Source organism: Hemicordylus capensis, chromosome 4 (genome assembly GCF_027244095.1).
Source record: "Hemicordylus capensis ecotype Gifberg chromosome 4, rHemCap1.1.pri, whole genome shotgun sequence".
Lineage (NCBI taxonomy): Eukaryota > Metazoa > Chordata > Lepidosauria > Squamata > Cordylidae > Hemicordylus > Hemicordylus capensis.
The window spans coordinates 161,341,897-161,918,612 of NC_069660.1; the positions used below are offsets into that span (position 1 = coordinate 161,341,897).

The 576,716-nt window shown below is 44.7% G+C and overlaps 9 protein-coding genes across 29 annotated transcripts in view; 5 read left to right on the forward strand and 4 right to left on the reverse strand.

The window, feature by feature from the left end:
- The first annotated feature begins 202 nt into the window (after nt 1-202).
- RGS5 (regulator of G protein signaling 5) lies at nt 203-45,185 on the forward strand. 2 transcript variants are annotated; one of them, XM_053248227.1, is made up of 6 exons: nt 203-364; nt 2,388-2,453; nt 16,906-17,016; nt 32,742-32,803; nt 36,876-37,042; nt 38,962-45,185. In XM_053248227.1, the coding sequence occupies exons 2-6, from the start codon at nt 2,410-2,412 to the stop codon at nt 39,121-39,123; spliced, it is 546 nt and encodes a 181-aa protein (XP_053104202.1). In that variant the 5' UTR covers nt 203-364; nt 2,388-2,409; the 3' UTR covers nt 39,124-45,185. The 2 variants fall into 2 exon arrangements, with proteins under 2 accessions (XP_053104202.1, XP_053104203.1); XM_053248228.1 differs by lacking the exons at nt 203-364; nt 2,388-2,453; nt 16,906-17,016 and adding an exon at nt 31,581-31,713.
- An 87,842-nt stretch (nt 45,186-133,027) lies between these two features.
- Nucleotides 133,028-185,348, forward strand: SELP (selectin P). Of its 6 annotated transcripts, XM_053250952.1 has the most exons (19): nt 133,028-133,134; nt 137,768-137,840; nt 139,224-139,604; nt 142,151-142,258; nt 144,083-144,274; nt 145,262-145,447; nt 147,851-148,036; nt 150,124-150,309; nt 150,563-150,748; nt 153,565-153,750; nt 154,004-154,189; nt 166,981-167,166; nt 170,267-170,452; nt 173,440-173,625; nt 175,043-175,228; nt 175,723-175,845; nt 180,855-180,885; nt 182,189-182,269; nt 184,255-185,348. In XM_053250952.1, the coding sequence occupies exons 1-18, from the start codon at nt 133,132-133,134 to the stop codon at nt 182,235-182,237; spliced, it is 2,820 nt and encodes a 939-aa protein (XP_053106927.1). In that variant the 5' UTR covers nt 133,028-133,131; the 3' UTR covers nt 182,238-182,269; nt 184,255-185,348. The 6 variants fall into 6 exon arrangements, with proteins under 6 accessions (XP_053106927.1, XP_053106930.1, XP_053106929.1 ...); XM_053250955.1 differs by lacking the exon at nt 147,851-148,036; XM_053250954.1 differs by lacking the exon at nt 145,262-145,447.
- A 6,506-nt stretch (nt 185,349-191,854) lies between these two features.
- Nucleotides 191,855-325,083, forward strand: ATF6 (activating transcription factor 6). The gene is made up of 16 exons (XM_053245788.1): nt 191,855-192,023; nt 194,236-194,312; nt 194,605-194,692; nt 196,220-196,314; nt 197,025-197,145; nt 197,896-198,093; nt 200,095-200,315; nt 210,925-211,110; nt 212,037-212,128; nt 219,088-219,204; nt 238,058-238,171; nt 241,596-241,698; nt 242,602-242,666; nt 244,159-244,273; nt 282,626-282,710; nt 320,413-325,083. The coding sequence occupies exons 1-16, from the start codon at nt 191,996-191,998 to the stop codon at nt 320,619-320,621; spliced, it is 1,914 nt and encodes a 637-aa protein (XP_053101763.1). The 5' UTR covers nt 191,855-191,995; the 3' UTR covers nt 320,622-325,083.
- A 2,685-nt stretch (nt 325,084-327,768) lies between these two features.
- OLFML2B (olfactomedin like 2B) lies at nt 327,769-376,804 on the reverse strand. Of its 3 annotated transcripts, none has more exons than XM_053245786.1 (8): nt 376,766-376,804; nt 357,070-357,333; nt 344,447-344,554; nt 342,327-342,503; nt 337,614-337,836; nt 332,092-332,670; nt 329,660-329,836; nt 327,769-328,862 (listed from the first exon to the last, which is right to left on the reverse strand). In XM_053245786.1, the coding sequence occupies exons 1-8, from the start codon at nt 376,787-376,789 to the stop codon at nt 328,261-328,263; spliced, it is 2,154 nt and encodes a 717-aa protein (XP_053101761.1). In that variant the 5' UTR covers nt 376,790-376,804; the 3' UTR covers nt 327,769-328,260. The 3 variants fall into 3 exon arrangements, with proteins under 3 accessions (XP_053101761.1, XP_053101760.1, XP_053101762.1); XM_053245785.1 differs by lacking the exon at nt 376,766-376,804 and adding an exon at nt 360,919-361,320; XM_053245787.1 differs by lacking the exons at nt 357,070-357,333; nt 376,766-376,804 and adding an exon at nt 360,919-361,320.
- A 14,648-nt stretch (nt 376,805-391,452) lies between these two features.
- On the forward strand, nt 391,453-409,120 carry CCDC190 (coiled-coil domain containing 190). 7 transcript variants are annotated; one of them, XM_053250160.1, is made up of 6 exons: nt 391,599-392,217; nt 393,313-393,409; nt 395,068-395,170; nt 397,963-398,276; nt 403,864-403,981; nt 404,810-409,120. In XM_053250160.1, exons 4-6 carry the CDS (start codon nt 398,102-398,104, stop codon nt 405,372-405,374), a joined length of 858 nt encoding a protein of 285 aa, XP_053106135.1. In that variant the 5' UTR covers nt 391,599-392,217; nt 393,313-393,409; nt 395,068-395,170; nt 397,963-398,101; the 3' UTR covers nt 405,375-409,120. The 7 variants fall into 7 exon arrangements, with proteins under 7 accessions (XP_053106131.1, XP_053106135.1, XP_053106129.1 ...); XM_053250154.1 differs by having other exon boundaries at nt 395,068-398,276; XM_053250158.1 differs by lacking the exon at nt 395,068-395,170.
- A 512-nt stretch (nt 409,121-409,632) lies between these two features.
- Nucleotides 409,633-438,320, reverse strand: HSD17B7 (hydroxysteroid 17-beta dehydrogenase 7). 5 transcript variants are annotated; one of them, XM_053248324.1, is made up of 10 exons: nt 438,040-438,304; nt 434,271-434,474; nt 432,028-432,120; nt 429,384-429,515; nt 427,186-427,300; nt 420,017-420,211; nt 418,161-418,265; nt 417,743-417,799; nt 412,351-412,449; nt 409,633-411,488 (listed from the first exon to the last, which is right to left on the reverse strand). In XM_053248324.1, the coding sequence occupies exons 1-10, from the start codon at nt 438,072-438,074 to the stop codon at nt 411,378-411,380; spliced, it is 1,146 nt and encodes a 381-aa protein (XP_053104299.1). In that variant the 5' UTR covers nt 438,075-438,304; the 3' UTR covers nt 409,633-411,377. The 5 variants fall into 5 exon arrangements, with proteins under 5 accessions (XP_053104299.1, XP_053104300.1, XP_053104301.1 ...); XM_053248325.1 differs by lacking the exon at nt 429,384-429,515 and having other exon boundaries at nt 438,040-438,302; XM_053248326.1 differs by lacking the exons at nt 409,633-411,488; nt 412,351-412,449; nt 417,743-417,799; ... (2 more) ...; nt 427,186-427,300; nt 429,384-429,515 and adding an exon at nt 430,299-431,263 and having other exon boundaries at nt 438,040-438,320.
- A 10,594-nt stretch (nt 438,321-448,914) lies between these two features.
- Nucleotides 448,915-565,482, reverse strand: DDR2 (discoidin domain receptor tyrosine kinase 2). Of its 2 annotated transcripts, XM_053251152.1 has the most exons (18): nt 565,355-565,482; nt 545,510-545,617; nt 526,804-526,906; nt 519,910-520,141; nt 513,661-513,808; nt 511,586-511,682; nt 510,970-511,153; nt 504,816-505,059; nt 503,162-503,224; nt 495,868-495,998; nt 494,126-494,177; nt 493,967-494,032; nt 489,319-489,542; nt 455,247-455,374; nt 453,974-454,165; nt 452,959-453,193; nt 450,723-450,872; nt 448,915-449,301 (listed from the first exon to the last, which is right to left on the reverse strand). In XM_053251152.1, the coding sequence occupies exons 2-18, from the start codon at nt 545,589-545,591 to the stop codon at nt 449,167-449,169; spliced, it is 2,466 nt and encodes an 821-aa protein (XP_053107127.1). In that variant the 5' UTR covers nt 545,592-545,617; nt 565,355-565,482; the 3' UTR covers nt 448,915-449,166. The 2 variants fall into 2 exon arrangements, with proteins under 2 accessions (XP_053107127.1, XP_053107125.1); XM_053251150.1 differs by having other exon boundaries at nt 493,967-494,177.
- On the forward strand, nt 463,474-470,263 carry LOC128325424 (uncharacterized). Its single transcript, XM_053251153.1, has 8 exons — nt 463,474-463,581; nt 464,000-464,023; nt 464,709-464,737; nt 465,924-466,526; nt 466,707-466,832; nt 467,005-467,046; nt 467,131-467,361; nt 469,942-470,263. Exons 4-8 carry the CDS (start codon nt 466,049-466,051, stop codon nt 470,136-470,138), a joined length of 1,074 nt encoding a protein of 357 aa, XP_053107128.1. The 5' UTR covers nt 463,474-463,581; nt 464,000-464,023; nt 464,709-464,737; nt 465,924-466,048; the 3' UTR covers nt 470,139-470,263.
- A 1,892-nt stretch (nt 565,483-567,374) lies between the features above and the next one.
- UAP1 (UDP-N-acetylglucosamine pyrophosphorylase 1) overlaps nt 567,375-576,716 on the reverse strand; it is a 32,302-nt gene continuing 22,960 nt past the window's right edge. Inside the window, exons 9-11 of one of the 2 annotated variants that reach the window (XM_053244647.1) lie at nt 575,649-575,696; nt 573,604-573,670; nt 567,375-567,942 (exon numbers count right to left, since the gene is read on the reverse strand). In XM_053244647.1, the coding sequence (XP_053100622.1) occupies nt 567,838-567,942; nt 573,604-573,670; nt 575,649-575,696 (220 nt within the window). In that variant the 3' untranslated portion in view covers nt 567,375-567,837. The remainder of the gene's footprint in view (nt 567,943-573,603; nt 573,671-575,648; nt 575,697-576,716) is intronic. The other variant, XM_053244648.1, reaches the window with a different exon arrangement.

The window sequence follows — 576,716 nt, forward strand, 5'->3', positions numbered from 1 at the left end:
ATAAACATCGGTGTGGTGGCCATTTTGGAGGCTGCTATGCATGCTCAAATGGCCTCTGCAAGGCCTAGGGCCTTGCAGGGACCATTTGAGCATGTGCAGTGGCCATTTTGTTTTTGGTGGTCATTTTTTTAAATTTTAAAAATGGCTGCTGCACATGCTCAAGTGGTCCCTGTGAGGCCCTCAGTCTTTGAGCATGCCTGGCTGCCTCCAAAATGGTCGCTGCACTGATCTTTGCAGGCCTGAACGGGCCCAAAAATCAGCCCGGGACAGGCTGAGGCTGTAAATTAAGAGGCCAGCAGGGGGAGGGGGAACCTTTGTAGACTCCCCACAACAGTCTTTAGGAAGCCCCCCAAAGGGGCTACAGGTAAACATTTTGAAAAATAATTTAATATAAGTCAGTGAGAGCTGCTGCCCATCAGAGTAGACAATGCCAAACTAGATGGAGTGTCTGACTCAGTATAAAGCAGCTTCCTATGTATCTAAGTTGCTTCTATAAATCTTCAGGAAAGCAAACAAGCATCAAAATCCCAGTGTATGACTATCAGAAGTTTTATTCAGCACTTTATGGCTTCTGAGTTGTTGTTGTTTGTTTTTATTTTTTATTTTAAATCAAATATCTCTCTGGCCAAAAGGAATAGAAGGGCACTTCCAGACTTAATAAGTCTGTACTGTGATACTGTGTTTATTGGGTACATGTGTGTGCTACACAATGTAGTTTTCCATCCTTTGTCAGCCTGTACTGTTGATGGAACTGCCTTGGGGATGATTGGTCAACACCCCCAGTTGGGGTGAATGTGGGGAATTTAGCTTAAAAGGGCAGACAGTTAATTTGTGCAAGTGTCTGAACTCAAGAAAACTGGCTTGGGAGAGAGGTTTTAATTAACAAAAGGAGTTTATTGTAAGAACAAATAAAAGTAATTTTTGCTACAGTAAGAATGCAAACCCTATAAGAATCATTACTCAAAGTCTGAAGAGCTTGTGATAGGCAGCTCTTGCACTGCAGCCCTAGCCTACATATTCATTAAAATGATGTGGTATAGCCCTGAGGTGAAAGATTGGACTGTACCACTTCAGGGTTGGTAAACCCCTCCTGTATTCTACCAAAAGAAAACAATAAGGCTCTGTGGGTGGCAGGAGTAGAAATCGGCTTAACTGCATACTTTACCTTTACCTTTTACTTCAGCGTGCATGTGGGAATCAGGTTTTTGAATGTTTTTCAGCGTCCCCCTTTCAAGTTTGAGATTAAAATGTGGGAGACCATATATGCCACCCAGAGTTCCTTAGAAGAAGAGTGGAATACAAATGTAAAAAATAAATATCAAAGTAATTATTTCTTTGTTTCTCAGTTGTTGAATGCAGGGGGTTCTCAGACATGGGTCCCCAGGTGTTGGACTACAACAGCCATCACCCACAGTGGGTTTTTTGGCTGTGGTTGATGGGAGCTGTAGTCCAGCAACATCAGTGGGCACACATTTGAAAACCTCTGCTGGAATGAATTATGCTCCCTGTAGGGATCAATCATGGATGGCTCAGTCAATAGGGAGGCAACAATTTTAGGGATTGTTGGAAAACCCAGTTTACTGCTGAATTCTTACAGGAGCCTTGTGCTGATTTTGTGTGGGAGGTGGGCTTGTTTTTATATTTCCCTTCTAAGTTACTTTTTCCCACCCTACTGGAACAAAGCAGTTTTTATTCTAAGTTTGCATCAGATGTTTGGACGGGCGCAATTTCAGTGCTTGCCCTGGGTGCTGTTTTCCGTAGATACGTCTGATTGCAGTTTCAATAAATCCCTCCAGAGTCTACTAATTTCACCCTTGCTAACTGGGCTAAGAGAGGCACCTTTTAAAGGTGGTGGCTCTTTTGTATTTTACAGGGGAATAGCAACCATCTCTAAGCACAGCATTCCAGCACAGCATTCTTCCAGTGACTTGCTGGGCTCTTTCTTATGTTTCTTTTCAGTTTGTGAGCCCCTTTGGGACAGGAAGCCATCCTCATTCCTTTTGCTGTGTTGAGATCTTTTTGTTGTTGTTGAAAGGGATTATATAAATATTCTAATTTATTTATTTTGCCCCAATGATGCAGTGAAAGCCTGCACAGCCCATAACTTAGTCCACCCTGATGTCTGGCTAGTCCATTTCAGTTAACAGATGTGTCCACAATATCATGAAATGCAAAAAGAGATAAAAGGAAGGCCATGTCTGTCTCCTAATGAGGTCTGTGCCTGTCCAGCTACTGCTTCTCTGCTTGGAATTTCTGCATCAGACGTGATTGGCCGAAGGGGCTGGCCAGGATTCAAGGCAGCCTCTTTATATATTCCTGAAAAGAAGCAGGCTCTGTTGCAGACAGAACTTCAGCTTTCTCTCACACACAATCTTCTTGACATCCAGGACACCCTAACCACTTGGCAAGATGTGCAAAGGATTAGCAGCCTTGCCCCACACATGTCTGGAGAGGTGAGAGAACAAGTTTGCTACTTTGGAAGAGGGGGGTGAAGGGGAAGGATGGACTCAGGGGTGATGTTTCAGCAATTTTATCAGTTTATCAATTTAGTCTTTGTACATGCAAAGTGAAGAAATACGTTATTGGAATTAAGACAGGCCTGGCTACAAAATATCAACCCTTCAAAAAGCTCCTCTGCTGTACGGTACTCTTGTATAGCTCTGGATGGTTCATTTTTATGGGGATTGCACAGGAGAACTTCCCAGCAGATTGTGACCATATGGTTTCAAATCAGAATGGTTGGTTGGTCTGGATGGTTTCAAATCAGGAGAATATACATGAAGGATGCTGCCCTCAACATACTTACTGGGGAGTAATGAAACATATTTGTGAAGCAATATGCATAGGATAAGTCTGTATGTGGCTTGGAACTGAGCTTATTAGAAACGCAGCTGATCAATGTGTCTCCCATGATGTATGAGACCAGAAAGTTTAATTAGGTTTGGATTTATAAAGGTGATCTGTTATTTTGACAGATGCAAAGCTTGCCCACAACATGTCAGAGAACGAATGTAGTAAAGTGGCTAGGAGTGTGAGCTGCAATCCATAAAGTTCTTGGTTCACAACATCTTGCCTCATATGATGGGCAGGATTCAGCTCAAATCCTATTGATTTCCCATGGAGAGTGTTTTAAAGGATAGCATGGATCGGAGGCAAGCGGAGCCCACCCCCTGCCTGTGCCTTTTCCATCGAAACCACAAACCGAAAAGCTGTTTCCCCCCAGCAGGGTTCACTTCTGCTCTCAGACCCCCACCAGGAGAAAAATTTAAAAGAAATTTCAGAGAGAATAGGAAAGGGTGCAGGATTTAGTTCCCACACTCACCCATCCATGCTGCATTTGAAATTCACCCCACTCCACTCCTTTATATGGATTTTGTGGCAAGCCCAGTTCTGAACATGCATCTGCCACCATCCCTTTTAGTTTGGCCCTCAGTCACAAGCTTACTAGGTGACGTTAGGAACACTACTATTCCCCAGTCTCAGTTTGCCATCTGCCAGGTAATACTGACATGAATAGCTAAGGGACTTAGATTAAACTGAATAACAGCCTGAAGATAACACCTGAGATAAGAGGGTAAAGATGTATTTTATAGGCAGCTAATAATGACGACAGAGGCATTACCTTAAAACATGAGCAAACCTTTTGAACGTCTTCAACAAAACAAAGTGGAGGGGAAAGCTTCTGGGTCTGCTTTCATATGTCCCTTTTTCTATGATTTTGCACCACTGTTTACATAGGAAGCTGCCTCCTACTGAGTCAGACCATTGGTCCATCTAGCTCAGTATTGTCTACACAGACTGGCAGTGGCTTCTCCAAGGATGCAGGCAGGAATCTCTCTCAGCCCTATCTTGGAGATGCCAGGGAGGGAACTTTGAACCTTCTGCATGCAAGCAGGCAGGTACTCTTCCCAGAGTGGGCCCATCCCCTAAGGGGAATATTTTAAGAGTGCTCACACATGTAGTCTCCCATTCAAATGCAAACCAGGGTGGACTCTGCTTAGCAAAGGGGACAATTCATGCTTGCTACTACAAGATCAGCTCTCCTTGGTTCAGATCTGAACAACTCAACCCACAGGACATTTATTTCAAATCCTCTTGTTATTGTGTAGAGTAGTTGTAAGGATTACTGAGGTAATAAACTAACCAGGTGAAGTGATTTGAACACTCCTAAAGCACTATACAGATGCTAAGGATTATTATTTAATAGTGAGACCAGTTTGGGGCTTTGTATCACAAATGCTGTGTCGGGTTCGATTCAGCTGAGGGAAGCAGAAAAATAATCTGCTAGGCTTGTTGCATTGGCTTTGTAAAGCTTATGCACTGCTGACATTAGATTGGATTTTTGAGTGAAAGTGCATACCTTACAGGATTTGATGGCTTACAATAGGTACAATTGTTTTGCCTTGCAAGAGAGAAGGAGCAATATTCTACACCATGAGGTAAACAGCTAATTCCATGGACTGAGTGGTGTCTCTTTTAAAGACGCTGGACACCTTAACAATTCTTAGCATTAATTAATTAATTAATTAATTAATTTTTTTATCATTCAAAATATCTATATAGTACTTTTCAATAGATTCCTCAAAGCTGTTTACACAGACAAGACCAGACAACACTTTCCCTCCATGTGATTGCGGGGACAGAAAACACCTGTTCTGACATCTTTCCCAGGCATCCTGGCACAGTCCTTTATAATGTGTGGGAAGGGGCAGTTCACCCAAACTGCAAATCTGCGTGTGGCTCAAATACTACCGTAGTAGTTGGGTCACATGTACATATGGGCAGTTTGGACAAACCACCTCCCCCCCACCCGCCCCATGCAATAAAGGGAAGTGCCCAGAGGACGTTAGTAGGTCCAGGAAAGTTGCCAGGATGAGTGCACTCTTGGCACATCCACCTTCTTAATGCATGAGCTGGTTCTGAGGAGAAGAGTATCATCCAAACCAACCCACCGTTATTCACACAGCCTGTTAAATGCACTTATAGTAGTACGCTATAGGCTTGTTCAGACGTTCATGAGTGCAGCGGTACTCATGGTTACAGCTATAAAAGTGGGGAGCAAGTCCCACCCTGCCACTGTCACTCACCCCTCCTCCTCCCAGCTGCTCATCGTGACAATGCTATTTGTGTGAAGGGGGAAGCGCCCTAAGAGTGGCGGCTGACACTTCTGTGAAGAGGTGCACCTAGGTAATTTTGGAGCCTGGACTTAAAGGCCTTTGGAGCCCCCCCCCCCCCGCTCTGCAAATTAACCATCATCATGCTCGGCCAGGTGACCACACCACCCTGCACAGACTAAAGGGGATTTGGGGGCCCCAAGGGCTGTGGAGGCCCTGCACTTTGGCCCCAAAGTCCAGTGGTAAGAGCGCCTCTGCTTCTGTGAGCAGCGGCAGCCCAGATTGTCTGAGGCTAGAGAACAATTTGTTATGGAGCTGCTAACAAATACAGTTTGTTATTGTTGTTGTTAGTACCAAACATCACAGCTATGGCACTTCCCCCTTCACCCAAACAGCACTGTAACCATGCGTGCCTGCAGGGGCATAACAAACCCATGACGGCCGGTGTTCCTTCCATCTCCAGTCTCCACTGCTGGTTTGTGGGGGCTGGTGCTCACTTTTCTGCATGTCCCCCTGCCTTGCTGCACTGTCTCCATTTGTTGCTGCCGCTGCCACCCCCCCCCCGAGACTCTGCTGTTTTGGGATGAGGGTGTGTGTGTGTGTGTGTGTGTGTGCGTGCGCGTGCGTGCGCGCGCGCCATGCGTTCCATCCCCTCACTCACAGCTCCTGCTGGGAGCTCCTGACAAGAGCCATGAATGAGGGGATGGGATGGGATGTGTCCTCGCTCTCGCTCTCTGCCCCATAACAGCAGAGTGTGTAATGGGGTTGGCAGAAGTGGCAAGAAGAGGAGGAGGAGAAGGTGGTGGAGGCAGCCACCATTGCCATTACACTCCCCTCTGTTTTGGGGTGAGACAAGTGACACGAGAGAGGACACATCCTTTTCCATCCCCTCACTCTTGGCTCCTGCTGGAACTCCCGGCAGGAGCTGTGAGTGACGGGATGGGACATGTGGCAACCCCTGCTTGCCCGGAAACAGTGAGGAGTGTAATGGGGTGGTAGTGGTAATGGTAATGGGGAGGGAGGCAATGTGGCAAGGCTAGTCAGGGGGCCATGCAAAAGGGCAAATGAATGCATGTACAGTCATTTACACAAAAACATATACTGTACAGACACCTGTGTACAATATAATGTCTGAATAGGGAGGGCTAGAGAGATTTTCTCTTAATTGGTTTAATTTAATTGGTAGCCACATGGTGGTGGAATGGGGGAGGCTGTGTGCATTGATTACCAGCTTCCGTCTCCATATTGTAGGTGGAGGTGGGGGCTGAAAAGGAGAGAGGAAAGGAGCTTGCTTAAGGCTACCTCACCCGTCTGTGGCTGAGGTGAGATTTGAACCAAGAGAAGTCCCAGCTCATGCTTTCAGCCATTACACCACCTAACCTTCCTCAACTCCTGAATGTACCTTTCTCTACCATATGGAAACACACACACACTTTAAGATTTAGATACTGCAACTTTGTACAACCTATTTCCCTGCTACTCTGTTTTTCAGAAACTGATATTTTGTTGTAATATTCTTATGTGTCAGATTTAGATTCTACAGTGCAAAACCTTTTAAAACAAAAGAGAAAAAACAAAACAAGAGGCCAATAAACTAGGTGTTGGCTATGAAGTGGAAGACGTTATGGGAGACACCACTTCATATTTAACACCTAGTTTATTGGCCTCTTGTTACTGGGAATGATTAAGAAGAATGAGGAAAAATTAAAATGTACAGGGAACAGGCTATAAGATCTTGCACTAATACTGTATATATTTAACTGCAGTTACTGTTTTATAAGATAAGAAGTTAAAAAGTATAGACTTGGGGAGTGATATTGTCCTTGAATGCAGGGAATTTAATATTTGCCAATTAGATGTCAGGGAGAAGGGTGCTACCTTAGTTTTCTCCCCAGTGTGCTAGTTTTCTATGTGAAGGGGTTTTTCTTTTTCTGTAGGAGAGTATTCAAGTGCTCCCTGCTCTGCCTCAGTCTGAAATGCTACAGTCCAGATACCACGGGGTGCGGCGGGGGGGTGGGATATTAACACATCCCCAGGGTGATTCTACCCCTTTCCCTTGGCTCATCTACCTGCTCTGTGTCCACACCCAGTGCTTGTCATCCTTCTATTCCAGCATCACTGCCAGTAAATTCTGAATTCCTAGTAACCTTGCAATTAAAGAAAACAAACTGGTGGCTGTCAATAATTTTTATGAGTCATAGGCTATGACAACAGAAACACTGTAATAAAATCACAGAATAAAATCAACAAGAATCAGGTCCCAAACATGAAAGCAATCGTGGCGATGTACTATCAGTCTAAGATGGATCAAGCCTGGTTTTAATCAGAGGCTCAACTGAACAACAATCCAAACAGGGGTGTAGCTATAATTGAGCGGATGCGTTCAAAGAACCCGGGCCTTGCAGCTCCTGAGAGCCCTCCAACTCCACACCCCTCTCTATTTTCTTCATTATCTCCCTCACTCCGAGGGACTGCCGGGGAGAGGGGTGAACACAGACTCCCTCTCTCCTAGCTACGCCCCTGAATCCAATGACCATTAAACACAACCAGACTTATAATTAAAGACTTATAAGTAGCCAATAATAACCACAGAGTTCCTAACTTGAATCAAGCAGAAAGAAATGCCATTGCCTTAAGATGACAAAGCAAATTGGAGGCGGAGGCTTCTGGATCTTCAGCATCGAGATGTTCTCTTTCTAGGATTTTAGACCTCTGTTTGAATTCAGATTCAAACCTCAGTTGGGTATAATTTCACAGAGCTCACAGGGAAGGCGGAGTCCTGTCAAGACTGTGTTATTAGCCACGGCCAGTTTTCACACAAATTACTTTTTGTGATTCCAACCACAGTTGAGCAGGGAATGTGCAAAACATTTTGACTTGATACGGGCCATTTCAGGTGTTTCAAACTCGGAACAAAACAACCCCATTTTGATTCGATATGTTTTTACATTTCAAGTGCCATTGGGGAGGCCTGTTTTCCCCTTTCTGATTAGTTTTCTGGCACTGGCTTCCAATTGGCTTGCAATCTCCTTGCTTCTTGGTTGGCTTGTTATTATACAAATCAAGTGTTCTCATGGGCAACTGTGTGGCTGGGGGAGGGAGAACACAAAATGAGGGAGTTTCAAAATGTATTCAAAAGGACTAGGAAACAGAGAGAGTCCTTATACTGTACCTCTCTTGAAGAAGTTACATAAGAAGAGAAGGAAGGTTTGATTTTGTGGTTTTCTCAGCACTGAGTATAATATGCTGTGCTATTACACATATAACTATCTGGTTTTGCTGGATCTCAGATCGACAAAGGCAGAACTTCGGTGTCTGTCTTCCTTGAGTTGTGGTTTGTTTTGTTCCTGAGATAGTTTTGTTTAAAATAGATGCATTAGTGGATAGATCAAGAGTTCAGCAATGTCAGTGGGAGCCTTGACAAGCAAGGATTATATATAGTTGTTTGATCCCTCTTGTTGCTTTAGCAAGCAAAAAAGCCCTTGCTTGCATCACTTGTAGTTGGTAGGTGCAGTGTTCATTTGCACTTAGAAAATTCCATAATCAGTCAAAGACACATCCAGAGCTTCTCTTGTTAGGAGTCAGGGCCAAACCGGATGTTAAAGCAGATTGCAGAGCAGATTGCAGAGCAGTGAGTGAAACACAAATTAGTCTCAAGGCCAGATATGGATCTCATCACAGCAATCACCAAGAAATATTACTTACACACAGAGACAACTGCTACTATCCAATCCCACCAAATAAGAACTAAAATGTTCACAGGCCCAGGTAACAGCGAACACTTCCTTTTCCACCTGAACATAGCACCACTCCATGTCACTAAGACATCAAGAAATGAATGCGCCTGTGCGTTTTCCATGCCCTGGTTGAATCTGACTAAGCACAGCTCCCAAGCCATGTGAGGAAGCATCCACAGCCACAATTATTGGGTACTTTTCAGAAGTGCGAAAACCAGAGAAGAAAACTGTCATTTTACAACTGCAAATATACCTCTTTGTGCATATTAATCCCAGGTCCACAGAACATCTCTGTGGAGAAGTTACTGTAAGGGCTTTGTGACTTGTGCAAGACTTTCCTTTGGGCTTTGGCACTGCTATTGTCCTGCACACCAGTCCATTAGCCCATCTACTGGGGAAATGACACCCATTTCCCCATCCTGGCTAATTCATATTTGACTTTAGCTTATCAAGGCATGGGCACCCAGTAGGGTGCTGTCAACGCAAAGGGCAAGGCTGATGGCTTCAACTTCATTTTATATTGTCCTGAAAGTTTTGCCTAGTCCTGTAAAAACACGGGGATATGCATCAAGAATCCATGTGATGTTTTGTGCAATGTTGTCAAGTCTCTGCACAAGTCATAAGTGGTGTAGTGCAGGCAGTCCCAACAGGGGTGTATCAAGGTCCTGTATCACATACACAAGTTGATATAGAACCCTCTTTTTCCAGCATAGCTTGAAACTGTCCCAAGACCTGCAGAGGGTTGTTATTGGTACCCTACAACATTTTGGTTGAGGGAATTAAACACCCATCTTGGGACAGGTCATAGACTTCCTTGGGAATGGCAGTAACTGCAGCTCCTTATTAATTTTAAATTGATTTTTTGTTGCCATTCAAGTTGATACTGGTGTATCATGATGACATTTGATCAATAGAGGATATAGAGTCTAAAAAGATAGGTTGCCCTGATTCCTCATCACTGTCTTGCAGAATGTCTTCTTGAACCATTTGCAGATTGAGGGAGTTCTGCAGACGGCGGCAAAATGCCCTATTTCATGGCAGCGCCTACATTCCACATCTTTTGCTGGGCATTGTTGCCAAGTTTGGGTAGATTTTTTACCACAGCGCCCACACTTGCTGTCTCCAGAGTTTCTGTCTGATTTACTTCCCCAGATTCCATTAATGGTGATGGTTTAAGTTGACCCTTAGGTCAAACTATCTGATTCCCCTTTTTAGCCTTTACAATGTCCACATTATCAGGCAGCATATTGTTTGGGGTAGTTGCCTGCAGATCCAGCTGTTGATTCATTATGGTTTCATGAAGGTGCATCCGTTGAAATTGAGGATCCAGCTGTAGTTGAGTATCTTTTTTTTTTTTTGTATTTTATATCTTTTATGTCCACAACAATCCTGTCTCTTATAAGCTCCTCTTTGAGAGCTCCATAGTTACATTGCTCACCTAAGGCATTCATAGCAGTAATAAAGGCTTCTGCAATTTCTCCTAGTTCCTGGCATCTCCTCTTAAATTTAATGCTTTCATATATGGCATTTCGTCTCCCAATGAAATAATGATCAAAAGTTTCTTTCACTTTCTTGTACTCTTTTTGGTCTTTTGTAGTGAGGGGTGAACCACACAGAACATCCTCTGCAGTGTCTCCCATAGTAAAAACGAGAGGATTGACTTGGTGTTCCTGTGCTTTCTGCATTAAGCCAGAAATAATCCTTTACCTCTCATATCTTCTAATCCAGATGGGCCAACTGCTTGAATTTTGAAAAATTAAATTTCTGAAGATGGGCCATGTTTGTTAAAGGATCCATAGGTTTCCAAACTCAAGTCCTTAAAATTTCCCTTGGCTGTATCCTTCAGCAAATAACCACAATCTCTCCTTACCCCCTCCTCCCCGCCCATTTTGTGGGTTTTTAAAAATTATTCTTTCTTTGCTGACTCATAGAAAGGATCCCATTCTGACACCATGTAGTGTTTGCAAAGAAAGACCAACAGCCATTTTAGAAGAACACAAACCGAAGAAGAAGCCTCCCAGGGGAGGCAGTCCTTGTTCCTTTGTTTAACTCCACCTGTTAACATGTTAAACCTTTAACCCTGTAAGTTATTAGATGTAAACAGTTATTTGTTTGTTTATTCATTCGATTTATATACTGCCCTTCCAAAAATGGCTCAGGGCTGTTTACATCAAACTAAAAACAATTAAAATCAAAACTCTAAAAACAGCTTAAAACTAATTAACTGTTAAAACATTCAAACAGTTAAAAACCCTGGAAAACCAGGGCAAACATTTAAAACAATTTAAAACAGTTTACAACCATTTAAAAACCCTGGAAGGCCTGGCCTCTCTTGAAGATCAATAAAGAATTAAGATTGCGGATTTCTGCTGGGAGCGCATTCCACAGCCCAGGAGCAGCTACAGAAAAGGCCCGCCTCTGAGTTGCCACCAGACAAACCAGTGGTAACTGGAGACGGACCTCCTCAGATGACCTTAACACAACAGTGTATAGGACCTCCTCAGATGACCTATACATTATTATGCCACACCATCCACCACACAATGCTGGCTCATCTCTATTTAGGCATGGTACTCTGCCAGACCACATTAATTCTATTATTTTTTCAGTGCTCATCCAGCTAACTCACTCATTTTGAGGGTTAGAATTACTGATTCAGGGTCCCAGTGCAGGTACAACAATTTTGTATTTTGTATCCCCTAGTTTCCTGGGGATGCCCCTTTCAAAAATATACCAACTTGAATCCACATGTCAATGCACACTGATTTGTGTGATATGTCACTGAACCAGAAGCACAGGAAGCCATTCTCTGGTCTCTGTCATTTCAAAGAATTTGCAGATCTGCTTTTGCTTCCGGGCGTTTCCAGGTAAGCCGCTCAACAGCGGCAAAATGCTTCTGTTCAGGCAAATTGCATTCAAAACATAAAAGCAAAGTGCCCAGCAGGGGGAGCAGTCTCACAAAAACTAACAACCCCCCCCCACCAACTAGCAACTTTTTTACGCCAGATATATGACGTTATAATCCTATATCACAGTGATTAATTCAAAACAAGGCATTGGAAATATGAATAGCACCCTGCTGTCAGCGTAGGGACTGCAGTGTCACAACACAGGAAGTGTGGACGCACAATTCAGAGATTTGTCGTGACCCTGTTGCAGGGTCTAATCTGGAAAATTAATCTGGTGATTTACCTGTAAACGGTATTGAAATTGTGTTTTTGCTAGGAGTCTTTGCTTTGATCTAAGAGTTCAGGTCATTTGGCCAGCAGGACACGCAAATAATATGGTTTAGTGGAAAAGAAAGCTCTGTAGATGAAACTTGACCAGAGCAAAGCAAATTTATGAAGTAATCGATAAGATCCAGAAGTGAGAGGGACATTAATCAGCTGTTATTTTTGTACTTTGCCACCAAAAGAGGCAGAAAGGTAATAGGTTTGATGCCACAAGTGCATGTGTTCCTCTTCTCTTGGGCCAGCCTGGAACCATGGTGAAAATTAGGAGAGCCTCATTCAGATATATTGTACATGTGTACAGTTGTCCAGACACGTGTACATTTTTTATCAATACTGTACTCATGTTCATTGTAAACCTGTACGTGGGTACAGGCCCCTTCAAACAGAACACAGGAAGCTGCCATGTACTGAGTTAGACCATTGGTCCATCTAGCTCAGTATTGTCTATATAGACTGGCAGCGGCTTCTCCAAGGTTTCAGGCAGGAGTCTCTCTCAGTCCTAACTGCGCCAGGGAGGGAACCTGGAACCCTCCTGCTCTTCCCAAAGCAGCCCCATCCCCTAAAGAGAATATCTTTTAGTGCTCACACATGTAGTCTCCCATTCAGATGCAAACCATTCTGCTTAGCAAAGGGGGCAATTCATGCTTGCTACCACAAGACCAGTTCTCCTGGGTATAGATGGAAATACTCTCCTGAGTATAGATAGAATCATTGCAGGGTATAGATAGAAAGTATACTGCTGTATGTGCATTCAACATAATTTTGAATAACTGTACATGCATAAAGTTCCCTATGTGTGTACACAGACTGTACATAGGTTGAATGTTATTTGTGAATAGGGCTGAGGACCACCAGCAAGTTGAGTCCCCCCACCTTTTTTGTTTTGTTTTAGAGACAAATCAGAAGCCTGGCCTAAAACTAAATTTAAATAAAATTTGCATGTTATTCATCAGGCATAAACGTTTCAAGGGAGGCCAAAGAGTTTAAATAAGAGTAGCAAGATTTCTCAGGTGTGGATGGGGCTTTTGCACATTCCTTCTCCTAGGTCTAGTTCCCATAGTGTTAGACCTGTGTCTGGGCTGTACCACTTCAGACAGTGAGTGGGAGCTCTCATGATTGAATGTTGCTCTATGGAATGGAATGGAATGCGAAAAGCCCTATGTAAAGAAAACTAGCTTGGCCAGGCAGAAGAGTTCTAGCCTTCTACCTGACATACTAGTTTTCTATGGGCATGGAATATTTTGGTATGGATGAGCATTCCATCATATGACTATCACCTACCACTGAAGTGACATGGGTTTTACCTGTGGGCTTTCCCAGGTTTGCCACCACATTGAGAACTAGATCTTAGTTTCTCTTGGGAGGATGGAATGGCTTCCCCTTTGTTTTGATCAGTCTGAGAAACTCCCACTGAATGAGGTAAAAATAGCTAGACACAGCAATTTTTTTAAAAATCCAACCAAAAAAAGACACTAAATTGTTGTTGTTAGTTATCTTCTAGAAGTATAAATACCAGAAATATGTTTTGTTTGAAGCTCCTCATGTTAGTTGTTTTTCCGGTGCTCTGTGGCCTCCAAGATATAAAGTATTTTTTCTCATATTGGGATTAGGGGGAGGTGTAATTTGGATACATTCTTACTGTGCAATTATAACGAGAGTATCCTTACCCAAGAGACACCTCGGTCAAAAGAGAGCATGGGGACTTAGCCACCCTTTGGCCCACGGAAAAGGCTTTCCCTAGGTCAAGCGAATAGATTTCTTGGAACTGCTCATTATGGAAATAGCCTTAGCATCTGCTGACGTCCTCCAAAGAGACTGATGAGTAAGGCTTTGATTCCAGGCTCTGAAAAGTCAAGAACATAACGGTCAGTCTTCAGAACCCTGGGATTTCCTCTGAGTGTACAGCAAGAAAGAAAGAGAGAAAGACTTGATGAACAGGGAGATATTCATGCATCCTTTGATAAATTGTCTTTGGCATGTTTGGGAAAGTCAAACAGACACTCTCTGGTTTCTCATGAGGATGTTTTAGAACTTCCTTTCAGGAAAGTTAAAACAAAAAAAGGAGGGAGTAAAACCCACACGGAAAAGAGAGCAACTGGTTTTCCATACAACACGTGCTTAATTGCAAATATTTGTTCTTTATAGAATATCTATTAGCCACAATAACAATGAAACCCCAATGGTTTAAGGACACCTTAAAGCATTCCATGCTACGAACATACAAAAGAGAGTGGCTGTCACTTTCATTCCCTACTTGTGAGCATTCACAGGCCAAAAAAACAAAAAAGACTGGAAGATGTAAACCTGACTGATCTGGCAAGGCTATTCTTATGTTTTGATGAATTAGAGGCGGGGTGGAGGGAGAGGAATGAGGGATATATTATATGTTTGCTTTTTAATATTTAAGTTCCTGCTGTTCCCTGTTAAAGGACAGAGGGTATCCAGATGTTGTGACTGGTTCAGCTTATAACAGGGTTAGTTCCCTGGAGAGAAGCATGTTGTTGTTGTTTGTTTATTAATTCAATTTCTATACTGCCCTTCAAAAAATGGCTCAGGGTGGTTTACACAGAGAAATAATAAATAAATAAGATGGATTCCTCTCCCCAAAGGGCTCACAATATAAAAGAAACATAAGATAGACACCAGCAACAGTCACTGGAATAACTGTGCTGGGGGTGGATAGGGCCAGTTACTCTCCCCCTGCTAAATAAACCACATTAAAAGATGCCTCTTTGACAAGTTAGCAAAGTTAGTCACATGATAATATCAAATAGAACTGTGTATATTTTGCAGCTTGATCTATGCAAGTTTACTCAGAAGCAAGAGCAATCACAGGAGGAAAAATACACTCTTTTTCTGTTAATAACAATTTTCAAAAGATTTCTTATGTAACCATCAGCGTAACCATCAGCCAAGAAAATAATCACTATGATTATGTTTATGAAAGATCAATGAATGCACAATATTATAATTGTATCAGTACAATATTATTGCTTAGATTATGCCCCCATGTAAGAGCACTCACTTGAAATGCACCTAATGCCCCAATAAACAGTTGACAGTACTTGCAACTTTTGAATTTGTCTATGATTTTCTGCTGATGAAGGGAAGCAGCCATTTGATTCTCTCCCCCCACCCCCGCCCTTCTCTCCCCCCACCACTGCCCTTGTGCTCAATGAGCTCAGTTGGGGCAAATTCTTGTAGGATTTTCTTGACAGCCAATAACAATGTTTGTTTATTTGTTTAGTTATTGTTAGATTTATATACTACCTTTCATTAAATTATCCCAAGGTGGGATAATTATATAGATTCTACTGAGAGGAGTGAGTTCCAGCTGACTTCCAAAGCACACTATTTAGTGTTTGATCAAGGTCATTGATTTGTGAGTTGCAGAGGGAAGTGCTCTGATTCCTAATACACGCATGGCTGCTTCACGAGGGCTGAAGTGAAAGGGGCCTCTGATCAAGCACAATATCCTTGACTGCAAAATGTCAACATTTCCCTACTTGGAAAAAAACAGGTGCATCATGGGCTCAGCTATTCCTGCTGTCCTCACATCCTTGATGGGAAATGTGTCAGGGTACCAGCTAGTGTAGTCCACTGTGACTAATATATAATGATACTCCACAGACATCTGGGCAAAGGCCCTATAAATCCATGTCTATTTGCTCAAAAGCTGTCAAACACTGAGGTTCAATAGAAATAATATTCCTGGCCATTTTCTTGGCCCCATGGTCAAGCACTACTAGATACTCCCCTGCTTCTGTAGCCAGGTTCTTCATATAGGTTCTTCTTTGGGGACCCATCATCTCATCCTCACTCACCAACTTTTCTCTGTCAATTCTCCAGGGTTGGGTCTTGTTTCTGAACTGTCCACAATGATAGGTTGTAGGTATGTGCCCAAACTGCGGTTCAAAGCATGGTTGAAGCATTTTTGGAAATTTGGATTTGGAACTTGGAGAAAAAAATCTGCTGCTCCATGCAGCTTCCTGTTGGGGCAGTGTGCATGCATGAATGCCATGTGTGTGCTGGAGCCACACACATACCTAATAGGTTTGTTCTCCACCCATTAGATCTGTCCTCTGGCTGAGTGAACAAGATCCACAGCTCTTGTCTTCTCTCTCAGGGTCTGTCTGTACTGTTGTGTTCATGATGGGTGTGATCTCCTGGTAAATCCATGCCAAATAGAGATGTCTCATCCTAATGGTACAGGATAGAGCAGTTCTACTTGCATCAAGTCTACCTTCATGGTGATTTTTCTATGTGTTAAGAGCATTCAATCACAAGTTATTGGCACATGTGTTCAAGCGGATAAGCTATAACTGCTGTCGGCAGCATTGGTATGTCTTCTGGCAGCAGGTGAATGCAGAATAAGCATAGTCCTACGGTAATATCCAATATGGCTTTCATGTGCCATCCCCGCCCCCAACTGTCTAGACTGTCAATGGCATATTATAAATATTAAAATATTAAGTGAGCAGATGATTTGTACAATTTGAAAATAAATAACTTTGCCCTACAAAAATATAGGGGGAGGAGGAGGAAAGATTGGACATTGGAGGAATGCATGGAGCACAAGGTAAAGGCAGAATGGCAACAGACTTCTATGTATTAAACTAGACTAAAAGAAGGTGATGAGGAATGCTTTAAAGGTCACTTCAGTGGAGACAATGATGCTCATTACAGAATTTAGGAGAAAGGTGGCTGAACCTACCTCTCGAAAATAGCAGTAAGTGACAGCTGCTGAAACGGAGTGTCTTTCTTAGTCCAGCATTTATTGATAGCTACACTCATGTATTTTCTCTTAATCTCTCAATCCAGAGCCAAGGAGATCAAGACCAAATTGGGCACACTCCTCCAGAAGCCTGATTCGACTATTGACCTGATTATCCCTTACCCAGAGAAGCCCGAGAAGTCAGCAAAGGCCCAAAAGTAAGAACACAACCATTGATCAATTTATGATCTACCTTTAAAATGGATATTTAACCAGCCTTGTGATCCTGTTGACTGCTGAGTTTGTTTCTATTTTAATGAGGACCATTTCTTATGAAGGTGGGAGTGAACTCTCACAAGCCACTTATGCAAAAGTAATAAAAATTCTAGGAGATTTTTTTGTGATATAAATGTCAAAGTGAAGACTTATGAAATGAAGTTATTTTTCTTCATTCTTGAGGCACACAGATTTTCTCTTGGGGACAGTAATGCTATTACCTTTTTCATAGGTACTATGAGTTGAGATGCATTTCTCTTTTAAAGAGTATCTTGAAAAAACACTGAGAATGTTCAGATGGGGTAAATCATGGTGTGTGTGTGTGTGTGTGTGTGTGTGTGTGTGTGTGTGTGTGTGTGTAGAGAGAGAGAGGAGTAAGAGCAGAGAGTAGCTACAAAAATTAAGCATTGGAACTGGAAGATGGACAAATCTGACTAAGGGCATGTAAGGCAATATAAAGCTAAAGTGGCAAAACTGTCATGGCTTTTCCTCAAGGAATGTTGGGAATTGTGATTTTGTGGAGCAACTATAGCCTCTAGCAAAATTCTCAGCACCCTCACCATTTCTCACATGCATAAGATTGCCTGGTGTCCTGAGACTCACACCCTGAGATCCGGGGCCAAACTAGACAGAACATTAACCGCAATGTTTGGCCCTTCTGTTTTTTATGTTAATACAAAGAGCAACTGTGATAATGGTCCCTATCTGGATCAGGGCCACTGCACTAATCTAGACCAGGCCCCCTCTGGCTAGTTTTCAATGTTTTGATTAGTAAAATAATCAAAACAGGCAGGGCCAAACAACATGATTTCTTTCGCATCTCGTCTGGCCCTAAGAGGATTGAGCCTGGGAGGACAATGGTGTGCTTTGCTCTTAAGGGGAGAGAGCTGGTAGGGTGGGGCACAGACCACTGGCACCTGACAGGAGATAGAAGAGGGGGCCCCAACAGGTCAAGGGAAGGGCATGGCAGTGCCTCCAGGTGTCTGATGCAAAGTGGAGTGACTAGCAAAAGCTCCCAACCCAAACTGAAGCTACTCTGCCCTCTTTCTTTTGGCCCCTCACCTTGAGATTCTACTCTTTCCCCTGGAGAAAAAGGTACAACACTGAAACTCCAGGTCAAGCCCTCCTTCCTGATCATCTTTCACGTGAAACTTTATTGGTAACTCTCAACAAAAAGACCCTTTATTGCACAAAAGAAAAACTAACCAGTTGAAACACATAAGGTGTTTCGGTGTAACACACCATCCTCAGCTAAACACACAAATAAGTACAGATAAAAACCTCCTCTGTTCCCCAGCTGTTAAAATTCCTTAGACGTGATGACACTCTGTTCCATGACTGGCAGAGAGCTAATGAGCGGGGGGCGGGAGAGAGAAGGGGAATTACCTGGTCCTTCTCAGAGGCCAATAAATTTTATGGCATCGACAGGGGTGCACCTAGGTAATTTTGGAGCCCAGACCTGAAGGGCTTCAGAGCCCAACCCTCCGCTTGAGGGTTTGTGGGGGGGTGGGTGTCAGGGGCCAGTTAAATTTCTTTCCCTTACTTTTTTTCAACCGCTGCTGCACGGCAGAGACGGGGATGGCCAGTGCGGTGTGCAGCATGGGCACTCGAGGGGAGACCAAGGTGGGGGAGGAGGCGGCAAAAGCTCTCTCCCTAAGCCCACTTGCCATCCAAACGAGAGCTCGGGCTGTTTTCAGCCCATTCTGGGCTTATGCGCAAGCATGTGCGTGTGTGCACAAAGAGCCCCTAAATGGGCTGGAAATGGCCCAACCTCTCATTTGGGTGGCAGGTGGGCTCAGCGAAGGAGCTCTTGTGGCCTCCTCCTCCCCCCCCCGCCATGGTGTCTCCCCTTGAGTGCCTGCACCCCGCCAGCCAAATGAGTCTTTGCTTGTTTACGAAGCGGCGGTTGAAAAAAAGGTTAAAAAATATTTAACTTGCATGGAGGGTCAGTGGTGGAGCCCCTGTGGTGGAGCCACTGACCAGTGGTGGTCAGTGGCTCGGGAGCCCCCCCCCCGAGACAGGAGGCCATGGACCAAATCCCCAAGGTCCGTGGCTAAGTCCGCATCTGGGCATTGGCCAATGCCTCCTGAGCACTAATGTCAGGTCTCAATTTCTCTATAAATAATGCTTCCTTTATTTTCCTTCTTTGTAGGTTCCTTTCAATCCCCAAAATAGATATTTTAGTAGACATCATTTGGCTCTCATGCTTTACCCTCATATGCAGTGACCAGGGTTTTGTTCTCTGTGTCTCATGTCTGCTAGATGCTCTTTATATCTATCTTTCAGTGATCTACCAGATTCCCCAATATAGAATGAAGTGCAATCTAAACATTGAATTGTATTTATTGAACCTTTCTTTCCACAGTTTCCTTCTCCTTGTTCACAAATTTCACAATCTTATACATCATACCTCCTATCATATAATCTAGAGTTGACTTACAATTGTTTAAGTGTCATTGGTGCTATACAAACCACATTCACCTTAATTCCCTGTCTTTCCAAGATTCTCTGGGCTTGCCATGTAAATCTATCAGTACTGAATGGTATTTTAAGTACTGGCAAACCCTTAATTAATCATAAAATTAATCTGTAACGTTTTTGTTGATATTCGTTTGAAACGCAAGTGTAAAACAAATTAGTCTGTAATGCAAATGTAAAACATGCACTGTTCTCTTTTGCATTACAAATGCCACTTTATATCCTGTATTAAGGAGGATGAAAATATTAGCATACTTTGCATGAGAGTGGTTCAAAGGCAATTTGAGCCTCACATGTGAAAATGCCTTAAGGACCTTTGGGGTCAAGGAAATGTATGACAGTATCTGATTGACTGGTGTTGGGGATTGTCTGTGTTTTAAATTGGTAATGTTTTATTTTGAATATTGGCTGTATTATTCATGCTGTTTTTAGTGCATATTGTGGGTACACTTTGTTTTCATTGTAACTTTTATTATGTAAATCACTTTGGGACATCATGAAAAGTGATCAGTAAGTGCTAAAATAAATAAAAATAAAAAATCACTCCAGTATAAGTCATTTAGGTTTTCAGTATAGAAAGCTCACCCCATTTAGATGATTATGTATGACAGATCTGCAAGTGGATGGGATTTGTTTCTGTTGATGTATATGGGTTTTTAGGAAACTAGAGAATTTAGGTACCTGTAAAATGCAGATACTGTCTTCTTCTGAACTCTAGCCGTGTGACATTTTTGTGCACCTCTGTGGGTGGCTTGTCCTATGTTTTCTATAGCCTGTGATGTAATGGGTGGGAGACCTGTGGATGAAGATTGGGAGATAGGTGTTGACTGAAGATAGGTGTTCCCTCTAAAATTGTGTCTGCTCATGCATGTACCTGCCTAAGGCTGTCACCTTGTATACTGGTCCTGTTCCCATGCCTGACACGCAAGAAATTTAGCACATTGTTTTTTTTCCTGGCATGGAGATAGAAAGACTGGGGAAATGGCAATCTCTCAATGTTTGTGTGTGAGGCTGAGACTGCTGTTAACTGCACAGGAGCTGAGTTGGGGGGTGGGGGCAAAATTGATCTATTTTCTGCCCTGGCCTTGGAGCAGTGTACAGGCTCAGACTGGCCCACAGGGCAACAGGGCATATTCCCGGTGCGCCCCACCCGTGGGGCGCCCCTGAGCCCTGCTGCACTTGGCAGCAGTGAATACTCCCACCCTTAAGTACCCATTCTGCTCAACATACCACATCCCAACATCCCACAGACATTCCACCGCCCTCTCAGTGGCCCCAGTCTGGCCCTGGCAGTGTCCATGACTCCCATCCCATTTTATCTCACAACAACCTGTGAAAGTCCAAGGTTATCTAGTGAGGCTCATGGCTGAGCAGAAGACTGAACTTGAGTCTCCTTAGTCTACCACTACAGCCCCGACACCTCATTGGCTCACATCATACTTCCTCATGTAGAGGGGGGAAGGAAGCTTGGGGCATGATATTCCAGGCTCTCATTCTGCCTCCCCTAGTGGGTTAATAATCCAGAAACTAGCAGGGCTCAGAAATAATAGTTTAAACAGGAAATTAAATGCCTCCATGATCAATGAGTTAATTTTATAAAAGGGAAAAGAAAACCAGCCTGCCCATTATTTTTAAACTGAGCTCATGATTTTCAGAACTTGTTGTGAGATTTTGCACATGTAAGACTGGCCATAGTACTCCCTTGTTAGTAAGACTTCAGCAGTATATTGACAAGAATTCAAAGAATTGTTTCACAGGGCATATACAATGAAAAACAACAATAAATGTCAGCATCTGGGGCAGAATATTTGAATAGATGGTTCGATTTGAACTTGTTTGGGACCCTCCCGCAAAGCGCTGCTGACTGCCAGTCCTTAATCACTGTCATTTTTATCTGTGAGAAAACAGTCCTCCATCTGCACCAGAGGTAAATCAATTCCAGGAACTGGAACAAAATAAACACCAGTAGTGTCTCATTCTGCTAGGGGAATGGGTGGCCTTAGTGTGAGAGGGGATCTGTACATGGCTTATTATCCCTGAATCTGTTTCCAATTATACCTAAATAAGCTTCTGTAGAGGGCCTGATCTGGAGATTGCCTTGTGATTGGTACTGCTGTTTGTTCGCCTAGTTTTAACAACCATTAGAGGCAAATTAGACAGATGATGCACTTTCCCTTTTGATAGCCATTAGGAACAAATTAGGAAGTGCGTTTCAGAGCTGCTCTGAAGCTCTGTGGCTCCTTCTCATGGTAATAGAAAAAGAAGTCTCATTGTTGGACTGGTGCGCTTTGTGGTCCTTTGTCAGTCAGTGCACAATCAGGCTAACCTTTTTTTTTAAAAAAAGAGAGCATTCTAAGAGCATAGGAAGCTGCCTTCTATTGAATCAGACCATTTGGTCCATCTAGCTCAGTATTGTCTACACATTCTGTTTACCACTGTGCTTGTTGAAGTGAAATTTTTGGAGAGGGAGGTAATATATGAAGTCAGAGGAGCCTCTCTTGATCTAAGAATTGCTGTGCATACCATGAATGAAGGAGCTGAACGAAGAGCTGAATTCTGCAACCTCTACAAATTATGCATTCAGCAAATTTGCATGGCTTCCCTTTTTGTGCATCATTAATTCTAAAACATTTGCTGTTTTGCATAATTTATCCTGTTTTGCTAGACATGCAGAGAACCATGATTTATCAGGACTACTTGAAGTTCTGCTCTTCCTGTCTTTGATATATTTTATTATTTAGAATATTTATATGCTGCTTTTCAACCGAAAGAAAAAGTTCTGCAAGTGGCTTTCATGACAAAGGAATAAGACAACAGTTTCCTGTTGCAAAAGGGCTCACTATTAAAAAACACACATAGGAGAAGGAACAGTCACTGTGAGGGATTTGATATTGGGATGAATTGGGACATTACACCCCCCCACTCTACAAAAATTGAAAGAGCCAATACATTAAATGGTGTCTCTCTGATCCATGAGCTCAGGTTTTAGTAGGCATTATCCTCAACATTTCAAACACATCTTAGCAGTCATGAAGGCCAGAAACTTTTGTTTAAAAAAATGAAAGCTGAGATCCTCAGGAAATTCTTTATCCCCACTTTTCTTCTTTGACAATAAGCTCAAGGTGGGTTGCAGCCACTTCAAACTTCCATAAAACAACAAATATGGAATTCATCGACAGTAATCATTACAATAGGCAATCACTCCCCTACACCTGGCAGAATAAAAAAGGTCTTGACCATTTTTCTAGATGTCCCCAGGGTCTGAATTTGGTGAGCCTTCCTCAGGAAAGAGTTCCACACTCATGGTGCTGCAGTAGAAAAGGCCTTGCTTAGGGATGTGCAGGAAACGGATATTGCATTCTGTTCTGAGCTTGGAATGGAATGCAAGATCCCTGGATCATTCTGTCAGAACAACCGGGAGAGCTGGTTGTTCTGACAGAATGACCCTGTTCTGCCTCGGAATGTTCCGAGTGCTATTTTGGATTCCAAAATGGTGCTCTTTTAGGCTCTGTGCATGCATGGTGACCCTTTGCATGGTGGTGCTGACAACACAAATGGCTGCCATGCATGAACAGATGTCAGAAGAGTACCATCTTGGAATCCAAAATGGCGCCTGGAACACACAGAATGTTCTGACTCGAAATGGGATCATTCTGTTCTGAGCTTGGAACAAGAACTTCACTGGAAGCGCATTCTGTTCCAAGCTCAGAACACTTGAAACAGCCCATTTTGAGTCAAAACATTCCACAGTCAGAATGTCCTGCACATCCCTAGCCTTGTTCTATGTTGTCCTCAAATTAAACTTCAAGAGAAAGCACATGTAACAATGCCTTACCAGAAGACTTCAGCAGTGAAGTTCATATGGAGGTCATTTCAGCCTTCTCTAAAGCTTGTATTCATCCTCTGACTTCTTACCAAGGCACGATATACACAACTGGGTGGATAAACTGAGGGAAGATCTCTTGCCTTAGCTAGTAACCTAAGTTTTGTTCTTAGAATGAATAAGCAAAAGGGGTTGAGGGTTAATTTGAATATGGAATCATGAGGACTTAGCTGTGGAACCTGTTGCTGATGGCTGTGCAGAGCCCTGTAACAAGTTATTACTAATTAATAACAACAACAACAAACAACAACAACAATAATGAGGAAGAAGAAAATGCCTTTGAGCATGTATAAAATAATGTTCTCTCTTCAGTGAGCAGCTGTAGCTGGTACTGGCACTGATGTATCTAGGCATGTTTGAGCCTCTGATAAATCTCAGTTTAGAAATTTAAACCTGAATAAAACCCCATTCCAGTTTGATCAAGAGACAGGGTTATTTTATAATGCTAAGACAGCCTGCAGAATGATTGGCCAACATAATATTTATTTAGTGCTGTAATCACCCCCACTCCCAGGACCTTGCAAATTGTCAGATTAAATGTTTGTTTGGCATCTTTAAAAATAATAATCTGAAAAACTGTTCCCAAGACCTTTTGATAGCACAAAGATGGCTTTGTGGTATCACAAGAACCAGCCAATCCATGTTGTACATAGCTGGTTTCTTCTGGAAATGAGCAGAACAGGCTTCTCCTGAGCTCAGTCTTGAAGGGAACTTTGTGCATCTGACCAAAAACAAGGATAGTGCAATTTCACAGCAACTTGATCACTCTAATGATGTCTGTACACCAGGGGCCCTAGTTGTAGGGATGTGCATGAACCGTGGTTCGTGTACTGGTTCAAATACAAACTGGTTTGTGGTTTGGCAAACCAGTTCATTCCGGTTTGGCCGACCCACAAACTGGTTTAGCAGTTTGCATGTGGCACCCTTAAAAGTAAGTAGCACATGTCATTACCTGCATGCCTGCTGTTCCTTGCAGCTTCCTGCTGTGTGATGCTTCCCCCAGCAACCCATATGTGGCACTGCTGGCATAGACATAGCCTCTGCCTGGGTCATATTTGAACCAGTGCATGAACTGTGGTTAATGTACATCACTACTACTACTAATACTACTACTAGTCATAGTACTCTTTTAAATTTGTTTTAAATAGCCTTTTTTCAATTAAAAGTGCTTCACAGGTTCTATCCTGGTTGCTTCCCATTTTCACAGATAGAGGACTGAAGCTGAGAGAGAGTGAGTTAGCCAAGACTACACAATACAAGACTACACACGGCAGAAGTCACAACTTAATATTTTGATTTTAAGATTCCCAGGTTCATGATCAGCAATCCCTCCTTGAACCACACTGTGGTTGCTTGTCTTTAAAAACCATTGATGAACATAACCTTTTGGAACCAGACAGAGTTATGCCTTAGTGGCTTCCATTCTGCTTGTTAAGTGGCAATGTTTCTTTTCTCCCTGCCCCACCCCATACATTGCCTTTGTTTTTGGTGTTTTTTGTATGCATGTGTGTGTTTAGTTAGTCATTTTAATTTTAAGTCCCTGAAGTCTGAATAAAATTGGATAATCATCCACTTTGCTCTAAGAACTTTCTGGCATGCCTCAGCTGAGACAAAGGAGTCATTCATTACATCCCTTAGTAGGGCGTGGGAACTGGAGAGGGATCTGTGGGAGGGACAAAAACAGACCCCAAAGCCAGGGCTGAAGCAGGAAGGAGAATTTCAGCCTTCAGAGACTGAATGCTCAGGAGATATGGAAGGAAACATATCATTCCCCACTCTGCTCCACTCCATTTCTGTCTGATTTCCACACAGGGCAAACTGTGGGATTTATATAGGAAAATGCTGGAAGAAATGTCCAAAGCCACACTCTTGAGATGAGGATTTGCAAAGCTTTTTATGGTACAGGGTATAAGGGCATGCCAATTAAGATCTCCCCCTCTCACCTGTAAATGCTCTGATGTCACCACATTGTGCATTTCCCCATGTCATGTCATTGGCTGCCTCAAGGAGGAAAATGCATCATGTGAGGATACGGGATAGGTGGTCCTATAAGACATGAGGGTGCCATTTTCAGCAGCAGCAGCCCCGTATCAAACGTAATGTGTAGTTCTGCCCTCCCTATTTGCCTCAGTTTGCTTTGGGCCTGTCTTTAGTCCTATGGGTGGCTGGTATGGAAGTTGTTTATTTTATCATTTAGAGTCAGCAGCACTACAAAACCAGATGGTTTGAGTCATTGGGGAATGGTGTCAAGTGGCTTCCAAGAATGCAAGTTTGGTAAAGTGTTTGAGGGAAGAACCCATTGTCATTAAAGCACATGCTGATTATGGTTTAGCTGAGAACCAGGATGGCCCAAGATACTGCAGTGCCTGAGGTGAGAGGCAAAATGCTGCCTTGCCCCACGACCCTGGTGTGGGGCCAGCCAGCCAGTCAGCCCCCTTTTAAAACTAACCCTTGCAACTGTTGAAAATGTATGGGAGGCATGGAGGAGGGAAGGTTGCTAGCAGCTTCCTCTTCTCTCCTTCTGCTTCTTGCAAGGTTTGCAAGGAGTGTGAGGAGAGGCGCTCCTTGCAAGGTTTGCAAAGGTCAGCTCAGGCCAGATATAGTGAAATATCACACAAGCGGAATGTTTCAAAGGGAAAAGTTGGAAGCAATTTCCAAAGCCACTGTCTTGCGAGGAGAATTTGCAGGATCAGGCTTTTTATAGGATTTCAGTGCCACAGTACAAGAACATCCCCATGTTAAGTTATCTCTCTCACACCTGTAACACAAGGAGCCCTTTCTCACAATCGGTGAGAAAGGGCTACAGGGTGAGTGAGGAGGAAGCCTTGAAATGCTTACCTCCCCTCAGATGATCCAGGCTGCTGGTCTGGGCTCAGAGATCACGCGCCCAGACATTTCAGCTGCTCCTTCAGGCAGCGCAGTATCAGGAGCTGGGGCACGTCATCCTGCCCGCTGGAACTCCTCCTCTGCCACTGGGGCTCCCCCGGAACAACAGAAGTGTGCGGTACATTATGGGGATGCCCAAATGTTGGCTGGGAGCCAACATTGGGCCCGGATGTGACACTCCATGTTCCAATTGCACATGAGCGCAGCCGGTCTGCGCAAGCCAAGGAGGCCTGCCTGTGCTTGCCATCGCCGGGGTGGGGGGTCTGATTGTCTGATGATGACTGGGAACGATGATAAGGGATGTAGTCAGTTGTACTCAAGTCTCAGAGGAAGAGAAAAGGCAAACAATGCATGCTGTGTAGTCTGCTGGACGATGACTGAAGAGACTGGAAAAAGGCACTACAGCTTCCCCAGGATAAATAGCTGTTTCACTAAACAGGAGCACATTTCATCAGTCTCAATTGCTATATTAACAACAATACAATCAAAAATATCACATAAAGATAATTAATATACGTTCCCAATCATCAGACACAGTAGACTCTTCGTCTTTCGTCTTTCTGCTCTTATGCTTTATGAACATACTGGATGCATGTATTTAGACCGGGAGAACAAGAAGAGCTGCTATTGGGAACATGAGCTAACTTAGAGCCATATATTGATGCCAACTTCTGGTTGTTGGGGTTTTTTTTTGCTTCCACTAGACTCTGGGCTCTTAATGGGAGTTTACTACTTACCATTTGTTTATGTGGATTGTATTCACTCATTCATATGTGCTGTTTGTAGATGTTTACCTGGCTGGTTTATATATAGTATATTTCAGTCATACACTTATTGCATATATATACTGGTTTGGGGCATATCTTATATCATGTCTAGTATGTTATATGATTAAATCTTATTTCTGTTTAATTGCCTATTAGATCATTCTGTTCACAGTTTGTTTTTGTTTTTCTCCTTGTGGTACCATTGATTCCCCCTCCTCCTTTTCCCCTCTAACCACTGGGCACATGGAGTAGCAATAAACTAGTGCTGAATGCATAATATGAATGCATCTTATACGATCAAGACAAAAGTAGCTATTTCCAAAGTTGCAGAGTCAGCCTGACCATATAGGCAAACTAGGCAGTTGCTTAGGGAGCCAAGCTTTAAGGGGAGCTGAATTCAATGGAAATGATTTTCCCCCTTTATTTAATATTTTAGGTAAATTAAAAATGCAGATGGAACATTTGGTAGTTCAAAGTACACCTTCTTTCTGTTATCTGACATATTTTTGTCAAGCTTTATTGCTTGGAGTTGCTCATACTTACAGACTGACGCAAGCTCTCCGCTGAGATGATGTCATCGTAACCAGGAAAGTTTTCAGTGGGTAGAAAGTAACATGCTTTATTGCCCCAGGGTATTTCTCTTGCTGTGTCAGCTGGCTGGGGGCCCCTATTGTGTGAGAGAAAACCTGCCAGTCAAAAAAACATCAGTGCTGGATACCTTTTACTTGCTGGATGCCTGCACTCTAGAGAAAACCTGGTAGTCACTGGCCACAGGACAATAGAGCACGCTGCTCTCTATCTATTGAAACCTTGTGTATCATGTCTTGTAGGGCCAGGCAGTGTGAGAACTCACCAGGAGGCTTTTCACACAAGGCTTTTATTCTGAATCCTCTCCTGACTGGAGTGTGCCAGTCCACATATTAGCTGGATTTACCCCAACATCCCTGTGGGCTATCAGGGACCAGGACAGGCAGGACTTTGATTTTCCCCAAATGGAGTCTGCAAATTCTGGCTTAGCCCCAAGTATGTCTGCTTTTAAAAAATCCTCTAGTTTCAGAGACTTTTGAAAAATAACCCGGCGCTCTGTTATGCCCTGCAGTTTTCTCTGTTATGTTTGTGTTGGTCATGCCAGTAAATCCATGTTTTTCAAAACTCAATTAAGGGGAGTTTGACAGCTGTTTGGGGTATGGTCTGCTCTAAGTGATTTGCAATTGCAAGCGCTGGGCGTGTTGTTTGCCAACACAGCACTGCGTTGGCAGAAATCGGGACAGGGATTGGGGCATGGCCACCTAGCGGTGGTTTTTTGTTTTTTATTTTACTTTTAAAGCCACCGCTGAGCAGCAGTGGAGGAGTGGGATGGCAGCGAGAGCAGCGATCCTGCCTCCCAAACGATGAAGGGAAGCTGCTCTGGGGCAGGGCCAGGGTGGCTGGGGCGGTCGACGCTCTGGCAAGTGGCACAACAGGGCAGCAGCGGACTGACTCGGAGTCTCTAGAGCACTCACCTCCACGGCCGCCAGCCACTGAGGGAGGGATGAGCTGGGAGGGAGGGAGGGAGAAGCTGCGAGGGCGGGCGGGTGAAGAGCTCCCATCCTTGGCCCTGTCTGTCTCCAGATGAGGCAGACCGACCGATTTCAGGCTTCTGCGCACACGCGTGTGTGCACAGGAGCCTGAATTTGGCCCGTCTGTCTTATTTGGAGGCAGACAGGGCTGAGGAAGGGAACTCTTCACCCACCCTCCCTCCCGGACAGTCAGTGCAGAGGCGTATCTAAGGAAAATAGCGCCTAGGGCAAGGACTGAAATTGCACCCCTGTCCAAACATTTGACACCCATCTTTCAGGTAATATCTTTACCATAATATCAGCTAAAAAATACACGTCCAAACACTTTCAGGAGAAACAGGTAGTAAGCAACACACACATGCACACACACACACACACACACACACACAACCATACATGTGGCACATATGTGCCAGCGCCTTCCAAAGGAAACGCAGCACATCCATGTGCTGGGCATGCCTCCATAGAGCTAAGCAGTTAAAGCTCTCTTTAGCAAATGCTCTGCCACCTCAGCACACCTCGCTGCAGGTTGCTGCCTCCAAGAAATTCAGGGATGGCTTTTTTCTGTCCAAACAGCTTTTGCCTTAAAGGGAGATGGTTGCAATGGGAAATCCTAGGGGCCCCAAACAATCTGAAATTATCCAGCAGCTTACAATCGGCTTGGATCCAGCAGCCTGATCAGGAAGAAGGTGGAAGTTGCAACTAGCCACAGAACAGCAAAACAGTGTGATATTTGAATCAGAAAAATGGTATATGTGTGTGAGAAAGAAAGAATTTATAACAATAATCTATCCCTGCACTACCGTCACCAATTTTCTGTCTCTGCCACACTGCAAAGGTTTGGTAAAAGGTTGCCCCTGCCCTATCCCCTCAAGATCTGCCTGGCATGCAGAGGGGAAAAATATAACCAGCTAGAGCAAGCTGGCTTCCCTGCAAAGTAGCTTCAGGCTGAGAAAGGGAGAAGGTGCACTAAGGGCCAATGAAATAAATTAAAAAGAGACAAATTCAGTGTGGAGGCAGGCAACAGGCAGACTGGACAGTAAACTTTATGTCTAGTTAATCATATGCACTAGTCAATAAGAATCACAGCATGGCTATTCAATGTGTCTTTTAAAAACAATTGTGCTCAAAGTAAAAAGGGAGTTGCATTGATTTTTTTTAAGAAGACATTCTAAAATATAACTTTTTTAGAAGGCAAGGAAACTTGAGCAAATCTACTTGGGATGCACAGGCAATAAAATCCCGAGTACAACTCAGCTAAATTATTATTATTATTATTATTATTATTTTTACATTTATATCCCGCTCTTCCTCCAAGGAGCCCAGAGGTTCATACACTACATATTTGAGTTTCTCTTTCACAACAACCCTGTGAAGTAGGTTAGGCTGAGAGAGAAGTGACTGGCCCAGAGTCACCCAGCTAGTTTTATGGCTGAATGGGGATTTGAACTTGGGTCTCCCCGGTCCTAGTCCAGCGCTCTAACCACTACACCATGCTGGAATAATTTGCAGCATGTTAACCACTTATTTCAAAAGACAAGCCAATTATCAGTATGGTAAGACTGCACAACACAGGGATGGAAATACATTGCAAATGCAACATTTCTGGGTGTGAATTCTTACAACAGTTCCCCCCCCACCCAAAGCACCACACAAGTTAAAGGCAGGCACTTTCCAAGTTTGAAATCCCAAAAACCTAGTAACATACATTAAAGTTCTGAATATGTTTTGTTTACAGGAAATTTAACCAGAATACAGAATACAGAAAATTGTGGATGCAATTTAAAATAATATTCAAAATAACTGTAACATTTTTATTTTAGTAATATTGGTCTTTAGTTCTAAATAATTTGATCTCTTTTTTCTCTCTCTCCTACTTATAATCAAATTACCATTTTCCCAAGACAAGATTATTACCTAGGTATTAGTTGACTGACAGGTCCGGTGGGAGTTGTTCAGTACCCCTGTTAACTTGGCAAAGAGGCACCTTTTAACATGGTGATTCTCTTTATTTAGCAGGGGGAGAGTAACTGGCCCTATCCACCCCCAGAACAGTACTTCCAGTGACTGTTGCTGGTGTCTATCTTATGTTTCTTTTTAGATTGTCAGCCCTTTGGGGACAGGGATCCATCTTATTTATTTATTATTTCTCTATGTAACCCATCCTGAGCCATTTTTGGAAGGGCGGTATAGAAATTGAATCAATCAAACAAACAAACAAATTATTATTTTCTCATTCTTTTATAATTTTCTTCTTCATATCAACTGGGTTTGTGTTAGAAAGTTATTGATGGGCAAGATCTAGTTTATTTTTGCATTTTTTCTGTATGTAAATGATTAACTATGATAAGTATAAATGTACGTAGTACATACATGGGTACAAACATGTGTGATATATTATGTGTTATTGGACAAGTGGATGGCTCAGAGGTGTAATCTTTATCTTACTTTTCTATATTAATAAAAAGTATTTTTAAAAAATGAAATCCACAAACCTTATAATCAGATGGCTTGAGAAATATGCAGATAAAGACAGAGCTCTGTATAGAGAATTAAACAGCATGCGAGTGAATATTTCCATTTTATTCCTTGCCTCTTCCTCCCACACTTCAGTTTTGCCAGCTTACAAGGTATTAAACCAGCATTGTCTTTTTAAGGGATGTTTTGTCCACTTACTTTTATGCCATTTAGATCTGTTTTTTAAATGACTGAGTCCATTGACAACAACTTTGCATTCTTCTGACTCCCTAGATCAGGGGAAAAACTAGACTAGGGCCTCGCAGAGGCCATTTGAGCATGTGCAGTGGTGATTTTTTAATTTTTAAAAATGGCCACCACACATACTCAAATGGTCCCTGTGAGGTCCTAGGCTTTGCCAGGTCTCACAGAGGCCTTTTGAGCATGTGCGGCGACCTCCAAAATGGCCACCGCACTGTAGGCTTGAACAGGCCTGAAAATCAGACCGGAACGGGCTGTGGCAGTGATCTAAGAGGCCGGCGGGGGAAGGGGAACCTTTGCAGACCTCCCACCCTGCGGCCCTTAGGAAGCCCCTCGAAGGGGTCACAGGTTATTTTTTAAACAAATAAATAAATTTGTGAATTGGGGAGGGGGTGGGGAGCAGCATGGCACTGGCACCTCCCCAAGTGGCGCCTAGGGCACGTGCCCTGGCTGCCCCACCCTAGATTGCCTATGAGTCAGTGGCTGGCAGGAATGAGTGCTCTAGAGACTCCTATGAATCAGTCCCTTGGCCGCTGCCCTGTTGTGCCGCTTGCCAGTGTGCCACCCACCCCAGCCACCCTGGCCCCTGGCCCTGCCCCAGGGCAGCTTCCCTTCATCATTTGGGAGGCAGGAGAGTTGCTCTCACTGCCATTCCGCTCCACCGCCACTGCTCAGCGGCAGCTTTAAAAGTTTTTTTAAAAGTGTCTAAGTGTTAAAAAATGGGACAAATAGAGTCCATTAGGTGTGTGTGTCTATGTGGGGGGTAAACATTATGTGATGAAGACAGTCACTCACAAAGGCAAGGGTTAAGCGTCCTGCTGTTTGATACAGCTGTTTTGCAATTTGTTATGCTGGTCTTGTTCTCTTAGCTGTCAAACTATTTTTAAAAAGCTCTCTCCCTTCTTCCTCTGTGCTGTGATTTGTGATTGGTTGGAGGGAAAACCTGGACCAGGGAGGTGCGAACGCACAGGAAAAATATCTGCCAGGGAGTCCAGGGAGAAGCCAACAGCTATGTGAACTGTCATTTTAATCCCCCAAAGTAAACATCTTGGGAATCTGCTGTGAAGCAGATTCGTTCTTCAGATACCCCAAGGCATACAGCCATGTGCGAAAATCCTCCAGGGCAACTAGGTGGAAGTCGAGGTCAGATTAGAAGCCAGGGTCAGAAACTGAGAGTCAGACCCACACAAGAGAAATGGGAAATCAGGTCTAGTAAAGCCAGGAGATCGTGTATTTTATTAATCCTCTCTCACTGCGAAATCCAGGTGCTGAAAAGATCTTCCTCCTGTAAGATTCTGTTTTATCAGTGATAATTTTCTGTTTCACTAACTTTCATGGATATGTTTACCTTATTTCTTTCTCCTTCATATTTTCAGGCCTACTCCAGAGGAGGCTTGGCAGTGGCGCAACTCTCTGGAGAAACTCCTTCAAAATCCCTGTAAGACTCTACTCAAGAACATCCATCCTATTTGAAGTCCTTGGAGGAGAGGCAGGATACAAGTCTGATAACCAATGCAGTAATCAATTCTGAAGCTATTCCCACAATCAGTAGAAAGCAGGCCAAGGGAGCCTATCCCACTTTCTACTGATTGTGTGAATCACCGGGCTTGCGGGCGAGCCCGGTGGTTCCAAGGTGGCTAGCCTGCCTAATTCCCCCTCCCCTTAAATGAGGTTAATGGAGCGAGTGCTCCGTTAACCTCATTCTTCTTGCTCATGTGCTGCCACAGTCTGCGGCAACACACAAGTAGACCCCCGACCTGGAGGCTGCAGCCAGCCTCCTGGCCTCGGGGGTCTCTCCAGAATGCCCCAGGTGCTCGCACGGGACATCCTGGAGCTTTCGGGGGCTGCACAGCCCCCAATCCCCACAGTCCCCAGCGGCTCCGTGACGGAGCTGGTAGTTGTGTGGATGGCCAATCCAGCTGCCAGGGCTGCAAGCATGATCGTTTGCAGGGAGAGCAGGCTAAGCCCACTCTCCCCAGAGAGCCCAGTAAGGCGCTTCACATGAATCGTGTGAAGTGCCTCACAGCCTTACGAATCTGAGTTTCTGATAGAAACCAAATGATACTTTGATTCAAAGCAGAAACATGGAGGGATCCAGGAATTCAGATAGTAAAGTGTGAGACTGTTCTCATGAGCAGCCAAGACTGGGCAACACTGTCCAAAACCAGACTTGGTTGCCTGTGAGAGCGGCTGGGAGCCACACAGTTCTAAGTGGCAAACCTGCCTAGGGAGCCCATTGTTTAGCAGAGGTTAAGTGTGTGTGTGTGTGTGTGTGTGTGTGTGTGTGCACTCTTAATTTGGGCTAACTGCTGATGCTGACACAGGATTAAGTTCCCGGCCACTGCCAGGGGATCCCCATGATGCACCACACACTTGTGTGGTGCATTGTGGGATTTCTGGGAGCTGGACAATGCATCCTGGCCCCTGTGCTTCTGTGATCCCTGAGGCAGTGGCAGACCATCTGGGTGTGTGATCCATGTGTCCAGATAGTCCTCGGAGACTGTCTGCCAGGAAGGAAGGCTTTCACAGCCTCCCCCATTGCCCACCAGCTAGCCCTCTCACATGATCGTGAGAAAGGGCTCTGTCTGTAGTAACGAAATGTAACAGAAAACAAAATGCCTGAGTGTTTCCAGCATGCATGAAACACATAAGCACTTACATCCATCCTGTGTGCAGGAGCTGAATCCCAGCCACAAATCAACCAGAGGAGCACCTGGAAACAAAAACAACTCCTTTCAGCCGCTACTATAGTTCTCAGTTAGACTCTATGGACATGTCTACATCCCACACTGAAACTAATTTAACAGTCATTGCCTTGGGCTGAGACAGTCACCTGTGGAGTGGAGGTGGGGAAGTGATGCTGAAATAGTTTAGTGGAGGAACAACGCAAGTCCCTCTCTTTACCACCTAGATAGCTCCTATGACATGTGATAGTAGAAGTGTCATGATCCCAGATTGTGGAACCCTCCAAGTATGGGATGAGATGGAAATTCCATGGTAAGAGAGAGAGTGGGATGCATAAATGACAATGACACTTTGTATGTAGTCCGGAAACTTCAGTTAGTTTAGAATGCAGCAGCCAGATTGGTCTCTCGGGCAACCTGGAGAGAACATATTTTTCCTGTTTTGAAACAGTTATACTGGCTGCCAACATGTTTCTGGGCAAAATACAAAGTGCTGATTATTATCTTTAAAGCCCTGAACGGCTTTAAAGCCCTGAACGGTCCGAGTTATCTTAGAGAGCACCTTCTTCTACATGATCCCCACCGCACGTTAAGGTCATCTGAGGAGGTCTGTCTCCAGTTACCACCGGTTCGTTTGGTGGCGAATCAGAGGTGGGCCTTCTCTGTAGCTGCTCCTGGGCTGTGGAATGCACTCCCAGCAGAAATTCGCAATTTGAATTCTTTATTGACCTTCAAGAGAGCCCTTAAAACCTATCTGTTTGGCCTGGCCTTCCAGAGTTTTTAAATAGTTTTAATTGTTTTCATGCTGTAACCTGGTTTTCAGGGTTTTAATTGATCTGATTGTTTAATTGTTTTTAAAGATGTTTTAATTGTTAATTGGTGTTTATATTTATATTTCTGTTTTAATCGTTATTGGTTTTAATGGTTCCTGTTTTAATTGTAAACCGCCCTGAGCCATTTTGGAAGGGCTGTATAAAACCTAAATAAATAAATAAATGAATGAATAAATAAATAATAAGGCACAGGGTGATCCTGTGCCACTAGGAGCCCTCACACTGAATGAACTAGAGGAACCCAAACCAGTACCCTCGCCAAGCCCCAAGAACACAACCCTGCCATCTTCCTTCAACTGGCCATAGTGGGGCCCCTCCCCCACTAGAGCCCCCACAGCAAGTCCTTGCCCAGCAGTCTGCTGGAGAAAATGTTCCTTTTTGTTGTCGCACCAAGCTCCCGTATTCCCTGATTGGCTCTGGCTGAGGTCCTAACCTGTTGCCATCAGAGCTGTTGAAGGGCCTGTGCACTCCTGATCTCTGCAAGGGGGTTGCTGTTGTTCAGCCGGGAGCAAGATAGAAAGGGGCGGGGGTGGGAAATTGCCTAAACTAGCCCTCTGTGTGATCAAGTGTTCATGTGGAGGGCCCAGTCCACACTGGAGGCTGTGTGAGGCTGGCAGGGGTTTGGTCACCCCTGCTAACTGGGCAAAGAGGCACCTTTTAACATGGTGATTCTCTTTATTTAGCAGGGGGAGAGTAACTGGCCCTATCCAGCTCCCAGCACAGTACCCCTCGAGTGACTGTTGCTGGTGTCTTATGTTTCTTTTTAGATTGTGAGACCTTTGGGCACAGGGATCCATTTTATCTATTTATTCTTTCTCTGTGTAAACCGTCCTGAGCCATTTTTGGAAGGGCGGTATAGAAATCGAATAAATAAATAAAAATAATAAATAAAAACCCGAATCGTGTGTGCAGTGCTCCCTGAGAGCTCGCAGGGACATTGGGGTAAATCTGGCCGATATGTGAACGCACAGCCAGAGATGTACCCAGAGGTGCACCTAGGTAATTTTGAAGCCTAGACCTAAAGGCCTTTGGAGCCCCCCTCACTGCAAGTTAAGCATCATCCACCCCACCCCACCCCACTCACCATGAAGCACACAGTATTTTTTAACGCGTGGGTTCTTGAGGGCACAAACAGCAACTGAACTCATAAGAATGTAGAAATATAAAACAGGTATATTTATGCAAATATGCATTAAAAGAAATATTTCAGCATGCAGCTTAACATATTTAGCATAAGATAAAGAGAGCCAGCATGGTGTAGTAGTTAGAGTGCTGGACTAGGACCAGGGAGACGCGAATTCAAATCCCTGTTCAGTCATGATACTTGCTGGGTGACTCTGGGCCAGTCACTTCTCTCTCAGCCTAACCTACTTCACAGGGTTGTTGTGAGGAAAAACTTAAGTATTTAGTACACCGCTCTGGCCTCCTTGGAGGAAGAGCAGGATAGAAAATGTAAATAAATAAATAAATAAATATTTCTTTTCCCACTCCCCCCTCTGTCTCTAAAGCAGAGGTCTTGCCCGGTGCAGGTCACAGTCATGTTTGGCTGCCCGGCGTAGTGTGGGCTGGCAGTGTGGCATGGTGACCACACTACCTGGGACAGACTAAAGAGGATTTGGGGAGCCCCCTCAGGGTGTGTGGAGGCCCTGGACTTTGTCCCGGAAGTCCAAGGGTAAGAGCGCCTCTTTGCACACCCTTCATTCCAGAGGAGATGCAAACTAAAAGCCCTGTGTGAAAGAAGCCCTGGTGACTATTGAAAGCAATCCTGAAAATTTTAATGGCTGATATAGTGAAAAAGTAGCTGGAGCGAGCAGAACTACCTTGTTCCTGCATAGCCAGAATAATCTGAAAATATACTAAGGAAGCTGGACAGTAGGAGTGAGTACTAGAGTGCATTTTAAATATCTGAGACCAAAGCTTTGTCTTATTTGCCCTGTGGTTCAAAAATCAGACTTGCAAAAAGCGGAATCTTCCCTAATTCTTTTCTATACAGATGGACTTGCCAGCTTCCAGAACTTCCTCCAATCCGAGTTCAGCAAGGAGAACATTGAGTTCTGGATTGCTTGTGAAGACTATAAGAAAATCAAATTCCCTGCCAAAATGGCGGAGAAGGCCAAGAAAATCTATGAGGAATTTATCCAGAGTGAGGCTCCCAATGAGGTCAGTTGGCATCCTTGGAAGGGTATAGGGGAGTAACAAGTGCAGCTGGTACTACAACAGACTTGCTAACTCCATGGGGTTGTTGTTGTATAACCTGTTCCAGTGAACATGTGGAGCTGCTGGCTCTTCTAGGAAGGAGTGTAGCTGGCATACCAGCTGAAGTGGTGAAAAGGCACCTCTGTTCATGGTGGCTACTTGAGCATCCAGGAACATCTCATTCTTTAGTTTTTATTTTTATAATTTTCAGTTTTTAGCTTTTAAAATAACTTTTAATTTGAACTTAAAACCGAATGTGGTTTTCAACCTGAATTTTAACTTGCTTATTCAATTTGGTTAATTTTATTACTTTTATCGTATATTGTATCTATTTTATTGTTGTGAGCTGCCTTGAGCAGTAGTGTACAGGAGGGGCAGGGTATAAATATTTTAAATCAATAAAAATAAATAATAAATTCAACCATAGGAACCTGCCTTGTATGGAGTCAGACTGCTGTTCCGATTCTAGCGTATCTATGCTGATTGACAGTGGCTCTTCAGGGTTTTCTGGAGCCTTTGGGATTGAGCTTGAGGTCTTCTGTATGCAAAGCTGAAGTGCAGATAGTACTGTATGGTGATTTGGTGTTGTGGTGAAGATTGTAGCTTTATTTCCTGCTCTTAAAGTGATAAAACTCCCATGTTGCACATTTAGTTGTACAGAATAAAAGTAATATTTAAATTAGAATGGCCACTGCCACTTAGAGCAGACAAAACTGGCCCTGATCGAGCAATGTTCTGACTCCGTATAAGGAAACAATGTGTTTTAACTTATGTAGCAAGAATCCAAAATCTTACAATAGTGACACACACAAAATAAAATTTGTCATCATACTGAATTTGTCTTCCGGATGTGGAATGTGTTTTGATCCATATTCATTTTAGCTGCAATGTATTTGAATTATTTTCTTGACTCCATATAAGCAAAAGCGACCAGCTTCAGAGTTTGCTCCACCGTGACAGGTATTCCAGCTTCCTGTTATGGGGGAGTTCCATACCCCTCTTTTCGGGACCTCAGGCAGAGGTTATAAAAACAAACAGTTTTCCCGGAAACAATGGACGCTCAAACAAATAGGACACTGGATAATAATGGATTTCATTTATATTAAATAAATGAAGATTTAATGATTTGGCCAAGTGGGGCATCCCCACATTTATTTATTTATTTATTTATTCATGAATGACACATGACACTGGCATGTGCAGAGGCCAGAACCAGGCTATGCTGGAGTGCTGGGCCCAATCCAAAGAGGAGGAACCCCACCACCACCCTCCTCCTCACACTACAGGTGCCTCTATTAGGGTTTTTTTTTAAAGGTATGCAATGTCCCCCCACTTGATTATAAAGGGATTCTTTATAATCAATTCCCCACTTGATTATAAAGGGATTCACTGGATTCTCCTTTGCAGGCATGCCTCATCAAACCACCAAACCAGTTCCAAACCAGTTTGGCCCGATTCAACACTTGGACCAAACCAGGGGCAGGTTCGACTTGAACTGGCTCGCAGTCCGGCAGTCTGGTTTGAGTTTGGCTCAAACTCGAACCGAACCGAACTGCTGGAATCAGTTCATGCACACCCCTAATAGGGAGCCAGTACTGTTCTTTCTTCTATGCCTCACTTCCTAAGCTACTCCTTTGTCTTAGCATAAACACGACTTTTTCCTGGACCTGAGTACAAATGAGCACCAATCACTCTATGCCAGACACCTCACATAGGGGTGTCTAGTGGGGTCCAAACCATCAAAAAATGAACCTCCGTGATAATCCTACCATGAATCTTAATTGGAAACACATCATTACCTTCTCTCCTGCTTTGTATATCATGCATGAAGGAATGTGATTGTTCCGAATCTCACAGGTTACCTTTTGCTTTTCTCTTGCCAGGTGAATATTGACCATTTCACCAAATCTGTGACCATGAAGAACCTGATGGAGCCATCTGTGAGCACTTTTGACCTGGCCCAGAAGAGAATCTTCACACTGATGGAGAAGGATTCCCTGCCCAGATTTGTGCGCTCCAATATATATCTGGAGTTAATCAAGTAGCAATTTGGCAGAGCTGTGCAAGGAATTGGCACTTCCCTCCTTAAGGGTCATTGCTTACTCTGTCTGTAATCAGTATTTATCTTGGTAGTTGCTTTGCTTCATATGTATTCCAAGTTGTTAAAGGCTGTGTTGCTAAAGTCCTGTCCACACTGCTTTGGGGTATCTGTTGCTCCAAATGTTTCCCTTTTACCATTTTCTCCCCATTTCTGCTCCCCACTCATTAACATCACTGTTAACATCACATAGATGGCCATCCAGTCTCAAGGAGGCTCTAGATTCTTCTGTCCCTTTGAACTGAGCAGCCCAGATTGATGAATATTCTAGGATACACATATCTGTTTGAACAGTCTGTCCTAAGAGAATTAGAGTTTTGAACCTGCAGTTATCATCCCATTATTACATGCCAAGCACTGGCTGAATGGACACATAAGCAAAGATAAAGGAGGTTGTGATGTTTCTTTAAAAGGTAATGTGCTCTATAGAATAAAGGATCAGACTCACATATGTGATCCTACTATCTCTTGTAGCCATGTGGACAGTCAAGACAACATGAGAGCCCAATTCAATGTGACTTTAAACATGTTGGTTGATCCCCGAGTGTTGGGTTTTCATAAGCAGCCAGCATAGGACCTTTTCATCAGAAGGTGCCTTTGGGAAAGGAAGATTTAGATCTCCCCCCCACCAAAGTCCTGATCTGGAACACCCTCCCAGGGCCTGTTATTTCACCCAGGAGGGAAACCATTGCTGCCAACACAGCAGCTTCCCTCCAAAGATTCGTAGCAGCTGCAGAACCTCCCGATCTGGATTGGGACTGCAGCAGGCAAAAGGTTAAATCCCCTCCCCAACACTACACCCCTGATATGTATTCCATATACCCCCTGCTTGGTTCTATTCTTTTAAAAAAACTTAGACATGTTAAAGTTGCATTTAGTTTGGCCCTCACCTATAAGCGTTAAAAGGATGTGTCTCAGCCCATAGGTACCATTTGCTTCTAACTGAGGTCTGTTCACACACTACCATGTCAACACTGGGGCGGTTCCGATGAACAATGGCTCCATAGCAGCCCTAGATGTGATAATGTCAGGGCTGCTGGCACGAATGCACCCTTGCCCCCCGACATCACTCAAGGATGTGCCAATGCGACTGTGACATGTCCTTCAATTGCATGTGAAGGGTGCCCCTCACACACAATTAAAGAACATGCCGTGGGTTGGCACATCCTTGAGTGACACTGGGATGGGTGTGCGCGTGTTAGTGGCCCTGATGTTATCACATGTAGGGATGCTCTGGGGCTATTTTTCAAACGAACCAACGCATTTTAACTTTCAGAAAGGTAGTTTTCCTACAGCAGTTTCTTCTGGCAAATATGTTGTTTGAATACACCCTTGTTAAAGTGAAGGTGGGCATTTTCTATACCATAGTGAACTAATGAATACTAATCTTCAATACCAGGAAGTTTCTCAAGTTCTCGGTCGCTTGATGGGTCATGTGTTGTGCAGACCTCCTCTGCTGTAAAGAAGGCCAAAGAGACACGAGTCATTTTTCAGACAGTGGCTGATGATTCTCTGGCACATTGTGCTGGAGTTAAGAGAAGGGATTTGCAATGATGCCATCTAGCAGTGACTAACACATTTCCATTTGAAGAGAGAAGTAAATCCAATCATTCCCACCCAAACAGTGTGACTTATTTAGCAATCTAGGCCCTCATATCTGCTTTCATTTCCTGCATTAGATGTTTCGAGAGAATAATTTCCATAATGGCCCTACATAGCCTCCAGTGCCTTTGCACAGCCTCATGTAATACTCCTGAAGTGTTCTTTTCTCTTCACAGTTGTGTGTGTGATTAAAATACTTGTGGTGAAGTTTTGTCCTCTTAACCCTCTCTGTAGCAGGTCTCCTAAAATGATATTTCAGCCCGTGCCTTTAGCTTCCTGATTAAAAGGTTACTGGAATACATGTAATACCATCTTCTAGGAATTTCTTCCTGGGTAGAGTACATCGAAATGAATGGGAAATGCTCCTGAATGCATGCAGTTTCTTCTGGCAAATAACGTTGTTTGAATACACCCTTGTTAACGTGAAGGTGGGCATTTCCATATATTCAGCAGGGGAGAGGGACACACATCCAGTTCCCCATCTCAAACAGATGATCAGTGCTCTTCAGAGTAACTAGCCATGGGCTACAGACGAGTGAGAGACCTGGCTGGTGGATCCAGTTGGTGGAGAATTGTGCATGCATTCAGCATCTGTTTGTGTGTGCACAGGGCTGCTATTTGGATCGTGGTGCATGAGCAGAAGGACAGCAAGGCCGTATGGTTTGCTCTTTTGTCCAGCACTATGTTGGAACTTGGCATGGTTATCTGCAGTGCTCTCAGGGCTGTCCTTAGGGCATGGTGAGGAGGGCGGCTGCCCTGGGCCCTGCTCTTTTAACCCCCATTAGAATTAACTGGAGGGGGGCCCCACACTGGCTGATTTGCCCCGGGCCCCACACCCCGCCAGGGCTCTCTAAGGACAGCCCTGAGTGCTCTCATCCCACTTTAGTCTGCTCTTGTCAGCTGAGAGGCTTCAAGGACAGGGAAGGTTGGAATTTTGAGAGAGAAGTGTTGAATGTACTTCTAATATTTCTTAGAAGGTTTTTGAAATGAAAATTACTTAACTGTTTGCTTATTTTCCAAAACTCTCACGCAATTGCTAAGATGCCAATATGATCCCAAAATTTAAATCCTTTTTTTGTTTAATTTTTGCAATCAAACACTAACCCTTTCACATTTGAAATGAAATTTCACATTTCTCACATTTCAGAGAGCTGTGGCAAGATTTAATATTTTTCATATACATGAAAATTTATATTTTCAAATCTAAATTTTGCAAATCTAAATTTTATAAATGTAATTTGTGCTTAAAAGATTTGTTGAGTTCTAGATAAACACCACAGGGCGGAGTTAACAGGGTTACTAATGCACACTTTTAAGATACAGATAGAATGATTTCTCTCCAGACAGACATGGACATCTCATAGGTTAAAGCCAGTCTCAGCCAAGATAAGATGTGCTTGTCTGCTTTGATTGAAAGCGTTTCATCTCACTACAGTGTGCAGGTGACAGGTGCCAATACTACACAAACAGATGTTAATGTCTAGCCTGTCCTGACCTGTGTTTTCAGCTGATTAATTTTCACAGGAATGTCATCAGGAATGTCATTCTCTATCACTCTTTATAGATAGGGGAAACGAAAGATGAATTATATGCTTTTGCATTTCTACCATTCATTACAGTGAAGCTTGCACAGGGAGAATTTCCTGGGAGATTGTGCCCAAGCCCTATTACTTCTGCACAGATACAAAAGTAGAACGTAAATTAAGGTCCATCAAGTACAAAATGTTTATAAGCAGCCCTAATAAATATGTAACATTTCCCCATATATAGGATTGTCAGTTCTAGGAATCTGACTGAACGTTTCAGGGTTTTAGCCTAGTTTGCAGGAACTCTTGGGAAGGACTCAAATTCTACGGTGAGAGGAGAGAATGAAGGGAACAGACTGATTTCCACTTCGCTTTAGAAGTTTTGCCATTTGCTCAACCCCGTCCTCGAGGCAGCAGGCACAGTCAGGCTCTGCTTCCTGTCCCAACAGGTGTGGCACCTCTGCTGTCCCCAGGTAGCACCCATTTCCACTCTGCCCCTCCATCCCCCTGAACTGCCAGGCACTTAACTCTCAGGCTCCCTGAGGCTCCGGTCTACCCAAAGGACATCACTACACAGGAATTACATAGCTTTTCAAATGTAGATTTGGTACTATTAAATGTACCTAAGGCACATGGAGGTGGGAAACTCTCATCAGCTTGATTGTCATCTCCAGTTTTCTTAAATTGCTCAATAAACAATTTCTGCTCCTTTAAGTTATTAATACATACTGTTTGGCCTTTAAAGAACACATCCAATTTGAAAGGAAATCCCAAGTGGTAACTACTCTCAGACGGAGTTGACATGATTTAATAATATTTTTCTGGGGAAAGATCTGACAGTGGGTGATGATTAATTAATCCCGGGGTCTGATTTCGGCCAATGGCTTAGCCTGGGCCATCAGTCTTCTCCTAATGTGTGCATTTGCTGGGGATATAACTTTGTGGGAAAGCCTGGCTTATCCCCAAGGATCCTTTTTTGGGAACGCACTCTTCCTAGAGATGCCAGTAACACAGTCCATCAAGATGTTTCTGTCCTCAACACAGCATTTCCAGTTCCCGGTCAGTTGTGAGGAATGAGAGAGCCTGCATAGCGGCTGCTTGGTGTGGGCCTGTTCTGCATCTCTAGTCATCTCTGAGGTTATAAAAAGCCTGTTGACATGCTTAACGCACCACTCCAATCTCTTGGATTCTGAAAAGAGACCCCAGAGAGATACCCTGTGCCATGCAGTGAAACAAATAAAGGCTTAAACAAACCTACTATGTAAGCACACTCCTGAAATAGTTATACTTGGTTTCCATGCAGCGTAAACATATAATGATGGGTGAGAGCTGGCTTTTCCAGGGGTGGGGTGAGGACTTTTGCAAATCGATTTTTATTCACCCCACCCCACCCTACCCCAAGCAGACATTCAAAAAACCTTTTCATCCTGAGAACAAGGGTTCTGTGTGGTGTTTTTGTGGATGTTTCTCTGGATGGGAGATAATATACGGGGCCAATTTCTCTCTAGAATGGGAAATATTGGCTGACATGATGAGGAAAATGACTCAAAGTAATCTCATTGAAATTAAAAGGACAAGTTATTGCCTAACCTGGCCTTTTAATTTCAGTGGGACTACTTTGAATAATTTCCCTCACATCAGCCAATATCTCAAAATGGAAAATATTGTCTTCCAGATCTAAAAATGGAAAATATGGTCTTAGATATGTTTTGTCTCTTGAAGGAGGCTCAGGGCTTTGGAGTCCTTTCTGATGTCCAGTTTGCATCAGAACATGATATGGATGGGGAGCCAATCACACTGACTGTCCCTGTTCATTATTACATTCCCCCCATTGGCCACTGTAGATCCTGGCCCATCCTGAGTAGAAAGCAATTTGATTGGGACTGGATTGTGTTGCATTCAGAGTAACCTGGAGAAGTTTGGGTCAGTTGTTGACAAGTCAAAAATCTCCTCTTTTCGGAAATGGCCTGGATTAGTTCAAACTAGGCTAGACAAAACAGGGCAGGCTCAACGTCTTGAGCAGCTTCAGCCTTTTGCCGTCTAGAACTGAAGGGAAATACATAGGAAAGAAAGAGGGGCCCTGTCCAATGTTTTGCAGAGTAGTTTCCACAGCTCCTGTGGGTCTTTCCCCTCACAAATAGAAAGCAGTGATTAGAACTGGATCAATGGTGGTTGGGTCCAGTCAGTCATCTAAGGATGGAACAGCAATCCAAATCTAAGAGATCCCCTATGCAAGTGTTTCTCAAGTGAACCTAGTTTATTGCAAACCACTTCATACCATGGAAATTCTGTCAAACATAAAACTTGCAGTATTTCTGATAAAGTTCAGGAGTGCGACATACTCACACCCCACTGAATTTTTCCAGCATGCAAATAAGCAGGGTGGGAAATGCAGAAATATTGTTTATTTTGGAGCCTGCTACAGAGATAGTGATATTGTGACTAATTTATCCTACTTTTATTATTAAGTGATACATGTTAGTAGTACTATATTTATGTTCATTATATTTCTCCATTATTTCATACAGGGGGATGTTATGTAAATGTTATGAGCAGAATCCGCACATGGGAAATGTTATGGGCAGAATCTACTTAAAACTTCTCCTGCACAAGGCCCATTAGAATGACATCTGTGCAAATTGTGCTCTTCTGAGAAGTCAGTATTCCACTGGGGCCTGAGCAGGAGACATTCTCAGTTGGTCTTGCCTTCTGATTGTTTTGTCTGAGTTCCTAGGGTTAGTATATATATTATATATATCAGAATGCAGTAATTGTGATATGAATTGCACATAGACTGCATGGCTGCAAGTCATGGACGCAAGATGAGAAAAGTATTTACTCAGCATTTTATCCACTATGAAATAAAGTGTGTCTCACTGTTCCTTGCCGGGCTTGTTCTTTTGTATGGTATTGCTGGGCTACTGCCTTAAAAAAAATAACACCTGCAAGATAAGCAGTCATAGTGGATTCTAGAATCCACTTTGTTCATTCACAATCTTTTTTGGTGCAAAATGATGAATGAACATAGAAAGAATCCACTCTCAATTCCTACCACAGAATCTGCTCTCAGAACACCTCAGACATTGAAAACAACAAAACCAAGTGGTTTTGTGGGTGGTTGGCACCCTATGTGCACTATACCACAACCTGCTCTGGGCCACCCTGGTGTCCCCCAAGTGGAGTTTTAAGGCTGCTGAATTCCCCATTATTCTCTAATTGGGGGGGGGGGGGGAGGTTAAAGACGCGCAAACTTCAATTTATTTTTTTAATCGCCCCTTTCACCAATTTATTTGAAAGCTGGGTGGTAGCAGGCACCCATTGGGGCACTATCACCTGACCCATTCTTCTGCCTCAGGAACCCCTTTTCTGCCCCGAATCTGCCACAAAGACATGCCAACTTCAAAACATTGTTAAAAACACCCCTCTGCCCAATTTATTTGAAATCTGGGTGGTATATTCTTTGCACCTATTGGGCACTATCACCCACCACAACCCGCTCTGGGCTACTCTGGTGCCCCACATGTGGAGTTTTAAGGCTGCTGAAATCCTCATTATTCCCTATGGGGAAAAGCTTAAAGATGTGCAATTTTTTTTAAAAAACATCACCCCTTTGCCCAATTTCTTTGAAATTTGGGTGGTAGCTTCCACACATTGGGCACTACCACCCAACCCACTTTGGCCACAAAATGAAGGTCTGAATCCCAATTTTTCCCCAGATCAGAATCTGATTGATTTGTTTTGTACCCGAATCTGGTCAATTGAGCACAGGGGCGATTTGTTCTGTCTACAAATCACGCGAATCAGCCAGATTCAGGGACAAATAATTTTGTACCCAAATCAATTCACACATCCCTAATGTTTTTTAATATTTTTAATGCTTTAATTGTTTAATTTTTATAGTATTGTTTTAATTTTTGTGTGAATCGCCTTGGGATTTTAATCCCTAGATTTTAACAGATTTTAATCTGTTTTAATTTAACAATAAATAAATATCCCGCTTTAGTTCAGGGTAGTGTATGTGATTCTTCCTCCCCACTATTATCCTCATAAGAATCCTGTGAAGTAGGTTAGGATGGAGAGTGACTGGCTTAAAATCACCCAGTGAACTTCATGGCTGTATAGGGAAGGAGTTGAAGTCAGGTGTTCCCAATCCTAATCCAATATTCTAACCACTACACCATACTGTCTCTCAAGTATTCAGCTGAATGGGGTATCGATTGCAGAAGAAAAAGGAAATTAAGATCCCTATTTTAGCTGTGGCATTGTTGGAGGACCACAACATCTGCCAATTTGAGTTTAAGCTTCTTCATTTCAATGTCTATCCTATACGCACCTACCTTGGACTATGACCCATTGACCACCATGGGCTGGCCGGGGGCCAACCATGGCCAATCAGCAAAGGAAGTCTTATTCTTCAGTTATGTAACCACTATACCACACTTCTCATTCATTTCTCTGCATGGATGCATCTACAGCTGTGAAGGCTGTGTAAATGCTCAGGAGCTGTGGTCATACTTAGATGCATTTAAAGTGGATTGAGGTATTTTTTCTAGGCACTCAGCACATGATCAGAGGGAGCAGTATTGCCGAGGTATGAATTCATAAGGGACATAGGCGAGTGAAGTACTGAACAACTGTTAAAGATCCATCTTGTTATGCAAAAATGAGTGTTTCAGGTGCTTGGATCAACATTGTAGAATGGCTGATTACTGTTTTGTGACCCTAGACCACATATTAATTTTTTTTGGAGATAATGAGGAACTCTATTTCTCTGATCCTGAAAAAATGTGACCTTAAACTTGATGATATGATAAAGTAGATGTGATTAGCCACTTGTGGAATGATTCTCTTGCAAGAAAAATCCAAGAAGTCTCCATTCTTTCTGTTGCCCCCACCCCCACCCCCCGGCCACCCATATTCTTCTCCTGGATGAGGGTCATACTGGAGAAAGAGAATCATTCCCAGAAAGCCAGCTGCTGTGCTGAAGACCCTCATGAGAATGTCGGAGAATATCCAATAGTTCAGTAGAAATTCATCCGAATTTTGTCCCCTCATATTCTGACACTGAGCACTTGCCTTAGCTCTATTTTTACAGTGCTGCCTGGCCTTTCTTTCCATTGCTTTTCTTGACTACTTTAAAGTAGTCATAAAAAGAGGTGGGGAAATGAGCACTGGCTGGCAGGCAGCACTATAAAAATCGAGCTAAGGCAAGTGCTCAGCATCTGATCTGACCGCAAAGCCTAAACCCACAAGGAGGGAGCATGGGAATCTTCAGAAGCCCATGCACACATCTGGATCATGCATGAGAGCCGGGCAGCAAGACCTGCAGGGTCTGGGGTGGGGGGAGCAAGATAAATGGCAATCTGAAAAAATGCCTAGTAAGAGTTGCAGGTGATCTAAATGTTGAGCAGGATTTGTATTTTATCATATGTGGATATTGGAATTATACTATATCATGTATTTATTTATCATATTTCTGTACCACCTGACATGTGCATCCCTAGGCGGTCTACATAAGTTAAAATACAACAAATATAAACACAGGATAAAATGATTTAAACAATTATGATATAAAACCAATTAAAAGCCTGAGAAAACAGGTGTGTCTTCTTTTTAAAAACAGCCAGAGATGGAGAAACTCTGATTTTAACAGGAAGCTTTACAGACAGGGCTGTTACCCCAAATTTCCTTTGAAAGAGAGTGTATGCATTCACACACTAGCCAAACTTACCCCGAAGTCCCTTTGAGATCCTTGAAAGCACTCCACACACAAATCGGGCTTTGTCTTCCAAATTCTAGCTTATCTTGATGTATTTCCGGGTTTTTAAAATGCTGGCTTTAAGCTACTTTTTCTGAAAACGAAGGAGCAAATGGGGAGAGGCATTGGTGTAGAATCATTAGCATGATAAGAGTGATATTCTCTTTAGAAATGCAGATGTAGCTCTTTAAAAAGCTCCCCCCCCCATTGACTAGAAGGAAAACACGGAGGCATGCCATGTGAACCTGCTCCAAAAGAAAACCCGAGCGCAGAGAGGAGGGGCTGCTTCCCTCAATGCCATGAGTGTAATTCAAAGTGGCTTCACTCATATTTTACCCCCCAGCTTGAGGCCATGTGTGATCCCAGAGAGTACATTCTATAGCCCCAGGGCAGCAATAGAGAAGGCCCAGTTCTGAGTAGCCAATGCTAGAGGTTCCTCCCCAGATAAATCTGCAATTTGATGAGTCCTTTTAATATGCATAAGTTGCAGATTTCAATATCTTATTTTTATCCAGATCAGTTCACTGCGAACCTCTGTCATAATAAAAGGGAGATAACCTTGGCAGCTGATCTTTTCCCTTTCCCTTTTGTGTCCTGGTTTGCAGGTGATTTGATCCCTCTTTTACAATGCCAGATTGCAACCCAGAGAATTATTTTTATTTTTATTTTATTCTGGCTTGAATGATATCATCCATACAAAACAATTTGACCCCACCCTCTGTAGTAAAGTATCTAAGGGCCAAACTAGATGTGATGCAGGAAATCCATCATTTGTATTTGTGATGAAGTGTGCTGGAAGAGTGGGATAGAAATCTTTTAATTACAATCAGATAAAAATGATGTGGATCTCCCAGTTTTAAAAAACTTGTATAGTAGCCATGTCACTCCCCCATAAAGTGGGACCACTGGGGAAGGGGTTGACCCTTTCTCTGTACAATTTTTCCAATTAAAATTATCCCTCTGAATCTGCTGTTTGCCAGGGTGGGGGGAGGACTTGTGCTGGTAACCAATTTTCTCCTCAAGGGCAAAGAGCAACTTCTGGGAGGGGGCATTAATAAGGAAGACCTGAACCCCAGAATGCAGGAGATCCTAATCACAGATCTCCTGAACAGCCCTGGATTAGCCATAAGGCAAAACAAGCAGGTGCTTAGGGCATCAAGGGAAGGGGGGCACCACAGAGTTTCCCCCCTAGCTATCATGCCCTTATCTCTTTCACTGAACATAAGAACAGCCCTGCTGGATCAGCCCCAAGGCCCATCTAGTCCAGCATCCTGTTTCACACAGTGGCCCACCAGATGCCGCTGGGAGCCACAGGCAGGAGTTGAGGGCATGACTTCTCTCCTGCTGTTACTCCCCTGCAACTGGTACTCAGAGGCATCCTGCCTTTGAGGCTGGAGGTGGCCTTTAGTCCTCCAACTAGTAGCCGATGATAGGCCTCTCCTCCATGAAGTTATCTAAACTCCTCTTAAAGCCATCCAGGTTGTTGGCTGTCACCACATCTCGTGGCAGGGAATTCCACTAGGGATGTGCATGGCCTCCGAACCGGTCCGGTTTGGCACGGGGGGGTTGTACCTTTAAGGGTGGGGGGTAGTATTCACCCCCCCCCCCCGCCGCTCTTCCCACTCCGGCGCTGTGTTTTTTTGTAAAGTTTCTGGGGCGGCAGCATTCCTCCCTGCCGCCCCTACCCCCGTCGTTAGCCTGCCAGAGCCTCAGTACGTAACACGCATGCGCCTGTTCCGGCGCACGTGCGCACCTGCTGCTGCCGTGCGCGCACTCCGCATACGTCACACATCAACATGTGATGTATGCGGAGCGCGCGTGCAGCGGCATGTGCACACGCTCGCCGAAACGGGCTCATGCGTGTTACGTACTGAGGCTCTGGCAGGCTAACGACGGGGGTAGGGGCGGCAGGGAGGAACACTGCCGCCCCAGAAACTTTACAAAAAAACACAGCGCCGGAGTGGGAAGAGCTGTGGGGGGGTAAGTACTACCCCCCCACCCTTAAAGGTACAACCCCCCTCCGTGCCGAGCCGCCAGACCGGCTCGGATCCAGACCGGTTCAGAGGCCTCCAGCATGGCCTCCGAACCGGTTCGGACACCCCCCTAAATTCCACAAGTTGATTATGTGTTGTGTGAAAAAGTACTTCCGTTTGTTGGTCCTAGATTTCCTGACAATCAATTTAATGGGACAACCCCTGGTTGTAGTGTTATGGGAGAGGGAGAAGAATTTCTCTCTATCCACTTTCTACACATCATGCATGATTTTATAGACCTCTATCATGTCTCCCAGCAGTTGTCTTTTTTCTAAACTAAATAGCCCCAGGTGTTGTAGCCTTGCCTCATAAGGAAGGTGCTTTAGGCCCCTAATCATCTTGGTTGTCCTCTTCTGCACCTTTTCCAGTTCTACAATGTCCTTTTTTAGACGTGGTGACCAGAATTGTACGCAGTACAAGGTGTGGCCGCACCACCATTTTGTATGAGGGCATTATAATATTAGCAGTTTTATTTTCAGTCCCCTTCCTAATGATCCTTAGCATGGAAATGGCCTTTTTCAGAGCTGCCGCGACACTTTCAATGAGCTGTCCACCACGACCCCAAGATCCCTCTCCTGGTTAGTCACCGACAGCTCAGATCCCATCAGTGTATACTTGAATTTGGGGTTTTTGTTGCATCACTTTACACTTAACAACACTGAACCACATTTGCCACTTTGTTGCCCACTCCCCTAGTTTGGAGAGATCCTTTTGGAGCTCCTCACAATCTGTTTTGGATTTCACTACCCAAAAGAGTTTGGTGTCATCTGCACATCTCACTGCTTACCCCTGCTTCTAGATCATTTATGAATACATTAAAAAGCACCAGTCCCAGTACAGATCCGTGGGGGACCCCACTTCTTACTTCCCTCCATTGTGAAAACTCTCCATTTATCCCTACCCTCTGTTGCCTGTTTTTCAACCAGTTTGCAATCCACACATGTACTTGTCCCCTTATCCCATGACTGCTAAGTTTCTTCAGGAGACTTTGATGAAGAACTTTGTCGAAAGCTTTTTGGAAGTCCTGATCCACACACTTGTTGACCCTTTCAAAGAACTCCAAAAGGTTTGTGAGGCAAGATTGACCTTTGCAGAAGCCATGCTGGTTCTCCCTCAGCAGGGCCTGTTGTTCTATGTGCTTTACAATTTTTTCCTTGAGGATGTTTTCCATCAATTTGCCTGGAACGGATGTTAAGCTAACCAGCCTGTAAATTCCCGGATCACCCCTGGATCCCTTTTTGAAAATCAGTGTTACATTTTCTACCTTCTAGTCCTCCGGTACGGAGCCTGATTGCAGGGATAAGTTACATATTTTGGCAAGGAGGTCGGCAATTTCACATTTGAATTATTTGAGGACTCTTGGATGGATGCCATCCCTGGCGATCTGTTAGTTTTCAATTTTTCCAGACGGTTTAGAACATCATCTCTTGTCACTTCTATCAGACTCAGTTCTTTAGCATCCCTCCCTGAAAAGTCTGGTTCAGGAACAGGTGTATGCTCTGTATCCTCTGCCGTGAAGATGGACACAAAGAACTCATTGAGCTTCTCTGCAACCTCCATATCCTCCTTAATAATCCCTTTCACTCCCTCATTATCTAATGGTCCAACAGCCTCCCTTGCAGGTTTCCTGTTTCTGATGTATTTAAAGAAGTTTTTTATTATTCCCCTTGATACTTTTAGCTAAAGGTTCCTCAAACTCTCTTTTTGCCTCCCTTATTGTCACCTTGCATTTCTTTTGCCACCTTGCATTTCACTGCCACACTCAACTTTAGTCGATTTTTTGCAATTGTTTTATCTGCTGTGTTTGACTTTACTCTGCATTTAAAAAAAAACACGTTTTCTTTGGCTTGGTGAATGACTAAAGTTTCGAGAAACTACTAAACTATGTATGTGAAGTAAATGTCATTGATTTGTGAAAGATTACTGTAAAGAGCAGTACAAAATAGTGATAAAACTTCACATAAAAGATGTTCGTATGTTATGATGTCTGACCTTGAAGATGAAATATTTTTCTCAATCATTCCTTCTGTTGCGGCTATTTAAAAGGAATTATAGGCAGTGGAACTGTTTTGTTTTACCTTAAAAAATCTAGAAGAAAACTTTTTAAAATTTAAATAAATATTAAGTTATAAGTAAATAATTTGCTTGAGTCTTAATGTCTTGTCAGTTAAGCAATGTCTTGACGATTATGCCGGGTGGGGGGGGGGCACCATTGTTGGGCTGTGCTTAGGGCATCAGTTGCCCTTAATCCGGCCCTGCTCCTGAATCATGCCTAGTAGTACCCTACATTACTGTCTCTTCTGGCTGTTGAAAACTGAAGGGAATTTCTCTCCCAAGACAGCTGACAGTAGTGGTCCCTGGACAGCTACGGCAGCTTATTGGACTTGGTGGGAAAATGCATAAAAGCACCACTGAATCAACAAGAGAAGCCTCCAAGGCTTTTAAGGCGAGAGGCCCTCGGGTGTGCATGCGTATGTGTGTGCGAACCACATATCCTCTGGCTTGAAAACTTGCCAGCTGCTGTTCTCTAGAAAACTTGGCTCAGGAAACTGTCTACATTACAAACCACAGCTGTTCCCTGCAGCACAGAGCCAGGATTCTCAAACAAAGTCACAGCAAGGCTCTTCAGGAAGGTTCCATAGAAGACAGATGTGCAATGTTAAGAGGAGTAAAGATGACACAAATGATAGACACAGCAAAGAGCTTGGGGCACTTTAAAGACTAACGTGTTTACTGTGCCTTAGCAGTCACAAAGTGTTATCTTCAGATAGCAGATATTTATCTATATATTACATTTGTATCCCACCTTTCTTCCAAGTAAATCAGGGCAGCATGGGTACAGAGTGGGAGGGATGCAAACAGGGGAGCCAAAAGTCACACCATTCAAGAGAGAGCACTAAGCCTGTGATCTTTCTATGCAGGGATCTTGCCATAATCATTCATGTTTTAGTAACCTCCAGATGTATCTACTACAACATGCTCTAGATCAGGGATTTTCAACGTTGGGTCCCCAGGTGTTATTGGACTTCAGCTCCCACAATCTCCAGCCAAAGGCCACTGGGCCTGGGGATTATGGGAGTTGAAGTCCAATAACATCTGGGGACCCAACGTTGAGAATCCCTGGCCTAGATAAGTTAAAGGCAACGGCAGCTCACGACTTCCATGCTCCTGAGGCAGGGCATGAAATGCTGCCCCCCCCCACCACTTCCTTCTCTGCGGCAGCAATAGCCACCACCTTCCTGTGACATGGGGCTGGTGCAAAGGGGGGTTGTGCCATTTCAGAGTAACTCTTTGCCAACTGGTGGCTGTGCCAACACTCAGTGTCGCTTGGATGGCAGTAGGTAGCAGAAGAAGGACGTTGATGTGGTGGGGTGGGGGGAAATCTTGCCGCCCCACCATCTGTTACTTGAGGCAACTATGGTGTTTTTGGTTAACCCATTCCGTGATCCAGGCCAGCTTTTGAATGGTGCTTTAGTTACTTGTATTCCAGTCCTGGAGTAGAGGCGGGGCTAACAAACAGCCGGCAGCAAGAGCACTGAAGGCAGGCTGCACTCGCCTCTCTGTGTGTATAATATCTATTTCATTAAACTGTGGATATTCTTGATCCAACTCCACTGCCTTGTCCTTGCCTACCACAGCTCTTTCCTCTGGATTCTACAGCAACCACCTCACCTCACCTCATGGAGAGAAGACCCCAATGCCCTTGAAAAGCACCAGAAACTTCAATGGGTATAAAATGTCTGGCTAGGACTGGAGAGTCACAGCGTGTTATCGTCTCACCTGCACTGGTTGCCGATTTCTTTCCAGGCTCAATTCTCAAGGAGAAGTTCATGCCTTTAAAGAGGGCTGGCCCACTAATGTGTTTATTTCTTTTCATGCTATTAAGAGACGAGGTGTGCTAATGAGGTGTGGCAAGGCAGCTGCTTCAGGTAACAGATTGGCAGAAGTGGCAGGGGGTGTCCCGTCAGCGGCCACGGCCACCAGCTGCCTCACCACATCTCTCTACCCTGATGTCCCTCCCCTTATCTGACAGAAACAGTATGGCTGCTGCACCCACCATTCTGTTCCACCCACTGACTTCCATTCTCCACTCCCCACTCTCTCTACCTTTTCAAAAGCAGGGGTTGGGGGAGGAGGAGGAAACAGTGACTGTTCTTCTACTGGCAATGGAAGAGGAGAGAACTCCCCCTTTGCGGGCAGGGAGAAGGGAATATGTCCTCCTCTGCAGGCAGCAGAAGGAAACGTACCACACAGTACCCCTTCTTCTATGTGAAAGCTCTTCAGATATTTGAAGATGGCTATCATATCTCCCCTTGGTCTTTTCTCCTTCAGGCTAGACAGACCCGGATCTTTCAACCATTTCTCATAGGACTTGGTTTCCAGATTGCTCACCATCTTTGTTCCCCTCCTCTGAACTTGTTCCAGTTTATCACTGTCTTTCTTAAAATGTGGGGCCCAGAACTGAACACAGTGGCTGATATCCTGACTAATAAAGCATTGGTGCAATGGAAAAAGTGTTGGTCTGGCACTGATGCGTCTGAAGATTTCCAGACTAATCCAGCACTGGTGCTAATTTGTGTGTGTGTGAATTCCAGTGAGTGACATCCCCTTCCCCAGGAAGCCCTCCTCTGTATCACCTGAAAACATGTCCCTGGGGGCTGCGTGACCCTCAGGGACATATTTTTGGGTGGCACAGAGGGCTTCCTGGGGAAGAAGAGGTCATGGAAATTTGTCACCACCTTACTGAACCAGCAGTAAGCTGAGTTAACTGGACTTTTTAGAAGAACTGGTGGTTCTCCCATTGCACCATTGCTTCGTTAGTCAGGATGTCAGCCAGTGTCCCAAGTGAAGTCTGACCAGTTCAAAATAGAGTGGAATATTACTTCTTGTGATCTGGACACTCTGCCTCTGCTAATGCAGCCTAGGGTTGCATTCACTTTTTTAGCAGCTGCATCACACTGCTGGCTCATGTTCAGCTTGAGTAGACTCTTTCCACGTGTATTGCTGCCAAGCCCAGGTCTCCCCTACCCTATATTTGTGTATTTAATTTTTCTTACCTAAACGTGGGACTTTACATTTATCATTTTCTGTGTAGATTAAATTCATCATCTTGTTGGTTTTGGCCCACTGTTCAAGCCTGCCCAGATTGAAAGAACTGATGGCTATACTTGAAGCAAGATTTTGAGCCATACAGAGCTTATCATTTGACTTCAGATACAAATAAATAAACAAACCAGTGATTCATGGCTTGGCTGATGTCTGCCTAGGCAGGCCAGCTGCCATCAGAACAAAGATGCAAGAGGTCAATGCAGGCACAGTTAGTTAGATTACAGATGGTAACCCATCTGGATTCTAAATGTCCCTTCAGGCAAAATACAGTTAATATAACATCATCTTTATTACGGTCACTGATCAGCAAACAGTTAATATAACAAAACAAGAGTAAGGCATATTTGTATCATCAGTGCACCATTTATAATCCTTGGAAGGCAAAGAACAAATAAATATACTGCACACCTGTTGGATTTCTGTTTGTCAGCTAATGATAAGTGATTTTAAAAACAGTGTTTCCTGTACAATGTCTGGTATGCCTCATCTGCATAGCCTCACCCAATCATCTGTTCAAGATTTCAGGGCATCTCTGTGTTTGTGGAGGGGTGCTGGTGGTCTCTTCTACTTGGACATCTCACAGTGTTGGCAACTGTTGCAGAGGGATCTCAGATGACCACAGAGGAATTACAGAGGAGGCAAATAGAATCTACAGTTCACATTGGTAAACTGTATCCCACCCCTCAGTGGTTTAATCACAACATGATTTAATCACTACATGGAGAGCTGAAGGTTAAATGTGAAAACACACTAGATTGGAATGAGTACATTTAAATGAAATTTGAGACTACCTAATGGTAATGTAGGGGCTCTTGCTGTTATCTTGTCTCAGATTATCAGTTCGACTATTAAGGACCCTTTATTATCATGAGCTTGGGTAAACCTCTGTCTGGACTGCACGGCTTTATATGAGCCCGCACATACTGCCCAAAATGCAGTACTTTGAATGGGATTTTTTTGTTTGTATATGAGAAATATGCACTAATTGAATGTGGGTATATTATTTTTATTATATGCAACTTTTCTATATACCAAAGTAGTTGTCATCAGGGAGGTTCTTGCCTACTCTACTCTACTCTAGCCTTCTTCCTAACATGCTAGTGTTCTATATGCAGAAAAATGTATGGGTAAAGAATTCACATTCAAACATGTGAGTCTCACCTATAGCCCAGGCACAGATTTACCTCCTCAGTGAGAACGTGGTCTTAGGGGTTGGTTTTTTTGTTTTGTTTTGTTTTTTAAAATATCCAGACCTGTAGTATATATCCTATCAGGATGATCAGCTCCTGCATGCCATATTGCCGAGGTATCACACAGGGGTGCAGATGAGGGGGAAGTCTGGGGAGCAACTTCTCACTGAATCTTTTTTTAATGGAGGAGAGAAAATACACCTGGGGGTGGGGGAGAAAAGTAAATTTTGAGGATTGAAGATATAGGTTATTAGATTTGGAAGGAGTTCAGTAAAATGGGGGGGGGGGGTAGAACAGTGGTAGAACATCTGCTTTGCATGCAGACGGTCCCAGGTTCAATCCCTGGCAGCATCTTTGGGTAGGGCTGGGAAAGATTTCTGCCTGGAACCTTGGAGAGCTACTGCCGGTCAGTATAGACAGTACTGCAGAGGCGTAACTAGGGAAAATGATGCCCGGGGCAAGCACTGAAATTGCGCCCCCCGCCACCCCCCCAACATACATCTGACTGACACACATGTTTAAGGAAACTTGTATCTCAAACATCAGAATTATGATGCAATGATGATACATACTACATTATACTTAGGTTTTTCCTCACAACAACTCTGTGGATCAACAGACGGATTTCATACGGCTCAGAATCAGGACAACGAATACTGAATCCAGCCGATGGAAGAAAAGAGTAATGATTGACACAAATCAAACTCCTCATCCAATTTGCCTGGGTTTGCATTTTAAAATGTCTTCCCGGTGCTGCTGTAACAAAACTTGTAAACAAAACTTCCATGGCTAAATGTGGGTTTGTAAATCTAAGATTAAATACATGCTTCCATCAATATGTATACACACCATACACAACATGAAGGTGCACCCCACACATTCAGAGACTACCACAGGATTTAAAAACCAACCATATAACATAATCCTTGAAGACAGAAATACATATATCCATTTTGGGGTTAAATATAGAGGCTATTTAGAATTCACCAAAAACAAATTCAAGCATTCACAGAGGAAATAAAATATTTCTAACTCAGAGAACCATATATTCCTTAGGACCTTAAAAAAAAAATTCCCCATAAACATATACTGATCTGCTCACCTCTGTCCACTTAGCAAAATGTTGGTCTGTAATGAAAAGCCAGTGCCCAGGTTAGGGTTGCCAGCACTGACCGAAGGGATTCTTGGGGATCCGATTTTTTCACTCACACTATCCCCCACCCCAACATTATTTACCACAATATTAAGCCGCTAAAATCGCCAGGATTCCTTTCAATAGTCACCTCTGAGGTTGATGCCGATTCTTGGGGAGACCAGGCCAATGCTGGAGGGTCGGTAGCCTGGTTGCTATCCAATCACCCCTGCACTGCCAACTGAACAGAGGTGGAGGATTCCGGTCCTGCTAACGCCGGCGAAGATCAAGCAGGCTCAGTGAGAGGGCGTTTTGTGCAGCAACCGGGTTAAGCTGTTCTTCGCGTCTTGGGAGAAAGGGAGGCGGCCCCTCAGCACCAGTTTCCTAGAGCCCGCCTGCCTCTGCTGCTCCCGCCCACTCCTGCAGCGTCGTTTGGGGCCACGCTGCCGCCGTGTCTCGGGGAGCCGTCTGGACATGCTGCGATGGGAGCCTGGGCCCTGGCGGGCATGGTGCTTTGCAGCCTGGCTGCTGCAAGCCTGGGTAAGGTCGCGGCGGGGGCAAGAGAGCGAGGGGCATGTGTGTCCTCATCCTGCCCTGCGCCTGCTGCAGCCCCAGCCCCAGCAACGACGCTTTCCTCCGCGACCGTGCCACCAGCCCACCATGTGGGCGAACCGAGCTGGGAGGACGGATGCATCTACACGCATGTGCAGCGTGACTCGGCACGCTGGCCGAGTTGCACGTGCATGCGTGACTAGAGACCCAAGCCACTAGAGGGCCTCTTTCTGGCTGTGGCTGGCCTGAAGTTCCAGACAGAGCACCTCAGCCAAGGCAAGCAGCAGTGAGCAATGCATGAAAGGCGCCCGCTGCGGCGCACGGCGCCCGCCAAGCCAGCCAGGCCAGCAAAGCAATGGGGTGGGCGCGGGCGCGGAAGGGACCGCTGGCGCTCGTGGGGGAGGGGGCGCCGATGCTGCTGAGCCAGAGAACTTTGTATTAATTTTTTTAAAAAAATATTTCATGGCGGCGCCCCCCATTTGACCCCAAAAGATGGCGCCCGGGGCATGTGCCCCCCCTGCCCCCTATAGTTACGCCTCTGCAGTACTGAGCTAAATCACACAACCAAGAGCGAAGGCAGCTGCAAAAGTGACCCCAGAACAATTTGTCTGAGGAGCAAAGGAGTGGCAAAGAAATTTATTTATTTATTTATCAAATTTGTACACTGCCCCAAACTTTCATCTCTGATCGGTTAACAGTAGCATAAAACAAGATTTTTTATTTTTTATTTTTAAAAAACACCTTAAAACGATTTAACAATTTAAAAATAAACCAGAGATTAAAACCTAAAAATTTAGGAAGCTGAGAAAGCTTGGGCGAAAAGATGGGTTTTCAGGTGTTTTTTGAAAATTGCCAGAGATGGGGATTATAAGGGGAGTGAGGATTTTGCTATACATTATACTTACAGAGGTAAGGTAATTAACACTGATACTTAATTTACCTTATTAAGGACACTTGATTGACATTTTCAAACTTATTTAGAGAATGGGCCAGATTCCTTTTACTGTCTTTTTGGACTGGGCCAAATTTTCCAGTCTGCTTTCCAGGCTAGTTTTCTCTTCCTGTCCAAGATCACATGGCAGAAAAGACTGGGATGGGGAGGGAGGTCAGGATCATGCCAGCTGAAGACTGCAGGAAGACTGCAGTGGAAGTTACCTGTCGACTTCCACTGTAGTTGGGGTAGATAAAGAGAGATCTCCTTCTGAAACCCTGTAACAGCAGCTTCCTATGTCCCTTCCTAGCTTCATGGACATTGGGGAGAGGAGGTCAAGCTATTCAGGAACTCTCCCCTCCAGCATATCACCCACTGGGACAACTTCCTGCTCTCAGCTGGCAATCCACAAAGATAGCCTTATCATTTGGAGCAGTGAGAGCTTCTCTTGCCTTCTTGGCATCTAGCAAAGGAGCTCAGGGACAAAGGGGAGCAAAACAGCTCTCCGGGGACATTCTTCATCCCAGTCCAGCATATGCTCTGGACTTCCTTGAGAACTGATGTCTGTAGAGATGGAAAGAGAAGATGTCTTGGCCCTGAGCCTACAAAAATATCTATGAGAGAGAATGCTTTGTTGACGATCTGGTGGGAATAGATAGCTAGACACTGAGAAGCAATAAATTTACTCGTGATGCCACTAGGTAGTCACAAGAGATATACTTGAGCTTACTTACTCCATTTCTAAATTGGGCAACGTAGTGATCAAAAGCTGTTAGGCTTGGTCAATGAGTCCTGGAGGTATTTGTTGGGAATTCTCTCTGGTAAGAGAAACCCTTTTTCATTATAGCAGAGTGCACAGTTAGGCATGTGTGTATGCTGAGAGTAAAGTAACTTGGAGCCAGTTCATAGTTTCAAATCAATATAAGTGGTATTTATTAGAGAACTCCATTCTAGATAGGAAAGTGAGGAGATGGGATTTCTAATCTATCTATCTAGCTGGATGCAGATGGATTCTGCATCTCTGCACACCAGAGGCGTAACGACGGGGGGGGGGGGGGGGGCAGGCAGGGCACGTGCCCTGGGCGCCACTCGGGAGGGGGCGCAATTTGCTACCATGAACCCCCCGCCCCCACCAAATTGTCGCGCCGATGCGGCGCCGATGAGGCGCCTCCCCACCAAGCACTTGGAGTTGGCTCCGAATCCGGCTGGCTTTCTGGGCGCCTCTCACTGCTGTACTACTGCGTGCAGCATTGTTATGTGTTTGGCACCCCACCCCACCTGGGCTGGGTGCCCCTCGCTGCCTGCGGCATTGTTGGACGCATCATGACCTCCTCTGTACTCCCCGCCCCCCATCCGCGGGCATGCGCAAGTTGATCTGCTGAGGCACGTGCTCACAAGTGAGGGAGGCTACAAGAGATCGAGGAGCGTCGGTGTTGCTGCAGCTGGCTGTCTTTGGCTCCCGCCTAAGATCTGCTTTGGACTCACTCCCTCACACCAACATCTTCATAAAAAATTGTGCATTAAAGTCAGACACAGGAGGATCAAGGTGTGTGTGTTTTTTATTATTTATTATTATTATATTTAAATTAATGTTTGATTTTAAAAAAAATACCGGGGCATGGTGGGCTTACTTACTGCTTAGAGAGACAGAGCTGGCTTCTTCCTGGCTGGGGCGGGGGTGGGGGTGGGCGGCGGTGGCTGGGGATGGGTTGCGGGTGGGTGGTAGCGGATGGGCTGGAGGGTGGGTGGCAGGTGCGGCCTCCCACTCCACCCAACCCCGGCAGGCACCATGCCTGGGCAGCGGGCAGAGAACGGCGGCTTCCCCCTCCCCCTCCTCTTTCCCTTGGCCACGGTGCCCCTTGGAACCTGCTGTCCTGTCCGTGGGTGGGCGAGCAGGATGGCTGCGGGCGGGGGGGGAGCAACTTAGTCCAGAGTCCGGACTCGTCCCCACAGCGGCGGCCGCCACCAGAGCAACGCCGAGGACTGCCGTGTGGCCCGGCGTTGCTAACCAACTGAGATGGGGCAGGAGAGGGGGTGAGCAAGCGGCAATCAAGGTCCTTGACTTGCTTCACTGCGGCGGCGGCTGGCGCCACGGCGGATGTAACACAGAGCGAAGCTGAGGCCTGCCGTTCGGCCCGGCGTCGCTTCTGAACTGCAAGGCAGTTTCAAACTTGAAACTTGAAACTGCGCAGGCACACCTCGCAGTTCAGAAGCGACGCTGGGCCGAACGGCAGGCCTCGGCTTAGCTCTGTGTTACATCTGCCGCGGCGCCAGCCGCTGCCGCGGTGAAGCAAGTCAAGGACCTTGCTTGCCGCTTGCTCACCCCCCCTCCTGCCCCATCTCAGTTGGTTAGCGACGCTGGGCCACATGGCAGGCCTCGGCGTTGCTTTGGTGGCGGCCGCCGCTGTGGGGACGACGAGTCCGGACTCCGCTTGCTCCCCCGCCACCCACGGCCATCCCCTCGCCTCGGAGGACACACGGCAGCAGGCGGCTGCCTCCTACTGCAGGGCCAGGCTCTCTCTTGCTAGGAGAGAGAGAAAAAAAGAAATGCACACCAATGGCTTTTTAAAAAAAACAATAAATAAATAAAAACGTGGTAAGTTATTTCATTTGTGGTGTTTATTATTATTTTTATTACATTTCTATACTACCGCCCTATCCATCCAAAGGCTCTGGGCGCTTTGCAGCATTCAAAAATGAAAAACAAACAACCACTGTTTCTAAACTAAAAAGCCCTGCTGCATGTTTTACCTTTTCCATCCTCATAATAAAGTTGCTCTTCTTCCACCACCTCTACCCCAACCCCCTTGATCATTTTCATTTAGTTGCCACTTTCTGTATCTTTGCCAGCTCTATAATATCCTGAAAAGGCATTTTTGAGAACTCAAAGTATGTACTTACCTCTGCTTTCCCAACTAAATGAAGGTGACTTTAAGAAATTAATTGGAAGAAATACATACATTAAGATCCATTTTTGAAAATCACACTTGAAGCACATGTGATTTAATGTGGCCATGTGGGGACAGGAAACCATCTTTCCTTTCCTTTTAGAACTTCTTGTTGAAAAGCAGTGTGTAAATTGTTCTAAATCAAATCATAATAGCAAATAGACAATGCAAATAAGAATTCTGCTTGCTTAAGTGAATGGATTGCTGACATCTCTTAGAAAATATTTTGGACCCCAAATGGATATGTCTTCACTGGCCACAGGAGTTTCATAGTGAGTTTTTAATTTGATTTGATTTGATTGTGCAGTTATTGTAAGAGTTTGGCTGAAAAATAGCAAAGATGTCTTGAAATAAGATAATACCATTGCACTTTTCCCAATTATGGGTGTCATCCAAATTAGAGCTTTCAGTGGAGCTACATCTCTTTCAGGCTTGTCTTGGAACACCATCTACAAACATACGTTGATTCACCAGGATTGGCATTTGGACCTCTGCCATATAAAAATCTAAAGGGTGTTGTCAGATTTGTGAATCAGGCTTATTCATAATTTATATTTCATCCCTTATTTGTTATAAATGTAACTTTGCTAATCACAATTGTATGTTTTATTTATTTGATGTAATTGCAAATAACATAAATGTACCAGTTAGTTCCTGGGACAAACTGGTTAGAAAGGAACGTAATTAGTACAATTAGTAAATGTTTTAATAGAGTTCTGAATTGTTAACAAACATGGCTGCATGGAGAAAAATGACTCTACCAAGTTTACTGATTTCCCTTTTTGTATTATCTTTTTCTGGGCCAACAAACAAAACAAACAAACAACCACTTAAAACCATCAGTTTAAACAATATAAAAACAGATTTACAAACAGTTTAAAACCAGTTTAAAACATTTAAGAAGAATTTAAAAATCTAGGAAGGTCAGACTGAACAAATAGGTTTTCAGAGCTCTCTTGAAGGCCAATGAGTCCAAACTATGAATTTTTGCTGGGAGTGCACCCCACAGGTAATTTTTGTAATTTTTGGTAATTCTGGTAAATTTTGTAATTTTTGAGGTAATATTATGGTAAAATAAAAGTTTTCGGAAAGATGCGTGTCAGATGTATGGGTGGCGGGGGGCGGGGCGGGGCGGGTGCAATTTCAGTGCTTGCCCTGGGCGCCGTTTTCCCTAGTTACGCCTCTGCTGCACACATGGTGCAAGGGAGAGGAGCTTGCATGTTGCATGGCAGAAGGAAGGGAAGAGAAGGAGAGAGGAAGGAAGTCAGAGGCATATCTAGGGAAAATAGCGCCTAGGGCAAATACTGAAATTGCGCCCCCTGTCCAAGCATCTGACACCCATCTTTCAGATAACTTTACCATAATATCAGCTGAAAAATACAAGTCAAGTTCATTAATCTTTTAATATTTCAAAAACTATTTAGCAGTGGACTTAGCCAGACCAAAAAATGCTGGAAAACTACAAATTTCAGTATGCAGGGGCTCATGAAATACCTAAATACTATGTGGAGGTGTACTTGGAAAACTAAACAGAAGTGCCTGTCTAATTCTCTACTATGCATTGTAGCATCACCATTACATAAGTTTTAAAAATCAATGGAGAATTTGACTTTTCCCAGATACTCTGTAAATAATTAAAGGATATGCAGAATAAACTGTGTCACTGCTTGGAATATATTCTAGTCTTTCAGAAAGACAGTTAAAATGAGAGAAAGAGAGCAAGAAACTCCCAGTGGGCCTTAATATTAAGGATTTCACACTGATTCAAAGACAAACTCACCATTAATAGCCATATTAGCAAGACATCACATTTAACTCACTTATCACAAGAAGCAAAGTAAGAGCAAATGAATACAATCCTAGCTCATAAGCGTCAGCTCAGTATTCACAAGCCCTGATTCTCTGTACATGGTGCCAATCTGAATATGTGTACAGTGTCTTATATTATATTTTTAATTTTTTTCACCCGTAGCCCCTTTGGGCTACGGGGTTTTCTTTTGCAAAGGTTCCCCCTCCACCCGCTGGCCTCTAGGGCCTCGCAGGGACCATTTGAGCATGTGCAGTGGCCGTTTTAAAAAAAATATATATTTTTTAAAAATGGCCACTGAAAACAAAATGGCCACCGCGCATGCTCAAATGGCCTCTGCAAAGCCTGGCATGACCTAGGGCCTCACAGAGGCCATTTGAGCATGCACAGTGGCCATTTTGTTTCCGGCAGCCTTTTTTTTTTTTTTTAATTAATTTTACAAAATGGCACCCCCCTTCTAGTGGCGCCTGGGGCACGTGCCCTGCCTGCCCTACCCTAGATACACCCATGAAGGAAGTGGCTGTAAGGAAGGAAGTCCCTAAGATTAGCAATCTACATATCAAATGGATAGTGTCAGAGCAGTAGAGAAGGAATGACCAATGTCTTGACCCTCTAGCCCTCTGACTCACTAGTCTGCCCTCCTATGTCATTGAGACAAGAGACAGCGCATAGTCCTTCACTTCCAACAGCATTGGCAGTCCAAATGAGTTCCTAAATCAATGGCTGGACATAGAAGACTGCCTAGTCACCTGACCCTCTCCTCTGATGCTAGCCTAGAATAAAATCAATGGCCAACATCCTGAGTAACAAAGTGTGAGTGCTACATAAAAAGCACTGATGCTGCTGATGGGTTCAACTAACACAACTGTGGCATTCAGGGACAGGGGAGGGGTGGGTACAGAATTTCAACTACCTCCCCTTTCCCCAGAAGTGCTCTGTGCCACACAAAAATATGTCCCTGAATGTCACACAGCCCTCAGGGATATATTTTCAGGTGGCTCCGAGTGCCAGGGGAAGGGAAGGTAGTTGAAATCTCCCCACATGAGCGCTGGTTTTGTGTTACTTTGGAACTCAGGACAGGAGCAGCATTGACATTTCTCATGCAGCACCCACCCTTCGTAAGCCAGGGTGTGGGCCTCTGTCATCTTTATGACTGGTTTCCTAAGACTTACCTCCCTCTTAAATAATCAAAGCAGCAAGATGGTTGTTTATGGGAGCTGAGCCAGACTGCTGTGTGAGGCTTGGGGCAGACTGGGTGGGATTATTTTGTTTCAGACATGGGAGGATAGATGGGTGTTTTTCTTGTGTAAGACACCACTGTTTCTTTTCTGCACTGTTTCCAAGAGAGACAGCATGTTTATGTCCCTGTATTGTTTGGTGAATGGCTGGAATGTGCCCTTCTTGAAAGCTTACTGTGTCTGGCCTCCCAGAAGAAAGATGCTCTTCCTTCAGCATATCAATGTGAACTGTTAAGTTGGACGATTAAGATTTTAAACTGATTTCCTGTCTACTTTAAGGATCCTCTTTGTCATGTTATGTGCCTAGAAATGAGGTATATTGTGCCCAACAGGTGTTCCAGACCAATATGCCAAGCTATTCGCTCCCTCCCCTCAATCTGTGTGGTGCATGCATGCTCATGTTCAGTTCACTGAGATGTGCACAAATCTTCACATCTGTGCAGATTTCAGACAACGTCACTGCAAGAAGTAAATTAATATAGATCCTCCATTTCTATATGTGTTACACTCCTCACTTCTCTGAACAGTAGGATGCTCGAGGCCAAGCCTACTACAGCAGGGCTGCACAACTCCATCCCTCCTGCAGGTGCTGGACTACAACTCCCATAATCCCCTACTATTGGCCACTGTGGCTGCAGATGATAGAGGCTGTAGTCCAAAAATAACTGGAGGGCCAAAGTTGTGCAGCCCTGTATTACAGGGTCAGTTCCTTGTGGGGAAAGAGTACTGGTGACTTATATATTGTCATATACAGTATGTTTATTCCTGAATATGCAAACTGAGCCAGAATGTTTTTACAGGGCTTCTCAACTTAGGCCCTCCTGCAGATGTTGGCCTACAACTCCCATAAACCCTGGCTATTGGCCACTGTGGCTAGGAATTATGGGAATTGTAGTCCTAAAACAGCTGGGAGGCCTAAGTTGAGCAGGCAAGCATAGGAAGCTGTCAGACTATCGGTCCATCTAGCTCAGTATTGTCTGCTCTGATTGGCAGTGACTCTCAGGGCTTCAAACACAATTTTCCCCCAGCCCTACCTGGAGATGCCAGGGATTGAGTCTGGAACCTTTGGCATGCTAAGCAGAAACTATACCACCAAGCTGCAGCCCCATCCCAGTCCCCTCTAGACAGACAGTGCTAATATTGACAGCAGTATCAGCTCTGCCAAAGTACATCTTTGGAGCCAGCTACACAACTTAGCCTTTTGTTCCTACTGCTTTTAACTGGCCTTTTTCTTAGGGCACAACTAGATGTGTTATGGGTGATCCACCATGGAGATATTTTAGAAAACGTGGCACTCTTCACTAAAAATGTTAATAGCAGCCATAAGGAGGCTTGAATTGGAGCAGGGCCATGGACCTGGGGGCAGGAGGAAAGGGGTTTTAACCCTTTCCTTGTGCTGATTTTCTGACTAAAACCATGCACAAACTCTCAAGCTGGTAAGTGCTCTGTGAGCGAAAACATATAGGTAGCTATAGGATGTCTGTAAGTTTTCTCTTGAAGGGGAAATAGCAGGATTGTCTAGCAAGATGTGGGTTTAATCAGGAAAACAGCACGGGGAAAAGAGAATTAAAAGCACTCTCCCCCAGCATCATGGTCTTCTTCAGATTTGGGTCCCCCAAGGTTGCTATTAAAATTTTTTAAAATGTGAGAGATCCTGATTTTAGATCTCCCCTAACACATCTAATTTGCACTCCCTTTTAACCCTTTCCTTTGCCATTTTCCCAATGTAAAGTGTGCTCTCCCCCAAAGCCAGTGCCTGTTATGATACAGTGACTTGCATTTTTCCAATGCAAGGGGCTAATAGCAAATTGGGGGAAAGGTTTAAGGGGAAAGGGTTAATAATTCTTCCCCTGCAGCTGTTGGCTGCTTTAAAAGGGGTGAAAATCAACAGATTCAGTCTCAGATATCCTGCATCACATATGATTTGGTCCTTATCCACTTGTCACACATACATATGGGAACAGTGCTTTCAGATACCATCTTGACTTAATCTGTAAATACCAGAAGATTGGAGCAGCACCAGAGATCAAAAGCCTTTTAACAAGGTGTCCAAAATCTTAGGAAGATGGCTATCTCTTCACAACAGTACAACAGCATTTCTATGATATTTGGCGAGGGTGCTTTTAAAGTTCTCTGTTAGAGATTCCTACCTCACCTCACAGACATCTCACCAACCTCATCCAGGATTCTTTGAGGGAAACAAAGACAACTAAACATTTGCATACGGTTATTATTATTATTATTTCTTGTTTACACAGTCAGACAGGTGTTATTGACTGGTTTGTTTTATCCAGACATCGAGTCCTTCCCAAGGACCTGGGATGGCTGAATTTTATCATCAATACTGTTGGTTATTATAGATCTCGTCGCAAAATATAGGCTGTTCCCAGTAAAGCTGCTTTTTGTAATTGGCTGATGGTGATTTCTGTGGCCCCTATGGTGTTGAGGTGCTCTTCAGGGTCTTTTGGGACTGCACCCAGGGCGCCAATTACCACTGCGATTATTTGGGTCTTTTTCTGCCACAGCCTTTCAATTTCAATTTGTAGGTCTTTGTATTTGGTGATTTTTTCTATTTCTTTTTCTTCTATTCTGCTATCCCCTGGTATTGCTATGTCGATTATTTTGACTTGTTTTTCTTTCTTCTCGACTACAGTTATATCTGGTGTATTGTGTGGCAGATGTTTGTCTGTTTGTAGTCGGAAGTCCCATAATATTTTTACATCTTCATTTTCTACCACTTTTTCCATTTGATGGTCCCACCAATTCTTGGCTACAGGTAGCTTGTATTTTTTGCAGATGTTCCAGTGTATCATCCCTGCTACTTTGTCATGCCTTTGTTTGTAGTCAGTCTGTGCGATCTTCTTACAACAGCTGATCAGGTGGTCCACTGTTTCATCTGCTTCTTTACAAAGGCGGCACTTGCTGTTTGTTGTGGATTTTTCTACTTTTGCTCTTATTGCATTTGTTCTTAGTGCCTGTTCTTGTGCAGCCAGTATTAAACCCTCTGTTTCTTTCTTCAAGATGCCATTCTTAAGCCATTGCCAGGTCTTGGTGATGTCTGATTTTCCACTTATATTGTGCAAATATTGACCATGCAGGGGCTTATTTCTCCATTTTTCTGCTTGGTTCTTAACTTGTTCTTTCTTGTAGGCCTGCTTTCTTTCATTGGTGTTGAATAGTTTCTCGTTCTTGACCATTTGAAGTGCATCTTCTTCACTGTCCTTTATATATTCTTCAAGGCCTCTTTTCTCCTCCTCTACTGTTTGATGGACTTGCAGCATTCCTCTTCCACCTGAGCTGCGAGGGAGGTAGAGCCTATCTACATCACTGCAGGGGTGCAGAGCATGATTGATGGTCATGATTTTCCTGGTCTTACAATCTAGCGTCTCTAGCTCTGCCTGGGCCCACTCTATTATTCCTGCAGTGTATCTGATAACAGGTATAGCCCAGGTGTTTATGGCTTGTATGGTGTTCCCGCCATTGAGTTTGGACTTCAGGATTTTTCTAACTCTCCTGATGTACTCACTTCCAATTCTTCTTTTAACTTCAGTGTGTGCGATGTTATCAGCCTGGAGAATGCCCAAGTATTTGTAACATTCTTTCTCTTCCAGGTTCTTGATCTTGCTTCCATTGGGCAGTTCTATTCCTTCTGTTTTTGTTATTTTTCCTCTGTTCATTATTAATGCAGCACACTTGTCTAGTCCAAACTCCATTGCTATATCGCTACTGAATATACGGACAGTGTTTAGCAGTGACTCGATTTCTGACTGGGACTTTCCATACAACTTCAGATCGTCCATGTACAGCAGATGGTTGATTTGACTTGATGTTTTAGATGTTTGGTATCCGAGGCCTGTTTTGTTTAGTATTTGTGAAAGTGGGGTCATGGCGATTACAAACAATAGATGGGATAGTGAGTCCCCTTGGGAAATGCCTCTTCTAATGCTAACCTGTCCGAGTGCCTCGCCATTGATTGTTAACTGTGTACTCCACCTGCTCATTGCTTTTTAAAATAAATATCTGAATGTTTTTGCTGACACCAGTTGTTTCTAAACATTTTAGTATCCATGTGTGAGGCAATGAATCGAAGGCTTTCTTGTAGTCAATCCATGCAACACTTAGATTGGTTTTTCTTCTCTTGCAGTTTTCTAAAATCATTTTGTCAATCAGCAGCTGGTCTTTTGTGCCTCTGGTGTTCAACTTTCCTTTCTGTTCAACTGGAAGCTGTTTGTTAGTTAATAAGTGTTGCATCACTTCATCTGCTATTATTCCAGTTAATAATTTGTAGACTTGTAATAGCAGATCATTATTTCCTTGTTGGTATTTTTCGTATATTTTTTTCGGTTAAGCGATGTTTCTTCCAGTAACTTTGCTGTCTTCAGCCCTGGTTGCTCAACTGAAGATCCTGAGTCCTGTTGCCCACTTGCCACCAGATGTCCAGGGACTATAGCATCTGGCATGGTCCTTGTTGACCCGGGCGACGACCGATCCGGTATAGATTTATTAAAGTTACGTCTCACCATATTGTTGATGGGAGAGGCACTCTTTGTCTGGCTCCTCTGGTGAGACCTGTCCAGTATGGTTGGACCTCTGGCATAGCTCTCACCTTCATCAGAGCACACAAGCCCCACAACCACGCCAAGGTAGTGCCTCACTGGGGGAAAATATGGAACACTTCACGAATTTTTTAAAATTATTATTATTATTATTATTATTATTACATTTATATCCTGCTCTTCCTCCAAGGAGCCCAGAGCGGTGTACTACATCCTTGAGTTTCTCTTTCACAACAACCCTGTCAAGTAGGTTAGGCTGAGAGAGAAGTGACTGGCCCAGAGTCACCCAGCTAGTATTATGGCTGAATGGGGATTTGAACTCGGGTCTCCCTGGTCCTAGTACAGCACTCTAACCACTACACCATGCTGATGTGCTCTTAGACACTTTTACAAAAGATGAGGGATTTTATTTTATTTTATTAATAGATTAAGGCCTAGCCTGGTGATCTTGAGGCAGGGGCCATTTTGACACAAACAAACAAACAAACAAACAAACAAACAAACAAACAAACAAACTTCAGTTTTAATTTGACAGTCATTTCCACCATACTGACCTCCATGCGGTGGTGTATTTTTCCTAGTACTGGGTGTGTGTGTCTTTTTAAGAGAACAGAGCACAGTTGAGCCACAGCACAATCTTAGGAGGTGCACACAGAGTGCTGGAAAGTGTAGTCCTGTCCAGTACTTTTTCCATAGAGTTCCATGGGGAAAGTGTTGGGAAGAACTACACTTCTCAGCACTCCATGCGTGCCTTCCAAGATGGTGCTGGGCCTTGAAAGGGCTCTGTCTCTGTTAGAAGGCCTCCCACCAATGCTAGGAAAGGTGCAGCATATAGGATTGCCTCTGCGCGGTACAAGGGGGCTGTGTGGAGTACCCTGACTTCAGCTGCAGCTTTGCACAGGCCTAATAAACCCTTTGTCAGGAAGCTGCACTTAGGCCCAATGGGAGCTGCCACCAGTTCTGGGCACTGGCCTCTTTGAGCTCCCTAGCAAGCTACCATTAAGGACTACTTAGTATTTATTTAAAGGGTAGCCTTTTAGCATCCCAGCCCGTAAGGTATGTTCTTTTCAACATAGCTACAAAGCATCCCTTTCTGTGGGGAAACTGGAAACTTTGACCTCAGCAACCTTGCCACCATCCCCAGGCCAAAATGAGCATGCTCAGTGTCTTGCTCCAGTTGCCTGAAGTTGGGAAGTGAAGAATGCAAGGTGATCATGTGGAGTGCTGCTCCTGACAAATCCCCGTATCTCCAGCAGATTTCTTTTCTCCTTACATGGCCTGGCAAATGCAGTACAATGCGTCTGTTAAAATATGTGGCCTTGTAAGGAGGGTGGTACGCAAGAACACGTGAAAAAAGATCAAAACCCAGCCGGTGGTGGGTTCCCTGCAGCGACTGTGTAATGGAAATTCTCCTCTCCATCCGTTACTTATTCCCCCTTGTAAACACCCCCACCAGTTTGAGTAATGGGAGATCTCTGGCTGCAGAAAATAGCTCAGATACTTAGAAGCGTTTTTGTATATATAATGATAAGCCTTATTTCCAGTTAGCTTCTTGGAGGAAAAACCCAACTCATCACTCAAAGATCTGGTTTTACGGGATCTGCTTCACAGCCTTTCTTTTTTTGAAGCCCTCTTTTAAGCCTGAAAGTGGTGGGCCTGGAGGAAGATTCACTAGCACTCACCTCCTTTAAATTACAGGGAGTGACAGGAGAGGCCTACCAAAGAGGCCTGGGGTTCAGTCTCCACTGAGGACACTGGAGTCTAGTGGCACATTTCCTGGCTTATGTTTTGACAGCTGCAAGGGACTCCATATTGGGTTGGAGTAGTGGGCAGGGGCGTATCTAGGGTAGGGCAGGCAGGGCACGTGCCCTGGGCGCCACTTGAAGGGGGGCGCAAATTCTTAAAATTATTTTTTAAAAAAAGTTTTTGAAATTTTAAAAAATTAACAAGCTTGACATATTTTTCAGCTGATATTATAGTAAAGTTATCTGAAAGATGGGTGTCAGATGTTTGGACAGGGGGTGCAATTTCAGTGCTTGTCCTAGGCACTATTTTCCCTAGATACGCCTCTGGTAGTGGGACTGGGGAATGGTTAACTTTCCCCCCACAAACCATTTCTCTGTTTAAACCCCCCCACAAATGTTTTTTTCCTCATGTGAGAAAACGTATGTGGATTCACCCTACCCCCAGGTGGGAAAGCAGATTAGCGTATGGGAGACTTTGCTTGGGAAAGTGTGGGGGGGAAGGTTAAGCACCCTCCTGTCTGATAATTAAACTCTGAGACCTCTGTAGCTGTAATTAAATGAAAGTAAAAACAGTTAGGAGGCTTTTTACTTAAAAATACTTAGCACCTGTATAGCAATTAAAAGTGTAATCCATACCACAATCCTGTAAGGTTAGTGAGAGTTATTATCCTCACTAGATGCACATTGGGAGTTGGTGAGTGAGTAACAGAGAGGGTGCTATTGCTATTTCCATTCCACCTGCCTTAGCCTTGTTCCTCACTGGCTGTTCCCACATACACTGAAGAGCTCACCAGTTGTGATGGGATACTCACTCACTCATCCACTAGGGCAGGGATTCTCAACGTTGGGTCCTGAGATGTTATTGGACTTCAACTCCCATAATCCCCAAACACTGGGGCTGGGGATTATGGGAGTTCATCCGATAATATCTGGGGACCCGATGTTGAGAATCCCTGCACTAGGGAGTTGCATGAGAACTCTGCTGTTTCTGTTATCTACTCCATGTGCCCTAGTTTATATTTCACAAGTCAAAACACATCTGTGCATTTGGGCAGCGCTGGTGGGGATGGCCTGAACAAGCATAAGATTCCAGTTTAGGCCAGCATCTCCCAGTTTCCCCCCACATTCCGGCAGAGTCTTGCTAGCATGAATTACACCTGCAGCAGCTTCCTACCAGTGCCAAGGTACCTTCCACTCTTCTGAAATTTATTTCTGCCTGCATAATGTTGTGTTCTGCCAGCACACAAGGCTTTTGGAAAGTTATTTGATACTAGCTTAACCTGGACAGAGTATCTGTGTGCTAGTACTTGATTGCTCCCCTCACCCCCTGCCACAGCTGTCCTCACCTCAAAGATCTCTCCACCCTCACCTGAGCCACACTCCTGCTCCTCCTCACCCTTCTTGGTCGTGATTGTAGCATTGTTGGTGCCTATTGGCCAAGCTGTAGCCCCCTATCCCCAGAGACTTCCCCACTCGAGCCCCGCTCCTGCTCCTCCCCACATGACAAGCAGGAGCAGTAGCAACAGTGGTTGACTGGGCCCTTCCTCGCTGTCACCACCACCATGGCCACTCAATCTCCTCATTCCACTGATGGGCCCAGGCCCATCCCTTGCCTCCCTCCGCCAATGGCCTTGGTAGCCCCAAACAGCAAGAGTCATTGACTGGGCCCTTCCTTGCCGCCAATAGGTGCCACCATGGCTGCTCGTTCCCCTCAGGCCTCTGACAGGCTCGGGCCCATCCCTCGCCCTTCCTTCTTTCTCTCTTCCCCTCCCTTTCTTTTTCTCTCTTTCTCACTCCTCCACTCGCTTTCCTCCCTCGTTTTTCTTTCCCCCTCCCCCCCTCCCCCCACTTCCTGAGTTAAAATCTTGTTCATCTTCTTTTCCCATCTAATTCACACAATGGCAGCCGCCTTCTCCTGAAGGGGCTCTTTCCTCCTTCACGACCCCTCTCTTCACAGACCCCTGCCCACTATCCTTTTAGATTCCTCTCCTCTACAGTCAAGAATATCTTCCGACCAGTAACAGTTGCATTCCAACTGACCTTAACCATCATAGGCTCCTCCTCCCTATCTGCATATGGAATCCCCACCGCCCAATCAGGTGCTTCTGTTTGTGAACTCTCGCGAGAGCTGGCACACACAGGATTAGCCATGGGTACGCCTTGGAGAATTAAATATATAGGTAATGCAGATTGTGGGGAGGGGCTGAGAGGCTAGCCTAAGGCCACCTGGTGAGTTCATGAAGGAAGTGAGATTCAAAGCAGAAGTTTCTGAGTGGGGCTCAATCAGCCATTTTGCTACACCAGCTCTCATGACTCCTCCATCACATCATAGTTTGACCCTCAGCCATGAAACATACTGGTGGGCCTCTGGCAACTCACACAGTCAGCTCTGAGAGAGAACCTACCTCTCTCTTTCCTTTTCACAAAAAGTCTAGGCCAGGGGTGACTAACCGGAGGCTTTTCAGCTGTTGTTGGATTACAACTCCCATCATCCCCAGCTGCAACAGAAAATGATGGGCGTTGTACTCCAACAATAGCTAGAAAGCCTCAGGTTGGTCACCCCAGGGCACTTTCCAGATTACACACTACAACAGAGGTAAAATGCTTCGGCTTGGCAGGATCGTATTGAAAACAATCTCCAGAATCTCAAACTCCTACAACAGGAAAATACAGCTATTTTTCTGCAATGTTTGTTGTAAACCGCCCAGAGACGTGGTGTTTTGGGCAGTATAAAAATATGTTAACTAAATAAATAAATTGACTTGCAATGTTGTAGCACTCTAACGGAAAGATAAAATCCGAAACAAGGCACTGGAAATGTGAACTTGCTGACTTGCTGTCTGTGCAGGGACAGCGGCGTCACAACACAGGAAGTACGGAAGCACACTTAGCAGATCTGTAGTGACACTGTTGTAGGGTTTAATCTGGAAAGTGCCCTGGTCTAGGCAGTACTACTGTCAGGCGCTACCTGGGTTGAGGCTGAGAATCTAAGAAGCTGCACACCACTGCCCCATGTGGCAGTCAACAGAACTACACTAGCCTTACCAGGCATGGCATTCTCAATTCTTGATCTGACCCTGCACCAGTGCTGCAGATCTCCCTGCTAAGCATTTGAGGAGTTCCCCTCCTAATTTTACTGAACAACCCCCCAAATATCCCAAAAGAGTCTTTCTTCCAGCACCCCCACAAAAAAATATAAATGAGGAGTTGCTCCTCAAACTCTCTTTCTGCCTGCCCTCTGCCCTGCCTTGCCCAGCCAGACAGTTCATTTGGTATTTTCAGGCAGGAAAGAGAAAAAGGCTTCCAGTCTGGGCTCAAGTTTTGCCTCGGTTTCAGGAGACACTTATCCTGGTTTGAGCTCTGGTTTTGGCTCGGACCTTTGTCTTGTCTTTTGCTCTTGGCTCTTATTTGTCTGCTCCGCTTTTACCCTTGGCTTCAGCTCTGACTCACAGCTTGTCTCCCGATCCTGGTTTTCAGGCTGCTCCCTTGCTCTTGGTTCTCTGTTGGGTCCTTCCATTCCTGACTCAGGCTCTGACCCACTCTCCAATGATGGGAGTTGTAGCCAATGATCCAGTGTTGACAACCACTCTCTAGTATTCCACAGTGGTGGTGGTGCCCTCCAACATTTCAGCAATGGAGATAAGGACATGCTTGTAACATCTCTATTAGTATAGCAAGGATCACTTCATGAGCCACACTCCTTCTCTTAATGCACACTGCAGGGCCGGCTTAAGGCAGTGGCCAAAATTGCACTGGCCAAGGGCGCAGAGGCTTAGGGGTGCTGCCATGCTGTCATGTTCTCTATATAGCCCTGCGCAGCTATTTTTGTTGGGTCGCACTCAGCCATGCAGTCTTGTCCTGTGCTGCGATGATGCCTTTTCCTCCTGGACAGAGTCATTGGCACCCATCTTTTCCCGCCTGCCTGCCACCGCTCCATTGACTCTTGCTGTAGCCACAGCAGGAAAATCAGCTCTCTTGTGAAAGCAAGAGAGTCAGTACTCCCTCTCTCTGGCCACAGCAAGAGCAAGACTACTGATAATGGCAACAGGTGCATGTGCACCTTGATAATGGCGTCAGGATGCATGTGCACACGTCACAATTTCTAAGAGGCTCTTGCTACAGTCAGAGTGGGAGACCCAACATGGCATGGAAGCTGGAAAAGGCTGCAGTGTAGTGGGGAGAAAAATAGAAAAAACAAAAACAAATTGGCTGCGACCCAACAAAAATAGTTGTACGGGGGAGCTAGAGACTGTGCACTGGGTGTGTTGCCGTCCCTAAGCCTTTCTAGTTGACCCACTTCCCCTTTTGATCTCACAATGGTGGCTGCAGTGGGGAATGTTTGCCTTGAAGATATCATAGGGAGAAAGGTCTTGCTCCACAGTCTGCCATCCTACCCAGTCCTGCTGCATTTGGTTGAAAACAAGACTTTGAGGGGAAACTCCAAACCCTGGATGCAGGTAAACACCATGTTTGGTTTGCCCCTTGAGTCAGTGCTCCAAGTGCTTTTCTCTTCTTCTCTCCCCCACCCCCTTTGCCAAGATCATTTGCAGGCTCTGGAATGTGGTTGGCAAGAAGGGAAAGGCACGTGGCAACCAACTGGCTGGCACATGTAGGCTTTCCCCCTCACAACTGCCTGAATTAGTGCTTTCCCTGCTGAGCCGGACTGAATTCTGCACAGTCTCTCTTCCAAGCAAGCTAGGTTTGTTTTTATGACCCAACCCAGGGTGCTTCTGTTCACAGATCCTGGGCAAGGCTGAACTGGCCAGCAGTGATGCAGCAGTCTCCCCACCCCACCCCACCCCACCCCACCCACCTAAATGTCTGGTTCCTCCGATGGACACTGCTCCTTGCCACTGGGCTTAGCGGAGAGCACCTGCAGGAAAAGCCAATCCTGCAGGATTGTCGACTACCTGTACTAGCCTCTCTTTTTACAACTATTGATCAGATGGCTTCACCCCCAAATGTTTGGGGAATGGCGATTGTTATCCCTATATATAAGAGAGGCAAAAGGCATTTGCCAACAAATTATCGTCCCATCAGTCTTCTCAATGTTATTGGTAAGATGTACACATTTCATCTGCTTACCAAACTTCAAGATTGGATGGACAAAGAAAAAATATTAGCAAATGAGCAGGCAGGTTTCAGGACCAGTTATTCTACTATTGATCAAGCATTAGTTTTACAGCACCTAACAGAGAAATATTCTAATCGATCTCACTCTACTCTTTATGCTGCCTTTATTGATTTTAAATCAGATTTTGACTTAATATCAAGAGATAAGTAAGGGGAGAGGTTAGTAAATTCTACAATTGACCGACATTTGCTTCTTTTGATTTATAAGCTACATAGGAATTCATGTCTGAATGTCCGCTGTAGCTCTGCTGGAAATCTCCCTAAAGTAATCCCCAGTGAGGCAAGGCTGTATTCTGGCTCCAGCGATCTTCAATTATTATAGCAATCCTATTGTAGATTATATAGCTAATTCGTCCTTCCATCTACCAAAGCTAGCCAATAGGAAGGTTAACATCTTGCTATATGTGGATGACGCTGCGATTCTTTCTCAGACCCCTGTAGGCATGTGCAGAGCACTTCACTCCTTGGCTCTTTTTTGCCACAAATATGCCCTAGAAATTAATTATAGTAAGACTAAAATCCTAGCTTTTGCAAAACATCCAAAGATCTTGAATTGGTCTTTGGATGGGCATAAGTTGGAACAAGTTAAGACCTTTAAATACCTAGGTGTTTTCCAGGCCTCTACGAGACGTAGTGCACACCTGCAGTATGTCACTCAAAATGCATGAAAATCATTAGCAGCTATTCAGTCCTATTTTCATCAGGGGGGTGCTCAATTTGTTCCAGCAGCACTTAAATTAGTTTTAGCTAAATCCTGCCCTCAGATGTTGTAGGGATCGCAATTGGGTCCGTATGCTAATTTTGCAGCTTTGAAGTTTGTTCAGACAAAGTTTTTAAGAACTATTTTACAGACCCCCTAAATGCATCCCAAATGTGATCCTGAGGCTGGAAGCTGGTATTCCTAGAGTGGAGGCCTGGGTGTGGCTTTCCATTTTAGGTTACTGGCTGAAGTTACATTTCTTTCCTACAGGCCTTGCTCATCTTACCCTTATGGATAGTTTTTAACTCCTGCTGGAAATCATCAATTTTTTGTAAACTCAGCCTATATTCTTTAGCTTAGATGTCTTGCTGAAGATGGGATTCATCCATGTGAGATTGGCACTAAAACAACAGATATATGATATGGAGGCACAAATTGATTGGTCTTTAATCCCCAAGGAAGGTTTTTTTTGGCTACAGCCCTATAAAAACAAACCTGTGAGTTATTTAGATAAACTTACAATTGCTAAATATTGCAGGATGTTCACGTTGGCCCAATTTAATGTATTACCTTCTGCTGATTTGGAAGGTAGGTTCAGAAGGATTCCTATAGAACAGAGAACAGCCTGTGTGATTTTGGAGATCAGGAATTGATTTTTCACATTTCACTTTACTGTTCCCTTTACAGGGACTTTCGTCAATGTTTTATTGCTCCGCCATTGGCCATTGGCCATAAATAAAGTATCTATCTTGCTCTGCTATTGGTCGATTATCCAAGGCATACAGACATATTTTATGTTAATTACTTGCTTTCTGATCAGAAGAAGGAGATAACTAATGTTGCAAAGTTCTGTGTTGTGGCTAGGAAAGTTAGGCATCAGATAGTAGACCAGCTCATGTAACTTGCGGTTTATTTGTTATGCTGAGACATTATACCAAATTACTGTAAACACTGTTGATTCTTATTTGTACCTATGTTTTGAATTCTGGTCTTTGACCGTAAATAAACTTGGCTTGACTTGACTTGACTTGACTGCAATCAATCAATCAATATTTATTATGGTCATAGACCAGCATAAAGTATAAGGGGTGATCACATATTAAAAGTACACATAATAACATAAAATACACAAGAGGCATGAGGGCATTAAAAGGTCTGAAAAAGGCACAAGAGTCATAAAAGGGCATAAAAGGCATAAAAGGGATGGGGTGCTTAAAAGGGATATAAAGGGATGTAAAAAGATGAAAAGATAAAATGCATAAAAACCTAAGTAATAAAACTGGATAATGACCAGACTATAGAACTATTGTAAGTCAGTATTGGATGAGCAGAGTGTGGAGCCAACTCTGAGTCACCGAGGGTCAGACTAAGGCTGATGGGACTCAGTGCCTACCATCCACTGACAAATGCTGGTCACTGCTGCCCTGAACCTTGGAATGCTATATGTGATGGCAGGCTTAAGGTCAGAAAGCAGCAAGGAGCTGTAGAATTGGCTTGATTATCCTGGGTACTTGCATAGCAATGGAAGAATGAGGGAGGTGCAAATGCCTCTATAGAACTGATAGTGGAGGACATGCTCGATAGTTTCAATCTGCCCTGAGCCACAGGGCCATAGTCGCTCTGCAAATGGAGTCTTCTATAACAGCTTTCTAGCACTGCTGAAGGGAGGGCATGGCAGCGAACCAGAGTGAACCCCCCCCACCTGTGCTTTGGAACCTCCAGTTGAGTGAGGTATGCTGCTGGAGAGGCAGAATATCTAAGCCCATCACTGATATGAAAGTTCGGGACCCTGCTGATATCAGTTTGGTGTTCAGTGTCTATAATGCACTGCTTGATGGTCACTTTCGCCTGGGCATAACCCATACTAGATAAGGTAAAGGGGGAAAGACTCAGGGTAGTCTCAATTGATCAAATCTAGCTAGATTGGTAATCATCACATAGGGTTAGGGGGGCAAGACCAGCTGGGCAAAAGGATAGTCTGAGTCAGTAGCAGAGCATGGCCATCCACATACTAGCCTCCACCTTGATCAGGCCCATCTTCAGGTGCAAGGTGGCATTGGAGACACATCTTGGTACTTGGAGCACTGCCCGCAAGAATTTAGACTGCACAAGTTCCAAAGTCACAAAGCTGAGGCAGGGGCCCAGTTGGGCAACATAGAGGAGCTGAGCTAGTGGCTTGACTATGAGCAGTTCAAGAGCTGTGGGCACGTAATGGCCTCCCCTCGTCAGCAGGAATTTGAAGATGGCAGAGGAGCATTTAGAGCCACATGTTCCCTGTGAACTACCCCCGAATATTTGAAGTGTGAAACCTGCTCAATCTTATGCCCATCAATCTGCCAAGAGTGGATTTTGGGCCTCCTGGCGAACGCCATGATTTTAGTTTTGTGATAGTTGATTTCCTTGCAGTGTCAGGGCTCTCAGCACTCTTCTAAGGCCAATAGGGGTCCTTGAGAGGATAGCTGCATCATCTGCATAAAACAGGATGGCTACGTTTCTCCCAGCGAGTTTTGGAGGATGGAAATCTGGGTTGCTGATCTGGCTCACCATGGAGTTAATGTAAAAGTTGAAGAGAAGTGAGGCCAGTATACATCCTTGCTTGACAGCCTTCTGAGTTGTGACAGCTCTTGTGAGGTGGCCTTGGGGGCTACACCGCACCTTAAGTGATGTGTCTACATCTAGGATGCATGTAGCAGGTGCCAGTCAATGGAGGAAGCTTCCAACTTCTTCTATAAGTTGACACAAGAGTCAAATTACAAATGCTGCCTTAAGATCAATGCTGCCTTAAGATCAAAATTGATCTTAATTTGAATGCTGCCTTAAGATCGAATGCTGCCTTAAGAGCAATGAAGGCAGCGAGATTGCACTGCAGGAGAAGTATTTCCCAATAAGGTGCTTAGGAAATAAACACTGATCAATGGTGGGGTGACCTTCCCTGAAGCCTGCTTGTTCCTCAGCAAGAGGATTTGCCTCTTCCAGCCCGTCCCTAAGTTTCCCATATAGGTATCTCATGTAAAGTTTACTAATAATATTGAGCAAACTGATGAGTGAGGTGAACAGATTGCACAAATGCTGCTCTGCATGAGTGGCAGAGTGAGGGAGTGCTCAGTCTCTTCAGATCAGAATTTGTATATATTGATTTTTTTTAAAAAAAAGAAATTAACACTTTAAAAGGTATACAAATTGTTGAGGGCATGGGAAACTGGAAGGTGTGTCATCTAATTTGTTTCCAGTGGTGTTGCAGCTGCAATCCAAAAGTATGACACTTGCACAACCATAGTCCACACACAGCACTTGCAATAAAACTAGCTGCAATAGAAGTAGCTTGCACTTGCAAAGACCTAACAACGTTTTGTTGGAGATGAACTTCCAGTGCATTGACCTTTTTCACCAACTGTCCTAATGACCACTAGGGGCATTGGGAGTAGAGACAGTGAGTAAGGGTCTCCCTATCTGTCCCTACTCTATGACTCCTGAACTGACTCTGCAGCACTTCCTGTGCTGAGTCACAATCCTTCCTTTCCTCCTAGAGAGCAGATGGAAACATCTCTCTCTCTCTCCCCTTACCTATCCATTATGTAGTCCTTTAGATTAGATATAGGTCTTTCCTATCTAAGTGTATTTAACCAATAAATATTTAGTGTTTAGTCATACAAGGATCTCCATGTGTTTTCTCTAAACAGCTGCAATATCCAAAACATCCTCTGCTACCTACTCTGTAACTGGAGTGTGTGTTCATTCCTTAGTGCTCTGCTGTTTTACCTATTGTGGGTAAAAATCAACAACCTCTAACAGGGTTATGGGCCCAGCAGGAGCAACAGGCTTCTAGGCACAAGCAGAGTTTATTTTATTTCATTTTTCATTTTTGAAAGTGCAGCTGAGTTAGTTAGAAACTGCAGCATGGATCCTGAGACTACAGCCTACTCAGAAATGGCTCCTTCTTTTCCCAAACTGGATGGCAATAACTATGAAACCTGAGCTCTCAAGATGAAAGCGATCTTCATGACAAAAGAAATCTTTGAAGTGCTCACGGAGGGGCGGCCAGCCCAAGATGAAGCTGCTCAAGCCTTGTGGGACAAGAAAAACCAACACGCGTATGACCTTTTAATTTTGAGTATAAGCGATGATTTATTGATCCTTGTGCAGGATACAGATTTAGCCTCAGCAGCGTGGGATAGACTGAAAAAGCAATGTGGCCAAGTCTCTGCAAACGCAGCTCTTCTCCTGTATAAAAGGCTATGCGAAAGCAAACTGCAGGAAGGGGGAGACTTTGAAGCCCACATAGCCAATATCTTAGAAATTAGCAGGCTTTTGAAGAATAACGAATGTGAATTGAATTGTGTTATTCTAATTGGGGCAATCCTACAATCCCTGCCTAAAAGTTTTGATCCCCTAATTGTCACTCTGGAACTGTCTCATTGTGAACTGAAGGTTGATCATGTTGTGTCGAGTCTAAGAAATTTTAATATAAAGTCGCAGCAGGAGATATTTGAAAGCGATGGCACTCTGGCACATTTCAGCAGACAAAGTAATTTCAACATTAGCAAGCAAAGTAGCCTCAGTGACTCATCAGCATATTGAAAGAGAGGGAAACTCAGAGGGCACAGACCTGGTCACCATGGCAATAAAGTAAACACAGGGATGAGTCATGGTGACAAACAAAGAGGGGAGGAGAAGCACAGACAAGGTGGCTTATCTGAAAGGGCAAGTAATGCTAAAAGCTACAAAATTGCCTTAGGAGAGCCAACAAGGTGTCACACTTTCATCCTGGACTCAGGTGCATCCCAGAATATAATCTGTGATCCTGGTCTGTTTATTGAACTCGACAAAAGCTACAAATCAGATGTGACACTAGCAGATTCAAGGAAGTTAAGCGTGGCTGGCAAGGGGACAGCAAAGATACTTTGTGGCTCTGCTACTGAAGTTTATGAGGTTAAGATAAATGAAGCACTTTTTGTGCCAGAGATGACTTTTTGTGCCAACTTGATTTCAATTGGGCATGGACTCAAGAAGGGGTGCAAAGCAACTTTTGAAAATGATGCATGCTACATCTCTAAAGGTGATGAATTAATCATGACTGCCCACATGCGGGATGATGGACTTTTTGAAGTAGGCTGTGCTACTGCACAAGCAAATGTGGCAAGTAGTTGCCAACACAAAAATTGTGATTTCTTATGGCACAGAAAATTGGGCCACCGAAGCCTAAACTTTAAAACTGACTCCCAAATGAGGGAACTAACTGAGGGATTTAATATAAGGGCATGTCCAGAAATAGCCAGCAGATGTCAGTGTTGCATTCTTAACAAGGGAGTCAAGCCAACTTTTCGGGCAAAGGGAAATGTACAGTCTGGGAGCATTTTGGAACTGGTTCACTCAGATGTTTGTGGGCCATTACTGATTAGTTCAGGTGGAAATAGGTATGTCCTGACTTTCATTGATGATTACTCCTGATTTTGCTATGTGTATTTTCTAAGAGAGAAAAGCCAGGTGTTTGAGAAATTTAAAGAATATATTGCACTGGTGAACAACAAATTTGGAAGGAAGCCTCAGTATTTGAGGTCAGACAATGGAGGGGAATATATTTCAAACCAGATGAAAGAATTTATGAAATCAAATGGTATCTCTCACCAGAACTACCCCTCCATTTACTGGACAGCTCAGTGGGGTAACTGAGAGAAAGAACGGATCTCTAGTGGAAATGACCAAATGTCTACTGCATGATGTCAATCTAGCAGACAGGTTCTGGGGAGAAGCAATGATGACTGCTAACTACCTGCAAAACAGATTGCCAACCAAGGCAACAAATAAGACACCATTTGAACTTTGGCATTACAGAAAACCTTCCCTAAGACACATCAAAGTGTTTGGATCAATGGCCTATGGATATATTCCCAAAGCAAAGAGGACCAAATTCAATTGCAGATGTGAACTGGGAATTTTTGTTGGCTATGAATCTAGAGGATACAGACTCCTTGATCCAAAGAGTGGAAAGGTCAAAATCTGCAATGCAGTGTATTTCGATGAAAGATAAAGACCAAATAAAGGTAAAGCATCAAAGATTTTCCCAGAAATCCAGATGAATGAAGTGCCATGCGATTGGACTCAAATGGATCTGGAGTCAAGCAGCGATCCCGAGGAATCAGTGCCAGATTCAGAAGGGGCTGCATGACCAGAACCTGAACTGAGGTGCTCACAGAGGCATAACAAAGGGGTTCCACCTAACAGACTCTCGCTCATGGCTAAAGGAGGAGAGATGCAAGAACCCACTACATGGCAAGATATAGAAAGGTTTCCAGCTGATGAAGCTGAGAAGTGGAGAAAAGCAGCAATGGAAGAAATTGATTCCTTGCATAAAAATGAGACTTGGAGACTTGTGGAACTACCCACTGGAAGAAAGACTGTGGGATGCAAATGGGTCTTCAAAGTCAAGCAGGATGCAGAAGGGGATGTACAGCACTACAAAGCCAGACTAGTAGCCAAAGGATACTCCCAAATCTATGTTCAGGACTATGATGAGATTTTTGCACCAGTCGTGAAACACACGACAATTAGAACATTGCTCAGCATGGCAGCAGCCAAAGGGATGCAAATTGAACACTTGGATATAAAGACTGCCTTCCTACATGGGGAAATTGAGGAAGACATCTACATGCAACAACCACCAGGCTTTGAGGAACCTGGAAAGAAGGGGCTAGTGTACAAACTGCAAAAGAGCATCTGTGGTTTAAAGCAGGCAGCCAGAGCATGGAATGAAAAACTGAATCAATTACTACTTAAGGAGGGGTTCATGCAAGGAAAAGCTGACCCCTGCCTATATTCTAGACTCAGAGACAATAGATGGACTTACATTCTGACTTACGTTGATTCTTGCACATGAGGAAAGGCAAGACAGTCATGAAATTGTACAACACCTGAACAAGGAAATAGAGGTGAAGGAACTCGGAAGCATCTCATATTACCTTGGCATCCAAATAGAAAGAGAAGAGAACGGAACATTCTTTCTCAACCAAAAACAGAAGATAAAAGATCTTCTAGAATGCCTGGGACTGACAGATGTCAAGAAGTCAGCACGCCAATGGATGCTGATTTCTGGAAGCAAGATGAGGACAGTCAGCCTTTACCAGCCAACAATCAATACAGAAAGGCAGTTTGAAAACTTTTGTACATAGCCACAGTGACAAGGACAGACATTGCCTCAGCAGTGGGAATCCTGAGCAGAAAAGTGAGTGTGCCAACGAACAAGGACTGGATAGCAGTCAAAAGACTGGGAAGGTACCTGAAAGGTACTGCGCATTATGTATTGGAGATTCCAGCAAATAGCAATCCCAAACTTGTGGGATCTGTGGATGCAGACTGGGGCGAGGACAGAACAGACCGCAAGTCCACAAGTGGACACCTGTTCCTGTATGGAGGTGGAGTCATAACTTGGAGTAGCCGCAAGCAGTCACTTGTCGTGCAATCATCCACAGAAGTGGAGTACGTTTCAGCAAGTGAGGTGTGCAGGGAAGCAGTATGGATACACCAACTACTATCGGACTTTGGCATCGAGGAACCAAATCCCACAGTGATGTTTGAGGACAACCAAAGTTGTATCCAGATTTCCCAAATGGAGAAGATGAAATCTTGAACTAAGCATATTCCCAAAAATACCACTATGTTTGGGACTTGCAAGAAAAAGGGGTGGTCCAGCTGAGGTACTGCCCCACAGAAGAGATGCTGGCAGATGGATTAACCAAGCCATTATCCAAAGACAGATTCCAGATGTTGATTTGTGAGAAGATGGGAGTCGTGACCAGGTGCGACAGGCAATGAGAAGGAGTGTTGGAGATGAATTTCCAGTGCATCGACCTTTTGCACCAGCTGTCCTAATGACCACTAGGGGCATTGGGAGTAGAGACAGTGAGTAAGGGTCTCCCTATCTGTCCCTACTCTATGACTCCTGAACTGACTCTGCAGCACTTCCTGTGCTGAGTCACAATCCTTCCTTTCCTCCTAGAGAGCAGATGGAAACATCTCTCTCTCTCTCCCCTTACCTATCCATTATGTAGTCCTTTAGATTAGATATAGGTTTTTCCTATCTAAGTGTATTTAACCAATAAATGTTTAGTGTTTAGTCATACAAGGATCTCCATGTGTTTTCTCTAAGTAGCTGCAATATCCAAACCATCCTCTGCTACCTACTCTGTAACTGGAGTGTGTGCTCATTCCTTAGTGCTCTGCAGTTTTACCTATTGTGGGTAAAAATCAACAACCTCTAACAGTTTTGCAGTTTGTTTGAGAGATTTTCATGGGAAATGTTTCCCTTGAGTGGGGGGGAGGACTTGGATCTCCCATAACAACTGAATAATAGTTGTGCATTTTTTTTCCTTCTTAAAAAAAAAACCACTTGGAAAGGCCCCAGGAGAATCTGGTGATTCAGTAGCTTGCTTATATCATGAGGCATTATGGCTATAAAAGAGTTTTCTCAATCTAGCAAGGAAGATTCACACAGATCTTCTGCATGTGAAGTCAATGCTAATGAAGCTTGGCAGCTGATCAAGGGGCCACTTGACTAAAGCTGGGTTGTAGCCACTGATTTATTTATATTTATATTGCACCCCTGGGATAAACTCAGCCGTAACTAGTGATGGAAGAGATCTGTAGGAACAGCACACACCTCTACCATTGTCTGACTGCATATTTCTGCCATTAATGATTAGCAATTACTTTTTGTCCCCAAGACCTAATAGGCTGGCTAAGTGAAAAATTACCCTCCCTGCCTCAGGACTTTAATAGGATTCTAACAAGCAGAAAACCAGTACACAAGAGAGCTCCTGAGCAGCCGCTGGCTACTAGCCCATGGCCAGACTTCAAAGTGCTCTCTGACCAAGAAAGATTCCCAAGAGGGAGACAGTCACGTAGCTCCAGTAATAGTCTGCCTTGCCCTGCCCCTGCTTCAGGGGGCTTATTGAGGATGTTCACATGCAAGGCTTAAGATGCTGCTGCTGGTTGTTCTTTAAGCATCATGATGTGAGCTCAGGATGGCAAATATGAGATTTTTGTTGGAAATTCACTGTGGTGAGAGAATCCCTTTTTCATTATAGCAGAGTGCACAGAGGCACAACACAGCGGAATTTGCTTAGGCATGCGTGTATGCTGAGAGGAAAGTAACTTGGAGCCAATTCATAGTTTCAAATCAATATATAAGGCATTTATTAAGGAACTCCATTCTAGATAGGAAAGTGAGGAGTTAGGATCTCTAATCTATCTATCTAGCTGGATGCAGATGTATTCTGCATCTTCTCTGCACACATGGTGCAGGGAGAGGAGCTTGCCATGTTCCAAGGTAGAAGGACAGGTAGGGAAGAGAGAGAGGAAGGAAGTTAATCCCTAAGAGTACCAATCTACATTTCAAAGGGATAGTGTCAGAGCAGTAGAGTAGGGATGACCAATGTCTTGACCCTCTAGCCCTCTGACTCACTAGTCTGTCCCCCATTGTCTGAGACGAGACAGCGCAAAGTCCTTAACTTCCAACAATTCTTCCAGTCTAATCCTCACAACCTGGGTTAGGCTGAAAGTGTGTGACTTGTTCTGGGCCATCCAGTAAGCTTGGGTTAATTACTCACCCAGTAATGGCTGAGCAAAAATTCGAACCCAGACTTCCCTGTCCGAAGTCTAGTGCTGACTCTGGTATTTAAAGAGCTGCCTGAAGGCTTGGGCCTGTCCAGTAGGATTGTTGACTTTCCCCATTGTGAATGGCAGATCCATATACCATAGTACATAAAGTTTCCCACAGATTCAAAAGAGGTTGGGCATATGGTATGGGGCAGAGGGGGTGCTATTTAAGAAAAACATGTCAAAAGTGTCTTTAGATATGTGAAGCTTCTTGGAAATGTAAAGTTTCTTGGATCATTGCACTCGTCTACATACTAATTAAAAATTAAAACAAGACTGTAAAAATTACACAATTAAAATATTATGCTAAAATATAAAAACAGATCTAAATATTTTTTTTAAAAAATACATACATAAAAATAATAAAAAATTCACATGCTAGGGTTTTCAACCCTCCAAGACTGACCTGGCATCTCCAGGAACTGGCATCAATCTCCAGGTGACTACTGAAAGCTATCCTGGAGATTTTAATGATTTGATATAGAAGAAATATGGAGTGTGGGGGGGGGGGGGAGAACAGTAATAGCTTCAGTCAGAACTGGCAACCCTATGTTAACCTACTCCAGCCTCAGCCTGAGCTGCATTACAGAAAAAGTACATTGACTGTGACTAAATTACTCAATGGAAGCCTCATTAACATTACATAGAGTTTTAGAGTAACTCCTGATTGTAACTTAGTCTCCAGATGTTAACCACTGACTATTTCCATATATTTAAAGGGACTTAAATTAAGGGGGGCAATTTTAATTTTAGGTCAAAGAGTTATATGGCATCTGAAAGACTAACATATGTATTTATTTATCATCTCTATATCTTCTATATATTTAATTCTCTTAGGCACACCCGTCACTATGGCAGCTCTTGCAAAAGCTGCTGATTAGTGATGGGGGACCGTGTGTGTGTGTGTGTGTGTGTGTGTGTGTGTGTGTGTGTGAAGCGGCAGTCCGGTGGCTGGCTGCTGAGGGAGGCGGGGAGAAGATGGGTGGCTGGTGGACAGGTGAGCGGCCCCAGCAGGTGGCCAGCCAGAGCAGCCGCAACTGGCGAACAGGCCCAGCAGACGGGTGGCCACGAATGGCAGGCGTGAATGGCAGGCAGGCGGCCACAACAAACGGGTGGGCGGCTGGAGTGGCTGTGACCGGCGGGTGGGTGTAGTGGCAAATGGTGGGCGGCTGAAGCGGCTGCAAATGGCAGGTGGGCCCAGCAGGCAGGTGGCCGTAGCAGTGTGATCAGAGGGAAGAATAATAATAAGAAGGTGGCTGTAGGTGGGGGGAGAAGAAGAGGGGTAGCAAGCAAAAAAGCGTTTGGAGGAGGGGGACTAGGGGCACAGATGCTCTGCGCCAGATCAGCTAGTATACATATATTTCTCTTAGGCGTACCCCTCGCTAATCCCATGCATGGCAGCTCTCGTGAGAGTTTGTGAGTGAGCTGCTGGGAGAGGGAAAGGAAAGTGGCAGCAGAGAAGATAAGGTACAGGCCAACAGGCAGGCTGAGGAAAGCGGTGGCTGGGGGTGGGAGGGAAAGCAGTGGCCAGGGTGGGGGAAAGGAAAGCGGAGGCCGGTGGGCAGGGAGAGGAGAGTGGTGGCTGGAGCAGAGAAAAGGAAAGTGGCAGCTGGGGGTTGGAAAAGGAAAGTGGAGGCCAACAGGCAGGGAGAGGAAAGCAGAGGCCGGGGGAGGGAAAAGGAAAGCGGCGGCAGGCGGGGGAAGAGAAAACCGGTGACCGGGGTGGGGCAAGAGGAAAGTGGTGGGTGGGGGGAATAAGAAAGCTGAGAAGAGAACTAGAGGAACAGATGCTCTCTGCCTGTCCCAGCTAGTATCATATAATAGACCACCTGATTTGTGTAACCCTAGATGGTATACATGGTTTAAAAATACAAAACCATAAAAACAGAACAAAAACAATTAAAACAGTTTTACAGAGTAAAAACAATTAAAATATTTTTAAACTAAAAGCCTGAGAAAACAGGTGTGTCTAGAGTCTTTTTAAAGGCAGCCAGAGATGGAGAAGCTCTTGTATTATCAGGGACTGCATTCCAAAGACCTGAGGCAGCCATGGAGAAGGCCCAGTCCTTAGTCTCCACCAAATGTGCCACTGGCAACAGCATCCGGACCTATTAAGATAGTCTTAATAGGCAGTAAGGTTCATGACAAAGGAGGCACTTTCTTAAATATCATGGACCCATGCCAGTAAGGGTTCTATAAGTAATAACCAGCATTTTGCATTTTGCTTGGAAATGGTGAGCTGGAGTACTTGGTTACTAATGAAAACATAGATATAGTGGTCGTAACTGAAACCTGGTGGAATGGTGAGAACCAGTGGAGGAGAGGATTGGGAGATGAGTGGCCTTGTATATCAAAGAAGGGATAGATTCCAATAAGCTAGAAAACCTAGGTGGACTGGAGTCCTCCACAGAATCATTATGGGTAACATTGCGAGGACTGAAAGGAAATGTGTTACTAGGGACGTGCTATTGCCCTCCGGATCAAAGCGCAGAGAGTGACCTGGAGTTTAAGGAACAGATAAGAGAGATGTCAAAGAGAGACAGGGCAGTAATAATGGGTGACTTCAATCACCCACACATAAACTGGGTAAATTTACATTCAGGTAATGACAAAGAGTCCAAATTTATAGATGTGCTAAATGACTGTGCCTTAGAACAGTTAGTCACGGAACCAATCAGAGAGATGGCAACTTTGGATTTAATCCTGACTTCCTGAGTGGTGCCCCGGACCTGGTACGAGATGTCAGAGTTGCAGAACCATTGGGTAGCAGTGACTATAGTGTGATCCAATTCAGCATATATCCAAGTAGAGAATTGTCAAGGAAGTCCAACACAGATGTTTTGAACTTCAGAAGAGGAAACTTCTCAAAAATGAGGGGACTGGTAGGAAAGTTCTCAAAAATGAGGGGAAGTTGAAATGGAAAGTCAGGAGGGTCAAATCTCTCCAGAAAGCATGGAACTTATTTAAAATCACAGTACTAGAAGCACAGTCGGAATGCCTACCAAGGAGGAAAGGTACCACCAAATTCAGAAGGATGCCAGTGTGGCTAACAAGTCAAAGAAGCTATAAAAGGGAAGAAGACTTCCTTCAGAAAATGGAAGACCTGCCTATATGAAGAGAACAGGAAGGAATATAAACTCTGGCAAAAGAAATGCAAGGAGACAGTAAGGGATGCAATCAAAGCGAGAGTTTGAGGAGTATATTGCTAGAAGTGTCAAAGGGAATAACAAAAATTTAAAAAAATATATCAGAAGTAGAAAACCTGCCAGGGAGGCAGTTGGCCCCTTAGATGATGAGGGTGTGGAAGGGATTATTAAGGAGGATAAGGAAATTGCAGAGAAGCTGAATGAGTTCTTTGCATCTGTCTTCATGGTGTTGTGGCCACCCTGACTACTACGTTAGACCCAGAGTTACTAATCCAAAATTATGTAAAATCCAGGCCTGGGTCTGATTCCACTTTATTACTAAATTAATTGATGAACTGACCAGTGCATGACACCCAGATCTCATGACTTGCCTTTGGGACAGATGGTAATTACTTTGTCAAGGTAGGGGCAATCCAGCATTGTTTCTCAATGTTTGTGAAACGTGTAATCAAGAGACACAATGGCCAGGCTCGTTTTCCTGTCTCACACATATCCAAATGCTATCACTGGGGAATGCCTTTCCAGATGCATGTTAGGAAGATTTACACACACACTAGCAATTTGGATATGTTGTTGTCCAGCTCATTCATGTTGGACCAGAACTCATAGTCCAGCAGGCTGGGCTGAGATTTGTATCTTTGTCAGCACAACTGAACTCCTTGCAACAGGAATTCAATGGAGTGAAATGATTAAACTCCTTAAATTGTCTGGAACTTGCTCTCAGGTAATGTCTCTGGGGGAAGCTAGGAGCTGAGCTCTCATTTCCTCTTACAGAAAGTTTACAATAGTCATTGGTCATTGCTTTGCTATCCAGTGAATTGCCTTGAAAAGACAGGGGATAATCCTGTCTTTCTCTGAGGAGATATTTGCAGTGTAGAATTAGAAGCCTTGTTCATATCCTCTTGCTGTTTTTAGAAGTACATCCTATGTAGATGTTCACAAAAGAAAATGATTTAATTGCTCTTTCACACACATAGCCTTGCCTTTTCTTTCCTAACATCTTTGACTTTTAACATTCTTGAAGACCAGGTGCCAGAAAGTCTGGAGACAAGAGACGATGCCCATTTGCAAGCTCAGAGATGCAGATTTGCTTTGGGAATGTTAATAGAACAATATTCTTCCCAACACCATTTAATAGGAGATGGAACCCAGATCCTCTTTATCCTGGACGAACCTAATATCAATAATTAGATGACAGGATCTAGAGGGTAACAGCAACTGACACCTTTTGTGATGATGATATTTTGAATAGATTCTATGGAGATCAAATGATGGAACAACTATAAGAAGGGAACTCACTGGACAGAGAGTCAGCAAGCTTTGCCTAACCAGCAAATCTTTGCTCATGTGCGCATCCCAAGTGCAGAGGCGTAACTAGGGAAAACGGCGCCCGGGGCAAGCACTGAAATGGCGCCCCCCACCGCGCCCCCCCACCGCCACCCCAACATACTACATTATACTTAGGTTTTTCCTCACAAGCGCCCGCCGCCGCCAAGCCAGGCCACTGACTGGCCGCCAGGCGCCAGCAAAGCAATGGGGGGGGCGCAGGCGGCGCGGAAGGGACCGCTCGTGGGGAAGGGGGCATCGACGCGCTCCCTTGACTGCTGCAGCGCTGCTGCACTGAGCAGGAAACATTTGTATTAACAAAAAATTAAATTTTTTTTTAAAAAAATATTGGTCATGGCGGCACCCCCCACGTGACCAGAAAAGATGGCGCCCGGGGCACGTGCCCCCCTGCCCCCCCCTATAGTTACGCCTCTGCCCAAGTGCCTGCTGTCTAGCTGTGGAGCTAACAGAAGCCTGAAACCTGCAGACAAGAGACTGCTCAGTGATTCTTGTGGCAGGGCGAAGAATCAAAGGCTAACTCTGTCTGTGAAATCCAGCACCAGCTTTTCCCATCTGAAGCCTCAGCGTTCCCAAGCCTCGTATCCAAGCTGTGTACACTTGCTGCCCCACGTTGGATCCTGGCAAATATGCAGCTTCTACAGCCTTGGTTTCCACTTCCCTTTCCGCTTTCCCCCTTCCTCCTCCCTCTACTAACTCCTGATTCCCAACCATCCCATTCCTGTGCCTTCCTTACCTCCCCGCTCCCTCTTTCCATCTATACCTGAATTGTGTTAGGTTTTAGGAAGATTTAATACTGACCTGACATGTATCCACACACATGTGATAGTTAGGAACACTGGGTTGGTGTTATTACTAGCTATAATTGAAATATTTCTAGTAGTTCTGATTGATTGTTCTGTTTTCTGCTCAGTTAGGTTGATGCTGTTGCTCTTTTATACTCAATAAAGCCCACTGAATTATTTGAGATTGGTCTTCTTTCTACTTTTGTGCCCAGACTGTACATGGTCACTTTATAAAGAACTGGTCACTTTGTGACACTGGTGAAACAAGTCTAATTTCATATGCTAGCTCCGGAGCATATCTAGTATACAAATCAGGCTTGGCTCACAACAACAATGGAAGATATTGACCATATACCTCTCCAGAATTGAGCTCTTCAGGTTTAGTGGATGAAGAACTAGGCCAATTTGAGGTGACAAGGGAAGATGTCCTAAACTGTCCTGAAAAACCACAAATTAACAAATCGCCAAGGCCAGATGGCATCTACCCAATAGTTCTGAAGGAACTCAAATGTGAAATTGCCGATCTCCTAGCAAAAATATATAACTTGTCCCTATCATCAGGCTCTGTACCAGAGGACTGGAAAGTAGCCAGTGTGACTCCAATTTTCAAAAACGGATCCGGGACGGGTGGCGGGGGGATCAGGGCAATTACCGGCTGGTCAGCTTAACTTGGGTGCCAAGTAAATTGATGGAAAGCATACTTAACGGCAAAATTGTTAAGCATATAGAAGAAAAGGCCTTGCTGAAGGAGAACCAGCATGGCTTCTTCAAAGGTAAGTCTTGCCTCACTAACCTTTTGTAGTTCTTTGAGAGTGTCAACAGGTATGTGGATAAAGGTGATCTGGTTGACATAGTATACTTGGACTTCCAAAAAGCTTTTGATAAAGTTCTCCACCAAAGGCTCTTGAGTAAACTTAGCAGTCATGGAATAAGGGGACAAGTTCATGTGTGGATCGGTAACTGGTTGAAGGACAGGAAACAGAGAGTAGGAATAAAGGGACAGTTTTCACAATGGAGGTAGATAGGAAGTGGGTCCCCCAGGGATTGGTACTGGATGCTCCCCAGGGATTGGTCAAGATGTTCTGGCCACGTCCAGCTATATATTATGATATTGTCTATGTAGGCCATTGTAAACTTCTGGCAATGAGCCAAGACGTGGTCTACCAGATGTTGGAATGTGGCAGTGGCCCCATGGAGCCCAAAGGGCATCACAGTGACCTGGAACAAGCCCTGGGGTGCATTGAAGGCTATCTTCTTCTTGTCTTCTTTATGGAGTGGTATTTGCCAGTATCCATTCGTGAGGTCTAATGAGGACACTACCCGGGCTTCTGCTCGGGGCATGGGGTAGGCATCAAACCTGGACTTCTTATTGACTCCCCTGAAGTCTATACAGAAGTGGACAGTACCAATGGGTTTTGGAACTAGAACTATTAGGTTACGCCAATTGATGTGTGAGGGTTCTATGACATGGAGTTGCAGCATATCCTCCACTTCTCGTTCCACTACCTCCCACCTTTTTCGGGGTATAGGCCTCTAGCGTGTGCATATGATCGCATCTGGTTCCATCTCTATGGCATGATGGATGCCTTCTACCCGCCCGGGTCTCATTGAGAATAAAGAGGCATATTGTGAGAGTAGGTCTTCTAAGGGGTTTGTCCAGTCTTCTGGCAGGTTGCTGGCGCAGCGGGGATGTTCCCTGGCTTCGCTGTGACCCATCCAGGGTAATGCTCCATCTGGTAGGCTATTCCCCACCATCCATCCCAAATGGAGGCATGTATGTTCAGGTTGCCGGTCTCTCCATTTCTTCAGTAGGTTGATATGCAGCTGTTTGGTATCACATTGACCTATGCCACATTGAACTTCATACCTCTGGGGGCCTACGATTTTCATGACCTGATAAGTTCCTCGCCTGGGTCCACCCCTCTTTGTAGGAAACACCGTGGCCCTCACTAATACACGTTCCCTGGACTGTATAGTCCATTCTCAGGCTTTCCGTGTTTTTTTTGTTTTTGTTTTGCTGTTCTTGGGATAGATAGGGCCTGAATTTGTTTCTCCTGCACTCTGGTCCTCAGCTGCTCCATATATGGTTCCAGGCTCACAACTTCAGCTCCTAAGGGGGGTGGCCCATCCCTCCCCCAGAACATCCAATATCCCTTGTGGTTGCCCTTCCATACAACAATTCGAATGGGGCATAACCTGTAGAGGCTTGGAATGGATAGCAAACAGAATGGGGTCCAACAGCAAGTCCCAGCAGCCAGGGTGGCATCTTGCCAGCTTCCTCAACATCGCTTTTATAGTTTGGTTATATTGTTCCACAAGGCCGTCTGTTTGTGGGTGGTTTATCAAGGCCACCTTGTGTTTGATATCCAGGCTGTTACATAGCTGTTTCATTGTGCGAGATATGAATGAAGTCCCTTGGTCTGATTTTATCTCATCAGGCAGTCCCATGTGAGAAAATAAGTGCATTAATAAATAAAATAAGTGCAGACCACGGGCGACTCCCATGGTCTGCATGGTCCTCAAGGGCACAGCTTCTGCATACTGCGTGGCATAGTCCACTATGACCAGGGTGTATCTAAAGCCTCAAGTGGTCCAGGGCAAGGGGCCTATAAAGTCCACATCTATCCATTCGAATGGTCGATAGGCGGGAGTGATGGGGCTGGGGCTGGTAGTGTGGCGTTGCCTTGCTGACAAATTGGGCATGTTTCACAATAAGAGTGCACCTCCTTGCTCATGAAGGGCCAGAAAAACCATCCTTGGATATTACTCAGAGTTTTTCATCCACCCTGATGCCCTCCCCCGGGGGAGTCATGAGGTGCCCTTAGTACCTCAGCCCTGTATCCCTGGGGCACTACCCATTGCCTCACCTGCTTCTCTCCCCAGGTTACCACCCTCCACAGAATCCTCTGTTGTACCTCAAATAGCCTGCCTGGCCCATCCTCCCCATTGGACTCTCGTTTTGTGGGTACTTCTTGAGCCACGTCCCAGAAGGGCTGAAGGGATTCATCCTCCTGTTGAGCCCATTGGAATTTGGGATCACCTCTCCAGTCCTCCTCTGGTTGGGTCCCGGGAGTGGGCCGTGCTCGGGTTGAGGGCCCTTCCCTGGTATCCTCTTCTGCCAGGGCACACGATTCTTCCCTAGCTAAGGGGCGTGAGGCGTCATGGACCATAGACCAGAAACCTGGGCAGCCTCGGCCCAGTAATACAGCATAGGGCAGGTCCTCGGGTATTAGTGCTTCCAGGATACATTCTCCTATGGGCAGTCCAATCTGAAAGGACCACACTGGCAGCTGGTGTGCATGTCGGTGCAGGCAGGAGTCTGCTACTGTTCTCTTGGCCACCATACCTTGTGGAGCCCACCGGGCTTGCACCATTGAAACGGTACTCCCGGTATCCAGCAAAGCCTGGGCTTCTCCCCCAGGTAGTTGCACGGTGACAACCAGGGGTTCCCCTTTCATCTTTGGGCCTACCTCGATGTGGCAGAGGTCACATTCCATGAAGGGTCATTCTCGCTTCAGGTGACCCATCTGCCTGCAGGTGAAACAAGGACCTCTGCTGGGTCCTCCCCCAGTCATAAGTTCTGGCCATCGACCCTCTCTTGAGGTGGTTTTCTTGGCCTCATATTGGGGTTTGTCTCTGGGAACCTCTAATGTTTCGGCCGCCATATAGTTTTCTAAAATTTTAATGTCAACCTTTAAAGAGCTGGGCCTGCTTCACATCAGCCAGACCCAAGCCTCTGCTGAGATACTCTGCAGCATTTGCTCCAATACAATCTTCTACAATGCGGGTTTCATCCGCTGAACCGGGTTGGAGCCATTTCATGGCTAATTCCCTTAGCTCCCACACAAAGGCCCAGGGTCTGGTCCCCTTTCCATATTTCAGTGCCCTGATTTTTTGGCGATATGTTTCCTCTATGACTGCATATCGATCCAATATGGTGGCCTTTACCTTATCATAGTCCCCCACTTCCTCTATGAACAGGCCTTGCACTGTCCTTTGGGCTGGGCCGGTCAAATAAGGGCCTAGTATTACAGCCCACTGAGCCTTAGGCCATCCTGCCATGGTGGCGGTCCTTTCAAATGTCGTAAGGAATGCCTCTATGTCATCATCAGGTGTTAACCTGAAAACCGAAGCACTTCCCCCTGTTCCTTCTGCTGTCCCTGTGAGGGCTACCATGGGGCGTCTAGCTGCAATCTCTTCACTGATCCCTCGGACTAGGTCGGCCTGAGTGGCTAATTGCTGCCTTGTCAAGTCCCTGATAAGTTGTTCTTGCCTGTTTGACAACCACTGCCCAAACTGAGCCAAATCCATAGTGACTGCTGCTGCTGGGTCAGACATATTCACAGGATGCAGCCGGTCTCCTCCTTCAATCCCTTGCTGGGCATCTGCAGATTCTTCCTTCCCCACAAGGGGTCCCCGTACGGGCCACCACTGTCCAGCTACATATCCCTGTCTCCTCTACCCAGCCTGGCTAGGCTTATCAGGACCGGCCTCAGACCAGGGACAGGTTGGGGATTGAGTATCACCCCGTGCCTCCTCTGTCCTAGGCTGCTTGTTCCTTGTGTCTGCCCCTCTCCAGGGGGGGCCCTGACACTGTCCACCAGCCTCCTTCTCATCCCTGGCCGACTCCTTATATACCGCCTCACAGGCTATGCATCGCCTGCCCCCAATTATGGGGCCAGCGCCCTTCTTTATTACCTGTAATTGATTACCCCTTACAGCTGTTGCCAATGACTCTCCCCCTTCTCCTTCCTCCTGCTCAGACTCCCTCCCTTCGGGAGGCATGCTGCTGATGTTATACTCGCATGCCTCCCCTTCGGTCTTATCGGGGCTCAGCAACTCCTCCACTGTTGCTGAGTCCCTGCCTGTTGGCAGTCTTTCCTTCGTCTCCAATGGCCGTGTGTGTGTGTGTGTGTTTTGGTCTGGTACCAAACCGAGGGTGGTGGTGTTTCAGTTCGATACCGGGCCATTGAATTGAACAGGTTTGATGTTGAACATCGAACCTGTTTGCACATCACTACTGGAGATCCCATCTGATCACTTAACTGGGACTGAAGCAGCACTTCCAAATAATGGCCAAACCCAACCACCATCTGTTGAAGCTTGTTCCCCATCTTCATTTGGGGAGCCGACAACCTCTAGCGGCTGCGTGATTCGGAAGCCTGCACGTTACAGGGACTGCGCAGCGCATAGCTAGAAACAGAGGGGCATAATAATCCCCAGAGGTGACTGACAGTCTACTCATCACCTCCAGTTCGGAAGAGATCAAAATGGTTTTGTTTTCATCGTTTCCCCTCCCTTATTGGTTTGAAACTCAAAATGTGATCCTACCAAGGGGAGGGGCCAATTGCCTTATAAGGAGTGGGAGTGTTAATGAAGCTGTATGTGTGTGTGTGTGTGTGTGTGTGTGCTTTTGTTCTGGAGACCTTCTGCAGCTCAAGCACAGTTAAAACAATAAAGAAGCTGTTCCTGTTTCAATTGACTCCTCACACAATTGCTTTGGTGTGCTAGGTTTCTCTTAGCCACTAGATGGCAATGCTTAAATATCATCGCTCCTAGGCTGAAGACAGACATAATGCAAAAAGCAGCTCCTTCGGCTATCCTGTGAGCCCAGCCACCTCTTGACTCTGCAGTTGAAATGGCAGACTTACATGCCAGCAAACTAAATGCTGGCTCTGCCATCAATGTTGTGCCCCCTGCCACCAACACATTATCACTAGAAGCAGTGTGACAGGAACTCTCTATCTCAACTGTGTATGCAGTCTCTTACGAGTTATCATTAAACATTTACTGAATCTGAACATAGAGGTAATGCTTTTTAAGAGCTAGGAAGGCAATTTGATAGTGCCATTGCTCCCAGCAATACAAACGCCTTCCCTCCTCACATCCCACTGCATTTCCTGATCAACCCAGTTCTGTCGCTTCTTGCTATTATGCACAGTGAAGCAAGAAAAGCCTAATTCCTCTTCTCAGAAGGAAGACTAAGGCTGTATATCTGAGAGTCTTGGGTTCAAGGCACATTTTGGCTGTGCTTTCATTGTGTGACCTTTGGTAAGTGATTCCAGATGGCAATAAACTGTAGGATGAATAAAGCTTTTGTGCAAGTTCCAAGGGCAAGCCTACTCTCTATATACATGCTTCTGCAGGCTTCTGTGCTAGTTCCTAGTGTGATCTTACCACTTGCCAAGCAGATATATTGTGCAATTTTTGCAGCACCACCTGCTGGTCACTCTTGCATTCTGAGAAGAATTCACACTTTCCCCCAATTGGCACAAAAGTAGTAATGAAAAAGGGAATGTTCCCGGTTCTTCTCAGAATGCAAGAGCTGGCTGGCAGGTGGCACTGCAAAAATTGCGCAAGGTTTCAGTTTGGTGTATGTACAGCAGGTAAGATTTTGCTAAGATGTGTGCAAAAACTTTATACATCCCACAGTTTATTCCCATCTGGAAAAGCCATGAACTCCTCATTTACCAAATAAAAACAATAGCAACCTGTTCTAGACTTCTGAAGACAGGCACATTAAAGAACACAAAATATTTTGCAGATTAGAAGTGCTATACAAATTAGGGATGTGCGCGAATTGATTTCTGTGATTCGATTAGAGGTTGAATTGAATCATCCAGATTCAATTCGGACTCAAATCTGCAAATTTGAATCTGGTCAGATTTTATTAGAGATGGATTAGAGTCAATTGGGATTCAAATCAATTTGACCCACTTTTAAAGGTCCAGGGGCACCCATGGGTGCTACCTACCACCCCGATTTCAAGGCGGTGGGACACATGATTTATTTTTTATGATTTCTTTTATTTTTTAGTGTTTTTATAGATTTCCACCATAGGGGATAATGAGGATTCGAAGCAGCCCCATCCTTAAGCCTAACATGGAACCCCAGGTTTAATTTTTTTTTAAAACTAAGCTCTAACCCTTGTAGAAGTGGAATTATGGAGCAAAATGTGCAGCCACTATTTTTGAAGTATTTAGACTCTTTGGTGTGTAATGACTTTTCATCATCATCATCATCATCATCATCATCATCATCATAATAATAATTATTATTATTAATTCAATTTCTATACCATCTTTCCAAAAATGGCTCAGGGCGGTTTCGCTATGAGGATTCATTACACACCAAAGAGTCTAAACACTTCAAAAATTCCTAAATTGAGTACACCATTGCCTTGAGCGTGGGTGGGGAATTAGTGGCACCCCCATGTGCCAACTACCCCTCAACCTGCTAGCCAGTGGTGTACTCAGTATATTGCAGGTTTGCAGGTTGGGGGGGTCATTGCAGGTTGGGGGGGTCATTGGCATATGGGGTGTCACTAATACCCCCCCCCCCACACACACACAAAAGGAAGTGGGGTACTCAGTTTAGGAATTTTTGAAGTTTTTAGACTCTGGTGTGTAATGAATCCTCATAGGGATTCATTATGAGTAAAAATAAGTACACACCAAACACTTCAAAAATAGTGTTTGCACATTTTGTTCCATAACTCCACTTCCACAAGGAGTTTTTTGAGCGTAGCTTTTTAAAAAATGAAAGCTGGGAATCGGGGGGAATGAAAAAGGGAAACATGAAACTTGAATCTTGAATCTTGAATCAATTTGAATCAAATCTGGGGAGATTCGATTCAAGTTCAAATTTGTCCAGGGGTGACCGGGCAGATTTGTTTCAAGATCGAATCACTTGGATTGACCAGATTCAAGTCGAATCTATTTGACCTCGAAATGATTCACACATCCCTAATACAAATGTTTAGTAGTAGTAGTAGTAGCATTATGGAATTGGGCATTTTGAGATGAGGGACATGCCCTATATTGATATTCAGGAACAGGCACCCTTTTTAAATAGGGGATGCCTAAAACATGAGCTTATCTGTTACCCAGAATCTGATCTGAGGCAACAGTTTTTAATTGAGTTTAAACTAGTTTGAGAAAGGTTCATTTCCTCTTATGTACATACTTTTTTCTTTGTTTTCGCCATTGCCTTTAGTCAGACAGGTTTTGCAGACTTTTGAAATACAACATCAAACTTATTTATCGGAAGTGAAAGTGAGTGAGATGAATGTGCACAAAAAGCCACAATCCCTCTTTCAAACCACTTCCAACTCTATGAAAAACTGTCACCAGCCTAAGCCCTCTTCACACATTATGTGCAATGCATGTAGTATCTGTATACAGTGTATGCATGTACAAATCTGTATACATGTACAGTCATTTACACAGAACTTCAATGTATATTCAATAGTACACTCCTTATCTGTACCCTGCATTTCAATGGGGCTGTACCCAGGTTCATTTTCTAAAAGAATGCATTTACAGCCATTTACACAAAAATATAGACTGAATGTCTGAATATATAGACATATATATTAGACTATATATAGACTGAATGTCTGAATAGGAATCTAACCTACTTCCATTGGATTCCTTCCCAACTAGGCTTATTTTCATGCTTGTCTGTACCAGTTGCAAGATAGTGAAATAGGACAGGAATGACATTTAGGTAAATGTGTAAGATCTACCTTGCTGCTTATTAAAGGTGTTTGAGATATAAAGAATTTTTAGGTCTGTTTACTGTATTGTTTGGGCTTTAAGTGATCATTTTTTGTCAAAAAAGCATCCCCGGTAACTGAGCAAAGAGGCACCTTTTTAAAGTGGTGATTCACTTTATTTAGCAGGGGGAGAGAAACTGGCCCTATCCGTCCCCAGCACAGCATCCCTCCAGTGGCTGTTGCTAGTGTCTGTCTTATGTTTCTCTTTTAGATTGTGAGCCCTTTTGGGGACAGGGAGCCATTTTATTTATTTATTTATATCTATGTAAACTGCTTTGGGAACTTTTGTTGAAAAGCGGTATATAAATATTTGTCGTATTCGTATCTTGTGGCAGGTTAAAGATGCAGATTGACCATGATCTTAATTTCATTAAGAATTAGAGTCCACTTGGTCAGAGCCATGCATTGTTATCAGCTGGCAAGTATATTAGATGTATACAGAAAAAACAAATTTGTAAACAGTGGGGCAAAAACAGTGAGCATGGAAGTGGTATTTCCACACACAAGATGTATTGGCTCTGTGTTCAATCAGCTTCTAAATCTATGCTGATTGTAGTGAACATTCAGTTTGGATTCTCTCCTGTATAAATAGCATTCATGCATGACACAAAAAGCATATGGACACTCAAGGTTGGTTTTTTAGTGCCCTTGGGCAAAATACTCTTACACAGACTTTCCTGTTAAGCATTTCAATGCAACTATGAAAGTTTGAGCCACCTAATGGCACAGCGGGGAAATGACTTGACTAGCAAGCCAGAGGTTGCTGGTTTGAATCTCCGCAGGTATGTTTCTCAGACTATGGGAAACACCTATATTGGGCAGCGGCGATATAGGAAGATTCTGAAAGGCATAATCTCACACTGCACGGGAGGAGGCAATGGTTAACCCCTCCTGTATTCTACCAAAAGAAAACCATAGCGCTCTGTGGTCGCCAGGAGTTGACACTAACTTGGCAGCACACTTTATGAATGTTAGACACTTGATCCTCTCTCAGATATGCACCAGATTCCAATAGGAAAGTCAACATGTTCAACTGTGTTACAGTCACGGCTATGCTGTAGGCCAGAGGTTGGTCTACAACAACATCTGGGGACCCAAGGTTTGGGACTATCATGTCTGATGATCATGGGAACAAAATCTGAACTTCTGACCCCTGAACATTTTGCAATCTCTTGTTACCCATGCAGCACAAGTCCTGCACTGCCAGGCTTGTTGACTTCCTGTGTGGTTTGAAATACCCCGTTACACCCTGTTTTGCTGTGTTGGAACTCAAGTTCCATAATTCTCAGGTCTGGTCCTCCTATTTCAGTTCTTGCCTTTTATTTCCCCAGGCCATTTCACCTTGATTTCCCCAAGAGATAAACCCCCTTCAGGTATTATCTGTTCTGGGAATGGGGATGGAGGGGCACAGGGGAAGCTACCACACCAGGTAGCCACACTGATGAGCTGACTACCCTTGTCCTTCACAGCTTATTAAGTCTAGTAAAAGGGAGTTTTTAGCTGGGTCCAGCAGGTTCTAAATGCCTCATCGAGAGAGGGAGTGGTCCCAGCTTCATTGAAGCAAGCTAGTATTCGATCACTCCTAAAGAAACCCAGTCTAGACCCAGAGGATGTAAACAATTATACGCCTGTGGCCAATATTCCCTTCCTGGGCAAGGTGACTGAGCATGTTGTGACCGACCAGTTCCAGACACACTCTTGGAGGAAATGGACTATCTAGATCCATTTCAATCAGGCTTCAGGCCTGGCTTTGGAACAGAAACTGCTTTGGTTGCCCTGTGGGATGACCTATGGTGGGAGGGGGGAGAGAGAGAGAGAGTACAACCCTATTAATTCTCTTGGGGGGTCTCAGCGACTTCTGATACCATTGACCATGGTATCCTTTCGGATAGGTTGGCTGGGTTTGGTGTGGGAGGCACTCCTTGGAGGTGGTTTCACTCCCACCTTGAGGCTGTTCCCAAAAGGTGGTGCTGGGGGACTACTGCTCAAACCCTTGGCAGTTATGCTATGGGGTTCTGCAAGGTTCCATTCCCCAACCCCCCCATGCTGTTTAACATCTACATGAAGCCACTGGGAAAGGTCATCAGGAGATTTGGCTCCAAGTGTCATCAATATGCAGATGACAGTTGTATCTCTCCTTTTCATCAGACGCAGGTGAAGCAGTGACATAAGAATATAAGAACAGCCCTGCTGGATCAGGCCCAAGGCCCATCTAGTCCAGCATCATGTTTCACACAATGTCCCACCAGATGCCACTGGAAGCCTACAGGCAGGACTTGAGGGCATGGCCTCCCTCCTGCTGTTACTCCCCTGCAACTGGTACTAGCCTTGCCTCATAAGAAAGGTGCTCTAGGCCCCTGATCATCTTGGTTGCCCTCTTCTGCACCTTTTCCAGTTCTACAATGTCCTTCTTTAGGTATGGTAACCAGAACTGTACTCAGTACTCCAAGTGTGGCCACACCATAGTTTTGTATAAGGGCATTATAATATTAGCAGTTTTATTTTCAGTTCTCTTCCTAATGATTCCTAGCATGGAATTGGCCTTCACAGCTGCTGCACATTGAGTTGACACTTTCAACAAGCTGTCAACCGTAACCCCAAGATCGCTCAGTCACTGACAGCTCAGATACTATCAGTGTATATGGGAAGTTGGGGTGTTTTTTTTGCCCCAATATGCATCACCTTACACTTGCCAGCATAGGACTGCATTTGCCATTTTGTCACCACTCCTCCAGTTTGGGGAGATCCTTTTGGAGCTCCTCACAATCTGTTCTGGATTTCACTACCCTAAATAGTTTTATGTCATCTGCAAATCTGGCCACCTCGCTGTTTATCCCAACACCTAGATCATTTCTAAATAAATTAAAAAGCACCAGTCTCAGTACAGATCCTTGAGGGACCCCACTTCTTACTTCCCTCCATTTAGAAAAGTGTCCATTTACTGTATACCTACCCTCTTTTTCCTGTCCTTCAACCAGTTACCAATCCACACATGAACTTGTCTCCTTGTCCCATGACTGCTATGTTTTATCAAGAGTCTTTGATGAGGAACTTTGTCGAAAGCTTTTTAGAAGTCCAGGCATACTATGTCAACTGGATCACCGCCCAGAGACATAAGTTTGGGGCGGTATAGAAATATGTTAAATAAATAAATAAATAAATAAATCACCTTTATCCACACATCGGTTGACACTCTCAAAGAACTCCAAAAGGATGGTGAGGCAATTTATCCTTGAGGATGTTTTCCATTAATTTGCTCAGAACAGATGTTAAGCTAAGCCTGTAATTTCCCGGATCCCCACTGGATCCCTTTTTGAAAATCGATGTTACATTGGCTGCTTTCCAGTCCTCTGGTACAGAGACTGATTGTAGGGATAAGTTATACATTTTTGCTAGGAGGTTGGCAATTTCACATTTGAGTTCTTTAAGGACTCTTGGATGGATGCCGTCTGGCCCTGGAGATTTAATTTTTTATTTTTTCAGACAGTTTAGAACATCATCTCTTTTCACCTTTATCTGACTCAGTTCTTTAGTCTCTGTCCCTGAGAAGCTTGGATCAGGAACAGGTATATGCTCAGTATCCTCTGCTGCGAAGACAGATGCAAAGAACTCATTTAGCTTCTCTGCAACCTCCATATCCTCCTTGATAATCTCTTTCACTCCCTCATCATCTAATGGTCCAACCACCTCCCTGGCAGGTTTCCTGCTTCTGCTGTATTTAAAGAAGTTTTTGTTATTCCTATTGATGCTTTTAGCTAAATGTTCTTCATACTCTCTTTTCACTGCCCTTATTGTCACCTTGCATTTCTTTTGCCAGCATTTGTGTTCCTTTCTGTTCTCTTCATTTGGGCGGGCCTCCCAATTTCAGAAGGAAGTCTTCTTCAACTTTAAAGCTTCCTTGACTTTACCTGTTAAGCCATGTTGGCATCCTCCTGGACTTGGTGGTATCTTTCCTCCTTTTGGGTATACATTCTAACTGGGCTTCTAGTATTGTGGTTTTAAGTAAACTCCATGCATTCTGGAGCAAAGTGACTCTCCTGATTTTCCCTTTCAATTTTATTTTCACCAAACTCTTATTTTAGAGACGTTTCCTCTTCTGAAATTCAAAGTGTCTGTGTTAGATTTCCTTGGGGATTTTCTCTCCACATGTATGCTGCATTTGATCGCACTATGGTCACTGTTCCCTAAAGGGTCCATGACACTGATATCTCCCACCAGGTCCTGTGTGCCACTCAGGATTAAGTCCAAGAGCACCTCCTCTCTAGTTGGTTTCATGACCAACTATTCTAGGGCACAGTCATTCAGCTATCTAGAAATCTGGCCTCCTTGTCATTACCTGACTATGAATTTACCCAGTCTATATGTGGGTAATTAAAGTCACCTATTATTACCACTCTGTCTCTCCTTGATGCTTCCCTGATTTCCCTCTGCAACTCCCAGTCACTATCAGCATTTTGATCCGGAGGGCGATAGCACATCCCTAGTATCACATTTCCTTTCAGGCCTTATATTGTGATCCACAGAACTTCTGTGGAGGACTCTGGTCTTCTGGGTTGTTAGATTCTATCCCTTCTTTAACATACAGTGCTACTCCACCTCCAAGGCGCTCCTCCCTGTACTTTCTATAGAATTTCTATCCAGCACTGCTTTTTGGCAGGCTTCCAGAAGCCTCTCTGCTTATGTTTGAGACTGCAGGGATATGGTTCTCACTCTTAACATGCTCAGGAGCCTCATGGGATTGTGAGCCCTGCGTTTGTTGGCACATGGGGATCAGTCACTTAGTAGGCAGTAGGGGTGTGCAAACAGGCTCGACGTTGAACGTGTTTGACGTCGAACCAGTTGGGTTCGACTGCTCAGGGTCGAACCAAACCACCCCCTGTTCAGTCCAACCCAGCCACCCCCCGTCCCATCCAAACCACCCTCTGATCGGGGGGTTAGCAAGCTTAATTTTGATTTTTTTTTAAAAAAAATTCTTTTACTTTTTACTCCCCTCAGGGTAGTTCCTGGAGGGGTGTGTGTGTGTGTCCCCTCTCCCCCTGCCAGCCTTCAAAATGACCCCCTTGGCCAGTTCGGCCGCTCTTTGGCCAGTTTTTGGCCTTTACCCGGCAGCCTGGTGGCCATTATGGAGGCCACGCACCTGCGCACATGGCCTCTGCCTTCCTTATGCTGGGACACCTAAGTAGACTCTAGAGTTAAATCACATGAGGAAGTGGAGCTAAGATGGTGACGTGAAGCTGCCTTTGTTTATCAGCTCTGCAGATAAACTGAGTTAAATCACAAAAGTTAACTCTCCAATCAAGGTCCCTCCCTCTGCATCCCCCATTGATCCCCCTTTGGTCTAACTCCCCTCCATAGATGCCTCAAAAAGCTAAAAAACAATTAGCAGGGGTCAAATAAGGCTCTGCAATGCAAATTCCCTCCCTATCAGAAGAAAGTTAAAGTGGACGATAGAAACTCGGAGATGAACCCATTAAAATACTGATTGCACAGAGCAGCATGGATTGTGTGGGCATGCAGTGGCATGCCCAAGAGAACCTCCATTGATCATCTGGGGGGAAGGTAGGTCCACTTTCTTTGCCCCCGCTCACCCTCCACACCCATCTCATGGTCATGTGTTGTAAGCCAGAGATGGAAGTTTGGGGCGGCATACAAATTTGATAAATAATTAAAATAAATTGAAAGAGCTAACATCTTGCTGTGTATTATGTAAACTCTGGTAGAGAGCTAAACTCAGGCTAAACACCTATAAATTGGATTCTAAGCAAGCAAGAGACAAGTGGTTCATTGCCAATTCTCCAGAGAATCTTTGAAGATATGACTGCTAATGAATTGTGAGGTCGTAGATCATGCAACAGGCATAAGGAGGAGGAGACTGGAACTCCCATTTCATCTGTGCCTTGTCAAAGTTGATATATGGTTCTTGGCACCTTATCAAGGGAAGAAAAAGAATGACTAGGCCTGATGGTGGCAGTTAATTGGGGGCGTAAACAAGCCATGTCAAAATTTAGAGGATTAGAGGATTGGTGGGGTCCAGGTCGCCATGATCAAAGCAGAATATTACGTTCAATATTTGTGGGAAGATGGGAACTCAAGGAGCCAATGAGAAATCCTGGGTGCAACAGTTGGGAACCAATCAATAGTGTGAAAAGCCGGGCAGGGGGAGGAGAAGTGTGACTTTGGGGTATAAAAGCAAGTTAGGAAAGCAGGAAAATAGTAGATTTTCCTCTCTTTTTTCATAAGTAACTCTTCACAGAGAGCATATTTTCTCTCTTTCTAGCCAAGATGTTTTATCTCTTAATATCTATTTTCCCCCTCCTTTTTTCTCTCCCTCATAACAATAGCCTCTAGTATTCTATTTTCTAAATATGCAACTTACTACATTCCTATAAACTTATCTATCCACTAAATAGCTACTTACTTACTTAGTTTCTTCTTTTAAAAAAATCCTTTTTGGAGGAACCTGAGAAAACCTCAAGCTGCCAGAAGGGTAAATAAATTTTAATGTATCTTTTGCTGCTCATTGCTGTTCTATATGCCTCAAGTCTTTGAATAAGACTTCTAAGCTTTAAAAAGATGGGGTCATTGGATTTTCGGGTTTGAACATACGAAAAGCTTACTGAGGCAAATAAAAGAACCGGATTTTCATGATGTTTTTCTCATGCACACCCAGAGTCAAGACAGGAGGAGAAACACAATAAACCTGAATGTGAAGTTGTGAGACCCTTCTAAGAACAGGGCCTGCTGTAAGCAAATAGTTCACATCTCCTTACAAGTGTCCATGTGTAAATCCCATCTTGCTGGAGAAGGACCAAATTAATTTGTAATGAAGGACCAAACTTGAAATTACTGGACAGACACATTTAACAGTCCCTCAATGTTTTTTTAAAATGAAAAGTTGTCATGGAAGTTATTCACAAATGGCTTCATGCTTCAGGGTAAATGTTGAGTGAAGCCACTTCGAAATACACTCGTGGCATTGAGGGAAGCAGCCCCTCCCCTCTGCTCTCGGATTTTGTTTTGAAACACGTTCACATGGCATGCTCTGTGTTTTCCTTCTAGCCAATGGTGGCGGGGCGGGGGGAGAGAGCTTCCTAAAGAACAATATCTGAATTTCTAAAGAGAACATCCCTCTTATCATGCTAATGATTCTATGGCAGTGCCTCTCCCTATTTTCAGAAAAAATAGCTTTAAACCAACATTTTAAAAATCTGGAAATACATCGAGATAAGCTAGAATTCGCATCACAAAGCCCGATTTGTGTGTGGAGTGGGTCCAAGAATCTCAAAGGGACTTTGGGGTATGTTTGGCTGGTGCGTGAATACACACACTCTCTTCTGAAGTAGATTTGGGCTAGAAGTCCTGTGTGTTAAGCCTCATGGTTGGCTACAAGCTTGAGCAGAGGAAAGGGAGAGATTGCTATTCTGCTAAAATATTTTCAATTATAAAATAGGATGTTAAGAGAGCTTTATAAATCTCTGCAATGTAACTTCCAGTCTGACACTCATCCAACAGCCCAATTGCTCCTTTGTTCTCTAAGCTCTCCAAATGGCCAACCGTTTGATCTGGGTCTCTAAGGACAGCTGCCATGTTTCACTTTTGTCCTTGCATCTGAAGAAGAGCCTAATAAGCTATGAAAGCTTGCAACACATGTCAACAAAAACAGGTATCATTACTGGCACAGATTACATGGATTTGGGGGTAACCCAAATCCCCTGCTAACTTGGCAAAGAGGCACCTTTCAACGTGGTGATTCTTTTTATTAAGCAGGGACAGAGTAACTGGCCCTATCCACCCCCAGCACAGTACCTCCAGTGACTGTTGCTGGTGTCTATCTTATGTTTCTTTTTAGATTGTGAGCCCTTTGGGGACAGGGATCCATCTTATTTAGTTATTATTTCTCTGTGTAAACCACCCTGAGCCATTTTTGGAAGGGTGGTATAGAAATCAAATAAATGAATGAATGAATGAAATTAATAATTAATAATTAATATTTAGCTAATGTTGGTGATGTATAGTTTTTGTGTTGTTTGGGTCCTGAAGGTATGGGATGAGCTAGAAATTCAATCAACTAAATAATTTCTTGACCATGTCTTTCTCTCCGCTTGGGTCACTGAAGGGAGCAACCAACTATTGAATCCACTTCCCCATTTTGTGATATCAACCCTGCAGTCACCTCCCGCCTATGCAATCCTGTTTGATGCAATCTTGTTTAACTGGAAAGAGATTTTTATTTTTGCACTTCCTGTCTGCTAATGACATTCTTTCCTTGTTTCCTGATACCACTTCTGAAATTATGTGTGTTTAAAAATGTTATGATAAATGCCTTTCTTGCCCGGGCTGCTTCCTATGGGAATTTTGAGCAAGCAAAATGAGCAAATGCTGCTCTTTGAGTTTGGCATATGATGTATCCAATCCTCAAAAGGGCCTGGCTGAACAAAAATTCCACTTGATATCACTTGAGTGCTGGCTTGTAATGTATTGGAATGGCTGCCAGTCTATGCCAGATTAACCTATTAGCAAAAGTAGCATTTGCTACGGGCCCTGCACTGTCAAGGGCCCCGCACTAAATGTTTGCATTGCAGGCTTGTCTCCTACTCCTATAATCTCCTTTCATGTCTGGAGATCTCTCCTCATCTCTGCTTTGGCAATTCACCCTGCGCGGGAAAAGAGCCATTGCGGACTTAGTGCTCACTGGTTACCCAGCCCTTGCAGCTTCATTCATTCTGTCCTGCCCTGTCCCTTTAATGTAAAAACTAGTAAGTTCAGCTAATTTAAGTGGCAGGGCAAGGGGTGTGTGTGTGTGGAAGAAAAGGAATGAGAGAAAGAGCAGAGAGCAGGAGGAAGACAGAAGGTGGCGTGAGGTGGGTGCAAGGCTATGTGTGGCTCCCCAGAGGTGCATCTGAATCTAATCTGGCCCACCACCAGATTTGAGTTTGACACCCCCTGGCATAGTGCATTTGCAAGAGAGAGATAACATCTAAGCCCCAATATTTTTTATAGGGGGGGGATCTTTTATGGGAGAGAAGTTATTGTTGCACCCCCTGTAATTTCCTGCTGGATCTGCCCCGGCTCTTGGAAATTTCTTATCACGCTCGCTTTTTATGTGCATTTTGAAAATGTAGGGCCCCTTTATAACATATGCTACAGGCCTTGCACTAGCTTAATCCGGCCCTGCTGCCAGTGTCATCTTGGTGACATGGATTTTTATTCCTTTAAGAAAAAACATGCAAGGGGTGTTTTGGAAGGGGTGTGTGCTGATAAACTCACTAATCACAGCAGATCCTTGCAAGCCGTGCAAGCCACATGGTGCTATCAATAGCCATGGCCCAGGCAAGAACTAGAGGTGCTTGGCTGGTGACCACGGTGAGTGATGAAGCTAGAGCAGGTTAGGTGAGGCAGAGAAAGTTTTGTCAGAAAGTAAAACTGGAGCAGGGAACTGGAGCAAGGCTGGGGTCAGGAAACAGAGGCAAGTGGGAACAGCAGATTCAAAGAGCGAACACTCCAGGAAGCCTCCTAAAGTGAGCTGGAGGTTTTCCAAACAGCAGTTTACTTCTGCTTCCAAACATGTAGGGTAAGGGTGAGTTCACATGCGGGAGGTATTTTCAGAGCCTTCAGTTTGGTGCTGTTCATACAGGCAGTGGCATTATTTGGCTTTTTCATGACGTTTGGCCCTTAAAGCATAACATAAAGTAAAGTGTGCCGTCGAGTCAGTGTCAACTCCTGGGTGCTTTCCAGACTAGACCCTACAATGGGGTCAGGATGTATCTAGGACGTGTGCTTCCACACTTCCTGCGTTGTGACACTGCATTCCCTATGCAAACAGCAGGGTTCCGTTCACATTTCCAATGCCTTGTTTCTAATTTAATCACTGCGATATAGAGCTAGGACGTCATATATCTGGCGTGAAAAAGTTGCTGTTTTTTCGGGTTGTTAGTTGCTGCAGGACTGCTCCCCTTGCTGTTTATGTTTTGAATGAGACTTGCCCGAAAGGAGGCATTTTGCTGTTGATGAGGAGCTAGTCTGGAAAGAGCCCTGTGGTTGTCTCACTGTGTTGGAGTGTTGGAAATGGTTGTGTGGTACACTCTGGAATTTTTGCAGAGCCGTGTGGAGTGGTCCCGCGGATAAAGTGAGAGGTGAGGTTGTGGCTATCTGCCTGAGATTGCCTTTGGAGAGTGTTGCTCGCTCCACCTGCCATCCCTATAAATTCATAACTGGGCAGACTTGTTTCCTGTGCCCTGCAGTCAACTTCCAGTCTACAGAGCAATATAATTTTTATTTGTTTTCCCTTGGTCCTCTTGCGCACACCCAGTGGTGTGCTTGAACAATGGACAGGCATACTGCACAGGCAAATCCAAAATCAGAGCTTTCATGCTCTGTTCTCTAGGCCTATGCAGTTGGATATATCTGATAGTGATCTTCCAGACATATCAGGAATAATTCCAATCCAATATAGGGAAGCCTATAAAGGTGGCCCTCGTTATCTGCAGATTCTGTATCCGCTGTTTCGTGTATCTGCAATTGGGTCTTAGAGACCCAGTTTCATTATCTGCGGGTAGAAAAATAGATGAAATTCGCCTTTCCATAGTTTTGAGTGGCCAGAAATGACCCGGAAATGACTTCTGTTGTCATTTCCGGCCATCATTTCCAAGCAGAGAACTATTTTGTGACTCTTAAAAAACCAATTTTGGCGAACATTCAACCATTTTGGGGCTTGCGGGGGGCATTACTAGAGAGCTGGAGAACAAAGTACTGTCCTTTCCTCCTCTTATTTCTGCCTCTGGTGATTTTTTGGCCCTTTTTGTGTGTTAGGAACCTAAGCCCCCCAATTCCCATTGACTAAAGGTTTTGTTACTCACAGTTTCTGTATTTGCTCCTATTGGCGAGAACCAAACCCCATGAATAATGAGGACCATTTGTATCAGATTAGAATTATGTGAATCCCCTCTGAAAATATTATTAGAATTATCCTTAAAAATTATTGGAAAATCAGAAGATAAAATGGCAGTGGAAATAAAAAATGTCCACAGCCCCTTTCTGCAGTTTGGGCAATATTTTCCCCCACAGTCAGGATTATTGTCTGAGCTTTTTGTTTGTTTCACAGAGTGTCCTTGCACACTCACACTATTGCAAAATGAAGAAAATGAGAGAATTCCTTTTGTTCCAGCATGGGTGACCAAGGACCTGTGTACCAAATTTCAAAGTTCTCTACCCAGCTATCACTGAATTCCAATTTCCCCCCTCTTTTCCCCATAGACTTTGGATGGCTGGGATGTCGCTCTCCATCACAATAGCTGGAGCATCATGTTGATCTTGCATGCTGGTACTCTTTCACAAGAGCACTAGGAAACATTTTAAAAAATGCATGTATTTCTTCACTATCTGGGCCAGAGGGAAGTGAAGCAATGGGAAGTAGGTGGGTTTGTGAGGCTGCACACTCTATAGCCCTCCACTGGCAAAAAGATAGGAACCAACTAATTAAGCCATGTGGCTTGCTCGGGCATCTTAATGAGCTTGCATGTGAGTGGTCTTGTGCAAGACCGCTGAAAATAAATAACATCCCCTCCCTGAAGCAACCTTGAAAACCCTTAGCATTAAAACCACCCTGAGAACTACCCTCCCACCCTTAGTGAGAGTACCAAAATTATTTTGGATTACAAAATTGCTGCTGTTGCTGCCCCTGTGCTTTCGAATGCCCTCCCTGTTGAAATAAGAGCCTCCCCATCTCTGGCAACTTTAAAAAAAGGCACTGAAGACACATTGGTTCACCCAGGCTTTTAATTAGATGTACAGTTTTAATAGTTTTTAATGTTGGGGTTTAAAAGATTTTAATGTTTTAATCATTTTTAATTTTGTTTAATTTGTATTGTTTTTGTTGTACCCAGAGATGCAAGTTTTGGGAGGTATATAAATATGTTAAATAATAAATAAATAAATCTGCGCTCAGTAACTGTAGATGGGTTCAGTTGATCTCCCACACAGATATCCTTGAATGCAGATATCTGGAATGTGGGGTTGTTGGGCACCCCAACATTAGATCCAGAGGTACCAGCCCAGAAGTATATGGAATTCAGGCCTGTGTCTGATTTCATTTTATATTAAGAGTTCAATTAAATGCCTGAACTTGAGATGAACATGACACCCAGATCTCATGACTGCCTGGTAAATGATTTGTAAAGGCAGGGGTAATCTAGCATTGTTTATCAGTGTTTGTGGAACTCACAAGAGACACAGTGGGTCAGGCTTAATTACCAGTCTCACACTGCTGGAATTAACCTGCTGTTCAGTAATCCCCTTACCTCACTGACAGGATGCTTCTGTCTCAGTCAAATGTATTGATTAACTCATCTCACACATGTACCCCTTTTTGATGTTACTTTAAATATTCTTTTGTTATAATTACACACTAGATAGAGGTACACAAGAAGTAATTTAATTGCTATCTCACACAAATAGAACTAACTCTTTCACTAACTCCTGACTTTTAACATTCTTGGGACAAGGCAGGAGAAGATGTAGATTTGTTTTGGGGAATGATAATAGAACAATACTCTGCTAACAAGAGAGACCCTGTTTACCCTGGACTGACCAAATATCCTGAGCTAATTTTGATAATTAAAAGACAATATTCAGAGGATAGCAGGAATAGATGCCTTTTGTGATCCAGAAGACTCAAATGACCCTCAAAGGATGGAACCACTATAAGAAGGAGTCTCTGGACATGGCAGAGGAGCAGTTTTTTGCCTACAAGCAAGATCTGCTCATGAGCAATCCAAGGGTTTGCTGCCCAAGCTGTGGGGCTAGAGGCAGGAACTCTTTCCATGGGAGAAGGGACTGTTTGTGACCTCTGCTGCGAAGTGAGAAGTCAAGACTTCCCCAGCCATGGTGCTCTGACTCTCAGCCTTGCTCTGAGCAATCTGCATGCTTGATCTAAAAGCTCCTGTCTCCAGCCAAAAGCTTCTCTCCTTCAGCTGAAAGCTCCACTGTTCTCAAGCCTCTGATCTGGGTAATATGCTCCCTTCACAAGCCTTGGATCCCTCTTCCTTCCTTCCTACTAATCACTGCTACCCCCTTCCTAAGCCCCCCCCTCCTTCCTCCTCCTTCTTTCTCTGCTTCTCTCTAAATGTTTTATTTAGGATTTGTTAGATTATTAGATATCTTTAATTACTGATTGCACACACATATGTTAGTTAGGCACATTACACTATACCATGAATCGGAAACATGTTTTTAATGTGGATTATTTTATCCTGATGAGCAACTTTTTATAATAAAGTCCATTGAACTTTCTGAGTGTGTCTCTCTATCTCTGTTTGCATGCCCAGATCCTACATGGTCACCATCTCCAAGAACCAATTCAGTTTGTGTATGATGTGACTTTGCCTCTTTCCCTCTGAGCATGTACAAAATGCGAAACCAGGTGTAGTTCACAATAGGGTGGGGGTGGGGGGAGAGGAAAATTTAATTAGTACAACCCCCACCAAGCACCACACATGCACACACAGGTACTCTTTGCCTACCTGAGCACAAGGTAAATGCACCAATAGGAAGCAGAATAAGTTCTTCCTGAATCCTATTGGCCAGAAAGGAGCAGGATGGATCAGGGGAAAGCCTGCCTTGTGAGCAAACCAACATTTGAAACAATGTAAAAAACCATAATCAACCATAATAAAAAGCAGCAATATGAACAACCCAGTTTACTCCATTTTATGCTTATTGATGCCTATATACGCATGATATACTCAACTGAGGACAACCACCACTTTACACTGTAGTAACCACCCCCATCCCCCAGTCTGGGAAACCTCCTGTTGTACCATTAAGGGCCTGATATCAGGCTAGGAAGAGCCTTGCCTTTCTGGAGTTAGACTGGCACTGACCTTCGGTAGTCTTTACTTCTCTTAAGAACATAAGAACAGCCCTGCTGGATCAGGCCCAAGGCCCATCTAGTCCAGCATCCTGTTTCTCACAGTGGCCCACCAGATGCTGCTGGAAGCCACAAGCAGGAGTTGAAGGAGTGCCCTCTCTCCTGCCATTTCTCCCCTGCAACTGGTTCTCAGAGCCATCCTGCCTTTTGAGACTGGAGGTGGCCCACAGCCTTCCGACTAGTAGCCATTGATGGACCTCTCCTCCATGAAGTTATCCAAACCCCTCTTAAAGCCATCCAGGTTGTTGGCTGTCACTACATCCTGTGGCAGAGAGTTCCACAAGTGGATCATGCGTTGTGTGAAAAAGTACTTCCGTTTGTTGGTCCTAGACCTCCTGGCAATCAACTTCATGGAGTGACCCCTGGTTCTAGTGTTATGTGAGAGGGAAAAGAATTTCTCTCTCTCCAAATCCTCCAAACCATGCATGATTTTGTAGACCTTGTATAGGCTCATCAGAATGGAGGCTTTGGGTAGCTAAGTGAGCACTGCTCCACGCGTTCTGGATATCTGTCTGGATCTGATACTGCTTCTCTTGGTGTCCCAGAGGCAATTGAGGAGGGCCTGAAGTAAGTCCTGGGGTCAAAGTGGGTTGTTTGTTTGTTTTAATCCCCCAATATCTCAGGATAATCCTGCAGGGTTGGTTCTGGCTGTTCCTCCATGATCAAAGTCATTATGGGATTGTGGTCAGTGCCAGAGGCTCCTGCAGGGGTCAGCAGAAACTTCTTTGAGGTTAAGATCCAGGAGGGTTCTGTGTTTTGATCCCACACTTGCCAACACAGTTGAGAGGCGTGTTGGCAGGGGCAGTGCAGCTGCACCATTGGAGATGTGATGCCGGCTAGTGCAAGTTGCTTCCAGAGCAGATCATGTTTCTTTCTAAAGACCAATCAATCAAACTTTATTTTGGGCATCAGCCGTCAAAAGGAAAATATACTAATACCCTTTTACAAAGTTGTGGTCTAAAGGTACACCTTCGACCTTTCCACCTTTGCCAGGTGCGGCTCATGAACGTGCCTCCGGGGGGGGGGAGCGGCAGGCGGCTTCTTTAAGGTAAATGGAGCCGGTGCTCCGTGCCACCCAGCAGCTCCCGTGGCGGGGAAAGCAAGCCCCCGCCAGTGGCCAGGTGAGTGGCAGAGGCGATTCTCCGCTGCAGGGGTTGCTGGGCGGAACGGAGCACCGGCTCCGTTTACCTTAAAGAAGCCGCCCACCGCCACCCTGAAGGAGAGTCCACGAGCCGCGCCTGACCTTTGCACAAGCTGTGAAGGGTTCTCAGAGGCATCTTCTTTCTTTCTTTCTTTCTTTCTTTCTTTCTTTCTTTCTTTCTTTCTTTCCTCAATTTCTATACCGTCCTTCCAAAATGGCTCAGGGCGGTTTACATTAAAACAAAACAATTAAAATCAATTAGCAGTTAAAAACAGAGGTTGTAAACCACCATAAAATAATAACAGTTAAAATAGAATATTTTATTTAACAGCTTAAAAACCCTGAAAAACCAGGTTACAATATTAAAACCATTTACAACAATTTAAAAACCTTGGAAGGCCAGATCAGACAGATAGGTTTTAAGGGCTCTCCTGAAGGCAAATAAAGAATTCAGTTTGCGGATTTCTGCCGGGAGTGCATCCCACACCCCAGGAGCAGCTACAGAGAAGGCCCGCCTCTGAGTCGCCACCAGACGCACCAGTGGCAGCTGGAGATGGACCTTCTCAGATGACCTTAATGTGCGGTGAGGATCATGCAGAAGAAGGTGCTCTCTTAGGTAACCTGGACCTAAGCCATTCAGGGCTTTAAAGGTAATAGCCAGCACTTTGTACAAATATATAACCCAAACATAGCAAAGGCAAATAAACTCTGATAAGCAGATGTCACAGCCTGCATTAGAGTCCCAGATAACAACTTAAAGGACCCCCTTCACTCATATGGACCTGCTGTATGTTAAACTCATCATCAACTGGAGGGTTCCTCTGTGCCTTGCTGTCTATAGAATTGTGCTTGGTAGCGACTTGGAACAGAATGCTCTCAGCAGTGGCACTTGAATTGTATAACTCCCTTAGCCTACAACTCCACCTGGCTCACACACTTGCCACATTTCGCTATGGCATGAAGATGTTCTTATTCAAGCAGGCATGTTTGCTCTGTCTTGATTTGCTGATGATTGTGATTCCATGGTTTCTGCTGCTGAGCTTGCTGTTTTTGATACTGGCTAATATACTGTGCAACATTATGTGCACCTTATAGTGTTCACACAGTTGCCCAAGAGTGCTGTTGTGCAAACACAAAAATTGTGCAAACACAGTTGTTCAATGGTATCCCATTCCCAAAGCTCAAGAGATACTTCCAGCTTTCAGGATTACATCTTCTGTCATTTGCAACTCAGGATTTTGTAAGTAAAGAGATGTTATCCTAGAACTGACTTTGTAAAATACTTTTCAGACACATGCTATTGCTTGTAGGGATGTGCATGAAATGGATTTTGCAATTCGTTTCAAGCTTGAAATGAATAACAACATCCTCAAATTGATTTGTCGAAAAAGCAGCCAAAGCTGGTGGCTCGATGAAATAAACCTCGAAACACTCAAAACATTGTGAGTGTTTCAAGTGCCATTTTGAGGCTGTTTCCTCAGGAAGAGCAGGTCTACCAATTGGGGTTGGCGGGTAGACCAGTCCTCCATGGCAGACTGACATGCTAAGTCCAGGTGGAGGCCTGGTCTACCCACCAACCTCAATTGGTAGAACAGTTCTGCCTGGAAAAAATGGCGCTTGAAACACTTAATACAGGGCTGTTTCGTTTTGAGCGTAAAACAGGCTTTTTACTTTAAGGGTGTTTTGAGCTTGAAACACTCAAAACAGCCAATTTCGAGCTTGAATCGATTTGCACATCTCTAATTGTTTGAAGAAATGGGATGATATAATCTTGCAAGTGTTCTGCATGAAAACATGAATGTGTGGAGTAGGGGTGTGCAAAAAAGTGCATATTTTCTTTCTTGCCACTGATCTTCAATTAGGTGCACAATTTTTAAATTTTGCAGGTGGCCATTTGTTTGATCTTCCTAGCACAGAACAAAACTTAATTCACTTTCTCTCATGGATGGTTAAGCCATTCTAATACGGTATGATAATGTTTTAATATAACCATAATATATATATGGTTGAAAACTATCTGGACTACATTAAGTATAATCCAAAATCAATAAAATGTATCTATTGTTGGAAGTTAAAGGACTTTGTGCTGTCTCTTTGTCTCAGACAGTGGAGGACAGACTAGTAAGTCAGAGGGCTAGAAGGTCAAGACATTGGTCATCACTTCTCCACTGCTCTGATGCTATCCCTTTGAAATGTAGATTGCTACTCTTAGGGATCAACTTCCTTTCTCTCTCTCTCTCTTCCTTCCTGCCCTTCTACCTTGCAACATGGCAAGCCTCTCTCCCTGCACCATATGTGCAGAGAAGATGCAGAATCCATCTGCATCCAGCTAGATAGATAGATTAGAGATCCTAACTCCTCACTTTCCTATCTAGAATGGAGTTCCTTAATAAATGCCTTATATATTGATTTGAAACTATGAATTGGCTCCAAGTTACTTTCCTCTCAACATACACGCATGCCTAAGCAAATTCCGCTGTGTTGTGCCTCTGTGCACTCTGCTATAATGAAAAAGGGATTCTCTCACCACAGAGAATTTCCAACATCTATATATCACAATAAAGTTTGTGGAAGATGATCAATAAGATCTCAAAACTTAAGATCTCTGGATTAGACTTCGTCTAGTTCAAACATGTTTGGCAAATTACAAGACTGATCAAATATTGACAAAACTATGACCTGACATTTTATTTTTCAATCAAAACGTGACACTGCGACCGCATGGGAATATTTGTCTACACTTCTCCCATTCATCAATAACATTTTGGAAATTAATTATCAGATTTGATCTTTTCAGTCAGACACACAGAGATCATCTCTCACAAACTTCAGTTGTGAATAGGAATGTGACAAAATGTGATTCAGCGTCCGAACCATGTCACATTCCCTTTAAAACACTTCATTAAGAACAAAAGTACAGCAACTGCTAGTTTTTATGTCAGTATAAAAAGAAGCACAGCAAATAAACCCTCCTCTGTAAGAAATAGCTTGAAACACTTTTTCTGTAAGACCAAGCGACATGCCCACTTACCAGTCCTTCCAAACACTGATGTAGCAAGAAGTGGGAGAACATTCATAGTTCTGATTTGTGAATGAGGTGAAGTCAAACAATATAGCTATGAAAGTATTGGGTTTCACTTGTCCCAATCATGGTCAGATGATGTGTCAACTTTTCCACAATGGCAATAAACCACAAATTTTGATACCAAGTGTCGAGTCATCGTCTTATTTCCCAGTGTTTTGCTATGGTCATCCTTGCAGCAATTAACATAAATACAATCAAATCTCTGGATAACAGAAGAGAATTCTCCCCAGAAAATATATTTAATAGTACGAATTGTGGATTCAAGCTTTGATTCATAATTTTGCTCCTTTCCTTAAAGGGCTCAGACCAAAAAAGGAGAAAAAGGGGCAGTTCCACCATAAATGAAAATGTTCCCCTTGTTGTACAACCATTCCAGAAAAGGGGGAAGCAACTTTTCTTAATATGAGCTAATTCTGATAGAGTCAGGTACCATTTTACGATACACTTTGAGGGAATTCTTAATTTGAGCTGAACAAAATAACTGGCTTCCATTTTCATATACTATTACAATCTGTTTCATTAATTTCCTGTTGAAAATGACTCTCCCAGCCAATTAGGGCCAATTAGATGATTAGTTATATATGATCAATAATAATATTGTACAATTTGAAAACAGACCTTTGGAGGACTCTGAGGCTTCTAATACCATCCATGGTCTTTCCCAACTCTGCCCACCCAAATCTGCTCAGACTCATGAAGTGGACTGGATTCCTTGGAAGTCTGGAAGGATTGAGTGGAGAGGGGAAGGTAAATTAATCACGTTCAGATATATTAATCTGGAGAGCTCTCAGTAGATCAGCTGCTTCTTTTTTTGATGATGCTGAGAAAGTTTTACCATTCTGGTTTACAATCAGGCGGAAAGGATATCCCTATCTATATTTTATGTTGGTCTCCTGTAGGGCAGCCGTGTAAGGGCATAAAGCTTGGCACCTTCACAGGGTTTCTGCAACACTAAGATCTTGGGAAACCAGTTCTGGCATACCTTGATATTTAATCTCAGGCAGTGAGCGACGCTCTTTCCAAATCTTTTCTTTAATGAAGTAGCAACCAAAGCAGACAATTGTGTCTCTGGGTCTGTGAGAATCGGAGGGCTTTGGTGTTAGAGCTCTGTGTGCTCGTTCAATATCTGCTCTTTCTGACTGAAGGCCTGGGATGAGGCTGTTTCACCACTTCATGAGGAATGCAGGCATGCCCCATGTTTCTTCAGATTCAATCAACCATTTTATCCTCAGATTTTTACGTCTTCCCATATTTTCAAGGTCTTCCAGTTTCAGTTCATTAGATTTCTGTAATTCTCTGAATGCTGCATCATGCGAGATTCCCAGGTTTAAAGCTCCATTAGCTGTCTCTGTAATAGTATCTAATTTGCTTGCCATAGTTACAGTACTATTCTGTGTTCTAGGGGGCTTTATGGTTCCTTCTCTTTAAAATAGGGATGTGCGTTTCGTTTCGGATACAAAATGTTTTGTGAACAAAACAGGCCATTTCGGCTGTTTTGTAGCCAAAACAAAACACCCAGTGCTCAAAACAGAATTTTTTTTAGCCAAAACAAAATGTCCCTGTTTCGGATACAAAACGTTTTGTTGTTTCGGCTGTTTTGGAACTCCATTTTGCAATCGCAAAAAGTCTTTCTCCTTTAGTTTCCATTTTTAGTTTTGACATTTTTTTGAATTTCCAGCCCTTCCAGCCCGCAGATTGGACAGCGAAAGCATGGGCTGATCTGCTGGCAATTGCCTCATTCCTTTTAACCAAATTTAAGGGTAAATTTTACCCTCATTGGCCATTGGGGCAGTGTGCATTTCATTGTTGTTGTTTCACACTGTTGTGTGTAGATCAATTGCATTTTGGGCAGGGGGGATGTGGATGTGCATGACCTTTGGAAATCTGCCTAATTTTTTCCAAAGCTCTGCTGTTGTTGATGTGTGATGTTATTTGGGGTGGATTGGGGGCAGAAAGGGGGCTTTAGGGGCAGGAGAGTGGTTCAGGTGGTAGTGCCTCAATGTGTGCCTGCTGCCACCCAGATTCCAAAGTAATTGGGAAAAGGGCTGATTTTTAAAGAATTTCTGAAGTTGACATGTCTTTGGGGCAGATTTGGGGCAGAAAGGGGGCCTGAGGGGCAAAACAGTGGGTTGGGTGGCAGTGCCCCAAGGGGTGCCTGCCACAACCCAGATTCCAAAGGAATAGGGCAAAGGGCTGATTTCTTAGGAATTGTTGGAAGTTTACGCTTCTTTAAGGTCCCCCCCCCCAGGGAATCATGGAGGTTTCAGCAGACCCATAACTCCACCTGGGGGGGCACTGGGATGGCCAGGAGTGAGTGGTGGTGTAGTGCACATAGGGTGCCAACCGCCCCCATGGGTTGCTAACCCATGGGGTGCTGGGTTCTGTTGTTTCTGAGGTGTTCTGAGTGTAGATTCTCTGGTAGCATATGAGATTTTCAATGACAAACCATGAATCTACTCTCATATGCTACCAGAGAATCTGAATCCACACTCAAAACATCTCAGAAACAACAAAACCCAGCACCCCATGGGTTAGCAACCCATAGGGGTGGTTGGCACCCTATGTGGTCTACACCACCACTCGCTCTGGGCCACTCTGGTGCCCCCAAGTGCAGTTATGGGGCAGGAATTATGGAGGTCCATCATTCCCTATGGGGAAGAACTTTACAGACACGCAAACTCCATTACATCTTTAAAAATCATCCTTCTGCCCAATTCCTTTGAAATAATTCTGGCAGCTTCTTTGCCCCCACTGGGCACTAACACCCACCCTAATCTGCTCTGGGCCACGCCTTCCCCCCCAACATGAAGCTATACTTTTGCTAAAACCTCGATTCTTCCCTAAGGGAAAAATCCAATATTTCAAAAAATTCACCAAAACCCAGCCCTTTGCCCAATTCCTCTGAAATTTGGGTGGCAGTTTCCACCCACTGGGCACTACCACCCCCACCCACTAGTTTTTCCCTGGGGCCATTTTTTAAAATCCAAAACGTTTCGGATTAGGATTTTGCAATTTCGAACAAGGAACAAAATTGGGGTGTTTCTGATTGGCTGGTTTCGAACAAAGAACAAAACGGGGGTATTTCGGATTCAAGCCAAAAACAAAACAGAAAAAAAGACAAAACGCACAACCCTACTTTAAAACTGACTGAGACGTTCCACCATCTTGTCCAGGAGAGCTGACTGCATAGGATCTGAAGGCTCCTTAGGCATTTTGGCAGGCTTAGGTATCATTTCAAGGCCTGCTTCTGTAAATGAGTGACCCGGTTGTTGGGGGTGACCCTGTGCTTCAAAATAGGATGTAAGGTTCTTTTTATGATTGGACTCCCTGATGTGTACCCAATCCTGTAGGGATTATTATTTACTCAGGTGAAGGTGTGCAGATGCAGGCTAAAGTTATTCCTTTTGTGTCAGCCGGGTGTGGAGCTCTGAAGTTAGGCAGTCACCTTGGTTGCTGGCTTAGCTCCACCTCCTGGTTAATTCTTCTGTTGTTGTAATCAATTGTTTTAAAAGATTAATCCACAGTGAATGGGTGTGCATGGATGTGATCACCGTGGTGCTTTCCAGAGGGCAGCTTAAAATGGCTTCGCAGCATATAGGCAGGATGTGCGTTTGTACGATCTGGGTTTTGACATCCTCTTGCATACAGGGACGTTCGCACAGCCACAGCCTGAATCGGATCTTATCTTGATGTTTCCGGTTTAAAACGTTGTATGTGCATGAGAAAACAGTAGTGTTTGTCTTTCTTTTGCAGGCTTGTTCCCTTTCTCTGCCAATCTCTGCCTCTCAGTTCCTCCACTTGCCCTCAACTTCCTTGTGGTGTGTATGTGTGTCTCCTTCTCTCTTGCCCCTCACCTCCTCCCCAACACTCTCTGGATGCTACCCAGCCACCGAGATTGCTGGTGTTGCTGCCGCCGCCGCTGCTGCTGCTGCTGCTAAGCCACCTCCTTCTACCTGAGTTCAGCCATGAAGCCTGCTGAAGGGGCAGTCCCCGATTCCGAGGTGGATGCCTTTTCGAGAGGGACGGTGGCAGTGGCCAGGGAGGCGGGGAGGGTTCTTCTCTCCCTGCCACCCCACCGCAACTCCCCAGCAATCTCCCTTCCTGATTTGCTTTACGTGTGGGGGTTGTTTCCTTTCCTCCTCCTTTCTCTCCCCCTCTCCCCTCAAAGCCTCATTCAGCTCTGGCCACAACCAGTTTATTCCCGTTCTGAAGCTGGTTGGGGTTAGTGTAGGACTTTACACCACTTACTCCCTTGCTCAAGCTTGCAGTCTGGAAAGAGCCAGCGTCTGCCTAGTCTTAGGAGTGCAGTCAACACCATCACTGCCTTAAGAGGTACAATGGGTTCTATGACTTTTCCTTACATTTCTTTCTAACTTGGGGCTGCAGGAAAGGCTCTCCCAAATGCAGTCTTATTTAAACTGCAGGCAATTGATTGACAGAGAGCTGAAGATGGTTTGAGTGCGGTTCATGACACACATGTTCACTCCACGGTTGCCTCTGGTCAAACAGCTTTTGCAGTTCTTGTAACAAGACATAAACTTGCAAAAGCTGCTAGAACCAAAGTGCCGATAGAGCCAAATAAATATATGTGTACACTATGGGAAGTAGTGTCTCTTTCAAACCACTTTCAGTTATTGTGGGGCCAAACTCAATGTGGCAGAAGCGGCCAGTTTGTCCACATATCTGCTCCATTCATGTATAAAGTGGGGAATGGATGAGTGTCTACTTTTTACCATGAAAAATGCATGGAGGGGCGCTGTGCCTCCTCCCTCCCTCTCCTTACCTCTCTGCATACCATCACTTCAGGCACTCTCCTCCCCATCTGGCTTTGAATACCCAAAGTGAGTAAACTGGAGAGAAACGTGCTTGAAGTGACAGAGAGTGCAGGAAGGTAAGTGGGGGGAGGAGGTGGGAGGTTCAGTCCTCTTCACCCAGGCAACTTCTGTGGCAGACATTTTCCTCAGCCCCACTTGGGCAGTAAAAGACATTTGGCTGTCTGAGGTGAAGGACAATACGATGCTCCCATAATCTGTTAGAGTGTGAGAGGCAGCGGGGGGAAGGAGCACCCTAGTGAGGCAAGGAGCGGGAAATGAACAACATGCCTCAGTTGAGTGGGGAAGGTCAGCAGGGACCAGCACTTGCTGCCTAGTGTACCTCTTGTGTTTCCGCCTGAGGTGACTGCACCACCCTGCCTCATGTAAAAGCTACCCCTGGCCCATTTTGGGGCCTCCTAGTAATTTTGGCCCGCTGGAAGCTGTACAGTCTAAATTTATTAGAGCTATTCTTCAAGTTCCCCCCTGCATTCTCAATTTTCTCACCAGACGAGGAGTAGGTCTCGCTAGGGTTGAATCAGGCTACTGGACCTGTATTATAAAGTTTTGGTTAAAACTGGTTTTTGCCAATATAGGCCTGGCTTCCTTGGTAATGATTGATGACTTTAACCATAAGTGGAAGACCTTGGTTAAAAATAAACTTCTTCAATTTGGGTTCTTCCATGAGGAAATTCTTAGATTAGGACATGATCAGGCCTGGCAGGTTATCAAGCAGTGTATTGCTGATACAGAATTACAAGTGGATACAGCCTGTTTAAAGAGTGGTATCTATCTGGGGAAACAACTTTTTAATTCCAAACCGGCAGCATATTTAGATAATATTCTTATCCCTAAATTTAGGCATCCATTTACTCTTGCCCGCCTAAATGCCCTTCTGACGGCTGTTAAGGATGGTAGATATAAAGGGATTCCATTTAATTTAAGGATTTGCCCCTGTGGAATGGGTGCTGTAGAAACTACCCCTCATGTTATTTTACATTGTAAATTTTATAGCAATGCTCGTTTAAAACTAATTTCTCCTCTCTTGGGGAAGTTTCCAGGTCACTCTGATGAATTTTACTTAGAGTTTTTGAGAGATCACTTTCAATGTGGCTAGGTTTTGCTACATTGTTTGTATTATACACTCTAGTCTTATGTAATGTTTTTTGTTGTACTGTCTGATCGACAATCGTAATAAAGTTTCTCTATCTATCCTGGCCCATTTGATATGTGAATGGGGAAGACATTTACAGTAATAAATAAGTGTGATCGCCCCCATTACATCTAGCTTGGTCTTTTAAAAGGTTGCCTGTTTCCTGCCAGTTTCTTCAGAAATTCTCCTCCATTGTTCTGTGTTTAGAGGCTGCCTGTTTAATTTGTTCCTCTTCCCATTCAATTATTATTATTATTATCTTGGCTGGTCCTGGACCTTTAACAACAAAGACTGGTTGATATTATTTTTACCTTGGATCCAACTGCATGGAAGTTTGGAGACTGAATGTCAATATATATACATTTGTCATTCATATTGGTCATAATATTCCTCTTATCTATTGTTACACTGGAAAGGGGCCTGATCACATTTCTTGTCTGCTGGACTGAAATGCAACTTCCTCCTTTTGTTTGCTATGGCTCCCTGGAGCTGGATGGATGAACTGGAAAAAGGAGCAGCATGTTTATTTGGTCATAAATGAGCAATGTAAATGTGTGTGGGAAGACAGGACACCTTGCTGTGCAATTTATGGGAAGCTGGGTGAAATCCAAGATTACTATAGAGGAAATGCAATCCAAGATGAGGGTGGGAAAGCCACAAACAGAGAAGACTCGGGCCTCCTTCTCACTGAGATGTAGGGATGTGCCATGCGCATGGGTACTTGGGATGAATGCTGCCGCAGGAGCAAGAAACTGTATGCAGCGGCAGCAGGCAGATAAGGACCTGCTCTCCTCTTATTTAATGCTCCTGCTTGCCACTCCCCGGTGTCAAACCAGTTTGGTGCTGAACCAGTGCATAAACCTGGGTTCGTGCACAAACCTGGGTTCGTGCACATCCCTACTGAGATGATAAACCTATGTCTGGATTGTCCCCCTTCTGATTGTAAATTGGGGGCTTACAAAATGAAAGCTCCTTCATATGCCAGTTCAGACAACGTGTCTGAGCCAGATTCCGCTACCCCTGACTAGAGATGTCAAAGAGCACATCCTGCTCCCCTTCCCAGTGCACTTTCCTTCACATGCATGTGCACGCGTGCCCGTGTGTGTGTAAGGGGGTTCATTTGGACCGCCTTCTCTATTTAGATTGTGTGTGAGGGTTGGTTCAGGCAAGCCCCCTCCATGTGAGTAAGAGCAGGATTGGGGCCCAGGGGTGACTTGGCAGTTTCCTGGATACCATCGGTGAGGTTAGCACTGGTGGAGCCACTTTGGGGGACAGCGAGGGCCAGGCTTCCTGGCCCAAGAACTCGCATGTGGGTGGGCATTTAACAGTTTGGCTTCTGTTTTAATTAAGTCCTGGGAGAGATTAGTTTACAATGTGTCTGGGTTTGTCTGGAGATGTGGAAATATTCTCAGATTATGAGGTGACTATTCCAATGGTGGTGGGGAATAGAAGGTTGGGAAGTCAGCGGGTCATTACAGGGAAAGGGAAACCAGAAATCTATTAGCTGTTTCCCCTTCCTGCTGTCCTGCCAGCTCTTTGACCTTGGAGAGCAGTGCCAACTACCTATAGGGCCTCACCTTGCTCCTTTGTAATGCCAGGTCGGTGCAGAACAAGTCAGAAATCAGCCATGATTTGATTCTAGATGAAGGGGCCAACCTGGTATGTATTACAGAGACTTGGTTGGGGGAGTCTAGTCCCAGCTTCTCCCTCCAGGGTAATTTGTTGAGGACCAGATGAGGGGATGTGGGCGGGGAGGTAGAGTGGCTTTGGTTTATAAGAATAACATCTCCTTTACCAGGATTTCTGTTGAAGTGCCAGACCATATTGAATGTGTGTTCTTAAGTTTGGGGACCAGGGATAGACTGGGACTTCTGTTGGTGTACCAATCACCCCATTGCCCAACAGAGTCCCTAACTGAGCTCACAGACTTGGTCTCGGGTTTGGCATTGGAGTCTTCCAGGCTCGTGGTGGTGGGGGACTTCAATGTTCACTTTGGGACCAATTTGTCCGGGGTAGCTCGGGAGTTTATAGCAACTATGACAACTATGGGCCTATCCCAAGTGGTCTTGGGACAGATGCATGTTGCTGGTCACACTCTTGATTTGGTCTTTCACTCTAATCAGGGTGATGTTCCATGGGTAGGGACTCCTGTGATTTCTCCATTCTCATGGACGGTCCACCATCTGGTTAAGGTTGGACTCACGACCAAGTCCCACCTTTGCAGGGGTGAGGGGCCTATTAGGATGGTCTACCCAAGAAAGTTATTGGATCCAATAGGATTCCAAGAAGCCTTGGAGGGATTTAGTGTTGGCTCTGCCAGTGATCCTGTTGATGCCCTGGTGGATAACTGGAACAGCAAGCTTACCAGGGGAGTAGACATGATTGCTCCTAAGTGTCCTCTCCAACTCGCTTTGAAATTAGCCCCTTGGTACACGGAAGAACTACGGGGGCTGAAGCAACAAGGTGGATGACTGGAGCAAAAGTGGAGAAAGATTCGGTTCGAACCCAACAGATTACAACATAGAGAGCATTTGAAGATCTATGCTCAGGCAATCTGTGTGGCAAAGAAGCCATTATTTTCTGCATGTATTGCGTCTGCAAACTCACGTCTGGCGGAGTCGTCCAAGGTTGTGAGAGGGTTAGTATGTGCCCCCCCTTCCTGAATCAGTGTGTGAAACCATCAGTTACCTGCTGTGACATTTTTAAATGGACAAAATATCTTGTATTTGGGCCGACTTAGACTCAGATCCCATAATTACTGCAGTGTCTGGTTCAGAGGTGTCCATCAACTCTTCTTATGTGGTTAGGCTAGATCAGTTCCAGTTTGTGACTCCTGAGGATGTGGACGAGCTTCTTGGAATTGTGTGGCCTACCACATGTTCTCTTGACACTTGCCCGACATGGCTTATACTATTTGACGGGGGGCGGGGGGTTGTTGTAGAAGGTTTGGTAAAGATTATAAATGCTTTTCTGAGGGAGGGCAGGATGCCTCCTTGTCTTTAGGAGGCAATTATTAGACCTCTTCTAAAGAAGCTTGTCTTGGATCCCTCAGAGTTAAGCAACTATAGGCTTATCTCTAACTTTCCATGGTTGGGCAAGGTGATTGAGAGGGTGGTAGCCTCCCAACTCCAGGCAGTCTTGGAGGAAACTGATTATCTATACCCATTTCAGACTGGCTTTTGGGCAGGCTATGGCGTGGAGACTGCCTTGGTTGGCCTGACAAATGATCTCCAATTGGGAATCAACAGAGGGAATGTGACTCTGTTGGTCCTTTTGGATCTCTTGGCGGCTTTTGATGCTATCGACTATAGTATCCTTCTGGAGCATCTGAGGGGGTTAGGAGTGGGAGACACTGCTTTGCAGTGGTTCCGCTCCTACCTCACGGGCAGGTTCCAGATGGTGTCCCTTGGGGACTGCTGTTCTTCAAAATCTGAACTTTGTATGGTGTCCCTCATGGCTCCATATTGTATCTGATGTTGTTTTACATCTACATGAAACCACTGGCAGTGATCATTGGGGGATTTGGTGCAGGGTGTTATCAGTATGCTGATGACACCCAAATCTGTTTCTCTATGTCAACATCATTGGGAGAAGGCATAACCACCCTAAATGCCTGCCTGGAGACAATAATGGGCTGGATGAGGGATAACAAACTGAGGCTTAATTCAGATAAGGCAGAGGTACCTATTGTATGAGGTCAGAACTTGGGAGATGAGTTTGATCTGCTTGTTCTGGATGGGGTCACACTTCCCCAGAAGCAATAGCAATAGCAATAGCACTTACATTTATATACCGCTCTATAGCCGGAGCTCTCTAAGCGGTTTACAATGATTTAGCATATTGCCCCCAACATTCTGGGTACTCATTTTACCGACCTCGGAAGGATGGAAGGCTGAGTCAACCTTGAGCCCCTGGTCAGGATCGAACTTGTAACCTTCTGGTTACAGGGCGGCAGTTTTACCACTGCACCACCAGGGACAGGTACACAGTCTGGGGGTGCTTCTGGATCCAAACCTCTCTCTGGTTCCCCAGGTTTAGGCAGTGGCTAGAGGTACCTTCTATCAGCTGGCGTGGCCCCCCCAACTCCCCAGCCCCGGCCGGCTCCGTGACGGAGCAGGCAGTTGTGTGGGCGGCCGCTGCGGCCACTCAGAGCAGACTGCTGCTCGTGTGCGGGGAGAACGGGCTAAGCCCACTCTCCCCACAAACCCCCTAGAGGCTCTTCTCCATAATCGTGAGAAAAGCCTCAATGTTTTCTTCGCCATGATTCCCACCTCCAATTTAGATCATCTGGGCATTTCCAGACTGCACACTGCAACGTACTCACACCATATCCTTTAAGTGCCCCTCCATATTGCCTGTGTTACCACATCGGTGTCGCTGTGTTGTCAGCAGGGTGAGTTCACATTTCCCACACCTTGATTCAATTTTTAATGATGTGTTTTTGCCCTACAATGTTGTAAATGCACTGCAGGAAAGTAGCTGTATTTTTCCATTGTAGGAAGCTTTGCCCTGCATTTGCAGTGTGGACAGTTCTTTGCTTCCACCCGTGCTTGCTTTCTCCATCTCCTTGCCTCAGGGAGAGAAACAGGCAGGGAGAAATCTTGGCTTTCCCCTCCTTTCCTCCCGCAGATCCCAAACCCCACACCTCCCTCCTACTCTGCTTGCTTCCAACATAACTGGAGCTTCTCAACACAGAAGGGGAGGGGGAGGGAGGAGATTGGAGAGGCTTTATTATTTTATTTTTAGGAGTGTGCACAAAACCGGCTGGCCCGGTTTGGTTTGAGGCCAAACCCAATCGGGCCAGTTTGGTCTGGCACTCCCTTGAAACCCCCCCCCCCAGTTTGGTTTGGGTTTGGGGGGTTCGCAGACTACAAATGTTATATTTTATTTTTTTTAACCTTCTACTCTCCCTTGGGGGAGTTCCTGGAGGTGGCAGGGGTGAGTGGGTGTCCGCGGAGGTTCCCCCTCCCCCTGCCAGCCTTCTAAATCACCCTCTCGCCCCGTTTCAGGCACTCTTTGGCCATTTTTTTGGCCTTCACCCGGCAGCCATGTTGGGGGCTGGGCGCCTGCTCACATGGCATCTGCGTGGCAATTGGTAGATCTGTCCTCCATGAATTTGTCTAAGCCTCTTTTTTAAAGCCATCCAAGCTGGAGGCCATGATCACATCCTGTGGCAGACAATTCCATAGATTAATTATGTGCTGTGTGAAAAAGTACTTCCTTTTGTTGGTCCTAAATGACCAGGCCTTCAAATTTCATGGGATGACCCTGATTCTAGTGTTGTGAGAGAAAGAAAATGTTTCTCTCTGTCCACTCGCCTTACTCCGTGCATAATTTTGTACACCTTTATCATGGCTTCCTGTAGGTGCCTCTTTTCCAAACCAAAAAGCCCCAGATGCTGTAGCCTTGCCTCCTAAGGAAGGTGCTTCCTTAGGCCCCTGATAATCTTGGTTGCCTTTTCTGCATCTTTTCCAATTCTACAATGTCCTTATGATACAGTGAGCGGAGCTGTATGCAGTACAAGTGGCCCTCATTATTCACATTTTCAACAACTGTGGTTTTGCGTTTTCACAGACAGGTCTTGGAGACTCGGTTTTTTTATCTGCTGTATAAAAATAAGCTAAAATTCACCTATTGGTGGTTTTGAACGTCTGGAAATGACTCCAATGTCATTTCCAGACACCATTTTACAGTGTAGCAGAACCACCTTCTTCTCCAGGACCTGGAGGGCAAGGTAGAGTACATTATTTTTTCCTATTTATGCTCCTCTCACTCCATTTTGAACCTTTTTGGGTGTTTAGGAATGTAACCCCTATTTCAACTGGATCACCTTTATCCTCGTGCCTGTTAACACTCTCAAAGAACTCCAAGAGGTTGGTGAGGCAAGCCTTGCCCTTGCAGAAGCCATGCTGGTTCTCCTTCAGCAAGGCCTGTTCTTCTATATGTTTAACAATTTTGTTAAATAATAATACTTGTGTACTTAGGCTGCTAGGTAAAGTGTGGTGAGTTTTGATTCAGGCTCCTTGTCCAATACAGCCACATAGTTGGGGCCCAGATGGAGTATATGTAGATGGAATGTTGAAACAACTCTTCATCTTAACTATGCTGGCACTACTGTGCCTGTATAATAGAGGAGGCTGGCTTATCCTGGAGGTGGGTTCCTTGGCCCTTCTCTGGTAGCATATAACGTAAAAGGAGGCAGCCTCAACATGAGGCAATGTGAAGTTTTGGATGCCGGAAATGGCAGAGAGTGGAAGAAGCACAGAGATGGCCTATGGGGCAGAATCCATGGGCCATTTTTTCTGCACAACTTAACTACAATTAATAGTAGCGCTTGCTCATTTCAGTGAGGTATGTGAAGGAAAACTTCTCAGTGGGCTGTGACTCATGTTAATCAGGGGCAGATTAAGCTTTCTCCCCACCCACCACCTCCCCCAGGCAGACAAGGATTTGCTTGGCTCTCTCCTCCTCCAAGTAAAGGGCTGCGGGGAGAGTGGGGGGAGCGAGGGGGGAAAGTTTACCCCTTTACGTTTAGAAAAACGCCACTGTGCAGCAGCGAGATGGGGGCAGCGAGAGCTTCTTTCAGTTCCCCTCCTGCCTCCCAAATGACAGCACAGACTGGTCTGCAACCCATTTGGGGCCTCTGCACGTGTGCGGAGAAGTCATTTGGGAGGCAGGAGGAGAGCTGGAAGGAGCTCTAGCTGCCTTCATCCTGCCACCGTGCAGCAGCATTTTTCTAAAGGTAGCAGTGTTCCCTCTAACAGGGATTCCCTCCCATATGTTATTGACGACAACTCCCATAATCCCCAAGCAAAAGTCATTGCAGCAGAGGATTCTGGGAGTTGTCAACAACATCTGGGAATCCCTGTTACTGAAAGCTAAAAGGGGGAGTTTTCCCTCTCGCCCCACCCCACCCTCCCTGCAGCCACTGTGGATGCCACCCTCATCCTGCCACTGCTCAGCGGTGTTTTTTTTAAGGTTAAAAAGGGGGGAAGGGGGGCTGATTTGCCACCCGTCAAATTTTGCCTCCATAGGCAAGTGCCTACTTTGTCTATCCCTTAATCCGCCCCTGGAGTTAATGAGTGGAAGAGGGGTGCCATTTCAATGATCCTCCTCTAGTACCAAAATATCTTGGATTGGGTTTGGTCTGACATGCCTGAGTTTGCTGGAGATGCTGGTGTCTTGGTGTGGAATCCTCCTTGTTTGCTGCTGGTGTGTGTGTGTGTGTGTGTGTGTGTGCTGGTGATGCACTGGTAAATCTGTATCTGTCCAAGGAGGAGAGTGTGCCTTAGGGCATTTGATGCTGGATTTGATGGCTTCTGGGTGCCAGCATTATATGTTTGATTCTAAGAGAAAGGGGCTATTCTGACGATCAAAAAAATTGGGCTAGGAAAGCCTAGCCCGATTTTTGTGGGTCGTCAGAACCACCGGGCTCGCAGCCGAGCCCGGTGGTTCTGGAGCGGCTAACCTGCTCCTGTAGCCCTCCCCTTAGCCTGGGTTTGCGGAGCGAGCGCTCCGCAAACCCGGGCTATCTGCTCGTGAGTAGCTGCAGTGCGGCTCCGCGGTGCAGCTACTCGTGAGTAGACCCCCGGCCAGGAGGCTTAAAAGCAGCCTCCCGGCTCGGAGGTCTCCCCAGTATGCCCTGCGCACTTGCGCAGGGCATACTGGGGCTTCCGGTGGCTCTGTCTCAGAGCCGGCAATCGTGTGGGTGGCCAATCTGGCTGCCCAGGGCTCCCTCCCTGCTCGTGAGTGGGGAGAGCGGGCTTAGCCTGCTCTTCCCACTCACTTCCCCAAACCGGGTCTCACGGATTGTGAGACCCAGTCCAATATGTGAGTTCAGATGTAAACCCAAACCATGGTTTGGTGTTAGATGTGCAGGCAGCAAGTCTTGGAGCTTACATCCTCCCTTCTCTCTCCTCCCCTCATGCGCTACAGTGTCTAAGCCTCCTTCCAGCTTCTTTGCCATTGTGCCTGAAAATGACAAACTATGGTCTGTAAAGTTTGTCTGCCAACTAGGCTCACAATTCAGGATCAAACCCTGGTTTGTGCCGTTTCACATGAAATGGATGCTCCTTACTACTTCCCTTGCTGCTGCTGCTCCTGTTGTCATGCCCATAACGTATATAAGAATGATCCTCAGTTGATCCCACCATATGAGAAAGACACTGTTACATGCCTAGAATAATAGCTGGCAAGGAGTTAACTGCATATTTTGTGACTGAGGGCAGCACATTGGAGGAGGCAATAGGAAAAGGATGCAGTTTAGACTGCACACTTTAGAGGAAGTGCTGGCACAAGAAGCCTGCACAGACAGAAGGAGGTGTTAATGCTCATGCCTGCCTACTCCACAATAAAAAGAGAACGTGCAAAGGAGACATAACGAGGAATTGCATTAAACATGGTAAGTGCTGTTTTTTCCTGCATATGTGGCAGAATCCAAAGAACCGGGGTAGAGAAATAAGCGAGGCGTGAGTTTGCTGCAAGCTCATTCTGCTGTTTACTTCTACCTTTGGCATAGCAATGGAATAGAACAGCATCTGGGAGAATAGTTTATTTGTGGATGAACACAAAGTCTTAGGCAATGCAGAAAAGTAGCTTTCAACAGCATTGTCCATTGCCTGGTGATACCCTCTTATAGAGTGAATGAATGGGTGTGATAATGAGAATAAAGATGTGAAAATTTGGGGGAAGTTAGGAAACATTTTCAGGGGTGGAGGTGGTTAATAATGTCCCAAAATTCATACATGGAACATTTAGGGGAAAGTGAAAAGGAAATAGTTCTTTCAGAATGAGCAATGAATTCATATTATTCAAAATAATATGGCAACATTTCCCTCTCATGCTCTTTTATTGTCGGAAATTTTGGACCTTATATTATGGAAGGCTATGTTCTGTTTTTACAGTGTTTCATAGTGCAGGGATCACTTCCATAAATGATTCTTGAACACTTGGGTGATTCTTGAACACTTGGGAGAACAATATAATGTGTGAATCATACAACTTGCTACTCAAAAAGCTGTACATTGAGTTCTACCGACAGTCTGGCGAAAGGTTGGGTTGAAATCAGCCAGGCTGAAAGCATTTAGTTGTAACTAGAAGTATCATTTGATTTTAACAGCAATGACTAACTTTTGCTGGATTGTGCCCCTGAGTGTGCACAGTTTGTTGGGGAACAAGATGGGTGTATGACACAGTTATGGTTACATATGTAATGACATGGGATTGATCTCACTGAACTGGAAAATGTTATGTCAGGATCAATTCTGATTTTAAGTTAGAAAAATATATTGAGGTATAATTAATAAACTGTTAGAATTGTGTTGGAGAAGTATATACAATGACTAACTATCATTGGCTGACATGATGCACAGCCAATGAAATGTCTCTGTAATGGTCCGTCCAAGGTCTGCTGCGGACTTCAAAAGTGATTATATTTTAGCATGTGGTTGCAACTCCGTACTGAATCTAAAATTTTGTCAATACAATTTTAATGGATAAAATTAATTGTATGTATTGGCTATATACTAAATAATAATTGAGCATGCTCCAACAGGAAGTTGCCCTGCACAAGCCCCACTGAAATGAATGGGACAGGTTAGAAGCAGTTCCCATTAGGGTGAGACTTTTGTGTGCAGTAGCCAACCTGAGAGGAGAGCTGGTCTTGTGGTAGCAAGCGTGACTTGTCACCATAGCTAAGCAGGGTCTGCCCTGGTTGCATCTGAATGGGAGACTTGATGTGTGAGCACTGCAAGATATTCCCCTCAGGGGATGAAGCCGCTCTGGGAAGAGCAGAAGGTTCCAAGTTCCCTCCCTGGCTTCTCCAAGATAGGGCTGAGAGAGATTCCTGCCTGCAACCTTGGAGAAGCCGCTGCCCCTCTGTAAAGACAATACTGAGCTAGATAGACCGATGGTCTGACTCAGTACATGACAGTTTCCTATGTTCCTATGTATGGACTATATTAATTTTGAAAGTAAACAATGCCTAATAGAAAATGCAATATTGTAGATGTTTCAGCCTCTCCCTACATTTCTGCTGGGATTTTGAAGGAAAATTTACGTTGGTAGTGTGATGCACCCCTTTGGTTCTCAGTCAGTATGCTACTAGGTGCTCCATGTACCAATTTATACCAGCGGGCTGACTTAACACCCCTGTGTACCAGTCTATGCTTGCGAGCTTAATTTGGTCAGTGATTTGATCCACCAATTCATATCAGCAGGCCGACAACACCCTTGCGGGTCTATGCCAGCAAATGTGAGAGTGACTCACCACTCCAGGGAGTTCTCCATACAGCAGGCTTTATCACAAGTTTTCTGGGAGGCTTTACTGTGAACTCAAAGTTATCCCAAAAACCCAACACAAAAAGTAGATTTTTTTTAACCCCAGGTATATATTGGGCTACACTCTTAACATGCAGTGAAAAACCTGTATTGTGTGTGAAGCGCTCCCCAATTGCTCGCAGGGACTTTGGGGTAAATTTGCCCAGTATGTGAATGCACACCCTCCATTCCGGAGGAGATGTGAGCTAAAGGTCTTTAAAAGCCCTGCAGGAAAACTTGCAGGCACCAATTCATACCAGCGAGTCGACTTAACAGCCCTCCATACCAGTCTATGACTGCAGGTAGGCTCACTGTTCCGAATTACTAGAGAACCCTAGCATCCCAGAATACCAAGGCTCACCCAATGAATGTGTGAGGAGAGACAAGGAATCAAACCAGAGATGTCTTTTATAATTTTACTTAAGGAAATAGATTTGGAGAGGAACAATAGCTATAAGGTCCTGGCAAGGGAAGCTAATCTACCTAATTCTAATACAAGCAGCGTACCTAGCAAAAGAAGGGAAAGGGAAAGGGAGGAGGGGATCTGGAGCAGGAAAAGTTCATTACCAAAGGTGCAGGGAAACCAATTGATTGGCTAGATTAAGGTTTCTCCTGGCAGTTGAAGATGCTAGAACATAAGAATAGCCCTGCTGGATCAGGCCCAAGGCCCATCTAGTCCAGCATCTTGTTTCACACTGTGGCCCACCAGATGCCGCTGGAAGCCAACAGGCCGGAGTTGAGGGCATGCCCTCTCTCCTGCTGTTACTCCCCTGCAACTGGTACTCAGAGGCATCCTGCCTTTGAGGCTGGAGGTGGCCTATAGCCCTCCAACTCATAGCCGTTGATAGACCTCTCCTCCATGAAGTTATCCAAACCCCTCTCAAAGCCATGCAGGTTGTTGGCTGTCACATCTTGTGGCAGAGAATTCCACAAGTTGATTATGCGTTGTGTGAAAAAGTACTTCCCTTTTTTTGGTCCTAAATTTCCTGGCAATCAATTTCATGGGATGACCCCTGGTTCTAGTGTTATGGGAGAGGGAGAAGAATTTCTCTCTATCCACTTTCTCCACATCATGCATGATTTTATAGACCTTTATCTATAAAGGTCTATAAAATCATGCATGTCGATGATTTTCTAAACTAGTCACCTTTTTTCTAAACTAAATAGCCCCAGGTGTTGTAGCCTTGCCTCATAAGAAAGGTACTCTAAGCCCCTGATCATCTTGGTTGCCTTCTTCTGCACCTTTTCCAGTTCTACAATGTCCTTTTTTAGATGTGGTGACCGGAATTGTATACCGTACTCCAAGTGTGACTGCACCATAGTTTTGTATAAGGGCATTATAATATTAGCAGTTTTGTTTACAGTCCCCTTCCTAATGATCCCTAGCATGGAATTGGCCTTTTTCACAGCTGCCGCACATTGAGTTGACACTTTCAACAAGCTGTCCACCACAACCCCAAGATTCCTCTCCTGGTCAGTCACCGACAGCTGAGATCTCATCAATGTATACTTGAATTTGGGGTTTTCTAGGGTTTGAAGAAAAAGATGGAATGCACAATGCTGGGATGCGGGGATACTGTAGTGTTGGAGATGGAGAAGATGCATCTTCTGGACCTTCCCTCTGAGAGTTGGATCTGGAGTCTGCTGGTTATATATTCTTCTTGGTCCTTAACTGCTCTTGGGATCAGTCCTCACATTAGGGGTGTGCATGAACCTGTTCAAACACCAGGTGGTTCGAAGGGTTTGAAGGTGGCGGTGGCAGGGGATAACTTTGAGGGTGGGGGGATAACTTTGAGGGCGGGAGGATAACTTTGAGGGTGGCACCCCCCACCACGTTTCCCCCTCCAGCGCTTGCTTGCAGCGTACCACCCTGCCACCGCATCCACTCCTTGGACCGGAAGAGACCGGAAGTAGCGTGCAGACATGCGCAGCAGTAGGGGGTTCCATAGTTTAACCACACATTGTGTAGAAATACTTCCTCGTGTCTGTCCTGAATCTCCAGGCATTTAGTTTCAGCTTCAGCGGATGATGCCACATTCTAATATATTGAGACAGAGAGACTCACTATCCACTTGATCCCTGCTATGCATAATTTAATATACCTCTGTCATGCCCCTCTCCCCACTTACCTGCCTCATTTCTAAACTAAAAAGGCCCAAATATTTTGGAGTTCCCTCATAGGTGAGTTGCTCTGTCCCCTGATAATTCTGGTTGCCCTTTTCTGCACCTTTTCTAGCACTACAGCATCATTTTAAAGGTGTGGTGGTGACCAGAACTGTACATAGTATTTCAATTATGGTTGCACTATAGGTTTATATAGGGGCATTACTATATTGCCAATTTTTTCCCCCAATCCCATTCCTATTCCTAGCCACTGTTATGAGGCTTATTTGATTAAAACCGAATAAATTTGTTTTAAAAGTGGTTAACTTTGACTGAATGGTGTAAACTCCTTGGAGCAGGGACCTGTTTGTGTGTGTGTGTGTGTGTGTGTGTGTGTGTTTGTTTACAGTGTAAAGCACTATGTGCATTGATGGTGCTGTATACATAACATAAAGAAGCAGCAGCAGCAGCAGCAAGGCAATCCTCTGAAGTTTAGAACTTAGGTCTGACTCAGTATATCGCAGCTTCCTATGTTCCTAACTTGCATTTTAAATATTACTCACATTGCCTACATTCAGCTGGCTTAATAACAAATACTTATTTTTTACCCAAAGGGTGTGATCAGTGGAAGGTCTTTATACAGATGGACAATTGATTGCATATTGTTCTTCACTATCACTAGCTGCGGTAAGTATTAATAAGACCTACTAAAAAATAAATTGTCATTTGGTTTCATAATGACCTTGCTGTAGAAGGATATGAAGCAACTCCTGAGAGGAAGTTGTGCAAGCAGGAATGTGATTGAGGCTACCCTGGTGTTAGTATTGGCCACCAGAGACAAATTAGGGTATTTCACTGTCAATTCCGTTTTTTAAAGAGAGAGAGAGAGAGGTTTGATTAGCACACATCTCAGTACTTGTTGCCAGGGACTCATTTCCTGGAAATTGTGAAAGCTTCTTGCTCATAGTACATAATCTTCTAAAAAGCAATGTTCTGTCCCTCCATGCTTGTAGAGAAAAGCTTTAAAGACACAAAAAAGCAGATTTTTTTCCTACACCTTAACTGGCTTACATAGTTATTGAACGATACTTAAAATCACATACATTGTTAAAGCCCAAAATAATGAAAATGAATAGAACGTCTGCTAAAAGTTCTTCATCCAGAGCAGGGCCGGACTGGGGGCACTGAGAGGGCAATGGAATGTATGTGGGGAGGGCGCCGGGTTTTGAGCAGAATGGGTACTTAAGGGTGGGAGTATTCACTGCTACTGGGTGCAGCAGGGCACCCCGTTGGTGGGGCGCACCAGGAATATGCCGTGTTGCCCTGTGGGCCAGTCCGAGCCTGATCCAGAGGAAGGATTTTCCCTCACAGCTTTATGGTCCCTGGCTTTCTCCAGACAGTCTCAACAGCTTGCCCATAACTCTTGAATCCCATCCTTTCTTTCCCTTCTATCATTCTGCTAATGCATCTTTAAAAATAATTATGTAGCACTTAGTTCCCAATTTAGTGATAAAGATGGTTTTCTTGGGGGAAAATGTTCTAGTGGCAAATGCAATTTGTGAGCACAAATGTAAATTCTTAGAAAGGAAATCAGTCAAAACTATTTCACTAGGTTGGAATTGCCGTGAGGGAGAAAGAATAATCAGAACATAGAGCAGGAGAGTAGTATCTGCCTCATTGACCTGCTTCTCCCCCTTTTTAGGACTGCCCACTTTTAATAGACAAGAACTCTGTGCCTTTTAATGGAAGCACATTAGGCAACAAATTCAACAAGTGCAGCTCTTCCTTATAGCACTGAGCTGGTAAAGCTGCACTTCTTGAATTTCTGCATGATGCAACTGTTAAAATCATAGCACTTCTGTCTGTTTTTAAAAAGTGGTTTCCTTTCCCTTTCTGGGCAGGGACAGCATTGCCTGTGCTCTGCTTCTGTACAGTGCCTTGCACATTACTGGTGCTAAATTGAAAAATAATTCTTATTTCCAGTAAGAAAGTTGAATTAATTACTACTTAACTGAGGATCATGTTGGCAGCCCTATTCTAATGCTGCTCTGCGTCTTATGGCTCTTGCAGGGCTCTGGCTTCATGTGGATACTTGGACTTACCATGCTGGTCAATCAGACTTGTCATGGGAAAAGGCAAGGGAGTTTTGCAAAACCTACTATACTGACTTGGTGGCAATCCAAAATAAAGAAGAAATTGCCCATCTCAATGCCAACTTCAACTTCGTTCCATCATACTACTGGATTGGGATCAGGAAGATTAACAATGTTTGGACTTGGGTTGGAACCAACAAAACCCTGACGAAGGAGGCAGAGAACTGGGCGAAGAAGGAGCCCAACAACAGGCGTTCTGATGAGGACTGTGTTGAGATTTACATTAAGAGGCCCATTGAGTCTGGCAAGTGGAATGATGAGCGCTGTAGTAGAAAAAAGCGAGCCCTCTGCTACCAAGGTAATGACATGTTCCATATTGTACCTTTTATCGCAGTCTCTAAACATGAGATTCTACTTTCCAGCTCTACTATGGGGGCGAGGGTTGTTTGCCACCTGCTTCACTAGCCCAGCTTTCATGCCTTTAACAGCAGCTGGACACTCAGAAATTAAGCAGGCGAAGCTTATGATCTTTGCTGTTCAAGGCATAGGAGAAAGCAATGAATGAAAAAGGAGGACAGGCATTTCAAAAAAAGAAGAGGCGCGGAGGAAGAAAAGGGGACACAGCTTGAGTTATACAAGTCAATATGCATCTATGACATGTATTAAAAGTAAAACATCCAAAATAGTACAAATACCCAAAGCAATGCAAGTAGTAACAAAGTCCCACAGTTGCTCTACAGATTTAAGGGAGCCCTGGTAGTCTGTAGAAGCAAAAACAACAAACAGTCTTGTGGCACCTTAAAGACTAACACATTTATTATAGCATAAACTCTCACTTCATCAGATGCATGGAGTGTTATCCTCAGTTGGCAGGTATATACAATCTCTCTCTCTCACATTCATTCTCTCTCTCTCTCTCTCTCTCTCTCTCTCTCTCTCTCTCTCTCTCTCTCAAACACACACACACACACACACACACACACACACACACCACCACCACCACCACCACCAACACCACAATAACAACTACTACTAAAAACAGGGGTGTCAAATGGCAGGAAATGCAAGAGGCCTAAATGGACTCCTGGACATTTTCTGGACTACGAGATTTGCAACTCTTAATATATTGCAAATGGTGATGGAATAGTGCAATGGTTTCAAAACTAGAGTAAAGCGTTGTTTAATGCTTCGTTGTAAGCTGGTGGCCATTCATATTTTCCATCTGCTGCAACATATTTTCATAAGAGAAATAAGAACAGCCCTGGTGGATCAGGCCCAAGGCCCATCTAGTCCAGCATCCTGTTTCACACAGTGGCCCACCAGATGCCGCTGGAAGCCTACAGGCAGGAGTTGAGGGCATGCCCTCTCTCCTGCTGTTACTCCCCTGCAACTGGTACTCAGAGGCATCCTGCCTTTGAGGCAGGAGGTGGCATATATCCCTCTCCTCCATAAAATTATCCAAACTTCTCTTAAAGCCATCCAGGTTGTTGCCTGTCACCACATCTTGTGGTAGGAGTGTCCATATTCTCATTGAAATGCATTTATCTGCCCCTCCTCCTGCTCCATTTGGGCCAATGGAGTTGTGGAGTGTGTGTGATGTCATGACCTTTTAAAATATATATATAAATTTTCTTGGCTGCCTTATGCTAATCCGCCAGCAGGGGAAAGCACCGTCCCAAAACAAAACCTTTCATCATTGCATCCTTGCACAAGTGATTTCAGGAGAGAGAGAGAGAGAGAGAGAGAGAGAGAGAGATATGAATGAATGAAAGGGAATCCTGTGGTGAGCCTGGAAGGAGGGAAGAGAGAAACTGGCGTGCCTGGGTGGGTGCTCTTTTCCATGGCGGCAGCGGCCAGCAGCCCCTCAGCTCCTCCGCCAGGGATGCTGGGGGTGGCCGTAGCAGCAGCAGCAGCAGCCTCCACAACCGCTCCTCAGTTGGTGCCCCAGGCAGAGCCTTGCTAGGCTAGGGCCGGGGACCTTGGTATCTGGACATGCTAACAGAAGAGCATCATTGTAGTTGGGTGCTTGTTTCGTGGAGTTATCTATAGCTGTAGTTGAGACTATTTATTTATTAGCATTTTATTAAGAATGCTACTTTGTCTGCTGGCCCACAGCCCATACAATAAGGTCATGCACGCTCCATGACAAACCACTCACACACAAGAGTACAGAAAGGTGCTTAGCCACATCAATGGGCGGGGGGGGGGAGATGTAAACACTCAAGGAGCACACATGACCTTATCAATGTGCTGGGGGCTGGCAGACAAAGTATTATCTCAATAGCCCACTATTTAGTTATATTGAGACCTACACATCAGCTGTTTCTGCTTGGTGTTGTACCAAGCTTTGCTCCAAGAATATTCTAGATTTGCATAAAATCAATCAGCTTGTTTGTTTGCTTGACGCACTTATATACTGGCCTATATAAAATCTCAGGCTGGTTTACAATGTATACAAACAGCAACTAAAACCTAAGAAACAAGGGGGAGGAACAGGCGACCGGTGAGCGAGCGGGAGGAGGGAGGAATGGGCGTCTGGCGAATGGGGTGGTGGAGGAATGGGCAACTGACCAGTGGCAGGGAGGGAAGAACGAGTGACAGGGGGAGGAACGGGCAAGCGGGGGCGGAGCCCAAGGCTGAGTGCACTAGCGCATGGATGCTCTGTGCGGGTTCAGCTAGTATATATATTTTAACCTAGGATTATCTTGTAGTTATCCCTGATCTTTTATGTTACCTTGGGATTCTTAATGCAGTGAGAAGGAGGGCATGTCTGAACTGCAAACTGAAATGGAGGTTTAGCCCGTTGCATCAATCTGCCTTCTTAAAAGAGATTGTAATTGTAGTGGAGTTTAAGTTTGTGGTGTAGCAGTAACATGATTCTAATTCAGTTGTATCTTCCATCAGCTTCTTGTCAGTCTTTCTCCTGCAGCCAGCGTGGCGACTGTGTGGAGACCATTGGAAATTACACCTGCCAGTGTTATCCTGGCTTCTTTGGGCCTGAGTGTGAATATGGTGAGTCGTCATCGCACAATCACCAGAATCACCGCTGAGGGGTGGTGGATGGCTAGGCTGTGGATTTATGGATGTGGTGCAGCAGCCAAGGCTTGTCCTAACAACCCAGGGCGGCGGTGGGGGGGGGCACCAAATGAGGCTCAGCTGTCTCTGGTTCCTAGCAGTTTGTGCCTCTCTCTCATCCCACTCCAGCATGAGCAAGAGCTGTGCTGCCTCAGGCAGGCTGGCCATTCATCAGGTAGAGGATAGGGGCAGTTGCTCTCTCCCCATGCTAAATACAAGGGAGCCATCACTTGAAGGTGCCTCTTTGCTCAGAACATATTGCAGATAAGGCCACATGGTGAGTAAATGGCTGAGGCGAGGTTTGAACTAGAGATTTCCTGATTTACGGTTCATGCCTCTCACTATACTTTACTGGCTCTTCATCTGGGGAGTTGGGGCGTAGCTATAATTGAGCGAAAGGGTTCAAAGAACACGGGCCCCCAGCTCCTGAGGGCCCTCTAACTCCATCTCTCCCTATTTACTTCATTATCTCCCTCACTCTGGGGGGCCGCCAGAGAGAGGGATGAACATGGGCCCCCCTCTCCCCTAGCTACGCCCCTGCCGAGCACTGGCTGAGCAACCTCCTTGGTGTTTGTCCATAAGGAATTCAGTTGAATTCAGCAAGGGAAATTACTCCTCTTCAAACTGGAGAAGTGCTTCTTGCCAGCGCCTTGCCCTTTTAGGGATGTGCACAAAATGCGATTCGGAAGCTGAATCGCTACACATCCCTTCAAAATGGAGGGATTATACATCCCCTTTACCACTGAGGAGAGCAGGTCTAAACCTGCTCCTCTGCTCACTGCTACTTCCATAATCGAGGCACTCCCCCCAGCTATGATTGCGCACCAGCGGGCCGTCTCCCAGCTTCTCCCACACAATGCCGGCATGCGCATGGCCTCTGCACATGCGTGGAGGCCATGTGCATGCTGGCATCGCATGGGGGAACTCAGGATACGGTCCAGCGGTGCATAATCATTGCCTGGGGGGAGTGCCGCGATTACGGAAGTGGCAGCAAGCAGAGGAGGAGCAGGTATGGAGCTGCTCTCCTCTATGTTAAAGGGGATGTATAATCCCTCTGTTTAAAAGGGATGTGCAGTGATTCGGCTTCTGGATAGGAATGTGCATGAACTGTCAGGCGGATGGTTCTGGGGGGGGGGCGGTTTACCTTTAAGGAGCACGGAAGGTGTCCTTATCCCCCACCGGTGCTGCCACCAAAACCGATGGCGCATTCCTGCTGTGTACCTCCTTGCAGTCCCGGTCAGCATCAAACTGGAAGTGTCCGACACGCGTGGACATGTCTGAATCACTTCTGAATTACATTTCGTGCACATCCTTATGCCCTTATTGCTGCATTAGCTCTTTACAAATGAAGCTGGAGTCCTGCCCCCCGCCCACCCATAAATGACACCCAGAGATCATTTTCTACAATCAGCTGCAGCTATAACATGGCAGCTTTTTGCACTAACGTGCTACTTGTCTCAGCTCTTCTTCCTTCTAGGGTTTAGTGGACTTCCAAGTAAACATGCATAAGTCCAGTCTGCTGCTTGATTTAAGTGGAATAAGTGCGACTAACTTTTCCAGAATCTGACCACTTTCTTGGATGAGGACCACTGGAATTTTCTCCAGTGCACAAAACAGCCACAGAGTGGCCAATGTGAGAAATTCCAGATAGTAGAGTTACTACCATTTTAATTAACTAGTTGTCCTAACTTATTACTTACTTATTAACTAGTTGTCCTAACTTATTACTAACTCATTATTTCATTGTGTGTCTCCAATTAGTTGTAAAATGCAGGGACCTTGATGCTGTCCAGAGACCACTGCTCATGAACTGCAGTCATCCACTGGAGAACTTCAGTTACAGCTCCCAATGTGTTTTCAGTTGCGATGAAGAAGGGTTTGAAATGAGTGGCCGAGACTCTTTGCAGTGCTTGTCTTCTGGGAATTGGTCAGCAGAAATGCCACAGTGTGTAGGTATGTGCTGTCATTGCTGGTCCCAGGTGTTTAGCTGGTACTAGCTAAAGTTGAGTTGGAGGGAGGATAAGGGCGGCTTGTCAAAGAGGCGAGGAGAAACAACAACTTCGAGCAGTGCCTGCGCCCTGGGGTGGTGAGTGACCCACCCCACCCCAACCACATGGAGGCACTGCCTGACCTGCCTTGTTGCTGCTCCTCCCTGGTTCCTTGCCATCCCCAGTTCCAACCATCACCTACTAATCTGGCCTCTGACTGAGATGCTAGTGTCAGGATAAGGGCCAGCCCACCTCACTTGCTGCTGCTGCTCTTCTGCATCTCCCAGCTTACAAGCTGTGTGTTAGTCACCTGGATGGTTTCCTTTCTCTCATACTCTGTGTGAGAGAAAGAAAGGAAACCATTTAGGTGCTAGTGAACCGCTTACAAGCCGGAGAGTAGTGGCAAGGGAAGCAGGATGGCCCACTACCTGATGCCAGTGTGTTGGTATCAAAAGCATGGCTGACATCAGGGCATGTGTCACTCTTCTTCATCTCCCAGCTAGCAAGTAGTTTGCTAGCCAGATAGATGGATGGCTTCCTCCCTCTCTCTCTCCTTCTCCTCTTCCTCAGCCTTTCAGTATCTTCGAGTATATCACCACACCCATGAAATCAATGGGAAGATAGCAGTAATTTACATTAAATTGTAGATATGGGTGGACACCTCCCTCATATCCGATTTGGAACGTATCCATTTAAATCAGATTAATAGATATTCATCTGATCCTTTCCCAGATGTACAGAGGCTGTGGTAGTGGTGGGGGCGGGGTAGTGGTGAGGGAGGACCCCCAGGATGATATTTAGAATATCGGCACATGCAGTAGTCACAGAAAATGTAGTTTTGATGGAATCCAACTAACTAATCTAGGGCAAAGATACCCTTTGGGTTCCTGCTTTTTGAATGTTTTGGTTTCACATATCCTCTTTCTTGCTTAAATTCTTCTTCTTCTTTTAGTCAAGCAATGTCAGGAAATTGCGTCACCCACAAGTGGAACAATGGACTGTATAAACCCAATTGCTGCCTTTGGTTACAACTCTACTTGCAATTTTGCATGTGAAGCTGGCTTTCAGCTCAGTGGCTCCAAGACATTGCATTGCAACATATCTGGCCAGTGGACTGCCCATGTGCCTATTTGCCACGGTACAATATCTAAAAAGGATTGGGTGGGCTTCTAAGGCTCTTACATTTTTTTTTTACTGGTCCCCCAACCATATTGTTAAGTCTGCTATGTTGTTATTGGAGGGCAAGGGAAGACTAATGCCAAAAAGATGGTCAGAGTAACATTGTGTGTGTCATATGCTGAAGTCCACGGTTAAAGTCCAAGCTATTTCCTTGCTTCATTAATGGTGGCAGATCCAAACTGGGCTCTACTTAATGTATATAAAACATATATAAAGCATGGGGATGGGGGGAGGGAGGGTTACTTCTAATTTTTGATGCCCCACTAGGAAAAAACCAGTTGGGGTGCAGTGAAAAGCACAGGTGGGGGAAGATTCAACTACCCTCTTTCCCTCACCTGCAGCTTTTACATGCATGCTTTTTAGCTCACATCCACTCCAGAATGGAGGTTGCCAGTTTTCATATCAGATGGATTTACCCCAAAGTCCCTGCAAGCTATCAGGGACCAGTACTCACCCGACTCTGCTTTTCTCCGAATTACTGCTGTGCATTCTAGTTTGGCCCGAATTATGTCTGCGGTTAAAAAATCTTCTATTTGAGGCAGGGTTTTTTTAAAAAAACTGAGCTTTCTGGTATGCCCCACAGCTTCTTCAGCGATGTGTGTAGGGGCCATTGCCAGCAATTCAGCTCTTTCTAAAACTCAATGAAGGGGATTTTGACAGCTGTGTTGGGAATGGTCTGCTCTAAATGACTTGCAGTTGTGAGCGCTGGTGGGCGGGGGAGGGGTTGTGGCGGATTGGTGAAATTCTGTGGAGGGAGTCCAGAAGGGGGGGAGGAGGGAGAAAATCCTGAGTTAAATGCAAGCATGAATGGGAATGCAAAATGTGGGTCTTCCTACGCTTTGTCTTTTTGAAGCCTGGTCACCATAGGAACATAATCCTTACATATGCAGAATGGAGACTACAGGTTCAATGTAACCTGAGCCCTTCGTATCTGAGCTGATTCCTAGAGGCTGCATTTTTCTTCATCACAGAGAGCAGGGGTGGATTAAGCTCTCCGTAGGCAGCCAAAGATTTGCCACCCCAGTGGCAAAGGAGGAAGGAGGGGGAGTTTAAATCAATTTTTTTAATGTTTAAAACTGCTGCCATGAGCGTGCACAGAAAGGCCCCAACCGGGTGACTGCAGTCATTTGGGAGGTAGGCGGGCTTCGGTTAGGAGGGGTATCGCCGCTCTCTCGGTGCCACACACCCTTAAATTTGTATCACCCCGACCCACCGCAGTCATAATTTGGGAGGTGGGCTGGCGGGTGTGAGGGAGTCCTCACCACCGCAGTCCTGCGTGGCAGCAGTTTTAAACATTAAAAACATTTTTTTTCAATGAACAAAATTTGCCACTGGAGGAATAGGCAGTTGCCTCTACTGCCTCTCCGTTAATCCACCAGTGACAGAGAGAAAGCAATGATTTCTACTTTAAACTTACATGGCCTCTTAAATCGTCTGGGTTGGTGGAGGGACACGAGGTGATGAAGGCAGTCACAAAGGCAAGTTTGTTATAAAAATCAGCAAAGATTTGGGTCAGATTCGGCAGGTTCAGGTTAAGGATTCTGTTGTTTGATCCGGCTGCCTGGCAACCAACTTGTCTTTCCGGTCTTCCGTAACTAACTGTCAAACTAAACAAAAAGGTATCTTGCCTTCTCCTCTGGGATGTGATTGGTTGGAGAAAAAACCCAGAGCAAGCTGTGGGAATGCACACAGGAAAAAGATCTGCAAGGATTGCAGAGAGGAGCCGACCCTATGTGAATGGTCCATTTAATCCCTCAAATTAAACATCTGTGAATCTGCTGTGAGGCAGATTCGCTCTTCAGATACCCTGGGGCATGAAGACATGTGTGAATAACTCCCTGGGGCTTTTATGCACAGCAGGTTTTACCATGAGTTTACTGGGAGGCTTTACTGCATGCTCGAAGTTGTCCCAAAAAACCAACACAAATAGTGGATTTGTTTTACCCCAGATATAAATTGGGTTACACTCTAATGTACAGTGAAAAACCCAAATTGTGTGTGAACTGCTCCCCGATAACTTGCAGGGACTTTGGGGTAAATCTAGCCAATATGTGAATGCACTCCCTCCATTCTGGAGGGAGCCCCGTGTGAAAAGCTTCTTGCACATTTAGATGGAACTGTTAATGGCAGCAGGCCTGAATTTAACACATAGGTCTGCCACATCTAGTGTGTTCACTTATCACTCTTTCACGTTTGCTTCATCAGTCTTTGTATTTTTTCAAAAAGCTGTTTGACCAGAGGTGACAGCAAGACAAAATATGTGTGTTACACTGTAGAAAAGAATACTTAGCTCAAACCATTCTCAACATTCCTAAAAACTGTTTGCCTTCAGCTGTACTTACTCAACTGCTTTCCTTCTTAGCTGTTCAGTGCCAATCCTTAGGGGTCCCTGCTCATGGAAACTTTACCTGTGTCCATCTCCATGGAGAATTTCAGTACCAATCTAGCTGCACCTTCCTCTGCCAGAAAGGGTTTCGGTTAATAGGAGAAGCAGTAACTCAGTGCACAGCCTCTAGAGAATGGACATCTCCAACCCCAGTTTGCCAAGGTTTGTGCTTTTCTCACCACAGCTGTTCTGTGCTTCCTTACATTTTTGCTAGGACACAAACCTACGACAAGTCAAAACCCACCGCTCTGGATTTAGGACACGGGTGGAATCTCTTTATCTTTAATACATATGTTGGAACAGGACAGAGTGAGAGAGTGGACTCATGTGTACATACACAGCACTGTCCCTTGGGGGGTGCGGGGCTTGGGGTGAAGGGGTCTGCTCCCTGCACCTAACGTCAGCAGCATCTGACATTAGACACAGCAGGGAGCGTGGCCTTGCTCTGAAACAAGGCCACGTGTCCTTTCAGAGCAAATGCCAGCCAGTGCAGCTCCCAGCCACGCTGCGAGTGCAGCGCTGCCAGTATTTGCTCTGAAATGGAGCGTGCGGCCCGTTTCAGAGCGAAGCCGCGCCCGCTGCCTCAGGCGCAGGGGGCATGGGGCTTGCTTCACCCCTCCCCCAGGCAAGCACACATGGTGGCAGCAGGCAGCTGCAGTGGCCGTGTGTGCCGCCGCCAGGAGCCAAGCATGTGGGCAGTCTGTGAGACTGTCCACCTCTCGCTGGCACAGCGGGGCCCCTCCAAACGCGGGGCCCAGGGCTACCGCCCCCGTCGCCCCACCCTAAGGTCAGGCCAGTACACACACATGCTGTTTCCTTATGTTAAATGTACAGATGTTTGTGCAGACATCTTAGCACAAACTTGCCCTCTGTTTACTTAGAGTAGGCCTGCACAAAATAAGGCCCGGGAGCTGGATTTGGCCTGTAGGGACTATTTTACTGGCCCCCAGGTATCCTGCAGCAACACAGGAACTGGAAACTATCTTATAGCGCCATCCTATGCATGTTTTCTCAGAAATATGTTCCATGGTGTACCCAGTGAGACTTACTCCCATGTAAGCATGCCTAGCATTGCAGCCTGAAAGCAAGGACAATTTAAGGAGAGGAGAGGACTTGGCATTTGTTTGGGGCTGGTGTGCACTCCAGGGGCCCCACTGACTGAGCAGGGACAGGACCTATTTTCTGGCCACTATAGTGGTTAAAACTATGAGTCCATTGATAGGCGGGAAAGTTCCACAAGTAACTAATAATATTTTAAATTTTAATTTAATAATGTGCTCAAAATTGACCTTGGCCTCTGCACACCAAACTGTGGATGGTTCCAGCCCACTAGGGCATTTGAGTTGTGCAGCCCTGACCTCCTTAATTATTTTCATCTCTGTGCAGAATTAGGTTTGTTCTGGGCGGCAGTATCAAGGCAGTGTGTGCGCACATGCATTGAGGATGGGGCCTTCCTGATTCAACCTGAGTGGCATCTAAAATTAACTGAGCGGACATTAAAAACTGTGTGGGTGCACACACATGCACGTGCCTTAGAGGGAACACTGGCCCTGACTTAGAAACTTGCATGCACAGGCCCCTCACAAACAGCCCTATGCACATGTATATCCACCTGCAGGGGAGAGAAGGGTGGTTCAGAAAGAAGAAGGTTATTCTGCCACCTCCCTTTTCCTCCCTCTCCCTTGTCCCCTGCACCATCTCTGAGTTCCTCTCCCTCCGCACAGCAATCTTATTTCTCCTCTGTCTCAACTTTGTCTCTCTTCATCTACTCCTCTTTCAACTTGTTCCATGTGTCTCCCATGCTCACCCCCAAAAGTGCCTACAAAAAAACTGCTAGTTTTCCAAGGCCACATTCTCAGGGAAATGGTAAACCTGTGTCTATTTAAAGTTTCAAGTCGGAGCTCATATGACTGAATGCTGCTCCATAAAAATAATTTCCACACATAGAAATCTGGATCTCAACATTCTCTAGTCTCCAGAATTTTCTATGTGCACTTGTACAGGAAATGATGTGGTGTGATGGAGCAATCAGTCACACAATCCCCACCGGCAGTCTGAAGTTCTGAACTAGTACAGCCTAGACAAAGGTTGGCTGTTTTAGGAAACCACGAAGACAGTGACCCTTTGGAGGTGTTTCCATTGATGCCTGTAATGGAGGCTGCAGTGTCAGCTGCAGTGTCTGAGGAGGTGTTGAGAAGAGGGTTCTTGAACACATAGGTATTTACAAAACCTACCCTTTTCTCTCTCAGCCATGCAGTGCCACACTCTGCAGAGCCCCAACAAAGGGAGGATGAACTGCTCTCATCTGTATGAAGAGTTTGCTTACCAATCCACCTGTGAGTTTGCTTGTGAGCCTGGTTTTGTCTTGGCTGGAACAAATGCAACACATTGCTTAGCCTCTGGAAACTGGAGTGCTCCGTTACCAACATGTCAGGGTAAGGGTCTTTTCTTCCTTCCTCAGTCTCTTTTCATTTTCGTGTTGAAACCCCACTCCATCCTGGTCAGGGTCTTACAAGGATGGACAAACTATTACCAGTCTAACTGCTTTATATCCAAATGGAATGCCTGCCTCCATTTTGCTTGTTTTTTAAGAGAGCAGGCCTCACTTCATGCTTGGACTTGCCCCTTCCAGTGGGTGGGGAGAAGTGGACTGGGCTAAGTTTTTTCACCAGCATTCTTTCCTTCTAGTTATTGAATGCCCAAAGTTGGATGCCCCTGAGAATGGAGGATTGAACTGCTCTCACCCTCATGGAGACTTTGCGTACAGCTCCAGCTGCACCTTCTCCTGCGATACGGGGTTTGTGCGCGCCGGAAAGGAAAAGCTTCAGTGCATGGCCCTGGGAATGTGGACGGAGAAACCACCCTCCTGTGAAGGTTGGTACTGAGTGCAAAGACAGGAACCATAAAATAGGGATGATCCCTAATTAATAGAGAAAGTTGGAGAATATATAGGACTGAAACAAAAAGTCGCACAAACTGAATCAGTGAAATCTGAACTCATTTTCTGGCGTTTGTTTGGGCTGAAGAGATGATGGGGCTTAGTTTGGTCTGAGAATTAGTATGTTTCCTTTTATTTACTCATGTTCATAAGCCACTTTTTGCTTAAAAGCTCCCAAATAGCATACATAATTAAAAGAAATACAATAAAGCGTTCAATAAAAAAATTCACACAATAAAGTCACAGGAGGTGGGGGGAATTAAAAATTCTCCAGCATCGTTCAGTCCAAATGTCCAGTGAAACAAGCAAGTCTTCACCTTGGTGTTTTCCAGACTACGAGATTTGCAATGGGAGTAAAGTGTTACTCAGTGCTTTGTTGTAGTTTGGTGGCCATTTGTATTTTCTGTCTACTGCAACATGTTTTCAAGGCAAGAGCATCCACATTCTACTTGAGACATGTTTATCTGCCTCTCCTCCTGCTCCATTTGGGCCAGTGGAGTTGCGGGGGGTGTAAGTGTGATGCGAATTTTTTTTAAAAAATTCTTGGTTGCCTTGAGCAAATCTGCCTGCAGGGGGAAGCACCACTCCAAAACAAATCATTGCATTGTTGCACCCTAGCACAAGTTATTTCAGCGGGGGGCGGGCGGAATTCCCATGGTGGAGAAGGGGCCATAATAGGAGGGAGCAGTACCAACCCCCGGGGAAGTGGCTGCCCAGCCCTGGCCCTACACCTTCTACCCCTGCCTGCCTGGAGGCTCCTCTCTGCAGAGCAGGGTGAGGCAGGCAACTGCTGCCCAGGCTACCTGAGAGGATGCCTGGCCTCTGTGCCCCCAGCCCCCCTTCTCCTTTGCAGCTATGCTGCTGCTGCAGCAGCTGCCACGGGAAGCCCCACTTATGCCAAGGTGGCTAGTCCTCCGTCATGCGCCCAGGGCAAGAAGCAGCCAGCCGGACAGCCGGGTAGTGAGCATGTTGCTCCAGAGCCACTCCTGCATTTAGTGTGAGGCGTGGCTGCTTCTCGCCCTGGGCACGCAATGGAGCCAGGCGCTGCCGAGCTTCAGCATGAGCCGGGCAGGAGGCAGCCGAGCCCAGCGGGGCTCCCTGCGGCAGCCGCAGCAGCATGGCTTCGAAGGAGTGCCTTTACGAGAAAGACTTCAATGGCTGGAAGCATTTGTCACAAATGCGGGGACGGGGTGGGTGGGGGACAGGCCATGTCCCTGCTAACTTGGCAAAGAGGCACCTTTTTAGCGTGGTGATTCTCTTTATTTAGCAGGGGGAGAGTAACTGGCCCTATCCACCCCCAGCACAGTACCTCCAGTGACTGTTGCTGGTGTCTATCTTATGTTTCCTTTTAGATTGTGAGCCCTCTGGGGACAGGGAGCCATCTTATTTATTTATTATTTCTCTGTGTAAACCGCCCTGAGCCATTTTTGGAAGGGTGGTATAGGAATCGAATAAATAAATAAATAAATAAATAAATAAATGTCAGAAAGAAAAGGAAAAATGGCATTACACACATAAAAATGGCATTGGGCTGTTGTGGGGTGAAGTGAGATCTCCTACCACCACTCACACACAGAAAGTTCTCAAATTGGCAGATAGTAAAGATTCAGCAGTCAAATAAAAGTTATTTGAGGGATGAAAATAACCGTCTACACCACACCACGCTGAAATGGGGCAAGCCTCCCTCTAACAGAAGAATACAGCTACTTCCTGCAAACCTGTTACAATGTTACAGGGCCGTAACACATAAATGAATCCCAAATCAAGGCATCGGAAATATGGACGGGCACCACATGACAACGCAGCGACCGCAATGTCAACACAGGCAATACGGAGGGGCACTAAATGGACACGTTACAAATCTGTTGCAGCATGTAATCTGGAAAACACTCAAATGCTAGAAACTCAGAAGAGATGAAGTGGCCACGCCCACTCTGGGGAGAGAGCTCCAGAGCCTGATTGTGGCCATAGAGAAGATTCTGCCCCACATGTTCACCTACCAAACCAGAATATGGATCAGAGCCTCTCTAGATGATCTTAACTGGTGGGTAGATTTGTATGGGAGCAGGTTTAGATGCCTAGGGCTTTAAAGGGAATGGCCAGCACTTGAACTGGGTCTGGAAACAAACTGGAAGCTACTGGAAGCAGAACAGGATTGGTATAATATGCCAGAAACCCTGATACCAACTTAGCTGTTGCATTTTTAACCAGTTGGTTTCTGAATGCTTTTCAAGGGAAGCCCCATGTAGAGTATATTGCAATAAGCAACATGGGATGTTACATGGGGCATGGATGGTGGTGAACAGCTCTGCCTTTTCTAGAATGATATATCGCTGATGAGCTAGCCAAAGCTGCACAAAGGCACTTCTGGCCACAGTTCACAGCTGGCCTTCAAGAAGCAAAGCTAGGTCCAGGAGCATCCCCAGTCTCTGTTTCTGATTTTTCAGAGAGCATACGACTCCATCCACAGCAGGTTGAACTCCAGATCAGCTCTCCTACTCACCAAGAGCACTGTGTCTTGTATGGATTAAATCTCAGTTTGTTAGCTCAAATTCAGCCAATCACTACCTCCAGACACCACCAGTTTAGGATGTCTACTATCTCCCTAGATTCAGATGACATAAAGGTGTGATCTGCATACTGGTGACAGCAGAGCCCAGATCTCCTGATAGCTTTTCCCAGCAGTTTAATGTTCATGTTAAAGAACATTGAGGACAGAAAGGTTTGCAAAACCTACCCTTTTCTCTCTCAGCCATGCAGTGCCACACTCTGCAGAGCCCCAACCAAGGGAGGATGAACTGCTCTCATCCGTTTGAAGAGTTTGCTTACCAATCCACCTGTGAGTTTGCCTGTGAGCCTGGTTTTGTCTTGGCTGGAACAAATGCAACACATTGCTTAGCCTCTGGAAACTGGAGTGCTCCGTTACCAACATGTCAGGGTAAGGATCTTTTCTTCCTTCCTCAGTCTCTTTTCATTTTCGTGTTGAAACCCCACTCCATCCTGGTCAGGATCTGACAAGGATGGACAAACTATTACCAGTCTAACTGCTTTATATCAAAATGGGATGCCTGCCTCCACTTTGCTCGTTTTTTAAGAGAGCAGGCCTCACTTCATGCTTGGACTTGCCCCTTCCAGTGGGTGGGGAGAAGTGGACTGGGCTACGTTTTTTCACCAGCATTCTTTCCTTCTAGTTATTGAATGCCCAAAATTGGATGCCCCTGAGAATGGAGGATTGAACTGCTCTCACCCTCATGGAGACTTTGCGTACAGCTCCAGCTGCACCTTCTCCTGCAATACGGGGTTTGTGCGCGCCGGAAAGGAAAAGCTTCAGTGCATGGCCCTGGGAATGTGGACGGAGAAACCGCCCTCCTGTGAAGGTCAGTGCTAAGTACATTCTTGGCAATCAGCTGGGGAAATCACTGCTGGGTGGATGGCAATGCAATATAGAGAACCAGAGAAGTTAAGTTTGTTAAATTGGAAATCCTTCATGGTATTTTGTTAATGTAAAGGCCAGTAGCACTGTAGTATTAGCGAGGAGAGATGAGCATCACTTTACAGGCCTTAAAACTACTTGCACAAAATACTATGAAGGAAAAGCCTTTGGGAGTAGGAAAATGCCTCAATTTTGGCTTGCTGTGTATTTAATCTGCTACGGCCATCTATCCTCTCCAGTTATAGAACCACCACTCTAAAACAAAACAAAACACAACCCAGTAACACCCTCATCAAAATTTATTACAATGTTGGATCAAATACAGACATTAATACAAAATAAAAACAAATGGAATAGACATTCCATACCCTGGCCTGATATACCCTATTTTACTCCAATTGCAGTAAGTCTCACAGAGTTCACGTTTGAAGGTTTTGGATTAGCAGTTTCCTCCTCCTTCTGTCCTCCTTGCCCTCTGGACACAGGTTAATGTTTCCTCAGTGACATAGCTAGGCTGATAATACTTGCTCTTCCATTGCACCCCCACTCCTTTGTTCAGTGATGGCAGACTAGACTGGGCTCTGGGAAGGGATTCCTTCCACCACCATTCCCCTCTTCTGTCTGCTCTGCCTCCTGAAGGGATGGAGGCCTAAAGCTCTCTTAATCCAGCTGCTGGGTTTCTCCTGGTCTCCTGTGCTAACAACCTCGCTGGAACTGAGAACTCTGACTGACTGACTCGGATAGCGGGCAGAGCTGGCCTTTGAGTCCCCTCTGGCCAAACTACCCCACCAGCCATTGTTGTTCTGTTGAAGGACCTTTTTATTGGACCACCTAGGATGCAATCTGATCAACAAGGTTTTGGTCACTTTTATCCAATCCACATTGGCTTTTCTCAACCAACCCTGTCAGTCAAACCGTTCTCTCTCCTTAGAGTTTCCCTCACAGACATAAATAATAAATTAATCCAGTATATTCTAAACAAAATATATATTTTTGCACTGATTCTCTTGGAGCACAATGCTTTTGCTAGTAGAACAAGAAGAACAGCCAGATTCTTTTCAGATTTTATATAAGCACTCATATGGGAGTCTGGTAATCTTGACAAAGCAAATTGAGAAGACTATTATTCCCCACTTGCAATAACCTGGGACAAAGGTTGAGTGCCAAGGACTGAGTACTTTTTCTGGAGTAAAGATGGGAAAGGGATGGAAACTTTTTTTGCTTAACCAGATTATACATGTACATAACACAGTAGTTCATGGTACCCCAACGAGCATTGTTCTGACACATCCCACTCCCGAATGTCTGAAGCCTGGACTTTGGGTGCTTGGAATGGCAATTGGTTGGTCCACACAATTATCAAAATCAGGGTAGAAGCTGAGCTACCCACATCCTCATGATTATGTGAACTCACAAAAATTCTTCCAACACAGGTTGCTCAAAGCAGCAGGCCCCCACTTGCATGGAAACAATATAGATCTGTGGCTACAGGCACTGCCATCCATGGACATGCTAACCTGCACAGCAGAGTCTATATTCCTTCGTGGGCAATAGGAGGGCAGCTGCTAATGTCATTTCTTTATTTCTTTATTCATTCATTCATTCATTCATTCATTATATTTTTATACCGCCTGACATGTAAATCTCTAGGCAGTGTACACATTTTAATATTAAAAATCACAAGTTAACACAATAAAAACAATATAAAACAAATGATTAAAATTATTAAAATTCTAATTAAAAGCTTGCGAGAACAGGAAAGTCTTAGGAACACAGGAAACTGCCATATACTGAGTCAGACCATTGGTCTATCTAGCTCTGTATTGTCTTGACTGGCAGCAGCTTCTCCAAGGTTGCAGGCAGGAATCTCTCTCAGCCCTGTCTTGGAGAAGCCAGGGAGGCAACTTGAAACCTTCTGCTCTTCCCAGAGTGGCTTCATCCCCTGAGGGGAATATCTTGCAGTGCTCACACATCAAGTCTCCCATTCATATGCAACCAGGGCAGACCCTGCTTAGCTACGGGGACAAGTCATGCTTGCTACCACAAGACCAGCTCTCAGGAAGTCTTGAGGGTCTTCCTGAAAACAAACAGAGAGGAAGCATATTCCAAAGTCATGAGGTATATCCAGTCTGCTGGCAGTGCAAAGCACTTTGGGAAGGCATGCAAGACCTCAGAAGACTTTCCATGGAGGTATCATATCTTGCAGGGCTGTGCAGGGCTGGTCTACCAGCAAGGCCTCACTAAGGGAGTGAGGCATAAATCAAGGTCACCAAGCTGAGGTTAAAAGCCAGGAGGTCAAGTCTCCATGAGAGCAAGGCAAAGCAGGTCCAGGCAGAATCCAAGGTCAGAAGCTGAAAGGTCAAGTTTGCATAGGAGCAAGATAATAGCAGTTCAGGTAACAAGCCAAGTTCAAATGCTAGGAGATCAGGTCTGCAAGAGAGCAGGTTCTTTTTCTCCAGTTAGAGGGCCATGGCATAGCAGGCCAAGAAAGGCCCATGATCGCCACTTACTGGCCATCAGTTAAGCTTCCCCAGTTACAATTGCAGCTAACTGTGCAAAGGAACTGTGGGGGCAGGCAGGGCACATGCCCTAGGTGCCACTGAGGTGGGGGCACCACACCAGTTCCTGCCACCCCCACCCCATTGCCCACCTGCCCAGCCCCAGGGCCCCTCAGCCACTTGCCTCCAGCTCCGGCTGATTGGCGAGGCCTAGGATCGGAGCAGCCTGCAAACTGCAGAGCTCTTCTCTCCCCGCCTCTCAGCTGATCGGCGGGTGGGCGGGGCTTCCAGAGAGGCCTCCGAGTAGGCCTCCCTGAAGCCTGAACTCGGCAGGCCCGAAGGGAGGCAGGAAGCCAGGAAGGAGGCTAGCAGAGTTCCCTGCAGCAGACCCTCTGCCCAGACCATCCAGTACAGCCTTTGCCAGGTAGGCTGTGAATTCCTTTTTGTGGTCCCCCCCCCCCAATATAGGGATCTGCTTGCCATAGGGCTTTGATATGGGGGGTGGGGTGAGACTGAGAAGTCTTTGAATATTTAATTTAAAACAGACTGAAAAATGTGCTGGCTTTAAAAACAAAAACTATCTAAAAAGGCCTATAAGTGGCTTGTTTCATGTCAGAAAATTACAAACACTTCTGGAACAAATATTTATTTATTCATTCATTCATTCATTCATCCATTCATAAATGCACTTCTGTTCAAGTTGTTTTGCAACCCAGAAGGTCTGAGTGAGAACTGTGAAGCATGTGCTGTGCTTTTATTTTATTTTATTTTATTTTTCTTGTGTGTGAACTGCTCCCCAATAACTTGCAGGGACTTCAGGGTAAATCTGGCCAACATGTGAATGCAGCACCTCCATTCCAGAGGAGATGTGTGTTAAAGGGCTTTAAAAGCCTCGTGTGAAAAACCTCCTGGAATCAAACTTGACTGAATTTGTTCAGAATTCTGAGAAAACAAACATAGGCTCACCCTGCATGGTTGAAAGTCTCCTTTGCTAATCTGCAGTGAGGGGGCCATTTTGATAATTAGCGTTGCTACTGTGTTCTAGGCATTAAAAGTAGCACAAATATATAGTGCTCAATGTATATCACTATATACTGTGAAGTGTGCATGTGTGTATTCAGTGAAATGTATTTCCAGGCAGCATACTTATTTTGAAATATCAGACTTAAATCCTTGGGGGCCTGGGGTGCGTGGAGGCCCTGGACTTTGAGGGGCTGGGGGCCCATTTTAAAATCTCATCTTGGCCCATTCCAACCTTGCTATGCCCCTGGCGGTCACTACACATGGGTTTCTGCACAACACCTGCACAGAAGAAACTTCCATATAGAAAATGTGTCTCTTGTAAATTGACCCTGAATTTTCCATCCATGACTGGGATATCTGAGAGTTAGAGTCAATAATAAAAGAACAGCACACTGCTTGTGACGGGAAGGGGCAAATTACAATGATTTCTTAGTCTGGCAGGGGCTTGTTTTGGCCCTGGCAGAACTTGGCTGTCTGCTCCTGTTGAAAATTCCTCTGTCTAGTGTGGCAAACTAATGTATCCTCCTCCCTCCTGGTGTCAAAGTAAGCACTAGTGTGGTGAATGCACATATACCCCATCATGAGCCAACAGTCATCGTAAGACAAAGGCTGGCAGGAATCATTCACTGGTTTATAGACACACACCCCACCACCACCACCTTCTTCTTCCCCTGTTTTGCTAGTGGCTATTTGGGCAGGTGATCCTCTAGTCTTGGACAAAGTCATGTTTTTTAAAAAGCATGATATGAGACAGAGAAAATGACACTTGGAATCCTCGCATAACTCCTGACTGTTGTTCTAAGTCTTTTACAGAGATGGCTCATGTTTTCAGGTTTTGATCAACAACCATGTCTAGATGGTACAGTGTTCCTTTTAAGATATTGTTGACTACAGGTCCCATCATTCCTGTTTGGGCAGGGGCGCAATTTCAGTGCTTGCCCTAGGCGCTGTTTTCCCTAGTTACGCCTCTGAAACTGACCCTTTGTGAACGGCCCATCTAATCAGCTGAATTAAACAGCTGCGAATCTACCCCGAAGCAGATTTGCTCTTTAGATACCCCAAAGCATGAAACCATGTCTGAATATCTCCTAGGCCAGCAGTATGGAAAGTTTTCTGATCCTTAGATCCCAAAGCTCTCTATTCTGGAAGGCAGCCTCTAAATTCAAACCTTCGACACCCAAGCCCTGCAATTCAGCAAACAGCATCTCTTGTTCAAAACTAGGGATGTGCGTTTCGTTTCGGATACAAAACGTTTTGTGAACAAAACAGGCCATTTCGGCTGTTTTGTAGCCAAAACAAAACACCCAGTGCTCAAAACAGAACATTTTGTAACCAAAACAAAACATCCCTGTTTTGGATACAAAATGTTTTGTTGTTTCGGCTGTTTTGGAACTCCATTTTGCAATCACAAAAAGTCTTTCTCCTTCAGTCTCCATTTTGAGTTTTGACATCTGTTTGAATTTCCAGCCCTTCCAGCCCGCAGATTGGCCAGCGGAAGCATGGGCTGATCTGCTGGCAATTGCTTCCTTATTCCTTTTAAGCAAATTTAAGGGTAAATTTTACCCTCATTGGCCAGTGGGGCAGTGTGCATTTCATTGTTGTTGTTTCACACTGTTGTGTGTAGATCAATTGCATTTCGGGCGGGGGGGATGTGGATGTGCATGACCTTTGGAAATCTGCCTGATTTTCCCCCCAAGCTCTGCTGTTGTTGATGTGTGATGTTGATGTTATTTGTGGTGGATTGGGGGCAGAAAGGGGGATTTAGGGGCAGAAGAGTGGTTCAAGTAGTAGTGCCCCAATGGGTGCCTGCTGCCACCCAGATTCCAAAGGAATTGGGAAAAGTGCTGATTTTTAAACAATTTCTGAAGTTGAAATGTCTTTGGGGCAGATTTGGGGCATAAAGGAGGCCTGAGGGGCAAAACAGCGGGTTGGGTGGCAATGCCCCAAGGGGTGCCTGCCACCACCCAGATTCCAAAGGAATAGGGCAAAGGGCTGATTTCTTAGGAATTTGAAGTTTATGCTTCTTTAAGGTTTCTCCCCGCCCCCCCCCCGGAAATAATGGAGGTTTCAGCAGACCCATAACTCCACCTGGGGGGGGCACTGGGATGACCGGGAGTGAGTGGTGGTGTAGTGCACATAGGGTGCCAACCACCTCCATGGGTTGCTGGGTTCTGTTGTTTCTGAGGTGTTCTGAGTGTCGATTCTCTGGTAGCATATGAGATTTTCAATGACAAACCATGAATATGCTCATGGTAGCTCATATGCTACCAGAGATTCAGATTCTCTGGTAGCATATGAGAGTGGATTCATGGTTTGTCATTGAAAATCTCATATGCTAGAAGGAATTATGGAGGTCCATCATTCCCTATGGGGAAGAACTTTACAGACACGCAAACTCCATTACATCTTTAAAAATCAGCATTCTGCCCAATTCCTTTGAAATAATTCTGGCAGCTTCCTTGCCCCCACTAGGCACTACCACCCACCCTACTCTGCTCTGGGCCACCCCTTTCCCCCCAACATGAAGCTATACTTTTTCTAAAACCTCAATTCTTCCCTATGGGAAAAATCCTATACTTCAAAAATTCACCAAAACCCAGCCCATTGCCCAATTCCTCTGAAATTTGGGTGGTAGTTTCCACCCATTGGGTACTACCGCCCCCACCCACTAGTTTTTCCCTGGGGCCATTTTTAAAAATCCAAAATGATCCAAAATGTTTCGGATTCGGATTTTGCAATTTCGAACAAAGAACAAAATTGGGGTGTTTTGGATTGGCTGGTTTTGAACAAAGAACAAAACGGGGGTGTTTCGGATTCGGGCCAAAAACAAAACAGAAAACAAAACAAAACGCACAACCCTATTCAAAACCAAAAGCCAAACAGTCCCAAAGGACATTATCTACTGTTTCCCACAGACACACAGAGATTGAAATCAAGCCCACATCATAAACAGAATACTGCATAAGACAACAGGAAGGTTCTGTTGCAACTGAGTCCTTTCGAGGGTGTGTGTGGATAAAGGTGATCTGATTGAGACAGTATACTTGGACTTCCAAAAAGCTTTTGATAAAGTTCCCCATCAAAGGCTCTTGAATAAACTTAGCAGCCATGGGATAAGGGGACAAGTTCAACTGTAGATTGGTAACTGGTTGAAGGACAGGAAACAGAGGGTAGGAATAAATTGACTTTGTTCACAGTGGAGGGAAGTAAGATCTTCAGGGATCTGTACTTGGATGAGTGCTCTTTAACTTATTTATGGTTGATTGATTGATTGACTGATCATATTTCTATACCGCCTGATATGTACATCTCTAGGCGGTGTAGAAAATTTAAAATATTTAAAAGTTACAAATTAAAATACATAATAAAAACAATAGAATAAAATATATATTAAAACCAGTTTTAAAATTATTAAGATTAATTCTAATTAATTGTCACCCACTAATTAACTGTCTCCTGTGAAAACAGGAGAGTCTTGAGGCTCTTCCTGAAAACAAACAGAGAAGGAGATGCTCTTATTTCAGTAGGGAGCATATTCCAAAGCCCTGGGGCAGCCACAGAGAAAGCTGAGTCATGGGTTGCCACCAAATGAGCCGGTGGCATCTGCAACCGGACCTCTCCAGAGGATCGTAACAGACGGTAGGGATTATGACAAAGGAGACTCTCTCTTAAATAGGCTGGACCTAAGTGTGGTGTAGTGGTCAGAGTGCTGGACTTGGACCGGGGAGACCCGAGTTCAAATTCCCATTCAGCCAGGATACTTGCTGGGTGACTCTGGGCCAGTCGCTTCTCTCTCAGCCTGACCTACTTCACAGGGTTGTTGTGAGGAGAAAGTTAAGTATGTAGTACACTGCTCTGGGCTCCTTGGAGGAAGAGTGGGATATAAAATGTAGATAATAATAAAATAATAATAAGCCATTAAGGGTTTTATAGGTAAGAACCAGCGCTTTGTATTTCACCCAGACACAGCCAGTTCAGTTCTTTCAGAACTGGTGTTATGTGGTCCCTTCATGTTGTCCCAGAGACCAATCTGGCTGCTGCATTCTGTACCAATTGTAGTTTCCAGACGATGTACAAAGGCAGCCCCACGTAAAGCGCATTACAGTAGTCAAGCCTGGAGGTTACCAGCATATATGTACCACTGTTTTAAGGTCATTCACCTCTAGAAATGGACGTAGCTGACGTATCAGCCAAAGGTGACAAAAAGCACTCCTGGCCACCTCCTCAACTTGAGAAACCAGGGAGAGCTTTGGGTCCAGGAGCACTCCCAAGCTACGTTCCTGATCTTTCAGGGGGAGGGTAACCCCATCCAGAACAGGCAGATCTAAACCAAATTTAGAAGTTGGGGTAAGCAACGGAGTGCCCAAATGTGCAGATGACACCAAACTATTTAGGGTAGTGATATTCAAAAGAGATTGTGAGGAGCCGCAAAAGGATCTCTCCAACCTGGGGGAGTGGGTGACACAATAGCAAATGTGGTTCAATGTAAGCAAGTGTAAAGTGATGCATATTGGGGCAGAAAAACCCAACTTCACATAAACTCATGGAGGTCTGGGCTATTGGCAACTGACCAGGAGAGGGATCTTGGGATCCTGGTAGACAGCTCGTTGAAAGTGCGGCTCAGTGCACGGCAGCTGTAAAAAAAAAAAGGCCAATTCCACACTAGGGATCATTAGGAAGGGGACTGAAAATTAAAAAGCTAATATATCATAAATCCCTTATACAAATCTATGGTGCGGCCGCATTTGGAGTACAGTTTTGGTCACCATATTTTAAGGAGGACATTGTAGAACTGGAAAAAGTGCAGAAGAGGGCAACCAAGATGATCAGGGTTCTGGAGCACCTTCCTTATGAGGCTAGGCTACAGTATCTGGGGCTTTTTACTTTCAAAAAGAGGCAACTACAGGGAGACATAATGGAGGTATATAAAATTATGCATAGAGTGGAGAGAAAGGATAGAGAGAATTTTTTCTTCCTCTCTCACAACACTAGAATCAGAGGTCATCGCATGAAATTGATGGCCAGGAATTTTAGGACCAACAAAAGGAAGTACTTTTTCACACTGTGCATAATTAATCTATGGAATTCTCTGCCACAGGATGTGGTGATGGCCACTAGCTTGGATGGCTTTAAAAAGGGCTTAGACAAATTCATGGAGGACAGGTCTATTAATGGCTGCTACTTTGGTGACTATAGGCCACCTCCAGTGCCAGAGGCAAGTTGTCTATTAATACCATTTGCAGGGGAACAACAGCAAGTGAGTGGGCATGCCCTCACCTCTTGCCTGTGGGCTTCTCAGAGGCATCTGGTGGGCCACTGTGAGAACCTGGGTTGGCTGGACCTGATTGGCCTTGGGCCTGATCCAGCAGGGCTGTTCTTATGTTCTCATGGAGCTTGACCATGCCCCCTAGTCTGTAATGCTGCAGGTTTAAAAGTGACCATATCTTTTTCCATAGTCACTGACTGCAGCAGAGCAGAAGCACTGGTGCTGGAACTGGTGTGACTTCAGCCTCCTCCTTCTGAACTAGAAGAGGAAGAACAGGATAGTGGGGCATTCTCAGTCTGGTCAAACGGGAGATGCAGGAGATATAGGATCCTCTGCATCCTGAGGGGCATCCTCAGGTTGAAGTTGGTTTCAAGAGAATCCTCTGAGTCCTGGAGTGGGAGGAGCTTGCAGACCACTTCTTTCTCTGCATCATCGGACTCTGTCTTGTGGTTGTCCTCAGATGAAGAGGGATCAGACCCATGGATCATGTCAGGAAGGACAGCTTTCGATTGCAACAAAGGATGAAACCTTAATCATGTGTTTCCTGGGTTTGCTGACCCAAACAGAGGTTCTGGTCATGTGTTTTTAATGGCTGCCGAAAAGTTTCTGGGCAAAGTACAAGGTGCTGGCTATTACCAATAAAGCCCTAAACAGCTTAGGCCCTGGGTATTTAAGAGAATGACTTCTTCACCATGAGTCCCATCGCCCGTTGAGATCATCTGGAGAGGTTTGTCTTAGGTTGTCACTGACTCGTCTGGTGGCTACTCGGTCTCGGGGACGGGTCTTCTCTGTTGCTGCTCCTGGGCTTTGGAATGCGCTGCCTGTTTAAATAAGAGCCTCCCCATCTCTGGCAAGCTTTAAAATGGCATTAAAGACTCATTTGTTCACCCGGGCTTTTAATTAAATTTATAGTTTTAATAATTTTTAATGTTGAGTTTTAATTTTTTTTAATGTTTTAATCATTTTTGGTTTTGTTTAATTTGTTTTTGTTGTACACTGCCCAGAGATGCAGGTTTTGGGTGGTATAGAAATATGTTAGTTGGATGGATGGATGGATGGATGAAATGGGGTAGGAGCTCTCCATCCCATCCTGAAATAGTTGTGTGAAGAAGCCTAGTTGCTTTCCCTTAGGGTTAAGGCTGGGGATTCAGGAGGGAGAGTGATAGGTATATTGTCTGCGAGGTCCTCTCATTGTAGTGATGTTCTCTGTGGAATCGGTGCTGGGAGCTCCTCCTGTTGATTGTTTCCACAAGTGACATCCCCATCAGTGATAGCATAATGTCACTGCAACATTGGCTCCTGCTCTAGATGGTTGCAGTAACTTTGGGGCAAGTGATATTTCTGAGCTCTTTGTGGTTCTTAGCTCTCTTTTTCCCAAACTGGAGACAAGAGATGTAGAGCTGTCAGTATCTGCACAGCCCCAGCTGTGCAATCTATTCATTTCTAGCATATACAGGCAATAATTGCCTTTGTCTAAATGCAATTTAGGATGTAAGTAAATTAAATTTGCACAATTATTGTCTAATTAGGTCACATTTCTGAATTGATCAGCATGTGGTGCTTCATCTTAAAATGCTCTAGGCTTAGAAGACCTAGAATAAAGTCTAGAGTTGTTCAATGTGTTATCTGATGTGGCTTTTTAAAGTCGGAGGAGCAGTGTGAGCAGTGCAATGGGACAGAACATAGCTCACTGGTACAGCACATACATTACATTCAGAAGGCCCAATTTCCAACCTGGCTTTGCCAGTGAAAGGCCACAGGTCCTGGAACCTTGGAGAGCTGTTTCTGCCAGTTAGAATAGATAGCACTGAGTTAGCTCGACCCATAGTTTGACACAGTATGAGGGAGCTCACTGATGCCTGCAGTAGTGATTTCCTTGATTGTTAGAACTCCAAAATGGACCTCCATGATCATAGATGTTGCTGCAGAGTTCTGTGAGCTGCTGGTTTACCCATTGCCCACATGAGTAGATGTTTTTAGTGAGTAAAAACCAAAACACAATGTTAGATAAAACCTATTAACTGACCCTAATCCCTAAGTTAGTCATGACTAATTAAGTGGATTTTGTCATATGCACTATATTTGATCCTTCTGGGTTTTTTTTTGTTTTTTGTTTGTTTGTTAGGGTTGCCAGATTGGTATGTGAGAAAAGATCATTATTTTCTAAGCTGTTGATTGCTGCAAAAATTTTACTCATGGAAAACTGGCCAAGTGTTAAACATGCCTTATGTCAAAGAGTGCATGACTAAACTTTGGCAAATTACTAAACTTTGCCCAAATGGCAAAGTTTACAGAATGTGGAAAGACCCTCTGTTCTTCAGGGTTCTGTTCCATGGTACACCTGTGGATATGGAAACTGCGAATTTCAAGGCATTGCAGCAATGGGGGATTGGGGATTAGGTTTGGGGAAAACATCACCAAAACATCGATTTTCATGGGGGGGGGGACACAGGAGGAAGCTGCCTACCGTACATAGTTGCCCCCCCCGCCAAGTTGTTTTGTGCCCTGGAATGCCTCTAAATTGGCCGAAATCAGCCAAAAATTGCTGTCTTTTTCTTTAATCGGAGCCATTCTAAGCCTCTGAAACACAAAACAGCGGCCAGAAATGACCTCCGCTGTCATTTCCGGCCACCCTTGACCCACAGATATGCAAGGTCGATGTGTCCCCTGCCCTTGTTTCTTGCGAAGGTCAGGTGTCTATTACCCAACTGCTGATATTCGAATCCATGGATAACGAATCCATGGATATCAAGGTCGTCTTGTACCTATTATTGATTTGTGGAAACTGACAAAAGTATTTATGACTTTTTCAATTTTTAAATATAATGTGACTAACTGAAGTCCTAATTCTTTCAATGGGACTCTATTATGACTAATCGGATTGGGCCCGCTATGCTTTTCCATTCCATCTTCTTTTTTTAAGTCCTCAGAAGTTGAATAGTAAATAAGGTAGTGGTGTTATTTTACATTGCAACTTTTGTCATGCTTTATGCAGCTCCCAGGTTTTTAAAGTGTTTAAATAACTTGGGGTAGTCTAAAACCAGAGTTATTTCTTATACCTATAGTATCCTTGGGGTACTATTTATCCCAAATGCATTTGGAGAAATAGTGAAAAGAGTGGACATTTGTTTGTTTTTTAATGAATATAGAAAAGAGATTGTGTGTTCAGCCTCCTTTTCCACAAGACATAGAAGGAACAGGTTCTTGTGAAAGCATCTATAGACATATATTTATATTTTTATATTATCACAACAGCAGTTTGTGGGATCTCTTTGACTTAGCACTCTAAGTGCATAGTACTTTAAGTTTCCCGTGCAAGGCAATAGGGGTTGTCAATACCCCAGTAGCTTATTAGTATAAACCACCATTTTAAACAATATTAGAAGGAGTTGGTAGATGAAATACACAAGGCACTTAACCTCATTATGGCTGAGCCTGATCTGGAAACATGGAGTTTCAGAATACTGAACACAAAGTTTTATGATTTCTTTGCTTCTCAAATGGGCTACGATCCACCCCAGCTCCTTCCACAGGCTAAACACTGCTGCTGCTGCTGCTGCTTCTTCTTCTATCTCCTAGAGGAGGTTAGCTATAATTAAGGCTACTCTAACTTTGGATGCCACTGCTCTAAAATGTTGTAAGGATGTGTATTCAAACCATTCCCACAAATTTTCCAGCCAGGATGTTCTTCATCTTCTGACACTTCTTTTTCCTTTAATATTTCCCTGCATGATTAACTGCAGTAAGGAGTATTTCCCCCTCTAATAACAGTAATAAACTCCCCTTCTGCAAAATTAATTTCTCATTACCTTTTTCCCTTGATGAAGAGTCATCACTCTGAAACACCATGAGCTTTCTGAGATTTCTGAATGAATATTAAAATGTGATATGTTCATTATTGGACTTCTTCAGTCCAATTGACTTACAGCTTTTGATTTTCTGTTTTAGCTGTCAAGTGCTCACGTCTACACAAGCCAGACAATGGCTATGTTACCTGTTCTCATCCTCGTGGAGAGTTTGCATATGGATCCAGCTGCGACTTCTTCTGCAATCCTGGTTTTCAGCTTGAGGGCTTGAAGACGCTTGAGTGCATGGCCCTTGGAAACTGGACTGAACAACCAGCATATTGTAAAGGTCAGTGCTAAATACACTTCCCAGAACTGGCTGGAAAAATTACAGCTGCAGATAATAACCTGAGATAAGGGCCACAAGAGACAGCCTGGATTTTGCTGAATAAAATGCAAACAAGAAAACACACTATGATGGATGAACAATTAACAGGTTTAATTTTACCAGAAGACGTGACAGAATGAGTTGTGCAGCTGTTCTGTTTCTGGTTGCCGGTAAGGAGGCTGCAGGACCTCAAAGAGTTCTGAGGGAGCAAGTTGAGTAAGTCCTGTCTCCAATAGAGCCCTTTTATGTCTCCTGAGCACTTTCCAGATTAAACCCTACAACAGTGTCACTATGGATTTGCTAAGTGTGCTTCCGTACTTCCTGTGTTGTGACATCATAGTCCTTATGCTGACTGCAAGGTGCTGTTCACATTTCCAATGTCTTATTTTGGATTTTATCTTTGCATTAAAGTGCTACAACATTGCAAGTCCATTGCAGAAAAATAGCTATATTTTCCTGTTGTAGGAGTTTGAGATTCTGGGGATTGTTTTCAATACAATCCTGCCAATCTGAAGCATTTTACCCCTGTTGTAGGGTTTAACTTGGAAAGTGCCTTAGTCCTGATTACCTCAGACCCTCAGGCAATACCTTGTTCTGGAGAGTGTGGATCCTTAAAGGGGCAGTCCCCAGGCCTGGAGCAGAGCACCCTGCCATCTCTCAGCCATTTCTCACTTGAGTTGGTGAGTGGGCACTGAAGGGTGAGAGGTTCTTCATGCATCTAGGTTGAACCCCTTGGGAAACTCCCATCTTAAGGGCAACCATCTCTGAGGGTCCGTGTTCCAGGGTTTCTTGTTACCTGGCTAATCCTTGCTATCAGGGCCTGTGTCCTGCACCTGAGCAGCTGATCTTGGTGTTGGGAATTTGCCTGACTCTTCACTTCAGGATCCTGAATGTTGCTTGGTGTCCTGGATGTTACTTGTAGTCTTGACTGTGACATCAGCTTTCTGGGAAGAAGCAGCCTTGTGTGGTCTCCAAGGGGCATGCAATTTTCTTTTAGGGGAACTGATACTAGCTCTGGGTGCCTGCCTGCTCTCCACTGTGTGGTGAACAGCCTGGTTGAATTGGGACCAGCACTGAGAGCCCAGAGGGCTACGCTTAAGCCTGTATCTGGGATTGTCATTTTGCAAGAAACTGGAGTGTGAACTTTGGCTCTTTTGAGCCAAAGTAACTGAATGGAATTGTTTATTCTATATTCAAGACTTGACAAGAGGGGAAAAGACTTCCCCCTCCCCGCTCTGAAACTTGTTTATGGATTGTGCTATGCCAAGGGTAATTATGGGACCCAGCTTGAAATGTGCAAATATTGAGAGTACTCATATTTAGAAGGTCTTAGGAAGCAACACATAGATATCAGTACCTACATATTTTAGGGGTACATTATATAGACACGATTAGTTGGTGAAACCCTTTGCATGTTATCTTCTAACTTTTCTTGGGACCAAAAGGCGTCAAGTCTGCTTTAGGCTGACCACAAACCTATCAATCTGGGCAGAGACAGGAATGTTTTGAGAACATCAAAAGGGAAACCGCTCCATCTGATTCAGTAAACAAGTGTCGGATATGACACCAAAAATGGCAGGCTCCATAACCAAATATGGTAAGAGAGTTTGTGGGGGGGAACTCGAGTTGCTGATATCAGGCTGGAGATACAGAGATAAATGATATGACTATCTCTGATATGAGATATGGATAACAGGCCTGGAAAAAGGTATAAGAGGCCACACGCAGACACACAGGGAGGAAGAGACAAAGTGGGGGGGGGGTTTCTCCACTCAACCTGTCCACCAGCACCCAGTAAGAGAGAACAAGGGAAGGCATGCTCTCACTCCATGGGAGGAGTAGCATGTAGCCCCTATCCTGTGAAGGCAACTCATGCTTAACAAGTGCTGAAGTTGCTCCAGTCTAAAAGATCAGAGGGACTTCCATTTCTGCATATTCGATTACTCTGCCAAGCCACCTGGACAGATGGAAGCCTTTCTGCACACTCAAGCTCTCCATTCATGAGCCTCACAGCCAGACATAGGCCTGCAGGATCCAGTAAATATATTTGCAGTCATTGCCTTCAGCCCAGCATCTTCTAAACTAACATCCCTGCCTAACTACACTCCCCGTGTCCTATGGATCTCTTTCTCTCCCCCTTCTGCTTCCCAGAAAAGTCTCTGTCTCTGTCTTTTCTTCAGCCTGTGCCTGTCAGTTTTCAGTGAGTCAGCTTACCACTTTAGCCCGCTGTCCCCTGTCATCCCTCCCCTTTCTCTGTTCTCAACTCACTCACTCTGGACTGTCAGCTCGAGGCCAGAATGGGCACCTTCTCCCTTCTCTGCTCTTTTTCTCTTTGCTCTCTTTTCTCCTACTCTCCACTTAAAACCGAAACTGTAGATGTTATGGCTTAGCTAAAGAACAGCTGTGAGATAACATACACACAAAGTCCATTGCTAGTGAGAGAAAATGATTTTAACTGCTACTCATTGCTAGTGAGAGATAATGATTTTAACTGTTACTGAAAACACTACACTACGTTGGGAAAACCAATTGATTGATTTGCTTGCATGCTTAATTGCTTAGATGTAACCATTTGCCTTAATAAGATTTATGAAACTAAAGTTGTGTTTGGCATTTCTTCCCCTCCTCACTCCTGATTTGCTCATGAACCTCAGCATGAGTAACCTCTGTTGGCTAAGTTGGGAAGGGCTGTGTGCTCCCTTTCTCCCTTGAAGGGAGGGTGTTGCAGCCTGCTCACAAGAACTGCTCAGCTTTCCTACTTGTAAATAAAAATATATTGCAAAAATGCCATAAGTCTTCCATGCTTTCTCTTCTCAAGGACCTTACCCTATAAAAGGCTGCTTCTCAAATTTCCTTCTGTTCAGGAAGAAAGGGAGCATGACATAGCATTTTGTCTATAGGATAAAAGTAAATAATTTTATGCAATAGATTCACTAGTCAGTTAGAAAATACACTTCATACTTTTAAAAAACATGTATCTACCATATTTTGACTCTTCCAACAAGAGTCAGACATTATGAGTAAGAGGCATACATTTGGAATTTGTGTTTTCCTGTTTCAGCTGTCCAGTGTCCAACCCTGGAAACTCCAGACAATGGCAAGGAAAATTGCTCCCACCCACATGGACACTTTGCCTACAATTCCAGCTGCATCTTCTCCTGCAACTCTGGTTTTGAGCTAGCTGGATCAGAAAAGATTGTGTGCACAGATCAAGGAAACTGGACAGAGGATATACCTATCTGTGAAGGTGTGGCCTCTTGTTGACCTAGATTCCAAAATAGACTTGGGGAGGTAGAGTGGGATCATATTTGGCTCTTGCCATAAGAGTTGCTCTGAAAAGTCAGATTTGGGTTTATTCTCTCGAATGGGTGGCTTACTAACATCAAGATCCATATTTGAGTAAGGGAAAAAGTAATATGAAACATTTCATTGTAAGCCTGTCTTCAAGCTCCTTGCATATCGCACAACAATGTCCTCAGTCAAATCCTTGCCATCTCCCTATGACAGGCCTGCACAACTTGGGCTCTACCAAAATCATGTAGCCCACGAACCAAATATTGTGGCTGTCAATTTTTTTATAATAGCCCTCCCAGTTTTGCAGGCAGACAGCAGAAACTGAAGGTTTTGAAAGCCTCTGATGGGTCACCACTCGGATAAATTAGAATTTCATACTGGAGTGTTTCTTTGAAGTTTTTGCTGCTGCTGAAGAATGGTGACTTTCAGGTCAACAGCAGAAGGCCAAGCTAGAGGTGATAGGGTAGCCATTCATGTGTTTCTCCTGTTCATATGTGAAGTGGGGGTGGAGGTCTACTCTTTACATGAAAATGAGGCTATTCCCACGAACAGCCAAAATTGGGTTAGGGGAGCCTAGCCTGATTTTGGTTGATTGTGGGAGCCACCAGGCTCGCAGGAGAGACCGGTTGCCTCCCGGCAGTTAACCCACCTAAGTACCCCTCCCCTTAAACTGGGTTTGCGGAGCAGCTCCGTGGCGTACCTACTCATGAGTAGACCCCTGGAGGGGAGGCAAAAAGCCACCTCCCGGCTCCGGGGGTTTCCCCAGTATGCCCTGCATGCTCACGCAGGACATACTGGAGCTTCCAGGGGCCATGCGGCCCCCAAACTCCCCAGCCCCTGCCAGCTCCATCATGAAGCTGGCAATTTTGTAGGCGGCCAATCCGGCCGCCCAGGGCTCCTGCCCTGATCGTCTGTGAGGAGAGCGGGCTTAGCCCGCTCTCCCTGCTGAGCTCCCCAAACCGGGTCTCACTGATCGTGAGACCTGGCTCAATGAGTGTGCATGGGAGGGAAGCAAAATCTGCTTCCCTTACCTGGTTGTGCTCTGTTGCTTTAAGCAGTTTTCACTCAGCCTGACCTGCTTTTGGGATTTGAGCTGATTGGGGCTGTAAGAAAACCACTTAAAGCAATGGAGGGTACTGCTGTAAGTTGAAGGAAAGGTTCAGTTTCACCACGCTCTCCCTTGTGTGATCCTTTTTAGGCAATGGATAGGCCCCTAGAATGATATTGTTCTGCTGGTATGGATAATTATCTCAAACCTATCTTCTCCCGGTTTCTCTACTGTTTCCTTTCTGTTAGAAAAATAATTATTTGTGGCTAGTTGTGCAAACGCATGCAGAACCTAGCTGGATGTTTAAGAATGGAGATGTACATTTACTGAAAATAATGTTTAGCATCTGTTCTTGGATGCATATTCAGATATGTGTTCTGGTGCAAATCCACATTTTTATTTTTAGATATTTATATCCCACTATTCAGATAAAAGGGCTCCCAGTTACATAACTGACTTCAATAAAACCTCAAATTATACATATTAACACAGCAATTAGAAAAAAGGATTAAAAGATCTAAAATGCCTGGTTGAATAATAAGCTGTTCAATAATAAGACATGAGACTTGTTACCAAGCTTCGCTTGAAGAGGGTGTTCTAGGATTTGTTCTAGGATTAAGATGCCACAACTGGAAAGACCCTATCCCTGATCATCACCCACTTCAGCTCTGAAGGTGGTGGGATCTGGAGAATTGCCCCTAAATATTATCTTAATTAAGATTTTAATGAGGCAAGCTCATATGATAGGTAAGGTCTTTAAGGTACAAAATGCTGACCAGCATTTTGAATTATTCCCAAAATAGGACTGGGAGTCAGTGCGATTGTTTAAGGAATGGCAGGGTATATTCCATATGCCTGGTCCCAGTCAATAGTCTAGCTGCTGTCTTTTTAATCAACTGAAGTTTCTAACAGTCTTTTAAGAGCAGCTCCATGTATCACACATTACAGGAATTCAAACAAGATGTTACTAGAGCATGAAAAACTGTGGTCTTTCTAAGAAGGACTGAAGTACCAGTCTAGGCCAGCGAAAAGAGCTTTATGCCACAGACCTTGCTGAGGCCTCCAAAGAGAAGTCCAGATATAAACCTTATTTAGATCTGCAAACTGCAAACCTTATTCTTTAACGGCAGTGCAAGCCTACTCAGAACAGACTGAATACCACCCCACTAAGTAGATGAACCACTCGCCAATAATACCTACCTTGTCTCGACTGAGCTTCAGTTTGTTGCCCTCATCTAGTACTTTGACGATTTCAGGCATTGATTCAGCCCTTCCACAGCTTCATGAAAAAGAGATGTGGAGATGGGCGTTATCAGTATATTGATGACACTTAATTCTAAATCTTCAGATGCTCTCAATCAGGTTCAATGTAGATAGAATAAAGCCCAGCAGAACACCATAGGATAAGTAACATGGGGCAGGAAAATGGTTCCCCAACACCACTTTCTGAAAACCATTCAGGTGGGAGTGGAAACACTGCAATATAGTGCCTCCAATCACCATCCCAGATCAATGGTACTGAAAACCATTTTCAGTACCAAGAGGTCTAAGAGGCTTAACAGATTTGTGCCTGCAGTTCCTAAAAGCAAGGACATCTGAGATATTCCATGAAGTTGCTGTGGATATCCATGATCATGAGGTGGGAAATCAGAAAATTATGTGAGAATAAAGGGGCAGGTTTTTACACTTTCCCATTCTTAAGTATTTGTCTAGCTTTTAGCATTCATGTCTAGTGACTTCCCATTCCTGCACTGTATACTCAGTACTTCAACTACCACCTACATGCTCCCTCCATCATACACTCCCTCCACATTCATAAATATATTCCTCAGGATTTTATTTCTTTGCACCACTTCCAAGCATTGTCTGTCGTTTCCCTCCCGCCCACACAGCTACCAAATGCCCAGTGCTGGATACTCTGATGAATGGATGGTTAAACTGCTCTCATCCTCTTGGAAACTTCACGTATAACTCGAGCTGCATCTTCTTTTGTGACATGGGTTTTGTAAGAGTTGGATCTGAGCTGCGTAATTGTATGGCCTTGGGAGAGTGGACAGGAACAGCACCATCCTGTGAAGGTCAGAGCAACAATTGCCTTGAAGGCCAATCATGGTGGGAAGGTGGGATAGAATTTACAATAAATAAACCTACATGAACAAAGATTTCCAGGATGTTTCAGGCCCCCTTCACATACTCACTAGGCCATGAAATAGCTGCTGCTTCTGGTTCCATCCAACATGGCTGCAACCACACACAGTGGGTTGTGTGTGAACTGCAACCATATGGGTGGGCTGATTGAATGGATGTTTCCCACCCAGTCTCTCTTTGGTGGTATGCTGTCTGGGTGGCTTGATGAGTTTGGGAAGAGGGCCATTACTAGAACATAAGAACAGCTCTACTGGATCAGGCCAAAGGCCTATCTATCCAGCATCCTGTTTCACACAGTGGCCCACCAGATACTTCTGGAAAGCCTACAGGCAAGAGCTGAGGGCATGCCCTCTCTCCTGCTGTTGCTCTCCTGCAACTGGTATTTAGAGGCCTCTTACCTCTTAGGTTGGAGGTGGCCTATAACCCTCTGACTAGTAGTCATTGATAGACTTGTCCTCCATTAATTTATCTAAGCCCTTCTTAAAGCCACCCAGGATGGTGGCTGTCACCACATCTTGTGGCAGAGAATTCCATAGGTTAATTATGCATTGTATGAAAAAGTACTTTCTTTTGTCAGTCCTAAATTTCTTAGCAATCAGTTTCATGGGATGACCCCTGATTCTAGTGTTATGTCTCTTTATCTACTCTCTCCACACCATGCATAATTTTATAGACCTCTATCATGCCACCCCTTAGTTGTCTTTTTTCTAAACTAAAAAGCCCCAGGTGTTGTAGCCTTGCCTCATAAGGAAGGTGCTCCAGGCCCTGATCATATTGTTTGCCCTCTTGTGAACCTTCTCCAGCTCTACAATGTCCTTTCTGAGGTATGGTTACCAGAACTGTACACAGTTCTCCAAATGTGGCTGCACCATAGATTTGGGCATTTTGATATTTGTTTGTTTGTTTGTTTATATTCCACCCTTCCAAAAATGGCAAAAACAGTTAAGAATTAAAAGCAAAACTATAAAAACAGAATAAAACCAATTAAACATTCAAAGAGTTAAAAACCCTGGAAAACCAGGGCAAACATTTAAAACAATTTAGAACAGTTTACAACAATTTTAAAAACCCTGGAAGTTATTAACAGTTTTATTTTCAGTCCCTTTGATTCCAAGCATGGAACTGGCCTTTTTCACAGCTGCTATACACTGAGTCAACACTTTAAACGAGTTGTCCACCCCCCACCCCCCTTAGATCTTCCTCTTGGTCAGTCACTGACAGCTTAGACCCCATCAGTGTTTATGTGAAATTGGGGTTTTTTGCCCCAGTATACATCATTTTATGCTTGCTAACAGTGAACCGCATTTGCCATTTTGTTGCCCACTCCCTTTTTTGTTTCCCTCGCAGCCATGAAGTGTCCCCAGCTGGGGGTCCTGGAGCATATGGAGATGAACTGCTCCCATCCTTGGAGCCTCTTCAGCTATCAGTCAGCTTGTCACTTCCACTGTGCTGAGGGGTTTATCCTAAATGGAACGAGCAGGATGCAGTGCCAACCTGATGGCCGCTGGTCTGCTGAGCTGCCTGTCTGTCAAGGTACACCTGTCCCTTGTCAGGGGGGACATCTGGAGTGCCATAATATTTTAAGAGATGCCGCAGAGGGTTCTTCACAGACCTTTGCAATTTGCATGACAGATAAATGTTCAGTTAAGTCAAATGCTGGTTAATCCTGGGTCTTCCTCATTTATTCAGATAAGCTGTGCATTAGCTTCAGATGTGCATCAGCTTCAGATGTGCATCATACATTTATTTTAAAGTTTCGTATTTATGTTAATCTGTTTACAGCATCTGATAATTGATGATGCAAATGCGAAGGCAGAGGAGAAATGATTGTCATATGAATGACAATTCTGGCCAATATAGGCTTTATATTTGCCTTACAAAGAAATTTTGAGCTTTGTGGCATCTATAAAAATACCCTCTGGACTCACTAAGGGCTGAGGCTAGAATCCTAGAGCACTAGAATGAAAAGGTTGGTTGGCAGGGGACTTTCTTTCATCTCTAACATGCAGGTTTCTCATTGATTTCAGAAAATGTTGCCGTTGTTCTCAAGCAGTCTCTACTTTATACTGGAGGAGTTGCAGCGTCAGTTGTTGCCCTGGTGCTCTCTGGGGCTCTAATAGCTATGGCAATCAGACGTTTCACCAAAAGAGGTAAAACTCAGCTGCCCACCTTTTTTCTTTTCCCTACCTTGGAAAATATGTGGACTTCACATACAATTGTATGTGTTAACCTTCTCAATTTTATGTATTAAAATGCTCTCTAAGAGTTGATTTGCGCACTATATAGAAAGAGGCAGTAACGTTCTGGACTATACCACTTCAGAGTACAGGTTTATATGTGCAGTGCATGTAACAATGTTTAAATGGTGCTTAAATTATAGGGGAAAGATGGTGGCATGGAATGGTGCAGGGCAGCAGGGGCAGGGGAAGGGAATCCACGAGCTATACCTCCTGACCTGTCCAATATTAAATTTCCCCTCTATTCCTACAGGGTATAAGTCTGTGTTCTTGTGAGTTGTGTGTATGTGTGTGTGTGTGTGACTCTTACCATTAAAATCATCATCATCGTCATCTCATACAGCAATAACCCTTCCCCTCCTTTGTTTGTACTCTGCCTGTGAGGAGTGGGGTCCAGAAAGGGAAATGCCCTCAATGCTGAGCCCATCCAATGAAGAATCCTCTGAGAGCTTTCCCAGACAGCAGGCTTTACCGCGGGTTTACTGTGAGGCTTTACTGAGAGTTCGGAGTTGCCAAAAAAACCCCGACACAAAAAGTGGATTTTTTAAACCTTGGATATAAATTGGGCTATACTCTAACGCACAATGAAAAACCTAAATCATGTGTGAAGTGCTCCCCAATAGCTTGCAGGGACCTTGGGGTAAATCTGGCTGATATGTGAATGCACACCTCCATTCTGTAGGAGATGCCGACTAAAAGCCAGGTGTGAAAAACTTCCGGGGAAGATATCATGTGGATGGCACAGAATTGTAGTGATGCACAGTGGATTATTCCTTTCCCTAGAAATGCCTGCATCAGCTTGTTTCCACATTGTGAAAGATAGACCTTTAGGATCTGATACTGCTCTAGACAGGAATCTCCATTACTTCTTGAAAGCATGTTTTAGGAATCATCGCTCTCATATCCTCTATTCTGGGCCCTCAAATAGCAAGGAGCCCAGCTAGGCCTAAGCATTTCTTTTACAGCAGAAGGGGTGTCCCTCCTCCAGCCCAAAGAGACAGAATCCGCCCTCCTCTGTAAGGTGGCCATTGAATTGGATTCCTTACTTGCGCCAACGCTCTCCTGTTTCTCCCCCTGCTGGAGTTCAAGAACAGGTTCACCTTGGGCCAGGTTATGTTGAACCTTGGCATTGTTCCAGAGAGAAAGTGAGTTGTAAAGCAGTTAGTGTCAGTGAGGCTGTTCCACGTGGCCTGGGAAGTTGCAGCTTCCACTTGACCTGGGGATGAGTGCAAATAGACTTTAAGGAAACTGGGTCACTTGGGATGTGGCAGACACTCTGACAAGAGGGAGCAGATGATCAAACTAAGTGCATGAGGGAAGACGGAGCAGGCAGGCAGCTAGCTAAAGAAAGTGACTTTCTGGGGAGGGACATAAAATGGGCAGATCTGGATAGACAATTTAGCACTCTAAGAAAACCAAGCAATTCAGACCAGAATGCCTTCATTAGCCAGATGCATAGCTGCAAACAGAAACTCTGGCAAGATTCAGACAAAGGGCCATGAGGAGCCCACGAACAGAAATAGGGGGCAACATTATGGTCCTCCTTGGTAGCCTTCTAAAAGTAGGTAAGGAGCCATTACAAAAGCCTCCACGCCCTCCTGCATTTTGAGCGCTGTTTTGAAAGCTCCTTCAGTTAAAGAAAACACCCTGTATGTAGTAAACTAGTATGTTGTAGAGAGTCTTAGCATAAGCCTAAAGCTTTTCCCTGGTGTGTTCCCGGAATGCAAGGGTCCTTGCTTTTTAATGTGGCAGGGCATTTACAAATATGACACCCTCAACACCTGCACTCTGAAGTAGTATAGTTGAGCATTCTAACTACCAGTGAGATGTCTACCATCTCATTTTGTGTAATACATAGATTGGCTCTACACAGCAGACTACAGTGCCCTTAATTCTGATACTATCTGGTCTTACTTTTCACAGTATGCTTACCTTAGATATACAGATTGTGAAAGCTATACCTTGCTGAATTCAACCTATATTTCATTCTCTGACGGTTTCCACCAGCTTCATGGTTATGTCAAGAAAACACTGGCTGTCCTGCTTAGGCAGAGGAGTCTTACGCAGCAGTGTCAACCTAGAGTGCATGTGACAGACTGACACACTCAACACCTCAGTCACTCACATGGAGCTAACCAACTCTAGCCAATCCAATATGGGGTTCCTGAGAATTTGCAGCCAGTATGAAGTAAAACTGATGTAGATATATGGAGACTTATTTCATTTAGGTAGCTTGCATTTCATCACTTCTCTATATTGGATCAGGAATAACATGTTTTCAACTGACTGAAGGCTTTTGTGGTTGAAAGAACTACTGAATTAACAAGAACAAATTAAAGAAACTGCTAATTTATTTAGGAAGAACCAAACATCAGTTCAGAAATATATAAATGAAAAGTATTTAATTGGTGCAGTGTCTCAGTTTAGACAATAATGCAAAATTGTAGTTAGTGCTAACTATAGTTAGCAATTCACACTATGGCCACCTTCGGACATCACAGGAAACCTGAGGCCAACTTACCTCAGGTTGGCCCCTTGTGATGTCCGGTCCAGGGGCTTGGATGTGTCATCTGGTTTGGGCACATGGCCCAAACCGGAGTTAACTGCTTGAAATCTATTGGCTGGCACGGCTTTCCTTCCAGGCTCAGAGGAAGCCCACACAGCCAATTCCTGCCCCCTTGCAGTCTCCCAGACTGCAGATTTTAATCGTCTGGGAGGGTGTCTCAGATTTTAATCGGGTGTCGGGTGTCCATTGGACCGACAGCTGTAGCTATGTCCGAAGGTGGACTATGATTTGAGCTTCTAAATGTACAAGAGGCTGTCATGTGTATGACAACCCTGAGGGGAAGAGGAATGTGCCAGTTGGGAGCGTGTGCTTTATCCCAGTCAGGTCTCTCACCTAACATAGTGAACCCTCTGATCCTAGGCTGTGCCAGGCCAAGGATTGTCCAGACAAGTAAAATAACAACAACAATTATAATTATAATGATTAATGAAGGAAAGGGATTCTTGTCTCCTCTAATATCTCTTTTATTGCTAATAACAAAAACAGAACACAGTCACTGACATTAAGTCAAGGCACGTACTTGAATAGAGGAATTCCATTTCAAAGATACAGTTGCAAGTACAAAAGGAACAAATACAAAAGGCAAGCCTCAGAATAAAATGCTCCCCACCAGAGCCTGCTAAAACAGCTTTCCAAGTTGACTTCGCCGTCCTAGATGTTTCCAATCCATGTTAGTGTCTACTCAGATCTTTTCCCTTCTGCCCAGAGAATCCTGTTCTGAGGCCTCAGTTAAAGGGTTTTGATCTCATGTTCTCTCCTCCCAATTCAAAACAAGAAGTGAAGTCCTGATAATCTCATGCTCGGTCTTGTTTTGACTGGGAGCGAAGGCCATGCGCAGAGTACACAACAAGAAGTGCTGACCTCAGCAAAAACAGGGCTGTGCATAAACCGCACAAAATGGTCAAGATGGTTCTTCTCAGGCCCTTTTGCCAATTTCAGTTTAGACACCCACTGAAAATTGAGTGCTGGCCATAACAAGGCAAACCATGGCTTAGAGCTGCTTTTGTTTGTTATCTGTTCAAGACTCAAATTCAAAAGTTCTTAAGTTTACTTTTGTCTCTATAGTGCAGCAGCCTCTTGAAGTGGAGCAATGGCTATAACTGTGGTTTTGTCAGTGGTCTGTGAATTCAGATATATTATGACATCAGAGTTAGCACAAACTGTGGTTTGCCAACCAACTGCACATGTGCTTTGTTATTCTGGATGTTGGCCAGTAGGTGTAGCTGAAACCTGACAAATTTAAATAAAATCTCCAAACATATTTGCTGAGTTGTCTATCATAGAGGCCAAAATATAACTAAAGAGATAAGAAGGATGGTATGGCTATTAATTGTTTTCAATATACAGTCAGAACTATGACTAGGTTCATGTGGCAATTATAATCTTTTCACCTGTTGTAGTTCTGGTATCCTTGACTTTATAGTTAAGGTGGTCACACAGTGACATTCAGACTCACCTCAGTCCAACACACCAAAGTTTTCTGTTGCCTTTTGGGGGAATGATTTTTGGCAATCCCCCCTTTCCATCTGTAGCCACCTGTGCCTCCCAAACCTATGTTCCCAGGGATCCCCCAGCCTTCAGGGACATAGTTTTTGGAGGCACAGGCCACTGCAAAGGTAAAAAGCATTGTGAAAAATCATGTCCCCTCTCTTGTATGGTTGCTCACACTCCAAAACTTATACTTCCCCATACCTTCTGAGACATGTAAGACTTTACAAAATGCAGATCTGACATACACTTCATCGCCTTACAGAAAATAGTCAGCTCAGAAGCTTAATTACCTTTAATTGCACTTGAAATAAGTGCCTTGTTTGCCATGGAAGATGGGCCCTCTGGGGAGAAAGAGAAATAAAGGAGAGTTGGAGAGTAAGGCTGCATTCTCCCAATCATGGTGATCCTAGTTAAAGAGTTGACCAGAATTACTGAGCCCCACAGAGCTGGTTGTGAGGATGTAGATTTCCCAGGCAATCCTGGTCAAACCATTGTGGTTAAACCACACATTTAACCAGGATAGATAACCAGTCCTTGTTATAACCAGCCTAACATAAATAGAGAAAAGGAAAGGCGATAGATAAAACCAACTGCTCCTCATCCCGTTATTTTTGACAGGCCTTCTATGACTACAGATATGTATTTTTATATCAAAAGCCAGTGTGCAGCTCATTAGGTAACTTTAGGCCAGTAACTAAACCTACCTCAAAAGATCATTGTGAGGATAGAACAGAGAAAACCTCCTTGGAGGAAAAATGGCATACAAATGTAATATAAATGACATGAATAATATAGTATCTTCATGTGTGTTATTTCTCCCTCTTTCTATCGCTGCACCATCTATTGGGCACTTTGATTCCATCAGAGAAAAGAAAGAGGCTTCTGAACTCTGACAGGTAAGAACCACAATATGAAGTGTAACAAAATGCTTTAACTAGTCCCCCCAAACCATGAAGAGTTCTGAGGTAACTTAGACAATTTATTGTGGCATAAAATGTGGTGTGCTAGATCCTGCCTACTACATTACTGTAGATGCACGACCCAGTGTGGGACCCAGTGAAGATAGGGTGTGTGTGTGTGTGTGTGTGTGTGTGTGTGTGTGTGTGTGTGTGGTGGAATATATGGGATGTATAGCGAAGCTGTTTTGCAAAGTGAGATTAAAATATAAGCATACACACAAAAAACAGATATGTCACGTCAAACAGCTGAAATTAAGCAGGATTCTCCTAAGCATATTAATTCAGGAGTAAGTCCATCTGAGTTAAATGGGACTTGGTCCCTAGAATGTTCTTTACAATTTTACAGTCTCAGTCTTTAGGGTCAACAAGCTCATAGATGTAGCTGAATTCAGGCATCACCAGCCTTTGCAAACTGGTGTTCAATGTGCATGCCACTACATGTGAGAGATTGATTATCACTATCTGTAGTGACTTAGCCAACCAACGTTCTGATTCAAACCAAAGCACATTTTGTCAAATTTCTGAATGAACATCAGTTCAACAACTTAGAACACCACTATTTTGGAACTCTCCCCACACTCCAGAAATGCTTTGTTTGAGCACGAACACATCCCTGAATGTTAGAGATGTGTAGCAGAGTGCTTCTGGAACTCAGGACAGGCTCTGTGCAAGAAGGCTTGTGCTTCAGAAGCACAGGAGACGAGCTAGCACAAGGGGCTAGTGCTGTTGTTTGAAGCACGCACACTGTGTTGGGGTATCAGCCAGTAACTTTTTCTTGTGTTGGGGTATCAGCCAGCAACATTTTATTTATCATTTCTGTAACTGCAATTTCAAATAGCTGCACTTAGCTCTTTTCTTTTCACTGGCTCTTGCCACTCAGAAATGTTCAACTTTTCAGATATTTTTGCCTTGAAGATATATTTCTGGAAAGTCAGCATTATAAGCGTTCAACTGCTGTTCCCAACTGCTGTTCCCAATATGGCAAAATTCCAGCTGTTTTTCAATGTATGCATTTTCAGATGTAACTCCACAATAATGAGGACTAGGAACATAACCACCCTGAGCCATTTTTGGAAGGGCTGTTTATAAATCAAATAAATAACTAATAAATATTTTTAAACAGAAACCTATTGTTAAATAGATTCTTAAGATTCTAACAAAACAAAAGTGCTTTGGACTTTATGATCTTTAGGCTACACCAAGTTTAGAATAACCACAATTTCTTTGTATTATATTTTAGTGATTTGGGGACAACTGGTGTATTCTCCAATGCAGGATTTGACTCCTAATCCTAAAGAAAGCCAGCAGGTGTATTGGTTTCGTAAGTTCTTTTCCTTGGTCTTTATTCCAGTCCTTATTTCTGAATTGGATCATATTTCAATAGAGTGAAATACTACACTGTACTAACATGATGAGGTTTCAGATGCCTGTGTCTTTGTGCCCTCTAGTGGCAGACTATCAACTACACTGCAGCTGAAAACAGGTCTCCTAAGGCTAGGATGCTTAAAAATAGTTACAGTTCTGTGAGCGTATGTTCTCTGTCAGCTAGTGTGGTGATATGCAACAAAACTTTGAAACAAAACCAGAAGATTTTGTCTCTGTGCATAAATATATTTGGTAATAATGTATTATCAAACAACAGAATTGTAAGGGAAGATTAACTTTCATGAAATTAATTGAATCATTTCCTGTTGCGGTTGCAAAGTATTGTCTGAGTAATATTTGGCACACTTTACATAGGAAATGATGGAAACATCATTTGTGGATATCTGTAATGATACACAGTCACAGCTTCCCTTACAACTTTTCTGTTCTTCATAGTAAAACAAATCTTGATTCTTTTATTTTTAATTACAAAGTGAGAACAATTCAGTGGCTGACATCCAGAGAATGAATCATTTGCAGAAGGAAGAGCTGGTCTTGTGGCAGCAAGCATGACTTGTCCCCTTAGTTAAGCAGAGTCTGCCCTGGTTGCATAAGAATGGGAGACTAGAAGTGTGAGCATTGTAAGATATTCCCCTCGGGGGATAGAAGTGTGAGCATTGTAAGATATTCCCCTCAGGGGATAGAGCCACTCCGGGAAGAGCATCTAGGTTTCAAGTTCCCTCCCTGGCATCTCCAAGACAAGGCTGAGAGAGATTCCTGCCTGCAACCTTGGAGAAGCTGCTGCCAGTCTGTGAAGACAATACTGAATTAGATAGAATGGTCTGACTCGGAATATGGCAGCTTCCTATGTTCCTATGTGACAGATGGGGCCATAGCTCAGTGGTAGAGCATCTGCTTTGCATGCAGAAGGTCCCAGGTTCAATTCCTGGAGCCTCCAGGTAAGGCTGGGAGAGATGCCTGTGATACTGTGGAGAGCCACTGCCAGTTAGTGTAGACAGTACTGAGCTAGATGGACCAATGGTCTGGCTTGGTATGAGGTCACTTTTTATATTCCTATGACTTTGCGCTAGTACGAAACTGTTGTACTAGTTAGTTGTACCAGACTACTATTGCACTACTGTAAACATGATCCACTTGCACAACAGTTGTGCATCTATGGCTCACCTCATTTCTTTTAATGTTGGATGGACACTTGATTAAGAGCTTCTCCAGACAGCCGTTTATCTCACTTTCCCCCTGCAGTACTTACCGCTGGACTCTTGTAAGGGATCAAGGTCTATGCATGGTCTTCTGAAGAATCCCATTCTCTATCCTTGCTAGTTTTGGCTCTGCAGTCACCAAACATTGCCTTAGCACTATTTTTACACCACTGCCTGACAGCCATTACATATTTTCCATCTCTTTTCATGGCTACTTTAAAGTAGCCACTAAAAGGGATGGAAAGTAAGTGCTGGCCAGCAGGCAGAGCTGTAACAAATAGTGCTAAGGCAATGCCTAGCATCCTACCACAGAACTAATGCTCACAAGGAGGGAGACAGGATTCTTCAGAAGTCCATGCATGCACCTGGATCCTGCACAAGAGCCCAGCAGTAAGTACTAAGGGAGTTGGGGGAAAAACAAGCCCCAAGAATGCTATAGTGCAATTCTGTTAAAAACAACAACAACAAAAACCAAAACCCTTTTTGTGTGTGCAGCTAAGCTATATTCTTGCACTAGAGCAAATTTGTTCACTCTACCAGCAGTTCATTGCTCTGGAAGTCAGCCAGTATTTCTTCTAGCAGTACCATATTCCTCACAATGCAAAATACTTCTGAGTTATAGCAGTGTCTATTGAGTCCAAAACTTGGTGCCATCTTTTTGCAAATGACCACTCTGAATACTTCCTTTTCCTTGAGCAGTTTCTCATCTATACCCACACAGAGTTCATATGGCCATGGGAGAAAAGTGCCAACAGAATGGAATTTTCCTGCACCTTCGTTCATTTCTGCTGCCACAGTTAGTGAAGAGTCTGTTCGATAAATCCATGCTGGAGCATCTAATTTTGTTCTAATATCCTATGCTGAGTTTCCATTTACCAACCAGTTGTAGCACTAGCATTTAAAGGATCTCAAACCTTCTCATCATTCATTGTCATGTTCCTGCCAGCTAAGATCATATTCTTCAAGGATCCACATTCTCCCTATGCTGCCAGACTCCAATCACTTTGCAACATTAGGAGCCTTCACTGCCAAAAGATCTTGTAAGAATGCTACTGCTGAGAAACGTTTTCAACACTTGTTGTAAAAGACTGCTTTTATGGAAAGAGTGATTCCTACTGCTCCATCCAGACACCATCTGCCATCTGTAATCTGCTTTTAAAAAACTAAGCCTGGATTCACTATTCCTCAGATGACCAGGGCACTTTCCAGACTAGCCATTCAAAAGTGGCAAAATGCCCCGTTCAGGCAAATCACTTTCAAAACGTAAAACCTGAAGGGGGAGCAGTCTCGCAAAAACTAACAACTTGACTTTGTAGCACTAAGTCACAGTGATTAAATTCGAAACAAGGCATCCAACATATGAATGGCACCCTGGTGCTTTCATTGGGACTGCGGTGTCATGACACAGGAAGTGTGGAAGCACACTTCAGAGATGTGTCATGACCCAGTTGCAGGGTCTAGTCTGGAAAGCACCCAGATCACCTAACACATACAGATCTCAGATCTGGTTACTACTGCATCTTGCCTTTATCATGCTGTGATATCTCCAGACTCGGAAATGTTAATACAGGTGGTCCTTGTTATTTTGTTGGTGTTCCATTCTCGCTTATAGGCGCAAATATGGAACTGTGAATAGTGAAACCCATGGGAATCTAGGTGTTAGGTTCCTACACACATACAAAGTGCTAAAAATCAGGGAGAGGGGAGCATAAGAGAAATAAATTACTCTGCCTTGCTCTCCAAGTCTCCAGCTCTCCAGCTTCTCCCAAAGCCCCAATTCCTCCAATTTTAGCAAAATGTGTAGATTTTTTTTTTTTTAAATAGAGCCACAAAATGTGGCTCCCTCCAGACTGGAAATGACTCCAGAAGTCATTTCTGGTGGCCCTGAAACCATGGATAAGTGAAAATCTCCTGTTTTTGCACTGGTGGATATGGAAACCAGGTCTCTACCTCACTGCAGATATGTGAAACTGTGGATAATGAGGGCCACCTGTACAGACTGCATAAAACATCACATAAAGTTTAGTCTGGGGCACAGGTCAAACTAAAGAGAATGCCTGCTGCGCTTCAAAGGGTGCACTTGGGTGCCCCCGACTACTGGACATCTTATCCAGCCACCCTTCTGGCTTCTGCAACTTCACCAGGCATTGCCCACCTGCTTCATGTATATTTTTGCAATGATAAGGATAGAAATTCACTTTAAAGATAGAAGAGAATCTCAGGAAGTCGATTTCTGCAATCAGTATCACGTTCTGCACTTGCATGGACAGGCAGAATACACAGTTCTGATAATGTCTCACTCTGTGGGGACAAAAGACAAAAGGTGGGATAAAAGCCAGTCAGACATGTTTCATTGACAAGTTTATAAGGAGCATTCCCAGATGGCGATTTTACTTTGATTAATCACGGAAGGGCAAGTGTGCACTCACATATCGTCCAGCTGAAGTCCCTGCGAGCGATTGGGGAGTACTCCATACGCAATTTGGGTTTTTCATTGCTCATTGGAACTTAGCCCGATCTATGTCTGGGGTTAAAAAATCCATTTTTGGTGTCATTTTTAAAGGCAAATTCGAAATATATGTAACTTGCAGTACTTCACTTCTCTTAATCCCATGTCTGCTGTCTGGGAAAGCTCCAAGTGATCTCTTTAACAGGACCAATGATAAGATAAAACTCTGAACCACCTCAGCATACAGAGCTGTGAGCCTATTCACTTGAGCAAAATGGCCTGTGGGTTAACCATGAGGATTTCAATGTGGAATTGACTCACATGGTTGCTTAACTACTCATCTCCCATATCCTATGCAAAGCTGTTGAAAGTTGACAGAGTGGAAAAAATGACTTTCCATAATTTAATGTTTTGTCTTAAATTAAGAATTTTAAAAATCAGCCTTATCCCAAATGAAGAAAGAATGGATTATATAATCGTGCCCGTACAGTTACAATAGTAGAATGCCCTTATTTGCCCTTGGTTGAAAATTATTATTCCAGTAATTCACAAATAAATACCATTTGTGACAAAAAACTGGTCATTTGCTGCCTTCCTTCTTTCACTGTCTGATAAGTTTATCGTATCGATTAATTAGCTTGTGCATCTGTGCAGGCTGCAGAAGAGTGGTGTGTGTGTGGGCAGGGAGAGAAGCTCAGGCCGGAGAGTGTCTACTGATAGGGTTCCTTGCCCTTCCTGAAAAATAACAAAGGGGCAAATCAACACCCTGTCCAGTTCTTCCAAGGGCCCAATGCTAGTGCATATTGTTTGTTCCAGCAACCTGTTGACTAGGTAAAGAGATACCTTTCAAAGTGGTGATTCTCTTATATATAGTAGGGGGAGAGCAATTGTCTGCATGCAAGCCCGGCTCAGCATCCCACCAGGAGTTGTTGCTGGGGATCTACTTTCACTTTCCTTTTAGACTGGGAGGTCTGTGGGGATAGGGAACCATCTTCTTATTCTTTTCTATGCAAACCACTTTGAGAACCTTTTCAAGAGGTTGCTGGTTCGAATCTCTGCTGATATGTTACCCAGACTATGGGAAACACCTCTACTGGACAGCAGCGACATAGGAAGGTGCTGAAAGGCATCATCTCATACTGCATGGGAGGAGGCAATGGTAGACCCCTCCTGTATTCTATAATGAAAACCACATGGCTCTGTGGTCGCCAGGAGTCGACACTGACTCGATGGCACAGTCTCTTAATAGTAGTAGTAGTAACAACAACAATCACAACCACAACCTGAGACCTGTTTTAGAGAAGGGCTTGAGTGGAGGAAGGGGTTGAACAAGTCAGGCTGGAGGAGTGTATGGCCTTCACAGCCAGTGTTCATCTTTGTCTCTACCACTTTTGTGAAGCTATGTATTTATTTATCACATTTCTATATCTCCTGTAACCAAAGTTTCAAGATAGTTCCCAACTGGTTAAACCATCCATACATTTAATATCAAGTTAAAAAATCTCAGCTTAAAGCATGACTGAACAGGTGTGTTTTCAATGTTTTTCTAAAAGACATCAGAGATGGTGCCGTTCTTACTTCAGGAGGTGGTGCTGGGGAACTGCTGCTGCTCCACCCTGTGGCCTCTGACTTAAGGGTTCATTCTGCATTCCATTTGCTGTGGGGTTCCATCTTATCCTTTGTGCTTTTTAACATCCACATAAAACTGCTGGGTGAGGTCATCCAGAGATTTAGGCTATTGGCTAGAAGGAAAACACGGAGGCATGCCATGTGAACTTGCATTAAAACAAAACCCAAGAGCAGATGGGAGAGGCTGCTTCCCTCAATGCTGCAAGTGTGATTCGAAGTGGCTTTGCTCCACATTTACCCCGCAGCATGAAGCCATCTGTGAATAATTCCCTGGAAACATATTGGCCGCCAGTGCAACGGTTTAAGAACAGAACATAAGAACAGCCCTGCTGGATCAGGCCCAAGGCCCATTTAGTCCAACATCCTGTTTCACACAGTGGCCCACCAGATGCCGCTGGAAGCCACAGGCAGGAGTTGAGGGCATGCCCTCTCTCCTGCTATTACTCCCCTGCAACTGGTACTCAAAGGCATTCTCCCTTTGAGGCTGGAGGTGGCCTATAGCCCTCCGACTAGTAGCCATTGATAGACCTCTCCTCCATGAAGTTGTGCAAACCTCTCTTAAAGCCATCCAAACTAGTAGCCAAAACCACATTTTGAAATTCCACAAATTATGTGTTGTGTGAAAAAGTACTTCAGTTTGCTGGACCTAAATTTCTTGGTGATCAATTTCATGGGATGATCCCTGGTTCTAGTGTTATGTGTGTGAGAGAGAAATTTCTTTCTATCCACTTTCTCTACACCATGCATGATTTTATATACCTCTATCATGTCTCCCAGCAGTCGCCTTTTTCAAAACTAAAAAGCCCCAGGTCTTGTAGCCTTGCCTCATAAGAAAGGTGCTCCAGGCCCCTGATTAGGGATATGCAACCCCACGAACCGGTCCGGTCTGGCACGGGGGGGCTGTAGCTTAAAGGGCAGGGGGGTAGTACTTACCCCCCCTGCTGCTCTTCCCCCTCCGGCGCTGTGTTATTTTCCAAAGTTTCTGGGGCAGCAGCGTTCCTCCCTGCCGCCCCTGCCCCCGTCGTTAGCCCGCAAGAGCCGATGTAAAGAGCACACATGCGCCCGTTATGGCGCGCGCTCGCACCCACCGCTGCGCGCATGCACCCGCCGCCGCGCGCTCCGTATACGTCACAAGTACTACCCCCCGCCCTTAAAGCTACAGCCCCCCTCCGTGCCGAACCACCAGACCGGCTCGGAACCAGACCGGTTCGGAGGCCTCCAGCATGGCCTCCGAACCGGTTCGGGCACATCCCTACCCCTAATAATCTCGGTTGCCCTCTTCTGCACCTTTTCCAGTTCTACAATGTCCTTTAGATGTGGTGACCAGAATTGTACACAGTACTCCAAGTGTGGCCACACCATAGTTTTGTATAAGGGCATTATAATATTAGCAGTTTTATTTTCAACCCCTTCCTAATGTTCCTTAGCATGGAATTGGCCTTTTTCATAGCTGCTACACATTATACTGCACAACAGGCATAATGTCCCTCTCTGGGATACTGCAGAGACCAATCTGGCTGCAGCATTTTGAACCAACTGAAGTTTACGAACTATGTACAACGGAAGCCCTACATGGAGCACATTGCAGTAGTCCAACCTGGAGGTTACTAGCTGGTGTAGCACAGTTTTGCAGGTCATTCTGCGAATCTGTTATTTCTGGGGGAGAGTAACTTCACCCAGAACAGGATGTTCTATCCCATCTTGCAGATTACAACCCCCAACAATGAGCACCTCCCTCTTGCTTGGATTCAGCTTGTTTATTACCCCTCATACAGCCCATTACTGCCTGTAGTCTGGCATTTAAGGGGCTAATGCCATTTCCTGATTCTGATGACAAGGAGAAATAGATTTGGGTGTCATCTGCATAGTGATAATACGCAGCACGAAATCCCCTGATGAACACCCACCCAGCGGTTTCATGTAGCATCGGTTACAGAATGGATCCCTGAGGGACTTCATATGATAGCTTCTGTTTTGAAGAGCAACTGTCACCAAGCACCACTACCTGAAATCTACCTGAGACACAGGAGTAGAACCACCATAAAACAGTGCCTCCTGTCCTCAAATCCCTCAGGTGATCCAGAAAGATACCATGGTCGACGGTGTCAAAAGTCACTGAGAGATCCAAAAGATCCAACAGAATCACATTCACTTTGTCAGTTCTTTGGCTAAGGTTATCTATCAGGCCAACTAAGGCTGTTGCAACCCCATAATTCGCTCTAACGCCAGTTTGACATGGGTCTAGATCAGGGATTCTCAACCTTGGGTCCCCAGATGTTACTGGACTTCAACTCCCATAATCCCCAGCCCCAATGGCCTTTGATTGAGGATTATGGGAGTTGAAGTCCATCAACATCTGGGGACCCAAGGTTGAGAACCCCTGGTCTAGATAAGCAGTTTTCTCCAAGACTGCTTGAAGTTGGTCAACCAACACCTTCTCAATCATCTTACCCAACATTGGGAGGTTGGAAACTGTCCTATAATTTAGGGGTATGCACAAATCGATTTGTACCCGAATCAAAGCACCCCCTGATTTGTTTTGGGTCTAAATCTGACCCACCTGAATCACCCCAGATTTGGTTTGTACCCAAATTTTCCGAATCCAGATTGATTAAGATTTTTTTAAAAGGGTCCCAGGGCCAAAAGAGAGGAGTGGGTGATAGTGCCCAATGAGTGGAAGCTACCACCCAAATTTCAAAGAAATTGTTCAAAGGGGTGATTTTAAAAGAAATTTTAAATTTTATGCATCTTTAAGATTTTCCTCATAGGGAACAATGGGGATTTCAGCAACCTTATAGCTCCATGTGGGGGGCACTGGGGTGGCCCAGAGTGGGTGGTAGTGCTCAATGGGTGCAAGGAAGCTACCACCCAGATTTCAAAGGAATTTGGCAAAAGGATGATTTTTAAATGATTTTTGAAGTTGGCATGTCTTTGTGGCAGATTCGGGGCAGAAAGGGGGTTTTGGGGCAGAAGAGTGGGTCAGGTGATAGTGCCCCAATGGGTGCCAGCTACCATGAAGATTTCAAAGAAATTGGTGAAAGGGGTGATTTTTAAAGAATTTGTGAAGTTTGTGCATCTTTAAACTTCTCCCCCCATAGGGAATAATGGGGATTTCAGCAGCCCCATAACTCTACTTGTTGGGCACCAGGGTGGCCCAGAGAGAGTGGTTGTGTGTAGTACACATAGGGGGCCAACCACCCCCAAACCCACAAGCCCATGGGGTACTGGGTTTTGTTGTTTCTGAGGTGTTCTGAGAGTAGGTTCTCCGGTAGCAAATGAGAGTGGATTCATTTTCAAAGACAGGAGAACTGGTTTTTTTACACCACAAACAAACAAAAACACATCTTCCCACTAGCCACTACCATAATTTGGAACTCCTTACAGCAAAAAGCCCAGCTTATTTCGGAACAGCCAGAACTAGGCTGTGACCTGCTTGTTTCTTTCTGATGATTTCATACCATATAAAAAGATGCTAAATATGTCTTTAATTATTTTCTTTATATAGAGCTTCAAGGTTTTGTTTATGTTTTGGTCTGTGGTATATATCCTTCATTTCTATTTTTGTGTACATCATAGTTCCTTGGGGAAAGGACTTCTCTCTTCGTTGTGCATTCCTTGATTTAATAATGTTTATGAGTAGTAAACAAAAATCAATAACTTTATTTCTTGTTGAAAAGCAGTTTATAAATAAATGCATGCCTACATACATACTTTAAAGTACAGCAGTGGAAGGTATTCCACCCTTCAACCCCGATCTGATCAATTTTTTGTCAGTGCCCGCTTTGGATTTCCAGCCTAAAGAGCCCCAGAACACCTTTAGGTTGAAAGAAAGGCCAATTGCATTACGTTCCTTCCACACAGATCGTCTCTCACTCCAAATCTAGGCGCGCTCTTCTTGCTCCAAATCTGGTTGCTCTCTCAGTTGATCAGCAGCCGGTATTCGCAAATCGCGTTGTGCTTTTAAAATTTTGTTTTGTTTCTTAATTTAAACCCGCACCTTTTACACAGGAGACAAGACTTGCTAAGAGAGCACGCTTTGTTGCCGTTTCTAGGTGGTGGTGGTGGTGACGCTACCGCCGTCGCCAAATCACTGGGACATTTAAATCCTCTACTGTCTACGGACAACTCTCGGGTCCGCCCCGGGAAAGACCAAAGCAGTGGCATATATGATGAACCCATCAGCCGGGCAAAAAGGAGTGTGAGTCTGTTCATTATAAGTCTATGGCAGGAACTGAAGCGCATGCGTAGAAGGGCATGTTTTGTTCCTGTGATGGGCGCTCTTCTGGATCCTGCTCGGCCCTTGTAGGTGGGGCTTTGCCAGGAAGTACACGTGTGTTTGTAGAATACCGGAAGGGGAGAACGAGCGAGCCAGCCGGTGGCAGCGATGTCGGCGGATTCCAGCCTCGAGTGGGGTGAGCGGGAGCAAGAGTAGGGGGTAGTGCGGGAGGGCGTGCTCACCTCGCGGCCCCTGAGTCCCCGGAGGCTCCTCACCCCCCTCCCCGCCCGGAGGCAGGCGACCGCGACGCCGCCGAGTCCGGGGGCTGGTCGAGATGTTACCCTCCACGCAGGCAGAGGCGGCTCAGGGCCCGCATCCGAGCTGGCGGGGTGGGGGTCATAACCTGACTTGTTGTGGGTGGTTGTTAAATAAACGCGACCTTCCTGCTCGCAAAAGCTCTGCAGGTTATGCGGAGAGGGCGTCAGGGGCCAGCTTCGTGGGCGGGAGGAGGGCCCTTGGCCTCTGGTCCCGGGAGAGCGGCTTGTCCGAGCCCGGAATTCCCTGGGTGGCCTCAAGGGAACTTCCTCTCTTCAGCTGGCGCTAGGTGAATACGCGCTCTTGAATTGCAACACTAAACGGCTTTACTGGGAACCAAATGGTATTTAAATCAGTGAGGCTTAATCTTAAGTAAAGCCTGATATGTAAGAACTCTTATTTAGTTTAGTTCTTACTAGCTGAGCCGGCACACAGTATCTGTGCCACTAGTCTCTCCTTGCTGCTTCCCCCCTCCCTTCTGCCCCCCAATCTATTCCCCATCATCTGCCCGCTGGCCACCTCCTTTGCCAGGGCCCGTTGCCTCCTCCACTGCTCTCCCCCCTCCCAGCCCTCATGCCTTCTAGGGATGTGCACGAAGATCTTCGGTGCCGATGGGGGGGAGTAGTAGCACTTTAAGGGTGGGGGAGGGTGTACTCACCCCTCCCGCCACATTTCCCCTGCCGGGGCGCTGTCGTTTTGAAGCCCCTCGGGGTGGCAGCGTTCCTCCCTGCCATCCCGTTCCACCCCCCCGTCGGCTGGAAGTGGCCGGAAGTCGTGAGTGCGCGTGTGCCCGTTGTGTGTGTGTGCGTGCACATGGCAGAAGGGCGCACGCACATGCACGACGGGCGCACGCGCGCTCGTGACTTCTGGCTACTTCCGGCCGATGGGGGAAACGGGGCGGCAGGGAGGAACGCTGCTGCCCCGAGGGGCTTCAAAACAACAGCGCGCTGGCGGGGGAAATGCGGTAGGAGGGGTGAGTACACCCTCCCTCGCCCTTAAAGTGCTACCCCCATCGGCGTTTCGGTGCCGAAACTGTCCCCAGTGCCGAAACGTTTCGGAGGCTTTCATAATGGCCTCCGAAACGTTTCGGGCACAAGCCTAATGCCTGCCACAACAGCCCCAGTTGCTGTGCCAGCCTCCGCCTGGCCATTTTTGGGAGCCTCCTGCCACCGCTGCCCACCCAGCTGGGCTCCTCTCAGCTGCCTGCCGCTTCTTCTCCTCTCCCCGCCCCTTGCTAGCTGCCCCCATTGCCAGAGCGGCACCCCCTCGGTCTCCTCCTCTTCCGGGCTCCTCCAACCCCCAACCGATGTTTCCCTCAGTCCCGAACTCTTGCAGTGTGTTGCGAAAGTTCCACTGCCAAATCCTGGGCACACATGGTCCCAAAAGAATTAAATATATAGATAACTTTCTGTAAAAGTTAAAAACCTTAAAATCAATTAAACTTTAAAAGCATAAAACACCAAGAAGCAATTAAAAAGAATATTTATTTATTATGAATAATCTATATAAAGCTGAGGCTGAGGGGGTTCCTTGATTCAGATCAAGAATCCATAAGAAAAGTCATTTCTTCTTAGGAAGAGGTACTTCCTATGGTACTTGCATCTTTTTTTTCTATCTGTTTCCAGGGGATTTATATCAAGCTATGGTTAACCTCTTCTCCCCAGCACTGTAGAATTGACTGGATTCAGTTTCCCCTCTCCTGCTACTCTTAACTGTTAAAAACAAAAACAACACATCTGCACAGGAGATCTGTGACTGAATCTCCCAATTTTTCCTCTAATTTAATCTAGAGACTGTCAGCCATTATGTGGTGCAATACAGCGCAGATGTTGCTGTGTAACAATATCTCTTCCTTTCCTTCCTTTTTATCTCCAGTCCTTGCCTGAATGAATGCATTATTTTAAAGCTTGAATCTTGAAATTGGAATAACTCACAAAGAATAAGCAGATACATTGGCTTGCTTTATTGCCTGTTTCAGAGCTTGCAATTCTGGTATCTAAGCTCTAGGTAATAGAGAAATTGTGACCATAAGAACCTGTGAAGCTTTGGTTTGAGCAACTAATGTCCTCTTCCTGTTTGTTTACATTCCATAGAGTCTCTTCTCTTTAGTAAACTTGGTGACCTGATAGGAGAAGATGAGCTTCAGCTTGACGTAGAGAATGACACTTATGTAAGTAGCAGTAGTAGGAATTGTTGCATGACATCCTCGTGCTTGAAATAAGCAAGCATGTACCCCGCATGAAATTAGTTCTGTGTTGTCTGCATGCTGTCGTTCCTTACTCAGTGCAAGGTTGGGTTTTTTGGCCAGTCTCTGAGCCTGAAGGCAATTCTCTGAGCCATCAAGCTCAGGGTACATGTTAAGTAAAGCAAATTAAATGGAAGGAGTGCTACTTGAATTTACAACTTGTGTTATACAGCTTCTGGTTGCTTTTCTTTCTGTAACGTCTTTTTGTTGTTTATAGGAAAACAACCTTTGTGACCTTGACTTCGATCTGGATCTGATGACTTGGGACTTGGACCCATGGAATGTTACAAAGCAGACCCTAGCAGGTAATTTTGAGTCAAGTTACTTATCACAATAGGCAATTGTAAGTCCTCTAAGAAATTCTTTTGTTGGCAGATGCTTGACATAATAATAATGTAATCTGTCTTGTACAAGAAGCTGCATTAGAACAGTCCTCGATAAATTCCCGTTGGTTGTAGCAGCCAGCCCAAAAATTTAGGCCCATTCCTCTTCCTGATTGCATTAATCTGTCTCAGGCAGACTGCAACCAAGAGACATGGACAGATGCAACCAGGAGGAGGGAGCAGCCTGCCCCCACTTTGTTTACCTCCTGGTCGCTTTGGTTCACTGCCTGGTTTGCATGCCTTGAAGGAATTTTCAAGTGGCATGGCAGGCTAGCGCCTGGGAGTCTTCAATCCCTGCCTTAGAAGGAGCATTATCAAACTGTTATGGAGCTTCCCTAGTTATAACTAAGATGAAAAATGGGCAACTTTCAAAGGGCTTGTTGATACAAGGGGGGAAACACACAGCATACATGATGCCCTCATTCTGTGGGGAAAGCAATGAGCCCATGTGTCACCTCTTGGATACACTCCACAATAAATGAGCCTGGGTTAGAGAGTAGTTTGCATATCCCTTAATTGCTGGAGCCATGTCAGGAAGGTCTTCCATGCATGGACAGATCACAAGAAAACTAAAGGTGCTTGTGGTTCTACATTCTGCATCTCAGCTTTGTCACTTGAGAGTTTGTGTTGTGTCATGTATTTGTATTTGTGTTTGTGTGCCCTGAGGAGCAGGCAAGAAAAGAGAATGATGCGGGCCACAGCTTAGTGGCAGAGCATGCAATTTTCATTTAAAGAAGCCCATTTTGTTTGGTTTAAGAGATTTTCCTTCCTTTCCATTCAAAAGAAATCTCAAGGTGACTTACATGGAGATTAAAAAAACAAATCAAATTGTGGGCATCTCTAGTTAAAAAGGAAACCTTGGGTACACTGAACACTGCTGAAGTGTTAGATGCTTTGTGACTGCACCCTTGGGTGTTATTCTCTGATAGCTTCTTGCTGGAAAATGGTGGTGGTCTCAAGATTGCAGGACAGCTGGTTCTGCTCCTCCCTCTTTCAAAAGCGCTCTGCTGTGAGACATGGGCAAACCTGGGCAAAATAACTACAGTGGAGTGAGTTGGCAGTACTGCTTATGCCTTTTATTAACTTCTTTCTCACCTGTTTTGCTGGACCAGCAATTAGTAAAACGGTTCGTTGTTTCAGGCAAGAGGCCTGAAGTCTAGGCAACTGCCTATTTCAAATCTAATGCTAGAGGTTAAACATGTCACTTGTATTATGGAAGTGGTTGGTGTTTTTTAGATGCAAATTGTTCTGGACAAAGTGCTTTTAAGAGTCTCATGCAGTGTTCTGGGTGCGGAATGAGTTTTGTTCTGGGTGGCAGTATTGGGGCAGTGTGCATGTGCATTGAGTGGGGCCTTCCTGATTTAAAAAAAACCCAAAACAAAACTTGAGCATGTGCACACCTTAGAGGGAACACTGGTCTCATGTTCTATTTACTGCCTAATTTTGCAGATGAAAACTGGAAAGTGGAACCTCTCTCGCCAGCTACTTCAACCTATTCAGTTCCTTCTCCTTCATCTGTGGATTCTTCAACACAGCATGTACCTGTAAGTAGTTAAACACTCTGAAATGGTCAGATGCAATAAGGTAGCATGAACCAAGTTAGGATTCAGAGACAGTAATCCATTTATGGTCAGTCTCTGAGTTGCATTGAAACAGTTGCATTGTATCCCTGTCGTATAGTGCTTGTGGTGTTCTTCCACTGATTTCCTTGAAAATATCTAGGGGTAGAATTAAACTTCTCCAGCAGTAGTAAAGAGTAAGTGCCAGTTCTTTAAGGGAGCAGAAGAGAGAATTAAAAGTAGGTAACTTGCCCAATGCCACTGACTATTTGGCTAATCTATTAATCATCACAAGCTTTCCAAGCCTGGAGGCTGGCACTGTCCACTGGATATTGCAGCCCTTCATCTATTCCAGTGTGTAACTTTCAAATAACTTGTTCTCGGGCTCCTGACCTTGCTTGCGATCTTATGCAAATCTTAGTTGTGGCTTTCTTCTCCCACCTTTGTTCTTCATTTCCAGCTCCTATGGTACGTGGACTTTCTAGAGTGTGGAGTGGAAATGATGAACACAGGAAAGGTCCTCCTGACCTGGATTGGGATCTTGACAACTTACCATAGTGTGGAAGAATGTTCTAGATGGAATGTGGACAGAACTGCAGATGTGAAAAGGGCTCCCTGCCAGCATTTGTCTCTTTTTATGCTTGTTTGTTGCAACAGGAGGGGTCAAGTGTGTGTGTGGTGTTTTTATATTCCAGGAAGACACAGACTTGGGCTCCAACTCCCATCTGTCTCCTATTTCTCTATATGACCAGGGCTCCCAAAGCCCCTCCTCCCCTGTAGAACAGAAAGAGAAAAAGCCCCTGAGAAAAAACTCAGGTATGTTTGATTTACTTGTCTTGTCCATCAGCACTATGGGGATAATAATGGTGTAGTGCAGCGGCTACAAGAATGAGTTACAAATTGGGAAGCCCTGCTAACCATGTATTTTGAACACTTCAGGTGCACTATATAAATGGAGGTGGTTGCCATTGTCTTGTTCCCATGTTCTCCTCTAACTTTCTTTCTGTAGAGTAGTGCTCACAACTTCGATGCTCCAACTGGACTATAACTCCATCCCCAGCCACAATGGCCAATAGTCAGGGATGATGGGGACAAGAGTCGGGCATCTGCAGGAGGGCTGGTGTTGTGCAGCTCTGCTGTAGAGTCTCCCTTACCTGGAGCTGTTTTGTGATGACTCCTTGGTGTCATCCAGGGATAAAACATAATGTGCATGCAATTCCTTAAATGTAAGAGACAGTTGCTGTCTTAGTTAAAATAAATAAATGTGGTGTGTGTGTGTGTGTGTGTGTGTGTGTGTGTGTGTGTAGATAGGTTTAATCATAAGCAAAATCTCCAGTCTTTTGCCAAGCCTTAAGGCACATTTTGTTCAACATGGGATTCCTCTTCTGGCTTCTCTCCTCCACCCCCTCCAACCACTAGTACTTCAGAGGAAAATGTTGTTGCCTTAATGAGCTGCGTGATCACTCACTATCATGCTTGTATATGTCTAGGTTAGAAAGGGACTGTGGTTTTGACTCTTTTCGGAAGAGCCTTTCAATTTCACTACGGTTTCATTTTGTTGCCCAGCACATGGATCTTCAGTGACACCCAGTCGATGTAGTCCAATAGCCTCCAAACCTTCCATTCAGCCCAAGCCTCTGCTGCCTGCCTTCCGGGAGACTCAGGCCAACCTTGGTGTTCAGGCGAAAGCCATTGTCATTCCAGCGCTCCTATCACTGCCAAAGCAGCAGCCAGTTGTTGCTATCCAGCCAGCCCCTCACAAAGGTATGTGAACAGTTCATGAATTGGAAGGCATTGTTTGGTGCCAGAAAGAAAACCCAGTTCTAAGGAGTGCAAGAGGGATCAGCTTCAGCTTGCTTATGTATATTGAACACTCCTAAAAAGAATTGTTTTATGTATGGTACTTAAATGTGCCATCTAACAACTTTAGAGTTTTTAATATGTGTGTATTATCTCCCCCTAGTGGTGAACTGGTCAAATCATTATTTTTGTAGCTGCTTTGTGCTTTCTAGAAGAAGGCCATGATGTAGATAGCTGAATACCTATGACAAGTCTGGATTTGTTTTTCTTGGCCTGGGGCTTAGATTTAATTCAAGAAGCATTAACAAAAACATTAATGCAGGTTACTTATTTTTGTATAGCTGCTCTTCAACTAAAAGTTTTCAAAGTGCCTTTATAAAGAAGAAAACACACAGTCACTACTCTATAATAATTATCATGATTGTCATTCTTCAGCATGCACTTGTGGAATGGCTAGCAATTAGTCAGTCAGGGAGATTATGCCTTCCTGGCTAGTTGCTTCCTGAAATCCCCAGGGAGCCCCTGCTTTGGAGGTAATCCCTTTAGCCCGAGGTAGAGTTAGAGGAGAGCTGGTCTTGTGGTAGTGAGCATGGGTTGCCCCCAAACCAGGCTCTGGTTTGCATTTGGACGAGTGACTACATGTGAGCACTGTCTGCTGACTGCTGTAAGTCCCTTAGGGGATGGGGCCATAGCTGAGTGGTAGAGCATCTGCATGCTTGCATCCAGAAGGTCCCAGATTCAATCCCTGACATCTCCAGGTAGGATTGGGAAAGTCTCTTGCCTGAAACCTCAGAGCTGCTGCCAGTCAGTGTAGACAATACTGAGCTAGATGGACCAATCATCTGATTTGGTATAAGGCAACAACCTTCACTGGCAATGTATAGCTTTCAGATTTTTCTCAGATGTCAGTTAAGAGTAAAAGCAGAGCTTTGAAATACAAGTGACGACTAAAACAAGATGCATTCCCCTTTCCCACAGAGACATTTCCATGCACTGGCTTATTTTTTTCTGACTCTTCTGGAAGACAGTAGAACTCCATAAGTTGCCTGTGGGATAGGGCTATGAATGGTGAATCATGGTAGCCAAATGGTATCTCCATTTTCAGAGGCACTATATTTCTGATGGTTAGATGTTGGACAGCAAGCAAGTCCTCCTCCATCTTTCTCTCACTATGAGATTCCTGGGAGCATTTGATTGGCCATTGCTGGAAATGCAGTCTTGACTACATGGGACTTCAGCCTGATGCAGCATAGGCTATTCTTATGTTCCTGAAATGCAGCTGCTATGTCACATGGCAAACCATTTTTGCAACTGAAGGGACTCTGAGAAGTGGTGTGTGCTAGGGCTAGGGCATGGCATGTCCTATTGAATGGGGTGGGAGGAGGGGAATCACTAGGCTAGTACAAGCCCTTAGGGATGTGCATGGAACTAGTTCAGCCCATCCCTAGCCCACCACTTCCCCCCACCGGTGCTCTCCTAAACAGTTGTGGGTGCGGGGCTGCAGCATTCCTGCTTTTGGCTCCATTCAGCATCACCACGCCCATGGCCAACGTGCATGCGTGTCGGCCATGGGTGTGGTGATCCTGAATGGGGCTGAAAGCAGGAATGCTACAGCCCCGCACCTACACTGCTTAAGGAGAGTGTTGGCGGGGGCGGGGGAGAGCAGCAGGGCAGGTAGGAAGCACCTTCCCTGTCACTTAAAGTAACCCCACTGTCATCCTGGGAGTGCACTGACCAGTTCCATGCACATCCCTACAAGCCCTTGGCCATGCCTAAACCTGCTTTTTGGAGCCCATTATATATGACTGGCCACCTAAAGTTTGAAATGTAAGCTTTCAGTTATGGGAAGCAAAGAGGTCTTACACCTCTTGGTACAACAACCAAGGACAAAATTCACACAAACCTGCTGTTTTCTGGTAGACCCAAATCAATGGTGAAACTTTTGACTTTTTGTCTCCATCTTAGGTCAGCCAGTGCTGCTTTCTCAGTCTGCTGTGGTACAGCTTCAGGCACCTGGAATCCTTCCTTCCTCCAACCCAGTCATTGCTGTTACTGGTGGGGTCACATCACTACCTGGTCACACTATCAATGTCCTACCACGAACTGCCGGAAAAAGTTTAGCCAATGGCAACCTAGCAGAAGCCAAGACTGTACTTCATGCCACTGCCCAAAATACTAGCATGGATGTAAGTTCTGTTGATTGGGTTGTAATTGGCTCTGCAGCTGGAGAGCTTAATTGCAGCAGATCTCAAGACTTCTCAGGGATCAAGGAAAACTGTTAGCAAGCATCAGCAGCTACATTATTATTCAGGGTTCACATTCTCGGTTGCTGTAGTCAAGGACATCTTGATGGGTTGTCCCCCTCACGTGCTCCAAGGCAGGACTATGTTAATTAGCTGAAAATAGAAGCCGACCCTGTCCAGTTCTTACAATCCTGTGTCGCTCCAGGCAGACTTATTCTTTTATCTTCAATCTCTGTCACGTCTTTTCTGCTGTCATTAACTTTATTCTTTACTCCCCTCAATTTTACCTTATTTATCTCTAGTATTATTCCTCTTTTTAAAAAAATAAAAAAATCCTTCCCCTATATTTTCCCTCCCTTCGTGCCAATCTCCCCCGTCCAATTTCTACTTGTATGGAGCGTGCAGGGATGCTTAAAAACATCTGCATGCCGACTGGGGTGGCTGGGATTAACCAGGAGCCCCATTGTCAAGCGCGTCCTTGCCAGCTTCCTCCGATCCACCTGGCGCAACGCAGAGTACTGCCGCAGCGGGTCTCCTGCCCTCAAGCTGCAAGAGTCTCAGTACAGCAGCAAGGAGAGCAAGATCAGGCATCGGGAGTGCTCTGAAAGAGTAGGCAGGAGTTTTGTACCCAACCTCCCTGCTGCCTCAGAGCGGTGGTATCGGGCCTACTTGCTAATCCGCCTCCAACACAGGGTCTTTACTTATTTAGACAATCTTTTGATCCAATCAAAGACAAAGGTCTCGGCAGAATAAGATATGCAAAACACGCTGAGGACCCTACAGGAGCATGGGTTCCTAGTAAACCTCAAAAAGAGTCAACTCTATCCTTCCCACAGGATTCAACATCTGGGAGTTGTTATAGACACAGAACACGATCACCTCTTTCTACCACAGAACAGGTTCTGGACACTGTCCACAGAGGTTAGCCTGGCGTATGCAGCCTCAGTAGTACATCTCTTAACCTTAGCAAGACTCTTGGGCCTGATGGTGGCAGCATGAGGCAGTTCCCTGGGCAACGTTCCAGCTCAGGGAACTTCAGTGGTTCCTCCTCCCTTATCATACAGCCATTGCCGCCAAGAAACATCTGCTCCTTACCCTGCCGACTCAAGTATGCAACTCTTCTCTGGTGGCTTTCACCACAGAACCTGCTAGGAGGAAAGAGATTCCTGGATCCTCCAAAAATCATTGTGACAATGCCAGCAACAGAGGCTGGGTGCACATTGTCAGCTTTATTTGGTTTGAGGAAGGTGGTCAACAATGGAAAAGAGAATTCATCAACTGGCTCTAGCTGTTGTGCTTTGCAAATTCCAACAGATACAGTGAGGGAAATAAGTATTTGATCCCCTGCTGATTTTGTCCGTTTGCCCTCTGACACAGAAATGACCAGGCTATAATTGGAATGGTAGGTTTATTGTAGCTGTGAGAGACAGAATAACAACAAACAAACCCTCAAAAGCCCAGTGCCCAAAAGTCAGCGATGGATTTGCATTGTAGTGAGGGAAATAAGTATTCGATCCCCTATCAACCAGCAAGATTTCAGGCTCCCAGGTGTCTTTTCACTATATGCAGGTAACGAGCTGAGATGAGGAAGACCCTCTGTAAGGGAGTGCTCCTAATCCCAGCTTGTTACAGTACCTGTATAAAAGACACCTGTCCATAGAAGCAAGCGATCACTCAGCTTCCAAACTCACCACCATGCCCAAGACCAAAGAGCTGTCGAAGGATGTCAGGGACAAGGTTGTAGACCTGCACAAGGCTGGACTGGGCTACAAGACTATCGCCAAGCAGCTTGGTGAGAAGGTGACTGCAGTTGGCACGATAACTCGCAAATGGAAGAAACACAAAATAACTGTCAATCTCCCTCGGTCTGGGGCTCCATGCAAGATCTCACCTCGTGGAGTTGCAATGATCATGAGAATGGTGACAAGGCAGCCCAGAACTACACGGGGGGAACTTGTCAGTGATCTCAGGGCAGCTGGAACCATAGTCACCAAGAAAACAATTGGTAACACACTACGCCGTGAAGGACTGAAATCTTGCAGTGCCCACAAGGTCCCCCTGCTCAAGGCAGCACATGTACAGGCCCGTCTGCAGTTTGCCAATGCACATCTGAATGATCCAGAGGAGAACTGGGCGAAAGTGTTGTGGTCAGATGAGACCAAAAATCGAGCTCTTTGGCATCAACTAAACTCGCTGTGTGTGGAGGAGGAGGAATGCTGCCTATGAGCCCAAGAACACCATCCCCACCGTTAAACATGGAGGTGGACACATTATGCTTTGGGGGTGTTTTTCTGCTAAGGGGACAGGACACCTTCACCGCATCGAAGGGACGATGGACGGGACCATGTACCGTCAGATCTTGGGTGAGCACCTCCTTCCCTCAGCCAGGGCATTGAGAATGGGTTGTGGATGGGTATTCCAGCATGACAATGACCCAAAACACACAGCCAAGGCAACAAAGGAGTGGCTCAAGAAGAAGCACATGAAGGTCCTGGAGTGGCCCAGCCAGTCTCCAGACCTTAATCCCATAGAAAATCTGTGGAGGGAGCTGAAGGTTCGGGTTGCCAAACATCAGCCTCGAAACCTTTCTGACTTGGAGAGGATCTGCAAAGAGGAGTGGGGCAACATCCCTCCTGGGTTGTGTGCAAACCTGGTGGCCAACTACAAGAAACGTCTGACCTCTGTGATTGCCAACAAGGGTTTTGCCACCAAGTACTAAGACATCTTTTGTGAAGGGATCGAATACTTATTTCCCTCACTACAATGCAAATCCATCGCTGACTTTTGGGCACTGGGCTTTTGAGGGTTTGTTTGTTGTTATTCTGTCTCTCACAGCTACAATAAACCTACCATTCCAATTATAGCCTGGTCATTTCTGTGTCAGAGGGCAAACGGACAAAATCAGCAGGGGATCAAATACTTATTTCCCTCACTGTATTACAAGGACAAGACGTTCTGATCAAGACCGACAATACAACAGCAGAAGGTGGAATGAGAGCAAGATCCTTACACGAGGAGGCAGTCCTTCTGATGACATGGGTGGAACTACACCTGACCTCCCTCTTGGTACATCACATGAAGGGAGATCTGAATTATCTGGCCGATTGGCTCAGGAAAGAGGACCTGTTACCAGGAGAATGTTCTCTAAACACAAACGTCTTCAACCAGTTATCTCACAGGTGGGAAATACCAGTAATCGACCTGTTCGCAACACCTCAGAACACCAAACTACCAAGGTTCCTATGCAGGACAGTGGAAGACAGAAATGTACTGTCAGCCCCGTGGCCAACAGAGGTGCTATATGCCTTCCTCCGACCTTGCTACTAACGCACGTGCTGAGGTGTATCAGAATCCTACAAGCATACTAGTGGCTCTCTTCTGGCCAAGGAGACCTTGGTTTGCGGAGTTACTATGTCTCGACACATTAGAGCCGTGGTTCCTTCCACTTATTCCAGACCTACTGCTGCATGGACCAGTGAGACATTCCAACCCGGGTTGGTTATAGCTAGCTGCGTGGAGACTGAGCAGCAGTTCCTAAAGAGTCAAGGTGTCTCTGATAATGTCTCCAATGCAATTCTCGCTGTAGAACCTCCATGAACAGAGTGTACCTGGATGGCATTTTTACAATGGCCAGCATGTTACAGTGTCCCCAGAGGTCAAGCTACGATTCCCCACCTTTTGCAAATTCTGCAGGAGGGCCTTGACAATGGTTTCGAAACCTAACACGTTGAAAAGGCAGGCAGCGTCACTGGTGGGCCTTATTTCCAGCGTATCTCCAAGGTTGAATCTTTCGTATTCCCTCCTTAGACATTTCCTGAGAGGAGCGACATTGTTATCTCCACCTACGTCACGCCATTTTCTGTCTTGGAGCCTGAATGCCATTTTGAGGGCACTTCAATACGCACCATTCGAGCCTATAAAATCAATTCCATTATTGTCTCTTAAGCTGGCATTCCTAATCGCTGTTACTTCAGCTAGTCATGTGCTGGAATGGAGAGCCTTATCTATACACAAGGCCTACTGAATATTTGAAAGGAATTCAGTTCATCTGATACTGGACCCCTTCGTCTGTACTAAGGTGATATCACAATTCCATCAGTCACAAGACATTTTCCTTCCATCTTTCTGTCCACATCCGAAACATCCTCAAGAGAAATTGTGGCACAAATTAGATGTTCGGCGGCGCCATAAAATGTCTATCAACAGATCAGCGTCGTTCTGTAATACAGACTCTCTGTTTGTGTCATTTCTACCAGGATCTATGGGCGAGGCAGTAACTTCTCAAAACTATTGCCAAATGTATTAGAGCATGTATTGCTCTGGCATATGAGACACAGAATCTTCGGCCTCTCACAAACATAACAGCTCATTCTATAAGGGCAGTGGCTACACCCGCTGCATTTTCAACCAATGCACCAGTCCAGGAAATGTGCAAAGCTGCAACCTGGAAGAACCTGTCCACTTTCACGAGGCATTATAAGATGGACATTTATGCCTCTGCTCAGGTGGCCTTTGGTAGACTGATGCTGCAGGGGGTGCTTCCCCAGGAGTAGTCAAGAGTGCATCCCTCTCTTGCGATGTACAGGCTTTGGTATGTCCCATTGAGATGACCTTGACTACAGCAACCGAGAACAGAGCATTGGTTCTCTTACTGTGAAGGCTCTTGGTTGCTGGAGCCAAGGACATCTTGGCCCACCCGGCTTAGTGCTTCTTGGCTTACTCCTGGGAGATCATTCCCTTAGTTTACTTCGACTAGAGCGAGTGCATGACCTAGATCATACCTTGACGTGCAGGGGTTGTTCAGTATTGGTTGCTTACGCAACTTAGGTTTTTATTGGCATATATTCTGTGTTGCTTGTTCTAATTGTTTGGAACATATGGCAGTCTTTATTTTCTAACTTGGCCTGTAAGAACTGGGCAGGGTCATCTCCCTCAGGCTCTAGAAGCTTCTGTTTTCAGCTAATTAACATAGTCCTGCTTTGGAGCACATGAGGGGGATAACCCATCGAGATGTCCTTGACTCCAGCAACCAGAAGAAGCCTTCATGGTAAGTGAACCAATGCTCCGATCTCTATTCTGGTGTGGAATTTAACATCCTTACAACCATCTTTCGGTTTTTAAATAAGCCCACAAACCTCTAGTCCTCATTAAGGAGGATTAAAAACTGCTAGAAGGAAAGTTTTTATCTCTGGGAGGCTTGAAAACTTTCTAGTGGTAACCATCAGGGTGTTGAACCACTATGCCCCACCTAGTATTCTGATCATTGTTCATACCATTTTGTGTCTTATAATGGGGATACCCAAGGAAACAGGAATTTGGGCTACCACCTTCCCTCTTTTACTGTTTGTCAACCCTTTTTGACTATTCAGACGGGCATTCTTTGAAGTAATGTTGCTTTGGCATTGCTTTTAGACAGCTAGCAAGGTGACTAGGCAGTCTGGGTCCTCATTTAGAGCATTAGCTGGGATTGTTGGGATGGGGTGAGGTGGCACTTGTATTGGGAATTGTAGTAGAAACCCTTCCTGCCCCCAGTGCATTATGTGCACTTGAAAGGGTTTCAGAATCAGTTTGTTCATTCGTTCTCTCTTACATAGTGTGTGTGTGTGTATACACATACATATATATATATATACACACACACACAGTCAGTCATTCCTTGCCAACCACATTTTTAGTATATGCGAATGGGAAATTGTGACAGGTCTTGCCATCCGTGACCTGAGTATCCACATTTGGTGAGCTTTTTTAATGATTTCAGAGGGGTTTCAGTGGTTTGGGGGAGTTCAGAGGTTCGATCTGCTCATTCCTCTTGGTGACTCTTGCTAACCCTTGCTGAACTTGCTGTCCCTTGCCAATTTAAAATGCCTTTGAGTGATTTTGTGGGGTTCAAAAAATGTCCAGGGGTTTGATCTGCTCATTCTTCTTGGTGACTCTTGGCGCTATTACAGGATCTATATATTTAATTCTCCTGGGTGTGCCTTAGAATGTGCGTCCCAGTGCTCAGCTGATTGGCTGAGGCGCACCCAGGAGGATTGGTCGGTGGCACACCCAGCTGCGGAGGCGTGGTGCCCGTTGGAGGCCGGGGTGGGAGGGAAATGGGCGTTGGGACTTCCCTGTTCACTGCCCGGGAGGAGGAACAGTGGCGGCGGGGCCCTTTCCAGCCGCCTGCTGCCCGGTAAGAAGGGCAAGAGAGAGTGGGTCAGGAGGGGGTGAGAGAGGGATGGGATTTATGCCAACCATGAATGTTGCCAGCGGTGAGGTTTTGCCAGAACAGAACCCTAGTGGTTGGCGAGGGATGCCTGTATAAAAGATAAACCTGTATTGTAGAATTGTTGTCTCTTGGCCATACTAAACTTGCACATGATGTCTGGGAGACAAAGAAGTCACTGATCCTCCTCCAAGAGCATTCTGGATTGGCTTCCCTACACCCTAGGAGGCAACCCTAGGGAGCCACTCTCTTGAAGGTCTTGGTCTTCCCAGCCAGCTGAGAGTGGAGCTGACAATGCAAGCCTGTCAGATTTTTCTCAGGTGTCATAAAAAAGGTGTCAAAATAAAAGCAGGGCTTTGACATGCAGGTGAGAACTGAAATTGATGCATTCCCCTTTCCCATAGGGAAATCTCCATACTCCGTGAATACCTGCTTTGAACCATTTTTTCTGGCATATTTGGGGAGCCAAATCAGCAGAATGTTAACACCTCTCTCTTTTGGCAAATTGCTCTTCCCATTCTTCAACCCACTCATGGTAAACCCATTTTTGTTTAATGCTTTTGAAAGCATCAACTGATATTTGAAATCCTGATGAGAAAAGCAAGTACCATCTTGCTTCTGGTATGGAATGTCTGTCTGGGGTAACGATTCTCTAGCTGACTCGCTGGCTTGCTTGTTACCATATTTTATGGACTATAAGACGCATCTTAATTTTAATCCAGTTTTTCAGAGTTTTAACTTATTAAACTGTTATCAATAGTTTACAAAGCCAAACTAAAAAAATAACATTTGCCATTATTTATAAAACCAGACAGACCTTTAAAATCCCAGAAAACTTTCATCTGAACTTTCCTTCTCCTCCTTCCCTCCCACTACTTCTTCTTCGTCGTCGTCGTCCTCCTCTTCACTTCTCTGAACTTTCCTTTTCCTCTTCTCTGAACTTTCCTTCTCCTCTCGCCTCCATCTCTCCTCGAAGCCCTCCCACCACGCCCCGCTCTGTCCTTTCCCTCCTTCTGCAATGGAGCAGAGCAGAGTGCCTTGTTTTAGGGATGTGCATGGTCCAGAGCAGTCCAGACCGGCACCGAAGGGGAGCCTTCCTTTTAGGGCGGGGAGGGCTTGCTTACCCCTCCTGCCTCTTTGCCCCCTCCAGCGCCCGTATTCTATTGTATAATTGGGGCGCTGGAAACCAGCCGCCTCCGCCGCCCCCCCCGCAAGCGGATTAGGGGCAAAGGAAAGCTACTCCCGCCGCCCCCTCCCTCCCTCCCGCCGCCCCCCCGAGTGCTCACCACGTTTGCCAAAAAAAGAGAGGAGCTCGCAAACAGAGCTCCTCTCTTGCCAAAGTCTCCGGCCCAACTGGGGCCTTGGGCGCGCGCGCGATAGGACTCCTCAGCTAATGGAACTTTCGCTGGAGGCCCGGTCTACCCGCCGGGAAGAAGGCGGGTAGACCGGGCCTCCGGCGAAGGTTCCATTAGCTGAGGAGTCCTATCGCGCGTGCGCGCGCGCGCCCAAGGCCCCAGTTGGGCTGGAGACTTCGGCAAGAGAGGAGCTCTGTTTGCGAGCTCCTCTCTTTTTTTGGCAAACATGGTGAGCACTCGGGGGGGGGGTGGCGGGAGGGCGGGCGGGAGTAGCTTTCCTTTGCCCCTAATCTGCTCGCGGGGGGGGGGGGGGGCAGAGGCGGCTGGGGCGGCTGGTTTCCAGCGCCCCAATTATACAATAGAATACGGGCGCTGGAGGGGGCAAAGAGGCGGGAGGGGTAAGTTACGAGTATAAGACACACCTGAATTTTGGCGGATATTTTTCAAGGAAAACAGTGCGTCTTATAGTCCATAAAATACGGTATTGCTCATGCACCTTAGCAGTGTATTAAGAAGGTCCTGGCCGTGTCGTCAGCCCTGCAGCTGCTATGTCTTGAGGATTTGTGAGACTGGCAGGGCTCAAGGGTACTTCCAGTCACAGGTCCCTTCAAACCATTAAAGCATAAAACGTTGACTTGTGTAATCTTCCCTTCACCAAGTTTGTTTCATCTGTATACTATCCTGAACATAATCCTCAGACTTTTAAAAACATTTTATATCCCGCTCTTCCTCCAAGGAGCCCAGAGCGATGTACTACATACTTGGGTTTCTCCTCACAACAACCCTATGATGTAGGTTAGGCTGAGAGAGAAGTGACTGGCCCAGAGTCACCCAGCCAGTATCATGGCTGAATGGGGATTTGAACTCAGGTCTCCTCAGTCCTAGTCCAGCACTCTAGCCACTACACCATGCTGACTTCTAACCAAACAGATTTCTTACACTCAATAATCAGATACATAATTACAAAACATCATGATGTTATTTCTCCAATATTAAAACCACACTCATCTTCTTCCAGTCCAGCTTCTCTTAGTATATGTTCAGCATATAAGTTGAACAAATAAGGAGAAAGTATACAGCTTTGTCTTACTCATTTGCCGATATGGTACCAGCCTGTTTCACCATGTTCCGTCTGGACTGTGGCTTCCTGTGCTGTATAGGTTTCTCATGAGAACAATGAGATGTTCAGGGATGCCCATTTTCCTAAGGATATTCCACTACTTGACATGGTCGACACAGTCAAAGGCTTTTCTGTAGTCAATAAAGCACATGACTTCTTTTTAGCATTCTTTGGCTTTCTCAATTATCCAGCGTATATACTCAGCCTTTCCTGAAACCAGCTTGAACATCTGGCATTTCCCTTTCCACGTAGGGTTCTAATCTGCGTTGGATGATCCTGAGGATTATTTTGCTAGCATGTGAAATTAAGGATATTTTGCAATGGTGTGTGCAATCTGTTAAATCTCTCCTTGCTTTGGTATCAGTATGTAGACTGACCTCTTCCAATCTGTTGGCCACTGTGGTGTTCTCCAAATTTGCTGGCATAGTTTGGTTAGAGCCTTGACTGATTCTTCTTCTGTTGCCTGCCATATTTCTGTAGCTATTCCATCAATTCCTGTAGCCTTCTGATTTGGTAATGACCGGAGTGCTGCTCTAACTTCATCTTCATGTACTAGAGGTTCTTGCAAGTAGGGAATATCTCCTAGGGAATCTTGGATGTTGACGTCCCTGCTGTACAGATTTTCAGTACACTCCTTGCACCTCTGTTTGATCTTCTTTGAATCCATTACTAACTGTCCTTTGGCATCCCTTAACATACCAGTTCGAGGTTGGAACCTCCTGAGTTCAGAGGTCTTTTGGAAAACTTTCCTTGTTTTTCTGTGTCTGTTTCCATCCTCAAGGTCTTTACAGATGTCATTGTAGTACTACTTCTTATCCCTTCTAACAGCTTTCTGAAATACCCTATTAAGTTCCTTCCTGGGGGTTTTATCTTTCTTGACTTTGGCTTCTCTCCTCTTCTTGACAGCTTCCACTCACTGTCTGTTCTGACATCCATTTTGCTTTCTTCTGTTTCGTGGTTTTTGGCAGTCTCTTTTCACATTTGTCCTTAACAACTTCTTTGATTTCATTCCACAGTTCCTCTGGTTCCCTATCAATGAGGTTCAGAACTTCAAAGCGGTTCCTGATGTTCTTCTTGAAAATGCTGGGTACATTCTCAAGATCATATCGTGGAAGCTGTATAGCTTTGTTTTTCTGCTTTAGCTTGACTTGGAAGTTGGAATTTGCACATGAGCAGTTCGCAATCAGTTGCACAATCTGCTGCCGGCCACGTGTTTGGTGTTATAACTGAGCTCTTCCACCTCCTTGCATCACTGTAGTCAATTTGATTTCTGTGTACTCCATCTGGTGATGTCCACGTGTATAGTTACCGCTTTGGTTGTTTGATGAATGTGTGTGCATTGAAGAGATCATTGGCTTGGCAGAAACTAATAAGTCATTCTCCTGCTTCATTTCCACAATCAGAGTTCGGGAAGGGTAAATGGAAATCTGGGTTAAAGCTATAAGAGAAATTATGAAATCCTCCAGAATTGATCAACACGTTTGCTTTTTGTAATGTAATGAAATTGTTGGCTTTTTAAAAAAGTTGCTGCTGACTCATTTTTTTTAATGACATCCCCCCCCATGTGAGTATGACAGCATTTCTGTTTTTACAAATGACAAATATTTATATGTTGCTTCTTGACAAAAGTTACCAAAAAGGTTTACATAGATAGAAATAAATAAAATTGCTCCCTGTCCCCAAAGGGTTCACAATCTAAAAAAGAAACATAAGACGGACACCAGCAACAGCCATTGCAGGGGTACTCTGCTGTATAGGTCCAGTTGCTCTCACCTTGCTAAATAAAGAGAATCACCACTTGAAAAAGGTGCCTCTTTGCTCAGTTAGCAGGGGACAATTTTTAACAAATTACCCTATCCTTTTCAATAGATGAATGTGTTGAAACGACAGCAGCGCATGATAAAAAACCGGGAGTCCGCATGTCAGTCACGCAAGAAGAAAAAGGAATATATGCTGGGTTTGGAGGCTCGGCTGAAAGCAGCCTTGTTGGAGAATGATCGTCTAAAGAGAGAGAATGGCTCACTGAAGAGGCAGCTGGATGAATTGGCAATGGAGGTAGGAGGGGGGAAGTGGGTTGTATGTTTAGAACATCTACATGCTGCCTTCTGGTTAAAAACTCAGCGTACTTAACAAATGATTAAATACAACACAGCTTAAAACCCCAGGAGCAGCAAACCTACACAATAAAATCCTATAGAGCCAATAAAAACCAGCTAGCTGACATGCTGGTTAAAGATCTCTACCTGGCATTGGAAAGCTGGCAACAGAATCTGGATAACTAGCTTTTTTCTGCTTGGTTCTTTTAAAACTTCATATTGTATCTATATAATGTTGTGAGCTGCCCAGAGGAGCAGTGTACTGGAGGGAGTAGGGTATACATATTTTAAATAAATATCTGTAGAATGCAGGTTCTGCCAACTGCTATAAACTCTGCTTTTTGTGGATTTAACTAGTTGTCCTCCTTGTCCTGTCACTCTCTGTGGCCATTAGCTGCTGAAGAACAGGTGGAGCACGAAGGGGAATTTGGCATACTGATATGTTACATTTATTCTGCAGAGAATGGTCCAGCAGCCTTACATTCTGTCTGAATTGGAGGATGGGAAAGCTAGTGCTCTTTAGGGCTGTGAGATATGTAAATGTAGTAATTGCTCATCACCACTCTCCCTTTCCTGACAAGAATGTGGGATCACTTGACAATCTGATCAGGACTTTTGGTCATTTTTCTAGTGCCTTATGATCCCTCCATATCATTTGCCATTGAAAGATGGCAAATCAATAGCAGGGAGTATGTTCTCTGCTGGTTGACCACAAGAACGGCACCTGCATTTCTAGGGTGTGAGGCCAGGTCAAAAAAAAATGTTTGTAGAGCTCTTTTAAAGGCTGCTAAAACTTCCTTGTTGGTGGAAATAGCAGCTCCTTTGAAAGCAGTGAAAGAATAGTGTCAATATTAATTCATTTTTCCTCTGATTTTCCTCATCCAGAAGCAGAATCTTCAAGTCTCCCCTCCAAAGCGAAGAGCTCTCTGTGTGATGGTGTTGCTAGCCTTTGTAATGCTGAGTTATGATAAACTAAGGTAAGGCTCTTCTCAATCCCCTCGGTGATTCTGAGTCATCAGGCAAAGAGTATGCTCAGAGATGGGCCTGTGTTTGTTCAGGATATTCCACCCCATCTGTGTGTTGACTTTAAACAATGGCTCAGATAGTCTGGCTCAGATAGCCAGGGCAAGCAGCTAGAGAGACTGTAGGTAGTACAAAGAAGAGAACACCTTGGGAGGGCTGTCAACCTTTTATGACTTTAGAGATGGTCCCTGAAAGAAAATACTGTATTTCTTCAGGAATTTATATCTCGCCTTTGTGTGAATTTCTCAAGGCAGTTAACCGAACAAAACAATAAAACTAGAGGAACAAATAAAAAAGCTAACTGAAATGATCAGCATCAAAAGCCTGAGAGCACTGGTGTCACGTGGCACTTAAAAAGCGAAGACCAAAGGTATCAAATGAGCACAGTTAGGGGGGCAGTCCCCATGTTGGGCTCCACCACTGAAAAGACCCTCTCTCCAGTTGCCGCCACCACCAGAACTCGAAAGACAGGGGCTCCTGAAAAAGGGCCTCTGAAAAAGAACCTAGTTGATGGAAGAATACTTCAGATACCCTAGTCCCACGTCATATAGTCTGTATTGATTTGAGCCCCAGAAATAAACTGGTAGCCCTTTCATGAAGCTCTCTTAATGACAGTCTGGCTACCATGTTTTGAATTGGCTGTAGCTTTTAGACATCTTTCAAGGTCATCCACAACTCATTGCGGCAGTCTAACCTGGATGTTCCTAAAGCAGAGAGAATTGTGGCCAGGTCATATCTTTCCAAGGAAGACTGCAACTAGTGCCCTGGCCAAAGCTAGTAAAAGGCATTGCAAGCTATTGATGCCACTTGAGCCACCCAGCAGCATTCAAAGCTGAGTTAATAGCCACCTTGTTAGCAATCTTGGGATGACGTGTCAGGAAAGATGGAATATAAATCGGTATCTTTTTAAATTTTACTTAAATGGCAGGGTGAAGTGGGAGGTGAGTGGACTTTACAGCTTCGACTGTTGCATGACAGACACTGATCCACAAAGGAAATTAAATAGACTCTTGTATGGTGGTTCTTAGACCTTGGATACATGGAGTTTGTTTGGTTAAGTTGGCCAAACTGTAAAAGATCCAGCCAGCGTATATAATAAGGGAAAAGAGAAAATTGTTGCTGGCCAGGAGCATGGTAGAATACCCTGCCCCCAGCTGCAATATGTGAAAGTCTTGAAAGCAACAGTCAGGAAGCTCTTTGCAAACTAAGTTGATTTCTACCCACTGCAAAGGATCTAAGGTTGAACCAAAGCATACAAAGAAGCAATAACTCGTTTCCTTTTGAAAATCTAAAAAGCTAGCAGTATTTTGGTACTGTTCCTAGCATTAACTAGAACACACAGGCCCCTTGTAAGGCAGAGCATATAGAAGATAATTGTTGTATTAACAAATCTGTAGATAAATTTCTATATCTAGGTATACTACATTACAGTACCAGTCAAACTGCTTCTGATTCTCAGGTGTGCATTTTGCTGCTGTTACCAAAGTGGTCCAGTAGATGGTGCCTTGTTTAGAAAGGAAGGGCTGTTGGGAAGGGAAAGATCTCTGCTTCTGGCTTTTGCTAGCCTTGACCGTTTTTCATTTAGACTGCTGGAAGCTTCCCAGCTCTAATTCAAGGATTATTCTGTCCTCAGAAAACTTTTATAACCAGGCACGAGTTTTGTGTGATATCACTGTTGGCTAGAGCTGAGCTGTTACTGTACAACTTGGGTTTTTTTTGGGTTTTTTTAAAAAACCCTGACACTTTAATTGCACAGGGTTTATTTTTTAGCCAGATTTACAAATCAAATCCAGTTAAGCTTGCTGGCATAGATAGTTTTCCAATGTATCAGTCTGACACGCAGCCCAGGGAAATGGGAGTACAGCTAAGTACCAGGTATTGTCAAGCAAATGTGTGCTATGCTGATCAAGTTATTGCAGGGGCAAGGGGGCAGGCTGCTGTTCTCTCTCCTCCGTCCCTCCCTCCACAAGGTGGCTGTGCCTCTCTGTACTTTTAAATCACACTAGCTGAAGCTATGTGGGCCAGGAACTTATTTTAGTAGCTATATTTTTATTCTGTTTGTCTTTCAAGGAGTTGAGAGTGGCATACATAGTCTTCTTTCTCTCGCCATTTTAATTCTTTTCTCAACCCTGTGAGGTAGGCTAAGCTGAGAGATGAGAACTGGCCCAAGTTAACTTTCAAGACTTGATGGGAATTTTAATCTATCCAAGTACAATACTCTGTCCACACTGGTTCTCAAGGGGAAAATTCCCTTCTAGCCTGTGGGCACTCTACTCTGTGCAGGTGGGGGTTGCAAAACCTGTGCTACTAATAAAGTCAGACCAGGACTGCATCTGCTATGATGACCACTTGAAGATGCTAGCCTATGGACATTTCCGCAGCCGGCAGCACAAGAGATGGGAAGAGGCAGTGGTAGCAGATGAAGTGGGAGGATGAAATCTGCCGCCTTATACCATTCTTGCTCCTTATACCATTCCTTATGGACAATTTCTCCAGTGACGTACTTGCCTGACATATTAGCCATGGTTTTGTGTTGCATATCAGTGGACAGAGACCATGGTGGATGTCAACTAGAGTCTTTTGTAATCAGTTTGCAAATGCACTTCAGACCATGTTTTCAGTTCTTATTTTTATGAGGGAACCAGTGGTCCCTCTGGTGAGGCCTTCCAAATTCAACCTGAGCGGGATCTAAAATTAACTGAGCAGACATCAGAAAACTTGTGAGTGTGCGCACGCCATGGAGGGAACTCTTACTTTTGTTAGCCTAATGTGGAACCATGATTAATGCCGGAGAGGAAGAAAATAGCTCTGGAGTGGGGAAGGTGTGATAGAACACGTTCATAAGGCTGGCTCCTGATATGCAAAATGTGGCTTGCAGGAAGCCACCGTTATATGGACACTGAGCCAGTATTTTGTGGAGCAGCACAACTGAGAAGTCTTTCTACAGGTTCTTGCAGTATCTGAGGAAACATCTAAGTGTACATTCTTGCTTTCTTAAGTTTGGCTCTAAGGCAGGGATAAGCAACCTTGTTGTAGGAACTACAACTCCCATAATCCTCAGCCACAATTTATTGTGGATGAGGATGATGGGAGTCGTAGTTCAATAACAGCTGGAGTGCCAAGGTTGCCTAACCCTAGGGGTGTGCACAGAACCAGTTCTGTGTACACACGTGAAGTGGGCGGGGGCTCATTTAATGCATGAGGAGGGTGCTTCCCCCTCCAGCACTGCTGTAAAAACCGCTAGCATGGGGTGACTGTATTCCCTCTTGCCGCCCCAGTCAGTGTAATACCAGAAGTGGTGGGCACGTGCATGGTGGGTGTATTATGCTGACTGGGGCGGCAAGAGGGAGTATGGCCACCCCATGCCAGCAGTTTTTACAGCAGCGCCGGAGGGGGAAGCGTGGCAAGGGATGACCGAGCACCCTCCCCATGCCTTAAAGGAGCCCCCACGTTCAAACCAGTTCGAACGTGGGGGTTTTAAACCTGTTTGGCATTCTAGGAATAAAACTCTGAACAAGTTTGTGAACATCCCTACCTACCCCTACTCCAGGGTTACAGGACTGTATAGAGAAAATTCCATGTCTAGTATAACATGGTCAGATAAAAAGCTGCTTGTTGATGAGACCACAATTTGTATTGTGAACTGTATGCCCTGGTGAGTGAAATCACTGACGGGCGTGGTGGGGTGGGGGGAGGTCTGAAGACCTAGATATGTTCAGGCGATGGGTTTTCACTAATCCAGTGAAATTTGATCATTTATCCCTGTTAAAACAAAGCAAAGATGAGCCCCATGTCATGCCATAAACTGCTTTTAAAACTCGCTCAGTTTAACTGTACCTTGCCATGTGGCATATGTGGGGGTGGAAGCATTGTTCAAGAAAAACAAGTATAAAGTCTCCTTGGAGTTATGGAATGAGTTTTGGGGTTCTTGCCTATTTGAGTTTTATTTTATTTTGTTAGATTTATATACTGCCTTTCATAAAATTATCCCAAGATGGATTATAAAAGTTAATACAATAACATTCCATAAAATCACATTAAAATATTAAAATCAATTAAAACCATTAAAAGACCGAAAGCAACAGCCATAATACAAAACAGATTAGCTGGAAAGGGGAGACTGGCAAACCCTAAGGGGTAAAAGCTGAAAACAAAAGCATTTTCAGTGGTTGTTTTTTTTAAAAGCAGCCTGCCAGAGAATAGACAACCACCAGGAGAGTATTCCAGAGCCTGAGGGCAACAGAGAAGGCCCTGTCCTGTGTGCACAACAGTTGAGCCTCCCTCAGTTTCAGCACACGGAGCAGAGCCCCCTCTGACGACCTTGTTGGGTGGGCAGAAATCCTTGGGAGCAGGTGGTTCTTCAGGTATCCAGAGCCCAAACCGTTAAGGGCTTTAAAGGTAATAACCAACAGCTTGAATTGGATCTGGCAACAAATTGGCAGCCAGTGCAGCTCTTTCAAAACAGGTGTAATATGTTCCGAATATATCCCTTACTTAGTGGCAGACTGATGTGGTATGCTGTCGAAGAGCCAGACTACATGTTAAAGTAAAGGTATAGTTTGTCTCTCTTTGTTCGTATGTAGCCACAAAAGGTAGGGCAGTTGGCATCAGGACTGTAGCATATGGGAATATATATATATTTTAAAACTCTTTATCCCTGTGCTGTGACGCTGATTAGAATCCTGTCCCCGTCCAATGGCATCTTCCCCCCTCAAGCAAACCGCAACTTAGGGAGGGTTATTTTATTGGGACCACAGCATGAGGGGAAGGAATTGGCATCTCCCCCCTCCCTGCCCCACTGCTTGAATTGAATTGGAAAAATAAATAGGAAAGATCAAACATGTTTAATGTAATGTGGTGGTTTGACTGTCTTCCTTTTCAATGAGTTAATACAAATCTTTAATACCTTGAGCAAAATAAAGTCAAAAGAGTTGGCTGGCAGATATTAATTAACATCCATTGTTGTGTTTGAGGATTTCCACAAAACTAGCCTTAGCGAAAATGTGAAAGTAGCACTATATTGGTGGTGATCTTTATGAGATACTGCGTCTCTTGTGCTATAATGGAGGAAATTCAGCATCCAACGTGTTGGTGGATGGGTGGAGAATTGGCTTAGTAACTTCTGTTACTTTATTGAAAACATGTATTGAATCCGTAAGGAATATTTTGAATCAAGGAGCTTTCAGGTTGTTTACTGCGTTGTCTCATGCAAATAAAATATCATATAGCCAAGTCTGACAAAAGTGGGAAGGAAGTTCAGTATGCATGCCATGTGGTATTGGCATCCTCCTAAAATTTAGAAGCCTTTCAGCGAGCAAAGTTTGATGTGAACAAATTGGTTTTTTACCTGCTTCCCAGCAATGTCCTTGAAGCTGCATATAAAAAAATTATTTTATATTTAATTTTTTATACCACCATTCATTAAAACAATCTCAAAATGACCAACAAACATTTTGTTGTGTCAATACTGTTCAAAATACTAACAAAATCCAAATAAAATAGAGTTGCAGATCACAAATTCCTGCATTCTTGACTGCTGTACATAGCTTTGAGTAACGTTTACTATAGGGAGATACATGAAATAAATATCTTCTACATTTTGCAAATTTGGGGTGCATGGTGTGCTAAGAGAACAGAGTGTATTTATTTTCAGATTTATAAACAAGACACTGAGTCTGGATGACATCCACCAGAGAGTTGTTAAATAACTCAATGTGCAATTTCTGACCTTCTAACAAAAATATGTAACTTGGCACTAAAATTGGCCTTTGTACCAGGGGACTGGAAGGCAGCCAACATAGCAATGATCTTTCAGAGAAGGAATTCAGGAAATTACAGGCTGGTTAGCTTAATATCTCATTGCGGTAAATAGGTGGGAAACATAATTAAGTATAAAATTATTAAGAATGTGGAGGAACAAGTGTTGCTGAAGGAGAAATCAGCATGGCTTCTGCAAAAGCAAGTTCTGCCTCACAAATCCTTTAAAACTGTCAGGAGGATGTGGATAAAAGATCTGGCATTATATACTTGGACTTTAAAAAAGCTTTTGATGACAGTCTCCCATCAAAGGCTCCTTAGTAAACTTAGCAGTTAGGGGATAAAACTTTTATGGATTGGTAACTGGTTAAAGAACAGGAAACAAGAGTAGGAATAAGTGGATAACTTTCAAAATTGGGTGAAGAAAGAAGTGGGGTGGGTCCCTCCAAGATCTGTATGAGGAGCATGCTTTCTAACTTGGGGTAAGTAGTGAGATGGCCAAGTTGGGCCTTATTTCCAAAAAACAACATAAGATAAGAGAATGTGCGAAATCTTTACAGTTTATATGGCATAGAAGTTAAGATGGGCAGCTAATATGGAATTTCTAGGAATGAAAATGTAAAGCATCTGAACTCTCATCTTAAGCTAAAGGTGTTTGGATTACTGAATGATACCTCCACCTTCCGAGGCAGAATACCAGTTGCAGAGGAGCTGAAGAAAGAGAGGGATTTGCATTCACCTCCTCCTTTTGGGCTTCCCAGAGGTATCTGGTTGGCCATTGTGGGAAATGGGATGCCGGACTGCATAGGTTTTTGGTCTGGTTCAGCAGGGCTGCTCTTATGTCTGTATCCATGATAATAGCTTGCTTAAGTGAGTTCATATCCATGTTGTACTTGGACAGGCAGTTTGCAGCTCATGGTCCTAGATGTATTAACCAGCTCTTTAAAGTTTAGATCAACCTTGGCTAATTAGGAGTTGCCAGTCAAGAGTGAACTCCAAATCTTAATGCTCCAGACAGATGTTCCACTATAGGATGGTCAGTTGCACTTGGGCTAAAGCTGGGCTCTGTCCCAGTTGCTGCAAATGTTTCAGCTTTCTATCTTGTGGCAGGAAGGGATGCTAGGATTCAACTGATAGCTTTATATTTTGCTTTCAGTGTGTTGGAATGGGGCTCAAACTCTGAACTACATGCCAGCCCAGCCCACCAGAACAGGCATCTTCTTGAATTCTCTGCAAATGTACCTCAGGAAACAGATGGCAGGAATAATGATAGGTGAGTATAAAAGTATGACAGTCAGCTTCCTGTATCTTACTTGCAGTCCTTTTAGCCTGAGAGCCTCTGTTCTCCTCTGAAGCCTTGAGGAGGGCAGTGGCTCTCTCTGGCAAGGTGCTAAATCTTGGAGATTATTTGCAAAGTAGCAAGATGGTATATTGCTTTCAGGTTCTTCTGGAACTAGCATGGCATCTATAACCTGCCCTTATCTTCTCTTCAGTTTGTAGCTATGGAGGGAGTTGGGACTCTCTTCCTACAGCCACACTGGTCCTTGGAGCATTTCTCAAGTTGATATGACCGGAACAAACCCTCTGCTTAGGAAGTGTGGGGTTCTTAAACTCAATACACCTCTGAAACCTAGTGTGGCAAGACCCTGGGGAGAGAAATCTTTGAGTACAAATGTTTCCTAGAGAAAGTTGACTTTGCCATGTTTGCACATGCCTTGGTTACGTCTGGATAAGACTTTTGTAAGGCACTGTACATAGAAATGTCTTTGAAAAGCATCCAAAAACCAGCTTGTGTAAAATTCAGCAAGCAGAGTGTTGATGGGAGCATGTTAGATCATATAATAGCAGTTTTGTATCAACTTCACTAGGTGTTCTGACAGTGTCTGAGATGTGTCGGGTGGGAACAATGTGATGTGACTTTCTTTACGATACTACAGAACTCATTAACATGGAAGAACTGGCTGTTGAACTTTCTGCCTTTAGAAAGGAGGCCAAAATGCTGCTGTTCTGACATGTTTGATCTGGGCAATCTATGAAGTCTGGATTGTTGTATGTATTGGATATTTAAAGAATGTGTATCCTGCCTTTATATCCATGAACTTGCAAAGTGGCTCTCACTTCAATAGTAAATAAAACAGTATTTAATAGTATAATAATTCACCAGTAAAACACACATTAATTGCCAATAATAAAGGTTCTGAATACAGCTTAGCAGATAAGAGCAACATAAACAACTTGCTGCACATAATGATACTGAGGCTAATTTGCTGTGTTGCTTTTATTGAATGTATGTTTTTATCATGATAGTTAGCTGCCTTGAAAGCTCAATTGAAAGATGGAATGTACATAAATGTGTTGAATAAATACATAATTTTGGCTGACTGCTGAGGCCATCCAAAATTTGTAGATCTCTCACTTGGACCATACTATGAATATCATGATGATGATCCTGAAAGACATGTATATGATTGGGATTGAAACAGAATGATCTGGACCGTGATCCGTTGATTCCATAAGGAAATGGGTTCTGCGCCTGCGCAGGCACCTTGCGGGCCGACTAAGTAGCTTCTCGCGACGCCCAACCACCACCACCTGGCTTGTGTGTCCATTATACTTAGCAGTTGGGCATCCCTCAGTCAGTTTCTGTTTGACCGCCGTAGCGTTCAGACCTCGTTTGGGCTCCTCGGTAGCAGAAAAATACTTATCACTTCAGATTTAACTATAACGACTTAGGACTGAAAACGGTACAGAGTTTGGTTAGCGGACTTGGTTTGTGGAAAGATTCGGTTGTTTTATCGGTTTTTGGACCAACGGAACGGATTTACGGATAGAGATTGCATAACGGATTATTTTAACAGCTGATTGGACAGCTCACTCGGTACTTCTCTATGGACTGCTTAACAACAAATGTGAGGAGTTGCGATGGAGGCTAAAAAGACTTTCAAGCGCTGTGTGACATGCCGCGCAAAATTGCCCTCTACTGACCAGCACGAAGCTTGCCTATTGTGCTTAGGAGAGGAGCACAATACAGCAGCCTGCAAGATTTGTTGCTCGTTCTCAAAGCAGACCAGGACGAACATGGCTTTGGGTCTCCGAGCAGCATTGTATGACGAAGCTCGTCGTCCCCCTACTCCTCGCCCAAGCCCGCCTTCGACATCGAGGGGAGGTGGCTCGACCGGGCATGGATCGGCATCAACGGGAGGCGGAACAAGTGGACATGGGTTGAGGTCGACATCGAAGTTGACGCAGCACGGATCTGGGAAACTTCAGTCTAAAACCGTGCCTGCTGATGACCTATTTAAAAAGCCGAAGTCGTATGACAAAAAGGAGAGTAAGCATAGTAGGAAGCGGCATCATAGGCCTGATGCCGATCGTCAGGAGGCACTAAGCCAATGAACACCCTCTCCTTCCTCAGCTCAGGGCTCTGACGCTGATTGGGAAACGGCGGCTTCTAGGGATAAACCTTCGTCGATATCGACACAAGCACCGAGATCGAAGGAACGGAGGCTGCAGAATAGCGCTGACGCCTCGAAGTTGAGAGGAAGTTCGACATCAAGGAAGGAATCCAACATAACTCCCATGGCTGCATCTACTTTGAAGGGTGTGTTGATGTCGGAGGAGTAGTCGACATCGGTGGCTGAACCGCATTTGTTTCATAGACGTCTGACGTTATCCCCTGCACGCACTCCTCAGCAGTCTCCCTCTACCCCGTCACTTTTGGGCAGGGACAGGGAAAGGGCTCAAGAGCAGGAAGCAGGTTCAACCTTAAGGGAGTTAATGGACTCTGGTTCAAGCACCCCTTCAGGTTCCACTTTCCATGGGTTCCTTAGTGCTGGTTTGGATGAGGAGGAACGGGAAGATGAGAATTTACTGATACTTCTGCCTAAAACGCCATCTATATCTCCGAGTGGGGCGTTTGGAAATTTACACCTATTGCCTTCTGCTTATGCAGTAGTTCCACCAAGGGCTAGTCAGGGTCTTTCGGAACAAGGAGTGCGGCTGCCATCAACGCAGCCAACACATACATGTGGTTTCCGTCATTCGCTTCCGGATGATTATGCGGAATTTCTGCAATGGAACGCAAGACAGGTGTCCCTTAGGGATGCCCAGGAGCCAGTGCAGCTACAAACTGTCAGTTATCGGGAGCCTTCTGCCCATCAGTCTGTGCTGCCACTTCAGCAACCACCAACTGAGCAAGGTCAGCAGCCAAGGTTGCAAGTCACCATGTCCTGCCAAACTCAGACACCAGAAGTGACTCAAGAAAAACCAGGGGGAAAGAGAAAACGTAAATCTACTCCTCCTCCTACTCGAAGTCCATCTCCATCTCCATAACGTGATTTGGGTTGCTTTGAGTCTGATGATTCGGAATCTGACCAGGCTAGCCGCCACTCGGATCCACCATCGGATGTTCCTCCTTGCCTTTCAAGGTCACCCACAGAGGAGTTAAAGGCCTACCACACCTTGATAAGGGAAATTGCAGAGGCACTAGGGATGGACTTGAATCAGCCAGAAGCAGAGATTAATGATCCTGTATATATTATGATGGCGCAAGCCAAAGCATCGCATCTGGTAGCGCTGCCCATGATCCCAGTGATAGCGAAAGCTGTCAAAACAGCGTGGGAGACTTTACAGGCATCAGCCCCAACATCGAAACGCTTAGAGAATCTCTATAGAATACAAGAAGGAGATGATGCATACCTAATCCGACACCCTGTCCCGAATTCCATGGTTGTGGACTGTGCGGCAACATCTAAGGCGGGCCGGCGCCATACGACACCTGCAGATAGAGAAGGCAGGAAGATGGATGTCCTTGGCAGGAAAATTTACACTACATCGTGTTTAGCTATACACATAGCCAATTATGCGGCCTGCATGGCCCGTTATACTCACCTTTTATGGGACACCCTCCTGCAGGACTCCACTTCTATGACCCCGGAGGAGCTTCAGGATAAGTTTAATGAGGTTTATGAAAGAACCACCTCTGTAACTAGACAACAACTCAGCACCTTCAAGCATTTGGCGGAGACGGAATAGAGAGCAATGGCTACTGCTATAACACTGCGCTGCAATGCTTGGCTACGTTCGACAACATTACAGACTGACATGAAGGAACAGGTAGAGAACCTGGCTTTTGATGGGAAAGGCCTGTTCCATGAGGGCACTGACTCCACAATGGAGACTTTAAAGAAGTCAAAACTTACAGCGAAGACCTTCATGGCATCGACATCCACGGCAAATTCCTTTACTTACAATCCTCGTAATCGAAATTATAGCCGGCAGAGACCATACAAATACCAGGACAGAAGAGATTTTAGGAGGCAAAATAAACCCAACAACAATAATAAGAGCAAGAACCAGAATAAGGACAATAACAAGCAATCTTTTTGATTGCTGTCAGCCCACTGCATTTACCAACAATTGCCAAGGCCAATGTCATCGGTCTTGTAGTTGCCAGCTCCACCTTCAGACTGGCAAGCCATGCACAAGCGTGGCACAATATAACATCAGACCACTGGGTCCTGAGAATAATATCAACGGGATATGTGATCGAGTTCAAGACTCTACCCCCATTCACAGGATTGAAATTCACCAAGGCAACAGCGGTACTACAGGAGGAAATACAAGTACTATTAGGGAAAGGGGCAATTGTGCCCGTGCAGTGGGCAAGAAGATTGTCAGGTTTCTACTCCCGCTACTTCCATATACCGAAGCGGGATGGAGGGATCTGAGCAATCATGGACTTGAGGGGACTCAACTATTTTGTCTGGGCCCAGAAATTCAGAATGACAACATTGCAGACGATAATCCCCTTCCTAGACCAGGAGGAGTGGGCGGCAACGCTGAACGCTGGGATGGAGGGATCCGAGCAATCATGGACTTGAGGGGACTCAACTATTTTGTCTGGGCCCGGAAATTCAGAATGACAACGTTGCAGACGATAATCCCCTTCCTAGACCAGGAGGAGTGGGTGGCAACGCTGGATCTTAAGGATGCTTAGTTTCATGTAGGTATCCAGGAGAATCACCGGAAATATCTCAGATTTACTGTGGGAGAGTCAATTTACCAATACACAGTATGCCATTCGGCCTATCGACAGCACCAAGAGTATTTACCAAGGTGGTAGCTGTAGTGGTGTCTTATTTGCGGACGCAAGGCCTGGTTGTCTATCCGTATTTAGACGATTGGCTCTTGGTAAGCAAAGACAAAGAGCTACTTCACACGCAAATTGTAGAGATGATACGGCTTCTTCGAGACTTAGGAATCAACATCAATTGGAAAAAATCCAATTTGGAACCTAGAAAGCACCTAAACTTCATAGGCGCAACTCTGGACATGGAGCAGAAAAGGGTCTATTTGCCACTAGATCGTTACCAACAAGTCGCCTCTCTGGTACAGTTGCTCCTGAACAACCCAGTTCAGCCAGCAAAGACAATCCAGAGAATGCTAGGTTTGATGGCATCCTGCAACACAACGGTCAGATACACTCGTTTGCGTATGCGCCCTCTACAGCGATGGTACCTGAGGAATTTCAGACCCAACATAGACAGCCAAAGGTTGTGTCTAAGACTACCCCAAGCAGTTTTAAAATCACTAAGTTGGTGGATGTTGAGAGACAACCTACTACAAGGAATTCCTTTCAAACCATTAACTCCGACCAGTTGGGTCACATCGGATGCTTCTCTACTGGGATGGGGTGCACATTGCAACCAACACTGCATTCAAGGGCAGTGGTCAAAGTCGCAGAGTCAACATCATATAAACTATCTGGAACTCCTGGCTGCATTCTTAGCAGTGAAAGCTTTCGAACCCCAGCTCAAGGGAACAGTATCGCAGGTTTGCCTAGACAACACTACGGCAATTGCGTACATCAACAAACAGGGGGGCACTGTGTCTCCCATGCTATGTGCTTTGTCTATGAGAATGTGGGTCTGGTGCATAATGCATGCCATCTACCCGATGGCAATTCACATAAGGGGTGTCGACAATCACCTAGCCGATTCCCTCAGCCGAACCAATCAATTCGATCAGAGACATGAATGGGAGATCAAGGAGGCTTGCCTCAAACGACTTTTCAGCAGATGGGGCACCCCGATGGTAGACTTGTTTGCCACGGCAACCAACAAGAAATGCCTGAAGTATTGCTCACGTGTGGGCATAGGTCCCAGGTCGCTGGGCAATTCTTTTCAATACAATTGGTGCAAGGGTCTGCCATACCTGTACCCACCAATTCCACTGCTCAGTCGAGTGTTAGGCCAGATTCTGAGGGACAGAACAACTTGCATGCTTCTAGCCCCGTGGTGGCCACACCAACCGTGGTTTGCACCTCTACTTCAGCTGTCCAGAGGAAATTTTTGCAGACTACCTCCAGATCCAGACCTCCTACACAGGGAGGGGGGTCGAGTGCTTCATCCTGAGATAGAGACACTACAGTTGACATCATGGAAGCTCGGATACTAAAGAAGATTCTTATAAATAGCAGACGGGCGTCGATTAGACGCAGTTATTTCGGAAAATGGAAGAGATTCAAAGTTTATGCTAAGACCATGAATTCCGTCCACTCCATGCTACGGTTCAACAAGTATTGCTTTATTTGACAAGTTTGAAGATACAAGGTCTGGCAAATGTGTCACTAAAGGTACATCTAGCAGCCATATCAGCCAAACACCCAGGATGGGATGGAATATCGGTTTTTTCACATCCAGAGAGTAAAAGATTCATGAAGGGGCTGAACAACTTATATCCCCCACTAAGGAGACCAGTTGAGCAGTGGAGTCTTTCATTAGTGCTCTCGGCACTCACAGAAGCACCCTTTGAACCTCTACATTCTGCAATGCTCCACACACTCACGCTCAAGGTGGCTTTTTTGATTGCCATCACCACAGCGAAGCGGGTGGGGGGGAAATGACCGCATTGAGAATTGACAAGCCATACACCCAGTTCTTCCCTCACAAGGTGGTGATGAGATTGGATACGGACTTCCAGCCAAAGGTCATGACTGAATTCCACCTTAATCAAGAGGTAGTGCTACCAACGTTTTTCCAGTCGCCTCAAATGAACCTTGAAAAGGCCTTACATTCCTTAGACGTACGCAGAGCGCTACTTTATTATCTAAAGGTGACTAAATCAATAAGAAAGACAAAGAAACTCTTTATTTCGTACAGAGGGAAAAGGAAGGGACACACAGTGTCTCGACAGTGCATAGCACATTGGCTTGTGGAACTTATCCTTCTGGCATACAAGCAGCAGGGAGTGCCACCCCCAAAGACAGTGCAAGCGCATTCAACTAGAGCGTACTCAGCTTCGGCAGCGCATCTTTCAGGCATTAAAATGGATGACATTTGCACAGCAGCAACATGGTCATCTCAACAGCCATTTATTAAGCATTATGCTATTGACCTACGCATGGCACACCAGGCAGAGTATGGGAGAAGTGTCTTAAAATGGGTGTTACAGTAAGAACTGCCTTCTGCACCCACCACCTTGGTGGAAAGCTAGCTATTCACCCATTTCCTTATGGAATCAACGGATCATGGTCCAGATAAACAGGTTGCTTACCTGTAACAGGTGATCTGGAAGTGATCCTTTGAATCCATAAGACCCACCCTGACCGTCCCACTGCAGAAAGGCAGAGAAGAAGAAATAAAGGATGAACGGAAACGAAAAAATCTAATAGGGGCGGTCTGCACAGAACTGACTGAGGGACGCCCAACCGCTAAGTATAACGGACACACAAGCCAGATGGTGGCGGTTGGGCGTCGCGAGGAGCTACTTAGTCGGCCCGTGAGGTGCCCATTTCCTTATGGATTCAACGGATCACTTCCAGATCACCTGTTACAGGTAAGCAACCTGTTTTTCTCAAGATGGCCATTGTGATTGTTGATATCTCAATATTCTTAAAGTGTTTGAAAGCATTCCGAATTCTCAGTAATCCTTATGATAGTCCTGTAAGGTACATCAGTATTTTATCATGCCTGCATTAATTTCCTTGCATTAATGCCCTCTTCCATATCTTCCTCCTCCTCTGACTTGCTTCAGTGCTTGCCAGTAGTCATACATGACTTGTGGCTTGTGTCAGTTTCACTCCGTCCTGATGTGGAAACTCATGGCTTCTTCCTATGCTGCGTTATAATTGTTTGGGCATAGGAACCACAGGTCAGTTGCATGGTTCCCATCCAAAAGCTTGATTGCTGCTTAAGTGTAACTTGGGCCTTACAAAGTATAAGATGGTCTAAGTGGGGATAGAGGCTGAATAAATCTGTGCAACTTGCCCAGTTTCTGTTGCCACTCAAGCCAGAAGGGTGGTAGTCAGATTGCGTTTACTTTGAAGTAGTGTGTGATCTGCATTGGAACAGACTTGCTTTTGTTAACTACTACCAAGATCTGTTTCTTGCTCAGTTCAGCCTCCACTTGAAGGAAGGCTTGCAGTTTGGAAATATCAGCATAGTCCTTTAATGAATTGCCATTATTTTGCTTATCCTGTGCTTCATGAAAATGCAGATTTCCAAAGTTAATGGGAAACTAGTAATAGCGCTAGCACTATCATGGCTCTCCGAACATCTTTATTTATTATTTATTTATTTATTTTAATATATTTTTACACTTATATCCCGCTCTTCCTCCAAGGAGCTCAGAGTGGTGTGCATAGTTATTTTTATCCCCACAACAACCCTGTGAGGTAGGTTAGGCTGAGAGCTACATGACTTGCCCAGAGTCACCCAGTGAGTTTCATGGTTGAATGGGGATTCGAACTCGGGTCTTCCCGGTCCTAGTCCAACACTCTAATCACTACACTATGCTGGCTTGAACCACTGTCTTGAGGCAGAAATTGGAGATAAGGAAGAACAAGGTCTGTCTTGTGACTTCTCTGAGGTCAATGAAGTATAATGCTAGTAGAACTCAACAGACCATAGAGAGTGCATGATGTGATCTCTGGACCAGGTATATCTGCATCCAGATTGTGCAGAATTGGTTCTCTATTTCCATATTACATTAAGATAAACAAGCTTTGTTGATTGAAATGCATCTTCATCCAGCATGCTGAAGCTTACTAAAAGTTTAAATTGTGGTAGTGACTGCAGCAGTACCTATTTATTTCTCTCAAATTTGTAGACCTCCCCAAACTTCTGCCTTTGGGTGGTATAAAGGTAAAATGTGCCATCAAGTCTGTGGCGACTACAGTGCTCTGTGGTTTTTTCTTTGGTAGAATACAGGAGGGGTTTACCATTGCCATCTCCCTTGCAGTATGAGATGATGCCTCTAAGCATCTTTCTATATCGCTGCTGCCCGATATAGGAAACATACCAGTGGTGATTCAAACCTGCAACCGCATGCTTGCTAGGCAAGTCATTTCCCCGCTTTGCCATTAGATGGCTCCCTGGGTGGAATACAACAACATACAGCAAATTAAAATGAAAAGCTTAACTTAAAACCACAGTCACATTAAAAACATTTGCTCCTGGACCTTTCCCAGGGGATGTCCAGACTTGATCAGCCTAACTGCATCTTGCCTGGGGCCTGAACTCCTCTAGTTCTCCGAAAGTGAGCTGCTGCTCCATCATTTCACTTTAATGTAATAGATCCTCCAGCCTACAGATCTTCTCATTTTAAGCTCATGTGCATTCCGCTGCTTTTGTAAAGCACTGTATACTGGCTTTTGCTGTTAGCCTGTGGCCTTCCATGCACGGTTCCAGCTTGTTTTCACGCAGTTCAATGTTCTCGCAACAAACTTCATGCACCATTTGGGGCTGCAGCCATCATGCTGTTTTGGGCACTGGGATAATATCTGTTTTGTTCAGAAGGCAACTCCAGAAAGAACTTTTTGTCCATATCATTGAAGACAATTAGCCCAGCAAAACATTAATATCAGCCGCTCCCTTCCCTAGATCAGTACTTCTCAACTGCCAGTCCGTGGATCAGTGCCGGTCCGTGAGGAGTTGAGTGCTGGTCCATGTGGAATTAAACCCCTCCCCAAAACAATTTTGAGCCAGTGGGGGTTGCCACTGCTGGGAGCTCTCTGGAGCTCATTTCTAGGCATGCAGCCTTCACTGCTGGGGCAATGTTCATTTCGAGGAAGCAAAGTGAACTTAATCCCAGCAGTGAGGGCTGCCTGCCTGCCTAGAAATGAGCTCTGGAGAGTGGTGGCCCCCACCAGCTCAAAATTGTTTTTGGGGATGCCTGGGAGTGGGGGCGAGGGGGGCGACCCCTTTATGAACTGCTGGCCCGGGAAACTGTGCACAAAGAATGTACCGGTCCATGACTCCAAATATGTTGAGAAACACTGCCCTAGACTGTAACAGACTGTTTCTTTTTGCTCTGAGTGTCTGATATGAGAAAGGTTGTACCTACTCCATTATTTCTAACACATCTGGGCAAATAGTCTGGACCACTAGTAAAATGGGGTACATTATCTACTTCAGAAGTGAAGGGAAGGAATTTGTGAGCAGGTCAGTTGTCTGCACCAAGTCAGATTGGGATACCTGAACATGAAAAATAGTTCCCAATTTTGCATTCAAAATTGTAGTGTCAGCAGGCCTTGCCAGGGCCCAGTTGGGACTATGATTAGAGTTGGAGCCTGAAAAGCACAAGAGAGAAGCTACTGCTCTGTTAACCTACCATGAGCAGAAGGCCAGGCTTCTAGTAGTTATACTAGACCTGGTTAATCCAGAGGCTTTATACTATCTGTAACATTCTCTAGGGCTGTTACACATTGTTCTCCTTCTGTGTCTCAAAAGGATTCTGAGGCCTGTGAGCATGTGGTTCCAGCCTATGGCCATGAGGTTCCTGATTGAAACCTCAGAGTCCTGCTGTAGAGAACAGTGGTATGCTTGGGTGTCTGGCTTCATCCTGATATCCAAACACATAACTAAAATTCTGATTTCCTCATCCCTAGGATTTCTTAAATTTGGTTGGGGAGTTGTTGTCAATGGATATGTTGGAATGGGGCTGTAGCTCAGAGAGAGAGAGAGCCATCTTATTAACATGTAGAAAGTCCCAGGTTCAATCCCCAATATCTCAGGTAGGGTTGAGAAGAATTCTTGCCTGAAGCCCTAGAGAGCTGCTGCTGGTCAGAATAGAAAATACTGAACTAGATGGACCAATGGTCTGACTCTGTAGGCGGCAGCTTCCTGTGCCTATCTTAATATGAGCAATGGATGATAATGATAATAATTAACAACCACCACTTTTATTCGTTAGCTGTCCCATAACAAATTGTTCTCTGGGCAGCTCACAACACAACATTAAAATATGAAATAAATCACACATTCCTTCATAAAAGATCAAAAGTGGGGAAAAGACAATACAAAATACAATACAATGCCATTTTAAAAATCTTAATCAGTTTAAATTCAATTTTGAAAATCAAAATGTAAAAGGACTGAGTGAACAAAAGGGTCTTTACCTGGTGTCTAAAAAAAAAACATAGTGATGAAGCCAGGCAAACCTCACTGGGGAGGCTATTCCATAAATGGGGTGCAACCACAGAAAAGGCTCTCCCCCTAGTAGCCACCAACTCACTTCATTTAGCAGGGGCACTCGGAGGAGGGCTTCCGAAGAAGATCTTAAGGTCTGGGTTGGGACAGATGGGGCAAGGTGCTCTCTCGGGTAACCTGGTCCCAAGCCATTTAGGACTTTAAAGGTTAAAACCAGCACTTTGTATTATTATTATTAATATTATTATTATTATTATTACATTTATATCCTGCTGTTCCTCCAGGGAGCACAGAGTGGTGTACTACATACGTAAGTTTTTCCTCAAAACAACCCTGTGAAGTAGATTAGGCTGAGTTGGGCCCAGAAACTGACTGGGAGCCAGTGCAGCTGACAAAGCACTGGCATAATATGCTCAAATCATCTGGTCCCAGTTAATAATCTTGCAGCCTTATTTTGTATCGGTTGCAGTTTCCAGACAGTTTTCAAAGGCAGCCCCATGTACAATTCATTGCAGTAATCTAAGCGAGAGGTCACCAGAACGTGAGTAACTGGCCAAGCTATCTTTGTCCAGGTAAGGTTGCAGTTGGCATTAAAAGATGCTCCGAGCCACAGAGGCTGCTTGAGCTTCTAGTGACAATTCTGGATCAATGAGCACCCCCCAGACTGTGAACCCGGCCCTTCAGGGCGAGTGCAACCCCATCTAGAACAGGCTGGACATCATTCACCCGGGCAGAGGAACCACCGACCAACAGTACTTCTGTCTTTTCTGCATTGAGTCTCAGCTTGTTCACCTTCATCCAGTCCATTACTACATCCAAGCACTGGTTCAGGACAATCACCTCCTCGCCTGCATCTGATGAAAAAGAGATACAGCCGAGTCAGTGTTCCCTCTAACAGGGATTCCCAGATGTTGTTGACTACAACTCCCGGAATCCCCACACAAGCCATTGCAGCTGGGGATTCTGGGAGTTGTAGTCAATAACATCTGGGAATCCCTGTTAGATGGAACACTGAACTGAGTGTGACTCAGTGGTTGCACCCAATAACTAGTTGGCATGCTTTAGAGGTATGCACTAGGGTCATCCAAAAATTACCCATTTAAACTATTAAAATTATATTGTGTTAATTTCACAACTCCAGTTAAGGGGGGAAATGGTAAAGGAGGCTCCAACTCGCTTTCCTTGCAGACTCCTGTCAGCCAGGCTACCTAGTTTTCCCCCTTCCCTAGCAGGGCTACTGAGAACACTGGGTTTAGGTTAAGTGGAGCTGGCATGAACATGAGTCAGGCCTTGGTGATGGTAGCTGGGCTGATTATTCCTAGCCCATCTTCTGCTGAGCAGAGCCTGTCTCAGCTTCTCCTTGGCAGTGGGGAAGGAGAGTGGCACTATTGGCTAACTTCCACTACCTGGTAATAAATGGCATTAGTAAATGTTTATTGCAATATATTAACAGTAAGATTAATGCCTATTGCTCACCTACTCAGTATTTTACATCCCTAATATGTGTTCCTGTAGCATGTAAATATATGCATTCTCTTATGAAGCCATAGTTGATTGAGTCTATGGAGAGCAACTCTTAAGGAACAATCTGCATCTGGAAACATGACATCTAATTTTAAAAGCTGATGATTGTTGGATCATCTTGTTCTCTTGTAAAATTATGCCTGCAAAATTTCCTCCTTGGCAAACTTCTGTAATAGAACACCAACAGAGAGAGCAAGATGACTGGCTGTGCAAGCATTTCACAGAGGAGCATCTTTTCCTTAGCTGGCTCTGCTTATGAGCATTTGGTCCTGATGCTCCAAGTGAGCCTGTCACTGCCGTCTGGTCCATGACCTGCCTGGAAAGTGTTCCCCTGTTTCTCTGCTAATGTTCTTGTTGGCTAGTTGCAGAAATTTAGTCTAGGCAGTGGGTAAATGTGTGTTTAATCATCTCCAGATTGAAGCTTTGGCTTATTTCAGCTAATGGGTTGTTCCATCCTATCAGTCTTTCCTTTCCAGTAGATTTTTCTTTTTTAAAAAAATAGCCAGCCACAGATATGCTGAAAGCATGAATAGTTAAGAATGTTTTGGAAAGCAGGCTGCAAGACAAGAGTGTTTGTAATGTCTTTGCAACAAAAGTTCCATGTTGTAGATTCTGAGCAGAGATGAGGGCGGAAGGAGTGAATAGGTGCCTTTGAGAAGGTGCCACATCCCTACTGCTGAATCTGTGATAACTTGGCTTTGCCAGCTTGACTGTGTGCTGTGTCTGCTGTTTTGCTTGTGGCCTAGGTTCCTGATTTGGAGGTGGTATGGAATTCCACTTTGTGTGTGTGTCTATCTCTCGTCCTGCTTCGTTCTCCCCCCCTGCCCTGCCACCACCTCATCTATCTCTTTGTACTTACCTTCTTTATGTATGATTCTGATGAATTGTTGGTTTGGCACGATTTGTTTGGATTACACCAACTACCTCCAGTTCTCTTTTTGACCCCTCTGGTCTCCTCCCCCCACCATGTAGCATTCCTCTGAGTCTGCTCTTCTCAGAATTCCAAGAATTGCCCCCCCCCCGCCACATTTAATGGCTTCTCTCCCTCGACCCCCAAGCTTCTGTAACACTATAATATCTCAGTTCTCCTGTCTTTTGAGTTGTTAGGGTTATTCCCCCGTTCCCTTTTGGAGTGCAACAAGGCTTGACTTGGGTTTCATTTTTCTTTTTTCTTCCACCTGAGCAAAGAGTTTTTAGAGGGTGTTTTAAAGTACCGATTCTCTTATATGTATCAGGGAGAGAGCAACTGGTCCTATCCAACCCCAGCACAGCATCCCTCCAATGGTTGTTGCTGGTATCTGTCTTATATTACTTTTTAGATTGTGAGCCTTTTGAGGACAGGAAGCCATCGTATTTATGTATTCTAAGTAAACCGCTTTGAGATTTGGTTGAAGAGCGGATATATAAATATCTGTAGTAGTTTCACTCCTTTATTCATCTGCCACCTTCAGGATGAAAACTTCCAACTTTTTTTTGGTGGTTGTGGTGGGGTGTAACCCTAATCTTCTAGCTGTCTATCAATATCATATGCCTTCATTTTGTTCTCAAATTACTGGGTGGCCAGAGGGGTGCTACATTCTAATCTGTTTTGATAGCTCTCTTAGCTACTGTACTTCTTAAGGACATTATTGTGGGGGGCACAGTTTGGCTAAAATTGGGGCAAGCTGGAGGATTGTGCTTGTAGCTTTCATTAAGGGCCTCTTGCTTTCTCTCCGTAATGAGAACACTACCTCACTCTTGAACAGAACAGATACTTTATTGTGGTCATAGACCAATGCATAATAAAACATGCATAATAAAACATACATTCATAAACATACATACTTGCAGAAACTCAGTAAATCACACAAATTGCAACGCAATATTAATAGATTAAACCTAAGACGGTTATGGGAAGCTCCAGACAGATCTTACTGGTAACTAAAAGGAACAGAGCACCCTCCATTACAATCATAGCACAAGAGTTGCAGAAAAAAGAAAGCAAAACATTACTGAAAACCTAAACGGATGTTACAAATGATATAACAGTACCTAGCCATTTTGTTAATTAGTTCATCATCAAGACTGGACAGTAAATACTTCAGATAGAAGTCATCCATGTGCCCAGGAAAACATTGCAGCAAAGGGGACACTAATCTTAGGCGGGCATCCCTATAAAAGTTGCAATATAGGATAGTGTGGGCACTTGTCTCCACTTGACCAGACCCGCAGGGGCAAAGTCGAGCAGAGAGAGGGATGCCTTTAAATCTTCCCTCCATGACAGCAGATGGCAGCGCATTTAGGCGGACGAGCGTCAAAGCACGTCTAAATTTAGGAAAAGTAATTAGACTCAACTAGCTAGCTGGTTTAATGTTAAGCGTTTGATCCCCCAAGAAGACATTCTTAGACAAGGAAGCAACCTCTTCCTGTAGTTCCATATCCATGATACGTTGCTTGATCTCAATCTTGGCTTGATCATATCCCATTTTGATAATTTCATCCTGAGAGAAACCATAATGAGCCAATTTATCAATAATTTGAGTCTTCCACTTGAATCTGAAATAATCAGTCTTAATAAGGGGGGGCCAGTCCTACACAAGAAAAGATGAATTTTAACCAAAATAAAATGATATTCCTCCAATAACAGGTTTCCAGTCTGATCATACCCACCTCTCGTCTTAGTGCAACATTAGACACGCATCGGGGAACTGACAATATGGATCTCAAGAATTTGGACTGCAGGGCTTCTAAAGCCAAAAAGTTGCTAACAGGTCCTGTTTGGGCTCCGTACAGCACTTGAGGGTGGACTTTAGATACAAATAACTTAACTGCAGAGGGGATGTAGGAAGCCCCCCTTGAGAAATGAAAAGATGTAATAAGATTGTGGTTAGCTGTGCCGTCAGCAAAGTAGATTTAAGGTGGGCATTGCGTGACCCTGATGAATGGAAAACCACTCCTAGATATTTAAAGGAGTTGACCTGTGCAATCTTATGACCATTGATGGACCAACAGTATTGCCTGGGTCGTTTTGCAAAAACTAGGACTTTAGTTTTTTTCATGATTTATCTCAATGAACTCTTGGGAACAGAATTTTGAAAGGAGACGCAGGGCACGTCTCAAACCGATTGGGGTTTGGGACATAATTGCCATATCATCCGCATATAAGAGGATAGATACATGCTTGTTTGCTATTTGGGGAGGATGCGTAGAAGGTGTAGATACAAAGGAGACCACTGAGTTAATATATAGATTAAATAGTAAGGGAGCTAGGATGCAACCCTGCCTCACGCCCCTGTATGTAGGTATCGCAGTCGAAAGGGCCCCCAGTGCATTGCAGCCTACTTTCAGAAGGGCTCCTTCATACAAAGAAGAGATCAATAATAACTGCCTTCTGTCTATTGAAAGATTCCACAGTTTACGCCAGAGCCTTTCGCGGGATAGAAGGTCAAATGCGGATTTAAGGTCGATAAAAGCGACATAGAGTCCGGAAGCTGGCTTACTGGAGTATTTTTCAGACAAAAATTATAGAGTGAGGGCGTGCTCCAGGGTAGACCGGCCCGCCTGAAAGCCGGCCTGCTCTGGGGCCAGAACATCATTTGACTCAATCCAATCCACCAATTTATAAAATAGATGTTTAGCATAGATCTTACGAATCACGTTTAGAAGGCTGATTGGGCAATAATTTTTAGGGTCATCCCTGTTGCCCTTTTTATAAATGGGTATAATAATGGCTATACCCCAGACGCGGGGGATATTAGCCGAGGAGTTGATGTAAGAAAAGAGAGAAGCAAGCAGGGTATCCACCAATCAAGATTAGACTGTAGCACATTGATAGTAATAAAGTCACTTCTCAGGGCCTTGCCTCTAGGAAAAGATTTAATAAGCCTTTCAACTTCGGAGCACGATACAGGGTCCCAACTAGGAATCACAGTATTATTTAATTCATTGATGATATTAACATCTGTCCCACTAACACTTTTATAAAGGGAATGAAAGTGCTCTTCCCAAGCAGCAGCTGAAATGCAATAGGAAGGGGAGGACAAAGCTTTGCCCATTACAGGTAAAATCAGCCTCCAAAAGATAGCTTGATTCTTTGATCTAGTCGCCTCGATTAATTTAGCCCAGTTTTCTCTGGCAGCTTTAAATTTCTTATTTCTAATTAGCTGTTTATATTGTGATCTTTTTTTTTTTTTGAGATCTCCTGCTTAGAGATTATCGAGGGATCAGCAACATGGCTTTTAAAGGCCCTTACCAAATCCCTTTTCGCATTCACGCAGTCAAGATCGAACCACAGCTTAGATGGAGCCTTAAGATGATTACTAGAATGAGAATGAGGTTTAACCAGCACAGGAAGTAAAAGAGCCAAAATACCATGATAGTAGGAGAGTTCCTCTCCTGAATGGTACATGGGGCTAATATCGTCTCTCTCAAACTGCTAGCTTTATCTGAGTTTAGTATTGCAGAGAAACGGACAGCGCATTCTTCTGTGCATTTATCTTTAAGGGGCCCATGTTCCAATTCTAAATGGGGCAGCTGTCCATCCACCAAATGGACTGAACCAGTCGACCATAAGCATAGCTCAAGAGGAGAATGGTCACTTTCCGGCTGGGGGACCTCCTGAAAAGAGCTGACGCGCGAAGCCAAATTGTGTGAAATAGCCATATAATCAATCAAAGAGGGATTGAGACCAGTCCAATGAGAGAATTCAGCAGGAAAATCTGTTATAACAGAGCCGTTAAGGAGATGGAGATCCTCCTTATGGCATAGGGACAGGAGACTAAAACCACGAGTATTAGACCTAGGGTCTTTAGAGTGCCTTGTAAGCAGGGGTGGTGGAATAGGGATATCAAGAAGGTGGAAATGAAATTTATTGCAAAGAGTGTCATTATCAGGAACCAAATGAGCATTAAAATCACCAGCCATTATCAGAGAAGTCCCCCAAAATGCTGCTCGGATAGAGGCTATGAAGGCCTCTAGTTTAAGCCATATCTCGTCAGAATTTGAACAGGAACCAACAGGAGGTACATAGACAGAGATCGCTATTACATTAAATGTTTTCAGGCTAATAAGAACGGCAAGGGCTAGTGAATCCAGTTGACCAATTAGGGATACTTTACCCTTGAGCATAGTAGAAGTAAGGATAGCCAAGCCCCCCTTTGGTCTACCCCTTCTTGTACCTGGTACTGTATCTAGAAAATGCACCGAAAAACCAGACAAAGAGATATTACCAATAACCCATGTTTCCTGTAACAAAAGAATATCAAAATTGCTAATAAACGAGCAGAAATCTAAATCACAGATCTTGTGCTTCCAACTGGCCACGTTCCAGGAAAGCACCCTGAGTTGCACCGCGGACCCCACATGTCAATTTTGTCCAAACTGAGGACACTCTTTGTCCAGGGCATCATCACTCTCCAGCACAGGAGGGGATCTTCGTAAGGATTCACAGTTAGTAGCTGATGGCCAGTCCAGCATGACTGAAGATCTTGATGAAGGTTCCCGTGTGGTATCAACTGGCAGATCATGAAGGGGATTGGAATCCCCCCGAGAGAGGAGAACCTCCAAGCTCTTGAAAACAAGAGCAACAAATAGTGTCTCAAATCAGTGTGAGGGTAGTTATTTCCTTAGGATTTTTCTTTCAGTTGTACAAGAAAGTGGTGGTTGTGGGAAGGAGGGGGAAGAAAGTGGCAGGCAGAAAAAATACTGAGGTGGGGGGCTGAGAATGAGGGGCCGAGAAAAAGGGAGAGCTAGAGGCGCAGATCCTCTGTGCTAGGGCCAGCTAGTATGAACCATTTTCCTAATATGAATGTCAAAATGACAGGTTACTTGAAGAAGTACAGGGTTCTTGATGTGGTATACATAAACTTCTCATTGCAGAAAGTTGAGGACTTCTCCCCACATGACCACCATTGCAGTGTTTACCCCCGTTTGTCTGCCATAGTCCAAGATGATTGCAGTCACTTCCTTTGCTGCAACGAAAGATTAGCTGCATTTCATTTGTTCTGCTAGTAAACACTGGTATGTGGGATGGATGAATTACCTTACACAGCCTGCATGTTACAAACTCTTAATTTCTAGGCCCTCTGGAAAATTTCTTGCACCTGTGGAATCTAAAGTTACGGCATCTCATTCCTACAAACCACAGCAGCAGTCTTGTATTACTAAAGTACATCCTATGTATTTCACTTCTAGGTATAAACATTCTGTTTCGGATAACAAAGCGCTGATGGTAGTTACTGAGGAACCAATCATATATATTTCTCCCCCACCTTGCCAGCCATTGATCAACCGCACAGAGACACTCAGGTAAGCAACCTCCTGATGTGGGTTTTGAGTGCTCAACAGACCCTGGGACTTGCATTTAGTGTCTCTGCAATTTTTTTGAGATGTTCAGTTTCCAGAGTTTTTTTCCTTTAGAACTATACCCTGATTCTTTTGTCAATGCAAGCAAGTCTACAACTTCCTATCTTCTATAATGTCAACACTCAAAATGAATTGCTTGAAATAGCTTCTGTTAGGGGCTACTCAGCTCCATGATTTCCTGGATGAAACTGGTTATCTGGAAACTTCTCACTTGTTCTAGGGACAGAAATTGCTTTGGCTTTGCTTATGGATGGAAACTACCCCAGAAACTCTATAAGGGGAGTACATCCCTGTTGGTTCTGCTGGAACTCTCAGTGGTGTTTGATACTGCTGTTCGTGGTATATTTCTGGATCGTCTTGTAGGGCACAAGAAATACTGCTTTGCAATGGCTCCAGTTCCTGTAGGTCAGACTCTGAGAGATGGTGTTGGGAGACTTCTGTTTGATCTCCTGGCTGTTAGCCTACAGCAGGGCTGCACAACTTTGACCTTCCTGAAGATGTTGGACTACAACTCCCATTGTCTCTAACTGTTGGCCACTGTGACTTGGAATGATGAGTTATTCCAAAAACGAGAGCCAAAGTTGTGCAGCCCTTGCCTACAGCAACCTGGGGGTTCTTTTTTGTGCTCCATGCTTTTAAACATCACATGAAACTGCTGATAATAACCAGTTTCATGTATCTGAGCCAACTGCTCCTGGAAAAACTGTGAATGTCCTGAGCCCATGTCTGGAGGCAATGAAGGACTGGATGTGAGCTGACAAGTTGAAATTAAAGCTGGACAAAATAGAGGCTTGCCTGGTTAGGACTGCTGCTGGTTTGGTGTTGATATATCAACCTGTTCTAGATGTGATTGCATTCCCCTTGAAAGAACAGGTTAATTACTTGGGAGTGCTTTTGGAGCTAGCTTTGCTCCTGGACATCCAGGTGCCTGCCTTGGCCCAGCAGACTTTTAGCTGGTGCATCAACTGCATTCATTTCTGTCTTGAGTCTTGCCACTGTTATCCATGCCCTCATTATATCCTGACTGGATTACTATCACACACTCTTTGTGGGGCGGCCCTTGGAGAGTGTTTGAAAACTTCAGTTGGTCCTGAATGCAGACTCTCACACCATATTACACTAGTCATCAGTGAGCTATGCTGACTATAATTTTGCTTCTAGATGGATTTCACATCGTGAAGTAGAACAAGTAGCAAGTGAAATGGTGTGAGACAGAGAAGATCTTGAACTGGGGCTCATGGTGGCCAAGGCTCCAGCACCTTTCTTCATGCACTACTGACATGCCTGCTGGTTAAAATGTATTACTGTGAGATAACACCTAGGCACCATTATAAGCCCGTATAGCATCATCAGGTTGTCCAGAAAACCAGTGCAGTTCCACCTGGCCCTATAAAGCCTCCAACCTGGGGACTGCTTTTCAGTCAGAGCAACTTATCTCCTGCCAGATTGAGCTCCAGCTCTCCTGCATGCTCTGCTTCGGACCTTTTGCCTCTGTTTTTACCTCTGACCCCCACCTGGAAGACTGCTTGTTCCCCTTGATGTGGATGCTCTGACCTTGGGATGCTGATCTTCAGCAAATTCGACAGATGGCTAGTATATTTGGATCAGCATGTTGGTCCTAAATATTTTTTCTTGAACTGCCTTTCAGTTAGTGCTACTCAAGAAGGTAACTGCTGTAGTTTGAGGGCAGAATTTGCTGTGTTCACATACTTAAATTAATGGTAAGTCACAGCTTACTTAAATTAATGGTAGTGGAACATAGGAAGCTGCCATATACCGGTAGTCAGACCATTGGTCCATCTAGCCCAGGTATTGTCTTCACAGACTGACAGCGGCTTCTCCAAGTTTGCAGGCAGGAATCTCTCTCAGCCCTATCTTGGAGAAGCCAGGGAGGGAACTTGAAACCTTCTGCTCTTCCCAGAGCAGCTCCTTCCCCTGAGTGGAATATCTTAGTGCTCACACATCAAGTCTCCCATTCATATGCAACCAGGGCAGACCCTGCTTAGCTAAGGGGACAAGTCATGCTTGCTACCATAAGACCAGTTCTCCTCTCCTGGTTCAGCTGGCTACCAGGAAGCTGTCGGGCTTAACATTTTCTCTGATGCAGTAGAGACTACATTATCTCTCACTGAAATTAGCTGAAGGATAGCCAAGGCCTCCTTTCAGCCTACTCTTCTTTCACTATTCCAGAGAAGAATTAGAATCCTTCCTCTGTCTTGAGGCATTTGGGCATCAACAGTTATACTGTGATCCTAGCAATATGTTTTGCATGCAGATGAGTTGCAAAACACTTTAGCTGAAGAGGGAGTTGCCTAAATTACTAGAATATGTTCAGAGGCATAAATCCTTGGGCAGACGGCGTAATGACACAATTGATTCAGCACTCATTATAATAAACACACATGAAAGCCCTTCCATCTGCTTCCTTGGGGGCTCTTATCTCTCTGTTTTGTGCAGTTGTGGTTACTTTCTCTTTCATCTTTTGGCAAAATTTCAACTGACACTGAAGGTGGGCAGCTCTATAGCTGTATGGCACGAATGAACAAATGATGTACTGGGGATCTGAATCCAGACCCCCAACCCCACTACCATAGTTGCTAGTTTCTTGGAACTTCAAAGTACTGAACCGATCCACTGTGGCATTATGATTATTCCTCTGAGCCATCCAGTTTTCAAAGAGCTGTGCATATGGTAGAAAACCACAAAGTGTCTGTGTTACTGAAAGTTTAGCATTCTCCAGTTGCTGACTTGCTTGTGAAATGACTATAGCCTATGAAGCCACCTGTATTGGAGTTCTGCAAGTTTTTAACCATTCCTGTAGATATTATTGGAATATGGTTCTGCTGCTGTTGCCTTGCACACTCTTTCTTGAACTTATTTGGACACAAGAACAATGTTTTGATGGGATAATCCAGCAGTTAAAATATGTACATTTGATGAAAGTGTAGCTGGGAATTTGTTCCTGAGGTTCTAGAGACAGGTGTAAGCCAGAGGTTAATCTGAATGTGAAATTGATTTTTCACTTAAGAGACCTTTGTGGTTATAGGGAGGTGTGTGTGTTTGTATGTTAAAAGAAATAGCTAATTGCTAACTTGGCAAAGAGGCACATTTTAACATGGTGATTCTCTTCTATTTAGCAGGGGGAGAGTAACTGGCCCTATCCACCCCCAGCACAGGATCCCTCCAGTGACTGTTGCTGGTGTCTATCTGATGTTTCTTTTTAGATTGTGAGCCCTTTGGGGGCAGGGATCCATCTTATTTATTTATTATTTCTCTGTGTAAACCGCCCTGAGCTATTTTTTGGAGGGGCGGTATAGAAATAGAATCAAAGAATGAATGAATAATAATTGGACCTCTGAATTTACAGATTGAGTCATGAGCTGCGAGGCTGGGTTCATAGACATGAAGCAGAAAGGTCGAGATCAAGGAGGCTGTCAAATAATCAGCAACAGAAAGCTCAAGCTGTTCAAGTAAGTTTATGCTGTTTGTTGCCTTAAGCAAGAAGGTGGCTTGAATGGTTAATGGAGTGTGGGGTACAGTGACACTTGGTCCTTGGGAACTAGCCTGGGTATTAGAGTGGTTGCTTCTGAGGACTGGTTTGGCCTCCAAGACATCCAGCTGCTTATTTTTCCCTTACCCTTTTCCAGGTTGTATACAGAAAGGCTGGGGTGGGTGGGCGGAATAAGCAGCTGGATGTCTTGGAGGCCAAACATTCTTCCCTTCCCATACAAATATCAGCCTGTATATTCAAGAGATGTAGAACAAATTCATATTACCTTTGCAGTGCAGTTGGCACTCCCCTGTGGTCATTTATTACATCGCAATAGTATGTCTGAAGTTCTGCACCATGTGAGTTGTTTGGATTACATGGTTCCTTCCCTGCAGCGTTGTAACCAAAATTATTTGTAATGTGCTGCTACACTAAATCTCTGTGTGTATTATGTACACAAAATATGTATAAAATCTCAGTGGAACACTTAAACTGGGTGGAACACTTTATCGTAATCATAATGTGTAGTAGTTTCACATGTGAGAGGAAGATATTTGCAACTACTGGTCCTGATTTAAAACAATGTAGGACTTAACGTTGCATTTGAACCCTGCAAATCCTGGCTTGTTGTAACCATAGTTTGTAAGCAAGCCAGGATATAAAACTGGGTATTGCCTGGTATCATGTCTTGGCTTGTTTATAAACAGCAGTTAGAATAAGTTGAGAATTGCCAGGTTTGGATGCAGTGGCAAATTTGAATTTGTTCTAAACTAAGATTGTAAGCAAGAGAAAGACAGACTCATGAATGCACCTTAATAAGATCATGTTACATTCAGTGAAGAGTCATTTTCTTTTGTGTGATCTCACTTTCTCCCATCTTAAGGACTCGTCAGAAAAAAATGCAAATTCTGGACTGATGGCCATTCCTTACACAGACACTAGCACTGGGTAAGTGAAGATGAGATCATCCCATCAACATAATATTCTGGTGATATTAGTCAACACACATTCTTCGAGGCTTTCACCTTTGTATACAATTTCAGCATCTTCTCTGAACAGGCAAATTCTGCATGTCTCCTATCTCAGCATTGCTAAAACACTGGTCAACCTAAGCCTCCCCTGTGATGGACCCATAAGCCTTAGGTATATTGCAGTAGGGGGACTGGCCAGGTCAACTGGCAGTTCGCTCTGTCCATTGTCTTTCAGGAGCATAAGGAGAGCTCTGTCAAGCAGACTGAGGAAGGTCTATCTAGCCCTGCATTTTTTCTCCCACAGTGTCCAGTCAGATACTTCTGAGAAGTAGGGGTGTGCTTGGAACTGGCTGGGCCGGGAGGGTTAGAAAACATTTAAAAAAAAAAAATTTGGAGGCCTCCACACCTGCACAATTGGCCTCTGCTTGGCCTGGGTCACGCAGAGGCCAATTGTGTGGGCATGGTGGCCTCCAAAATGGCCACCACGCTGGAGGGGGAAAGCCCAAACGAGCAGGAGGGCAGGCTGGCTGGTATGGGCATCAAGGGAGGCCAGTGGGGGGAGGGGGAACCTCTGCAGATACCCCTGCTGCCTCCCAACTCCTCCCACAGAGGGGGTTAAGTAGTAATTTAAAAATAAAAATAAAATAAAATAAATGTCTGTGAACCCCGCCAAATAGAAGGGGGATGTTTGGTCCAGTTTGACCCCAAACGGTTGAACCAAACATGTTTGCACATCCCTACTGAGAAGACCACAAGCAGGGCATGCAGACAGTGTTCTTCCCCTGTTGTCTGTCATCAGAATCAGTGGTACACTGTCTCTCAGCATGGAGGTTCCATTTGTCTTAGTAGCTGTCATAGGTAATAGATGTACATTGATGGCAAAATTAACTTCTAGAGAGAGATTCTACTGTTGTAATAGGTTTGTATAAGTGTGTTAATCTTGTTTGCACATGTGTGCACAAACATGTACAAATATATAATTTAGAAAAGACAAATTTATAAAGGTCTTATCTAACCTCTTTTTAAGACAGTGTCAATTACAATGTTTTGCAGCTGTGAACTTTGTAAGTTCTCCAATACCTGTTTAAATTCTTCCCACTGACACCAACTTTCCCCCACATGTTGTGACACTGTAGCTATTCTGTGTCTCCAAGATGTTAGATAATTGGGCCACCCTGGGCATCCTCCCACCCCTGAAATAAGCTGTTTTTCTGAATTTGATTTTCATTTATAGGCTGCCCATGTTTCCAAACCTTTCTCTTCAGCTGTGAAGGCTTGCAGCTTTCTAAATCTTATTTGTTTTTGTTTTTTTTAAGTGATGTTCTTATGACACTTTGTATATGTTTCAGCATGTTCTCATGTTTGGGGGAAAAACTGAGTTATTGGATGCTGTGCTCAGTTTCTTAAATCGGGTGTCTTATGAATGCTAGTTCTTCTTGGTTCCAACATTGTTTTCACATTGATTTCAGCAAGAACGCAGGAAATGAGCTACAAGTTTATTATGCTTCCCCGAGGAATTACCAAGACTTCTTCGAAGCAATTCACAGAAGGGGAGATACATTCTATGTAGTATCATTTCGTAGGGTAAGTGTGTTATACAGTATATTCATCACTGAACCATAAACTGATCAGTTGCGGAAATGGAAGATGCATCTATATTATGAAGATAAATACTTGGGAATTATTTTGTTAGAGTGCTTAAATCCTCCTTGTTCCTTCATAGTACTACAATTCCCAGAGTTCCTTGGAAGAGAGAGTACAGGGAAGCCATGACAATAGACTAGGTCAGATGTAATGCAATTAAGGCTTTGTGCGATATCCCCTAGCCTCGGGAGCACATACTCCTCCATCTCCTTTGCATGTGAGGCTTGGAAGAATTCTGTTTCAGATTCTGGTTAGGGTTGTTCATTATGTATAAAGTGAGCATCTGGAGCTGTTCTACTCAGAGTTCCAAAAAAACCCAGGAGCTAAATCTGGGATTGTATCCCAAGTTTAGATCCTCATTCATTTCGGTACTCTGGTTAGAATAAATCAGGATTTCTCAGTTTGAATGTAGTAGATTCTAGCTTGTCCTTAATCAGAAATAGCATTCCTCTGAGGCTCACATGCAAAGCTTCATGTATCCTGAAGCTTGGATACATTATGCAAAGCCAGGGTTTAATCCTGGCTCTGTGTTTCATCTGAATTAGTCCAGCGTGAAGAAGGAAGAGTTTTTCTCCCCACTCCCATGAATTTGTTCACAATTAACAATTCTGCTGAAGGAGATGACAGCTGTCACTTGTAGGAAGAGCATAAATCACCAAGCCAGGCTCATTCTTGGTATAAAAACGCACATGCAGAACAACTGAGTGAATTTCTATGTTTCTGTTATACAAATAAATTTCTGTTAGCCCATCTGTCTAGAAATCTGGAAGACTTCTTTCTGGATCTTCTTTATCCATTTGGTAGTTTCAAATGAACAGAACGATTAGTTCTAGGATGAATCCTAGGATGAATAATTTAGAGGTGATATTTTTAGATTTAGATTTGTACTTTTGTGTATTAATTGTGCATTGTGTTAATTATACCGTAAAACACTTTAGATTGTTTTAATGAAAAGTGGTGTAGAAATCGAGCAATAAATAAAATGTGAACATAAGAATTTCGAAAACACTTCTTTTGGTGCTAATTCCAGGGCTTTTGAAAATGCATTTATGCTTTTTTTATACATAAATAGATATTGCGAATAACTGCCAGGTAGTGGTCTGTAAACAGTGGTCTGTAAGCAACTGTTGGGTAGTGGTCTGTAAGCAGCTCAGCGTGCACCTGAGTGATGAGTTACTTAGACCGGAAAACCAGGTCAGAGTCAACAGCTTGATAAGGCCGTATGGGATCCTGTAATACAGCAGAACCATCCTCCCAGCTATCTGCTGTGTTGACACTGCAGTGCAGCAGAGATCAGGCATTCAGTTCTCTCTGCTTACCAGCTGCTGTGTTAAGGAGTAAATTACTTGAGCCATGCTGCCATAGTTATTGACTGGAGACTCTGTGGTAGCTTACAGTAACAATCTGTGAACTAGTGGCAGAGGTTGACTTTTTTACAGCAAGGAAAAATTAGGGAGGAGAGCAGGTCTTGTGGTTGCAAGCATGACTTGTCCCCTTAGCCTAAGCAGGGTCTGTCACTCTGGGAAGAGCATCTAGGTTCCAAGTTCCCTCCCTGGCATCTCCAAGATAGGGCTGAGAGAGATTCCTGCCTGCAACCTTGGAGAAGCCGCTGCTAGTCTGTGAAGACAATACTGAGCTAGATGGACCTATGGGCTGACTCAGTATATGGCAGCTTCCTATGTTCCTAATAATGATGGAAAGCCTCTGCTTTCATATTGGGTTCCCTGCTTCCTCTCCAAGTAATAGTTCTCAAGAGTAGAACTCTAGCTCCAATTAAAATAACTTCTATTTTATTTTATCGCGCTCATATTTCTTCTTAGGACTTGGTAGTGAAACTATCTTCATTTAGGTCTCCTTTAGAACCCTTGAACTTCTTTTCCAATTCCTTTTCTGTTCCTTTGATATGTTGCATTGTGTGGGTTATCACATAAGAACAGCCCTGGTGGATCAGGCCCAAGGCCCATCTAGTCCAGCATCCTGTTTCACACTGTGGCCCACCAGGTGCTGCTGGAAGCCTACAGGCAGGAGTTCAGGACATGCTCTCTCTCCTGCTGTTACTGCCCTGCAACTGGTACTCAGAGGCATCCTGCCTTTGAGGCTGGAGGTGACCTATAGCCCTCCGACTAGTAGCCGTTGATAGACCTCTCCATGAAGTTATCCAAACCCCTCTTAAAGCCATCCAGGTTGTTGGCTGTCACCACATCTTGTGGCAGAGAATTCCACAAGCTGCTAATGTGTTGCGTGAAAAAGTACTTCCGTTTGCTGATCCTAAATTTCCTGGCAATAAATTTCTTGGGATGACCCCTGGTTCTAGTGTTATGTGAGAGGGAGAAGAATTTCTCTCTATCCACTTTCTCCACACCATGCATGATTTCATAGACCTCTATAATGTCTCTCTGCAATCGAACTAAATTTCACAGCTGCCACACATTGAGTCGACACTTTCAACGAGCTATCCACCACGACCCCAAGATCCCTCTCCTGGTCACTCACCAACAGCTCAGATCCCATGAGCATATACTTGAAGTTGGTGTTTTTCGGTCCAATATGCATCACTTTACACTTGCCAACATTAAACCGCGTTTGCCATTTCGTCACCCACTCACCCAGTTTGGAGAGATCCTTTTGGAACTCCACACAATCCATTTTGGATTTCACTGCTTGCTGCTTGCCCTAATTCTAGATCATTTATGAATAAATTAAAAAGCATTGGTCCCAGTACAGATCCCTGGGGGACCCCACTTCTTCCCTCCATTGTAAAAACTTTCCGTTTATACCTACCCTCTGTTTCCTGTCCTTCAACCAGTTAGCAATCCACATATGTACTTATCCCCTTATCCCATGACTGCTAAGTTTCCTCAGGAAACTTTGATGAGGAACTTTGTCAAAAGCTTTTTGGAAGTCCAGGTATACTATGTCAACTGGATCACCTTGATCCACACACTTGTTGACACTCTCAAAGAACTCCAAAAGGTTGGTGAGGCAAGATTTATGCTCATTCTCTCCCAGCAGGGCCTGTTCTTCTATGTGCTTTACAATTTTATTCTTGAGGATGCTTTCCATCAATTTGCCTGGAACGGACGTTAAGCAAACTGGCCTGTATTTTCCCGAATGGCCCCTGGATCCCTTTTTGAAAATCGGTGTTACATTTGCTACTTTCCAGTCCTCCGGTACGAAGCCTGATTGCAGTGCTAAGTTATATATTTTAGCAAGGAAGTTGGCAATTTCACATTTGAGTTCATTGAGGATTCTTGGATCAATGCCATCTGACCCTGGCAATTTGCTAGTTTTCCCTTTTTCCGGACAGTTTAGAACATCATCTCTTGTCACTTCTATCTGACTCAGTTCTTTAGCCTCCGTCCCCGAAAAGCCTGTTTCAGGAACAGGCATGTGCTTAGTATCCTCTGCTGTGAAGACAGATGCAAAGAACTCATTTAGCTTCTCTGCAACCTCCATACTCTCCTTAATAATCTCTTTCACTCCCTCATTATCTAACGGTCCAACCTCCTCCCTGGCAGGTTTCCTGCATCTGATTATTTGTCTACAGGTGGAGTACGTGTTTAACTTTTTGTCTTAAGGCAGTGGTTTTCATTATTCTTCCTTCAAAGAACTCTTTTGACCTCAGTTGGTCTGCTGAAGAATGTTTGCAAGCTGCAAAATATTCTAGTGAATGTGCTGATTTGCATACATGAGGCATTGAACATTGACTGAGCCTGTTGGATCTCAGCATTGCCCCATATGAATGGAAAGTGCACCCTAGATGTTGTCCAACAGCTGATGTTGCAGAGCAAGTTCAGTCATGGTGGGGCAACTATTTTTCAAATAAACTTGTCTTCCATTGCAGATCTTCTCACTATGGAACCTCTAATAAGCAAGTGTGCCTTGCAGCATGTCCCTCACAATTAAACGTTGTGTTGCTTAAGTACCATCTGTTTTGATTAAATATTTATTGAACTCTTTTGTGAACCCAGTCACCAGATCTGTATCATGGGCCTGTCTTAGTTTCTGTGTGAAGGTATACATTGTTGTGCTTTATGTTTTGAAAAACATTGGTTATTATTTTTTTTTAATGGCTACAGCATTTCCTCTAAGGCATGTATGTGCATGCACTCACACACTTTTTAATGTTTACTCAGTTAATTTTAGATCCCACTCAGGTAGAATCAGGAAGGTCACATTCTGAATGCACGTGCACACATTCTGCCTTGATATCGCCACCCAGAACAAATTCTGCACACAGGTGGAAAAAAATTAGAGAACACTGATTGGCTAGCTGTAATCTTTTGAAGATGTTTGGAATTCATGTGACCTGGTTGCTGCTGGAAGGAATGTGTATGAATGAACTGCATGGAAACTTGGTTGACTATTTGATATGAAATGGTATTTGGAGTAAAACGGCCTAGATGCTGCTTCACTATAAACCCCTAATTTACTATCTTCCCTGATAAATTTTCAAAGAACTTCACAATGCAATTTGAAAATTATGGCTTTAAGGAATGCTTTGGTTAAAAGAACGTTAGCACTTCTTCCACAGTGCATGCTTTGCTAGGCTAAGAGACACTGATCTGTCCTTGCCCAAGTCGAACTCCACCTGTTTCTGCCAACCTGACTAGATAAGCAATGTGATGTGAGAATAAAACAAGAGCATAGACCTGTGCCAAGGTGAATAGTCATGGAATAGTGTGGTGGAGACCAAGGTATGTGAAGCTGCATGTGATATACTTTCGATCTCTGAGGCCAGGGGGTGGTAGGAAGTGGCAGTGTGTGTAACTGATTCTCTTCTGATAATTGCTTCCAGGGATTTCAGGGATATTTCTCCCCGCATCCCACATAAATCTTATGAAAGCACACTGGCAAAAACTGTTGAAATATGGTGTTTATAGTTCAGCTAAATAGAATAACATTCCCCCAGATATACAGACACTAATGGATACTTTCCAGTGTTGCACAACCTAGACTTGAAGGCAGGAGTTGAGACTCCCCAGACATTCAACACTCTGTAAGAAGCTTCACCAGTCAAAATATAGTCTTATTTTTCCTAAGAGCTGGTTCCATTTAGGGTAAGCACAGGGTGGAGAGTGCTTAGAGCTTCAGTTGAGAATCATTTTGGCAGCTGTGTACATTTTAGGTCCAGTTCTTGCTGAGGTGGTAAGCTGCCTCACTGCAAGTGACTGAATGCTCTTCTGTATCAAAAACAAAAATGCAGCTCAACAAAAATATAGGTAGAAAACTGGCATTTCAGAGAGAAGGAACATTTTAATATGGAGGAATATATTCAGTCATGTGAGCCCCCACCTGCAGCCTGAAGTGGTACAGACCAGATAAGGTTTACTACTTCATGGGAATTGGACTTTAATTCCTTAGACGGTTGGCTGCCTGGTTGCTCACCACACCTCTTCTTGGACTACTTAAGGCAGCGTCAGCTAGGCAGAACCAGAGGGGAGGCAGAGGGTAAGCCCTTGAGCTGGCTTGTGTTCCATCTTGCTGCTGTTGCTTACCTGCAAGGAGACCTTGTTGCAAGGACCTTTTTACTGCATTCCTGCTCTCTTGTTCCAGGTATCTGTTTTGCCTTGCTTCTAGTAAGTTGCTGCTGTTGATAAACTCAACTTGTTCCAGCTATTGAGTTTCTGCCAGAAGGGTTGGTTAGCTGGTTGCTCACCACATCTCCTCTTCTTGGACTACTTAAGGCATCTGTGGCCAAAGGCGCAGCTGGCAGCCTGCCTGTAGGTGGCCGTTGAAACCGACCCACAAAGAGGGCCGCTCTTGAGTGGCTGGGCCTTCGGTGGTGGAGGCTGGGGGCAGTAACACTGTTTTGCAAGACTTGTGTCTGGTGTTGGAACTGCCTCCGTGTTGTTTGGCTGAAGGTTGCGTCTCAGCTTATTAGGGGATGGAGAGGTGGGGTGTGTGCTTCCTCAGCATGAGGCAGCTATTTCAGTGGTAGTGGGGCACAGAAGGAGAAAGAGCATTGGCAGGTCAGGCCATTTCAGGGGAAGGAAAAACAGAAACTTAATAGCTGTTTCCCCTTCCAGCTGCCCTGTCAGCTCTTTGACCTTGGGGAGCAGTGCCAACTACTGGCAGAAGCTCACCATACTCCTTTGCAATGCTAGGTCTGTCAAAAATATGATGATCCATGATCTGATTGTTGATGAGGGAGCCAGTCTGGCGTGCATTACAGAGACATGGTTGGGAGAGGCTAGTGGACGGTCATAGCTTCTCCCTACAGGATACTCTGTTGTAGAGCAGATGAGAGAACGTGGGCTGTGGAGTGAGTGTAGCCACTGAACGTGGAATGGCTGTGGCTTATAAGAACAGTATATCCTTTACCATGATCTCTGTCAGAGCACCTGCCTATATTGAGTGTGTATACTTGAACCTTGGGACCAGGGATAGCTTGGGACTTCTGTTGGTGTACTGATCCACCCCGCTGCCCAACAGAATCCCTAACCAAGTTGTCAGTTTTGGTTGTGCAGTTGGCATTGGAGACACTCAGGGTGGTGGTGGTGGGTGACTTCAGTGTTCACTTTGGGACTGAACTGTCAAGAGCAGCTCAGGAGTTCATAGCAACCATGACAACTATGGGCCTTTCCCAAGTGGTCTCAGGTCCGACACATGTTGCTGGTCACACACAGTGTTCCCTCTAAGGTGTGCACATGTGTGTGTGCTCACACTTTTTAAAATGTCTGCTCAGTTAATTTTAGATCCTGCTCAGGTTGAATCAGGAAGGCCCCATTCTGATTGCACGTGCGTACATATAACCTTGATACTTCTGCCCAGAACAAAAATAATTCCTCACAGAGATGAAAAAAATTAGAGAACACTGGTCACATGCTTGATCTGGTATTTTGCTCTGATCAGGGACAGGGAGGTTTTCCATGGATGGGGATGTCAATTATTTCCCCACTGTCATGGACGGACCACCACCTGGTTAAGGTTCAGCTTTCACTAGTCACCTCTGCAGGGGTGAAGGGCCTATTTGGATGGTCTGCCCAAGGAGGCCTTTGGATCCAATAGGATTCCAAAAAACTTCAGAGGGCTTTAATATTGGCTCTGTCAGTGATCTTGTTGACACCCTGATGGAAATTTGGAATAATGAGCTCACTAGGATGATAGACTCGATCGCTCCTGAGCATTCTCTCTGCTTCTAAATTAGCTCTATGATATACAGAAGGACTACAGGAACTAAAGTGGCTAGGTAAACGACTAGAGCACAAGTGGAGAAGGACCTGGCTTGAATCTGACAGATTACAGCACAGAACACAGTTCAAAACCTATGCTCTGGCAATGCATGCAGCAAAGAAGTGATTCTTTGCTGTGCGCATTGCATCCACAGGTTCATGTCCAGCAGAATTGTTGAGGGTGGTGAGGGAACTTATACAGGCCCTTCTGCTCCAGCTCTGGAACCATCAGTTAGCCACCGTGAAGCTTTTAATAAGTGTTTTGTGGACAAAATCTCTTGTATTTGAGCCAACCTGGATTCCATTGTTGGTGCAGAGTCTTTAGTAACTCCTCTTGTGTGGTTATATTGCTTCAATTTCAATTTGACTTCTGAGGATGTTAACAAGCTGCTTGAAACTGTCAAGAGAACTATCACCTGTTTGCTTGACCTTTGTCCAACATGGCTATTATCAAACAGGGAGATGGCTGGAGAGGGCTTGGTTGAGATAATAAATGCTTCTCTGAGGGAAGGTAGGATGCCTCCTTGTTTAAAGAAGGCAATTAGATCTCTCTTGAAGAAGTTTATGCTTGATCCCTCAATTAGGCAATTATAGGCCTGTCTCCAGTCTCCCATAGTTGGCCAAGGAGATTGAGAGGGTGGTGGCCTTTCAACTCCAGGCAGTCTTGGATTGCACAGATTATCTAGACCCATTTCAAACTGGCTTTAGGGCAGGTTATGGGTTGGAGACTGCTTTGGTCGACCTGATAGATGATTTCCAAAGGGGAATTGACAGAGGGAGTGAGATTCTTTTGGTCCTTCTGGATCTCTTGGCGGCTTTCGATACCATCGACCATGATATCCTTCTGGATCACCTGTGGGGACTGAGTATAAGGGGCATTGCTTTGCAGTGGTTCCGCTCATATCTCTTGGGCAAATTTCAGAAGGTGTTACTTGGAGACTGCTGCTCTACTAAGTGAGAGCTTTTGTATGGTGTCCCTCAGGGCTCCATTTTGTCTCCAGTGCTTTTTAACAACTACATGAAACTGCTGAGAGAGATTATCAGGGGATATTGTGCAGGGTGTTATTAGTACGCTGCTGATACCCAAAGCTATTTATCCATGTCAGCTTCATCGGGCAGTGGCATAACTTCCCTAACTGCCTGCCTTGAGGAGTTCCTGGAGGCGGTGGGGGTTGGGGTCGGTTCCCCCTCCCCCCACCGGCCTTCCTCATGCCTCGCTTAGCCGGTTCGGCCTCTCTTCAGCTGGTTTTAAGCCTTTTTCCGGCGGCCATTATGGAGCCTGCGCACATGGCCTCTGCATGGCCAGGTGCGCAGGCTCCATAATGGGGAAGACAAAAGGGGGAAGAAAAAAACTCTTACAAAAGCCATCTTGCAAACTCTAAAATCTCTAAACCCCATTTTATGGGCCATTCAAACCATTTTATGGGCAATTTGTGATACTTTTTTTTTTTTAAAACCTCCCCCAGGGCCCCACCTCTGGGTTGCCGCTGCCACCTCCCATCCTTCTCCCTCTGTCCTCCTCTGGCTCAATCTGCAGATCTCAATGGAAGTCTCTTGAGATCTGCAGCTGGAACTGGGGGAAGAGGAGGCAGCCCAGGGGGAGAGGGAGGCAGTGCCAGCCAGGGAGAGGGGAAAACAGGACAATGCTTCCCGGCTGGGAAGGGGGAAATGGGGTGCTGGACAGTTGGGCAGTGGTGGCGGCTGCTGCAGGGACTGCGCGCCCACCAGAAACTGCTGTGAGGGGTCCTGGGGGGTTGGTGTGTGCACACACGTGTGTACCTTAGAGGGAATAGTGATTAGGGAATACTTCTGGATCCAACCCTCTCTCTGATACCTCAGGTGGAGGAGGTGGCCAGGTGGCCAACTTTCTATCAGCTTCAGCTGGTTCACCAACTGTACCCCTTCCTGGAACTGAGTGACCCTTGTGGTGCACATGCTGGTAACCTCCAGACTTGACTATTACAATGCACTCTACATGGGGCTGCCTTTGTACATAGTCTGGAAGCTGCAATTGGTGCAGAAGGCTGCTGCCAGATTGGTCTCCAGGACGTCCTATAGAGACCATATTACTCCGGTTCTAAAAGATCTGCACTAGCTGCCAATAGGTTTCTGGGCAAAATACAAAGTCCTTTACAAGTTGTAAACTTGTAACCTGTAGTTGCCCTAGGACTGTGGAATGCACTTCCTGCTGAAATAAGAACTCCTCCTTCCCTGATGACTGTTAGGAAACAATTAAAAACACATCTCTTCAGTCAAGCTTTTTTTGTTAGTAGATGTATTTTAATATATATTTTAATTAGATTTTTTACATGTTAAATTATTGGTTGGTTTTTATGCAGTAAACCGCCTAGAGATTAGAAACTGCCTAGTATACAAATTTATCAAATAATAAATAAATAAATGTGCCAAGAGGCAGCTGCTGCATCTTATTTATGGACAGTCTCTGAGCAGTGGCTAGAGGTTCTCAGTTAGAGCAGGGCTTCTTCATAATCATAGTAGTGAGTCTCCCTAAGTCCATAAATAATGTAAAAGATGACCCAACAAACCTATATGGCAATGTGCCCCCTTAGTCGACAGCCTTGGGGTGTGTAGGTCCCAGGAAGTGGGCCCACAGATCTATTCAGGTTGTTGTCAGGGGACAGTAGATAGGAATGGCCACTCCAAATAGTGGACTGAGGTCCAGGTGATGTATTTTGTCACACAGCTTGATGAGTTCCATGCTCTCTAGCAGGAAGAACCTCACAACAATGGAGCATGTGTACTTGGGGATAGCTGAGACATTTCCTGCAAAACCCAATGAAAGATGCAGTACTAAAGTATGAACTGTCCATCTGTGTATACCTTACAGCCTGTAAGAATCTCCCCATCAGTGAAATTGTTGGCAAGCCTTCTTTTACATCTTAATTTATAATTTGAAGCAGTTGCCAGGGGCCTGGGCTGGCCTGCAGGTCAGCACTTAGCCATCCCTGCTTAAGACTTTAGCGATCAACACTGCAGTTCACTGCACAGTTCCTGCTTTTGAACAAATGATGGATGGGGGTGAATTCTGCCCCCTGGCTCAATCCACACACCCTTTGTGAGATGTGGGGAGGAACCTGTGCATCACCAAGCAAAGGTTTGCACTTCCTTCAAATGGTCATTTTTGAGTGTGAAGGGAGCTGCTGTTTTGAGTGAGATTAGAATCTGATTTCCCAGGTCTGAGCCCAGAGTTCTCTCCAGCTTAGCTCCACTAACTCACCTTCCATAGTGAGCATAGCAGTGCTTGCAAGAAAAAGGTACAATTGCATCACTTCTGCACTTAAGGAATGAACTCATAACAGCGGTGTTTATTATGTAGTTCATGATAGCTCATTTGATTCTGTCTCTGGCTTGGAAGTGACCAGCACCTGCTATATCACCATCATTCTTGTTGAAAGTCTCTGGAAAGATCTTTCTATATTTGTGTAGCACTGTTGGTTAACAGGGTGAGTTCTTGTTTCAAGTCTTTGATTGGTCACAAAATCAATAAGTGCTGTTAAGCAAGCCATGATCTCTTCCCCACTCCAACCTCTGGTAATATCCGGCCACTTTACAGAATTGTTAAGATTACAGGGAGTAATCTTTAATATGTAATATGTAAAGCGTTTTGAGCCCTAGAACGGCACTATTTAAATGCTAACTGTTAGTGTAATTAATATTAGTTGTTAATCCACTTAACTTGAGAGAGCTTTCCTTGATCAAAAATAAAATGAGTTAAACTTTGTGTGAAGCAAAATGTTCTTTATCTCTTGGTATGTCTGCCCTTCTCAACATCCTATTGAGTGCAGAGTTCCAATCCCGTGTTTTCTCACATGAAAACAAGTCCCCCTGAACTTGGTGGCCAACATTCAGATTACAGATGTACACAGACCAGTTGCAGTACGAGCTGCATTTGGTTTGAACTCTGACCAAACCACAGGTCCCTGAACTGGTTCAGTCAAATCACTGGCCCCTGAGGGTTATGTGACCTTCAGGGACATATTTTCTGGAGGAGGCGCAATGGGCTTTAGAGGGAAGGAGAGATCAGTGAAATTCACCCCTCCTCTATAGTACATGCATTGTCTGACATCTAGACTAATGTGCATCTTTTTAAATAAGCCTAGGACTGAGAAATAAAATTTTTATTGGCATTGGATTTTAAGCTAAAGAGAAAAGCAGTGAGGACTGCAGGCTTTGGGCTTGCAGCAGGAAATTTTGCTAAGTGTTTTGCATGGTGTCTTGGCATTTCCTATGGTTTGGAATCACTTGAGAAAACTTTGGTTTCTTTAATCAGAACTGCTGCTTAGAATCTTCTGAAACGGAACAGCAAGAACAGGCTCCAGTTTGGGTGTTTTTTTTTAACCTTCCTTGAACACTGGCAAACTTAAATATTCTGGCAAGGAAAGTGTGTGGCATTCTTTTGTTGGCAAAGAGTGGTGAAAAAGAATTATCTTGCATGTTCTAGTATCTTTCATATTACTAAAAGCACTTGTCATTGAATGAAGCCAAAGAAACATGTTGTCATCTTGTCCAATTCATAGTGTTGTTCACTCTCATAAAACAGTTGGCACTGCTTATTTCACAAATGAGATGCAGGTGGCTCTGAGGTTGTTTTCTGCATCTTTGCATTGATTATGCTGTCAATGTAAACCTGAGTTGGTGAAATGACTTCCTCAAACAATATTCACATGAATGGCCGTCCACCGTGTCAGATTGCCCTGGATGCGGCACAAATAGGCCTGCAGTCACTAGAGGATGCTGTGGGGTAGTGCTCCTTCAGCCATATTCCAAACTGCTTTCACTTTTAAAAAGAGAAAGTATCCAGCCCTCTTTTATGGAAATATAAAGAAAACTGTGAAAGCTGCATTCTATCCCATTGCTCTTGCCTTCAATGTTCTGGCCAATGAATGTAAAGGCATTCATTGGGATGATTAGCATTGAGTTCCTGGCACAAGTTTTATTTTGCTACAACTGTTGATTAAATTAATAACTTATAAATTACGCATATATGACTGCTTGTATTTAGACTTCTGCTTTGTGCGGTGTTGTAAATGTGATACCTGCCTCCCCATTGTTCTCCCCTCTGTAAAATGTTGGACCACAGACCTGCCTTGAGTGTTACCACACTTGCTCGTAGCGGTGTAACACTACCCACGTGTGTATCTATACTTTTGGACTAACTTGAGGGGATTTACTTGGAACCAAATTTGCTAGTGTGAATAACAAACTGACTACAGCAGTGACAGAGGCAAGGCTGTCTTAGGACACTCCACAGGAGCAACACACTTTTAGGCAAGGTTTTTAAAAATGAGACAGTTTATTTGTAAAAAGCAGTAGATGGCACCTTTGGTACAATTGTGCAGGGAATGAAGACAACTCTCTGGGAGCAATAAGGGGAAGGTCGAAGGCTCTAATAGCCTAGTGATTGGCAGGTGTTGGAAGGTGGATGGAGAGAATGGGGAGAGATGAGAGTGCAAAAGAAGGAATCAAGAACAGCTTTAATAGCTGTCCTCACTCTACTGTCTTGTGCACAAAGCCAAAAGGGTTGACTCCCACCATAGGAGATTCAGGGGTTCCAGATGCAGAGGTTCTGCTAAAATGGCAGGCAAGGAAAGATCACAAGATGTCAGCTTGGCACCATGTTCCAAGGGCTATGATATTCTGCCTGCCCACAAATTGCAAGGGGAGTGCTGAGTTTTTCAAGGCAGTCAGATACAAGGGTTAGCCCACAACAAACCCACACAGGGAATGGCTCAACTTCAGCAATTCCATTCTAAGGAACAAGGATTTTGCTTGAATGCCCTGGGGGACTCTCAGGCAGTCAGGTAACAGGAATTAAATCATAGAGAGTGACCCAATGATGCTTAATTCCAAGAATGTCTAGGGCAGTCGTGAGCAGGCCTCTCTATGGCAAGCTGCTCAAGGATAGTGATTTCAGCTCAGTGCATCAGATCCTGGATCCCATGGTTCAGTGTTCCAAATTAAGGATTTGGTAGTCTAGTGATCAGGCTTGGGGGAAAGAGTTTGAGTAAACAGGCAGGCACTCAACTGGTCAGGTTTCTGGGCTGTAGAAAGCAGTTTGTGCCATCTATCTCTCACAACAAAATTAGCATTGAATTTTGGGAGCACAGGCTTCTTAGAGGGTTTTTCCTGCTACAAGGTTCTACAGGCTGGAAAACTTAAAATACAACGGGGAATGTTCCAGCACAAGATCTAGAGGAAATGTATGAACAGGACAGCTGTAGTTTAGATGGATTCCAGAACAAAAGGTCTCTTGTGCCAAATCAAACTAGCTGTCTGTCTTGACACTTGTCTTGATTGCATAGTATATTTTCTGACTACGCAAACCCCAATATTTCCACTTCACCTCCTTTTTTTTTTTTTTAACCTGGTATGGGGGCTGCTCAGTCTTCTCGTCTCCTAGCTTCTCATTTTCCCTACTTCCCCTGACTGCAAGAGGCAGGGGGATTGAGAAACTGCACAGAAGATGAGCAGTCTGAGTGGCAGCAGTCAAGGCACCTCGGAGTACCCAGTTTGGCTTCTGAGGTGACTGCCTCACTGGCGTTTGTGGAAGGGCTGGTCCTAGTGTTACTTAAGTGAAGACCATGAAAAGAACAATCATTAGACAAGCAAGTGGTAAGTAAGCCTTTGAACATAGCATTATTAGAAACCCAGTCAGAAGGGTTTCCCCCCCTGTTTGTGCTCTTGGTTTTAAGAAAAGTTTGGTTTATGTGAGTTGAGATTTATATAACTTGAGTACTTTCAGCCATTAATGCTAAAGACAGACAGCAGCTGTTCTTGAATGTCTGAGAGTTAAGTACAAAACCAGAGATCCCTTTCTATAAGAAGGGAAACAGTCTTTGAGAAACTGTCTCCTTTACCAAATATAGTCCATCCTTCCTGTAGCAGTTATCACAAATTCTCAATCCATATATTCCAAATTATGTGTGTCAAATATGTACAGTATTACACAAATTAAGGACACTTGCAGTGAAAATAGTTCTGCAAGCTAATTCAGCTTCTTTGCTCAGGATTATGAAATGAAAGCAAAGACAGCTCTCTAAGTCACAGTTAATGGAGAAACTGGAAGAATCATAGGGTTTGACAGATCCCAGATGCCATGCAACCTTGAAATTTAACCTTGGATATTAAGAGTTAGTGATAAAAATTGTATTTGTCCCAGGCAGCCCTGTTTCTATTCAAAGTATGCTAACTGTAAAGAGGATAAAGAGAATATTTCACATTCAGATTTGGAACTTGGAGTGACTGTCACAGAATCCACCAAATTTTAAAATCTGTTTGGAAAAGCCAAAATAACTTCATTTATTCAGGGTGAGTCTTTCTGACTCCCTGTATGGCAAAATAGTGAGGGCTTTGTGTTTGTTCTCCCCCCCCCCCAACAGAGACTGGTACAACATCTACAGTAATGGCACATTTTTACTTACACACACACACACACACACACACACACACACACACACACCCCCCACATGTTTATGAAGAAAATGCTTCTCTGAAAATGTAAGATGTTCCTCCCCTTCTCCCCCACCCCAGTCATTTGGCGGGAACACATTGGTATCCTTAAATGACTTTCTGCTTTGAATATGGAAAACCATAGTTATGTGTTTGACCATTTCCAGCTGCATTTTCTTGCTCCCTTGTGCATAATTTCACTTATTGATCTCACTAAAAGGGTCATTGTATGGGTCTAGACACCCTTAGCATTCCAATATCATTTGCCTGGTGCAAGGTTTCTCTTGCTCAGAGTTGATTTTTCAGAGTTAATTCCATACAGATTAAGCCATTCTCTCCCCCTCCCTTCCGAACCATGCTTCTTGCCAAGTCTACAGTTACACAATGGATAATGTCAAGAGTGCTATAAAAGTCCAGGTGCAGTCTTGTGGGTGTGCTGATGCCAACAGATCACAGCACCTTCTGCTGGCCAGGAGAGAGTAGCTCTGCTAATTATAACCTTTCAAGTGCTTATAATCTCTGTACTGAATTTGGGAGCCTTGTGTTGTGCTTTTACAAGGCATGTTTAAAATGCATAGGCTCTAAAGTGTGTTTAGTTTTTGTAAGATCTTCTGCAATCCAGGCAGGAGAAAGTATTGGATTCTTAAATCTGGAGTAAAGTGCCACCTTTTACCACTGTCCAGGTTTTTTGACTGAGGTAAAAGAATAAATGTGGCACAAGGCTCTTCCAAGAGGAAGCACACAAGAGTGCTCTCCATTAAAGAATATAAGTAATGTTTCTTGCTGCTTTTAGCTATTACAGCTTGATGTGAGGCAGACTGACCAAGAAACAGGAAAGATGCCATTTGCTGCTTCAAGTAGAGTTCTGTACAATCTGAAAGCTTTATGTATTTCTACACTAATAAGCCCTAACAAAATATTTTGTTGCCTGTCTGTCCCACAGAATAAATTAAAAAAAAAAAACTGTCTAGTGTAAGGAGCACTGAACAGAATGGTTATGTGTTTTTGGTTATGCTGACGTGTTGCTCTTTTTCATCTACTTGCATACATACCAGTGCCCATTCAGCTCAGAATTAGAGATGTGCACGAGCTGGTTTTGGCATCTCCTCTGAGAAGCGCAGAGCCGGCTCAACAGGAGCAATTCCCTTAAGGAGCTCCTTACCTGCTCGTCCCCGCCCCACTGTGGCGCCCAATCCTCAACCAGCTGTGTGGGGCTATAGCACTGTTCCCTGTAGCCTCCGCATGGCATCGGCATGTACATGGCCAGTGTGCATGTGTAGGCTGTAGGGAACAGCCTCACAGCCCTGCGTGGCCAATTAAGGACTGGGTGCTGCAGCGGGGCAGGGATGAGCAGGTAAGGAGCTCCTTATGGGAACCCCATCCCGCCAGCCCATGCATGAGCCATTTGTACACATCTCTAAGAATGGGGCCAGTGTGCCAGATTATTTGGTGGGGTAGGGAGGTTTTAGGAAATGTAGTAAAATGGAGGAACTTATATATGTATGCATTTTTATGTTGATGACCATCCCTGTCAAAGCTGAGGAGCCCAAGGTATTGCAGTGCCTGAGGTGAGGTGCCAGCTGCTGTCTTGCACCACACACCTGCTTGGGGCCAGCCCCCTTTCAAAACCCATCCTTGCAAGCTTTGGAAGTAGCACAGGGGTGGGGAGGAGGAAAGGTTGCCAGCAGCCTCCTTTTCTGTCCATCTGCTGCTTGCAGGCTTTGCAGGGAATTTGAGGGGAAGCACTCCTTGCAAAGCTTGCAAGGGTGAGATTAGAGCTACTCAAATGGCAGTGCCGGGACATTTTACCACACAGCTGGTGCCCCCAAAATCTGCCACCTGAGGAACTACCAGTTATACTCTGCTGTGAAAAGAAACTCCACATAAAAACACATTACAGTGTCTGTCCTTAGACTAACCTGCACAAGGTTCAAATATAAAAGAGAAAAATTGCAGTTTTCTTTGCTGATTTAATCTATTGAAAAAATGCACAGGATCACTCTTGCACTCCAGAGTTCCAGGCAAGGTGATAGTTGATCCAGGCTTCCAGTAAGTTTTAAGAATACCTTCTGAAGATCACAGTGATTCTTGACTACTTTAATAGGTGTATATGTTTTTTAAAAACGCACTTGCCTTATTAACCTTCATAACATTTCACAGCTATGAGTTTAGTATCACTTGTGCATTCTGTTTGCAAAAGCTGCTGTGTAGATCAGAATTTTGTAAGCTAGAACTTAAGATCTCAAAGTGTGGTACTTCTCCCAGCGCATATGGTGAGCTAGGTTTGAAAGGGGCTGTAGGATGGAGCAAAAACACTCCTGCAGGTGCTGTGCTTCATTTCTGGCACACCAAGCTGGAACTGAAGGCTGATCCGCTGCTGGGATGTATGATGGGAGATCCCAGTATGACATTTTGAACAGCTGCTTTTGCTTTAAATGAGAACAGGAAGGGCTTCTGTTTTATTTCCAGATTTTTTTATTTATAGAGATACACGGAAGGTAAAAACGAATTAATCATGCTTCTGCTGCCCCCTGCCCCCCTTTATTGGATTTAGCAGATGTAAGTAGACATGTTCTGCAGCCTTTCATGGTCTGGACACAAGAGGGAGTTAGCCCAGTCCTTGGCTAAGTGATGAATGGCACATAGAAGTGGTTGATGCTAGTATTTGGGTAGCCAACATGCTGCTGATGTGCTTGCTGCCATTGCCATGTGGTCAAAGGCTTTGTTCCAGGGATGGCAGAAATAGGTGGGAGTGGGGGAGAAATGTGTAAGTTGCTAAACAACCTATTTGATGTGCTTTCCTAGAGTTTTCCTGGTGTACTCGTGGTGAGAAGGTATTTGTGCAAGAAATGCAGAAGCAACAGGAGAATGAAGAGTAGGGTGTGTGAGTAGGACTGCTTGTTAATGACCCCCAAATGCCTTTGTTCTTCTTTTGACACTGTCAGTGTTTGTGGTGGGGCTCAGTTATGCCTCCTATTATCACACTTGCTCGTATCTCTTATCTCTGTCACATGTGGACATCTAATTTTTGTGTTTGGGGCAGGAACCCCAAAAGAACTCTGCAGCAATTATTCTGGTGGTAGAGGAATCCTTCCCTTTGGCACCCAGTTCTGACTAGCTAGAGAAGCAGATAGCTAGCTATTGGTCCAGTATAGTAGAACCAGATTAATGCCAAATCAGGAAACATGAATAACTTTGGATCTGGTCCAGATAGCAAAGTATCACTGTACTGTACAGTAAGGCACTTTGGAGGCAGAGTTGGGGGCCCAGGAGCTTTCCAAGAGAAAGCAAGAATCCTCTATAATAAAGAGCTAAAGTGTGCGCCTGTGTCTCTGCGCCCGTGAAAGATACAGCTGCAGGGACATGGCGGCCATGTTGGGTCCCGATAAGCGGCGAGGGGAAGCGCTGCCGGCGCCGCCGGGGAAGCGCTGCCGGCGGCGAGTGGAGCCCATGGTGGCCGCGGCGACAGTTGGTGGTTGCGGGGCCGGGCCGGCAGCGGACGGGCAGCCCGCAGTAGGCCCCGATACCAGGGGCATAAGGTGGAAATGGGGGGAGCGGTGGCTGTCTGGCAGCCGGCCGCAACGACGGACAAGCGGCGGCAGCGGCGGCCACGGCAGGCTGAGTGGCATGGCGGGCCCGCCGCGGCCAGCATCGGGACCAGGCGCCGCCTCCTGCTGCTGCTTTGCCGCCGCTTCCAAAACTGTTAACTGTTAACTCTTTGCCGCCTGGGAGGAGGAGCGGAGGGCCGGTAAGATAAAAATTTAAACATGCGGGGGGGGGAAGGGCAGGGGGGAGGGGCAAGAGGGAGTGGGGCAGGAGGAGGGGGAAGAGGGAGTGGGGCAGGGGGGAGGGGGAAGGGCAAGAGGGAGCGGGGCACTCTTGGCGGCGGCGGAACTCTCCCCTACTAGCGCCCGTTATTTTAACGGGCTTGAAAACACTAGTTGTTAATAAAAAGAGAATATCACAATCCAATCCTGAATATTGGTTGCTAAAGTGAGTGTAACAAAGTGGATTAGAAGGCTGTGAGGAGTGTGTCAGTGGAGAATGGCCAAAGTCAAACTGCTGCAAGTACAGCTAAAATGAACTGGCAAGGCAGTGAAGGGGAAGATATCGAAAGCATGTGATAGCTCACCTGTTCTGCTGAGGAGAGATGAGACCTTGAAAGGAGACTGGTGGATCTTGGGCAGAGAGAGTCTACCAGCAAGCCCAGTCCTTTAAAGCTCAGGGGCTTAAATCAATCAAGGGGATTAAAACAAAGGCAAGGGAGGCTTCTGAATAAGGGGTTTCCAAAATCACAAATGGCAGAGAGTATGTATGTTGGTTATTCTCTTAAACCAAGGATCACGGGAGTTGAATGGACAAGGTAGTACTACCTGGTAGGAACACCAAGCGAATGGGACTCTTGACATGTCAATTTAGTCAGTCACAAAAAGTGCAAGAGAAGTGGGTGTGGTTCCTTTTTATACAATCTGAAGAGAAACCAGAGTATGTTCCAGTCATACCCAGGCCACCATCTTGAAGGCACAAGCCCATGTCCTATGTGGCTCTCTCACTTGCCCAAAATGGAACTAGTTTGGTAACATTCCTTCCAAAGGCATTGCACTGTGGTTCCATACTTGTAAACAATGTAAGTTGTGTTAAAACATACCTCTGTAACATTAAAACTTGCCAGAAGGTGTGTTGGGTGGCGGCGGCGATCTATTCTCCCCTCGCCCAACACACCTCCTTGCAAGTTTTAATGTCTTTGTAGCAATCGGTCCTTCCTTAGCCTAAAGAGTGAACCTGAAATGAACCCTGTCCTGTCCGTCGGGCAGTGACCTCTAGGAATCAGCCACTCAGCACACGGTGACCACGACATAGAGGGCTTGGCGGCAGGAAGTGAAGGGGTTCTTTGTCTTCAGTTGGAGCCAGGCAAGGGATGAGAGAGGACAGGCAGAAGGCTTAGTGGGGAGCAATGGAGCCTTTGCTGCCTCATGGTCAAAGCTAGCCTGCAGAATCCTCTCGAGAAGGAAACCTGCAGATCCTTGAGAGATAGGATTGCAGGAAGCTTAATCCTCTGCTGTGGATTTGGTCAGTTCAGAAGGGAAGCCAGGGCTTTGGCTTCAGGGAAAGGTTTAGCCAGGGAACTGTGTGTTAGATTATTTTGATTTTGTGCATTGCAAGCCCTTACAACTGTTTTATTGTGGTTTTTATCTGTAATGAACAAGCTAAGAGCAATACTAGCCTGAGGTCTTTCTTTCCAACAAGGGGGCTTTTGTATTTTCTTGCATTTATGTTCTATGCAGCCGAGTAAGCATGGTTTTAAAAGTGTACCACTCCAAACAAACTAGCCGGAGTGCTTTTTGGAAGTAATCCTGTAAAGTACTGAGTGTCTCTGTTACCTGTAACTGCTAGAGCCTCAGACTGGAGCAGTCTGTTGTCTTTTTTTTTTTTTTAAATAAAGTTTTCTGTTTGTTCTTTGTAATCTCACCTGCCTCTGCATGGATTTTTAACTCAGGAAAAAGGGGTTTTACTCTGGTGCAAACATGTCACAAAGTTAATTGTTCAGCAGCCTACCAAGTTTTCTCACCATGTGTAGGCTGCACGTGGTGGGTGTTTTTTTTGGTGTTTTTTTTTTTAATTTTTCCATTTGGCAAAGGGGAAGAGAGAGTTCCCTGGACATTCACCAAATCCAGGGAGGAGTTAAACTCTGTAATTAAGGTGTAGTGGCAGCATATTTTCTACCAATTTTAGTTTGAACGGAACAGCCTTTGTTGAGCAAACATGGAGGGAATGAATAAGCATTTTTCTTTCCCCCACATGGACTTGCTCTGAGACAAAGGCTGGACTTAAATCCACCATTTGCTATTTGCTACAGTCTTTAAAGGCCCTGCATCATCAACTCCAGAAGTGGCAGAAAGGCTGAGTGGGGAGCATACATTTTGTGTGTTGGCAGGTGGGGGCTTGTTTCTCCGTCCAATTTTTCCAGTTAGGAAAGACAATAGAATCATAACTTTAGAGTTGGCAGAGACCTTGGAAGTCTTCTAGTCCAGCCCCCTCCTCAGCACAGGAAACTACAGCATCCTTAACAGATGGCTGCCCAACCACTGTCCGAAGTATAAAGTCCACTGCTGCATGAGGCAGATGGTTGTACAGCTCTTACAGTTAGGAAATAGTTCCTAATGTCTAGCCTGAATCTGCTTCCTTGCAATTTCAACCCCTTGGTTCTAGTTTTGCCCTCAGAAGCCACAGAGAACAAGTCTGCTCCTTCTATGTGACAGCCCTGAAGGCAACTATCATCTTTCTGCTTAGTTTTCTCTTCTCCAGGCTGAATATACCCAGCTGTGTCAACTGTTCCTCATAGGACTAGGTTTCCAGACCCATCACCATTTCTTTTGCCCTCCTCTGAACTCATTCCAGTTTAGCAACGTCTTCCTCAAAATACAGTACAGTCATCCCTCGCCACTCCTGATTTCCCCAATTGCAGTTTTGAGTATCCATGACTGGTAAATTGTGACCAGTCCCACTAACTGCAACCTGAATATCTGCGGTTGGTGAGATTATTTTTTAAGTGTTTGTTATTTGGGGGCGAGGTGGAAGGTTTCAGAGGTTCAATCTGCTCATTCCTTTTGCTGACCCTGCTGACTCTTCATGATTCAAAGTGCTTTTGAGAGATTTTGGAGGGTTCAAAAGCGCCTTTTAGTAGTTTGTGTGGAGGGGTCAAAAATTTTCAGAGTTTTGGTCTGCTCACTCCTCTTGCTGACTCTTGGTGATTTTAAGGCGTTTCTGCCGATTTTCTAGAATTTATTCATTTTTGGGTATTTTCATGATCACGATTCCCGTAACCCCATGTTTCCTGTTGGTTTTAATGCCTGTATTCCAAGTGAGATCTGACTAGTGCAGAATAGAGTGGAACAAGTACTTCCCATGACCTGGACACTATGGTCCTGTTAAGGCTGCTTAGCTGATACCAGGCCCAGGCACAAGGAAAGTAGCCAGCTTTTTAGTTTCTGCCATCAAAGTATGTGGCAAGCTGATACTACCTGAATTATTCTGAGTCAATGTTTTTCTGTGTTTGAATCTCCTGTGAATTTTTTTGTCCTTGTTTTAAATGCCTAACTTTTGAATCAAATCTCCTGTTATGGCTATGGCTAACAAACAGATTGATGCAGCCTAGGATTGCATTTGCTTTTTTAGAAGCTGCATCACACAGCTGGCTCATGATCAATTGTCCACTAGGACTCTTTCACATGTAGTGCTGCCAACCCAGGTCTCCCCCATCCTATACTTGTACACTTGATTTTTCTTACCCAAATTCAGGACTTTTACTTTTGTCTCTGAACTCCATCTGGTTGGTTTGGGCCTGTTCAGAATAGGTTGAATCTTGGTTCTGTCTTCTAACAGCCTGCCAGCTTTGTGTCATCTGCAGACTTGATATGCACTCCCCCACCTCCAAGCCATGAATGAAAATGTAGAACAGCGCAGAGCCCAGGACAAAGTCCTCTGGCATTCCACTTGATTCATTCCTTCAGGATGACATTAAGCCACTTGTTGAGTACAGATGTTCGACTAGCTCTGAATCTTAACAGTAGCATCGTCTACCCGTATTTCTCAACCTCTTCGGTGTCAAGGACCAGTAAATTCTTTGTGCACAGTTTCAAGGACTGCTACATTCTTCATGCGCAATTTCCCGGACCAGCAGTTAGTAAAGGGGTTTCAAGTTTAAGTTTGTTTGTTTAACAGACGTCTATACTGCCCAAAACTTGCATCTCTGGGCAGTTTACAATTAAAATAGTATTATGAGAATTAAAATCATTACCACTGGAATCATTTAAAAGCAAACATTAAACCAGGCTTCCACAAACTGCGGCCCTCCAGATGTTGCTGAACTGCAACTCCCAGCATCCCTAGACACAATTTTTTGTGGCTGGGTATGCTGGAAGTTGTAGTTCAGCAACATCTGGAGGGCCGCAGTTTGGGGAAGCCTGCATTAAACATTAAAACTATAAATCAGGGGTTCTCAACCTTGGGTCTCCAGATGTTGGTGGGCTTCAACTCCCATAACCCCCAACCACAATGACATTTGGCCATTATGGCTGGGGATTATGGGACCACCAACATCTGGGTACCCAAGGTTGAGAACCCTTGCAAAAGCCCGGTTCAATAAATATGTCTTCAGTATGTCTTCATATGTATTCAGTTAATAAAGTAAAATTTAACAAAGAGCTTATTTTGCTTACATACTCATAAAACACACACACAAGATATTAAATTAATGTGAAACTGGATATAATCCCACCAACTAGCCAGCAGCCCTTCAGAAAGGAGAAGCATCCCACCGCCAGCCCGGGCTTCTCTGGGGCAAGATCTTCCTCTTTTCCTTTGAAAGCTCAAGCTAGAAGGGTATACGCACGCACCCTCGCTCTTCCAAGACGCACCAACGTCCACAAACATCTGAGACCACCAGCGGCCACTCCACTCCATGGGGCGACTCTACAGTCTGGAGATCGAGGCACAGCGGCCTCTCCCTCCTGTTCAGAAGTAGCCCTCCAACTTTTTATCTATTCTCATACTCGTGGGCAAAGTAAGCTAACTGGCATCGACATTTGCACATCTCTACAAAACCAAGGGTAAACTCCCTGGAAACATGCACGCACTTCCACTTTGGAGAAAGTAGTTCCCATGCTCCCCCCCCCTTGCACTCCACAAACTTATTTGGAAGTAAACGCCCACTGATTTCAGAAGTCACTTCCAAGGAAAAAGGAACAGGACTGCTACCTCACCCTAAGAACCTGACCCCCTCAAAATTCTAGCTCACCCTTTTTCCAGCCATCCCTCATGCACAAGCTACGGTCTGTTGCCACGCACATCTCCATCTTGTCCCACCCGTGGAAGAGAAATAAAGTATGCAAACACTCCTGCCTTTTCCCAAAAGGACGACCAGCCGAAGCCCATTCTGCGTTGAGGGGAGGGAGGAAGGGACACCGGCTGAAACCCGAAGGGGAAGCGAGGGAGCCACACGAAGAACGCGTGCTCCTCACCCCCTTCCTATCTCTGACCAATCAGGGCTCTTCTTGAGCCTGTGCTTGGGGATGGGACAAAAAACCTGTCTCCCAGCACAAGGCTGTGGTCGTGCCGAGTCTGCAAACACTCCTGCCTTTATTTATTTCCTCTCTTTCCCTGTAACTTCCGTGTAGGTGTTAAAAGGTTGGGAAAAGGAGGCATGCAAATGATAATAAGCAAATTGAAGGAGACAAAAAGAAAGGCAGCAGTTAAGAAACAAGACAAAGTGTGGGGCCCTAGGTTAAACCGGCACTGCCTCTTCCATTGTTGGGGGAGGGGATTTACCTCCCAGCTGCGGACCACCACTCAAGTCTCCATGGACCTGCAGTGGTCCCTGGACCACTGATTGAGAAACAGACTCTAGCCTAAAACTTGTAAACAAGGATATTGTGGAAGACACTGTTAAATGCTTTGCTGAAATCAAGATACGCTATGTCCACAACATTCCCATGATCTACTAAAGTAATAACTCTGTCAAAGCAGATGAGATTCATCTGGCATGACCTGTTTTTGACACATTCATGCTGGCTCCCACTAATCACCATATTCCCCCCCTAAGATCTTGCCAAGTATTGATGTCAAGCTGTAATTCAAGTTCTCTTGGGATAGAAAAAAAGACATGACACATTCCCTGCAGACCATCACAACACTCCCCTTGCTGTCTGTGTTGCTCGGAGCTCGTGAGTGATTGGTCTCTCCCCCCCCCCCCCCCAATTCCTCCACAAAATTGCCTTATTCTGGTTTGTAAGCTGCTCTTTCCTGCATCTCTTCCTCAAGAGAGCTGGCTTCAAACTGAGCAATGCTTAGCTAAGGAATGTGACTCCACCTCCTAGATGTTCCATGACTCACCTCTGCAGCAAACTCCACCCACTCTCACCAGGCTGAAACAAATTTAGATAACCAAAACCAGCCAATCTTAAAAATCGCACACATGCTGTTCAGTGTGCTTTCTCTGTCTTGGCACATCTCTCTGTGTGTAATCTGAATACTCCCCGCTGCCCCCCAATTCCAGGCAGTCTACCAGGGTTTCCTTGGTTACCATCTTAAGCCCTGTCTGTTTCAGTTCTAATATCATGCCCTCCTCTCAGAAACATATTTCTTTTCTGCCTTTTAAATTTTTTTGTTGTTCATACCTGAGGAAGAAATCTCTGTAATTGAAAATTTGCATACTTTAAGTTATCTCTGAAGTTACAGTGGTTGGTGATAAACAGAAGTGAACCTGTACATAAAAATACCTTATTTGCCCGTATAACTTTAATGTAAATTTTATAATAAAGGTGGTGTTTTCTTGTCCCTGTGTCTTTTCTCTCTCTATTCTGTGCTAACTCATTTTAGCACAAGCTTCATCTGTATTCTTTTTTTTATGCCTCCTCTCCTATTATTTCATGCCCACAAAGGCCAGGAAAACTTAATTTCTCTGTCCCTCAGGCCACCTCATGACCCTTTTCCTGAGGCATTGGGGCTTGGTGTGTCTTGTCTGCATCCATTATTGTCTCATTGTTTTCACTCAGTCTTAATTGGTCATGGGCAGAGAGCCTTAAAGATAAGGAGAAGCAGCTTTTAGTTGATGTGAAAACCACTCTTTTGTTAATGTAAGTTGCCCTTTTTTTTTTAATGGAAAGCTGTATACAAGCATTCTTCATAATAATAAATCTGAGTTTTGCACTACTGCCCTGCTTGCTCATTAAACTGTAGGCCCCCTGGAGCAAGGATTGTGGTCTGCTTCATGCTCAATATGGCAAGGATACTTAACAGCTGAGGCGTGTTAGTGCTAAATTCTTAAAGTGTGTTGTGTAAAGTATCAACTCTGTGTCTCTTCTGCGACTGGGAAATATATAACAAGCTTTCACATCCTGCTGCGTTTGCTTTGACACTAAACGTTTGTTTATGCAAACTTCAATTTAATGAAAAAAGACCAAAGGCCAGTGGGATTTTGTGTGGGTTGCAGCCCTGCTCTGCCAGACCACTAGACATTAGGTTCCTAGGAATCTTGCCCAGACTCTCTGCCAAGATACATATGGAGACCCACCCAGCTCTGAGCTTGCTTGATCCTGCTGGCTGATTACTAGGAGCAACCATCTTTGTGAGTGGCCTGGTTGGGGTCGTCTTCCTACTTTTGCCATTGGAGTTGGTGAGGTAGTGTGGAGTGGGTTCCAGCTGTCCTTGTCAACATATCTTGGAAAGCAAATATTTTTAGTAAATTCTTTAAAATCTCTGTAGATAAGTAAAATTTAGATGACGGCAAGTACATCTCTCCCATGCTACTCTGACTTGGGAGGGAAGAGCCTCGGCCTAAAATGGTTTCATTTACAACACTCAACATACTTGGTAGCTTTTTAAAAATTAAAAATCTGGGTTCTGATGTCAGACCAACAAGTTAACGTTGACAGCACTTTTAAGGTTTGGAAGACAGTAGAGCACGTGCCTTTAGGAGAGCAGTGTGTGCTTAATGTTAATTCCAGATTTGACTCAGTGGCCTGGAGATTCTGGAAACCTTTTAAACTGTGCTGCTCCTTGAAGCTGCTCCATATTGTATTACATCATTGTTAGGAGAGTAAGAAGAGCCCTTCTGGATCAGTCCAAAGGTTATGTAGTCCAGCATCCTGCTTCCACAGCAGCCAACCAGATGCTTCTGGGGAGCCCATGAACAGGGCATCAAGGCAATAGCCTTCCTCTGCTGTTGCCTCAAACAGTTGGAATTTAGCAGATTTATTTATTTACTTACTTAACATATTTTTATACTGCCCTAAACCATCTCTGGGCGGTTTACAACAAAATAAAAACAAAGTAAAACATTAGTTAAAACAAAAACAAAACGTTTAAAACATTACAACAATTTTAAATGTTAAAAACAATATTTTAAAACAGCATTAAAACCATCAACATATAACTTTTAATCATCCTGGCTAGTAGCTGCTGCTGGCTTCTTGCTCCACAAATGCATCTAGACTCCTTATAAAGCCGTCATCATATTCTGACTGAATTCCATAAACCTATTACCTGTTGTGTGAAGTATTTTCTCTCTCCCCGCCCCCCTCTTCTGACCAGTCAGTTTGATTGTGTGACCTTGAGTATTAAGGGAAAATAGAGGGGAAATGATCTGTGTCCACTTTTTCTCACCAACCTTTTATAAACATCTATCATGTCTTCCCCATTTAGTTGTTTTTCTAAACTAAAAAGCATAAAACCTGTTAGCTTTTTGTTGCAGGAAATATGCTGTAATCCCTTGATCATTTGGGTTGCCCTCTTCTGTTCCTTTTCTGGCTCCATAATAACCTTTTTGAGATGTGATAGCTTGTATGCAGTATCCAGTAGGGATGTGCACAAAACAGATTTTACTATTCATTTTGAGGTTGAAGTGAATTTCAAAATCCACGAAACCATTTGTCAAAACAGTGGCCAAAGCCATCTGTTTCAATGAATCAGCCTTAACACTTGAAACATTTCAAGTGTTTTGAGTGCCATTTGGAAGGCTGTTGTTCTGGGGAGAGTTGGTCTACTGATTGGGGTTGGTAGGTAGTCCAGCCCGCTGCTCCGGACTTGGCATATCAGCCCACCTTGGAGAACTGGTCTGCCCACCAACCCCAATTGGTAGATCAGCTCTCCCCAGAAAAATAGGCCTCAAAATGGCACTTGAAATGTTTTGAGTTGAAATGAGGCTGTTTTGTTTTGAGCTCAGAACAGACCTTTTATTTTAAGGGTGTTTTGTTTTGAACTCAAAACAGCCTGTTACGAGCTCAAATCAATCTGCACATCTCTAGTAACCAGATGCTAGAGCACAAGGGCATTACAATATTGGTGGTCATATTTTTGGTCCATTTCCAAATAAGCCCTAGCATGGAATTTGCCTTTGTTTTACTACTACTGTACACACTGAGCCAATGTGTTCATCCACCACAACCTCAACATATTTTCTGCTTAGTTTCTGCCAGTTCAGGTCCCATCAATGTGCATATGAAGTTTATCTTTGGTGCCCCTCTGTGTACCACTCTCTGCTTAATTACTCTGAGCCTCATCTGTCATTTTGTTACTGTTGATTTGGAGAGATTTCTTCAATCTGGTTACAAATTTTCACTATTCTGAATAATTTGGGATCATCCACAAGCTTGGCAACTTCACTGAACATTCTAATAATTATTAAAAAAAAGATAATGTGTATCATATTCATGGGCTTTTTGTGCAGTATGTCTACATAGAGCTATAAAATGTCAAGACGACAGGATAAGAGATGACTGAGTTACAGCTCTCTGGAAGTTCTTGGTGTTCAGTTCATCCTTTTTGCTAGTTTAGATTCCATCAAATTAAGGGAAATTGCAGGGGTGTTGTCCTTCCTAGTTTAATAAAAATCTTTTATGTTCATAAAACTGAGGTGTTGCTCCCCCTTAACACAGTGTGGTTGGGCTTCTTAGTAAATGCTGCTCCAGATAGGATTGTGAGGTATTGGGATATGACCTGAAACTTCAGGGTTTTTGCCTTATTCTCAATGTTTTCAGGGAAAGGAGCGTAAATCTCGGTGGAAGGGGTCAGAATCAAAGGGATTAGGAGGCTATCTTTTCCTTGCATTGTGAGCTGTTGCATTTGCTCTGCTGCTGCCATATCCATCAGGCTCCACTCCTGAGGCGTCTACCATAGACAGTTTCTTCCTTTGCCTGGCCAAGTACCATCATCTGTCCTGCCAGGTGCCATTAGTTTTCACTTCAACCAGGCGCCACCCCCTTATCTACTAGTCACCTTAAGCTCCTAGGCTTTGCTCCCCTTCTTCTTAGGGTCTCGGCCGCAGGAGATCTGGTAGCCTAGTTCCAGGTTAGAGCAGAGTGGTCACTCTGAGACAGTACAAAGCTAATGGATATGGCTCCAAATTCTAGTGGTTAGCCATTCCTTATAAAATCCTGTCTGGGGTTGTTAGAAAGGAGCAATCTGAAACATTAAACCATTTTATTACCTATGGAATTGACCAGTTTCTGGTAGAGTGCTTAAATAAGAAGCTCATCTTGCTGTTTCTTCATTCTTCTAGAAGCAAAGGCTGTAAAAACAGATTGTATAGATTAGCTGTCGAGTTGGAACATAATCAACACTACAGAAAGTAGTCTCTGAAAAATAAATTAAGCAAATTGATTACAGTTTTACTTTTGTTTTAAAGAAACTAAAACCTTTTTATAGCAACTCTGTTTGTATGTGGTGTTTTACATGTGGTAGTTCAGTTCTCACAGAGTTTAGAATGCTTTAAAGAACTACTTTGGCAAGAAATAGTTAAGGCTCAGGTAGTTAAGGCACTAGTTCGATTTAACCTGTTACATTACCACAAAGATGCAGATCAAGGTGTAGTCTAAACTGAATAGTGTTACTGTGCACAGTAAAGAACTGTTTCATATGTTTTACTACTATGCCCTTCTTATTCCTCAAAGAAACTTCCCTTGGCTGAGATCAGATGCTTTACTGTGCAGAAGGTTGAGTGGACTCAGCCATTGTTGTGAGTTCACTAGGATACAAGGTGTGTCTTAAGGAGAGCAGTTGGCAGGACCTTTTCTCTGGAGTGAGTTATTTCTGAAAGTTGGAATTGTTGGCCCAGCATAGATAAAGATAGCTGTACTCAAGCTGTGGCTGAAACTTCGTATTCTTCTAATTGCAGTAGCAAATGTGAACTTCATTTTTATTTTAGGTGATGTATATTTTGCCTTTTTATTCAAAGCACCCAAAGTGCCTTATAATCTGAATAAAAGTTCAATTAAGTAATCAGTGAAAGATCCCTGGCAGTGAACACAATCTGTTCAAATCATTATGAACAAGAAATATGCACCAAAGATTAACCATACCTTCTCAATTTAGAGGATTTTCAAAAGACTGAAAGCAAATCAAGCTTGAGTCTTACTACAGCCTTCCAGATAATTTGCCTCCTATCTCTCACCTGGGCTTACATAACCAGAATGCATCTACACTCCTGCTCTCACCAGAGGAACTGTTCCAGTTTCCAGTCTCATATATGAAAGAGAGTGGTACCATCACTCTTCTGCCTAAAGGTGCTGTGCTCATGGCAGGCCCAGTGTTTATCCCCCAGCAATGGCAAGGATCAGTAGTCCAACAGCAGGAGGGTCAGCTGAGCCAGGCAGAGAGATTCTGTTGCTGCTTTCTTCTTGGCTTTTACCTTGAAGGGCAAGCACTGAATGGGTCTTTGGATGGTAGAGAACATCAGTGCAGACATTCATTATAACTTTTCTACAATGTTTGTAACTTTCAAATTCCTTTTGGTAACCACGAGTGCTAGTTTATTTTCAAAAATTAAAACAAGGCTCTTTAGGATTCCAAGGGTTAGTGCTGCCATTTGAAAGCTACTTTAAATCACTTCACGTGGGTGGTGGTGGTATTGTAATGTATTTTGGATGAGTCTCCCCCATCACAGGAGGCCCAAAAAAGGTCTCTGGTGGAGTGTGAGAAAATCCCCTTATTTGTGCTCAGAGAAGGAATTATGGAATTGATTGGCAAGGAGTTCAGAATAGTTGGTCATAATGGTATCTTCTGAGCAACCTCTTTAGATCTGTGTGCTTTCACAAGTGGAACCAGCCCCCTCCTTAAAATGATTTATGTCTGCAGGAGACTTTTCTCTCATTTGGCTGCCATCATACACATATATCAATAGTAAAATTATATAGTCACTTTCTGAACAAACTCATAAACATCTACATGTTCCCAAGCAGTTGTTCTTAAGCCAAGCACACACATTAAGGTGCCTCCAGTGCCTATTTTGTCAGTGCAGAGGCGCCTTAAATCAGACAGAAATTCACACCCACTTGCAGACTACTTTTTGTTACTAGAGCAATATAAATGACCCTTGGGACATGGGGAAAATGCTAAGTTTAATCTTGCTGCAAGAACATCTTTGCTATAGTATGATTTGCAGAAGCTGAGAGAGAGGTGGTCTGTTCCCGTTATCTCTCTAAAATATTTATACCCCACCCCTCCCAGTGCAATACTGTCTGGAGCAGCTCACAAAACCATCCTACATGCTCTAGGGGTGTGCAGTTTTATTTGTTGTTGAATTGATTTGGGTAAAATCATGGGTGATCCACAAATTTGACTCTGAATTGAATCACCCTCAAAATAGAGGGCCCAATTCGTTGAGGAGAATTGCACTCAATTTGATCCAAATTGATTTGGGCGATTTGAACACCATTATGAGGCTTATTTTGCTGGGGAAATGGGCCTAAAAATGGTGCTTCCCCTGGGGAGAGCTAGTCTGTCAACTGGGAGCAGCAAGTAGACTAGCCCTCTTCTGTGGACTTCGCGCATGTCTGTCTCAGAGGACAGATCTGCCTGAGTAGACCTGTTCTCTGAGATGGGCTGATGTGCTAAGTCTGGAGCAGAGGGCTAGTCTACTTGCTGCTCCCAGTTGACAGACCAGCTCTCCCCAGGGGAAAGCACCATTTTGAGGCCTCTTTCCCCAGCAAAACAGGCCTCATAATGGTATTCGAATCACCCAAATCGATTCGCATGATTCAGGGCTGATTCATTGAGGCAGCTTCTTTCAGTGAATCAATTTGGGGGGCCTGCAATTCAATTCAACCTTGGATCTAATTGCAGATTTTGATTTGTGCACACACGTAGCAAATAGGTTATAAGGCACTTCAGTTCAGTTTACATATTCAACTGATTGACACCTTTTTTGGGTCCTCCCTTGAAAGCAGCTGGAATCAATTTGAAAACTTCAAAGAATATCAATTGTGTGACAGATGAAAGCAAGCCTCACCACTTGGCTGGCCACAGATGGTGTTTCCAGCAAACATTTGGTCTCCTCTTGGTTTCCAATAGAAAATGTGGAGCCTTCTATTTCTGATTTCTTCAGACATATTTGTGCTTTTTCAAAAACATGGGTTTGTGTGCAGCTTGCATTTCGTCAGTAAACCAGGCTTGAAATGAGGATTTTGCAGCAGTGATAGAAGTTTGGTGGGGTGGTAGTAGAGAGTGATTTGCCACAGCTGTGGTATCTGCAAACTGAACTGGTATTGCTCAAACTGCTTAGAGTAAAAAAAACCAAAAAATGAAACCCTGCTGTCAAGAAGGAAATTGAGATTTAGAAGAAGCTAGAACACAAAGCTGCAGAACTACAGAAACTGTGGGTTGTCACAGGTCTCCCTCATTGTATTGTATTCTGTTTCCCAAAGTAAGTTCTTGAGTCTGAGAGGGTATTTTGGCAGCTATCTTCATACACATACAAGAGAGAACCCTGACTTTCACCATATGCTCTGCATTAATCCAGGGTTGAATTGAAGGGGGAATGTTCAGTTGGTTAGCTGACAGTGCATTGTTTGGAGAGGTGTAGTTAAGAATTATAAAGATGCCTTGTTCAGTGGTCAGCAGATCCTTGGAGTCCTTCCTTTTGCTTAAGGATTCATTTAATCATGGAGTATTAACAAGGATCTTAGCTGGAGTGTGGGGTCCAAGGATAGCTTTTATTCTTTTCAGTGATAGTAAGTGATGTTGGATGGCAGATCAGGGAACCAAACTTCCAAGTGTGGTTTTGGTGACCCCATCTCTCAAACAGCATAATAGAACAGAAAAGTTCCACTAGAGCATTCCTTCATGCTTGAGGTATTGGGACATTTGGTATTTAAGTAAAGTAAAGTGCGCCGTCAAGTTGATTTCGACTCCTGGTGCCCACATAGCCCTGTGGTTGTCTTTGGTAGAATACAGAAGGGGATTAAGATTGCCTCCTCCCGTGCAGTATGAGATGCTGTCTTTCAGCATTTTCCTATATCGCTGCTGCCTGATATAGGTGTTTCCTATAGTCTGGGAAACATACCAGTAGGGATTTGAACCATCAACCTTCTGCTTGTTAGTCAAACATTTCCCCACTGTGCCACTTAAGGTGGATTGGTATTTAGAGAAATGTACCCTGCTCTTACCCAGCTGCCATTTACACCAGCTCTAAGGCCATAGGCACATTGTTATATCCTCATCTGATTAAGAACTCAGCTTTGCCCATTTAATTGCATTGGTATTTAGGGAAATGCAGTTAAATGGGTACAGCTGAGTTCTTAATCAGATGATGATATAACAATGTGCCCATGGCCTTAGAGCTGGTGTAAATGACAGCTGGTGTAGCAGAATGGCTACTTCACCAAGTAGTGCATGCTAGGAGAGGAGAGCTGGTCTTGTAGCAAGCATGACTTGTCCCTTCAGCTAAGCAGGGTCTGCCCTGGTTGCATATGAATGAGAGACTTGATGTATGAGCACTGTAAGATATTCCCCTTATGGGATGGAGCCGCCCTGGGAAGAGCAGAAGGTTTCAAGTTCCCTGCCTGGCATCTCCAAGATACGGCTGAGAGAGATTCCTGCCTGCAACCTTGGAGAAGCCTCTGCCAGTCTCTGTAGACAATACTGTGCTAGATGGACCTATGGTCTGACTCGGTATATCGCAGCTTCCTTTGTTCTTATGTTGGAAGTAGAACAGGATTCCTCAAACTGCAATGAGCATTCCACTCTGTATCTCGTAGTACAAAGAAAGGAAGTTTTCATTATTTAGTGGAATACCCACATTATTCCTGCTACAAAGGGTTTTTAATTTTCATGGTTTTATCTGGACTTTCAAGGTTTCAGCTATGCCCTCGGAGTCCCCAGTGGAAGGTGTAAAATCTCAGGATGAGGGGCCAGAATCAAGTGATGGAGGGGGAGATTTTTTTTAATTCTTCTTGGCTTAAAATGTTTGCTCTGCTCCTTTGTCCATCAGTCTTGAGGCACCTGGCACAGATGATGTACCCCGTTATTTCTAAGCATCACTAGGCTCTTGCTAGGTCCCACCATCTGACCTGCCAGGCCATCACTGCCTGGATGCAGGAAAAGGATGGAAAGCCAATATATATCCTCTGGCCAGGATTTAGCTTAATTTAAAATGAGTGGTGCTTGGGCTTTATCTAACCAGGAGGCTTCTTATCCTACTCCAAAGATATTTACCAACTGGCTGGGCAGGAGAAAAAGGAATGCACACTCTACCATGTGCAGTAGACTGAAGTCTACAAACCTTGTCCTATAAGACTCTGCTATTTTTATCCCTTACCATATTATTATTATTATTATTTCTTGTTTACACAGTCAGACAGGTGTTATTGACTGGTCTGTTTTATTATTATTAATATTATTAATAATATTTATATCCCTCTCTTCCTCCAAGGAGTCCAGAGTGGTGTACTACATACTTGAGTTTCTCTTTCACAACAACCCTGTGAAGTAGGTTAGGCTGAGAGAGAAGTGACTGGCCCAGAGTCACCCAGCAAGTATCATGGCTGAATGGGGATTTGAACTCAGGTCTCCCCAGTCCTAGTCCAGCACTCTAACCACTACACCATGCTGGCTCTAGATGACACACTATTCCTGAGCTATGGTACTTCAGACCATCGGGTACAATGGTGTATGTTTGAATGTTTCTCCCCACCCCACTGCCAAATCTTTGCTGTACAGTTCTGGAACAGTTGTACCATGTGATCTGTTAAGAGAAATTGAATATAGCACTTGTATCATTTAACACTACAGTGGCATTGAATTAGTCATTAAATTCACTCAGGGTTAATTCTGTCCTTGGATCATCCTTCATAGATAGAGGGCAAGGCTCTGAAATAGCTAATACCTCAAAGTCCACTAAGCAGCTGGATTTGGCAGTGTGAAACAAATTACTCTGGTCTCCTGAAACCTTGTGCAGTGTTGTTGAACACATCAGATATTTCACTGCTTATACATTTGAGATGGGAAATCCAAAAGAAATGATCACTATACCCCTGCTACAAATGTCAAGTTGGGATGCAAACAATATTTAATACCTGATGAAACCCCTGAAGTGTGTTCAGTTACTCCTAAAGATGGGGGTGGGGGAGAGAGAGGACACAAGCCATCATTCATTGGAAATGTTAACACTGAAGAGCTGAATGTCTAAGCTGTGTTATTAGTCATATTAACACATGTAATAAAAACTGAAATGTGAGCTTCCAAAACTCGCCAGCTGCTCCTTTCATGTGAAGTGTCAGTAAAGACAGAATAAATTGCAACACTTTAGACCCCAGAACAAATGACTTTATAGCTTTGGGCCAAAATTTACACTTTGATGGAATGACAATCTGAGGAGAAGTCTCAGACCTGAATGCCTGGCATGATGGCTGGAAAACTATCAGCTTGGAAAGATGAAGTTGCCAAAGTCATTTCTGGCTCCAGCAGTCTCATTTTCTTCACGACTATCTCTATAACTCAATGGCCCCTTAAGCCAGATGTTCTATACATTCTGAAATCCAGCCCAAGGCAATGTGCTTCTCTAATCAAGCTAGGATACAAAAACCATTTTCTTGGCTGTACAGGAGCATAACCAAGGGCTAACCTCCCCAGTTCCACAACTACAGCTGCAACTAAGCAAGGAAGAGCAATTTATTTTGAAGATGTATAACCCTCCTTCCAATCAGATGATTTCCAAGTTGGTTTATAACAGGTTATACCAAAACAAAAATTTATCTAGTCTTCCTTGTTACTTTGGCTAATGGTAGAGGCCAGAGCATCCTTCTGTTTCTCCCTCCTCCTCCTGCTAGCCCTCGCTCCTATGACCAAAGTGCCCTTCCCCTCAGCTCTGCAGTTCCAGTCTGGATTTTTATGCCAGATCTGCTGAGACACAACTCCTTGTCTTCCTCCCTGCTTTGCCCCCACCTTGTCTTTCTCCCCTTATTTTCCAATATCTCCTGCTCATAGCATTTGCTTTTCAAACTCTCACCCTGCTCTCAAACAACTCTTTTCATTCTTCCTTGCTGGCCCTTATCATATACAGGAGAACCTCGTTATACACAGATTCGATATCCAAAGTTTTGTGTATTTGTGGGTGTCTAATTGACTCCCGATTTCAATATCCATGGATAGGAAACGGTTAAAACCCACATATCCGCAGTTCCTAGAGGACCAGAAGTGACTGTGAAGGTCACTTCCGGCTGCCATATTGTGAGCAGGAGCCATTTTGTGGTTCATTTCAGCGAAGAAGAAGAAGAAAGTCTGCAATTTGGGGGGCCGTTTTGGACATTTGGGGGGCATTGTTGGAAGCCAGGAGAACCACAAGGCATGGTGGGGCACTTTATTTAGGGGTGTGCATGGAACCAGCTGGCTCAGTTTGGTTCATCCAGACCGGACTTGAACCTGACCGGCCAAGTCCGGTCCGGCCTCCATCGAACTCCTCCCCCACCACCCCAACCCGGTACAGTCAGGACAAAGTTCGCATTTTTAATTATTTTAAAAATGCCTTAAAATTACCTTTAGCCCCTTCGGGGGGCTTCCTGTATGGGTGTGTGTCCGTGAAGGTTTCTCCTCCCCCCTGCCGGCCTCTTAAGTCACCACCGCAGCCCAGGTAATCCATTTATTTTTGCCCGTTTGGACCTCTTTAGTGCATGGCAGTGGCCATTTTGTCCACCGCCACGCATGCACAAATGACCCACTGCAAGCCCTGGCATGACCCAGGGCCTCGCAGAGGTCATTTGTGCATGTGCAGATGGAACCGGGGGGTGGGTGGGTTTCAGTTAGCTCCCGAACTCCCCCAAACCTCTGGATGGAACCGCTGGACCATTTGCACATCCCTAACTTTATTTGACCCATTTTTGTGTATGTTTGGGTTTTCTTTCGTCTGGGAACCTAAGCCAGCATTCCCATAGACTCAATTACTCATTATCCATGGTTTCGTTACCGGTGGTAATCTGTGGGAACGGAACCCCCATGGATAATGAGGTCCACCTGTATTATATATACTACATAGTACAATCTCTGTCTTCTGCATGCCCACTCACACATCTCCTCAAAGCCTGCCTGTTTTATTGACCACTTAACCTCATTTCTAACTACAATGAAGCCTATGTGCAATTGCATTAGCTCACATTCATCCGTTGGTTACCCCTGCTTCTTCCTTCCCTCCCTTTTACTTCTAGATTTTAAGTTCCTTCCTGTAGAGACCTGCCTCTTTGGCATTTGCTACTCTGTAATGCAATGTCAGCTGATGGCATTATATAAAAAAATTTTCATCATGATGATGGCTGACCTACGGCAGGTTCTAGAACCTAGTGTGCTTCTTGACACTGAATAATCCCTGATTTATAACATGAGTTTATTTATTGAGCATGTTCTTCATAGGCTGCTTCTAGATGACACATTTTCCTTTGTGCGGCTGCAAAGTGACTTTGCAGTTGCCCCAAGAAACCAGATAGCTTCTAGCCCACACAGCAATAGGCAAGCCAAGCGGCAGCTGCAAGTTTAGTTCGTGTAGTTCCTGTCTGCATTCAGAAGTAAACAGTGTCTAGGATCACGCCCATAGCCAGAAACTTTAGACTGGTGGGTGAGAGTCCAATGGATAGACAGAAGTTTGAAGGGTTTGTTGATTGCTTTTATCCTTCCTTTTGTTACATGTAGATTTTCAGCTCCTGGCTTCAAGGACCTGCCTTTTTGGCATTTGTTACTCAGTAATGCAATGTAAACTGATGGCTATGTCTCTTTATCATGTATTATTATTATCATCAAGAGAGTCTAGCTCCTAGTAGCAAATTGAGGCTGAATAGTCTCTGACTCTCTCCCACCACTACCCCACTGCCATTTGTTGATATTTAAATTATCAGTTCCGTGTGGCAGGGCTTACATTTTTAATGACAGAAATGGCAATTTATGAGTGTTGAAATTCTAAGCAGGCTTCATTTAGGAAGAAAGGAAGCTTGGTAAACATCTGAACCTTAGTCATCCAGGAGTATAAGTTATACAGGTCTGAAGGCAAAACAATGCTTCTGTTGTCACAAGCAGTCCAGTTTGACATCTCCTAATCACTACACTGTGCTTCACTATTCTTATGCAAACAGCTAACTTTGGCTATTGATGCTAGAATTTGAATTCTCCCTCCCAGGTTACCCCCATGATTTATTACTGATGCTAGTCCTTGAAAATGCATCTTGCTACCTGGAAGTTGTGATATAAAATTGATGCCATTAACAGTAATATCAGACACTTCCAAAGTTGCAGTTAACTTTTTCAGATTAATATAACACTCTTCTCACATTTCATTGATGTAGTAGCTGGCGGTGTTCCCAGCTTCCATGTGTCTGTTGGCCTTGCCCTATGTGCAGAAGTGGGGGTCAGAGCCAAGAGATATGACCCACGTTCATGCATTGTCTGAAAGCACAGATGAAACATGAAATGAGGATTTATAACTTTGTATATCAATTCGTAATGTGTGTACTAAATTAGGATAATAATAAAATATGTCAGCTCAATTGCTTTTGGCTATTGGAGAATTCTGAGATATATTTATACAGCATACACATGGAATACCTTTTAAGTTTTGTTTACCAAATAGAAATAAAACAGCTAAATCTGAATCAGATTTCAAGCAATTTGGTACAGGCTTTTTCCCCCTAGAAATTTTTCTGAATCAAATTTTTCAGAAAACCCTTATCCGTGGGGAGAGACAGCCTTAACTTTGTGATAACTGATTTGTTTTGGCCTTGTCCATTGGGGTTGCTAGGGAGCTTTTACAAATTGTGAATGCATAATTCCCACCATGTGTGCACTCTCGCTCTCTCACCCACGCACACACATTAATGCATCCTTTAATGTTTTTCAGGATCACCTATTGTTGCCAGCCACCACTCACAATAAGACTAGGCGACCAAAGATGTCAATAGTGTTGCCAGCCATTAACATCAGTGGTGAGTATTTAGTTTAACATGTTGAGAAGAAGCTGTTATTTTACAAAGTGCCTGAATTGCTGATGGAAGGTAATGTTGGATCAATTAGTTCCAAGTTTTATAGTCTATTCTGATAGACTAGGGTCAACTCATTTCTCAGTAACAATGGAATGGTGATAAGTTTTTTGTATTTTAAAATAAGAACCAGTTTATACATTTGGAGAAATCAAATGGTAGCACTTTTTCCTGGATTGTTGCACTGCAAGCATATGGAATTATATTTTGGAATCTTCTCCAGCTAAAAAGAAAATTCCTTTCACGTGCAGAACTAGCACATCAAGGAGAAGGGTGCTTCCTAACCTTAATATCTGGCATGCCATGCTTCCATGTGCAGGGAGGCTTTTATATATGGGACTAATGGTATTGAAATATGCAAACCTCCATGCCCCTATCCGAGCCGCTTGAGGACGACGGCCCTGTTTCAGTAGGAGAGACTCCCCTCTTCTCAGTGGAAGTGGTTTGAGGTATGGACAGAGGTGGTGACTGCCTCCATTACTTCCACCATTTTCAGATTTGTATGGACCTCTGTAATTGCCAGCTGTGGCTATGAATTAGTTTCATGTTCTGTATCTAATTTTTCTTTGCTGTATTCTTATTGAGTGATGATGGCATGTAACTAAGTTCTGTAGTAAGGTAAAAATTCAATAAACATTTGTTTCTAAAAATCTGTTTCCTACCCCACAGCTTGAAGTGGCACAATCTAGGAAATACTTTACCACTTGATTCTGCTGAATGTATACAGGTGAAACTCGGAAAATTAGAATATCGTGCAAAAGTCCATTAATTTCAGTAATGCAAATTAAAAGGTGAAACTGATATATGAGACAGACGCATTACATGCAAAGCGAGATAAGTCAAGCCTTAATTTGTTATAATTGTGATGACATGGCGTACAGCTCATGAAAACCCCAAATCCACAATCCCAGAAAATTAGAATATTACATGGAACCAAGAAGACAAGGATTGAAGAATAGAACAATATCGGACCTCTGAAAAGTATAAGCATGCATATGTATTCAGTACTTGGTTTGGGCCCCTTTTGCAACAATTACTGCCTCAATGCGGCGTGGCATGGATGCTATCAGCCTGTGGCACTGATGAGGTATTATGGAAGACCAGGATGCTTCATTAGCGGCCTTCAGCAATTCTGCATTGTTTGGTCTCATGTCTCTCATCCTTCTCTTGGCAATGCCCCATAAATTCTCTATGGGGTCAGGTCAGGCGAGTTTGCTGGCCAATCAAGCACAGTACACTGTATACTTTTCAGAGGTCTGATATTGTTCTATTCTTCAATCCTTGTCTTCTTGGTTCCATGTAATATTCTAATTTTCTGAGATTGTGGATTTGGGGTTTTCATGAGCTGTACGCCATGATCATCACAATTATAACAAATTAAGGCTTGACTTATCTTGCTTTGCATGTAATGCGTCTGTCTCATATATCAGTTTCACCTTTTAATTTGCATTACTGAAATTAATGGACTTTTGCACGATATTCTAATTTTCCGAGTTTCACCTGTAAACTGCCCTATGATAGATAGTATGGTTTAAAAACAAACCCTTTATACAACCTTGCTTTCTCAGAAGTTTTTACTGGAGGGCTAGTCTATTTGTTTATATGCTACAGTTGATATGTTCTATTATAATTTTGTTTGTTCTTATACATTCTGATTCTTAAAAAAAAATAGGGAAAGCCAATTAATAATCTTTATGAATAATGAACACAAAGCTCAAATGTTTCTGTTAAGCGGGTTAAAATACTTTTATGATCAGGAAGAATTTCAACAACATGAAATAATAGAATTGCAGCTTCCAGCTTTTTCAACAGATTTCTCTAAGCAACATGACAAAGTGGGGGCTATAATCGAACCACATACCGTAGTAGAAAGGGAAATAGCTATAAAATGGATTGTAATTGGTCTTGGTATTTGCTTGGAAAATATGCTTTTAATGTCTGTGTCAGGAACGATTCCTTAGCAGAGCTGGGTTATCATTCTCACAGGCCTATTGTTTTATCACTAGTCTGAATTCTGTTCCTGATAATGATATGGAAACTTTTACATCTCCTTTGGAAATGCTCTTTGCAATCAAAGGCACTTGGAAGGGAACTAGAATGATACCCTTGTTCCATGTAAGAAACTCAGGAGGTAGGGGCCTGCTGATAGTGCCAGCAGTGCCTTAGATAGATCAAGAAGCAACATGAAATGATTTTCAGTTGAGTTGATTTTTGAAGTCATGAATTGTATTCATTGGGAAACAGAAGCAGCTCAATGGTTCAGGCAGAAAAACATATTTGAGACAGAAGCATCGGACAGTGAGTACTTGTTGGTTTAAAAAATCAAGATAGCTCAGTAACTGGGGAGAAAGCTGAGACCTCTTTCAGAGAAAGAATTCTTGGAGGTACTGACTTTCCTTTCTTCTCTCTGAGGTTCCAGTACCCTGGTCATCAATTAATGGTGGTTATTTAAAGGAAGAGGTGAAGTGGGTAGAGAGGCTGGTGTGCCAGCTTCCTTTCCCCCATCATCCCAAGTGGTTTGCTAGCAAATGCTCTTGCCTCAGCCAACACATCCTATACACATTCATCTGTCTTTTGGTAACTCATGGGATAGCTGATTCGAACACAAATGGAACTTTGGGCCTCCATCTGCTGATATCAATATTGGTATATACTGGGGACAATATTTTTGACCACAAAAGTCCATATCAGAGCCAGGTGAAAAGTCATATATGTGAAGCTGGTTTATAGTTTGGTATGTGCCTCTACAGGGATTGTTATAAAACAGTATGCACACACTGTGACTCTTACCCCCTTTGCTCTGCTCTGCCCTGCAAATTTTTATAGCATAGATGATCTGTTCCTTATGCTGGACAAGCTGGCAGAATTCTGGATTCTAATGTGGTGTGGTTGGAGTGCTGGACTAGGACTGGGGAGATCTGAGTGCAGACCCCCATTCAGCCATGATACTTGCTGGATGACTCTGGGAAAGTCACTTCTCTCTCAGCCTGTCCTACTTCACAGGGTGGTTGTGAGTAGAAACATAACTATGTTTCTGGGCTCCTTGGAGGAAGAGCAGCCTATAAAGTAGCTCTAAAAAGACTGGAAGTGTGAGCAATGCAAGATATTCCCCTCAGGGGATGGAGCCGCTCTTGGAAGAGCAGAAGGTTCCAAGTTCCCTCCCTGGCTTCTCCAAGATAGGGCTGAGAGAAATTCCTGCCTGCAACCTTGGAGAAGCTGCTACCAGTCTGTGAAGACAATACTGAGCTAGATAGACCAATGGTCTGACTCAGTATATGGCAGCTTCCTATGTTCCTGAGTGCTCTTCCAGCTGGAAATGTTCCTAGCACCTCCCCTATCTTTCAAAGCGGGAGCATTCACTGTATTTGAACTACATGGGATGCTCTCGCAAGAACCAGATACCTGGTTCTTAACAGACACCTGTTAAGAACAGACACCTGTTCCAGCCTGGGCATTATTATTATTTATTTATTATTATTATTATTATTGTTTCTTGTTTGCACAGTCAGACAGGTGTTATTAACTGGTTTGTTTTATCCAGACATCGAGTCCTTCCCAAGGACCTGGGATGGCTGAATTTTATTATTATTATTATTTTGATAAATTTATTCTGGTTAGCTTGATCTCAGCTATAGCTGTGCATGTACACAGTTTCTTCATGTTTAATGTGTGAGGCTGCAGTCTTAGTTTATATAATATATATATGTGGCATACCCGTCGCTAACCCCATCTGCGGCAGCTCTCACACGAGTCCCCGAACGAGCTGCCGGTGATGGGGAGAGGAAAGCAGCTGCGCTGGCGGGTGAAGTGAGAAACAAAACAGTGTGGCGGGGGAGAAAATGGTGAGCGGGCGGGGGGAGAAAACGGTGGCAGGCGGGCAGGGAAGAAAATGGCAGCGGGGGGCGGGGGCTAGAGGTGCAGATGCTCTGCGCCTAGCCCAGCTAGTTTTACTTATTAAATTTGTATCCTGCCTTTTTTCTGTCATGGAACTAAAGGTGCCATGCCCAAGGTCCTCAGCAAGGCACCCATCCAGGGTCTGCACTGAGCAGACCTAGACCTACTGAGCTTCAGCAAGGTGGCTGCATCATGTGCCCTTGGATCATGATGTGGAACACTAGTTAAGACTGCTTGAATTAGGGCTGTGTGGGAGCCAAAGCCATTCCTTGTGAGGTGCCACCTACAACACAGGCAACTGAAGGTGCTGGTGTAACTTTCTCAAGTAAGTCTTGGAGACTCAGACACTCAAAAATTAAGTTTGGAGAAAGCATTTGACACTGTTCAAAGATATTGGGGACATCACATTAAGGGAGTTATATGCATGAATCCCACCTTATGTCTGTATATCATTGGGGCAAGTGTGGGTGACTTTTTGTCAAAGCTTAACTTTTTTGTTTTGTTCCTGTGTATGTTCAGGAACAAAAAAAAGCGATCCCTGTTCTGCTGCACAGCTGTTTGTGTTGTTGCAGGTTTTATGTTTCTGTTGGTGCTTTTATCCAAGATCATTTAGTTTTATCCAGCTGCTGAATATGGAATCCAGCAACTATCTACTGTAAACATAGCTTGGATTATGCTGTCAAGTGCATTGGGTCATGATTTTTTAATGGCTTTATATGTTTAGAGTTTTTCTCTAACATAGGAAGGATGTAGCTTCTTCTTGAACTACTTTCAAAGCCATCCTGAAGTTCTCATGTTGATTTACTATTATTAGGCTTAGTGTAGAAATGTCTTGTGCAGTAATTACCAGATGATGAACCATAAGAAATAAATTAAGCTGCTGAGAGCCTAAAGTACAGACCTTTAGAAGAACTTGTCTGCTGCCCACTGTGGGTGTGGCTCGAGGTAAGACCCATGCACCATTGGCAACCTTTTTGACATCTTTTCAACTTCAGCTTAGGCAGCAAAGAAGAAGGCACTGCCTTCTTGCCACCCAACTTAAGATTTAAAACCAATCCCCATGGCAATGGGGAAGGACAGTGAAGTGACCAGGAGTAGAAGGCAGGTGAGGCTATTATTTATTTATTTATTTATTTGGTTTATATACCGCCCTTCAAAGGTGGCTTAGGGTGGTTTACAATAAGGTAAAACAATTAAAAACAATTAACCGTTAAAATCAAAACTATAAAAACAGAATAAAACCAATTAAACAATTCAACAGCTAACCCTCCCCCCCCCAGAGAACCAGAGCAACCATTTAAAACAATTTAAAACAATTTTTCAGTCATTTAAAACGCTGGAAGGCCAGGCCAAACAGGTAGGTTTTAAGGGCTCTCCTGAAAGACAGTAATGATCTTGAATTACGGATTTCTGTCGGGAGTGCATTCCACAGCCCAGGAAGCAGCTACAGAGAAAGCCTACCTCTGAGTCGCCACCAGACAAACTGATGGTAACTGGAGACGGACTTCCTCAGATGACCTTAATGTGCGATGGGGATTATGCAGAAGAAGGCGCTCTTTAAGATAACTCGGACCTAAGCCGTTCAGGGCTTTAAAGGTAATGGCCAGCACTTTGTATTTTGCCCAGAAACAAATTGGCAGCCAGTGTAACTGTTTCAAAACAGGCATAATATGGTTTCTCCAGGTTGCCCCAGAGACCAATCTGGCTGTCACATTTTGAACTAACTGAAGTTTCCGGACTACGTAGAAAGGCAGCCCCACATAGAACGCATTGCAATAGTCAAGCCAGGAGGTTACCAGCTGATGCACCACTGTTTTGAGGTCATCCTCTTCAAGGAATGGGTGCAGCTGTTGAATCAGCTGAAGCCGATAGAAAGCACTCCTGGCCATGGCCTCCACCTGAGTTACCAGGGTGAGGCCTGAGTCCAGGAGTACTCCCAAGCTGCGCACTTGCCCCTTCTGGGGGAGTGTAACCCCATCCAGCACAGGAAGATCTAATTCACCCCTCAGATTCTGAGCCCCCATAGTGAGCTTCAGATTCTGAGCGCCCCCATATTATGCCTGTTTTAAAACAGTTACACTGGTTGCCAATATGTTTCTGGGTGAAATACAAAGTGCTGGTTATTACATTTAAAGCCCAGAACAGCTTAGGTCCGAGTTATCTTAGAGAGCTCCTTCTTCTGCATAATCCCCACCGCACATTAAGGTCATCTGAGGAGGTCCGTCTCCAGTTACCACCGGTTCGTCTGGTGGCGACTCAGAGGTAGGCTTTCTCTGTAGCTGCTCCTGGGCTGTGGAATGTCTTGCTTGGATTGCTCCCTCATCCAGCCCATTACTGCCTGTAGGCAGGCATTTAGAGAATGAGTGCCATTTCCTGAAGATGAAAAGAAGAATTAGATTTGGGTATCCTCAGTATACTGATAACATCCGGCACCAAATCTCCTGATGACCTCACCCAGAGGTTTCATGTAAATATTAAAAAGCACTCGTGACAGAATAGAGTCCTGAGGGACTCCATATAACATCTCCTGTTTTGAGGATCAACTGTGACCAAGCTCCACCATCTGGAATTACCCAAGAGATAGGAGCAGAACCTCTGCAAAGCAGTGCCCCCTATCCCCAGTTCCCCCAAGCAATCCAGAAGGATACCATGGTCGATGGTATCGAACGCCACCGAGAGATCCAGAAGAACCAGCAGAGTCGCGCTTCTTCTGTCAATTCCCCGGTAAAGGTCATCCATCAGGCCGACCAAGCCTGTCTCAACCCCATAGCCAGCTCTAAAGCCAGTTTGAAATGGGTCTAGATCATCAGTTTCTTCCAAGACTGCCTAGAGCTGGTCAGCCAGCACCTTCTCAATCACCTTGCCCAACCAAGGGAGATTGGAGATTGGCCTGTAACTATCCATCACTAAGGGGTCCAAGGAAGGCTTCTTTAGGAGTGGTCTAACCATTGCCTCCTTCAGACAAGGGGGCACCCTACCCTCCCTCAGCGATGCATTTATGATATTAACTAGGCCACCTCCAACAATCTCCCTGCTAGATAGAAGCAGCCAAGTCGGGCAAGGATCCAGAGAACAGGTGGTAGGCCACACCGCCCCAAGCAGCTTGTCCACATCCTCAGGAGTCACTGATTGAAACTGATCCAGTCTAATACTGCAAGAGGGATCGCTGGACACCTCCTCCATAGACCCTGCAGAAATAGTGGAATCCAAGTTGGCCTTCATAGAGGAGATCTGGTTCGCAAAGAACCCTTTAAAAGCATCAGAACAGAATGACCCCGGGGACTGATTTGAGGTAGAAGGAGCAGAAACCACTCCTCACAACCGGGATAGCTCTGCTGAGCGCGAACCTGCAGTCGCAATGCACACAGACCAAAATCTCTTTTTCGCTGCATGCACCGCCACCGCATAAGTCTTCAAATGGGTCACATGCTGTATCCTGTCAGATTCGAACCGAGTTCTCCTCCACTTGCGTTCTAGTCACCTACCCAACCGCTTCAGCCCCTGCAACTCCTCAGTATACTAAGGGGCCATTTTTGAAGCAGGTTGGAAGGAGAGCAATCAAGTTCAAGGTTTATTACAGTCCACGACCGCAATCATGTCTACTGCCCTGGTGAGTTCCCTGTTCCAGGTTCCAACCAGGGCATCGGCAGAATCACTGGCTGCACCAACATCAAAATCCTCCAAGGCCTTTTGAAATCATACTGGGTCCAGCAGCCTTTTTGGATGGACCATCCTAATATCAAGTCATGGACAATTTCAGTCTTATTCTGAACTGCCCTGGCATTGCAGAGGAGCAAGGCCAGACTCTGTGGCTCATTGGAGTTGCTCCCTGAGGCCTAAGAGTTGACAGAGCAGTTGGAAGTGGAAACAGTTACTAAATTATTGATTTCCCTTTCCCTGTAATGGCCAGCTGCTCTGCCAGCACCAATTCTTCTATTCCCCACCACTACAGTAATAGCTGCCCCAGAACTGCTGGGCGCACCTCCAACACCATCCAACTCAAGAGAACCCAAACACTTATCTGCAAAAGGCCTGGCACAACCCAACCCAATCCTCCAGTCCTCTTTGGCAGCCACCTAAAGGCAGCCCGCCGGCTACGCCTTTGGCATGCCTCCCTGCTTTTAAGCCAGCAAGCCCCGAAAGCCACTCCTCTCACAAGCAGCTCCCAGGGCAGCGACAGGAGGTTCTGTTCAGCAATCTGGGGGCTGGCAACCAGCCAGCTAGAAGTTGGCAGCAGGCAAGCAAGCTGTTCCCCGTCAGGCTGGAATCTCCACAGGAGGCAGAGGGGCCAGTTGGTAAGTCCCAGCAAAGCAGAACGAATGGCCTTGCACCCTCCTGTTACTTCCCAAGCAGTGCTTGAACAGTGGGGGTGGGGCTGGGTAGGATGCCTGCACTGGCCGTCTCATTAGGGAGGCACCTCTTGAGGCCATCACCTTGCCTCATTAATGAGGTACCACTGCTGCTGCTCCTCTGTATGATATACAGCAGTGGTTCTCAACGTGTGGGTCCCCAGATGTTGCTGAACTACAACTCCCAGCATCCCTAGCCCCATTGGCCTTTGGTTAGGGATGCTGGGAGTTGTAGTTCAGCAACATCTGGGGACCCACACGTTGAGAACCACTGATATACAGCTCTGGTCTTTCCTTCTTCCAGTGAGAACATTAGAGGAGCTTTTCTGGATCAGACCAAGGATCCACCTAGTCCAGTATTCTCTTTTCCACAGTGGCTAGCCAGATGCTTTTGGAAAGTCCATAAGCAGGGTATGAAGGCAACTGCGCTTCCTCTCTGTATAATCCCAGGAACAGGAATTCAGAGGAATACTGCCTTTGAACCTGGAAGTTCCATTTAGCTGTTATGTCTGATGCCCGCTGATAGACTTAGAGGTAAAGTGTGCCGTCAAATTGATTTCGACTCCTGGTGCCCACAGAGCCCTGTGGTTTTCTTTGGTAGAATACAGGAAGCATTTACCATTGCCTCCTCCTGCGCGGTATGAGATTATGCCTTTCAGAATCTTCCTATATCGCTGCTGCCTGATATAGGTGTTTCCCATAGTTTCCCATATAGGTGTACCAGCAGGGAGTCAAACTAGCAATGTTCTGCTTGTTAGTCAAGCATTTCCCCGCTGTGCTACTTAAGGTGACTGCTGATAGATTTACCTTCCATGAATTACTTTAATCCCCTTATAAAGCTAACTAAGCCAGTGCCAACACCACAAATTTTGGCAGTGAATTCTAAAAATCAATTACTCGTTGTGTGAATAAATACTTTCTCTTGTTTTTATCTGAACTTCCTGCCAATCGATTCATTCGGTGCTCCCAAGCTTAGTATTATAAGGGCAAACACATTTCTCTCTACCCATTCCTCCCAAACCCATGTATAATTGTATAAACCTTTATCATATCGCCCCCATTCATCTCTTTTTCTAAACTAAATTGCCACAAACATTTTTTGCAAGCATGTTCCAACTCATTGATCATTTTGGTTTTCCTTTTCTGTAACGTTCCTAGCTCTACAGTGATCTTTTTGAGATGGGGTGACCAGAAGTGCACGTAGTACTGCACCAGAGTTTTATAGAACGGCACTATGATGCCAGTTGTTTTATTTCCAAGCACTTTCCTAATCATCCCCTGCATGGCATTTGCCTCAGTGCTGTTTTTGTGTTGCCTCACTGGAGCATCTCTTTCCTGGTTGGTTGCCTCCAGCTCAGACCTTATAAATTTATATATTAATGAGAGCCAGAGTGGTGTAGTAGTTAGAGTGCTGGACTAGGACCGGGAAGACCTGAGTTCAAATCCCCATTCAGCCATGATACTAGCTGGGTGACTCTGGGCCAGTCACTTCTCTCTCAGCCTAACCTACTTCACAGGGTTGTTGTGAGGAGAAACCTAAGTATGTAGTACACTGCTCTGGGCTCCTTGGAGGAAGAGCGGGATATAAAAATGTAAATAATATATGAAGTTAATTTTTTTTTGTCCCCAAATGCATCATTTTGTAATTACTTACATTTTGTTGCCTATTCACCCAGTTTGGAGAGGTCTTTGTGGAGCTCTTTGCAGTCCACTGCGGGTTTCACATCCTTTATAATTTGTTATCATTCATGCACAAATTTGGCAACCTCACTCCTAACTCCAGACCATTCATATATGAACAAATTCATAACAAGAACAGTCTCCAACCTCCTATGGTTAGATAAGATGATTGAGAGGATGGTGGCTGACCAGCTCCAAGCAATTTTGGAGGAACTTGATTATCTAGATCTATTTCATACTGACTTTAGGGCAGGCTATGGGGTTGCAATGGCCTTAGTTGGTTTGATAGATGACTTTCTCCAGGGAATTGACACAGGAAGTGTGATTCTGCTGGTTCTTTTGTATCTCTCAGTCTCAGGTAGATTTCAGATGGTGGTGTTTGGTGACATTTGCTCTTCAAAATGGGAGCTTCTATACGGAGTCCCTCAAGACTTCACTCTGTCACCAATGCTTTTTAACATCTACATGAAACCACTGGGTGAGGTCATCAGGGAATTTGATGCTGGGTGTTATCAGTATGTTGATGACACCCAAATCTATTTCTCCTTGCCATCAAAATCAGGAAATGGCATTAGCCCTCAAATGCCTGCCTATTCGCTGTATTGGGCTGGGTGAGGGATAATAAACTGAAGCTGAATCCAAGCAAGACAGATGTGTTCATTGCTGGGGGTCATAATCTGCAAGATGGGATAGAACTTCCTGTTCTGGACAAGGTTGCAGTTGAACCTTGCAACAAGGTTGCAAAGAACAGATTTGTCACTTGGGAGTGCTCTTGGACCCTGGTCTCACTCTGGTGCCTCAGGTTGAGGCTGTGGCTAAGAGTGTTTTTTACTAGCTGCGATTGATTCAACAACTCTGCCCGTTCCTTGAGGAGAGTAACCTGAAAACTGTTCTACACCAGCTGGTAACCTCCAGGTTGGACTACTGCAATGTGCTGCCTTTGTATGTAGTTTGGAAATCTCAGTTAGTTCAAAATGCGGCAGCCAGATTGGTCTCTGGGTTTTCCCAGAGAGACACATTATGTCTGTTCTTAAACCATTGCACTGGCTGCCAATATGTTTCCAGGCAAAGTACAATGTGCTGGTGATTACCTTTAAAGCCCTGAATGGCTTAGGTGCAGGTTATCTGAGAAAGCGCCTTTCTCAACAAGATCCCCACCACTCATTAAGATCATCTTGAGGGATCCATCTTTGGGTGTCACCAGTTAATCTGGTGGCGACTTGGGATTGGGCCTTCTCAGTTGTCTCGGGTTGTGGAACGTGTTCCCCATGGATATAAGAGGGTTATCTTCTTTGGAGGCCTACAGGAGAGCCTTAAAGACCCATCTTTTTAGCCTGGCTTTAATGAAATTTAATTTTCATCTGATTTAAATGTGTTCTGATCTTAGTTGTTTTATTATAAGTTTTTATTTTAATGCAAACTGCCCTGAGCCACTTTAGGAAAGGCAGTATATAAATTAAATAAATTACATAAATAAAAATAAAGTTTAAAAGTGTTGATCCCAATACAGGGATTTCTTCCTTCTTTCTATGGTGATAACTACCATTTATTCCTATTGGCTGCATCCCATTATTTATCCAATTACCAATTCATAAGCGACCCATCCTGCTCTCTCACAACTGCCAAGTTTACTCAGGAGCCTTTGGTGGGCAACTTTGTCAAAAGCTTCTTGGAACTCCAGGTATATAATATTTTCTCAATTGCCTCCATCTACGTGTTTGTTTACAGTCTCAAATGATTCTAAAGGTTTGGTGAGGTGAAACATCTCTTTGCAGAAGCCTCAGCAAGGCTTGTACCTCTATGTTTAATAATTCTAGCTTTAAGTATGTTTTCCATCATTTACACAGAACAGACTTCAGGCTACCATTTCTTGACTTCCCCAGATCCTTTTTTAAAAATCAGCATTAGTTGGCTGCTTTCTAATCCTCTGGCAAGGAGGCTAGTTTGAGTGACAGGAGATCAGCAGTTTCATATCTGAATTATTTACATACATTTGGGTGGATCTAGTTACTTGCTAATTTGTCAGTATCCACTTGTCACATCTATTTGACTTGATTTTTCTGATGCCTTCTCAGAAAAAAGCAGGTCCGGCATGGGTATCTATCCAATATCTTTGCTGTGAAGACAGATAAAAAGAACATATTCAGCTTGCCCTCAATTCCTGCCTGTGGCTTCTGGCAGCGTCTGGTGGGGCTACTGTGCGAAACAGGATACTGGACTAGATGAGCCTTGGGCCTGATCCAGCAGGGCTGTTCTTATGTTCTATGCAATCTCCTTATCACTCTTCAGTAAGTGTTTCAGTACTTTACCATCTAGTGGTCTAACAGGTTCCTGGTTTGATTTCCTGTTTCTGATACCATTAAAGAGTACCCCGCCCCCTGCACCAGAATGCTGTTCTTGATCTTTTTGGATGTCCCCTCCCCTTGGATCAGAGGTGTCTCTGCCCGACCATGCATAATGGCTTTGAAACAGGGTCTTTCAGTAAGCTCAGTAAGGACAGCTGATGTCCTTGCAGTGCTTTAAACTGATCTGCCCCCCTCCCAGTGTTCCCCCCTAAGGCATGCACACATACGTGTGCTCAGTGTTTGGATGTCTTCTGTAGAGATGCCTCTGCTCAACATTTTGCACTTCTGGCACCGGTCTCTACTGCCTCACCCTTCCTCATTGGGCAGACAGGGGAACAGATACCAGCTGGCTTCTCCTTCCCTAGGCATCAGGATGGATTTGTATTAGGAGCAAACGATGGATCTGATGATGGACATAGAATCATCATTTTGGGAGACAACTCAGATTGTCAGCCCCACAGGATGTTTGGCCAGTGCTGAGACACATTAATCAAGAAGGACTGACATATTTGTCAGCAGTTTTCCCCTCTGCCCTTGCTAGAACTCAGTGGGGAGAGGGTACACCCTCCAGAGGATGCAGTCTCTGGTAATAAAGGTGGTGCAAAGGGCTTTGCTATTTGGGTTGGGCAATATGGACCCGCCTCATGACAACAGACTGCTTTGTGGTGCAAGCAGGGGACTACCCAGAATGAGTAGCTTGCTGACTCATTGCTTTTCCTAGTCTTCTAGCCAAGGTCTGTGAACTTTTGGCGGGAGGGGTTTCTACCATGCCAGCTCCCGAGATATATGGCTGTTTTCTGGTTGCAACATGTGACTTTAAGTCCATAGAAATCAACAGCTGGCATGCCAAACTTCTCATACATATGCCCAACCAGCCATACATCCTTAGTGTTCTCAAGATCCAGTGGTTGAAAAGGTGTAGGTTTTGGTGGTTTTTCTCTGCTGATACAATAGCTCATCTAACTGGAGATATCAGCCCAGAGCTAAATTCATTGAGCAATATCTAGACAAGTTAGTCATGATCAAGAACTACTGAAATCATTGAGATGATTTAGTCAGAACTAACTTCAGTCCCATTAATTTCAGGGATGTTGCCCAATATAAGTGGGCATAAGTGGACAACAGGGATGTTGCCCAGTATATGTGTAGTAAATGGCAAGAAGCATGGGTGTACTTTCAGGCTTTAAAATGTACATGTGAAGGGTTTTTAAAAGAGTAGTGGATGAGAAAGCTGCAGTAATAAACCATGAACAGAGGGAAGACTAATGCCTAAACTGTTGCACTGCAGTAACTAATATTAGTGAGACCTCTCCAGAGGACTCAATACAAAGAAGAGCCACACCCCACATTAAAAGGGGAGAAAGGACCTCCACAAAATGCAGGAAGTTACATAACATCAGCTATTTGTGTTGGATTGCATTTTTGTATGTCAGTGCAATGGTCAGCATGTGGAATAAGTTAGCAGAATAAGCTACTGAGTCATAGAGCATCAGTGGATCTAACAGTTGACTGAAAAGCGCATGTAAACAGGGAGCATGTAGAGGACTAGGAGGCCAAGGAACACATGGAAATGAACAGTGCAGAGAACAGGCCTTTGACTGGCCTTTGCATTTCACCCCACTTGTTTGGGGTGGGGGCGGAGGCTGGCACCTCCAGCTGTATCCAACTAGCACTCTTGTCCATATATTCTTTTTTCTACTACTGCAGCCTAGAACATGGTTCCTTTTCCCCTTTGACCCAATTCTCAACACATAACAGCCTTGCTGGATCAGGCCCAAGGCCTATCTAGTCCAGCATCCTGTTTCACACAGTGGCCCACCAGATGTCTCTGGGGAGCCCACAGGCAAGAGGCAAGGGCATGCCCTCTCTCCTGCTGTTGCTCCCCTACAACTGGTATTGAGAGGCATTGTGCCTCTGAGGCTGGAGATGGCCCACAGCCACCAGACTAGTAACCATTGATAGACCTGTCCTCCATGCATTTGTCTAAGCCCCTTTTAAAGCCATCCAAGCTGGTGGCCATCAACACACCCTTTGGCAAAGAATTCCATAGATTATGTGCTGTGTGAAAAAAGTACTTGCTCTTGTCAGTCCTAAATTTCCCAACCTTCCGTTTCATGGGTTGACCTCTAGTTCTAGTGTTGTGAGAGAGGAGAAAAATTTCTCTCTGTCTACTCTCTCCAGTCGATGCATAATTTTATACACCTCAATCATGTCTCCCCTTAGTCACTTCTTTTCCAAAGTAAAGAGTCCCAGATGGTACTCCAGATGAGTCCACACCATAATTTGTGTAAGGGCATTATAATATTAGCATTTTTATTTTCAGTCCCCTTCCTAATGATCCCTAGCATGGAATGCTGCTTCTTATGCATAATTCTGCCACTTGCCACTGTTTGTACTAGCTAGCCAGCCATAATGAACTGTTGAGGGCTATTTCATGTGTAACAATAATATAATAATCACATTGAGTAGGGATGTGTAAAATGTTCCGAGCTCAAAACTGGCCGTTTTGAATGTTCCGAGCTCGAAACAAAACTTGCTTAAAATAAAGGGCCTGTTTCAAGCTCAAAACAAAACATTCCTGTTTTGAGTCAAAACATTTCTAGTGTTTCAAGTGCCGTTTTGGAGGGCTGTTTTTCTGGGGAGAGCTGGTCTAATGGTTGGGATCGGCAGGTAGACCAGGCCTCCGCTCTGGACTTCATGCGCCAACCTGCTGCTGAGGACTGGTCTACCCATCATGTGAGGCAGGTAGACCCGGCCTCTGCCCTGGACTTTGCATGTCATCCCACCACAGAGGACTGGTAGACCAATCATCTGAGGCGGGCCACCGCACCAAGTCCAGGGAGGAGGCCTGGTCTACCTGCCTCACACAGTGGGCCGACCAGTCCTCTGCAGTGGGCCGGTATGCTAACTCCAGAGCGGATGCCTGGTCTACCTGCTGACCTCAATCGGTAAACCATCTCTCTCCGGACAAACAGGCCTCCGAAATGACACTCAAAGTACTCAAAACGTTTCGAGTTTTTGTCGAAACAACCGGCTTGGCTGCTGTTTCAACAAAACGTTTCAAGCATTTAGCATTTTGTTTCGAGCTTGAGCTCGAAACAAAACACAAAATCTTTTTCGTGCACATCCCTAATATTGAGGGCTATTAACAAACCTGGGCTTACCATCACCAAGAGTCCCCAGATATACACTAGCAAGCATGTTAAAAAAAAATCATTCTGGTGAGATCCCCTGCCTTTCTCCTGATTATGGAGAATGGCATTCAGGGGGCTCTTCGAGGCCTTATGCTCAGGCTCAGAAAGCAGTGAGCCATTTTGCTGCTTTCCAAATGTCTGTGAGACAGAGATAAACCACCTCCCCAAGGAGGGGCTTTTTCCTGTAGTTGTCTTGGGCCTTGGAGGGACTCAGAGACAGAACAGCTCTAAAGTGTGGTTTCAGTGGTGAGCTTAAATTTTGATTGGCCACCAAGTACAGCAACAACTTGGGGACCCGTGTACCAACTGTACATTTTGAAAATGTCTCTGCCAAACCCAGTTCTCTGAGTGCTCCTGTATAATAAGCATATTTTCAGATACCTATTTCTTGTAATCACACATATTTTTAGCTATACACTTTTAAATCTTAGAAGTCTACCTTAAAATGTAATAAGAAGATGGAGAGAGATGGCCTTCTCAGTCCTTATTTTGGCTGTTAAACTGATTTGGTTCCCATTTTTCACTCAGAAGTTGATATTGGGAGTGAGGTGATGCAAATTTGGAATGCTGGAGCAACTTTATCAGTTGGTGCTCAGATTGCTCACATATCTCATGTGAACTGAAAGCTATTTAGAAAAATAGAAAAAGCACTCAGAAAAGCACTGAGGGCATTGAATTTATACTGTAAAAAGGATGGACTAGAGGATAACCTTCAAAAAACTAAAATTATGGCCTTCGCTAGGAGGCCTAAGATTCATGCTTGCAGGATTGAGGGACACCCAATTGAAAAAGTAACTTTCTTTATGTATTTGGGAGTGATCTTTCAGGCTGGCAGTGCCAGAAAAGTGCATGGGAACTATGTTGCTTTCAATGCTCACAAAGGTTCATTTGCCATCTTACAATATCTTTGGACAAAAGGAGGCCACTATTTACCTGCGGCCCTTAAATTGTTTAGAGCCAAGTCATTAGCCCAGCTTCTCTATGGAGCACAGTTGGGCCTTTTTCCAAATATAGAAACTCTGGAACAAGTGCAGTCTAAATTCTTAAGAATGGTACTTTGCCTTCCAAGATCTGTTTCTAACGCTGTTATCCGTCTGGAGAAAGGTATGATTAAGGTCGAGGCCAACGTCTGGATGACTATCTTAGGTTATTGGCTTAAATTAGTTTATTGTCCAGTTGGGTTGGCTTCTTTAGTCTTACAAGATTGATCTAGATGGATTCAGACTATTGAGGCTAAAATAGCTGCATTGGGCCTCTCCTCTTCATTCCTACATAATGTGGGATATGATCAAGCAAAATCGCTAATTAAACAGCGAATCTTAGATTCTGAGAGACAAATTGATCATGGTAAGGTTTCAAAATTTTATAGATATTTAGTTTCCCCAACGATTTATCTTACACGGCTGGAAATCCCCAAGTACATAGTAGCTTTTACTTTAGCTCGCTGTCATAGCCTACCCTCAGCTGTCCTTGAGGGTCCCTATAGGGGGATTCCCTTTTCAGAGAGGCTTTGTCCTTGCGGTTTGGATCAGATGGAAACCATCAAACATGTTTTACTATTCTGTTTGTTCTATAAGGATATTCGTGCAGCACTTATTATGCCATTATTATGTAAATTTCCAGGGCGGCAGAGCCACTTTTATTGTTCTTTGTTACTTTCGGACTCTGAGCTTACAGTTACAAATAGAGTTGCTAGATATTGCGTTGCTGCTATTAATACTTGTCGGCGGTTGTTTAATAAGAAATCTATTTGTTCTTAACTTTCTGTTTTAGATATAACTGTATTTTAAATTTCTATCTAATGTACTGTTTATATTGTGCTGGTCGGTGACCATAACAAGACTGACTGACTGACTGACTATTTAACTTCACTTGTAGGGGACGTTGATACCCCATTGTCCAGAATGCAAAGGACTCTAGGCTGTTGCTGGCCACTGTTGGTTTTCAGTGACTCTGTAATTACAGAGTGAAGGATAGACTTGAGATGTTACTCAGGAAAGCTGGGCTTGGACAGATGTGAAGATGCTCTAGGGAAGCAGAAGAGACAAGTGCAGCTGGGCTTTTGGACTATCTAAGAGAAGATTTGGGAAGGGTGTGTCTGAATATCAGGAAATTGGGAGAGGATGGGTTTGGCTGGGTGGTTCTTGGTTTACTTAAGGTCAGTGTAATGCCAGTGGTCCATTTTTTAAAAACTGTGCATATGGTCCAGTGCACTTACGTATGTGAACAAACTGTAGCTTCTCACCCTCATGGGAAAGAGGCCAATCTAAGTGGCCAGAGTCTCTTTGTGTACAAAGGTATCTGAATCTGTGCCACTTGAGAGTTCACGTTTGTTTAGTCACTTGGAAAGGAAACAGTGGAGAAATGAAATCATAAAAGCACATTCTGCAGGGAGTTTTCATCCTGCCTTTCCCCCCCTAACTTTCCGCTTTGTGGATTAAAGCGGCAAGAACCCTCTTTTAGAGATGATGGAAGATTGCTAGGATAGAAAACTGCTTTGCCTCTTTAATGCTCTGAACGAGCTGGCTTTAGTTCTCTGTTTGATGGAGGAGTCAGAGTCTTTTTGCTCTCTCACATATAAGACATGCTTTGCAGATAGCGTTACTTTAAACACAAAGGGGTAAAGGGTGAATCACACATTAATCAGCCTGTCCAGTTAGGTTTTAAGATACATGCCTGGGGTAATTATTGCACCTAACTCATGGGAACATTGTATAAAATGCACAGCGCAGGCTCCATATAGAGCCATACACCCAAGCAGCTTTTTATACAACAAAAATACACTGGAATTGTGAGCAAAATGTGCACATTGAGTACAATAAGCAAAGAAACAATGAACAATAAGTAAATCTGCAGAAATCTTACTGATTTGTGTACTTTCTTTCGAGCAATGCCTGTGTTTTCTTTGGCAGAGAATTAAGACTTCTCATGCTTAGCATTAACAGCTGTCTTACACATGTGGCTTCTAGCACCCATCATTAAATCATGCCATCATGCTATAAACTGCAGATGTTTATTCTAACTGGTGAAAGTGTCTCTAAAACAAAATTGTCTGAAGGCACATGATGCACTGCTGCTGCTGAGGGGCTCTTGTCCTAAGCACATCCTGAATGTGTGATTGCATGGAAGCCATATGTTAGCCACTCTGATCATCACTAAATATCTTACATGACTGTGTGATTCTGTGACACTAAATTAAAATGTGACATTATATTTTTATTTTAAAATCAGTTGATATCCATTTGGCAGGATGTAAATTAGGATGGACGTTTAGTTCCTGTTCCAGTCAAATGCTGGTTCTACCTTCAGATTGTGCCTTCCTAATTTGTATGCATTTTGTGTTACTTGTTAGGTCTGCTAACTTCTCTCATTGCTGTTCAAATCATCTACAACTCCATTATTAACTGACCAATGTAGTAACCAGTTAGACTAGATAAAAAAAATCCATGGGCTACTAGTTTTTGTGGATTTACAGTGAGGGAAATAAGTATTTGATCCCCTGCTGATTTTGTCCTTTTGCCCTCTGACACAGAAATGACCAGGCTATAATTGGAATGGTAGGTTTATTGTAGCTGTGAGAGACAGAATAACAACAAACCAACCCTCAAAAGCCCAGTGCCCAAAAGTCAGCGATGGATTTGCATTGTAGTGAGGGAAATAAGTATTCGATCCCTTCACAAAAGATGTCTTAGTACTTGGTGGCAAAACTCTTGTTGGCAATCACAGAGGTCAGACGTTTCTTGTAGTTGGCCACCAGGTTTGCACACAACCCAGGAGGGATGTTGTCCCACTCCTCTTTGCAGATCCTCTCCAAGTCAGAAAGGTTTCGAGGCTGATGTTTGGCAACCCGAACCTTCAGCTCCCTCCACAGATTTTCTATGGGATTAAGGTCTGGAGACTGGCTGGGCCACTCCAGGACCTTCATGTGCTTCTTCTTGAGCCACTCCTTTGTTGCCTTGGCTGTGTGTTTTGGGTCATTGTCATGCTGGAATACCCATCCACGACCCATTCTCAATGCCCTGGCTGAGGGAAGGAGGTGCTCACCCAAGATCTGATGGTACATGGTCCCGTCCATCGTCCCTTCGATGCGGTGAAGGTGTCCTGTCCTTTTAGTAGAAAAATACCCCCAAAGCATAATGTGTCCACCTCCATGTTTGACGGTGGGGATGGTGTTCTTGGGCTCATAGGCAGCATTCCTCCTCCTCCACACACGGCGAGTTGAGTTGATGCCAAAGAGCTCGAGTTTGGTCTCATCTGACCACAACACTTTCGCCCAGTTCTCCTCTGGATCATTCAGATGTGCATTGGCAAACTGCAGACGGGCCTGTACATGTGCTGCCTTGAGCAGGGGGACCTTGTGGGCACTGCAAGATTTCAGTCCTTCACGGCGTAGTGTGTTACCAATTGTTTTCTTGGTGACTATGGTTCCAGCTGCCCTGAGATCATTGACAAGTTCCCCCCATGTAGTTCTGGGCTGCTCTGTCACCGTTCTCATGATCATTGCAACTCCACGAGGTGAGATCTTGCATGGAGCCCCAGACCGAGGGAGATTGACAGTTATTTTGTGTTTCTTCCATTTGTGAGTTATCGTGCCAACTGTAGTCACCTTCTCACCAAGCTGCTTGGCAATAGTCTTGTAGCCCAGTCCAGCCTTGTGCAGGTCTACAACCTTGTCCCTGACATCCTTCGACAGCTCTTTGGTCTTGGGCATGGTGGTGAGTTTGGAAGCTGAGTGATTGCTTGCTTCTATGGACAGGTGTCTTTTATACAGGTACTGTAACAAGCTGGGATTAGGAGCACTCCCTTACAGAGGGTCTTCCTCATCTCAGCTCGTTACCTGCATATAGTGAAAAGACACCTGGGAGCCTGAAATCTTGCTGGTTGATAGGGGATCGAATACTTATTTCCCTCACTACAGTGCAAATCCATCGCTGACTTTTGGGCATTGGGCTTTTGAGGGTTTGTTTGTTGTTATTCTGTCTTTCACAGCTATAATAAACCTACCATTCTAATTATAGCCTGGTCATTTCTGTGTCAGAGGGCAAACGGACAAAATCAGCAAGGGATCAAATACTTATTTCCATCAGTGCATGTGCTAAGCTGGTTTACATGCCATTAAACAAGAACAAATAGGATCTCTTTGTAACTAGGAAAACAGATTTAGCTTCTCCGGGGGACCATACAGTGGCTTGAATTTCAAAAGAGACATGTACCAGGACTCATTTAAAAATACACACTGTTTGTAGACTGGCCGTAAATTGTCTATCCTTGCCATAATATATTGACTATTTGAAAGAACTCTGCTCCACATCATGCCCTCTCTTAAGCTTTGTTTCATCCCTAACCCATGCTTTATAGTGAAATTATCAAAACATTTCTTCAGTCAGTTTAGCTACAGATGGTATCATCTTTTCACAGTCTTTCCAGTGCTGTTGCAGAGCAAGAGTTGATGGAGCATGCTTTTTAGGAGCATGGGAACAGGGCATGTTTGGTGCCTATAGTTCACAAGGGACAGATTGTGGTTAGAATAGACCTTTTTACAAGAAAATACCAATCCTAGCATGTAAATAAATTACATCACTTCTATGTAACTGAGTTAAGCAGGTGGGAAATGTGTGTAATTCTTGAGTGCTGCTCAGGGCTATGAAGGCATTTGGGCTGCACCCGATTAGACAGCAGTCCAGGCAGCCAAATCTTGTTTACAGGCCCTTCAACTAGTTATGGGCTTCAACCAGCCGCAACGTCTTATCATTCCAAGCAATGAACTGGGGGCTGCCTGGCTCGATTATTTTTCTTATTACATGTTTGGTAGGTGTGTGGACTGAAGAGGTAGCACAATCTGTTATCCATTTCAAAGGGAGCTAAAAATGTTATGATCCTTCTGGATCATAACCAGAGCACCTGTGGGCGAGAGGAAGGTACTGGCTGACTCAGGGTAGCCCACAGATACATCAGCTCCACCAATATCTAAAGGAAAAGCCCCTAAGGGAGAGGGGACACCCCAAACTGCCCCAGTGTAACTCAGTGGAGTGGAATGTTTGTGGACCGAGTTCACAGACAACCAGGTGGACAGAGCTAATGGAACTCAGCGATAAGGAGGGCTTGAACAAAAAGACCAGGAAAGTTCTCATACTCCCTCATGCCAGCTACAACCCCTGCTGCTTCTGAGGGGGAAAGGTGCCTAAAACTTTCACTGTGCACAGTGAAAGGCACAGGCTCAGGCAACACATGCACACCTGGAATATATTGCAACATTTTGTTGCACATCCATACTTGTCATTTTTATATGAAGAAAAGACCTAAGAGTGATCTGAAGGCATCTGATCTAGCTTCATCTCTGAAACTAATTCTGTCCGATATCAACATGACACTGCTCAGACCTCCTGCGGGGAGGAGCCAAGATGGTGACAAGCTAACAGCTCCTTTACCCATCTGCTATTTTCCTAAGCTGGCCTTGGGAGAAGGATAGGGGCTACACAATAATTTTGTCATTTTATTTTATTTTATTTTATTTATAAACTGCCCCATCCAGAGGCTCTGGGTGGTGTACAACTTTAATTTAATTTATTTATTTAACATATTTTTATACTGCCCAAAACTTCCGTCTCTGGGAGGTTTACAACAAGATAAAAACAAAAGTAAAACATTAATTAAAAACAAACACAAGAAATTTAAAAAGAAGAAATTTAAAGCACAACAATACCAGATACTTAAGTTTGGGCAGGGTATAAATTTAATAAATAAATAAATAAACAATTTAAAATTTTAAAACAATATTCTAAAAACAACATTAAAACAATCAAAACAATATCAGTTAAAAGCCTGGCTGAACAGATGCATCTTTAAAGACTTTTTTAAAGTTGTCAGAGATGGGGAGGCTCTTATTTCACTAGAGAGCACATTCCAAAGCCTCGGGGCAGCAATGGAGAAGGCCTGTCCCTGAGTAGCCACCAGACGAGCTGGTGGCAAATGCAGACGGACCTCTCCAGATGATCTCAATGGGCGGTGGGGTTCATGACGAAGAAGATGTTCTCTTAAATACCCAGGGTCCAAGCTGTTTAGGGCTTTATAGGTTACGACCAGCAGCTTATATTTTGCCCAGAAACATATTGGCAGCCAGTGTAACTCCTTCAATACAGGAGTAATCTGGTCTCTCCAAGATGACTCAAGACCAACCTGGCTGCTGCATTCTGGACCAACTGTAGTTTCCAGACTACGTACAAGGGCAGCCCCATATAGAGCTCATTGCAGTAATCCATTCTGGAGGTTGCCAGCAGATGTACCACTGTTTTGAGGTCATCTAGCTCAAGAAACGGATGCAGCTGATAGAAGGCACTTCTGCCCACTGCCTAAACCTGGGACACCAAGGAGAGACTTGGATCCAGAAGTACCCCTTGACTGCATACCTGTTCCTTCTGGGGAAGTGTGACCCCATCCAGAACAGGCAGATCAAAATTGTCTCTCGAGTTCCAGCCCCGCACAATGAGTACCTCCATCTTATCTGGATTCAGTCTCAGTTTGTTATCCCTCATCCAGCCCATTAGCGCCTCCAGGCAGGCATTTAGGGAGGTTATGCCCTCTCCCGACTGACATGGAGAAATAGATTTGGGTGTACTGATAGCACTCTCATACTGATAGCACTCTGCACCAAATCTCCTGATGATCTCTCCCATGTAAATGTTAAACAACATTGGAGACAATATGGCACCCTGAGGGACACCATACAAAAGTTCAGATTTTGAAGAGCAACAGTCTCCAAGGGACACCATCTGGAACCTGTCCAAGAGGTAGGAGCGGAACCACTGCAGAGCAGTGCCTCCCACCACCAACCCCCTCAGACGCTCCAGAAGGATACTATGGTCGATAGTATCGAAAGCCACCGAGAGGTCCAAAAGGACCAAAAGAGTCACACTTCCTCTGTCAATGCCCAGTTGGAGGTCATCCATCAGGCTGACCAACGCAGTCTCCACCTCATAGCCAGCCCGGAAGCCAGTTTGAAATGGATCTAGATAATCAGTTTCCTCCAAGACTGTCTGGAGCTGAGAGGCCACCACCCTCTCAATTACCTTGCCCAGCCACAGAAGGTTGGAGACAGGCCTGTAGTTACTCAGCTCTGAGGGATCCAAGGTAGGCTTCTTTAGAAGCGGTCTAATAATTGCCTTCTTAAAACTAGGAGGCATCCTACCTTCCCTCAGAGATGCATTTATAATCTCTACCAGGCCTTCTACAGCAACCCCCCTGCCAGATAGTATAAGCCATGTCTGGCAAGGGTAAAGAGGACAGGTGGTGGGCCGCACCATTCCAGTCAGCTTGTCCACATCCTCAAGCGTCACAAACTGGAACTGATCCAACCTAACCACGTAAGAGGAATCACTGGATACTTCCACATCAGCTACTGAAGTAATTGTGGAGACGGAATCTAAGTCGGTCCGAATACGAGAGATTTCCCCCCCACAAAGAATTCATTAAACACATCACAGCGGGAAATCGAGGGTTCCAAATTCTGATTCAAGGTAGGAGGAGCACATACTAGCCCTCTTACAAACCTGAACAACTCCGCCGGACATGAACGTGCAGATGCAATACGTGCAGAAAAGAATCATTGCTTTGCCTCACGTATCGCCTGAGCATAAGTCTTCAAATCTGCTCTGCGTTGCAATCTTCAAATCTGCTCTGCGTTGCAATCTTCAAATCTGCTCTGCGTTGCAATCTTCAAATCTGCTCTGCGTTGCAATCTTCAAATCTGCTCTGCGTTGCAATCTTCAAATCTGCTCTGCGTTGCAATCTTCAAATGAGCTCTGTGTTGCAATTTGTCGGATTCAAGCCAAGTCTTTCTCCATCTGCGCTCCAGTCATCTACCTCGCCGCTTCAGCCCACGTAGTTCTTCTGTATCCCAAGGGGCCAGTTTTGAAGCAGGTCGGAGAGGATGCTTAGGAGCGATCATGTCTACTGCCCTGGTGAGTTGGGTGTTCCAATTCTCCACCAGGACATCAACAGGATTGCTGGCAGAGTCAACACTGAATCCCTCCAAGGCTTCTTGAAATCCTATGGGATCCAATAACCTTCTCGGGCAGACCATCCCAGTAGGTCCCTCACCCCTGCAAAGGTGGGGTGTGACTGTGAGTCCAGCTTTAACCAGATGGTGGTCCGTCCATGACAATGGGGAAATCACAGGAGTCCCCACCCATGGAACACCACCCTGATCAGAGTGAAAGACCAAATCAAGCTCGGGACCTGCAATGTGTGTTGGTCCCGAGACCACCTGAGGTAGGCCCATAGTCGTCGTGGCCGCTATGAACTCCTGAGCCGCCCAGGACAAATTGGTCCCGAAATGAACATTGAAGTCCCCCTGCATCACAAGCCTGGGGAACTCAAACACCAACCCCGAGACCAAGTCTGTCAGCTCAGTTAGGGACGTCATTGAGCAGCGGGGTGATCAGTACACCAACAGAAGCCCCAGTCTATCCCTGGTCCCTAAGCTTAAGTACACACATTCAATATGATCTGACACTCTAATAGAGATCCTGGTAACAGAGATGTTATTCTTGTAGACCACAGCCACACCACCTCCCCACTCCTGCTGCCTCACTTAAAATTTATAGTATGCTCTGTCTCTCAGGTCAGAGAGCAATATTTCTTTGTATCACAATTTACAAAGGTTCAGGTAATGAGTGTTCTTATTTTACAGATTGGGGAGCTGGGGCTGAGAGCTCTCCCAGTGAATCCATGGCTGATGTTTGTTTATTTATTATTATTTATTTATTTGATTTGTATACTGCCCTTCCAAAATGGCTCAGGGTGGTTTACAATTAAAACACACTACTAAAACAGTAAAGAGCTAAAACAAATTTTAAAACAACATAACAATTAATAATTTAAACACATTTTAAAACAACAAACTATTACAGTGATTAAAACCCCCGAAATCGGGTTTTGAATTTTAAAATAAACCAGAAATTAAAACCCCCACAATTTAGGAAGCTGAGAAAGCTTGGGTGAAAAGAAGGGTTTTCGGGTGTTTATTGAAAATTGCGAGATGGGGAGGATCGTATCTCAGCAGGGAGCACATTCCACAATCTCAGGGCAGCGACCGAAAAGGCCCGTCTCTGTGTAGCCACAAAACGGGTTGGCGGTAACTGGAGACAGACCTCCTCAGATGATCTCAATGGGCGGTGGGGCTCATAACGAAGAAGACGCTCTCTTAGATACCCAGGGCCCAAGCCATTTAAGGCTTTGTAAGTTATAACTAGCACTTTGTATTTTGTCTGGAAACCTATTGGCAGCCAGTGTAACTCCATCAGTAAAGGAGTAACATGGTCTCTCCGAGATGACCCAGAGACCAACCTGGCTGCTGCGTTCTGAAGCAACTGAAGTTTCCAGACCACATACAAAGGCAGCCCCACGTAGAGCGCATTACAAAAGTCAAGTCTTGAGGTTACCAGCAGATGTACCACAGTTTTGAGGTCACTGATCTCGAGAAACGGGCGCAGCTGGCGTATCAGCCGGAGCAGATAGAAAGCACCCCTGGCCACCGCCTCAACCTGAGAAACCAGGGAGAGGTGTGAATCCAGAGGTACTCCCAGACTGCGAACCTGTTCCTTTTGGGGAAGTGTAACCCTATCTAGAACAGGCAGATCAAAATTGTCTCTAGAGTTCTGACCCCGCACAATAAGTACCTCCGTCTTATCTGGATTCAGCTTCAGTTTATTCTCCCTCATCCAGCCCATTACTGCTTCCAGACAGGCATTTAGGGAGGATATGCCAGCTCCTGAAGAAGTTGACATGGAGAAGTAGATCTGGGTGTCATCAGCATACTGGTAACACCCAGCTCCAAATCCCCTGATGATCTCTCCTAGCGGTTTCATGTCGATGTTAAAAAGCATTGGAGAAAGTATGGAGCCTTGAGGGACACCATACTTAAGCTCAGATTTTGAAGAGCAACAGTCTCCAATTGACACCATCTGGAATCTGTCCGAGAGATAGGAGCGGAGCCACTGTAAAACAGTGCCTCCCACCCCCAACACCCTCAGATATTCCAGAAGGATACTATGGTCAATAGTATTGAAAGCCGCCGAGAGATTCAAAAGGACCAACAGAGTCACACTTCCTCTGTGAACTGCCAATTGGAGATCATCCATCAGGCCGACCAAAACAGTCTCTACCCCATAGCCTGCCCGAAAACCAGTTTGACTTGTTTGGCTTGATATGGTTCCACATATACACCACATTTCAGGAATTCAAAGCACTTCACATACATGTTCTCGGAAATCCTTTCAATAGACCTGGGAAGATCAATGTTATTTCCACATTATAGATGGAAGGCTGAGGTTGGCAGAGAGAGTGGCTTCAGCCAAGGAGCTTCCGGCTCACGCTCTTCATCACAGCACTGCATAGAGTCCAAGTCTAATGCTGGATCTAGAGGCTCATAATGGGTTTTCAGTGGTTAAACCAGGTTAGGAAATCCAGCTTTCCCTTCAACTTCAGCAAGGTTAATGCAAATCCTCAGGCAAGACAGTAGTGATGAAAGGGATGCAGTCTGGTTTGAAGGACTAGACCCAGTCTCGGGCCCTGATACCAGCCTGGGCCTGTCAGCTAGAAAGCCCTAGAGGCAGGAACCCCAGAGGCAGAGGAAGCACTCCCTGAGTTTGTGCCCTTCGAAGAACTAGCCCCTTCCATGCCAAGAACTTAGTGCTCCTCCAAGCCTGCATACCAGTGATGGGAATGTGATGAGATGTGATGGAGCAGAGATGAGAATGCAAGATAAGTATTCTGACTGGTGAACTATCTATTTCCCACTTCAGGCATGGATGCAGAACCTGGCAGAGGTAATCTGCCTCACTGCACTCATGGCCTTTGTCAGGGCAAGTTGTTTATTTGGAACTTTCTTTGCTTCGGCAACTCCAGCCTAGCTTACTGCTGTCAGATGGCCTTTTGGATCTTGTGGGTTTCCACTGAAAGGAAGTAATTTGAGAAATCCAATGCTATGTCATCATAATCTATTCCTTGATGACATTAGGATAGCACGCAGCAGCTTTTCCAATTATTCCAGAGGTGAGAGAGCCTTGATTGAAAGGTAGCACCTCATTGTCAGCAGCATTTAGCAGAGACCAAGCAGAACATGTAGCTGAGCTTGGAAACACAACAGCCAGTTTGTTAAAAAAAAAAAAAAAAAATCACTCTTCCCTTCTCTCTCTTCAACTTGGAAAGTGAATTGGGTGCAGAGGAAAGGCTTCATGGGGAAGTCCAAGTCCCTCCACACTGTTGCTTTGCAAGGAGCATGTTCACTGTCAAAGAAGTGGGGGACACTTTATTCCACTTCTGCCCTCTGGGCTCAGAAGGAGCCTGGTGGTTTCCACAGCATCCTAGCATATTGCAGCTCATGGCCACCATTTTAAGAGAGTGAAGCAAACCGTGGAGCCTGCTCAGTCTGTGATCCGAGACTGCTCTTCAACATTGGCACTGGTGACTCTGTATTCTTTCAGAGATGCCTGCCTCAGGTTTTCCCAGGAGGAAGTAGCTCTTAGGGACAAAGGCCCCCTCTGTGATTGTAGTGAAGGTCATTCTCCTTGAGGGATGCCAACCCTGCAGCATCAATGAAGGCATACATGATGGCGCAAGAGACCATGGGGCCTCAACAGGTGCTATGAAACATAAGTTCCTAACGATGAAATGCTCTAGTTCAATGTCGTTCAGACAAAAGACATTTTAAAATGATTTTAACTGTTTTAATTATTTGATTTTAATTTTGTTTTTGTTTTTTTGTAAACTGCCAGGAGATTCTTGGTTTTGGCATAAATGTAATAAATAAATATCTTTTCAAGGGGGCAGCTGCAAAAAGATTGATTTAAATAGTTTTTAATAATTTCCTACTAAAATACCCTTAAAAATTAACTGTATGAATAATCTTGTATTACAAATTGAAGCATTCACGGAATGATGCTATGAAGTACTGATCCTTATAGGTGTAATTAAAATAATAGAGATCAGCAGTACAGACTATTTAAAACTCTCTACTTCATGTGTCTTAATTTATGCAAATTTAAAACATCCTGAAGGAGAACAGCAGCCAGTATTGGTACCTAACTGGCATCTTTTTTTCTCTGCTCATGGTGCTATCCTCTATTTTTTTCTTCTTCACTTCCATGAATCCTAGTTTAATCTGAAGAACTGATGATACTGCCAGTAGATTTCTCTTTTCTCTTCCACTGCCCCCTTTTTTATTGTTTTCTATCTCATGGCTAGCATGGACCCTGGGAACGGAGCTTCCTGCTCTTCTCCCATCACATTCCATTCTGTGGGAGCGTGAGAAGAGGGCAGGGCACTGGGAGTGAGTGGGGGCTGTTGTTGGGCCAGGAGAGCAGTCTGTCTCTTCAGAGCTGTCCATTCTCTTCCCATAATAGGCTCTATCTTCCTCTCCATCTTTAATTTTCTTTTTATGTTGATTGATTTGGGAGTGGCAAAAAACGGGGAGGCTGTGTTGTCGAAGCATCAGCTATGAAAGTATTCCTCCATGATACAGTGTTTTTCACTACATCACAAGTGGTAGAGCTGCCCTGGGCAAGGAAGTATTTGCTTCTTCCCTTCTCATATCCCAGCACCCCTTGTATACAGGGAAGGGCCTGCACAACCTGTGCAAACATCGTTGCTTACTCTGTGTGAAAGATGTTCTCTACGAAGATGATCAAATTATGTATGTATCAAGAGGTCTTGATTTAGCATCATTTATTCTGGTCATGAAGAGGGGCAAGGAGCTGTGACAAACACAGAAGCCCTAGCCCCAGACTATGGAAACTATTTGGCTGCATCTGAGGTTTTGGCAGGCTTTGCTCACACATGTTCTAGCATAATGTCACATCCATGAGAACTAGAGACTTGGTTCAAACTTTTTTCTTCTTTTTTAAGGAAAGCTGAGATACTCGGTAAGCTGGATTTTGTATTCAGTGCCATCTTCTTTGTACTCCCACAGAATTGTGTGGTACACAACTCCTGCTTGTAACTGATTAAATCAAATGTAGGCCTCCCACCAGGTATTGTGGTCTGCACATATTTATTTTGCAGTCTGAAGTAGGCAGCAGAATAGGAGTCCCTGGTGGGCTGACAATTGGCTCGCTGCATTTGACTTGGTGGGTCTGAAATTGTACAGACCTGCCACAGGGTTACCTGGACACCTATCTTCCTTCCTTTGGAAAGCACTGGACTAGATCTTTCATAGCAGAAGCATGGCACCTTGTACCTGCTGCAGAAGTAGAAATGCACACACAGAACAACAGCATCTCTTAATCAGAATAAGAAAATTGTATTCAGGATAAGCCAAGTCTCTTTGCAGTTGACTTGTTGGTTGGAAATGGCTTCAGAGTGGATTCTTGCATTGAAATGAAGTTCTTAGGTTTATATGGCAGAAGATACTTTTTGCATTACGTCAACGAACACAACACTGAAGGGAGATCTGTCAGAATATGCTGGAATGTGCTTGGAGCAGAGTGTATTTTTAGCCTCCTTTGCTATTACAGTCCCCTTGGTGTTTATAGTCATATTTGGTAACGCTTAGCAACTCTCTTGATGGAAACGTTGTCCAGACAGGCTATATGGTAGTGGTAGAACAGATCCGTTTAGTCTGAGTCATGGCATTTGCAGGAACTGAGCTGTTGGATGTGTTACAGCTGCGCCACTATCATGCAAACAGTCCTGCCCTCAGTGGGGCTGTCTTGGCTGACTTCAGACCTCCCCAGCCTCTGTCCTGCCTTGATAAGTGCATCTAAAGCTATGTTTACTTGGCTGCGTTTCCAAATTCTGTGCCAAGAAAATCCATATTCTGCACAATCAGAATAAATCACAATGTTTAAGAGGTTGTGCTTCAGACACCACATTCAGGGGGCCCAGGAGTAATTGTGACTGTTGCACAACCGTGCATCAAATAACCATTTTTGTATTGTTTTGCTTTTTGACATTGTTCTGAAGATTTTGATAATGCCCTGTCAGTCTGACCACTGTGGTGTTACCTATAGCAGCAGACAAGTGCGATGTGTGTGAATTTTACTGTGAACTTTTTCTGCAAGCCACTGAGAGGAAGAATTGAATCAGAGCATGTCTGCACTGGAAGAAATGAATTTTGCAACCCATTAAATTAAGCAAATGTGCTTCTGCTGGCCATGGAGAGATACTGGGCACTCAAAGCTGATTCCTCATGACTGGAAACCCACCTCGTCTCAATCTTGCTACATTACCATAATGTCACTTACATCTCTGACCCTGATGACTGTCCATAAGCTTCAGCAGGTGCATAGTGTAGTAGGCAAGAAAGAAAGAAGGGACTCCTTAGGTGCCTCCAAATTAGTCTTTATTAGTGGCCCAACCTGTTTCAGCACCCGTCTTTATCAAGAATTATTCAGATTGGTCTCAGCAGCTGAAAAGAGGCTAGAAAAAGACATGCCTCTTTGCACTGAACTCCCAACTCTATAGTTGAATAAGAGGCCTTGATAAAGGATTTCATCAACATGCATGAGGCCATTAATAAAGACTAATTTCTCTTCCTCTTTTGCCTGTCCAGTGCCTCCCCACCCCCATTTTTGGATAGCGGAGCAGCCCTTCTCTTGATGAGGATGGGCAACTGTGAGAATATTACCCCAGTGCTCCAGCCTCTGAACTGACTTACTATCATTTTCCAAAGTGATCATTTTGGTCTCAAAAGTCCTAGCCAGCCTGAATCCAACTTAGTTTCCCACTGCCACTACCACCCTGCCCCCCACCGGTGCCCCAAGCTATTCCCATCCTGATCCTTAAAATCAACTGAGAGTGACCTCTTCGGAATACAGTCAATGCAAATTCTGCAAGCGAGGGCATGGAAGAGAGAAGTACTTAATAGCTGCCCCACAATTGTTGGACTTTCTGGTGTAAGTAGCCAGGAAGTCCATGACTCCAAACTGTCCTCAGCCATGAAATCACTAGAGGGACTTAAGCCATTCACTCAATATGGGGACAACCATACTGATGTACTCTTGCACAGTCATTGGGATCTCACAGTAGAATAATGTGTGTGAAAGTCTATACAAATGCTAGGTATTGCTGTTTTTCAGCTGCATTATAAGAATTTTAAAATGTAAGCTAACATTTGGTGGCAAATGATGAGCTAGCTGGGGTGAGGTTTTTAGGAGGTGGTGGTGTTTTAAACAACTGTTATCCTCTCCAGTAATTTGGAGTGAGCCACAAATTAGATTAAATGCTGCATGATCAGATACAAAAGAGAGGCTTCAAAAGCTTCAATGCTGTACTCAGTTACTTGCGTTTTAAGGCCACAAAAATAACTTTTAAATTGAAATGTCCATGCAGAAAATTGCAGCTGATGCCCCCACCTCATATTCCCAGTGTTGTACTAAAAGTTGTTTTTAAAAAACAAAACACCAAAAAAACCCCACAAGATTTGCTGCCTGCTTCAAAGCGCAAAAGGCAACAGATGATCTATTTATAAATCCAGACATCTGGGTGGGGAACGGGGTCTCATTTCCTTGTCTTCACTTATGTAATTCTGCAAAGCTATCACATTGTAGGTAACCCACAGTAGTAAAACATCAAAAACCTCTCCGTGTGACTGTGGCCAGGCTTTTGCTGAACTGTATGTAACTGTACAGCAGCCAAGTTCAGTGCAGCCTGCTAACATCACGCACTCCTGCTTCAAGACGGAGGCTTGAGGCCAAACGGTTTCAAGGTAGCCTGGACAGCAGCAGGAGAGGAAGTTCAGGTTTACTCTTGTTAAGCCAAAAATGGATAATATATCTGTTAAAGATATATAGGGCTAGACTAGATTTGATGGGAGCAGCCAAGTTTGTTTATTCACATCTGCCCTGTTCATATATACAAGACAAGATGGTGCCTGGTTGTGTGCTTGGTTTTAACATCAGAACAAGTGTGTGAGTGAGGGGTGGGGGCTAAACCTCCTGACCTCTTAATGTTCCATCTTCTGGCTCTGTTGTAGGAAAGAGGACATTCAGACATCCCTTCCCATTACACTACGAAACTGGGCCATCTAGAATTAATTCCTGCTGGTGGGGGTGGGTTCCCGATAATTCCCCAGAATGGCCCTTCCTCATAGGTGGGAAGCAAGGCATCCGCTTGGCTTATTGAAAGCAGGCTGGTTTTGGGGTTGTTCTGTTTTGTTTTTGTCCTTACTAAGTCAACCTTTTTCAAAGAAATTCCTCCTGTTGACTTCTTCCCCTTGCCCATCCTACCTAAATGGGCCCCTCTCTGAGAGAGGAGAGGAAATCAACTGATGGGGCTACTGCCCATAAGCTCCTGATAAGCTGAGGTCCACTTCTTCCCAAACCCTCTTCATTATTTGTCCTGTTTTTGGCTGCTGCAGTGGCATTGAAATGCAGCATGGCGGTCTTGCTTCTTGATGCCTCACATCATAGCAGATGTCCACCTCCATGGCCCAGCTGCTCTTTCTTGATCGCTTTAAGTGAGAGGTGGGGAGGTAAACAACAGGAGGCCCAGTGTGTAAGGAGGCCACCCAAGACATTTCATGACTTTGGCCTTTTGTTCCTCCTCAGCCTCCACTTCTCTCTGGGAGGTTGTGCTGTACAAGCCCCATTGAAATTAGTAGGAGTTGTACAATAGCCTGCCTGTCTCCTTTAAGGATGGGGAGAGTCGCTACAGCCCACACTGTTCAACGCAGCACGGGCCGTTCTCCCTTCCAAACAGGGCCATGCGGCCCTGTTTGGCAGGGAGACCATGTCCCCCGCATCTGATGTCAGACGTGGGGGCGTGGCTAGCCAACCCTCTGCGTCTGACATCAGATGTGGGGGATAGGGCCAGGGGGCATGGCTGCCACCGCACATGGGCCACTGCCGGCTTCCTTACACTCCTGGGTTGTTGCCTCACCTTGCCTCATGATACATCCTTTTCATACCTGCAATATTCCATTTCTCATCCTGTGAAGAAGAGATAATGAAGCAACAATCCTATAGGGTAAAGCTTTGTCCTTCTATCCACTCTGGCAAGCACTGCCTTCCAAGAAAACTTCACATCCATAATACCCTCCACTCTTCCTCAACCTATCTGGCTTCCCATGGGTATTTCATGTTCTCCCATTGTATTTCTTTCCCCCAATTTTATTTTGTTGGAAAGCCTATCAGTTGAACTGTCAAATAGTGAGTGGTTGAATAGTCAGATGGTTTAATTGCCTGATTTCCTGGAATATTTTACAGCATTTGACTTTTGTCACTTTGACTGGTCAACAGACCACCATTTTGTTGGTTTGTTTGTTTACTTAATCTTTATGCCCCATCTTTCTACTAAAAGTATCCATGCAGGCAAATATATTGTGAAACAGTAAAAATGCCATACTCAGATAACCTAAATATCAAATAAAATGGCTGGAATCAAACAGTAGCCAAGTAAGCCATGTATACATCTCCTTCCCCAAATGCTGCACCAAATAGAATTGTACTATCGTGCTGCTGAAAGGAGAGAAGAGGCCAGCCTTTGTAGAGAGGGAATTCCATTGCCTAGGCTCTGTTGCTGAGAGGTTCCTGACCCTGGTCACCTTCCATCTCACCTCTGATTATGGGAGCAGCTGGGGTAGGGTCTCCAATGAAGATGCCAGCAAGCAAGCAGGTTCACATGTATCCTAATCCTATCACGGAGCACGAACACCTTGCCTTGCATACTCTGGAGCCTGAGAGAAGTATACTCCGTTGGCTCCATGTCTGTAGATGACAAGGCTTCTGGTTTCCTCACAGGCTTTTGGTGCCTGAGACTGTGCTGTTTTTCTGTTTTTCGTTACTGCCTCAGATGTGTGCATGGGCCCTGATGGTTTGTGCAGGTGGCTTGGGCTACGGGATGGCGCAGCCTTTAATTGTGGGCTGTCAGTTGGAGTCCAAGTTAATCCAGGGAAGCAGTAAGTGTTGTATAATGTATATCCCATACCTTGTGAGTCATACATTTCCATTAGGCGGCCTTCCATCCTTAGGCTTAGAAAACAAACTGTACAGACACTGGCTGATAGGGTCCCTGGCTGAAAGATAGTTGGTTGGCTGCTACTTACAATCCAAGCTTGGTTCTTTTCCCCAGACCAAATGTCCATAAGGACATTGACAGATATTGTGGATTTTGGAAAGCAAAGTTTCTGACACCTTGGTACTTTACAGTAGAAAGCAGGAGAAAGAGATAGTAAGCACTGGACTCAGTTACGTTTGGCAGCCACATCAGTCCTTTTCTCTGCAAGCACCAAGTAGGAACATTGTTCCAGTTCTGGTGTAGGGAAGAAGAGGTGAGAAGCAACTTGTGCTGAGCAAATAGCCCTTTGTCAGCACCAGTGTTCCTTCAAAGGCATGCACATGTGCACACTTACACAATCTTTTGGGATGTCCACTCCATTAATTTTAGATCCCGCTCAGGAAGGGCCAGGTCTGAATGTACGTGGGCACACACTGCCTTGATACTGCTGCCAAGAACAAAACGCATTCCGCGCACAGATGAAAAAAATTAGAGGGAACACTGGTCGTCCCATTTAACCTTACTGCCCAGGGTGATCGGATGTTAACAGATGTGTCATATCATTGTTACAGATAAGACCACACACCAAATAAATGAAATTATGAACTTGTTACTGCATGAGTTAGATGACTCTCAGCTGAATATGTGAATAGTCTCCCTTCTTGAGTGTGGTGCTTGAGCTGAAGTGAAGGGCCATAGCTCCATTGTAGAGCATATGATCTAGGGCAGGAGTAGGCAATCATGGCCTTCCAGCTGCTGAACTACGACTTCCATCGTCCCCAGCCACAATTTGTTATGACTGGGGATGATGGGAGTTGTAGTTCAACAATAGCTGAAGGGACCTAATTGCCTACTCCTGATCTAGAGGAAGGGCTCTGGCTCAGTATTAGAACATATGCTTTGCATGTAGAAGGTCCTAGCTCTAGACTCTGGCAACTTCACTTAAAATGATCTCAGGTAACAAGGTGAAGACAGACCTATGCCTGATGGCTGCTCTCAGAGATAAAGCAGAAAGTGCTGGGCAAGATGGACCAGTGGTCTAAGACAGTTTTACATGTTCAAATCTGTGGCTCATTTATGGAATCTATGGAATTCTTTGCCATGAGATGTGGGGATGGCCACTAATTTGGATGCCTTTAAAAGGGGCTTGAGCCACCTAATGGTGCAGTGGGGAAATGACTTGATTAGCAAGCCAGAGGTTGCCAGTTCAAATTCCCACTGGTATGTTTCCCAGGCTATGGGAAACACCTATATCGGGCAGCAGTGATATAGGAAGATGCTGAAAGCTATCATCTCATACTGCACGGGAGGAGACAATGGTAAATCTTTCTACCAAGACAACCACAGGGCTCTGTGGTAGCCAGGAGTCGACACCAACTCAACGGCACACTTTACCTTTACTTTAAAAGGGGATTAGACAAATTCATGGAGGACAGGTCTATCAGGTCTATCAATGGCTACTAGTCTGGTGGCTAAGGGCCACTTCCAGCCTCAAAGGCAAGATGCCTCTAAATACCAGCTGCAGGGGAGCTACAGCAAGAAAGAGGGCATGTCCTCAGCTCTTGCCTGTGGGCTCCCCAGAGGTATCGGTGGGCCATTGTGTGAAACAAGATGATGAACTAGGTAGGCTTTGGGCCTGATCCAGCAGGGCTGTTCTTATGCCCTGATGTTCCTCCAAAGATCTCAAAGTGGCTCACTTATTGTTCTCAGGTGATCTCATCGAAGCAGCTTACAGGTACAGACATAATTAGCTTCAGCAGAAGATCTGAGTAATTTGCCTTCAGACCTTTTATTATGGCATTGGTATGTAAATCATCAAGATTTGCAGCTTCAGACCCTGGCATCTTTGGTTAAAGTGATCTCAGCAGGGCTGGGACAGACTCACCTGTTTCCCAATCCAGTCAAAGAACTCTCTCCAAGCCCACCTATAGTAGTCCATTACTAAGAGGCAGGAAGTTCTTGTGCCCATGTGTCCCAGAATGTTAGTGATTCTTTTCTGGGCCAGGTTACGTCTAAGAACTTTGTGGGCAGATAGCAGCCCACCTGGGATGGGTACTCTTCCCCCAACCCTGGTGCTGGAGTGGGTCATTTTGTTGCTGTTGTTTTTTAATTTATATACCACCTGACTCCAAAGGCTGTAGCTAGTTCACAAAAACAAATGCAAGGAAAAAAAATAAAACAAACAAAAACAGCAATTTAAAAATTTAAGACATTCATAGATTACTAAAGCCTGGCTTTTAGTAATCTCAAATAAGATTAAGTAAAATTTTATTTGTGATGTTATTGAATTGCCAGGGCGTGGCCATTGCCTTGTGTTTAAACAGGCCCTGGTGAACAGCGTCCTTTAGCACGAGGGAGCTCCAACGCAGCTGTTCCACCACAGGCAGGCATTTAGCTGTTTCAGCCACCTGGACTTGCAGGGCAAGGGGCAGGAAGCAAGACCAAAAGAGCCTGTTAATATCCACACAAACGGGCCACACAAAAACCTCTGGAGCAAACTCCTGTCAACTCTGGACTGCTGATGAGTGTGATACTAAGTGTGGGAAACTGACCACCCACTGAGAGGTGCTGAGAGGGGGCAATCTGGCATGGATGCAAAGAAAGCGATTCTAGAAAGGCGGTGGGGGCAAGACTGTGTGTGTGTGGTTATAATACAGTCATGGGAGATTGCTCAGAACACTATCAAAATATCTTTAAGATGGGTAAGATTGTCCAGTGTAGCGCTGGGAAAGCAGATTCCTTGCCTTCTCCTCTGATCCACCCCCCCCTCAAGCAAGGCAGCTTCAACTTGTAGTTTCTAAATGGAAAGGAGCATAAAAATATTTTTATGATTTTATTGATGGTTTTGTTGTTTCCTAGGTGAACTGCTTTGAGAGCCCATGTTGAACTAACAAGCTGGATATCAGTTTTAGAATAGACAAATTGCCCTGGATTTTCAGTGGGCATTTGGATGATTTGATGTTTTGTGACTGTTCTTTTGGAGCCTGGTTTACTTTTCATTGTTTCAGGTGGCTTTGTTATTATGGTTTTGTTAATTGCTTTAAACTTCTGGGAAGGCATTCTATGTAGATTCTAAATAACTGCAATACCAATGCCGTCTATGCTAATGGCTTCCTATAAAACATTGCTCAGGAGTAGGTTCTTGAAGGAAATATTTGCCCTGTGCTAACTCTTTCCCCCTTTTTTGCTTTTGCAGAGAAAATAATTAATGGCCAAGACTACGAAGTGATGATGCAGATAGACTGTGAAGTGATGGACACCAGGATCTTGCACATCAAAAGCTCCTCCATCCCTCCCTACCTTCGTGAGCAGCAGAGAAACCAAACAACCTCATTCTACAGCTCTCCTCCAGCTGTCCCAGAGGCAGCCCCTGCCCTGAGGGCCATTGTAGAGTCGCCACAGTAGGCTTCCCAAGTCAGATCTATGCTCCGTAATGACACTTTGTCCCTGCTGACCCCTCGGGGTTAGCTACAGCAGCCTCCTGGGGATCTTCCCCCCTCAGACAAGGGCTGCTCCCTGTCAGTCTGAGGTTCCTGGGTCTACCCCATTGATGGAGGAAGACTCTACCTTGAAGTCCTAGCCCCAAGATCACGCCTAACCCAATCCCTTCAAGCTGTCTTCTACCCTAATCACCATGGTTTTATTTTAATAATTCTGTTCACTGTGCTTTAAAACTCAAGTGAGGTGGGCCTTTATTTCACTCTACAAATGGGGAAAGGAGACAGAGAGAATGAGCTGCTCTCGGCTGTTGTGGTGTGTTCATAGCAGATTCAGAATTGGACGTTTCTCAAAGCACTCTCTGCTGGACCAGCTGCTTTCATTGCCCACTTTATTTAATTTAACCCTGCAACAACTGGTGTGTTATAATAGGCCTTCCCAAGCAGTTACTCAATTGTGCAACAGATGCCCATTTGTTGTTTCACATTTGTTGCATAAGATCCGGACATTTGGGAGATGCCACCTTTACCCATCACTCAAATTTGCAGTGTGGTGTTGCTGGGAAGCCTCAGTTCTTTCCCCAGTTGGTGGGCCATTGGAGTCTGGAGTTCTGCCTAGAATCTGGATAGATACATATCGTGGGCACCTGCTGGCTGGGGCCAGTGAAATGATTGATGAGGAGCCCTGGCTTGACCATAACACCAGCTTGTTAAGAGGGAGCTGAAACTGACTGTTTCCTAAGTATTTTGAAGAAGCCTCTAGTTGGATACATGCAGGTGCGCTCTCTCTCTCTCTCTCTCTCTCTCTCTCTCTCTCACACACACACACACACACACACACACACACACACACACACACACACACACACACGTCATCAGACTTTATGCTAGACTTTATCTTGTGGCAGCAGCTATACGCATTCCTGACCTGAAAGGATGAAGGGCTTCTCCAGAGATGTCCAGAGAATAGTCAGTTTCAGCTCTCCTGTGAGTCTTCTCTTAGCCTTCTGAGTGCTCCCTCTTTCATCACCAGGTTGGGTTTTTTGGGGGGGTGGGAGGCTTTATAAAAGCACTCCTCTGCCCCAGATCTGTTACCTGCGGAACTGGGTATGTGTTCCTGTTTCTGAATTGGAACATGCAAGACTATGCTACAAAGACTAAAATGTATTAAGAGCACACTTTGAACTGACCAGGTCAGTGAGCCCATAGGGTAGGTATGTAATGGCTTAATTTGCCTAACCATTGTGAAAGTAGCTCATGGGCTTTTACCCAGCTGGAGAATAGTTAGACAGCTAAGATCGATCAAGGGAGTGCTCTTTCAGGGAAGTGGAAAGGCTACTAGAGCCAGAGGCTGTTAAATGTCCAGAATGTTGGATCAAAGAGGACAGGTCCTGTATGTTTCCCCATCCCCTCCCACTTGGGGCAGCACTGGTGTTTTTGAGGTTGCTGGTCAAGGGAGGAGAATAAAGGATGGATAGTTCTTTGAAGAGTAACACCAGTACATCATCACAGGCTGAGATTCAGCCTTGCCAAGAGGCAGTTGTTTGCTGTGCATATGTGGAAGTTGGAAAGTACATGGCCCAGAATGAGGAGCCCTGAATGTAGAAGGCTGCTTTCACACAGGGGAAGCGCAACTTCTAGTCAGGTGGAGAGAGAAGAAGCCTCAAGCAAAGCTGGGTGTGCCTCTGAGCTGAGAAGGACGTGGTCCCGTTGCCAGGCACGCAGAACCGGCAATTGTTCTTTCCCTTTGTTTGTGTTCTGTCGGCTGCAATCCTATACATACTCAGTTGGGCTTACTTTGGGGTAGACATGCCTAAGACTAAGTATGTAATAGATGTGTATTCTCCTTGCTTACCCTCCCCTTCCTGTTGCCTATCTTGTGTCAAATTTCACATTGTAAGCGCCTCAGGGCTAGACCTGTCCTAGGCCATATTCAGGCATTGCACAAAACTGGAGTTACAGGTTCCGCTCTCTCCCGCTGCCCTTACCTGTCAGAATTAAGACATAAGAGCTGGCCGCCTCTCTGCAGGCTGAGAAACAGCAGAGAGGAGGGTTTGCTGGCTGCCAGGCTTCCTCCTCTGATTGATGGACAGCCATGGCAGCCAATCAGGACAGAGAGAGGGGAGCTTTCTTCCCTCAACTCTGGTTCCAAGGAAGGCTGCATCCAGTTCTACATTCAGACATAACTGTGGTAGCCACAAACCAGAGGCCTGAGCAGTGAACCTCACTTCAAATTGAGGGTTCAAATTAGAGTTTGGTAACTCAGTTTGCGTTTGGGTCCAAACTGCGATTTCATGCATTCAGACACACAGTTATACGAACCCCAGCCATGCGTAACTCTGGTTTCATGTGATGTCTGAATGTGGCCATAGTCTTAGCCTGTACAGCACTATGAACTTTGATGGCACTGTATGTACAAATATAAGAAATATAAATGTCTGAATTAGCTCTAAGTTGGCCATAATGCTGGGAGAAAGCTCTGGTTGATCAGTCTTTCTGTAGTAGGTTGAATTTGCCCACTACAAAATTAATGCATATAATAATTTGAAGCCCATTTTACATGGCTCTAATTCTTCCACAGCACCTCTATGTCTTCTGTCTTTAAGAGAAAGAGTTTTCTGTTTGGGATGATAGAGCAATCCTGTTATTCCCACCCCCCCCAGCTCCTAGAGGGACTTGAGTAATGTTTCATAAACATTCTTTTATTAGGGAATACATTGTTCCCTGGGATGCTGAGGTTCTTTTGTGCCATGATGTGGAGACAGCGTATTATCCCATCATTAGCTCTTTCCTGTAGACAGCCATGTTGTGTGCAATTTGATATTGGTGGAAATAAACAAAGAATCTTTTGGAAGGGTGCATTTGGGGAAATAAGCAACTCTCTTTAAAAAGTTCAGGCACAATCCAGTGGAAGTTCACCATTCTTGATCTCTTGTCTAGTTGAGGAAAGGACCCAAGACAGGAAGAAAAGATAGGAAAGGACCCATTCCCTTTTTTCAGCTTTATTAAGTCCAAGGGCACAGTGAACTGCCATTTCAGGTACAGTCTTGTGCATGTGATTGCAGCCATGCTGTGTTCTCTATCCCCAAACAAGTCCATCAGTAGGCAGCTGCTGTCTTAAAACACAGAGCACTCCCAAACCTGCTTGTGGAAAGTGCTGAATTTTCACTCGCTTGATAGGCACATGTGTCCTAATCATGCACAATACTAGGATTCTTATGGATGCCTGCTGTTTCCTGCTGGCAAGAATTTTACCTCAAAGGAAAAAATCCAATGATAGAAATACTGTGGAATTTTTTTATGGGGGTGAGTGGGAACCTGGAGATAGCTGTTCAAAGCAATACATGAACCATAAGAATATTGCCTTTGGTTTTCTTGGAGTTCTCTCGGATTTACTAGGAATCTGGACTGCCATGATGTATTGCCTTCCAGAGATGAGGAAAGGGCTGTGCAGGTCCACAGAAAAGCCTTCAGCGCCCTTGTGCTGAACTTGCTTCTTGTGCAGGAGACAGGGCATGAAGGGAGAGGGGGAGGGATTTTCACATCTCTCTCCTCCCTCCAAAAATCTTTTCCACTTGTATAAATATTCCTGAAGGTTGTACAGCTTTCAGGATCATATTTATGCAAGTGAAATGGTCTGTTGGAGGGAGGTGAGATGTGAAAATTGCTCCTCCTGCCCTGTCCACTGCACAAGCCGGGGCGCTGAAGAGTCTTTGTGGACCTGCACACCCTGCTTCCGTCTCTGGAAAGCAATACATCATGCCAGCCCCCATCTTTATTTAAAAAGCCCTTTTCTCCTCTTGAGGGGAAAACTGTGAATGCCACTGATTCCAGAGGTCCTCCTGCTGGCCTTGGCACATCTGCAACACTGCCTGTACAGAATTAGCCAGTTGCCTTTGGCTTAGTACACAGCCAGGACTGCTTTTTCTCTGCTGTGCTGAAAACACACAACTCTCACAGAACACTTTATTAAAAACAAACAGAAAACCTCCTTTTTGGAACTGAATGGACAGCATTTTCTGTAAAGCTGATCTTGCCAAGTCCATAGAGTAGAGTTACCTTTTTTCTTTTTTGCTTTTTTGGACATTTCCTCTGCAGGCAGAAGAGCAAATGTGACATCTCCCAAACAATGGTAAAATGGCATCTTGCTTTGTTTTGTAACATGTTATAATTCTAGAACAACAGGGAAATGATATATTTATTTCTTTGCAAAGTTTGAACGAACAAAATGATTTTTGCTGGGTGGTTTGTTTGTTTGTTTTTAATTTAAATGCACTATGTGTGTTTTGTACCTGGGACAATTTGTCTTCTTCAGATACAGGTTGGGATTGAAGACATTTTACAGCCAGGATGTCAGAATTAGGGGCAAAACTTCTGTATCTGTCCATTCTTCATCAGTCCTTCTCAATAATAAATTTTTTAGAAACGTATGACGACAGTGATGCTTGTCTATAGTTTTTGCCTCTCTTGGGTAATTACATTTTCTTTTATAAGTGCCCCCTGCACCCCTCCTCTGGATCTGCAGTAGGGAAAAGCTCAAGAGCCATTTGTCTCGAGTGCCAGCAGACAGCGGCAAGGTGGGATGAAGGGGGAAAGCAAGCAGGCAAAGCTACTGCTAGCTGAGGCTGGCACTCTCCTATACTGCTTGGATCTACCTTGCTGGCCATATTGTCATACATCTGCCCACCAGTTTGCCCACCCCTGCTCTAGGCTCCCAAGCAAAATCCTAGCGCCTTTGAGGCTGGGCCATTCCCTATGGGGGTTTATTTCTATGTGTGACTGCCCAGGAATCCCAATGTTCCCCTTTGCTAGCTGTGAAAGGGGACAGTGTAGGTGGTGTGCTGCTGCACACCTTGATTTGCTACAACAAAAACAGCATCACTCTGCCTCTCCTTGCCCTCCACTTTGGTAGAACCAATGCAAGAGACCCTACATATTCTGGTGGAAAGTCATCCCTTTTGGCATCACACACAAAACAGCAGACACAGACAAGTATTAAACTGCTCCAGATTCTCTCTTTTCTTTAATCTCTTTTCCTTCCCCTGCCTCTTCCCCTTCCCTTTGTCCATATTCCAATACTCACTTTGCCATTTCTCCTTATCTAATCTTTGGGAGCTGACTTCATAACGGTTCCCAAATGCCACATTTGCATTGTGCCTCTGCTTTATCAAATTTATTAGGTCTTTGTTGCAAAAGCCTTGTCTGTGAGTCTGGCTCCTCTGGGGTAGCCCAACACAGGTATTTGCCTCTGTCCAGATTGCAGTCCACTTGTATAATCCATACATACTTGCAAATCTGGTTGCAAGCTAAATTTTCCCACGTTGATCCAAAGGCACAGACACACAGGTGGGTAGTGCACAGGTGTAAGCCACTGTTTTAACAGTGCTCAGGATTGGTACAAGTAGTAAATATGGCTGGAAATTGTGACCTTGCTATCAAATGCAACATATGTGAGTGAAAGGTTGCTCAGAATATCTAACATGGCCACGTTTAATTTCAAAAGGGGGGAGTTTTTAAAAAAATAAGAGACTAGTTAAAAATAGGCTTAAGAGATGTTAGATTAGTTCAGCAGCAGCTGAAGTAACTTCATCACATGTTTGGAAACACTTTATTTAAGCCATTGTAAAAGGTTTGGATAACCTCCAAAGACTGGAAAAGAAACCATTTCAAAAGGACTCCAGCATGACATGATTAAATAGCACACCAAGGTGGCTATGAAAGACTAGAAGGATTCTTTTAGAAGTAGCTGTTCTGCCCAACTCAAGATTATAAGAAAGGGCAAACTGTCTCAAACCATGTAAATTCACTGTATTATCACAGGAAGCTGCCTTACATGAAATCAAAACTATTGGTCCATCTAACTCAGCTTGTCTGGTAATGATTCTGCAGGATTTCAGACAAGAACCTTTCCAGCTCTACCAGGAGAGATGCCAGAGATTGAGCCAGGGCTGTTCCACATGCAAAACATGGGCATTACAGCTACACCCCGTCAGGCAAGGCAAAAACAACTTGGAGGAACAAAGCCATAGATCTAATAAAATGTCCTTAAATGCATTAAGAATAGGAGGGAACCAGTCATAATAGGACTGTTAGATAACTAATGGGTAAAATGAGTACTGAAAGAGGACAGAAAATTGATTCAAATCTTTTAGTTTCATTGCATGAAACTAAACTTACTGCTGATGATGTTGCAAAGATAATCCCATAGGAACAATTGTTTCTTAGGGAGTGCTCTGAAGAACAATGTCAAAAAGATGGCAAAAATGAAGTAATTTGCTTAATTAAAAATTAAGAAACCATTGGTATTGAGGGACATTCACACAAGTTCTTAAAAGCACTAAAGTCTAAAAATGCTGTCCTAAGTAAAATACATCATTTAAATCAGGCTTCATTAGTGAGGATTAGCCACCTAATGGCACAGCAGGGAAATGCTTGACTAACAAGCAGAAGGTTGCCGGATCGAATCCCCATTGGTACTATATTGGGCAGCAGCAATATAGGAAGGTGCTGAAAGGCATCATCTCATATTGCGCAGGAGGGGGCAATGGGAAACCCCTCCTGTATTCTACCAAAAAACCCCACAGGGCTTTGTGGGTAAGGAGTTGAAATCAATGTAATACTGTTTGTTTTTTACAGTGGTAGAGGGTTGCAGGGGAGATCCAGATGATTACAACCCTGTCATCCTAACTACTGTCCCCAGATAAATTGGCAGAAAGCACTATCAAACTAGAATTATTACACATTCAAAAGAACAAGCCTCGATGAGAAAATCAGCATGGCTTCTACAAAGAGAAGTTTAGCTTCACCTTCCATTTTAGTTTATTTCTTTTACTGTTAAGAGTGTCAAACACATGTATAGGAGGGATCTTATAGACATTGTCAAGTGTTTTAAAACTCCAGGTACACAAAGTCCCTCATTAGAAGCTACCATGAGATAAGAGGCCAGTCCTCTTATCGATAGAGAAGCTGAATGAAGCCTTTCCACTTTGGAAGTTCATATCTCAGACAAACATGAGGTGGCCAGTACCCTTCTACTCATGACCTTCCTCTGTCTGCTGGCAGAGCTAGAATGCTTTCTTAATTGTATGTTAAATAATCCTCTGGTTACAGCAATAGCAATTTGGATAGAGCCCTTTAATATTTAGAGATTGCACTAGGCAATATGGCCAGAGAGAAAAAAAGTGATAAGTAACAAGGAAACATGAGCACTTGGGAAGAATGGAAATACTTAATAAAAGAACTCTGATTTTACTTTATTTTAACACTGATATTTTATAAAAATCTTTGTGTTTGTTTTCTCATCCAAAGTCTACGTCTTTTGTTACAATAAAAGGGGAGAAGGTTGGTTTTCTTCCATTGAGGGTCTGCACTTGGTAGGTTGCTAATTAAGATTTTCCATGCTCCTTCGGGAGGCAGCATATTCAGTATAAAAATCAGAAGTTAGGTTATGTCATGTCAAAAATAAAAAGGTTGACTTTGACATGTGGATTGATCTACAATCCACATATTTTTAAATGGGAAAATTCCACATTTACTCTGATTTGTACAATAAAAAAATATTTATAAGAAGGTGCTAGTGGCCTATTAAAATTATCCCGGTTGTGTCCTCAGTAAGCAAAAATGACATTGTAAGTGACCTGGTGGCCGTTGTCCCAAGCATAAAGGAGCCGGTCCTTAGGGTTATAGTCTATCTGAGTGGTGTAGGAGTATTCATTCTCAAACAGCAGGCGTGGGATGATCTGGGTATTGGTGTGCGTGTCAAACGCATATGAGATATTTGCATTCTTCTTGTTATAGCTGTCAACAGCATAGAGGACACCACAAATGACGAAGGAGTTGCCATAGAAGTTCTTGCGCAGGCCTGTCCTCCAGGTGGTCTCCTTCCTAGTGCTCAGGTCAATGGCATTGAGTTTGCTGAGGACAATCACCTCCTGGCTGAAGCCGTCATAATTAATGGCTGGGTAAATGATCCATAGGCCATTCTCATCTACTGCAAAATCCACATCAGAATGGCCACGCCACCGCCATGGGGTCTCCTCCTCATAAGCAACATCGTGCAACATGGACCAGGCAGCCACATAGCGCTGCTTCAGGTCATACTTGATGAGGTTCCGGGTAAAGGCTCGGTTGTAGTAAAGGGCACCATTATAAACTGCATGACCTGTCCCCATCCAACTGTAGGGCAACTTGTATGAATTACTCCATCGGCCTGGAGAGCAGAGAAGATATTATCAACTGGTGACCACTGTATCTGTTTGCTACAAGTTTTAAGTCTCACAGAGTATGCCAGATTTAAACTAATTTGCTCTCTCAGATTCTCCTCCATGAACTTTAATGTTCACTAGAAATTCTCTGACTATTCAAATATTTGGTATCTATATTTGATTTCAATATATGGCATTTGGCAGAGTTTTATAGTTGACATTCAGAGTATTTGACAAGGCACAACTTGTGCGATTGCATATTTGACCTTTGTTAAAATAAAAATATCAGGACAACAAATCAGCAATGCTCAAAATCTGATATAAACTTTCACATTTAAAATTTGCATTTGAAATGTTGACAGATTCAGATTTTTGTGAATATTTGTTTTGGTTACAGAATGTCCACTGAAGGATCTTGTCTAACCTGTTTTGTGTGGACAACACTAGATAGATAAAAGACTGCTCTTCTGGGCACATGTGGATAATCTTGAGTGGACTGCCACACATGAACCATTCTGGACCTCCTTGGCAAAGTGATCTTCACTTTGTAGACTTCTGCTGCCAAGCCCATCTAGGCATCAGACTTACTTTCTCCTCTCCCCTGTCCAATCCACCTTTATCTCCCTCTTTGCTCCACTAGACCCCAAAGTGATAAACGTCAGGATGATTCAATATTCACCTCTGCTTTACTCAGGATGCACCCATTCCTCCTGGACCCACCCTCCCTTCACAGTATCTCTCCAACTGGGCTTCAAAGTATTACCAAACACAGTGGCATTCCACCCCATCACACAGAGCAAACCTTGTTTAAAGCTGTCTAGGTTCCGGAACTCCACCAGGGTGTTGCCATAGTAATAGTTGGTTACGTAAATTCGCTCATCTTTGGCAAGTGGATCCTTCATCCAAGCGCCTTCATTCCGACCATACGTATTTTGGATCATGGGCCCAGAGATGGTTGACAGGGTGTCTTTGCATTGACCTGATCAGGAATGAGGGCAGCAAATGATAATGATGATAACAATACTTAACATTTTATTTTATAGAGTATCTATGAAGCATTCAAAGTGCTTCAAATACACTGTCTCAGTAACCGCCTTTTCAACAGCTTGGAAAAGGTAGCCGGTGCTATTTCCTCCTCCTTGCAAATGGGTGGCTGCGGCTGAGTGATGGTGGCTTGTCACTGCTGGAGAGACGCAGGGTGGGGAACACCTGCTGGATCTGTTCAGGCTCTGCCCCTCTTTCCGCACCTGAAGGGGCAAGTATTCTTTAAAACAACAGCTGACACCCTTCTGATTCACCAGCCACAACCGCCACCCTGTGAGGAGGGGGAGGAGACAGGAAAAAAGGCCATCAAGGCAAAGGGTCCCCATGGCCATCGCCACCTGTTGCTGCGTCTCCAGTTGGAACTGGGCCCCTCCTCCCCTCCCAGAGGCTAGCAGAACCACCAATTGACCTGACGGGATATGAAGGAGGAGCCACCGTCAAGGCAGGGAAATACACACACACACACCCCTTTTCTGATGTAAAGGATTCACTGTTTTTATTGATTTTATGTAAGCTGTTCTGGTTGGCTGAAGAGGGCAGTGAGGAGGCTTTAAAAGGCATCAGCCAACCACCATCCAGACAATGCTGAATTGAAGAACAGGCACACAGAGCTGGTTAAGGCTCCCTCGGTTGCCGATTGTGTCACAAGCAAGTGCTGCGAACAGTCATTTCTACCCCTGGCACAAGTTCCCAAGCACAAGCATCAAGGCCAGCTAAGAATGCTTGTGGCTTGCTGCTCAAGCTCCAAGTGACTATGCAAAATGGCTGCAATTATTTTATACTTTCAAAAACCTTTAAACTGTAATGTTATTTTAGTAATTGTCAATATATTTTACACATTGCTCCAGCTTGGGCCCATAAGTTACATAGGAAGCTGCCTTATACCATGTCATAAGAACAGCCCTGCTGGATTAGGCCCAAGGCCCATCTACTCCAGCATCCCGTTTCACACAGTGGCCCACCAGTTGCCTCCGAGAAGCCCACAGGTAGAGGGTGAGGACTTGCGCTCTCTCCTGCTGTTGTTCCCCTGCAACTGATAATTAGCGGCATCTTGCCTCAAAGGCTGGAGGTGGTCTATAGCCACCAGACTAGCAGTCATTGATAGAGTGGTCCTCCATTACTTTGTCTAAGTCCCTTTTAAAGCCATCCAAGCTAGTGGCCATCACCACATCCTGTGGCAGAGAATTCCATAGGTTAATTATGTGCTGTGTGAAAAAAATACTTCCTTTTGTCGGTCCTGAAATTCCCGACCTTCAGTTTCATGGGATGACCCCTGATTCTAGTGTTGAGAGGGAGAAAAAAAATTCTCTCTGTCCACTCTACTCCATGCATAATTTTATACACCTCTATCATGTCTCCCCGTAGTCACCTCTTTTCCAAACTAAAAAGCCCCAGATACTGTAGACTTGCCTCATAAGGAAGGTGCTTTAGGTGCCTGATCATCTTGGTTGGCCTCTGCTGCACCTTTTCCAGTTCTACAATGTCCTCCTTTAGGTATGGTGACCAGAATTGTACGTGTTATTCCAAGTGTGGCCACATCATAGTTTTGTATCAGGGCATTATAATATTAGCAGTTTTATTTTCAATCCCCTTCCTAATTATCCCTAGCATTGAATTCGCCTTTTTCACAGCTGCTGTGCCGAGTCGACACTTTCAACGAGCTGTCCACCCCGACTCTGAAGATTTCTCTTCTGGTCAATCACTGGCAGCTCAGATCCCATGAGTGTATATGTGAAGCTGGAGGTTTTTGCCCCAATATGCATCACTTTACACTTGCTTACATTGAACCACATTTGCCATTTTGTCACCCACTCCCAATTTTTGAGATATCTTTTTGGAACTCTCAATCTGTTTTGCATTTCACAAAGTTTGGTGTGATCTGCAAATCTGCCCACTTTGCTGCTTACCCCAACTTCTAGATCATATATGAACAAATTAAAGAGCACTGGTCGACCAATGGTCCAATGTCAGACCATTGGTCCATCTAGCTCATGGACTGGCAGCAACTGTTCAGGGTTTCAGACAGGGTCTTCCTTTTTGGAGACACCAAAAATCAAACCTAGGGTCTTCTACATGGAAAGCCCAGGCTCTACCACTGACTGCCCCTCACCCCTGCCCTAGAACATTGCTAGTCACAAATTATGGTTCAAAGATATCAAACAGGGAAAAAAGGGGGTGGCAAAAGCTCACCAATGCTGTTTCTGATATCCTCCTCATCAAGGGTCTGTTTTGGCGTGGCTGTGAGGCTGCGCTTGGCGGGGGCTGGAATAACAGCTTTAGTTGTGGCCGTTGAATGGAGCTCAGCGGTTGCCTGTGTTTGGAAATTGGCCGTGGCTACCCTGAACTTGGGTAGCCTTGTGGTAGTGGCATTCTGGGTTGCTGTGGTCTTGGGAGCCTCTGTGGCAGCCTGAGCTACTGATGTCATGGCCCGGCTGGTACTCTCTGTTGTGGGCTCCGGAGTGGTCAAAAAGCCAACACTGGCAGTAGGAAGAGGTGATGAGGTAGACGTTGGTATGGGTTCAGAAGGAGGAGGACTGATGGTAGATGACAGGGGTAGCAAGGTTGCCGTGGCAGTGGTTGCAGGGGCTCCTTTCACAGTAAGAGTGCTGTGCGAAACATGTCCCTTCATGAGATCAACAGTCGGGGGTACACGCTGCCCTTCCATGGATGACGGCTTCTTCGTTGGGATATTGGGCAAGTAGTTGTGTTGCAAAAGCTGGTCTTCAATCAGCAAATCGATTGCATTCTCACCACTAAAAAGCTCATCTTCTGCCAAAGACACAGAGCAGGGAGAAGGATTCATCCTTCGCTCCTGAACACAGTATGGACTGAAATAGTACCAGGAGCACATGATGAACTGGTTTAACTGAGCATCAAATGAGAGGAGGCAATTCCCATACACTCAGGACCCATCTGGTATGCCATAAGAATTGTTTTGTCCACTCTTGCTCCCATTCTCAGAATTCCTTAGGATGGGACACAAGAATGGCAGCACATTTTGAATTAACCGCCCTCGCCCACTGTCCCACCACCTTTGTAATTGTATACTTGAAACATCTTAGGTTTCAAGGAAGCAATGTGTGAGTCAGTCCTTAAGAGGGTAAAAGCTGAGAAACAGGCTCCATGTGAACACTGATCTGACTATACAGATTCTGGCCCTGAGCCAACAGAACATGGTAAAAGAAGCTGGAATCCCACCAATCAGGCTGTTCAGTGGGGAAGGGGAGACAGCAAAGAAGCCATTGATCTTACTTCCTGCACAGCTGATTGGCAGGATTCCAGCATTGTTTACTGGCTATGCACAAATGCAGCTGCAGTGCTGAACTGGGCTGTGGAATCACAGCATGCCATTCATTGGCACATACAGCCCACCATCCAGTTACAGATATGTGCACAGAAGTCTACAACTGGATTGGGGCATCTCTGTGCTGATTTTTTTTTTTTTTAAGAAAATCTGAATTTGGTGCAAAAGCATCCAAATGTCATAAAAATAATTATACACATATTTAAACACTAGATTAAATTAATTTAAATTAAAATCAAACATTACTTTAAATTAAACATTAAATTAAAATTAAATCTGAAGGCCATCTTGTTTCTAGTCCAACCCCTATTGTGGGGCAGGAGCATCTATTCATCAAAATGCCAGACAAAGGGAGCAGATGCCCTTTTTTTTTTTAAAAAAAAAGGGCACTTACAGAGCAAAGAGCACCAGGGACTTCTAGAGCCAAACTATACCCCTGTAGAAGAAGGATGTGTGTGTGTGCGCGCACACATACACACACACCACTCCCCAAACAGGAGCAAATTTCTGGCTGTCCCCCAAATCTTGGGCTCAGAGTATGATCAAAATTAGTGTTACAGGTTATCCCCCCAAAAGCTAACTTGAAAGCATGTTCACACCACAGAACATTCACTTGGGCTGATTCATATATAACACCGAGCCAGGACTAAATCCCAACTTCATGTGACACCTCAGAGCCTTGGCAGTGCATGTTCCCAACTGCATGCAACTCTCAGAAGAATTCTACTTCCAGATGTGGTTAAAAATAAGCCAGGATTGGTCAAGATGACGGAACTAATGGATTCTGGCTTGTTCTAAACCAGGAGTCTCAAAATACACTGTGATCTGAATCCAACTTCAAACCTTGGGTTCAGATTTTATTTTATTTTATTTATTTATTTAGCTAGCACATTTTTATAACGCCCAAAATGCAAGTTCTCTGGGCAGTTTACAATAAGGCAATAAAAACAACCAATAAAAAGATTAAAACACTTCAACAATTAAAATCTAAAATGGTAAAACAATTAAAACCCAATTAAAACCCCAGGTGAACAAATGCATCTTGACTGCCTTTTTAAAAGTTGTAAAAGATGGGGAAGTGTGTTCCAAAGCCTCGGGGCAGCAATGGAGAAGTCCTGTCCCCAAATAGCCACCAGATGAGCTGGTAGCAACTGCAGATGAACCTCTCCAGATGATTTCAATGGGCGATGTGGTTCATAGTGAAGAAGGCGTTCTCTTAAATACCCAGGGCCCAAGCTGTTTAAGGCTTTATAGGTTATAACCAAAACCTTGTACTTTGCCCGGAAAATTATCGGCAGCCAGTGTAGATCTTTTAAGATAGGAGTTATATGGTATCTTCAAGATGACCCAGAGACCAACCTGGCCGCCGCATTCTGGACCAATTGCAGTTTCCAGACTACATACAAAGGCAGCCCCACATAGAGCACATTGCAGTAGTCAAGTCTGGAGGTGACCAGCAGATGTACTACTGTTGTGAGGTCATTTATCTCAAGAAACGGATGCAGCTGGCATATCAGCCGAAGCTGATAGAAGGCACCTCTGGCCACTGCCTCAACCTGGGACACCAGGGGGAGTTTTGTGTCCAGAAGCACCCCCAGACTGCATACCTGTTCCTTCTGGGGAAGTGTGACCCTATCCAGAACTGGCAGATCAAAATCATCTCCTGAGTTCCTACCGCACACAATAAGTACCTCTGTCTGATCTGGATTCAGCCTCAGCCTGTTACCTCTCATCCAGGCCATCATTGCCTCCAGGCAGGCATTTAGGGAAGTTATGCCTTCTCCTGATGATGTTGACATGGAGAAAAAGATTTGGGTGTCATCAGCATACTCATAACACCCTGCATCAAATCTCCTGATGATCTCTCCCAGCGGTTTCATGTAGATGTTAAACAACACCAGAGACAATATGAAGCCCTGAGGGACACCATACCGAAGTTCAGTTCTTGAAGAACAGTCCCCAAGGGACACTATCTGGAATCTGCCTGTGAGGTAGGAGTGGAACCACTGCAAAGCAGTGCTTCCCACCACCAACCCCCTCAGGTGCTCTAAAAAGATACTATGGTCAATAGTATCGAAAGCCGACAAGAGGTCCAAAAGGACCAACAGAGTCACACTTCCTCTGTCAATTGCCAATTGGAGATCATCCATCAGGCCAACCAAGGCAGTCTCAACCTCATAGCCCACACAAAAGCTGGTCTGAAATGGGTCTAGTTCATCAGATTCATCCAAGATTGCCTGGAGTTGGGAGGCCACCACCCTCTCAATTACCTTGCCCAGCCACGGAAAGTTGGAGACAGGCCTATAGTTGCCCAACTCTGAGGAATCCAAGGCAGGCTTCTTCAGAAGTGGTCTAATAATTGCCTCCTTAAGGCAAGGAGGCATCCTGCCCTTTCTCAGAGAAGCATTTATGATCTCTACTAGGCCTTCTACAACCACCTCCCTGCCAGATACTATAAGCCATGTCAGGAAAGGGTCAAGAGAACAGGTGGTAGGCCACATCGCTCCAAGCAGCTTGTTCACATCTTCATGAGTCACAAACCGAAACTGATTCAGCCTAAGCACATAAGAGGAGTTGCAGGACACCGATTCAGACACTGCAGTAATTGTGGGGTCTAAATCCAAGTCAGCCTGAATACAAGAGATTTTATCCACACAAAAATAATTAAACACAACACAACGGGTAATAAATGGTTCCAAATTCTGACTCAAGGGAGGGGGGGCACTCACTAGCCCTCTCACAAGCCTGAACAATTCCGCTGGATGTGAACTTGCAGACGCAATACAGGCCGAAAAGAATTGCTTCTTTGCTGCCCGTATTGCCAGAGCATAGGTCTACAAATGTGCTCTATGTTGTAATATGTCGGATTCGAGTCTAGTCTTCCTCCACTTGCGCTCCAGTCGTCTACCTCATCGCTTCAGCCCCCATAGTTCTTCTATATACCAAGGGGCCAATTTTGAAGTGAGTCGGAGAAGACGCTTAGGTGCGATCATGTCTACTGCCCTGATGAGCTTGCTGTTCCAGCTCTCCACCAGGACATCAACAGGATCACCAGCAGAGCCAACACTAAATCCCTCCAAGGCTTCTTGGAACCCTATCGGATCCAATAGCCTTTTCGGGCAAACCATTCTAATTGGCCCCTCGCCTCTGCAAAGGTGGGGTGTGACAGTCCAACCTTAACCAGATGGTGGTCCATGACAATGGGGAAATCACAGGAGTCCCCACCCATGGAACACCACCCTGATCAGAGTGAAAGACCAGATCAAGCATGTGACTAAATGTGCATCAGTCCCATGACCCTTTGGGATAGGCCCATAGTCATCATGGCCACTATGAACTCCTGAGCCGTCCCAGACAAATTGGCCCCAAAGTGGACATTGAAGTTCCCCAGCACCACAAGCCTGGGAGACTCCAACGCCAGACCCGAAACCAAGTCTGTCAGCTCAGTTACGGACTCCATTGGGCAGAGGGGATCGGTACAAACAGAAGTCTATCCCTGGCCCCCAAACTTAGGTACACACATTCAATATGGTCAGACACTTCCACAGGGATCGTGGTCAGGGAGAGGTTATTCTTATAGACCACAACCACTCCAGATCCCCACCCACATCCTCGCACCAGCCCCTCAATAGAGTACCCTGGATTGAGAAGCTGGGACCAGACTGGGCCACCAGCCTCCCACAACCAAGTCTCTATAATACATACCAGGTCTGCCCCTTCATCCAGAATCAGATCATGGGTGGTTTCCAATTTATTCTGGACAAACCTGGACAGACTGCGGTTTATTTTAGGACTTCAGGTTAGACTAAGCTAGGATTAGTCGATTTGGACATCATTACCGATCCTGGCCTGTTTTTCATCACAACTGGAAGTAGAATTCTTCTGAAGGGGTGGGAGAAGTACACACTCTGAAGCTAAGAGACAACATGCAAAGCCAAGGTTTAATCTTGACTCCTCATGACGTCTGAACCAGTCAGTTTGTCACAATGGGAGTGAGGTAAGAAAATCAAGATCCTGTGCTGCTGTGGAGTCCTTCTTGACCTCAAAAGAGCCACAGATATATGCATTCCACTTGTTGAGCAGAATCACGCCTGCCTCTCAGATTCTGGTTTTCAAGTCTTGGGAGTTTCCCATCATTGTAAGCCAGCTCACAGACTCATCTATCTACACACCCACAGCCCCCATTTTCCCATCTGTCCTAAACATTTTGCCAGTTAGCAAAAGAGAACCCTAGCAAAAGGGGAAAATTTCAAACACCGCAATATTTTTAAAATTCCAAAGTGAAGCAAATAAGATGCATGCAAAGTTGCCTAACTGGCAAAAGATTGCTGCGAGAGCAGGATTTGGAATTCCGAAGGTGCTGCTCTGCAGTCTCCCCAATTCCAAATGCCTTCAGACCACAACTCACGGTCGTCAAGGTCATTTTCTGTCTTGGCATCTTTGGCCTTATAATAAGTGACTCCTCGGATGATGGTGGGCCGGGATGGAGGCCGGCTCCTCACATGGAGTTTCCTTGTCATCACTGACTCTGGCTTAACTTCGTCTGGAGCTGGAGGGGTGTGGTGCAAGGACTCAAAGCTGATTTGCTCAGAAACCACATCATCATGCAGGAAGACTTCATCATATTTTCCCTTTAAGAGAAAAAAAGAACATGTTGAACCCTGCCCAGGGACAACACATGCACAAGAACATTAAAGCAGTCTTGCTGGGTCAGACCCAGGATTGGGTCACAAGGATTTTTAGCACCCCAGGCAAAGCCTGGCTTTGGCACCCTCCCCCCACACATCCCGGCTGTAACCCCACCTCCAGACCCACCCACTGTCCCATGGACATGTGGAGGACATATGCAAGGTATATAAAGGCAGCTGTCCAAACTTTTGTTCAGTTGAAAGGGGACTCTGCATCAGTGTGGTCCTTGCTCAACATTCCTGGAGCCTTAAAAAGCAGGCCTCCCTCAGGGGTTTCTTACATAGCTGTGAATAGTTCTTTCTAACAAGCACTTTCAGTTAAGCAAAACAGAAATACTTATTTAACTTTTTTATACTTCCCAAAACCTGCCTCTCTGGGTGGTGTACAATAAAAACAATACAAATTAAACAAAGCCAAAAATGATTAAAACATTAAAATCATTTAAAGCCTAACATTAAAAACAAAAACAGCTATAAATCTAATTAAAAGTCTGGATGTACAAATATGTCTGCAGTGCCTTAAGTTGCCAGAGATGGGAAAGCTCTTAATTCAACAGGGAGTGCATTCCAAAGCCCAGGAGCAGCAACGGAAAATTTTATTATGTGAAACCCATAATAAAAAAATGGAAGCATTTTCGCAAGAAAAGATTAAATCAAAACCAATTAAATAGTTTCGACTCAGCCCTTCAGGAGCATAACACAGTGATCAACAAGAGACAAGAGGCAAACACACTCACTCAAAACGCCAGTGCTAACATTGGCTGCTTTTCTTTATAACCAGCTCTGGATCAGCAGTGTGTGCGGTGGGGGGAGTTCTTGTTGGTTTTGATCTTATAGTCCACTCCATTCCCTTTAACTAGGTTCGTTAAGCCATTGTTCTCATCCCTGACCATGCCCTCCCTTTGCAGGGCTGCTCAATTTCAGCACTTCTAGCTGCAGATATTAGCTCACAACTCTCATAACCTCTGACTATTTGCCACTGTGGCTGGGGATTATGGGAGTTGTAGTTCAAAAACAGCTGGAGAGCTGAAGTTGAGCAGCCCTGCTTTAAAGGAGGAGAAATTTAGCCATAATATACTGAACCTACAGCCAGCCTCCACACACTTTCAGGGCAGATGGGAGACCACCTATGCAGATCTAAGCCTCATCACCTCTCTTTTTTTGTAAATTAGCTCTATACCCACCTTTGGAATATTTGCATAATGAGATATTTTGGGCATGGGATCCAAGTCTAAACACGAAAGGTTACTGTATTTTATTTTTTTTATTTTCTCTCTCTAAGTCTCTCTTCTCCACCCTGCTTCCTTGCTCCTACCTGCCTCCATTACAGCCCTTTTATTTGCATGGCAAGACCCCCAGAGTGCTTTACATACAAGTGCTGAGGGGGTCTCGGCTACCCACCCTGTGGGCCCACTCTGGGCCATCCGCAACACCACCGCAGAGCCTGTGTTTGCTGGCGCCCTTTTTTCCCCATGGCCGGAGTACATGGACGCCACCAATCAGCTGTTCAGCGGTGTCCGGGAGCAGCAAAAGCTGCAGGCTTATTGTGGAGAATGTCTCCACTTCCGCTTTCCTCAGCTACCTCTCGCCGGCCACCAACAACAGAGAGACCGGCATACCCACAACCCCTGCTCGCCTAAGTAAGTTTTGACAGCATGTTTAAAAGCAGCAAAATTGGGCATCTGCAAGCGAGTGAGTGGTGTCTGGATTTTGGAGCATTCCGGATTTCGGATGTCTGGATAAGGGATACTCAACCTGTAATGGTAAAGCTTTTTTAAAAAACTTTTGAAAAATTGTTATGTTCCCCTATGAGTCTCCCCATCAATCCCCTTTCTGGACTTTATGATCAGCCAGAAAGGCTTGCTTTTAGATGATATAATTTTTAGAGGTCTTCTAAGAGCAGAGTCTTTTTGCAGTGGCCCCTGGGTTATGGAATTCCTTCCCAACATGCTCAAATGGCATAATCTCTTGTCTCCTTTAGAAGTCAAGTGAAAATTTAATCTATTGAGTTATTGATGTTGATTTTATTGCTCATTTAGATTGCCTGCTGCAGTTTTAAGTACTTAATTGTTCAATTTACAGTTTTAGATATTTAAGTGCTAACATTTTAAATGTTTTAAAATCTCTCACTGTAAACTGCCTGGATGTTGTTGTTTTTTACTGAAGGCAGTATATAAATACTGCAACTAAATAAAACACACTCTAGTAATACCATTAAACTTTATGCCAGCATTCTGTACCCAACTTGCTCATTTTCATGGCCTCAAGTATGTGTCCAGCCTCCAGCCAGGAGACACTCATCACAGCTCCATCCAGACTGTTTTTTTCATAGGGATGGCAAAAATCCTCTCAACTGTGGACTGATGTTCTGTTTCAATACTGAACGAAAGCTGTGTTTTCCTCTTTCAACCCAAATATCCACCTCTAGGGAATCTTTCAGTGAGCCTCTAATTGTGGCTCCCTGTTTCAAAATGATATAATTCCTCAAGCAACAAACCTCCGTCTTGTGGCCTGTTAAGCCAGAGTTCCCTAGACTGGCCCTCCCTCTACTTCCGCTCCTCCTAGCTGGATTGTGCTGACTCCAGCAAAAAGGCTCACCAAGGAAAGCTACAGCAAGAGGCATGTGGAATTGCTGAGCAGGAAGGAATAGCTCTTGAACCAAATTTGGTTGCCACCCTGACCTCTTGGCTCCTTCCTTTAATCATGCAAGATGGAACTCGGTTTCTCCCACCCCACCATAAATGCCACAAATGCTCCCAGTCCCTGCATTCCCCGCTATCTCTGCAAAAGTGGGACTGGGACCATACATTTGCCAAGAAAAAGTCTAGTTCTGCTCTCAGTCTATTATAAAAAGAGTTGGTGTCTGAAGAACAGAAACCAGTGGAATTCTCTGCAAGGCTGATTCAACCTAACCCTTTAGCGCATGAATTACTGCTGGTGAGCAACAAAAATAATCTATTGGAACAAGACGCACGAAGCAAGTTAAATCATATTTTGTTTATTGGACCAGACAAACTTTTAGTCAGTATTTTAATTAGGGATGTGCACAAATCAACTTTTTTTATTCAATTTCTGCCCAAAACAAATCACCCCTGATTTGTTTTGTATCCAAATCTACCCCTCCAAATCACCCCAGATTCTATTTGTATTTATTTTGATTTGATTCAGACCCAGACCGATTTGGACCACTTAACAAGGTCCGAGGGGCACCAAATGTGGGTGGTGGGTAGGTCCCCATGGGTACCACCTACACCCAAATTTCAAGACAGTGGGACACTTGGTTGATTTTTAATGATTTTTCTTTGTTTTTACTTATTTTGAATATTTCCACCATAGGAAACAATGGGAATTTGAAGTTGCCATGTCCTAACCTTAAAACGGATCCCCAGCTTTCTTTCTTTTTTTTAAGCTAAGCTGTAGCCCTTGTAGAAGTGGAGTTATAGAGCAAAATGTGCAGTCATTATTTTTCAAGTGTTTGGGTTCTTTGGTGTATAATAACTTTTCCTCATAATGACTTTTCCTCATAATGAATCTCTGTGAGGATTCATTGCACACCTTCATTTCTTCTGTTCATTTTGACTATCACTGGACAGTGCCAGTGCCAACTGTCAACTGCCATGTGTCAACTACACCGCCATCACACACAGACACAAACAGATAGACACACACACACACACACACTGGGGTACTCGGTTTATTTTTTAGGTATTTTTGTAGATTATTTGGTGTGTAACGAATCCTCATAGGGATTCAATATGAGGAAAGGTTATTAGACACCAAACAGCCTAAACACTTGAAAAAAATCCTAGAACATAAACTGAGTAGTACCCCTTGCGGGTGGGAGCGGGGTGTAGTTGGCACATGGCAGTTGACAGCTGGCACTGTCGAAAAGACAGTCAAAATGAATAGAAGAAATGAAGGTGTGTAATGAATCCCCATAGGGATTCATTGAGGGAAAGTTATTATACAGCAAAGAATCCAAACACTTGGAAAAAAGTGACCACACATTTTGCTCCATAACGCCACTTCTACAAGGGCTAGAGCTTAGCTTTTTTTTAAAAATGAAAGCTGGGAATCTGAGGGAATTAATAGGAGGGATCCAAAACTTGAATCTATTTGAATCGAATCAAGCGCAATTCGATTTGTACCCGAATCTAGCCAATGGACCACAGAGGTGATTTGTTTTGTCTCCAAATCACCTGAATCAGCTAGATTCAGGTACAAATCGATTTGTACCCGAATCAATTTGCACATCCCTAATTTTAAAGCTTTGTTGGTCCAGTAGGAGATATCATTCCATCTCCTCTGGGTTTAATCTGGTAGCAGGCAGAACTTGATACTGAAATGCACAATACCAGGCTTAATTTGAGAAAGGGAAGGGGAGATAGCATTTCTAGCCCTCAAGACTGCAGGAAGCATAGTGCAGGCCTCACCTCAGTGAGCATGTAGGCTGCTGCAGCATCCCTCTGTAATGAACTCTGGATGTCAGCAAGGTCATTTGAGATGCTGCTGGAAGAATTATTCTTGCCTTTAATATCCGACTCGTGCAAAATGCCATCCGCATTCTCTCGCTTCTGTTTATTGTCTTTGGTGAAGTTCCTAGACACTTTCTGCAACGTACACAGAGAAAGAGAAACAACACAGTTTATGCACAGAACATTTTACAGTTTCGTGTGCAGACTGGTGGGGGGGGGAGGGCCAAGGGCTGCTGGGAGCCTGCTTTGCCCTCCATTTCAGAGAGAAAAAACTCTGCTACAACTGTCAGGGTCCTTGGAACTGGAGAGGCAAGAAGGAGGACAGCCTGGTCCCTGCCACCAGCCAGAGGAAGAAAGGATGTTGGAAGGTTATTCTCTCTCTTCCTGCCCCCCCCAACAAGAAATACTCTGTGTGTGTGTGTGTGTGTGTGTGTGTGCGCTTGTAGAAATTTTAAAAGTGTGAGAGCTGCTCAAAGCCTTTGGGACGGACCAAGATAGAAATCAAGCAAACAGAACAGAATAGAATTTCTGTTAGTGCCTTGTACTACAGTTACTTTAGATCAGGGCTGCATAACCTTAGGCCTCCTGAGATGCTACACTACTATTCCCATCATCCCTCCCTCACTGTTGGCCACTGTGGCTGGGGATGATGCTAATTGTAGTCCAAAAACAGCTGAAGGGCCAAAGTTGTGCAGCCATGTTTTAAGTCAACAGCAAAACAGGTTTGATATTTTTCATGGCTCTCTGGTTGAGTTGCTAACTAGTGCTCAGAGGGGGCTTCTCTGACTAACTGGGGCTCACAACTATTACAGGAACAAGGGAACAAAGCTGACACCATTTTCCATAGTTTGAATAAGGATTATGGTTGGAGTGCCTGTTACTCACTGTAAAATAAAATAATTGTTCTCTATTTGGTGTTAAGGAAGTTGTTTCATATTCATATAGCAGCTGCTATGCCTTTAACTACAGTTATATGACAGGCAGAAATTCAACTGTTGGATCTTTTCCAGAAATTTTTGAATGCTGAAAGCATAGGAGCTCTCTAGCAGCGTACCCAGACAGTGATTTTACTTTGATTAACCATGGAAGGGGAAATGAGCGTTGACATATTGCCCTGCTTTAAGTTGAAGTCCCTGCAAGCTATTCGGGAACACTCCATACACGATTCGGATTTTTCATTCTCATTGGAGCTTAGTTCAATCTATGTCCAGGGTAAAAAAAAATTCCACTTTTTGTATCAGTTTTTTTTAAGACAAGTTCATAATACCCAAACTCACAGTACTTCACCCCTCTTCATCCCATGGTTAAGCCTGCTGTCTGGGAAAGCCCCTGGGAGAAAAGTTAGCCATACTGATGGCTTGATGCTCCCAACCAATGCAAGCTGTGGCCACAGTACTGCAAAGTTAAGCATTTTTAAAGTTTCAGCTATTTCAAAGAGACAGAGTGAAATACATGTTCAGTTCTCCTACTGAAATTCAATGGGATTTAGAAGTGTGTAACTCTGGCTGGATCATCCTGTGTGTTTTGATTGTAAGCTTTATTCATGTTCACATGTAGATCATGAATAAAGCTAATATAACTATCCAAATGTTTCTTTCCATCCTGGTTTTCTTTGGCCCTCACCAAAGCATATAATTCATTGACCACCTATCCAAACACACCTGTCACTTAACCCATCTGATCAGGGCTGCCAACCTTTCCTTTTGGCCCTGCTCCTCCTAGGCCTTTAAAACAGCTTCATGTAGGGAAATTAGACAAGTGACGTTTCTCCTGGCATGGAGTGATGGGCCTATTTAATTTCTGTGATCCAGGACCAGGACCAGGACCGGGGGGAGCAGGCTGGCGTTAGAAACTTTAGATGTAGGTTACTGCCTACAGAACCAGGAACTTCCATTAAAATATCACAGAATTTAAAACCTCATACTTTTAGATGTGTGAAATATCAGGCTGCCCACAGTAGGAAATCGCAATGCCACAAGCAGATCCTGCTACAGAGCTTGTTATTCTGTTATGCATGTCATACGAGTTGCTGATGTCCCCAACACAACCACTCTCAGAAGAGCTAGAAGCCGCCTTACCTCTTCCAGTTTTTCCACTCGACCCACCAGCTTTGTTGTGACCGAGTGCAGCTTGAGCAAATCTAAGCCATAGAAAGCACCTTCTAGCATCTCAATAACAGCTGCCAACTGCAAAACAGAGCATAATGGATCGGGGATATCATCAGCACATTTGCTTGCATTATATTAGGACAATTTACATATTCTTTGGATGAACCCAGTTCATCTATGAGGCTCATTGGAGTGCCCTGGGCAAATTAACTATTTCTCAGCCCAGCCCACAACAGGATTGTTGTGAAAATCTAATTACTTTTTACCTGAAATATCTATCTATCATAATTCTATACCACCTAGAACTCACATCTCTGGACAGTTTAGCACAAATCAACAAATCAAAATGAAATTAAAACAATTTAAAAACAATGCTAAAGAAATAACTTAACCTTAATTGTTCAGCCCTCTCTCTAAATCCACACACATACATTCTCAATCAGAAGACAAGTCGGTATCTCTGTCAGCTTCATTTTCTTGTTTGTAAGAGCTGAAATACTGTATATGATATGAAGAATTCTATGATGCATTTTCCCCTGAACTCTCCCATTTAAACTCCAGGTGGAGGCTTGCACTTGTTAATGCTCTCCTATATTAAAACATACATACACTCCACACACAGAAGACTAGCATTTGAGAGTGCAAGCCTATCATTTTCTTTGACATGCTCCTCTTCTACATGCAGAACATTTTTTCACATATCAACACACGTGAGAACAAGCAAACAAACACACACACATCCCGCCACCGATAAACAGTGCAGCCCAGCAAGGATGGCATCACATGCTTCTTCTGATTGTGTGGTTACTTTTCTGCTGGCATTAACATCATTTGTTCACTCAGTTATTACAGAGCATCCAGATGACACCACTGCAAAACCTGTTGCATCCCAGTATCTTCTGTATTATCCTCCCAACTCTTTAAAGACCTTGTTTGTGGTGGTTTTTCTGACATGGAAATTTCAGCACCAGCATGTTCAGTGTAGATTGGAGAAGACGTGCTGATGCATCTGGGACGAGGAGCGGTCCACAAGGCAGTCAGTGATGTGGCTGGTGATGCCCTGCCTTTCTGTACTTCTTGCCATGCATTTCCTGGTTGCGCTGACATTACATGTCCTAATAGGCAGTTCCTTTCCCCATAATCAGACTTTTGCCTTTTTCATAATCTCTTTTTAAAATATTATTTCATTAAATTGCAAGTGCATTATTAGCTGCACTTTCTTTTTTCCTAAAATGCAATTGCCCTAATTAAACATGCACTCAAATGGTGCAATTGCTGTAATCTCAAAGGAAACCAGTAAACAAAGGGCCGATTGTGGTCAGCTGGACCAATTAGAAGGGCCAGATCTAACACCATCAATGGCTGGGAGAAGGAGTCACAAATGGACAGAGTTTCAGTGACTGAAGACTACAATCCTAAGCACAATTTCTAGAACCGAATGGGACTGGTTTCTGAGTAAACACTTAAGATCTTGTCCATGGGGATGAACCCCGCATGACTCTTCTAGAGAAGATAGTACTAGATTAAATGCCATGTGGAACCACAGCCTTAATTCCACTTCCAACTGATGGCAGAAGAGCAATGCCTGAGCAGCACTAAAAAGCTGTGGAAAAAATCCTGCATTTCAGTTCTCAGAGAGGAATAATCAGCATCTGCCTTGCAGAGGTATTTTGAGAAGAAATGAGAAAAAGGATTATCATCATCCTTTACAAAGAGCCTTAAAAAGATACGTAAAATTTTACACAGAGCTGCTGCACATGACTGCCTGCAAGTACTACAAAGTAGGTACGAGGGGAATCAGAGGTGTTGGGAAGCCCGCACCCCCAGCAGGCGTGACACCTGAACCTGCCCACCTCCAGTTCCTGATCGCAGCTGCACACTTCCACCTTAGATTTTCAGTTCAAAGTTTATTACTGTCTATGACCAGCACAACAAGGGGGAAAAAATTACAATTACAATAAAAATATAAATAACAATTAAAATGATAACAAGTCAACAGTCTAACTCACCAACAATATTATAACTAAAAGTTTATAGGGCAGCACTAGAATTATTAATTAAAAACTGACGCAATCTTCGAACTGCCACACAAAAGCCCGCCACTTGATGATGATGGCAGGAATACTGTCCTCGAGCAGGAAGGCCACTTGTTGACTAGGCGAATTTCCTGGGAAACGAGCCAGCAATGGAGATATTAATTCTAGACGTAAGTAGATTTTGCTTACTTTGCCAAGCCAACCTCAACTCCAGGCTTCAAGCGGGGGCAGGATAATGGTAAGAGGAGAGCTGGTCTTGTGGTAGCAAGCATGACTTGTCCCCTTAGCTAAGCAGGGTCCACCCTGGTTGCATATGAATGGGAGACTAGAAGTGTGAGCACTGTAAGATATTTCCCTCAGGGGACAGAGCCACTCTGGGAAAAGCATCTAGGTTCCAAGTTCCCTCCCTGGCATCTCCAAGATAGGGCTGAGAGAAGCCACTGCCAGTCTGTGTAGACCAGAGGTTCTCAACGCTGGGTCCCTAGATGTTTTTGGACTTCAACTCCCATAATCCCCAGGCCCAGTGGCCTTTGGTTGGGGATTATGGGAGTTGAAGTCCAAAAATATCTGGGGACCCAACGCTGAGAATCCCTGGTGTAGACAATACTGAGCTAGATAGACCAGTGGTCTGACTCAGTATATAGCAGCTTCCTATGTTCCTAAAATCTAAGGGGGAAGTGGATAATCAAGATCGAGAACTGGAAGTAGGCAAATTCTGATGCCATGCCTATCAGGAGCAGGTGCTCTCCAGCCTCGCCAGTTCCTCTTGTAAAGTACTTACAGGCAGTTGTGTGATGCCACCTATAGTAAAATGCCAAGGCCTTGCCTGCAAGGAACTTACAATATAAACTCAATATCTGGAAGACCACAAAGGGAATGGAAGGAGACACCAGGCAAGGAGGTAAGAAAATGCAGCTACACATACTTAAACTTGGTTGATACTAGAGATAAGTGTTAAGGATGGCAAAGTTCTTCAAGCATCTTAAAATGTCAAAGGGACAATCTTACACAACAGCAGCAAATGGCGAGCACTTTCTTTTCAAGATCTGCAGTCTCTTCCACATTTCAGACGATTCCACAGATGGAGGGCCATGAAGCCCTTTCAGGAGTCTGGGATTCCATTAGGATCACTGAAAAATCTTTATTTATGCATACCACAAGTTCCAATCATGCACAACTCCAAGACACCAGGTAAGCTCTATTAAAGACATCAGCTGGAAAAAATGTGTACCAAGCTGGAAGGCAAGCATTAAGATGTGCTACATTGATAAGATTGAGGTACTTCTTGTGTGTGGTTGGAACTCAAGAGACTATTTTTATCTACTGGTTCTGGATGGGATCACACTTCCCCAGAAGGAAAATGTACTCAGTCTGGGAGTGAGACTGGATCCAAACCTCTCCCTGGTATCCCAGGTTGAGACCATGACCAGAGGTGCTTTCTATCAGCTTTGGCTGATAAGCCAGCTGCATCCATTTCTTGAGATGAATGACCTCAGAACAGTGGTACATTTGGTGGTAACCTCCGGATTTGACTACTGCAATAAGCTCTATATGGGGCTGCCTTTGTACATAGTCTGGAATCTGCAATTGGTACAGAATGCGGCAGCCAGGTTGGTCTCCGGGTCATCTCGGAGAGACCATATTACTCCTATAGTAAAAGAGCTAAACTGGCTTTCTACAAGTTCCAATGCAAAATACAAAGTGCTTGTTATAACCTATAAAGTCCTAAACTTTAGGACTTAGGACCTGGGCATTTAAGAGGACATTGTCTTCACCATGATCCCCATCGCCCATTGAGATTATCCGAAGCGGTTTGTCTACAGTTGTCACTGGCTCTTCTGGTGGCCACATAGGACAGGCCTTCTCTGTTGCTGCCCTGAGACTCTGGAATACACTCCCTGCGGAAATAAGAGACTCCCCATCTTCGACTTTTTAGAAGTGCCTAAAGACTTATCTCTTCACCCAAGCTTTTTAAAATTTGTGATTTTAAAAATGTTTTAAGGTTTTCATTTTCTGTGTTTTGTTTTATGTTGCTGTAAACTGCCCAGAGATTAAAGTTTGGGATGGTGTACAAATTTGTTGATAGATAGATAGATAGAGTGTTCTGTACCTGAGTTACAGCTTAATGATTTGAAAAGCAACAGCACAGAAACAGCTGAGTGTCTGCTCTTCTCTTGATTCTTTAGTATTTAACGGAGTCTATGGCAGACTGGCCACTTGTCTGAGCAAAATAGAACGGCTAACATGATGCGCAACACTTGCATAAATCCTTGCATTGCCACCCCCTGCCCTATGCAGTCCCAAGGCTGCCTCTGAGGTCTGCAAGAGCCCCACAGCACAGATAGTCATGACTAGTCCTATTAATTTCATTGAGACTACTCATCAGGAATTTACTCTGGATGTCAGCCAGTGTTATTAAACCACACTCAGAACAATTATTCACTCTCCATCAGATTACTTCTTTTCAGTCTTCTAGTTGCCAATATTATACGTGCCTAACACTGAAAATCAGTAACTTTATCTACACTTAAGGGATGACGAGTAAAAAGACTTAAGGCTGTTGAAATAAACAAGCTTAAAAGATTCATGGCCATTGATGCTGCCAGTCATTTCTTGCCACTTCCGAGTTCATTTCAAGAGATTCTACATAAATGGTAACAATAAATATGGAGAGGAATATCATTCTTTATCTTTTTTCCCCCCACACCAATCTATTACTTTCTGCTCTAGATCTTGCTCAATTTGTCTTGCTCAAAAGGATTCTTCTTTAACTTGTCATTGTATGTTTGTCTGATACTCATTTATTTTTAGGTCATATTTCCTTCCTTCAAATTTCCTTTAATGGCCAGGTCTACTGCTCATTTTATTATATTAATTACATCTCTATAAGAGCCCCTGGTGGCGCAGTGGTAAAACTGCTGCCCTGTAACCAGAAGGTTGCAAGTTCGATCCTGACCAGGGGCTCAAGGTTGACTCAGCCTTCCATCCTTCCGAGGTTGGTAAAATGAGTACCCAGAATGTTGGGGGCAATATGCTAAAATCATTGTAAACCGCTTAGAGAGCTCTGGCTATAGAGCGGTATATAAATGCAAGTGCTATTGCTAATGCTATTGCTATAAATCTGTTAGACAATACAAGAGACTGCAAGTCTCTTGATTCACACTGTGATACTAAATTTTGTTCAATATCATTTACTCCAAGTAGAGCTTCTTGACTTCTGTAGAACATATACATGGATTCTCTGTCATAGTCTACTTCTGTCTTACTACAGCTGAAGATTTCCCCCCCTAGGTCAAGAAATGCCATATAAATCTTCATCATAATGTCTTGTTTTCTCTCTGTCAATAATCAGATTGCAGAGATGGTTTCCCTTATTTCTCTTTCACCTACATGCAACTACAAGAAATCCATCTTATAGCTGGAAAATGTTATATCAGAACTGGCCCTAGGTCAGTCAAACTCCTCAGTCATCGATTTATTTAAAAACAATTACATTATATTTTCATCCCAGATCCAAAAAAGAAAAGAAAAAAGATAAGTGCTAAATGAACCTCAGAACTGTTGATGATAAATGGCTTTAGCTTTTGCTTGGCACTAGAACATTCTGGATGACCCAGTTCTGAGTTTCCCCAGCTTGAGTTCTAGAGCCAAGCATGTTTGCATAACCCTCTTCAGGGAAACTTGTGAATTTGCTCTCTGGAACACAATGCTGTTCCTAGATGACAAGGATCTCTGTTGCAACTGGCAACAATCAGCTCCTTTCCCAATTGCTGCCAGCTGCCAGAGCAAAAGGGTGCAGGGAGTGATAGAGATGTGACACCCTCTAGAGGCAGGCTTAAGACACACCACCACAGTAGAGCACAGTGCTTTGCAGGCACAGCACAACTGGACAGATCTCGACTGCCAAGAGGCTAACCTAAGCTGGAGCATAAGAAGCTACCTCATACCAAGGCAGGCCATTGGTGCATCTAGCCCAGTACTGCCTACTCTGACCCACAGCAGCTCCCAGAGCCTCAAACAAAGTCTTGTTCTCAGAAATGCTACTGGAGATGGATTTAATCATCCCGAGTTTGAACCTGGGATCTCCCAAGTGCAAAGCACTTTCTCAACCTCTCAGCTGCATCCCAAAGTCTGACTGTGAAAATGGCATTCTGGGCTAAATTATGTTCATGAGATGAAAACAAACTCAGTGGACAGTTCTATACCTTTCCAGCTGCCTGAATCAATGTAGCATATTGTACTTAATTACTTAAAGACTATTGTGGGGGTGGGATGATAGAGGTTTATAAAGTTATGAACAGTGTGGAAAGAGTATGCGGAGAGAATGCCCCTTCTCTCTCATAATAGCAAAACTCAGGGTCAGCAGATGAAGCTGATTTACATTTGATTCAGACCAGACAAAAGGAAGTACTTCTTCACACAACACATCATTAACTTATGAAGTCACTACCATGAGCAGTTATTTCATTTTTTAAAAAAAGTAGAACCACCACTCAAAACAGAAAAGCAAAAAAGATTGGACACATTCATGCAAGATGTGTCTTATCGGTGTCTAGTCGCCACGATAGTTAAATAGAATCTCCTATTTGGATTTATATCTTAATTTTCAACCAAAGTTCCTAAAGTGGGTAATGAGGCCAATTAAAAAAATAATAAATACATGAAAACATTCCAGCTCTCTGACTCCTCCCTCTGCTGCAGCCAGGTAGAACAGCTGAGGAGGGGGCCAGTTCTCATAGGGGAGGAGTCAGTGGGTCTCAGCCAGGCCAATGGAGAGGGCCTGGCTCTCTGACCTCTCCCTCTGCTGGAACATAATCCTGAAAATCAAAAGCAGAGAAAGGGAACATTGCTGCCCCCATGTTTGACCTGCAAGTGCCCAGAGGCCCCTGGCAGACTGCTACTGGAAATGAAATGCTGGGTTCAATGTACTTTAGTCCAGGGGTCCTCAACCTTGGCTCCCCAGGTGTTGTTGGACTACAACTCCCATAATCCCCAGCCAGTCACAATGGCCAAAGGCACCTGGGGACCCAAAGTTGAAAGCCTTTGCTTTACTCTGATCCTGCTTCTTCTGGACTGATGAGATATAAAGTGCAAAAGCAAGTCCATCATTAAGCATGTCTTGTTACAAAGGCATCCTGCTAAATTGGAACCCTGCTAAACAAAACATGGATGAACTGTAATAACTCCAGCATCAGGATCATAGCTGCAATGCTTGGAGCACACAACTGTGTCGTTTTCTTCTACTACTATTTAATGCTGCCCAGCATGTGCAAAATGTTATCACACAAATGAGATGCGGTGTTCCCTCTAAGGCGTGTGCATGCACGCGCATGCACTCACATGTTTTTTTATGTCCGCTCTGTTAATTTTAGATCCCACTCAGGTTGAATCAGGAAGGTCCCACTCTGAATGCAGGTACACGCACACTGCCTTGAGACTGCCGCCCAGAACAAAACACAGAGATGAAAAAAATTAGAGAACACTGGCGAGCTGGTATCTGCCTGCAGCAAAGATGCCCCCAAAGTGTCTCAGGCAGCAAGAGCTTGTGGTGGCACTCCTGGACTAGAGCAGGACCACCACCTGGGGGCTGGTTATGGCTCAGAGCCTGGCCTACAGTACAGCCTACCCCTTTAGAGCTACGCTGCTGCCCAGACTGCTAGATCAGAGGCAAGGCTACACCCAGACACAGGGGGCTGTAGATGTGCTGTAGCGTGCACTAGGATGGCACCATCACACATTCAACTCCATGCATGGCACAGCTGCCAGACAGGTTGGCCACCACAGGGCTAGATGAGCACAGAGGAAGGGGGAGCAGTAACCAGAGAATAATAAATCGTGGTATGAAAGAGTCACTCTGGTGGTAAATGGAAGAGCCGGTACCGTGGTTCAGGGATAGGGCCTTAGCTCAGTGGTAGAGTGCTGGCTCTGCAAGCAGAAGGTCCCAGGTTCAGCCACCGGTATGCCCAGTTTAAGGATAGGAGGTAGCAGGAAATCCGTACGCAAGATTCTGGGGAACTGCTGCCAGGCAGAGTAGTCAGCATGGGATCAGAGGAGCCAATGTGGGCTTGACTCTGTACAATGCAGCTTCCTGTGTTGGAAGGAACTTTGACTTGGTTGAGAAGGGGACTGAAGAAGAAACGAAGAGCCCTGACTAAGACAAAAGGAATAACTCAGTGCAGAGCACAGGGGCGTAGCAAGGGGAGAGGGGGCCCGTGTTCATCTCTCTCCCTGGCGGCCCCCCAGAGTGAGGGAGATAATGAAGAAAATAGGGAGGGGTGGAGCTGGAGGGCCCTCAGGAGCTCGGGGCCCATGTTCTTTGAACCCTTTCGCTCAATTATAGCTACGCCCCTGGCAGAGCATAAAAGAAACGCATTCTTTTCCTTACATAAGCCACCTTGAATTGGAAAGTGGTATATTATATTATTATTGGGAGAAGGACAAAGAGGACTTGGCAGCAGATGAGAAAACACACACACACAAGGGAAAAATAATATTGATGGGCCTCTTTTGCAGCACTGCTTCATTGTGAATTTAACAAGCGTCTCTCCTACATCTCCGGTTTGATTAATGCCTCAGAGCACTATACAACCCATCATCGTTATCTTCAAGGTCCTAGGTTCAATTCTCATCTCTGTCACAAATCCATTAGTTCTTCTTAGACACAACATGTCCTCTTAGCCTCATCCCCCAGCTGCAGGGTCTACTCATAATGCTGGCCTACCTTACAAGGCTGTTTTAAGGATTACAGCAATGTAAATGTTTGTGAATCACTATGACCACTCTAAAGCAATGTATTAATGCTAGGCAATCACAACAGTATTACGGCCATCTCAGTGTGAGCCAGAACTGCACAATATTACCATGCAACAGAGCAGGCATTATTAGAGATCCCTCGACCAACCAATGCAACAACCATCCAATGACTTCTTACATGTACAGAGAGGCCTTTTGTTTCCCAAAGGAGCCACAGGTGTGGACCTTCCTGGGTTACTTTGCCACGAAAGGGGTAGAACAGAACAGCTGTTTGACATCGCAAAACAAGAGCAATCAGTGTTTCAACTGACAGGCATACATGGACGCCTCTCTCTATCTGAGGATTTCTAGAGCAGAAAGGAAGGGAACTTTATTTCTCCATCACTCAACACATCTGAATGATGCAACTTGCTGCCAAGTGAGTGTATTTATTAAGGATCTTAGCCCTGCATCACAAATTAAACACATCCTATGAGAAGTAGGTACCTTTCATTTAAATAAAACTTACTTCCAAGTAACATATTCAGGGTCAGATACAAGTACTAAAAGCACAAGCAAAAGAGGATGAACATGCCATCTGTTCATTGAATGAGCATTTGTCCTTTCCATTGATCACAAACTTCAGATTTACAAACTCTTTCTCAACTAGATGGCCCATCTACCACTTTCACCCAACTCCCTCAAAGCCAGGATTTTTCAAACTATGTTCCAGGGAATTCTGGGTTTTGTTGGAAGCTCATCTGAGACTCCTCTAGGAGAAACTCAGCAAGGGCATACACATTTCCCCGAAAGAGAGCCGGCAGTGGCCCACCATGTCAACTCTCAAGCAAAAATATGCATCATTAAAATATGGAGCCTACAACTGGTGTTAACTCCCTAGGACACATCTACTGCATGTTTGGGTGTATGGATTTGGCCTTCAGATTTTAAATGCATTTCATGGCAAATACTGGTGGGACACTGTTGCACCCAAGCAGCCATGTAAAGCATGAAGCAGCCCCCTAAGAAAGGCTGAATATCTTTAGGATTCATATACAGTATGGATGTATACTTGATCTATAGCTGTGATCTTCATTATTTTTCAAGTGGGGGGCCACTTTGTTGGGGGGGAAACTTCAATGTGAGAGCCATTTCCCACAGTGCGGTCTCTGTGCTTTTCTCAATTCTGGGAGGGCCCTTTAAGAGAGACAGAGCCCGCTCTTAAGAACTCTAGGAGGGAAGCATTACACTTCCCAGCATTCTGTGCATGCCTCCCAAGATGGTGCAGGGGCTCAAGAGGGCTCCGTTTCTCTTCAACGAGCCTCCCCACCACATGCTAAGCAAAGCTCATCTCCACCTGGTGCTAGGGGGACTGTGCAGAGTATTCCGTTTTGGCAGAAGCTTCACACAGGCCCAACAAACAAGTCGGGGAGCCGCCACTGACCCCTTCAGTGAAGAACTAGTCTACAGGCTAGGTGAAGATGGTTTCATTTACTCTTTATTTTTACCAAAAAGAAAAAAGAAAAGCTGGAGTACATCTTCATTAGGCATAGATGCTTATTGGTCTATCTAGTACTTGTCACCTGGTCACTCTGAAAACAAAGGAGGTGATCAGACTGTTAAATAGATTATAGTTTATTTGCCTTGCCCAGGCAGGGGATGGTTGCCAGCTCAGGTCTCAAGTATTTCAAGAACAATGTTGCAAGGGAAAATACAACTGTCTCCATTTACATTTTGGGCTGCCAAAAGCCTTGTAAAACAGAAAAAAAAAGGGCAAGAAAATAATTACTAATACATAAAGCTGGCAGCTTCCTGCCCTTCTAGCTCGGCAGTGTGGAGCAGGTTTCCTTTTCTCCAGGACAACCCTGCTCCTAAGGGAGCTGCAGCTAGACTGCAGGGCATGAAACTAACTCCACGGGACTCTGGAGTTCAGGGCCGTCAGCCTCAGAGTACCAGATGACCCATGAGACACAGTCAATGCAATGACACTGGGCTAGTGACTTCCCCAGAAGTATCTGGTTGGCTACTGGTGGGACTAGAATGCTGGACAGGATGGGCTTTAGTCAGACCAAGCAGAACAGTTCTTAACCCACAACATTCTCATAAAAACAGCTATCACAATGAGCCCACAATTGCTAAAGAGGGGACTAATTTGCAAAGCAAGCTTAGAAACAAAGAGTTTTGCAACACTCCTTAGTGCAATTCAAATTAGCAATTACCAAAGCCAGGGGTTTTTGTTTTCGGCAGATTTCATTTCCAGCTGGGAAGAGCAGCGGTGCACTGCAAATGAATCCCGTTTAGCATTCTTCTCTTCCCTCATGCCCTGCAGCTCCATCACAAGATCTCCCACATCTACCACATGCTGCCACGTACACAAACTTCCCTCAACAGCATCACTGTCCACAGGGAGTAAGTGTAAGATGTGCAAGAGAGATCTACTAGGAGGAAAGCAGAAATGCTGTCAGGAGCTGGTTGTGGGGTTGTGTTTGTTTTGGTCCCCACTCATGAAGGGAGAATGCACTTGCACCCAATTATATCTGTGCGGAATTTAATAATAATGTTAAGCATGCATATGGTGCTTCTGAGTGTTCAAAGTGCTCCACATACATTATCTTGTTGTGATCCTTACACAAACTCTGCATGGTAGGTCAGTATCATTATTATCTTAAAAGACTCTCAGGTAAGCAGGGCTGGAGAGAGTAGACAGTGTTGGGAGAAATAAACCAGTGGTGTGATCCCACAGAAAGCAGCTTTATATACTGAATCAGCTGAAGAGGTCAGCACTGATTTGCAACATATAGGCAGCTCAAAAGTGAACTAGTAGGTGACACTGTTAGTTTGGGACTTGATTCAGTGGACCACGCAGCCCTCTACTAAAAAGCCTGTCCAAATGCACAGGAAGGAACTCTCCAACCTGAAGACGGTCTCTCACTTGCTGGACTGCCAAGCCACAAGAAAGGAGTGTTAGCAACTGATGCTGTCATCTCTCTCCCTCTCGCCCCACTCGGCTCTTATTGGCCTACCCAATAGAGGAGTAGGGGTTGTTATTCTTGTTTCTCCAAAAGGTCACCCTTTGCAAAACGTACACCTCTCCCTATGCTCACTGAATATCTGCACAGAAACTCTGTATGTATAGCTGCGCAGAGAGCATCCACCACACGTATGAATGGGGTTTGTTGTTTGGATATCCAATCAATGCCCATAGACAAAAGGGCAGAGGCTACAGCCCTCCTTCCTCCACCTGTTCACCATACACATGATCTGAACACCAGATAAGGACTACTCTGCCGTGCCATGTCAAAAAATATATATACCCTCTCTATGCTTTTAAAATCACTAAAGATGTCTCCTCCATGATGGCTAGAAGATGTCTGTTTGAATGAGCATTGATGGGCTTCATGGCAGGTAGTGGCAACTAGCCACTGGCCACTCCCTACCCACCTGTCTGCTGGGGTGGGGGTGAAGAGACACTGTTTGGCAGTTGAGATGTAGTCAGAAAAAGAGGCAGAAGTTTGCATGTTAGCAAGTGGATGGCAAGAAGAAGCCAGAGATGCAGGGGGTGGGGGCTCCAAGGTTTACACTGTTTGCTTCTGGAGGAACAGATGCTGTGTTAATACTAGTCCGGTCTGGTTGCCTGCTTGCCTCTCCCCTCCCCTCCCCTCCCCCCGCCCCCGGTTACTGCAAAAAACACCATGAGTCTAGAAAGGATTCTCTTCATAAGGAGACTGCCCCCCTGCAAAAGGCTGACCCAGAAGCTTTCTAATCACCTGGGGAAGAAGGAACACAAAGGCAAAGTTGCACTTTTAATCAATCAAAGGCAAATACCTTAAAGTCTTTGCTGTCTGCTTCTTGCAGTTTCTTCAGCCTGAAGTCTCCCTCGCAGGGGTTCAGAGCAGACGGTGGAGCCACACATGAACATTTGCATTCTGGTCCGGAAGTGATGGTTTCCACCGTGTAAAAATCCTCTGGTTTAGAAGCTCCTTCATTAATCCTCTGGCAGGCACCTCTGCCCAGGGGCCTCACAACACACTTGCACTGACAGTTTGTGCCTTCCGACACTGCCTTCACCTTGTCATAGTCACCTAGCAACTAGGTGGGGGAGGGGAAAATATGAGCTGGTCAGTTTGTTCTGAAAGTAGGATCCCCCCCCCCGCCGCTTTTTTGTGTGTGTTTGCTTTTCTGAAGTGTTTGGGAAAGGCTCAGACATCCTGGATCCTTGAAGAAATTGGTCACTGAGGTTTGGTTTTTTCTTTGTTTTTTACATGCTGACTCTTAACATTTTCTGCTCCTTAGATATTTGGAAAAGTAATTTTCTTTCACCACCAAAAAACCAAAACCAAAGCTGGTCAACCTCCCTAAACTCTTTCTCTAGTTTTCTGATATTATAAGATTGCAATTCTAAAACTATTCATTTCATAATGATCTCTTTTAAATATAATACACACAATCCAACAGGAAGTTCCCTTGAACAAACTCACTGAAATGAATGGGAAATATGCAAGTATGCTCTTTGCATTTCCCATCCATTTCAATGGGGCTTCTTGGAAGATTCTGCCTCATTGGATTAACTTCAGAGTAGGTAGGCTTTAAAAAGGAATCCACCCTAAGGAAACCAAAGCCATTATAGTATACTTGGCATAAAGTTGCCCCTCAGATATGTTCTTGTTCTGATGAGCAAAACAATCCCCTCCAACAGGATGCAAGGTACCTAACACCTAGCTTTGTAACAATAAGATTCTCGCTGGAGTTTGTGAGACAGAATGGTGAACTCCACTTGGCCAAACAATGGCAAATGCAATCCAAATAATTTCTTTTCGAGGGATATGCAAGGATCAAACACAAAAATGAAGGATGAAAATAATCTGTGTGCATGTTTTTCTAATTGTGCAATGGTGCTGAAGTTTTCCAGTGGTGGATAACCTCATCAGAAGGTCCCTGTGGAAAGAAGCATCTCATGGCTGCTTCACATAGCGCTTAGCAGCAAACCCACGTCTGTCAAATATACACTTGCCAAGAGCCCTATTCAAAAAACAACACCACACGGTAACCACGTGCAGTGCTGAAAGTGGGGCTGGTAGTCTTGCCCAGTGCATCATTTATCCCACTGCAAGCGCCACTCATGGTTGCAGAGGCAAACAATGAAGATGGCAGGCGCTTCCATGCTTGGCAGCTGGGGACCAACCTTTTTTTAAAAATGCATTGAAATTTACTCCCTCTATAGCTGGGCAATTGTTACTTTTCTCTTCCACTTGGTGTGGAGTTTATGTCTGAAAGACTGGCAACAGAAAATTTGCTTAGTTTGTATCTCTGAACATCGTATTAGTTTAATGTTACATTTGGTCAGGTCTGTACCTGACTTATCAGATGCAAACAACACATAACTTTAAAAGAAAAGAAAAAAGAAACTAAATCTAACAGCCCAAATGAATAAACTAATCTATTTAACCCAATGGAATAACTTAATTTAGGAGCTCCATCTAAGTGACAATAACTGGTTACATTAATAAGAGCCAGAGGCATCATCATCATCCCAATGTGCAGAACACTGAAAATAAAAGGTCCTGACTAACATATGGCTCATTCATGGGGCCCATGGTGGTCGTCTGCATCTTTTCTTTTTCCTTTTTCTTTTTTTTTGGAGCAGGCGGTAGCCACAAGTTAAAAGCTGACCGAAAAATGCCTCTTCCACTGGCTCATATGCAACTAGGGAGCCAGCGTGGTATAGTGGCTAGAGTGCTGGACTAGGACCGGGGAGACCTGAGTTCAAATTCCTGTTCAGTCATGATACTTGCTGGGTGACTCTGGGCCAGTCACTTCTCTCTCAGCCTAACCTACTTCACAAGGTTGTTGTGAGGAGTAACTCAAGTATGTAGTACACCGCTCTGGGCTCCTTGGAGGAAGAGTAGGATATAAATGTAAAAAAATAAAATAAAATAAGTATGAAAGGATGCATAGACCCAGGATATTGGGTAAGTTTAAATTCAAGTGTCATAAGTTTCAGTTTTTAGAAGTGAAAGCAGTTTGAGATGCAGGTATACTAAATACATCCATGTTTGCAAATTATCAACTTTAATGCAAGCACACACTTCATCCTCAAAAGGGCCGAGGATCAAGCTATGAAGTGCACTTATTTAAGTAACAAAAGTGGGCAGAGCACAGATATGAAACAATCCCTACATTGAGGATTTTCAGTCTAGGGTGGCAATCCTAAGCCATGGTAACCTTACTACAAAGCAGAAGTGGAAGCAAAGGAGATCTGCTTTCTTCAAAGTGATGGGGACCTACTTCAAAGTCAAACGTGTTTAAGACCAAGATGTGAATGCAATAGGCAGTAAATGAAAACTGAGCAATAACACTGCAGTGCTAAATACACAGACCCAATCCAGTGAAAGTCTTGTCCCACTATCTATGAAGTACAATGATCCATAATGACAAACCGTTCCTTAACTGGCAAAGCGAAGCAGCACACTTCCTAAGTACTCACTAGATAGAAGAGAGAACTTAATGGGAGCAGCTTTCACGCAACATTGTTTAGGTTCACAGTAAATCAGCCCAAAGCTGCCACCCCTATGCACACTTACTTGGGAGCAAGCCTCATTGAATTCAGTGAGACTTACTTCTGAGTAAACATGTATATGATCAAGCTGCTGGATGTTGGCTTAACTGAACTGCAGATAAGTTTCCAAGGATACTAAACAACTCCATGCCTCTGCCTCATGGAAAATAAATTCAGGCACATTGTCCTTTGGTTTGGAGTTAATAAGCACATTTGTACATCAGTTCTTCTGACAGAGCAAATTATTTCCAAACACTCTGACTTCTGATACTGGGGATTAGGCTGCAGGAGTGCTAAGTAACACTCTCCCACACGCACCCATAGACTTGGAACTTGAACTCTGCATGCATTTATTTGGAAGCAAAGCCTAGGCATTTCTGTGTTACTTGCTTCAAACCAATTCTTAGGATCTTCATAGCCAACACAAATTTTGGGGAGATCTAAGTAGTCCCCTGGATTTGGGGGGAGCCCACAAAACAATTAACAAGCCACCCATCTGTGCCTCAAAGCAGCAGCTCTTAAGTCATCCAGTAAAATCATGTGCACGATACTCAGCAGTAAGACCCACACCAAGTTAAGTGAGACTTACTCTCAAGAACGTGTGCATAAGAGGGCTGCCTTTATGGCTAAAATGAGAGGTGTTCATGCTCTGTAAGCTATGCTCAATGCCCTGAGAGCCTTTTACTCCACAATGATGCAGAGTCTGCTTACTCAGGACAGGAGCAAGTACTTAGTTCAACGAGGCTTACTCTCTAATGAGGTCGCTATAGTCTTAGTAGCAGGTGTGCAAGAGGCTGGTTACTCAGTGGCGAGGAAAAGGCACGCCACTCTACGCATACCGGGACGCTTCCTCCTGGTCACATTTGTCCATGTGCCTGCCAGAGCATTAAAAGCAGGTTCCGGGGCAAAAGAAAGGCATTCTGCATCTGCTCAGGCTCTGCTGCGTGAAGAAAAAAGGTTATGGGGCTGAATCCATGCATTACATATAGTCCCCCTTGCAAACCCCCCAACTTGCTCCCCTTACTTAACAGAAAGTATAACTTCCAAGGGGGCGGAAAGCTTCTCCTTCCACGGCCAGTGCAGGAAGCCTGTCGCCAAGTGTGCTGATCGGGCCGTACCTGTGAGAGGATGTTCTCTTGGTTGTCCGCCTCGTCCTGCAATGGGGCGCCGGCGGGGGGAGGGCTCGGGCTGGCGCGGGCGCCCCACCACGCCACCAGCAGCACCGCGGAGCAGTAGCGCAGCAGCACCACGGGCCGCGCCATGGATGGGCGCAGCGGCTAGCGGGCGTCGGTGGGCGAGCCGGGCATGGGGCGGGCACGGCAGGGTGGGGGGCGGTGGAGGCAGCGGCGATCTCGCGTCTCCTTTCTCCAGCTCTGGCAAGCAAAGCGGGAGCGCCACGCTGCGGGGAGCTGGGCTGAATTCTGCCGTGCTGCCAGGCTCGAGGCGAGGCGGGCCAGGAGGAGGAGTCAGTCTCCCTCTTTCTTCTCCTCCTCGGCTATTGTGTCCTCTTTCGCGGCGGCGGCGGCTGGGAAGGGGAAGGAAGAGGAGAGTGGGTGCAACCAACCAGCTCTGTGGGACCACCGAGCGTTGAAGGAGGGCGCATCATCCCACACGGGCTTACTCCCCCTCCAAACCCCACCTGAGAAAGCCACATTAAGAAAGCTTTTAAAGCTCTGGGACCAGAACCGCGCGCGTATCAGTTCACTAGAAGGCAAATCAAGGTGTTGGTGGAGCAAAGTGCTTGCCAAAGACACCCTTTCTCCAGGGGCACACACAGTCTAGCCACAGGCAAGGCTTGCTTGTAAGCCAGAGTGCGTGGGATTCGAGCGTTCAGCATTTCTGTCCCATTTATTTTAATGGCAGATTTAATGCCGCGTCGCTGAAAGCTGCGATCCGATAAACGCTTCCTTGGGAGAAAATGCCAAGTCCCGCATATTGAAGTCAGTCCTAACTTTAACTAAAAGAATAATTGATCACAAGTCAGAAACCCGTCCGGGAGAGGCAGTTCCACTTTCTTCCCTGCTTTGGAGTGTGTTTGCCTTCGGTCTGCTGAGCTAGGGATCGATCAGGCAGCTGCACAAAGATGGAGAGGGAAGGAGGCAGACAGAACTGTCTGTGAACCGCCTAAAGATCGTTGATTTGGGCGGCATAAAATGGTAACGAATGAATGAAACATAAACGAACTTGCAGCAGCTCCCGGGTCAGAACACGCCAGCAGCTCCTCTCTCGGTGTGCTACAACCCCCTCCCCTTCTTGTTGGCCACCCACCCATGCAGTCAGCACTGAACCCATGCCTGGGTACTGAAGAACGGCAGGGAAATAGGGAAGAATCATGGAAGATAGCCGAATAGGCCCTGTGCATGATCCTGGACTGCTTGACATAATTGCTGCCATTTTAAAGTGCTTCGCGCTCCCTTTAGAAAACAAAAGCTTGCAAAGCAGCCACTCCGGCTGGAATGAATGCGGGAGATTCATTTCCTCTGTCTAAATCAGCATCCAGTTGGTGGTTTCTATCTGTCTTCATGGTTTTGTCCATTTAAATACTAGGCAGAGATGTAGTTACTATGGTTTATAGACCGCTTTTTAACAAAAGTTCCCAAAGCAGTTTACAGAAACAAACAAATAAAATGTGTCTCTAAAGGGCTCACAATCTAAAAGAGAAACATGAAACAGACACTAGCAACAGCCACTGGAGGGATGCTGTGCTCTGCTAGGGATGGAAAGGGTCAGTTTGCTCTCCCCCTGCTAAATAAAGAGATCCACCCCTTTAAAAAAGTGCCTCTTTGCTCAGGTGTTTTTTTTTTAAAACTGAGCTCTAGCACAGGGTCTCAACGGTGGGTCCCCAGATGACTTCAGCTCCCATAATCCCCAAACAAAGGCCACTAGGGCTGGGGATTATGGGAGTTGAAGTCCAAGAACATTTGGGGACCCAGCATTGATAATCCCTGCTCTAGCACACGATGCCATCCCTAACTTGCCCAGCTCTAACTGCCTGAGAGACTTGGAGCTGAGATATTCTACCTGATGCCTCCTTGAGGACATATGACTTAGCTGAAATTGCTTTAAGGTGAGGGTTGCCTTGGAAGCCACAAGTTGGGAGCCATCTTGGATGCAATGAAATGGTTTGAAACAAAGGACTTTTGTGAGACGTGGGCCTTGAACACCTAAGCCAAGCAGCACATAAAATAACCCCTCTAAGTAAACTTGCATTTTGCTATTTTTGTCTGCCCTTCTCTATACTGGGTACTAAGAGCTTTGTCTATGGTTAGCTAATATTGTCCCTGCATTTATGAAGTGACTGCCAAGATTGCTTAGTTACATGATTTCTTGAAAAAGACTATGCCCAGATTAGCAACAGGATTTCAGAACCTTGGCTGGGACAGATAGGATTGTCTCGGATTTTAAAGCAGTTCTTCTCCATGGCATGTGTTTATTTTTGAGATGTCCAAGTGGCCCTTAGCAGCAGAGGCGCTTCGACCCCTGGGCTTCTGGGTGGACATCCAGGGCCTCCGGACCACCCTGGGGGTCCCCAAGTCCTCTTTTGTTTGTTCCAGGTGGTGTGGTTGCCTACTTGCATCAGGGGAGGGGTGTGCCTCCAAAGGCCTTTAGGTCCAGGCTCCAAAATTACCTAGGTGCACCTCTGCTTAGCAGCTTGGTGGTGAATGTTTTGAATAGTCCTTGTTAACAACTTTATTATTACATGGAATAGGTCTGAGTGTTTAATGTATGTGCCATGCTACTACACCTGGGAATTTAAAGGCAGGAGGAGGATTAAAACCACCACCACCACCACAACTCCTCCTCTTACAGGCCCTTTGAAGAATAAGTCTATCAATGGCTTTCATCCATTATACCAAAATGGAACCTCCAGATTCAGAAGCAATATATCTCTGAATACTGTTGGGAATTCTCTCTGGTAAGAGATACCCTTCTATTACAGCAGAGTGCACAGAGGCAAAACACAGCGGAGTCTGCCCAGGCATGCATGTTTGCTGAAAGCAAAAGAAACTTGGAGCCAGTTCATAGTTTCAAATCAATATAAGGAGTCTTTATTGGAGAACTCCATTCTAGATAGAAAAGTGGAGTGATAGAATCTCTAATCTAGCTAGCTAGCGGGATGCAGAGAAATGCTGTTTGCGTCTCTGCACACAGGGTGCAGAGAGAGAGGCAAGTGTGTGTCATAGGGAGAAGGAGGGAAGGGAGGCAGGAAGGAAGGAAGTCTCTGAGAGTAGCAATCTACATATCAAAGAGATAGTGTCAGAGCAGTAGAGTAATGACCAATGTCTCGACCCCTCTAGCCCTCTGACTCAATAATCTGTCCCCCTCTGTCAATGAGGCATGAGACAGCCCAGAGTCCTTCACTTCCAACAAATACTACATTCTGAGGATAAACAGTCCCTCCCTTCATCCCTTTCTTGTGGATTTCCTAGAGACATCTGGGAGGGTCTGTGTTCTAATTGTTGAGGGGGGTTTTAGGGGGCCTTTTAATGAATCCCACAAGCCCCACTCCCTGATTGCCTCATATAGCCTTAAAAAAAACAGTAGCTACTGGGAGACATTACAAAAATAAGAAGGGTGTCCCCCTTGTCATTTGAGCACTGGGATGGCCACTGCTGGAAACTGAATGCTGGAGTAAATGACCTTGGTTTGATGGAGTAAGTCTCTTTATATGTTATTGAATAAGAAACTAAATCAATTCTTTGCATTAGTCTTCCCTGCAGATGCTGGAGATATACTTGCACCTGAACTTTTGTGGGGTTTTTTAGTGTGCTCATCTGAAGTGAAACAGAGGTGGCAAATGATGAATGTTAGAACCAGTTGGCAAGTCACCAGGACCAGAAGGCATTCACCTGAGTTTTTAAGAGCTCAAATGGGAAACTGTAGATCTTCTAACTAAAGTATGCAACTTATTGCTAGAATCATTCTTTTACTGGCGGATTGAACTGTAGCCAATATAACAACAATTTCTGAGAAAAGATTCATAGGGAATCCAGGAAACTACAGAACTGTCAGTCTTGCTTTCTACCAATTTTCTAACAAACTAGGAAATGCATTATTAAAGCTATAGTTGTTAAACGGTGGTGGAAGAAGACTTGCTGAGAAGGAATCTACACAGCGTCTGCTGGAAGAAGCTGTTCTTCACTAATCCTCGAGTGTAGCAGCAAACATAGGGAAAAGAGCAATCTGTTATTGGGGGTTCTCAAATGTGGGTCCAGGGATATAATGGAGGGGGGACATGTAGGGATGGAGCACTGGTATTTTTCGCTTCTCTGGCTGTTGGGATGGGCATGGCCATGGGGGCTGTCATGGAGAGCGCCTGCACTTCTGAATTTGCATCTACATCACTGCATGTGTCCCCCAGATGTTGTTGGACTTCAACTTCGGCCATTGTGGCTAAGGATTATAGGAGCTGAAGTCCAACAACATCTGAGAACCCACATTTGAGAACCCCTGTGGTAGATCATTACTTTCTTTCAGAAAGCTTTTCATTTGGGCTACAGTCCTATGTGTGCAATTTCTTGGAAGGAAGGACATCCCACTGAAAACTGAGGGACTTGTTTACATATAACATGTAAAAACTGGGTTACACAAACACTGAGCAGTTGTGGGATAAGAGGGTACATCTTTTTACAAATTGGTAACTTTGGAAATGATGCAATTTAACTTGTTCATAAATGACCTGGAGGTAAGGGTAAGCAATAAGGTACCCATGTTTGTGGATGGCACCAAATTATTCAGGATGTGAAGCAGACTGTGGGCTATGAAGAGGACCAGAAGGATCTCTCCAAACAGGGTGGGTGATTTTAAGAAAATGACAAGTGAGATTCAATGTAAATAGAACAAAGGGGAAAAACATCCCAACTGATGGGCTTTGAATTGGCTGTTGAGTGCTGGGGAAACATGATATGCCCTGCTGGAAAATGCTATGTTGACCCTAGACCCCCACAAAGGAGTAACAACTGCTCATTTACTGTGTAAAAAATACCACTGTCTGGAAAGGGTTTAAGTGGTTTATTACAGCATGTGGTTTTGTGAGCAACAGCCTACTACATGAAGTAAACTGAGAAAAAGACAGCAATGTCAGCAGGTGTTCTGAAAAGTTAGGGAGGTGACAATTAAAAATGGAGAACAGCAGCCTCAACATAAACAAAATTGTGCTCTCCAATCCAGCAAGAAAAGGTGACACATATATGTAGCCTTCTATACCTGTTCCCATTGTGAGTACAAATCCTATCTGCATCACACAGCTCATCTAAGTCCTACTGGAGTGGACAGATGTATCTGTTGATGCAAGTGGGGATGCATGCAGCCACAGCTAGGGCCACTAATTGTTATGTGTGGGTTGTTGTTGCCTCCTGCTACGGCTGGATTGGAAGCACTCTTAACTCCTATAGAAAGAATGTGAAATGTATTGCTTGAGTAAAAGTATAAAAATCCAAACTTTTGAAAAAATTAACATGTATTTAGACTTCACAGTTGTGGAGAGAAAACCTGATATGTTGGAAACCAATCTGTTTTTCTGCTAAAAACAGATTGAGTCTGTGTGATTATTTTAATTCTCAAAGGCACAATTCACTAGATCCCCTCCCATTCAGTGATTAATAGCCTAGTTACAAACACCAGATGAGGTGGTAAATCTGTGTTAGGGACCACTCGTGGTGTAGATATAATTGGGTTCAAAAAACCTGGGGCCCCCAGCTCCTGAGGGCCCCCCCAGTCCACCCCTCTCTATTATCTTTATTATCTCCCTTACTCCGAGGGGGGGGGGGAAGGAGTGAACACAGCACCCCCCCACCAGCTATGCCCCTGGGACCACTTGAGACTATAGGTGAGGCTCATATGACACAATCTTCTATACACATAAAGGTTCCCCAACACAGACAACTAGCACATCAGGGAAGAACCCTTGTCTCTGACATGCTAGTTTTCTTACTGTGGTTTTTTGTTTTAATCAAGAATGTCCCCCTGTAGTCTGAAGTGTTAGTCCATAGACAGATTTACTACCTCATCTTCTATTTGTGAGAATTAAAAAGGTAAAGTGTGCTGTCAAGTTGATTTCAACTCCTGGCGCCCACAGAGCCCTGTGGTTTTCTTTGGTAGAATACAGGAGGAGTTTACCATGGCCTCCTCCTGCGCAGTATGAGATGATGTCTTTCAGCATCTTCCTATGTCACTGCTGCCTGATATAGTAGCAGCGGGGATTCGAACCAGCAACCTTCTGCTTTTTAGTTAAGCATTTCCCCACTGCACCACTTAAGGTGACATTTGTGAGAATTAGGTGAATATGTTTCCAACCTCACTAAATCCTTTTCCTTCCGTTAACACCTCTCCATAGATTTTTGTTTTCTAGTCATTAACTAATAAAATGACTACAAAATGACAATTTATGCAGAAATAAAAAAGTGAAATGGGCTCAGTTGTGAAACAGTATTAAATTTTCAGAACTGTCTAAATTGCAGAATGTGTTTTATACTTGCAAAAGTTGTACCTATTTTGTTCTTTATTGCAGAATATGGGGATTTTATTGGGCAAAATTCCAGATATCTGGTTTATACAGTATTTGTCAGCAACTTTATATTTTACTAGGCCGGGGGCCATATTTTGAATTGCCCAGTGGCTAAATGGCTAGCAACTTTGGCTCCACCCACTGATTCACACCTGCAGAAGCTGAGGCAAAGGCAAAAGGCTCTTGATTGGGGCAGACCAAATTTTAAACAGATGGGTCTGCAGCCATCTTGTGTAGTTGGAGCCTTAGGTACATAAGGGGCAGGAATCAGGGCTTGGGAGAGCTAAATCAGAATCTCTTGGTGGCTGGATTGAGCTCCTGGACAGCTCAGCGTCTATCACTATTACATGGTGTTCAGCAAATTTCTTCTAATGATATGAAGCAAAGTCTCTGCTCCTTTGAATAAATGGCTCTGCAGCCACTCTAAAACCATAGGAATGTGTACCTGATACTAAACAATTGAGTACACATTCCTATGGTTATAGAGTGGCTGCAGAGTCAATAAAGCCTTTTTTAAAAATACGGTGGCAATCTCCAATGCATTCCCCAATAGACAAATGTCCAGTGCACAGACCAGGAATTTCTGGAGACTTCATTTCGGCATCTAATTTTTTCAGTGTTTCGTCCACAGATTGTCAAACCTCCATACTTGGGTAACTTTATTTATCCATATTATGCCAATTTTCATGTCTTTTTCAGTTCCATATTTGGAAACAGGGCTACCATACGTAGTAATCATTGATAGATTTGAGGTAGGTGATTTGCTGAGATTGTGGAAATTCCTTCAGCTATTTTGCCTGCTGGCTAAACGCAACCTTCTCAAATGTGTGGTAAATTGCAAGTTTTAGTTCCCATCACTGTAAAACTGCAAATTCCTTCTCAGCAGCTTCTCCTTTAGATATTATTAATCATTCCACTCCCTCAGCACATGCTACAGACTGGTGTCTTAATTTAGCTTTCAAATAAATCTTTCTCCCCCTAAACAAGCAGACATTTTAAAATTAATTTTTCACTCAACAGGATCAGTTTGAACAAAGCCCTAGGGGTTTGTTCCTTAGACATTAACTATCTTAGCAAAACACTCCAAAGCAAAGCACATTAAACCAATATAAATATCAGCAAAAGAGAGAGAGAGAGAGAGAAACAGCCAAGGAAAAAAGTAGCAATGTGAAGAACAGGATGAAGATAAAGGGGTTAAAAAACAAGATTGTTGCTCATCTTAAGAGCCTTCTGCTAAATAAGACCAGATGGTGAAAGTCTAAGAAGTAAAAATATAACGTCTCCTGCAAAGGCCCATGAAATTAGGGATGGCCAAATTCCATTCCAACCAGAATGTGTGCCAAAATCCTAGGTTCTGATTGGGGAGGGACACATTTCCAGACCTGGGTCCTGCCTAATTCCAGGGTATTCATGTCCACTTTGGAAAAATAATGGAATGCGAGACCTAGGATACTTCCAGATCGAGTGGTTGGACCAGGATTGTGATACCTGATTCACTCACACTTTACAAAGGGTTCACTCATCATTGTCATCCTGTACTTTCCCTACGCTTAACATAGTTACATTTATTACCATAGACAATTCTTGAGAACAGCAGTACAGCTACACAATGTCTGCATGTGTGGACTGTTGTTAGCAGTACTGTTTTATCTCTGTTCTTTTTCTTTTCAGAGAGAGGCCCATGCCCAGACCACAACAGGAAAAGGAAAAGTGGGGTGATCCCAAAAACACGTTATCTAGAGCAGTGTGGAAGTAGCGATGCAATTCTGCTTGTGGCTCATAGTTGAAAAGCAACAAGAGGGTAGTACTACAAAAGGCATATCTGGAAAAGCCCCTGGACTGCATTTGGCTTTTCTTGCTAAAGTGGAGGCTTCTTGCAGAGAGTCAATGACACTTCAGTGTGCTGTAGACCACTACCTCTGTAAGGCAAGCAGGGGGTGTCCCCAGGGAGATCCCCCTGCTAACTGAGCAAGGAGACACCTTTTAAAGTGGAGATTCTCTTATATTTAGCAAGGGGAGAGCAACTGGCCTTATCCAATCCCAGCGCAGTATCCCTCTCAGAGGCATAGCAAGGTTGGAGTGGGCCCAGAGACAAGATTTTAAAATGGGCCCCCATGCTGTTCTGGTAGCTCCAGGTCTTAACACTCACAACAATTTTGGCAGATGAATACAACTAGGCTTGTGCCCGAAACGTTTCGGCAGCCATTGAAAAGGCCGCCGAAACGTTTCGGGTGTCGGGGCAGATTCGGTGATTCGGCGCCGGCGGGGGTAGGGCTTTAAGGGCGGGGGAGAGTGTACTCACCCCCCCCCGCCGCGTTTCCCCCGCCGGCGCTCTCCGAATTTGAAGCCCCTCGGGGCGGCAGCGTTCCTCCTTGCCGCCCCGTTTGCCCCCTCGGCCGGAAGTGGCCGGAAGTTCCGAGCGCGCGCGCGCGCGCACGACGGGCGCACGCGCACTTGGAACTTCCGGCCACTTCCGGCCGAGGGGGCAAACGGGGCGGCAAGGAGGAACGCTGCCGCCCCGAGGGGCTTCAAATTCGGAGAGCGCCGGCGGGGGAAACGCGGCGGGGGGGGGTGAGTACACTCTCCCCCGCCCTTAAAGCCCTACCCCCGCCAGCGCCGATAAATATCGTGCACATCCCTAAATACAACTGAAGGAAGCCCAGGCAGGTGTGCAGCTGGGGGAGTCAGTCATGTGACTTGCCTCTGGGGGGCCCCCCAAGGCAGTGGGCCCCCAGATAACTGTCTCCCCTTGCCCTATTATAGTTACGCCCCAATCCCTGTAGTGGCTGTTGTTGGTGTCTACTTTTTTTTTTTTTTTTTAAGGTTGTGAGTTGTGTCGGGTCAAGGAACCATCTTTATTAGTTCTTTTTCTATGTAAACCACTTTGAGAACTTTGGTTGAAAAGTGGTATATAAGTATTTGTAATAATAGTAGTAGATCTCACTGCACATCACCTCCATGCTGAAGTCTGCACTGGACTGTTAATGCCATTCTGGATTCCCTGATGTACTCTAGAAGTGTGGCAAATCCCACCCGGCTCAGACCAGAATTCACAAGACTTTCCGGAGCAGAACACAGAGGTTCCATCAAATCTAGGGGTTGCCAACCCTCCCAGAGCAGCCGGGAGTCTACTGGAATCAGCACTGATATCTAGGTGACTATTGAAAGCAATCAAGGGTATCTTAAAAGGATGATTCTAGTAATTGCTAAGGTCTTGGTACTTCCCAAGCTGGTTTATTCGACTCCCAAATGAAAGGAGAAGGTACAGTGGTAGATTTACAGTGGCTAACATGCTCAGCAGCCCTTCATTGACAAAAGCAGGACTGTGGGTCCACAAGAAGCCTTCAGCAGCCCTGCGCTGAAGTCTTCTTTGCATAACAGACTTAGTATGTAGGCGGGGTGATTTTTGCATTGCTCCTCCCCTCACTCCAAAAGCCCTTTTCATTTGTATAAATCTATTCCTGGGGGTCATGCAGCAAGAACACTGAAGGCCTCTTTTGGACCCACAGCCATCCCTCCGTCAATGGAGGCCTGCAGATCGTATCCGCCAATCATGCGGTGGCATGGGCCTCTGAACAACAGCAGAGCCTCCAATGACTGCTGTCTTGTTGCTGCTCATAGGTGCTGAGCTGTTGCATGAGAGTTGCTCTAGAGGAGAGTCCACAGACTTTGTCTCACATCTCCAACCCCTTTCCCTCCTCAGAGGGTGAGCGTAGGTGGGGTGAGAGTTGCTGAAGCCTGGAGCAGCTGTTCCCCTCCCTGGGCCCCGCCACTCGGCAAAGACCATGTGGAGGCTTACTCAGCTGCTGCTGTACTCAGCTCTTCCAGCAGCTGTGGCAGCCTGCTTATTAATAAGTGTGAGGGAGAGGCACTGTGTGCACGCTTTGCTGGCGGGCCAATTGATGCCCTCACCCCATACTTAGCCTGCCTGGCTAAGATCTCTGTCCTGCCCTCCCTGCTCAGGCATGCACACACAAGGAGAGTGAGCAAGAGACAGCCCAGCGGACAAGTTCCTCAAGAGCAGCAGCTGCCACTCGAGCCAAAGCCATATTTAAACTGAAAAACAAAAGGGGAAAAAGAAGTGTGTGTGTGTGTGTGTGTGTGTGTGTGTGTGTGTGTATAGAGGCTTAACTTCTTATCTTATCATCCACTCCTCCTGAATTATTTCCTCTTCAAAGACACCATTGGTGAATGGATATGTACTACTACTCTCCATATACCACTTTTCAACAAAAGTTTGCAAAGCGGTTTACATAGAAAGATAAATAATCAACGATGTCCCGTCCCAAAAGGCTCACAATCTCAAAATAACCATAAGGTAGACACTAACAGCAGCCACTGGGGGGATGCTGTGCTGGGGCAGGGGCAGTCCAGAATCACCACTTTGAAAGGTGCCTCTTTGCTCAGTGAGCAGGGGTCTAATTTTTACATTGGGGCTATTCCCACAATCAGGCGAAGTTGGGCTAGGGGAGCCTAGCCCGATTTCGCCTGATTGTGGAAGCCACCAAGCTTGCAGGTGAGCCCAGTGGCTTCCAGGCGGTTAACCCGCCAAACTTCCCCTCTCCTTAAACCGGGTTTGCGGAGCAAGTGCTCCGCAAACCCAGTTTTTCTAATCACGAGTTGCCTCTGCGCGGATCCGTGCCGCAGCAATTCATGAGTAGACCCCTGACCGGGAGGCTTAAAAGCAACCTCCCGGTTTGGGGGTCTCTCCAGTATGCCCTGCACGCTCGCTTCCGATCTTCCCAGCCCCCACTGGCTTAGCCCGCTCTCCACACAAAGCCTATGGAGGCAGGTCTCCTTGATCGTGAGTAGGGGTGTGCACGATTCGTACACTGGGCGGTCCGGTCCGGGGGTGGGGGGTACCTTTAAGAGCGGCGGGAGGGTTTACTTACCCCTCCCGCCACTTTCTGCTGTGGCGCCCATAATTCCAAGAGTAATTGGGGCGGCAGGACACCTCCCTGCCGCCCCTTCCCCGACGTTACTTGCAAAAACCCCAGCAGTCCTTTGCGTGTGTGGGACTGCTGGGGTTTTTGCAAGTAACGTCGGGGAAGGGGCGGCAGGGAGGTGTCCTGCTGCCCCAATTACACAGAACATTACGGGCGCCACAGCGGGAGGGGTAAGTAAACCCTCCCGCCGCTCTTAAAGGTACCCCCCACCCCCGGACCAGACCGCCCAGCTCCGGACCGGTCTGGGCCCATCCCTAATCGTGAGACCCACCTCATTATGTAATAATGTGAGCTGCTAAGTCCTCTGTGTGCTTATCCACCTTGTGTCATTGACTGCAGCATCATTACTATTATTAATATATGACAATACAGTTCGAGTGATTTACATAGCAAAACAATTTTGACTCCCCCCCCATGACTAAAATGAAAGGGTGAAAGTAATCCTTATCCAGTTTGCAGATCATAACACAATACTGGGAGAGATAGCCAACACCTTCGAAGACAGGTCTCTTGAGACAACAACTCTTGAGTCACTAGAAAACTGGGCTGAAACTAATAACATGACATTCAACAGAGAGAAGTGCAAAGTTCTACACGTAGGCACGAGAGAGAGAGAGAGAGAGAGAGAGAGAGAGAGAGAGAGAGAGAGAGAGAGCGCGAGCTGGCTTGGCAGTAGAACTTACGAAAAGGATTTCAGGACTGCAGTTAATTACAAGTGAAAAATGAGCCAGTAGCGTGATACAGCTGCAGAAAAGGCTAATGCACTTTTAGACAACTGCATTAATAGAACCACAGATTCCAACTCACAAGAAGTAAGGGTTCCATTTTATTGCACACTAGTCAGGCCTAATCTCAACCATACTTGCTCAGACTTGTGTCCCAAAGATGCGCACACCCTTGGTTGCCTGTCCATGGCTCAGGACACCAATGCAGGAATTATATTTTACAGCTAAGGGCAATTACTTGAGATTCTATAGCAAACCCTTTCCATACTACAGCCAACTCTACAAGTTGGAAAAGCAAGAAGCTATCCATCCGGTAACATCCTCAAACAACAACAACAAAAGAGCAAAAATGAAAAAACACATACACAGCAGGGGGCGGTGGGGGGGATAAGGTTGAAACAATACAGAGTAATGATCCCCTTAATACAAGAGAACATATGGAGTACAAAATGATTACCTATAAGAAAAAAAGGGTTTTAGTATTTGTGGCTATGACCCCAGATGTGTAAGAGGTTGAAAACACTGGAAAGAGAGATTTTCAGACTTGGGGACCAGAATCCAGAGGCCATATGGAACTGCAGGAGAAAGGCATGGAGTTCTAGATAATACCAGTTACTCAGAAAATAGCTGAACTTCGTACAAGCAAAACAAGATCATATCTTGCAGGGGGGTAGGAAAATGCCTTGTGATGCTGGCACAGGCTCAGTAAGCTAGAAGCATCAACCTGGTCACACAGGTCTCTAGGCCTTTCCTTGGCCACATCTAATGTTAGAGGTGCTAAGCTTGTGACTTTGAAGTACCCTGTTGTTTGGCTGTGTACCAGCAAGTCAGAGGCCCAGAGGCCCTCTGCCAGAATCTCCTACAGAGTTCTGAGCTGTGACAACAAACTGTTGCTGACAGAGGTCTGTTGCACTGGCAAGGCTGAAACGCTAGTCTGGTTCTCTGATTATTCATACAAGTGTAAAGCCACGTGTGGCTATTCAGATCATGAACTTATTTTCCTAGTAAGCTTATATCCGATTAGGGTGAACCTCCTATGGTAGATGGGCATGAAGAATAAGTAGCACTGTAACAAGCTGTTTTATAGCTGCTTCCCTCATAAATACAAAGTAATCTTAGGTTTAACTAAGACTTTATTCCAGGAACAGCTCGATTTTCTCCTCCTCCTTTAAAAAAAAAACATTTTTTATATCCCACTCTTCCTCCAAGGAGCCCAGAGCAGTGTACTACATACTTCTCCTCACAGCAACCCTGTGAATTAGGTTAGGCTGAGGGAGAAGTGACTGGCCCAGAGTCACCCAGCAAGTCTCATGGCTGAATGGAGATTTGAATTCTGGTCTCCGCAGTCCTAGTCCAGCACTCTGACCACTACACCACACTGGCTTTTCCTACCTTTTCTTTCTGATTCCAACCCCCACACTCTCTACAGGATCCCTGCTGAGACAAAGTTCTAATTAACAAAACTTAAAGGACTACTAGATAGAATACAACACAAACTTTGCCTCCATAATTCATTTTGGAATCCCTGCCCCCTCCACCCCAGTTTGTATTCTTATTCTTAACCATTCCTGATATCTTGGGTTAAGCAACAAGGACTTTAAAATAAATTAGTTGGCTTTCACTTTTTTGATTTTAAGCACCAGCAGTCTGGTTCCATCTTGGTTCAAGTCCATCCCATCCCTTTTGTACAAGCCTTGCTTGCCCCAAAATGTATTCCAGTGCCTAACAAATCTAAACCCCTCCTCCCGGCACCAGCGTCTCACCCACACATGAAAACCCCTCAGCTCTGCCTCTCTCACTGTACCAGTGTGTGGAACAGGTAGCATTTCTGAGAATGCTACCTTGGGGGTCCTGGACTTCAATATGCTAGCTATCAGCCTAAATTTGGCTTCCAGGACCTCCCGACTACATTCCCCCACATTGTTGGTGCCGATGTGCACCACGACAGCTGTCTCCTCCCCAGCACTGCCTAACAGTCTACTAGACGCTGCCTGATGCCTGCAACTTTAGCACCAGGCAGGCAAGTCACCATGTGGTCAACACGCGGGTCACAAACCCATCTCTCTATACCTGTAATGATCGAATCACCCACTACGAGGAGGCCACCCCCCCCCCAGAGGAGTATCCCCTGTGCAAGAGGAAATGGGCTCCTCTTCCACGGAAGCGGACCCTTCTAAAGGAGCATTTCCATCTTCCAAAGACTGATGTCCTCCTTCCCCAAGAACTTCATTCTCCCTGATAGCAGAGGAGCTATCAGCCCTGGAGTGAGATGCCTCTACCACGTCCCTGAAGGTCTCATCCGCATGCCCTTGTCTGAGCTTCTCCAGATCCACCACCTTGGTCTCAAAGGAACAAGTGTGTTCCCTGAGAGCCAGGAGCTCCTTGCACGGAGCATACACCCATGACTTCTGCCCGTGGGGCAAATAGTCATACATGTGGCACTCTGTGCAGTACACTGGGAAGTGCCCCCTCCCCTGCTGACTTTCTATCTTCATAACTTTTTTTTTGGCAGTTTACAATATTTAGAGATAGTTTATTAGAAGGATAGATCTCAGCTGTAATGGTCAGCTATTTAACTGTCCAAACAGCCTTTCTCAAGAATATGAGGGAGGAATCAGTACTTATATGAGGAAGGGATTTGTACTTACCTTCTCTTCTCCACCAGCCTCCTTGAGATCACAGGGACTTGTTCCAGGCTCCCCCACACACTTCCCACTAAACTCCAATGCCCTGTTGGCTATACTCTAGGGCCTTCACCTCTTATGTAGAGAGTAGACTTCAAACTGAGGCACAGGATGTGGCTCAAAGGAATGTGGGACCTCCCACAGCCCAGGCTGACTCCACTCCCTCCAGGCAGGGACAAACAAAAACTGGATGCCACAGGAGTTTGCTAGCAAATGCTAGCCCTGGCAAATAACACAGAGTCTAGGACTTATCCCTTAAAGAGAAACCAGCCCCTCAAAATCTCCCCTCCTCCTGTTAGTTTGAAGGAGGAAATGGCTAAATGTTGTTCTGTTTAGATGTTGTTCTATTTAGAAAAGCTTGCTCACCTCCTGAAGCTGCTTCTGCTCTTCCCAGAGTAGGCTTCAAACTGAGTAGTACTTCCCAGAGTAGGCTTCAAAGGAGGCCTCGCACATGCTGATTTGCCCCCAGCCCCGCACCCCTCTAGGGACAGCCCTGGTGAAGACCCTGCATTTTGGCCTGGAGGTCTAGAGGTAAGAGCACTTCTGCTTCCTCCAGCCTGTGTTTGAAAACCTCTAAGAAGGGAGAGCCTACCTCTGCACAAGGCAGTGTTTTGTAACATTTGGATCGTTAACAAATATACAGGTTGTGGTAGAGATGGAGTTCCAGTGCACTGACCTTTGCACCGATTATCCTAATGACCACTGGGGGCATTAGGAGTAGAGGTAGTTAATGAAGGCCTCCTCACCTGTCCCAGCTTGCCTCTACTCTATGACCCCTGCCTTGACTCCTCAGGTACTTCCTGTGGTGAGTCAGTTCTATTCTTTTTCTCTTAGAAGATGGAAACATCTCTCTCTCACACACTGTCTTTACATTATGTAGCTGATAGATACGATAGGTCTCTCCTATCTCAAATGTACTTCACCAATAAACCTATTTAGTTTAGATTGTACAACAATCTGCATACGTGTTCTTTAAATATCTGCAACAACTAAACTCTACTCTGTAACTGGAGTGGGCAGCTTCCTTTTTGGTGCTTTGCTAAATAATTACAAACCCCAACAGGTTGAATATCAGATGCAGTTGGAAGAGCAGCAGAACATACCCATAAGTCAGCAACAGGGAACATTGGTTCCCAGAGAGGTGAGCCCTGCACCCTAAGGTGCTTCAGCTTTCCTGTTTCAGGTGCTTATCCATTTCAGGTGCTCTCATAATCTTTTATGTCTCTCTCCACCTGGAGCCTGCAAATGCTGTTTCTTTTCACTCACTAAATACACACCTGGCAAGAAAGTGGGGAAGGGGGGTGAGGTCACCTTCCATTTCTCCATCACTCCCAGTCATGAAGTGGACATGACTACCTGTCAGACTCCCAATGACTCTTAGTAGCTTTCTAAATGTTCTGCAGTAACAGGGTGGGGGGGCATCAATGCTTTATTCAGAGGCATCCCGGATCATTGGCCAACAAAAAGGTTGATCAGCAAACACATGAATGCGAAATCACCACACTGATGTAAGATAGGTCCCTATTGACTTCGGAAGATGTCCAGAAACATATTAGAGGGTTAAAGTCAGCTGGGATTACTAAGGATTCTCAAAGTCCTTATGCAGCATCAATTGTCATGGCATAAAAAACCAAACCAAACCTGAAGATGTGTGGATGTATATGGACTATCATACAGTAATTAGCTGTACCATTATTTAGTACACAGCCCCGAATGTGGGTAATGTGGATGATGCACTGGATCGTTTAACAAACAGTTGTTGTTTTGCTGCTCTAAATCTGAGGAGTTGGTATTTTCAGAGACCTATGGCTGCACAGGACAGATATAAAACACTGGCATCCATACATATAGCACATTTTCAGTGCCAATCCCATCAAGACTATCCCAAAAAAGGGCGGAGACCAGTAGCACATGGCTATAGGAATTTATCATAATACGGAAGGAAATATAAAAAATTGGAGATATCCTCATTGAAATAGGCAGTAATTTAGAAAATTAATGACTAAGGTGGAGACTGTGGCTCAGTGGTAGAACGTTTGTTTTGCATGCAGAAGGTCCAATGATCAGTTCCTGCTATTTCCAGGAATGGGAAAAACTCCTGGCAGGAGTCCTGGAAGTTTTTCACACAAGGTTTTTAAAGCCCTTTAATTCACATCTCCTCTGGAATGGAGGGTGTGCTCTCACATATCAGGCAGATTTATCCCGAAGTCCCTGTGAACTATCCGGGAGCACTTCACACACAATTCGGTTTTTTCACTGCGCATTAGAATGCAGCCTGATTTATATCCAGGTTTTTTTGGTGTTTTTTTTTAAATCCACTTCTTGCGTTGGGTTTTGGGATAACAGAGTTCACATTAAAGCCTCCTAGAAAACTTGCGGTAAAGCCTGCTGTGTGGAGAACTCCCTGGGAAACTCCTCTCTGAAACCTTGGATTGCTGCTGCCAGTCTGTGTCAGTACTGAGCCAGATGGACCAAATGGTCTGACTCGGTATCGGCCATCTTCCTCTGGGGTTTAAATACAGTTTGTTTTGTGCATTTATATACCACCTTTTTATTATATCTCAAAGAGGTAAAAATAACTAGAAACTATTAATTAACATCTATATTATTAATCCCCGTAGACGTGCCTCTGTGGGGATGCGTCCCGACAACCCAGCGGATTGGCTGGGAAGCCGAGGTGCCGGATTGGCTGGGCGGTGGAGCTCACGCGCGGCAGGATTCATGAGACTGTTGAGCTGCTGCCCAGGGAAATGGCGGGCGGGCGGGCGGGCGGGCGGGCGGCGGCGGGACCAGCCGTGGTGGGCACTGTGCGCTGCCAGTGTGAGGAAGCGGCAGCAGGAGCAAACGGGCCAGCAAGCCGGTCAGAAACCACAAGCGGGGAGAGGGGGGGAGAAGCGAGAGGGTGGGCGGTGGTTAGAGACACCTGGGGGAAGAGTTAGGGAGAAGGGGCTGAAGGGGGGGTAGCCAGGGAGAACTAGGGGCGCAGATGCTATGCGCCCGGTCAACTAGTACGTTGTTAAGACAGGACATTTGGATGCCACTGGGCACTGATGACTGGCTGCCTTTGCCATTTCTAATTTTCTGACACGTCAGCCTAATATAATCAATACTGGTGCTGATGCTTGTTCTGGAGACCACACAGTGAAGTTCCTTCAGGCCCCAAATGGTATGAAGTTCCTGCTTCAAGAGCTGAGAGCGGAAATCCAGCCAGTTGAGAGTATGTCAGATTCTCTCCTGTACCTTTTATGTTTTGTTGTTTAGAAGTTTGTCCCAGTGGGGATCCTGTAGAGAGTGTGGGGGGTGGAGTCAGAAAGGAAAAGGGAGGGAAAGGAGAAGCTAAAAATGGAGTTGTTTCTGAATAAACTCTTAGTTAAATCAATATAAGATTATACTTTGTGTTTGTGAGGGAAGTAGCAATAAAACAGGTTACTGTAAACCAAATTATGGTGGCAGAGCTGCAAGGAGCACCTTCTGAAGTGGTACTAAGCTGAGCCACATTGCTCAGTTGAATAGCACGGTACCACCAACTATAGGCTACAAGAAATACAAGCTGCACAACTTAGAGATGCAAGTGTCAGAAATAATGAGGGTATTCTCACAATCAGTGGAAAGTGGGCTAAGGGAGCTTAACCCGCTTCCCATGGATCGTGGGAACCACCAGGCTCGCAGGCGTGCCCGGTTTCCCCAAAGTGGGTGACCTGCTTAACTTCCCCTCCCCTTAGCCCAGGTTAGCGGAGTGAGCACTCCGCTAACCCGGGTTTTTTGGTCGTGTATTGCCATAGCACGGCTCCATGCCACGGCAAGAGATGAGGAGACTCCCACCGGGAGGCTGAAACACGCCTCCTGACTCTGGAGGTCTCTCCAGGATGCCCCGCGCACTTGCGCGGGGCATCCTGGAATTTACGGGGCCGGCTCCGTGACGGAGCCAGCAGTCGTGTAGGTGGCCAATCCAGCTGCCCAGGGGTGCCTGAACTATCATCTGCTCTCCCTGCAAACCCGCTGTCAGTGAGTCTCACTGATTGTGAGACTTGCCTCAATAAATACTCAGGAAGCCAGTAAATAACATACAAAGTACTGCTTCCAATAAAGCATTTGGTTTTGAAAGGGGGGTTGTGATATCAAGAAACTAGAGGCAAGCTACATCACCACGTTCTTGAGTTGATGATATCAGAAGAATTAAGAGGCATGAATGATACTGAAATATGTACATCAACAATTCCATTCCCCAGGGGCAATTGCCTCCTGGTTCCCTGAGGGGAAGGGCTCTGGCAGGCTCTCCCTGGGGGCAGGGTTGTGGTTCAGAAGCAAAACACATACTTTGCATGCAGAAGGTCTCAGGTTCAACCCATGGCATCTTTTCTTGGTGGCCAGTTCAAGTCAAGGGTAGCTCCAGAGGGGGGAAATGAGTGGGCAAGCCCCCACCTCCAGACAAGTGGCTTGCCTTCCCATGCCCCATTTCTGTTTCAGAAATCGAATGTGCGGGACATGGCTTGCCCCCCCCATAAATGCACTTTGCCCCTCCTTCCATGTGTTTTTCTGGGACTGCCACTGCTCCAAGTAGGGCTGGGAAAGATCCCTGCACTTGTGCAGCAGCCTGGACTAAGAAGAAGAAGAAAACCACAGGCATTTCTTCTGAAATTTCTGATCTTCTCCAAAGACTCTTGCAATTGAGAGAAGACCACACCACTCCCTCTAGAAAGCACAGAGGGCTTGGAAGAGAGATGGGTTCCCCCCTCCCACTTTATTTGGATTTGTTTGAATAAGGAGAGTAACAGCAGGAATTTCTCCCACTATTTCTTATCCACATGTCTATGCAAATGAGATAACACTGTGCCATTCTTAAATAAATTCAGATTTCTATGCTAATATTTTCTACTTATATTCAGCTAACTATTTTACATGGAGAACTATGTTCACCTGGCAAATAGGAGACATTAGCTAGAGAATAGGGGACAAGTGTTCCTGACATTTACTACACATTGTCCATGGTCCTGAGGCGCCTCCAGGTGGCCCCTTTGCAGATTGGCAATCTTAGTTCCTTAAATATCTTAGCTCTTTAAAGATTAGGTGAGAATACAACGACGCCTTGTGGTAGATTCATGACATGATTTTATTTCAACCCTTATGCCATGCTTGTCCTGGTTATGCACTCTAATGTCCAGTGCCACTGATCTGGGGGTTTCACCATAAAGATGCCAAGGAATACAGTGGTGACACTCTCTACACATACAAGTTAAAGACCAGTTATAGCTTTCCATTTTCCCAGGGTTCAGCATGTGTGTAACTCTAAATCTTTTTCTGTCTCTGAGGTTCATCTGTCACATGTACTTTGTACTGTTTTGTGAGGAACAGACTCTTTCTGCTCCTTCAGAAGCCAACTTTGCAGCAGTATTGGGTGTTACTGGTTGTCCTGTCCTGCTGGTGCTGCTTGCTTACAACCTTGCCCTCAGATTTGCTTGCTATTGATTGATTGATTGATTGATTGATTGATTAAGTGCTGTCAAGTCGGTGTTGACTCTTAGCAACCACATAGATAGATTCTCTCCAGGATGATCTGTCTTCAACCTGGCCTTTAAGGTCTCTCAGTGGTGCATTCATTGCTGTTGTAATCAAGTGCATCCAGTATACCATCAGTATACTCCTTCCATCTCTGTTTGATCTTCTCTGAATGTTACTATCTGTCCTTTGGCATCCCTTAAGATACCAGTTCGAGGCTGAGCGAATTGACACATACCAATTGAGGCTAAGAACCTCAAAAATAGTTAGAGACGAAATGGCATGGAAATGGAGAGCTGGTTGAGCCTGTGTACATCTATCTGTGCAACACTTCGTACAAAGCATCTCCAGGACAAATTCCCTAAGACTCTGAATGATTGTTCTTCTCATTATTAATGAAGTTTAGCTCTCATGGCTGTGAAGAATTATTTGAAAATGCACAGGCATAAGGCTAATGCTGGAACCTTCAGGATCTAGGGCAAGAGTAGGCAACCTGGGCTCTTCAGCTGCTGTTGAATTACAACTTCCATCATCCTCAGCCACAATTGTGGAGAGCCAAGGTTACCCACCCCTGGTCTAGGGCCTAGTCTGGTGAACTAATGGAATGCCCGCCCCATGTCTTGCCACTCCATATCACAGGCAGGGAAAGTGTGGGCACTTCTGACGTGTGTGTGTGTGTGTGTGTGTGTGTGTGTGTGTGTGTGTGTGAAGCTTATTGCCATAGGTGGCAATTGTCCTTTCTATTAATTCTGCCCCCACAACAAATACCTCTTTGGTGGCAGAAGCCCAGTGTTAAGCTTTTCTTGGTGGCCAGTTCATGCTGGCTGCTGTCATGAGCTTTCCCACCAGAATGTCCTCATAAAGGTAAAGGTGCAGTGTGCCATCGGGTCAGTGTGGACTCCTGGCACACACAGAGCCCTGTGGTTGACTTTGGTAGAATACAGGAGGGGTTTACCATTGCCATCTCCGACGCAGTATGACATGATGCCTTTCAGCATCTTCCTGTGTCATTCTGTGGGAACTTTGTGGTGGGGGGGGCAGATTATCCCCCCCCACTGGTGACCGTCATTTCTCCCCTTAAACTCCCTTTGAATTAGGCTATGTTATGAGAATGCCCTCATAACATAGCAAGGAGGTCGGCAATTTCACATTTGAGTTCTTTGAGGACTCTTGGATGGATGCCATCCGACCCTGGTGATTTGTTAGCTTTCAGTTTTTCCAGACAGTTTAGAACATCACCCCTTGTCACTTCTATCTGACTCAGCTCTCTAGCCTCCATCCGTAAAAAGCCTGGTTCAGGAACAAGTATATGCTCAGTATCCTCTGCCGTGAAGACAGACGCAAAGAACTCATTCAGCTTCTCTGCAACCTCCAAATCCTCCTTAATAATCCCTTTCACTCCCTCATTGTCTAATGGTCCAACTGCCTCCCTGGCAGGTTTCCTGCTTCTGATGTACTTAAAGAAGTTTTTGTTATTCCCCTTGATACTTTTGGCTAAATGTTCCTCAAACTCTCTTTTTGCCCCCCTTATTGTCACCTTGCATTTCTTTTGCCAGAGTTTGTGTTCCTTTCTGTTCTCTTCATTTGGATAGGCCTTCCAATTTTGGAAGGAAATCTTCTTCCCTTTTATGGCTTCCTTGATGGTACCCGTTAGCCATCCTGGCATCCTCCTGGACTTGGTGGTACCTTTCCTCTTTTTGGGTATACAATCTAACTGGGCTTCTAGTGTTGTGGTTTTGAGTTAACTCCATGCACTCTGGAGCGAAGTGACTCTCCTGATTTTCCCTTTCAGCTTTCTTTTCACCATACTCCTCATTTTGGAGAAGTTTCCTCTTCTGAAATTAAAAATGTCCATGTTAGACGTCCTTGCTGATTCTTTTCCTGCATGTATGCTGAATTTGATGGCACTGTGGTCACTGTTCCCTAAAGGGTCGATGACACTGACATCATGCACCAGGTCCTGGGTGTCACTCAGAATTAGATCCAAGGTCGCCTTCTCTCTGGTCGGTTCCATGACCATCTGTTCTAGGACACAGTCATTTAGCGTATCTAGAAATTTGACCTCTTTGTCCTGACCTGAATGTGAATTTACCCAGTCTATGTGTGGGTAATTGAAGTCACCCATAATTACAGCCCTGCCTCTCCTTGACGCCTCCTTGATTTCCTCCTGTAACTCCCAGTCACTGTCGGCATTTTGATCCTGGGGGCGATAGCACATCCCCAGTAGCACGTTCCCTTTCCAGCCTTGTATAGTCACCCACAGGGTTTCTGTGGAGGACTCCAGTCCACCTAGGTTTTCTAGCTTGTTAGATTCTATCCCTTCTTTAACATACAGTGCTACCCCTCCTCCAAGGCACCCCTCCCTGTCCTTTCTATAGAGTTTATACCCAGGGATAACAGTGTCCCACTGGTTCTCACTGTTCCACCATGTTTCTGTTTTGCCCACTATATCTATTTCTGTGTTAGCAACCAAGCACTCCAGCTCACCCATCTTGGCTCGGAGGCTTCTGGCATTGGCATATAAGCACCTATATGCTGAATCTCTCCCCTGATGTATGCTATTCTTTTGACTCTTTGACCTGCTGGCACAGGCTCCTGTCTGCTCTTTATGCAGTTCTGCTCTGTCCCCTTCTGTTTTATCTGAATTCTTTGCAGCCTCGCCCTCACACTTTAATGGCTTTTGCCAAACGGGATACTGCCCAGCTCCCATCGGCTGTTTCAGGGGTGTAACGAGGCTGGAGTGGGCCCAGAAATTTTAAAATGGGCCTCTCACTGATATACACACACTCACTTCACAATTGACTTGCCTTTGGGGGCCCCCTCGAGGCGTGGGGGCCCCCAGGCAGCCGCCTCCCCTTGCCTAATGGTAGTTACGCCCCTGGGCTGTTCCCCAGGTGTAATTTTAAAAGCTGCTCTGCAACCTTTTTGATTTTAAGCGCCAGCAGTCTGGTTCCATCTTGGTTCAAGTGCAGTCTGTCCCTTTTGTACTGGCCTTGCTTGCCCCAAAATGTGTCCCAGTGCCTAACAAATCTAAACCCCTCCTCCCGGCACCAACATCTCATCCACGCATTGAGACCCCTCAGCTCTGCCTGTCGCGCTGTACTTGCGCGTGGAACAGGTAGCATTTCTGAGAATGCTACCTTGGGGGTCCTGGACTTCAATATGATAGCTATCAGCCTAAATTTGGCTTCCAGGACCTCCTGACTGCATTTCCCCACATTGTTGGTGCCCCCAACTGCATTTCCCCACATCGTTGATGCCGATGTGCACCATGACAGCTGACTCCTCCCCAGCACTGCCTAGGAGCCTGTCTAGACGCTGCGTGATGTCCGCAACCTTCACACCAGGCAGGCAAGTCACCGTGCGGTCAACACATGGGTCACAAACCCATATCTCTATCCCTCTAATGATCGAATCACCCATTACAAGGAGGCCCCCACCCCCCAGAGGAGTATCCCCTGTGTGAGAGGATATGGGCTCATCATCCACGGAAGGAGTCCCTTCTAAAGGAGCATTTCCCTCTTCCTCAGACCGATGTCCTCCTTGCCCAAGACCTTCATTCTCCCTGACAGCAGAGGAGCTACCAGCCCTGGAGTGGGATGCCTCTATCACATCCCCGAATGTCTCGTCCACATGCCTCTCTGTCTCTCTGAGCTTCTCCAGATCTGCCACCTTGGTCTCAAGGGAATGGATTTGTTCCCTGAGAGCAGGAGCTCCTTGCACCGAGCACACACCCATGACTTCTGCCCATGGGGCAAATAGTCATACATGTGGCACTCTGTGTAATACACTGGGAAGTGCCCCTTCCCCTGCTGACCTTCTATCTTCATACTGTTCTTGTTGGCTGTTTACATTATTTAGAGAGGTTATTGTCAGTTTATTAGAAGGATAGGTCTCAGCTGTAATGGTCAGCTATTTAACTGTCCAAATAGCCTTTCCCAAGAATATGAGGGATACAGAATTACCAAGGAAGTCTAATACAGACACTTTGAATTTCAGAAGAGGAAACTTCTCTAAAATGACGAGTTTGGTGAAAAGAAAACTGAAAGAGAAAATCAGGAAAGTCACCGCTCCAGAATGCATGGAGTTTACTTAGAACCTAAGAACCTAAATACAAGAAGCCCAGTTAGAATGTATACCTAAAAGGAGGAAAGGTCCCAGCAAGTCCAGGAGAATGCCAGCATGGCTAACAGGTAAATTCAAGGAAGCTATAAAGGGGAAGAAGACTTCCTTAAAAAATTGGAAGGCCTGCCCAAATGAAGAGAACAGAAAGGAAGATAAACTCTGGAATAAGAAATGCAAGGTGACAATAAGGGAGGTGAGAAGTGAGTTTGAGGAACATTTAGCTAACAGCATCAAGGGGAATAACAAAAACTTCTTTAAACACACCAGAAATAGGAAACCTGCCTGGGAGGCAGTTGGATCGTTAGATGATTAGGGAGTGAAAGGGATTATTAAGGAGGATATGGAGGTTTCCGAGAAGCTAAATGAGTTCTTTGCATCTGTCTTCACAGCAGAGGATACTGAGCGTACATATATCTGTTTCTGAACTGGGCTTCTCGGGGACAGAGGCTACAGAACTCAGTCAGAGGTGACAAGAGATGATGTTCTAAACTGTCTGGACAAATTAAACATAAGCAAATCACCAGGGCCAAATGGCATCCATCCAAGAGTCCTTAAATAACTCATATGTGAAATTGATGACCTTGCAAAAATATATAACTTATCCCTACTTATATAATTGTACCAGAGGACTGGAAAGTAGCCAATATAACACCAATTTTCAAAAAGGGATCCAGGAGGGGATTCAGGAAATTACAGGCTGGTTAGCTTAATGTCTGTTCTGAGCAAGTTGGAGGAAAGCATCCTCAAGGATAAAATTGTAAAAGCACATAGAAGAACAGGCCCTGCTGAGGGAGAACCAGTATGGCTTCTGCAAAGGTAAATCTTGCCTCACCCATCCTTTGAGTGTGTCAACAGGTGTGTGGATAAAGGTGAACCAGTTGATATAGTATACCTGGACTTCCAAAAAGCTTTTGTCAAGGTTCCTCATCAAAGACTCTTGAGGAAACTTAGCGGTCATGGGATAAGGGGACAAGTACATGTGTGGATTGCTAACTGGTGGAAGGACAGGAAACAGAGGGTAGGTATAAATGGCCAGTCTTCTAAATGGAGGCAAATAAGAAGTGGGGTGCCCCAGGGATCTGTACTGGGACCATACTGTACTGGGCTTTTAAGTTTATTCATAAAGCGATCTAGAAGTTGAGGTAAGCACCAAGGAGGACAAATTGGCAGATGACACCAAACTATTTAGGGTAGTGAAATCCAAAACAGATTGCAAGGAGTTCCAAAAGGATCTCTCCAAACTGGGTGAGTGGGCAACAAAATGGCAAATGCGGTTCAATGGTGGCAAGTGTAGAGTGATGCATATTGGGCAAAAAAACACCCCAACTTCACTAGTCTGAAGGCTATAGGCCACCTCCAGCCTCAGAGGCAGGATGCCTCTGAATACCAGTTGCAGGGGAGTAACAGCAGGAGAAAGGACGTGCCCTCAGCTCCTAACTGTGGGCTTCCCAGCAGCACCTGGTGGGCCACTGTGTGAAACAGGATGCTGGACTAGAGGGGCCTTGAGCCTGATTCTGCAGGGCTGTTCTTATGTTCTTATATTCAATTATGTTTGCTGTACTTCAGGCTTGCACCAGCTTGGGTCACTGCCCTTGGGGTGTCAGGACTGGATTTGGGTGTGTCACCCAAGGCTGTGGCCTGGCCTTCTAACATCTTGGAGGGATGTGTGTCCTTGGTCCCTCACCCTTCATCATTGCTCTGTTGCTAATGTCTTAGGATGCCAGCAGGGTTCCTGGCATGTTAACAGCCGCAAACTAGCAATAAAAAGCCAGAAGCTGCTATCTTCTCTGCACTGACAAAGTCTTGAGGTGCTTTGAGAATGGGAAGCAGTAAGGGAAGGCCTAATATACTTTTTGTGTAGCATTATGAAGACTGAAAGGAAAGGAAAATAAAGGAAAGGAAAGGAAAGTATTCATACATGGACAAAAACATAATTGCTACTGCACAGCTTTTTTTTTTTGCATAGCATTGCACAAAATGTTTCCAGTTGTGCATTAGAATAAACCTTGTCTAGAAGCACTCTGAGATTTGTGTAAAGCTCTGGAGGAAGCCAGAAAAATACAATCCAAGAGCCAACAAGTCTCTTGGGTCCTAGTTGCTAGGCTTGTCTAAAACAACAGTGGCTTCTGGGCTGACAATAATTGTCTGGCTTATTGCATACTTAGGCTGAAGAATTACTTATAAACTATGCTCCTGATGAAGTTCACAAAGGAAAACAACTTTCAAAAGGTCCCTTTGAATCTCCCTCCTGGACTCTATGATTGCAGAAGAAGTTTTGCGAAGTGTTTTTTTCTTTTGTTTTTGCAGACATGGATTCAATCCTTCAAGTCAGGTTGTCAAGTGAGTGAGGTTTCTTTGTTCAGATTTCAGGCTTTTCCAGGTGATGGTTTATTTCATAGCTTTATCCATTATTGCATGGACACAGGACACTGTCCCACTGTTAAGCAAATAGGGAAGAAAAGTGTTTCCAGGAGATGGTTTATTCCTTGGCTTTTCAGGTTCCCTCTATACTTAACAAGGGACTCTCTCGCAGGCTCCAGACACCCGCATTGGTTCTGAAGAAAACCATCACCCCACCTTGACAGTTTCAGTGCTTCAGCCAGAGAGGAAGCACCTTCCTAATGCTACCTTTGGTATGACGCCTGCCTGTGGGTGCTTTCCTGTCTTTTCATGACCACTTTAAAGTGATCTGGAACCTATGAGAGAACCCATCCGTAAGAAAGATGTGAGTTTGTCTATTGTCTGGAAAAGCCCTTCTTCCTGATTTACTTGACAGTGGGACCATGTCTGGATATTAACTGTGTGCCTGTTCATCCTGGTACAGTATTCTTCCTCTGGCTGTTTCTGGTGTCATGTTTCTTTTGAGACTGTGGGACCGGGAACCATGTTCTCTCTCTCTCTCCTTTTGGTATATAAGCTGCTTTGAGAACTTTGTTGCTGAAAAGCGGTATATAAATATTTTAAATAATAATCATAATACAATTGTTTAGTGCCTGTGATATCACTGGAGTTTGGGGCCACACTCCCCCACCATGATAGAACAATTGTTTTGAGAACAAAAAACAATTTTCTCTAATGTATTTTTCTGACTGTATCACTCCAGTGAAAAAGCCTATGTAGCCTTTGACAATGTGGAAAAATTGGCAAACACAAGACTAACCTCTTCATGGCAAAATTTGCCCTGCTATTTTGTGGACCTTTTCCTTTTAAACACTCCGTTCTTGGCTGCAGCATTGCAGTGCACATTTACAATAGGAACTTTACTTGTGCACAGTGGCAGGCTGGGTCTAAAAATATTGGTTGCCAGGAGACAAAGGGGGCCCACTCACAACTATAAGGCTATCATTTACTTTTTATAAGAAATAAATAAAATTTTCAAAAATACATGTGGGAAAAAGGTACAATTAAAATTTTTGCAAAATGCCTATTTTTTAGTAATTACAGTGTACATATATTGTACATATTACTGGCAGTATACAGTACAGATTGTTATAACTGAATTTTTAATTTTTTAAAAAAATTTAAATAAATGGCGGATATTTTTAAATAGTTTGCTTGTACTGAACATTTTACACATTAACAAGTAGTTCAAAAGCATATTTCATGCAGTCCACTATATTAAGAGCAATCGTTTGAGTTCACTAGATGATTGTGCGAATCTGTCAATAATTGCTTCTGCATCCAATTCATCTAATAATTCCTTTTCAATGGATAGCAACATGTATGATTCCAAGTTCTCCTCAGACAGTTAATTTCTTAGCCTTGTCTTTATGATCTTTAGCTTTGAAAATGTCCTCTCACATTGGACTTGAGTAACTGATAGTGTGCAGATGACTTTATAAAGTTCATAAAGGTTATCATATGCCTTGTCATGAAGTCTGTTGGATGCCAGAATTTTTAGTACATACGATGGGCAAGTGCTACAAATTTTACACGTTGCAACTGGAATCCATATTCTCACCATCATTAAGCAATAGCTTTAATACATCAAAGTTCGAAGCAAAAGAAAACAATTCCAATATTACTTGATCTTTGCTGATTTGTGGAGACAGCTTAATAATACCTTCCAGTGCTTCATCTTCAAGGCCCTTCTCTGCAATAGTTTTAAACTTTGCTGGGTCCAAGCAGGATAAATTTTTATACAACTTTTTGTGTTGTACAAAGTGTGAATCTAGTGACTAGACAATGCGGTCCATTATTAGGTTAAACACATTTACTCGAAAATCAGCTAGAGAATCTGAGGAATTTCCTTCATCATCTATAAGCTCATCTGCCATTCTTTTCTTCTTCCTCTGCCTCTTAACTGGCAATGCTGTTTCCAAAGAGTCAATTTCCAATGTTTGATTTTCATCCATATTCAACTATGAAATTTTGTCATTACATTTGTTTACATATTCCAATGCCTTGCTGTGAACGTTATCAAATGTTCTTGTCTGTTTCTTCAACTTTGTTGTAGCTGAATCTACTAAACTCCATGCAGTAAACATATCTAAACCACTTGTCTGTAAATAACTTGATAACGGGGCTGTAGTTTCAAATATATACAAGTAAGTAAATGCTGGCAATATTGTTTCATACTTTAGAAGACTTTGAAGTAAAACATTTGCTTCTTGTTTTGTTTTTGCATCAAACTTGTCTGAATCTTGTATCATTGATAAGCACGTCAATAGATTTACAAAAGTACTGACAGCGGCATCATCAAAACTTCCAAATATAGTTGTTGCTGCATTGGATTTTCCTGACCATCTTGTCTCACCAATTAGCTTTAATCGTTTCATTTTTTCTTGTCCTAGATGTTTTCCAACAACTTCTATCTATACAGCCATTCTCTTGTATGATGTTTTTACAAAAGTTGCTAAATTCTGGAGCAAATTGAAAAAAGAAACTGCAGGCACACAACTTTTTGTTGTTTCAGTTATCACCAAATTAAAGACGTGGGCATAGCACCATATATGAACATGTTGATCAGCCACATCAGTAATTTTACTTTGTAAACCATTATACTGCCCATGGTAGCTTGCAGCTCCACCTGTACTATCAGATAAACATTTTTTGGGATCAGTTTTAAGATGCTGTAATGTTTCAGTCAATAGATCAAAAAGTCCCTGTCCTGTACCATCCTAACTTGGCACAACTGAAAGTAGTCGCTCACAGATAACACCTTTAAGCACATACCGAATAATAATGCTAAACTGATTGATGGATGAATTATCTTGTGTTGAATCAACTTAAATAGAATAATAGTTTACTTGAGAAACTTCATGACTAATTCTTTCTTGTATCACATTCTTCATAATTTGGATTAACATGTTAATAGTTGTTTTACTCAGGTATGTAACAAGTCCACCATGGCCTTTATTTTGAGCCTTTCCTTGTTGTTCTAATCATTTGATTCTTTGCGTAGACTTGTTTTGTACTGCAGAAATGTGAGCTGCCATAATGGGGTCATATTTTGCCATCAACTGCACTGTAGCTAAAAAATTGCCATGATTCAGAACCTCATTATCCAAAGTGTAGGCCAATTCATTTCTGTGACCTCGAAAAGGAAGTGCTTGCTTGCCTAACATCTTAATGATGTCTATAATCCTCATGACAATGCTCCTCTGCTTCAACACTTCTTCTCTCTTTTTAATTAGTGAAGATGCAAAAAATAATAATTATCTAAGGTGCCATAATTAACCACACTGATAAATTGCTGAGCATTTCTTACATGTGTTGTTGATTCGTGTAAAGCCAAGCTCTGGCTAATACGCCTGTAGTCACTAAAGCCACGTACAAAGGGTGATGGATTACAAGTGTTGGGAGACTCAAAGGCCAAGCAGTATGAACAATATAAGTACCTATTTTCTTTGTTATATGTTAGCCATTTTCTTGGGACTGAGTCATAATAATTTTCCTCTCATACAAACGAGCATCAAATGGCAGATCATCAAGTGGCTGAAATGGATGTTCAGCAAAAAAACTGTTTCAGATTTGCTCGTGATGGATATTGGAAGTTTCCAGCAGTTGATCTTGCATTTTCTTGTGTAGGTTCATTTATAAGATGTGCTTTAGAAACCAAGTCATTTATGCCTGAAGGTATATCTGATTCCCTGTAACTAGTTGAAGCTATGTGTTCAGATGTTGCAACTACAGGGAGTAAAGATACTGGAACAATGAGGCCAGAAGAAGTACTGGGCCTGGGTTTGTGAGTATTTGTATCTACATTCAAAGTAGCTCTTTCCTGTTCTTGTAACTCACAAGTCATTGCATCATCACCATGAGTATTGTTTCTTGCTTCTTGATTATTTGTTGCGGAACTGTACATTGATGTGGATAGTGGTTGTAGTATTATAAAATCTGTAATAGACCTGCATCGCTTGGCTGATTCCTGCCTTTCTGCTTCTTGTCGCTCTTTGCGTTTCAGTGATCCAGATTTATGCTTTTTCTTTTCCATCCCATTCCATTTCTTTTTTTCTTTTTCCAAGTCAACTCAAGCCACTGAACAAAGCTCCCCAAGAACCCTGTTTCAGAGGAGGCACTTCCTGAAGGCCCATCTAGGGTGTTACAGATTTGGAAGGTGCAGGAGGAATTGAACAGGGATTATATGGAACCTGTGGGAGTGAATGATGAAGAGGTGGTGGGCTGGAGGGGCAGAAGTCACCCCTGTTAAGCCTGATCTGGTGCAAAAGAAGCAGTACTTGCCAGGCAGGACTTATAAGATCCAGGGATAAGAAGTAGGCCTCAGGCTTCTGAAGAGTAGACAGCACCTACAGAGCCCCAGCCCAGAGCAAAGGATCCCAGAGACATCAATACAGACAGTTTACTGCAAGGGGAGCATGCTGCAGAATTCCTTGCTGAACAAAAGCAGGATGAATCCTTGAAGGGATTGGGGCAGGAAGTAGCGAGGACCTCCGCGCAAGATGTCACCGTAGAGCAGCCGTGCCTGTACAAGGTAATGGAGCAGAGACTGTACCTGCTCGAGGGCCAGCTGCAGTGGCATCAGGCCCATGATGGCCAGCGGGGTGGCGGCAGTGGTGGCAGCAACTGCCGCAGGAGGCGGCAGAGGCGGGCGGGGGCCGCGGCAGGCATGCTGCCGGAGGTTCGCCAGCACCCGCTGCCCTCCGCCAGGCGCCCCCGGCTGGCTGGGCATAATATTCTTAAATATAAAGTATCCTCGAAAAATGATTTTATTAATTTTTTAAAATTAAAATAGTAAAACAACGTAAATTTTAGTTGCATACAGTAATAATATTGGAACATCTATTATATTTTCAAACTACTAAAAGGTCATTAACATTTTTAACATATTGTCTAATGTTTAAGGGAGGCCACTTTATCAGTGGCCTACAGGGCCCACTTGCCATCGGGCAAGCTGACACCCTGGCTAGTCTGCCACTGCTTGTGCAAGTCCCTTTGAAATTATTTCCCATAGTGTTGGAACGAAGGCAGGCCAGGAGGGAGGGAGGAAGATCTGTGAAGAGGAGAATTACTGATTCTTCGGCAACAGTTATATCCCCGCTGACAGACAGACCGACACACACACACACGAACAGGGTTAAATTTTAATCTGTTGTATAGGGAGAGGAACTTGACTTAACTGGACAGGTTATCACAACTTTGTTGATGACTTTATACTACTTTTAAAAAATCAAATCTGGGTAGGTTGTTTTTTTTTTTTTTGGTCCCCTCAAAGGCCCTTCATGATGGATCTGTCTCGCAAGTCTGTTTCCTATTTGTAGAAATCTTTGTTGTGGGACTGTTCCCCTGAGTCAAGTAGCGATCCTTCTTTAGCCTCTGCCTTCTAGGCAACAAGCCAAAACTATACAGTAGAGCAAGCAACAGCCACAATGGGATCAGCCACAAGCAGCACTGGGAACATATTGACTCCACCTGGCCTGCAGGCAGTCTGAGCTGTAGAAAGAGTTGGCTCTTGCTTGCATAATATCTGGAGCTCTCTGGATTTACTCCCATCATTTGGGGTTGACTGAAAATAGCAAAGCTGTGGCTCTTTTAACATAATCAGTCTTCATTTGTCTTTGGATCATAGACTGATGGGAGTTGTCTTAACCAACTTCAGATCCACTGTCCTGTGAGAAACAGCACTCTCCAGCACAAGAATCCTTCGCAACAAGAATCCTGCAACAGTAAGTGCTGCTTTTTCATCAGTATCTTTCTCTTGCACATTGCCCTTGTGCGGCACCTGAGCCCAGAAGTACCTAGTGTGACCAGATGCAAAGGAAGACTGTATCTCAATAATTGTGTCGTTTGACAGCTGCAGTTTGTCAGCGCAGGAGTTGAAGCTACAGCTAGTAAAAAAATCTCTGTTGAAAAGGACAAGAATCCTATCATCCCTTATATCTAATCCCCCGAGGGGTGTTCAGAGCTGCACCACAGCAACAATGTAAGATTCAGAGCAAAGATGCCATAAGGTTTTCCCTTAACAAATTGTAACCCCTCTTTTTTAACTCACAATCATGATGGTTGAATAATACATTTGACTTTCATTTTTGATACGTTAATGGATGGTTTGAGGATTCTGACTAGTGTGAGAATGATGAAAGAAGGAATATGGGGGAGTTAGCTCAATTTATTTTTTGACACTAGGTGTGTTATCTAACGTATCGACCACTATAATAGTTTTCCAACTATATTCTGGGGGGGAAAAGCCCCTCATCCTTTCTCATAAATTTAGTAGGGGTCTCCCAATGGGATTAATAATGGTGGACAAACTTCCCTGAAAGGCAGCTTGACCATTGATCCATTGCAAGGTGCAGTTCCAGGGGAGTTTAGGGTTCATTCAAGGGAAACTCTCTCATGACTTAGGGCAATGACAAAGCCCAGCAGGCCTGGCCAGTGCCCTGGATGAATTGTGAGTGCAGCCTAGAACTTGATGTGCAGTGGTTTTACAATGCACAGGGGTTTCTCAATGGACAAGTTGATATGGAAAAGTTTCTCTGAAGGCAGGAAATCTGAAAACCACTAAAATGCTTCTCTTGCCCCATGCCTTTGCCTTTGATTTCACAGTGGACAACTCTGTACCAACCAGCAGGTCTTTTTAAATATCTATTTTTATTTACCATTCTTTCCTGAACCAGGCCAAACTGCTATACTGAACCCCTTTACCTGCTCCATTGCTGCCATGCCACCCGTTTCTTCCCTACTCTGCCTCCAATACTTGCTGACACTCCCAGAATTCTTCCTCCTACACCATGTGAGGGGGTGCTTGCCCAATGTTGACTTCTATAGCCTTTAAAAAATCCTCTAGAGCAGTGGTTTGTACCCGTACACCCACAAAGATGCCCTGCCTCTTGGTCAGAGGGTATGTCTTAGCATTTGCTAATGGTTCCCTGTATAGCACCCTATTAAAGTCTATGAAGAACACCAGGATCCATGCTGCTCCTTAGAGACTGCACTGTAAATGACTCAGGGAAGTGAGCACTGCCATCAGGAGTATAGCAAGGTTTAAGTGAGGAGTGGGACAAAAAGTGAAAGTCACCCAGCCAGCGAGCCCCACTCTCTCAGGAGTCCAGGGATATTTGTCCCCCTTTGTTCCATTATAGCTTCACCCCTTAATAGGCAATGGCACAGCAGGATCAGCACTGTTTAGCTATGCATTCAAAAGGGGATAAAGAACACAAAGGTTTGCCTTTTAGTATTACACAAGAGTGTTAACATAGTGAGTTAACTGTGGGTTAGGTAACAGCCCTTCTCATAGCAACCTTATCCAGAGAACACAACAGAGACAGATCCCCTATGCAGAATTCAGTTATCTCAGGACTGCTCCCTTTCCCCCCTCTTTCAGAGCTTTGGTCAAAAGGTCGTTTCCGCCAGCATATTTGCACCCTCATCCTGTGTGTATTTACTCAGAAGCAAGCCCCACCAGGCTCAATGGGCTTTATTCCCAAGTAAGTGCACATGGGATTGCAGCCAAAGCTAGACTTACCATGAGTTAGTATTGAAGGTTATATCTATGGCTCAGAGGCAGTGTGTTTCTGAATACCAGTTGCAGGGGAGCAGTGACAGGAGAGTGGGGGTATGCCTTCATCTGCTTGTGGGCTTCCCAGAGGCAGATGTGCAGGGCCATACTCTGGTGATTTAGTAATAAAGAGTGACTCTCTCCTGCAAGCCTGTCTTTCCCCCAGCCAATGGTGATACCAGAGAGTCATGTTCCAGGGCCCAATATCAGCAAATCCCCAGGATGAGTCTGCTTGTTCTGGGCTAGCTGTTAAAGCTACCAAGGTCTAGATAAGCATTGCTGAAGTATTATTTGCCATGAACTGTCAGGTGCTGAACTGTCAGGCAGGTAGATTGTATCCTCGTTTCTTTTACGTCTGGGTTCCTGAGAGCTGACACAGTGTGAGCTGTGACCTACAAAGTCCCTGACACAAATCTAACTTCACCCATTAACGTACTAGATGGACATAGACAAACCAGTGATCTCTCAGTCTCAGGTTCCAACCTGCAATGTAGGGATCATATACTGACCTGGCTTTTTTAAAGGATTGTTGTTAAGATGAGTGAAGGGATTTGAACACTAAAAAGAAGTTCTGCAATAAAACATTTTTATAAAGATACAAGGGAGCAATTCTTACAATCAGTGGGAAGAGCTCTTCTAAGGTCTGTGGGGAGAGCGAGTATTTCACCCCCCACCCCGAGTGTGCCTGCCGCGGCTACAAGCTGCAAACACATGGTTAAGAAAAATGAGGTCAAGGGAGCGCTCATTGCCTTAGCCTCATTTAAGCAGGAGGTTTCACAGGCGGGTTTGCTGCTATGTAGCCACTGGGATCGGGCTCAATCCCAGTGGTTCACACAAGCATGAAAAACTGGGCTGGGCTCCCTTTGCCCGGTTTTGCATGCTCTTTTGACTAGCCTCAAGGAATAACAGTTTGCTTTATAGCTGCTTCCCTCATAAACACAAAGTAATCTTGTGCAGATTTAACTAAGAGTTTATTCAGAAACAAAAACACAAACATGCTACAGGATCCCCACTGGGACAAACTTCTTAACAACAAAACATAAAAGGTCACTAGATAGAATACAACACATCCCTCCCTTTATAACAACCAGAATTGAATTAATTTAAAATTCTGTGACAAATTTGTTAGGTGGTCTCCTCCTGTCACACACATTTCTAATTTTTGGGTTCTCTGGCACAGGAGCTGTTAGCGATTCCACCCCCCCCCCCACCCCCCGGTGCTGAGGATTGTCAGTCATTTCCGTCAGCCTCCCCGTGAGGTCAAAACTGGAGGGAAGATCAAATTCTTCTCTGGAGATCAGACTCCCCTCTTTTCTCATAGTATGCATACTGGAAAGTCTCGAACTGGTCCATTTCCTTCCATTACCCAATAGGACAGAATCTCCCCAGATTTCAATTATTTGTTATGGTCCAGAATATCAGGAACATTCCTTTCTCACTTTATAAGGCAGCACTTTTACTTGTGCAAAGTGCCCCACCTGCAATGTCCACTGTTTCACACCCTGAGGCTCTTCACACGAGCAGTGTGGAGAGCTGTATGGGGTTAGGTGTGGAGAGCGGGTCAAGCCTGCTCTCCCTGCACACTAGCACACACAGAGCCCTGGGTGGCTGGATCGGCCGCACACACAATTATCAGCTCTGTCATGGAGCTGGTAGGGCCTGCTGGGATTGGGGGCCACCTGGTCCCTGGAAGTCCCAGGATACCCCACTTGATGTGTGCGGGGCATCCTGGGGCGACCCCCGAGACTGGGAGGCTTGTTTTAGCCTCCCAGTGGGGGTCTCCTTGTGAGTCACCGCAGCATAGAGCTGTGTCGTGGCGACTCGCGATGGCCAAAATGGGGTTAGCGGAGCACTCACTCTGCTAACCTCATGGGGGGGGGGACTTAAGCGGGCTAACCACCGGGAGCTGTGTGGCTCCTAGCGGTTCCTACAACCGCAGGAAAGTGGGCTGGGCTCTTTTAGCCCGCTTTCCTGAGGTTGTGAGAATAGCCTCCCTGTTTCTGACCCAATACAATTTGTGTTTTTGTTGCTTCTCCCTTACCCAATCGTGTGTCTCTGCATCCTCAGAGTGAGATGGCATGGCAAACCCTATCAGTTGTTGCCATTGGGTAAGTTTGGTGGTTGCTTTGCGTTCTCTCAGCAATTCAAAAGGTGATTTTCCTAAAGTAGAATGAGGAGTGGTTCAATAAGCAAATAGAGTTTCACGGATTGCCTCTTTCCAGGGTTGTTGCATAGTATCCAGTTGTAAACTTTCCTTCACTAACCTCTTCATTCTTTCCACTAAGCCATTCCCTAGAGGATGGTATAAGGAACTTGGAAGTATTCGTTATGTAAGTATTGCTCAATTTAAAATGAGGTAAGCTGTGTCCCATTGTCAGTCACAAGTTCTTTATGAAGACCTTCCCTCACAAAACCTGCAGCCATTAACAGCAAAACTTAGAAGATTACTAGATAGAATACAACAGAGTGTTATGATGAAGGGGTGGTTTGAGCTTAGATATTACTCTTCTAGAGGAGAAAATAGCCATTGACAACCCCTATCAGGCTGCTCTTTGACAGACAAATGTTCTAAAGTTACCCCTGGAAAGTCTCATGCTGACTCAGTCGAAGCCTGGAGAAGCAGTGTTAATTTATCCATTTGAAGTTGCACAGCCTGGAGAAATGCTATTCCAGGGCACTGGCAAAGAGGATGGGATACTGATCTTGCCAAATCTTTTTCAGATTCCTCCAAGAGCGCTAGGCATCCTTCAAAACCTGACAAAAGAACTGGGAAAGAGCTGCCTGGTGTAGAACTTTCCAGGAGTTTACCTTTCTTTCTGGAACATCAAGGGAACACGCATTTACATAGCCAAAGACACACATGGCAGAGGGAGAGTCCTCAAGGCACTGGGAGGCAGAGAGACGGGATGTCAAGAGAGCAGAAGCCAGGCTCAACCGTGGACTGAGGAATCTGGAAGATGCCCGCCTCTCGTATTTGAACTCAATGACCAAGGAACAGAGGAGACTGCAGCAGGAACTCCTGAAGTTGCAGGAAAGTGGGTATCTGCCTGCCAAATGACAAAGATGGCAGTTAAAATTAATTTTGTTAGCAGAATTTGTGGATCTCCCTTGCTGGATCAGGTATCTGTGGCCACATAAATTTCCTAAAAGAAAATCTCTCTGGCTACAGATTTCCTGGTCCAGCAAGAGAGATCCACATATGGAAACAAGCTTCCATGTGCATCAATGCGGTTGCACATTGTTGTGCCCACAGGGGTAGTTTGGACTCAGAAGGTCCTGTCTCTCTGTGTGTATTATGCTTATGCCACTAAATGTCAATAATATGCCTATCACTTCAAAAACGTTCACTGAAAGTCTTGTCCAGTTGATCTCTGATAGAACAGGGTGGATTTGAAATATCTAATCCAAAAGCCTGGATATTTGATCAATATTCCAAGGATTGATTTGAGCTCTCTCTCTCTCTGAGCAGAGACAGACCTGCCCAATTCCAGTGCCACAAATTTAGATCTTTATTCCAAGGATCTATTCAATTCCAGTGAGTGTAGTCCAAAATCTTCAACTTTGAATCCATACATTGTTGACCTGAGACAAAGTCCCTTTCAGAGGCTGTGTCTTCAGCCACCTTGCACCCTGCATATGCTCTAGAGCACCTCAGAGCCAAAGGAACTGAACACTACCCCCTGGGAACTCTCTGGTCCTCTAGTGAGATATGGCAAATTCTTGGCAGAAACATGAAAGAGACACAGACACCAAACTGTCTTTTAAATTTTTACTTAACTAAGAGAAGCTTTTACAGAGAAATAACAGCTGGCAGGTGGTGTGCATGCGTGTTGCCTTAATGATTAGCAATAACTAATACATAAAAATTACTAAAAATATCTTAACTTTGTAAGAAGAGGAAGAAGGGAGAAGGTGTGGAGAGGTAGAGAGATTGGGATGAGAGGAGGGAATGGGACTGAGGTTTTCCAGGAAAAGTTCATATTATCAGCTTCCAACTAGGCTTGAGGCTGCACGAAATTGGCTTCAGGTGTTGGAAGGTCTCGGAACTTATTTTGAGCGCAGGCCCAGAAGAACGCAGGATCCATTTCCAGGTAAAAATCTCTACTCTGAACTCCGCTCTTCAGAAGAGCTCACAAACAGAGTCTCTGTGCTATGGATAAGGCCAGGCTTACAACTGTCTCCTTTTGGACCCACCCTCCGCGGTGCCCATCCAAAAGAGTAAGAAGTCTAGGCCAAAAACCCTACTCCTTGTTGGAAGTTAAAGGACTTTGCACTGTCTCTTTGTCTCAGACAGTGGAGGACAGACTAGTAAGTCAGAGGGCTAGAAGGTCAAGACATTGGTCATCACTTCTCCACTGCTCTGATGCTATCCCTTTGAAATGTAGATTGCTACTCTTAGGGATTCAACTTCCTCCTTCCTCTCTCTCTCCCCTACCTGGCCTCCTACCTTGCAACATGGCAAGCCTCTCTCCCTGCACCATGTGTGCAGAGAAGATGCAGAATCCATCTGCATCCAGCTAGATAGATAAATTAGAGATCCTAACTCCTCACTTTCCTATCTAGAATGGAGTTCCTTAATAAATGCCTTATATATTGATTTGAAACTATGAATTGGCTCCAAGTTACGTTACTCTCAGCACACACGCATGCCTAACTAAATTTCCGCTGTGTTGTGCCTCTGTGCACTCTGCTATAATGAGAAAGAGATTCTCTCACCACAGAGAATCTCCAACAGAAAAGAGTAAGAAGCCTAGGCCAAAAACCCTACTCCTATCTCTCCAAAAACCTCCGTCTCTCTTCTTTTGCCATTTCACTCATGCGGTCTTTAGTGAAAAACTGCTCCTACCCCTCCCTTCAGAAAAGCCTTTCACACAAAACTTATCAATGCAAAAAGCATCACTTCTGCCAGCTTCATACAGTCTCTATTGTCTCTTCCTGCAGCTAATAAATCATGAATTTTGCTATCTCTGAGTTTCTCTCTGAGTAACAAAAGTACAGCAATTCTTGCAGCTCCAAAGATGAGAGCTGGGGGTTGGAGGGGAGAAGGTGCTATTTAGGAAAACCAAAAGATGCAAAATAACCTTAATGATCCTTATTGACAGTTGTCTCTAATATCTCAGTATTATACAGGTGAAACTCGGAAAATTAGAATATCGTGCAAAAGTCCATTAATTTCAGTAATGCAAATTAAAAGGTGAAACTGATATATGAGACAGACGCATTACATGCAAAGCGAGAGAAGTCAAGCCTTAATTTGTTATAATTGTGATGATCATGGCGTACAGCTCATGAAAACCCCAAATCCACAATCCCAGAAAATTAGAATATTACATGGAACCAAGAAGACAAGGATTGAAGAATAGAACAATATCGGACCTCTGAAAAGTATAAGCATGCATATGTATTCAGTACTTGGTTTGGGCCCCTTTTGCAGCAATTACTGCCTCAATGCGGCGTGGCATGGATGCTATCAGCCTGTGGCACTGATGAGGTGTTATGGAAGACCAGGATGCTTCATTAGCTGCCTTCAACAATTCTGCATTGTTTGGTCTCATGTCTCTCATCCTTCTCTTGGCAATGCCCCATAGATTCTCTATGGGGTCAGGTCAGGCGAGTTTGCTGGCCAGTCAAGCACAGTACACTGTATACTTTTCGGAGGTCCGATATTGTTCTATTCTACAATTCTTGTCTTCTTGGTTCCATGTAATATTCTAATTTTCTGGGATTGTGGATTTGGGGTTTTCATGAGCTGTACGCCATGATCATCACAATTATAACAAATTAAGGCTTGACTTCTCTCGCTTTGCATGTAATGCGTCTGTCTCATATATCAGTTTCACCTTTTAATTTGCATTACTGAAATTAATGGACTTTTGCACGATATTCTAATTTTCCGAGTTTCACCTGTATAAACCTTGCCAGCTCAAGTTACAATATAGATATTGATATATTATTATTATTTCTTGTTTACACAGTCAGTCAGGTGTTATTGACTGGTTTGTTTTATCCAGACATTGAGTCCTTCCCAAGGACCTGGGATGTCAGAATTTTGTTATCAATATTGTTCTTGTTGTTATTATAGATATAGTCGCAGAATATAGGCTGTTCCCAGTAAAGTTGCTTTTTGTAATTGGCTGATGGTGATTTCTGTGGCCCCTATGGTGTTGAGGTGCTTATCATTCATTCATTCATTCATTCATTCAATTTCTATACCGCCCTCCCAAAAATGGCCAGGGCAGTTTACACAGATAAATAACAAACAAATAATATGCATTATGATTGCATTGTTTAGCATGATTATTGCAAAACTCAGACTCAAATGGCCTGTATCTTGATCAGATACAGTATCTTGATCAGAGTTTCAAAAGCTTCTTTATCAACATTTCTATGAGAACAGATAGACACATCATTCCTAGAGAAAGCCTCTCTGTCAGTGTTCCTTCAGCATAACCCCCGCTAACTTGGCAAAGAGGCACCTTTTTAACGTGGTGATTCTCTTTATTGAGCAGGGGGAGAGTAACTGGCCCTATCCACCCCCAGCACAGTACCTCCAGTGACTGTTGCTGGTGTCTATCTTATGTTTCTTTTTAGATTGTGAGCCCTTTGGGGACAGGGAGCCATCTTATTTGTTTATTATTTCTCTGTGTAAACTGCCCTGAGCCATTTTTGGAAGGGCGGTATAGAAATCGAATAAATAATAATAATAAGCACCCCATTCTCAGAGACCAAAGTTCAAAGTTCGGAGCTCCCTAAAAGAATCTTCTGATCTATGAACAGGCCTGGTATCCATCTTAGGTGAGGGTCTGACAAAGAGGTGGGTCTCACAGTTGGTGAGACCCACCATAATGGGGTGAGCAGGGTGAGCGGGCGTCGCCCACTCTCCCCACAGACGATCCCTGCTGAAGCCCTGGGCAGCCGGATCGGCTGCCCACTTGACTGCCGGCTTCATCACGGAGCCGGTGGGGGCTTGGGAGTTCAGTGGCCGCGCAGTCCCCAGAAGTTCCAGCATGCTCTACGCAAGCGCACGGAGCATGCTGGAGAGACCCAAACTCTCCTTTGCTGACACTTGGTATTATGGAAGTCTACCCAGCAGACATTTAAAAAATAAACACGAAAGTTTAAGTAAGCTGAATTATCGGCAATGGCTGCTCTGCACATCAAAGAAAAGCGGTGGGGTTTTCCCAAAAGCCTCTGGAAATACAGGATTTTTAAAAAGCTGGACATACTTTGGGCTAAGCCAGAATGCACAGCCTTGATTTGGGGAAAACAGAGTGCCCTGATCCCTGATAGCCCACAACTGCAACTGCTATTACTCAGGATTGCAAAACTTTTAGGTATGTCGATGAAGCAATGTATAATCTGAGAAATGTGTGCCAGGATCTCTTGCAAGATTGAAGAGAATGCTGGAGAGGGCCTCTTGAGCTGCATGGTGCAGCCAATTGCATGAATCACTCAGTGCAATGTGTTCGGTTGGTCTTGCAGTGGCATTCTTACCCGAAGCAAGGGGCTGAAATCTAGGGCCTCCACACCCCCTGGGCCCCCCCAAATCCTCTTTAGTCTGTCCTGGGTGGTGTGGTTGCTGCTGGCCCACACTGTGCCTGGCAGCCGAGTGTGCGAATGTGATTATGACCTGTGTCGGGTGCTTTAGAGACAGAGGGGAGAGTGGGGAAAGAAATACGTTAATATTTCTTATTGATATGTTAAGCTGCATGTTGAAATGTTTCTGCTAATACATCTTTGCATATGCTGTTTTATATTCTTACATTCTTGTGAGTTCAGTTGCTGTTTGTGCCCTCAAGAAACCCATGTTTTAAAAAATACTGTGTTTGTTCGTCCCTGGGTCCACCTCTTAGTCAATCAAACAGACTCAGTGGGAATCATTTAGAGGCTTTATTGCTACTGCAGTTTAGCAATAGGTAATCAATAGGCTTACACTCTCAAACCAATTACAGTTTGGTTATAGGTGCATCTTACATTTATACAAACAATCTGAATGATGCTGACACCCTAGACACAGTATATGTGACAATAAAATGGTGGTCTAAGTATCTAGTACGCATGCGAATGATTCATTGTTCATCTGGTGATTACTCCTTATTTGGTTAAATCCTGTTTTCTTAACTGTCAGCGAAAAACAGTGAGAACCTTGTGAGAACCAAGTTTCATAGATGCAATTTAGTGGAGAGAGATAATGACGTTGATCATGAGAGGCAGTGATGTCCCTGAGCTGGGCTGGGGTTACTTTAAGTTAAAATGAGGTATTCTGGGCAAACATGGAGTTTCTTTGGTTTTCTAAACACATCAGGGGGATAATGCTTAACCTGCAGAGGGTAGGGGCTCCAGCAAGAGGAGTGGTCCAAAGGCCTTTAGGTCCGGGCTCCAAAATTACCTAAGTGCACCTCTGTGGTCTTGTAGTTGGGTATGTACAGTATGCCAGTGAAAAAGAAGAAAAGAAGAACAAAAGGATTAGTTCCCAGTGATGTGCTCCTTCCAGAGAATTCCTGAGAACCAAACTAGATGGTTCTCAGGGGAAACATATGGATAACCTCCTGCTGGTTTGATTATTGTTGTTGTTAATTTTAATTCAGCAGCATCCCGATACTACTATGTTTCTCTTTACAGGCTGTTCCAAACAAAAGCTCTCAGTGGGTGCAAGACATATTAGCACAAAGCCACTTTTCCCTTTGCTGTCGCCACAGACAGGGCAGGATTACTTGAGCTCCTATGATGCAACACTGTGGTAAGGATGGGTGCCCCTTCATATTTGGGCTTTTGGAAATGATGCAGTTTCCTAGGAACTGGGAATGTAATTTGACTTAAATGTATACCTTCAGGAACTTTTTCACATGTGGCTTAATTGAGTGGGATATCCGAGGAGCGAATCCACTTCACCCCAGAATCGTGCCAGTTAAATTTGGGGGATTAATGGGGCCATTCTCATAGGGACGCAGTAGATGTGGCTCCTCTCCGAGTTCCCTGCAAATATTTTTTCTCTGTGCATTTGCACAGTTTGCTCTGGGTTATTCTCTGACCAACTGCTTCCTAGAAGAGGCAAAATGCCATGCCTCCCTTTTTTTTTTTTGAACAGTGGTGTGCTTTTGCAAATTTTATTTTATTTTTATTTTGACAGTCAGCATTCTGCAAGAATGACTGCTCGGACCAACAGTGCATGATTCTTGTTTCCCCCGCCCCGCAATTCTCTTAATTTTCTCCCTGTGACTCAGTTAGCCTTTGTGATATTGTTTTTTCTCCCGTTTGCAGAGTGATTTCCACTGTCAGAACATCAAAAAGCCCCAAGTTTTTAATTTCATTTTGGTTCATACCTTCTTTTAACTGGGAATTATATGTGGTCCATTCATAAAGCAAGGTGAGGTAGTTGCTCCTGGGGTTGATTATTGGGGGGCCAGCACAAGGAAAACATGCCCCCACTATTACCACTAGAGCTGTTCTTCCATGTGATGAAGGCGATTTCTGAATCTATAGCAGGCCACACTCTGGGGTATGAGAGAATTCAGCAAACAAGTTCTGATTTGGCAAGGGTTGCATAACTCTCCCCATTCTCCTCTAGGTCCAGGAAGAAACTATTGCCCAAAGCTGGGAGACCTTTAGGGGCAAGCTGCTTTCCATCACATCTACAGACACTCAACAGTGATGTCTCAGGATATGAAGGGGACAGAAAAGAGCACTTGCCATCTTTGAAGGCTAAAGACCAAAACAACATTGCTGACAGTAATGTGGCCACCCTTAAACACTCCATTGCCAAGCTGCTGAGCATCTCAGCAGAGTCTGCGGAGCAAGAGGAAACTGACAGTAAAGAAGATCAAGAGAAGGGGCCTTCAAAGGAAGAGGCTAGAGCTGCTGGAGCCAAAGGCACCATCCCCAAACTCCTAAATCTTCCAGGGAAGCAAAGACCCTCCATTGATCATGAGAGGTTGATCCTGGATGCAGAGGCCTATGGTGTGGATGGACGCCTCAGGACCATGTATACCAGGCCAGAGTTCCTCAAATCTTATGCTGAAGCTAGGAAAGCCCGCTACATCCGCCATAAAGACATTCCAGCCTGGGAAAAGGAACTCAGCCTCCAAGAAATATTTGGACACAAAAGGGCCGTGGAGCATTCCCCTCAGGAGTAGGCTGTGATGAAACCCAAGCCCTATGTGGAGGGACTTCTGGCCTAGTCAAGGGTTGTAAGATCTTGCAAAGGAAAACACAACACTCTTCTGTAGAACTGGCTGTGGCAACTAAGACCATCAGGCTGCAGGTCTGTATGACCTGCAGCCTGCCAACCCAGCCAGTTTGTCAGCTGTGCTTTGTGGCTTGCTAGATGTTTGGTGCCTTACCCCCTTTTGCAATTCAAGGCAGGCTGCAGAAACTAGTGGATCAATATAAATGGCTGGAGGTTTTTCATACCCAGCTTTTAGTTTGCATCTCCTCCGGAATGGAGGGTGTGCATTCACATATCGGCCAAATTTACCCCAAAGTCCCTGCGAGCTGTGGGGGAGCACTCACAATTCCGATTTTTCATTGTGCGTTGGAGTGTAGCCCGATATACATCTGGTAAAAAAATCCACTTTGGGCATTACATTTTTAGGGCAACTTTGAACTCGCAGTAAAGCCTTGCAGAAAACCTGTGGTAAACCCACAGTAAAGCAGGCTGTCTGGGAAAGCTCCTGGTGGTTGTGGAGGCCCGGTATACAGGCTAGAGCTAGAAGTAACCTTTTCCAGAGACTGTGGACAGTTTAATAACTTAATCACTTCCCCTGGTCCACAAGTAATTCTTTTCTATTCCACAACTGGGCTTGGATCAAACTGGGTTTTGCAGTTTTCCAGCACTAACCCTACTGAGCTGGGGGAAACCAGGTTTCTCCTTTTAGAAGTAAAGAGGACAGAACTAGACAGAGAGGAGTGTGCAGCTGCCACTCCACAGCTCTTCACTTTCTCTTCCTCATTACCTCGAATACAACGTGTGATATCATTGCAATGCTTGTGTCCCTGTCTCTGCCCTGGCAGCCTCGGACATGCAAGGCGGGTGGGGTGGAGATACACACACACACACAGCACAATCATGCCGTGTTACGCATTGCATTTGCTACAAGGGAGAGGCAGCAAAGAGACACAAGTGGCAGCAACCTTTATAATATGTAGGTCTCCCCAAAGCCTGATATGCAGGGCTGCTGTATGCACTTACTGGCTTGTAACTTCCCACAACATTGCTGGGGCCAAGAAAGTTTTATATACACGTTCCAGTAGTTTTAAATGGGTTTTTTAAATGTATCAAATGAAACCCCTGCAAACTGGACAAAGAGATACCTCTTAAAGTGGTGGCTCTCTTATATTTGGCAGAGGTAGCAAATGTCCCTGTTCATCCCAGCATCACATTTCTCCTGGTGGCTGTTTGCCGGTGTCTCTCTTTGTTTTCTTATACCTTTTGCTATGTAAACTGATCGGAGAACTTTTTGAAAGTTTTGAGAACTGTTGAAGAGTGCTATGTAAATATCATTCATAAAATAAAATAAAATAATTATAATATAGGGGCCACAGAAATCACCATCAGCCAACTACAAAAAACAACTTTACTAGGAACAGCCTATATTCTGCGACTATATCTATAATAACAACAACAATAAATAAAATAAAATCCAGCCATCCCAGGTCCTTGGGAAGCACTTGATGTCTGGATAAAACAGACCAGTCTGACTGTGTAAACAAGTAATAATATAATAACGAAGAAGGAGGAGGAGGAGGCGGCGGCGGCAGCAGCTACCTGGTCCCCTGTACATAGCAATATCCTGCTACTTAAATATAATGTAAAATATTTTGTAATGCCTTTTCACTTCACAGCATGTATTCCCCTTCTTCAGCATTAGTATTATCACCTGTATTTTAAAATATTTTAAAATGGTAAAATAGGCTTTATTCTCCACCCCTCCCTCCCTCTGCCATATTCATAGCTATACCTATTCACTAAAGCACAGGTAGGCAACCTTGGTTCGCCAGCTGTTGCTGAACTACAGCTCCCATCATGCTCAGCCACAATAAATTGTGGCTTGGAATGCTGGAAATTGTAGTTCAGCAGCACCTAGAAAGTCAAGGTTTACTACCTTTGCACTAAAGTAGTGGTTCCCAACCTGGGTTCCTCCAGATTTTGCTGAACTACAACTCCCAGCATCCTCAGTCACAAAAAGTTGTAGCTGGGGATGATGGGAGTTGTAGTTCAGCAACATCTGGAGGAGGAGCCCAGGTTGGGAATCACTGTACTAAATTAAGTATTACTTCTCTATGGGACTCATTTATTCAGTTCTAGGGACCACAATAGAAATGCTAGTTCATATTTTGGTTATATTTCATTAACATACTTCCCATTTCAGTTTAATTTAATTAGCACATCACTGTACCTTGTTTCTCACCAGCACCTGCCAGCTTTTGTTAATGTGTCCTGAATCTTATTTCTCTCCTTGAAATGAGTTATGAGGCTTACATTACTGTCCTCCTTAAGCCCAGCAAGGATCCTGATTTATGTACTAGCTATGAACCTATTACTTAGTTAAATATGGCTGCTAAGATACTGACAATTCTGCTGGCACGTAGGGTATAGACTATGCTCCCTACCATTATTCATCCAGTTCAGACAGGGTTTATATCTGGCCATCAAGAATCAGATAATATTAGATTGTTGATTGATATACTAGCCTTATCCTTGGAGAAGCAAGAGCAGGCTGCTATAATTTCTTTAGACGGTGGAGAAGGCATTTGACATGGTCAATCTGGGGTTCCTGAAGCATGTTTTGATCAAATTTGGATTTCCCGCAGGTTTTTTGACTTGGTTACTATGCGGTATATAGCCCCTTATGAGTCATTACCAATGGACTATTTCCCCCTACAATTAGGCTAGAACAGAGCGCACACACCAGGGATGTCTTCTACCTCTTCTTTTTTTCAATATGGTGTAGCCACTGGCTTGTGCTATTACATTCTGATAACATAAATAACATATTACACCAGGCAGGATTGAGCACAAGTTGATTCTATATGCAGATGATATTTTATGCTTTATTGTAAACCAGAGGTCTCAATTCCTAATCTTATTTCATTAGTTCAAAAGTTTGATAATTTAATAGGTTACTCTATCAATTGGGGTCAATTGGATTTGATGCCTTTAGATGCTACAGATTTTGCTGATGATTGTAAGGTTTGGTGTTTTAGGTGGTATCCAGATTCCCTTGTGTATTTAGGCATAGTAATCTCTAGGAAGCTTTCTCAATTAGTTAATTTAAATTTTTCCAAATTTTTGGTTCAAATGCAAAATGACTTCGATTGGTGGCCTACAATTTGTATTTGGGTCAAAAGAAATGTGATTAAGATGAATCTAACACTGAGGCTCATATATATTTCAAGAGATCTTCCAATCCTTGTACCTTCATAATATATAAAGTGAGTGTATAAATGAGTTAATGGCTTCTTATGGCAAGGGCACCCACCTAGATTCTCATGTTGTAAATGCCAAATACCCATTGAAGAAGGCGGGTTTAACTTTCCACATTTTCAAGCTTATCATTGGGCATTTATTCGATCTTCAGCCCTAGGGTGGAACAATGAGTCTCAGGTTTCAGCTATGCCTTGGGTACAGCTCGAAAGTTATCTGACCCCACGGAAATCTTGGCAAGTGCTAGGTTCATCAATTGTTTGTGGATCTGTGTCATTACTTGTGTTTAAAGCCACAAGGCATATATGGAGAATTTTGGGAAGTAGACACGGTTTTGATCCCTCTTTGCATGAAAAGCTCACACTATGGGAGAATCCCTCTTTAAAGATTGCTTGTATAACTTTTGGTGGGAGGGAAACTGGGCCTCCCACAATGTCATTAAATGAGATCAATCGATTTCTTCTGAACCTGTCTTCAATTTTTTGAAATCTCTAAATGCTAGCTGGCAGTTTATTCAGCTGAAACTTCTATTATTACAGCTTTCTGGTCTTTATGTGATTGCAGCTTCTGAAACTCCATCTCTACTATTAGATCTGGAACATCTATCAGATGTAACCTTGCTTTATCAGAAGCTTTAAGACATAGATAAGTTCAACATTTATTATATCTGAGATCACTGGAATAATAATAAGGCAATTACCTCAGAGACATTGTAGTAAGAAAAGAACTGAGTGAGAAGGTGCTTGCCTCAGCCCATGATACATGTACCATCACCCTAATTGAGGAGAGGAACAGGAGCACCTACCCCCCCTTGCTAGGGTTTTAAAAGGTTCCCATGATGTTTTCTGGGCAGGCAGAGAGAACAGGAACAGGAGAAAACGGCTGCCTCTATCTCTCTTCCCCGTCCTTGGGCAGCCATCCATCCATCTCCTTAACTCCTCCACAGAGCCCACGTGCTGAAGCAAAGACACATCTAACCTTCATTTTATTTGTTGTTGAGATAAGTGCCCTGCTCTGAGAAGCTCACAGACTACTGAAAACACAGAATAAATTACGATAAATACTGAAGAGAATTAAAAATATCACAGTTAATGGAGGTGGGGGGAGAAGACATTACAAAAATCAGGGCTTTTTGTGGTTAAAAAAAGCAGCAGCCTGTAAATTACAAAATTTAAATTCTAAGTTCACAATGTGATTCAAATACAATGCTTCTGCATCCGGTTTATGTCGTTTAGTCTGAGAGCCAGCATGGTGTAGTGGTTAGAGTGCTGGACAAGGACCGGGGAGACCTGAGTTCAAATCCCCATTCAGCCATGATACTGGCTGGGTGACTCTGGGCCAGTCACTTCTCTCTCAGCCTAACCTACTTCACAGGGTTGTTGTGAGGAGAAACTCAAGTATGTAGTACACCGCTCTGGGCTCCTTGGAGGAAGAGTGGGACATAAATGTAATAATAATAATAATAATAATAATAGTCTGTTTGTGTTATACAGGTTGTCATACCACTTGGGAAACTGAACTAAAAGGGTATAAAGATGTCTCCAAGATTAATTTTCCCCAACTAGACGGTTAAAATAAGGTACAGAGTACTTAATTTATCAGCTAATAGCTGCTGTCAAATGACTAAACAGAACATACACAGTACAGTATGTTAACTCCAAACTGCTGGTATAGTTGCTAAAAGTAAAATGCTTGTACCATATTCAGTCACTGGCCCCGCATCCCAGTGTGTGCTTTTGGCAGCCCCTTTGGAAGAATCTGTAGCACAAACAAAATTGTGTTCATTGGCTGTTTGGTGTAGAGGGGAGTGGGAAGGTTAAAGCCAGGCAACTGCCATCTCCTAAACACAACTAACAGGAGCCATCAGTGAGAGAGGCACCCTTGCATAATTCTCCTCTGATCCAGCTGTTGGAAACTGCAGGCACAACACCCACTGGGGCATGTGGTTCTTCATCCAGCTAAGGATACACGTTCAGAACCCTGCTTCCATTAGCAAATGTGCCTTTCATTGGATTAGGGCAACCATGTCTCAGAAACTAAACTTGAGACAGGTTGCTTTACTGCTTTACTGCCTACTGCAAATACCTCTGAAGGGGGACTATAATATTCAAGGAATGGACATTACTGGGGAGGTAGACTCTCAATAGGATAAATCCACATTAAAGGTGTGTGTTCAAGTGTAGATAAGTCTGCCTACAATTCTAGTATCCAGCCAGAACTCGAGGAAGGGGCCATAATTTCTCTCTTTTTGCAAAGGAAAAGGCAGCCAGCATTTCTGAATATGCATGCAATATAGTTGTCAACAGCTCCTGCAGCAGGTTTCTAAACAGAAAAGCCTGGACAGCATTTGAGGATGCTTGAACCTGATATCCTCTCCTTAGGATGGATATTTCCTGAGCTACAGTAAGAACCCAGTCTCAAGTGGGATGGATTGAAGCCCCCACAGATTTTTCCCATTTCATGTGGCTGCAATTTATTAGAAAGGCAATTTACACACAGAACAAGAAGCTCCAAACTTGGGGAGCAGAGACATTACATAATAAGGCTTTTTGGTCCCCTTCAGCACTCTGCCCCCTGAAAACATAATAATACATCTCCAGAGACATCTGCTTTGCAAAGGTAAACAAGAAAGGAAAATAAAAAATAAAAAAACCTGTTCCAAGTGGAAGACACTCATTGCCTCAAAAGGAGGCAGCTAGAGACATTACTATTTTTATGCTGTATTTTCTATGCTGTCATGTATCGTTTGCTTCTCTAACATTTGCTTCTCTAGTTCCAACAGCTTCATGTAAAACTTCTCAGCCAAGTCTTCACTGATATCCATCTGAAAGACACACATAAGCCATCAAAGATCAGGGAACGATTAACAGAACCAATCTAGCCTCAGCTCCCATATAGGAGGCCTGCCTCTACTACGGGGGGAGGGGAAAAATCCATTCTGATTACTCTTTACCATTTACCAGAAATGCAGACCATAGTTGTTGATCCTGAACCAACTACTGGTTGGTTGACTATTGTCAAGATGTGATAACTGGCAATGGTGGATAAGAGGGAGTAGGAGGCAACTTCTACTCTTAAGCAGCTAATTGGCACTAGCACTGTATTTCTGTACAAACTTCGGAGGTGAATTGGGGGAGAAATGGAAACCACTGTTCCCATTTGGATGTGGGCTTCTCCATCCAGCTTTCAAGTGCATCTGTTCCTGTAATGTATCAAGTTAAATCTTAAGGTGTGTTCATGAAGTTTTTCTCCCCCCACAAATAGAATCAACTCACGTTGGAATACTTAACATGAGAACAATTTCTATCAACAAGAACATGTTTGTCCATGGACAAACAGCAACATCTAGAGCACAACACTCTTAACTAAGGGGCAAGACAATTAAGAATGAAAAAAGTGGGGGTGATGGTGACGTGCAGTAATTTTTTAAAAGGTTAAAAAAATGTCAATTTTAGCTCTTCCAATGTTTGGCTCTAGGTGAACAGTATTCACTTCCATAAGACTTGCACAAAGGAAACTCCCAAACCCAACAGATTGTACCTTCTGAGTCCGGCTGTCAAAATTTGTCATCTACGACAGCCTTGTCTCGTTACAATAGGACTGTCTCTGATTCTATGGTGCAGGGCACACCAATGTATGAATGGAACAGTGGTTAATACATAATTCAGACAATGAGAGAGATTTACCTTGCGGGTTTCAACATAGTTCTTCCCAAAGAAGGTGGTACAGCTGTGATATTTCACTAGTGGGTCCAGCAACTCTGGCTTCTGCTTGAACAGCCAAATCTACAATGGAAGGCAAGAAGTGAACAGCTCTCCATCCAAGTGCCCATTAAGACAAACGCTTCCAGAGCAAAGGACCCTCTGTGGCTTAATGTGGGCCTAAAAAGATTCAAACTAGACATTTTTAGGGGCGGAAGGTATCAAAAGGAGGAGAGCCAACACAGAGGAAGTGAAGGACTATCCAGTAAAAGCTAAGAGCAGGGTCATTTAAAATGGGGAAGGGGGGTGGACAAAAAAAGAAAGGAGAAAGTGAGCAGGTACAGCCAAGTCTAATACCAGCACAACATTTTGCAGTAGTACAGACATACCACCATAAGCTTTCGAATTTGTATTGCTATCTCAGAAGCTGTATTCAGACATTATGTTGCACAAGTATACAGATACCGGTACACTTGTACATATTTTTGTGTGGATGACTGTACCTGTGTTCATTTTAAAAGAGAATCTGGGTACAGGCCCCTCAAATGCAAGATACAGATTGCTGTACCTATGTTCAACATAATGTGTGAATAACTGTACCTGTGTACACTGTATACTCATCATTCGAGTGTTGAACATAATGTCTGAATAGGGTTAAACAAGGTGGGAACAGTGCTCCATCTTTAAGAAGAAAGAGGTGCTGGAGTTTAAGTCTGCGTGGGAACCAAGTCTGCGTGGGAACCGAGTAATCAGTCTTGAAAGGAAAAGTTAAGGAGTGGGGCTAAGACAGGTTGCACTGTATACATACATGCTCAGGGGTATTTTTTGCGATGATGTAGTGCTACTTTAATTTATATAGAAATGTATTTTTATATATATATATATACACATACACACACACACACACACACACACACACACACACACACACACACACTTATATACCGCCCCAAACCAAAGTCTTGGGGCGGTTCACAATCATAAAACAACAATACAAATAAATAAAACATTAAAATCAATTAAAACTCCAAAAAGCTGCTTAAAATGAAAAAATTACAATATTTAAAATTACAAAAGCTAAAAGGCCTGGTTAAAAAAGATGAGTCCTCAAAGATCTTTTAAAAACCGCTAGAGATAGGGAGAGTCTTATGTCAGTGGGAAGCGCATTCCAAAGTCTCGGAGCGACAGCTGAGAAGGCCTGTCCCTGAGTTGCCACCAAATGACTTGAAGGTAGCCACAGACGGGCCTCCCCTGACGAACACAGTGGACGATGAGGATCGTGCAGAAGAACACATTCTCTTAAATATCGTGGGCCTAAGGTGTTTAGGGTTTTATAGGTTATAACCAGCACTTTGTATTTTGCCCGGAAACCTATTGGCAGCCAGTGTAACTCCTGTAATATAGGAGTAATATGGTCTCTTCGAGATGACCTGGAGACCAACCTGGCTGCCGTGTTCTGTACTAATTGTAGTTTGTGGACTACGTACAAAGGCAGCCCCACATAGAGCGCATTGCAGTAATTAAGTCTGGAGGTTACCAGCAGGTTACCAGGTTTATTAAATGTACTACTGTTCAGGGTCATGAATCTCAAGAAACAGACGCAGCTGGCGTATCAACTGTAGCTGATAAAAAGCACTTCTGGCCACTGCCTCAACCTGAGAAACCAGGGAGAGGCGTGAATTCAGAAGCACTCCCAAACTGCGTACCTGTTCCTTCTGAGGAAGTGTGACTCCATCTAGAACAGGCAGATCAATATCATTTCCCAAGTAACGACCCCGCACAACAAGTACTTCCGTCTTATCTGGATTCAGTCTCAGTTTGTTATCCCTCATCCAGCCTATTACCGCCTCTAGGCAGGCATTCAGTGAGGATATGCTTTCTCCTGATGAAGTTGACGTGGAGAAATAGATTTGGGTGTCATCAGCGTACTAATAGCACCCAGCACCAAATCCCCAGATGATCTCTTCCAGCGGTTTCATGTAGATGTTAAAAAGCATTGGAGACAATATGGAGCCCTGAGGGACCCCATATAAAAACTCAAGTTTTGAAGAGCAACAGTCTCCAAGCGACACCATCTGGAATCTGCCCAAGAGATAGGAGCGGAACCACCGCAAAGCAGTGGCTCCTACACCCAACTCCCTCAGATGTTCCAGAAGGATACTATGGTCTATAGCCCTCTATGTGGGGCTGCCCTTGTACGTAGTCCAGAAACTACAGTTGGTCCAGAATGCGGCAGCCAGGCTGGTCTCTGGGTCATCCAGGAGAGACCATATAGCTCCCGTATTGAAGGAGTTACACTGGCTGCCAATATGTTTCCAGGCAAAATACAAGGTGTTGGTCATAACCTATAAAGCCCTAAACAGCTTGGGCTCTGGGTTTTTAAGAGAACGTCTTCTTCATTATGAACCCCACCGCCCATTGAGATCATCAGGAGAGGTCCGTCTGCATTTGCCACCAGCTCATCTGGTGGCTACTCACGGACGGACCTTCTCCGTTGCTGCCCCGAGGCTTTGGAATGCGCTCCCTAGTGAAATAAGAGCCTCCCCATCTCTGACATCTTTTTAAAAGTCTCTAAAGACGCATTTCTTCACCCAGACTTTTAACTGATATTGTTTTGATTGTTTTAATGTTGTTTTTAGAATATTGTTTTAAAATTTTAAATTGTGTTTTAAATTTCTTGCTTTTAAATTTTTTCTTTTTCTTTTTAATTAATGTTTTACTTTTAATCTTGTTGTAAACCGCCCAGAGACGTAAGTTTTGGGCGGTGTAAAAATATGATAATAAATAAATAAATAAATAAATGGTCGATAGTATCGAAAGCCACTGAGAGATCTAAAAGGACCAACAGAGTCACACTTCCTCCATCAAGTCCTAATTGGAGATAATCCATCAGGCCGACCAAGGCAGTCTTCACCCCGTAGCCTGCCCGAAAACCAGTTTGAAATGGGTCTAGATAATCAGTTTCTTCCAAGACCGCCACCACCTTCTCAATCACCTTACCCAACCATGGGAGGTTGGAGACAGCCCTGTAGTTATTAAACTCTGAGGAATCCAAGATAGGCTTCTCAAGAATAGGTCTAATAATTGCCTCCTTTAAACAAGGGGGCATCCTGCCCTCCCTCAGAGAGGCATTAATAATTGCCACCAGGCCCTCCACAACAACCTCCCTGCCAGATAGTGTAAGCCACGTCAGGAAAGGATCAAGTAGACAGGGGGTAGGACGCATTGTTCCAAGCAGCTTGTCCACATCCTCAGGAGTCATAAACTGAAACTGATCCAGTTTAACCACACAAGAAGGGTTGCTGGATATCTCTGCATCTGATACTGCATTAACTGTGGAGTCGAAGTCTAAATCGGCCCGAATACGAGAGATTTTGTCTGCAAAAAACTCATTAAAAGCGTCACAGCAGGCAACTGATGGATCCAAATTTTGATTCAGGGGAGCAGGGGGTCCTACTAGCCCCCTCACAACCCTAAAAAGCTCCGCTGGACGTGAGGTTGCGGAAGCAATACGGGCAGAAAAGAAGCGCTTCTTTGCTGCATGTATAGCCAGAGCATAGATCTTTAAGTGTGCTTTATGTTGTAATCTGTCAGATTCGAGTCGAGTCTTCCTCCACTTGCGTTCCAGTCGTCTACCTTGCTGCTTCAGCTTCCCTCAGATCTTCCGTATACCAAGGAGCCATTTTTGAAGAGGGTCGGAGAGGACGCTTAGGAGCGATCACATCTACTGCCCTGTTAAGTTAACTATTCCAATCTTCCACCAGGGCATCAACCGGATCATTGGCTGAGCCAACGTTAAATCCAACCAAGGCTTCTTGGAATCCTATTGGATACAATAACCTTCATGGACGGGCCATTGTAATAGGCCCTTCACCCCTGCAGAGGTGGAACGTAACTGTAAGTCCAACTTTAACCAGATGGTGGTCTGTCCATAACAATGGGGAAATCATAGGAGTCCCCACCCACGGAACACCATCGTGAACAGAGTGAAAGACCAGATCAAGCGTGTGACCAGCAGAATGTGTCGGCCCAGAGACCACTTGGGATAAGCCCATAGTTGTCATGGCCGCTATGAGCTCCTGAGCTGCTCCAGACAGCCCGGTCGCAAAGTGGACGTTGATGTCCCCCAGCACCACAAGCCTGGGGCACTCCAAGTCTGAGACCAGGTCCGCAAGCTCAGTTAGGGACTCTGTTAGACAGCAGGGTGATCGGTATACCAACAGAAGTCCCAATCTATCTCTGGTCCCCAAGCGTAAATACACACGCGCGATATGATCAGATGTTCTGACAGGGATTCTGGTAAGGGAGATATTATCCTTAAAGACCACAGCCACTCCACCTCCCCACCCACATTCCCTCACCTGCTCCTCAACAGAGTATCCTGGAGGGAGAAGCTGGGCCCAAACTGGGCCACCAGCCTCCCCCAACCAAATCTCTGTAATACACACCAGGTCAGCCCCTTCATCCATGATCAAATCATGGATTACTTCAGATTTATTTTGGACTGACCTGGAGTTAAAGAGGATCAAGGCAAGGCTCTGTGGGTAGTTGGCACTGCTCCCCAAGGTCAAAGACCTGACAGGGCAGCTTGAAAGGGAAACAGCTATTAAGTTTCTGATTTCCCTTCCCCTGTAATGGCCTGCTGACCTGCCAATGTAACTTCTTCTATTCCGCATCACCACTGGAATAGTCGCCCCGAGACCAGTGGACATGCCCCTATTCATGTCCACTGGTTTTGGGGCATGGACATTCATGGACATGCCCTATTCATGTCTGTTTCTTTAAAAGAAGAGGTGTGGTGCTAAATTAACATGACTAAAAGATCAACAGTATCTGCAGGAGACCAGAGCCCTATTCAGACAGTATATTGAACACTCGAACGAGTGGACATAGGTACAAATCTATACACGGGTACATTTATTCACACGTTCAAGATGTGAATAAATATAATAAATATACATGTATAAAAGTACATTTCCAATTTGAACCTTCACGCATTTGAAAGTCTTGTATCAAAGCTCACTTTTAAAATGAGCACAGATGTCATTCACAGAAATGCATGTACCTGTGTATGGGCATCTGTACACTCATATAATATAATTCCTGAATAGGACTTTTTTCCTACTTAAAACACTGAAGGGCAACAAGAGAGAGACCCGAGTTCAAATCCCCATTCAGCCATGAGACTTGCTGGGTGACTCTGGGCCAGTCACTTCTCTCTCAGCCTAACCTACTTCACAGGGTTGTTGTGAGGTGAAACCTAAGTATGTAGTACACTGCTCTGGCCTCCTTGGAGGAAGAGCGGGATATACAATTTAAATAACAACAACAACAACACTGTGCCCAAAATAACATATTTTTAGCCAAAGAACCTTACTTGTGCTTCTGCTCCATTGTACGGTGTCAGTGTATATGTGCGGGTAAAAAGGCGGACCTGATGAGAGAAGGGGAGGGAAAGAAGTGCAGAAAGTTAGTTCTCTCTTGTGCCTACTCCATGGCACTGGGGTTAGGGAGACTATTCTAACAGAGAAAGGAAGAATACTACCACCCACCCCCTACCCAAATATTTACAGCAGTCATACTCCAAATAGAAAGCAGCAAATACAGAACTTCTCTTATAGTATTAATACAGACAAATATGGCCACACCATGAATTTATTTGTGTTAACAATAAACTGAGCTCTTAGTCTACAATCCCAGCCTCTCGCTGTGTTTATGTTTGAATCCAGATCTCCTCGGTTCCCTAAATCTTATTTTGAGGATACACTACAGCTTCACAAGGAAGTCAAACTTACCAGCCACATGATAGGCATAAGTAACTTCCACAACAAAGGGGACAGAATTTCAAATGTCATGTTGGTCATGACAATGCCTGGACACACAACACTGGAATATAGGCCCTATTAAAGGTGCATGTGGAGAGAAGAGAAAGAAAAAGTGAATCCAATGGAATACATTATAACCACACACACACACACACAGGTTCACACAAAATAAATAGGGCTTAGGATTTAGGGATGTGCACGAATCTTGGTGCACCTCGGTTCATGCACAGGTTTGGCGGCGCTGGAAGGGGAGCAGCAACTGGAATCCTTAAAGAGGAGGAGTGCAGGTCCTTACCTGCTTTCCGCCACCACATGCAGTTTTCCTGCTGCACATCCGTGCATATGAGGGCACCATTTGCATGGTCAGCAACACCATGCAAATTGTGCTGGCGCATGCACAGAAACCATGTGAGTCCTGGCGCCGCGTGCGAGTTCTTGGGGCAGCGCCATTGCAGCAGGAAGCTGAATACTTAACATGAGAGCAATTTCTATCAACAAGACCATGTTTGTCCATGGACAAACAGCAACATCTAGAGCATAACACTCTTAACAAAGGGGAAAGACAATTAAGAATGAAAAAAGTGGGGGATGATGGTGATGTGCAGTAATTTTTTTAAAGGTTAAGAAAAATGTCAATTTTAGCTCTTCCAATGTCTGGCTCTAGGTGAACAGTATTCATTTCCATAAGACTTGCACAAGGGAAACTCCCAAACCCAACAGATTGTACCTCCTGAATCCGGCTGTCAAAATCTGTCATCTAAGACAGCCTTGCTTCATTACAATAGGGCTGTTTCTGATTCTGTGGTGCAGGGCACACCAATGTACGAATGGAACAGTGCAGCAGCGAGCAGAAAGGGACCTGCTCTCCCCCTCTTTAAAGATCCCACTCGCCACTCCTCCCTGACGCTGCCGAATCTGTGTATGAACCTTGGTTCATGCACATCCCTATATCTGCTTACTAACCAAGTTCATACAGGAAGTGGGGGAAGTATTTGCAAGATTGCTCCCCCTGTCCAAGTAACTTCCCATTCTGCATCCTGTACATGGGAGCTGCACAAACCAGCATGGAAACTGAGGAAATGCCCCAAAGCGGAGCCCCACTAGCGAGCAAGGATTGTAGTACATCTCTGGGAAGAGCAATTGCTGACAAGAGGTAAAAGGGAGGGAAGGAAGGGTGAGGTAGGCTTCTGCCCTGCAAGCGGAAGCTCTTGAGGAGAAGGGTTGAAGCCCCTTCACTCCAGCAGATCTTTTGACAAGGAGCGTAGCAGCTATGTGAATGAGAAGCAGCTGTCACGCTTTAGAAATGGATAATTTAAGAAAACTGCTGATCAATTAAGCTGGGGAGGGGCAGCATTTAAAATGGTGTTAAATGTATTAATCTGACCAACTAATTGTTGCAGTCCAGACCAGGGGTGTAGCAAAGTTGGAGTGGGCCCTGAGACAAGATTTTAACATGCCCCCTTTTTTGTGCTTAGGTTAATTATGGGGAAGGGCCATACAGAGCACTTAAAAGCCTGCTAAGCCTCCCTTTCCTCACCCACACATTTTAAAGCCCATCTTTGTTGTCATGTGGATTAGAAAATTGTGTTAAACAAGGCAGCTTTCTCAGGCTACTGAATTCTGTGGCTTGTGTGAGCTGCAACAAATAGTCTTGACTATAGTAATCCCCAGTGATCAAGTTCTCCCCTGTTGTATGCCATGTCTCACCACACCTCACCAGCTTCCTCTGCAGACACTCCAGTCTCCTCCTCTTTCTGCAGAAAAGCAAGCCAACACAGAGATGGGATAAGCATTATCCTGAAAGCAATGCAGATGCATGCCCTCACCTGCTTGTTGAAGCGGTTGTTCAGTGCCATGCTTGCAAGGTCAGTAGCGTATTTTGAAGAGCTGTAGGCCTCCCTGCCTTGGCTGTGCTGGTAGTCATCAAGACTAAAGTTGGACCTATGGGCATTAACTGAGGAAGTCCAGATGAGCTGAGAGGGCTTTTCAAGACAACAAAGGAGAGGCTCTAGCTGCCGGATCTGCAAAGTAAAGCAGCCAGGCTTTCATAAGGCTCTAGGCCTGTACACATTGTGATTCTACCAATCATATACTGCAGCCTGCTTATATAGATGATAGGCTGTATCTCACATCATGGGTCACGCTCATGACTAGGACAATCTAAAGACACATCAGGGTTGTGTATAAGTATATTTAGAACTTTGGTCATGAGGAACAAATTCTCTTTTGTAGAACAATTCCAACATTCATTTTCTAAAACCAGAGAAACAGACCTGGTGAGCACATTTTTCATGTGGACTTTGCAGGAAATGACTCTGACTGGACAGACATATATTATTCTTCATATAATAAAACAGTGTTTATGGGGAAAAGTCCCTGCCCCAAGGAGTTTACAATCCTATCTCCTGCTCACAAATCCTATTAGCAAAAAGGATTCTGTGTTTTCCTCCATAGTACAGCAGCTGCATATTATGCTGTTTATGTTTTATGTTCAGAAATAATTGGCAGGGGAAGGTAGTAAGAATGACCAAAAACTACCTTCTTTGAGAGTAAGAATGACCCTCCCCCCCCAAAAAACCCCTCACCAAACCCTCCCACAAAAAACAACTTAGCTAGATCTGGCATCTTAGTGTACAGTCAAGAGTCAAACCGACTATCATGCATCTGCTCCTTCATACAAACGACATAACTGTGAAGAGTGCAGGGAAGAGGTGAATGTTCTGTGGTAATATGGGAAGTCCTTTATCTTCAAAAGTGATTTGGTTGCTTCTTCACCTATTACACAGGTGTTTGGTTGCATAATTAAAATTAAACAGCACAAATGAGCATTTATTTCTTAGGATTTATTGTGCATGCTTCATAGTACCTTTTGCTGACATTTATTTGCAGCGGTTTTAGACCTATTAGCTTGCTCCATTACATTGTGCAAATTATCATGATAATGTGCCTTATTTAAATTTTCTCACGTGAACCAGAACTGAACTGGTTGGTTATGTGTGCTGAACTGGTTATTGAACTTTTATTGGTCTGAACTAGAACTTCAATTGCAGCTGAACTTGAAACAAACAAACAAACAAACAAACAAGATAGTTTGACTCCTTACATTTAATAGATATAGAGGCTATTCCCATGACCCCTGGAAAGCAGGCTAAGAGAGCTTAGCCCGCTTTCCAGGGATCGTGGGAACCACCAGGCTCACAGGCGAGCTCGGTGCTCCCAAGGCAGCTAGTCCGCCTAATTCCCCTTCCCCTTAAATGAGCTTAACGGAGTGAGCGCTCTGTTAACCTCATTTCTTTGCTCATGTATCGCTGCGGTACACAAATAGACCCCCAACCGGGAGGCTGCAACCAGCCTCCGGGATTCAGGGGTCTCTCTAGGATGCCCTGTGCACTTGCACGGGGCATCCTGGGATTTCCAGGGGGTACATGGCCTCTGATCTCTGCAGCCCCCGTCGGCTCTGTGACGGAGCCGGCAGTTGTGTGGGCAGCCAATCCAGCCACCCAGGGCTGCCTATTGATCATCTGCAGGGAGAGCGGGCTAAGCCTGCTCTCCCCGCAGACCCAGAAGGAGTTCTTCTCACCAATCGTGAGAAGAGCTTCATGACATCGCCAGTCACCTAAGACCCAGGTTCAACTTTTCACTCAGCAATTAACCTCACGGGGTGACCTCAGACCAGTCACTATCTCTGTCTAACCTATCTCACAGGTTTTGTTGACTGGCCCTGTCTCAGAGCAGGTGGGAGGAGCAACCCAGGATTGGATACGCTCCCCCTCTGAGGGAGAATAATGGAGGCAGGAGGAGGGACTATGTGTGCCACCCTGAGCTCCTCAGAGACAAACAAAAATACAAATGTAACAAGACACACACACACACACACACCCACACACCCCATATAGGTATATATTTCTCTGTAACTAAATGAACTGGAATCGGAATGTTCAAAAAGTCAATCAATCAACCCCAATTTTATATGGTACATGTATCTGAACAGAAATAACACACCAACTTAATAAAACAAAATACATACAAATGTTGCAAAGGATCTTCCACAACATATATTTGAGAGCCCCTGGTGGCGCAGTGGTAAAACTACCGCCCTGTAACCAGAAGGTTACAAGTTTGATCCTGACCAGGGGCTCAAGGTTGACTCAGCCTTCCATCCTTCCGAGGTCGGTAAAATGAGTACCCAGAATGTTGGGGGCAATATGCTAAAATCATTGTAAACCACTTAGAGAGCTCCGGCTATAAAGCTGTATATAAATGTAAGTGCTATTGCTATATATATAGTCCATTTTAACACTTAGGTGTGTTCAGAACATTTCTTATCTTGTAATCCAGATAGTCCACAAGCAGGGTTCAACACCAACAGAGTAGAATGAAGAGAACTCTTCTCATTGTTGTACAGCAACACATTCCCATTCACAGTTACATAGGAATGGAGATGATAATTGTAATCCAGCCATGTATTTCAAGGAATGACAGATTTTCCAGATAATTTCCTTGTGCTACCAATTTTATACAAGGATTTTCTGTTTCATAACAAACTGTTATTTCATCAGATTACAACCATTGTAAATACAAACATAGCATTGTTAGCTTTTTAATCTCAAATGCCTTGTCTTCTCACAGTTTCTTATGTACAACACCTGTGGAGCATGTCTCAGATATATGTACCTGTTCAGATACATGTATCATATAAAATTTGGGTTGATTGATTGACTTTTGAGCATTCTGATTCCAGTTCATTTAGTCACATTGTGCTATTCATCTATTTGTTTATATATCACATGGCTCCTGTTAGGTTAGTGAGAGATATATTTCTTTGCGGCAATTTAAAGCCATTGACCTATACAAGACATGTTGGCTATATATTGCAGCATAAGGAATGTAATTTCATAACTCTATGTCAGCCTTTAATTCCTTTTCTTTGATTTCAGATGTCATAATGAGAAGATGATGACTGAGGCAAAAAAAAAAAGGGCGGGGGAGTAGTTTGTAGCAGTAAAGATGGAGGGGAAAAACTGATCTCCACTATGAGTGTATAATATGCCAGACACCTGGCTCCTGCAAGCTTGTAAGAGGTGAATTGAATCTTAAATGTTTTATTGATGCTGCTATTATACAACAGGACATAGCTGCCAAACAGCTAAAGATTCTGACAAGCACAGAATTTGTGTATCACGTTACCAGTGATTGTTATAAATAATATGCATTGATAACAGCCCTCGAAAGAACAGCTTGGCTGTCTAGTCAGATAGATGAAGAAGAGGATGACCAGATTTGCAGCCATGATGCTCACAAATGCTAGCTTTCTTGGGTGGTGGCAAAAGTAACTCTGCTTCAGCTGGCCCAGCACATTCTGAACATTTTCAAGTGTTGTGGACACAGCTGAATACTCTGTTACAGGGTGGTCTCCAAAAAACCAGGAACTGAAAGCAGACCATGAAGATGCATCTTACCACAAGACTCCATAATACACAGATGTTAGATTAAGGGACATACTAGCCAAGTACAACAGGAGTTCAGGAGACGCCACAGGTGGTCAGGACCATGACCACCTCTCTATGCAAGGCAACCCATCAAGCAGCACTTGGAGTACCATAAGTAATCCAGTGGCAAGGTGGGTATCTCAAGCTCTGCCTCCTCCTTGGAAAACTGATTGGACTTTTTAAAAAGGCCATGCCCTGTCCCTGCTCTTGCAAAGCTGGAAAGTATTTTGCTGGCCTTGGACATAGTATTCTCCCAAGTTGCCGGTGATTCTAGAGATGAATCCTCTGAGAGAGATGGGAAGTGGCACAGCAGGAGGCAGCAATGCTGGTTCCTGGGGCTCTCCTTCCATGACAGTCTGTGAAAAGGCAGTTATTTCAGAGGTTCTCTCCTGTTATAGCCCCTGAACCAATTTTCCCTATTCTCTCTGTCACTGAAACCCTTGTCTGCTAGTGGAGGGACTTAGTCCTGGGCCATGACACCACTCCATCTTTCTTATAATTTTCATTTATGACATACAGATCTGTAGTCACAAGGTAGTAGAGTAGTCCTTACAGATAATTTATGGGGTGGTTGTAGTTTGACAATGTTCACCGAGTTCAAGAGTTTGGGCTTCATCGCTTGATATTAATCAGTCTTCTGCTACAGGATCATGGCTCCCACCAACATATGTCAACATCTCTTGGCTGAAAGCATATGTCAACATCTCTTGGCTGAAAGCACCAAAAGTGGCTCGCGTCTGTGTTGAAGGAATTTGGCAAAGGGATACTGACACAGCTTGATCCCACAAAGTATCTTGCCAAGCTACTGTGGTGCTGCAGAACTTCGTCACAGTTGACATACCATGGCAATGATCAAAGCAGGTTATCAGTGTCTCACTCTTGCGGGACTCAAGGATAGCTAGGGCATTCATTACACGGTGTACATTTCTTTCCACTGTGTAAAAGATAGTACATAATTTGAAATAGCAAAATGATTTTAAGCTTCTTTCCTTCCAAACAAACCATAAGATTATGACTGCTCTTCAGCAGGCTCACTATCACTTTATCATTTCCAGAAATATGCTCTGGAGAGAGATAAAAACCACTCACCAAATAAACTCCATGCATCATCATCTCCTGTGACAAATACTGCAAGACACCTTTGCCAAAGAAACTACTACTATTATCTATATACTCCTTTTCAACAAAAGGGTCATCAAAGCAGAGTTTACATGGAAAAAGAATAAGAATAAGATGGTTCCTTGTGCCCAAAGGGCTCACAGTCTAAAAAAACTGTTTTCCAAATCAAGGTCAATGCTTGCTATGACCATTTTTAACAGCCATGCACTGTTGGAGAGAGCAATGGCTGATCTGACATAGGTGTGAACGCACAGAGATTACGATGGAGAACTTTTCCAAAATCAAAGCTTTGAAAACCGACCATGGAGATGAAGTAGATAAGACCAGAGCGCAGTAGGATTTCTGCCACACCCAGTCACGATGGCCTGGTTCAGACACCACACAAAATCGCTGTAAAAAGTTGGTTTCATATGATGGCCCTGAGAGCACACACTGCCCCCTTCCTTTTAATATCTACTTCTGATGTAAGTTAGAATAAACCAATATTGGTCAGTTCAGATGTCAGGATCAGTCTTGGTTTAGTCTAATCTAAATCAGTAGATACTTTTGTGAGCAGGGAACACACACGATCCTGAGGCTTGGGGATATCACACAGAACCAGGCTTTGGTTTCGTATAAAGTCTGAAGTGGCCCAGAGTATCTAATTGTGTTCACAGTACATAAGAAATTTCAATGTAGGCTGGGCTGTCTGAAGCAAAGTCCCTCTTACTAGCCTCATAAAAGTGGTATTTGTGAACAAAACTGTTGTGTCTTTGTAATATAATGTGGGCTGATTAGTCAGCCAAACTACTCTTACAAAAATTGCTGTCAATGTGTACTTCTTATAACAATCACTTCTGATGTAATACCCAAATTCTGTCCATCCCAGCATCTTAGGCATTTGGTGACTACAGGAGAACTTTATTATTCACAGTTCTGTGTATCCACAGGGTGTCTTATTGACACCTATTTTCAGTATTCATGGATACTAATGGGTTAAAACCCATGTATCCGCAGTTCCTAGAGGGCCAGAAGTGACTATGGAAGTTACTTCCAACTGCCATTTTGTCTCTAGGAAGCAGCAGGAGGAGCCATTTTGTGGCTCATTTCTAGGGGGGTGGGGAAAGGGACTTTCCCCATGATTTTTCACGGTTGGGGGGGGCATTTCGCTCTTTGGAGGGCATTCCTGAGCACACGGGAGACCCGTGGAGCACACCAAAGTAAGTTCTGGCCCATTTGGGGCCTTAAAAATTTTCCCCCCTCCACCCTGGAACCTTACCCTCACTTTCCCCATAGACCTAATGCCTCATTACTCATGGTTCCATTACTCATGGTAGTAGGTGAGGAACGGAATCCCTGCGAGTAACGAGGTTCTCCTGTATATCTGATTGTATAATAGTAGCATGAACAACATGTTTATGACCCTTTTCACTACTTATTGACTACCACAAAAGAAAAACCATTATAACAAAAGCCCATTCTTAGTCTAGCATGGAATCAGTCACTGTCTCCCTCTACTTGAAATGGGAAGGTGACACTTTGTCATCATGTAGTTTGAAAAGCAATCAGCAGTCCTCCTCTCCTTGGACAAGAAGAGTCATCCACCAATTGGCTTTCCCTGACCAGTGGGGACCTGCCTACTTTGCTGGTCACACTTATTGCCCAGGCTGCTTTGGTCTCTCTCTCTCTCTCTCTCTCTCTCTCTCTCTCTCTCTCTCTCTCTCTCTCTCTCTCTCAGGAGTCTCTAATAAAACTTGCACCATCCACTGGATAGTGAAGAAATGGAATGTAAACATATGGTTACTTTTATTCCAGGATTCTATTACAAACACCTTCCCCCCCTTGCAGGCCAAATTACAGAGAATCTTACAATATGGGCATGGTTTGGTGGAAGCTGTATTGGAAGGGCTTGCAGTGAGATCCAAGTCATTTTATGTACAGAGTTCTGGGTCAACACGGTAGTGAATGACCTAGTCAACTAGCACTCAACATTTAAGTTGTGTTAGCCACCCAGTCTTCCAATGTGGATGACTTCTTTGGGTTTTGAGGATTATTGCACTTACTTGAATATTCTGAGACCATCAGCTGCTGCCAAAGTGTAGACATGCTACATTACTTTGCTGACAAGCATGGTGAGAGGGAAATGCATGGTTAGATCTCTCTCTAAGCTCCCTCCCTCCCAAAATGGTTGCTGGCCCAGAGCTAGTCATGTTGAGGCAAACACCTGAATGACCAGGATTGGCAGCAGCAGGACGACACCACCGCAGTGGAGCCCACCGTTCACCACCACAAAAAATACCACGTAGGACAGAGTGTTCCACTTGTTCAATAGATAGGCTGTCACGTGGTTCTTTCATATATGTACATGAGGAATGCATGAGACACGTGCTAGTTCAAAAATTCCCTACCAGTACAAAATGTCCAAAGAAGTTGGTTTCAAAGACCTCCTGCAGGCCATCTGAAGTGACCCTGTCCTCCTGGGTCATCAGCCCCTCTGCTGTGGTCAGCATTCGGACTGCTCTCCTGAAAACAGGACAAGAGGTTGCATCTCATTCTGCAGAAGAGAGCATGGTTCTCCTTACAACAGACCATTAACAAAAATGGGTGCCCTGTTTCTTGCTATTTGAGTGGGTGGAGAGGGATATTTGGTGGTCAACAGGGGCAATCTCTCCCCATGAGAAATGCTAGAGTCTTTAACTGGTTTTTGTTTGAACCCTTCCTGGACAGTGGTTCTTAGACCATGATCTAAGGAGTCCCTGGTGGACTCTCAGTTGGTCCCCAAGATTACAGCAGAAATAATAGGAGGAAAACATGAAAGAGCCAGAGGTTTGGGGATATCTCCATCAAATGCTGAAGAGGCAATCTGCTTTTTTAACATTTAAAACTGAAGAGGGATTGCCTTCATGCTCTGCTTGTGGACTTCCCAGAAACATCTAGATGGAAACAGGATCCTGGACTAGATGGACCTTTGGTCTGATCCAGCAGGGCTCTCCTAATGTTCTTTTTGTTGGAGATGAACTTCCAGTGCATTGACCTTTTGCACCAGTTGTCCTAATGACCACTAGGGGCATTGGGAGTAGAGACAGTGAGTAAGGGTCTCCCTATCTCTCCCTGTTCTATGACCCCTGAACTGACTCTGCAACACTTCCTGTGCTGAGTCTCAATCCTTCCTTTCTTCCTAGAGAGCAGATGGAAACATCTCTCTCTCTCTCTCTCTCTCCTTACCTATCCATTATGTAGTCCTTTAGATTAGATATAGGTTTTTCCTATCTAAGTGTATTTAACCAATAAATATTTAGTGTTTAGTCACACAAGGATCTCCATGTGTTTTCTCTAAATAGCTGCAATATCCAAACCATCCTCTGCTACTACTCCGTAACTGGAGTGTGTGCTCATTCCTTAGTGCTCTGCTGTTTTACCTATTGTGGGTAAAAATCAACAACCTCTAACACTTTTCAGCAGTGCAAGTACTTGCAGAGGAAACTTCTATGAACCCCCAAACTGGGTGCATGGTGCTCCTCGGGATCATATTCCCAGAAATCAAATGGAACACTTAAGTTTACACTTGAAAGACTTCCAATTGGTCTTTCATACTGTGGCAGCAAATTAGAACAGTGGCCTTCAGTTCAGCCAAGTTTAAGAGCTGCCATTCTAGACAGGGGATTTCCAAAACATACGAGGTTGTGATACTTGGGGACGGTATTCTCTCTAATTTTTTTCATCTGTGTGCGGAATGAGTTTTGTTCTGGGTGGCAGTATCAAGGCAATGTGTGTGCATCTGCATTCAGAGTGGGACCTTCCTGATTCAATCTGAGCGGGATCTAAAATTAACTGAGCGGACATCAGAAAATGTGTGAGCATGCATGCACGCCTTAGAGGGAACAGTGCTTGGGGATACTGTGGGGACATCGCCTGGAGCATGTATGGGAGATATTAGAAAAAGGCCACAGGACAGTAGAGCTGCCAGCCTCTCCTGCAACAGACATTAGCAACACTAACGACGACCACACACAAGTGGAAGGAAACTTTAAATTGAAAGGCAGAAATAATATTAGCTTGGGTGGTCAAACTGCACTGTAGGGTGCAGTGGCAGGTATCAATGTTATTTCCAGAGCAAACCAGTGGTTACCGCTACCTTGGGCAAGTAACATTACCTAGCCATTGGTTCCTCAGCAGTAAAATGGGGGAACCTACCTTGAAGGCTTGCCATCAGGACACAGGAACATAGGAAACTGCCATACACCGAGTCAGACCACTGGTCCATCTAGCTCAGTATTGTCTACACAGACTGGCAGTGTCTTCTCCAAAGGTTGCAGGCAGGAAACTCTCTCAGTCCTATCTTGGAGATGCCAGGGAGGGAACCTGGAACCTTCTGCTCTTCCCAGAGCAGCTCCATCCCCTAAGTGGAATATCTTGTAGTGCTTAAACATCAAGTCTCCCTTTCATATGCAACCAGGGCAGACTCTGCTTAGCTAAGGGACAAGTCATGCTTTCTACCACAGGACCAGCTCTCCTCTCCCTAACAAGATGAAGGCTATAAATCACATAATGTTATATAAAATAAAGACAAATCTAGTTCCCATGTTATACATGAAGTAGCACATACTGGACAAAAGTGGAGTTTGCTTCCCATTGTTCCACTTGATGATGTTCCATCACTGAAGTTAGACAGGTTTGGACCTGGTCAGTATTTGGATGGGAGACCATCTGGGAACCCCATGTGTGTTGCTTTGAACCCCTTAGAGGAAGAGCAGGATACAAGTGTAAATAAAATAACGAGTTGTTAGGTTACAGATTAGATTAGCCATTTTAGGATTCTTCCTTGGGGACACCAGCTCAGTGCACTGCAGTGATCTAACAAGGAAGGTTGGTTGGTCAGAAAGTAGGTTATAGAAAACACGACTACTCTAACTTCTTGGTGCCCCAATATTTTGAATGTGTGTGTGTCTTCCCAATTTTAAGAAGGATGAATTGCAGGGGAAAGCAGTGCAGGTACAGAGTGGATTTCATGAAAGAAAGAAAATATACTAAGACTTTCAGCTTGGACAACTCAGAAGGCACACACTATAACATGCAGCTAGAGTGATCATAATGCTTGGGGCTCTTATATTTTAGACAGCTGTGTTCAAGGAGGAGTATTGACAGGCGCAGCTTGCCATGCCATGGGGTGAAAAAAAGCTGCTCCTACTAAAATTCCTTCTCCAGCACCACTAGTAAGAAGTGACAGGAGCCCTGCTGTCTTCCTTGGAATCCGACCTCCTCACACGGAGTCTGCAAGGTACTTGATCACCTCCCAAATGCATCTCTGTCACCACGTAGAAGAGAGGTGAACACAGCTGTCTAAAATATAAGAGCCCCAAGCATTATGATCACTCTAGCTGCATGTTATAGTGTGTGCCTTCTGAGTTGTTCAAGCTGAAAGTCTTAGTATATTTTCTTTCTTTCATGAAAGGTTTCTCTTCTACGTGGTGACAGAGATGCATTTGAAAATGTGGAGAACATAAATAAGGAGACAAGTAAATGAAGCCCACATGACAGCATTTCCAACTGTCATCCATTTTTACATCCACATACAGACATTTTCAAGATCTAATTCAAGGTTGTTGATATCAATATGTATTAACTTACACAATGCTTTTTTTAAAAAAGTACCTCTCATAAGTTAAATCGAAGGGCAGGTCCTACTTGTAGGCTCACAGTCTAAAAAACAGAAGTTAGAGGGGGAAACATAACACAAAAAGAAAGAGGGGAAAGAACTGGAAAGGAGAAGCCCCCAAACTGTCTTTGCTACAGTTTAAATATAAGGACAAATGAAGACATTTGATTCTTGGGAGGTAGGAATGACAAAGAACAGAATAAAGAGTGCAAGAAGACAGGGAGCAGGAGACAGAGGGAGAAGACGTCTTTGGCTCAGCAAAGCAGAAAAAGCTGGGAGAGTGACAAGAGCATGAAGGGACACAGAAATGAGAGGAGAGAAGGGAGATTGAGGGGTGAGAAGAAGTCTTGCAAAGCAGGGACAGAGTTTACAATGAATGCGATACGGAAAAGAGACACAGCGAAGAGTGGAAAGGAGAGAAGAAATCTGATCCTCCATTTATACAGATATTGTAACAGGAGTGCAACAAGCCCAGTAAACTAAGTTTGGCATTTGCCATCCTGCCTACCAATGCCTCCAGCTGCAGTGACAGGCTGGGATGCTGCAAATGTTAACACAGCTTTCAGTATAGCCAGATGTTTAAAAGTGTGGCCAACATCCAAATGGTTTTTTTTTTTTTAATCATATTTGGGGTTTATAGAACTATCTAGACCCAAAAATATACAGTATAGGCAGTCTTCTGCATTTAGAGTGATGGTCAGCTTGGGTTGCAGCTCTTGAATGGAAGACAATTAACTGTGGAAACTGCAGAAGGGTAGACCCTTTTCTCCGGTCAGGATTCAAGGCATGTCTTTGTTCACATCATATTCACCAGTCAGTCATCTGCAAAACTAGAAGTGCTCGTTTCCATATGTATATATTTTTCAGACAAATGCAGATACTTAAATACAACTGCTGCAACTCTGCAATACAACTCTCTGTAAGCTGCAGTATTTTGTCTTGAAGGAGGGAGCACAGTGATAAGTTAGGTTTATATTAGCGCCATGGACAATAGTGGCCATGGATATCTATACTCATGCTGCAGTATTCGTGTCAAAAACTGGTTTTGATCCAATATAAAACATTGGACTTAGCCTGGGGGTGGCATGGGTAACCACTCTGACAGACAAAATTAACAGGGGGGAAAGCTAGGAACAGACAGTGGAACTGAGCTACATTTGATTGAACACCTTGTTTCTGACTTTCTAGTAGTTTACCATCATACAACGAAATGTCTCTCTGCAACAGTGAAAGCTAGAAAGTACACACACACACCCCTCCAAACCCTCAGAATTCCAATAGGAGCCCACATGCTCTATGTTCTAGTTGAGTGACAAGCGAAAAAGAAAGTAAAGAAGCAAGAGGGAAGCCTCTAGTCACATTTTGCTCTCTGCAAGCTGCAATATTTTGTCTTGAAAGAGGGAGCACAGTGATAAGTTAGGTTTACATTAGTGCCATAGACAATAGTGGCCATGGATAAACAGTAAGCTCAGGTCTGCAGTCTCACTTGGCAACTCCCCCTGATCCTCTTCAACACATCAGAACATCCATTCAACCCACCCCTCTCATTCATATAGCCAGACAGAAAGCAACTAACCAGTCAGATAAACTATACCTGGAGAAGAGGCCACGTGCAAATGCTGAGATGCTAATACGTGGATTTACCATGATCCCAGCATTCAAGAAGAGATAATCCAAACGGCAAAACCTATGCAATGAAAGCAACAGCTGGTTATTGCAGGAACAGAAGAATTGCCTTGAATAACAATTAAGCACAACTGGAGATACAATCTGTTATTGCCCAACATCTGATCAAATATTACATCTTCCTTTGGCAGCAAGTTCAGAGCCAATTGAAACCATCAGCAGGAATAGGTGATTAACTCTGTCCTGGACTGGACTGCTTCAGCCTGCAACCAGAGTTTTGAAGGTTTGAATGCTCCAGTATATTGGGGGACACCTCTCTACAATATAGAAGTCTAGCATGTCATGAGAAAGTTTGGTTGGACTATTTCCTCAGATCTGCTGATTTTCAACTTGCAAGGAGTTTTCTTTTCATAGGCGGGGGAAACACAGTGTAACATCTAACACCATCACACCTGTAGCCCACAGAGGTGTAGTCCAGGAAATGCTGCCTCAACAGTTTAGTGCTACTTCAGACCATACTCCCCTCCCCAAACCACCCCATAAAGACAAGGAGGGCAATGTGCCGAGAGCGTGCTTGTCCCATTATCTTTTCTAGATGTACTCATGGTACCTTCCTTGACTGAATAGGGAGGAAAACAATGAACAAATGCTACAAATACTGGTATTTGTCAAAATGTCTGAGAAAGAGATCAGGGCAGACACACTCTCAGCTAGTCCCCCTTCTTTATGGTGTGGGTTACACGAGTTACAAATCGATTATATATGCTACACTTCTGGAGTTTGTTCAAGGTGGTTATCACACTGCAAACACCTGCAAGCCAGGCATGGCCTGAAAAAACATCCCGTAGAACTATAAATGGGATAAGCAACTTCCCTAAAAACAGGGTGAATAAAAATTGATGATTTAAAAAACAAAACAGGTGTTTTTAAAAATGTAACCTAAAAAACTAAATTTCAAATTCTCATGTAAAATATCATAGATAAAATTAAATCTCAACACGAACATGTTACACCAACACTTACAGTTTCCTAAAAAATGAATCAATCACACACACACGCACACCCCTCTATACCTGGACATATATGGGCATCAAACATGGGCATGCATTTCAGCTTCACCTCATGAAAATGGCTCCAGCCTGCCTAGCATCTACCAGCATTTGCTTTTAGACATTTCTGGGCTCTCAGTTTCTAAGCCTGTTTGTGCAAAGACACAGAATGGATAGTAGGGTGGTGGTTGTTTTGTGTTGGGGCTGACACAAGGCTTAGGAGTTAATATAGGAAAGGAGAGCTGGAGTTGAAAAATGGGGGAGGGGAGTGAGGGCATTCAGCCCACAGCTTCCTGTATTGCCCCATACGTTGCCACTAAAAAACTGTCATAGCTTCTGGGCATCGGAGATACCCTGTCTGGAAATATTTGGAAGAAATGCTTTCTCTGGATAAAAAGGAAAATGTGTGAGCTGTAAGTAATGCAACAAGGAGATGCAGGGCAGCTTGACACAGGTAATGAGTCAAGGTAGCCATTACTTTAAGAACAGGCATTACATACTGAGCCTCACCTCACAATCCGTAAGAAGGGCTAAAGGGCGGTTTGTGGGGAAGGCGAGGTAAGCTTACCTGCCCTGCAGATGACTGCAGCGGCGTTGCTGGGCACACTCCCCATGTGCTCAGACGATTACCCATGCACCGAGGCAGTGGGGAGGGCTGGGCCCAGAAGTACCGTGATGCACTGTGTGAGTATGCAGTGCATCACAGGGATCCCCTCCCCCCCCGGGCTCCCCAAAGCTGTCACATGATCCCAAAAATGAGGGTAAGGGAGCGCTCAATCCCTTAACCTCGTTTTACAGGGTGGCTATTTAGGTGGGTTTGCTGCCATGGAGCCGTCAGGATAGGCCCAATTCCAGCGGTTTACATGCATGTGCAAAACTGCCCTTAGCCTGGTTTTGCACATGCGTGTGAATAGCCTCATCATCTCCTAAATGAGTAAAAATCAAATTATTTTTAAAAATCACATGAAGTATACCCTCCTAGATGTTGTAAATGCTCTACTGAACTGTAAATTAACATGTTTTAGTGATCAGATTTGCACCATTGTTTAAGAAATATGTGAGGTAATATCCATGGGAAATTTGATTTACTTGGTTAGAATGCACTCACTTGGTGATTTAAATCAGTACACCATGCCTACAAGTGCCTCGCCCTCTAACATACCTCTTCTTTATTTCTGTGGCTGCATGCAGGACAGATGCCAAGTTGCCAACATCTACTTTAACCATGCTGATGTCTGCATGAGGGAAGCAGGACAACAGTCTGTCACGGGTGGCCTTGGCTTTGTCCATGTTCCTGCAGGCTAAGCACACATGGAGGCTGGCATCTTCTTGGAGGAGACGCTCACACAATGCAGAACCAATTCCACTGTAACAGAAAGGGTTAGAACACACAATCAAGGCCTGGTCGTAAGAGCAAAAGAACAGTCTCACTGGATCAGGCTCAAGGCCTATCTAGTCCAGCATCCTGTTTCCCACTGTGGCCCATGAGATGCCTCTGGGAAGACCACAGGCAAGAGATGAAGGCATGCCTTCTCTCCTACTGTTGCTCCCTTGCAACTGGTATTGAGAGGCATCTCATCTCTGAGGCTGGAGGTGGCCTACTACACCATCTCATTAATAGAGCCCAGACTCCCTGCAGTTATTAGAGGAGGTTCCTTGGCAACCCACAGAGCATCAACTTCCAGGTTTACATTTCTGTCCTGGTAGTCATCCCATACACTTCAGACCTAATAAGACCTAAAAGAAAAAACCCACTTTAATAATCATAATCATAATAATAATGACGATAGGAGTTTCCGTATGAAGCTACTCAGGGATGGGCCTTCTCCACTGCCACCCCGAGGCTTTGCAATGTGCTTCCTGCTGAAATAAGAGCCCATCTCTGACAACTTTTTAAAAGGCTATTAAGACACATTTGTGCATACAGGCTTTTAATTAGACACACAGAATTTAACATTGTTTTAAATCTGTGCTGTTTTATTGTAAACTGCCCAGAGATGAGGGTTTGGGGTGGTATATAAATATGTTCAATAAATAAGTATTTGTCTTTTTGAGTGGGTATCCTGCGCAGTCCTGCATATGGGAATGTTTCTGCGCAGGCCACAGATGGTACCTGTTAGAATGTTCCAGAAGAGCAGGAGTGCAGGCTCCCACCTCCTGAACAATGTTCAGCAGCAACCCTGAGGCAGCAGCAAAGCCAACACTTCCATGCTCAGTTTCATCCACCAACCATCACAGACAGCATGGCCTGACATCTCCAAACTTGAGGTCATGACCTCTGAAGAGTTCCCTACTGCAGAGTTGGTGGAGGGTGGAATTGCAACTGCACTGAATACCCACTTGAACAATGAAGCAGATTACTAGGCTTTTCTTCTGTTCTGTTGTTAAACAGAAATATGATGTGCAAGATGTTTTGGCTTCTGCTGTCTTCAGTTGATGTTATAACATCAAAGCAACTGAAGAAGGTGGAAACCAAAACATTTTATACCTTGTAGATAACACGCAAGATGTTTCTTGGTGTCTTCATGCTTCTGTACATATCAAAGACTGTAATAAAGTTTATCTATCTATCTGTCTATCAACAGAAGAAGAATCAGTCAAGGCTCTAATCAAACTATGCCAGCAAATTTGGAGAATGACACAGTGGCCAACAGATTGGAAGAAGTCAGTCTACATACCCATACCAAAGCAAGGAGAGACTTAACAGATTGCACAAACCATTGCACAATATCCTTAATTTCACATAATAGCAAAATAATGCTCAGGATAATCCAACACAGATTAGAGCCCTACGTGGAAAGGGAAATGCCAGATGTTCAAGCTGGTTTCAGAAAAGGCCGAGGAACAAGAGACATCATTGCCAATGCACGCTGGATAACTGAGAAAGGCAAAGAATAACAGAAAGAAGTAAATATGTGCTTTATTAACTACAGAAAAGCCTTCGATTTTGTGGACCATGTCAAGTTGTGGAATATCCTTAAGAAAATGGGCATCCCATAACATCTCATTGTTCTCATGAGAAACCTATACACAGGACAGAAAGCCACAGTCCAGACGGAACATGGTGAAACAGACTGGTTCCAGATAGGCAAAGGAGTAAGACAAGGCTGTATACTTTCTCCTTCATTATTCAATTTATATGCTGAACATATACTAAGAGAAGCTGGATTGGAAGAAGATGAGTGTGGTTTTAAAGTTGGAGGAAGAAATATCAATTATCTGCGCTATGCTGATGACACCACTCTGATAGCTGAGAATGTGGATTATCTGTAAGCTCTAGTAATGAAAGTCAAGGAGCACAGTAAGAAAGTGGGACAACTAAATGTAAAGAAGACTAAACTAATGACAACGGGTACAGCAACCAGTCTCAGAACTGACAATGAGGACATTGAAGTGGTGGATAGCTTCTGCCTTTTAGGAACAACCGTCAACAGTAAAGAATCCAATAGTCAAGAAATACGTCGCAGGCTAGCACTTGGCAGGGTTGCAATGAAGGCCTTGGAAAGGATATTTAGATGCCGTGATGTTTGTACACCTACAAAGATTAGAATCGTTTGGAAAATGGTTTTTCCCATGACACTCTATGGATGCGAAAGCTGGACTATGAAGAAGCAAGCTAGAAAAAGCACTGACGCTTTTGAATTTTGGTGCTGGAGAAGACTTTTGAGGATACAATGGACAGCCAGGAAAACAAAGAAATGGATCATAGAATAAATCAATCCAGAATTTTCACTCCAGGCACAAATGACGAGGCTCAAACACATTATGTTGCTCAAACACATTATACATTACTTCAGACACATTATGCAAAAACCCTTGAGAAGAAACCCAGTCTTATTTTTCTTTAAAAACACCAGCTCTGTATCTCGTACTACGTGAAGAAATATCCATTTGGAGAGCATTTATTATCTATCTTATCTATCTCTTATCTAAACCTAAGTATGTAGTACACTGTTCTGGGCTCCTTGGAGAAAGAGCGGGATATAAAATGTAAAACAAACAAACAAACAAACAAATAAATCTATCAAATTTGTATGCTGCCTCAAACTTCTGTCTCTGGGTGGCTCACAACAACATAAAAAATTAAAACACGGAAATAAAAGCCTTACAATAGTTTAAAAGACCAATTAAATTAAAAAGCTTGGGTGAAAAGATTTTAAGGATTTTTTAAAAGTTGTCAGAGATGGGGAGGCTCTCACCTCCACAGGGAGTGCATTCCAGAGTATAACAAAATCACAACCTGTTCTGACCCTTTCCTACAGCATAAAATTTGCCTTTCTCTAATCTGCTCCCCACCCCCACCCCAAGTATCTAATCCGTTCACTTGCAGAAATAAGGGATAAGCATGCAGGCAGTAATTGCTCAGTAAGAATCAAATCTTTTCTCCTTTCCAGTGTTTTGGTTAATCGCGCTGGGAGAACCGAGAAATGCTAAAGTACTTGTTACTTTTAGTGCTGTAAATTAAATGTTAGTGCTATTAACGTATAATGCAATGACTTCAATGTATGACGCACTATTACTGTATTTGAGTTAAGGCTGCCTGCCCTGCCATTTACTCCATATTCCCCCTCGCACCCCATAAACTACAGTATACTGAGTCCGCCTCACCACAAATTCTTTTCACTGAGCTCTCCACCAGAACCTCAAGATCTCTTCCCATGGAAAGGCAGCGCAGAGATCCCACCCAGCATATGCTTAAGAAATATAAACATGAAATTCACTAGGCATGCACGTGGTTAATTCTTCCGTTGAAATCAATGGGGCTTGAAAGTGCTACGGTTGGTTGGATCGTGTCCTGCAATGTGTGTATCAAGATACTACACAATATGGTAAATAAACAGTACTACATAAAATTCTACATAAATGGGCTGAAAGGACTCAGAGAGCCAGTTTCCCTCTTTCCCAGACCCATCTCAATCCTCCGTTCTCACCTGCTGGCACCAGTGATCACAGCCACCTTTTGCATGGCTAACAGCACTAAGCGAATAAGACGGATGAATGAAGGTAGAGAGGAAACCGGCACGGACTACACTACACCAACCACGGGAAAGACCGCCCCAGAGGGCGTCCAGAGGCGTTTCTATGGCAGGCGATGACAGGGGAGGAAGCCCCAGCTCTCAGCCCCGCCCACTCCCCTCCTCGCTCTTTAGAGCGTCGGCCGCAGAACGCGTCCTTCATCGCAGCTGAACTCAAACCACACCTTTTTTTTTTAATTGACGTGATTTTCTCCCAGTCAGGGAGCCCAGCCTGGACTTATTAGGGAGAAGGAGGAACGTGGCGTGATGGTAGCCCGATGATGGGCAGGCGACAGGTACAGAATCTCAGCCAATCGAGTTGGTCATGGGCGTTTTCGAAAAGGAAAGTGGGCGGGGAAGGCGGCCCCTCGATGCCCTCGTGTCCTCAGTGTGTTCCACTTTCCCGGTGCCGGCGTTAGGACCGTGTGCTTGACAGACAGAGATAGATATGGGTTTCTGCTTTCTAGTGGTGATGAAGACGACGAACATGGGCGGCGCAGGGCTGCTAAACGTCCTCGCTCCCTGAGACACCTTGTCTTGTCACAGGGTGGTGAAGTGCTAGTGTGTGCCTTCCAAGATCCCGCAAGGTGTGACGAGGATGGAGCGATTAGACAAGTGGTTAACAATGGGACTCATGTTTTGTTTTATTTTATAACCCATTTTGCAAATGTTAGTAAAACAGTTGTTTGAGACTGCTGTGAATAACAAGAAATGTCTCCTCTCTCCGTAGTCTTCCTGAGATCATTCTTCCTGGTGCTGAAGTGTGTTATCCAAGCACTAGATTCTCAGTCCACTGTGGCTGCCCCCACATTTCTAATGTCTTCATAGATCACTGTTGTGAAACAAGGGGCTGTTCTTCATTCCAGCTATTAGCAGTGGTCTCATTAATTTCCCTGGACTCTGCTGCCTGATCCTACTCATCTCCACCCAAGGAGCATCTCCTTTCTTTATTCCTTCCTGAATAGTGGGAGAAGCCAAACGAAGGCCCTGAATAGATAGTGACAGGACTGACCACCCATAACTTTCAGTACAAAGACAAGAAGATTTTTTTTGTTTTGTTTAAAGATTCTTATTTACAAATTGATCATTTTACAGAAATATATTTCATTGTGGCCTTACAGAGAATAAATAAAGAAACTATACATTAGTATTTAAGTCTCCATCTCAAAATACAGAGCTATTTTGAACAAGTACTAGAGATACACACTAAGATTAAACAGCCTGAAATGTATATTTACTAGGAATGGAAGGAATGCAGCTCTCCCAGGATCCTGCTGTAACAGAGGGACCAATTCATCTCAATGATACCTTAAAACATCTCAGAGACATGTGCTCTGCATTCCCGGGAATGGATGGAGTACAATTCAAAGACAAAGACTACAGTTACAAGTAGCAAGCCTAACATACAACATTTTCTGTTTTTTGGTTTTTACTGGGACCAGGATCCAAAGAACTGTGCAACTAGTTCGACACTCCCAATGGCCTTCAAGCTTATGTTTTTTAAACAGTAGCCCACCCCAATGCTACATGACAAACCACTTTCAGAAGCAGTTCATGATATGTCAGGAAGTGTGGATAGAACTTGACTTTTGTTTAGGATGTGTCCAAGGTGCATATTTTAGACTTTCTGTAAAACATTTCAGACGTTCATCTTCTTTTGCTAAAAGACCACCCAGTTGATGTTTTCATGTCTTCAGAAGCTGGAGCTTTAAGGAGGGACATGCATGTAATATCTACACAGCAAATGAGTTAAGTGGAGATGGCTTCTTCGGCCTTTGCTCTCTGGGCATATCTATAGTATTGGTTTTATGTCAGTTTAAGTGTCATCATTTCTCCCAACTAGGGGCAATATGCTAAATCATTGTAAACCGCTTAGAGAGCTTCCAGCTATAGAGCGTTAAGATGTCAACATGCTAATATTAAGAACAAATAAATCAAACATTGAAATTCACTTCCAAAACACATCCCCCCCCCCACCAGAAGTAGAACAATTGCAGCAGTAATTGGTTCATATGACACTTGTGCCTCATAATATCATTCTGGAAGGAAACACAAAACAGCATTAAAATGATTTTTTTTAATGCTAGGTTTTAATCTAAGGAGCCAATGAGCTGATTTTGTAAATGGTTTTTTGAAGGAACACAAGGAATTAAGAGTGATCTTCAAGGTCTTGGGTCTGCCTTACAGGAAGAAATATGGGCAAATATAGACAGATCTGAAGGCACTTTCTAGGGTTTTATGATCCAGAAGTGGATCAGGATTTAGTAGCATAACACATACTATCCAACATGTCACAAATGAAAATAAGAACATGCTTGTGTAGGAGGCATGGCATATAGTTCTAACTACAAGCATGCCAGAAATGGAACGCAAGTGATAAAGTACACATTGTGAGTGATAAAGTAGGTTGCAAGTGATAAAGTACACATTAGTCCAGATTACTAAAGGAAAGCCCATACATTCCAACATTTTGCAGGTAAAATCTTGTACAGTTCATTCTACTTTGGTAAAATGCCATTGCCGGCTACAAAAGGTGGGCTCCACAGGTCTGCAGCAGCTAGGCACTCCAGACGGCACATACTGCCTGGGGTGACACAGGCAGCTCAGGTCGTGTGACTGCCCTCACTGTGTCCTTGTGGCTTTATTTATATTGGCCAATCAACAAAAATATTCAAATTAAAATGGTAGGAACATAGGAATAAATTTAAGAATGGCACAGGTGACATGAATCTCATTAAACATTTTGTGTTCACTACAATTATAGGGATTTCAAAGTTATATAATTGTTGATAAGATGGGACAAAGATATACTAAAAATAAATATTCAAAAAATCTTAATATAGAAGGAAAGGAAATGGCTTTATTTAACAGTATATTTCCAAGAGGTTTGAATGACAAATTTGAGTTTAAGGCTTTAGCAGGTTTTAAAAATAAATAAATAAATAGTCTGGTGGAATTTAACCTTGAAGGCATTCATATTTGAAGACTGAGGATTGAATACCTAGTTGGACATAATGACTTTATCCATTCTGAAGTTTCCTTTGTGTACATGATGATTTGGGAGTTGTACTGCTTATGAAAATACAAGTTGATGAGGAAATCTGAAATGTGAAAAATAACACTGCACATTTTATGTCTTTTTCTGCTTGGCTATTGTCATCATATTTAATGTGTACACTTTGTATTTTTCATTCACACTTTTTGTACAATTAAATACTTAAATTGTTTTGTATGTTCTTTGTTTTCGGTTATTTGGTTTGGTTTTTCCCTTTGCTCCCCTCTTGTGCATTTGAATCCTGAAGAATGACAACTCTAGAAACTTATGTGAAAAAAACTGAACAAGTTATCTCCAGGAGCCAAAAATAGGGACAATGGAGAGATTCCAGGAAAAAGGGACTGTCCCTGGTAAATAGGATCAGCTGGAGCCTATGATCACACCCATCTAAGAGAGATCATTTGGATGTCATGAAGAAGGAAGGAGAGTTAGTCACACAAGCCATATAAAATTCCCCAAGTGTGTTTGAAGGATGCTATTTGATGCAACAGTTGTGATGTGTCTGGGTAACATTTGATTCTGTAATTTGAATATTGGCCCTTTTTTGCAATGATTTCAGTTCCATATCAACTCTTCTACCAACCCTGACAACTGAACCTCACATGAACTGAAAGGGACCCAGCAGTACTGCTGTTAACTATCTGGTCACAGGCACATAAGGGCAGCCATAGCGTGGTCAAGTGCCTGTATAATGCTACTCTACACTGACACCAGGTAAAATTATGACTGCCAAGAGTTGTGTTTCTTGCAGTGACAGAGAAGAACTTTAGGATTCTCTTTGTGTTAGAAAAGTTTATAATTCCCCTTTCCTACAGATACCTGTATATTGTACATAAATAGCCTCTTCTTCTTTTTACCCATATTTCTATGAATTCTATGTGCACATGGGTCTTTGGGATACAGAAAGCACCATGTAGCAAGGAACAGGTTTGAATTCTATTGAAGCTAAAGATGGGCTGGTTTGGGGTCCCTCCTGCCACCCCAATCGTTGAAGATGCCATTATTTGAACTATAATCATGAGTACCTAGTCACATTGTTTCAATGATTAAATGAGTTAGAAAATGGATCACTAATGCCTAATGGTTACCATAACCCCTTTTACTGCCAAACCAGCTATAACAGTAGAAATTATTTGTTCAGGTGTCTGATTCCATATAAAGCATAGATAGGTGCTTTCTAAGTTTGCCCTCAAAAGGAATGTGTGAGTAAGGCAATTCTCCCCTATATTACCTCCCCACACTCAGTCACCTAACTTCTATTTCCCTCCGCACCCCAGTCTAGCTCTGATATCAGAAGTGAGCTAGGCCAATGTGGTTTGTGGAAATTAATGAGTACATTCGACTACTGGGAGTGGGGAACTGGTATAGATATGCCTAAAGGAATAGCCGATAAGACACAAATGAATGCTTTTGAACCACACAGAAACAAGCCAATTGGTTGTGCAGACATCGAATCCTTTAAGCCAGACAGCTACGTCTTAGTAAGTAAATAAAGCACTGAAATACTTGAACCCCCATGCTCCAGTATATTAGGACAAAACAGTCTGGCTGGTGATGATCTCTTTTCTTGACCTTGGCCACTGATAAAAAGGGAGGGAGATAAGCCATGGAGACCCACAAGGCATGTTATCAAGTTCCTTGGAGGAGAGATTCTAAGAAAATGTCAAGAGAGAAAGAGGTATTCCATAAGCTTCTTGAAAAATCTGCTTGCACAGTGTGTGTTCAAAGAACTGGGCACTGAGTCCTCTGACTGTGTAGAAAGTGGAAGGATGGATAGATCCTTCTCTCAGCCCAGTCAAAACACAAACCCAGTTGGCCTTGGAACATCAACCAGCCTCTCTCTTATCAACTGACTACACTTGCCAAGAAGGCTGATCTTACACTATTCTTTTAGAGTTGTAATTTGCAGATAGTTTTAAGACCCATCGAGAAAACTTGAACTTTGTTCAAGACCCACTTCTTGGTGCCAAGCTTTGCTGCAGAAGCTACTCATCCATTCTTCTCTTATTATACTCCATTTTTTCTTGCAAGTTGTTGATGGCCTTCAGTCCATCTTTGCGAATTGTCCCTATAAGCAATAGGGCTGGCAGCCACAGCTCCACAGTCCTCTCCACAACAAGAAGAATAAGGAGCCAATGACTTTCAAACAGAAAACTATGAAGTCCCATAGTTAGAGAGAGAGAGAGAGAGAGAGAGAGAGAGAGAGAGAGAGAGAGAGAGAGAGAGTGTGTGTGTGTGTGTGTGTGTGTGTGTGTGTGTGTGTGTGTGTGTGTGAATGCTCACAGAGCAAACAAGCCACTTTGGTATCTGAAGAGAAATTCCAAATGGCAGTCCTTCTCCTGATAAATAGCATATGGTATAATCTACTAGGATTCTGTAAGGTACCAGAGGTCTTGAACAAATAACTCTGGCAGCAGGATCTAGGCACATCACCCTATGTGCCATCACAGCAGTATGCCAAAGAAGAACTTCTGCCCTGCTCTCAGCTGTGCTGCAGCACAACCACTGCTGATCACCAGAGGATGATACTGCTGTTACCATCTCATCAGGGGTCAGATGACACAAGAGGCCAATGGAGTTCAAATTCCATCCTATAAAGGTTCTTTCACGTGGCCTGGCTCTTCAGTATGAGCAGCCTGATACAGAGTGGGGATAAAACTAGACATGATGGGAACAATTATGTTTGCTGTTCACTTGTCGGCTCTGTTTGCATATAAAAGGTGTATACCAGTGAGGAGAGCTCAACTCTCTAGTCTTATCACCCCACACTATCATTGCCAGCACCCTTTCTCCCAATACCAAAAATGAGTCCAGATAGGGAGAAAGGTTTCTTGGGTAATGGGCGTAGAAGATAAGGAATAAGCGTTCAGCAATATTTGATGTAAAACATCAGAACTCCTCACCTCCCACTCTTTATGTGAATGGGGCAGACATAGCAGTAAACAAACATGGCTGCTCCATCATGTCTAACTTGGCCCACAGTTGCTGTCAGACTGCCTGCCTGCTTCCCAATTGCTCTCAAAATGTTCTCCTGCACAGGTCTCATTGAGACAACCAAGAGCTGCATAAAAACGCTAGCAGTCAAAATCTGCCTCCCACCCTGTTCATCCTCAGCTTTATCAAACTGCCTGACCGAGGTGACCACCTCACCGTCTCTCATGGCAGGGTCACCTCAGCCATACAAGAACTTCCCTCCCATCTATGCTTCCCCTAAAGCAACCCATTTCTTGCCACACACCTACTGCCTCACTCTTCTCTGGCCAAGCAACAGTGAAGAGCTGTCTCAAGCCCTTAGAGAGAATTTCTCATTTCACCCAAGCTTCCTAGCTTCCAGATCTTCTATAAAAATCTACAGAACAAACCTGCAACTGCATGCTGCTCCAATTTTTAAATTTTTGCTCTAGTAGCTGTCAGTCAAGCAAACATTCTGCAACTCACTCTCTCTGTTTAACAGTGAACACCCAATTCCACATACATTTCAGTTTTCATTGTTTGATTGTAAAGATCCTTCTGCTTAGTAAACAATTCCTAAAAGCATTATGCCTGCTTCTTCAGTAGATGGCCTTGCTACTGGACAATTCCAGGCAGCTATTCTACAGAAGCCAAAGGGTAGGCCTTTTCCCTTTCTCAAAACGGCTTTGATGCTCAAGCTTCTGTTGCTCAGGAGTGGCAGAGATGACTGAAGAATTGGGGATCTGATTTTGTGGAAGGCCTGGGGAGCAAGTGAAGTATCCTCACAAGTAGGGTTGCCAACTGTCCCTCATTACACAGGATGTCTCTCATTTCAAGGGTGAAATGTTGGTCCCTTTAGGGACAGCATATTCTGGCAATGAAATGTTGGCAATCCTAATCACAAGAGCCCTGATGGATCAAGACTGAAGATCTCGAGTTCAGCATACTGTTTCCAGCAACTAGCACTGCAGGCAGATGCAACAGTGTCTTGAGGCGGGCCGTGGCTGGAGGCAACACAAAGATCACCACCTTGCCCTTCCCGCTGGCCTTGCCTCTTTGATGCCCCTACCCCCACATCATTGCTCCATCCCTAGCTGCTAGACTCACCACCATTATTGCTCTCTCTCTCTCCTCCAGTGAACTTGTTTGCTTTGTCTCCTCCATTTTGGGAGCACACAAAGCACACAAGTTTGTTGCTAGAGAGGAGGAAGGGTGGGGGCTGCTGGCATGCCTGCTGCCTGCCTCTGACCCGTGTCACTGTTTGCTAGCAGACAGCAGGCATCCAGCACTGGCAGTCTCTCTCCCCCTCCCCCTCCAGCAACAAACTTGTCTGCAGTCTCTGTGCTCCTGAAATGGAGGAGACAAAGCAGATAAGTTTGCTAGAGGAGAGAAGGTGGGATGAGCAAGAGAGAGGGCAGCTTTATCCATTGCCAAGAGAGAGGGCAGCATTATCACTTTCCAGACTAGCTGCTCAACAGCAGCAAAATGCTTCCGTTCAGGCAAGTCGCATTGAAAACATAAACAGCAGGGGGAGCAGTCTCGCAGCAATTAACAACCCCCAAAGACAGCAACTTCCTTACGCTGGATATACAGTGTCCTAGCTCTATATCGCAGCAATTAAATTTGAGACAAGGCATTGGCAATGTGAACGGCACCCTGCTGTCCACGTAGGGACTGCGGCGTCACAACGCAGGAAGTGTGAAAGGACACTTCCGAGATCCGACATGACCCTGTTGCAGGTTCTAATCTGGAAAGCGCCCAGAGAAAGCGCCCAGCGCTGGAGAACAGTGCTGTATGCCACTGAGAAGGATAGGCAGTAATCAGTGCTGGGCTTCCAGTGAGTTGGGAAGCCGAGAGTGGGACCAGCAATGGGGGAGGAGTGGGCAGAGCAGCAGCAGTGAAGATGAAGTAGGGGAAGTTGAAGCAGGTAGTGAGGCAAGACCCTCACACTCACCACTCCGTGGTGCAATTGCCACCTGAGGCTGTTCTCACTTCGAGGAGCTGCCTCTGGCCAGATGCTTTCAGGAAGCCCACTTGAAGCAGAGCATGCAGATATAAGCCCTCCTGCATTATTCCCTTCTTACCCACCCAGCCACCACCAGACAACTGCTACTCAGAGAAATACTGTCCCTGAATCCAAAGATTATTTTTAGCTATCATAATTAATAACTACTGATCAGTTTTTGCCTGAATCTAAGCGATGACCCTCGCCACATCTCATGGCAGTGAATTCCATTAGTGAAAATTATGCACAGTATACAGTAGTCCTGAAACTGATGGTCAGTTTCCCTGGGTCACGCACACCCACACACTCCCTTGGTACTAGCATTATGAGAGAGGAAGGGCACTTTCTCTCTGTCTGCTTCCTCCATGCTAGGCATAATTTAATAAATACTGTTTCCTTGTAACAATCTTCTTTTCTGAACTAAAAAACCCCAATGTCTTTCTTCATAGGAGAGATTCTTCAACCTCTTGATCATTTTGTTTGCCCTTTTCTGCACTTTGAGAATGGTATAAGGCAATTTAACTCTCCAGGAACACTGGGAGGAGACCCAAGTGGGATGGGTTGGGATCAGCACCAGGCTCAGGAGATCAGCACCAGGCTCAGGAATTCCAGTGCATTTGGGAGAGGGATAATTTAAGATATCAGAAGGCACAAACAAAGATGTGCAGTATCTAAAATGCATGTATTTAAGATACGTATTTCCATACTTTTGTATTTTGTATTTAAAATATTTTCCAGAAAACTATTTTGTATCTAAAATACATTTGCTAGGTATTTTGTATTTTTACAATACATTACCAAATACATCTCAGCCAATAATTGCTTTGCTTTCTTGCTTTGGGAGCTGCCTTTTTATTGAAAGCAGACAGACCATTGGCTTCCAAGCATCATCATCATCATCATCATCATCGTGTGTGTGTGTGTGTGTGTGTGTGTGTTCTGTTCCTCCCTCTCTGCCCCCTGAAGTTTGAATAGTTTTACTCTGCTGCTGACTTGTCAGCCAGCCAAGTCTGAAAATCAAAGGTGAGGAAAGAGAGCAACTGTCCCTGTGAGTAAAATGGGAAATGAGTGGTGGGGGTAGCATGTGTGTCTATGGGGGTGGGGCAAGAGGGAACAGGCCCCCCCCCCACACACAAGATTTTGGAGGCAAGAGAACTCCCTGGCTCATGGCTCACTTGCTTTTAAAGTTTCTCTGTCCCTCTAGCTGCAGCTAGGAACCTGACCTGACCTGAAGGGCTAAAGTTCTTCTGGTCCAGTCTTTGTAATTTTTCAACTTGCCTAAGGTGTAGGCAGATTGTTTTGCAGAGTAGTTTACAAATATCTCCCTGTCTGTGTCCCCTGTTATTATGTGAAACAAAGCATCAGCATACTCTGTGTCTGAAATTTATCTATCTTTAGAGAGCTTTGTGTTCAGATTGCTGGAGGGCATACAGAGTGCTTAGCTGGCTTTCCAGGTTACCTGGCTGTGGTAGGAGTGGGACACATTGAGGCGATTATCACAGATTGCTGAGAATGGATGTGGAGGGTGTGTGGGGGGGGAGGAGGTTGATTTTAACTCGCCTTCCCCACCAGATGACCAAGCCTTCAGGTCTTTGGCATGCCTCCCATGCACCCAGATGAGCAGCACTCCATGGGGGAGCACAGTGCGATATGCGGCCAGAGCTCATTGTTCTGGTCCCTATGTATCCCACAATGCACTGTGCATGGTACATTGGGGGATTCCCCCATCTCTGTGTCTCCTCAGGTTGTACACAGCCAAATAATTTGATTGTTTTAAATCTGGAAATACTCCAGGTTTTGCAGGACAAAACCAAGCACATTAGTATGTTGGGTGGGTATCCTATTGTCTGACAGCTATTTTTAAAAGATATAATACAAGTCTAACATCAAATGGTCCCGTAGAACAGTTATTTCCTTTGCTGGGATGATTCACAATCCCAGAAGGCACAACTTTGGGGGATTTAATCTTTGAAAAATTGGTATTACTTAAAGGAAATGGAAACAAGTTCGGAAAAGTAACAAACATCTCATCTTTCCTTTTTTCAGGCATTGTATTTTGTATTTTAAGATGTATTTTAAAATACTATTTTGTATTTTTATTGGTTGCTTACCAATTATTTTGTATGTAAAATACATTTGTTCAGGTATTTTGTATCTAAAATACTTCTTAGAAGTATTTCATCTATCTCTGGGTACAAACAGCGCTGTGTGTACTTCACTCTAAAAAGAAAAAAAAGTCTGCACACAAGTAATCCAAATTTGGAAAAAAATAAAGCTCAACTCCATGTCCTGTGTTGAATGTGCACATGCTTTTCTTATTTTGCTTAATTTGTTCTGGGTTTGCTAGTCATGTGGAGTTACACAGGGCACTGGAGCCCTATTCCAACCACTTCAAATTTATTCCAGCCACTCCTCTGGCTTCTTAGATTTCAGCAAGCTTATCCACACAGTCAAGCATATCAAATGCAGCAATAAGGACTAGAAATGTGTTCTTTTCCCCCTAAATCAAAACTGAGATTCTCAAGAAGCTAAATTCTGCAACCGATACCACACTATACACTTTTCCAGTACTTTCACAGAATTGCAGCACACAGACAGCCCAGGGCATAAAGTACTTGCTAGGTACTTCAGAACTTTCTTGTTGTGTATGCCTATTTCCACATCAGTTCCATGCTCAGGATACATCTGAAGTGCTTGTGCATGGAAAAAAGTATATCTCATGTTTTCCTCCTCCCTTCCGCGGACCAAATCCATTCATAAACCAGAACCTACAACACTGACAAGATAAATAACTTGTTTCATTCTTTGCCAGTCCAAAGCACAGCACCTTAATGAGGTTGTATGGCAGGCCTCCTCAGATCCCAGCTTCTTTCCTTCCTCTCCTTTCCTTTGGGGGCTGATTAAAGTCCCAGCTCTGCAACTGAAGGCAATGGTGAATCCAGGTGAAGAGGCGTCAGTTTTAAGTGTAGGTTTTAGAGGGCAGGTGGGATGGGATGGTCCAGAGAACTTGGGATACAAAGGTAAGGCATCACTACGAAGTGGTTGCTTCTTGGAGGAGGCAATGGATTTCCTGGAAGGAGGGACGGTCTTTGGTGTCTCGTCTCCAGCAGCTGAGCATTAGCTTATACACGGGATCGGGGCAAAATGCCGGCTGAGGAAGGTATGTCTTAAATAGAACAACAACAACAAAAAGGGGGGGGGTGAGGAGACAGATGTTGAAGAAATTCCTTCTCAAAAAGAATCGAAAGCAGACAAAATTGATGAGTTAGTTTTTGGTCTGGAATTGCAGCATCTGACATATTAAATTTACTATTTAGAATATTTACATCATACTACTACTACTGGTACTACTACTGCTGCTGCTCCTGCTGCTGCTACTGCTACTATTACTATTTACATACTACTTTTCAACAAAAGTTTCCAAAGCAGTTTACATGGAAAAATAATATATAAGATGGTTTCCTCTCCTACAGTCTAAAAAGAAATGCAAGGTAGGCAGCAGCAGCAGCAGCAGCAGCAGTAGCCACTGGAGGGAAAATCACCACTTCAAAAAGGTGCCCTTTTGCTCAGTTAGCAGGAGTACATACTGCTTTTCAACAAAAAAAATTCTCAAAGCAGTGTAAATAGTAAAATGAAAGTTTCCCTGGAAAAAGGAATGTTTCCTTGGAATGTAAAAGGAACGTTTCCCTGTCTGAAAAGGGATCTGAAAAGCAGCACAATCTTAACAGCATTACAAGAGAGACCCCAGCAGCAGCCACTGGAGGGAAACTAGGTAGGATGAATAGAGATGAATTTCTCCCTGCAATAAGAGAGCCAACACTTTTACAGGTGCCTTTCTGCCTAGCTAGTAGGAATTACTATTAGTCAGGCTCTGCAACCATTTCTGCTCCGCCCACCACCGCCGTGCCACCGCCACAGGAGGTGGGGAGGCCTGATCGCCTTACCCCCACCCCCTCCCCTTCGGCCATGCACATGGGCGGCTGGAATATCAGGGAGGAGGGCTCGCGGCCGTGGTGCTGGGGCTCATGGCAGGAGCACCCAAGGTTCAGGACCATGACGTGGAGGAAGGCGTCTTTAATTCTCTGCCCTGGTCATGGTCTCAAATAAGTTCTTCTTCTTCCTCCTGCTTCCTGCCGCCACCCCCGACCCCCCCCCCCCACCCCAGGGAAGCTCCTGCGGGACAGGGAAGTACCAAGGGGAAACACAGGATGGCTACTAATGTGAATGTCTCTTGTACAAATACCATTGAAATGAATGGGAGTTGGGCAAAAGAAATGATTATGATGTTTCAACTTAAGACACAGTTTTCAGGAACCAATTATATAAGTCTGAGGACTGCCTGTATATTGACTAAATCTTGTTACATTAGGCTTCTAATGCCTGTTACATCAAAGCACTAGAAGCCTTTGGGGCTATTCTCACGATTGGGAAAAATCGGACTAGGAAAGCCTTAGCCTAGGAAATCCCAGCTTAGCCCGCTCTCCCCGCAGCTTTGCAAAAAGCGGGTCTCACGGATCATGAGACCCGCCTCTTTGTATTTTTCCATGAACCTGTCAAAATCTCTCTTTGTTGCTTCCATTTTCATACCTGTCTTCCCTGATCCCTAAAGAATTCTCCGGTGTTCTCAATTACTTGTTCATCTGACAGCTGGGAATACGGCTGTTCATGGCAAAAGGTGAAGGTTTCCCAGAGGGTCACACCGAATGCCCACACATCACTTGCTGTGGTGAATTTCCCCTAGATGGAGAAAGGAGCAATTCAGAGACAAAGAGCAATTCAGAAACATTTATGTAGAACCACCCAGGGAATACAGTCTCCCAAAGTGTAATAGCTCCCTAGGAGAAGAATCTGTAGCAATGATAGAAAGAAGGAACATGTGTTCATAACAGTGGAATGACAGTTCCATGTGTTCTTCAGACTGAGGTAGCGGTCACTTTTATTCATCTTTCAGTCCCTCATTGGTGGAAAAGCTCAGCTGGAATTGGTTCAGACACTTTGCTCTTGAGAATCCAGGTCATCTCCAGACTGAGCACTCCCTTCCTATTGTCACTATCTATCCTAGAGTTTGCTATCAGGTGAAACCCTTGACAGGCCATCTTCAAGATCTAGACCTTGCTCAATTAGTTAAGAACATAAGAACTTTCCTGCTGTCTCAGACCAAAGGTCTATGGCATCCTGTGACGAGAAAGCCCCGTGTGCCTGGAAGTTCACAAGCAGAGCATGAAGGCAACGGGTCACCTCTAGTCAGAGGCAGAGCCACCATTGAGTGGATGGGTTCAAAGAACCCAGGCTGCCACCCCTCAAGGGTCAGGCCTCGTGCCCCAAACATGCCCCCTGTGTTTGATGTCAGATGTAGGGGCCGTTATTTAGCTCCCAAATGGGGCCGCGTGGCCATGTTTTTGAGCCAAATCGGCCCGTGCTGCATTCACAGCGTAGCCGGAACAACTCTCCCGGCCTTTTAAAGGCAGGGAGAGCTGCTCCTGGCCATGCTGCAAAGGCAGCACTGGACACTTTAGCCTGTGGGAGATAGATCGGCCAGCGCTGCCTTTGCAGCGTGGCCGGAGTGGCTCTCCCTGCCTTTAAAAGGCAGGGAGAGTCACTCCGGCCGCACTGTGAATGCCCCGTTTGGGAGCAAAACCACGCCCCCATGTCTGACGTCAGATCCGGGGGCATGGCTAAACGCTCCCTGCATCTGACGTCAGATGCAGGGAGCGGGGCTAGTGGGGCGGCGGCGGCAGAACCCAGGCCGTTGCCGGCCTCCCTCTGCTCCTGCCTCTAGTGTTTGTCCCTGACACCAGGGAAGGCTACTGGGGGCAGTATATCTTCTAAGGAGAGGCCTTCCTCCTTTTTCTTCAGAACTGGTGTCTTATTCATGCAGACACTTACGCAAATTAAATAACCTGAGTTTTATTTAATAGATCGATAGCTCTGATATAGAGAAGCCAGTTTTTGGATTCCATTGCTCTAGTTACTCCTTAACACCATTAGATCATCCTGTCAAGGTAGTTAAAGCATAGTCCAAGGTTGGAGTGTTTCCTCCCTTAACTTACAGTGCATGCCAACAGGCAAAATGGATACTGATCTATGGTAGTGAATGTTAATATAGAGCCAGGGAGTTGTGGCAAGACTGCACTGAAAGTTGACCCAAAATTGTCAAAGTAATGCTTTCAGTTGGAGGGGAGATTTTCTTCCCCAGTCCCCCTGAATTGTGAGACTGTTCACTTCTGTTTAATTCTGTTTGCTGCCATTGTTTTTCCCCATCTGCTGCTTTGTCAGTTTCCCCCCACTTCCTATTATGGTGTCTTGATTAGTCACATGAGCAATCCCAGACACTTTTGGATCATATAATTAATAGGATGATTTCACAACACTACATAGCCAATCAGATTTGGCTACATGACAGCGTCACTGAGGGAAAATGGCAATGCTTTCTCAATAGTTTAACACTTTCAATGCCTCTGAGGGCAACCCCAGAAAAATCACAAACAGGTACATTCAATGTGCCCAAAGTGGTGTCCCTCTCTTTTTTCAGCTCAGTCTTAAATTTGCTGTAGATCAGTACAAAGGTGTTAGCTTTTGTAATGGTAACGTTTCTGGGTTCAGTTGGCTTTGAATACATGCCCACATACAGGAATTCTGCTTTGGCCTCAGTAGTCCCAATCAGTGTTCCCTCTAACAGAGATCCCCATATGTTGTTGACTACAACTCCCATAATCCCTAGCCAAAGGCCATTGCAGCTGGGGAGTTGTAGTGAACAACATCTGGGAATTCCTGTTAGAGAGAACACTGGTCCCAATAGGAAGAGATGGGGCAAGAGACTTACCAAGAGGATGCTCTCCCACGACATCCAGCGAATGGGGAGCACTGCCCGGCCCTGGATCCTGTAGTAGTCTCCGCTATAGAGGTTCCGGCTCATGCCGAAGTCAGCTATCTTGATAGTGTAATTTTTCCCCACCAGGCAGTTGCGTGTAGCCAAGTCTCGGTGGACAAAATTTAGAAAGGAGAGATACTTCATGCCAGAAGCTATCTGTGTGGCCATGAATTTCAGGTCGGCATAACTGTAGAGACAAGAAGCACCTGAGCTGGAGGGAAGCTCATGGCTTGGGGCCAGTGTGTGTGATCAGAGAGCTTGCCCCTTCCTGGTCGGGGCTGAGAGCAGCATACAACAGCCAATCATTTACAGTACCAGATGGATTCACATTTCTTTACGGAAAGACATGGCAGGAGCAGTGAAAGCAATCACAGTTCTGATTATATACGATAAGCTGTCTGAAGGGAAATTAATGTGTGGTGTATAGGTGGGCAAGTACATGGATGACCTTGCCCTGAGACCACTGGATGAACTAGATTATTCTTTGGTTAACTTTCCCATCAGTTATTTGAAGTCTCCAAGGTGGTATCTCTCCTTCTCTGTCCTTACTGTCAAGACCATGGTCTTGCTCCATCTAGTCTTTTCTTTCTGCCCTTATGATATATCCCAGCCTATGATCTTAATTTCATCAGTTCTACCACCCCAGACCACCTGAAGGTCAGCATGTTGTTGACCATGGTGTTGCTGATGTCTCGCCAACATGCACAGGCTGCTGGGTGCAGCAGGAAATACTGTGGGGCTGTGGAGGAGTAGGTAAGGGCCTGTTTTTTTGGTGCTTAACGGTCCTGCTCCCTGCCCTGCTGAAACGTGTCAATCCCTAATTTTCAGACCTTTTGTGCTGGACTGTATCACACTCCAAGCCCAGACGATCAGGAGACTAGAATATGGAACCGTTACCATGTGAAGTGGTTCTCTACACAGAGAAAGTAATTGATAAACTGCCATTTACAGAACACTTATTGGCTACCTGACTGAAGGGATGGAGGTCTCCGATGAGCTGTGGGGCTCCTGACGGGATAGAAACTGGTTGAGGTCACCATTTTCCATATACTCCGTAATCATGCAGAGAGGATCATCCGTGATGCAGACAGCCAATAGCCGGATGATATTGGGGTCCTTCAACCTGGACATGATCTTAATCTCCTTGAGGAAGTCATTCCTTCCAGAAACAAAAAGTTATACGGGGTGGAACCAGTATTCTTGCTATTCCAGAAGTGCATCCTTTTATCATTCACACAGCCCTCTTAAAATCAGAATCTTTATAGTGCATATCCTCCACCTCTGCAAAGTCCTGCAGAGACAGGCATATAATGAGCTTCCCCTGCTTGGTTAGCTGGCTTACAGGGCTTCCATCCCAGGTGCCACAATGAAAACACCAAATACTCCTGGGACAGGGAAGAAAGATGTAGCCTTTTAATTGAGAAGAGAGATGGTTTGAAAGTGATGTCATGGTCCTCAAACACACATGTATGTTTCTGTCATAGGGCAAGCTCTGGAAAAGGATGTTTCTGCAGGTTTTCAGTATAGTTCAGCTTAAGCCAGGGACAGTTGATTGTGGTGGCTACCTACTGGGGGCTTTCCAGATTACACCCTATAACAGTGTCACTACATGTCCATTAAGTGTGCTTCCTTACTGCCTGTGTTTCAACATTGCAATCTCTGCGCTCTCAGCAAGGTGCCATCCACATCTGCGATGCCTTCTTTCGGGTTTTATCTTTGCATTACAGTACTACAACGTTGTAAAAAAATAGCTGTATTTTCCCATTGTAGGAGGTTTGCGCAAGCTAAAAAAGACTACTCCCCCTAATGGTGGCTTTGCGCAACACACCTTAATTTACAGTTTCAAGATGTTCCTGCCAAGCCGAAATAAACTACCACTGAACAGTGTGTAATCTGGAAAGAGCCCTGGCTAGAGCTTGTGCAATCACCTATATACTTAATTGGAGTAATTTTGCAACCATTTAAAATAGGAGTTGTGAATATCTTTTGGGGAAAGTGAAGAATTAGCACAAATATCCAAAGTGGCATCCATGCTACTGAAGAAGAAGAAGAAGAATGAAATGAAATGCAGACTGTATGTCTAAAGCATAAAGGCAATGGCAAGGCTGAAGGTTGATCCAGCATTCTACTTGCTGGTGTGTATGTGTGCAGGACAGGCTGAGGGTTCACGTTGTGGGTAAAGGAGCTTATAGTGGGACCACTTTTAAGAAAGCAAGATCTATTTTCTCTCTCACAAGCACCTGGCATTCTTGTTGGCATCGGCTCGCAGCATTTTCACAGCCACTAGGACAGGCTGACCAGTGTTGACATCCAGAACAAAATCCTTGTCCACAAATTTCTCCATCCCCTCCACTTCACACAGATGGACCTAAAAGGGAGGCAACAGCAACATGGATTAGGCAGGTAACTCTGAGCCAAAATGACACCTCTCCCAATCTCGTCCCACTCCCCTCCCTACTTTCCTACTCTGTTTAGAGAGTGCATTCAATATGCAGCCAATGTCAGGGCCAGCACTGCTTGTGAATTTTCTGCACAGACAGATATTTAGGTCATGAGATTCCGTTGTCTCTCCTCCAGAATTCTTGTGTCCACGATGGAAAGCATCACAGACACAACAATATTACATCCAACAATATTAAACAGAAAGAGGCCTCACAAACACCCAGAAGAACCAGAGCTATATCAAGCCTAAAACTCTTTGATAAACATCTTCAAAAACTTCTGAGGTGTGAATTCTCATTCTATCATAGCAAATGAGATTTTTTTCAATTAGACAACTCTCATGACCCCACTTTCACTTTTTCACACTCTCATTTACTATGAATATGAGGAAGTAATCAATTTAGCACACTTCACCTTATGAAGACAAACCTCAGAAATTCACCAAAATTCACCCCTCTTCCCAGTCACTCTGAAATTGGGGACGGGTGGTAGCCTCCACCCATTAGGCACTATCTACCAGCCCACCCCACTCCTTTGGGGCAGATCCACTTTCTGCCCCCAATCTGCCCCCAAGTCACCAAAACTTCAAATATTCCCAAAAAATCAGCCCTCTGCCCAATCCCCCTGAAATTGGGGTGGTAGCCTCCACCCATTAGACACTACCAACACACCCCACTATTCTGCCCCAGGCCCCACTTTCTGCCCCAATCTGCCCAGATCTGCCCCAAAGACATGAAAACTTCAGAAATTCCCCCAAAATCACCCCTTTGCCCAATCCCCCTGAAATTGGGGTGGTAGCCTGCACCCATTAGGCACTACCACCCCACCCCATTCCTTTTGCCCAGATCCCATGCTATGCCCCTGAACTGCCCCAAAGTCACTAAAACTTCAAAAATTCCCCAAAAATCAGCCCTTTGCCCAATTCCCCTGAAATTGGGGTGGTAGACTCCACCCATTGGGCACTACCACCCCACCCCAAAATTTTGCCCCTGGGCCCATTTTTTACCCCCTGAATCGATTCAGATTCAGATTAAATCCGAATCGAATCAAGGGTGATTCGGGTGGCCCATATTCGGGCACAAAACAGAACAAGGGTGATTCGGTTCGGGTCCCGAACCGAATCACTGAATTCCCAAATTGCACACCCCTAATGTGAACCCGAGAGCAGGTGGGCGGGTGTGGGTGTGTGTATACGTGTAAAGGGAGTGGGGAAAGATAGAGGCAAATGTGTATGTGTTGCAGTCAGAAAATGAAAACATGATTTTAAAAAAAAGAGCCTGATGGTGGGGCACGTGGAATCCCCTGGAGACGCAGCCTCCACTTATGGCTGCGCCTGGAGCTGAGACAGTCCTTGGCTGGGCGGTTTCCCTGAATAAATGGCCCCCTTTGACCTGCCTTTCGTGGCCCTGGCAACTGAGTTCCACCTTCCATGACTGCTTCTACGCGGGAAGAGCAGAATGCATGGAACAACTTTCTCCTCCTCCGTTAGAGCCAGGCACTGGGGAGAGTTGCCTGGAGGCACAAAGGCAGCCTCCTCGGGAGGAGGTCCCAGGGGATCTTCCTCCAGGGGTTGGACCTATGGTCAGGCTGCTGAAGATGAAGCAGTGTTGGCTTGTTTGTTGTCCTCGCGTTCTTCCCTCTCCCTCGTTTCCAGTCCCAATCTGAGCAAGTGAGACGCTACGCACTTTGGAATCCCGCCTCCCCATTTCCTTTTGGCCCCTTCTCCCAGCCCGATTCTGCCTTGCGCACGGCACCCTGTGCCTGCTGCCTCCCTGGATCACAAGTTGCATGCTGTTTTTGTGGGGAACCTGGTTGGTGCTAGACGTGTTTCTTCTGCACCCCCCCATTCTCATTTGCTCTAAGGAAAGGAGAGTGCTGAGAGAGCTCTGATAGGTTCTGGAGGGGTGTAGGCAGGCTCATGTTGGAGTAGACACAGTACTCCTGAGCTTTGGGACGGGGGGCGGGGAGAAGCATCAGCATAGCGTGGAATGGAAAAACCGAAAACAGCCACACCAAGGAGGAGGGCTGCTCCGTGGTATTAGCAAGCACAAACAACCCCCATCTGCATAGCAATTAGGAACTCTCTTCCTCTCCCACTCACTCTGTGTCCCTCGTGGGGTAGCGAAGGAGGAGGAGGAAGAGGGGCGGAGACAGAGGCGTATCTACGGAAAATAGCGCCTATGGCAAGCACTGAAATTGCGCCCCTGTCCGAGCACAAAAGCAACGTGCCTCAGAGTAATTTGGCTTTATTGGTGGGACAGAAGGGTTAAGTGCCTGTTTCCATAACTTGCAAATGGGTGGGGCATCTAATATAGAAGGGGAAAACATTAATTCCATCTTACCTTGAACTTGTACCCATTGCTCCCATTATGCCTGAAGGTTTCAGGAATTCTTTAAAGAGATTTGTATTTGGAACATTGTCCCTCTCCATTAAAAAGGTTTTCAAAAAAGGCAGATCTATTCCAATGACTTAGTTGTCAGCTTAAATTTAAAGGGGGGGAGCGGGGAAGAGAACATGATCCTCTAAGAGAAAATTATGCAGGGATTCTAGAAGATGCAAGAAGAGAAATGCCTGCCTGAAATGACTCTGAAGAGCTTGCTCAGGCTCTTTGGAGCTTGAGGCCACGCCCCCTTTGACATCACATGCAAAGGGGACATGGCCTCAAGCTCTGAAGAACCTGAGCAGGCTCTTCGGAGTCATTTCAGGCAGGGCATCCTGCCTGAAAGCATCTATTTTTCCTTTCTCTCCCTCTCTGGAGGAAGAGAAAGGGGAATAGACACTTTCAGGCAGTAAATGCTGCCTGAAATAAGCAGCAAGTGCTTGCTGTGGGGGGGGGGCGCTACTCCAGATCGCAGTTGGGGGTGGGGCATGGCAGGCACTTTGTGCCCTCTCTGCAATGGCGCCCAGGGCACGTGCCCTGCCTGCCCTGCCCTCGTTACGCCTATGGGCGGAGATGGTTGAAGGAGGTGGGGGTCGCCTTCTCCAAATCAGGGGGTTGCTCCATGAAGCAACCATGTCCGTGAAGCAGTTGAGCTCCCTCCTCCTCCACTCTGAGGAGGCGATGCACATGGAGACATCCCAAGCAAGAGAGACAAGAGATGAGCTTCCAACCCTTTCTCCTTCCAAAGCTCTGGTTCTTTTGCTTACTTTTAACAGTCGTGGTAGTTCTGAAGGCAGGGGAGCTGGGAGTGGCACTGACTATTGGGTAGGGACTGAACTAGGGGGAATCCGTGCTCAAATTATTTAATTTAAATAAATAAATAAATAAATAAATAAATGATAATTAATTATTGTTAATTTTAAGCTGCAAACTTAAGTAAGCCTCAAGTGCATTGGATTTAGTGAGTTTATTGGAGCCCAACTGTACAGGATCAGTTTCCAATTGTTCTGTAATAACTTCTTATAAATGGAGATTAAAAATATAGTTGTAAAAACAAACCTATAAAGCAGCTCAGAGAGATAAGCCCCTGCTCATTATTCATGCGGATCAATCGGGTTTGCTTGAGAGGTAACAGACAACTTGATCCCATTTCCCCCACCTTGTGAAATGCTGGCCATAATCCATTTATATATTCTGTGCTCCTGTATTCATGTGCTCCTGTATTCTAGAAAACCACAGGTCTCTGTGGGCTCCAGGAGTTGAAATCGACTTGATGGCACACTTTACCTTTACCTTGAGAAACATTAAGCTTTTAATTGGTTTGCTTATCTCCAAGAGGAAGATTGTAACCTCTAGGTAGCGTTACCTCTTTCCCTCACCAGATGTAAAATTTACAAATCATCCCCTATATACAAACCAGTCAGCTAAAGGAGAGAGTTAGGGTGAGGAGAGGGACACTTGAGGTTGCTTTTTCCAACATGTTACTTTGGTGTTAGTTTAGCTTTGTTGTTAGCTGAGACCAGGCTGCATGGCTCCTGGGCACATGCAGACTTCACAATACACGCTTTTGTTTTCTGAACTGCAAGTTAAGATCTAAGAGCCACCTAGGCAGTGGGATACAGCAGTAACAAGGGTGTTGGGCTTGTCACAGAGGAGGTGTTCAGAAGATCTAATGAATTTAGAATGGGGACATGATTTCCTAGTTTGGGAAACACTGATCCAGTGTGAAGGTCTGGACTTGGGTTGGCCACATCTCAATCTGTATATATAATTCTCCTGGGTGTGTCTTGGAATGTGCGTCCTGGCACCCAGCTGATTGGCTGGGTGGTGGTCACGCCTGATTGGCTAAGGTGTACCCAGGAAAATTGGTTGCCGTGACAGCGGCAGGCCTGGCCACAGAGACCAGTGGTGGTGGCGGGCCTGGCTGCGGAGACAAGCGGCAGCGGCGGGCCTGGCCCGGCCACGGAGGCAAAGCCCAGGTGGGAGGAAAGAAAGTGGGGGGGCAGAAGTGGCGGTGGAGAAGAGAGGTGGCTGGGCCCGGATGTGGAGACTGGGGCAGAAGGTGGGAGGAAGAGGTAACCGCAGGCCCAAAGAGCACACAGATGCTCTGTGCAGGTTTGGCTAGTAACATATGAATCTCACTAAATGAAGAGCTGCCTGAAAATCTGATGAAGAATTAAATTCATTATATTATAATGTTCATACAATGCTACTATTTTTCCTTCATATAAAAGGAAAAATAGTAGCATTGTGTGAAAAAACTGAGAGTTTGTAGAGGGAAAGGGGGTTGGGGAAGTGGGGTGATATAGCCCGCCATGTGCCTTGTCAGCATTGGTATCAACCAGTGTCTTTAGGCCACCTTTATGCATTATATATTTTGTAAACATTCCTATGGCAAAATACATGTGTTGCTACATTGTATTCATGACAGAATCATGCCATCTTCTCCATAACTGGCCATTGATAGCCCCTGATATAGTTTGATTGATTGGTCGGTCAATAAAAGATATTACAAAAACAGCATAAAATGCTAGTGCTGTTTCCTTTTAAGGAAATTGAAGTGTGCTCCTTGGACTGCCATGTAAGCATACTTGGAATCAGTGTCCTTGAAAGCATATTATGTGTACAAATAAGCCCTATTCACAAGTTACGTTCAATGCACAAACAATGGTACACTTCATATCTGTAACCTGTGTTTGAGGGGCCTGTACCCAGGTCCAGCTTTTAAATGAATCCATGTACAAGCATTTACAGAAAAATGTGTACATGTGTAGCATCTGTAACATCTGAACATAATCTAACATCTGAATAGGGCTATAGATATAAAGAAAATCAGAATTTATCTGATGGCATTTTCAGCTCAGTACAGAAAGGAGTGCTTGCACATGCATTGTAGAATGTGGAGCTGGTTTTATCACCTTTTTGAGACAGAGAATGTGTCTGGATGTGGATTTTAAAACATCAGCACATGTGATACAAGAAGTCCATATAGAGTTTTGTGACCCCTTCTTTGCATTTGTGCACCTTTTGGAAGTTTGGAACTCATGAAGCTATAAAACGAAGGGATTATGAAAGAATAGTTGTGCTTTTAGATTTCATGTATTAGCCCATATGAAATATTAACATAATGGGTATTATTGGTTATTTTAATGTGTATGTATATGTGAATTTTGATGATTTTAAGGATTTATGTATTGATTTGAGTATATATGTGGGTAATTCTAAAACAGTACATATTAAATATCCAGCAACTTTCATCCTTTGGTATGTTTTGAGAAAAATCCTTACAATATTAGGTTGCAGTTGAATGTGTCCCCTTAATGTCTTTTTACAGATTTATTTAATATTGCATACAGCAAAGGTTTTGTGTGGGTGGGTTCTTGTGGTGCAATATAGAGTTTCTATTGGACTCACCTAGGTCCTTCTTCTTTTTGTTGCCATTCTTTCACCTGAAACATGTCCTTTATTTTTATTTTATTTTATTTGGGGGGGGGGGGCTCTTTAAAAAGTTGAAAAACTTCTGTGGAGAGGGGTGGGAAAGTTGGCCTCATGACTGTAAACTATGAGAGCAGGTCCGCCCTTCCCCGTGCCAGGGATGCACCTAGGCAATTGGGGTGCCTCCAGCAGCCACCCTGCGCCCGCCATGCCATGCCTCTGTTTTTTGTTTTTTGCATCATTCAAGCCACCATGGCATGTGTGTGGCTGAGGGGTGGGCCGGGGGGTGAGCTGAGCAGGACTTGCCTCCCACCTCCCAGTGGTGGTGGCCAGAGTGACCACTCGGCCTGTCCATTCGGCCCAGAGGCTCTTGTTTACTGCGAGGCGCTACAGCGCACCGGTGCAGTTAAAATAGATTGCCACAAGCCCATGATGCCACGCGCTGGAGCGCCTCGCAGTTATCAAGAGCCACTGGGCTGAATAGACTTCGGACAACACCGGGGGAGCAGGTAGGCAAGTCTTGCTAAGCTCACTCCCCAGCTGCCACTCCTCACTTAAATTATACAAAACAAAAACACCAGATGTACGGTGTGGCAAGGCGGACACAGGTGGTTGCAGGAGGGCCCCCCCCGACCATTTGGAGTCTGTCCCTGGAGGCCATGGACCAGGACCCCAATGTCCGGGGGTAAGAGCGCCTCTCCCCCCCGCCCCACCAACCAGTCAATCCTCAAGGAAAAACATTCTGAGCAAAAAACACTCTGAGCAAAGTGACTTTCAACAGCAACTGAGTGCTTCCGTATTTCTATGTGACACCTTTTTGCTTCCTGATAAAATAATATACTGGAGAGTAATTGCAGTGCTGTTGGTGGCGGCAGCAGCCAGAGGGGCAGGAAGTGAGGGGTACATACCAGCTGACAGAATGTCAACAAAACATTAAGCAAAAGCACTTCCAACATCAACATATGGTTTACATATAGTGGCAGAAATAATAGCTGTAAGGAGGCAATCGCTAGAATGCCTAAAAATGTAAGAGTAGCATCCTTAGCGGGATTCATCCATCCCCTGTGGGGCCATGAGCTACCATGGTGGGTCTTTTGAGAGGACAGAGAGGAGGTCCCTTTGTCCAATGTTCATATTAATGTGCAGTGCATCAAACTATGTGCAGCAGAAACTAAGATTTTGTACAGTTGGGCCTATTGAGTTTAATAAGGATGTGGGTTGTTTCCTAAGAAGAAACAGAGTGGGCGGGGATAATTGTTTGCTTTCCATTGTCATAACCTTATACAAAAAGTACATTACAGCCTTCTGTTGCGCCCTCTCATTCTTTGTCCTTCTTATTTCCCCTCCCTCCCTCTCGGTCACTTTCGATTCATTCGCCTTTTTCCTTCTGTAACCAAATTCTGAAGGAAGGGGATGCTTGTGGGTAGGGGTGGGCTGCAGCCACTGTTTGTGCAGTTGGACACAAAGTTTATAATAAACCTGCATGCTTCCTCTGTAACATATAAGAATGCAAAGGCAACCAGCATCTGGGATTCAGCCTGTGCACCTGGAGGTTCTCTATAGCCATCATGACTAATAGCCACAGAGGGATCTCTCCTCCCCCGTGAATCTTTCTAACCCCCTTTCAAGCCCATCTAAGCCAGTGGTCATCACCGCATCTAGAGGTGGTGAGTTCCACAAGTTAATTGGCTTTCTTTTTGTGTATTCTGAACAGAGACGGGCCTCAGTGCTGAATGTGATTTAGAGGAATTTCCTAGCTAAAGGACTTCAGCAAGTGATTAGGTGGAAATCTAATCTAAGTGATTAGGTGGGAAATTAGCTGGGGACATGCAATGGATGTGACCTTAAATGTTACAGAGGACTCATGCAAGGCTTATTATAAACTTTGTGTCCAACTGTACAAGCAGCAGCTGCAGCCCACCCCTATCCACAAGCATCCCCTTCCTTCAGAATTTGTTCACAGAAGGGGAAAGTCAAATGAATAGAAAGTGACATGTGGGGAGCAGGGAGGGCAGGACTGGGATGACTCGCCCCTGGTGCTCTGACACTTTGAGCTGCACCCCCCAAGACAGTGTTTGGATTCAAATCAGAGCCAGCATGACCAGTAACAGTAACTTGTGACTTCACAGTCAGCCACAGAATTCTGCCATCATGGTTCCCCTTGGAAACCTGCGAAGATTCTGCAGCAGGCTCACTTGGCAGGGTTTTAGATTAGCTGAAGCATCTTCGATAAATTGGCTGTCTTCGGCTGTCAGTTTATTAGCAGCTTATCAGCTTAGTTGTCAAGATGGGTGGCTGTTGGTCATGTGGCCTGCAGGTAGGTCTCTGGCATGGTGGGTGAAGCAAAATCTAATGGCGGTGTGGACTTGGTTTTTAAAGATGCCCTTCCGTTATTTTAGCCTGTCTGGGCAGAGAACTGAAGCCCAGCCTGCTGTGTTCACACGTGTTTGTGCTCCCTGTGGGAACTTCAGTGGTCACAAGTTCACCACCACTATTCACACCACACAGCTTCTCCTTGAAATGCAGGTGGCCCTCGAAGGTCACCTGCTTGGCTGATTTCCACTGTCTTTCTTAAGCTTGGATGTCCTAGACCGGTGAAACTGTATCACTCAGGAGCTACTGGCTGGATCCTGTGGGCCCACCTGGGGGGTTGTGGGGAAATCCTGCCTACCAGTTGAAGCTGACTTCAACTAACCTGACTTCAACTAACCTTTTCTTCTTTCATGTTCCCATAGGTCTCACCCAGAGGCAGAACCAAAGTGAGTTGCTCTCTTCTCTACCCTTGACTGACTCCTCTTAATGCTTTTGGCTCTGGTGTGGCCAGCTGAAGAGATGGGGGTGGGAGTGATGAGCAGGAGGTGTTCAGACATAGCCCAAACCCAGGTGTGGCATATATTGCCTTATCAAGGTGAGCCCATCTCCTTTCCATGTTCAGAATGCCAGTAATTGGCTGCTGAATCAAATGCCAATTTCGTCAACTGTCCCCTTGATACCTTTGGCAGGCTGCCTCCCTCCTATTTAAAACACAAAACAGCATGTATGTGTCCCTTGGGGGGGGGGGACTTTTTAAAAAGTGGGGAAACTACACTGGAGAGGGGTGGGAAAACTGGCCTCATGACTGTGAACTATGAGAGCAGGCCCACCCCCCGCCCCGCCACAACCAGTCAGTCCTCAATGAAAAATACTCTGAGCAAAATGCAGTGAGTGACATTCAACAGCAATTACATTCACTGCTCCCAACTATGGAATCATCCAAAATTAGCAGGGCCACCTATAAGGATTATGGGAGAGGACATACTTGGCTGCATATGAATTAAAATTAGAGGGAGGGCACATACTAGTAATACCCCTAGTAATACTAGTAATACCCCTAGTATTACTGGGGGAGGAGACCCTCTCTTTCCTGTGATTTGCTACTAAGAATATTTCTCCTTATCTCTGCAGGAATGAAGATGGAGAGGGGGCACTGACAGGTAAGTGGATGATGAGAGTGCCTGCTTCTCCTCAGGGCTCCCCAGCCCCCCAGGGAAAGCCTCCTTGGAGAACTGTTTCTCTTAGACAATGGAGAGAGATGGGTAGACATCCATCTGATGGATGGATAGCAGAAGGGCAGGTTCAGCCACCTCTATCCTTTGCTGTTGATGCAGCTGAAAGTGTTAGAGGAGACGGGGGGGGCCTCTGTGAGTCATATCTACCTATCCTCCATTCGAAGAGGAGATGGGGAAGGGGCTGTGGCAGCAGGCAGGTAGGTTTGGTCATTCTCCTTTAGAGGTTGTGCACTTTTGAAAAAGTCCTGCAAGAACCCTTTGCCCACACCCAGCCCCAAGACATCCTCTGGGTCTTTTTCTTCCTGCCTTCAAGAAAAGGAAGCTAATTGTTTCCAAAGTATCTCATTTTTTGACAATTACATGGGTCAAGATGGAATTGGAGGATCACCTGAAAACAAGGGCAACATTTCCTGGTCAATGTGCTCTGAGCTCAGACCAAAGAGACTCTTTCTTTCTCCGACCACAGTTTTCTACCTCTAGGAGCCAGGCCTGCATTCCTAAGATCACAGCTATGCTTCCTGCTTATGGCATCCAGGCAGATTTTCAAGACCCCCACCCCCACCCCACTAGGCCAAGAGGCTGTAACTGGGGGTTGGTTCGTGAACCAGAGATAGTCCATGTCAACCATCAGCTCCCATTCTGCTCAAAGGAGAAGCTTCTTTCCTCACACAGAAGGGAGAGCCCATAGCCCAGTAGTGGAACAATTGCTTTGCATGCACAAGGTCTCCTGTTGAGACTTCATCATCTTCTGTTAAAGGATCTTAGCTAGCTAGGAAAAGGCCTCTGCCCAAGAGTGGCTGCCAGCCAGAGTAGGGCAAAGAGAGCCAAGAGCATGACTTGGTAGAAGGCAGCTGCACTTGTATGTACAGCAGGCAGAGCCTGGCCATTGCACTCCCTTCTGAAGTGTACTTGGTGAGGGCTGTCTTGCCAGTCAGTGCTATGCAATGTACACCTCTTCATTCCTTGCTTGTTTCCTTGGGTGGCCCACCTCACCCACAATCCCAGGCTACTTCCCACAGCTGGCTAACCTAGGCAGAAAAGGGAGGCCATTTCTATCAGGCCTACAAGCCACGATCATTTCCTGATTCCTGCTTTATTTCCTCTCTTTCAGATCATCCCAGAAACCCAACCCATGTTGCACCATTTTCTGGGGGACTCCCCAATGTTTTGGGGGACACTCTGGGGAAAGAGCTCACTGAGGAACCCTCCGTGACAGAACCCCTTCCAGCACCTCGCATGACCAATGAGATCCTGGGGGAAGAGCTCACTGAGGAACCCTCCGTAACAGAACCCCTTCCAGCACCTCATATCACCAATGACATTCTGGGGGAAGAACTCACTGAGGAACCCTCCATGCCAGAACCCCTTCTAGCACCTCTTATCACCAACAAGATCCTGGGGGAAGCGCTCATTGAGGAACCCTCTGTGCCAGAACCCCTTCAAGCACCTCGCATCACCAACAACATCCTGGGCGAACTGCTCATTGAGGAAACCTCGATGCCAGGGCCCCTTCCAGCACCTTGCATGACCAATGACCTACTGGGGAAAGTGCTCATTGAGGCTTCCTCAGTGCCAGGTCCTTCCATCCTCACAGACACTCCAAAGGAAGCAGCTTCTGTGTCAGAGCCTTTACTAGAGCCTTCCATTGCTTATAATTATCTTCAGCAAGAAGTAGAACTCCTCAAAGGGTTACAGCATGACTATGTCCAGCAGCGTAAGTATTGCGACACCTCAGAAACCTTTTGCAGATACACCCAGCACAAAGATCAGCTGCAGTTTTGATACCCAGCGCAGATGATGGCCTAAGCCCTAACACTGCCCTTTTTGCAAGTCACCAGTACTCAGCCTGGTCAGCACATACAACATTTGTTCCTTTTTGCTCTCTTTGTTGCAGAACTGAGGGTTCGCCACATTTCCCAACAGTTCCCTCGTTCTCTCCGGGCCATCAACCTGCAAATTGGACACATGCAGACAAGGCTTGTCCGCAGTGAAGTTCGGCTGCGGCGGTGGGAAAGGGAAGGTATGTTCACAGCATGCCCCTGAAATTGCTGCTTGGCTAAGAACGGCTCCTTTGCTCTGTTTCTTTCATGTTGAAATGCTTGATTTGAGTCTGCATCTAAGGTTTCAGAGGGGAGGCCTATGAGTGGGCTGTCAGTGCTTGCTGAAGTGTTCCTTCGTTTTCTGTCTTTCAGGTGTCCAAGCTCCAGTGCCTGTAATCCAAGCAGCTTCTCAGAGTGAGCAGTGAGGGCAAGTGATGGTGGGTGTGGTAGGATGTCAGCCTTTGCAGCTGACCTCCTGCTTCTTCTTCTCTCTTGCAGATGTTCCTGCTGGCCCTGCTGTACTTCTCCAGCCCTCTGGGTCTGAGTTATCATTGTCCTCTGCCTCCCTGGAGGTTGCCTCCATCCCACCCTCCACCTCCACCTCTTCCCTCCTCCTGCATCCCTCTCCACCTCCTCCTCCTTCCCCACCTCCTCTGGAGCCAGACCTCAGCAATGTGAAAGAAACTCTGCAGAGTTTGGTAGAGATGCAGGTCCATCAGCTGCGTGACCGTAAGTCTCACAGAGGCAGCACTCCATAACCTCTACCTTTTCCATCCTCATTGTGATTTTACAATCTACAGTGGGGGAAATAAGTATTTGATCCCCTGCTGATTTTGTCCGTTTGCCCTCTGACACAGAAATGACCAGGCTGTAATTGGAATGGTAGGTTTATTGTAGCTGTGAGAGACAGAATAACTACAAACAAACCCTCAAAAGCCCAGTGCCCAAAAGTCAGCGATGGATTTGCATTGTAGTGAGGGAAATAAGTATTCGATCCCTTCACAAAAGATGTCTTAGTACTTGGTGGCAAAACCCTTGATGGCAATCACAGAGGTCAGACGTTTCTTGTAGTTGGCCACCGGGTTTGCACACAACCCAGGAGGGATGTTGTCCCACTCCTCTTTGCAGATCCTCTCCAAGTCAGAAAGGTTTCGAGGCTGATGTTTGGCAACCCGAACCTTCAGCTCCCTCCACAGATTTTCTATGGGATTAAGGTCTGGAGACTGGCTGGGCCACTCCAGGACCTTCATGTGCTTCTTCTTCAGCCACTCCTTGGGTGCCTTGGCTGTGTGTTTTGGGTCATTGTCATGCTGGAATCCCCATCCACAACCCATTCTCAATGCCCTGGCTGAGGGAAGGAGGTGCTCACCCAAGATCTGACGGTACATGGTCCCGTCCATCGTCCCTTCGATGCAGTGAAGGTGTCCTGTCCCCTTAGCAGAAAAACACCCCCAAAGCATAATGTGTACACCTCCATGTTTGACGGTGGGGATGGTGTTCTTGGGCTCATAGGCAGCATTCCTCCTCCACCACACACGGCAAGTTGAGTTGATGCCAAAGAGCTCGAGTTTGGTCTCATCTGACCACAACACTTTCACCCAGTTCTCCTCTGGATCATTCAGATGTGCATTGGCAAACTGCAGACGGGCCTGTACAAGTGCTGCCTTGAGCAGGGGGACCTTGTGGGCACTGCAAGATTTCAGTCCTTCACGGCATAGTGTGTTACCAATTGTTTTCTTGGTGACTATGGTTCCAGCTGCCCTGAGATCATTGACAAGTTCCCCCCATGTAGTTCTGGGCTGTTTTGTCACCGTTCTCATGATCATTGCAACTCCACGAGGTGAGATCTTGTATGGAGCCCCAGACCGAGGGAGATTGACAGTTGTTTTGTGTTTCTTCCATTTGCGAGTTATCGTGCCAACTGTAGTCACCTTCTCACCAAGCTGCTTGGCAATAGTCTTGTAGCCCAGTCCAGCCTTGTGCAGGTCTACAACCTTGTCCCTGACATCCTTCGACAGCTCTTTGGTCTTGGGCATGGTGGTGAGTTTGGAAGCTGAGTGATTGCTTGCTTCTATGGACAGGTGTCTTTTATACAGGTACTGTAACAAGCTGGGATTAGGAGCACTCCCTTACAGATGGTGTTCCTCATATCAGCTCGTTACCTGCATATAGTGAAAAGACACCTGGGAGCCTGAAATCTTGCTGGTTGATAGGGGATCGAATACTTATTTCCCTCACTACAATGCAAATCCATCGCTGACTTTTGGGCACTGGGCTTTTGAGGGTTTGTTTGTTGTTGTTCTGTCTCTCACAGCTACAATAAACCTACCATTCCAATTATAGCCTGGTCATTTCTGTGTCAGAGGGCAAACAGACAAAATCAGCAGGGGATCAAATACTTATTTCCCTCACTGTAAAAAACTTATAGTCTAAAATCAGAGGCAGGGATACAATAGAAGAAGTAGAGGGAAGCTGAGGTGGGGGCAAGTGGGGGAAAGATGTGTATGTATTTCAGTCGCAGCTCCTTAGGACCAGGAAGACCCAGGTTTGAATTCTCATCCAGCCATGAAACTCGCTGGGTGACTTTGGGCCAGTCACTTGTCCCACAGCCTAACTTACCTCTTAGGGTTATTGTGAGGAAAAAATAACCATGTATAAACCTCCCTGAGCTGCTTGAGGAAGAGCAGAATATGAATGTTAAAAGGAAAACAAATATCAGCCCTTTTGAGTGTAAGCTGAGATGAAACAGGAAACCAAGGAGGATGATATACAATTGTGCATATTGCAAATCCTCCTTATAGTGTCATCAATGTACATGGGCAAAAGTTCCCTGCCACCAGGAGCATACAGTCTAAAGTTTGGCTTTGGAGAGAGAAGTGAGGAAGAGGAGGAACGGGAGAGGAAAGCATAAGGAGCATTCAATTCAAGCCGATGGAGCTGCCTCTACTGAGGCATTACGCCAAAGGCTGCGCAGTGGAGGTGGGTTTTCAGGTATCATTGGAGGGATAGGAGAGAGACGAGGGGCCACATCTGAGTGGCTGTTCCAGACCCAAGGGTCAGCGAGAGGGAAGAGAAAGAGTTGTTTTAGAGAGCAGGAGACCTTCAGGTGGCTCCTGAAGACAGAGAAGCTGGAAGAGCAAAAATCAACCTGATGAGGTGCAAGTTCACCGGGGGGTACATAGCCATGGAGGGTGTTCAAGACAGAGAGGAGGAGTCTGTGCTGGGCATGGAAGGGGACTAGAAGTCCGTGCAGGGACTGACATGGTGGAGGACAGGCCCCTTCACCCTGTTTGTTTTCTCTCCTTCAAGGCCAAAGAGACATCCGCAGCTGCCAGGAATGCTTACAAAGCTTCAAGGCACTGAGGGGACAGTTGAGGCGGCTAAGGAGCAGACTGGCCAGGGTGGAAGCCACTATGGGGATCGTGGTTCCTTCAAGGGAGCTGGACGTTGCTGAGGAAGAAGGGGAAGGCAAATTAAAAGAGACAACTGTGCTACTATTTACATAAGTAGCAATAAAATGCTGTGTATATATTTTTAAAATATTAAATATTTGTTTTAATAGGATGTAGAGATAGAACAGCAATAAAACTTGCATATTTATTGTTTTAAAAATTAAAATGTTCTATTTTAAAGAAAATACATATGTCTTGCTTTGAATATTCTTTGGGTAGAGTTTGGTAAAAAGATCTTTGGGTCAAACTCAGCTACAGAAAAGATTCTCTTGGCCAGTCCACTCAGGGCCAAGAGATATTTGAGAGGTTCAAGATGTAGCTCAAGATAGACAGTTCCTTGCCAGGAGGCTCATACAGAGCTTGTCTGCCCCAACATGTATGGCTAGGAGGCTGGATTTTGGCCCTGAAGAGAGATCTGCCCCATGTGGAAGAGGATGGAATGGTGATGTGGAAGAGGAAGCTTGATTTAGGGCAGGGCTGCACAACTCCAGCCGCTGTTTGGCTACAGTTCCCATCAACCCTGACTATTGGCTACTGCGACTACTGGGGACTATGGGAGCTGTAATCAAACAACAGCTGGAAGGTCCAATTTCGAGGCCAAATGTTATTCTCCAGCCCTCTTATTTTCCACCAAGAGTCAAAGCAGCAGCTGGAGGCTTAGATCCAGGCGGAGTCAAACTGAGTGACTGATTTGGCCCTGGGGGAACAGCTAGGAGGTGGCACCTCCATTTCCTTTACAGGAAGAAAAGCCGTGGGGGTGGCTCTCTGTAGAGCATGACAGGAAAGAACCAAAAAAGGCAGCCTCCATATCAGGCCACCTCACAGGACCTTCCAGCCTTGCTTGTACTCGGGCAGAAGAACCCAAGGAGACCACCTTTACAGGTGAAACTCGGAAAATTAGAATATCGTGCAAAAGTCCATTAATTTCAGTAATGCAAATTAAAAGGTGAAACTGATATATGAGACAGACGCATTACATGCAAAGCGAGAGAAGTCAAGCCTTAATTTGTTATAATTGTGATGATCATGGCGTACAGCTCATGAAAACCCCAAATCCACAATCTCAGAAAATTAGAATATTACATGGAACCAAGAAGACAAGGATTGAAGAATAGAACAATATCAGACCTCTGAAAAGTATAAGCATGCATATGTATTCAGTACTTGGTTTGGGCCCCTTTTGCAGCAATTACTGCCTCAATGCGGCGTGGCATGGATGCTATCCGCCTGTGGCACTGATGAGGTATTATGGAAGACCAGGATGCTTCAATAGCGGCCTTCAGCAATTCTGCATTGTTTGGTCTCATGTCTCTCATCCTTCTCTTGGCAATGCCCCATAGATTCTCTATGGGGTCAGGTCAGGTGAGTTTGCTGGCCAATCAAGCACAGTACACTGTATACTTTTCAGAGGTCCGATATTGTTCTATTCTACAATCCTTGTCTTCTTGGTTCCATGTAATATTCTAATTTTCTGGGATTGTGGATTTGGGGTTTTCATGAGCTGTACGCCATGATCATCACAATTATAAAAAATTAAGGCTTGACTTATCTTGCTTTGCATGTAATGCGTCTGTCTCATATATCAGTTTCACCTTTTAATTTGCATTACTGAAATTAATGGACTTTTGCACGATATTCTAATTTTCCGAGTTTCACCTGTATATCATGAGAGCTCTGTATCAGACCTCTACCCAGGGCAATCCATCCCTGCTGATACTTCAGGGAAAGAGAATGAAGAGGCCCCCTACATAGCAGGCCTCCTCCCAAATGCAGGATCAGCAATGAGATTAGACCTTTAGCCTCCAGTCTGTTTTTCTGCCGGATAAGAGAGAAGAAGGAAAGCCTGAAAGAGAGCACTTGTCACTGCAGATGTTAGATTTGATATGACAATGAAATAAGACAGCAATGCAGGGACCACTGCATTAGCTACACAACTCAGTGGTCGAATGCCTGTCCTTGACCATCTCTAAGAGCCCTTAAAGATGGTCAAGTGTAAGGACAAGAATACGTTTGCTCTTGAGGCTCATTGTGCATGCACTAATAATTAGAATCAACAGAAGATGCCTTCTTAATGGGATACATTGGGCTGAGTGTTTGCACCTAGAAGAACAACACATCACCATGGGAGTGCTGTGCCCATGAATGCAGTAATGCAAAGAGGTGATGTTTCAGACAAATGGTGCGCCTGATTCAGACAGCTCTAGGCAACAAGCTTGATACTCTGGCAATGATTCAGGAATATCATCCAATCTTCAAGGTCAGTTTCCTTTTAAAAGTGAAGAGAGAGTTTCTGTAATCCTGACACCATTATTACATTTTATTAACATTATGCTAACTGGATGGTCATACATTGATTTTCTTAAAAGGATTCAATTTCCTGGCCAGAGTGACCAACATTTAGTCTACTAATTGTTTTAACTTAAGAGAAATAAACAGCTCCAGGAGATATGACTGTTTTGGATGCCCCTTAATAAAAATGGAACTACTTTGATAGAATTTCCTTATTTTGCCAAGACCAGATGGCTGAATTTTGAAAGCACATTTAGCAAATAGTTTCTCTCTCTCTCTCTCTCTCTTTTCTTCTGATAGGGAATAGTTCATATCTGTATCAATATATGCCAGCCCAGGGCCAACTCCAAAAGTAAATGGGATATTTGGCCCAGTGGTCGGGGAGCCAACAAATCAGAAGCTGAAAGTCCCTTGCTGTTGCCTAGCAACTAATACACATCCCTTTGCCTTGGCTCAGCAAAATTGCCAAATCAGATCTCAACATGGATATCACAAGCCACTGCACACCTAACCATGACAGTGCCTGCAACGAGACAAGAAAGGATGCATCTTGTCAAGAGAAAGGCACACCACCTGCATTCAAGGGTGGAACTTGGGGGGGCAGCCAGGGCACGTGCCCTAGGCGCCACGGAAGAGGGGGCGCCACACCAGTTCCTGCCACCCCCACCCTACTGCCCACCCCACTGCCCACCGGCCCTGCCCCAGGGCCCCTCAGCCACTTGCCATCCTGCTTGCCTTGCCCTCCGGCTCTGGCCTAGGATCCGAGCGGCCTGCAAACTGCAGAGAGCTCTTCTTCTCTCCCCGCCTCTCAGCTGATTGGCAGGTGGGCGGGGCTTCCAGAGAGGCCTCCGTGTCGGCCTCCCTGAAGCCTGAACTTGGCATTCCCCAGCAAGCCCGGAAGGAGGCAGGAGGAGTTCTCTGCAGCAGACTCTCTGCCCAGACCATCCAACACAGCTTTTGCAAGGTAGACTGTGAATTCCTTTTTGTGGTTACCCCCCGCCCACCACTCCAGGTATATAGGGATCTGCTTGCCACAGGGCTTTGGTGGGGGGGGGGGCAGGGGGAGACTGAGAAGTCTCTGAATATTTAATTTAAAACAGATTGAAAAATTTCAGGCTTTATATTTCTGGCTTTTTACTATCTAAAAAGGCCTGTTGCTTGTTTCATGGCAGAAAATTACAAAAACTTCTGGAACAAACAATATTATATTCATTCATTCATTCATGTATAAATGCACTTATGTTCAAGTTGTTTTGCACCCCAGAAGGTCTGAGTGAGAACTGTGAAGCATGTGTTGTGCTTTTATTTTATTTTATTTTTCTTGTGTGTGAACTGCTCCCCAATAACTCGCAGGGACTTCAGGGTACATCTGGCCAACATGTGAATGCAGCACCTCCATTCCAGAGGAGATGAGTGTTAAAGAGCTTTAAAAGCCTCGTGTGAAAATCCTCCTGGAATTGATGTGTTTTAGAAAACCAAAGTAACTCCATTTTACTTAGAAAACCTCAGTCTGACTTAAAGTAACCCCAGCTTAGCTCAGAGCCATCAAGGCCTCACATGATCAACGTCATTATCTCTCTCCACTAAAATGTATCTGTGAAACTTGGTTCTCAAAGGGTTCTCACTGTTCTTTTGCTGACAAGTTAAGAAAACAGGATGTAACCAAGTAAGGAGTGATCACCAGATGAACAATGAATCATTCGCATGCGTACTAGATACTTAGTCCACCATTTTGTTGCCATGTCTAGGGTATCAGCATCATTCAGATTGTTTGTATAAATGTAAGATGCACCTATAACCAATTGGTATTCAGCTTGAGAGCGTAAAGCCCGCTGATTACCTGTTGCTATCGCGAAGCAATAAACGCCTCTGATTGATTCCCTTGAGTCTGTTTGATTGGCTAAAAGCAGGCCCAAGACGAGCTGGGGAATTCACATCAATTTGGGGGGAGGGAATTGGCAACTCACTTGCCTTTCTTTCTCTCAAGTAAACAGGTTTGCAACCAACAGTGTCTTGAATTGTCTTTCCAAGAAGGATTGGTCCTCCCCAGATTGAAGGAATACCTGGATCCATTGCCAGAACATGATCCCAAGGGAGTCTCCATCAACAGTGACCCAGGAAAACTAACCATCAGCAGCAGCAGCTACCCAAGGGCAGTCCCTATCTGCATCTCCAATCCAACCCAATGGTGACAGAACATCCATCTGCTACCCTGTCCTGTGTTTGAGGAAGAGGGCCCAATGCACAGTTCATCTTCCTGCTCCTAAGTGCTGTAGGAGAGGGATAGACAACAAACAAGCAAGCCAATTTGTTCACTTTTCTCTGGAGTCATACATGCAACGGCATCTCCCCAAGCTGTAAAGCCCTGGAACCATCCTACCTGGGTAAGATACCTCGCCAAGGACACTATTTCAAATTCTGCAAAAGACACTATTTCAGATTCCCCACAAGGGGAGGGAGTCAAGGCTCCCAAACACATGAACATTTGAGCTTGTCTGTGGACACTAGCCAAACAAGCCAAAACGACACGGATCAAAGAACATCCAGGATAGCCAAAATCCTGCAACGTTGTACAAGAGCATTTGGTTCTCAACTGAAGGACTAAAATGTTTTTCTTACCAAGGACTTTTAGAATTTGAATTCTAAAGCTCTCCATGGCTTCCTTTTTTGGCCATGACAGACTTTAGAGGACACTAAGGGGGGTGGGAGTTGATGATTTGCACCACTTTCTTCGATTTTATTTATTTATTTATTTATTTTTACATTTTTATACCGCCTTTCATTAAAAGAAAACCCCAAGGCGGTTTACAAAAATTAAAAACATACAGTAAAAAGCAGTAAAAACATCAAGCTAAAAACAGGCGTAAAAACAAGACAACAAATAAAAACACACAGGAACAGCAGTAAAAGACGATTATGTAAAAGCCTGGGTAAAAAGCCAAGTCTTTAAAAGCTTTCTAAAAGCTGTGATGGAGTCTGAGGAACGAATGGCCGCCGGGAGAGCATTCCAGAGTCTAGGGGCAGCAACAGAGAAGGCCCTGTCCCAAGTGCACGACAGCCGGGCCTCCCTCATTGTCGGCACCCGGCGCAAGCCCCCCCCCCAGATGTCCTAGTCAAGCGGGCAGCAACCCTTGGGAGCAGGCGGTCCCTCAAATACCCCGGGCCCAAACCGTTTAGGGCTTTAAAGGTCAAAACCAGCACCTTGAATTGGACCCGGAAACAAACCGGCAGCCAGTGCAGCTCTTTCAAAATGGGGGTGATATGTTCCCAACGGGCAGCTCCGGATAGAACCCTTGCTGCCGCGTTTTGCACTAGCTGTAGTTTCCGGATATTCTTCAAGGGCAGCCCCACGTAGAGCGCGTTACAGTAATCCAGCCGCGACGTGACTAAGGCGTGGGTAACCGTGGCCAGATCTGTCTTCTCGAGAAAGGGACGCAACTGGCGCACCAGCTGAAGCCGTGCAAAGGCACCCCTGGCCACCGCCTCCACCTGAGCTTCCAAAAGCAGAGCCGGGTCCAGTAGTACCCCCAAGCTGCATACTTGCTCCTTCAAGGGGAGTGCAACCCTATCCAGAACCGGTAAAATCTCCTCATCCCGATTGGCTCTCCTACTGACCAACAGTACCTCCGTCTTATCCGGATTCAATTTCAGTCTGTTAGCCCACATCCAACCCATCACGGCCTCCAGCCCCCGATTCAGGACATCCACTGCCTCCCTAGGATCAGATGACAAGGAGAGATAGAGCTGAGTGTCATCCGCATATTGCTGACAACTCAGTCCAAATTCCCGGATGACCTCTCCCAGTGGCTTCATGTAGATGTTAAACAGCATGGGGGACAAGACCAAACCCTGCGGGACCCCACAGGCCAACGGCCACGGGGCCGAGCAGTAGTCCCCCAGCACCACCTTCTGGACCCTCCCCTCAAGAAAGGACCGGAACCACTGCAACGCAGTGCCTCCGATCCCCATACTCGAGAGGCTGTCCAGAAGGATAACATGGTCGATGGTATCGAACGCCGCCGAGAGGTCCAGCAGAACCAACAGGGACGCACTCCCCCTGTCTAGTTCCTGGCGTAGGTCATCCACTAGAGCGACCAAGGCAGTCTCAGTCCCATACCCGGGGTGGAAGCCAGATTGAAAAGGGTCCAGATAATCCGTATCATCCAAGACCCTCTGCAGCTGGGATGCCACCACACGCTCCATCACCTTGCCCAAGAAGGGAAGGTTAGACACAGGTCTATAATTATCCAGGTTGGAGGGATCAAGGGAGGACTTTTTTAATAGAGGTCTTACCACTGCCTCCTTAAGGCACGATGGCATCCTGCCCTCCCTCAACGAAGCATTAACGATCACCTCCAGCCATCTGCCCGTCCCCTCCCTGGCAGCTTTTATTAGCCATGAAGGGCAAGGGTCAATAGCGCACGAAGTCGCCCGCACACTGCCCAGGATCTTGTCCACATCCTCAGGCCGCACCAACTGAAAAGAATCCAAAACAATGGGACTAGATGGTACCAGAGGCACGTCTGCCGGAACTGCCAAAACTCTGGAGTCCAGGTCAGCACAGATGCAAGCGACTTTATCTGCAAAGCGACAGGCAAACCGATCACAAAGAGCCGTAGATGACTCCTCCCCCATTGTCCGGGGGGATGTGTGGAGCAATGTTTTCACGACACGAAACAGCTCTGTTTGCCTGCACTGAGCAGACGCAATGGAGGCGGAGAAAAAACGTTTCTTCGCCGCCCCCACCGCCACGGCGTAGTCCCTAAAATGGGCTCTAGCCCGTGTTCGATCGGATTCGTGACGACTCTTCCTCCAGTGTCGCTCCAGCCATCGTCCGAGTTGCTTCATTGCCCTAAGCTCTGAGGAAAACCAAGGAGCAGAACGGGCTCCACCAAGCCGGAGAGGGCGCTTGGGGGCAACCGTGTCAACAGCCCGGGCCACCTCTCCATTCCAGAGATCAACCAAGGCCTCAACAGGGTCACCAGCTCTGGACACTGGAAACTCCCCGAGGGCCGTCTGAAATCCAAGCAGATCCATAAGCCTCCGGGGGCGGACCATCTTAATCGGTCCACCACCCCTGCAGAGGGCAGACGGAGCAGTCAAACTAAACCCCACCAGGTGATGATCTGTCCATGACAAGGGAGTGATCTCAAATTCCCCCACCTCCAGATCATTTATTTCCCGGTCGGCAAAAACCAGATCCAGAGTGTGTCCCGCCACGTGGGTAGGGCCCGATACCAATTGAGACAGGCCCATGGTTGCCATGGAGGCCATGAAATCCTGAGCCGCACCCACTCAGCCTCAGCGTGGACATTGAAATCCCCCAAAACAATGAGCCTGGGGGAACCCAAAGCCACCTCCGAGACCACCCCCACCAGCTCAGGTAGGGAGACTGAAGTGCAGCGGGGTGGTCGGTACACCAACAGAATCCCCAGCCTATATCGGAGGTCCACCCTCAAGGACAAACACTCGAAATTCTGAGATTGCCTGACCGGGCACCTGGAAACGGGGAGGGTCTCTCGAAAGATGACCGCAACGCCTCCTCCCCGGCCCTCGAGGCGGGGCTGCTGCACGATCTGGGAACCTGGAGGACAAAGCTGAGAGAGACCAACCCCGCCCAGCGCATCCAACCAGGTCTCCGTCACGCATACCAGGTCAGCACACTCATCCACAATCAGATCGTGGATGAGAGATGTTTTTGCGTTAACTGACCTGGCATTCAGCAGCAGCACCCTAATCCTCGAAGGAGTGTTCTCAGAGCTCCCTAGGGTCAGTGGGTTGGGAGAGGGGCCGGAAAAAGGAACAGGCCTCAATTGCCTGGACCGATTTCCCCTGTAACGGCCCGCCCAACTCCCACCGCCATACCTCCCTCTGCCCGCTACCCGTGATATTGCTGCCCCACTCCAGACCCACTTTTTCGCTTTCTCTAAGATATTACTTTCTTGTAGTGACTATGTGCTATCATTATTTTGAAAACCTTGCTATCTCCTGTGCTGTAAGGTCATGGACCTCACATGCTTGCTCTCCAGTCATTTCCTTATTTGTTTCACTTATATATTGTGCCAATCATCTCATTGTTTCAACCAGAGCATTTACCTGCAAGTCTGCACCTATCCCCAAGTTACTGATCCCTTTGTGCTCTAAGGCATTAAGCTGGCCCAAGCTTTACCTGCAATTTTATAGACACTTGTATTAATCAGTGTGATTGTACATGACTTGTCATTGCTATCGCTTTCCACAAACTGATAATCCATTAATCACTAGAAGCACCTGGTTCCACAATGCAAGACTGTTATTTATACTTTATTCGGGATAAAGATGGGTTAAAACAATGTTGCTTGCTATAAGTTGTATGATCTTTATATGTACACTTTGCTGTTATGTGTAAAACTTTTTATCTATATCAAATAATGCCAGATATGGGTGGTTAAGGATATGTGTGTGATGTATAGAATTATACTAATTATGTTTGTAGCTCTAGGATGTTGTATGCAATGTATCTAGTTTTATTGCCATATGTACAGCCCATTTAGCACATACCATTTCTGTAAAAACTATGCTTAATGCATCACAAATGTTTAAGGCATCCCAAAACCACATATGTTCCAAACCCTTTAGCCACACGAAACACAGAGTTCCATCAATGGGCAAGAACTATATTTCCAAGATTAAGAGTTTATGTGTTAAGATAGAGCTATTATTAATATTTCCAAACAGTTAGAACTTCCATTTAACTAATATGGAGAGTCTATTGATTTATGGGAAAAGAGGGTAGTTCTAGTTATAGCATGTATTTCCTTTTATTGTTAATCACATGTTGCTGCTTATAATACATTCTAGCTTTAATCTAAATGTTTATGAGAACCTTTAAACCTTGCCATAATGTAAGACCCATACATAGAGCTGTACCTTTACAAACCTTAATTAAGACATCCTGAAGATTCAGGATGATCTATTGTTTCAGGGGGGAATTGATGTGTTTTAGAAAACCAAAGTAACTCCATTTTACTTAGAAAAGCTCAGTCTGACTTAAAGTAACCCCAGCTTAGCTCAGAGCCATCAAGGCCTCACATGATCAACGTCATTATCTCTCTCCACTAAAATGTATCTATGAAACTTGGTTCTCACAGGGTTCTCACTGTTCTTTTGCTGACAAGTTAAGAAAACAGGATGTAACCAAATAAGGAGTGATCACCAGATGAACAATAAATCATTCGCATGCATACTAGATACTTAGTCCACCATTTTGTTGCCATGTCTAGGGTATCAGCATCATTCAGATTGTTTGTATAAATGTAAGATGCACCTATAACTAATTGGTATTCAGCTTGAGAGCATAAAGCCCGCTGATTACCTGTTGCTATCGCGAAGCAATAAACGCCTCTGATTGATTCCCTTGAGTCTGTTTGTTTGGCTAAAAGCGGGCCCAAGACGAGCCGGGGAATTCACATCAGAATCAAACTTTACTGAATTTGTTCAAGAATTCTGAGAAAACAAACATAGGCTTACCCTGCATGGTTGAAAGTCTCCTTTGCTAATCTGCAGCGAGGAGGCCATTTTAATAATTAGTGTTTCTAGTGTGTTCTAGGCTTTAAAAGTAGCACAAATATATAGTACTCACTGTATATCACTATATATTGTGAACTGTCCGTGTATGTATTCAGTGAAATATATTTTCAGGCAGCATACTTATTTTGAAATTTCAGACTTAAATCCTTGGGGGCCTGGGGTGTGTGGAGGCCCTGGACTTTGAGGGGCTGGGGGCCCATTTTAAAATCTCATCTTGGCCCATGCCAACCTTGCTATGCCCCTGGCAGTCACTACACATGGGTTTCTGCACAACACCTGCACAGAAGAAACTTCCATGTAGAAAGTGTGTCTCTTGTAAACTGACCTTGAATTTTCCATCCATGACTGGGATATCTGAGATTTAGAGTCAATAATAAAAGAACAGCACACTGCTTGTGACGGGAAGGGGCAAATTACAATGATTTCTTAGTCTGGCAGGGGCTTGTTTTGGCCCTGGCAGAACTTGGCTGTCTGCTCCCGTTGCAAATTCCTCTGTCTAGTGTGGCAAACTAATGTATCCTCCTCCCTCCTGGTGTCAGAGTAAGCACTAGAGTGGTGAATGCACATATACCCCATCATGAGCCAACAGTCATCACAAGACAAAGGTTGGTAGGAATCATTCACTGGTTTATAGACCCCCCGCCACCTTCTTCTTCCCCTATTTTGCTAGTGGCTATTTGGGCAGGTGATCCTCTAGTCTAGGACAAAGTCATGTTTTTTTAAAAGCATGATATGAGACAGAGAAAATGACACCTGGAATCCTCAAATAACTCCTGACTGTTGTTCTAAGTCTTTTACAGAGATGGCTCATGTTTTCAGGTTTTGATCAACAACCATGCCTAGATGGTACAGTGTTCCTTTTAACAGGGATTTCCAGATATTGTTGACTACAAGTCCCATCATTCCTGTTTGGACAAGGGCGCAATTTCAGTGCTTGCCCTAGGCGCTATTTTCCCTAGATACACCTCTGCCTATAGTTGCTTAACTCTGAGGGATACAACGCAGGTTTCTTCAAAAGAGGTCTAATAATTGCCTTCTTAAGGCAAGGAGGCATCCACTCCTCCCTCAGAGAAGCATTTATAATATCTACTATGCCTTCTACAACAACCTCCTTGCCAGATAGTATAAGCCATGTCAGGTAAGGGTCAAGAGAACAGGTGGTAGGTTCTAAATCTGTCAGCCTGAATACAAGATATTTTATCCACAAAGTACTCATTAAACATGTCACAGTGGGTAATAGATGGTTCCAAGTTCTTATTCAAGGGAGGAGGGGCACATATTAGCTATCTCACAACCCTGAACAACTCTGCCGCACATGAACTTGCAGACACAATATGGGCTGAAAAGAATTGCTTCTTTGCCACCCGTATTGCCAAATCGTAGATCTTCAAATGTGCTCTATGTTGTAACGTGTCAGATTCGAGTCAAGTCTTCCTCAACTTGCACTCCAGTCATCTACCTCGCTCCTTCAGCCCCCATAATTCTTCCGTATACCAAGGGGCCAATTTTGAAGGGGGTTGGAGAGGAAACAGGAGCAATCATGTCTACTGCCTTGGTTGATACCACCAGGGTATCAACAAGATCACCAGCAGAGCCAACACTAAATTTAATTAATTAATTAATTAATTAATCAATCAAATTTGTACACCGCCCCAAACTTTCGTCTCTGAGCGATTAACAACAGCATAAAACCAGTTAAAAACATATACAAAAACCTTAAAAACAATTTAACAATTTAAAAATAAACCAGAGACTAAAACTCCCCAAAATTTAGGAAGCTGAGAAAGCTTGGGAGAAAAGATAGGTTTTCAGGGTTTTTTTGAAAATTGCCAGAGATGGGGAGGATTGTATCTCAGCAGAGAGCACATTCCACAATCTCAGGGCAGTGACCAAGAAGGCCCGTCTCTGTGTAGCTACCAAACGAGTAGTGGTGTGCATGGTCCAGTAGAAGCGTGGTCCGGCACTTGCTGGGGTGTCTCTTTAAGGGGGTGGTGGTAGTACTCCCCACCCCCCGCCGCTCTTCCCCCTCCGGCGCTGGTGCTTTTAAAAATCTTCTTGGAGCAGCAGAGTTCCTCCCTGCCCCCATCGTTGTCCGTCAATGCCTTAAACGAAGAAGAGCTGGTGGAGTGCATGCACCCTTTGCGGTGCGCGTGCTCGTCTCCACCGTGCGCGCGCCATGTGACATATGCGGCACGCGCGCACCCGCGGCGGAGACAAGCACGCGCGCGCCGCGAAGGGTGCATGCGCTCCGCCAGCTCTTCTTCATTTAAGGCATTGATGGGCAGGGGCGGCAGGGAGGAACTCTGCCGCTCCAAGAAGATTTTTTAAAGCACCAGCGCCGGAGGGGGAAGAGCGGCGGGTGTGTGTGTGTAAGTACTACCACTACCACCCTTAAAGAGACACCCCCCCACCCTTCCGGACCATCGGAATTCCGGACCGGTCCGGCAGCTTTCCCAATGGCCCCGAACTGAACCATGCACACCACTACAAACGGGTTGGTGGTAACTGGAGATGAACCTCCTCAGATGACCTCTATGGGTGATGAGGCTCATAGTGAAGAAGGCGCTCTCTTAGATACCCAGGGCCTAAGCCGTTTAGGGCTTTATAAGTTATAACTAGCACTTTGTATTTTGTCCAGAAAGTTACTGGCAGTCAGTGTAACTCCATCAGCAAAGGAGTAACATGGTCTCTCCGAGCCCGAGCCCTTACCCTCGTTCTCCCCTGAAGTGGCTCCCCCAAAGGGGCGACCCTCCAAGGCTCCTCCAAGGCTCCTTGGAATCTCGGACAGACCATCCTAATGGGCCCCTCAAGTGAAGGTGGGGTGTGATTGTGAGTCCAACCTGATCCAGATGGTGGCCCACCCATGACAATGGGGAAATCACCCACAGAACACCACCCCGATCAGAGTAAAAGGCCAGATCAAGCATGTGTCCAGCACATGCATAGGTCCCGCTTGGAATAGGCCCATAGTTGTCATGGCCTCTATGAACTCCTGAGCCGCCCCAGACAAATTGGTCCCAAAGTTGACATTGAAGTCTCTCAGCACCACAAGCCTGGGGGACTACAATGCCAAACCTGAGACCAAGTCTGTCAGATCAGTTAGGGACTCCATTGGGCAGTGGGACGATTGGTACAGTGGCGATTGGAAGTCCTAGTCTATCCCTGGTCTCCAGACCTAGGTACACACATTCAATGTTGTCAGACACTTCAACAGGGATCCTGGTCAAGGAGATGTTATTCTTATAGACCACAGCCACTCCACCTCCCCATCCATGTCCCCACACCTGCTCTTCAACAGAGTATCCTGGAGGGAGAAGGTGAGATGAGACAAGGCTACCAGCCTCCCCCAACCAAGTCTCTGTGATACATACCAGGTCAGCCCCTTCATTCAGAATCAAGTCATGGATGGTTTCTGGTTTATTCTGGACTGACCTGGCATTACAGAGGAGCAAAGTCAGGGTCTGTGGGAGGTTGGCACCACTCCCCAAGTTCAAAGAGTTGGCAGGTCAGCCAGAAAGGGAAACAGCTATTAGATTTAACAACAGCAATGTATATACCTATTAGATTTCTGATTTCCCTTCCCCTGTAACCGCCTGCCGGCCTGCCAATGTTAATTCTTCTATTCCCCACCACTGCCAGAATAGCCACTCCATAGTCAGTGGACACCCTGCCCCCCGTCTCCTCACCCCCAGACAAGCCAAGACACATTTGAAACACCTAGGACTTAAAAACAGCAGAAACCAAAATAAAAATACCTGGCCCTCGCCCTTTGTTGTCCCCCAAAGCAGCTCCCCCCAAGGGGTAACCTCCTTTGGTGTCACCCCTTCAGTGATGACCCTGCCAATGGCGAGCCCACCACCACAAGCAGAAGATCTACTTATTTATGTATAGGCCCGGAAAGGTGGCTAGTCTTGGCAGATGGTCCTCAGGACCTGCTGACACACTCACCCTGGCCCCAGTCCTGTGCAGTCTCCCCTAAAGAGAAGCAGCCACAGCCCCACAGGTTAGGAGGCACACAACAGGCACCAGGTGGGCAGCTGTAGGCAGACAGCAACGCAGGCTCTCTCCACGAGGCAGCAGCCGTCTCTGGGAAGCAGATGATGAGGTGTCTTCCTCCCTGCAGAGGCTGGTGGTCTGATGATCAGACTCCATATAAGGCAGCTTCAGCTGATCATCTCTCCCATTTGTTTAAACAGATTTCATGAAGGTGCCTTTTCCCTCTGCCTCTGTTATCCACTATCTTGGCTTTTACCTTATTTATTTTTAATTGTCTTATGTTCTATAGCAGGAGTTCCCAACCTGCGGTACTCCAGATGTTGCTGAATTAAACTCCCATCATCCCTAGCCACAATAAATTCAGGCCTGCATTCCTAGGTGGCCAGATTTAGCTTTTAAAAAGCCAAATTCTGGCTTACGGCCCATTTGACCCACGAGTATACCCCTTAGGTTCTGGCAACTCTGCAATTCCTGCCTGCTCCCTGGCTGGGTAGATGCAAAATTACACCAAGGCCCAAGAGGGATACAAACATACCATGCTGTGCACAAGAGCATCACTATCTCATACACTGGACTTGAGTTGTGGTGCATTTCAAAAAATGGTTGATGTCCCTAACCTCTATTTTAAAATTCAGCGTTAACCATACATGTTGTCAAGCACTATGTAAGCCACCTAATGGCGCAGCGGGGCAATGACTTAACTAGCAAGCCAGTGGATGCCGGTTTGAATCCCCACCAGTATGTTTCCCAGACTATGGGAAACACCTATATCGGGCAGCAGTAGTACAGGAAGGTGCTGAAAGGCACCATCTCATACTGCACGGGAGGAGGCAATGGCAAACCCCTCCTGTATTCTACCAAAGACAACCACAGGGCAGTGTGGTCACCAGGAGTCGACACCGACTTGACAGCACACTTTACCTTTAAGCACTATGTAGAAGGTAAGTAGAGTCTGGATATTTTTGATGGCAGGTGTAACAATATGGCTAAGGGAAGGGAATAAGATAAGTTTATAGATATCTGCATCTGGGGCTCTTTAGTTTGGAAAAGAGGCAACTAAGGGGAGACATGATTGAGGAGGTGTATAATATTATGCATGAAGGAGAGAAAGCGGGCAGAGATAATTTTTTCTCCCCCTCTCACAGCACTAGAACCAGGGGTTATCCCATGAAACTGATGGTCGGGAAACTTAGGACTGACAAGAGGAAGTACTTCTGCACACAGCACATAATTAAGCTATGGGATTCTTTGCCATGGGATGTGGTGATGGCCACTAGCTTGGATGGCTTTAAAAGAGGTTTAGACAAATTCATGGAGGACAGGTCTATCAATGACTACTAGTCTGGTGGCTGTGGGCCAGCTCCAGCCTCAGAGGCACAATGCTTTTCAATACCCGTTGCGGGGGAGCAACAGCAGGACAGAAGGTATGCACATACCTCTTGCCTGTGAGCTCCCCAGAGGCAGCTGGTGAAACAGAATGCTGGACTAGATAGGCCTTGGGCCTGATCCAGCAGGGCTGTTCTCACATTCTTATGATATGAAAGGGCTGTTCTCACATTCTTATGATATGACTGAAAGTTATGAAGCACGCACAAAGTTCGGTCTCTAAAGTAAAACCAACAATGCCTCCTTGTATTCAGGATTTATTGCTGCTAGCTAAACAGAGAGGGTGTGATGCCTATTAGCTCTGCTATCACAGAACATTCTAAACACTCAAAAGGGCTATAGTAATACTAAGGCCAGATTCACATATAGAGTGAAACTGGTGGTACAGCTGAGGTGCCACAGGCCCAAGTATGCCCCCAAACTACTTCTGGTCTCAGGAAATATATGCCAAGATTGAATGTGACATACCTTTTAACATGGTGATTCACTTTATTTAGCAGGGGGAGAATAACTGGCCCTATTCACCCCTAGCACAGTACCCCAGCAGTGACTGTTGCTGGTATCTTATGTTTCTTTTAGATTGTGAGCCCTTTGGGGACAGGGATCTATCTTATTCATTTATTATTTCTCTGTGTTGGCCACGCTGTTCACATATATTGATCAGACAGCCCAAATCCGGTGTGATTGGGGATTGGCTATTATCGTGCCAGTTTTTAAGAAAGGTGGCAGAGATAAGCCTAATAAATATAGACCTATCAGCCTACTCAATATAATAAGTAAGCTATATGCCAAACACTCATGTTTAAAACTTTGTTCCTGGATGGAGCAAGAGGGCGTACTTGAAGACGAGCAAGCAGGTAGATGAGGCTACCTCTATGACGGATGAAAAAGAACTGAGAAGGGTGTAGATCATGTAACTAAGGTGTGAGTGGGTGGAGCCTAGATACCTATTTTTTAAAAAAAGCTTGTGAGTGTTCCGGTAGGTTCTTCATGCAGGCATGAAGCCCCATCTGTGTGATGGACAGAGACCACTTAGAAGAATCAATAGATCTGTATTAGATCATTGCCTAGTCCTGCAATATCTTGTGGATAAGCATGTCAGGCTAAGTAAAAGACCTTTGTATGCTGCTTTTGTAGACTTCAAAACAGCCTTCGATACTATACGATCCAGAGGCCTTTTATGGGCTAAACTGGCTGCTTCATCCATTGATCAAAGGCTCTTACTCTTAATTATTAAATTGCACGAGAATTCTTCTTTAAGTGTGTGCTTAGATTCAGATGGCAACCTTACAAACCCAATTCCAACTTTGAAAGGAGTGAGACAAGGTTGCATCTTGGCTCCCTTCTTATGTAATTATTATGTCAACAATTTAATTAAACGGTTGCAGAATTCTGATACCCACGACCCGAAACTAGCAGATGAGAGGGTTCCAATTCTGATGTACGCAGATGATGCAATTATTCTCTCTCAAACCAGGGTAGGGATCAAGAGAGCTCTAAATGTCCTTGCTCCGCATTGCAAGGAGGAAAAGCTAGTGATTAATTATTCCAAATCGAAAATCCTGTGTTTTAGTAGTAGACCAAGAAAATCCAATTGGTTTCTGAATGGACAACTAATAGAGCAAGTGAAGCAAATTAAATATCTGGGTGTGATCTTTCAGCAAAATGGTGGGAAATCTGTGCATATAAAAATGGTTTCTTAAACGGCAAGACACAGCACAGCATCAATACAGAGATTTTACAAAGCCCAAGGTGGTGGTTTCATCCCTGCAGCTTTAAAACTGTATTCAGCTAAAATAATTCCTCAGCTCTTGTACAGTATCCAACTAGGCCCATATACTAATTTTGTAATACTAGAGAGGATTCAGTCCGGTTTTTGGTTTTTTAAAAAAGTTTTGTTTGGTACACTGAGATGTACACCCAATGTGGTCTTACGCATAGAGGCCGGCCTTTTAAAGATAGAGGCATGGGCATAGCTTTTAATTATTTATTATTGATTAAAAATACATCTGTGTCCGGTTTCTTGCGGTAGACCCACAGTCTCCATGGAGTTTAACAGTGATCAATAAGCTTTGCTCTATAGGTTTATTTCCTGAACTATTACTGGGAATGGGTCTAGTGAACACAAAAAAAGTAACACGCCAGTGGTTAGAAGATACTGAGACTCAAAATGATTGGGCGTGTTTACCTGAGTTTTATGAAGTAATAAAGATTAGGGTGGGCCTTTCCCCTGCCTCATATTTATCTACAATTGCTTTTCATAGATTTTGTTGGGCATTCATGAGAACTAGAGTTAATGCTCTTCCTTCTCTTCCTTCGCTATTATCTGGGAGATTTCAACACCTTCCCTTAGAGGCTCGGAGGTGTCCTTGCAGTTGTGGCGAAATAGAAACTGTTGCCCATATTTTATTACACTGTAAATTTTATCAGGAGAGCAGGCAATGTATCATTTTCCCTATAGTGTCTAGATTGGCAGGCCAACCTCATGAGGATTTAGTTAAGTTTTTACTTTCAGATAGAGATCCCTCTGTCTCCAATGTAGTAGCAAAGTTCTGTTACATTGCTGTAAGAAGGCATGCCTCAATGGCAGCAAAGGGAAGTTAATTCTTGTACAGTGGTCCCTCGACTTACGTAAATAATCCATTCCGAACGCACGTTCGGAGGTCGAAATTTTCATAAGTCGAGGAGCGCACCACAGAAGTCTCAAAACATTCGTAATTCGAGGAAGCCGCATCTAAACATTCGTAGGTCGAGTAAGCTGAATCTAAACCGGCAACTACTTCCGGTCTTTTTTGTCGGTCGTAACTCGAAAACAACGTAAGTTGAGTAGTTCGTAGGTCGAGGGATTACTGTATCTGTATCTGTATTTTATTTTATTTCTTTGTGTTTGTATTTCTGTTATATTTGGTCTATGACCGGAAATAAAATATTGATTGAATCTCACGATCTCTTCTAGTAAACAAGCTTGGAAACACTACAAAAACCTGCAACACCTGTTTACCAGAGTGGAAAGTGGGATGAGTGTACATACCACAGGACTCTATCTCAGAGAAGAAAAAGACTACAATGACACACTTCCAGTAAAAACGGAAAACAGAGTGGCATTTGGCATAATTACGGTGAACATGCTATATGCTTTGCATTGATAGGTAGAGTGGAAAACTGGGGACTAACCATTTTAGCCCCCAAATGCCATTAAGAACTATAATAGTATGAAACTGGTCTTGGTCTCTCTCTGTGTTCAAACCACATCGTACAGGATTTATCATTGCTCTCTAGCTACAGTTAGAAATTTGTAATTCTTTCTGAAAGGCACTGTTTTGAGTTGGGGGTCTGATTAATGCATGTAGTCTTTCACTATGATCTTGCCTTAAGGTAATGGCTGGTCAGAATGTAGAATTTGATAAGAGCTAACATGGTCCACTAATGCTTCCTTAATGGGAGCTATCCCAAGATTTCTCTGGGAAGGGGGAAAGCCATCAGGACTTACCCTCCTCCAGCAGAGTGTGTATATGAGTGTAGGGAACAAAGACAAGTAATTTGTGCAAGAGAGAGATAGAGAATGAATGAATGAAGTCAAGAGAGACAGAGCTGAAAGCTGATGGAAGGCATCTAAGGGTGTAGGACATGGGTGTCTGCAGGGCTTTCCCCGGAGGTGGGGCAGATTCAATCCTATAACCACTTACCTGGAAGAAAGCTTCATGGAATTCAATGGGACTGGCTCAATCCAGAGGTTGGCAACTGCCCCTCCCCCTGGACACCCATGGTGCAGGAGTCTGGGGGTCTGGTGCTGAATTTTAGGAGTGCACTGCTGCCAACTCCACCTAATGCATATTTGTAAATAAATCAAATATCACAAAGACCCCAACCAGTCTCCAATGAGTTCTCCCTCCCAAGGAAGCCAGGATCCAAGCAGTGCTACCCCTGGAACTTCCCACCATTTGGAGAAGTGGGGAGCACACAAAACAGTAAGATGCACACGATGAACTCTCACCTCTCCAAATTGGCCTTCTCCCAGCTTCTCCTTGAAAGTCAGCAGCTTCCTAGGAAATTCTGCAACAGCTACATCTTTGCCAGATAGCAAGTCCATGGTAACTGCAGGGACAGAATAGGTGTTGCTGCCTGTCACCCCCTGCAGGTTCACAATGTCTGCCTCTGCATAATGGGGGACCCCTTCAGCTCCACTTGGCTGGGCTGGCTTGGTGGCGCCATTGCAGCCTAGGAACAGAAAACAAGGGAGACAGAGGACTTCAGCCAAGCAACCTGGTCACTATGACTTTGGAGAGGCACTATCTGGAGGGCTGCAAGAGGAAAAGGGAACTTCAGAAAGACCACAAGCATCCCTGTGAGCAGTGGGAAAGTATAAGTATCTTGTCCAGAGATCGGCAACCTTTTGGAAGTGGAGTGCCAAGTCTTCAGGGGCAGCTCAAAGCAAAGCTGGCATCCCCACCTCACTAGTCCCACTCTCCACATTAGCCAGGCTGTGATGCTGCTGCTCCACCTGCCACATCACTGGCCATGCCCTCCAGCCACCGGACTCACCACTGGGCTGGAAGCCCCACACTGATTGCCACTCCTCTTCTTCCTAGTGGCAATTTCCTCCTAGTGGCAATTAGTGGCAGCGGATGCCCAGAGAACTCGCGTTTGGGGCGGTATAAAAATGTGATGACTGAATGACTGAGTGAATGAATTTGCTGTTCTCTTGCTGGCATCAGGCATCGCTGTCTGGCCTGTCTCTTTAGCCTTCAGCAAACCTTCTTTGTACTTCACTTCCGCCATTTTGGGAGCAGACAAAGTACAAAATTTAGTTGCTGGAGTGGGGAGAGAGCATGCGAGAGGGAGATTGGCTGCTATGATGCCCACTGCTTGCCTCCGGCTGCCATGTCACTGTTTGCTGTGGCAGGCAACGGCAGAGGCGTAACTAGGGAAAACGGCGCCCGGGGCAAGCACTGAAATGGCGCCCCCCGGCGCCCCCCCAACATACTACATTATACTTAGGTTTTTCCTCACAAGCGCCCACCGCCGCCGCCAAGCCAGGCCACTGACTGGCTGCCAGGTGCCAGCAAAGCAATGGGGGGGGGGCACACAGGCGGCGCAGAAGGGACCATTTGTGGGGAAGGGGGCACCGACGCGCTCCCTTGACTGCTGCAGCGCTGCTGCACTGAGCAGGAAACATTTGTATTAACAAAAAATTAAAAATTTTTTAAAAAGATTGGTCATGGCGGCGCCCCCCACGTGACCAGAAAAGATGGCGCCCGGGGCACGTGCCCCCCCTGCCCCCCTATAGTTACGCCTCTGGGCAACGGACATCCAGAATTGGCAGTGGTGTTGCTGTGCTAGATGGTTCTCTCTCACACACAGGGGCAAATTCAAGAGAGCCAGCCAGCACAGCTAGAGAGACTTCAACCGCCACTCCTAGATGTCCACTGCTTGCTACAGCAAGCAGTGACACTCCAGCCAGTAGCAAGCAGCGGGCACTGTAGCGACCACTCTTCTTAGTATAGCAGTGCAAGTACCACTCAAAATCATTTCATGTGTCAATTTTGGTACTTGTGCTATAGGTTGCTGATCCCTGATCTAGTCAAACCCACTATGGGCCAGAGATGAGCAAGTTAGACAATAGCCACAGTTCTGTGTGAACTCTGCATTTATTTAAAAATTGTACCCAAACAGCTGAATTCTGTGGCTTGTACATATTATGTAAATAAGTACACTGTTCTTGTTTAGCATAGTTTCTTCTGTTGCTGCAAGTCAGAAGTAGCTGTGTGGGGACATTGAGTCTCTGGATATCGTATTCTGCCATCCCTTTATCTTTAGAAATTCACCAGATATTGCTCACAAATTTTCAAGCATACTGTTGTATTCTATTTAGCAATCTTTTATATTTTGTTAATCAGAAGTTTGTCCCTGTGGGTATCCTGTAGAGAGTTTGGGGAGGTGGAGTCAGAAACGAAAGCGGGGGGGGGGGGGTGAGGAGAAGGAGAAAAACTGAGTTGTTTCTGAATAAACCTTAGTTAAATAAACATAAGATTGCTTTGTGTTTGTGAGGGAAGTAGCTTAAAAACACGTATCTTCCCTCCCTATTTCCTTCATTATCTCCCTCACTCTGGGGGGCCGCCAGAGAGAGGGATGAACACGGGCCCCCTCTCCCCCAGCTACGCCCCTGCAGAAGGGCTAGAAACTAATTCAAAAACAGCTAAAACCTGTGAGATTCACACAAAAATAAATTCTGTGCCCATCACCATGTTCTGGCTTTCCTCACCCCCACCCCCTATGAAATTGAGGCCATTCTTATTGGTCAACCCTGGGCTCACTGAGTGATCCTAGGCAAGTCGCCCTCTCCTTAGCTGTCCATTTTAAAAGACCATTTCAAACCACTGAGGATTATGAGTTCTGACCTTTTTCTTTTTAAAATCCAGTACATCTGGTTGTCTCTTTTAATAGCAATAGCAATAGCAATAGCAATAGCACTTACATTTATATACCGCTCTATAGCCAGAGCTCTCTAAGCGGTTTACAATGATTTAGCATATTGCCCCCAACATTCTGGGTACTCATTTTACCGACCTCGGAAGGATGGAAGGCTGAGTCAACCTTGAGCCCCTGGTCAGGATCGAACTTGTAACCTTCTGGTTACAGGGCGGCAGTTTTACCACTGCGCCACCAGGGGCTTAAAGAGAGACATTATAAAAGCGTACACAGTATCAAAATAATGTAGAGGTTTAAGCCTCTATAGAACTAGTATTTCTAACCAGGGAAACTTACAGTCTAGATGCACACATCTTGTGTTTCTATTTCTGCCCCACAAACACTATCAGGGCCAAATGAGATGTGACAGCAGCAGCCACATTTGTTGTTCACACAGAACAACGTCCACATCTAAAAGAGAGGGAGGAATGAGGGGTCTACTTTTTACAAACAAAAAGGTGTGCACAGATGGAGGCAGATGAACCTTTCCTGTGCTTCATCAGTGTGGACACTTGTTTCCTCAGATCAGCTCAGATGAGTTGGGCTAGACAGAAAAGCACTAGAAACAATGCTGCTTGGGTTGATAAGGCAGGGAAAAGCCAAAGGGTCCCACCTGTCACTCACACATGAACAAACAAACATGGCTGCCCTTGTCCAGTTTTGCCCTCAGTGCTTGGTTCATCCTCAGAAGTTGTCTGTCAGGTTTATATAATAATCTCCCACCCCCGGCTGCAAGATACATACTTGGTCTAAACAAAATAATTCCAGTGTGTTCCAGTCACTCATCCTTCCCAGTTAACCTGGGTGATTTACGTTTGCTGAGATTCTCTACTGAACCATAAACTCCATTGCCAAGTCTCCACAAAGCTATGCTGCTATTCTTTCTCTGTCACTTCTGTGATCTATATTATTTCAGGGCAGCATACAAGAGGTTTTGCCATGTTTTCCTCTCCATAACCCTGTGAGACAGTTTAGGCTGAAAGATGAGCTCAGGTCAGACATTAAGGTCATTCGCACAACCTTTAGGCAGGGAGAGGGAAGGCAGGATCACTCCTACCTTCCCCCCAGATGATCTACTTTTCTTTGAGGACCATGCGGCTTGTGCACCCACATGATCCACATTGCTCCTGGCAGCGCAGCGTTCTGTAGTCCAGGGATACAGAGCCTGGCCTCCAGATATCCCTAAATGCACTGTGTGAGGAGCACAATGCATTGAGGGATTCCCCCTCAGCCGGGCGCTCTAGGCACCCAACTCTGTGTCTGCTCAGGCTGCCCGCAGCCCAAACAGACACATGACCAGGGACCTGGGTAGAAGGACACACTTGTGCCCTTTTACCCATGTAAAAGTCTGAGTAAAAATCCTGGTCTACCCAGTGAGGCAGCGCCAGGATCAGCCACAATCCCAGTCCTTCACACGAGCAACCCTCCCCTGGTAGGGCTACTCATGTGAACAGCCTCATTATGTTGTACCTGTGTTTAGATGTCTGTACACCCTGTACATGTTTTTGTGTGAATGACTGTGCCTGCATTCAGTTTTAAAGTGAACCTGGATACAGGCCCCTCAAATGCATGGTAGATTTAGGAAGTATACTGCTGTACCTGCGTTCAACTTAATATGTGAATAACTGTACCTGTGCACAGATTTGATCTTGTGTACACTGTACAAAGAAGCCCTATTCACAGGCATTCACATGTTATGTTCAACACTCACATGAGTGTACATTCATACAAAAACAACTGTACACTTGCAAAACATAATGTCTGAATAGGGCTAGATTGTACGAGTGTTGAATGTAATGTTTGAATAGGGCTATGGTTACTTGCCTATGGTCATTTTGTGTGCTTTATTAGTTCCTACCCCGATTCCCCCCAGTCCAAGTCCAATACTCTAGCCACATGAGTCATTTTTCCCAATGGTGTTTCTCAGGATGAAAGAAAGACAAAAGCTCCAACTATTGCTATGGGCTCCTGTCTCTCAACTCATTTCAGTCCACCACCACCCCACCACCCTGACTTGGTAAAACACACACACACACACACACACACACACTCAGGATGGAGTGAGGCCAGGGGTTGCTACCTTAGAAAACAAACTGTAGACAAGACCCTTCATGATATAGCAGCTAAGGGGATGGGGTCAATTGGGTGTCTTTCTAAATACTGGCTGTTCTGACCTGCCTCGTCCTCCCCTGCAGTGAATTCAGGCAGTTTGCGGATCAGTCGAGATGGCTCCTGGTAATCTGGACCCAGGGGAAAAATGCGGTCATAAGTGGAGTTGGATTCTCGTTCACTGGATGAAGTGGAGTGGTTGTGATTGAACATACTGGACTCACTGGGCAGAGAAAGGCTGACAGTCAGTTCATCATCCAGCATCCGGCGAGAGGCCTGGGGGGCAGGAGGAAAGCATGTAAAGAGCACAAAAAAGCAAACTATGTGATTATATATATAGAAGGAACTGAACAATGCACCAAACTGCTTACTGCAATTCCAGAATTAATTTTGAATTGTTTTTCTCGTTAAACCAGAATTCGGGACAGAGAGAACCAGAGAAACTATGAAGGAACAGAATTGGAAAAATCTTCTAATCCCTAGAATGAATACATCCGATGGGCAAATTGCCCAAAATGTCCACCTTATATATAGTTGTTAGCCTACAACACAACTTCTCAGATGTCCTGAGGACCAAACTAGACATTATATGAGAGCCAGCGCCACGTAGTGGTTAGAGTGTTGGAGTAGGGAGAATGAGGTTCAAATCCCCTCTCAGTCATGGAGTTCTGGCCAGTCACTCTTTCTCGGCCTAAGCTACCTCGCAGGCAGATTGTTGTAGGGATAGAATTATGTGAGGAAGAAACTTTATATGCTGCCCTGAGCTCCTTGGAGAAAGGGCAGAACACAAATGTAACAACAGTTACATGGAGACATGAGCAGACCCTCAACTTTGAGGCGTTGTTTTTTTTAAAACTAAAACAGCAGTGGGAGGCTGCTAGTCTGAGAGGAGGAATGGAGGGAGAGGATGCAGCGTAACCCTTTCCTCGCCATCATTTATTTTATCAAAATCACCTGCCACAAGTTGCTTTCCCACACACGGGGGAAAGGTACAAAGTCTTCATATTATTTCCTGTCAGGTAGAAGATCAGTTTTTGGTAGGTGATCTTGAATGAACAAGTGGTGAACGGAGAGGGTTATGCAGCTTCTTGCTGTGCCATTCCTACACTCAAACTACCTGCAATATTGTGTTTTAAATTTTGTACACTGCCTAGAGTTGTACATATCAGGCAGTGTAAAAATATGATAAATACATAAATAAATAGTTTTTCAGTTAAAAACCAAAACATTGGGAGAGTATTCCTGCATTCCCTGCATAACATCTAACCTGGCTCTCAGTAAAGAAGGTTTTCTGAGCAGACAGATAATGAAATACAGTTTAAGAATGCTAAGTGGGTTGTTCAGATCCTGATGCTAAGCTTTGCAACTTGTCCACTTAATTATGGGCTGGTTCAGATGATAATCTGGCCAATAAATGGGGGAGGAGAATTGGCACACACCTCATCTCCCAATTTGGTGCTCCATTATGCTGTCACCTGGTCATACAGCAATAGCACTTACATTTATATACCGCTCTATAGCCGGAGCTCTCTAAGCGGTTTACAATGATTTAGCATATTGCCCCCCAACATTCTGGGTACTCATTTTACCGACCTCGGAAGGATGGAAGGCTGAGTCAACCTTGAGCCCCTGGTCAGGATCAAACTTGCAACCTTCTGGTTACAGGGCTGCCGTTTTTATCACTGCGCCACCAGGGGCTCATACAGATGGCAGTTCTGCCAAACTCCTCCTCACCACACAATTTTAATACTATAAAGTAGTACTGAAACTGGGCTTTGAAGCATGCTTCATCTGAACTGCCCCTCCATGCAGTTGCATGATGGTGTGCCACAGGCGTGGGGGGAAGGCAGATGTGCACGTCCATGCTCCTCCCTTGCATGTTTTAATGGGCTGGTTGGAGCATTGTCCAAGCTGGCTCATTATGTTTGTTATGTTGACCTGCCCTGCAGATGTTCTGTAGACTCACCTTTTCCAACATCTTCTGCCAAAATTGTCTCCACAGGATTATTACAATGATAGCCACCAGGATGAAGATGATGGCCACTAGGCAGCCAATCAAGATGCGAGTGTTACTGTCATCCACTTTAAGGGTTGGATCTGTTAGAAGTAAAGAGTAAAGGATGGCCATGTACTAGGAGCTTTAGGTGAAAACTATAGCCCTTAGCTGGCAGCTACTCTAGTTAACTATTACAAGCTGCTTTCTCTTTTTCTTGGCTCCACTCCATCCCTCCCAGACCCAAAATTATTTTAATTTATTTATAATTATCTTTAAAATGATCTAAAATTAAAAAGATTATTACTAAAATTATATTTAGTACCTTTCCAGATAATCACTTTAGAGTACAATAAACACACAGGACCCAGTTGTCTTTTCTGAAGGGAGACATCCTGTTGCAGGAAAATCACATTTTCTCAGCACTCAAACCACAACACTTGGTCACTGGGAAAATGTGATTCCCCCAGTTTGGTTCTGTGTGTTGTGTAGATTCTGAAATGTGACTAGATTACTGTTACAGACACCTGTAACTACCTATGATATAGTTGCTTAACTGTCTAGAGTAAAAAGCATTTCAGCTATTAATATACACACTTTAAAAATTAACCTATTGGATAGTGACTATGCCATCACTGATCCACACCCATGCCATCCTATGAAACAAATTTTATTTATTTATTTTTGCATTTGAGAATGCTCTATGAAATTTGTAGGGTTGTTATCTTCACAGACGTTTAGGAAGTTATTGATTTGAGGCAGCATATACTGATGGCATTTTTGATGGAGGCTACTCTAGTGCAAGGCCCCTTGCCTCAGAGGCAAACAAGACAGAACTAAAAAGGGTGCTGCAGCAAACCTTTGGAATAGCATGGAAACTACCTCATGATAAATGCTGCAAAAACACAGGTCATACACAACACTGTTTTATGAAGTTTCTAAAAGTGTATAATTTTTTACAATTCCTCAGAAGTGGAGTGTGAGTGTTTCCCTGTTGCACTGGTGAAGTGCAGAAGCAGTCACATCACTCTCGCTATTTTTAAAGTGGTGAGCACAAGCAAATCTAGCTCCTTGCTCTGCAGGAATTAAGGAATGGTTTTGCTTTGCCCCTTATTTTTGTTCTTTTAAGTGTGAATGCTATCACTTTGCAGCACTGAAGCATATGTCCCCTGCTAACTGAGCAAAGAGGCACCTTTTATCCAATCCGATTTTTATTACGGTCATAGACCAGAGTACAAAAACACAAAAAAGAACAGAGGAGGTACCTTTTAAAAGTGGTGATTCTCTTTATTGAGCAGAGCAATATCATTCCCTCTATTGTAGAGCAACTGGCCCTATCCAGTCCCAGCACAGCATTCCTCAAGACAGTGGCTGTTGCTGGTGTCTATCTTATTTTTCTTTTTCAGATTAAGAGCCCTTTGGGGATAGGGAGTCATTTTATTTATTTATATGTAAACCATTTTGGGAACTTTTGTTGGAAAGTGGTATACAAATATTTGTCATATTCGTATGTCTTATCTGCCACTTTTTTTTTTTTTTTAAAGCAGACAACATGATCCACATGAAGTCTTCTTTCTCCATTTGATGGGCAGTCACTATGTTATTGCCTTTGCATCAGCATGGCTAGAACTGTTTCACAATGGTTAATAATACTGTTAGGCCAGGCTTGGGTTGGTTTGATAAACATGGAGAGGCTTGGCCTTGACATATCTTAGGACCAAACAAGACATGATATGATTGCTGTGTGTTTTTGTTCATGTCTGCCCCATTCACCTAGAAACTGGCAGATTTTAACAACAAAAAGTGGCATGTGTGTGAGGAGAGCTAAACCCCTTCTCCCTCTGTATCACCTTGCAGTATTCCAGGCACCTTCCTCTTAGCCCAGCTCACTTCTGGTATCAGAACTGGGCTGGGAAGAAAAGAAGTTTGGTAAATGGAGCATGGGGAATATTTAGCTCCCCTCACCCATGCTCCCCCCTCCCTTTGGATATGGAAATCAGACCTGCTTTATACCTGAATGGGGCAGACACGTGACTAAATACATGTGGCTTCCGCCCCAACACATCTAGTTTGCCCTAGTTTTACTCTATCAAGACTTAACTGTTGCACTTACCTCAAAGTAGCAGAAAGCCTATGTCTAACCTGTGGCTAGGAGCATTTCATTAGTCGGCGGCCAGAATAATATATGCACAGAAATGGAAGAGCAATGAACTGCCTTCAAAAGAAGATTGGCTGATAAAAATTTTGGAATATGCGGAGATGGCAAAACTTACAGTACTGATAAGAGATCAAAATTTAGAATGTTTTAAAGAAGATTGGAAACCATTCTTATTGTATTTAAAGAACTATTTTCCTAATATTGATTTTACAACAGGGTTTGAAATTTAATAATATTAACAGGTTGAGTAGATCAAAATTGTGTTTGTAAGGTTTAAATCTATGTTTTGAATTATTATTATAGCAAGGATTAATTCTATAGTTGGTGATTCACGAGGAGGTGTGAGCGGGAAGTCCATATTTGTTTAATGTGTTGTGAATGATTATTGTTAAAATTAATAAAAATTTAATTTTTTTAAAAAAGGAGCATTTTATTAGAGGCATGATTCCCAAAGGGGAAGGTGGGTCTCCCCTTACAGAGATGAGGACACTTACAATGGAAGGCATGAAGAGAAGTAAAAGAATGAAGGCAGACATAAGAAGAAGAGGCTTTAGGTGATAAGGGACAGAAAAAAGGCTTTTAAAAAACCAGAGAAATACACAAAGGCAAAGTGAAGCAGAAAATAAATGTTTTTGAAGGTATAAGATATTGTTCCTATAATACCCCATACAAAATTGTGAAAAAGAAGTGTGCATGCATTCACTGTGTACACTCAGAATTTCATTATTTTTAATCACCATGATATTTACACATTTATATTGGTAAAAGAGCAAAGAGGCACCTTTCAAAGTGGTGATTCTCTTATATTTAGCAGGAGAGAGCAACTGGCCCTCTCTAACCCCAGCACAGCATCACAAAATTGGTTTGCCTGGTTCAGTTTGATTCCGAACCAGACTTGAACTGAACCAGGCATGTTCAGCTTTGTCCCCAAACAGACCCCACTGCCCAGCTTGGCTCGAATGTGAGCTGGTTTGGGGGTTCTATAGTAAAAAAAACTTTAAAAAAAAAAAAAAACTTAAGCAAATCACTGCCTCTGGGGGTGCTGCCACGGAGGGGGGGGGGGCGTCATGACCTAGGTCACAAAAATGGCCAGGGCACATGCACAGTGGCCTATAAAATGGCCACTGCCACTTCAGCAAGGGCTGGAACGGCCTAAAATGGGGGTAAGCAGTGAAGTAAACCGCTTTGCAAACTTTTGTTGAAAAGCGATAAATAAATAGTAGTAGTAGTAGTAGTAGTAGATCTGCACTTGTAGTAGTTCTCCATCTCCTCTAGCAAACCAGGGGATGCAAGAGGGGGTGGTTGAGGACTGTGCTTGACAATAAGTGTAAGATGCTCCAGGGCTGGGTTTCAGGACTATAATATTCCAGGTTAAAGATGCTCAGGAGTGGACTACAAGCTGGAAATACAAGATGCTCAGGACTACAGGTGCTGAACTAGAATTCCTGGGGTTGTAAGACTGAACCTCCAGTGTTAATATTGCAGGATGTCCAGTCTCCAGTACAGCAAGCTAAAATCTTTAAAACATTAAAACATTTGTTTAAAATCAATACAAAGTTTATAACTTTGTAACAACAGTAGTAAATGAAGCTTGTGAAATGGGACAAACCAATCAGCATTATTTATATTTTTATACTGCCCTTTGTCCTAAGACCATTATATACCTTATTACCTGTATTAGAGCAAGAAAGAGTGTATGAAGCACAGTATTATATCTCTTTGCAAAAAGAGCTGTGTATCTAATGCTAAGCAAAAATAAAATACAGCACTTCTCTCCATATACATAGCATAGTTTATAATAAATATGTATATTGGAGTACTAGCCAGTGGGAAATGACTTGATTAGCAAGCCAGAGGTTGCTGGTTCGAATCCCCACTGGTATGTTTCCCAGACTATGGGAAACACCTATATCGGGCAGCAGCAATATAGGAAGGTGATGAAAGGCATCATCTCATTCTGCACGGGAGATGGCAATGATAAACCCCTCCTGTATTCTATCAAAGACAACCACAGGACTCTGTGGTTGCCAGGAGTTGAAACCAAATCGATGGCACACTCTACTTTACCGTACCGTACTGTACTGTACTATTGGAGCACTGTGTACACAGCTTTAGCCTCCTCGTAAACATAAATTGCTTTTCCCTGCATCCATTAAACAGACTTACTATGCAACATTGCTTGGCAAAGAGGCACCTTTTAATGTGGTGATTCTCTTTATTTAGCAGGGGGAGAGTAACTGGCCCTTTGGAGACAGGGATCCATCTTATTTATTTGTTATTTCTTTGTGTAAACCGCCCAGAGCCATTTTTGGAAAGGCAGTATAGAAACTGAATGAATAAATGAATAATAAGTAATGTAAGAGATATAGGAAATAACCTTTTGAGTTTATGAGGGGCTATCATTGTCTTCACCATGGCCTCCATTGCCCATTGAGATATTCTGGAGAGGTCCATCCACAGCTGTCACCAGTTCAAATGGTGGCTACGCAGGAGTGGGCCTTCTCTGTTGCTGCCCCAAGAGTCTGGAATCCACTCCCTGTGGAGATGAGAGCCTCCCCATCTCTGACAACGTTTTAAAAATCCTTAAAAGCTTTTCACCCAAGCTTTTTAATTTAATTGGGCTTTTAAACTATTGTAAGGTTTTTACTTCCGTGTTTTAACTTTTTATGTTGTGAGATGCCCAGAGACAGAGGTTTGGGGCAGCATACAAATTTGATAGATAGACAGATAAGATAGATAATAAATGCTCTCCAAATGGATATTTCTTCATGTAGTACGAGATACAGAGCTGGTGTTTTTAAAGAGAAATAAGACTGGGTTTCTTATCCTAAAATTTAGGGGATCATTGGTTTGTCCCACTTCACATGCTTTGTATATTACTTTTGAAGAAGGTACACACAATGGCTGTCATCCAGAGTCCTCTGTCAATAGGCCAGGTTTTCCATGGCATGGGAGGGGTGCTGCTCTTGGTACTCTCCCCCCAGCCCTCAGGGATGTAATTTTGGGAGCCTTAGACAGCTATAGAGGGAAGGGGAGATAGCTGAAAGTTACCCCTTCCCCTTATGCAATGGAATATCCTTGTGCAATGGTGGAGGGTTAGTTTGGACGTCGGCCAATACGTTGGATTTTACTGGACATCTAAGAGCTTCAAAAAATATGAGTGTACTTATATTTGCTAATGGTGCTATTCTATACATGCTGCTAACTGGGTGAAGAGGCACTTTTAAAACATGGTGATTCTCTTTATTTAGCAGGGGGAGAGTAAGTAACTGACACTATCCACCCTGCAGCACAGTACCTCCAGTGACTGTTGCTGGTATCTATCTTATGTTTCTTTTGAGATTGTGAGCCCTTTGGGGACAGGGAGCCATCTTTATCTTTATTTATTTATTATTTCTCAATGTAAACCACTTTGGAAACCTTTGTTGAAAAGCGAAACAACAATTTGTTGTTGCTACTGTTTACTCAAATGTAAGTCCCACTGTGTTCTTTTGAGGCTTACTCCAAAGCAAGCACGCATAAGATTGTAGCTTCAGTGGTTTACCGAGGAAGAGCCTTTTGATTTGAAACATATTGTATGTATGTATGTATGTATGTATGTATTTAATTTATATATCATCTGACTCCAAAGGCTCTAGATGGTTCACAAAAATAAACATCATAATAAAATAAAATAAAACCAATTATTGAAACAGCAATTAAAAATTTAAAACAAAATTAAATTTATTTGAGCCTAATAAGCTGATTGGTTCGACTGCACCTTTCAGGCTTCCTCTTCTCTTTGTTTTTTGTACTGGTGCTTTCCCTCCTCCCTCTTTATTATAATACAACCAGCCACTCTTACTTACTTTATTTATTTATTTATTTGATTTCTATACTGCCCTTTCAAAAATGACTCAGGGCAGTTTACACAGAGAAATAATAAATAAGTAAATAAGATGGATCCCGGTCCCCAAAGGGCTCACAATCTAAAAAGAAACCTAAGACAGACACCAGCAACAGTCACTGGAGGTACTGTGCTGGGAGTGGATAGGGCCAGTTACTCTCCCCCTGCTCAATAAAGAGAATCACCACATTAAAAGGTGCCTCTTTGCCAAGTTAGCAGGGGCTAGCAGGTCATTAGCTCTGGATTAAACAGCAACAACATCTGCATGGCTCTTGTGAACAGATCTCTGAAGGATTTAGTTTGTTTGTGAACTACTTTCTCTGTTTAAATATGGCGCATGAGAAAACAGGCTAAAATACAGCCTTGAAATAGGTTTTGAACTCGCTTGCCACATGCTGGGGAGCGAGGCGGGAGGTAATTGTTATGACTATGTAGGTTGTTCCAATCAGAACAAGTGTATCTTGTTCAGCTTAGTAAGACAAGCTATTGTTTTAAAATAAAAATACCATTTCATAATAAGATAAATACTGGGTGGTTGTGTTTGGTTATTGGGTAATGACTGCAATGCTTAATTCACATGGATTTGGCATCACATCAATTATCCAGCTTCTTCTTCTTCTTTTTCTTTGCATGGATGACCAAACATTTCTCCAAAGTGCACTGGGCCTGTGGATGGATCAGTTCCAGAGAAGGTGGAGAGGGCATCTTTCATTTGCCATGGCTTTCCATGGAGATAACTGGTTTCATTAAGTTTTGTCATGTGAGTGTGTTTCAAGTTCAGTGAAACTTACTTCCTAATTAATATGCACAGAACTTCATCTTTAGCTGGCACAATTTGAATAGAAACAAAGACAGATTCCATTTGAGAGATACTACTAGCTAGGAAAGAGATGGTGAAAAGTAAATGTCATGTCGAACTTGCTCTAACACCTGTGCAATTATATGATCAGCCTAACCCTATAATTTTTAGTAACCTCATATTGTGTGCCTCCAGTCTAATTTACATTTTAGAATTTCTCCCTTATGCTGCCTTTCTGATTCTGTATATTGTGTGACTCTTCAGCTTTACAATTACAGATCCTACTCACATTGTTTCTGAGAACAGTCATTAATCCTGTCATTGGCGCAGTAGCCAGTCAGCCCTTCCAGGTGAATATCTATTTCCATTTAGATCACTGTTACTCTATGGGAGCTTGGGGTGCAGACCACAGTATCACACATACCGTAAGTAGTCGGGGTCACTGAAGACACAGGAGGAGCTCCAGAATTGTTGTACATTGCTGCATCTAATAAAGAGGGGAGGAAAGCATTTATTCTTCCCACACTTCCCAATAGTCACAAATCCCTGACACTATATAGCAAGGTGGGTGAATGTAATGCATGCTGAACTCAATGCAGCTTCAGTATCGCTCACTTCACTTCTCATCAATGTATAATTTGCTGCTAACATCTAAACTGCATGTATGCACATAAAATGCAATGTACCCAATACAGGCAACCCAATACTACTCCAGTTTTTGAGTGGTAAGGCAAATACATTATCAGGACAAACTGCAAGTTTCAGGGAGCCCTCAGCAAACTGTCCTCCACAGCCCGTCCCCTTCCTACCTTGGTAGGCCTTGATAGTGCCGTTCTGCCACTACCACATGCAGGCAACAGGTGGCCTCAGGGAGATAAGCAGTGAGTCTTTCTGAGGGCCCTGGGCAGGTGCCTAACAATGCCCAACCCTGACACTAGCCCCCTGTATCATCACACCAATGCATATTTCAGTTAATGCAGATCTGTACTATTTTAATGCTGTATCAGATGTATACAAGATATGTGAAGCAGGGATAGGTGGGGTCCAATCTTGTTCATTGGAACCACTTTGCTACATGTCGAGAATATGCCCTCTGTAGTATATGCCTGTGCAACTTGTAACCCACCAAGCAAATGTAGTCCATCAGGCAGATATGGCAGACCACTGGGGCGGGGCCTAGTGCAGTTTGCTGCTTACACAGGGATGATTAAATAGGAAGGTTGTTAAGGGGGGGGGGCACAGCTCAGAACACAGCACATGATTTACATGCAGAAGGTTCCAGGTTTAGTCCTTGGCATCTCTGGTTAAAAAGGAATCGCAGCAGGGCTGCAAAACACCCCTGTGCGAAGCCTTGGAGAGCTGCTATCAGTGTTGCTGGTACTGGGATGTATGGCATTTGCTCTGACTCAGCATAAGGCCATGTCTTAAGGGAAGGGCCATAGACCAAAGCACATGTTTTGCATGCAAAAGGTCCCGCATCCAATCTCTGACATCTCCAATAAGGCTGGGAACATTCCTATCAGAGATCCACTGCTAGCTGGAGCAGAAAATACTAGGCTAGGTGAACCAATAGATTGGATCAGTATTAAGACAAGCCTATATATTCACCTGGCGAATTGCATTTGTCTTGGTGAGTCACAAGTTAAGTGGGCTTGGTGCAGAGCCTTCCAAAAAGCATAAGGAGTTCGCCATCTTGTGAGAAGATGTAATATACACCTGAGAAGGAGTAACTGCATTTCCTCAGCACTTCCTGCAGGGATTCTAGATACGGTGGCTGACATCAGAACGACTGCCATACATACACACTATCATGCCTGAGTCCTAGCTGGGGCATCCCTGCCGGGGCAGACCTTTTCTGAGGCAAAGTGAAGCAGTTGCCCCAGGCACTGCTACAGGGAGGAGCACAAGGGGCAGCAAATGTTGGGCCACTGCCACCACAGGTGCCACCCCACCGTTTGCTGCCACCTCCCTTCCTTGCCCCACTGGAGTACGCTGTTTGTTGATGGGGGATCAATATATTGTCCTTCACCTCAAGCAGCAAAATGTCTTGGACGGCCCCTACATCACACTTGTCATACCTGACTGGAAGGTGATCTCACTGAACATCATCCAGGTATCAGCAAAGTAGAACTGGCATTTGATGGCATTTGCCATACGATGGAGTAGGGGCACTGTGACAAAGCGGGCACTAGGGTTCACGTCATCTAGCACCAGGATCGAGGAAATGCCATTAGGCTCCCATTCATTTGCATCAGAGCGGAACTGGCATTGCACCTCCTTGAAAATCTTCACTCCCTTGGCAAACATGTTGTTGCAATGAACCTGTACAGTTTAGACAGAGATGGGATAGCACGAGGTGACCATAAAATACTTCCGCTAAAGGCGCCACCTTTTTGCTAGTCCTGTTCCTGTACATTACACAACAGCCTGATACCTAGAAATTTAGTAGGTGACACTTTTCCTGGCATGGAGATTTACACTGAACAGATCACTTTAACATTTTTAGAACGGCAGATGGAGACTTCACTGCCCACAAAAAACAAGCACTTTTCTCCTCTCGTGGGGAAAGCTCAGAGCACCTTGCCTGTGAAGAAAATCTAAATGTTTAGTCAAACAAAAAGACCTATCAAGGATTTGTACCACAAGGATTTATAAAAATAGGAATAGCAGGAGATAGTTCAAAGAAAGAAATTTTTCACCCCCTCTCATGGCACTAGAACTTTTCACTCTGTGAAATTGACTGGAAGTAGATTCAGAGCAGACAAAGCAAAGTCAGAAAGATGGAAAGGGGAAACCTGTTGCCTTATAAGAACATAAGAACACCACAAGAATAGCCCTGCTGGATCAGGCTCAAGGCCCATCTAGTCCAGCATCCTGTTTCACACAGTGGCCCACCAGATGCCACTGGAAGCCACAGGCAGGAGTTGAGGGCATGCCCTCTCTCCTGCTGTTACTCCCCTGCAACTGATACTCAGAGGCATCCTGCCTTTGAGCTGGAGGTGGCCTATAGCCCTCCGACTAGTAGCTGTTGATAGACCTCTCCTCCATGAAGTTATCCAAACCCCTCTCAAAGCCATCCAGGTTGTTAGCTGTCACCACATCTCATGGCAGAGAATTCCACAAGTTGATTATGCGTTGTGTGAAAAAGTACTTCTGTTTGTTGGTCCTAAATTTCCTGGCAATCAATTTCATGGGATGACCCCTGGTTCTAGTGTTATGTGAGAGGGAGAAGAATTTCTCTCTATCCACTTTCTCCACATCATGCATGGTTTTATAGACCTCTATCATGTCTCCCCGCAGTCGTCTTTTTTCCCCTAAACTAAAAAGCCCCAGGTGTTGTAGGCTTGCCTCATAAGAAAGGTGCTCTAGGCCCCTGATCATCTTGGTTGCCCTCTTCTGCACCTTTTCCAGTTCTACAATGTCCTTTTTAGATATGGTGACCAGAATAGTATGCAGTACTCCAAGTGTGGTCGCACCATAGTTTTGTATAAGGGCATTATCATGTTAACCGTTTTATTTTTAATCCCCTTTCTAATGATCGCTAGCATGGAAATGGCCTTTTTAACAGCTGCCGCACATTGAGGCGACACTTTCAACGAGCTGTCCACCACGACCCCAAGACTCTTCTCTTGGTCAGTCACCAACAGCTCAGATCCCATCAGTATATACTTGAAGTTAGGGTTTTTGATCCTAATGTACATCACTTTACACTTGCGAACACTGAACCGCATTGGCCATTTTGTCGCCCACTCACCTGGTTTGGAGAGATCCTTTTTGAACTTCTCACAATCTGTTTTGGATTTTACTGCCAGGCTCGGACTGGTCCACGGGGCAACAGGGCATGTTCCCAGTGTGCCCCGCCACACTTGGCAGCAGTGAATACTCACACCCTTAAGTACCAATTCTGTTCAAAACCTGGCACCCTCCCCACATACATTCTACCTCCCTCTCAGTCCATCTCCCAGTCCTGTTCACTGCCCTAAAAGGTTTTATATCATCTGCAAATTGGGCCACCTTGCTGCTTACCCCAACTTCTTGATTATTTATGAATAAATTAAAAAGCACCAGTCCAAGTACAGATCCCTGGGGGATCCCACTTCTTACTTCCCTCCATTGTGAAAACTCTCCATTTATGCAGAACCTCTGTTTCCTGTCATTTCCTGGATCGGCCCTGGATCCCTTTTTGAAAATTGGTATTACGTTTGCTACTTTCCAGTCCTATGGTGCAGAGCCTGATTGTAGGGTTAAGTTATATATTTTTGCAAGGAGGTAGGCAATTTAACATTTGAGTTCTTTAAGGACTCTTGGATGGATGCTATCTGGCCCTGGCGATTTGCTAGTTTTCAGTTTTTCCAGAGAGTTTAGAACATCAACTCTTGTCACTTCCATCTGACTCAGTTCTTTAGCCTTTGTCCCCATAAAGCCTGGTTCAGGAACGGGTATATGCTAAGTATCCTCTGCCATGAAGACAGATGCAAAGTACTCATTTAGCTTCTCTGCAACCTTAATAATCCCTTTCACTCCCTCATCATCTAACGGTCGAACTGCCTCCCTGGCAGGTTTCCTGCTTCTGATGTATTTAAAGTAGTATTTGTTATTCCCCTTGATGCTTTTAGCTAAATGTTCCTCAAACTCTCTTTTCGCCTCCTTTATTGTCACCTTGCATTTCTTTTGCCATAGTTTGTGTTCCTTTCTGTTCTCTTCATTTGGGCATTCTAATTTCGGAAGGAAGTCTTCTTCTTCTTTATGACATAACAACAGCCCTGCTGGATCAGGCCAAATGCCAATCTAGTCAACCATCCTGTTTCACACAGTGGCCTACCAGATGCCTCTGAGATACCTAAAGCAAGAGGTGAGGGCTTGTCCTCTCTCTCTTGTTGTTGCTTCCCTACAACTGGTATTTAGAGGCATCTCGTCTCTGAAGCTGGAGGTGGCCTATAGTAGTCACTAGTAGGTGTGTGCACGGACCAGTCCAGGGCCATGCAAGAGGCCTCTGGACTGGTCTGGAATTTGGCTGGTCCGGTGGTTCGGCGGGGGTGTGTGTGTCGGAGTGTGGCCTTAAGGGCGGGAGGGTAGTACTTACCCCCACCGCCGCTCTTCCCCCTCCGGTGCTGGATGTTTCTAAAACATTTTGGGGGCAGCAGAGTTCCTCCCTGCCACCACCGTTGTCTCCCAATTTTACAAGTAGTAAAAGCTGGTGCCACGCATGTGCTCATCACGGTGCGTGCGCCAGCGGCGGCAACAGGCACACATGCGCTGCGACGGGTGCATGCGTGGCACCAGCTTTTACTACTTGTAAAATCGGGAGACGACGACAGGGGTGGCTTCAGACCTTAACCATCTTGGTTGCCCTCTTCTGAACCGTTTCCAGTTCTACAATATCCTTCTTAAGATATGGTGACCAAAACTGTACTAAGTACTCCAAATGTGGACGCACCATAGATTTGTATAAGTGCTTTATAATATTAGCTTTTTAATTTTCAATCCTCTTCAGGGGTGTAACTATAATAGGGCAAGAGGAAACAGTTGTCTGTGGGCCCACTACCTTGGTGGACGCCCCCAGAGGCAAGTCACATGACTAACTCCCCCAGCCACGCACCTGCCCAGGCTTCCTTCAGTTGTATTCATCCTCCGAAATTGATGTGAGTGTTAAGACTTGGGCTACCAGAAAAGCATGTCTTTCTCTAGTGCCATTAAATGACTTGCATCGTCCACAATTTACAAAACCTTTTAACAATTTAGGATTTCGTGTGTGTGTGTGTGTGTGTGTATTTTACTATGCTTTTTGTTACCACTATTCAGCCTCATTTAAAATTTCTTTACTTCATGAGCTGAGCTTCAGTGGGGTGGGGGGTCATTTTAAAATCTTGTCTCTGGGCCCACTCCAACCTTGCTATGCCCCTGATCCTCTTCTTAATGATCCTTAGCATGCAATTTGCCTTTTTCACAGCTGCCGTGCACTGAGTAGACACCTTCAATGAGCTGTACACCACGATCCCAAGATCTTTCTCCTGGTCCATCACTGGCAGCTCAGACCCCATCAGTGTATATGTGAAGTTGGGGTTTTTGCCCCAATATGCATCACTTTACACTGGCTTACACTGAAACACACTTCCATTTTATCTTACCCAGTTTGGAGAGATCTTTCTGCAGCTCCTCACAATCTGTTTTGGATTTCACTACCCTAAATAGTTTAGTGTCATTTGCAAGTTTGGCCACTTCACTGCTTACCCCAACTTCTAGATCATGTATGAACAAGTTAAAAAGCACTGGTCCCAGTGCAGATCCTTGGGGGACCCCACTTCTTACTTCCCTCCATAATGAAAACTGTCCATTTATTCCTACCCTCTCCTGTCCTTCAACCAGTTACCAATCCACACATGAACCTGTCCCCTAATCCCATGACTGGTAAATTTACTCAAGAGCCTTTGGTGGGGAACCTTGTCAAAAGCTTTTGGGAAGTCCAAGTATACTATGTCAACCAGATCACCTTCATCCACATGCCTGTTGACACTCTCAAAGAACTCCAAAAGGTTAGTGAGGCAAGACCTGCCCTTGCATAAGCCATGCTGGCTCTCCTTCAGCAAGGCCTGTTCTTCTATATGCTGAAATATGCTATACACTGAGCCCTTTCTCATGATTGGTGAGAAATGGCTTGAAGGGGTGAGGGGAGGAAGCCTTGAAAAGCTTACCTCCCCTGCAGATGATCCCATGGTTTTTGCTGGGCAGGCAGATTGTCTGCCCGGACTAACCCTAACTGCTGGCAGTGCAGAGGGTCGGGGGCCAGGACGTGTCACCCCGGTCTCCAGAACTCCCATAATGCACCGCACGAGTGCATTATGCGAGTGCAAAGAGCATTATGGAGATTCCCCCAGTGATGGGCAGCTGCCTGTCATTATTGCAGCATTGGCTGAAAGCAGCCAACACTGCCACATCACTAACAAAATGGGGCTGAGGGAGCACTCACTCCCTTAACCTCCTTTAAGCGGGGGGCTGCCTAGCCAGGTTTGCCACTGAGGCGCTGCCAGGACTGAGCACAATCCCACTGGTTCTTAAGTGTGGACAAGACCAGGCTTGGCTTCCTTAGCCCAGTTTTGCCTGTGTATGAGAACAGCCTCACTATCTTCTTAAAGTGCTGCTTGTAGCTTCCTAAATACATCTGTCTAAACACTGTTGGAAACAAGATGCTGCACTAAATGGATCCTTAGTCTGATCCAGCAAGACTGTGCTTCAGAACCAGCTTTGCAGGTTTTCAGTGTGGTTTTTAGTGGAACCTGGAAAAGCCAGTTAGTCCTCTGATGCTGATTGTGTTATAGCTTTGATGGGTGCCTATTAGCTAGCTTCAGTAACATCAAAAGCACTCCTCCTCCCAGCATTACCAAACTCCCATTTTTATCTCACTAGGCTCCATCTCTCAGCTCTGTCCCCTGTACCTCAGGGACTGAATATCAGGGAACCTTACTCATATATGACCTGGATAAATTTTTATTCTATTTTTCTCTCTCAAGCAGAAAGGAAATGCTTGTGGCACATAACTGACTGGTGGAAAAAGTATTATCCTTGATTCTATTATCTTCTTTTTCCACTGTGGCTGGCTGTATGGAAATAGAACTGCTGCCTTTAGGGATTCCTCCCTAAATTCCTTGATTCCTCCCTAGCATAAGACAAGGTGAGGGGCTGCCTCAAGCAATGAATTTGGGGTACCTTTAAGGGCAGAAGAATGGAATCAGGCAAATCGGATCAAAAGGGGACAAACCACTGGGGAAATTCTCCCGAACAAGCCACCTTGAACCAAATGAGAGAAGGGTAGTTCCTGTTTGTTAAAAAAAAAAAAATTAAAATACTTGTACAGGAGCACTTCCCAACGGAGCAGGGCCCATATTAGTTGGGGAAGGGCATTTGGATCTTCTTCCTCAGGCACAAAACATCTTTGGGTCAACCCTATTCCTCTTTTGCCACTCCCCCATCTAGTTTCAAAACAATTAGACCAATGGCATCAGTAAAAGTCAAATACTTGCCCCTCCCCCCCTTTTTAAAGTAAAAAGGATTTTTACCTTTGGCGTGCATATTTAGTACATAGGCCAATTTTACTGTTTATAAGAAAAGTCACTTAGTGAGTTGCCCAGAAATACAGTTTCTCCTGAGGTCTGAAACAGAGGAGGGCAAAAACCTTCATATGGCAGCTCTAAATGATGTTTCACTGTCAACCTCAAAGGGCACACAAGAACTAACCTTCATGGCCGTGAAATTTCTGATCCGGTCAAATTCAAAGGTGATTTCCACGTAGCCATTTGCCATGCTCTCATTGCGCCAGCCAACATAGTCATAACCTGGCCATACGTGATATTCGTGGGTCTGGCTGAAATCATCCAGGCCTGAAACCCCATCTGTCAGCTGGCCCAGCCCTTCCGTCATGCTGGAGGCAGATACAAAAGAGGGAAACAAAAGAGCACAGTGAGTCCCAACATCTTCCTCCTGAGCTCCAGTCAGACCTTCCTGGCCCAGAGCAGCACCAAAAGGTGACTGGTGATAGCTTTCTTTGCTAGCGCTTAAAAATGGGGGATAACTCAGTGGATGGAGTGTAGAACTCTGTGGGATAAGGACCTTGGTTGAAAGTCTACTTTAGTCACAGAGAAAGGGCAGGTTCTCATGTTATTTTATAAAGCAGTGATTTCCTCACACGGAGCAGGACTAAAATACAAAACTTTGGGGTGGATGCACTGTTACATTGGATACACAGCTGGACTACTAACCAGTGAGCGTTCAACAAAGAAGACTGCAAGAAGCGGCGGAAGGAGAAAAACTTCTGGAAAATACTTAGAGTTTATAGTTTAGGATCAGAACCCACCTGTAGCCATCATAAACAGAATCATTCAGGTAAATCACGGTGCCACCAGGAAGAACCAACTGCTGGCCTGCTGGAGCACTGTATGAAACCAGCCCATCTGTGAAGGGATGGAACAAGGATTACTCTTGCTGTGGGGCTGACAACACTTCTCTCTACTGCTGCTGATGGGAACACAGACTGGGAAGGAGTCTGCACACACAGCCCAGCTTGGAGGTTTGGAACAGGCAGGGACACACACACCCTCAAGGAGCAGAAAGACTGTTTGAGCCTAATCATGTCACACCAGACATGCTAAGAGCCCATATTGGCACCACTTATCCCATCTCTGGGTTATTCCATCTCCAGAAGAGAGCTGGTGTAACATAGTAGACCAAGCTGGACACGATGTGGGAGATCTGTGATCAGATCTATTGTCAGTGGGTTTTGTTTTGTTTTTCCTTTGGTCATAAACTGCTGCAGGGGGCTCAATTTGAGTCAGGTGGGAAGTGCTGAAGGAGGGGAGTTAATTCTTTCAGAGTTAAATCTGCTGCTATGAGCTATGGAAGTTTCCAGGAGGTTTCAGATGTCTTCACTTTGGTGCTGAAGATTGATGTAATATATTCAATGTTCAGCTATAAAGTGAGCCCAACCCCCTCCCAGCTTCACAATTAAAGTGACAGACATGCATTCCAAAGAATCAAATACTGATTCAGCCAGTCTTGCCCAGCCCCTCCCCTCTCCAATTCTTCACAGCGGCTTAAAAAAAATTACAAAAAATGAAAGCATTGCATGAACATATTCATTCATTTGTCTTCTTAATTTTAAAAAAGGAAATATCTTTTCTCCCTCCCAATGCAAAACTGCTCCAAACTCAGTGGGCCAGCCAATCAGCACTCTGTAGAGCTGTAGGGATTTGCATGAACCGAGGTTCATGCACATTCCTACACAGCTGTGCAAAGCTGTTTTTGCTTCAGACTGGCAAAACTCTTCCCCACTCCTCAAGCTCAACTTTGGATGGGAAAAATATAGCCTCATTTCAGACATTACAAAACTGCCCTGCTCTAGCCCTGCACAGTGAGATGGAGTAGGAGGATGCCCCACCCCTGCAGTATCAATCAGCAGCTCACCCCACCACTCACACTTGCAGTGGGGCTTGTTTGAAGAGGGAAAAGCCCAAAGTATGATGGCAAGCACTTCCATGGTTGCGAAACAGAATCGATACAGTCCCACAATCACGGAAGCTCCTGCCTTCACGTTTATTTATTTATTTATTTATTGTTAAATTTATATACTGCCTTTCATTAAAACAATACCAAGGCGGTATATAAATTTACAGCAAAATTTAAACACAAGATGGTAAAAAAGACACAATTAAAATATTAAGTGAAAAATATTAAACAAATCTGATTAAAAATGTAAAACAAAAGCATAAAAGCAATACAGAGTACAAAGAGCAGCAGCAGAGAATCAATAAATGCCTGGGCAAAAAGCCAAGATTTTACACTCTTTCTAAAAGCTGTGATGGAGACTGAGGAGCGAATAGCCACTGGGAGAGCATTCCAGAATCTGGGGGCAGCAACAGAGAAGGCCCTGTCCTGTGTGCACGACAACCTAGCCTCCCTCTAGGCGCGTAACTACCATTAGGCAAGGGGAGGCAGCTGCCTGGGGGCCCCCACGCCTCGAGGGGCTCCCCAGAGGCAAGTCACATGTGAAGTGAGTGTGTGTATCAGCGAGGGGCCCATTTTAAAATTTTGTCTCTGGGCCCACTCCAGCTTCGTTACGCCCCTGCCTCCCTCATGGTCGGCACCCAGAGCTCTTATGGCTCTTCCCTCTTCAGACAAGCCCTGCTGTAAGCGTGAGTGGTTGGGCATGCTGCCAATTGATGTGGCAGGGGCAGGACTTCCTCTCCCTTCATCCTGCTGTGCACAGTTGCAGCAGGGCAATTTGATAATGTCAGCTGAGGCTTATGTTTGGGTTGAACACGGTAACAGCACTTCCAGAGTGGCTTCTCTAAACAAACAAACAAAAAAAACCCATAACAAGTCTTCAACATGGATCACCCTGGTGGATCACTGACAATGGACTTCTGAGCTTACCCAGCCAGACACAACCATAGAGCTCCACTCTAAGGCAGACATTCATAGAGTGGTCTGTCACAGGGATAAAGCGAATGAATCTACCAATGATGGGTGGTGCCAAGTCCTTGACGACAATATCATATGGATTGGTGTTTCCATCAAGCACCTGGGGGGGGAAATGGACACACATAATGAAGAGAGAGAAGGCTAATGGCAAGCAGTTACCAGCCCCAGTATCTGGGCCAGCGTTCTCCTTAAAATTGAGATGGTTACATCGTGTTAGTCTTATGATGCCCTCTGGCTGTTGAGCAACTAAATCTACTCTGAGCTAAATTTTACTTTGAAATTGGTTGCAAATTGTTTTGAACTGTCATGTTGTGAACTGGAAAAGAGCCTTTTTCTCTAGTCCATTGCATTGTAGCCTGTAGCTGCTTTGTTCTCAGGGAATGAGGAAGTGCCTTCTGTTGATTATCACATTCCTCATCTCATTCTTCATTCTGTGAAATTGAAACTGCACGTAGCCTTGGGGAAGACCCAGCCCAGTGATATGCATATGCAAGAATGTATACGATGTGTAACAATGTGATTGGTCCCTAGGGCGCCCAGCTATGTAACTATGCCAAAGTATAAAAACTTGAAACAAAGGCGGCTGGGCGCGACTCTCTGAACAGCCACGAGGCGCAGAGGGGAGCCACCAGCACTGGTTTTTAATAAAGGTGGTTTTGCTTCCTTCAGCTATCTGTGTCGTCTAAGTTTATGGGTCTGGGTATCTCCCAGGTAACAATGTCTTCTTCCAAAGAATACTGGGAACTGATGTCTTGTCAGAGTGCTGAGAATTTTGTATTAGAATTCCTTGGTCTGAGGGCCAAACTATACATTATGTTGGGAGATCTCTGACTGATCTCCTCAAGTTGTTTTTGTTTTTTACAGGCTGGGCAGGGGCTGTTAATTTGATCAAGCCAACAGTAAGGGGGCCCAGTATATTTGAACCTTTCCTAAATTACTCTCTGTCCCAGAAAACATTTGCTCTGCAGAGAGGAAAATACAGATGCTACTATGTCCCTTCTCCATGGAAAAAACAGCAGTTTGCGGGAAGCAATTTAGACTTGCTGGTGCAGAAGAAGGTGGCCCTAAGGAAAACTTTAAATACCCCCACTGCTTCTCCAATCAAATTACCAAACCCAATACAGCTGCATTTAGTAAAAATGCAGCTGTATTGGCAAAGCATGGCAAAGAGGCACCTTTTAACATGGTGATTCTCTTTATTTAGCAGAGGGAAAGTAACTGGCCCTATCCACCCCCAGCACAGGACCTCCAGTGACTGTTGGTGGTGTCTGTCTTATGTTTCTTTTTAGATTGTGAGCCTTTTGGGGACAGGGAGCCATCTTATTTATTTATTATTTCTCTGTATAAGCCGCCTTGAGCCATTTTTGGAAGGGCAGTATAGAAATCAAATAAATGATTAAATGAAATGAAAAAGAAAACTAAAACATTAGAAGATCAATCACAGCTGTCCCGACATAATGTGTAGTTTGTCCTCATTGAGGTGGCAAATTATGTCTCTATCATACTAACTGCTAACTTAGCAAAGAGGCATCTTTTTAAAAGCGGCGATTCTCTTTATTGAGCAGGGGGAGAGAAACTGGCCCTACCCATCCCCAGCACAGCACCCCTCCAGTAGCTGTTGCTGGTGTCTATCTTATGTTTCTTTTTTAGATCATTAGCCCTTTGGGGAAGCGGAGCCATTTTATTTATTCATTCATTCATTTATTCATTCATATCTATGTATACCGCTTTGGGAACTTCTGTTAAAATGGTATATAAATATTAGTCATTGTATACGACTTCAGTCTGCAGCTGAAGGCTCATATGACGGAATGCTCCTTTATATAAAAAGATTCCCCATACATAGAAAAATAGCATATCAAGAAGAAGGCTAGGCAAAAACATTTCTCCAAGATTTCTATGTGCAGGGATTTTTTATATGAAAGGAGCATTGAGTTACGTGACCCCCAACAGTAGTGTGAAATGATACAGTCCCAGAACAGGTTTATTGCCTAGGGCCTTTTTCACTCGAGAGAACTACTGTTCCTTGGTTAGAAGGCATGATAGTTGAGCAGGCATCAATTTGGTTTCAGTTTATAAAGTAGATATGCTACCAGTTGCAGGGAGCACCAAAAATAAAAAAAATGGAGCAAACAACATAAGTAACATGAACCTAAATTGCATAAAATGTAACCAGGATATTCTGCAGCACCAATATGGCTTATGATGCCCATAGGGAAGACTGCCTGGAGCAATATGTATCCTTTCAGCCAGTCTCCTATTGGGCTCTAGCTTAGCAAGTATCCCATCCATACCTACAAATAAAAATAGTCATTCAGGAGCTTCCTCTACAGAAATTCCATTGAAAAATGGAACTCTGCTTTTGCACAAGAAAAAGCAAACACTGTCGCACTTTAAGGGCACATGCGCCAGCTACTTAAGGCCATTTCCGGCTGAAGAGCAAACGGGGAGACAGGGAAGGATGCTTCCGCCCCATAGGACTTGGGAAATACTGGGCGGGGGGGGGGAAGCGGAGGGAAGGGTAAGTGCACCCGCCCCCACCATTGAGCCATCCGGCATGGTTCTGTGCACAACCCTAGTTCCTAAGGGTGGAGGTTCTCACTGCACTGAGTCTGGACAGAAGTCAGGAAGCAGTAATAGCTCACAAAAGCTTATGCCACAATACATCTTGTTTAAGGTGCTACAAAACTGTCATGGTCAAAGGTGGGGGGAAGGACACAGACTCCCTCCTCTAGCTGTGAGGAGTCTCAGGTAGGCTGCCACCATCCACTTTTTAATAGGAGCAGGTTCACTCTTCCAAGGGAATATTCTGCAATATTCTGGAAAACCCTTCCCTACAGAAAAGAATTGAGCAGTCTTAGGCTTTCTAGAGCATGTGACCCAATAAGGAGTGACACTCTATAACAACAACAATTTATTAATAAATGGATGAGGCATCACTGCTTCCATTCCAATAAGGACCCAATAAGCAGTGACACTCTATACAACAATGATTTATTAATTATTGGATGATCAAGAAAACTATAGAGGCATCAAAATTATAGAGGCATTGCTGCTTCCATTCAAGTAATACCCTCCCCCAGGAACTACTATAAGAACTAGGGATGTGCGAACCGGTTCGGAACTGAACCGGTTCAGATCCGAACCAGTTCCGGTTCAGATCCGAACCAGTTCCGGTTCAGATCCGAACCGAACCACTCCCGGTTTGGTTCGGATTCAAACCGAACCGGGGGTGGTTTGTTTCAAACCGGTTCGGACCCTTGAAAATTGGTAGGATGGTAGCTGGCAGCCAGGGGTACCTGTCACCCAAACCCCAAAGCAATCGGACACTCGTACGATTTTTTATGAATTTTTGGGAAAAAAATTCTCATAGGATATAATGGGACTCGAACCAGGCCATTATTACTTATTGTGTAGCACCCATGGGTGCCAACAACCATGCAAACCCTGAAGCAATCAGACACCCATATGATTTTTTTTATGAATATTTGAAATATTTTTAATTATTTTTCACATAGAGTATAATGGGACACGAACCAGTCCATATCCCCTATTGTGGAGCACCTAGGGGCACAAAAGTGGGGTGGGTGGTAGACAGACAGGGGTGCCTACCACCCAAAAAATCCCAAGGCAATTGGACACTCCTCTGATTATTGGTGAATTGTTAAAGTATTTTTGAATTCCTCATAGAGAATAATAAGGATTGCAGCAAATGTATAGCTTCACGTCGGGGGGAAAGGGGTGTCGTAGAGTGCAGTGTGGTGGCTGGTAGTTCCTAGGGTGGGCAAGGAAGCTACCTGAATTATTTGAAAGGAATTGGGCAAAGGGGTGATTTTAAAGTGATTTTTGAAGTTTACACGTCTTTAAGGTTTTTCTCCATAAAGAAGCATGGAGGTGCCAGCAAATGTATAGCTTCACATCGGGGGGAAAGAGGTGTCGTAGAGTGGAGTGCGGTGGGTGGTAGTTCCTAGGGTGGGCAAGGAAGCTACCTGAATTATTTGAAAGGAATTGGGCAAAGGGGTGATTTTTGGTTAATTGTTGAAGTTTACGTGTCTTTAAGGTTTTCCCCCATTAGATATAATGAAAGGTATATCGCTTCACGTTGGGGGGAAAGGGGTGGCCTAGAGCGGTGTGGGGTTGGTGGTAGTGCCGGTTAGGGGCAGGGAAGCTACCTGAATTTTTTCAAAGGATTTGGGCAGAGGGCTGATTTTTGGTTAATTGTTGAAGTTTACGCGTCTTTAAGGTTTTTCCTCATAATAAGTTATAATGGAGCTTTCAGCAGCCCCATAAGTGCACTTGGGGGATGCTGTGGTGGCCCAGAGTGAGTGGTGGTGTAGTGCACATAGGGTGCCAACCACCCCCATGGGTTTCTAACCCATGGGGTACAGGGTTCTCTTGTTTCTGAGGTATTGAATGTGGATTCTATGATAGCAAATGAGATTTTCAATGAGACACCATGAATCCACTCTAATATGCTATCATAGAATCCACACTCAACCCCACACCGCTCTAGGCCACCCCTTTCCCCCCGATGTGAAGCGATACACCCTTCATTATACCTAATGGGGGAAAACCTTAAAGACACGTAAACTTCAACAATTAACCAAAAATCACCCCTTTGCCCAATTCCTTTCAAATAATTCAGGTAGCTTCCTTGCCCACCCTAGGAACTACCACCCACCACAATCCACTCTATGACACCCCTTTCCCCCCGACGTGAAGCTATACATTTGCTCACACCTCCATGCTTCTTTATGGAGAAAAACCTTAAAGACGCGTAAACTTCAAAAATCACTTTAAAATCACCCCTTTGCCCAATTCCTTTCAAATAATTCAGGTAGCTTCCTTGCCCACCCTAGGAACTACCAGCCACCACACTGCACTCTACGACACCCCTTTTCCTCCCGACGTGAAGCTATACATTTGCTGCAATCCTCATTATTCTCTATGAGGAATTCAAAAATACTTTAACAATTCACCAATGATCAGAGGAGTGTCCAATTGCCTTGGGATTTTTTGGGTGGTAGGCACCCCTGTCTGTCTACCACCCACCCCACTTTTGTGCCCCTAGGTGCTCCACAATAGGGGATATGGACTGGTTCGGGTCCCATTATACTCTATGAGAAAAATACAGTGGTCCCTCGACTTACGTAGTTAATCCGTTCCAAACGGACGTTCGTAAGTCGAAATTTTCGTAGGTCGAAAAGCGCACCCACGGAGGTCTGGAAACATTCGTAAGTCGAGGAAACCGCATCTAAAAATTCATAAGTCGAGGAAGCCAAATCTAAACCGCCAACTACTTCCGGTCTTTTTTGTCGTTCGTAAGTCGAAAACGTTGGTTGTCGAGTAGTTCGTAGGTCGACGGACTACTATAATTAAAAATATTTCAAATATTCATAAAAAAATCATAGGGGTGTCTGATTGCTTCAGGGTTTGCATGGTTGTTGGCACCCATGGGTGCTACACAGTATGGAATAATGGCCTGGTTCGAATCCCATTATATCCTATGGAAAAAAATTTTTCCCCAAAAAAATTCATAAAAAATCGTACGAATGTCCGATTGCTTTGGGGTTTGGGTGACAGGTACCCCTGGGTGCCAGCTACCATCCTAGATACTTTTCGAGATCTGAACCAGTTCGTATCCAAACCGAACCAGGGGGTGGTTCAAACAAAACAAAAACCAAACCACCCCTCCTGGTTCGGACCCGGTTCGGACCCGAACCGAGCCGGGCGAACCAGTTTTGTGTACATCCCTAATAAGAACCATGCAGTCAGATCCAAGCACTTAAACAAAAATAAATTTCCTAACACGTCTAGCTAAACTGGCCCCTATCCTTCCTACTTACTTCCAGGTGAGGAACTTCCAGTTGATTCCCAGCCCATGGCTGTTAGTCTCCCTTTCCCCTACAGTAACCGCTGATCAGACCTCTGGAGGCTTCAGAGGCCTCCAGGGAAGAAATCTAATATACTCCTCCCCTACTCCCCTACAGGCTGATTTCCAGTAACCTCTGCCCCTCACTCTGGATTGGGCCATAGGGATTTGATTCTCCTGGGCTTTCTTCCTTATTTGGAGAGGCCCACCTTCCAGACAGTTACTCTTACTGAGACCTAGTCCTCCTTCAAGCCTATCACTACAAAAACTCTTTATAATATATCATCATCATCATCCTACTACACTTTGGGGGAAATACACTGCCTTACCTGTTTTCCATGCCTGTTCCGCCAAGTGATCCAGCGGGTGCCATCTCGGCTGTAATTGATTTTGTACATTGGAGCAAATTCATTGCCATGGCCTCCTGCATGGCGGCCTTGAGTCCCTACCAGGGTGATAAAGTGCAGGGCATGTAAATCAATCTCCAGGAATTCTTTAAGGTCATCTGGTTCCACAGGAATCTCAGGGCACCATGCACCATCTCCATCTTCTAAACCTAACCTAGAGCAGTGCAGAAAAGAGAGGATAGTGAGAATCCATCACCTGAGAACTGTAGTCAACCTTCTTCATAGCCCTTCACTTCTTAAGTCTCCATATTCTATATTGCTCTATTGCATTCATTTCTTCTTTGGAGGACTGGGCTCCAGTGCTTTCCATGATACTTCTCTGGCTCTGGCTCTTTGCCCTCCCAAATACCACCCCTACTTCCCAAATTTTCAATGTGGAGAAGTGGAAAGGGAGGAGAACTGGTCTTGTGGTAACAAACATTATTTATCCCCTTAGCTAAGCAGGATCTGCCCTGGATCCATTTGGAAGGGAGACTAGAAGTGTGAGCACTGTAAGATATTCCCCTCCGGGGAATGGAGCCACACTGGGAAGAGCATCCAGGTTCCAAGTTCCCTCCCTGGCGGCATCTCCAAGATAGGGCTGGGAGAGATTCCTGCCTGCAACCTTGGAGAAGCCGTGCCAGTCTGTGAATACAATACTGAGCTAGATGGACCAATGGTCTGACTCGGTATATGGCAGCTTCCTATGTTCCTAATGTGATCACTCAGCAAAATTAATTGGCAGCTTTCCCTTTCTGCATTCACCACCGTTAGAACATTTGCACCTCCCCTACAGATACAGGTACTACAGATAGACCTCGTTATCAGCGGATTCATTATCTGCACATTCACTTATCCGTGGTCGGGTAAATGACACCCAACCATGGCAAACGTGAAAAAAGCCCCACGATGTCCTCATGTATCCGCAGGTTGGAGGTGGCCGGCCTCCATTTTGTTTCTCAGAGCCACAAAATGGTTCCCACTTTAAAAATAAAATGATAAAATGGTGATTTACGGCCAATTTGGGGGCATTCTGGGGGTACAGCACGACGTGGGGGAGCAGCAAAGCATGGTAAGGTGCTTTCCCCCCATGCCCCCCCTCCCAATCTAGCTATAAATGAGCATTTTTTGACTTTGCTGCACAGTGTGGAGAAAGGAGATGGAGAACACATTTTCTCTCTTTCTCACAATATTAGGTTGGGATCACCCAATGAAACTGATTGGCAAAAGATTCAGAGAGGACAAAAGAAAGTCTTTCTTCGCATAGCACATCATTAACTTATGAAATTCACTGCCACAAGGTGTACAAATGGCCACTAGTTTAGATGGTTCTAACAGGGGATTAGCCACATTCATAGAGGAAAGGTCTATCAATAGTTGAGCATGATAGCTAAGTGGAAGTCCAGGTTTAAAGGTGGTACAGCTAAATACCAGATGCTGACAAGAAATAGCAGGAGAGGGAAGTTGCCTACAAGCTCTACTTGTGGGCCTTCCTGAAGTATGTGGCTAGCCACTGCTGGAAACAGGATGCTGGATTAGATGGACCTTTGGTCTGATCTAGCAGGGTTCATCTTATGATGACCTTACCTAGAATAAGGCTGGTCAAAAGTGACAGGAGGACAGGAGTAGCAAGGAATTTGAGTACAGGTAGTATTTCCATTTCTGTTACCAAACGTTATCTATTAGTAATCTAGCACTATACTAATCCTGTTTCTGTTATACAATCCTGGTTCTAGCAAACTACTTCTCAAGTGGTTGTTGGTTGCAACAACTGTAAGAGAAGTATGCCATACAGAAGCTCAAAGGCACATCTTCAGTTCATTCTGCTTTATTACTGTTTTTAACATTCAAGATCTCAACCCTACGATGCATTAAAATCATTAAAATGCTACCCTCATAGCATTAAAATCAGGTTCCAGGGCACAATGTCTTTTATTTAATCAATTAATTTGTTTGTTTGTTTGTTTAACAAAAAAGGAAAATTACAGAGAAGAAGATAAAAAGAAAATTACACAAATGCAGCAAATAACATCTCACATATGTCTTATACACCAACCCAGATTTCAACTTTCTGTCATATCAACACCCTATTCTATTTACTTTCATTTTGGTGTGTTCTATTGACCTCCAATTAGAAATGTCTAAGTAAAATATTTAGATATGATATCTAAATATATAATTAGGGATCATAGCTAATCAATATTAAAAACTAAAAACGATTCGCTCACGAGTTTATTTGCAGAGAAAACCAGTGTCAACGTCTACTGCTGTCTTTAAGTCCTCCTGAGGACAGACATGGGACCAGCTCCAGCTTTTGAAGGCCCTCAGACAATTTGATCTGGGAAGATCCTTTAACTATCTGGAGGTGGGAGGAAGTGAAGGCACAGCCAGTGAGGGGTGCAAATGAATGAGGAACTGTCTCAGAGACCCTTACAATAGCAGGCAGGGCTTGAAGCTCTTGTGGTCTAAGGCTTGGACAGGTTGGAGGCAGCAGGGTTGGCTCCAGCTTTTCTGGAGCGACCCAGTGCCAGAGAGCCCCTAGATGGCATCACAGGCTCTCAGTTGGTAGGTAGGTCCCTCATGGAACTGATCTCAGGAAGTTGCCCAACCATGTTAACTTCCCATGTTAACCATGGGTAATTGTCTTGCTGCCGAGTGTATTGTAAATCCTTCCTGTATGAGTAGAGCCAAAGGATGCCAATCCACTAGAGATATGCAGTTCGATTCATACACAAATCGATTTGTGCTGTATTGGGAGCAATTTGTATATTCAACCTTGAATCGAATCACCCTTTCAATAAAGAGCCTGATTCGAGGTCAAACTGAATCAGTCCCGATTTGACGTGAATTGATTCAAGTGATTTGTGTTGCAGGCGCCATTTGGGCTCAGTGTTTTTCCCTTGCTAATTGGTTTTCTGACACTGGCTTCCGATTGGCTTGAGCCCTCCTTGCCTCTTGGTTGGCTTGTTGTCATTCAAATCAAGTGCTGGCATGGGCAACCGTTTCCCATTGGCTGTGGGGAGGGAGCAGGGAAGGGTAAAGCCAAAGAAGGGATTTTCAAAATGTATTTAAGGGGTTAGGGTTAGGGCTTGGAGGCAGAGAGAGCCATTGCTTTTGTGCCTCGGGATATAAGGATCATTGAGAGACTGCAGCAGGACTGAGAGCAGAGTGGTGGTGGAGATCTGCACCTGCCTGCTCGGCTTATCTGTCTCTCTGTTATGTTTTTTCCTTTACATTTGCATTGGCAACAACAATTTTATTTTTCCCCTCCTATCTTTTTTTAAATTGTACCACCCTGACAAGCTTATTGCTTTTGGATCCCTCCCCCCCTCCAAGCTGCACCTCTTTGCTGCTGCTGCTGTCTGTGTGCCTGGAGTGGACTGAATTTCTATTTTTATTTTTTGCAGGCTGGTGTGCTGTGACTTCCGTCTGGTGCCTAGCCTGCCCAGGATCTGTCTATTTCCCTTTTTGCGGGGGGGTGGGGTGTCTTTTTTGTTTTGATTATATGGGTGGGTGGGTGTCTGAGTGGTGCCCACCTCCCCTCTCTCCAGCTGTTGAGTTCTGGTGTCTGCTCGGCCCAAGAGTGCCTCAGAGAGAAACACTAGCAGACTCCAGCTGAAGATGCTGGTGCAAGACCCCAGCCGAAGATGCTGGAAGGTGAGAGCCCCCTCCCCTGGTCAGGTTATTAGAACTTTAAGTAGTTCTTTAAATAGGGTTCTTTAAATAGGGCCTAGTTTGGAGAAGGGAGGGATTAGGTGGCAGGACTATACGACAGGAGGGGCGGGTTAGAAAGAAGCCATAGTAATCCCTTTGCCTTCCCTTCCCATAGACTTGCCCATTGTTGCTCGGTCCACTCCAAAAACAGTCTCCCCACAAACAGAACTTGTTTCTTGATTGTGTGGGGGTGTGTGTTTGATTTTTCTAGCTTTTGAGTGTGCACCACAGTGCAATAGATAGCACTGTGTGTGAGACACAGAGCATAAATTTACCACCCCCATCCCCCACATCCTCTTAAAGATGCTTCTTCTCCTCCCACCCCATCAAAATTCGCACTTAAATTAAAAACCAAAAACAAACCCTAGATGTCCAGGAGGGTGCAAAGCAGAGCCAGGACCAGAATGGCAGGCAGAGGGAGGGATGATGGTGGGTGATGGTGAGAGGGGCCTAATCCCTGAGTCGTCCCTGCTGATGCAGTTGTGTGCAGACTCTCATTTCCAGAGGAGCCTGACCCCACAGCACAGCCACCTGTGGTGGCTGAGGTAGAAGTGTGTGTGTATGTGGTGGGGGAGTCCTCTCTTGTCAGGGAAGAAGGTCTTCTTCCTGTGGCAGTGGAGGAGGAAGTGTCATCGGCTGCTAGTGCAGCCAGATTGCTCTCTCCATCCTCCCCAATCCCCATTGGCAGTGCAACCCCCTCCCCCCGGTCTGAGACTGAGGAGGAACAGGAGGAAGTCATTCTGTTTTTTCCTGGACCCTCTCAGCCCCGGATGGAGGGTGGGGCCCCCCAGAAGGAACCAGCAGCCCCAGTACCACCACAACGAAAATGGTCCCAGACCAATAGCAGCATGGTGGTGGGGCACTTTCAGCTCTGCCCTGGTGACCCACACCATGCTGTCTGCATCCTCTTCAGGACACAGGTCAGCAGGGGTAAGGACCACAAGTATATTGGGATGACGGTGATGCTTCTGTACCTACGATGGCATCACCCAGGGGTCCTTGCTCCTTCTGGCAGCAATTGGCCTGGTGTGTCCTTGACTAGCAGCAAGGCATCTGGCTCCTGCTCTCAAGCAGGGGAAGTTGCAGGCACAGTGGACAAGCAGTCTGTTCACCCAGAGCCTCATCTCATCACCTGGGCCACTGGGCAGATGATCGCTTTGGATGACCAGCCATTCCAGGTAGCGGAGAGCACCCGCTTCCACCAGCTGCTCCGATTGCTTGCCCCCGACTACAACATCCCCTCACAAACCACCTTTAGCAGGTGGGTCGTGCCGTCCCTGTACCAGGTGTGCAGGGAGGCCATGTCAGGCTCCTGCTGCGCACATCACTGCCCGACACCTGTGTGTACTTCACTGTGGATCTGTAGAACAGCCCCAGTCGGAGGCATGCTGCTTTCTGGCCCTCATGGTGCACTAGTGGTAGCAGGAGAGCGAGGGGACAGCTGCTGCTGGTAGCGTACCCAGCCCCTTCCATGCAGCAAAGCACAGGTGGGTTCTGCTGCATGAGGAGGTGCTGGACACTGACCACATGGCTGGTGAGCAGTGGTCCCTCTAATTTTTTTCATCTCTGTATGGAATGAGTTTTGTTCTGGGCAGCAGTATCAAGGCACTGTGTGTGCACATGCACTCAGAGTGGGGCCTTCCTAATTCAACCTGAGTGGGATCTAAAATTAACTGAGCAGATATCAGAAAACTTGTGAGCGCACGCATGTGCGCACGCCTTAGAGGGAGCAGTACTGGTGAGCTGTCGGTGGCCATGAATCACCAGCTGAAGGATCGGCTGTCCAGGCAGTACTGGTGAGGGAGCAGTACTGGTGAGCTGTCGGTGGCCATGAATCGCCAGCTGAAGGATCGGCTGTCCAGGCAGCCAAACCTTCGCTGAGGGTTCATGGTCACCAACAATGCCAAACAAAGCGAAGGCAGCCGAGCAGGATCAGTTTGTGTCCATCCATTGTGTGGTGCACACTCTGAACCTAGTTGTGTGAGATGCACTTGGCCTTTCTGGGGCTGTGGCCAGGTGAGACATCCCTGCTGCAGGTGCTGGGCGCCATCTTGCTGTTGCCACTGCTACTCTTGTGGAGAAGTGCTGCAAGATAGCAGCTCACTTTCACCGGAGCAGAGAGGGTAGGTGTACACTCAGGGAGTGATAGCTTGAGCTAGGCCTGCCTGAACACATGTTCTCTCAGGGTGTTCTGACCCAGTGGAACTCCACCTTTCTCTTGCTACGGCACCTGCTGGAGCAAGAGGTGGCCATCCATGCCCTGGCAAGGAGGTGTGGCTTGGAAGTGTGCAACCTGTCCAACCAGGATTGGGTGCTGCTTTCTGAGGTTGTCTGGCTTAAGGTTTTTAACTTTTATGATAAGGGCTCAGCACCATATAGATGAAAGATGCGCAATTGAGTGAGGAAGAGACTTAGAAAAAATTGTGAAAATTTATTTGGATTAGAAGGATTCTGATTGTCCTTGTGATAACAATACATGGAAAGTCACTGAAGAAAACCAAAGGATTGAAACACTTCATAAGGACTTGAACTCACCTGGTACTGCAAGATTACACAATTTCAACAGCATATGTCTGAGGGGTTTTATGATACTAGAATTAATTATCTAACCGGCATATGTCTGAGGACTTTTACTATATTATGACTTTTAAAAAAAATCTTGTTAAGTTTTAAGCATTCTTATGAGGCACTATAAATCTTTATTATTAAAATACTAGTTTATATTCTTATTTCTTGACTACATATTACTAATCTTGAGATATATTACAGTTTTCCCCCCTGGATCTTTTGCATTGCTTTTGTCCCTAAGACCTACCCAGGGGGAACAATGGGGTGATTTGATTTCCCAATTGTTCCCTATGGGTGAATCATGCAGATTTTTAAAAATGTTCGATTTGATTAATGGCTGGCTATTCCTATGAATTAATTCAAGTTTTTGTGATTCGATTCAAGGTCAAATTGAATAGCAAAGAACAAAGAGTGAAATTAAAGATGACAAGCATGCTCTTTGCCCTTTAGACCAAGAGAAGTAAGAGGGAGGGAGGTCGGTATCTGCATCTCCTGGTGACCCCCATTCCATCTGTCTGGGCTTGGCAAGAAGCCCCAGGATCACCACACTCTCACCTTCCATACTTGGCTGCTGTAGATTCGGACCACTGGCTGGAAGCAGAAATGTCCTCATCTGGAATGTGCCCACCTGACATGCCGAGTGGGTAGCGGCAGACAACTGCAAGGAGAAAGAGAGGAAGGTTTATTACTCTTATTCAGAGTTGGCTTTTGAAATTTTTAAGTCCTTTCTATAAAATTGTGATATTTGAATAATTACAGCTGTAGCTTTGAAAATCAAAACAAAGCACATGGATTTATGTTGATCATACCTATGAGCTATAATTAAAACTATTTCTATAACCTATCAATTTGTGTTTATCTTTTTGAACCTATATATAGTTAATTTCAATGTAGTGGCCATATCACATATTCCTTTATGCAGAGTTCAGGGGAATTATCCTACAAGGTGCTGAGCAGCTCCATCACACAGAGTGAAAAAAGACATAGAGGTTATTCACACAATCAAAAACTGTTCTACCCAGATTTGGGAGCTCTGTGTGCTCCCAATTTTCAGTTGTGTGGAAGCAAGGTAAGAGGAAAAGCAGAGTAGAAGTGACTGTTTAGGAGCAAAGTAGGAGGAAAAGCTACCAAGGTTTTTCTCCTACCTTGCTTCCGCACAATCACTTCTGCCCAAGTTTCCCACCTACCTTGTTTCCACACAACTGAAAATTGAGAGCACACAGAGTAGAACACAGTTTCTGAATGTGTGAATGACCTCATAGAATAAAAACAGACCTCACAGAGAGTCTTTAAACTGCAGGATAAGCAGGGCTTCACAAAAGAAATGACAGACGCACAAGGCAGCATGACTTGCTGGTTTGAGCATCTGTCATTTCCTTTGTGAAGCCCAGCTTATCCTGCAGTTCAAAGACCCTCTGTGAGGTATGCTAGCTCAGCAGTCAGATCTGTTCCTGCCTGCTGTTCTTCAGGTGGGTTGTCTGCCCTGTTGTTGTTGTTGTTGTTGTGACACCTTAATTAATTATCGCTGAAAGGACTCTGTGAACACTTACTTATTCATTTGTGCCAGATGCATATTTTCTCTGCAGCAGGCATAAAAGCAACTACAGGGTAGGGAGTACAGTGAGAGGGGAATTTCAGTGGGGAAATAGCAGGAAGTGGAAGTTTAACTGCTCCCCCATTTCTCTGCTACAAATCGTCTCCTCCTGAGGACTCCTCCTGAGTGGAGAAAGAGTGGCTGGGCTAACATGACACAGTGCTACTAGAGCGTAATGATGCACACAGGGGCCTGAAGTCCAAAATATTCTTATCCAGGAGGAATACAGCTGGTAGCAAATGAGGAGAATGTAAAATCCAAAAACTAGGCAAAGCAATAGAAGAGCCAGAGCTGCACTGCTCTCTGTACATCCTATTAACCCAGCCCCAGCTTCCCACCAACATTCTTAAGCCACGTGTTCCACCCAGGCGCGGAGGGAGGCCAGTGGCGGCCTGGGTACAGCTTGCCAACACAGTCCCCCTAGCCATGCCTCATACATCATGTCCATGTCTGACATCAGATGCAGGGTGTGTGGTTTGCAAGCAAACCACACTCAACATCTGGTGTTAGGGGTGTGGCTGGGGCGCAAGCCGCAAGGCGCAGCCCCTAAAGTGCTGTGGCCCTTGTTATTCGCACCTGTTCACACTATAGTGGCTCCGCCAGTGATTCCATCTTCCCCTTTATCACTGCATTGTGTTGTTGTTTTGTTGTTTTTTTACGGAGGGACAAAACATCTGCTGTGGACAACAAGAGTGCTACCTAATGAATCAAATGTGAGAAACTGATTCTATTAGTTAGGGGTGCAGCCCTCTCTGTGTATATATTTAACCACAGACCCATCTGAGGTGCTTTTGGGGAGGGAGAGAGAGAGAGAGAGAGAGAGAGAGAGAGAGAGAGTGCCCCAATGGAGTCATACAGCTTCTTGACCATTCACAAACAAACTGGGACACAACACGTGTCCTTTGCTCCACAGTTCAAACACAAATCAACTTGGACATACAGTACATTCATAAAGGGGAAAAATATTCCTGCTAACTTGTCCTACATCTGTACCCAATTTCAGAACTCCAGGCCAAGCCATATAAAAAGGTCCCACTTTTCCCTTGGGAAAAATCATGGGGCCCTCTAGGAGAGTGGGCACACAGACCTGGGCCCCATGTCCATGCCTAACAGTGCACCTGAGATTAGTTATAAGCATATGAAGCTGCTACTCTGTACTGAATCAAACCATTGTTCCACTAGCTCAGGATTATCTGCTTTGGCCAGCTACAGCAACTCTTCAGGCTCTTCCTCTTACTGCTTGAGCTCCATTAGCTGGACATACTGGAGAGACCAAGCCTGGGATCTTCTGTATGCAAAGCTTGAGCTCTGCCAGGGAGCAACAGGGCTCTCCCACAGTTAGCTGTGAGTTGGAGAAAACAAGACAATTGTGGAGACATGGGGTGGGGGACTGGGAGATAGTCATTAACAACCATGCCACAAATTGTGGAATATGACCATTAATTTAGAATCTTGAATCCAACAGGGATTCTGTAAGCACTTTATATTTTTTGAATCAGTTTTGTTAGAGCATAATTTAGTCAACCTGCAGTGAACCTCTATAGTTCGGTTTCTAGACTGCCAAATCTGGTTATTATCTTGCTACAGTTTAAGGCCCCTGGGAGGTATGTCATTAGAATCAGTGCAGGGCACTTTCCAAATTAGACCCTGCAATGGGGTCACGTCAGATCTCAGAAGTGTGCTTTCACTCACACTTCCTGCGTTGTGACACTGCAGTCCCTACGCAGACAGCAGGGTGCCGTTCACATTACCAATGACTTGTCTCGAATTTAATCGCTGCGGTATAGAGCTAGGATGCTGTATATCATAAGGAAGTTGCTGTTTTTTCGGGTTATTTGTTGCTGCAAGACTGCTCCCCCTGCTGTTTGCATTTTCAATGCGACTTGCCTGAATGGAGGCATTTTGCTGCTGTGTTGAGCAGCTAGTCTGCAAAGCGTCCAGGAGGAGTTTTCCTAAGTCCAGAGAGAAACCTGGAAAGGTAAACTGTGAACCAAACTGCTGCAACAGATGGTTTCTCAGTAGCAGTCTGATCCTGGCTCAGCAACAGCTGGGGCCTCAGCAAGTTCCAGACTCACTGCAGGCAAAATTCCTCTGGAGCTTTCCTTTCCAAAACAGTGGTTGCAGCCAAGCCTGGTCTTATGACACAGCTCCTTCCCAGTTTAAAGAACAGGATGCTCAGCATCCTTCCAGCTCCTGCACAGTGAGTGCATCAAACCGAGGGACAGATCATCACAACTGGCACTCCATCTTGGCAGACTCCAGAAAGCAAGGGATAAACAGCCGGAGAAACCTTCCTCCTGGATCTGATTAAATGGGCTCTAGTCGACAAAAACATATGCTAAAATAAATATGCTAGTCTTTAAGATGCCACAAGATTATTTGTTGTTTCTTTCTCTGGAAGGGATGCTTGTTTATTGTGTGTGGTGTGTGAGGAATGGAAACGTTGTCTGTAAAATATTGTCTGTAAGGCTTAACTGCTGTCTTGAGTTGTACTGATTAGGAAGAATGTCTGGCTGTCATGCCCAGGACCTGCTCCCAGAAGGAAAGTTACTTTAAAAGCTATCCAGAATCTAAGATGTCATTCACACATAGATACACTGGGTCCACCCACTCCCTGCCCCCATGGCTCTGCTCTTTTACCTTTAATGGTATCCTGACATACAGCTTTTCAGGCCTAGAAATAATGCTAGGAAACAATTCCACCTTTTTTCCTGCACCTGTTCCTGTGCAGAACTTTTTCCTAGCACTATCCCTAGGCATGAAAAGCTGTATGTCAGGATAACATTAAAGGTAAAAGAGCAGAGCCATATTATGGCAGAACCACTATCAGACAAAGTGCACCATTTTCAGGTATTAAATTTCCGTTGGGCAGGGAAATTTAAATGTGACTACTATGAATATTTATATACTTCTACTTCTTCGTTATCCGTTCAGTCGCGTCTGACTCTCGGTCACTCTATGGATCAATGCACACCATGCCATCCTATATCGTACAACTTCTTTAATTCCACCATGGTCATTCCGGTGTCATTTATATACTACAAATATGTATATAGCACTCTTCAACAAAATTCTCAAAGCGGTTTACATAGAAAAATAAATAATACATAAATAAGATAGTCCCCTGTCCCCAGAAGGGTTCATAAGAACATAAGAACAGCTTTGCTGGGTCAGGCCCAAGGTCCATCTAATCCAGCATCCTGTTTCACACAGTGGCCCACCAGATGCCACTGGAAGCCACAGGCAGGAGTTGAGGGCATGCCCTCTCTCCTGCTGTTACTCCCCTGCAACTGATACTCAGAGGCATCCTGCCTTTGAGCTGGAGGTGGCCTATAGCCCTCCGACTAGTAGCTGTTGATAGACCTCTCCTCCATGAAGTTATCCAAACCCCTCTGAAAGCCATCCAGTTTGTTAGCTGTCACCACATCTCGTGGCAGAGAATTCCACAAGTTGATTATGCGTTGTGTAAAAAAGTACTTCTGTTTGTTGGTCCTAGATTTCCTGGCAATCAATTTCATGGGATGACCCCTGGTTCTAGTGTTACGGGAGAGGGAGATTAGAAGAATTTCTCTCTATCCACTTTCTCCACACCATGCATGATTTCATAGACCTCATGTCTCCCCGCAGTCGTCTTTTTTCTAAACTAAATAGCCCCAGATGTTGTAGCCTAGCCTCATAAGAAAGGTGCTCTAGGCCCTTGATCATCTTGGTTGCCCTCTTCAGTACCTTTTCCAGTTCTACAATGTTCTTTTTTAGATGTGGTGACCAGAATTGTACGCTGCACTCCAGGTGTGGCTGCACCATAGTTTTGTATAAGGGCATTATAATATTAGCAGTTTTATTTTCAATCCCCTTCCTAATGATCCCTAGCATGGAATTGGCCTTTTTCATAATTGCCACACATTGACACTTTCAACAAGCTGTCCACCACAACCCCAAGATCCCTCTCCTGGTCAGTCACCGACCGCTCAGATCTCATCAGCGTATACTTGGTTGGGTTTTTCGTCCCAATATGCATAACTTTACACTTGCCAACACTGAACTGCATTGGCCATTTTGTCACCCACTCAACCAGTTTGGAGAGAACCTTTTGGAGCTCCTCACAATCCGCTTTGGATTTCACTACCCGAAAGAGTCTGATATCATCTGCAAATTTGGCCACCTCGCTGCTTACCCCTACTTCTAGACCATTTATGAATAAACTTAAAAGCACCAATCCCAGTACAGATCCCTGGGGGACCCTATTTCTTACTTCCCTCCATTGTGAAAACTCTCCATTTATACCTACCCTCTGTTCCCTGTCCTTCAACCAGTTAGCAATCCACACATGTACTTGTCCCCTTATCCCATGACTGCTAAGTTTCCTCAGAAGTCTTTGATGAGGAACTTTGTCAGGAGCTTTTTAGAAGTCCAGGTATACTATGTCAACTGGATCACCTTGATCCACAAACTAGCTGACACCCTCAAAGAACGCCAAAAGGTTGGTGAGGCAAGATTTACCTTTGCGGAATCCATGCTGGTTCACTCCCAGCAGGGCCTGTTCTTCTAGGTGCTTTACAATTTTATCCTTTAGGATGCTTTCCATCCATTTGCCTGGAATGGATGTTAAGCTAACTGGCCTGTAATTTCCCAGATTGCCCCTGGATCCCTTTTAGAAAATTGGTGTTACATTTACTACTTTCCTGTCCTCCCGTACAGAGCCCAATTGCAGGGATAAGTTATATATTTTAGCAAGGAGGTCGGCAATTTCACATTTGAGTTCTTTGAGGACTCTTGGGTGGATGCCATTCAGCCTGTTTCCTGCTTCTGATGTATTTAAAGAAGTTTTTGTTATTCCCCTTGATACTTTTTGCTAAAGGTTCCTCAAACTCTCTTTTCACCTCCTTTGTTGTCACCTTGCATTTGTTTGCCAGAGTTTGTGTTCCTTTCTGTTCTCTTCATTTGGACAGGCCTTCAAATTTTGGAAGGAGGTCGTCTTCCCTTTTATGGCTTCCTTGACGGTACCTGTTAGCCATGCTGGCATCCTCCTGGACTTAGTGGTACCTTTCCTCCTTTTGGGTATACGATCTAGCTGGGCGTCTAGTATTGTGGTTTTGAGTAAACTCCATGCACTCTGGAGTGAAGTGACTCTCCTGATTTCCCCTTTCAGCTTTCTTTTCACCATACTCCTCATTTTGGAGAAGTTTCCTCTTCTGAAATTCAAAATGTCTGTGTTAGACTTCCTTGGTGATTCTCTCCCCGCATGTATGCTGAATTTGATCGCACTATGGTCACTGTTCCCCAAAGGGTCGATGACACTGACATCACACACCAGGTCCTGGGTGCCACTCTGGTTGGTTCCAAGACCAACTGTTCTAGGGCACAGTCATTCAGCGTGTCTAGAAATCTGACCTCTTTGTCATTACCTGACTGTGATTTACCCAGTCTATGTTTGCGTAATTTAAGTCACCCATAATTACAGCCCTGCCTCTCCTTGACGCCTCCCTGATTTCCCGCTGCAACTCCCAGTCACTGTCAGCGTTTTGATCTGGAAGGCAATAGCAGGTCCCCAGTAGCACATTCCCTTTCACATTCCCTTTCACAATCTAAATTCACAATCTAAAAAGAAACATATGGTAGATACCAGCAACAGCCACTGGAAGGATGCTGTGCTGGTGTTGGATAGGCCAGTTGTTCTCCCCCTGCTAAATATAAGATAACCACCACTTTTAAAAGTTGTCTCTTTGCTCAGTTAGCAGGCATAACCGACTGGGAGACCAATCCATAAGCATGGTCGGCATTGGGGAGGTGAGGTCTTTCTGCCTGTTAGCAGGGCTTCCTGATGCACTCTCCGGACACTATACACAGGTACATCATCCCTTTGAAAAATAACATCTGAAGAGGGATTCTGTGCACAGTGTACACAGTACAGATCTGTACTCAGGTACAGTTATTCATGTGTTATGTTGAATGCAAGTAAAGTACACTGCCTATCTGTATCCTACAATTCAGGGGACTTCTATCCAGGTTAACGCAGGAATAGTCATCCCTACAAAAACATGTACATTTGTACAGATATCCTGTATTGTGAATCAGAACTTCTCTAGTCTTCTTATCTCTGCCACAAGCTTACTAGGTGGCCTTAGCCAAGTTCCTTCTCATCCTTAGCTCCCCAGCTGATGCCATATTGGGATAATAATAAGACTTATCTTACAGGGTTGCTATAAGGAGTGCAACAAGATGATTGTGAAGTGCTTTACAAATGCTAAGTATTATGAAATTATGACTGCCTTCTGGTGGGCAAAGCAAGCTAGTGAACATTTGTGTTGAAGGCTGTTGAAGTCATATTTTATTTGTTTGTTGAATTTCAATACTGCCTAATATAGAAGTCTCTAGGCGGTGTACAGATTAAAACAAAATATAAAATATAAGACATTTAAAATCAGGGTGGATTTGATTTAAATCACGATTTAAATCACAATTTAAATCACTAGCAGGGTGGATAAAAATCAATGATTTTTTAAAAAAAATTGGATTTTTTTATTTAAATCGGATTTTTTTGATTTAAATCAGATTTTTTTTTTATTTAAATCAATTTTTTTATTTTTTATTTAAAAATCATTGATTTTTATCCACCCTGCTAGTGATTTAAATCATGATTTAAATCGTGATTTAAATCAGTTTGATTTAAATCAAATCCACCCTGTTTAAAATTCATAAAACAGATAAAAATCGCAATAGATAAAACACATTCAAATTTAAAAATTAGATTTCAGTTAAAAGCCTTGGAAAATAGGTTCTTCAGGGTCCTCCTAAAAACAAACGGAGAAGGAGATGCTCTTATTTCAGCAGGGAGTGCATTTCAAAGCCCTGGGGCAGTCACAGAGAAGGCCCGGTCCAGAGTTGCCACTAAACGAGTTGGCGGCAACCATAACCAGACCTCTCCAGATTATCTTAATAGGTGACAGGGTTCACGACAGAGAAGGCACTCTCTTAAGTACCCTGGACTTAAGCCATTAAGGGCTTTATAGGTAATAACCAGCACTTTGTATTTCATTCAGAGACATATCTGCCAACAATATTTCCTAACAAGGTTGGCTCCAGGCAAGTTGCCCCCCAGCTGCCCCTTTAGTTCTGTTTCATAAATCAAACATATGGGACACACAACTCACCAACCCCAAAATGTACTTTGCCCCATCTGTGCCCCCACTGCTCTCCTAGGTCTGTCACTTGTCATTTTTATGATTCTTGTCGCTTGTAAAGGTCATGTCATCTGATATTACACAGTGTACCTGTGGGAGAGATGGGATTTGAATTCCAGATCCAGGTCAAATTCTTTTGACAATGGTTCTCACTTGTTCCCCAGCGAAAGACAGCCAGGGAACACCTGGTTTCCCACTCCCCACTCCTACCTGACTGGAAAGAGAAGGAAACTTGAGTAATAGTAAAGTTGCAGAGCTCTCCAACCCCCACTTGAATTGCACTCCCATAAACAATTTTATCTGCTAGAATTAATACTAGGAATGGGCCAACCAGTATAGGGTCCACATGGTTCCGCAGGGGAGATAATACTTAGCATATATATAACACTTTAGAATGTGTCCAAACCACATTAAGGTCATTCATGCCTTACTGGGGCGGGGAGGGGGAAGGCAGGGTCAAACCTACCTTCCCCCCCCCCCCGATGATCATCAGCCTTCTGTGTGGCATGCAGATTGTGTACCCACATGATCTGTGCTGCTCTGAGCAGAGCAAAGCTCTGGAGGCCAGGAAAATTAAGCCCGGAAAATTAAGCCAGGAACACGCTGCATTGAGTGATGTCCCCTCAAGCGGGACTCTCTAGGCACCTGGCTCTGTATCTGTTCAAGCTGCCTACTATAGCTTGAGCACACACATGACCCTGGACCTGGATAAAAGCCCAGGGGAAATTCCTGGGCTACCCGCAGCTAGGAAAGCAGCAGCATTATCTAAACCTCTAAAAACATTAAAGGAGAAGAAGGAGGGCTCTTCAGGTCTCCACCTGAACATAAATAACCAACCTTCAATTGCAGCAGAAGCCAAAACCCGAAGATTAAGAAAAGGTGATCAGAGTCCTAAACCATTTGGTCAATTTGTTCTGTTTAATCTCCCTGGTTTGTTTTAATTTCCTTATCTTCAGCAGGAGGTCAAACAAATACAACTATAGTGGTCAGTGCCATCTTGGATCCGGGAAATTCCTGGGCTACCCAGGGAAGCAGTGCCAGGATTGGCCTCAATCCCAGCACTTCACACGAGCATCCCAACCCAGGTTGCGCTGACCACGCCTGGGTAGGGCGGCTTGTATGAACAGCCGTGTTGTTTTGTTATAAGAATGACAACAAAAATTATGTGAAGTGCTTTGGACACATTCTAAAGTGCCCTATACTTGCTAAAATAAGATGCCCTATAAATTACTGCTGTTGTTCTAACAGCCCCGTGAGGTATTGTCACCTTCTTTGCAGACAGTGGAGACTGACTGAGGCTGAGAAAAAGAGTGGCTTGCCTAAGGCTAGCTAGCGCGATCATGGAAAAGACAAGTTGTAGATCAGGGAACTTAACAGCTGGTAGCTGGGTGTTGGATGCAGTTTATTGATTTATACTTTCGTTTGTATGCTCCTCTTTGAGTTAAAAAAATCCACAAAACAGCTCACAATACGCTAAAAGCAATACAATAACACAACCCATAATATTACAACAATACAAAAATGTCACTAAGATAAAAACACAAAATAGGAGGGAACATTTAGGAAAATTTAACTGGTAAAATCCTAAGATCAAGTAGCAGGAGCACTGGGAGGGACAACACATCTGGATAACACGCCCACCCCCAGCACCTTCTTCTCAGTTTTGAAATGGAAAACTACTAGTGCCTCTGGTATAAGACTAATTTTGATTTGCAAGTGACTGGCCAAGGAGCTCCAAAAGGCCCTGCACAGCTACCTGAGCGTTATTTTTTCATGCTTAGCTGCCAAGAGAGCTTCTCAAAGAGCTGCTTGTTCCACAGTGTTTACTGTCTGACCGCTGGCCCCAGCCCATAAAACTCTGTCCACAACCTGCCTGTAAGCTGCTTCTTAGCAAACTCAGCCACGCAGGCCAAAGTGTGGTGAGGAAGATGCTGCCTTCTGAATCCCTTACACAGATAAAGTACATACTTATCATTAACAGTGGGATAGCTCCCCAAACTGTCCCAATGTAACTTATTGGAGTGGAATGTCCATGGACTCAGAGGGCACTTAACAAACAGGTGGCAGAACTAATGGAACTCAGTGAGGAGTGTGAGGGGAGGAAGGCTTGAACAAAATGCATAGGAAATTTCTCAGCTTGAACGACACTCCCTTGAGACAGTCACAACTCTTTCTGCTTTTGAGGGGGAATGTGCCTAAAACTTTCACCATGCTCAGGCTCAGGTTAACACATGCACACCAGGGATGTGCAACATTTTTGTTGTGGATCCATGCTGGTCAATAGCCTAAAAGGAAAAATTAACTTTTATACAGCTTCCCTTTAGAAGCAATATTTACCACAAATAATCTTTTCTCTCTCGCTTATAAGCCCCAAACTATTTATTACAGGATTTTCTTTACTAAATAGCAGCTGCAGGAGCCTTCCAATCTGCACTGGGACCACAGCATGGGGACAAGTGCCCCTATGTTTCAATTCAGATGCCTCCCCAGTTGCTATTTGCCCTGGGAGAGAAGCTCTTATTGGTACCCATAGCTAAACAGAACATCAAGGATCCAAGACAGTGTTCCTTTCCAACATTAAATGCTAGGGAAGGCAAAGTATGGGAAAAGGCTGTTTCTAGGAAGCCTACAAGCAGGGCATGGAGGCAAAATCGAACCAGCCACTGGAAACAGAAGTTAGACTAGATGAACCTTTGGCCTGATCCAGCAGGGCTCCTTATACGTTCTCAACAAAGGAAATGACTACTTACACACTTATTAAGCAAACATTCTTATTAATTATTATAATAATGATTATATGACATGATATAATATAATATTACAATATTATATGAGAGCAGGCCTCTTCCTGGAGGACTCTGAGCAAATAGTCTGAACAAGATACTTCCATGGGATCTGTTGGGTGTGGTAAACTCAATGTAATGTTTGGTAACCTTAACATGTATATATAACATGTATCTTTGTGAACATCTATAATTATATGTCGCAACCACAAATTTGTTACATCAGAATCAACAACTAGAAAGGCAGTGTGTAGGCGGAGCAGGGGTGGGGGAGATCTCAACGACTGGGACTGGGGCCTAGTCTGATAAACCATCTAAGTACATTTCCCCTGCACATTTAAACTAAACTAGTTTTAAATATATTTCAAGAAGTTCACTGCCTCTTGAAATGTGCTGTTTCAATATTCTAGCAAACTGCCTTCTAGCAAACTAGTCAACTGAATGTTGATGCCTCAGTTCTGTCTCTCAACCCCTTCACCTGCTCATTTGCTACTACTGCCTCATCTTCTGACAGGAAAACCAAGTGCACTGCTTTCAGATGTCTGAGACAGAAGCGGCACAATCTCCCTCTCCCTCTGCCCCATCTCAGACACCTGGAAACAGGGTACTTTGTTACCCAGACAGTGAAGGGAGGCAGCAGTAATAATGACCTGGCATCAGGCAAGTAGGAGCAGGGAGCAAGACTGACACAAAGTGTTGGATTCCCTTGTATGCTCGAGAGGTTAATATGAGAACCGAGTTCACAGAGCAGTGAGTTCTCTTTATACATTTTTGTGTTTTCAACCTCAGAGGGCCACAATTACCAGGATTCTTTGGCTGGGAGCCTTGGTTGAGCAGGCTTGAAGCTGGTTTAAATTTGTAAGATGGAAATGCTTAGGGTTTAGATCTGTAGTGTGAATATGCTTAGAGATGCCAGGCCTCAGGATCTGACCTGAAGTTTCAGAGTTTTAGTTTTCTTCTCAGGGTCTCCAGGCAAAGGAGAAAGGCAAATACAATCCTGGGGTGGGAATCAAGGAGGGAGGCTATTTTCTGTTTAGATTGAGAAGTTTTGCTATACACTCCACTGCCCACCTATTCCATGGCCATTGAGCTCCATGATAGTTCTTGACCCCCAAAGTATGATCCTCATCCCTCTGGACTCCATCCCCTGATCTTCAAAGCATCATTCCAGGCTATGCTAAGGCAAGGCAGAGCAGGATCTAGTCAGTGATTAAATGGGAAGTTGCTTAGGCACCCTATCTATGCTGCCTTGAACTTCAAAGAAGGCAAAATATCAATGTGATAAAATGCATACATCTGTTTAATTGCAGTGGCTTTATCCATGGTTCTATAGTTTTGGGGTGCAAAAATCCCTGCCTCACAGAACAACAGATTCCAGGTTCCTTGGGCAAACTTCATGAAGCCTCTTTTTACAAAATACTATGAACTAACTGGGCCAGGTGCAGAACATCTGTGCCTCTAGTTTGCTGTAGCCTCCGTTTGCTTTCCCCACCAGCCGGCCACTGGCCACCCACCTATCCCCGTTACTGTTTTCTCCTCCACCCGCACCCCCCTCACTGGTTCCCCCCTGCCACCATTTTATTCCTGGCAGCCACTGCTGCTTTCTTTCCCGCTGGCTGGCCACCCTCCTGTCCCTGTCTTCTTCTGCCCTCTGGCCACCCACCTGGCTCCATCGCCGTCCCAACTGCCTTGGTTGCTGTTTTCTCCCCCCACCTGCCCACTGGCTGCCCACCCCTATTGCTGGTTTCTCCCCCTGCCCGCCTCCATCACCGGTTTCTCCCCTGCCTGCCCTCCCACCCCATCACCAGTTTCTCCCCCACCTGCCTGCCTACCCACTCCTGTCACCGGTTTCTCAACCCCAGCCAGCCCATTCATCCCTGTCGCTATCCAGCTGGCGAACTCTCGTGAGAGCTGCCATGCATGGGATTCGTGATGGGTATGTTTAAGAGAATTAGATAGATAGATACTGTAGATAGATAGATAGATAGATAGATAGATAGATAGATAGATAGATAATGTGATTTATTGCATTATATAAGCATAAGCATCTGCTGAAGGCAAAACATTTCTGAAAAAAATATCCAGCAACCACTGAGAGAGAGAAACTTTCTTTAGAAATTGAAAACTTCATCCCCACTCCCCTCAGGCCACTTCTTTTGATTTCTAATGAAAACTGAAGCAATCGGGAACTCAGTGGGTTTATCAGGGTTTTCTCTCTACAAACCAATGGTATGAGGCACAATCCAAATGTGATTTGCTTCTTAATGATGAGGGGCCCTCCTCAAGGGAATAATGGAACTGAAATAAATCAGGGTTGCATTGCCATGTGTTGCTAGAGCTGCAGTGTTTGGAGTGGGCTGGCCAGGAAGTTTCAAATGAGAACCATAATTCTCACATAGTTTTACTTAAAAGAAGCATTACTGAGGAGAAAAGACAACATAAGAACTAGGGATGTGCCAAAACATGACTCAGCTGTCCAAATCACGGGCACCTCTCTTTAAAATCAAGGACTTATATAGCCCCCTTAAAGCGGATAAGCTGGGGTGGGGGAAGCACCGGGATGGCGGCGAGTGGAGGAGGAGCTCTCCTCTGCTTTAAAGGGGCTGTGTAAGCCCTTGAATTTAAAGGGAGGTGCCTGTGATTCAGATAGCCGAACCGCATTTTGGGACATCCCTAATAAGAATATAGGAACAGCTCTGCTGGATCAGGTCCCAGGTCCATCTAATCCAGCATCCTGTTTCCCACAGTAACCCACCAGATGCCTCTGGGAAGCCCACAGGCAGGAGATGAAGGCATGCTGTCTCTCCTGCTGTTAATAATATTAAATAGCTTAACCTGCGCAGGGCATCTGCGCACTAGTACTTGATTGCTCCCTCACCCCTGCCACAGCCCCCCTCACCTCAGAGATCTCTCCACCCTCATCTGAGCTGCACTCCTGATCCTCCTCCTCCTCCATCCTGTTGCTTCCATCCCCCTCACCCCTCTTGGTTGCGGCTGAAGCATTGCTGGCACCTATTGGCCAAGCTGCAGCCTCCTATCCCCAGGGTCCTCCCCACCCTCACCTGAGCCTCGCTCTTGCTCCTCCCAACAGGAGCAGCAGCAGCAGTGGTTGACCGGGCCCTTCCTCACTGCCGCCACCGCCATGGCCGCTCGTTCCCCTCAGGCCACTGACAAGCCCAGGTCTGTCCCTTGCCTGTCTGCCAATGGCCTCGGTAGTCCCAAACAGCAGCAGTGGTTGACTGGGCCCTTCCTTTCTGTCAATAGGCACCACCATGGCTGCCCATTCTCCTCAGACCACTGTCAGGTGCCCATCCCTCACCTTTCCTTCTTTATCTTTTCCCCTACCTTCTTTTTCTCCCTTTCTCTCTCCTCCGCTTGGCCTCACCTCCTCCATCTTCCTTCTCCTCCTGTTTTTCCTTTCTTTCTCTCCCTCTCCCTCCCTTCCTGAGTTAACAGATCTTGTTCATCTTGTTTCCTCATCTAATGCCACAACGGCAGCATCCTTCTCCTGAAAGAACTCTTTTCTCCCTCACAACCTCTCTTTTCGCAGACCCCTGCATTCCAACTGACCTTAACCCTCACAAGCTCCTCCTCCCTATCTGCATATGGAATCCCCACTGCCCAATCACCACAATGCCACAGGCTTCCCCCCCCATCTGCATATAGAATCCTCACTGTCCAATCACCATGATGCTTCTGCTCTCATAGGTTTCTCCTCCCTATCTGCATATGGAATCTCCACTGCCCACTCACCACGGTGCTTCTGCTTGCAAACTCTCACAAGAGCTGCCACACATGGGATTAATCACGGGTACACCTTAGAGAATTATATATATAGATAATAACAATAATAAACTTTATTTGCTGGCCACCCCATAACAGATTGCTCTCTGGCTGGCTCACAACACAACATTAAAACATCCAATAAAAAACACATAAAACACATCATATCACAACACACCCCAAACAATAACAATAGAAATCAATTTTAAAACTTGTTTTTTTAAAATCAGTTTGTAAAAGCCTGAGTGGTCTTCACCTGGCATCTAAAAGAACAAAGTGATGGTGCCAGGCAAATCTCATTGGGGAGGCTGTTCCATAAAGAGGGTGTGACCACCTTTATGGACCACCAGGCTGTTCCCTGGAGGGAGTGCAACCACCAAAAAGGCCCTCTCCCTAGTAGCCACCCACCTCACCTCTTTTGGCTGGAGCACTTGGAGCAGAGCCTCCGAAGAAGATCTTAATATCTGAGTTGGAACATTTGGGGAAAGATAACCCAGTCCCAAACCATTTGGGGCTTTAAAGGTTAAAACCAGCACTTCAAATTGGGCCCAGAAATGGACTGGGAGCCAGTGCAGCTGATGAAGCACTGGCATAACATTATCAAAGCACCCAATACCAGTTAATAATCTTGTAACCATATTTTGTACCAACTGCCGTTTCCAGACAGTTTTCAATGGCAGTGCTACATACAACATATTACAGTAATCTAACCAAGAGGTTACCAGAGCATGAGCTGTGGCCACGCTCTCTCCATCCAGGTAGGGTTGCAGTTGGCATATCAGCTGAAGCTGATAAAAGGCACTCCAAGCCACTGGAAGTGGCTGCTGTGGCTGTTGCTCATACAAATGGTATCCAGAGGCATCCTGCCTCTAAGCCTGGAGATAGTCTATAACCAAATCACCATTGATAGTAGCCATTGATAGACCTGTTCTCCATGAATTTGTCTAAGCCCCTTTTAAAGCCATCCAAGCGGGTGGCCATCACCACATCGCGTGGAAAAGAATTCCACATTTTAATTATGTACTGTGTGGAAAAGTACTTCCTTTCATTGGTCTTAAATTTCCTGGCAGTCAGTTTCCTGGGATGACAGTGACCCCTGGTTCTAGTGTTGTGAGAGAGGGAGAAAAATTTATCTCTATTCACTCTCTCCATGCATGCATAATTTTATAAGCCTCTATTATGTCTCTCCTCAGTCACCTTTTTTTCTAATCTAAACCCCACCAGACATTGTAGCCTTGCCTCATAAGGAAGGTCGTAACAAGCCCTGATCATTTTGGTTGCTCCCTTCGGCACCTTTCTCAGTTCTATAATATTCTTTTTGAAATATAGTGACCAGAACTGTAAGATGGAGAATGAGGGTCCTTTACAGAAAAATTCTACGCAGGTTTAAAATTTGATCCCTGCTAACTGGGCAAAGAGGCATCTTTCAAAGTGGCAATTCTCTTTATATTAAGCAGGGGTAAGCAAGGGGACAGCAACTGGCTGTATTCAACCTCAGCACAGCATCCCTCCAGTGGCTGCTGCTGGAGCTTTTCCAAACAGTGATTTACTCCAGGTTCCTTATCCTACTCATAGGGTTGGGGCATGTTCATACCAACAAGGTATTAACTTCAATATACCAATAAGGTATTAACTTCAATATTGCAACAGTAAGGTGTCATTCATATCATATGTGCCACCTTGTTTATTATTATTTTTTTTAATTTCCTCATCATCTTGCACAAGACTGCCATCTGCCATCCTTTAAAATCAATAAATTGACCTATTCACTTCACATTCAATACACAGAGTCCTGCCATCGTGTGCTACAACTGTGCCCTTTCAGAGCTGGATGGACAGTCGTTCCCTTCTTGTTAATCTTTTTGAATTTTCCATTGACCTCTATGTTAAAGAACCCTGTAGCTGGTGGCTGTCTTGTCACTATTGCCGCTGTTGCTGCTACTCCTCCCATCTGCCATCCCACCACAGCTTGCTGAGCTCTGCCTCCATTGATGCTGTTCCTCCTGCCCACTAGCGCTTGTGCAGCTTTGCTGCCATTGCTGCTGTTCCTGTCACTCCTCCCGCATAACGACTTGCTGCTGTTAGTGGAGTCTTGCTGCCATAGCTGCCACTCATCCCGCCTTGTCACCGCTTGCCAAGCCTTGCTGCCATGGCCACCAGTCCTCCCACCTGCCACCCCAAATAATGATGGTATGGTAATGGCGGCAACCAAAGAGAAGAGGACACGAGAGTCCCTGGAATTTGTGTGGACAGCCGAAGAGCTTCACCTCAGGCTCAGGTGTGTGGTATGCGCCTCTAGGTGTTCCACCTTCCTGCACGTCATCAGGATGAAATGCAAATTAGTCTTTCAAATCTTGCAGTGAGCCATCTCTGCCGGGTACCCTCCTCCTGCAATCTCCCTCCTACCACAATGAAATCAGCACAAAAGGGATAATTAAAAACCCACTGGTTTTTCACAGATTGACCTGTTAATCGTAACAAGCAAATGTGGGAGGGGCTGTCCATCACGTGGCCAGACAGCAGTGTTATCCGTGGCAGAAAGCAATGACACTGGAATAAATTGATGTCTGGAAGCAGAGCAGAAAGCATACTTATACTTGGTTGTAAACTGCCCAGAGATGTAAGTTTTGGGTGGTATAAAAATATGTTAAATAAATAAAATAAAGACAGAAAGGACTACACAACTAATTCTACTACATGCCAAGAGGCTTTCATCGCACATTTATCAGCAGCTTACCACACTAAATGGGAAACCACTTTTGAAACTAAAAGGCCAAACAAGACATTCATGGGAATAGGTTGTTAAGAGGCATTCTTCCAATTGGCAATTCTTGTTTCTCCCCACACACCCCACTCTCTGTTTTAAACAACAACAACAACAACACCTTTGGTACACAAAGATGTTTGTGCAAACAGTTAGGTAGGGGGAATAGTGTTAGAAACCAGCGGGAGTGGATATAGCATAAGAGGGAAATGTTAACCTCCCCCTCCCCATGGTCCTCATCAGGATTTGACCACTGTTGTTTTTTTTTTTAATTTAATAAAAGAGTCACTTCTGATTGGAAGCATGTCTTCTAACAATGTGTTCCCACAAATGTCTAGTTAGGTCCTAAGCTAAGGTGACCTTCAAAGGGAGTTTGTGATGTGTTGGGTATCCAGATGCACTTGACAGCCCTCTAGGACAAGTGCCTCTGGTGGGAAATTCTGCCAGCAGCTTCCATCAGGCTCATCCTTGTGCTGCGGAATGAAGGAAAGAAGGAAAATTTAAAGTGTTTCCTGATGTTTCTTATTGTATAGAAACCTCTGTGCATTAGACAAGACTGCCTCTCTTCCCAACTCTCTGTGCTTGTCAGAGGGCTTGGGAGAGAGATGGGGTCTTCTGACACTTGTGCAGCAGTTTGGAGAAGATAAGAAATAGCAGGAGAGACTCTGTTCTCTCTTTCATCTCTCCCACACCCCAGCTCAAATAAGATAAGACTTGCCTCTCCCCCAAACCCTCTCCATGTGTTAGAGGTCACTGGGGGACAAATAGAGGCTGCCTAGTAAGCTAAGTCAACATGTGGACTTCAGATGGGAATGCTGTTTTATATATACATATACATATACATATACATATACATATACATATACATATACATATACATATACATATATCTCCCCCCACTAGGCATTGCTTAGCCTAAGCTAAAGGAGCTATCATACCTTATCAGAACTTCCAGAAACAAAGAGTCAGCTTGGGAAACTGAAGACATATCTGTGAGACAGGACCTGCAGTTTAGAATCTGGGGTTTAGGTTCACAACCACAACCACCCTCACCTTTGCCTGAAGTGTCCATGTCACCACACCTGATGAGTAGACTGCCACCAAGATTTGTCCATTCTGTGGACCCGATACCAACAGGAGGACTTTTCTCCCTTACCTGAATTGACTTGAGCTTTCACAGCACTTGGGATATCCAACAACATCAGCAAAGTTATCAGTGTTGGAGGAAGAGTGAGCATCTTCAAACTTTCTCAAGCTGCTGAACCTATGGCAGCCAAATAGGAAATGAAAACAGACACAGAAGACATAAGTAAGACTTCTACTGTAAACAGGGAGGGCTCAGCTTAAAAAAAAAATTTTTTTTGCTGCCCTAAGAATTGAAATTGAAGCTACCTGTATCTTATTATATGTTGAGCAGCATAAGAATGCACATAAAATGATAAAGATGTTGTTTTTACCTGTTTCCACCTTCAGTATCTGTCTCTTCCACTTTAAAATCTAGGAAACCAATAAAGATCAGAAGGCTCTGAGTCAGATCATGTCCCCTGGAATGCAGGGGATCTCAGCCAAAAAACTGCTAAACTGTGCCCGTGTGCCTTTTTCAAAACGCAGGCACCAACATTCTCTCTCTTCAAGAATTTGTTTAAGACGTTTGCATATTGCTTTTCCTAAGCTCAAAGTGGTTTACGTAGATCAGTGATTTAAAATAACAAAACCTAACATATGCCTTTGTTATTCATCGTTCATAACAACTCAGTTTCAGCAAAACTGCTTAAGTATTCCACAAGCCCCAAAGAAAAGTAATGTTCCATGTTTATATCATACTCATCTTAACAGTGAACAATCATGTGAAACTGGTAGTTTTGCAATTCCTGTGGAACGCCTCCAGAGAGAAGCCATTTCCAGTCTCATTCAGGAGATCTTTCCAGAGCTGGTCTTGTGGTTGCAAGCATGACTTGGCCCCTTCCAGGGGCATAGCTATAATTGGGCGAACAGGTTCAAAGAACCCGAGCCGTGCCCAATCAGGAGCCGCCATTTGTGGCCCTGACACGCCCCCCGCGTCTGACGTCAGAAGCGGGGGCGGTAGTTTAGCTCCCGAGTGGGGGCCGCGTGGCCACTTCGGGAGCTAAACAAAGGCTCTTCCCTGCAAAGGCAGGGAAGAGTTGCTCCTGGCTGGTGCTGTGAATGCAGCGCCAGCCTAACTAGCTCCTGAAGGGGCCGCGCGGGGAAGAGCCTGCAGGGAAGAGCTGCTCCTGGGCTGCGCTGCGAATGCAGCACCAGCCTTTGTCTAACTGCCGAAGGGGCCGTGCGGCCCCTTCAGCAGTTAAGCTGCTTCTCCCGAACGGAGCCTCAAGGCTCCGTTCGGGAGCCAGACCACGCCCCCCAGGGCCCAAGCCAGGGCCCAAGCTGTTTAGGGCTTTATAGGGCTTTATAGGTTATAACTAACACCTTGTATTTTGCCCGGAAACATATCGGCAGCCAGTGTAACTCAGGAGTAATATACAGGAGTAATATGGTCTCTCCTAGATGACCCAGAGACCAGCCTGGCTGCCGCATACTGAACCAACTGGAGTTTCTGGACTACAGTACATACAAGGGCAGCCCCACATAGAGCGCATTACAGTAATCCAGTCTGGAGGTTACCAGCAGATGTACCACTGTTTTGAGGTTGTTCACCTCGAGAAACGGACGCAGCTGGCGTATCAGCCAAAGCTGATACTGCCTCAACCTGGGACACCAGGGAGAGACTTGGATCCAGAAGCACTCCCAGACTGCATACTTGTTCCTTCTGGGGAAGTGTGACCCCATCCAGAACAGGCAGATCAAAATCATCTCCCGGGTTTCGACCCCACACAATGAGTACCTCCGTCTTATCTGGATTCAGTCTCAGTTTGTTATCCCTCATCCAGCCCATTACTGACTCCAGACAGGCATTTAGGGAGGTTATGCCCTCTCCCAATGATGCTGACATGGAGAAATAGATTTGGGTGTCATCAGCATACGGATAATACCCTGCACCATATCTCCTGATGATCTCTCCCAGCAGTTTCATGTAGATGTTAAACAACATCTGAGATAATACAGAGCCCTGAGGGACACCATACAAAAGTTCAGATTTTGAAGAACAACAGTCTCCAAGGGACATCATCTGGAACCTGTCCAAGAAGTAGGAGCAGAACCACTGCAGAGCAATGCCTCTCACTCCCAACCCCCTCAGACGTTCCAGAAGAATACTATAGTCAATAATATCGAAAGCTGCCGAGAGGTCCAAAAGGACCTACAGAGTCACACTTCCTCTGTCAATTCCCAGTTGGAGATCATCCATCAGGCCGACCAAGGCAATCTCCACCCCATAGCCAGCCTGGAAGCCAGTTTGAAATGGGTCTAGATAATTAGTTTCCTGCAAGACTGTTGGGAGCTGGGAGGTCATGACCCTCTCAATTACCTTGCCCAGCCATGGAAGGTTGGAGACAGGCCTGTAGTTACTCAGCTCTGAGGGATCCAAGGTAGACTTCTTCAGAAGCCGTCTACTAATTGCCTCCTTAAGACTAGGAGGCATCCTACCTTCCCTCAGAGATCCATTTATAATCTCTACCAGGCCTTCTACCCGTACAACAACCGCCCTGCCAGATAGTATAAGCCATGTCGGGCAAGGGTCAAGATAACAGGTGGTAGGCTGCAGCATTCCAATCAGCTTGTCCAGATCCTCAGGAGTCACAATCTGGAACTGATCCAACCTAACCACACAAGAAGAGTCGCTGGACATCTCCACATCAGACACTGAAGTAACTGTGGAGATGGAATCTAAGTCAGCCCAAATATGAGATATTTTCCCCACAAAGAATTCGTTAAACACATCACAGCGGGTAATCGATGGCTCCAGATTCTGATTCAAGGGAGGAGGGGCACATACTAGCCCTCTCACAACCCTGGACAACGTGAACTTGCGGATGCAATATGGGCAGAAAAGAATCACTTTGCCGCACGTATCGCCTGAGCATAGAACTTCAAATGAGCTCTATGTTGCAATCTGTCAGATTCAAGCCAAGTCTTTCTCTGCTTGCGCTTCAATTGTCTACCTCGCCGCTTCAGCCCCTGTAGTTCTTCCATATACCAAGCAGCCAGTTTGGAAGCGGATCAGAGAGGACGCTTAGGAGCAATCATGTCTACTGCCCCGGTGAGTTTGCTGTTCCAATTCTCCACCAGGGCATCAACAGGATCACCAGCACAGCCAACACTAAATCCTTCCAAGGCTTCTTGAAATCCTATTGGATCCAATAACCTTCTCGGATGGACCATCCTAATAGGTCCCTCGCCCCTGCAAAGGTGGGGTGTGACTGTGAGTCCAACCTTAACCAGATGGTAATCCATCCATGACAATGGGGAAATCACAGGAGTCCCCACCCACGGAACACCACCCTGATCAGAGTGAAAGACCAAATCAAGCTTGTGACCAGCAATGTGTGTCGGCCCCGAAACCACTTGGGATAGGCCCATAGTTGTCATTGCCGCTATGAACTCCTGAGCTGCCCCGGACAAATTGGTCCCAAAATGAACATTGAAGTCCCCGAGCACCACAAGCCTGGGGGACTCCAACACCAAGTCCGAGACCAAGTCCGTCAGCTCAGTTAGGGACTCTGTTGAGCAGTAGGGTGATTGGATCACCAAGAGAAGTCCCAGTTTTAAGGGAGGAGAGCTGGTCTTGTGGTAGCAAGCATGACTTGTCCCCTTTGCTAAGCAGGGTCTGCCCTAGTTGCATATGAATGGGAGAACTGATGTGTGAGTACTGTAAGATATTCCTCTGGAGCTGCACTGGGAAGAGCAGAAGGTTCCAAGTTTCCTCCCTGGCATCTCCAAGATAGGGCTGAGAGGGACTCCTGCCTATAACCTTGGAGAAGTTGCTGCCAGTGTAGACAACGCTGAACTAGATGGACCAATGGTCTGACTCAGTATATGGCAGCTTCCTATGTCCCTATGTCTCTGAAACTATTCTGGTAAAAACGCTTGCTCCTAAATTGCTGTGAATTTCACTGTCAGTAACAGAGGACTACAGAGCAGGAATCAATCTGATTTGCGTGGCTGAGGCAAGCACCTGTAGAATGCTGGCATCTCATGCAAGTTTCCTAATTTGTCTCTATGGTTGTGCTGGACCTGGCTGACTATCAGCTTGTTAGAGACTGGGATCCTTCTTATCTGTAAATATTTGTTGTAACCCACAATGTCTTCTCAGAATAGGGCAAGATACAGTACACATTTAAACAAATATGAAGTGACTGTGGAAGGAACGTTATTTGTAACATGCACATTTCTATAGTACATTTCTGCACACGTGAAGTCATACTTCTTCCATTTATCCTCACAGCACCCTGCACTACTGGAATCTCCCATCTCCAAGTACAGACCCCAGTCCATGGTATGATAAACAAACAACGTGCATGAACACCTTTTGCGACAGAGAAACATTTTCTCATATCTTTTGCTGCTTTGAGAACTTTTTTTTTTTTAAAGAAAAAGCAATAAATAATATGTTAAATAAAATAAGATAACAACAACAAATCACTAGAAGACTTCTTCCTGAAATGCCAGTGGAAGGCTTCTACGTAGGGTGCATTCAAATATGTGATCCCCTATGTGTGTATTGGAGGGACTGTACTATCTACCTCGGCAGTGTTCCCTCTAAGGCGTGCGCACATGAATGCACTCACAAGTTATTTTATTTCCACACAGTTGCATGCGCATCACACACACACACACACACACACACACACACACACACACACAGTATTTCCCCATTGTAGGAGGGTTGTGCAAACTATTTACGTTTTCAAAATGATCCTGCCGTGCCAAAGCATTTTACTGCTGAACAGTGTGTAACTGGAAAAGTACCCTTGATAAATTACAGTGAGTGCATTCAGATGTGAAGCCAAACCACAATTTAGCATTCTGTGCATGAGCAGCAGTGTGTGACAGGCTCACATGCTCCCTCTCCCCTCATGCATTGTGATTGTGAAACAGATTATTGGGTTCTCTGCAAACCATCATTTGCCATTGTGCCTGAAGGCTGACTAAACTATAATCTTATTATAGGTGGGTTTTAAAAGGCATTCCTCGCCCCGCCCCCCCGCCCCCGCTGCCTCAAGGAAGTTCTAGGAAGATACAAATGAGTCTGAATCTCAATTGCATTCTGGAGGAACGACATCATAATCTTGCGTACCTCAGCCATGGAGGGAGACCATTGGTTTGAAATTTGGCTTGGCTATAAAGATTAATATTGATCTATATATTTATTTATTTAATTTTCAGTTCTGTGGTGATTTGCATCATGTATTAAATATACATAGAGTACAAGATAATGCTCTGCATTTTTAGTGTCAAAACTGAGTTAGTCATGTGTAGTTGCCTATCTAATTTCTTGCTCTGTATTTATACTGATTATTTATTAAATCAATATTTTCATACACAAACATATATGCATATACACATACTTATATACATGTGTATATATTTCTATTGTCTATTCTGAATACATTTTGTTATATTTTATTGGAGGAATTGTAAAATGCTGAGGCAGCAATCCTCTACACACTATTGAACTCAATAGAACTGAGTACACAAGCACAATTTTGTGCTATTAAAATTTAATAAACAATTAAATTAAATTAACAATTAAATACCCTCACTGAAGGTATATATGTCTGCACAGAAGTCATTCCCTCCCATTGCATTAAATTATTGGGGAAAGATGGTTTCACCACTGTTTCCTTTATTCTTATCAACACACTAGAACCAAATAGCCTCCACTCCACTGAAGAATTAAGAGAATTCTTTACCTTCACTAACTAAATCAGGGATGGCCAGCCTGAGGCTCTAGAGCTGCTGTTAAACTATAGCTCCCATTATCCCCAGTTACAAAGGCTAATAGTCATGGATTATGGGAGTTGTAGTCCAACAGCTGGAGGGCCTTAGGTTGGTCATGTAATGAACCCCAAGTCTGACACAGAGGAATCCCAGGATGAAGGGTCATGACCCCTGAGCTGGACACCAGGGGCTCTTGAGGTAAAGTAATCATGACCCCTGAGCCTGACTGACCGAGAGGACTCACAGGATGAGGCAAGCTTCGAGGGGCCCTCACCTCCACCAATGGAAATGCTAGCACCTGTTGTCCCCTTCAACACACCTTTGGCTGTGTCCTTTGAGTCAGAGGATGAACCAGAAGCACTCCAATTCCCACCAGCAACCACCCAGCTCCACCACAGCCAGAGCTTAAGAAATAGGGCACAGCCCCTTTAAGGTTTGAGTGGGGTTGCAGTGATGGCTCTGTATTTAAGGCCTCAGTTTGCCTCTACTATTTGCTGAAGCAACTTTGTTGTGGATGTGTGTTCCTGCTCCCCCGGCTGCTGAACCTTTGCTTGTTTTTGGACTTGTAGTGATCAGTCACTCCTCCCCTAAAGAGTTAACTGGAAGTGAACCCTGTCCTGACTGATGGGCTAGTGAACCCCAGGGCTCAGCCAATCAGCACACCAGGTGGGAGGGACCTAGAGAGCCATTGGGAGGAAGGAGAGGGTCTTTGTTAGAAAAAGCTGGGCTGGAGGTGCAGATGGACATGGAGGATGGCTGCAGGGGCTTGAATTCTCATTCAAGATTTGGAAGGAAGCCAGGGCTTTGGGAAGTTTAGTCTAGGAAAAGTTTGTTTAGTCAGATTTTGTGTTACATTTTCTGTTTCTTTGGTGAGTGCTTTGTATATCCTTGAAACTGTTCTATGATTGTTACCTGTAACTAAACTAAGAAACACTAGCCTTTGCCCATCCAGCCAGGGTGTTGCAAAAGACTCTGTAAGCTTTTAATTGTGCTTTTGTAGTTTCCTACATACCTGTTCCTTGCAAGTGGGTAACCATGGTTTTTAAAGTGTGCTGCCCCAACATAACTCGGGGTGCTTTTTGAAGTAATCTTGTAACCTACGGAGTATTTTTACCTGTAGCCAAAAGCTGAGAAAGCCTCAGATGGAAGCAGTCTGTAGCATCTGAATAAACTTGTTTTTCCTTTTGTTGTTTTCTTTTACGAGCCTCTCTGAGTGGAGTTTTTTAACTCTGGAGAATGTGGGGGCTGAAAGGGGGTCTTACTCTGGTGCAAGCACATCCTCTGACATTCAGCAAACTACCAGTTTTCTCACCATGTGTAGGCTTGCATGTGGAGGATTTCTGCGTACTTTTCCAATAGCAAAAGGAAGAGAGCTTTCCCTGGGATTCCATCAAGCCCAGTGAGGTGGGGGGTTCAAGCTCTGTTGATAAGTGGGTGGCGGTGGCAGCAGCCTTTAGAACCTACCAAAGATTACAGGAAAGCTTTAGGAGAAGCTTGAGCTGGGAAGCTTAGCAGGGATGATTCCGCATTTTTCTTCCCCTCACGTAAGCTTGCTCCGAGACAAAGGCTTTAATCCGCTATAGGACTTCAGCCCTGCCTGTTCCTAATGCACTGATCTCTAACTTCTGATCCTTGCTTGTTTGACTTTGACTGGCCTGCTTCCACAGGGTGCGTCCCACCACACCTGAGCTGCCCAGGTATGACATATCAATCAAAGCTTTCAATGATTAACCAACCAGCTAAACATTATTGCTCCATAAATATCCCATTTCACATAATCCAAGGTTAAATCATGACAGCAAACGTTTCTAGGGCTGTTCCATGGCTCAGAAGCCCTGGGCCTCTATGTAGTGTCAAAAACTTCCTGTGATTCACATTTTGAGAATGCAGTGTTTGAAATTTGGGATAATCTGTAAATTATAGTATGACTTGCCAGCAAAAATGTGTTTCATATTCTAGTCATTTGTCATATGTCCTGTTTGTGCTAGTGTGTGCTTAAAGCATCAAAATCTTCCCTTACTTTCTGGGTTCCCTCCCCCCCCCCCAAACATAGCTGAGGGCTAAGCTACAAAATAATCCTATCCCGGCACAAAGCTAAATAAAACATGTTCTGTACAGTAGACTTGCACATCTAACTTCCTGTACAATGTTGGCCATCACTATAATTGTCATTCCACTTCTTACATTTACTTTACCAATGCAGTATCTGGGTCTATCTAGCTGTCTTCCTTCAGGTTTCTAGACCTTGTAGTTTGGGGCCTACCAGAAACTTTGAAATTTACAGATGACCCACAGAAGTCTCAGAAACCAGGCAGAGGCTATCAACACCTCTTTGTGTTCAGAGGATGCATTCAAGATCCTGTACAGCTCCCCATCCTCTCACATGTACTCCCATCTATCTCCAGTCAATGTGGGCTAGTTTGAACAATCATCCACTAGCACATGTGATAACATCTGGGATGTGCCAAGAGCATCATCAGTGCATATCACTGTGTACTATCAGGGTGTCCTTTACTCATGTTTACCCAAGGACTCATTTCCGCATTTTAAACAAGGTTTTGGAACATCTTTAGAGGGGTAATTGAAATGAATGCTTCCCTCACACAAGTAAAGAACAGTGCCAGAGTGTCTGCTGCTGACATCAGGGTGGGTGCATTCTCAGCACATCCCCAAAGTTATTGTGAGCTCTTCTCTTGGCAGATGCATTCAGGACCAGCTGACTGGAATTGAGAATGTGTGAACTATAAACATTTCAGATCTCTGGTTGTGTTGGGTTGGCACCATAATAGGACCAGCAACTTTAGATCAAATCTGAGATTATCTATCTTGGTTAAATGTTGGGTTGGCACAGTACCAACCTGACACTACCAAAACCTTCTCTGTTCTTGTGACAGAGATCAAGAGTCTTTCTTGCCATGCCATGCTCCTGATGATTATCTCTATCCCCAATAAATATTTCTATTCCCAATCATCTGGGAATGACAACATGCCCATTGTTAGTTAACAATGTTAGTTAGTTAAATAGCATTTGTGAGGGGATGAGATGTGATCGGGGCCATGGCACATGGAGAAGGTGTTTAAGTCCTTCTTGCCATGCCATGCTCCTGATGAAAATTGTGCCATTGAAGCCATTAGCCCCAGGGGAAATTTCTGTTGGTGCGATAAGCTTGGTTCAAATTCATTTTGCTCAGATTAACCCAGCGTTAGTGTTGCTGCTAGTCTTCTGCTTCTCCCACTCTCTGTTGTTCATTACCTTGCCTCTTCCGCATATTCTGAATTTAGACTGTATATTCCTTGGAGCAGGGGCCTCTCTTCTGTGCTTATGATACACTCTAAAAACCTAGATGGTGCTGTGTAAATAATTAAGCCATGACTTCTCAAAGTTGGGTCCCCACATATTGTTGGATTACAACTATCATCATCCCCAGCCACAACGGCGAAAGGTATTGAGGTATTAAGCCCAACTTGCAGTACCCTAGACCAGTGTTTCTCAAGTGCCGGTCTGCGAGGCATCACTAATAAAAATCTCTCACACACACAATTTTAGGCTGGCAGGGGCTGTTGGCAGGAGCTCTCTGAAGCTTATTTTCAGCAGCCCTCACTGCTGGATAATGTTCATTTTGAGGAAGCGAAATGAACACTATCCAGCAGCAAGGGCTGCCTGCCTAGAAATGAGTTCTGGAGAGCTCATCTGGGCTCCGTGGACACTTGGCCCTGCCCCTTTGCACATGTCATCACTGGGGGTAGGGGTGGCGGCAAGGGGGGGTGACCCCTTTACTAACTGCTGGTCCGGGAAACTGCACATGAAGAATGACTCCATGACTCCAAAATTGTTGAGAAATACTGCCCTAGACTACTTTGTAAATAGAGTTAGTGGGGATGAAGAGTGCTTTGCATTTCTTCTGCTGACTTGAAACCTTCTCAGCCAGATGTCTTGAGGCTGGCTATGGTACGTAGGAACAACTTCGTCTAGGCTGTGAAGGAAAATAGTCCAACTAATACATGGTATACGAGACTAAGAAAAATCCCCCATTTATGCAGGAGTTCTTTCATTTACTTGTAATTCATGTCAGTCTTCGACTGATTGGTTGAGCTTGTAAATGTAAACAAATTCTTGTGAAGCATACCAAAGAGTGATTGCATCCCCCCACCCAATATTTCACAGATTGAAAACAGGAACTTTATTGTATGCTTGTAACAGCTCTAGTCTCAACCAAGTACCATTTCCTGAGCATCTGATCACATGATTTGAAAATAAAGTGGGTGTTCTGGGGAAAGTCTTGCTTGAAAGCCATAATAAGCCTAGGATAGGTTATCATTCAATAGTAAAATGAACTCCACCAGCCGAAGTGATCCTTTTGAATCTCTTGGTGGATTTCGGTACTATTGACCATAGTATCATTCTGGAATGTCTTAGGGGATGGGGGGGTGGGAAACACTGCTTTGCAGTGGTTCCTCTCCTACTCCATGGGCAGTTTGCAGATGGTGTCCCTTGGAGACTGTTCTTATTCAAAACCTGAACTTTCCTATGGTGTCCCTCAGGGCTCCATATTATCTCCGACGTTTAACATCTACATGAAACCGCTGGGAGAGATCATCAGGAGATTTGGTGCAGGGTGTTATCAATATGCTGATGACACCCAAATCTATTTCTCCATGTCAACCATCAGGAGAAGGCATAACCTCCCTAAATGCCTGCCTGGAGGCAGTAATGGGCTGGATGAGGAATAACAAACTGAGGCTGAATCCAGATAAAACAGAGGTACTTATTTTGCAGGGTCAGAACTCTAGAGATGATTTTGATCTCCCTGTTCTAGATGGGGTCACACTCCCCCAGAAGGAACAAGTGCACAGTCTAGGGGTTGCTTCTGGATCCGAACCGGTCCCTGGTGTTCCAGGTTGAGGTGGTAGCCAGAGGTGCTTTTTATCAGCTTCAGCTGATATGCCAGCTGTGCCAATTTCTTGAGATGAATGACCTCAAAATGGTGGTATATCTGCTGTTAGCCTCTAGGCTGGATTACTGCAAGGCACTCTATGTGGGGCTGCCTTTGTATGTAGTCTGGAAACTACAGTTGGTTCAGTGTGGCAGCCAGGTTGGTCTCTGGGTCATCTAGGAGACCATATTACTCCTGTGTTGGAAGAACAACACTGGCTGCCAATACATTTCCAGGCAAAATACAAGGTGCTAGTTATTACCTATAAAGCCCTAAACAGCTTAGGCTCTGGGTATTTAAGAGAATGTCTTCTTCACCATGAGCTCCACAGCCTGTTAAGATCATCTGGAGAGATTCATCTAGGGTTGCCGCCAACTCATTTGGCGGCTACTCAGGAATAGAAAGGTGCACGGAACCAGGCGGGGGAGGTGCACGGAACCAGGCGGGGGAGGTGCACTTACCCCTTACACCACTCCCCCCCCCCCAGTGCTCAATTTTTATTAAGTCCATGGGGTGGCAGCATACCTCCCTACTGCCCCATTTGCCCCCATTTACCAGATATACTTGGAAATATACTTGGGACGCCTGCGCGGGCCCGCCACACCCCCGTCCCTGCCGTGCGCATGCCGGGGCCAGCACGTGCAGGCGCATCTGATACTTCTGGGTATAGCCAGTAAATGGGAGGCAAATGGGAAGGTACGCTGCTTCCCCATAGATTTACTAAAAATACTGTGCTGGCAGGGGAAGAGCGGCAGGAAGTGTAAGTGCACCCTCACCAGCCCTTAAAGCAGCACCCCCCACCTTCGAACTGGCGGAACCACCTGCCGTTCAAACTGGTTCCATGTACATCCCTACTCGGGGGCAGGCCTTCTCAGTAGGGGTGTGCAATTTGGATTTTCAGTGTTTTGATTTGGATCTGAATCAAAACGGCCCCGTTTTGTTTCGGATCCAAATCTGAGCCATCCGAATCACCCCGGATTCGATTCGGATCTGAATTAATCCAAACCTGAATCGATTTGGATTAAAAAATGGGTCTGGGGCCAAAAGAGTGGGGTGGGGTGGTATTTCCTAATGGGTGGAGTCTACCACCCCAATTGCAGAGGGATTGGGCAGAGGGCTGATTTTTGGTGAAGTTTTGGGGTCTTTGGGGCAGATTTGGAGTTTGAAGTTGGATCTGGGGCAGAAGAGTGGGCTGGGGTGGTAGAGCCCAATGGGTGGAGTCTACCACCCCAATTGCAGAGGGATTGGGCAGAGGGCTGATTTTTGGTGAATTTTTGAAGTTTTAGTGTCTTTAAGGTTTTCCCTCATAAGGTATAATGGGGGTTTCAGCAGCCCCATAACTGCACTTAGGGGGTGCTGGGGTGGCCCAGAGCTAGTGGTGGTGTAGTTCACATAGGGTGCCAACCACTCCCATGGGTTGCTAACCCATGGGGTACAGGGCTCTGTTGTTTCTGGGGTGTTCTTCTGACTGAGTGTGGATTCTATGATAGCAAATTAGAGTGGCTTCATTAGTGTCTCATTGAAAATCTCATTTGCTATCACAGAATCCACACTCAGAACACCTCAGAAACAACAAAACAACAATTCACCAAAAATCACCCCCTGCCCAATCCCTCTGCAATTGGGGTGGTAGACTCCACCCATTAGGCACTACCACCCCACCCCACTCTTCTGCCCCAGATCCAACTTCATGCCCCAAATCTGCCCCAAAGACACAAAAACTTCAAAAATTCACCAAAAAGATTTCCAAAAGCAAGCATGATGATGTCACACAGATGCAGCAGAGCAGAAGACAGGCAGCAGAAAGGAAGAAAATGGCTACTGGTGGTCCTTTAAATACCCTCCTGCAAAGCCCTCCAAAAATTATATAATATAATCTCTCCAGATAAGTCAAATAAATAAAATAAATGTGTTAAACAGCAGGCTGTTCACTACATTAGGCTCTTTTTTGGTGCACATTTATACACTTGTGCACTAGAGCCAAATGCATTCAAAATTAATCTCATTTTCTCATTACTGAAATCAGTGGGATTTACTCCTGATTTGTTTATAGGATTGCAAATTGAGATTTTAATTTCTAGAAATATAAGGGAGAAAGAAGATTGAAATTCAAAGAATGGCAACTTTAGTGTTCATGAGTTAACACATAATATATTGAGAAATAAGGCACCTCCCTCCACAACTCTCCATAAAAGGCAAAATAGGGACAGTGCTATAGCAGGAACAAAACTTAGAATATATGGACTGTCCTTGGTAAACAGGGGCAGTTGGAGCATATGTTATAGAAATTGGAATGGAGACAGTAGATCATCAAACCTTTCTCTTTGTTCTTGGGCAGGACACCTGAAAGGCATTCTATCCCTGTCCAAACTGTTCTTTAAAAACATCCAAAGTCAAAGTAGCAGTTGGGGATGGTGGTGAAAGAGGGGTTAGGCAAGAGCTTCATGGTAAAACTGGTTTTGAAGGGAGAGAGTGAGTGGTGTATCACACAGGTGTTCTAGAAGAGAGTTCCAGGCACTGAGGGCAGCAAGAGAATGGGCACTGTCACATAAGAGCAGGAGAAAAGCATACCTGCCAACATGTCCCTATTTTCACATTCAGCTGAATAGGAAAATAGGGACATGTTGGCAGGTATGGTAATGGAGTGGAAGCAACAAGCAGGACCATGTTGAGAAATAAAAGTCAGGTGGGCTAAAACCAGGGAGACAGGGCTTCAAAATCTGTTGGAAAGGGAGGATTGCTGCCTCCTCCCTCTTGAGATATTATTTTCATATGGCACTAACCTTTCTACCATATGGCAGAACCTACCAAGTCTTACTAAGTTGGGGCAGATCCACTCCAGAACAGCAGCCCAAAGAGCAGTATGCCACTTGGTATGGAACACAAACTCAGGGCTAGAAAACAGTTGACCAGAGATAGGGTGGTCATCTTTTGCGGGGGGACGACCCACCATAATTTCTGAATTTGCTTTCATTCCTGCTAATGTATGTAGATTGTAAAAAAACATGCAGAGGTCATTTACACAATAAAAAACTTGTTCTACCCAGGTTTGGGAGCTGTGTGTTCTCCCAACATTGGTTGTGTGGAAGCAAGGTAGGAGGAAAACCTGAATAGGTAATTCAGAAGCAGGAGAGGCTGCTTTTGTGGGTGAAGAAAGTGGAGAGAAATGATTGGGGGTGAAAGTAAAAGTAACCCAGGCTCAGACTGGCCCACAGGGCATATTCCCGGTGCACCCCACCTGCAGGGTGCCCGTGCCCCTGTGCCCCAACTCCCACCCTTAAGTACCCATTCTGCTCAAAACCAGGCACCCTCCCCACATACATTCCACCGCCTTCTCAGTGCCCCCAGTCCAGCCCTGAAGTAATCTCTTCCTGAGCACTGGAAGAGAGATTGATTGAAAAGGGTGTAGCTGCACCTGCACTCAACCATTTAATCAGGTTTGCAGTTTCAGCTGGAAAGGAAGCCCAAAGGCCTGGAAAGCTACCAAAGTAGCATTGCCAACAGTCCCGTATTATACTGGAAGTCCAATTTTTTAGAAGCAAAAATTGCTTGTCCCTTACAGGAAGCTGTTTCCATCATAGTATTGGCAGAGCCTGGTGTTCTCTCTCAATGCATTTTGTATTGAGCTCTTTGAAGTCTGGGTGAAGTCCATATTATAATTTGGAACAAACAACTAAGTTCACAAAAGAAGCCCCAAGTGCTCTGCAAACTTGGGAGGGGAGTCAAAATATACTGGGTTTATTTACATCTTGCTAATAATTTAATTGTCCAATGTAACTAGAAAAACAAAAGATAATGAATTCTTCCCAATACCTGACTAGCTCTCAGCAAGAGTAAGCCCTGACTGGGATCAGCTACTATCTTAACAAGTTTCTTGAAAGATGTCCTTCTCCCCCCAACAACTTTATCTAACCATATTAGATTTAAGAACCTTAGCACTTAGACAGGTGAAAGCCATCCAGGCTGCTAGTAGTCACCACATCCTGTGGCAGAGAATTCCACAAGTTGATTATGTGTTGTGTGAAAAAGTACTTCCTTTTGTCTGCCTTAAATTTCGTGGCAATCAATTTCATTGGATCACTGGATGACCCTTGGTTCTAGTGTTATGAGTGGGATGGTCAGACTGTGTGCACAAGAAGCTTTGTGAGATCATGGGGCTTCTGTTTTGTTTTTTACAAATGCACTGCTACTCAGGCTTCTGATTACCCCTGGGATCTCTCCCTCTCCCTCTCTCTCTCTCTCTCTCACACACACACACGTACGTGTGTGTCCCTTATTCAGGCAATGGAATGTTGGCAACCCTAGAACTCCTGAGCTACTTAATGCCTGCCTCTGGTTTAGAAGGCTGCTAGGGCGGGCGGCAGGCCAGTACAACTTGCAATCCGCCAAATCTAGTGCAAGCCACCAGGCATATTTTTGTAGTCTGAGCAGGCTGCAAATACAGGAAGGTCTGGTTCAGAGATAATGCTCAACCGTGGCTTAGCATGACAAGAACAGAGCCATGGTAAGCTTCAATCTCACACATGCTCGCCACCCCTCCCTTCATCTGTGTGAGTGAAGGATATAAAAAGCTCACTTTTGAACTAACCACAGTATTATATCTAAACTTGAGGGACAATGATTAATTAAACCAGACCAGTCCAGGATAAAATCATGGTTTGATAACTTGACTTGTTAACCAACATAGTTGGAACAAACCACAGTTCCTTAATTCTATACAAGATAATGGGAAAACATGGTTGGTTCAAGCATGAAAGCAGAGGCTTTCACTCTTCACACACACACACGGAGAGGGGAAGGGAAGTGGTTTACTGCAGCTTGTTTTCATAGCACTAAACCATGGCTTAATATTAGGTCAGGGCTGAGGTGTATCAAGCCCTTGGCAGGCCACACATTTTATAGCCTGTCTTGGGGCCTTATACTCTGCATTTAGTAGCATGTTGGTGTAAACAACCTGAGTGAGAACAGTTCTCTGTCCAGATGCTCTTAAAGAAACAAGCACAATTTCTGCATCTATCAGTAGCCTGACAACTAGTCTGGGGCTATTTTTCACGTGACTTAGTAAGTCTGAAGTAAGTCCTTCTGAGGCCCAGATCAGCAGCCAAGTTGATTTTAAAAAATGAACATATGTACTCAAACACACAGCTGCTAATATAACATCTGCTGAAGACTGCTTTTGCAACATTCAGTCACTCCTCAAAATATTCTGAGAAAAATCCTCTGACTCCATCTTATACTGAGCTCATGAAATGTTAGGGAAAATCTTGCTAATGAATATTTAGTACTCATCTGTTCGAAGTGTGAATATAGAGAACCTCCATTTTCTCATTGTTTTTAAAAGACTTGTTGAAAAGGACTGACAGTCACATGATACAACTCGCCTTAATCAATCTGTTAGAGCATCCTTCTTTTGTGGTGATCTATTTTAGTATCTGGCTTAAAATAAGGAGTTGGCAAGAAGACCATGACTAGCTACTGATTCCTCGACAGAATGCTGGAGACTTGGGAGAAGAGAGAACACACTGAGTTACAGAGGCTGTTCTCATGAGCAGCCAAGCCTGAGCTACAGCACCAAACCCAGCGCTGCAACCTGGCTCTGAGCCGCGGTTGAGGGCACAAATGTGCCCTTAATCCCAGCTCTGGGACTGTGTGTCAGTGCAAGCTGCTTGCAGCTCGCACTGACACAGACGGGTGCCTAGAGCGTCTGTCCCCTGGTGGATTCCCCCAGTGCATTCTGGGATTCACGGAAGCCAGGGCGATGAGTTCCGGCCTTTGTTGACTGTGGGCATATGGCTTGTGTGCCGCCTGGTCTGCAAAGGGTCATCCGGGGGAAGGGAGGTTGAACCCTGCTTTCCCCCCTCTGCCCGCCTGACCACACGGGCGGGCAGCCCTGTAGTCTCCTTTAACTGCACTTAACATAACATAAGAACATAAGAACAGCCCTGCTGGATCAGGCCCACGGCTGGATCAGGCCCCATCTAGAGCAGCATCCTGTTTCACACAGTGGCCCACCAGATGCCGCTGGAAGCCACAGACAGGAGTTGAGGGCATGCCCTCTCTCCTGCCATTACTCCCCTGCAACTGGTACTCAGAGGCACCCCGCCCTTGAGGCTGGAGGTGGCCCACAGCCCTCTGACTAGTAGCCATTGATAGACCTCTCCTCCACTTCTATATTAAAGGTTAGGCTGTCAACAATCTGCCCCCTTTTAAGCAAATATAACAGCAAGAACTTGATCTCACTCATTTCTGACCTAATTTGAACTCAGCTGTGCAAACCAGAGGTCTCCCCTGTTCATAATAGCAGATAATTGAGCTTCAACATTGTGAAAATAATTTAGAATATTGAAGGAAGGAAGATAGACCCCCCCACCCAGACAAAACCCCTCAGCAGCAGTCTATTAGCAATGCAGAGAGTAGCTGCTGCTGTGGGAGTTGCTGTTTTTGTTGACTTGCACAAATGAGGAAATTCTATCGCCAATTTAATTGTTGCTGATGATTATATAATGCTTTTCAACAGGAAGTTCTCAAAGTGGTTTACATGTAAAGTGGTTTGCATGGCAAAAGAATTAGAACACTGTTCTGTATCCCAAAAGAGCTCACAATCTAAAAAGAAAACAAAGACACCAGCAATAACCACTGAACAGATGGGTATAATCCAGATGGTACATACCTATGTATAAAGATCATTAAAATATAATCTTGGAAGAGCATCACATCAGCCTATTTAAGTTTTATAATGATTAAGTATTAATAATTTCTATAGCAGTTTTTGTGTTCTACTTGCTTCATACTCTTTTTCTTGCTCACCTTCATAACACCTCTATATGAAAGACTAATATTCTAGAAGCTAAGGCTAATCCTTTACTTTTTTGTCCTCCCAATACTGATGCACACCCTTCACACAACATTGACATTTTATACCAAGAAATGCATACCCAGGTACAAAACATGGTCAGAATTGATCCTAAGAAATCATCCATGCTCAGGATAATCCATATAAGTACATGGCTGAGAAAGCATTTTGAACCCAGGTCGGGACCAACAACGCAGATGTACTAGCTGAGCCGTCTCTCTGGATTTGATACATGTTGAACTGTAACAGTTTTCTGGCCACGCTCCTGTTCATGCACCTTCCCCTTAAGGACATCAGATCAAGGGTCCATCTAGTCCAGCATCCTCTTTCCAAAAATTGGCCAGAAGCTTCTGCAAAGCCCACAAGCAGGGCATGACGGTAGCAGCCCTCCCAGACTGTTTCTTTCTCAGCAATTGATATTTAGAGGTACAGTCCATAATCTGCAGATTCCATTTAGACATATTATTTATTTCTCTGGTGTACTTGTAAATTGTTGTTGTTGTTGGTGGTGGTGGTGGTCGGTTGGGGTACTTTTCAGGCCAAACCAGTTTACACAAAGTTACAAAAAATTTCTCAACAGACCATCCATCTTATCTTAGTGGTCAACAGCTGTGGATAGACCTATCCTCCATGAAAATGTCCAATCCCCTTTTAAAACCACCTAAGCCAGCAGCCATCTCTACATCAGTGCTGTAGCAAAATCCATGATTATTATATGTGCTTTATTTGGTCTGTCCTGAATCTACTGTTGATCAATTTGATTGGATTCTAGTGTTATGAGAGTGTGTGTAAAGCACCTCTCATTTTCTCGACATCATTCTTGGAACGCATAAGTTACCTTTTCATATATTACTTTTCACACATTACAGAATAGAAAATACTAGTTGACCTGGCGCAGAGAATCTGCGCCCCTAGTTCTCCCCCCCCCAGAACTGGCTACCACTTCCTCTCGGCAGCTAGTCCGCTGGCCCGCCACTTCCTCTCACTAGGCGGCAGCTGGTCTGGCCGCCGCTTCGCTTCCTCTCGCCACCTGGCCGCTCGCCTTCCTCTCCCCCTCCCCTAACTCGCAAAATCTTGTGAGAGCTGCCATGCATGGGATTAGCCACGGGTATGTCTTAGTGAATTTTAGATAGATAGATAGATAGATAGATAGATGCTATCAAGCATATCCTTAACAGGGAGTCGGAGCCAATTCTGGCTCCCTGATTAATGTAGTTGTACATATTTGTAAACATGCTGGACACATTCACATTTTCATTTTTAGTGGGACAGGATTTAAGTGCACGCCTTAAAAAACAAAACAAAAAGGTATTGTGTATGTAAAGTCACCCTAAACCCCTGCTAACTTGGCAAAGAGGCACATTTTAACGTGGTGATTCTCTTTATTTAGCAGGGGCCTATCCACCCCCAGCACACCTCCAGTGACTGTTGCTGGTGTCTATCTTATGTTTCTTTTTAGATTGTGAGCCCTTTGGGGACAGGGAGCCATCTTATCTTATTTATTATTTCTCTATGTAAACCACCCTGAGCCATTTTTGGATGGGCGGTATACAAATAAAATCAAATAAATAAATAAATAAATGCATACACCAATTTAAAAGTTATATGAAAATCCACTTTCAAACTTTGTCACTAACAAAATTAAAACACTCCCTTTGCTCTTTGCGGGTTACGCTTCACTCTCTCCACTGGGTCTCTGCAAATCATTACTCCATGAGACCTCACTAGGGAAGGGGAACAGCAGAGGTTCCATAGAAGACCACTAGGACTGGGGTCTTTCTGAAGTCAGACCAGCTTTGCCAGCAGTTGCTAACTGCAGGCGCCACCAACAATAGAGAAAAAGTAATGAGCTTAAAAAAAAAAAATAGGAGTGTCACGAGGCACACACATGAATCAGATAAAGTGGAGGGGGGTGGGCTGTATATTTCATAATCTCCCAACATAATATAACTTGCAATCTCAACTCTTGAATCAAAGCTTTTAAGGACAAATACCCCCGGAAACAAAAAAACAAACCAACAAAAAGGCCTTCCATCTCAATATTCCTCTAGCTCCAAAACCTTCTCTTTAGATTACTTCCGTTCCCATATCCATCAACGGAATCTGTAATCAACCAGCCTGGCCTGCCATGCAAACAATTTTCTTAACCATTAATTTCTCATATGGCAGGTCTGCCAGAAAAATAATTTTCTCCCCCTCCTTTCTAATTTTATCTTCTCCCCTTACACAGTCCCAAACTGGGTTAGTCTTCGTATGGAGGGAAAGAGGCAAAAACCTTCCTTCCAAGAGATGAAATGAAGAGGAAAGCCCCCACTGCCGTATCTTTCCCCCCCTTAAAGCACCATAAAGTCCATACCTGGATGATAAGATGAACTTTTGGAGGAGAAAGGGAAGAAGTTTTCAGAAGTTTAATCCACGGTTTTAAGGGAAAGTTGATAGATTCCGCTTTCTCTTGTCCTAGATGGAGAAGCCGGGCTGGAAAGAAACTTCTGCAGGCTGATGCAAGATGCCTTTGCGAGTGATTTAGCATTCTGAGGATTCCTGGGACCAGGCCAGAAATCCCACAATTCAACATATTTCACATTTGGTTTCAATTAGGGAATGAGAAGGGGGAAGAAAGTCACCAATTGGAACAGGCTTCTCTTTAGAGGCTCTTTTCCTTAGCTCAAGGGAACTTGTACTAAGCTATAATTTACAGTAAAACCCATTCATTGGAAAGGAGAAACAAATCTATGGCAAACAGGCTCCAAGGATATACGTAGTCCCCCTTTTAAAATTTTTTTAAAAGGATACTCCTTTGCTTTATTTTTAATTTGAATTGGATTATAAGATCTGGTTTAATTTTATTGGCTTGAAGTGTGGTGATGAACAGAATGGGAGAAAGGAACCAAACAGACAATTGGTGAGCTGTATATAGTGTTTACATATATTGGCACAGATATTAGAAGCATCTGGCTGGGTGACATTCCTCCATCTGTTTTCAAATTAGACATACCAGTTATGAGCAGTTTTATGCTGAAGATTCAGGGGCAGAAGACTGGGTATCAGGCAGGAATACAGCCAGGAGGATTTTCCCAGACTGAAATCTCAGTGGAGTCTGGGAGATCCATTGGGTTGTCAGTGAAACTAAGAGGAATTTTTTAAAATATTCAAAATTTTCAAAACTTTCATGTTTTGCCAAATTTTGAATCAATCCTCGAATACTTTAGACTTGCTGGTATCTTGTTTGGATATTGGAAAACATCCATTACTTTATATACCACTTTCCAACAAGTTAATGAAGAGGTTTACATAGCAATATGGTATTAAAAGGTGTATGAAATTTCATAATCCATCAACTTCAATCCATCTAGGTATGAAATTCCATAATCCATCAACTGTCAAATACTTACCCAACTGTAAGTACAGAGACTAGGTAGCCACTGAGCCCAGAGCCATGTGAGCCAGTTGTTCCCAGGCCTGGTATGCTCTGGAACCTTTATAGTCCTCCAGGGCATTTTCCAGATATGCTGCAACTAACCATGATGCTAAATCAATGTGTTTATGGGGAAAATGTGAGTCATTTTGAGGGCTTCCATTTGTTGTCATACGATCCGGTTTTCTTTGACACAACTTACTAACCATCCTTGGTGAATAAAATTCCCTTCCCACACCAACCAGATCTGGATGGCTGAATGCACATGAGGGCAACTCAGGTGTGGAGGGAGGCCAGCAGCAGCCTGGGTTCTGCCACACGCCGCCCCCAGCCCCACTCCTTGTGCGGCCCCATTTGGGAGTTAGATCAGCCAGTGCTGCATTTGCAGCACGGCCAAGAGCAGCTCTCCCTGCCTTTAAAAGGAAGGGAGAGTTGATCCGGCTGCACTGCAAATGCAGCACTGACCGATTTAGCTCCCAAATGGGGCCACATGGCCCTGTTTGGGAACTAAATCACACACACACACACCCGTGTCTGACGTCAGATGCGGGGTGTGTGTGTCTGGGGTGTGAGATGCTGTGCTCAAGGGGTGGCGGCCTAGGTTCTTTGAACCCATTCACTCAATGGTGGTTCTACCCGTGGGGCAACTGTACCCTCATTCCATCGTAGAATGTTTTAGAATAAAGGGAGTTCAGAAAAAGCCTTCTGCTCTCTGCCGTGTGCATAGGTGTTTTCTTGGCAGAGGAGCATCAGAGAGGCTGTTCTATTCTTCTAATGCCAGAGATTAGTACCCTAGGTCCAGGAAGTCTTCGTGTAGTAGTGGGCTGCATCCACACAACTGCAAATAAGGATCTCTGAATGATCACATGTGGAACACTTGGTTGGGGTGTTAGGGCTTCATAGAACACAGAAGTAATTTACCGGGGGTGGGAGAGATAAGGAGTTCAAGCTTGAGAGCGAGTTAGGAGACAACTATTTAATCCAGTTTAATTTCTTCTTCATTATTTCAACTGTGCAATCTTTTGCAAGGTACAACTGTTAACAGAAGAATAGTAATATGGATAGCAAAACAAAAACCAACTCTTCCCCTTTTTAAAGTCATATACATTTGAGAAAAATAAAGTTTCAGATTAATCTCTCAATTTTCGTACCAGAGAGACCTTTTGCAGGAACAATATAGGTTTTAATATAAATGTCTTGAAGCACTGCAGCACGGAAGGTAATTTCTTTGCTGTTTTATTTTTTAAATTAGAGTTGATATAAATAGATACCCACAAGAGCAAAGGGTTTGCTTTCCCTCTTATTGTAATCAAGTCGTTGACTTTGAAGGAATTTGAGTGAAAATTTCACAGCGCAACACCTTTGAGTATTCACAGTCTGACAAGCAAGGATCACAACCAATTCGGGACCAGGTAGACAATTCCTCAAAGAGAGCCCGTGGTTCCATTCTTCACCAACTCATGCACCCCACTCCTGTCGATAAGCAAAGGGGCATGGAATTCTTTGTCCTTCACAAGCTTCTCCAGGCCCTAGCAAAAAGCAGAACAAACAGATATTAAATAATGAGCCACAACTGATTTAGTAGCACTTAAGAGTTTCTGACTAGCAAAGTAAAATTCAACATATGGCTTTGGACTTGGATTGGAGTTAACTTTTGAAGCAGTGGTTTTCCACATTTGGGCGTACTGAAGTTATAAACACTGTTAGCTTTCATTGCAGTTGAGCTGACCATTTGAACCGGCTTCTGGAGCCTAAAAACCTTGCTTTTGTTTAAAGTTCCGGAACTGATTGCCTGGAAAATCTCACCTTGCCACAGATAACTTACTAATTTACAGCCTTATTGTAAATGAGCTTGATTAGCTTCTTTCAAAAAAGACATTTTAAAAATCCTTATCTCATTCATCCCCTTAATGTCTTAATTAAGACCTAATTAATACATCAGGTTTTAGGTGGGTCAGAATGTGTGCGGGGTCCCCTTCCTCAGAGTTCCCTTGCTGCCACCAGACAGCTCTATCTGGCCGGAACCGAGACCAACTCTCACTTCTCCCCGCTCTTAACTGTGTAGTAGTGTGGGGGTCCCACTCCAGGCATTGTGGGAAAGGAAACAAAAAATAAACACGATTTATTGCTTGACAAAAGTCCTTTAAGTGTGATGTTTCAGGTTCTAAAGGTGCATAAGTATAGTGGCTCATAACTTAACAGAGATATCAATAGTCTTTTCCCACTCTGCGGTTCAGGTGCCTTGCTCGGTCACAGAATTTCTACTCTCCATCCCTGCTGAGAAGGGGTGAGGTTCATAGTCCGGTCTGAATTTGGGCTGAACCTCGGTTCTGCGAACCAGTTCGGGCAAACCAGTGTGGTGGTTCAAGGGCAAGCAGCGAGCAGCACCTTTAAAAGTAATTAAGTAGGTCTTTACTGGCATTACCGCCCACTCCAGGCAGCTTTCTGCTGCAGTGGCACTCCGCCCAGCAGCCTGCACATGGCGGTGCAGCGGCAGCACTCACCAGGCCTCCACACATGTGCAGAGGCCATTTGTGTGGTCAGAAACACCTTGCAAATAGCCTCTGTGCACACTGCTGGGGGAGTGCCACTGCAGCAGGGAACTACCTGGAGCAGCAGTAATGCCAGTAAGGACCTGGTTATTTATTTTTAAAGGTGCCTCTCACCACCTTCACTGGCCCTCGAACCCCTGGACCAATCCGTGGTTGGGCTGAATCAGTTCATGGAACCGAGGTTCAGTCCAGATTTGGACTACAAACCTCTGTCTGTGCACACTCCTACCCCTGAGGATGATTGGGTCTTCCCCTGAACAGGCCTTGGCTTTCCAGTGGAGAACAGATTCACCCTACTTCTCTCTTCACCAGATACATCTCCCCTGTTCAGAACCCTTCTCTCTCTCCAAGCCTCTGGCTCACCTTCTCCCCTCTTCACTGACTAACTGTCCACTAAGCCAGGGATTCTCAATTTTGAGTCCCCAGATGTTACTGGTCTTCAGCTGCTCCAGGCTTTCAGCACTTCTCACTGGCAGCCGCTTGGAAAACCAGCCCCACTCCTCCCTTCAGCAGTGCAGCTATGGAGTTGCCAGGCTACAGGGATGCCAACACACCCCGTCCCGGACAACCTGTCAAGCCGCCCGAGGGCAACAGGCATGGATGTTCACAAGCACCCCGAGTGGAAGCACAAGCAGGGCACCCCATCACAGCACCAGGAGGGGGGAAGCCCAAAGGCAGACCCAAGCAGGGGAACTGCAGCAGAAAGGGTGGGGAAGGGGGGCCCAGGCCCTTCTCTAGGGGTGTGTGTGTTGGCTTCCTAAGTCATACTTACAAGAACCACCATCCTGGGAAGCAGTCAGAATTCTCATGTGATGCATATGTGGCATTCAGAGAGCACTCTGCCTTTACAGACCAAGACTGCTCTCTCATGAGAGTGACAGGCCATGGTGGCACACATGCGGGGCACCATGTCCCTGCAAGCACTGGGGAGGGGAACCTCAGCAACACCTTTCATGGTCTTGGTGGATGGCAGACAGCAAGATCACAACCACTCACCTGGCAGCCGGTTGCCCTACAGCACATATGCATGGGTTTCTCTGCCCACGAGGCCTGGCAGGGATCGCTTGAAATGCCCTCACCCAGGGTGCCCTGTGGTGGCTCATCTACATATGCCGCAACCATGGCCCTGGCCTGGGAATTCTGAATGGCTGGAAGGGCCCACTCTGAAGCCCAGTGCCCGCCATGCAAATGGTTTCTGAGGGGGTGCTATTGGCGGGGTCTGAAAGACAGACCCCGGAAGGGATTCTAGAACAGCCCAGTTCTATTTTTCACCAAGTAAGGGTGGGGAACGGGGGCCCTGGTGGGGGGGAGGTTCACTCCCTAAGTCTTACTCATGAGAAGAGCCATCTGTTGGGCATTAATGCAAATTATATGAGGTGGTACTGTTGCTTTACCAGGTGCTGCTCTTGCTGTATGATGAGCATCACACAAGATGGTACTCGTGTTATAGGATGCAACAGCAGCCCATAACCCCACAGACCACTTTCTCATGAGAGTAGCAGACTAAGGGGAGCGAGGGAGGATGCTCCATGCAAGAAAGCTGCAGGGACGGGCACTCGGGGAAGTGCTTCCCTGCTCTTGGCGACTGCAGTCAAGCCACTTGCAAGCCCGGAGCCCTGCCAACCCAACCGTCAGTGTGGAGGTGTGCTCCCTTCCCCGGGTCCCCCAACATGTGTAGTTTCCATCCCAGGGTGGCTTGAAACCAGGGCTCTCCATTACCAGGAATCCCCATGCCTGCAAATCTACATATGCTGCAATGCCGGCCCTGGCTCGGAAATTTCGAATGGCTGGAAGGGCCCACTCTGCAGCCCACTGCCCACACTGTCCATGCCAATTGTTTCTTCTGGAGATGCAATTGGTTCCAGAGCAGCCAAGTTCCCCAGGGGGTGGGATGTCTACTCCCTAGATCTCACTCATGAGAAGAACTGTCTATGGAACTAGTGCAAACTGCAGGAGGCAGTACTGTTGCTGTACAAGCTGGTAGTCCTAGTTTGGGCAACAACGGCAGGCCACAACCCCATGGTCCGTGCTCTCATGAGAGTGGCAGGCTAGAGGGAGCAAGGGAGGATGCTCCACGCAGGAAAGCTGCGGTTACAGGCACTCAGGCAAATGCTTCCCTGGCCTCAGCGACCTGACACGAAGCCACTGTCAAACCCTGAGCCCTGCCATCCCACCCGCCAATGTGGAGATGTGTGTCCTACCCATATGCTGCAACTCTGGCCCTAGCCCCGGAATTTCAAATGTCTTGAAGGGTCCACTCCGCATCCTGTTGCCAGCACCCTCCTCCTGCTTCTTTACTGTGGTTGTGCTATGAACAGTGTCTGAGAAGTTGACACCCGAAGGGATTCCAGAGGGGACAAGTTCTACTTTTTAACAAAGAAAACCACCTTTTGGGGGTGGATGCCCAGAGGCTAACTCATGAGCAGGGACAGGTCACCGAGGACAGTCTTGGGTCAACTGAGATCCTTTTAAAAGCAAACTGCCAGCCAACCCAGGGCTCAGTGTCCAGGCACGAGAGCAACAGACCACAGGGACACTCCCAGACAGCTCATAAGAGGGACTATCAGAGTGGCGAGGAAAGAAGCAAATTGCCTGGACAAATCTGCCATGATGCCAGAGAGCAACGCATCCCCTTCTCCACCTAACACCTACCTCACAAGAATGTCAGGCCATGTGTGCTCCGGAGAGAGGGAGGATGGTTTCTGGCTCACGGCCGCAGGGGCTGCTATCCTGAGGAGCACATTCCTTGTCTTGGGGACCACAGGCAAGCTGCCGCGATACCGTGCCCCCTTCCTGCCCACACATCCATCGGTGTACCCTTTCTAGCGCCCCAGAGAGTCAACCCCCCTCTCCAGCATTGTCCAGAAACCAGGAGGGCTCCCCTCTCCCATCTATTCCCACACCTCCTTGGATTCCCTGGTGCTTAAGTGGGCGGCCCAGCTCATGAGCTCGCAGTCCACAGGTGGGAATAGCACCTTCATGGGTTCAGGCATTTCCCCAGTAGAGTGGCCCTCTCATGAGATTGTCGGCCCACTGGGCAAGGAAGGACTCCTCTCTCCCTCTACTCCAATTAGGCTAATGACGGATAGTTGTATGCCTGCAGCATGAATTGGAGTTTAGAATTCTAACTACAGTTAGTGCTAAATACCCCTGCCAACTTGGCAAAGAGGCACCTTTTTAATGTGGTGATTCACTTTTATTTAGCAGGAGAGAGTAACTGGCCCTATCCACCTCCAGTGATTGTTGCTGGTGCCTATCTTATGTTTTTTTTTAGACTGTGAGCCCTTTGGGGACAGGGATCCATCTTATTTTTTGATTATTTCTCTGTGTAAACCACCCTGAGCCATTTTTGGAAGGGTGGTATAGAAATCGAATGAATGAATGAATATAGAAATACAGTTGCTCTAATGCTAAATACAGGTAGTTTGTATGTGTGAAGTGGCCCTTGTCTAAAAGACATAGGTCTATATAGGCAGGCTAGTAAACTTTTTGTGCACTTATTTGCAAGTCTGGTTTCAACAATATAGAACACGAACAGTGTGCAAATGCACTATAAAAAGCCAAACAGCAAGCAACCAAGTGACAAAACGCTATATAGCAGCTTTGCAAATAAGTCTACACAAGTTGCCAGCCCAAAAATGTAAGGTAAGGTAATTTTGGGGATAGAGGGGGATGAATCTAGTCCCTTACAGAACATATGAAACCACCTTGGAAATGTCAAGATCTTATTGAGATTTTATGTAGAACATGACTGGTTGCCATTACTGGTGACTGGTTGCCATTAGAGGAGAGCTGGTCTTGTGGTAGCAAGCATGACTTGTCCCCTTAGTTAAGCAGGGTCCACTCTGGCTGCAAATGAATGGGAGACTAGAAGTGTGAGCACTGTAAGATATTCCCCTCAGGGGATGGAGCCGCTCTGGGAAGAGCATTGAGGTTCCAAGTTCCCTCCCCGGTAGCATCTCCAAGATAGGGCTGAGAGAGATTCCTGCCTGCAACCTTGGAGAAACCACTGCCAGTCTGTGTAGACAACACTGAGCTAGATGGACCTATGGTCTGATTCAGTATATGGCAGCTTTCTATGATTCCTTTTCAGCATGCCATTTTTGATATTTTAATACATTGACTTTTTAGTGCTGGAATGATTTGTATTTTCTGTAAGTTACTCAGAGGGCTATTTTTGAACAATGGCAGGACAGAGAGACGTATTCACCTTATTTATTAAACTGACTGGAATGGACATTCTGCATCCCACTTCTGTCTGCATCCCCTGCACTGATGGGACCATTTACCACGGCTTTACTGCGAGTTCAAAGTTGCCAAAAAAAACCCAGGCACAAAAAATGGATTTTTTAAACCCCACATATAGTGATCGGGCTACATTCTAACATGCAATGAAAACCCTGAATTGTGTGTGAAGTGCTACCCAATAGCTTACAGGGGCCTCGGGGTAAATCTGGCTGATATGTGAATGCACACCCTCCGTTCTGGAGGAGTAAAACTAAAAGCCCTGTGTGAAAAAGCTCCTGGAGGAGAACTTCCCAGTGGATTGCACCCAAAGTTCACTTTCACAAACTGCCTTAAGCAGTAGGACAAAGTGAATACTAACAAGAACATATAAAGAACAGCACCACAACTTACTTCACCCCCGTAGGAGATCAGAGGAGAAATCTCACACTGGATTGGCGAGTCATTGGCATCTTTCAGACTAAGGGAGGAAGAACAAAACAAAAGCAACTGGATTAGGCAAATGCAGTTAAGCAGGTTTGAAGTTGCACTTGGAATACCAGTTAACTTGCAGGTGCTTGAAAGGGGTTAGCAGCTTGTAGGTTTGCTGACTCAGCTCTCATAACAAAAAAGCCCCACTCAGCATCTAGGAGAAAACCAATACTGTGTCCATGCAGCCCATTACCTAAATTCACAGGGATTAGCTAAGCATATGATCCAAGCTTGATTTTTTAAAAAGAGGAAAGACATACACCAGCAGCAACTGATAAAAGTATAAGATTTAAACAAACAACACCCCTTTGTATACAGCACAAATGAAAAAGGCATTTTTATTCCTAACACCACAAACGAAGAAAGCATTGCAACACACCAATTCAAATACTCAACACTTTATCTTTAACCAGACCTCTGGTTTGCCTCATTTACTGCTTCTTCCAGTGTTTCCATATCTATTGCACAGTCTTTGTAGTCTAGTCCTGTGTTTATGCCAGGTGACTATGGCGGTCTCCCTCAGATGCAGATTTCCTTCTTGCCTTCCTCTCCTGAGGAGGAGTTTGAATGCTACAGAAGTGTGCAACTTGCACAGTAACTCCACTGAACAACAAAGAACACAAGAAGCAGCTGTAGCCCTTTCGGGCATTCATACTAATCTTGAGGGCTGAAGGTAGATTAGGAATTTTATGGCACAGTGAGGCCACCTAGTGCCAAGCTCTGAAGTATGTTTTAAGCAGTGATCAGTTTTCCATTCTGCTGAAACACCACTTCCTTGTCAGTCAGAAATGAGATCTCCCACCCAGGGTCTTAAGAAGTAGGATTCAACAACTGTAGGGCTAATGCCTGGCCAGTTGCCAACTCAGGGGTTAAAAAAGGGTATGTTGATAGGGCTTGCCAGTAGATCACTACAGGTTTTGCTTCAGCCCTATTCTTCACCCCACCCCCCAATTCAGCTAAGCTATGTGCTGATCATGCTCTTAAAAGAGGACAACCAGCAATTTAAAAAAAATGAAAACATGCAGATTAAGAAGCTCAACTAAGGAATGAAGCTAGAAAGGGGAAAGTACAAACACACAGTAGGCTCCATTCATATAAGACAGGTTCTTCAACACAGTGCAACTCCCTTACAACATTGCGACTCACAAAGACAGTATGCATTTTAAATTTACATGCATTTGGGATTAATCTCTCAGAAGGATTGCACAGAATGCTCGTTTGTAACAATGGAGAAACATCAGCTTCTCAGCTGGCTCTGCTCTTAAGGCTGAACTGAAACAGCTTTTATCATTTTGTTTTCAACTAGCACTGAAATTTCCCCAATTGTATGCCAGTATCTTCCTTAAATGGCATTTTGGTACAAAGCTATTTTCAGCATGTATTGAACAAAATCAATACATTTTGGATTTTGCAGTGAAATCTAACAAGAAATGGGTTGAACTAAGCATGATGGGAAGGTAACATTGAATAAGGAGTTACAGAAAATATAGCAAAAGCAGATAATGTGTCTATGTACCTTTAGAACTTCCATAAGACAGGTAAAGTTTCAGTACAGAATCTAAAACTGGCAAAAATCCAGTGCAGTACTAATTCTCACACAGAACCCAGATATATTTTGTACACCCCATAGGAGTCATGGGGTAGTGAAGCAGAAGCCTAGTAGCTCTCTCAGTTATGCCTTGCAGGCATTAAAGTTCCCTAGAAAGAGCCCAGTGAAAGTGCTCTCTAATTCCAATGAAAAAGAATCTATAGGATTCTATGTCCAGACATGCATCCTATTCCCAGCATGCACCTTGGGTACTGTTCCACTGATAGTTTCCAAAAGATAGGTATACCAGAGCAAATGCCACACCTTCCCCAAATAAGAAAGGCTGAGCACCAAGACCTTGCATGCTAGAGAGAGCTGTTAGTACCCAAGCACAGCCCCATCACCATGCATCCCCAACTGCCCAGGATGGTATATTTACTTGTGACTGGCATCAGCTTGGACCGCATCTGACTTTCCATTTGTGCCGCTGTCACATGGGAAGAAAAAGGATTCATGAGAAGGGAAATTACATCACAGGATATGCCAATCTAAGCAGCAGAGTTTCCCAAGCATTCCAATGATATATTCCAATTGATACATTCCAATGATATATAGTGGGAAGAGAGCTAGTCTTGTGGTAGCAAGCATGACTTGTCCCCTTAAGCTAAGCAGGATCCGCCCTGGTTGCAAATGAAAGGAAGACTAGAAGTGTGAGTGCTGTAAGATATTTCCCTCAAGGGATGGAGCCGCTCTGGGAAGAGCATCTAGGCTCCAAGTTCCTTCCCTGGCATCTCCAAGATAGGGCTGGGAGATATTCCTGTCTGCAACCTTGGAGAAGCCGCTGCCAGTCTGTGTAGACAATACTGAGTGAGATGGACCAATGGTCTGACTCAGTATATGGCAGCTTCCTATGTTCCTATATGGTAGGGCAAGTTCAACCGGATATACCCCAAACAGAGCCAACAGTTATTTGCTGGACTAGATGGTAGCTATATTTTATCCATAACTCTCCTCCTAACTGAACAGACCAATCTGCATGCAGCAGGAGCTTTCTTTAATCTTTGCACTTAGCTCTACAGCTAGAGTAAACACACACCATGCGTAGGTCACACCTAACATAACTAAGCTTCACCAGAGTTAACAGAATGCTCTTTCCAAACTGTATTATGGGAGTGCCCAGAAGTTAGAAAGTATTGCGGGGGTTATCTTTGGTATGATTTTGGATACAATGCAGATCATACTACCCATCCCGTTGCGATCCACTTTTAAAGCAGATTTTTAAAAAACAAAACAAAAAAACCACTCCACAGAGATCTCATACTGCTTCTCTTGGCAGCTATCAAGATAGAGATAGCAAAGGACTGGAAACTGATAAAGGGATTCATAATATCAGAATGGTTAGGCAGAGTTTGGCATTTCTCTATCTGATAAACTTACACATCAGAAGACTAATGGTCTGGTGAAACAAGATTTATGGTAACATGGCATCCTTTCATTCAAATACACA

What these genes read in the sequence shown, in the direction of transcription:
- RGS5 (XM_053248227.1), top strand. Translation starts at nt 2,410, where the DNA reads ATGTGCAAAGGATTAGCAGCCTTGCCCCACACATGTCTGGAGAG. An exon ending in CCCCACACATGTCTGGAGAG is followed by an intron (nt 2,454 to 16,905) that starts GTGAGAGAACAA and finishes CTCTCAATCCAG; the next exon opens with AGCCAAGGAGATCAAGACCA. An exon ending in AGAGTGAGGCTCCCAATGAG is followed by an intron (nt 37,043 to 38,961) that starts GTCAGTTGGCAT and finishes TTCTCTTGCCAG; the next exon opens with GTGAATATTGACCATTTCAC.
- LOC128325424 (XM_053251153.1), top strand. Translation starts at nt 466,049, where the DNA reads ATGACCAATGAGATCCTGGGGGAAGAGCTCACTGAGGAACCCTCCGTA. An exon ending in GCGGCGGTGGGAAAGGGAAG is followed by an intron (nt 466,833 to 467,004) that starts GTATGTTCACAG and finishes TCTGTCTTTCAG; the next exon opens with GTGTCCAAGCTCCAGTGCCT. An exon ending in GGTCCATCAGCTGCGTGACC is followed by an intron (nt 467,362 to 469,941) that starts GTAAGTCTCACA and finishes CTCTCCTTCAAG; the next exon opens with GCCAAAGAGACATCCGCAGC.
- CCDC190 (XM_053250156.1), top strand. Translation starts at nt 398,102, where the DNA reads ATGGCAGAGGGAGAGTCCTCAAGGCACTGGGAGGCAGAGAGACGGGAT. An exon ending in ACTCCTGAAGTTGCAGGAAA is followed by an intron (nt 398,277 to 403,863) that starts GTGGGTATCTGC and finishes TTCTCTTTACAG; the next exon opens with GCTGTTCCAAACAAAAGCTC. An exon ending in TCCTATGATGCAACACTGTG is followed by an intron (nt 403,982 to 404,809) that starts GTAAGGATGGGT and finishes ATTCTCCTCTAG; the next exon opens with GTCCAGGAAGAAACTATTGC.
- DDR2 (XM_053251150.1), bottom strand. Translation starts at nt 545,591, where the DNA reads ATGCTCACTCTTCCTCCAACACTGATAACTTTGCTGATGTTGTTGGAT. An exon ending in GAAAGCTCAAGTCAATTCAG is followed by an intron (nt 526,907 to 545,509) that starts GTAAGGGAGAAA and finishes TTCTCCTTGCAG; the next exon opens with TTGTCTGCCGCTACCCACTC. An exon ending in CTATGGTTGTGTCTGGCTGG is followed by an intron (nt 511,683 to 513,660) that starts GTAAGCTCAGAA and finishes ATCCCTTCACAG; the next exon opens with ATGGGCTGGTTTCATACAGT.
- HSD17B7 (XM_053248324.1), bottom strand. Translation starts at nt 438,074, where the DNA reads ATGCAAAAGGTGGCTGTGATCACTGGTGCCAGCAG. An exon ending in GCAAACTCCACTTTTGTCCA is followed by an intron (nt 427,301 to 429,383) that starts GTATGTGCTACT and finishes TCCTGTTTTCAG; the next exon opens with GAGAGCAGTCCGAATGCTGA. An exon ending in TTATGCCTATCATGTGGCTG is followed by an intron (nt 417,800 to 418,160) that starts GTAAGTTTGACT and finishes TTCTCTCATCAG; the next exon opens with GTCCGCCTTTTTACCCGCAC.
- SELP (XM_053250952.1), top strand. An exon ending in GAAACCACCCTCCTGTGAAG is followed by an intron (nt 150,749 to 153,564) that starts GTTGGTACTGAG and finishes TTTCTCTCTCAG; the next exon opens with CCATGCAGTGCCACACTCTG. An exon ending in CAGACGTTTCACCAAAAGAG is followed by an intron (nt 175,846 to 180,854) that starts GTAAAACTCAGC and finishes TGATTCCATCAG; the next exon opens with AGAAAAGAAAGAGGCTTCTG.
- OLFML2B (XM_053245785.1), bottom strand. Translation starts at nt 361,062, where the DNA reads ATGGCGCGGCCCGTGGTGCTGCTGCGCTACTGCTCCGCGGTGCTGCTG. An exon ending in CAGACAGCAAAGACTTTAAG is followed by an intron (nt 344,555 to 357,069) that starts GTATTTGCCTTT and finishes TCTGTTTTGCAG; the next exon opens with TTGGCAGCTGTTATTGAGAT. An exon ending in GGATATCAGAAACAGCATTG is followed by an intron (nt 329,837 to 332,091) that starts GTGAGCTTTTGC and finishes ATTCCTGATCAG; the next exon opens with GTCAATGCAAAGACACCCTG.
- ATF6 (XM_053245788.1), top strand. Translation starts at nt 191,996, where the DNA reads ATGTCGGCGGATTCCAGCCTCGAGTGGG. An exon ending in CTTCAACACAGCATGTACCT is followed by an intron (nt 196,315 to 197,024) that starts GTAAGTAGTTAA and finishes TTTATATTCCAG; the next exon opens with GAAGACACAGACTTGGGCTC. An exon ending in AGAAAGCTCAAGCTGTTCAA is followed by an intron (nt 241,699 to 242,601) that starts GTAAGTTTATGC and finishes TCCCATCTTAAG; the next exon opens with GACTCGTCAGAAAAAAATGC.